General features: G+C 44.9%; 62 protein-coding genes, 5 long non-coding RNA genes and 4 other non-coding genes across 183 annotated transcripts; 40 read left to right on the top strand and 31 right to left on the bottom strand.

Annotated features, from left to right (window-relative positions):
• The first annotated feature begins 1091 nt into the window (after nucleotides 1-1091).
• Nucleotides 1092-2864, top strand: nkx2.9 (NK2 transcription factor related, locus 9 (Drosophila)). The gene is made up of 2 exons (XM_003962271.2): nucleotides 1092-1579; nucleotides 1865-2864. Exons 1-2 carry the CDS (start codon nucleotides 1423-1425, stop codon nucleotides 2431-2433), a joined length of 726 nt encoding a protein of 241 aa, XP_003962320.1. The 5' UTR covers nucleotides 1092-1422; the 3' UTR covers nucleotides 2434-2864.
• Nucleotides 2865-5788: 2924 nt separating this feature from the next.
• LOC115248911 (uncharacterized) lies at nucleotides 5789-8090 on the bottom strand. The gene is made up of 4 exons (XR_003887635.1): nucleotides 7981-8090; nucleotides 6949-7073; nucleotides 6301-6862; nucleotides 5789-6227 (listed from the first exon to the last, which is right to left on the bottom strand). It is a non-coding gene; the product is annotated as an uncharacterized lncRNA (long non-coding RNA).
• On the top strand, nucleotides 7385-10045 carry nkx2.1 (NK2 homeobox 1). Its single transcript, XM_003962252.2, has 2 exons — nucleotides 7385-8224; nucleotides 8833-10045. Exons 1-2 carry the CDS (start codon nucleotides 7858-7860, stop codon nucleotides 9501-9503), a joined length of 1038 nt encoding a protein of 345 aa, XP_003962301.1. The 5' UTR covers nucleotides 7385-7857; the 3' UTR covers nucleotides 9504-10045.
• A 12357-nt stretch (nucleotides 10046-22402) lies between these two features.
• Nucleotides 22403-26929, top strand: mbip (MAP3K12 binding inhibitory protein 1). The gene is made up of 9 exons (XM_003962270.3): nucleotides 22403-22564; nucleotides 23201-23317; nucleotides 23455-23664; nucleotides 24224-24320; nucleotides 24656-24721; nucleotides 24843-25001; nucleotides 25106-25203; nucleotides 26442-26480; nucleotides 26578-26929. The coding sequence occupies exons 1-9, from the start codon at nucleotides 22445-22447 to the stop codon at nucleotides 26683-26685; spliced, it is 1014 nt and encodes a 337-aa protein (XP_003962319.2). The 5' UTR covers nucleotides 22403-22444; the 3' UTR covers nucleotides 26686-26929.
• A 25432-nt stretch (nucleotides 26930-52361) lies between these two features.
• rps6ka5 (ribosomal protein S6 kinase, polypeptide 5) lies at nucleotides 52362-66023 on the bottom strand. The gene is made up of 17 exons (XM_011613983.2): nucleotides 65600-66023; nucleotides 62773-62844; nucleotides 62459-62677; nucleotides 62158-62273; nucleotides 61978-62079; nucleotides 61814-61897; nucleotides 61634-61737; nucleotides 61406-61556; nucleotides 61162-61323; nucleotides 59937-60062; nucleotides 59306-59439; nucleotides 59109-59202; nucleotides 58362-58532; nucleotides 57891-58082; nucleotides 56860-57019; nucleotides 56521-56684; nucleotides 52362-56428 (listed from the first exon to the last, which is right to left on the bottom strand). The coding sequence occupies exons 1-17, from the start codon at nucleotides 65667-65669 to the stop codon at nucleotides 56126-56128; spliced, it is 2424 nt and encodes an 807-aa protein (XP_011612285.2). The 5' UTR covers nucleotides 65670-66023; the 3' UTR covers nucleotides 52362-56125.
• Nucleotides 66024-68292: 2269 nt separating this feature from the next.
• Nucleotides 68293-73961, top strand: hadhab (hydroxyacyl-CoA dehydrogenase trifunctional multienzyme complex subunit alpha b). Its single transcript, XM_003962251.3, has 20 exons — nucleotides 68293-68445; nucleotides 69144-69185; nucleotides 69283-69353; nucleotides 69439-69572; nucleotides 69902-70040; nucleotides 70132-70251; nucleotides 70448-70550; nucleotides 70717-70839; nucleotides 70926-71044; nucleotides 71130-71186; nucleotides 71280-71389; nucleotides 71465-71599; nucleotides 71670-71841; nucleotides 71946-72032; nucleotides 72110-72250; nucleotides 72351-72419; nucleotides 72505-72700; nucleotides 72780-72894; nucleotides 72975-73120; nucleotides 73295-73961. Exons 1-20 carry the CDS (start codon nucleotides 68376-68378, stop codon nucleotides 73438-73440), a joined length of 2295 nt encoding a protein of 764 aa, XP_003962300.1. The 5' UTR covers nucleotides 68293-68375; the 3' UTR covers nucleotides 73441-73961.
• Nucleotides 73962-74102: 141 nt separating this feature from the next.
• LOC101077918 (kinesin-like protein KIF3C) lies at nucleotides 74103-78263 on the top strand. Its single transcript, XM_003962268.3, has 8 exons — nucleotides 74103-75713; nucleotides 75796-75897; nucleotides 75970-76092; nucleotides 76178-76296; nucleotides 76495-76608; nucleotides 76784-76898; nucleotides 76987-77150; nucleotides 77703-78263. The coding sequence occupies exons 1-8, from the start codon at nucleotides 74337-74339 to the stop codon at nucleotides 77833-77835; spliced, it is 2247 nt and encodes a 748-aa protein (XP_003962317.2). The 5' UTR covers nucleotides 74103-74336; the 3' UTR covers nucleotides 77836-78263.
• Nucleotides 78264-78328: 65 nt separating this feature from the next.
• asxl2 (ASXL transcriptional regulator 2) lies at nucleotides 78329-89881 on the top strand. 5 transcript variants are annotated; one of them, XM_029829313.1, is made up of 13 exons: nucleotides 78329-78600; nucleotides 79684-79766; nucleotides 79971-79973; nucleotides 80755-80863; nucleotides 80946-81075; nucleotides 81868-81986; nucleotides 82815-82929; nucleotides 83175-83234; nucleotides 83486-83646; nucleotides 83875-83971; nucleotides 84094-84199; nucleotides 85363-86041; nucleotides 86395-89881. In XM_029829313.1, the coding sequence occupies exons 1-13, from the start codon at nucleotides 78544-78546 to the stop codon at nucleotides 88132-88134; spliced, it is 3459 nt and encodes a 1152-aa protein (XP_029685173.1). In that variant the 5' UTR covers nucleotides 78329-78543; the 3' UTR covers nucleotides 88135-89881. The 5 variants fall into 5 exon arrangements, with proteins under 5 accessions (XP_029685173.1, XP_029685161.1, XP_029685177.1 ...); XM_029829301.1 differs by having other exon boundaries at nucleotides 80943-81075; XM_029829317.1 differs by lacking the exon at nucleotides 79971-79973.
• A 775-nt stretch (nucleotides 89882-90656) lies between these two features.
• dtnbb (dystrobrevin, beta b) lies at nucleotides 90657-109087 on the top strand. 5 transcript variants are annotated; one of them, XM_029829728.1, is made up of 19 exons: nucleotides 90709-90963; nucleotides 92710-92756; nucleotides 93457-93524; nucleotides 93751-93831; nucleotides 93954-94167; nucleotides 95480-95565; nucleotides 95776-95930; nucleotides 96006-96108; nucleotides 96182-96348; nucleotides 96430-96554; nucleotides 103282-103372; nucleotides 103782-103870; nucleotides 104079-104192; nucleotides 105257-105353; nucleotides 105543-105563; nucleotides 106084-106243; nucleotides 106320-106409; nucleotides 106511-106564; nucleotides 106928-109087. In XM_029829728.1, the coding sequence occupies exons 3-19, from the start codon at nucleotides 93458-93460 to the stop codon at nucleotides 106951-106953; spliced, it is 1740 nt and encodes a 579-aa protein (XP_029685588.1). In that variant the 5' UTR covers nucleotides 90709-90963; nucleotides 92710-92756; nucleotide 93457; the 3' UTR covers nucleotides 106954-109087. The 5 variants fall into 5 exon arrangements, with proteins under 5 accessions (XP_029685595.1, XP_029685600.1, XP_029685588.1 ...); XM_029829722.1 differs by having other exon boundaries at nucleotides 90710-90963; nucleotides 96003-96108; XM_029829724.1 differs by having other exon boundaries at nucleotides 90711-90963; nucleotides 96003-96108; nucleotides 103785-103870.
• A 1768-nt stretch (nucleotides 109088-110855) lies between these two features.
• On the top strand, nucleotides 110856-134829 carry LOC101077240 (DNA (cytosine-5)-methyltransferase 3A-like). 8 transcript variants are annotated; one of them, XM_011613940.2, is made up of 23 exons: nucleotides 110856-111012; nucleotides 112099-112287; nucleotides 114136-114237; nucleotides 117210-117555; nucleotides 119746-119792; nucleotides 121590-121736; nucleotides 126446-126790; nucleotides 127138-127296; nucleotides 127571-127678; nucleotides 127978-128134; nucleotides 128214-128360; nucleotides 128568-128612; nucleotides 128683-128762; nucleotides 128840-128952; nucleotides 129877-130060; nucleotides 130163-130247; nucleotides 130323-130468; nucleotides 130674-130755; nucleotides 130869-131017; nucleotides 131261-131346; nucleotides 131572-131641; nucleotides 131710-131828; nucleotides 131935-134829. In XM_011613940.2, the coding sequence occupies exons 2-23, from the start codon at nucleotides 112213-112215 to the stop codon at nucleotides 132074-132076; spliced, it is 2934 nt and encodes a 977-aa protein (XP_011612242.2). In that variant the 5' UTR covers nucleotides 110856-111012; nucleotides 112099-112212; the 3' UTR covers nucleotides 132077-134829. The 8 variants fall into 8 exon arrangements, with proteins under 8 accessions (XP_011612242.2, XP_011612231.2, XP_011612237.2 ...); XM_011613929.2 differs by having other exon boundaries at nucleotides 131261-131361; XM_011613935.2 differs by having other exon boundaries at nucleotides 130674-130764.
• On the bottom strand, nucleotides 114845-116200 carry LOC115247705 (uncharacterized). The gene is made up of 3 exons (XR_003886803.1): nucleotides 116109-116200; nucleotides 115878-115992; nucleotides 114845-115529 (listed from the first exon to the last, which is right to left on the bottom strand). It is a non-coding gene; the product is annotated as an uncharacterized lncRNA (long non-coding RNA).
• Nucleotides 134830-136053: 1224 nt separating the features above from the next.
• dpysl5a (dihydropyrimidinase like 5a) lies at nucleotides 136054-143904 on the top strand. 2 transcript variants are annotated; one of them, XM_011613916.2, is made up of 13 exons: nucleotides 136054-136224; nucleotides 138147-138417; nucleotides 139646-139804; nucleotides 139910-140089; nucleotides 140183-140251; nucleotides 140327-140371; nucleotides 140449-140524; nucleotides 140666-140822; nucleotides 140916-141057; nucleotides 141224-141366; nucleotides 141477-141684; nucleotides 141915-142083; nucleotides 142582-143904. In XM_011613916.2, exons 2-13 carry the CDS (start codon nucleotides 138175-138177, stop codon nucleotides 142665-142667), a joined length of 1677 nt encoding a protein of 558 aa, XP_011612218.1. In that variant the 5' UTR covers nucleotides 136054-136224; nucleotides 138147-138174; the 3' UTR covers nucleotides 142668-143904. The 2 variants fall into 2 exon arrangements, with proteins under 2 accessions (XP_011612218.1, XP_029685605.1); XM_029829745.1 differs by lacking the exon at nucleotides 136054-136224 and adding an exon at nucleotides 137932-138066.
• An 865-nt stretch (nucleotides 143905-144769) lies between these two features.
• On the top strand, nucleotides 144770-149601 carry mapre3a (microtubule-associated protein, RP/EB family, member 3a). Of its 3 annotated transcripts, none has more exons than XM_003962250.3 (7): nucleotides 144770-144926; nucleotides 146168-146295; nucleotides 146384-146529; nucleotides 146622-146778; nucleotides 147782-147924; nucleotides 148019-148171; nucleotides 148272-149601. In XM_003962250.3, the coding sequence occupies exons 2-7, from the start codon at nucleotides 146175-146177 to the stop codon at nucleotides 148338-148340; spliced, it is 789 nt and encodes a 262-aa protein (XP_003962299.1). In that variant the 5' UTR covers nucleotides 144770-144926; nucleotides 146168-146174; the 3' UTR covers nucleotides 148341-149601. The 3 variants fall into 3 exon arrangements, with proteins under 3 accessions (XP_003962299.1, XP_011612203.1, XP_011612207.1); XM_011613901.2 differs by having other exon boundaries at nucleotides 146622-146814; XM_011613905.2 differs by lacking the exon at nucleotides 144770-144926 and adding an exon at nucleotides 145021-145476 and having other exon boundaries at nucleotides 146622-146814.
• Nucleotides 149602-149729: 128 nt separating this feature from the next.
• On the top strand, nucleotides 149730-149802 carry trnaa-agc (transfer RNA alanine (anticodon AGC)). The gene has a single exon. It is a non-coding gene; the product is annotated as a tRNA-Ala (tRNA).
• A 181-nt stretch (nucleotides 149803-149983) lies between these two features.
• On the top strand, nucleotides 149984-150056 carry trnaa-agc (transfer RNA alanine (anticodon AGC)). The gene has a single exon. It is a non-coding gene; the product is annotated as a tRNA-Ala (tRNA).
• A 361-nt stretch (nucleotides 150057-150417) lies between these two features.
• Nucleotides 150418-150490, top strand: trnaa-agc (transfer RNA alanine (anticodon AGC)). Its single transcript has one exon. It is a non-coding gene; the product is annotated as a tRNA-Ala (tRNA).
• Nucleotides 150491-150551: 61 nt separating this feature from the next.
• On the bottom strand, nucleotides 150552-163378 carry LOC101076793 (otoferlin-like). Its single transcript, XM_029829134.1, has 42 exons — nucleotides 163214-163378; nucleotides 162328-162386; nucleotides 162020-162140; nucleotides 161856-161910; nucleotides 161644-161775; nucleotides 161506-161568; nucleotides 161347-161431; nucleotides 161108-161267; nucleotides 160837-161023; nucleotides 160565-160751; nucleotides 160258-160481; nucleotides 159848-159956; nucleotides 159574-159757; nucleotides 159364-159484; nucleotides 159198-159298; nucleotides 159017-159107; nucleotides 158811-158927; nucleotides 158587-158739; nucleotides 158329-158518; nucleotides 158102-158226; nucleotides 157895-158029; nucleotides 157043-157204; nucleotides 156852-156971; nucleotides 156614-156775; nucleotides 156345-156507; nucleotides 156165-156238; nucleotides 156057-156083; nucleotides 155847-155978; nucleotides 155709-155781; nucleotides 154818-154933; nucleotides 154604-154741; nucleotides 154337-154462; nucleotides 154130-154257; nucleotides 153879-154049; nucleotides 153632-153792; nucleotides 153397-153539; nucleotides 153212-153300; nucleotides 153031-153129; nucleotides 152705-152946; nucleotides 152452-152630; nucleotides 152279-152379; nucleotides 150552-151180 (listed from the first exon to the last, which is right to left on the bottom strand). The coding sequence occupies exons 2-42, from the start codon at nucleotides 162368-162370 to the stop codon at nucleotides 151000-151002; spliced, it is 5370 nt and encodes a 1789-aa protein (XP_029684994.1). The 5' UTR covers nucleotides 162371-162386; nucleotides 163214-163378; the 3' UTR covers nucleotides 150552-150999.
• Nucleotides 163379-166000: 2622 nt separating this feature from the next.
• On the top strand, nucleotides 166001-171132 carry map7a (microtubule-associated protein 7a). Of its 3 annotated transcripts, none has more exons than XM_029829634.1 (15): nucleotides 166002-166496; nucleotides 167045-167125; nucleotides 167295-167369; nucleotides 167450-167613; nucleotides 167702-167795; nucleotides 167927-168043; nucleotides 168250-168533; nucleotides 168632-168759; nucleotides 168856-169091; nucleotides 169165-169345; nucleotides 169416-169584; nucleotides 169673-169777; nucleotides 169910-169960; nucleotides 170107-170335; nucleotides 170421-171132. In XM_029829634.1, the coding sequence occupies exons 1-15, from the start codon at nucleotides 166370-166372 to the stop codon at nucleotides 170429-170431; spliced, it is 2052 nt and encodes a 683-aa protein (XP_029685494.1). In that variant the 5' UTR covers nucleotides 166002-166369; the 3' UTR covers nucleotides 170432-171132. The 3 variants fall into 3 exon arrangements, with proteins under 3 accessions (XP_029685498.1, XP_029685494.1, XP_029685486.1); XM_029829626.1 differs by having other exon boundaries at nucleotides 168226-168533; XM_029829638.1 differs by lacking the exon at nucleotides 167927-168043 and having other exon boundaries at nucleotides 166001-166496.
• LOC105417830 (vacuolar protein 8-like) lies at nucleotides 170928-174700 on the bottom strand. Of its 4 annotated transcripts, none has more exons than XM_011613883.2 (13): nucleotides 174433-174700; nucleotides 174069-174188; nucleotides 173505-173624; nucleotides 173286-173405; nucleotides 173095-173214; nucleotides 172812-173020; nucleotides 172678-172723; nucleotides 172391-172539; nucleotides 172200-172331; nucleotides 171968-172082; nucleotides 171740-171871; nucleotides 171536-171661; nucleotides 170928-171371 (listed from the first exon to the last, which is right to left on the bottom strand). In XM_011613883.2, exons 1-13 carry the CDS (start codon nucleotides 174629-174631, stop codon nucleotides 171286-171288), a joined length of 1674 nt encoding a protein of 557 aa, XP_011612185.2. In that variant the 5' UTR covers nucleotides 174632-174700; the 3' UTR covers nucleotides 170928-171285. The 4 variants fall into 4 exon arrangements, with proteins under 4 accessions (XP_011612185.2, XP_011612189.2, XP_029685625.1 ...); XM_011613887.2 differs by having other exon boundaries at nucleotides 172415-172539; XM_029829765.1 differs by having other exon boundaries at nucleotides 172391-172464.
• A 420-nt stretch (nucleotides 174701-175120) lies between these two features.
• On the top strand, nucleotides 175121-182694 carry ahi1 (Abelson helper integration site 1). Of its 3 annotated transcripts, XM_011613865.2 has the most exons (27): nucleotides 175121-175185; nucleotides 175577-175651; nucleotides 175753-175874; nucleotides 175995-176557; nucleotides 176649-176734; nucleotides 176832-177018; nucleotides 177098-177290; nucleotides 177362-177457; nucleotides 177547-177732; nucleotides 177817-177969; nucleotides 178082-178214; nucleotides 178300-178423; nucleotides 178625-178854; nucleotides 179056-179162; nucleotides 179371-179489; nucleotides 179698-179828; nucleotides 179893-180033; nucleotides 180106-180290; nucleotides 180393-180438; nucleotides 180525-180562; nucleotides 180937-181054; nucleotides 181321-181379; nucleotides 181494-181559; nucleotides 181656-181818; nucleotides 181901-181971; nucleotides 182054-182121; nucleotides 182202-182694. In XM_011613865.2, exons 2-27 carry the CDS (start codon nucleotides 175642-175644, stop codon nucleotides 182353-182355), a joined length of 3549 nt encoding a protein of 1182 aa, XP_011612167.2. In that variant the 5' UTR covers nucleotides 175121-175185; nucleotides 175577-175641; the 3' UTR covers nucleotides 182356-182694. The 3 variants fall into 3 exon arrangements, with proteins under 3 accessions (XP_011612167.2, XP_029685129.1, XP_011612159.2); XM_029829269.1 differs by having other exon boundaries at nucleotides 175146-175651; nucleotides 176835-177018; XM_011613857.2 differs by having other exon boundaries at nucleotides 175146-175651.
• On the bottom strand, nucleotides 182579-187687 carry LOC101076335 (MFS-type transporter SLC18B1-like). Of its 2 annotated transcripts, none has more exons than XR_003886657.1 (14): nucleotides 187351-187687; nucleotides 187082-187221; nucleotides 186348-186443; nucleotides 186192-186265; nucleotides 185943-186090; nucleotides 185648-185804; nucleotides 185420-185556; nucleotides 185240-185341; nucleotides 185070-185161; nucleotides 184833-184928; nucleotides 184669-184743; nucleotides 184487-184603; nucleotides 184215-184264; nucleotides 182579-183144 (listed from the first exon to the last, which is right to left on the bottom strand). XR_003886657.1 is itself a non-coding variant. In XM_003962261.3 (14 exons), the coding sequence occupies exons 1-14, from the start codon at nucleotides 187379-187381 to the stop codon at nucleotides 183081-183083; spliced, it is 1356 nt and encodes a 451-aa protein (XP_003962310.3). In that variant the 5' UTR covers nucleotides 187382-187685; the 3' UTR covers nucleotides 182579-183080. The 2 variants fall into 2 exon arrangements, 1 of the variants encoding a protein (XP_003962310.3); XM_003962261.3 differs by having other exon boundaries at nucleotides 184487-184580; nucleotides 187351-187685.
• Nucleotides 187688-193561: 5874 nt separating this feature from the next.
• LOC115247627 (uncharacterized protein K02A2.6-like) lies at nucleotides 193562-204182 on the top strand. Its single transcript, XM_029829970.1, has 3 exons — nucleotides 193562-195326; nucleotides 203758-203825; nucleotides 203906-204182. The coding sequence occupies exon 1, from the start codon at nucleotides 194159-194161 to the stop codon at nucleotides 195176-195178; it is 1020 nt and encodes a 339-aa protein (XP_029685830.1). The 5' UTR covers nucleotides 193562-194158; the 3' UTR covers nucleotides 195179-195326; nucleotides 203758-203825; nucleotides 203906-204182.
• A 294-nt stretch (nucleotides 204183-204476) lies between these two features.
• On the bottom strand, nucleotides 204477-209255 carry LOC101063407 (MFS-type transporter SLC18B1-like). 3 transcript variants are annotated; one of them, XM_029829860.1, is made up of 15 exons: nucleotides 209184-209242; nucleotides 209013-209061; nucleotides 208740-208879; nucleotides 207835-207930; nucleotides 207679-207752; nucleotides 207430-207577; nucleotides 207130-207286; nucleotides 206902-207038; nucleotides 206722-206823; nucleotides 206552-206643; nucleotides 206315-206410; nucleotides 206151-206225; nucleotides 205969-206062; nucleotides 205270-205319; nucleotides 204477-205148 (listed from the first exon to the last, which is right to left on the bottom strand). In XM_029829860.1, exons 2-15 carry the CDS (start codon nucleotides 209041-209043, stop codon nucleotides 205076-205078), a joined length of 1365 nt encoding a protein of 454 aa, XP_029685720.1. In that variant the 5' UTR covers nucleotides 209044-209061; nucleotides 209184-209242; the 3' UTR covers nucleotides 204477-205075. The 3 variants fall into 3 exon arrangements, with proteins under 3 accessions (XP_029685720.1, XP_029685716.1, XP_029685710.1); XM_029829856.1 differs by having other exon boundaries at nucleotides 209013-209073; nucleotides 209184-209219; XM_029829850.1 differs by having other exon boundaries at nucleotides 209013-209255.
• A 200-nt stretch (nucleotides 209256-209455) lies between these two features.
• On the bottom strand, nucleotides 209456-220372 carry tulp4b (TUB like protein 4b). 2 transcript variants are annotated; one of them, XM_029829113.1, is made up of 16 exons: nucleotides 219980-220372; nucleotides 219064-219179; nucleotides 217910-218179; nucleotides 217542-217670; nucleotides 217289-217450; nucleotides 216978-217158; nucleotides 216767-216874; nucleotides 216512-216678; nucleotides 216187-216411; nucleotides 215854-216088; nucleotides 215357-215480; nucleotides 214995-215139; nucleotides 214807-214900; nucleotides 214594-214737; nucleotides 211171-214499; nucleotides 209456-211094 (listed from the first exon to the last, which is right to left on the bottom strand). In XM_029829113.1, the coding sequence occupies exons 2-16, from the start codon at nucleotides 219079-219081 to the stop codon at nucleotides 210978-210980; spliced, it is 5448 nt and encodes a 1815-aa protein (XP_029684973.1). In that variant the 5' UTR covers nucleotides 219082-219179; nucleotides 219980-220372; the 3' UTR covers nucleotides 209456-210977. The 2 variants fall into 2 exon arrangements, with proteins under 2 accessions (XP_029684973.1, XP_029684976.1); XM_029829116.1 differs by lacking the exon at nucleotides 219980-220372 and adding an exon at nucleotides 219304-219882.
• Nucleotides 220373-220524: 152 nt separating this feature from the next.
• Nucleotides 220525-222285, bottom strand: myct1b (myc target 1b). The gene is made up of 2 exons (XM_003962260.3): nucleotides 222062-222285; nucleotides 220525-221359 (listed from the first exon to the last, which is right to left on the bottom strand). Exons 1-2 carry the CDS (start codon nucleotides 222114-222116, stop codon nucleotides 220857-220859), a joined length of 558 nt encoding a protein of 185 aa, XP_003962309.1. The 5' UTR covers nucleotides 222117-222285; the 3' UTR covers nucleotides 220525-220856.
• Nucleotides 222286-224066: 1781 nt separating this feature from the next.
• Nucleotides 224067-288038, top strand: syne1b (spectrin repeat containing, nuclear envelope 1b). 13 transcript variants are annotated; one of them, XM_029829048.1, is made up of 148 exons: nucleotides 224067-224168; nucleotides 225088-225346; nucleotides 235831-235892; nucleotides 237242-237337; nucleotides 237883-237966; nucleotides 238698-238790; nucleotides 238932-239110; nucleotides 239198-239394; nucleotides 239666-239775; nucleotides 240036-240086; nucleotides 240239-240271; nucleotides 240492-240599; nucleotides 240684-240821; nucleotides 241240-241404; nucleotides 241514-241626; nucleotides 241773-241941; nucleotides 242035-242131; nucleotides 242236-242256; nucleotides 242542-242744; nucleotides 242831-242995; nucleotides 243108-243260; nucleotides 243337-243480; nucleotides 243609-243776; nucleotides 243870-244028; nucleotides 244110-244274; nucleotides 244360-244494; nucleotides 244620-244778; nucleotides 244870-245078; nucleotides 245245-245353; nucleotides 245533-245697; nucleotides 245777-245944; nucleotides 246054-246230; nucleotides 246381-246521; nucleotides 246631-246791; nucleotides 247153-247303; nucleotides 247454-247681; nucleotides 247799-247897; nucleotides 248009-248196; nucleotides 248309-248432; nucleotides 248573-248739; nucleotides 248973-249126; nucleotides 249220-249845; nucleotides 249960-250139; nucleotides 250254-250404; nucleotides 250547-250705; nucleotides 250792-250974; nucleotides 251058-251159; nucleotides 251244-251447; nucleotides 251588-251795; nucleotides 251880-251992; nucleotides 252065-252270; nucleotides 252343-252492; nucleotides 252576-252867; nucleotides 252945-253117; nucleotides 253207-253516; nucleotides 253640-253804; nucleotides 254030-254386; nucleotides 254546-254682; nucleotides 254804-254981; nucleotides 255113-255295; nucleotides 255402-255545; nucleotides 255974-256129; nucleotides 256459-256623; nucleotides 256717-256889; nucleotides 257125-257278; nucleotides 257423-257566; nucleotides 257656-257820; nucleotides 257920-258237; nucleotides 258430-258585; nucleotides 258881-259051; nucleotides 259200-259526; nucleotides 259625-259777; nucleotides 259971-260138; nucleotides 260253-260429; nucleotides 260520-260666; nucleotides 260745-260870; nucleotides 260957-261133; nucleotides 261303-261568; nucleotides 261654-263814; nucleotides 263930-264267; nucleotides 264363-264507; nucleotides 264597-264815; nucleotides 264934-265202; nucleotides 265328-265493; nucleotides 265611-265766; nucleotides 265847-265999; nucleotides 266114-266296; nucleotides 266388-266525; nucleotides 266619-266804; nucleotides 266882-267004; nucleotides 267090-267272; nucleotides 267446-267589; nucleotides 267671-267847; nucleotides 267976-268113; nucleotides 268326-268439; nucleotides 268542-268703; nucleotides 268849-269037; nucleotides 269108-269284; nucleotides 270189-270380; nucleotides 270502-270633; nucleotides 270841-270941; nucleotides 271036-271186; nucleotides 271277-271408; nucleotides 271505-271657; nucleotides 271729-271938; nucleotides 272061-272162; nucleotides 272235-272354; nucleotides 272568-272768; nucleotides 272867-273040; nucleotides 273226-273357; nucleotides 273485-273681; nucleotides 273762-273894; nucleotides 274132-274314; nucleotides 274475-274624; nucleotides 274783-274959; nucleotides 275063-275218; nucleotides 275306-275461; nucleotides 275562-275732; nucleotides 275809-275942; nucleotides 276075-276279; nucleotides 276448-276630; nucleotides 276780-276926; nucleotides 277008-277162; nucleotides 277267-277414; nucleotides 277489-277583; nucleotides 277660-277894; nucleotides 278023-278217; nucleotides 278329-278454; nucleotides 278604-278759; nucleotides 279467-279625; nucleotides 279804-279970; nucleotides 280051-280213; nucleotides 280321-280508; nucleotides 280581-280731; nucleotides 280810-280992; nucleotides 281129-281266; nucleotides 281349-281540; nucleotides 281739-282066; nucleotides 282472-282540; nucleotides 283234-283361; nucleotides 283453-283579; nucleotides 283669-283880; nucleotides 284081-284281; nucleotides 284357-284485; nucleotides 284566-284778; nucleotides 284858-284950; nucleotides 285806-285864; nucleotides 287119-288038. In XM_029829048.1, exons 2-148 carry the CDS (start codon nucleotides 225295-225297, stop codon nucleotides 287357-287359), a joined length of 26388 nt encoding a protein of 8795 aa, XP_029684908.1. In that variant the 5' UTR covers nucleotides 224067-224168; nucleotides 225088-225294; the 3' UTR covers nucleotides 287360-288038. The 13 variants fall into 13 exon arrangements, with proteins under 13 accessions (XP_029684908.1, XP_029684900.1, XP_029684941.1 ...); XM_029829040.1 differs by lacking the exons at nucleotides 224067-224168; nucleotides 225088-225346 and adding an exon at nucleotides 234407-234904 and having other exon boundaries at nucleotides 271280-271408; XM_029829039.1 differs by lacking the exons at nucleotides 224067-224168; nucleotides 225088-225346 and adding an exon at nucleotides 234408-234904.
• ccdc170 (coiled-coil domain containing 170) lies at nucleotides 287725-290804 on the bottom strand. Of its 2 annotated transcripts, none has more exons than XM_011614048.2 (6): nucleotides 290594-290804; nucleotides 290302-290484; nucleotides 289851-290153; nucleotides 289474-289674; nucleotides 289207-289380; nucleotides 287725-289130 (listed from the first exon to the last, which is right to left on the bottom strand). In XM_011614048.2, the coding sequence occupies exons 1-6, from the start codon at nucleotides 290609-290611 to the stop codon at nucleotides 288834-288836; spliced, it is 1176 nt and encodes a 391-aa protein (XP_011612350.2). In that variant the 5' UTR covers nucleotides 290612-290804; the 3' UTR covers nucleotides 287725-288833. The 2 variants fall into 2 exon arrangements, with proteins under 2 accessions (XP_011612350.2, XP_029685764.1); XM_029829904.1 differs by having other exon boundaries at nucleotides 290615-290804.
• A 517-nt stretch (nucleotides 290805-291321) lies between these two features.
• Nucleotides 291322-294554, top strand: rmnd1 (required for meiotic nuclear division 1 homolog). Its single transcript, XM_011613828.2, has 12 exons — nucleotides 291322-291487; nucleotides 291802-292235; nucleotides 292310-292415; nucleotides 292482-292557; nucleotides 292649-292688; nucleotides 292782-292882; nucleotides 292953-293059; nucleotides 293136-293200; nucleotides 293303-293379; nucleotides 293469-293589; nucleotides 293666-293782; nucleotides 293859-294554. Exons 2-12 carry the CDS (start codon nucleotides 291822-291824, stop codon nucleotides 293889-293891), a joined length of 1257 nt encoding a protein of 418 aa, XP_011612130.2. The 5' UTR covers nucleotides 291322-291487; nucleotides 291802-291821; the 3' UTR covers nucleotides 293892-294554.
• Nucleotides 294499-297791, bottom strand: LOC101074996 (enolase-phosphatase E1-like). Its single transcript, XM_029829371.1, has 2 exons — nucleotides 294707-297791; nucleotides 294499-294633 (listed from the first exon to the last, which is right to left on the bottom strand). Exons 1-2 carry the CDS (start codon nucleotides 297666-297668, stop codon nucleotides 294629-294631), a joined length of 2967 nt encoding a protein of 988 aa, XP_029685231.1. The 5' UTR covers nucleotides 297669-297791; the 3' UTR covers nucleotides 294499-294628.
• On the bottom strand, nucleotides 297671-306925 carry akap12a (A kinase (PRKA) anchor protein 12a). The gene is made up of 5 exons (XM_029832717.1): nucleotides 306786-306925; nucleotides 305183-305431; nucleotides 303523-303607; nucleotides 297783-303445; nucleotides 297671-297697 (listed from the first exon to the last, which is right to left on the bottom strand). Exons 2-5 carry the CDS (start codon nucleotides 305288-305290, stop codon nucleotides 297671-297673), a joined length of 5883 nt encoding a protein of 1960 aa, XP_029688577.1. The 5' UTR covers nucleotides 305291-305431; nucleotides 306786-306925.
• A 1990-nt stretch (nucleotides 306926-308915) lies between these two features.
• On the top strand, nucleotides 308916-311607 carry LOC101074772 (syntaxin-11-like). Of its 2 annotated transcripts, XM_029830088.1 has the most exons (3): nucleotides 308916-309038; nucleotides 309296-309358; nucleotides 310226-311607. In XM_029830088.1, the coding sequence occupies exon 3, from the start codon at nucleotides 310228-310230 to the stop codon at nucleotides 311083-311085; it is 858 nt and encodes a 285-aa protein (XP_029685948.1). In that variant the 5' UTR covers nucleotides 308916-309038; nucleotides 309296-309358; nucleotides 310226-310227; the 3' UTR covers nucleotides 311086-311607. The 2 variants fall into 2 exon arrangements, with proteins under 2 accessions (XP_029685948.1, XP_003962305.1); XM_003962256.3 differs by lacking the exon at nucleotides 308916-309038 and having other exon boundaries at nucleotides 309258-309358.
• On the top strand, nucleotides 311312-314354 carry stx11a (syntaxin 11a). 2 transcript variants are annotated; one of them, XM_029830084.1, is made up of 3 exons: nucleotides 311312-311607; nucleotides 311994-312066; nucleotides 312159-314354. In XM_029830084.1, exon 3 carries the CDS (start codon nucleotides 312164-312166, stop codon nucleotides 313025-313027), a length of 864 nt encoding a protein of 287 aa, XP_029685944.1. In that variant the 5' UTR covers nucleotides 311312-311607; nucleotides 311994-312066; nucleotides 312159-312163; the 3' UTR covers nucleotides 313028-314354. The 2 variants fall into 2 exon arrangements, with proteins under 2 accessions (XP_029685944.1, XP_029685941.1); XM_029830081.1 differs by lacking the exon at nucleotides 311994-312066 and having other exon boundaries at nucleotides 311329-311607.
• trnal-uaa (transfer RNA leucine (anticodon UAA)) lies at nucleotides 313783-313865 on the top strand. Its single transcript has one exon. It is a non-coding gene; the product is annotated as a tRNA-Leu (tRNA).
• A 108-nt stretch (nucleotides 314355-314462) lies between the features above and the next one.
• Nucleotides 314463-319804, bottom strand: fbxo30a (F-box protein 30a). 2 transcript variants are annotated; one of them, XM_003978535.3, is made up of 4 exons: nucleotides 319579-319804; nucleotides 316647-318715; nucleotides 316331-316559; nucleotides 314463-316237 (listed from the first exon to the last, which is right to left on the bottom strand). In XM_003978535.3, exons 2-3 carry the CDS (start codon nucleotides 318657-318659, stop codon nucleotides 316356-316358), a joined length of 2217 nt encoding a protein of 738 aa, XP_003978584.2. In that variant the 5' UTR covers nucleotides 318660-318715; nucleotides 319579-319804; the 3' UTR covers nucleotides 314463-316237; nucleotides 316331-316355. The 2 variants fall into 2 exon arrangements, with proteins under 2 accessions (XP_003978584.2, XP_011618173.2); XM_011619871.2 differs by having other exon boundaries at nucleotides 314463-316559.
• A 1800-nt stretch (nucleotides 319805-321604) lies between these two features.
• Nucleotides 321605-326739, bottom strand: LOC105418865 (pancreatic secretory granule membrane major glycoprotein GP2). 2 transcript variants are annotated; one of them, XM_029829910.1, is made up of 10 exons: nucleotides 325911-326739; nucleotides 325604-325692; nucleotides 325397-325501; nucleotides 323713-323873; nucleotides 323496-323631; nucleotides 323074-323168; nucleotides 322439-322607; nucleotides 322154-322268; nucleotides 321882-322076; nucleotides 321605-321651 (listed from the first exon to the last, which is right to left on the bottom strand). In XM_029829910.1, the coding sequence occupies exons 1-9, from the start codon at nucleotides 325996-325998 to the stop codon at nucleotides 321907-321909; spliced, it is 1128 nt and encodes a 375-aa protein (XP_029685770.1). In that variant the 5' UTR covers nucleotides 325999-326739; the 3' UTR covers nucleotides 321605-321651; nucleotides 321882-321906. The 2 variants fall into 2 exon arrangements, with proteins under 2 accessions (XP_029685770.1, XP_029685768.1); XM_029829908.1 differs by lacking the exon at nucleotides 321605-321651 and having other exon boundaries at nucleotides 321798-322076.
• Nucleotides 326740-326831: 92 nt separating this feature from the next.
• Nucleotides 326832-336292, bottom strand: shprh (SNF2 histone linker PHD RING helicase). 3 transcript variants are annotated; one of them, XM_003978536.3, is made up of 30 exons: nucleotides 336150-336292; nucleotides 334923-335498; nucleotides 334667-334796; nucleotides 334356-334574; nucleotides 334205-334283; nucleotides 333976-334126; nucleotides 333764-333869; nucleotides 333425-333684; nucleotides 332722-333345; nucleotides 332357-332608; nucleotides 332184-332262; nucleotides 331921-332084; nucleotides 331543-331799; nucleotides 331192-331313; nucleotides 330869-330957; nucleotides 330606-330698; nucleotides 330415-330522; nucleotides 330079-330221; nucleotides 329814-329987; nucleotides 329672-329734; nucleotides 329366-329591; nucleotides 329156-329293; nucleotides 328889-328990; nucleotides 328707-328778; nucleotides 328290-328478; nucleotides 328111-328203; nucleotides 327942-328028; nucleotides 327549-327727; nucleotides 327373-327453; nucleotides 326832-327303 (listed from the first exon to the last, which is right to left on the bottom strand). In XM_003978536.3, exons 2-30 carry the CDS (start codon nucleotides 335487-335489, stop codon nucleotides 327201-327203), a joined length of 4950 nt encoding a protein of 1649 aa, XP_003978585.2. In that variant the 5' UTR covers nucleotides 335490-335498; nucleotides 336150-336292; the 3' UTR covers nucleotides 326832-327200. The 3 variants fall into 3 exon arrangements, with proteins under 3 accessions (XP_003978585.2, XP_029684999.1, XP_029685003.1); XM_029829139.1 differs by lacking the exons at nucleotides 334923-335498; nucleotides 336150-336292 and having other exon boundaries at nucleotides 334356-334423; nucleotides 334501-334574; nucleotides 334667-334709; XM_029829143.1 differs by lacking the exons at nucleotides 334923-335498; nucleotides 336150-336292 and having other exon boundaries at nucleotides 333976-334094; nucleotides 334356-334423; nucleotides 334501-334574; nucleotides 334667-334707.
• A 616-nt stretch (nucleotides 336293-336908) lies between these two features.
• grm1b (glutamate receptor, metabotropic 1b) lies at nucleotides 336909-349733 on the top strand. Of its 4 annotated transcripts, none has more exons than XM_029829294.1 (11): nucleotides 336909-337139; nucleotides 337846-338651; nucleotides 339654-339903; nucleotides 342619-342854; nucleotides 343058-343072; nucleotides 343545-343556; nucleotides 344947-345193; nucleotides 345335-345503; nucleotides 345662-345788; nucleotides 346484-347411; nucleotides 347834-348072. In XM_029829294.1, exons 2-11 carry the CDS (start codon nucleotides 337946-337948, stop codon nucleotides 347940-347942), a joined length of 2799 nt encoding a protein of 932 aa, XP_029685154.1. In that variant the 5' UTR covers nucleotides 336909-337139; nucleotides 337846-337945; the 3' UTR covers nucleotides 347943-348072. The 4 variants fall into 4 exon arrangements, with proteins under 4 accessions (XP_029685154.1, XP_029685137.1, XP_029685143.1 ...); XM_029829277.1 differs by having other exon boundaries at nucleotides 336919-337139; nucleotides 347799-349733; XM_029829283.1 differs by lacking the exon at nucleotides 343545-343556 and having other exon boundaries at nucleotides 336919-337139; nucleotides 347799-349733.
• Nucleotides 349734-349904: 171 nt separating this feature from the next.
• rab32b (RAB32b, member RAS oncogene family) lies at nucleotides 349905-351576 on the top strand. 2 transcript variants are annotated; one of them, XR_003886768.1, is made up of 4 exons: nucleotides 349905-350137; nucleotides 350212-350489; nucleotides 350777-350981; nucleotides 351212-351576. XR_003886768.1 is itself a non-coding variant. In XM_003978538.2 (3 exons), the coding sequence occupies exons 1-3, from the start codon at nucleotides 349924-349926 to the stop codon at nucleotides 350924-350926; spliced, it is 642 nt and encodes a 213-aa protein (XP_003978587.1). In that variant the 5' UTR covers nucleotides 349905-349923; the 3' UTR covers nucleotides 350927-351576. The 2 variants fall into 2 exon arrangements, 1 of the variants encoding a protein (XP_003978587.1); XM_003978538.2 differs by having other exon boundaries at nucleotides 350777-351576.
• LOC115247703 (uncharacterized) lies at nucleotides 350525-353120 on the bottom strand. The gene is made up of 3 exons (XR_003886800.1): nucleotides 352697-353120; nucleotides 352369-352542; nucleotides 350525-350943 (listed from the first exon to the last, which is right to left on the bottom strand). It is a non-coding gene; the product is annotated as an uncharacterized lncRNA (long non-coding RNA).
• Nucleotides 353121-353319: 199 nt separating this feature from the next.
• Nucleotides 353320-373775, top strand: stxbp5b (syntaxin binding protein 5b (tomosyn)). 8 transcript variants are annotated; one of them, XM_011619873.2, is made up of 30 exons: nucleotides 353320-353468; nucleotides 353572-353791; nucleotides 355307-355404; nucleotides 358095-358176; nucleotides 358309-358409; nucleotides 359261-359395; nucleotides 360134-360197; nucleotides 360431-360514; nucleotides 361350-361473; nucleotides 361751-361829; nucleotides 362389-362543; nucleotides 362623-362695; nucleotides 362832-362979; nucleotides 363078-363145; nucleotides 363239-363279; nucleotides 363773-363993; nucleotides 364154-364338; nucleotides 364532-364657; nucleotides 365445-365596; nucleotides 366930-366992; nucleotides 367090-367146; nucleotides 367237-367284; nucleotides 368196-368246; nucleotides 368446-368565; nucleotides 369224-369463; nucleotides 369566-369923; nucleotides 370019-370184; nucleotides 370337-370448; nucleotides 370757-370977; nucleotides 371065-373775. In XM_011619873.2, exons 2-30 carry the CDS (start codon nucleotides 353651-353653, stop codon nucleotides 371104-371106), a joined length of 3555 nt encoding a protein of 1184 aa, XP_011618175.1. In that variant the 5' UTR covers nucleotides 353320-353468; nucleotides 353572-353650; the 3' UTR covers nucleotides 371107-373775. The 8 variants fall into 8 exon arrangements, with proteins under 8 accessions (XP_011618175.1, XP_029685053.1, XP_029685070.1 ...); XM_029829193.1 differs by having other exon boundaries at nucleotides 353341-353791; XM_029829210.1 differs by lacking the exon at nucleotides 367237-367284 and having other exon boundaries at nucleotides 353341-353791.
• Nucleotides 373776-374671: 896 nt separating this feature from the next.
• On the top strand, nucleotides 374672-400681 carry sash1b (SAM and SH3 domain containing 1b). Of its 9 annotated transcripts, none has more exons than XM_011619879.2 (20): nucleotides 374672-374815; nucleotides 374954-375078; nucleotides 375240-375951; nucleotides 391893-392021; nucleotides 392863-392913; nucleotides 393283-393332; nucleotides 394651-394691; nucleotides 394896-394982; nucleotides 395059-395171; nucleotides 395453-395548; nucleotides 396367-396496; nucleotides 396612-396973; nucleotides 397061-397135; nucleotides 397222-397344; nucleotides 397422-397554; nucleotides 397760-397929; nucleotides 398006-398212; nucleotides 398289-398439; nucleotides 398562-398690; nucleotides 399716-400681. In XM_011619879.2, the coding sequence occupies exons 3-20, from the start codon at nucleotides 375484-375486 to the stop codon at nucleotides 400402-400404; spliced, it is 3204 nt and encodes a 1067-aa protein (XP_011618181.2). In that variant the 5' UTR covers nucleotides 374672-374815; nucleotides 374954-375078; nucleotides 375240-375483; the 3' UTR covers nucleotides 400405-400681. The 9 variants fall into 9 exon arrangements, with proteins under 9 accessions (XP_011618181.2, XP_011618182.2, XP_011618185.2 ...); XM_011619880.2 differs by having other exon boundaries at nucleotides 374673-374759; XM_011619883.2 differs by having other exon boundaries at nucleotides 374699-375078; nucleotides 396370-396496.
• A 518-nt stretch (nucleotides 400682-401199) lies between these two features.
• On the bottom strand, nucleotides 401200-404260 carry ddo (D-aspartate oxidase). Of its 3 annotated transcripts, XM_029829959.1 has the most exons (6): nucleotides 404171-404260; nucleotides 403789-403912; nucleotides 402658-402970; nucleotides 402403-402511; nucleotides 402148-402327; nucleotides 401200-402006 (listed from the first exon to the last, which is right to left on the bottom strand). In XM_029829959.1, exons 3-6 carry the CDS (start codon nucleotides 402827-402829, stop codon nucleotides 401448-401450), a joined length of 1020 nt encoding a protein of 339 aa, XP_029685819.1. In that variant the 5' UTR covers nucleotides 402830-402970; nucleotides 403789-403912; nucleotides 404171-404260; the 3' UTR covers nucleotides 401200-401447. The 3 variants fall into 3 exon arrangements, with proteins under 3 accessions (XP_029685819.1, XP_029685815.1, XP_003978580.2); XM_029829955.1 differs by having other exon boundaries at nucleotides 402658-403912; XM_003978531.3 differs by lacking the exon at nucleotides 403789-403912 and having other exon boundaries at nucleotides 404171-404259.
• zbtb24 (zinc finger and BTB domain containing 24) lies at nucleotides 404237-407858 on the top strand. Of its 2 annotated transcripts, none has more exons than XM_011619885.2 (7): nucleotides 404237-404320; nucleotides 404906-405734; nucleotides 405911-406078; nucleotides 406151-406234; nucleotides 406305-406388; nucleotides 406456-406537; nucleotides 406822-407858. In XM_011619885.2, the coding sequence occupies exons 2-7, from the start codon at nucleotides 404915-404917 to the stop codon at nucleotides 407672-407674; spliced, it is 2091 nt and encodes a 696-aa protein (XP_011618187.1). In that variant the 5' UTR covers nucleotides 404237-404320; nucleotides 404906-404914; the 3' UTR covers nucleotides 407675-407858. The 2 variants fall into 2 exon arrangements, with proteins under 2 accessions (XP_011618187.1, XP_029685474.1); XM_029829614.1 differs by having other exon boundaries at nucleotides 404292-404320; nucleotides 404912-405734.
• A 119-nt stretch (nucleotides 407859-407977) lies between these two features.
• On the bottom strand, nucleotides 407978-415351 carry LOC105418862 (uncharacterized). Of its 30 annotated transcripts, XM_029830109.1 has the most exons (13): nucleotides 415088-415351; nucleotides 414791-414872; nucleotides 413981-414150; nucleotides 413838-413894; nucleotides 413150-413158; nucleotides 412869-412979; nucleotides 412574-412673; nucleotides 411876-411996; nucleotides 411460-411681; nucleotides 410983-411089; nucleotides 410686-410774; nucleotides 409798-410496; nucleotides 408061-408259 (listed from the first exon to the last, which is right to left on the bottom strand). In XM_029830109.1, the coding sequence occupies exons 4-12, from the start codon at nucleotides 413838-413840 to the stop codon at nucleotides 410437-410439; spliced, it is 822 nt and encodes a 273-aa protein (XP_029685969.1). In that variant the 5' UTR covers nucleotides 413841-413894; nucleotides 413981-414150; nucleotides 414791-414872; nucleotides 415088-415351; the 3' UTR covers nucleotides 408061-408259; nucleotides 409798-410436. The 30 variants fall into 30 exon arrangements, 1 of the variants encoding a protein (XP_029685969.1); XR_965880.2 differs by lacking the exons at nucleotides 408061-408259; nucleotides 409798-410496; nucleotides 410686-410774; nucleotides 410983-411089; nucleotides 411460-411681 and adding an exon at nucleotides 413448-413494 and having other exon boundaries at nucleotides 411871-411996; nucleotides 412574-412678; nucleotides 413150-413286; XR_003886743.1 differs by lacking the exons at nucleotides 411876-411996; nucleotides 412574-412673; nucleotides 412869-412979; ... (3 more) ...; nucleotides 414791-414872; nucleotides 415088-415351 and adding exons at nucleotides 408939-409265; nucleotides 409394-409602; nucleotides 411745-411785 and having other exon boundaries at nucleotides 409798-409909; nucleotides 409991-410068; nucleotides 410162-411061.
• Nucleotides 415352-416707: 1356 nt separating this feature from the next.
• On the bottom strand, nucleotides 416708-424176 carry foxo3a (forkhead box O3A). The gene is made up of 2 exons (XM_003978542.3): nucleotides 422761-424176; nucleotides 416708-419860 (listed from the first exon to the last, which is right to left on the bottom strand). Exons 1-2 carry the CDS (start codon nucleotides 423310-423312, stop codon nucleotides 418553-418555), a joined length of 1860 nt encoding a protein of 619 aa, XP_003978591.1. The 5' UTR covers nucleotides 423313-424176; the 3' UTR covers nucleotides 416708-418552.
• Nucleotides 424177-424286: 110 nt separating this feature from the next.
• afg1la (AFG1 like ATPase a) lies at nucleotides 424287-428296 on the bottom strand. Of its 2 annotated transcripts, XM_003978543.3 has the most exons (13): nucleotides 428137-428296; nucleotides 427616-427821; nucleotides 427124-427175; nucleotides 426941-427042; nucleotides 426578-426708; nucleotides 426367-426466; nucleotides 426154-426212; nucleotides 425980-426062; nucleotides 425833-425903; nucleotides 425643-425743; nucleotides 425419-425559; nucleotides 425232-425345; nucleotides 424287-425143 (listed from the first exon to the last, which is right to left on the bottom strand). In XM_003978543.3, the coding sequence occupies exons 1-13, from the start codon at nucleotides 428258-428260 to the stop codon at nucleotides 425006-425008; spliced, it is 1422 nt and encodes a 473-aa protein (XP_003978592.1). In that variant the 5' UTR covers nucleotides 428261-428296; the 3' UTR covers nucleotides 424287-425005. The 2 variants fall into 2 exon arrangements, with proteins under 2 accessions (XP_003978592.1, XP_029685663.1); XM_029829803.1 differs by lacking the exon at nucleotides 428137-428296 and having other exon boundaries at nucleotides 427650-427782.
• Nucleotides 427825-434392, top strand: LOC101072970 (Scm polycomb group protein like 4). 4 transcript variants are annotated; one of them, XM_029829792.1, is made up of 8 exons: nucleotides 427825-427964; nucleotides 431078-431314; nucleotides 431590-431719; nucleotides 431805-432029; nucleotides 432146-432307; nucleotides 432388-432609; nucleotides 432693-432838; nucleotides 432922-433682. In XM_029829792.1, exons 2-8 carry the CDS (start codon nucleotides 431084-431086, stop codon nucleotides 433045-433047), a joined length of 1242 nt encoding a protein of 413 aa, XP_029685652.1. In that variant the 5' UTR covers nucleotides 427825-427964; nucleotides 431078-431083; the 3' UTR covers nucleotides 433048-433682. The 4 variants fall into 4 exon arrangements, with proteins under 4 accessions (XP_029685652.1, XP_029685640.1, XP_029685644.1 ...); XM_029829780.1 differs by lacking the exon at nucleotides 427825-427964 and adding an exon at nucleotides 430052-430244 and having other exon boundaries at nucleotides 432922-434392; XM_029829784.1 differs by lacking the exon at nucleotides 427825-427964 and adding an exon at nucleotides 430058-430244 and having other exon boundaries at nucleotides 431805-432005; nucleotides 432922-434392.
• A 682-nt stretch (nucleotides 434393-435074) lies between these two features.
• On the top strand, nucleotides 435075-440408 carry vsnl1b (visinin-like 1b). The gene is made up of 4 exons (XM_003978532.3): nucleotides 435075-435384; nucleotides 437239-437405; nucleotides 437482-437697; nucleotides 438511-440408. The coding sequence occupies exons 2-4, from the start codon at nucleotides 437244-437246 to the stop codon at nucleotides 438706-438708; spliced, it is 576 nt and encodes a 191-aa protein (XP_003978581.1). The 5' UTR covers nucleotides 435075-435384; nucleotides 437239-437243; the 3' UTR covers nucleotides 438709-440408.
• A 4117-nt stretch (nucleotides 440409-444525) lies between these two features.
• On the top strand, nucleotides 444526-450591 carry tdrd6b (tudor domain containing 6b). 2 transcript variants are annotated; one of them, XM_029829147.1, is made up of 4 exons: nucleotides 444526-444672; nucleotides 445364-450256; nucleotides 450346-450385; nucleotides 450463-450591. In XM_029829147.1, exons 2-3 carry the CDS (start codon nucleotides 445389-445391, stop codon nucleotides 450356-450358), a joined length of 4881 nt encoding a protein of 1626 aa, XP_029685007.1. In that variant the 5' UTR covers nucleotides 444526-444672; nucleotides 445364-445388; the 3' UTR covers nucleotides 450359-450385; nucleotides 450463-450591. The 2 variants fall into 2 exon arrangements, with proteins under 2 accessions (XP_029685007.1, XP_011618190.2); XM_011619888.2 differs by having other exon boundaries at nucleotides 444529-444672; nucleotides 446596-450256.
• Nucleotides 450592-450623: 32 nt separating this feature from the next.
• ankrd66 (ankyrin repeat domain 66) lies at nucleotides 450624-452394 on the top strand. The gene is made up of 3 exons (XM_011619900.2): nucleotides 450624-451438; nucleotides 451932-452160; nucleotides 452258-452394. The coding sequence occupies exons 1-3, from the start codon at nucleotides 451300-451302 to the stop codon at nucleotides 452385-452387; spliced, it is 498 nt and encodes a 165-aa protein (XP_011618202.2). The 5' UTR covers nucleotides 450624-451299; the 3' UTR covers nucleotides 452388-452394.
• A 275-nt stretch (nucleotides 452395-452669) lies between these two features.
• Nucleotides 452670-460358, bottom strand: LOC101070485 (sodium-dependent multivitamin transporter-like). 2 transcript variants are annotated; one of them, XM_011619890.2, is made up of 16 exons: nucleotides 460232-460358; nucleotides 457135-457482; nucleotides 456994-457059; nucleotides 456435-456486; nucleotides 456294-456361; nucleotides 456017-456171; nucleotides 455694-455834; nucleotides 455234-455363; nucleotides 454683-454771; nucleotides 454352-454464; nucleotides 454207-454277; nucleotides 454053-454139; nucleotides 453705-453892; nucleotides 453528-453634; nucleotides 453324-453445; nucleotides 452670-453110 (listed from the first exon to the last, which is right to left on the bottom strand). In XM_011619890.2, the coding sequence occupies exons 2-16, from the start codon at nucleotides 457480-457482 to the stop codon at nucleotides 452982-452984; spliced, it is 1866 nt and encodes a 621-aa protein (XP_011618192.2). In that variant the 5' UTR covers nucleotides 460232-460358; the 3' UTR covers nucleotides 452670-452981. The 2 variants fall into 2 exon arrangements, with proteins under 2 accessions (XP_011618192.2, XP_003978582.2); XM_003978533.3 differs by lacking the exon at nucleotides 460232-460358 and adding an exon at nucleotides 458389-458642.
• On the top strand, nucleotides 460359-463946 carry cenpo (centromere protein O). Its single transcript, XM_003978546.3, has 6 exons — nucleotides 460359-460515; nucleotides 460666-460811; nucleotides 461137-461293; nucleotides 461385-461656; nucleotides 461750-461909; nucleotides 462212-463946. The coding sequence occupies exons 1-6, from the start codon at nucleotides 460494-460496 to the stop codon at nucleotides 462319-462321; spliced, it is 867 nt and encodes a 288-aa protein (XP_003978595.1). The 5' UTR covers nucleotides 460359-460493; the 3' UTR covers nucleotides 462322-463946.
• tp53i3 (tumor protein p53 inducible protein 3) lies at nucleotides 463495-466193 on the top strand. The gene is made up of 7 exons (XM_003978547.3): nucleotides 463495-463552; nucleotides 464016-464091; nucleotides 464188-464358; nucleotides 464554-464821; nucleotides 465146-465358; nucleotides 465463-465659; nucleotides 465744-466193. The coding sequence occupies exons 2-7, from the start codon at nucleotides 464038-464040 to the stop codon at nucleotides 465927-465929; spliced, it is 1089 nt and encodes a 362-aa protein (XP_003978596.2). The 5' UTR covers nucleotides 463495-463552; nucleotides 464016-464037; the 3' UTR covers nucleotides 465930-466193.
• A 120-nt stretch (nucleotides 466194-466313) lies between these two features.
• dnajc5gb (DnaJ (Hsp40) homolog, subfamily C, member 5 gamma b) lies at nucleotides 466314-470351 on the top strand. Of its 3 annotated transcripts, none has more exons than XM_003978548.3 (6): nucleotides 466314-466394; nucleotides 466767-466896; nucleotides 467338-467551; nucleotides 467661-467811; nucleotides 468197-468286; nucleotides 468990-470351. In XM_003978548.3, exons 2-6 carry the CDS (start codon nucleotides 466784-466786, stop codon nucleotides 469046-469048), a joined length of 627 nt encoding a protein of 208 aa, XP_003978597.1. In that variant the 5' UTR covers nucleotides 466314-466394; nucleotides 466767-466783; the 3' UTR covers nucleotides 469049-470351. The 3 variants fall into 3 exon arrangements, with proteins under 3 accessions (XP_003978597.1, XP_011618199.1, XP_011618200.1); XM_011619897.2 differs by having other exon boundaries at nucleotides 466337-466515; XM_011619898.2 differs by lacking the exon at nucleotides 468197-468286 and having other exon boundaries at nucleotides 466337-466515.
• Nucleotides 470352-470370: 19 nt separating this feature from the next.
• Nucleotides 470371-472281, top strand: LOC101074096 (zinc transporter 2-like). The gene is made up of 8 exons (XM_029829927.1): nucleotides 470371-470551; nucleotides 470621-470829; nucleotides 470924-471070; nucleotides 471222-471375; nucleotides 471452-471635; nucleotides 471746-471851; nucleotides 471918-472052; nucleotides 472137-472281. The coding sequence occupies exons 1-8, from the start codon at nucleotides 470496-470498 to the stop codon at nucleotides 472232-472234; spliced, it is 1089 nt and encodes a 362-aa protein (XP_029685787.1). The 5' UTR covers nucleotides 470371-470495; the 3' UTR covers nucleotides 472235-472281.
• A 19-nt stretch (nucleotides 472282-472300) lies between these two features.
• On the bottom strand, nucleotides 472301-478156 carry coq8ab (coenzyme Q8A, genome duplicate b). 4 transcript variants are annotated; one of them, XM_011619894.2, is made up of 17 exons: nucleotides 477863-478156; nucleotides 477477-477628; nucleotides 476491-476769; nucleotides 476338-476404; nucleotides 476180-476251; nucleotides 475933-476058; nucleotides 475279-475364; nucleotides 475061-475201; nucleotides 474888-474969; nucleotides 474695-474788; nucleotides 474338-474479; nucleotides 474073-474180; nucleotides 473926-473991; nucleotides 473399-473485; nucleotides 473031-473202; nucleotides 472891-472959; nucleotides 472301-472588 (listed from the first exon to the last, which is right to left on the bottom strand). In XM_011619894.2, the coding sequence occupies exons 1-17, from the start codon at nucleotides 477894-477896 to the stop codon at nucleotides 472575-472577; spliced, it is 1791 nt and encodes a 596-aa protein (XP_011618196.1). In that variant the 5' UTR covers nucleotides 477897-478156; the 3' UTR covers nucleotides 472301-472574. The 4 variants fall into 4 exon arrangements, with proteins under 4 accessions (XP_011618196.1, XP_011618194.1, XP_011618195.1 ...); XM_011619892.2 differs by having other exon boundaries at nucleotides 472891-473202; nucleotides 477863-478155; XM_011619893.2 differs by lacking the exon at nucleotides 472301-472588 and having other exon boundaries at nucleotides 472616-472959; nucleotides 477863-478155.
• Nucleotides 478157-478615: 459 nt separating this feature from the next.
• LOC115248834 (putative deoxyribonuclease TATDN3) lies at nucleotides 478616-480562 on the bottom strand (the record flags this gene model as incomplete). Its single annotated transcript, XM_029832716.1, has 9 exons — nucleotides 478616-478868; nucleotides 478972-479052; nucleotides 479303-479415; nucleotides 479496-479551; nucleotides 479664-479773; nucleotides 479870-479932; nucleotides 480164-480248; nucleotides 480330-480403; nucleotides 480491-480562. Coding segments are annotated over 9 exons (798 nt in total), but the record flags the coding sequence as incomplete, so codon positions are not given.
• A 217-nt stretch (nucleotides 480563-480779) lies between these two features.
• On the top strand, nucleotides 480780-487316 carry LOC101074759 (plasma alpha-L-fucosidase-like). Its single transcript, XM_029829819.1, has 7 exons — nucleotides 480780-481145; nucleotides 481498-481685; nucleotides 481765-482104; nucleotides 482169-482379; nucleotides 486202-486392; nucleotides 486468-486576; nucleotides 486964-487316. The coding sequence occupies exons 1-7, from the start codon at nucleotides 480958-480960 to the stop codon at nucleotides 487099-487101; spliced, it is 1365 nt and encodes a 454-aa protein (XP_029685679.1). The 5' UTR covers nucleotides 480780-480957; the 3' UTR covers nucleotides 487102-487316.
• LOC115247663 (atypical kinase COQ8A, mitochondrial-like) lies at nucleotides 486739-490206 on the bottom strand. Its single transcript, XM_029830157.1, has 8 exons — nucleotides 489904-490206; nucleotides 489519-489670; nucleotides 488536-488814; nucleotides 488405-488471; nucleotides 488247-488318; nucleotides 488000-488125; nucleotides 486916-487919; nucleotides 486739-486851 (listed from the first exon to the last, which is right to left on the bottom strand). The coding sequence occupies exons 1-7, from the start codon at nucleotides 489935-489937 to the stop codon at nucleotides 487900-487902; spliced, it is 750 nt and encodes a 249-aa protein (XP_029686017.1). The 5' UTR covers nucleotides 489938-490206; the 3' UTR covers nucleotides 486739-486851; nucleotides 486916-487899.
• A 450-nt stretch (nucleotides 490207-490656) lies between these two features.
• On the bottom strand, nucleotides 490657-492604 carry LOC101074541 (putative deoxyribonuclease TATDN3; the record flags this gene model as incomplete). The annotated part of the gene is made up of 9 exons (XM_011619901.2): nucleotides 490657-490909; nucleotides 491013-491093; nucleotides 491344-491456; nucleotides 491537-491592; nucleotides 491705-491814; nucleotides 491911-491973; nucleotides 492205-492289; nucleotides 492371-492444; nucleotides 492533-492604. Coding segments are annotated over 9 exons (798 nt in total), but the record flags the coding sequence as incomplete, so codon positions are not given.
• A 312-nt stretch (nucleotides 492605-492916) lies between these two features.
• On the top strand, nucleotides 492917-499393 carry LOC105418380 (plasma alpha-L-fucosidase-like). Its single transcript, XM_029829845.1, has 7 exons — nucleotides 492917-493185; nucleotides 493541-493728; nucleotides 493808-494147; nucleotides 494212-494422; nucleotides 498242-498432; nucleotides 498508-498616; nucleotides 499011-499393. Exons 1-7 carry the CDS (start codon nucleotides 492998-493000, stop codon nucleotides 499146-499148), a joined length of 1365 nt encoding a protein of 454 aa, XP_029685705.1. The 5' UTR covers nucleotides 492917-492997; the 3' UTR covers nucleotides 499149-499393.
• Nucleotides 498779-499106, bottom strand: LOC115247699 (uncharacterized). Its single transcript, XR_003886792.1, has 2 exons — nucleotides 498962-499106; nucleotides 498779-498891 (listed from the first exon to the last, which is right to left on the bottom strand). It is a non-coding gene; the product is annotated as an uncharacterized lncRNA (long non-coding RNA).
• A 70-nt stretch (nucleotides 499394-499463) lies between the features above and the next one.
• Nucleotides 499464-502211, bottom strand: LOC115247667 (atypical kinase COQ8A, mitochondrial-like). The gene is made up of 7 exons (XM_029830174.1): nucleotides 501949-502211; nucleotides 501564-501715; nucleotides 500583-500861; nucleotides 500452-500518; nucleotides 500294-500365; nucleotides 500047-500172; nucleotides 499464-499966 (listed from the first exon to the last, which is right to left on the bottom strand). Exons 1-7 carry the CDS (start codon nucleotides 501980-501982, stop codon nucleotides 499947-499949), a joined length of 750 nt encoding a protein of 249 aa, XP_029686034.1. The 5' UTR covers nucleotides 501983-502211; the 3' UTR covers nucleotides 499464-499946.
• A 490-nt stretch (nucleotides 502212-502701) lies between these two features.
• On the bottom strand, nucleotides 502702-504846 carry LOC101077839 (putative deoxyribonuclease TATDN3). 2 transcript variants are annotated; one of them, XM_011614707.2, is made up of 10 exons: nucleotides 504722-504846; nucleotides 504577-504609; nucleotides 504416-504489; nucleotides 504250-504334; nucleotides 503956-504018; nucleotides 503750-503859; nucleotides 503582-503637; nucleotides 503389-503501; nucleotides 503058-503138; nucleotides 502702-502954 (listed from the first exon to the last, which is right to left on the bottom strand). In XM_011614707.2, the coding sequence occupies exons 1-10, from the start codon at nucleotides 504836-504838 to the stop codon at nucleotides 502811-502813; spliced, it is 876 nt and encodes a 291-aa protein (XP_011613009.2). In that variant the 5' UTR covers nucleotides 504839-504846; the 3' UTR covers nucleotides 502702-502810. The 2 variants fall into 2 exon arrangements, with proteins under 2 accessions (XP_011613009.2, XP_011613018.2); XM_011614716.2 differs by having other exon boundaries at nucleotides 503058-503135.
• Nucleotides 504847-505028: 182 nt separating this feature from the next.
• On the top strand, nucleotides 505029-510878 carry LOC115247604 (plasma alpha-L-fucosidase-like). The gene is made up of 7 exons (XM_029829822.1): nucleotides 505029-505296; nucleotides 505649-505836; nucleotides 505916-506255; nucleotides 506320-506530; nucleotides 509779-509969; nucleotides 510045-510153; nucleotides 510550-510878. Exons 1-7 carry the CDS (start codon nucleotides 505109-505111, stop codon nucleotides 510685-510687), a joined length of 1365 nt encoding a protein of 454 aa, XP_029685682.1. The 5' UTR covers nucleotides 505029-505108; the 3' UTR covers nucleotides 510688-510878.
• On the bottom strand, nucleotides 510173-510643 carry LOC115247700 (uncharacterized). Its single transcript, XR_003886797.1, has 2 exons — nucleotides 510502-510643; nucleotides 510173-510430 (listed from the first exon to the last, which is right to left on the bottom strand). It is a non-coding gene; the product is annotated as an uncharacterized lncRNA (long non-coding RNA).
• Nucleotides 510879-511004: 126 nt separating the features above from the next.
• On the bottom strand, nucleotides 511005-513733 carry LOC115247665 (atypical kinase COQ8A, mitochondrial-like). Its single transcript, XM_029830166.1, has 7 exons — nucleotides 513517-513733; nucleotides 513132-513283; nucleotides 512146-512424; nucleotides 511993-512059; nucleotides 511835-511906; nucleotides 511588-511713; nucleotides 511005-511507 (listed from the first exon to the last, which is right to left on the bottom strand). Exons 1-7 carry the CDS (start codon nucleotides 513548-513550, stop codon nucleotides 511488-511490), a joined length of 750 nt encoding a protein of 249 aa, XP_029686026.1. The 5' UTR covers nucleotides 513551-513733; the 3' UTR covers nucleotides 511005-511487.
• Nucleotides 513734-514269: 536 nt separating this feature from the next.
• LOC115247648 (putative deoxyribonuclease TATDN3) lies at nucleotides 514270-516413 on the bottom strand. 2 transcript variants are annotated; one of them, XM_029830047.1, is made up of 10 exons: nucleotides 516288-516413; nucleotides 516143-516175; nucleotides 515982-516055; nucleotides 515816-515900; nucleotides 515524-515586; nucleotides 515318-515427; nucleotides 515150-515205; nucleotides 514957-515069; nucleotides 514626-514706; nucleotides 514270-514522 (listed from the first exon to the last, which is right to left on the bottom strand). In XM_029830047.1, the coding sequence occupies exons 1-10, from the start codon at nucleotides 516402-516404 to the stop codon at nucleotides 514379-514381; spliced, it is 876 nt and encodes a 291-aa protein (XP_029685907.1). In that variant the 5' UTR covers nucleotides 516405-516413; the 3' UTR covers nucleotides 514270-514378. The 2 variants fall into 2 exon arrangements, with proteins under 2 accessions (XP_029685907.1, XP_029685917.1); XM_029830057.1 differs by having other exon boundaries at nucleotides 514626-514703.
• Nucleotides 516414-516542: 129 nt separating this feature from the next.
• Nucleotides 516543-519496, top strand: LOC101078067 (plasma alpha-L-fucosidase-like). The gene is made up of 7 exons (XM_029829833.1): nucleotides 516543-516847; nucleotides 517201-517388; nucleotides 517468-517807; nucleotides 517872-518082; nucleotides 518340-518530; nucleotides 518606-518714; nucleotides 519109-519496. Exons 1-7 carry the CDS (start codon nucleotides 516660-516662, stop codon nucleotides 519244-519246), a joined length of 1365 nt encoding a protein of 454 aa, XP_029685693.1. The 5' UTR covers nucleotides 516543-516659; the 3' UTR covers nucleotides 519247-519496.
• Nucleotides 519497-523162: 3666 nt separating this feature from the next.
• Nucleotides 523163-534249, top strand: LOC101078296 (transcription factor HIVEP2-like). Its single transcript, XM_003962351.3, has 7 exons — nucleotides 523163-523458; nucleotides 525514-529401; nucleotides 529661-529818; nucleotides 529938-530113; nucleotides 530424-530522; nucleotides 530591-531378; nucleotides 531705-534249. Exons 2-7 carry the CDS (start codon nucleotides 525616-525618, stop codon nucleotides 532065-532067), a joined length of 5370 nt encoding a protein of 1789 aa, XP_003962400.2. The 5' UTR covers nucleotides 523163-523458; nucleotides 525514-525615; the 3' UTR covers nucleotides 532068-534249.
• A 575-nt stretch (nucleotides 534250-534824) lies between these two features.
• Nucleotides 534825-539075, top strand: txlnbb (taxilin beta b). The gene is made up of 10 exons (XM_011614724.2): nucleotides 534825-534956; nucleotides 536378-536621; nucleotides 536703-536794; nucleotides 536932-537102; nucleotides 537381-537575; nucleotides 537662-537781; nucleotides 537864-537938; nucleotides 538019-538111; nucleotides 538265-538360; nucleotides 538562-539075. The coding sequence occupies exons 2-10, from the start codon at nucleotides 536390-536392 to the stop codon at nucleotides 539015-539017; spliced, it is 1530 nt and encodes a 509-aa protein (XP_011613026.2). The 5' UTR covers nucleotides 534825-534956; nucleotides 536378-536389; the 3' UTR covers nucleotides 539018-539075.
• The last annotated feature ends 1109 nt before the right edge of the window (nucleotides 539076-540184 follow it).

Raw genomic sequence — 540184 nt, 5'->3', positions numbered from 1 at the left:
CTGTGTGCACAGACTTTGACTCAAAGGTGAAAACGAGTCCAGATCATTTTTGGCACATTGGCGCGGGTTTGTTTTGTTGTTTGTTTATTTGTTGTAGAAGCAACTGGATCTGCAAGGCTAAAGAGAATCTAATAGGTTCGGAATCACGCCCGTCATATTGCTCCGGACTTCGCGCCAGTGTGGGCACAGATAGTGTCCCCGACCCCTTTCAGCTCCATTCAAAACCATGACAACACGGAACAAGCTCGGATTTATCCTGCAAAGTTAAAGCGCATTGTGCCGCGGCGTCAATCAGCCATTATTGCGGGACTGAACAAATGCAAAATCTTGACTGGAACAAATGCTTCCAACGGGTCTCGGACGCGGGGCTACATTTCCCCTTTGTTCCCCTCCTCTGGTTGGCATGTATGTGTGTTCACTCCCGTCCGACCACCCAGGACGCCTGGGGAGGCGCGTCCATGCACCAGCACTCTCCTCCCGCGGCCTGGTGCTCCTCACTGAAGTGGATGAGGGCCGGTGTCCATATCAAACAGGGCCGCGCGCTCGGTTCCATCAGATTTGGACACACAGAGACCCATGTCCCCGTCAGCTGGGCTGTTATCTCTTGAGCTGTCCCCAAGCACAAAAATCAAGAAACGTGGGGAACACGAATAATGATTGACTCATCCGGCGTAGAGATTATTTTAAAAGTCTTTCGTTTCAGGCGTCCAAATATTCAATTAATGTCGCGCTTCGTGAGAATTAATTTCTGGGATATTTCTGGAGCAGAAATATTTTGAATCATCTAATCACCAGGATTAAAAATCGACGTTTTCTGTCTTTATACAGGCAGCGGAAACGGGGGGCGAGGGGTGCCTGGGGGTCCTCCACCATCCATAAACGTCCAAACTTCTCACGCCTGTAACTAATACGCCTCTAATGGGAGCATTAGTTAAACCAACTTGCGACCATCACACCCTAATTGCTCACTTTGTATGCAAATACTAGACACGTTGTTTGGGCTGAAGGAGGAGGGAGGTGGGGGGAGAAGGAGGAGGAGGAGGGGGGGTTGATGATGGGACGGCCTCTGTTGTCAGTTGCCACCCAAGACGTGATTCAGCTCCAACAATCACTATTATCTGTTTCCCAGTTTGACGATACGCGACGAATCTGTAATGATGACGAGTGTTTCCTTCACGCATTGTTGACGGGGGTTTTTTCAGTTCCACACCTCCATCATTGGGCCTCGGCACTCCAGCCATTCAGGTAGTGAGAGGAGGAGGAGGCTTTATAAGCGGGCCAGCCTGTGGAGAGCTGTTTGTGTAAACACCGAGCCGCTGTTTGGACTGCGCGTAAAGGAGGAGACGATCCGCCGCGTCCTCGGATACGCTTGCTCTGTTTGCGGGTGGCTTATTTTAACACGCTAAAGCGAACCAGGACGCCATGGCCGCCCCCACCAAGTTCAGCTTTTCCGTAAGGAGCATCTTGGATTTGCCGGAGCGGGACGTGGAGGCTGCGCCGCGGTCCTCTCCGCTGTTCTCCTGCTCCTCCCGCTCCCCGTACACAGCCTGGATGGAGTGCGACAGAAGCCCCTGTATCTGTGAGTACAGCGCACATTTCACCACTAGCATGTGTACAGTGTTTATTTCTAACTGTGGGCTGTGGTAAAGAAATTACCTTTAATAACAATCAATACATTCTAACATTAAAATAAGACTTTATCCAGATAGAGATATACGCACCCGATAGATAGATAGATAGATAGATAGATAGATAGATAGATAGATAGATAGATAGATAGATAGATAGATAGATAGATAGATAGATAGATAGATAGATAGATAGGAATCAAACCGGACTCACCTCCATCTGTTCCTCTCTGCAGCCTCTGATGAAGGAGGCTTGGAGGCCTCTCCGGACTCCACCAAACCGGACGATTCGTCCCTTGACTCGGAACCTGACAAGAACAAGAAGAGCAAGAAGCGCCGGGTGTTGTTCTCCAAGGCCCAGACTCTGGAGCTGGAGCGGCGCTTCCGTCAGCAGCGGTACCTGTCGGGCCCGGAGAGGGAGCAGCTGGCCCGGCTCCTCAGCCTGACTCCCACCCAGGTGAAGATCTGGTTCCAGAACCACCGGTACAAGATGAAGAGGGGCCGGGCAGAAGGAGGACTGCAGGACATGGAGATGCCGCAGTCCTCCGTGCTGCGCCGGGTCGTGGTTCCGATCCTGGTCCGGGACGGGAAACCTTTTCACCCTTGTTTACTGGACCCGGAAAAAGCGGCGTGTCTGCCGGGGTCCCCGGCGGCACCGTTCCCCCTGACCTACTCATCTCTCCAGCATGCGTCCCCCGTTGGCCTCCCTCCAAGGTACCAGCAGCACTTTCACACCGCGGCGGCCTCCAGGTTCGCCTGGAGAGACTTTTGGAGCGACTCGGTGCATTTTAACTCCTTCAAATGAAGGCCCGGTCCAGCGCACGGACTCGTTCAGGATTGTCGCAAACCTTCTCTGAATGTTGCGCAATTCAGGAGCAACTTAAAACATTTTAGACTTTAATAGAAGGATATTTTGCACATTTTATTTTATGTGTGTTCGTGACTGTTTTCTTATAAATGCTGATAATGTTTCAGGCCTCCGTCTGTAGATGTTTAATTCTCCTCTGAGATCATGTAAAGCATAGACTGCATTTGTGTAACCTTTGTTAAGACAAATAAGGTGCATTATAGACTTAAAGCAGAGATAGAAGAACTAGCCTGAGTGTTTTATTTTTGTCATCTTTAAAGATATTTCCTGTAAAGGTTATTTTGATAACAAGATTATTAATAAAAGTTTCTTAAAATGATGAGAGGTTTGCTGCGTCACACCTTCTTTCTTGTAAAATCCCTGATGTAGGATGAGCTGCTCAGTAAATCGGTTGCATTTTGATTAAATTTGTGAAATGTTAAACATGTAGCGGGTCAGGACGGGGGCCTGGAGGCTTTTCTGATGTTAAAAAACTAATTATGCAGCCAGAAGCTGAGCAAACATCAGCCTGAGAGGGACTGGACCCAGTTGGGCATAAGAATGCCCAGTAAACATCACAGCCTCCCTCCTGTTGTCGTCTGCTTTTCACTTTGATTAAATTATCTTTTGTTATTCTCACATAGGGGCTGAATATGGACACTGAGAAGTGTGTAACTGTTGCAGGAGCGGTCTAAAAGAGAGACAAAGGAGAGGTTTCGATGATCTTTGTCCACTGAGGAGTTCCGATTTTTTGCAGAATCAGGCAGATTTTGCTGCCCAGTGAGAGAAAATCAAGTCGACGGCCCCGTTAACTGAGGGTCAAAATACTTCCACGCTTCCCGATATTACAAAAAAAATTCTGCCCCGGTGTTTAAAATCGCATCTGTGATTTGTGATGAGGGGGGTCTTCTGTTTTCACGCCCCCTATAATGTTGTTTGCTCGTCCTGTGACCCTGCAGCCCATCGTCCCTGTCACCTGGCCCTTTGTCCCCCGGGCTGGGGCCACCTTGTATCACATATGGAGGGGACTGGCCGAACCCCTCAGCCCGCTGCATCTCCCCTGAAACACTCTTTTTGTCTGCGTGTCTCCCACTGAATGGACCATTGTCCCGCAGCCAAAAGGGACTGAGACAAAATCTTTAGTGTTTCAATTCCCGTGATGTTTAATCAGCCCCTGCGACAAATTTATGAGGTTTAAGTGCACAATGGCGTTTTAGAGCATCTCGGGGTTTAAGGGTGACAAAGACAGGCTTTTAGAGGTTGCCATTGGTTTTTTAAGTTGGTCAGAAGAATTGTCTGAAAAGGATGGGCTGGTATTAGCCTGCCCATCCTATAGTTTTACTCACTGCTCTGTCCCCAGGGGCCCCTTTCAGCAAAGTTATAAGGTCCATAAAACCGGACCACAGGAGGAGTTTCATCGAGACGGCGCGGATACACATCAGGCCTGAACGGCCTTAAAGGTTCCGTTTGGCCATTTTTGCTTCATATTTCTGCTTCACTCGTCCAAACGGAGGCAGCAAAAACTGGATTTAGCTGATGCGATAAAGTGTTGACCTCGTTTCATCAAACGGCAGATTATCTGAGGAGATGGGTCACTGGTGCACATAAAACAGGTTTACGCCTGTCGTCATGTCAAAGCATCAAGACAAAAACCAAAGCGTCGTTCGTCCCTTTAACAGAGAATGACGGTGAAAGTGTCACACGTCAGCACCGTGTTTGTGAGGTCACACAGTGAAGCGCTCCACCCTGCAGAATTCTCTCCATTTCATGTGAGTTAGAAAGACACCATCACTTTAATAAAGAATAAAACAAAGGTCTAAAATTCTCAACTCTTAATGGATCTCTCTGCCACTGTTGCCAAGGTCAAAGGTCATACCACAGCAGTGATCTATAAACATAGTTTCTAATTGGACATTTTACAGACTGAATTTACTAACTTGCTGTGTGTTTGGCCTAGATTTTTCTTTACAACTACTTTAGCTTGTTTATTATTTAATTAGTTTTTTTTATTATTGCTATCGACCGTCTTCAGTTAGTTTTTAAATTTCTGATTTTTTTGCTGATCTGTAATAAATGTTATAATAAAAAAACATGTTATTCTAAGAAATAATTACAAACTATTATCACAAGGGTAAACTATAGAAATAAATACAATATTTAATTACAAAATAGATGGATAAGAGCAGGCGTACCGGAGCGAAACAAATTACAGTAAATGTAGGTTATGTCATATAATGTAATATTTTAAGTTATCTTAATTTATTTTGGTTTTATTCCTTTAAGCCTTATTTGGCCTTTACTTCCATGTACATTGCTTAGTGTTTTCCCTTAAATATTTCTGCCTCAACATATTTTTGAAAGAATATATTAACAACTATATATAAAATCATAGCCAAAATGTTTTTAAACTAAATCATTTAAATACAAACAGATTTAAACCATAAACCAGTGGCCTCACTTAAAGTAATTTATCCAGACAACTTTTATTTTGATCTTTTTTCTGCCGATTGAAATTGTTCCTATGACACAAATGTCCAGTAGATGGCGCCACAGCACACGTCATCACCTGCCACAGGGCGCGCGACAGATGGAGGTGCGCTTTTAGCTGTAGGTGGCTGAAGACGCCAGCAGAGGTCGCTACCAGAGGACCGAGCTGCTGACGGGATGCGGTGACGCGCGGCGGCGGCGTGATCCCGCGTCAGCAGAGGCGGTTAATGACGTCACTTCAAAGGAGCAGAGACCAGGAGGTCACCGCGGGTAGTCTGGCGTGAGATGGAGAACAGGTGCTTTCTTTTCTCACCTCCTTGACAACTTCTCCCCCTCACGCAGCTCATTTCCGAGTAGAACAAGACTTGATGGAGGTTGATAGAAGCAGGAAAATAAGAAAGAAAACTTTTGAAGGAGAAATATCGGAAACTTTCTGAGCAGGAAGCGAGAAAATGATGCCTATTTAGTTTGAATTTTAAAAAGAGCGTAGAGGGTTTATTTCAAATTGAAGTTTGGTTTAATTTAATATCAGCTTCATCAGCAAAAAACCCCAAATAATAATAAAAAAATATATTTAAAAAATTTAAATACAACAACAACAATAATAATGATAATGATAATAATAATAATAATAATAATAATAATAATAATAATAATAATAATAATAATAACAATAATAATAATAATAAATAGTTTAACTTTTTCCTGTAGCTGTTGTTCTCTGGCGTTCTGCTCGCTCCATAAACACCAGCCTAAAATCCGGGTCTGTGGGTAGTCTCGAACCTGCACAGTCACAGTGTCTCATTATTCTGCAGAATTACTAATTCTGAATTAGCCCGAAGGTTTGGACTAACTGCCGTTAATTGGTCGTAATAGCGGAGTGAACAGTGAAAAGCTGATTGAAGATTTCTGGTGACATTCCTTCATTAAGGAAAACATAAGCGAGATTTGGTTTGGATGCAGAAGCGTCGTCATTTTAATTACCTGCGATTATGTAGCCGCGCGTCGCGCGCGCTGCCGCGCAGCTACCACCCAAAACAATTTAATGCAAACTGGAATGTTCAGGTTGGGGCTCCATGATGTGATAATATGGTCGCGCTGAATATGATTAAAAGGCAGCGGGTTGCTCCCCCAAGCAGCGGCATCCACGCCTGCAGCAGGCCGCGAGCAGCCGCTGATCCCCGCGACGAACCAGGTCAGTGACCCGCACGTCTGCGGGGCTCCACACGCACACAGCGCGGGGGCTGCGGCTGCTGCGGCCGCGTCTGTAGGTAAAAACAGAATCTCGATGAGAATCTAATCGGTGAACCCGAGATATAAACAGATATCGAACACTACCTGCCAGCGGAAGACGCTGCGTTTCCTCAGTGGCGGCTCAGCGGGGTCACGTCGGCTCCACCTGCGGGCTTTCACGCTTCTGATGGGGGCTTTTTCTCCTCCATCTGCTGCTGCTGGAGTAGCAGCCCAAAGATCTATCTGATATCTGCAGTTTTTCCATGGAATAACCAGTCAAAGATCAGGAATTTACTATTTTTATTTTAAACTTAGCAGAAAGCGATTAAATCTGCGATCCATTTATACTTTTCCAAAATAATAACGTAAGAATAAAATCATTTTCTTATGATTATATATTAGTAATAATGGAAGAATGTGCGATGATGCCATTCTGGAGCCCAAAGCAGAAGGAGCCGAGCGTAAAAACGGGAGACGGCTCCTGCCCCCAGGTCTGCTGGATCTGGATCCCCCAGGTCTGCTGGATCTGGATCCCCCAGGTCTGCTGGATCTGGATCCCCCAGGTCTGCTGGAGCTGGATCCCCCAGGTCTGCTGGAGCTGGATCCCCCAGGTCTGCTGGAGCTGGATCCCCCAGGTCTGCTGGAGCTGGATCCTGCTTTAATGCTCCTGTACAGCGTGTTGGAGATGAGACATGATTGGGTTAGACCGCTGCGGCTCCTTGCGCATTAAGGCAGGATGCTACTGGGGGCTACCTGGCGTTACTCTGCCGTTCTGAGAGTACTTGAACCCCGTTTACTTCATACAAGAGCCTCTTTTACTCCAGACTCCGTTTTGCTTTTTTCCTTCCCTCTTGTTTTGTTTCTTCCCAGACGAGCATCTGAATTTAGGTAGCGCGTCCAATGGTGTCAAAGAGGGGGGGGGAAGAACGTGAGGGTTAATCATTTACGCAGCCACTTAACGCGCGGATGTGTATTTATTTACTTATCAGTATCAGTCAATTTCCCTCCCCGCAAGTGCACTTTTGCATGTCTGAGTACGATAAGGCATAACACAAACAATCCTGCAATCACTGACTGGAGGCCTCTCATGGCCATTAAAAGTCAGTAGTTCAGCCGAGGAGTGGTTCTCCAACTCTCAAGTCCATATAGGCCTCCTTTCATCAAGAGGCCCTCGTAAACATCACTACAGTTAATAAAGAGCCTTGTGGTCAGCAGCCTGGAGGTGCTGCCGCCTGTTTATCAGCGGCCACGGCGAGGCACCGACTCCAAACACGCCCGCGGCCGCCCGTCCGGAGCGCGCTTGCAGCCGCACGGGCGTTTCTGATCGCGCACGGCGCTCCTGTTATTGTTAGTGGGAGGGGAGCGCATATCTGGTAGGTGAAATTACGCTGCGAGAAAAGAGGCTCGAACTGTTTGGTATTGTTGCCGATGCCCCGCCTCTGATGGCAGCCTTAAACCTGGCACCCAGCTAAAACAAACCAAAGCCAGCACCGAGCTCTCACTCAATTCAATTAAGGCGGACTTGAGGCGCTCTCGTGCGTGTTCATCTAGCGGGATCGAGGCTGAGACAGCAGGAACCGCAGAGGCTTTGGCCAAAAAAAAAAGGAGAGAGAAGGGGAGATTGCCTTGCCTTCTAATTTCTCCCTCTCCAGCCTCAGAACAATGTCGATGAGCCCAAAGCATACGACTCCTTTTTCTGTTTCCGATATCTTGAGTCCCCTCGAGGAGAGCTATAAGAAAGTAAGTATGGAGAATAACAACTTGGGGGCACCTCTCACTTCTTACCGGCAGCCGCAGGTCTCTCAGGCGGCGATGCAGCAGCACCACATGGGCCATAATGGAACTGTGTCTGCGGCTTATCACATGACTGCGACAGGTGTCTCTCAGCTGTCACACACGGCCATGGGGGGCTACTGCAACGGCAACCTGGGCAACATGGGCGAGCTGCCGTCCTACCAAGACGGCATGAGGGGCAGCACAACAGCCACCGGCTGGTACGGAGCCAACCCGGACCCGCGCTTCTCCACCAGTGAGTACCGGCGCGTCTCTTATCACCCTCCGCGCTCAGGCGTTCCTGTCGGTTGGCGCAGCTAAATACCAAATGGACAACTTTTTATTTCTCATGGCTTGCTTTGTTACACACCAGACCGAGCACAATAATAATAATAATAATAATAATAATAATAATAATAATAATAATAATAATAATGCTATTATTAATCATAAAACACGCGTTCCGTCTACAGCATTTAATTCGAAGTGGGGAAAAAAAACACATCGCGCTGCTTTTTATGAGGAATTTCCGTTTTTCTAGGGAGAAATTGTGTATTGATGATTTTATCTAAGTGTTTTAACACGTTAACCTTAGTCTGTTTGCGACCTTTAGTGCTGCTCTTAAGAGTTAAAGGGTTTGTTTATACAGTTTGACAGGTTGAGAATGCGTGAATATGGACTTTGATACACGCTTGAGTCAATGAAGGTTATGAAAGCAGTTTATTTCCACTCCACTGTTGTGATTAATGTCAAATTAAATTTCCGGGTCGGAATTAAGCCTTATACGATTTTTTCTTTATTTTCATTTGGTGCAATAAGACGAGCGCTGCAACGGTCAAACTTAATTGGATTTGTCCCCCCCAGTTTCTCGCTTCATGGGCTCGTCGTCTGGCATGAACATGGGCAGCATGGGCAGCCTGACCTCCCTGGCTGATGTGGGTAAAGGCATGGGCTCCCTGTCCAGCACCCCGAGGAGGAAGAGGCGCGTGTTGTTCTCCCAGGCGCAGGTCTACGAGCTGGAGCGACGCTTCAAGCAGCAGAAATACCTGTCAGCGCCGGAGAGGGAGCACCTGGCCAGCATGATCCACCTCACCCCGACCCAGGTGAAAATCTGGTTCCAAAACCACCGGTACAAGATGAAACGGCAGGCCAAAGACAAGGCGTCCCAGCAGCAGATGCAGCAGGACAGCGGCTCCTGCCAGCAGCAGCAGTCCCCGCGGAGGGTGGCCGTGCCGGTGCTGGTGAAGGACGGGAAGCCGTGCCAGGGCAGCGGCCACACGCCCACGTCGTCCTCGCAGAACCACCACCAGCAGGGGGGCAACGTCATGATCATGTCCAACAACACGTCCGGCCTGGGGCAGCATCAGAACCAGCAGGTGGGGAGCACAGGTCACTCTCCAGACTTGGCGCCGCATTCATCCAGCCCGACGTCTCTGCAGAGCCAAGTGGCCGGGCTCTCTCACCTCAACTCCCCCGGGGCCGAGTACGGCTCCGCGCTGCAGTGCTCGGCTCTGTTATATGGCAGGACGTGGTGACAAGAGGCGACGTGTATGATTTAAAATCCTTTACTGAAGAGAACAGAGCTTTTTTTTCTCCCCCTGTCAAGACTTCCCGGCGTCCCGGTCGGCCTGCGCGCGTTTGAGCAGAGACGCCTCATCACGCAGCTCTGGTCATTTTTTTTTTTTTTTTAATGGAAACGTGAATTTAATCACAAGGAGAGGAAAAAGGCCGCAGCCGACCAGAGACTCTGGATGTAAAAGTCATGGAATTATTTATGTAAATTATATGAGACGAGAAGAATCGGCAGAAAAAGTGAAGTGAAACTGCTGAACAAACAAACAAAAAAAAACTCACAAACACACACATTCTGATTTATAATAGAATTTAATGTAAGCTGTAGTTCTAGCCTGCATATTCTGAGAAAATGTTTGAATTTTAGCTATCTGTTGTACAAAGTTTTTGACGCTATCGCCAGTTTGTTGTCGTTTCGATGGTATTTGTACGTTTTATTTCTTTGTAACTTATATAGATATTTGACTCACAGCAAGACAGTCCTATTAATAAATTATGTAAACCAGATCGTTAAGTTTATTGTGAAATATGTTCACAGATCAACCGAGACTAAATAAACACATTATTATTATTATTATTATTATTATTATTATTATTATTATTATTATTATTATTATTATTGGTCCCGGGTGAGTTTAAAAAAATGCTGTTTATTTTTAAGGCTTGAAAATAGCTCTCTTATCCAACATGACATCCCTTTTGCTCCGTGTAAATTGGCGCAGGCTCGCTCTCATCAATAAAGCTGCCGTGCGCGGCCGGCGGGGTCAACACGCGCGCTTTTGTCGTCCTGAGGTGTGTCGACATCAAACGCAGCTCATCGATAAAAAGAAATCCTTCTCCAAACAGCGCGTATTCTTCTCTGCGTCGGAGCGGAGATATCGGCTGCTTTGTTTATTATCAATAATTAATCAATGAATTGAAAGGATATCGGCTGCTTTGTTTATTATCAATAATTAATCAATGAATTGAAAGGAAACAAAGAAACGATCCGCTGTCAACTTCTTGCCCGCGCAGGTCGCAGCAGCTTTGCTCTCTTTTTAAAAATAGGAGGATACATAATCTGTTTTATCTATCCTAAAACACAGTAATAAGCAACACGGAGCCGTTCATTTTTTCCTCTCTAAGTGGAGGTTCTGTAAATATGAGCTATAATAATCATTAGGAACTATTGTCCCGTCATTTAACTGCGCACTGGGTATTATCTGTAAACAGGGCGGTTGCTAAGAGACAAAGGTAACTACAGATAATTTTACTTTACGGTTCAAACGAATTATTGTCTATCCTGTGTCGTCCTTGGGGCTATAATTTCAAATGGTTTGACAAAAATAATGCAGATGTTTTGCAGAGCCGCAGGTTGGGTTTATTTATTTATTTATTTATTGTGGACCTGATTTCCAAACAGTATATTTTTGGTCCCACCTGACGCGGCAAACTTTGACGTTTTACTCACCATAAAATGGTTTTATTCACCATAAAATGGTTTTATTCTCGCACAGTCTGACTTCCTAAACCGTTTTACGCCAATTGAGCCGGTTTCTTTCTGTTTTATCGCACGTTCCGAATTTTAAGGATATATTATTGTTTTTGCGACGACCTGTTATATTTTTTTATGGAATATTTTACAGAAAGAACAACCATTTCCACAACGTTCCTTGGCTCCGACAGATGAAATGACTCAAGCCGAAACTCCTTTTTTTATTTGCAGGAATAAACTTTCTTTGTGTGAGAAACGCTGGTGCAGCGCCAGATTTGCGCGGGGGTAAAGAAGCCGTTGGAGGATTTCCACGTCCCTCCATCATCAGAAACTGTCTTCTATTAGGTATTTTGCCGGGCTGGTTTTGTTCGGGGAGAAGTGAGAAGTTCGGGATTACATTACCATGTCTTTGGCGCGGTGTGTGGTCTTTGTGCGCAGCTTGTAGCTGTTGAGAATGACTTGTTGGAAGCGTGTGTGCTCTCATCGCTCTCTTTTGTAGAAACCCACAGTGGAACTCCCCAAACCCTCCTGGCTTTATGCTGGACTGGTCCCCGTGAACCCCAAGCAATTAGTCCCTAATCTCAAGGTAATCATATTTGAGTTAGGGACTGATGCTGAATTTTATTCGCCTGTTTAGCTTCAGTGTCACTCCAGAGTTCCGTGATGTTCGAAGATGTGAAATAAATCACATGGTTTTAATCAAATATAGGCTGCTGAAACTTCTTATATGCATTTTAAAAACAGTGAAAATACTTTAAAAACTAAGTAGACAGCTTTTAAAAAGGCAGAATTGACTCTTTTTTCTTTTTACAATGTAACCTGAATAAAAGGCAAAAAGGTCACATCTGCAGTTTCTTTCACTTCTCACTGTAAATATCAGCAGCATAAATCAGCAAATCAAGCAGTCAATAAATTTACTCACTTCTGTGGAAAAGATATTCCGAAAAGCAAGAGCCGCTTTTCTTTCCTTTGGAGCAGTTGTCCAAGGTAGCGCTTTCATAACTTCCGAAACAAATAGGACAATTACGCAGCCACTGCAATCACCCCCCCCCCCCCCCCGTTTAGAATAAGAAATCTTTAATTGTCCTGCGTTTATCTGCTTCTTGAAGCCATTGTTGGCAGAGCGCAGAACGAGGGGCATTTGTGAACCGCAATACTTTGCATGCAAAGCGGAGCAAGAGATGCAGTAATACTTGACCTTTCAGCATAATTGTTGCAGGCATGAAATGCAGCATTCACAGCCGCCTGAGTGGAGGCTGTTCTGGGCCCGATGAACAAAGTGCATTTATACGTCTGCAGGGTTCATTTGGCTTTGTGTCTTTTCAGGAAAATTTCTCCCGGACCGTCTGTAATTTATCTCCATTTTAATAACAGCGAGGCGGAGGAGAAACGGCACAAATTAGGAAATTCCTCACTTCAATACCCGACAATCAGAGCCGCGCCCGGCCCACCAAACTTGCACATGTTTATCGGCTAACAGAGCAGGTCTTTAAACGACATGCCTACTGGACAGCGGGGTTTTCTTTTCTTGCTCAAGAGCACTTCAGAGGGATGGTGATTGATGTGGGGGCTTAAGATGACATCTGCGGTCAAAACCAACGGTAAGATTAGAGAAAATGGGAAACCCATCAACATCTGTTCACACACACACACAGAATCAGGTAACATCGGGTCATTTGATGGGGAGCAACGTTTAAAATATGATTATATGCGATTAGAAAGACTCTCGTCGGCTCTACATTCAAGTTAAACAATTTATTTGTTACTCTGCCAGTAAAAAGCTGTTTTGTCTGGTTGGCCAAACTGCAGAAACTGCACATTTTGAGGAGAATGGGGATTTTAGAACAACTCTGCCTGCATAAAATTGACGCTAAATTTCAAAATCCAGGTGGAACGTAACTGGTGGGCAGTTATAAAGGGTTGGAGTCGTAATTGGAAAGCATTAGTGGTGATATTGGAACGTACCTGCTCTGAGAACTGAGCCCTGTGGCACCTCTGAACAAGTTCTCCTGATTCCTCCCACCTGTCGGTCAGCATCTGAGGACTCTGGAGACACAGAGAGCCACTTGTGCAACCCTCGGGTCGTGTCATTTTTTATTTATTTATCATGAACTTTGCTAAAACCAGACTTTAAATCACTGAATTAGCATCTCACCAGGCCTTGTGTTAGCATAGCTCTTGCTGTGGGACGTTTGCAGCGATATTCCAGCCGTTGTAGTCAGCCCTTGATTGGCTCTCTTCTTCTAAAGTAATGAAGCACTTTGGTGGTTGTGTCCAGCTAATACAAGTGCTGAGATTATCACCACTCATCAGCTAAGTGTGTCTGTTGTAGCACTTCTGCACTGACAGATCACGCTGACTCGTTAAAATTACGATAGCTTCAAGCTTTGAATTAAAGATCAATTCCACAGTTTAATGATGAGGGAGACATTTCCATTTATCTTCATTTTATAAATCTGGGTGCAACTTTCCAGCACAACCCAAAGTTTAACACTCAGCGGGGACACGTGACTTTGTTTGTTGTTTTGAAATCCCTTCTTACCATTGTAATTAAAGTCTTAACATCCCATTCTGACTAAACTTTAGCTTTTCTCCATTGCTCCCAGTCTGTCCTCACCTCCCAGCATCTTCAATGGAAAGTTTTATGTCGCAGACATATTCACAACCTCACCTCACTGAGCATATAAAGTCTCACTGTTCCCTGTGCTCATAAAGTAAATATTAGTTTTTCTTTGTATAGTTACGCCTTCTCCCGATCACGTGACCTGCCGATGCTCTGCTACATGTACACTCAGAAAAGAATTCAGGCAGGGTACAAAAGGTCCTCACAGAGACTGCAATTCACGAAAACGCGTGTGCACGCGTGCCTTTGACCCGGGAACCAGTCGGGCTGTCATGTCTGTGTACAGTACCCAGCGGGGGTCCTTTAGAAACCAACGAGCCATCACTAACCCCGTTAACACCAAACCCTCCACGGCGACCCGGGCCCCGCTGCTCGCCCCGGAGGCCCGCAGCGCTGACGGCTCCATTTAAAGGAGCCTTTCAGACGACAAGAGCCAAAACCAAGCCAAATTAACCCCGCGAGACCAGTTTTTACCTGATCTAAATGTGTTACCACCAGAAGAAAGACGATGTATCCATTACATGTTTTTTTTTATTTTGTTTATTTATTGTATTATTACAATTCGTATTAGAGACGAAAATAAAAGACACTTAAGCAGCAAATGAAGACGGTTTGGTAGTTTCTAAACATAATTAAAGGATAAATAAAGCATGATTAAAATATTTTTTCTGGGGGGAAAAAAAGAGTTCATCCTAAATAATTCAACTGAAACTGTGGGGTCGACATCCAGGAGTTCATCGGTCAGAGCGGGTTAAAAAGTGGCCCTTGAATGGTTCGACAATAAGCAATCAAGCGCGGACATTTGACAGCTTAATGAGTTCAGGCTGCAATCACTCGGTCTATTTTAACCTCTGAAGAAAAAAGAACGCGTGAGGTGAGCTGAGAAAAGGCGAATCTCGCCCATTTAACTCACAGCAAAGCGCCACATAACTGCAGGTTGATTTAAAGAAAAATAAAATAGCGGGCGGGCGCTGATGTAAATAGGTCCCGGGTATTAGGACCTGTTGAGGCTTGCGCCCTTTGTTAAGCAGCCGCGGGGACGGGGAGGTGGGTGATATTTGCCCCCCTAATGAAATATGCCATTACGAGGAATTCATATGACACAAAAGGGGCGACAGTCAAAAATTGCCCCACTGCTGTTCAGTAATTACATAGTTTGCCCTGGCAGTGCCTTCAGGCAGGTGGCTGGTCCATCATGCAAATGGCTCGGCTGTGCCGACATAATTAGCCGCTGCGAGTCGCTTAAATTAACAATTAGCTAACATGCAATTCTGTGCACAATGCGCTGCTTCTCCTTTTAGGCCGTTTTTCTCCGTGTGCTGTTCCGGTGCTGAATTGCTCAGTAGGACATAGCCTCGCTGGGATTTCTCACTTGGTCAATTTGCAGGCGGAATAAACGGAACCCTAATCGGGGGGGGGGTTAGGTGCTCTTGATGCTAAAAGGGCATATTCTTTTGCAGAAAACGGCCAGTTTATGTGAGAGTGAACGCTGCGGCCTCGCCGGTCCCGCAGGTTCTGCTTTCCTAACCCCACCGCTGATCCCGCCGCGGCCCACCCACCTACTGCCTCATTATGTCAGCTGCCCTCCGACATGACACGGGAACAAAGTAGACGTTAGGCGACATTAAACCCGGGATGGGAGCGGTCAGGAGCCCGTTATCTGCTAATGAAGCCGAACGCATGCGGGGCGATACGCGCGGGGGTTGATCAATGGAGAGGGCTGACAAAGACGGGCGAAAAAAGGGAAATGCAAATCAATTAGAATCGCTGTTTGCTTTGACACCAGTGAGTCTATTTCCATTAATTACATGTTCATTACGAGTAATTCGTGCAGGCTGCACGACAACAACAGTTGTTGCTCTTTATTCTCAGTCTGGCGGCCCCCCAGTTGGAGGCTTTATAAGACAAAAATCCTACATATTAACCGTAACTGGAATAAAAATCAGTATTATCGTATCTGTCCCTCTGCCTCCCTCTCTCCCTCTCTTTTTTACACAATCCCAGTAGCTTTCAGCAAAGGCCCACATCCTCTTGTTGGTTGCTATAGCATTCTCAAGCACCATTCTGCCGAGTCCCAACCCCCACACGGACATGCTCGGCGCACTTGTAATAAATTATCCTCAAGTGAAACGACTGAAACGAGCCGGGCCAAAGCCGGACAGGGCCACTTTAATGAATCACACCTCATAAACATTTTCATTTTTGCTTGACTTGACCTCCCGGGGCTTTTATGCGCAGCCACCGCGGCAGCGCCTTTCTCCTCCACGGCTCGCCATCTCTGCGGGCCCGCTGTTACCGCGGCTCTTATCTGCCTGCTGATGGCTGATGTTATGCAATCACCTTTAAAAAAAAAAGAAAAAAGACAACAGCAGACAACATCTGTGGGCGGAAGCCTGGACTCGGTCCTCCTCCTCCGTGAAGCGCAAACGTGCGCGTCTGGATGCAGAAGCGCAGATTTCACTCTGGCAGCGTCGCGAGGTTTGGTGGAAAACTAAAGCTCACGCGTGCATATATCGGTGCATACATCAAACGCCCTCATTACTCAGTTCTCCCCGTCCACCACAAATGATCCCTGCTGTGTTTTGGCAGTAAATCAATACGGGGGCAGAGGAAAAAAATCAGTTCTAATCATCTGTACATTTACCATCACAATCAACAATCAAAGCCAAGACCTGGATCTTTATTTGTAGGTCTGAACCGAACAATTTCCCCACTGTGAAAGGCAAAATTAGAAGCCTGGGTTCCTGTTAGCGGCTCTTAATGGCTCTGATTTGTGAACTGCTAAATAAGGTTATGTAAATTGATCCTGAATGTAGGCAGGGGCCCGCAGGTGACAGGTGCAGCCGCCTGAGGGTGGGGGCGGGGACGGGAGGGGGGGCTTGCTACTGCTGGTGGAGGTGGTAATGGGGTGATGGAGCTGGATGTATCTGCAGGGCTGGTGGGGGACAGACACACTGAGGGGAGACGCGATGGAAAAACAAGGTGATCAGGGATCTTTTGAGTGGATATAACATATAGTCACAGAATGGCTAATACAGTCTGTCAGCTCTACTGTAAGAGCCCAGAAACAAAAAAGTTACTACTCTCATAGTTTTGTAACCTCAACAAAGTTTTTTTTTTTTTTTTTTTTTTTTAAAGTAAAAAACACAATTGTTTTATTTAATTGTAGGTGTAATATTCACCTACCTACAGGACTGGGGGGTGTAGGATTCTGAAATTAGCCATTCTCATCATTTTCCCATCATTGCAAACAATCTACGGGCTGATGAATAACTCACATCATCATTAATCTGTAGCCCTTGGAAAAAGTGGGCATATAAATTTACTTATAGTACAAAAGAAGCGACCCGGGTTCCCCTCCATGACTGCTGTTTTCTATGCATAAAGGCCAAATATTCTGTTCATGCGAATGCCATTTGTCAGCTATTTATCTACATGTTAAAAGTACACTACAAGAGGAAAATACATCAGTTTATATAATCTCCTCTTGTAGAAATATATTTTAAAATTATGTAATTGTGTGCAACTTATACAAGATCCTTGAGCAAATAGTTTTAAGAAATAAACATACAGTAAGTACAGCACCAGCTGATGCTAACACTAGCCACCAGTTTCAAGACAAAAACACAACAAACATATCAACATAGAGATTTATGTCACAACAGACAGTTGTAGGTCTACTATAAGTTATATATAAATTGATAACCTCTTTGTTAAGTTATATTCAGAGCCATTTTTACCCCCAGTGTTTCTGCTCAAATGACTCCCCCTGTTCAAAAATACTCGTAACCAAATAACACCACTTTCACATCAAGTGTTTGTGATTATCCGCCAACAAATATCTCACGTCTTGATCAGTATATCTGGCAGACAGCCAGGTCTGGCGTGTTCTCCGTGGTTCTGACTGAGCGTGTATTAACAGAACCATCAACATGCAACCTCTCAGGGGAAAGACTGAAGCAGACTGAAGCACTCTGACTCACTGCAATCGACTTGGGTCATTTAGGCTCAGCTGGATCCCGTCTCATCGCAGGAGGAAGGACAAGGAAGGACAAGTGAGAGTCACAATAACTGGGATGAAGCATACTTTCAAGACGCTGTGTGTCACATTTTCAGTAATCTATTGACACAAATTGCATATAATGCATACTGACGTGCTTTCTATGGTGTAAAATGACTTTTTTAGTGCAGTTTATTGTGAAATGTCAGCTGTGGAAGGTCTGAAAAGCTGTAATGTGTCAAGCTGTAAGTAAAAAGAGTTTATAATAATTAAATAATCATCCATTTTACATACAAAGTAACAAATAGAACAGAAAAAGTGACAAATAACATGGCTCAGTGATGCTACTTTTGCAAATAAAATGATCTCCACTGATTTATGAACCTTTCCACCAGGACTGAAAGGAAAATACTTCACTGCTATTGACTGTTTTCAACAGCTAGCAGCTAACCTTGTCTGCTAGCTGGGGGAGAAAACCTGTGGTGAAGAGCCTTTTAGTGAAAACAGCTGTGAATGACATGAGAATGGAAAGGACGACGCAAACCAGTGGTGCTGCAGGTCACAAAGGGACAAAGAGATTAAAACAACCCACAGCTTTGACTGTTTGAATTATGTAGCCATGTGCCACACTGTTAAAGGAGCAGCGCGTGAGAAATTTAGTTAAAATAATTATAAAATGGCCCTAACATGCCAACAAAGATTAAGGAATCATGTTCATTTCAAATACTGCTATCGATGACAACAATAGCCCAGTCAGAATATTCTCATTTCAATAGCAAAGTGTCATCCCATAAATAATGTTCACGTTAGCATTTTGTGTTTTGTCCTGTTGCTCCAGGCTCCATCTGTCGCCCAAGCACAGAGTCAGTGGCCGTTCAGCATCCAGGTTAGCAGGTACCTGCTATGAATGGATGATGTTACAAAACCTAAAAGGCCCTGTTCCTGACAATGTCCTGAGAAAGCTAGAAACAAAACAAGGATCTGTATCGATGGAGAAGGCTAGGAGATGAATTTGAAGGTTGCCCCTGAAATTGATCATTTTAGGTAAGATCCAGCTAAAACCCCATGCACGCATTTTCCAAATCCATAGCAAAGCATTTCATCATGCAGATGACAATGTATCGAAGACAACAACACGCTGTAGTTCATCTGCCGGGGCAGTAGGAGGCGGTAATGAGACAAACCGGCATACACGCAGGGGCACTTTTGTCCTCGGAGCTTTATGGGAGGACATTTTCAGAACAAGAGCGAATCTAATGGCGAGCAACAAAGTTTTGTAGTGGAGGTTGAGTTGCTTCAGAAATGCAGCAGACAGGGAGTTACTGTTGCTCTGGTTCTTCTTCTACTCTCAATGTTCTACGCCCACACATAAAGCTCGGTTGCTTAAAGCTGTAGTGCGCATGCCCAGTGTGGGCTGGCTGGGGTGGGGGTGGGGAGGGGGATACCGCACTCCACAGTATTTTGATTGTGAGTAACATCTTTAGACTTAAACCTGCTGCAACGTAAGACTGGTATTCTACAGATGACCCTTTAAAACTAAATTTAGACCGTAATTATTTATGTATAATAAATGAAAAAAAAAACTGTCTGAAAGAACGGGATGTGACAGTGTGCTGACTGTTTATTTCCACTCCCTTAGGTTAGGATTCTCTTGTCATTCTGCTCCAAAATGGACTTTATTACTAAAGTCGTTCCACTTTCAGCAGCAACAAATTAAACATCTACAAGAGGAACTGACTTGTTTGCTTGTGTTTTTTCCTGTTCCGACTTGTCATTGGCGTGAAGTTCAAGGTGCTTTTGTGGAAAGTCAAAGGCAAACAATAAAGAACCCAAGCCATCTTTATCCATGCAGAGACTCTTCACCCACTCCACACAGCAACCTGTAGTGATGAAGGAGTTACATGATGGTGTCTGGGCATCCTCTCTCTGGCTGACTGCAGTGGTGGCAGGAACAGCAGCGTGCAGGTGTAAAAGCTGGTTAATAACTTTATGAGTATCCTCAGTGCTTTGTCCATATCATTAATGCTCTTCACGGGCTGAAGTGGTGTAAAGTAATAAGTTTAGGCTTCGAGGTTTCGATGGCGGCTGCATTAAAGTGGAGTGCAGCGTTTTCCCATCATGTGATCTCGGTGAGTCTGGGCCGGGTTTGCCTTTGAGGCTAATGTTCAGGCTCTTGTTAGGACAGTTTGATGGTTTCTGGGGGGCAAATTCTCTGCTGATGGTGATCATCAGATCTGTGGATCTACTGTAAATTTGATCTTATATTTAACATACATTTAGATCTAATATTGCTGCCTCATTATGATGTTATGTTGATAAAATGCTTTTAGGTTTACTCCAGGATTGCAAATTCCTTTTAACACTGCAACAAAGCAGACTAAGCATGGTAAAAAAAAATATCTACACTTTAAAAAAAAATCTTATTAGGCTTAGGTATATTTAGTTTATTAGCCAATTAACTAATGTTATTATTTGGGGGGGGGGGGTTCTACAAGCACAGAAGAATAAGTTGAATTATATATTTCAAACATGTGTTTTAATACAAGTTATAATAATATGAGTTGTTCTTAAACTTCAAAAATTGACTTGTGTAACAAATTATTATAATTATCACTAATTTGAAGATACTCTTGCAAAGTGATTTGCTGCTTGTTTTGCTGGTGGATGAGTGTATTCATTTTAACTACAAGTTTTACCGACTCTCCTGTTTATGTTACGTTCTACCAACATCAGGCACCACGATTAGGCTCTATAGCAGAACCTTTGTGACGTTCCTGTAGGATGATGAAAGAAAAGGTCAACAATGCTGATGTACACAATTTTCCATCTAACAATGTGTAGGTGAAATCACCTTAATGGTTTATTAAGGAATTACGATGGGGTAAAACAAAGTATTTATGCGCAGCATCATCATTAATGATGAGCAATAATAGATATTAACCTTTAGTTAATTTGTGGAAAGTGGAAAAAAGCCCATATTTTAATGTAATATTTGCCAATTTGCATAAACTATTTGCCTACATGCGTAGGTATATTTTCATTTTTCTCATACTGATTAACAGTAATTGAGCTTCAAACCTATGTATGTATGTATGTATGTATAAAAGTTGTAGTTTAAATTCTATATATTATAAACAACTCTGCTTCTAGTATATTCACAAATATACTAAATTGGAGATAAGGTTTTAATAAATCAAAATTCCCATATGTTAGATAAATATTCTAATAACTGATGATAATGTCACATGTGTTGCTAAAGCTTCCCTATTTTAAATTTAATTTTAATCATTTAAATTTTCTTCAACAAAGAAATCTGGTGATCTTATTGGATATTGAAAGAACTTGACTGAAAACTGACATTTTATTTTATTACGCTGGCAGTGGTGTCTGGGATCTATGAGTCCAGTTCTGGGTGCAGCTGAGTGACACCTGATCAACATCTCAGCACAACTAGAGTAAAGATTCTTATCTCATCATGTGTCATTTATAAAACCGCATCTGTAAAAAATGATCAACAACCACAATAGAAAAATACATGTCACATGGTTCTTCCTTTAAAAAAGAAAGAAAGAAATATGAATAAACACGGCTCCTGTCCCTGCAGACAGGCAAATTAAAATGAGCAGTTTTCTTTATTTAATTCCTGAGCTCCATGCTGTGTGGGAACAGTCAGCCATGGCTCAGCATGTCAAGCCATGTCAAGTGTTACAGTTCCCTTCCTGTATCAGGGGGGAATATCACCCCAGAGATGAATTAAACTAAAAAAGCTTGTCTTCAGACCCTTTCCTAAAATGATTAACCCGTAGTTCTGAGTGGTTGTGCTTTCTCATTGCCTGTAATTGTTCTTTTTCTGTTGTTGCCTTCATCAGTCTCTCTCCCATTTATGTGAAAAGAAGAGAAAAATGTCTGAATAGAAGAGGGAGCTTTTCCCACAGTCACTCAACTCAGAAAAATACGCCATTGTCACAGGGTTCCCATCCCAGTGCCCTGCTGAACAGTCCGCTTTGGCTGACAGACAGTGTTCCTAATTGAATGACCATTCTTTCCCAGTTTGAAAAGTGATGGAGAAGTTAAATGTGACTCACATTTCAGTCCATCCATTCTGCAGGTAATTATGTCCAGTAGTTTCTTTTTGACAGCAGATGGAAGCTAATTAAGAGTCACAGTCAGTAACTATTTTAGTTTAGTGACGTTTTTGAATCATTCAGGGAAACATGTTGCTTTGGCAGAGGTTCCTCCTGTCAAGCATTTAAACAAAAAAATACCAAAGAAGGTGCTCATGTCATATTGCCATACTATTAAAGGATAAATATGATTCTTAATGTTGCTAAGTTCACACACATTGTCATTCTGTTAAAGCTGACTGCTTGCATCAGAAATAATTTAATTTTTCTTTTACCCCAAATAGCTTGGTTTAAAGTGTTCAATAAAGTAAAACACTAACACAGAATCATTGACGATTTCATATTTAAGATGGGGGAAGGTTTAATATTCTCCATATTAACTTTAATAAAATAACTATTCCACAAAGATTATCTTCAATAATGTTGTCCGAGTCCACTGCGGCGCCTGCCACGGAAAAATGTGCTGATTATTATTAAACTATTATGAAAATGATCTTTAATGACTTTTTACATCTAAATATATCTGATCAAAATTGCTAAAATAAAACAGTTCTTCAACCGCAATGCAGTCTCGCCTCTCGGCACGCGCGCGCCGCGGGCGCAGTCTTCTTTTCCTCTCGCGCGCACTCGCGGTCCCAGGTCCACCAATCAGCGCGCAGTGCCGCTGACGTCACGTTTCTGTAATGGCGGAGACAATGAAGCAGCGTGAAAATAGCGGTGTTTTGAAGGACTCCGGTGACATGTCCAGCTACGGGGACTGCGTGTGTGCCATGCTGAAGCTGTTAGCACAGTTCGGGGAAGAGGTTTGTTGAGCCCCGGAGCCCCAGGCCTCACGTTTTCTCCTTGCGGTCGGGTAGCACATGCTAATGTTTTTAGCAGCCCTGCAGTAGATGGTGTACACAAGTCTTTTCTTCTTTCACTTCCACGCTTCAGGTGGCGTTTTTAACACCGCGTTACAGTAAAATAGACTGGTTATGCTTCTGCTTATCCATGATGTTCTATTATAAATGTGAATGTCTGGGTTATAAATCAATCCACGTTACTACAATGCTTTAATTCATTTACTTAGTATAGCATTTTGCGCTACATTATTCAATACTTCTATTTTGAACTAACGTCGTTCTGAAAATCACGATAAATCCAGAGTGTATGAGGTCCATCATTCATTTTTAGACCCTTAGAATTCATGAATGTCCTTGCACATAATCCACATTTGCCGTATCTGAAAGCTCCAGCATATATTGATGAAGTCACATTCACCGTAGTGGCTTTATAGCTGTCATTTCTTTCTTAATTCCTAAATGGGGTTCCTCCGACAGTCTGTTCCTTCGAGCTGAACAGGTTAAAGAAGAGACAGCAATACTTAACTCCTCAATCAATGTGCTTTAGTACTGACCTGTTAAGACTGACGTGTGACTAAAACCCTCTCTAAATTTCAGCTTAAATTAAACAACGCTGTGCTGAGAATAGACGTCAATACCGACGCTTTGGACCTTTCTACGACGCCTCTCGCTCAGGTTTACAGTTCTTTACAGCAGCATATCACAAAATTACAGGTAAAGTACTTCTATGCTGACTTTGATGTGCTACATTGGAGAAAACAATCAACTGAGATGCATTGATGATTAATAAAGCATTTTCCAGTCAAAACTACCTTCTGATACACTATCGTCTTATTGTTGTGTGTGTGTAGGCTGTTTCAGACAGGTTAAAGCCTTTGGTTGATGCTGATGGGGACACATCAACTAAACCAGACAACACGTCAGACGCTGCTGTCACATCGTCGTTATTCACGCCCCCGACGACCGAACTTCCGGACTACTGTCCTCTCAGAACGGAGGCTTCAGAAAGCAAGACGCCAGCAGACGACATCATGGTGCAGATAAGAGCGGGGAAGTCAGAGGTTCGTCTCAGTCAGCAGTTTTACCACGGCCATATTTTGAGCCCTCTTTGCTCCCCATCAAGCAAATGAATAATCATAAGTAATCGCACCCGATGATGTGTACATGGAGCAAAAGCTTGATGGAGATCCGATAAGCTGAGTTCAGTGGAGAATAAGGGGTTCTTTAGTGCTGAGTTCGGGTAGAACAGAGCACATTGGTGGAGGGCTTTGAGAGAGGGCCAGGTCCTTGATGGATTATGAAGTGGATGCTCATTACTCTGAGATTGCATGTGGATGAAGGACAAGAGGCCCCATTCTGTTGTACATTTATTTTGGTAGCCAAGCAAACAGTATTCATTTTCCATCATGTGACGATGACAGGCCGTTCAACCTTTTTTGGCTACCTGGAATCATTTCCAACTACCTTTCACATTCCGTGTCATTGCTGCATCTGGTTTGCCTCAGATCATTAATCTACCTGCAGGTCGGCAGAAAGATCTCATCGCGTTCTTGACATCTCTGAGTAGCCCATCAATATATTTTATCATATTATCTGCTTTGTCTTTCCGTTGTGACCCAGATTGAGCGGAGAATATCTGCATTTATGGAGCGCAAGCAGATGGAGATCAATGAAAACAATGTGCGCGAGTTTTGCAACGTGATCGACTGCAATCAGGGTGAGAATGGGAAAGAGGTTGGGGGCAGGGTGGAGAGGGAGTCTGCACACAGATTGCCAATGTTTGGGAGAGAGCTGATTTCTACAGGCGAGAGGTCAGGCTGAACTGCTCCAAGAGTGGTGTTGAAGTAGCTAACACACTCAGCCTCAAAATACAACCAGCTTAGTCCAGAAAAACACAAGATGGGTTTTTCTCTTTTTTTCTGTTAAATTCAAAGCCTGTGTGAGACACCAATTATAGAAATCAGAACACGCTAATGGTAATTGTTCCAGACTGAGCAAGAGAAAATTTAACAGCGCTTAAAATTTGATTTAATTCTCAAATTTCTTGTGTAGAAAACAGCTGTGCCAGAACAGATGCAGTTTTCACGCCTTATCCAGGTTTCAAAAGCCACGTGAAAGGTAAGAATACACATTCACATTGTTATTTCAATTAAACTGACTTGTTTGTGAGCCTGTTAAACCACTATAAGACTGAGATATTTCTTTTTTTATCCATAATGCCTTTTGTTCCACCTGCCAGTTACGAGGGTAGTGAACACTTATGGGCCCCAGATTCGTGTTGGGGGGGGTCACGGAGCAGCTGGGGAGCAGCAGAGGGGCCTGCAGACAAGAGACTGTGGAAACGCCGCCATAGAAGAACGACTTCAAAACATCGAGACTCATCTGAGGCTCCCAGAAGGTCAAAGATAAATCTAAAAATTCATTTTGTGCCATCAAAGTCTGCACATGCACCGACCTGCTTTTATCCAGGATTTTAAAAATCTTCAAATGTTTCTTCTTCAGCGGGTCCAATTCCATTAAACGTCTACCAGAGGCTAAAGAAGCTGGAAGACCGGATCCTGGAGTTGGAGGGACTCTCGCCTGAGTACTTCCAGTCCTCAGTGAGTTTTGTGGCTATTATAAACACACGTATGCTGAATGTAAAATATGGTTTGTCTGTTTATTCTAGCATGATTTCCATTTGTTTAACACAAGTGTGTGAGGCCCCATTGCAAACTAAAACTTTCATTTATTGTAGGTTTGTGTGTTTTATAAGTAAATTAACTTTGAAAGAGCAATTTGTCTATGACAAAAATGTACTCACTTAAACACCTCGTCATGATCAAATTTCATTTAGGTCATTAATGCAGCAGGTTAGATTTGCTTTAACATTTCTGCCAAAGGCGTAAAAGTCCCTTCTTTGAACTGCCCAGTCAGAATACAGCCTTCAATAATCCACATCCACAGCAGATTTTCACAGTCACACAGAATCTAATTTCCCATCCTGAAGGAGTCTGTCCAGCATACGTTTAGTATTCTGAGTAAGTGTGCTTAAGATGCTGCATGTCTCTTCACGCTGGTATTTCTCGGCGCCGCATGCTGCTCCTGTGAGTACGCCGCTGCTCTCTATCTGCTTTTGACTCACTGCATGTTTGTGCGCGCTGAGCAAGAGACGTCAAGTGTCTTTGAATAAACTGATGGGGTCTTTTATATTCAGAGTGCTGGTTTTTTTCACACACCCCCCCCCCCCCAATTTCTGAAAATACTGTAGTTTGGGATTTACTGAAGAGCTGTACACAGTTGGCCCACGGAGCCAGGAATGTTTTAACTCTCAACAGCAAATTATGCAGCATGTTAAACAATTCTACACTGGTTTTCAGTTGAGAGTCAAAGATGTCAGATTAAAAGCACATCTCTTGTTGCAACTCGTGCTTTCTCCCGTGTTTACCGAAACATCTTGTTCATAACCAAAACATTTCAATGAAAGCAAAATATCACATAAATCCATGAAAGTAAATGGATCCGTGTTAGGATTCTTTCATTCCTTTGCATTAAAATGACAAACTCTGCATCCGTGTCCCCCCAGGGTGGGAGAAAGGTGAATATATGGAATGTTTGCTGCCTTTCTGTTGTAAAATATCAAGTGTGTGAGGTGATTGAGGCAACACGCCGTAACCATTTTCTGTCAATCCTTTGAATCTTTTATTTAAATTCTCATTCGATCTGATATAAAACGCAGGAAAGTTCAAGGCTGCCCCTCTCCACTGAAGAGAGCTGGGTGACATTGGGTTCAACACGGTGTTAGCTTTAATGAATTACTCTGAAATGTGAAAGTTCTAACATGTGCTTCTTTTTGTAGAGTCACCTGCACAAGCGACCAAAGACATCTCCCGTTCAGGTCAGGAGCTCTTTTGTTTCCTTCCCCTGCTCTCCGGTGGTTAAGGTTGCCCTCTTTTGATCATTCCGACATTTTTTCCCTTTAATTTGTCCTTCAGGCCTGCAACCTGACGGAGCTGGATGAGAAGATCAGCGCTGTGAAAGCGGCACTATTGAAGAGAGTGAATGAATTTGGGTCTGGATATGGCAGCGAGTGCCCGCTGTAGCACCGCCACAGCCTCTCTTCAGCTTCTCCACATCAAACTAAATGCAGAACTCCATGTTTTAGTGACTCATGTTGGTATTTAGCTTAAACACAACAAATAAAAGCTGCTACAATAGGACATTTTGCCCTCCCAGTAAATATGGACTCATCGCTTCCTCAATAAATTGCCATTTTCAGGTTTCCCAACAATATAACTGTATTGTAAACCTTTTTTCCAGCCATTAAATTTTTGTATAATTCCCGTTTCTACCTTGAATGTGCAATGATGAGCCGGCTTTAATGCGGTTGAGACGCCTGATTTATCTGACTGCTGTGTGACGATGATGCTCCCTAATGGTTGTCATTATAGTAAATGACCCGATTACCGCATCTCTGTTTGGAAAACATATTGGAGACTCAAACAAACCAGCGTTCAATGAGACGCTGCTGTGTTTGACACTGTGACATGCTCCCATCGAGCAGCTGAAGCAATTATTACAACTCTGGGCTCTCCAAGTGGATAAATGAGTTATCCCTGCCTGGTTATGGGATTAAAAACTATTTGAATTTAGGTCTGGGTGAAAGCAGCTCACCGTTAACTATGCACGATCTCAATATCCACCTGCTGATCACCTAAGCTGCCAGATCATGAGAGAGAAGTGCGGGCTTTTTTTTAGACGGGAGAAGAAAACTTCACACGGAAAAGCCTGGATAATAACAGTAATTGTGAGTTTAGCTCAGCTTATTCCTCCCATGAAGACTGGTCAAATAACACGGTATGGTTAATTACAGGTGGAACGTGTCGTTAAGTGTATCCAGGCCACCCGTGGCTGTAGAAATGAAATAGAATATCCCGCTTTCTCGCCTTGCCCGATATTCCGTCTGGATCGCTTTATGGGCCCCGACGTGCAGCAGGGGCTTGGTTTCACGTGTACGCGGCCGGGCAGGTGCCATCAAACTGATTGGACAGGGTTATTCCACAATAACACACAGCATTTTCCAATCACAGCTGCAACAGGTGTGACAAGCAGCAGCAGCGGAGGAAACCCAACTTTCTCACGTCTTTTGAAATTACTGTAACCCCTCTCCCTTTCTCTGCTGTGGCTCTTTGTATGCCACGTCAAGATTTATTTCAGAGTTGATTGATGGAGTGACCTGAATACAATAGAAGACGTTGCATTGTGCCCCCCCCACCCCCCACCACCACCACCCCTCCTTCCGGAGATATTTCACTCTGGATGCGGAAATGGGAATTTTCTTCTTCACCCCCTCTTTCAGGTGTGCCTCACTTGTTTGGCTCTGCTCCAACAAGGCTGGAACCTCGGTGGCAGCCGGGGGCCACAATGTGCTGGGAAGGGGAGCACTTGAGGTGAAGCGACATGGACGGAGGCGGAGGGTGGGTTTCAGGGGTGTGTGTGTGTGTGTGTGTGTGTGTGTGGGGGGGGGGGGTGTTGTTCATTGTCCCCCTGGAGCTTTTGTCTCAGACACAGTCCCCCTTATGAGGGTTAATGAGGACAAATTGGTCTGAGTGTAACAAATGGATTACAGAGCGGTACAAAAGGTTGTATTTTGTGGGCTGCGTTTGCCGGGATCCACCCATCATCCGCCTATTGAGCCGGGAACACTGACTGGCGTCTGCGTGAAGTGGCTCACTAAATATCTCATTATCTTTATCCTGCCAGTTTTATTATGTGAACACGCCATGCACGCAGCTCATCACTGGATTTAATTAACATGTTAAGGCCTGCCACGATTAAACAATCCGCACTCCCTGCAGCCTGTGTGGGGAATATAAAGTCAAAACATCAACATTAGTGTCAGTGGTTGGGGCTCTAAAGTTGGGTGGGCATAGTATACCCTTTCAAATGGACAAAAAAGCCACTTCCTCATTGACTCCGTCTAATTCCTGCCTGTCAATCAGTCCTCCCTTTGGCCAATTTCTTGTTATGTGCTTGGGAACCTTGGTGAAAAAGACGCGGAGGTGTTCCTCGACTTCTATGGGTCCGGTTGTATTTTCTGGTGAGGTCGAAGGAGAGGATACATATCCATTCATATCTCCCAAACTCTTAATGGGCTCCATGCCCTTCAAAAAGAAAGCTCTTTCCTGTGACTAGTCAGCTCCAGTCTTTATTCATCTGTGGCTCCGTGTCAAAAAAGACTGTTGCTCGTTTGTGCCCCGAACAATGAGGAACATGGCTAAATCTCGAGCTGGGAACAAAAGACAGAAAACAGGCTTTTCACTCAGCAGAACATTAGATTCTGACACATTTTGCCATGGCCGTTTTTTCTCTCTCTCCCTTACCCTGAGTGCTGTGGCTCTGGTCTTTTAAAGAGACCACCTGTTGGCAACAAGCCTGTTCTTTATTAGAGACGGCCTTATTATCGCGGGATGAGGACCGCCACAGGCTAACTTTTTAAAGTTAACCCTCCGGCAGTTTGCAAAGCTGGTCAACCGGGAGCCATTAATTACATACGACCACTAGAAAAAATCTATTTCTGCTCATAATTTTGTATCTTGTTGTTTTGAACGAGGACTTGCCAGCATGAGCGTCAAGTGCTCCATTCAGCCTTCTTGTGGGTTATAAATGTGGCAAAGAAGGCGCTTGAATGTAGGCAGCGCCGCGGTTCTATAACAGACCTGGAGCAATATTCACGCTGGCCGTTAGCACAAATCCAAAATGTATTAGTTATTATAAAGTTGGTCTTGTGATTCCACTCAATTATTTCTGCCATCTGGAGGGGTTTGGCTCTTTCTGAGCAGTAGATTTGAGCAATTTTCAACCCTCAAAACATTAGCATAAGGACAACGATAATGATTTTCACCACTGTATGCGAAAGTATTGTCGCGTGGCAATATGGAGCAATCAAGTGTATTCTTTGACTTTGAATTGGAGATGACAAACACGGGCTCGGCAGTCTTATTCAATTTGATAGCTATGGAAATGTAAAATGCTATCGGCATAAAATGTGTCATGCATTGTAGACCCCCCCCCCCCCCCCCCCCCCCCCCTCCCCCCCAACAAGATGCTTCAAAGCTACAGGAAGAAATCTCTTTTGGCCCTCAGGTGCTGTTAGAGCAACACATACCTCTGTCATGCTCATGCCATCACTCTAGAAGCCTGCCCGATGTACTTGCACTTGATTCCTGTTCGCAAACACCCACGAGGTAAGGGGGTGCGCGCACCTGTGACCCTCCCCCGTGAAGCAGACAGCACCAGAGAGGATCCCCCTGCAGCCTATGAGCTTCAAATAGAGGCAGTCAGCTGCTCTCTGTGGCCCCGCTGCCTCTGGAGTTGAAATGTGCCTGTGGTATTGCTGGGAGGGAGCAGCGGGTGTTGAATTCAGGCAATTACAATCAAGTCAGGGCATAGTTAGTGCGTGGGCCCCGGCAGCACCTGAGCTGGATGCTGATGAGACACTTAGCCCTAAACCTTCATGCATTGGCCTAGGATTCCAGCAAGCCCTTCATTCCCCACTTTCCCTTCACTTTCCGCAGCAGTAGACCCCCTACTGGACGCTTCCACTTCCTTTCACCTCATTTAGGCCTCTAGGGCTCTTTCACCCCCCCCCCCCCCCCATCCCACATTGCTGTACTTGTGTGTTATATAGGTGGCGTGGAGTACTGCACTCAATCACTCTTCATTCATTCACACTGTACTATAATAGACAGCTACTCTGGCATTGTCCTTAAAGCAAGACAACTCCCTCTTCATTATTTCAGCAGCACCTCCCTTCCTGCATCCATCTTTTACACACCAGACCGTCGAGCTCAGACCTCATCACATCGCCATCTCTGCAATATACGTCCATTTGCAGGTATCTGACTGAGGGGGGGGGGGGGCTGGGTGTCTGGAAGTGTGTGTTACAGGGACGGGGAGAAGGAATGTAAAGGGAGGTGCGGTTCTTGAATATCTATGACCCAAGACTATGGAGTCAGGCATCACAACAACACTCTTAGCCCCTTTTTCCAATAAGACGCTCTCGAGCCTCATGGCTCCCGCCCTCTCTCAGCCACCACACTTTGCTGAAGTATCATTAAGATTGTAAAGGGTACGCTGCCATAGATCTCAGATTTCTGCAGAGGTATAGACGCACCAGATTTCAAACGTAAAGGTGTGAATGAGGCGTCTAATATGAGGGGGCCGTGCTCCCCGTCCTCATCTGCAGTCGGTGCCAATGCATCTTTCACGCCGCGCTTCAGGGCTCCGCATTGTCAGATTGCGAACTTTCCTTTCAAATCTATTTTCTTTGTCCATCTGTGGCCGCGCGTGCTAGTTAGAGCCAGGCATAGTATTTTGTGCAGCCGAGGGGTAAAGGTGGAACACCTCTTTCACGCTTTTTTCGCCGTAATGGTTGTCTTTTGATTTTTCCAGGGCTGCCGAGACTACCAGGGATTGTCTCTTTGAAATTATTCCATTTTGCCAGAGAAAAAGAAAATGGATTGTGCTGATCCTGTTTTGTTCCTGTGGGGACGGCTGCGGTATTATCCCGGGCTGACACCGTTGGCGAAGAGGCAATCACAGTGGCCCTCGCTCTGACAAAAACACTCCATCTGCAAGGAGAGGAGGAAATCACACCACAATGATGTCTGACTCTTCTGCCTCACTTGGGCAGCTGGGCCCTGGGTCCCGTGAACCGCTCCACGACCAACGCCACAATGGCTGTTATACAATCATACAAACAGCGCGCTGCAAATCAGCAGCTGTAACGTACAAAAGCGATGCACCTGCCGTCGCACACAATTGTTAGGAAACTATTTTTTGGGGGAGGGGGGTGAACCGAACGGCTTTAGCTGCTGGCGATTGTTAGCATTACAGGTGCTAGAATATTGTCAGTTGACCCTGATTTTAGCCCTCTGTAATAATACCACCCCTGTGTTTCTTTTCCTTTTTAAAAGCTTGAAACCCACTAAGCTGTTTACCCATAAAACACAAATACTATTAGGATAACAGGCACGTGCATGCACATACACACACTCACGCGGCAGATAAAAGATAAGCGGTGGTGAGCTGGCCCTGTTAGTATTCAGTCGTGTCACCTCTCTCCCTGCACGTCCCATACCTGGAGATCAAACGCACTTCTTTGTGAGAGAGGCCTGACTCCCTGCTATTAGCAAACAGAAGAGAGCCCAGCTGACACCACTCTTGAGATGTGCCACACAGACGGAGCCCTGTGATTACAGCACAATCCTGAGGAGACAACCCTCCACCCCGCTCTAGCCCAACCTCCTGAAACTCCTCACACACACACACACACACACACACACACACACACACACACGCAGAGAACCCCCTCACCACCTCCCCTGCATGACAAATTCACCTATCTCTGAAATAGATGTTAATCTCTCGCCCAACCCGGCGGCCTCTGAGACCTCGTTGACACATATAGCCGCGGCTACAGCATGAATAATCAATAGGGCAACATTTTCCTGAACATATTTCTCTGAACAGGTCATTTACTGGGAATAATAGCGTGCGAGATTAGAAGCTAAGATTGGCCTTTGAGAAGGCTGGTGGTTTTAGAGTCTGGTGTGTGTGCAGGTCTGGGGGGAAGAGCTCAACACAGAGGGACCCACATCTGTGTCTTCCTAGAACTACATGAAACCCGATGAAGGTGAAATAAGATGAGGAATTATTTATCCGTGAATGAGGCAGATGCTGAACTCATCCAAAAAAACCTTGATTTCAAAAGCTCTTATACACGCTGGACTGGCAGAGGATGAAGAAAGCATCCCGTGCACACAGTAACCCCCTCCCCAAGTTAAACATCATATGCACGTTCTGCCTGCCTGTGTATCTATTCACCCCGTCCCTCCTCGGCACACCCTGCACATAAACACGTGCGCTCAGACGAGACGAAAACCTCCATTCTGTCTGCAGGGGCAGGAATCAATCTCACATCCCTTTAGTTAATCTGCAATGGCTCTCTACAGATCCTGACACTAATAAGGTATTGAGCAGGTGAGGCCAGGGGCTGAGGACGAGAACCGTGCGAGGGGAGAGGCCTGCAGTCTGGGGCCCGACTGACGGCTGGCACTGTTCCAGTGCAATTATGGGGCTTGTGTATGGGAGAGAAGGGTGCAGGAAAGAAGCTGCAGAGATAGAAGGGAGAGGGAGAGGCACAGAGAAAGAGCGAGAAAGAGGGGGTGGGGGGGGGGGAAAAATTGATCCCATCTGTGGTATGATGGTTAATTAAAGCAGCTCTTGAGCAGCCCAAGGATGAGAGGCTTGGCTGGGCTCCTGGAGGCACAGCTCTGATTACTCACACAGAATGGATGGTTTCTTAGCAATGAAAGGAGGGGGCCAAGAGCTGCCTGGTGGGGTGCAAAGACGACGTCAAGGAGGAGAGACATGTGCATGCTGCACCCTCCACACATGTGCACGCACACACATCCACCGGGCTCGCAGGCAGGCAGGCACGCACTTGCATGCATATACATATAAAAGCGCAAACACTCGGTGACACTCGGTGCATACGGGAGCCCGTGCACGCGAGTGCAAACATCATCAAATTAGATCAAAATAATTGCATCAGGAAACTAATCAAATATAATGAGAGTCCACTAAATTTCTTTAACGAGAGCAGCACAAGAGGTTAATGACAAAACAATCAAAGTTCATGTAATTATAGCTTATGGTGCATATTAATGCCTTTCTATATTGGTGCTGTAGATGACTGATGAAGAATTCTCCTCAGTATGAAATTGGACTAGATACATCTTTGATCACCCCAACAAGCTACCAAAGATCTATTTTTCTTCTCCAGCTCACCCTCCCCACTGCTGTTGACGGGCCATGGGTAAAAGCAGCACTTTGGCCTGACCCCACCCTCCCATGGCGGATGGTGGTATTGCATCGTGTTGCCATTTTCCCAAGAAATCTGAACAATAAATGGTCATCATTAATATTATTTTAAAATATCAACGGGATTATTATGGATTTCTTCCCTTTGAATATTGCAAGATACTCAATATAAAGTTAGATTTAAGTTCTGCGTAAGTTTAAGTCTGAACGTGCATTAAAAGAAACCTCCAAATCTAAGGAGTATGAATTATGTATATAGTGATGATTTGATGGCTCCAAAATAGAAAGAGGATAGAAGCGGCTGATTGAGGCGTGCCACGTGGTGCATCGTTAGCCACCGTTAGCGTCTCTTGGTGCAGACGTCTGAGGTCAGAGCCCTCTGCTAATTGGTGTCGGGCCAAACGCTTGTGAGCTAAATGAGAAAATTACACGTTCCGGGGAGGAATCAGCTGCAGTTGTTGGGGTGCGGCTGCAATCACGTCCGCGTGGCGGAGAGTGGCGCCCGGCTCTCTACGTATGGAGGCCCAGGAAGACATGAAGGTATACTGCTCAGAACATGGAACGGAGCAAAGGTTTTCATATTTTCACGGAGCCGCACTTTTCCCTTTATCCTATATTTTCTGTGGAGCCAGTATCTTTTTCCCTCTTCAAACTTCCACGTTCGCCAGAAAACTCTAATTGATTTAACAGATTCTGCTTTTGAAAGAAAGGAATTTTGCCATTTTTTCTGCATTGTTTCCTGTCTGAACTGACTTTTATCTATACCACTTCAGCTGATGCCTTTTCCTCATTAGCAGACCCTTTTTTTCCCTCCCACCATTTGTTAACAGCGACGTCTATGAAACACAATCACCATCCATTCAACATCATCTACATAACAAAGTATTCTTGGATTTTCCAATCATCTTATTCAGGCTGATGAACAATATTCTACTTAAATGATCCTTTATGTGCGCGGTGCCCGTGGAACAGGTGACGGTGTACCTGTGCTGATGGGCTGAGCCAATTATTCACTTCTGAATGCAGCATTCTTCCACTCCTCCAGCACGCCCAACAAACAGACAAACAACAATGTCTGCTAAATGACTAAAGTGTTCAATTGCCTTCTTTTTGTTCTTTACCTTCTTCCTGCTCTCTGCTTGCTCTCTCTCTCTGTGAGCCAGACTCCTTTGGCGGTGAGCGGCGCTAATCTTGAGTAAACGTCATCAACTGTTTGCTCATATCGCCCACAGAAAGCTCGCCGTGGCCTCCTTTGTCTCACTATCAGTTGTTTGAAGAGTTGTGTGCCGTAATGGCGTGGTCAGCCAGCGTCACCCGCTTTGAAGTGCTGGGCGTCTCATCTGACCTCTGTGGTCACGCAAAACGGACCCTCGGGGAGGGAATTTTAGAAAGCTTTTATAGAAATATGGTGTGTGGAGAACGCCCTCTCTGCGTTTAAAACCTGGCAGTTGCATAAAGGGGATTGCAATTCTAAAGCAACAGTCAGTATCACAGCTATGCTAACACCCCTGGGTGCAGCAGGAAAGCTGCTCTGAGGTCAGGCTCTGCAATACTGATTAATGACACAGCATCTATAACAAAGTTAGACGGGATTGAACACACAGCAGTGATTTTCCATGACTCCGGGAGGAGGAGAGGTTCTCTGTAGACTCTTTCTGTCAGTCTTCCTGTTCCCTAATGTAAACTTTGTACGCACATGATTGGAGCTAATTCTGGTGAGGCCTCCACCAGTGAAGCAGCCACCAAATGCAGGTATAACGTTACATCAGTCCTCTTTCTTTTGACATTAATTCATATTTGTAAGTCACACTTTAGTCCTTTATACTTATTTTGCAAATGAAGATCATTGGATTGATTAATAATGCGAGACTGCAGACCCTTGGCCCTTTTGATGCAATCTCCTTTGATTTAAAAGTAAATTGCTAATTTACAACCAGCAGACATAATGAGAAAATCTCGTTAAAAGATAATCATACTTATTTTAATGTCTGCAGTTGGGTCCAAAGCCTCCAAACACAACCCTCAGAGGTTTTAATAACCATTAACAGTTTTTGGGGTTTTTTCAAACTGGCACCAGACTTCAGGACCCGGGTGAGCAATGACAATAGTGCATTAGGGGGTGGGGGGCAATTGTGAGTCAATACCAGAGGCCCTGGACTGACCCTACAGAGGATTACACACAGAGTAAAGATGGCTGCAGCACTGTCGTACGGGCGCACGCTGCTGACATCCTCGCAGCACCGGTCTCAGCAGAATCTTCCTCGGATATGGAGCCGCCTTTGCCAAGATGAATATTCTGTCTGGGCTGGTATCCAGGAAAGGCTAGAGCGAGCTGAGCCCCTGCAGGGGTAAGTAAATACACCCTAATGGCCACTGATTAATTCCACGTTTTTCATCCGGCCAGTAAAAAGAGATGTAATGACCTGCGTCCCCCCACCCTCCGTCTTCCTCGATTTCTCCCTCATTTGCTCAGCTTTTGATTAGGAATTAAAAGGAATTGCAAATGCTATGCTGTTGGTTAGGCCCCTGATTGCCATATTTGATTAAGAAATGTCAGTCTGCATGTTTCCCATGGCCGTCTTTTTTTAGCCTCCCCATCCGCCGCGGCAGTCACACATCCACGGGAAACACAATGGCGTGCGCCTCTCAGACAGCCCGCCACCGACAGCAAACTTGTGTAATCAAACGCATTCTTTCCTCTTCCCATCCTCTCCCTCCTTCCTGCCCCTGCGAGACTCTGACAAGAGAGAAATCACAGAAAATGGGAGATAATTGACAAAGACAGGTAGAGGATGAGGGCGGGACCAGGTGTGCGGTTGCGTTCAGGTCGGTTTTCTTTTCAGGAATTCAGTTAGCACAGTTATACGGACAGCTTTGTCTCCCTCGGTCTCGATTCCTTTCATAGTTCAGGCACGAAGAACTTAACCTCTGGTGGCGTCTGGAGTGGCCCAAGAACTTGTTGCCTTTTGTATGACGAATGGGTGGGGGTTTAAAGGGTTAGCCCATAGCCGCGGGGCTAATCCAGGCCTCGTTTCCTGTCCTACCAGGCGGTAAACCCTTCCTCAGTGGGATCCCAGGTGAAAGCGACGTCTACCTGGTGGGACAGAAAACCTGGCTCGGCTGCGGCCCTCGAGGACTGGATTTGGACACCCCCGGGTGACGGTATGGATAGACTGATGGTGCATCGTCCTGAGTCCACATTAGCTGTTCCAGACATAAAATGATGGATGTGGAACACACATCCTGAGCAGCAGCAGGGGTCATTCCTTCCAGTAAACCCGTCCACCAATCTGACAAAGAAATTATGAATAAATAATTGAGTTTTTGGGCTGAGATGTCCATTTAAGTCTTATGTTATCTTTGCCTATGAAATCAGTGAGTCGGAATCTAAAGTTTCCCATGTTCCCTGTTGTAAATAACAGGAATTAAAAACGTACATTGGAGTGGTCCCAATATAGCAACAGGAGATGCTTTTATGTCCCTTTTATCAGGATAGCTTCACCTTTGTACTTTGCTGCTTCAATAAACATTTGTGTCTTTATTTCTACTGAATATTTTCTCTGGACCTATCTGCACATCTAAAGGACGTGTCGATGCATGAACGTACCAGGCGTTGATGACTATGCTCTATTATCACACACACATCTAAACAGGGACACATACAACACATGCGCTCCGCATCAGGCCGAAGACCCACTTAATGTCTGTCACAGGGTCAGATCAATCACGTATAAAAGAGAATTTAATCCTTTCAAAGCAACCAAGGACCATTTTCCCATTTCCCTAGCCATAAGAAAGAGATGGTGAACACATCAGAACACAAAGAGAGAAAACTGGACAGAGAAATGCTCTAGGTGCCGCTGAAGAAGAAAGATATTTATTTTTTGAAGAAGAAACAGGATGCAGCAAAATTAAAGTGTGGCCTTCAGGGCCACAGCAACAAAAGGAGGGCAGTTCCTCTGCCCTCCAGGTCCCTTTGTCATCCTCCTCCTGCAGAGGAGTTATATTTACAGAGCAAGAGCTCTGTGACAGCTGTCACATCTGCCCCACATCCAGGAAAAGTTCCTCTTCCTGGATGCTCAAGACAGCAGATCCATGGGAGATGAAGACGTGAGTGCCTGATGAGGCCATATTGAATGTGGAAGCTTAATAAGGAGATAACATGAGAGGAGAAGGTTCCATTTATTTTAGCAGGTCCCCCCTCCCCCCCCAGGTGGTCTAATGATGCTCTCCACTGATGGCAGTCCTGGGGGAAGGGGAGCTGGGAAGGAGCACTGAGAATGCCACGGAGGAAGGAGCTAAGAAAAGGAGGAAAATGGTGTCCCCACTAAATATGAGCGAGAAGGAGCTCTTTTTCTCAAGACTCTTCATGAGCCCATCTCGATCTCACTTCAACCTCCCTCTTCTTCTCCAGCTCACCTCTCTACCTCCACCTGTGCCTCCCGGGTCTTTTTACTCTGGCCCCTGGAGCAGCTTAGTGAGTGTCACACAAAGCGGTACTATATTCCATTACCTTAAGTATATAGAAGGAGCTGATGCCTAACTGAGCTAATGTGGCTCTGAGAGATGGAGTCTCGGGGGCCATGGGCAGCACTGTCACGTTCAGGATGAAAAGTTTCCTGCCTATTTCCTACCCCCCCCACCCCCACCCCCCCCCCCCCCCCACCCCCCCTCCCACATATTCCAAGAACGTCGAAGTATCCATAAACAAAATCAGAGGGTACAGTAAGGTCTTTAATCAAGGCAATCAGTGCTGTTTTCAGAGGTGAACGGCCCAGATGCTAAGCTGGTTTCATCTTTGTCTGTGCTTTAATTACTTGCTTCTCCATTTTGATGGAGGGGGGGGGAGCGTTGATGGGGGTGATTGTGCCTTATCACCTATCTGCAAGGATAAAAGACTACCCAATTACTTTGTTTGGATGCTAATGATTGCATTTCATTAGTGGCCGCTCTTAGCCCTCCTCACCCAGTAAAATGGATGAATATGCGGTAATTTCAATTATTGGAATTATGAAAATTGCTTTTAAAAAGACAGCAAGGGTATCATCAGCTTTCCACTGCGCCATAATGCCATTTTAATTTCTATAATAGTTTTAATTGTCAGCGGCCCCGCTGTGCATTAATCATTTAATTGTATTGTCTTCTTCTGCTGCAAACACCTATACCCCTGAGCCCCCCCCCCCCCCCCCCATCCCACGCCTGCCCGCCCCATCTTTGAAAATACAGATCACAATCAGCAGCAGCGTCTTCACAGTGATGAGACCGCGAGGAGCCAGGAGAGGAATCTAGGGGCCCGAGGCGGAGGCAGCTGGGAGGAATTTAGCCCTCTTCATGTGATGACTAATTCATTACATGTTTGGTCAGAAATTATTGGGGGAAAAAGCTTTAGCACAGGATTACCATCAAAAACCAACTAACTAACCAACAACTTTAGTCACTGAAAAAGATGCAAGAGATGAGTGAACTGCTGAGTGTGTGTTCTTCACCCGCTAGGCTCAAAACTGTAGCCCTGACGCTCTGGTAAACAACAACATTCACAGGTTTTAGAGATTCGAGTCCTGTCAGCTTTGCTGAAGCTAAACTAGAAGCAAATGCAGCTAAAGAAATCAAGGTGAAAGAAGCCTGGAACACAGGTGTAACTTGAGAAAAAAAAGCTGTAATCATTTAAATCTACTTTTGTGACATTAAATTTGTTTTTAAATTAATATTTAAGAAATGAAATGATGCAAAAATTGAAGTACTGACTTGATTGCTATTTGATGTCTTAAATTTTTATTTCCTGTGAATGCAACCTAAAGCTTAAAACATAACTAAAAACAGTGTGTGTGTGTGTGTGTGTGTGTGTGTGTGTGTGTGTGTGTGTGTGTGTGTGTGTGTGTGTGTGAAACTGCAACCTGCAGAAGTGAGACGTGAGGTTCTTGACTGAACGTGTGGCTGAATAAATGTTAGCACTAGCAACAGCTAGCTGGAAGCGCTACGTTAGCTGCTCAGGGTGCCCAAAGTGTTTCTTTGTGTCTCCGGGAGCTTCAGGAGAGTTTTGAGAGGATAACGAGCTCTTGAGATCTTTCATCGCCGAGGAAGATGCTGGAGATTTTTTACACTTTTTTGGCAGAAAATGCTAAGAATGATGCAGCTTCCTACAGTCATATAAAGCCTTCATTATTAGCATTTTAATATTATCATGTTAACATTATGAAATAGTACTACTAATAATATTAACTATTGTTATTTATTATTATTTATATCAATTGCAGGAGAAGAAATTTGGAATGTAAAGTTCTGTGAATGAAAACTTAACCTAAGAAAAAGAAACTAACAGAGGATGAAAAAAAATATCACAATTTAAAGCTGAAATGTAAAATAATACTGCGTATTGTGGAACTTTTGAAGTATTTCAAATGTCATATGTGAATAAGTGTCCCATCAAACACAACGTTCCAACTTAGGGGCTGCTTTATATGAATCATGAGCTTTGCACAACGAGAAGAAAACCTCTGACTGACAGCCTTGAACAGTCCTCCACTCTCTCCTCCTCGCATCTCGAGAGGGAGGAGGTCAAGTATGCCCCCCCTCCTCAAACAAACGCTCTCTGATGCCCATGGAGAACACCTTGCCAAGCCTTTTAGCCACAGCTATTTTTCTTAAACTCGTGTCATCCAGAGCAGCCGAGGCTTCTCTCAGCCTTGAACTTCTGCGGGTGAAGTGGGCCAACAACCAGGCAGGAAAACACATCAGAGTTCGGTGGAATAGGACCCGTCTCCATGGATACATTTAATGCTTTAACCTCCAAATATTTTCTTACCAGTCTGTTGACAACAGAAGAGAAATATCCAACCAACCAACCAATATTTATGAGGTGGGATCCAGAGGGCACTTCAGCTCTGTGGAGGTCTCTGAAAGGACAGCTGCAATTTAGAGGAAGCAGAGAAATCTGAAGCCTGAGGTTGCATGATCCTACATGGCCGCTGGAGCCAGGGCAGCAGCGAGACTTTCCAAACTATACAGCTGTGGTGCTAAAAGATTACCGGTAGTAGGATAAGTCAGCGCGATGCCTCTCCCCCCTTGATTCCAGGTATTTCGCCCATTCTGCCTCCCACATCACCCAGGAAACACGAGGGATGTTGCATTTAGTTCAACTCATTTCCTGGTTTAACACGGGGACAGAACTTTATCCCTGGATCTGAGATCCAAGGCCACAGTAGATCCCCGCAAAACACAACGCGGAACTCCTCATGTTCATTCCTGATCATGCAAAACCATCTTTTTTATACCAACATTAGCAGAAAGCTGCGTCTGGTGAGTTATTTGTGGGTAGAAATGTTTGACCATAGCATTCTCCCAAAAAGACTGAGGGAGAAAAAGTGCCATTCAGAAACAACTTGAGAAAGAGCTGTGTGCACGTGTGTGCATGGCAATAGACAGTGTGTGGGTTAAACGTTATTTTTGTATTCGTTTGAGGGCAGAAGACACTCGACGGGAAGAGGATCTGAAGACTCAGCCTCAATCAATTTGTCTAAAATGACTGTGGAAGGGTCACATGCTCTTCAGTCGCTGTATAACAAGTTTCCTTTTTTAAAGATATATCTTATAACACCGGCTTGGGGTCAAGTGTTCTCAAGGTCTCTTAACATACAGGCATTTTGTTATGATGTCTGTGGAACAGTGAAATTTAAGGATGAACCCCTGACCTCAGCGCAGTTTGACACAATCCTGCCCCCTTCTGGACAAGATGGGGAAGAGCAGGATGGACCAACCTGGGTGGACAAAAACACTGATTCTTTCAGGATGGTTTATTCTCTGTAACATGCAGATTTATATATATATAGATATATTGTATATCTATATATATATATATAGGTTTTTGCGTCACTTTTTTTAAGCGCGCCCTTTTGAAGCATCATTAAGATTCTGCTTCGTTTGCTTTTCCGCCTCATGAGTGAGCTTGGACATCCAAATTACGCATCCAGGGCTTGCAGAACATCAGATTCGTGTCATGTGGGCACTCCTGAAAGCGTGGGTATGGAGGAGTCTGTGTATTCGGGACCGTGGGGACCGGAGAAGGGGGGGCGATGGAGGCGGACAGAAAAGATTGGGGAGTGATTCAATCGCCACACAAATGGATTTGGCTAATAGAAGGAGCCTCTGATCCTGACTGGTGCACAGCTGGAGCTCCGCTAATTGGAGAGGGTGGAGAGTGGAGAAGAGAGCAGAGAGAACAGAGAAAGAGAGAATATGGCCCCCAGAGAAAATGCATCCCTGACAAGAATCATGCCAAACATTAATATCGGGTCACGCAGTTGCACATCAGCTCAGCCGCCGCATTGCCCCTGAAAAAGGAAGCTCAATCAGCTCTCGCAGCCGTAATCATCGTCAGTGTTTTAAAATATGTGATAAGGGAAGCCATTTGAGCAGAGAGTCCGGCTCTCTAACCCACTTCACATCAGTAAGGACCATTAGAGAAATAACTCGACCTGATAGGTGAAAACAGAAGCTCGCAACCATTTAGCAGGACTGAGGACACGCCAGTGAAATAAATTCATTATTAGAATAATCTAAGATACCCACACTTTTATTATTAACCTGCCATTTTATCAGGATGACTGAGGAACCAAATGTCACAGCAGTTCAGGCAAATAGAATTAATGCAGCGCTACGTTCCCAAGGAGATTATAAAAGGTGGAAACTGCCGAGAGGGAGAATTCACATTAGCGGGTTTTGTGAAAGAGCGCAACGGTGAAATAAAATCTAAACGGTGTCAAAGTTCATCATCGTCTCAGCTCTGTCTGCTGAAAGATTAGAAGAGCCCATTATCCTTTCAGTCCTCTACCGGTGCTGCAGGAGACACAAAGAAACACGGATGAGACCCGGACGCTGAATTCAACCTGAAAAATCTGGACATTCGGCTCATTTTTTTTTTACTAGAAATAACAAGAGATAAATCATTGTATGTTGGATTTTATCTAATATTAAAGGATGAAAGGAATACTTACATTGTCTTTGATATTTTGATTTTACAGCATAGGCATCCATGACAACAAGAAAACGGAAACAAAGCCTGTTGTTTGTTGCAATAAATAAGCAATATTTGAACATTCTGATCGATTGGGGGCGTCCTGACAAACAATACTGAATAAATGGCATTACTTTATCTACTTAAAGCTGATCGTTGGTAAAAAAAAAAAGGAAAAAGTATGTAAAAATAAAGGATTACAGTAGCAAATGAACAGGTGTCTTGTGTGTGAGTGTGTGTGTGTGTGTCAGAGGGACGCTGCAAGATTCTGTGTATTCTAAAAGCAGGGGTCTTTTCCAATTGCCCGAAACACAAAGAGGATCACAGCAGGGGGGCTCTTAGGATACCCATCAGCTCACAGGGAAAGGGCAGAGGAAAGACCTACATATAGGAAGTAGGAAATGGAGTGTACACACAAGCAGACTCTCTCTCTCTCAAACACACACACACACACACACACACACACACACACACACACACACACACACACAGGCTCAGCACAGATGGGGATTGGTAAAAACGCCCCCTTCAGACAAAATCTGGGAACAGCAGCTGTTGGTGTAAAACTGAAGAAATCTTTTGTAAAGTGGGCCTTCAAACCCACACATACACACTCCCCATGATGTCAGTCAATCAGCAACTAAAGATCAACAACATATTAGTGTACAGACGCACACAAACCGTCAGATCTGGTGGGGGACGCGTACACACTGGGGCAGCGCGGCGGACCCTCCCACCGTGTTTCCTTTGTAAGAAGCATTGTAGCAGTTTTGTCTGAGCCATATGGGCTGGTTTAGGGGATGTGGACCCCCAGCAGCTGATCCTTTGTTCCCATGTCACAGAGGTCGCTGGGATTGTGTTCCCAGCTAATTCCCTCTTTCAGGGAGCGCAGATCAGAGTCTATAATGATCTGGGCGCCCTAGCATAGGGATTACCACCGTGTGTGTATGTGGGGGGGTAAGAAAAGCAGCGAGATTGAGAGATGGCATCTTAAGATGAAACATTGTAGCTACTCCTTAACAACAGGAATCAATTGATCACCCCCCACACACACTCACACCGTACCCACCCACCACACTGAAACAGATCCACCCCACCTCCCAAACACACTGAATTTTCCACATCATTTCCCTCAATCCAGCCTGGGCAAACATTATTAGCAGGGAAAGTGTAGGCAGTGAAGGGAAAGTAATAGCGTCTTGTCTCGACTGACCTCCGGTGTCGTGTAGCTGAATATTTTGTCTCCTCACTGATGTGGCTGCTTCTGTTCTACAGCTAATTGATCCACAATCTGAAAAACAAACAACCCTAAAACGCATTACCACCCTCTAAAGCATTAATATTCCATACATTTTGGCTGGATACTGGAATTTTTGAATTTTACTACATAAATTCTATTATGTAATGAAACATTTGACGGGACTGCTCGTCGCTACTTGACCTTCGATCATTAGCAATCATTAGCAGGTTGACTCAGGCTACGGCTAGGTTTTTTGTGGTTGTGATGTACAGCACCACAGGTGATTTTGAGTCCTCCAATTGGAAAGCGCATCTTCAAAGACGTGTGTTTTAGGCCCAGACCAGTGCCCTTTAGCACCCTGTTGCTGGAGTCAGAAAAAAAACATTTCCGACCCAGTGACCTGCACCACACGTTTGCATGATAATATTAACGAATAGTAGAATAACCAGTCCTGGCGGCTGGTTCTTTCTGGGCTGTGTAGGACTATGGTTGAGCGGGGGGCGAGCACCCGTGGGGGAAGACCCGGCTCAGATCTAACAGGAGTTACAGTTATATTCAATGCAGTGCAACAGAATAGGAAGCAATGTGCATCTTTGCTTTGCGACATCCCAAATGACACAATAATAAAGGAGGTGCTTTTTCATGGTACAGTAGATAAAGAAAAACAGCTACATGAATGAATACTGCAACAAGAGCAGCACATCCAGAAAAATACAAGGCCGGGCACCTGAATGGTCATTTTTGAACATTGTTGAAGTCGTATTGGATTATTTAAAACAGTGCTCGCCCTGCGCCTCCACGAAATAAAGCACAAGCCCCACTAATCAGATATGATCTCAAGGAAAGAGAACGTCTGTATATCCTAAACCAAGAGCACCCCCCCCCTCACACACACACACACACACTGTTGCTGAAGCCCTCCAATAACTGATAAAGAGGACTTTCAACAAGGCAGCAGAAAACAAAACTTGTTTGCTTTCCTTCAACCCACTTCCAATTTTCTGCTCTCATTTGTTTCCGTGGGCATCTTTCCATATTTTATTCTCTTTCTTCTTCCCTTCCGTGAAAAGAGACTTTCATTGAAATTCATGCTCTCAAGGACCGGCACCCACACAAGGCCAGGATATAATAGGCTGACCTATTTACCCAGCAGTTTTATTTATCTTTTCCTCCTCCTTCCCTCCTCCTCCCACTCCTGGCTTTGGATTGAGCACGGACATGCAAGATGGCAGCTGTCTCCTTCCATTAGCATTGCAAATGAAGCAAGGGAGAAAGAAGTGCACCTCGAGTGCGTGAAGACTGAGACGGCGGTTTGGTTTCAGAGCAAACTCAGACCCATCCCAGTGGGGGGGGGCACACACCAGGTGAGGTGAGGCAAGCTTGCTGCTCCGTCCACTTTACGAGTGCATTTGAACATAATCCTAATCCCTAATCCTGGAGAAAAACAGACCTAAAAAAGTCTAGAAGATTAAACTATTTTCATTTTGGTGCAGTTTGCAACGGGAGGGTTGAGCAGGAAACTGCAGAGGAAAAGATCTTCTCCTGCATCCATCAAAAAGAAGCAGCAACAAAAGCGTTGAATTGCTGCTCTTGGAGCTTTTTGAGAGGGACATTCTTTCAGTCGCCTTTGCTGGTTTTTGAAAACCAAAGAAAGGACATTCCCAGTATTTTTTAATCCCACCGCCGTCCTTTTAGAGGAACCTGGGTAATGAAATGATGGGGAGGTCATTAATATAAGAGGTCTTCTTGGTCGTGGTCATTAATTCTAGTTTTTTGTGATGACCCTGGAGGGTCAATCAGGAACAGTATTATTGACTTTTATACAGAAATAATACCACAAGACTGCAAGGACTCACATCTACTGTACTGAAAGAGCATTGTGCGTGTGTGCGTGTGTGTGTGTGCGTGTGTGTGTGCACCTTTTTCATGTGAAGAGTGCAGCTGTATAAATGCACAATCAATCAAGACAAATGATTCAACCTGTCCTTTACACAACAGCATAGGTTGGTGTCCAAGGACACATCTTATTAATATCAAATCTATGGGGATGCAAGGGGTTATTGTCCCAAAGAAACATCGTCATGGTTACCGCAGATCCTGCAGACAAAGCTGTATATGTCCTCCTGGAGTAAAAGCCCAAGATCGAAAAAACAGACCATTCCAGAGAGCATGCAAAGCAAGTTTTACAGACAGGAAATTAACCATTGTTGTGATGCTCAGTTCACGCTTGGTCTCAACCAGAGCTGGTTAAATGGAGCTGAACACTAGCTCAAGTACTGAAGGGCTCTTTCTGCTTAAACAAATGCCATTTTCTCATGCACACATCATGTAGAGTAAAAGGGATAAACCTGAGTAAACTCTGGAAAAACCCACTAAAGTCAAACTTTGGTGTAACGACATAACCAGCTGCAGATGCAGAAGAAGCCAAATGATGGGAAAGGGATAGAAAAGAGACGGAAAACATGGAAAACGTGTGCCTGGAGTGCCTGGAGAAGAGTTACGGCTGCACCGCAGCTAACCATCTCACAAACAGGTTGGAAATTCATAGGTTACAAACCAGTTCCCAGAATCTCACAGTCCTGGCCAGATTCAGTCCCAAAATGGGATACTTCAGAACCTGATCCAATGTATGATTTTAACATTGAGAAGAGCAAATCTCCAGTGTTCTGGAGTGACTGGACTCCACCAGCTGCTCTAATATGGCTACGCTAATGTGGGAGCTGACTCAGGACCCACTGAGGGGATGCCTCCAGATCAAACATTTAATTATTCGACACCCTGAGTCCAACCACACACTTTTTTTTAATTACTTTTTGGTTTTTGTTACCTGGGCAAGAGCAGAGATGATGCTTCTCACCTCAGATTTCATGGGGCCAAAGAGATGCAGCCAAACAGGACCAGTCCTTTACAAAAACTAGAGTGGCCATCCTCCTACTGCCAGTCCCTCACACAAGACCACCATTAAATTCTTTGCCCACTCATTCTTTCCCTCTCCCTCTTTTTGTCTCTTGAGAAGACACCTCACTTGAGAAACCACTGAGGCGGCTTTTTAAAGGTCTCTGTGTGGCAGGGTGACAGAGGACACCACTCTCTGCTTTTTCTCTCATTTGGAAAACCTGAGCGAGATTGAAAAGAGGGTCCTCAGCTCCCTCCCTGAAGACCCTCCTCTCTACCCTCCAACGTCACCCTGCCGTCCCCTGCCTCAGCCTGGGTGGACTCCCTCCGTTGGTTCTCAGACCTCCCTATTCTGTGTGATACCAGCGTTATTGTGAGAGGGGGACAAAGAACAGGAAGCATGGGGGTCGACGGGGCAGGCTTGAAGGTCAGCGCAATCAGTCTCTGTATGATGGATGTGGCGCAGGGGCCAGGTCACCTGAAATGCACCAAACAAGACGGTGCAAAGCACGCCCTCCTCGCCTCTTTTTTTCCATCCCTCACTCAGCTACAGCCTGCTATAAAAGCCACATTATCAGGGGATTTTACTGTCTCAGTGTGGAGAGACATAAACAGGAACTCGCGAGCTCCCATTTTATTGATTTACTGCAGATTACTTTGACTCTTTAGGCCATTGACGATTTAAAAACTAATTATTCACTTATTGTATTTGCTAATAATACTTGATCCTGTCTAATATTATAATTAAACACTGGCGGTGTAGTTTAAATCATACAGTATAACTAAAGAGTTACATCGGCAATAAAATGATTTAAAATAAAACATTTATAGCAGTGAGGAATCCTCCCCAATCATATATCCATATTAATTTAATATGGAACTGTATCCTATAAATGCTGCAAAAAAAATCATAAAAAGAGGGAGAAATGGGGGAAATGAGACGACGTTACGCAAGTTCAACCAGTAACCTAAAAAAAAGCAAAAAGCAAAAGCAAAAGCAAACATCTGATTTCATCAAGATATCACAAGCAACTTCACATAAGCAACTACACTGTTGTGTAGAATTTCAAATTTCATCACTAACCATCTAAGTGAATGGGAGTAGCAGTGTATGTGTGTGAGTGTATGTGTGTGAGTGTATGTGTGTGTAGGGGGTTCTGCGGTAGCCATGGATACCAGTGTGTGTGGGAAGCAGTCCAAACATGACAGGGTTGAGTTTACTGACTCAAGGTGACTGGGCTGAGGGCAGAGCAGCTCCCAACCAAGGGACAATGGCCGCTCCATTAGTGCTAATGGGGGACACATGAAACAGGATTAGGGATGAGGACACCTGGGGGGACCACATGGAGAGAGGGAACACCCCCACACCACCCCAAAAAAGTCCTGTCTGACTCCATCAAACTGGCACAAAACCAGAAGTCTGCCTGGGGACAGCTTCCTGCCGGGCTGATTTACCATCTAATGTGAAGCAAAGATGAAAAGTGAAAATCAACCTGCTGATAGTTCATTTACTTTAATGGATAATTCCCACAATCTGAGTGGGACTAACTTATCAGGGGCTCTCTAACCACAGTTTATCTTTTTCAACAGATTTATTTGGCCAAATGGAATATTTTACTGTCGTGTGAACAATAATGATGAATTGCTCCAGATTTGGTGAGACCTGTAAACTTCTCTGAAAGTTGAAAATGGAATATGGAAAAGAGCATCAGCAGCATGTTTACTCCTCTCCAGTCCAGCCAAATAATTAATACATTTCCCACCACCTTCAGCCTTGTAAATCAAACAGACGTGGTCTGAGGTTGGATAAATCACCCCCGGTGGACAGGGAATCTGCCCCTGTCATCCCGCCCCCTCCAGCCCTCCCAGTTCATCCCTCATCCCCACTTCTCCATCACCCCCTTCTGCGAATTCCTGAACTCTGCCCAAGACGCCCAGTCAATTAATAAGACATTGTCTCCTCCCCCTGGAGCCCGTGCACAAGAGGCCACCCAGGAGCCAGCAAGGTTTCCCTCTAAAGCTGCTTCACTGGTGGCCCCCAGGAATGCCAGTCGCTTTGGGAAAAGGCAGGACAAGGTTGGATTGGATGGAGAAGGGGGGTGTGGGAAGCAGGACAATAGAACCAGGCCCATCATGCTCATATGCTGGGGCAAGACAGTCAAAAATTGGAGGGCAACAAAAGGAAATGCATTCCACTCCCAAGGATAGGAAGCACCTCCCGCTTCTGGTCACCAAAAAGCCCCCCCCCGTTCACCACAACAGGTACACACGCCTGGAATCTGCCATACTTGAGAGAACACTGGCTGGGCTCACGGTCAACTCCAACGCAGCTTAATCTAAAAGTAGCTACAACAGAAACTAGAGGGGTGTCAACTGTTAAATCTCAGCCCTGCCTATATGATTTGATCATGTATTTTAAACGTGCATGTGCCGTGCACGCACAGCACCGGTAGGAGGTTAACAACGAGGCTACACCATCCATCTTCTGCTGCTCTTCCTTTAACGTAGTCGCAAGATGGAGCCTAGCACTGAAGCAGAACGTTGAGTGTCTGTGAGGTTTAGAAAGACTTAAGCAGATAAATGTGTTTAAAAATAAAATGAGAATCATATCAGCGAGTTAAATACATCATCAATCAGCAGATTAGGAAAACGGAGGACAGTCTTGTGACATCACTGCAGTAAGCACGCCAGGACAGCAGGTGGCAGAACACAACACACATCTCTGCACACCTTGTTCTACAATTCAAACTTAATTACAGTGGGACCTCTACTTACGAACGTCTCTACATGCAAAATTTTCAGGTTACGAAACGTCTCAACGGGAAAATATTTCCTCGTTACGAAAGACATTTCCGGATACGAAAGGCAAAAATACGCAAACATGCTAGTAGCTGCTCTGCCATTGGCTATCGCCTAGCATCTTCCTGTAATCCCATTGGCTAGGAAGGACGTCAATATGTACAAGTTTGTGTGTATCCCAGCGTCTTCTTCGTCGTCTTCGGGATTTATTGTGGGTGTTCGTATGTTTGTCCATTAGATGGCGGTGTTACCACAAGTGTTAAAGTTCGTTGCTAGTAATGACGGCTAATGTAAGATTAGCCTGTAATAAAGTTCATTTTGTTCCTGGAGAAGCCTTGCACTGAATTCCTACATTTATTGTGCGGTAATCTAATTGTAACATAATTGTAACATTTTAATGCATTTTTATGATTTATAAAAAAAATTATGTCAGAATTTTTGGGGGCTTGGAACGGATTAGGGCATTTACATGGAAAACGCATCTCTACTTACGTAATTTTCAGGTTACGAAACAACTTCCGGAACCAATTAATTTCGTAAGTAGAGTTTTCGTAACTAGCTTTGCCATTCCTCCTCCCTTGTTGAGATTAAAATATGCCATCCCCATTTTCACGAGAAACACACCCTCTCTGTTCACATGGTAGTTAACAGATAGTTAATAGTTAACAGAACAAACACCCCCAGGATATTATAATAGTTCCAGCTTGACAGTTTTTGATGATTTTGCCAGTAACCTGACACTTTTGTTTTAAAGAACAAAAAAAGGTTTCTGTAATGAGCAGAATTGAGTTTAATAGCCTAACAAACAAGAGGTCACGTTGTCTCAACTTTTGCTGCTTCTGAATTCTTGATATTATTCAAAAAAGCATTAATTTTAAAAAAGACCACATATTTTTTTGAGTCTACTGTAAAATACATGGATGCATTTTTATGATGTATTAGTCCATAGAAAAAAAAATCAATGATGGATTTTAGAGTGCAGACCCTCCGTCTGAGTACTTGACCACAGTATACAACACATTATTTAGTAATGGATAGTGCAGAGAGATTTCAAAGAAAAGAGATACACACACAAATACACACAGAGGACACACTGCGTGTAATGAGTTTCCTCTGCTGAATATCCATATTGACATCCACATAGAAAAATAAGCCTGGCAAAATTGCTTTCTAAGTGCACTAGCTGGATTGTTGCATATGCAGCAGGAGCAAGTGGGGTGAAATCACAAAAGATCACAAAAGCAAGTACAATGAAAAATAAACACTAAAAACAAAAAAGGGCTTTACACAATAAATATAGATACTGTACATTGGAATTATTATACGTTTGTGTGCAGTGTAAATATGCATCTTCTGACCTCTAATGTAAGAGGAAGAACCTAAAAGAGGGAGTGAAATACATGATTTATACATGGCCATACACATGGCTTGAAAATAGATTAAAATAATAAGATTTCCTTGGGGACTAAAACCCAACAGATTCTTATAAATTAGGTTCTACCAAAACATAGTTAGCCACCAAAACTATTAATGTGTTAAAAACAGCTTTGTTGTACAATTGGGGAATCAGGAGAAATCATTTCATGAAAAAGGAAAATTAAATTCAACCACTGATTTAAAATGAGAATGTTTTAATAACCTAATAATTAGGCCTGTATGGAACCATCTTATTATAACATTATAACAAGTATTTTATTTAAACGTTTGAACATAAAACCATACTAAACTCAGAGTTCACAACAGTATGTAACTGGTGCCCGTAGTGAACCTGAAGGGAGGTTGTGGTTAAGTAAAAGTGTGCAAGTGCGCGCTTTTGAATTCAGATCCTTTCAAGCATTCATATGGAAGAGCGTGCCGTAAATGGGCACAAAATGCAGTAAAATCCCTCGGTACATTATTACCCCCTTCCTTTACGGACAACGAATGGGTAAACTGATATAAATGTTAAAGTAATTAAATAAAGTGAATAACTAACAGTTAAGAGAATTTGTAATTGTGTATAACTACGAATTATGTTAAAAGATTTAACCCGGGGTGGACGAAATTAGAAACAAACACTAGCTAATAGTATTAGCTGGCTGACGTCCACTTACCTTAAAATAGTTTTCGCGTTTAAGAAGAATAATCTGGGATTATGAACTCAATGGAATAAATAAAAGCCTTCGGTCTGTTCGGTGAGAAGATGGGTTGCTGTTCAATAGGTTAATAAACAAACGGTTTACTATTATTAATATACTAAAGTAATAACGAAAAATAAACTAAGAACTAAATGAAGTCGCGATGTCTTCAACTAGCTGCTGAACAGAAACTGCACTACCGCACATTTTATTGTTATCTGTACAGTTAAAAACGAACATTTGAGTAACTGTCTGCATGAACTCTGACCTTTTACGGCCATGTCGGTGACCCGTTGAATTCGAATGATTATTCAATGATAAATTAGTGAAATCAGAGCGATTAAACAGAATAATTTAAATAGACTATTATACTATCACATTATGTGGACTGTATTAATTTTAATTAGTGTTCTAAATAAAATATTTTAAGCATATTTTAGCAAATTTACTTTAATTACATGTGAGAACCAGTTTTGTTCATCACTCCAAACGAACTCAATGCAGTTTTTTACAGTCCTCCTTGAGACACATCTAAAGGATACACAGATACATCAATCATTTATCTACGTTCTCAAATATATATGAATCTGTTTTAATGGATCTCTATCCAGGTCCACTTGGTGACCTTTTTAACGGAAGGACCCAAGTGGACCGCAATGGTGCTTTAACAAACACTGCCATCTAGAGGTCGTCTGCTGGAACGAACGCTGCTAGACTCGACACATCAGTAAAGATCACTAAATGATAATGAAAACATACATTTATTGTCTTTCTGACATCTCACAAGGATCCTGGTATCACAAAATATTAATGATGTAACTACACATAAAATACAGAGAAGCCAAGGATTTATTACAGGACTCATTATGAGCAGGGTGGAGCTATTTTAATGTAAAGATGGATTGAGCGGACGAAAAAAGTGTTTCTTAAAACGTGATGTTCACAGTGCCATAAGAAAGCAGGTTGGCACATGGTCTATTCTTTTGAGTACTGCTGTTGAGGTTATATTTTAGTAGCTTTACTTGAAATGTTAGATGTTTAAAATGGCATAAAACTAAACAAACAATTTTCCCTTTACAAAAACAATTAAATGATTAAAATGACACAATTGCAAAGCTTTTCCCTTAAAGTTAAATTTGCGTTTCAGAAACCGACCAATATCAAAGGGATTTACTGCTACGGTACTTTTCGACGAGCATTGACGGGACCAGAACAGCAGCTGGGTCATGAAAAGGCTGAAGTAGCAGGTTAGCCTGGCGCTCGCAGGAGTAGCAAACACGTAAAAACAAAACGTAACAGCGCCATTTCGTAGCTGAACTTTGACCTCTGTGACAAGGGTAGCGGGGATCAATCGAAGGTCATTTCACAGTCTTTTTTTATATATATAAATAGGCATTATTTGACAATTTTAATTAACCACACAGTCTTAATGATTTTTTACAGTACTTAATTTAGCTTAGCTGAGTTATCCTTATCATTGATTCTTATTTTTGGTCATCTTTTTATCCACTGTCCATCAAATTCAGGTGGGTGAAAGTCATTTTCTCCCATTCAATTGAAATGCTGACCCAAAAATACAAAGTCCTTTTTTTAAAGTGTAGACAGTCTGAAACTGGGCGAATACTGAGACCAGGTTTGTCGTCCGTAAACGATTTTGAGGCAAAAAAATAAAAATAAAGCACATCCTTTTCTGAAACCTTTGCTACTCACCACACGAGAAAAAAAAAAATCCTTTAAGATTTTCCTTTGCACGTGCACGGCAGGTGGAGGATGATCGCTTTAACCCATCACCTTATTGTGGGGGAGGGACATGAGCAGCATCCGGGGTTTCTACACTTCAGCACTCCGGACAGCTCCACAACCTCGGCCCTGACAATCTGAGCCCGGAGTGCAAAATGCTTGATGCCACTTTCTCTCCAATGCCACCTTATGCCAATCTTGAGACACAAGCATGTACACGGTACATGGGGGGGGGGGCTTTCAGGCGTAATTCAGAGAGAAGCAGAAAGAAGGAAGCACTCTCGGCAGAGGTTGAATTTCTATTTAAATTCCAGATATCTTAAAAAGAAGAGGGGACATCAAATCAAAACTGGCCTCCCGCTCCCTCAAAGTGGCGCTCTGAACAGCATCAAAGGGAGGCGGAGAGGTCTCGTTTCAGTCCGAGCCCCCAGAGACGCCGCAAACGCTTTTCTGTGATACTCCCATTTCTTCTACAAAGAACAGTGAGCCGGGTCCCACGGAGGCAGTGAGTGGAGCACAGTATTTTCTTTGGAACAAACAGCACTGCAGTGCATCTGCTAATAGAGCCGGGCTCCCAGAGGGAAGCTCAATATAGGACACTTTTCCTCTTCCTCCACTTGAGCTATTAATACACCCAAACAAAAGAAAAGAGGCTTAATGAGGCAGCAACAGGGAACTCATGCGAGCTAAGTTAGACAAGAGCTTTGTAGTGTTTAGCTCTAAGGATTCCAGCTTTTCATACACCAATGGACCACTTTGCTATTTTTGGCTGATGCCATGAGAGTAAAAGTACACTATGTACTTTGTCTGATGCCCTATTGTGCATCACGTTGACAAATCTAGCGGGGGGGGGGGTACTGAAATGACAAAAGCATTAAAACAGCAAAAACGGATGCATAGTTTAAAGCATTATAGTCTGCTAGGTATGAATGTCATAGATACTATAAAATATCTAGGAAGTAGCCCACTGCGCTGTTGCTAAAGGATAAGCTACAAACTCATTCACCAGCTGGACAAAATAAACAGAAAACAAAGCAAATCTTTGCATATTTGCATGAAAATAAACATCTCATGCAGTTTAGAGCAGCTACCTTAAAGTTAATGCTTTGGTTCAGAGTGCTTTAAAAGGAAGAAGATGAGAGTGTATTTATACGCACAGTAGTCCGAGGAGTTTTAGCCCAATTGAGCAGGAGATGCTGATTCTAAGCAGCCCCACACAACAAACACTGGTAAATTTGTAGATACGAAGAGGATACAGAAACTATTTTCATAGAAACAGACATGAGAAAAGACATGAGTAATTTTCCTTAAGCCAGCGTTGTAGAAGTGGAAAATGATGATGATCAGGTGACTGAAAAAGGCTTCGTCGTTTCGTAAAACAGCTAAACTTTAACTTCCAAACTGGGGATATTCACATGTGCAAGTAAACAAGCCTACAATAAATCAATACATTTGCAGGAGTAAAAGCCCATCAAGTAAGAGACGAAGAGCAGGTTGGCGTCGAGCCCTGGAGACGATCAGATCTGCCTCTCAGCGCGAGAGCGGTCACACAGTGCAAAGATCATGTCGGGCGTGCGACTAGAGGTTTTCATAAAGGGTTGAGATTTGAATTTTGGCACCTACGTTTCATGGTTTTAAATACTCCGATCTGTTTGAACTGCCACCCTTGACCCTTTCACCTTTTCTCCATCGGGATATTCTGCTCTGTCCAATGGCTTCCAAATTGTTGCAGCAACCTCAAAGACCTCAAAGCAGATCCATTACTGGACTGACTATCATTAAATGAAGAAACAGAGCCAGGCTGAGGATCAACCTGCACCACTGCTGAGCTGAGAAATAGTCTTACTTGTGATTACTTCAGAGGCAAAAAACTCTCTCAAGTTGCTTTTCTTTATGGGATCACATCCCCTTGGGCAGCACATCTCCCCAGACAACTATAAAACCACAAATCAACAGTTCTTGAAAAACATGTTCAGACGTCTCCTTACTAAAACTAGGGACTTTCTGGACATCTGGACGCCGTAAGGTCCAGTCCCAGACTTCAGCACTCATAAATATTTGTCTAAATCCAAAGGACTTCAGTTATACAACATTAACTGCTTCGTAGCCATTAAAGAGTAGCTAATCTCTGCTTATAATAAACTTACAACATCTACATCTAGAAATGTAAAGACAACTACCAGAGCACGTGAATGCAATCTTTAGATTCAGGAACAACACATAAACAAGTGGTCTTTGTCAGTTCTAAAGACTCACTCTAGCTAAGCTTTCTCTTCAGCTCAAACTGAATAAATAAGTTAACAATATAGCTTATCTTAAATTAAATTCAGTCTGTAAAATTCACATATAAATTCCCCCAAAGAGAGAAGTGGACCCACGTAACGCTGCTTCTCTCGCTTTGACAAAACTGAAAAGCTTCTGGGGTGTAAACACTGCGACTTTCCCTTTAAAACAGCTGGACGCACAGACACAGACGGGCAAAAGGACATCACGAGACACAAGTTGTCTCTCCAGTGTCTGTCTGGATGCAGGGCAGGAGGACAGCCCTTTTCATTTTGGACACAAGTAGCAACTACATCCTGGTTCCCTGATTGATATGGTCTGTTTTTGAAGTGACAGACAGACACAGACAGACAGACAGACAGACAGGGAGAGGGGAGGAGCTATTGCTAGTGATGATTGATTGATACTGAGGTGACGGCTGCTGCTCCTACTGCATGCTTGTTTTCTGGAGACATGCTGATGTCCATGCAATTGAGCCAGAGGCAAAGAGTCGCCAGGGGCGGAGAGGAAGAGGAAAGAGCCGTCTTTACGCTGGTCCGCGTCGGGAAAACATCCCCATCTCTCCTTTCCTCTCACTGTCCTGAGAAGTCGAAAGCTGGATGTGGCGGGTCGTGCTCGGAATCCGTCCCAACCGCCAGCGGGGTGTTGATGGGCGTGCCGGCTGGCGTGCTGATGGGGGGCTGCAGGGCGGCCTCAGCTGCTGCAAAGGTCTTCTCCTGAGACTGGGAGGAGGACGAAGAAGAGTGGGTGCTCTCGCTGGAGCTGCTGCGGGTCTCTGTGCTGGTACTGGTCTTCTTCATCTTTCTTCTCTTTGCCAGCGGGGCCTTGTCCACCGTCTGCAGCCGGAAACCTTCACGCTTACATTTGTTAAATGCCTGGAACCAAAATAATGCATTTTTATTCAAACGCACTATATGATGAAATATATTGTTAAGATCTAACCAACATGCAGATTGCCGTTTCATACATTAAAGGTAGCTTTGACGCAAGTGTGGACGGAGGCGGTCGACGAGCCGAGGATATCTGGGGTCATGAGGGGGTTGGATGACAGCTGGCTGTCGTCCTGCAGCCAGGCGTTGTAACGCAGGCCGCACATCTTAATCCTCTTGTTTGGGTCCACCGTCAGCAGCTCTGCAGGAACAAGATGCGGATCATTACCATTGGAACTCTGAATAGGGCGCTCAGGGTGGAGGAAGAGCGATTTCAAGTTTCATTTCACATATAAACCGATGTGAATCATAATAAACAATATGTCTGACTCCAAAACAGATTTGTTTCAGAAAGAAGGCGCCATTTCAACCCTCACCCTGTATGAGGTCTTTGGCCTGCTGCGACACATTTCTCCAGGCCTCTCCTTCAAATGAGAAGTCGCCCTGTTTGATTTTCTTCATGATTTCTTCAGCACTGGTGTGGGTCAGGCTCTTCCCCTGACACTGAAAAGGCACCTGGCCAGACAGCATGGTGTACTGCAGATGTAAAAACAACAGACACACATTCCTGTTATTTACAATGAGCTGGAGGACCATGGCGGTGAACAGAGGCACAATGGTCGACATTTTCCTTTTATCATGATGCCCGTTGTTGAACCAGCACTGAAGAGAAGCGCGGCCTGTGTTTGGCTTGGTGTAAAGGATACTCTCACCTTGGCCTGGTTGTATCTGGCTTCAGATTTCTCATTAGAATGATAGTAGCTGGAAATGGCCCTTTTGGCAGTGCATCCGCAGCGCTCTCACCACCCCCCTCCCTCCCTGTGTTGTCTCACTTTGCTTCCAGGGAATTGTGCACAGCTTGTCAGTAACCATTTCATCAAAGGCACACTACTTTAATGTCCCCCAGGGGGCGATGTTGTAAACAGGGCTGGCATAAGGAAACCCGCGTTCTGTGCAGATTATTGGCCAAGTACGGAAATCTCGGTGCTCCCTCTGTGGCTTCTTCATGTCCCCTCTGCCTCTCTATTTCATTTTCCTCTGCTCAGCAGAAAAAGGTTGAATTACGATGACATTTCCGCTGTCAGGAAGCAACATCTCAGATGAGTGCCGCCTTAACCGGCGCTGAGAGCTCTGGTCGCTCTTCACTGAGTGGTGGGATTTAAACTGTGTCAGCTTACCACAGGATGCTGAGAATGGTAGCGTGGAGCACACAATGGAGATGCCAAGGAGTTGGAACAGAGAGTTTATCCATTTTAATGTCAAACTTGAGAGTATGGTTTTGATTTAGGAAACAAAACACATTTTCATTGGATAAAACAGTTACATTTTACAGATTCTTCGTCACCCGTTCAATGTTTGGTCTTCAGTATCAGACTGAACGTGACTGCGATGCCCCACAAGTACTCACCAGAATGACCCCCAGACTCCACAGGTCACAGGACTCGTCGTAGCCATCGTATTTGAGTATCTCTGGTGCGGCGTACTGCAGCGTGAAGCAGGGAGTCTTCAAAAGCTGATTGTCTGGTGGTTTGAGGCGAGCGAAGCCGAAATCTATGATTTTTATCTCGGAGTTCTCGCTCTCGTCTGTAAAGAGCAGGTTCTGTGGATCGAGACAAGACAGCAATCATTTCTTTCTGCAGTGCAAAGCTGGTCCACTTTAGCGCTCGCTAAATTGTGCATCGAAACTGTTCGGACCGGGTACTTTACACACACCCTCGCTGGTCAAATAATGTTTCTTCTGCTCTGCAGAAAATTGCAGAGTCAAATTGACGTGAATATGACAGAGTAGACATTTGAGTTCCTATTTGTGTGAATAGCAGAGACACAAACTGTACTCTGTGATTTGAGGAAGTACTCCTGCTGAGTGTACATGTAATACCTCCGGTTTAAGGTCTCTGTGTACGACGCCGACATCATGCATGTGACTGACGGCCGACACCAGCTTTCGCATGATGCGGCTGGCCTCCGTTTCGCTGAAATGTTGCTTCCTGCGAATCCTCTCCAGCAGTTCTCCTCCCCCGAGCAGCTCCAGAACCAGATATGTGTGAAGCTACGGCAAGTACACACGTTTACAGAACATAGTTCAATTCCCTCATTTCTCTCCAGGTTTTATTCTCAATATACATTTGGTGCAAACAAAACAGATATTAGTTGTTTGCTGATCAAATCATAATTACATCAGGCTACAGGGGGGCAGTTCGGGGGAGAAATGAAATAGCATGCCTGAGCTACACTCAAACATCTCATTAGTGCAGGATCTGTGAAACAAAAGCTGGACTGGGCTGATCTGGGTCACAGGTCTCTGAGGTACAGTAATAACCCCGCCGAGCTCATCAGACTAAAGTGGCGCTCTTTGATTTGAAGAGTCAGTGCTAATGAACCTGCGAGCAGTCAGCCACACTTTCCCCATAACCAAGCTGATGCTTGAAACACACTTGTGCCGCACATGCAGCATCGTTAGCGACGCAAATAAAAGAAAAAGCCAGATGTTTGTTCAGCTGAGGTTTAAAAAAAAAAAGGAGAGTTACAGTACAGGAGAAGTCAGCGAGAGACGACATTAATTTGTCCCCTTCCAGTTCCAGATCATATCCAGGTTATGTTTTCCTGCAGGCACCGTCACCCTCACCTGATCGTGGAAGATTTCATGTAACTTGACGATGTTGGGGTGGCCGTCACAGAGCTTCAGGGCAGCGATTTCCCGCTGAGTCTGTGCCTCCATCCTGCAGCATGGCAACAGACAGAGGGTGTCACGGACATTCAACATAAATGCAATCGCTTCAAATGTTTTTGGTTCATCACAGAGCCGTCTAACATAGCCTGTACCTCTTGCTGACAATTTTAACGGCGTATTTCTCCCCGGTCTTCTTGTGTGTGCAACGTCTGCAGATGGAGAAGCTTCCTTCTCCCAGAACATTGTCCCTCAGGTCCATCTCATAACTCATATAGAAAGGCGAGTCCTGTAGAAGGGAACAGGAAGTGACAATTATCCCCCCCTCAAACAAGATGCTTTAGTCAATTTAAATGTATTTTTGGAAAAGTATTTAGTCCCGATAAATGTGCAGTGGAGCTCGGATTCACCCCACTGAAGCTCCCATTTTCAATAGCGTGTAATTATTAAAAGCATATAAGTAAAGAAAACAAAGTTCTGAGTACTTATTAAAACATCATTTACCATTACAGCATTAGTTGATTAACGAACCAGCGCTAGAGACGGCAGCACGCAAAGTTAATGCACTGCAACCATCTCTAAAAGCTTTTTTCCTTGTCAATACAGGTGAACCCACGAAGAAAATTAAACAAAATGACTCATGTCTGGAAATGGAATCAGAGTGCAGTCGAACTAGTGCAACAGGAAAAATAATGAGTGGAGGGGGGAGGAACGGCCTCCCGTCTTTGACAACAGGCATTAGCTGAAGAGTGCTGGTACCAGGGAATCCAAGTCCATTCATCCTACCTTCATCATGGCACTGCGGGCCACCGCAGCAGACCCGGGCTTGTCTGACCCAGCGCACAGCTCCACTGGGTCGTCCATCACCACGTTTCTCTTGAACAGGATCGAGGGGGCCATAAAGGAATAGCCCTGCACACACAAACACACAAAGTGTTAAACAGAGAAAACGACAGTTGATAGCACTGACACATGGTGAGTATTTCTACGGAAACTTTATTTCCTTCAATTATTCCATGTTTAGCTGGGAGTGACGGAGCCTGTCCAGCTGTTCCCATTGTTGAACCTGTCATTGTGCTGCTCTGCCTGCTTAATTCCAGCTGTGGGGAACCCAAAGCCCATTAATCTCTCTTTCCTCACACAGCTGCGTGTGGTATGCCGTGACAACCGTGGATGGACGGAAGGATGGATGCCGAATGAATGAGATGCCCCTAATTGCCGGCCTTGAATATTTGATTGCTCTGCTGTGAAATTACGTCTTGGCGCTCTTAATGCAATTTTAATTTTGTTTTGTAAGGCACTGCGGGAGAGCAAGTGCACGGTTTAAAATTGGGATTGCTGTCGTTATCTCAAAGATTGCTGGGCTTGCAAATTATAAAGACTGCAAAATCTCAGACTAAGTGAATGGCAGCTGAGAGCAAAAAAAAAAAAAAAAAAAGACGAGATGAAGTTGGCAATCAAAGACTGGAGGCGTAACCGAGACAGACGTGGCGAAGCTCTCAGAGTGTAACCTTTTATTCCATGAGAGAAGCCCGTTAATGGATCTATTGATCTGGCGGGCTCAAGGATCCAGAAGGCAATCAGAGTTGAAATTTCATGCAATACATCAGACAGCCATCAGCTGGCACGGAGCTGCGGGCCATATTACAGTTCAAAGCTACATCAAAAATACTCATTCACATCTGTTTCTTCAATAAGAGCCGCATATGGCAGCAATTACATCAATAAAAAGACCCTTTAGTCAATTGGAAGACAAGTGCCCACAGATAAACTCGTGTTGACTTACAGCAAGCTTTTTAGGACAGTCAAAACTTCACTTGATGACTCGAGTGTGTCAAATATAGCAGCAGACAAAAGCAGACTAATGCCATTTTCCATGCCTGCGACCGTGTCCCACACGGACGACCGCACAAAAGCCGTCCTGTGCAATGACCTGAGGGGGGCAGAAAGCGGCGTGCTCGCGCGCGGACAACAAAATCCCGCATCAGCGCAAACCTGCACGCCCTCCCACCTGAAAGATGCGGTCGCAGTTCTGAGGCAGCGCTGCAGGAGAGTAGGTCGGGTCCATCTCCGTGAACTCTTCGGCAAAGTTGCTGACGTCCAGCTCGTCCCGGATCACAGGCTTGAAGGGGGCGGGCACCTTCTTAGCTGCCAGGTCCTCCCAGTTGATTTTCTAAAATGAGAAGGACCCGGCAAGGTTCTTATTAACTGGGTCGGCACCGTGGGATCTGTTTCAAGCAGACAGCCGGATCCACCTGGTAGAACGGGCGTTTCTTCACATTCTCCGCTCCATTGGGACCCGAGCCTAGTCTTTTCTTTGGATCTTTGACGAGGAGCCGCTGGATGATGTCTTTGGCCAGCGGCCCCAAATCTTTGGGGAAAGGAGGATCTTTTTTTAAAATTCTCCTGTGATGTGTGAGACAGATAAGGTCAGAGGTCATAGGAAGTGAACAATGCTAAAGACGGTCTGGGAGGATCCTCACTTCGCGATGTCCGTGTGCGAGTTGTTGTCTCCGTCCACAGTGAAGGGCGACCCGCCAGTCAGTAGCTCGTACATCAGAACGCCGAGGCTCCACCAGTCCACTGCCTGGAACACAAAAGAGCACCATCAACGGACTGAAAGAAGGCATTCCAAGTTCCTAAGATAGTACAACACAAATGACCTTGTCGTGTCCCGACTCGCCCCCTTCCACAATTTCTGGAGCCATGTATTCAATCGTGCCACAGACAGAAAACGCCCTCTCCACCTGTTGCAGACAAAACCTTGAGAGTTAATGTCTTAAAGCTCAGCAGATGAGATCTGGAGCAGAAAAGGAAGTGCGATCACCTGATCAAACTCTTTACTCAGGCCAAAGTCGGTCAGAACTATATGACCGCTTGAATCCAGGAGAATGTTCTCCAGCTTTAGGTCCCGATAGACAACCCCGAGCTGCAAAATGAAATGATGTCAAACGTGTCGCAGAAGGAGGAAAAAAGTGAGCTTGATGAAAGCAGGTGTGCTCATTACCTTGTGGAGGTGCTCCAGTGCCAACACAATCTCTCCACTGTACAAGGCTACTTCCTGCTCCTTAAAACGCACCCTTTGCACCAAATGTGTGAAGAGCTCTCCACCGTTCACATAATCTATAACGGGACAATACCATGTTTGAACCAACAGTAACTTCAGCTTTTCTTCCCAATAGACTCTTCACTCTTTATTAATTCAGCAGGTGAGCAGACAATCATTAACCTGGAACTACAGCCTGGAAACAACAGAAAAGGGGTAATCTGCGGTGCATGGAAGGCGGTTTCGTGTGAGACGTCCTAACCGAGAATGAGGTGCAGCTTGGTATCCGTCTGGAAGGCATAGTGAAGTGTGACGAGGAATGGGGACTGGCGGATGTGCTCCAGCACTTGCCTCTCAGTGCGCGTGTGCTCAGCGGTCTTTGCCTTCTGCACAATCGTGGCCTTTTTCAAAACCTTCATGGCGTACAGCTTCCCCGCGTCGTGGCCACTCACCTTCCTCACCAGGAACACCTTTCCGTATGCTGAGGTTTGAAACAAGCAGAGGTCAAAGGTCAGTGTGCAGTGGAACGGATCGGGTCGTATCAGAGTCACCGCAGATTAAAACAGAATTCTTTACCTCCTGTTCCAAGCACCTTTAGGAGCTCAAAGTTTTCAATGCCAACCCGCTCTACATGACCTGTCAGATTGGCTGGAATTTAAAACAAATATATTACTAGAGCATCATAAAAACATTCAACAACAACAAAAAAAAAACAGTGCATATGCAGACATGAATGGATCTTTAATACTAATTTAGTCAGAGCAGACTGAGTCTGGAAGTAGTCTGGAAAAGTGGGAATGCAGGTCTATGTCCCGGGCTCTGACAGCCAGGGCTGTGTGCAGCTGCATGAGAAACCCCCACCTATCAAATTTAGTGTGGACTTATTGGAGACAACTCTCTGGAGAATTAGTGCGACCTACAAGCCTTCCTCTCACGATGCTAAAAGAAGAGCCTGAGCTGGGTCACACACCAGCCGAAGTGGCTCACTTTTTGGTGCAAAGATATGATATTACACCATGTTTGCAACATGTGTTGTGACACCAGGGGCGGCTGGTGTGTAGTGTTTCAATAAAGGGGAGGTTGGGAGTCCAAGCATCGATGATCCAACTAATTAAACAAAACTTAACTCAAACAAGGAAATGTTGAAATGAGCGATTAGTGAAAAAGTGACTCTAGCTCAAAATAGCTGTCACTCAAAAAGGGATCCAGCCTTTCAACGGCCTCCGCGGGATGATCGGAGGATCAGCCGAGGCCGGGCCCCTGCACATCCTGACATTTATCCAATGACCGGCGGGTTTCAGTGAAAAATAAACGATGTATTCCCATTAACACGAGGGGAGGCAGTTCGGACTCATCTATGGACGCCTCGGGAATGTCGGAGAAGGTTAATCAACTTCGAGGTGATTGCAGTCTAACACAATTATACATATTTGACCATTTAATTTTTGAGATTCGAGGGGAACCTGAGCTTCCAGTGCAGTCTTAGAGGAATCACCGCCGGTACACAATCTCCCTCCGACAGTTTGCTAGAGATGACCTCCCACCTCACAACTATGTTCTCCTAATGCTGACAGTTTCAACACAATTATCTACCCACAACTTCCCAAATAAACTAAACAGACTAAACATAAATTCACTGCACAGGAAATACAGAAGCCAACAGTTTTACTTTACACAACACCACTGATGGTATAGCGGGTGCAGCTTTGGTCACACTGTTTTCCTACTTTGATCTATTTAACCAGAAAAAGACCATGCAAGATTGCCTTTTCTCAGTCCAAGATAATGCTGGCTGCAAATGCACACAAACATGGTACAATGACCAACAACAGGGTGTTATGGTGCAACAAAAGTCTTGGGTGATGTTAGCACACAGGCAGTAGCTCCTCGTGTCTTTCCAAATCAGTATCGTACTGTAGCTGACTGAGCAGAGCACACTTTAATTGTGCACACTCATCGTAGTGAATGCATTCCTTCTGTCTTGCACTCTGGAAACAGGCTAGTGAGCAATTAAAATGGTTGATTTCATCCTTTCACCGCTTCTCCTGTTACACATTACGAGGAACGCTGCAACTATGAGGCGCACGGGGTGCATACACTGCATACACAACAAACACTGCTCTCCATAGCTGAGGGCAGGGATTCGAGTTGCGTAACCCCCCCCCCCCCCGTGTCAAGCTCCCCCTGTCATGGCTAAGTCTGATTTCTATGTTTATTAATAGACTAACAGAGGTGTCCAACCAGATGATGCTTCAGTGTTACACAAGTGGAGGCGCTTGAGTCTTCAGGGAGGAAATGTCAAAAATAAATAGGCTGATTGTGCATGCCACAATTATCCTCACCAACAAACGCCCTGCAAAACTGCAGGAAACTGACTTGATCACTCACACCTGGTTTGTTTTAACTCCAAAATTGCCATTAAAAGTGAATTTCCCGGGAACTGTGTAACACTGGTGACTTTTTATGCAAGGGGATGCCGTCTGTCATCCCCTCTTTAAGACTGAGGCTAGATGAATGCAGCAGCTAGAAATGTAGGGTGAAATGCAACCCTAATACCACTACCATCTAGCCTGACTGCATATTTAGGGCAGGGCAGCAAACGGACTGCAGCACAGTCATGTTGCAACACCAGAGCAGCAGCGAGGCACAATTTCAACAAGCCTGCGCACTGATTCCGCAGAATTAAGATGTTCGACGTCGGAAATATCTTAATTTTGGGAGCTGTAGCAGTTGGTAAATATAAAGCCAGACTTCCTGTTGAGCCTTCAAAGCCGAGGTGCTGCTGCTGGGCATCGACAAGGCGATCGCGGTTTTACCTCAGGAATGGTGATTCGTCGTGGTGTTTACATGAAGTCCCTGGCCTAATTATAAGTAAATACACATTTAGTGCTGATGGACCGTACTCCTCGGTGACATGCGGAATGAAATCAAGCTAACGTTTGACAGCTCCGCAGTAATGCTGCCCGTCCGCTATGCAGAAGTTATCTCGATCAGCTAACAACAAGAACACTTGATCATTTCATTGCCATTCATTTCTTGCCTTGACAGTCTGCGGACTTTATCATTATCTCCTACGTTCTCAGCGACTCACCTAAGCTAATGTTATTAAGTCGCAGCTGGCTAACGTTACCAATTTTGTTAGGTAACATGAGTTTGCGTGACTTGGCAGTGGCCTCGCAGGTAATAAGAACAGCCGGGGAACGGTCGCCTTTCTCTGCCATTTTTGGAGCCGAGTAACGTGAAGGTTGGTGTTCGTGCTAACTCCATATGCCCACTGACAGTGACACTTGGCTCCCGGGCTAGCCTGCTAAGCGCTAACCTCTCTCCAAGACACGTGTCTTTTATAGATGGCTTGGTGATAAAGACGACAGGGTGAACTTTTGACAATTGACTGTCAACTTACCATTTTTCAGTTCATGCTTCACAGTAAAGAGGTCACCTTCTCTGGAAGATCCCTCCATCGGGGATGGCATCGTAAAGTCGGGCTCCGGTAATGTTTCAAGATGCTTTTCAGGCAAGATTACGCTCGCCTCGCACGCCAGTTTGAAGCACGGACATGGAGAAAACGAAATAACGAACGAATGTTATAAAACGCCTTGTTGTTAGGCTACAAATTAAAGCGATTTAACCGAGGAAGGTTACAGCTGAACGTGGCGGCAAACAAACCCGGAGGAACCCTGGCTGTTCCATCCAGAACACGAACGCTGCCACTACCTTCGCAACTAGACAGTCCCTCGTCGCTGATTGGTGTTGCTATGCAGGAATCAGCCCTCTGATTGGCTGATTTCCCTCAGTGAGTCATGATCCCACCTCCCAGAAAAAACTGACTGACTGGCGCTGCCTTCAATGTCCATCGTATAAACCCCAGTCAAATGTCAGGCTAAAATGTAATTAATACATTATTGAGCGCGGATATGGCGTTAAATGTGATATGATGTAGGATAAATATTAATTATAAAGTAATGGAGTTCTTAAATGTGTGTATTGCTACTTCAGTAATGTAAACAGAGTTTAATTTTGCTTCATATTATATTTTGCTAACCTATAATCTATAGCCATTATTTTCGATTTGGCATACATATTTAAAGATATTATCAGAAATAGATATAATCGGAAATGATCTCTGCAGTTACAGCATATTTAGCATATGCACCGATCATTAAACTGAGCGCATGTTCTTCATCAGTGGAAATCAATTAGAAACAATTACAACTTTGGATGATGTTTTGGTCGCAACAAATGGCCTGGATCGATTTCCATTCGTCACGGTTTGTAATGTATTCCATTTTGACATAATGATTTCATTTAGGGCAGGAGTATGATGAAATAAGTTCAACTTGTTAAACAAGAGATAAAGAAGGCGAGTAAACATTTGCAACGAGTCGCGTTCTTATTTACCAAGGGACGGGCTTTCTTCGGTTACAGATGCTGCAGTTCACATTTTGCACCACGAGAGGTCTCTTTTGTGCTGTAATTGATACAAGATGTCATGAAGGATTGTTGCAAATGATTTGACTTTCCGAGAATTCTGGATGTAAAATGAGTAAAATGAGCCTGAGAACATGAGCCCTGGTATGAAAACTCTTCACCTCATCCATGGGCTGGAGGTAGAGTGATCATTACCTCAACGAGGTTGTGTGACAGCTGTCTGTCTGCAAAGTAACTCAAAAAGTTATGAACGCACGTTTTAATTAAAATTTAAGGAATTGTTAACAATGGGTCGAAGAAGAACAGATACATTTTTGGTTATGCAAAACATATATAATATTGGCAGAGGCCTTCGCTCTCCAAGCGCTTTTGTTTTGTAATTATTATTATTAAAACATTGATATACAGTATGAAATGTATATGAAATAATTAATGATACTTTAATAGTTGGAGCTGTAGTTGTTCATTTAAGTGTATGGTACGAACACTTTTGCAATGACAACAGTATTTCATATTAGTCCAAAATAAATAAAATGAAAACTTTCCCCAATCATTGGTATCCAGTCCCTTGAACGCCCCGGAAGTACTAAATTTAAGACGCGTTTTGAAGTACATGAATATCTTTGAGACACTGAGATCCTAATTATCTAATCATCTGCAAGGATTACCAGCAAACGGCAATCGGATTTGTTGGTCCGGATTTCAGCAACAACTTTTGCTTAGCATCACGTGTGCCGCGGGAGCTTCACCTCTTAATTTCGTGTCCTGACCCGTGTTTGCAATAAATAAACAAAATAACAAAAGCTTTGTATGAAAACTGGAGGCACAAACCGTGTCGAGTGCATTTGATGTGAACCTGCTTGAATTTTTCACCGTCACAATGAAACAGACGGAGCCCGTGAAGGGTCAAATTGGTAAATATTTTTTTGATCCTGCTTTTGCGTAAAAATAAAACGTACTTTAGTCCAGGCTATTCATGGTGGTGACCGTGAATGCATCAGTACATAATGGATGCGTCCCTAAAGGCTAGAAATATGGAGCCCTGCGAGGGAACACAAACAGAATTTGATGGGAACTTAGGAACTTGGAAGGGTTGAACAAGCGCAAAGGGTGAGGCAGGATAAGTTTATGTAATTATAAGGTTTAATGAAAAGGGACAGGAAAACATGAAGAAAATGAATTCTTCCCTGCTCACAACAACTGTGGGTGGTAAAATAGGACAAACAGAAGAGGTAAAGGTGCTTAATGATGGGAATTTATAAAAGAAGTGGAGAACAAACTGATAAAGCATTCACCTTAAAAGAGACAGGGAATAACAAGATGGACAGAAGGAGGAATAAAGGGGTGATGACAGGATTAGGGTTAGTAATTAGGAAGTTTGGGCCGATTTAATAGCAGTGATCATGTTTGGTAGAAGGGAAAATTGAAGCAAATACCCATGAAGAAATCACAATATGGGTCTAATTGTTCCGAAAGAAAAGTGAGGAAACAATGACTGATGTTTCTGGAGATCTTCTAGAGGATTTAAATGATCACATAATCTCAGGGATAATAAGAGCAGCAAAGGGAGCTATTCCAAGGAATAAAAATAGAATAAATAGGGCACAAGGGGGCGGTAATGCACCTCTGGCTATATTCCACCCGCCTTTAGGAAATAGAAGAAGAAGAAAACGAAGAAGAAGAAGTGGAGGAACAGCGTTGACAGGCAACACTGCCATCTCGGCACCACCGCTAAGTGACCTCCGCTCCCAATGATGGCTGGTGTTCGAGCCCTTGGTGTTCTTTCCAGGTTCACAGCAAGGAGATATACACTCTCCTCAGGTCTGAACTAGTCGTTTTTAAAATGTCAGCATTGAAGGCAAAAGCGACGAATGTAATTTAAAGACTGGGTTAGTTAATTCAAAAGGCAGCCATAATTAGCTTGTTACACTCCCTGTTAGCTCCAAACTATAATAGCTAACGTGCTACATTTAACATATACATGTCTGTATATATTTCGGAACAATCCGATCCTTTGAAAATATATTCGACTAAAGTTTTTTCCTGTGGTTTTCAGTGAATTTAAAATACAGCATTCAAAATTAGCTGGCTGCGGCAGTTAGCAGCTGGCCAACATGCGTGACTTAACTTTATGGGAGCTCCACTACAAAACCGAACTTTTAAATTAAAAGGATTAAATGTTCGCGTGCCTTGTGCTGTATATATAAACTTTAGAAAACAAGTGAAAACGTAACCACTGGTGCAATGCGACGGCTAACTTTGCTCCAGTGTCGCTGTCTTTGAATGGGAGGCGGAGAATCTAGGTGAAGGGTCAAGAGTTCCCCAGTGTGGCTGGTCACGTCTGAGGTCATCCACCAGTATTATGCTTTCAAATGCACCTTCTACAATTCAATAACTGTCTTTGGACGGCAGCGAACTATATAGTTATTACAACGCAATGTAGGGCCGTGCACATTTAAATGTCGGGGTCCTATAAATGCAATCATGCGTCGATTAAATATGTTGTTTTTGTTTTGTAGGCGCTGCTTCTCGCACCTTCTCAGTAGCTTCTTCAATGTTGGGTAATTTCACTTATTTATAGTTATTTATAGTTCATTGTTTAAATTGATCGAATCTGTCCAGTGACATTAATTGTCTTATTGCGTTTCTGCTGTTTAGCCCGAACTCATGTTGACTATGAAGTCAAGGGCGATGTTGCTGTGGTACGAATCAACGACCCCAACTCCAAGGTGTGTATTTGTTGCATTTTATTGGCCATGCAATATCTTTTCTGATATTTGCAAGTGTGCTGTAACCAGGATGCTCATTTCACAGGTCAACACACTGTCAGTCCAAATGCAGAATGAGTTGACAGAAATAATGAATGAAATCTGGGCCAATAATGATGTTAAAAGTGCTGTCCTCATATCTAAAAAGCCAGGATGCTTCATTGCAGGAGCTGACATCAAGTAAGAACTTCTTACCCCATGATACACCGGTGGTGGTGCATGTCTGTTTGAGTGGAAAATAATAGAATCACACATAGTGGAGGCACCTAAATCCTAATGAAACCAAATGTGTGTCCTTCTGCCTCATCAACATTACATTACAGAATTTTGCTGTTAAAGTGAGACTTTGTTTTGTACATTGCATCTTAAGATCTGCTGATTGTCTGAACAAATATTTACTGTCATACACTGGGATAAGCTTAGGTTGGCCTTTGTACTTGTACTTTAAAACTTCTCAGCCTCTACAAACAATTCAGACAAAGACATTTTAATCTTTTTATCTGCCACAGTATGATTCAGGCCTGTGCGGATTCTGAAGAAATCACCAAACTGTCTCAAGAAGGGCAGAAGATGTTCGAGAAGATTGAAAAGTCTCCCAAACCCATTGTTGCTGCCATCAATGGCTCTTGTTTAGGAGGTGGCTTGGAGGTAAAATATCTTCCAGCAACAAGCTACAACATTTGTTGCAATAAATTGGGAATATTAACCGAGAATGTCTTTTTAATCCTTTATTTCTTAGTTTGCCATTGCCTGTCAGTACAGAATTGCAACAAAGAGTAAGAAAACAGTTCTCGGTACTCCTGAAGTGATGCTGGGGCTCCTACCTGGAGCTGGTGGTACCCAAAGACTCCCTAAAATGGTGAGATGATGTAAAGTGTCATCATAGCACAGTGGTTTATACCAGCAGAAAATAATCTGCTTTAAACTGTAATTGGTTTAAGAGCTTGCCGTGCCCCGTCTGAGACCTGCTGCTTACTGTTCTACTGTCTAGTCATGTGCTTAATCAACGTCCTCCGAACAGCTGATTAAATGTTAGCACGTTATCTTGCTCTCAGGTGGGTCTGCCCAGTGCCTTTGACATGATGCTGACGGGAAGAAACATCCGAGCAGATAAAGCCAAAAAGATGGGGCTAGTTAACGAACTTGTAGACCCTCTCGGTAAGTAATTAAGATGAAATGCAGGTCGTTGTGGTATAGAGACATTTTAGATCATGTGTTAAACCAGCCAACGCTTCTTTTTTTCTCCCCCAATATTCTTGCATTTGTAGTGGACTTGGTAGTATTCTGCTGAGGACACAGTTTGATTTATGTATTTATGTAACAGGACCTGGGCTAATGAGTCCTGAGGAAAGAACCATAAACTACCTTGAGGAAGTTGCCATTGAGTGCGCCAGAGGGATTGTCAACAAGAAGATCCCTCTTCGCAAGGAGAAAGGCACAATGCAGAGTAAGAAACAATTTGAAATTCCAGGATTGTTTTCCTTTTTTGGACGTAAAGCCCTCATTACAGAGCTGATACACTTTGTTCCGCAGAAATTCAAGACTACATTATGAGCTACCCAGTGGTACGGAATCAGATCTACAAAACCGTCCAAGGCAAAGTTATGAAGCAGAGCAAGGGACTCTACCCAGCGCCCCTGAAAATAGTTGAAGTAAGTAAAAACTTGAGGATGAAATCACAGATTTGGGTTTGGCTGGTTTGAGGGTTGTTACTCACAGTCTGCTCCTCTGCCTCAGTGTGTAAAGACGGGACTAGAACAAGGCCCCACTGCGGGATACTTGGCTGAGTCTCAGGTCTGGGATCCGGCCTTCACTACGAACCAGTGTAACATTAATTCCCACACATTCTTTACGTATAAACACAGACGCTTTAACTTTTTGCTGTAGAATTTTGGTCACTTGGGAAAAACCCCAGAATCCGCAGCCTTGATTGGCCTTTATCACGGCCAGGTTGCCTGCAAGAAGAACCGCTTTGGAACTCCTCAGAGAGAAGTCAAGTAAGTGTTAAAGAAGATGTTGGATAAGATGTTTGAAATGATGTATTTTATATTGTTGGTACTGTCTGCAAACAGGACCCTGGCCGTCCTGGGAGCAGGTTTGATGGGAGCAGGTATCGCCCAGGTGACGGTGGACAAAGGCGTGAGCACCATCCTGAAGGACACCACTGTTGCTGGGCTCGCCAGAGGACAAGAGCAAGTTTACAAAGGGTGAGGCATCACGCTAAAACCTGTTTTTGGTCTATTAATAACCTATTAATTGATGTCACCTTTTAACCAGACTGAACACCAAGACGAAAAAGAAGAGCATCACTTCGTTTGAGAGGGACTCCATCTTGTCCAACTTGAGGGGCCAGCTAGATTACAATGGCTTCGAAAAGGCTGACATGGTTATCGAAGCTGTGTTTGAAGACATCAACATTAAGCATGCAGTTGTGAAGGAAGTGGAGGCTGTAAGTGGAAAGGATCCCAGTGGGGCAACACTGCAGTCCATTGAGGACAGACGGTGACTTTTATTGGTGACAACTTTGAGCTCTGATGTCACATTTGTCTGCAGGTGATTCCCCCTCACTGCATATTTGCCACCAACACGTCTGCTCTGCCCATTAAGGATATTGCTGCCGCCAGCAAGAGACCAGACAAGGTTTGTTGGACAAGGTTCTTTTTCTGATTAATTTACAAATTTGTTGCAGGAATGCTAAATGTCGTGTTGTGTTTCAGGTGGTTGGAATGCACTACTTCTCTCCAGTGGACAAGATGCAGCTTTTGGAGATCATAAGCACTGAGCAGACATCGAAGGACACCATAGCCTCTGCAGTGGCAGTCGGTCTGAAGCAGGGCAAAGTCATCATTGTAGTTGGAGTGAGCTTTGACAGCTTTTTCCTTTGCTCGGATTTAAGAAAGGAATACAGGGGTGACAACATGGAAACAAAATTTCTGAAATCTTAAAACATTTTAACAGGATGGACCTGGGTTCTACACAACAAGGTGTCTGGCTCCCATGTTGGCTGAAGCAGTGAGAGTTCTTCAGGTATGAAGTGCCGTCTGCTGGTATTTATAGAGCAGGTCAGGGTGACTGGAAGGTTGCCCATAATGCTGTTTCTACGCCCTTGCAGGAAGGAGTCGACCCTAAGAAATTAGATTCTCTCACCACGTCTTTTGGCTTCCCTGTGGGTGCGGCCACGCTTGCTGATGAAGTGGGTATCGACGTGGCTGCCCACGTAGCGGAGGACCTCGGCAAAGCCTTCGGATCCCGCTTTGGCGGTGGAAACGTGGAGGTTCTGAAGACCATGGTGGACCTGGGTTTCAAGGGTACAGACGGCAACGCTGAAGCTTAGTTTGAGGTGTCTGTACATGATTTTTATGGGTGGTTTTATTTTCAATTCATTAGGTCGCAAATCTGGAAAGGGTTGCTACGTTTACCAGCCAGGACTCAAATCCAAAGAGATCAACCCAGAAATTGGAGAGATCCTGGAGAAATACAGGATGACGCCACATCCTACTGTGTACGTTTGCATCCAGCATCCATAAATAAATGCTGAGTATTCAGACACACTATTTAGATGTGTGTGTGTGTCCCAAACAGGTCGTCGGACTCTGATGTGCAGTACAGACTGGTTTCTCGGTTCGTGAATGAGGCCGTGCTGTGCCTGCAGGAAGGCATCCTCAATAACCCGTTGGAAGGGGACATCGGGGCTGTGTTTGGCCTGGGATTCCCCCCCTGCCTTGGAGGTCAGACTTCAAACCGTGGTTGCTCAGAATCTGTCTCATAAAAATAGCACTTAAAAAGCCTTCAGAGATAAAGAGCTCTTCCTTTATTGAGCTGGTGCTTTTTTGTTCAGTGTTGTAGGAGTCTTGGGAGAATCCTGAGAATGGAGCAGTAATAATAAAACTTCCTTCTTCCAGGTCCTTTCCGCTTTGTTGACACATTCGGTGCAGACAAGTTGGTCGAGAAGATGAGGCAGTATGAAGCCGTCTATGGGAACCAGTTCACTCCGTGCCAGCTCCTACTGGACCATGCTAAGGATTCTAGCAAGAAGTTCCACAAGTGACCGATTCACCACGTGCCAGAATCTTTATAACTAAACGCCAGCCTGCCATTTATTTTGTGGGGCAAAAGTGCTGTCGTGGGCTACTTCAGCTGAATTCAACCGTGTTTAATTCTCCTCATTGGGCTGCCAGTCTAGACTATTTCAGAAACTTTAAATTCAAGGTTTCAATCTGTAAAACAGAACAGTAAAGCCTGAAGGATCAGTAAAGTCTATAATAAGCTTACTGCTGAATAAACTGGCAACCGACTGCAAAATCCACCACAAAAAACGGATTATTCTTTTTTGTACCTTACTTTTTTGACTTTGTATAGATAGAACAGCACTTGGAGGATGATTATAGTTTGCAGATGTAAAGAAGATTATGAAAACAAATTAAACTATTTTACACCTGGTGAATTCTTCTGTTCTGATGAATATCTGCCGTTCATGGTCCACTAAGTGTCTTCTTTCTAATGTACATTAGGGGTCTGGTGTGTTCAATTATGTAAAATAAAAGCTTAAATAAAATATGGATTCCAAAACCGCCTCCTTGGTGTTGCGTTTACGTCCTGTGAGGGAGGTATTTTTTTAATGAAGCGGCGTCGAATAAATTTGTACGGGGGAGGTCCGGTCCAATGAAATTCGCCGCACAGGTCACATGTACCTTCGCCATTGTCCGCAGAGCAGGGTGTGTACCGGGGGGGGGCTGTGCGGAGCATCTTCGTTACCTCACCGCTCCCCTCTGGAAGATGCCAAAGATGCTGCGTTCACGGAGTGATGATATCGGAGCGCATACGAGGTGTGTCCTTCCCTGAACACTAGAAACGAGCGGCTGCACCTGCGCTAAGATGGAAAATCGAGGTCTCCGCCCGTGAAGATGGATTTTTCAAGCTGGCGACTTTAATCGATCGGCCAAAATGTCCAAAACGAAAGCTTGCGAGGCGGTCAGGGTGGTGGTCCGCTGCCGGCCGTTCAGCAGGAGGGAGGAGAAGGCGGGGGATGAAAACATTCTGGAGATTGATGACAAACTGGGCCAGATCACCATCAGAAATCCAAACGCACCACCTGATGATCCGCTCAAAGTGTTCACGTTTGATTCCGTGCACGGCTGGGATTCAAAGCAAAACGACATTTATGACGACGCGGTCGCGCCTCTGGTGGATTCTGTGCTCCGGGGCTTCAACGGGACCATATTTGCGTATGGACAAACTGGGACAGGTAAAACGCACACCATGCAGGGAGTTTCAGAAGACCCGGAGAGGAGAGGGGTCATACCGAATTCATTCCAGCACATTTTTACACAAATATCCCGAACTCAGAATCAGAAATACCTGGTGAGGTCCTCATACCTGGAGATCTACCAGGAAGAGATCAGAGATCTGCTGTGCAAGGACAACAACAAGAAACTGGAGCTGAAAGAGAGTCCTGACTTTGGGGTCTATGTGAAAGACCTCACCTCGGTGGTCACCAAGAACGTCACCGAGATCGAGCACGTGATGACCATTGGAAGCCAGTCCAGGTCTGTAGGGTTCACCAACATGAACGAGCGCAGCTCTCGGTCCCACGCCATTTTTCTTATAACAGTGGAGTGCAGCGAGGAAGGTCCAGACGGCCAGGACCACATCAGAGTCGGGAAGCTCAACATGGTTGATCTGGCCGGGAGCGAGCGGCAAAGCAAAACAGGCGCCAAAGGAAAACGGCTAAAGGAAGCAACCAAAATCAACCTGTCCCTGTCCGCTCTGGGGAACGTCATCTCAGCTCTGGTGGACAGGAAGAGCACCCACGTCCCGTACAGGGACTCCAAACTCACCCGCCTGCTCCAGGACTCGCTGGGTGGAAATGCAAAAACTGTGATGATAGCCACGGTGGGACCGTCTCACAGGAACTTTGAGGAAAGCCTGGCCACGCTGAGGTACGCCAGCCGGGCCAAGAACATAAAGAACAAGCCTCGGATCAACGAGGACCCCAAAGATGCCCTGCTCAGGGAGTTTCAGGCAGAGATCGCCCGCCTGAAGGCGCAGCTGGAGGAGCGGGAGATGCTAGCAAAGGAGAGGAGGAGAAGGAGGGACAGCAAAAGACTGAGCAAAAGTCTGATGGACACAGAAGAGGACATTTTCAGCGAGAAGACCCTGGAGGAGGAGCCACGCCCCAAACAGGGCGGTGACAGCCCAAAATTCCTTACCTGCCGGGGGAGCAGAGAGAGATTAAAGCACCTGAATGTAAACAGGAAAAGCCTGTTAGAGGACATGCAGTGGGATCAGGATGCTTTGGAGAAGATCATTGAGAAATACAAGGTGGTTTAACAACGCCGGGTCATGTCTGGAAATTGAGACAAAACAAGCTCAGATCAATAATTAACTGCTTCTTTGTTTGCAGGCCATGGAGAGCAAGCTGCTGATTGGTGGGAAGACTATAATCGATCACACCAACGAGCAGCAGAAAATGTTGGCGCTCAAGAGACAAGAAATTGCAGAGCAGGTATATAAAAGCATTTTTATCACCTCCCCACTGAAAGTCACATTCAAAGTCAGCTCTGTCTCCTGTTGGCAGGTAAGACAGGAGAGAGAGATCCAGCAGCAGATGGTGCTGCAAGATGAGGAAACGTTAGAAATGAAGGAGACCTTCTCCTCGCTGCAGCAGGAGGTGGAACTCAAGACAAAGAAGCTGAAGAGGGTAGGATGACTCACCCTCAATCATTAGATTTAAGATGGAACCGGAGCAGCACGGATCAGAGCTTCCCGCTTGATTTTCTGTGCAGCTGTTTGCCAAACTGCAGCTGGTGAAGGCAGAGACGAGAGACATCTTGGGGGAGCACGTCACAGCCAGGCAGGAGCTGGAGGAGACGCAGGCCGAGCTCACCAGGGAGCTCAAGTACAAGTGAGTCAGGACGTGCGCCCACGCGGGACGCCCTGTCAGTCGGGCCTGATTTTCGCACCATCGACTGGCAACACGTCGGAGCGTAACTGCATAAATGGCAGGATGATATTTAACTGTGCTCCGGAACTATTGGCTTGAATTTCTTCTCTTGTTGCCAGGCAACGCTCTAACACACTGCATTTTTTATGTGTATTTCAGGAACGTCCTGATTGAGAATTTCATACCTCCAGAGGAGAAGAACAAGATCATGAACAGGCTCTACTTTGACAGTGAGGAGGACCAGTGGAGGCTCCAGTCCATCCTCCCAGAGATGTCAGTAGATCACTCTCACACCTTCTGCCACATAAAATACTACATTATTTAAATTAATGTTCATGTAAATGACTGGGGAGAATTAAGTAGCAGGGGCTAATCAGGACCATATATGGTCCACTTGGAGGTCAGGAGACTTGAAACAGATCCCTAATCTCCAATGTCTTCCTCCCAGTGCACCAGCTCAGGCCCAGAGGAGACCCCAGTCTGCTGTGGGATACAAGAGACCACTCAGCCATTATGCCCAGATGTCTGTTGCCACGGCGACCGGCGCACCATGTAGATACCAGGTCAGTGTTCAAAGTGACCAAATCTGAAATGAATAGAACTGTATATTTCTATATGTGCCCATGATCTTGGGTTGATCCATGTTTTCAGGCTGAGAATATAATGTTGCTGGAGTTGGACATGTCTCCACCCGCCATGTTTGCTCTGAACTTTAATGGCGCTCACCTGGAGAGAGCCTTTTCTCCCAGCGTGATGAGCACCACCCGTAGAGAGAGAAGCAGCTCGCTGTCCCGGGTCAGAAAGTCCCAGTCCTGGTAAGAGACTCAATTTGGAGGATTTTGAACAATAATGTTGAGAAATATAGATTTTTGTGTACAGTTTCAGTGTCATCTCAGGATGGGCTTAATCTGTTACTGCAGGGTGACCCTACCAATGTTTTTATGCTTTGCAGCGTTAGTCCATGTGAAAATGAGATTTGTCACCACCATTAACATCTATAACACAATGCTCACGATTGGAGCTTTTACACCACTACTAAAGCCAAAATCCTCACAACCATAACAGCATAAGCAACAATCTATAGACTCATTTGATTATCATAAAATGACATGTTTAATGTTATTTTACTCTGTCAGCTAACATGCTAGCTTTTAGCTAGTTCATTTTGCATCAAGGCTGCCGCTTGCAGGCGAATATTGGTACTACACTGAAACGCAACTTTACCACCATGATCAGTAAGGCTAATACCGGTAGAGGGCAGCACATATACATATAATCTCTTTGTTTTACCCGATAATCAGTTAAAAACTATGTATCTCACTGTCTCTAATTAATGATGCATGTATTTTTTATGGGCTGCTGTACAGGTATCAAGCACCAAGAGCAGCATCCATCATCCCATCTTCATCAGCAGAGCCTCAGAACTTCTCTCCTCAGCGACAAAGACCCTCCTCTGCTGCTTACCTACCACTGGCCGGTTCAGTCCACACAAGCCCCTGATAGTTGTCAGCACTGTACATGTGGCCTGGCCTTAGTTCAATGTTGCACAAAGCAGGAATGGGGGGTGGGGGGTGGGAGCTGCCTTGCTTTCCAATTCACTTTATTATTTTTAGAAAGCATGCACTCAACACTGTATTCCCATGTCTTAGTCAGCCGAGAAGTCATTTCTGAAACCTGACTGCACACTGAATGTGTTAGGGGGATCCTTACAATTAGTATTTTTGATTCATTTTTAAAAGGATCGCCTATTTTCTAAACGCACGCATAATGTATGTCTGCTAAAATAAGTGATGGGGGGGTCGGTATTATTGCTCCAATGTTGGAAGGAAGATTATAATGCTGTCTTGATTAGATGCCTTATTTTATCATCTTGTGAGCTCGTGTAAAGTCCGCTCGCTTTACACGCGAAAATAAACATGCTGAAATTATTTCTGTGTACTTCCGGACATAACCGCGGGTGACAGCCGTGCAAACACATGTGGGGAAGTTGCGGACTTTTAAATGACAGCTCTATATGACAGCTCTATACAGCTCTATATGACAGCTCTATACAGCTCTAAATGACAGCTCTATACAGTAAGATGACGTCTCCCGCGGGGTCACGTGACTCTTTACAGTAAGCCCAACATGGCAGACGGAGTGGATCTTAACTAAAACACCCAAGTGGAGCAGACACGTTCAGCGCTACTCCGCCACAAGACACCAGCCATGCGGGAGAGGCAGAAGAAGAAAAAGGGGAGGACGTGGGCGGAAGCCGCTAAAACGGTATTCTACGCGCTTCGTTCCGTCCCGTGTCGCGGTTGTTTTGCCCGGACGCTCCCACTCGCTCGCGCCACCGTGTTTATGAGTTCATGACCTGCTGCTCGAGACGAAATGTTGCCTTCAGTGCGCGAGGCCCGTGTTGGCGGTCAGTTGTTGCTGTCAGCAGCCGCCCGACGTTGCTCGCCCGTCGGCCATTAAGGCAGCTCAGACAAATGTCAGCCGTCCGGACCCAAGCTTGTACCCCATAAACACCCCTCCGCCTGTCGGCGAGACAGTGTGACACGACGAAAGTAATCGCGAGGTGGTCGCGTCGGTGTTGAGCGCTACCGACGTTAGCATGCTAAGTCCCGCTAATGCGACTTACTCCGTCAACAAGTCTTGTCACCGTAAAATAAAACGCAGTAAAACCCAAGACACGCCACATTTACCGCCTTCCCTCTATTATTGCATTTCATGGACAATGAATCGTTTGCGTGCCAATGGCTGGGGAGACACTAATGACTTAATAGCATTATAGCTATCGCTCAAGCGTAGCATGCTAATCAGTCTGAATTAGCAAACATGTTGGATGGGTGCTACCATGACATGTTGGGTCAGTGATGCGTTAACTGGCTATTGGAAATATAGCGTCATACAGCGTCACTCTGCAGTTATTACATTGTTATATCGTAACTATTCTTGACGCGCACAAAGTTTGTTTTTTAACTGAAATTCCAAACACATTGCAGTAATACAATACTGACTGGACTGCGAGGTATATTTTGGTGAATTAAGGCAGTCATTTAATGTGTCTATCTGCAGCTAACTGCAATTCGCTAATATTAAAATAATAATAATAATTGAATATGCAATTAATATGTAGAAATTATTAGGTAACTATTAGGTTATAGTCATTTATTATCAGAAAAATGAATGCAAACATGCTTTAAATGTCACGATTGGACCTCAACAAAATGTGACAAAAATTTAGAGGCTAAAATGAAATATTGGGTTGCTCTGAACAGTACATGTTGTGTTTCAAAAGAAGGTTTTGACATTTGCACAATATGCTGTGACATTCTCGCTCATTTTATTGTGCTCTTCCAGGTTTTGGAGAAATACCCCAACACACCCATGAGCCACAAGGAGATCTTGCAGGTGATCCAAAGAGAAAGGCTGAAGGAAATAAGGTAGATGTTTGACTGACATTGGAGCTTTAAATCGCCCTGTTTTACTGTGCAACGTCTTCACCTGAAAGCCGAACGGGTTTCTCCTTCTGTTATTGTTCCCATTCCATGTGCCTTTGCTTTCTTTTTTACACATTAGCACTTCTGGTTATTTTACTTAATACTGGTTTTATTTCTTTTTGTTTCATTTACACTCTTGTCATCCAGAAGGTAAGAAACAGCTAGTCCCCACCTGTTAACCAACTTACTACAATGCCACTGTGGTTTTGCCTTTTGCATGTTATTAACAGTAGCCTGGAATTTCAGTTGCATAATGACTCGTTTCCCATGTAGTGATTCTACAGACATGTACAGCTCCCAGTTGTCTCCAACACAGTAACGATGGGCGCTGCTGAGAAGTTGCTGCAGCTGCATGCACGCTTGCAACAAGTTTACTGGTTCAAAATGAATTTCACCTGTTAGCTATTTATATTATAGTTCACTGTCTTAAATGAAAAGCAGCTGGTGCCTCTCCCCCTAAAGCTCAATGCCTTTTATTACCAGACATTTTAATTGATGTGCTTATAGCAATTTCAATATATATTAGACTAAATAACTGCAGCTGAAAATGGTTTAAAGAAAAATAATTCCTTAACTATAAACCTTTCTTGCATGACTCCAACTCCTGGGGTATGACTGCACAACCTTAATTCACTTAATGTCAGTTATTTTAACAATGAATTCGTTGCCACAAACATACTAGTTTATGTGGAGCTGAGTGATAGAAGACCAGCGATAAGTACTGACTGATTTTCTGTTGTTATTCAGTAATAGAACCTCAGAATTACAGTTGACGTGACTCTGACTCGAGCCTGGACGTCCCCCCGTGGTGCATGATAGCTAGTCTCTCCCCAGTCGTCACACTCAGCATTTGACCCTCTTCACACTTCCCCCAGCTGCGATCGGTGTCGGAGAACAGGTGCATAATTAGCGTGTTTTTCTCATGATTTAGTGGCACCTCGCCGCTGGCGTGCCTGAATGCAATGCTGCACACAAACTCTCGTGGTGAGGAGGGAATTTTTTACAAAGTTCCAGGCAGAATGGGGGTCTACACTTTAAAGGTTAGTCGGACACAAGCGCAGTTTAATGTTGCCCTTCCCTGAGACTGGTTGATGTTCATTTAATCTTCTATTTCTTTAGAAGGACATCTCAGATGTGGCAAAGGAGCTGTCTGAGGAGGAGTCTGAGGAGAGCAGTGACACTCTTTCTGACACCCAAAGCAGAGAGAACAACATCAGTCAAGAGGGCCGAAGAGGAAGGTGGATGCGAAGAGGTAGGACGTGTGTTTAATGAGAAGACAGATTCTTTATGGTAACACAAATGATGATGTTGGCATTACATTGAGTCAAGAGCAGTGTTGCCTGGCTGTTGTTTCTATTGGTTACTTTGCTTTATTGTGAGACACAATGGTAGCTGAAGGAGAGACAAGTTAAGAGCTTCTTCTAAGGAAAAGCCACACTGTCTTATCATGTGAACAAACCTTGAGTGCTGTAGGACGTGTTGATAGTGAAGAACAGCGTTATCTGTCACGCTGTCCGTGTGAAGAACCTAGGAGCAGTTGGCGCTCAATAGCTTTTCAGCTCTTGCTCCTCTGTTGTTGCCTCATTGCGCTGTGGAGAAGGAGCGTTTCTGCTTCAAGTGCGACATATTTTGCCTTCCCCGGGGCGAGTGATTTCTGATCCTCTCCATTTCCGCCTGTCACGTGACTATTCTAGGTTACAGTTAAACAGGAAGCCATATTTTCTCGGTGCAACTCATGACCACTTCCTCATTACGCACAAGTTAAATTCTGTTGAGCAAATAACTGTGCAAAGGAAAATGATGAATAATGCAAACGGAGCGTTAGTAGAGGTTGTTCACAGTTGTCCGTGTGAATATGCAACAGTAAGATTACTGCAATGCTCTGCCAGCTCACATATTTTTGCCAGGTAATGCAACCTCTAACCTTGTCCTTCGCCTTGGTTTCAGTTTCACCATAACAAAAGCATGATGTGCAGAAGTCTGTACACCACCCTCAGGAAGTGTATTTTGTGACATCTGTTTCATACGCTTGTCTTCTTTGTAGTTCCCTCTAAGCTGCAGTCACAGCCGTCCTCGCCGCAGCCTCGATGCTCCTCGCCTTCTGTCCCCACCAGTAAACTCATCTCTCCCTCGCAGAAACACAGCAAGAAAGCTTTGAAACAGGTACAGTGGCTCCTCCGTTCCCTTTTCTTACTGCTTTTTACCGACGGCGTGAAAAGGTGCAGCACGCCCGTACACTTCCAGTCAAAAATGAGTCTGAATAGGAGTCAGATTATCGCCCGTCCACTGTTTATCTCGTTATTTCCAGGCTTAAATGCTTACTTTTCAGCAGACATGTAACAGTCACTTTTTGAGACAGAAATTGTGGGTAGAACCTGAAATTATTCCTCCATTCCTTGTCTGTGCGACATCTTGAACTGATTACTAAAACAATGTGGCTTCAGGGGCAGAAGCCTATAGCTGGTTTTACAGTATTAATGTCCTCATAATCCATCCCCTCCGAATTTTCCTATTGGCAGCTTGGTGCCTGTTGTGTTCCATTTAATTAGATTTCACTTGATTGCACAGCTTGTAATTCATTCCATCTGTGCTGGTGTGGAATTTACAGCTTTGGGAGAGCGGTTTGCATTCATTTATGGATGCTACAAGATGGCCATTTGGCTAAAGTATAAGTGCTGGAGTAGTGTGTTGCCTTTTGTAATATCTTTTGTTATTTCTGTTAAAAGAAAGACACGGTCTGCTTTGGATTACATCTGTTGTCTGTTGGTATTGTGCCTCTGGTGAGATCCAGTTCTTGAGAGATTTACAACAAAATGTTGATTTATTCTTAAGTTATGCAACCTATGTTCCACTGCTGCACTGTTACTTACTTGTTATTTAACCAGGCAAGTGGCTCTGGGGGCGTAGTTGCAGGAAAACACAAGGTTACACAGACTCTGCTTTTCTCATCCTGCTGGGTATCTGTTCCTCCCTTATTTTGCTCATTTCCAGGCCTTGAAGCAGCAGCAACAAAGAAACCAGCGTAGACAAGGGGGGATGCCAACCACCTCCAGTCCCAGGCTGCTTCTGAAAACCATCAAAGATATGGCGGACATTACTACAACTGGTAGGTGGAGGCTGTTTTATTGACTGGAACAAGACTAAATGAAAATGATAGTTAAACACACAAAGCCAAGAAAATGTAGGATTTTTATTTTCTTTTAGAAATTTTCCAGATTTTTGTGTGCTTTGCATTATTACAGACAGTTGAAATAAAAAAAAAAGGTATGGTTTTATTACCATCGATGTGTGATTGGAAACAATGTGAAGTTCTTTTCCTTTTAGCCATTTCTCTTCTTTGTGTCCGGACAGATTTATGTCACCCAGTTGTTCCACGGAAAGTTTCCCCAAGGTCAGGTCGTCTCAATGCAGGTGAATTAGGCAAATAACTCAAAATAACGTGAGCCGTTGATCCAGAGCAATGTAGGATTGTGGGGGTTTTAGCTGCATTTTGGTTTTGTTTTTCTTAGCAAGTCATCTTAAAAAGGTGCCATGCCGCCAATATCACAACATACTTATTGTTGGAAACTCAGTTATTAAAAGAATTACAAATAACTGAACGTACCTCAGGTTCCTGCAATGCTCAGCCGGTCTGAGCAGCTATTTCCTGTATTGTACCACAGGGCAGCTGAAACGTACAAAGTGCAAGATTGACGTGGAAACCCCAGACTCCATTTTGGTCAACACCAACCTGCGAGCGATCATCAATAAACACACTTTTTCGATCCTGCCCCCAGAGTGCCAACAGAGGCTGCTCACACTCCTGCCTGAAGTCGATCGTCAGGTGATTTCACACGCTTCACGTGGCATTGTTATACAGTGGTTAGCACAGTTGCCTCACAGCAAGAAGGTTGTGGGTTCAAAGCCTCAGTTACAAGAGACTTTTCAGTTGAGTTTGTGCACTTGTGTTCTTCTGAATGTACTAAATGCACTCCTCTGTTTCTTATCGATGGTCCTTGATTCTGCATACTATAGTGGATGTGTTAGTCATAATATTGTGTTCTCCCTCCAGGCTTGCATGGACGGCCTTCTGAAGGTCACCAGTTCTGCCTTAAACAATGAGTTCTTCACATCAGCAGCCCAGTCATGGAAGGAGAGACTGGCTGAGGGTCAGTGTGACCGTTTCCAGTCCATCTTAACAGCTTTTGCTTCACAGTCACAGTTATGTCACTGGGTAAACTGCAGTGTAACCTTTCTTTGTCTTTTTGTTACATAACTTTTTCACTTACAGGGGAATTTACTCCAGAGTTGCAGCTACGAATGAGGCAAGAAACTGAAAAGGAAAAGAAAGTGGAGCACTGGAAGGAGGCGTTCTTTGAAAACTATTACGGTGAAAAGTAGGTTCTCCTTTCGCCATTTTTTCATTGTAACTGGAGGTATGATTTCTCCACATTTCCCAGATGCCAAAAGGCAGATTTTTTATTGATATTCTATGATTATCATCTATTATATGTTAAGCAAGATGCAATATCCAATTTCAGTCGTGCATTGTTGTTAGAGGGCGGGGTGTTAGCAGGAATATGCAGCGCTGAGTGATGTTCCACATAGGTTAAAGACACCTGTTAAGATAAACACAGTCACCTTTCCTCTCACATTACAGGGGGGATAATAACCACGCTGAGATTCCTTCAGGGCAATATGGAACTGGATCACTGACAACTACAATAGGATCATTCAGAGCATTCATCAGATTGTATTGAGGGACTCAAAGCCTAAAAAAACTCCATTCATTGCTTTCAAATGGGAACTCATCGTGTTGCGAATTGTCAATCAAGGAGTTTTGGTGGTCCATCTGTGAAAGGCTGCAGATCCTTTTTATTAGGTTTTATAATATCAGAGGCCTTTAAAGGGCACGTTTTCAAGCTGCCGATTGTGGTGGCCAGTTTAAAAAACGGCGCCATAAAGCTGTGATCTTCTCTCCGTTTGGTAACAACTACATCTGGGTCTCCACCACCATCCCAGCAGTGGAAAACTTTGCGAAACTATTTTTCCACAAGAAATGCTGCTAAGATATTCACCACATGCAGCTTGTGGCTGGCCTCCAAATGTAGCATTTCAAAAATGCTCATATACAGTATTACCCTTTGAATATTTGAGGACTCTTTGTAAGCCAACCCTCCCATTAAACATTTAGATGTGGAATGCAACAGCTTCACAAAATCCAAAACAGTGATAATTTACGGGTGGAATCGTCTGCTGCGAGCGCTGTAAATCACATCAGCACGCCCCAGGGAGGAATCCAGCAGACCTGCAGAGGGCATTAACTCATTTATACAGGAGACTTTGAAAAATGTCCTGATACACCCACTCAGAAAGATCTTGACCTTTTACTTCTGTGTTAAGACTGATGGATGACTAGTGCTTTAACATGGATACACGATACAGCTGTGAGGTGGAAAACGTTTTGAGTCATTGGCATTTTTGTGTTCCATTCGAGACCTTTTACAAAAGTCAGTATTTTGAGATTGTGAGGTTATTTCTCTCTTCTCTCTCTCTGTAGTTCTGGCCTCAGCTTTGAGGATTCCAAAATGCTGACAGGGACTGATCTGAATCAGGAGTCTGGAAGTCAGCCATCGCCTCACATGGTGGCACTGGAGGATCCCAAGAGGACTAGAGACAGGACCCAGGCTGACATGGTTGTTGGGAAGAACACAGTGACAGTGGAGGGAGCTCAGAAACCAGCATCAGGTCAGAAAGAACAGGCTTTCACCACAGAGCCCATGAAGACACGGCGTTCACAGCTGGCTGAGGAATCCAAGATGAACACAGCGGCGCAGGCTGTGCCAACACCTGAGGTAGCGAGAGGGACTGACCTGGCCTTAGTAGGGACACTGCATGAAAAGGAGCTTAAAAAGGAAGTTAGACAAGAGAAACGAGAACGCCCTGTGGACAACATCATCCCTGCGGAGACCAGGGCAGGGTTAAAAGAAGAGCTGGCCTCTGTGCACAAGTCTGCTGAGCAGACCACTGAAGTCAGTATGGAGACCGCCACCCACTCAGAGCCTCTGAAAAGGGCAGCCTTCAGTGAGCTGGAGGGAGAAGTGACGCCAGAAAAAAGGCCCAGATTGTCATCAGTTTCCTCAGTGTCTTCAATCTCCTCCGTGTCTCCTCCTGCATCATCCACATCGAGCCCCTCTACACCAGTTTTAGCAACAAATCCAAGGGTTCCACCACTTAAGGTATGGTGTCTTTTCAGATCTGCCTCGCCTCATCCATATCAAAACATGCCAGCAGCCTGCTTTGAAGGTCCCTCTAACAAGTTGGGGATTTTTGTCTTCGCCGTTGCTTTCAAAGGCGTCAGAGGCAGCGAAGGTGTCACGGATAATGAAAACAACTGCTATTATTTTTCACTCTCAGTTAACCTTCAGAATAAATACATGAATTAGCCTGCTGGAGGAGGTTGTTGTAGGTGTGAGGAGGCTTTTTTAAAGCAAGGAAGCTGTATTGAACTGGATTGTAGAAAAGAATGTTAAGCAATTGATTTTGTTTATTCATTTCTTGATAAAATTGGGGTTTATTTGTCTTTTTTCAGATCCCAGTTTCTAGAATTCTTTCTGTTCCACTGTCACCCAGTCAAGTGTCACCCAGAACTCCACTCGCGGCCCCACTCAGCAGCCCAGTTCGCACCGGCGCGCGGACGTTGGCAGACATCAAAGCCAAAGCTCAGCTGGCCCGAGCACAGCGAGCAGCAGCGGCTGCGTTATCATCTGTGTGTAAGGGAGCTGTGACAGACCCGGGGCCAGGTGGAGGCGGCGGGGAGCAGGCCCTGTCGTCACTAGGCCCCAGCCCAACGTCCCTGCCTGCGTCGGCCAGGACAACAGCCCATCAGACCAGCACACCCCCATCACGCCCAGTAGACTCTGTAGCTCAGATAAGCCTAAACCCGTCTCAGACACCATACGCAGCGCAGTCTGATGATAGACACAAAGGAAATGAGGGTCCGACCCGTGCAGGAGCACCATGGAAGGAAAGTTCCCTGAAGGGACAAGAAAGCCCTTCACTCTCTGCAGCACTCACCAGAACAGGCACCTATATCCCTGCAAACAACCCTCTGGTCACTCAGCTACTTCAGGGTAAAGAGGTTCCTCTGGAGCAGATCCTTCCTAAACCACTCTCAGGTTTGGAAGTAAAGTCCACTTCATCCTGTGTCAGTAAAGGGAAGGCTTTTGTCTCTGCAGAACACTGGACAGATAAACACACGTCACACTCATCAGGAAGAGTTGTCTCAGATCACACCAGACATCACAGAGAACTTCCAGACAAGGACACTCAGGAGCAGATCCTCCAGGCTCTAATGCAGAGGAAGGTCCAGCAGAGCCAGCTGTATGGTAGCCTGGGCCCTCAGCACAAGTTTCCTCCACTGGTGCATGTGGAAGAGCACCAGAACCAGCCCAGGATGTCCGAACGACTTCTCGGACGTAAGAGGATGCCGAAGCCCGCCATGACCGGGCACTATCTGCTCAACGTGTCCACATATGGCCGAGGGACCGAGAGCAGGAGAACGCGTCAGCCCGCCTCAACCAACGCCTCTGTGTTCAGTTTAAAACGTGAAAGCGCAGAAGGAGAGGAGGCAGGTCTGGAACCAGAACCGGCCGGTTACATTTCCCCTGTGGTTTCTGCGGTTAAAATCGAGAACCCGGGATACTCAGTAATCAGCTCCGTCAACACGGGGAGCGTTCAGCGTGTAAAGAGGGAGCCTGGATCAGAGGACGGCGCGGCGGGCGCTAACAGCAACGGCGCCGGCGCGGCAGCCAAAGACACCAGCTCCTTCTCTCAGTCACACCGAAGGGACCTCCAACTCTGCAACAGTCATCAAGGAATCCCCCAGCCATATCGTTCCCAAGCGGACTCCAGTCACCAGCAGCCACCTGCCTTTCAGAGAACATTGGACAACCAGGACGCGGCGGCGGCGGCGGCGTGCTACGGCGGCACCATCAGCATGTCTGTGCCTCTTGCTTTGAACCCCGGCGGTGCAGGGAGCGGCGCCTGCACGTCGTCCTCAGAGACCGACGTGGGCGGAATCAACGGCAGTGTGATGTCTTTCTCGGTGACCGTCACCACCATCCCCGCCGGTCACCCTTTGGACCACGGCGGTCAGGACGAGCCCTCTGCCGAGCAGTCCTTCATGGAGAGCTCCGGCATGGAGGACGTCCAGTCTCAATGCTACTGCCGGCTCAAGGCCATGATCATGTGTAAAGGATGCGGCGCCTTTTGCCACGACGACTGCATCGGCCCCTCAAAACTTTGCGTGTCTTGCTTAGTTGTACGATGATGAGAGTTTGATTCCAGCTTCCAGCAACCAGCATGCGGTCGCCCTCGGACAGGCGAGGAACCACGGCGGAGGGCCTCCTCTTCCTCGTGTCCTTCAGATTTCAATCAGACGCTCAATCTGACAAACCTAGAATCTGGCAGCATTTGCACTTGGCTCGGAGCCACGTGATATATTTTTATAATATGTGTAGTTTGGGGCTTTTTTCCAAACAAAACAAGGAGGGAAAAAGAATGTTGCTATTTTTCTAGAACATAATGACTGTTGTGTTTTAGCCTGATCCTTTTTCGTATTTGGGCCTAGGTGAGAGTCAAAAGGGGCGTTAATGATAATCATTGGTCGTAGATTACCTCCTACTTGGCATTTACGCACGCTTGGCAGGGAAGTGCATATTACAATAACTATTTTTTATAAAAACTGTACATTTATAATAGAGAACACTCAGATTTAAATACTAGAAAGTGCATGTATAACTTTAGAAAGAGTATAAAAGGAAGTTTATTACTAAAGCTTGTTGCACATCAGATATTTGTTACCAAGCACTTGAAAAACTCCTGAATTTAGGCCAGTAACAACTGTACAGCACTTAAAATCAAATCTAGGGACAAACCAGAGTCATTTATTTATGATATTACGGTGATTCTTCTTTTCATTTCCTACCGTGTGAACCTATTGCCCCCCCCGATCCCCAGTTCTTTGGGTTTTTACCATAGTCACGCAGGTGGAACTAAAACACTCAAGGGGAGCAAATTAAGCTAATTTAGTTTATTTTTTGAAATGTAAATAGTTTCAGTCGTCACCAAGGTTCCGAACCGTGCAGCACTCCGGGCTCAGCATATCCAACTGTTTATCAGGTTAGCGTGTTGACGCTAAATGTTGCATCCCAACACTTAAGAGCGTCACATGTGCTGCCACGTGTCCAAATACTATAATGTACTGTCTTTTTAATGGTAACACTGGGATGGAGCTGCACTATGACGATGTTAAGACCGTGGAGCTGCTTACTTTAGCGCACGTGAGCGTGCTTAAAACAGGCCAGTGTGAGGAGTCATCTTCAACAGCAATCCAAAGTCACCTTAAAGAGAAAGAAATTAATCAGAATTTGCTTTGAAATGTTTGATTAATTAAAGTAATATATTTTAATTAATATATTTTAATATAAAAACATATTTGCTAATTTCTTTGGGAAATCAACAGGGTATTTGCTATAATAATATATTAGTTTTTCCTTTGATTTTTCATGCTGGACAGACCATTGTTTTTAGTTCCTTTTAGTCTATTTTTTTTGGTTTTTGGTCTGTATTGTTCCATCAAGATGTCTGATGTGTAAGTTTAGCTGTCATTACCCTCTTAAAATGTCTTTAAACGGGGTTATAACAGAGATTTTTAAGGAAACGTTTAATTTATCCCCTGTTGTATTTAGGTTTTATTGGAATGTGTTGGCAGGGCGGATCTCTCTGGGGGACTGTACTGTACAAAATCCTTCAATCAAACCAGAAGGCAGCTGACATTTTTGTTAATAATTTGACCTGAAGTGAGCCACGCATAGATCCAATTGTGTGTGCGTCCATTCAGGACTGAGGGCAGGGGGAACCTCCCCGCCCTTCTAATATACAAGAATTTCTTATTATCTGTGTCTTTTTGTCTCCATTTAAACTCACAGTGAATGTATTATAGTAATCAGCAGTTGTAAACAAAGTGTATTTTATCAAGAGGTATAGAGTATTATGAATAAATAATGACAAGAGAAGGATTTTGTCTTATTTTTGCTCACCGACTGCATCAACAACAGCACAGGTGACCCAGTAAATACGTCTTTACTCTTATATGTGAAGATACTCAACCTCCTGATCTCTTCCTCTCAGGACAAAACACGATTTTTTAATGATCTGTTTCGGGTGCAGGTGCACTTTTGTGTTCACACCAAACTCAAGCGGGAAAGAACGTCCAGTGTTGTCATGTACCGTAAACACGTCCAAACATCCTGTTAGGACGCTCCGTCCAGCAGTATTTTCCCACACAGCCTCTCTGTCAGATGTGATGGAGTCGCTGTTCTCTCATTTTCCTCTTATTTTGGAAGGCAGACGTATAGAACATGAGAACAGGAACCCCTGAGCTAACAGACGCACCCCAATGATGGATCAGACAAATGATCAGCAACATCAAAGTGCTGATCAGATGTGTCTCTTGCGACATGGAGGTGGTTTTTCCTCCGTGATCTACACTGAATCTGCTTTGTTTGGCAAAAAAGGGAAAAAAATCCATGTGTTCTGCCTCTCTAGGTTTGCAGTCAAGGCTTTGAAAGAATGTTATTGATTCTTTTTTGTTATTAAGCTTTCCCGAAACGTTTTTAAAAAAATCTGATCTCTATTTATTTTTTCTATGTAACCAGCAAGACACAAATGAATAAGCTTTACTTTTTTTCTTTAATTCGATAAAAACGTAATTAAATTGCGCCCCATAGAAGCTAAAATATTCCTTTAAACACAATTAAACCCTTTTTTTCTCCCCTGTTTTGAGCTCATAATTCAGAATAGAAGCAGCAATAGTAGTAGTACGCCTTTAACCAGCGTGCGTGCGCACATGCGTAAAAGTGTGGTGGGTGGTCGCGCATGGCAGCTCCGTGCTTGGCTGCGCGTCCTCTGCCGCTGGGTCGCTGATGATGCCGCGCGGCAGTGCGGGTTGCTGGTTCGCTCCCACCACCGTTGTTCTGCCCGCCGGAGCCGAATGAGAGAGGAGAGGAGCGCGGAAAACGACAATGGATCGTCGGAGCGCTCTGGCGTCGCGGGGGCAGCTGTAACGTCGGCGGACACACGCACGAATTCGTCAAAGGTGAGCGCGGATCGCGGAGGAAATCTCCTTGTTCACCCCGGACCACTCTCATCCTCATCCATGATGATGATGATGATGTTGATAAGGATGATGGTGGCGATGCCGTAAGCGCCAACTTGCGTGATGTTCCTCCCCGGGCAGAAAAAAAAAGGCCAGTTCCCCCGCTACGCCAGCGAGCAAAGACGCGGGATTGCCATTGTTTCTCATCCTCACCCCCCTAAAAATATTTACGGGCATCACGACGCGCCGTCCCCATTGCGGAAATCACACAAATGTGCGGTTTGCTGAGCGATGCGGACGCGTTTGACGCACATGTGTTGCAGGGCTGCTCGGTGGGATTCGACGCTGGAGAAGTGACTGATAGCGGGAGGGGGGTACTGCAGCATCCGAGTCCTGCTAAAGGATGCTGTCATTACCTCCAGCCGAAGGTGCGGTTACAGATGCACCTTCATGGGCTCGGAACAGACACGCACTCTTCCCGAATCGCCAAGTTTAGCTTTATTTATGCCATTCCACGGTCGATGGGAAGGGGGAATCCTTAAATTCCCTCATTTGAGCGCGATTCCAGCCGTATGAATGATGAACTTGTCTCTCTTCCTCATCTGACATGAATTCATCAAGTTTTAAGCTGCTTACATTTTCATATATTCGCCTGCCAATTCCAGGCCCGAGTTGCCCACTCATGAATTTCTGCAGTTTCTTCAGAGGCTGAATATTTACAAGGGAAGCGTTGTGTTATTTTGCTGACATGTCTGATAGTTCTGCCCCCCTGCAAACCCACAGCTCCCCCCTCCCCCCTCCCTAATCGCTGAAAACGCTCAAAAGTGGCATATTTGGCTGAAATCTGCGCCTATTTTAACCGGGTTTCACTTCACGTTTTGTCCACAAAGAGCCACGTCCAGCTGCTATAACCTTTTACTCACTAATGATGTGTCTTTATTTTATGTTTAATAGGCATTTAAAAGGAATCTGGGTTTTTAACTGTCGGAAATCACTCTTTATTGTAATGATTTAAGAGCAGGAAGCACTGTGTTTTTGCCCACTAAGGAGTGATATTTACATATATTGACACAGTCCCCCCATGTTTCTTGGATACAAAACTTTAGCTCCATAAATATCATTCATTAGCTTTGTGCCACGTTGATTTCAAATACTAGTGATAATCTAACAAATGAACTCTAGATGGGCGCTAACTGGAAGAACAGGCTAAATATCACATCAGACCTGTGAAAACTTGTTTTTTTTATCTTTTCAGGCTTTTCAAAACATTTTCTTTGTGTGAAATTATGTAACGCTGGTGTGATGTTTGGAGTAGCACCTTGGGGAGCTGTAGTTCTGCTGTAGTGGAACCCTGAACACAATCCCTCGCCGCGGCCAGTGAACGCACCCTGCCTCTGATCCAGCCCTGGACCGAGACTCTCCGGGGCCCCTCATTCTCCAGTCAGCTGTGACGTTCTGTTGGTGGAGCGGGTCCGGCTCAGACGGTGTCGTTAGCCCACAGGACACATTCAGCACTGAGCGGGATGTCAGGGAGAATTATCATTTGCACCGACCACAGACCCTGGACCGCTCCCTCGCCAGCTCCCCAGCATCTCTGCAGGGGGGGCTACAGAAGCACAAATTGGGAATTTATGAAGTCCTTGAAGGAGGGAGAGAGGCAGAAGTGTTAATTACTTATGTGAAAGTCAGTTTTGTCAGGGAGTAACAGCTCTCACACCCACTCTGATCTACGGCTTTGCTTGGCAGGGTGAACATCTCCGGCTTCCCATTGTTTGATATCCAGCCAGCAACAGGTAATTGCATTCAAGTCCTTCAGGAAATCACATACACGATGGGCACTTTGCAGAAAAATGGTACCATTAAACAGGCATCTGCATGCAGGTAGCACTGTATCATACTGTATAAAGGGACGGGGGCTGGGGTGGATCTTTCTATACAGCCTGCCACCAGGGGGCGATCAAGTGACGGTTTGGCCATCTCACATGTCACAGTAGACACAACAATAGCTTCTTTTCCCATTGCTTTTTGTGTCAAATTAAAAATCAGAAGTTTATTCAAACACACCAGCTGCTCTGACACTAAACTGCTGACTGTCATCCTCACCTATACCAAGCAGGGAAATACTCTTGTTATCATTAGCTAATGCTAATTGGCCAGCTTTAGTTGTGCAGAGTCAGATTTTCAAACCGTATTACTCCCCAAAGCGTGAAATAAGCCATTGCTCTATAAATAAGACTCATATCTTAGAGAAAATTAGAAGCCAATAAATGTGAAAATATCTCCCACATACAAATATACGCATACAAATATCTCCAGCTACATCCTCCATCTGTTAAACTTCAGGCAGGAGCATTCAGGAGCTGTATCACCTTTTAGCTGCCAATGTGGAGGCAGAACTGATACAGAGCATCTTGTTTCGCAGTATTTCTAAAGGGTGGCGTGTGTTGCCGGTAACAGCGGCGCTAACATGCTCTGCTTTCTGATGTGCTGCAGAATGATCGAGGAAGGCACTAAACGAGGCAAGGCCATGGTGGAGAAGAGACAGCTCTTCATGGAAATGAGTGAGTGAACGTGACTGCGAGGAGCCTTCGCCGTCAGCGGCGGATCATGTCATTCAGCAGGAGCCGCGCGCTCCCTCACGTGTTCGGAATGCTGCGATTCCTCCCACACCGTGTTTGGATGGACCCTCGGAGAGCCCTCGGAGGCTATTTTTATTTCATGAATCTGGAGGAAAAAGTAATTGTGATGTTTTTTCTAAAGGCCTTCTTTGTGTGTTTGCCCCCACAGGAGCTCAGAATTTTGACGTAATCAGACTGTCGACTTACAGGACCGCCTGCAAACTCCGGTTTGTGCAGAAGAGATGCAACCGTAAGTGCACGTGGAAGCTTAAAAATCTATCTCTTGTATGCTGGGTCACCAGCAGAAATGTGACTGATGACTGTACCCCCCCACCCCACCACCACACACACACACACACACACACACCACAGTTCACCTGGTGGACGTCTGGAACATGATCGAAGCCTTTCGTGACAACGGGCTCAACACGCTGGACCACAACGCTGAGATCAATGTGTCGCGGCTGGAGACCATCCTGTCTTCCATCTACTACCAGCTCAACAAGAGGCTGCCCACCACCCACCAGATCAACGTGGAGCAGTCCATCGGGCTGCTGCTCAACTTCATGGTGGCCACCTACGACAGGTACATTCCCTGTGAAAGATGTGATCTGCCAAAGAAATGTCTTTAAAGTTTCCTTTATAGGAGAAAAACCAATCGTTTGGGATTGCTGTTGTGGGAACTGATTCTGCACATTGGCAGGGATGAAATGACCCTTTCTTTCACGTATTGCTTGACTACACTAAATACAAATATGAAACCCATCACGAAGATCTTAATTTAAATTTTTTTAAAGAAAGTAGAACTCGACCCTATTTTCAGTGCCAGCCAAACAATCCATCTAGACAGGTTTTAGGCTTCAGGATGATCTGGCTCCGAAGAGATCTGCCAGATTTTTCCCTCTCGTGCAGCAGATACAAAGAATGTGTCCCTGGTGATGCTTCACTGTCTGCCTGCCGCTCAAGGCCTGCAGGCCTTGGATGGTGAGCATCCTGCAGAGGTTTATTATTGACCATAAAGCTCACTCTCATTATTGTACCTAGTGTGCTCGAAATTGATTGGCTGCTTATCGTGTCTATTCATCGCCGGTCTCAGCAGCTTTCGGCCTTATCTACGCCGCCGTCCTGCTGCAGCACTGTGATATTCATGACGCTGTCCTTCTGAGGAACTCTGGAACTGACTCTCATGCAAAGAAATGGCCTGGAAAGCATAAAAAATTAATAAACAAACAGTAAAAAGGCTTTTTTTTTTACACCCGAGTGCTGAGTTTCAGCCATATTCTGGATGTAAATACCATAAAAATACCCACAATCACATCCAAAATCAATCGAGCTTGTTGCTGAGGCTCAGTAACTTCTTAAAAAGTGTTTTCTAACAAAGTCAGTGATGTGGAAAAAAGGCAGATATGAGTCAATATTCTGCTTTTCATCTTCATGGACTGACGCTAATTCTCCCCTTTGACCAGCAGGAGGCGACAGAGAGAACTACTCCGTGGGCTTTATTTGCTCAGTAAACAGTTCATTACATGTCTTGTGCCATCAGTCTGCTTCACAAAATTGTTTGCATAGAATTTATAGCTCAACTCGGAATTAGAATTAGACGTAAAAGATGATAAATCAGTGTGGTGTATTAGCTTAAACATGCACAACATAGTCACTGATTGAGAAAATATTCTAAATAAGGTTTTTTACATACACTCGAGCTATAGTGGACAAAAATATACTTTAGTTGAAGAGCAGTTTCTTAATATCTATTTTTATTATGAATTAGCGCTCCTTCACTTGCTCAACACAGTTTCCAGTCTATAAACCATTAAGCCACATGTTCCAATGGTCTTTCGATGATGTGACGTAAATTTTACCTTCAATTTAAAAGGTGCATATTGATTTATGTGCAGTGAAAGTCATGGAAAGCTGACCGTTTTCTCGGTGAAAGCCATGCTGTCTACGATGTGTGGAGGGAAAATTGTGGACAAACTGCGCTGTAAGTACATTTCAGTGCACCTGAATGACTCATATCCACACCTGAGCCATTTTACCCCTCTAATGTTTAGTCATTTGTGTTTCATCTTGTCAAAGCTGTTTCTGGAACAGCGACCATCGGGCAGTTCCGTTAAATAACCACTGGGTGTTGCTCTTGAGTCACGTTCATAGAGGCTGTAGAGAGTAATCAGAGCCATATTTGTCCCTTAAGATATTTTCTCACAGATCTCAGACTCAAGCGGACTCATGATATTTGCCAAGTTTGATCAGTTTCTCCGCGAGGTGCTGAAGCTGCCCACAGCCGTGTTTGAGGGTCCTTCCTTTGGTTACACGGAGCACTCGGTGCGGACCTGCTTCCCTCAGCAGGTATGAGTTCGATCCCCTCCGTCCCCCAGTGCGAGTGTGTCCACATTTGAGCGCATTTGTGTTTGCATCTAGAAGAAGATCTTGCTGAACACGTTCCTGGATGTGCTGATGGCAGATCCTCCCCCTCAATGCCTCGTGTGGCTGCCGCTCATGCACCGACTCGCCAACGTAGAGAATGGTAAGGCTGGAACCATCGACTGTATCCGCCGACGTCTCTGATCTGAAATACTCTTCCTCTGATGGCGTCCCAGTCTTCCATCCTGTGGAATGTTCATACTGCCGGAGCGAGAGCATGATGGGTTTCCGCTACCGCTGCCAGCAGTGTCATGGTTACCAGCTGTGCCAGAGCTGCTTCTGGCGCGGTCATGCCAACGGTCCCCACAGCAACCAGCACCAGATGAAGGAGCACTCGTCCTGGGTGAGCTGGCTGCTCTCATCATGTCATCGCAGTGCGCAGATGACTCGCTGACCCCGTATTTTCCTCCTGTCCTCCCCACAGAAGTCTCCGGCCAAGAAGCTGAGCCACGCCATCAGTAAATCTCTAGGCTGCGTCCCCATCGGAGAGCCGCCGCATCCCGTGTTCCCGGAGCAGGCCGAAAGACCGCAGGAGCTCACCCACACCGTGTAAGTGTCCCTGAAGCGCTCCTGGTGTCAGCCAGGAGGAAAACCTGGCCGATTTGTCGATTACCAGCCCCGCACGCTCCTGATCTACAGCCTGCTCCCGCCATGTAACGGCGCTCATCTTTCCATTACTCTGTCAGTGCGTGACGGATTGAGCACAACGCCCCCCCCCCCCACCCTCGGACACCGATCCCACCATCATTTCCTGACATGAATATGGTGATATACTGGGAAGGGCTGCCTTTTAACGGCGCCGCCGTCCTTGCCGCGTTGCCGGCAGCGAAGCGGCATAAATCACAGGCGTGCGGCTGCGAGGCGTCTGAGAATCATTACAGGAAATGCATTAAAGTCTGCCGCCGTCTCAAACCGCGCGCGTTCATTTACATTTCAGTTGACAAATAGGGCTGTTTCCATAATCACTTCCACCGCTGAGATACATCCGCTGGAATCGACCTCGCCGGGGTCATTTCGTACGTTTCCTCGCCTGATTTACAAATTTTGCCCGTCCCTGGCATCAACAGGAAGTGAATCTCTGCACTTCCTCACCCTGGCGTTCATCTTCATGCTTCACGTTCGAGCCGCAGCCATAAAACGGGGGCGGTGGCGTGTGCGGGAGCTGCAGGCGAGCTGCAGCGGGGAACTGACGGGTGAAGCGTGGGGAGAGAATCGCCATGACCAAAACTTAAATCCACCAAGGGACCCTTCCTGTTTTCCCGGCGCCATCGGTCATCCCTCACGTCCACTGCGACGGAAGGATTTTTCTGCAACACCCCCCCCCCCCCCCCCCATCCCGAACGAGGTCTACATTTGCATACATTTACATTTCATCGCAGTGCAGAGAGATGAAAAAAGGTTGGAAGTTTTCCTCCAGCTGAGAGGCCAAATCTGATTGGATCAGCTCAGTATCGGCTGTGTACCGTGAAATTACAGCGCACAAGCAGATTAATATTGATTGGAATACCATTTGCAGCTAATCTGCATTGGATTACATCTCAGTGACACAACTGCGTTTTATTGAGTTGGATGTTTCGAGGCTGCTTTGCCCGAAATCAGAGTTTTCCCAGGAGTCGTCCCGGAAATGTCCCGTCACTTTCAGACTTTCAAGGGTTGGATGGACAAAGTGGATTCTCCTGCTCTTGCAGATGGCATTTCAAGGTCGGCGCCACTACGTGCGTCCACTGACTTTTCGGGGGGTTTTTTTAAATTTAAGAACAGACATCTATTTTTGCTTTAGCGTGGCGACACGGCACAAAGAGATATTTTTATACATCCAACAGCTGCCACACGATGATGTTTTTATTCTGACTGCTGCTCTCAAAGCAGACTTGCCTGTCCTTGAAGCACAGAAATAGATTTGAACAAATACTCAAATAGATTTATATTACAAATATGAGAACTGATGTATATGCAAGGGTTGGAGAAGAAAAAGGAACACACTAGATTACCTCATAAGGTTAATATACTATCAATGTTACCTCATTTTATAGTTAATTTTTTTTTAAATGTAGAACTAATCGTTTGAGATTTGGCAGCATCTAGTGGAGAAAATGCCGATTAAAGCAGTTGACTAGAATCTATAGTGGATTGTTAAGCGAACATTGACCGTATATATCTGATATTATTAGTTTAGCAGCGCCAGATTAGCTGTTATGCTAAGATAACCCATCCCAACCCCTCTGTTGGCTAAGACTTTGTGTTCTGACCTGAATTTCTGTCGCTCTTCCCGCACAAATATAGAAGTTCTTCAACTACCAATGGTGTCCCTGCAGCTCCCAGAAATCCTCCCCCAAACGGCTCCGGCTCCCAACAATACCGTTCCTCTGCCTTTGTTCCCAGTACAGTGCAGCAGAATTATGTCAGCGAGGACGCGGTATTGAACAACCAGACGTCCGTCAGCACGGCGTCTCTGCTGGGTAAAAATGGCAGTTTGAGGTTTGCGCTGCAGGTTTGATCGCAGCTTCTGAATGATGCAGGTTTCCCGAACCACCCCCCCACCCCCCACCCCCACCCTTGTGCTCTTCAGAGCCGTTCTTTTGCCGGTCTGAAGTGTTTACCGGCGCCCATGAGCGGAGACAAGAACAGCCCAGGTTTGGATTTTGCTGTCCCCTCACCTGTCACTGAGATTCTCTGGGATCTGGAGAGGAATTTCGAGGTTTGGCACCTTGTGAGACAGACTTACTCGACTTTGCATTAATGTGAAAGGCACTACATGTCGCCGGAGTTCCTGTTAGTTGCAGGTTTTCCTGCTTTCCACAATCCCAGCGTGTCCCTTGCCGGTTTAAAAACGACCCACTTCTGTTGTAGGTCTTTTTCTTTATTCGCCAGGTCAATGCAAATTCCATCAGTGCAGTTAAAAGGCAGAGGAGTGGCCTGTAATTCACTTTCATCTGGGCAGCCTCCATTTGGCTGTGGCTGGTGGAGCCTGTGTCTGCCTCCCTGTCCAGAACGCTTCGTGTTTGCTTATTGTTTTCAGCCAAGCGACGGTAATTGAAGGCAGTCGTGCATATGTGGTTTCTAGCAATCAGACCGGCGTGTGCGAACGTGTGCGAACGTGTGCGAACGTGTGTGAACGTGTGCGAACGTGTGTGAACGTGTGTGATGGGCTCCTGCTGGCTCCCCCCGGAGTACAACGGAAGGATGGTACATTGTCATTCAGCGCACGGCTGGAGCACGTGACCGGCGCATTGCAGACCGAGCCTAAAATGTGACCTCTGAGGCAGACAGGCAGGACCCACAGGTGAACGGTGCTGATCGGCTGGCTGACTGGAGCCCTGGTGTCAAAGGAAGCTCTGGTGTTGGAGCCCCGGCTCAGCCTGGAGTTCCACTGATGTGCCCAGAAATGTGCGCTGATTATTTATGGAGCAGGAAGAGCTGCGACTTATGTAACTCGTAAGGTAAGAGGGCGATATGTAAATGCAGCTAACCGGCTGCAGAGATCCGCCGCGCGTCTCCCCTCCCTGACGGGATGAGCGTAGATCTGGGCTTTTATTTCTGGCGTCTTTGGCGAGCAACATTTCCCTGATTTCCAGCCTGCGAGCGTGGTGAGAAGTGTTTTAGTGCTTTAGAGAGAGAGAGAGAGGAGGGGAATGAGAGAGAGAGAGATCGACCTCGTCACAAAGTCATGTGACGGCTGAGTTTCCTTGGAGACAGCAGCAGTGTAGTACATTGAGATGCTCGCCTGCTCGGTCCGGAGCAGGCAGTAGGAACCAGGCGGCAGCGGCGCTTGGATGCATTTTGCCAGCCAGACGAGCGCTCGCCGAGGTAAGTGTGATGCCTCACCTGCCTGGACCCCCCACCCACATCCCAACCATCGCCTTCAGGGGAAAGGAGGGGGGTGTCCAGACTGGGGATTTGCCTCCACCTGCTTCATCTTTCCCGCCCTGTTGTGGTAGCTAAGCAGGGATCGCCGTCGTCAGGGTGTTTAAATCTGTGGGCTTTTGTCCTGCGGGAACTTTCAACCAACAGACTTTCCGGTTCGGCCCGATCCTGAGCAGCCGGCTAACTGGCAGTAAGCAGATATTTGCTGCTGCTTGTGGCTTGTGGCTGTGCCTCGTGCTGATAACAGAACTCTGCTGGTTAACAAACACTTTCATTTTGGACCCAAAAATGCTGATGGCACAAATGAGCCTCAGAAGACTCAGAGCTACCCAACATTCTGCGATGCTAAAACAGTTACGGCGGGATGGAGGCGGCTGTCAGCTGCACCGGCTCGGTTGATGAGACGGCGGTCTGGGAGATGGTGGGGGGGGGGTTCTGATCCAGCCGCCAGATGATCCCGGTGGCTCTGTTTGCTCTGCTGCATAAATCTCCTCCCGCAATGTCACCTCGCCTCGACTTCCTCTAATCACATTTCTTCTCTGCCGTCGTGGCTCCTGTTAATTCGCCTTAATTCTGAGCCACCTTTTCCCAGTAAAGGTGACAGAGAGACGGCTTTAATTAAAGGTTAACTGGACTCCTGCGCAGCCGGCGCGGGACTGCCATGATCTCCTCTCTCAGCCTCTGTTGTACAGTTGCAGCCAGGATCGCTGATTCATGATTACTAATAAAATGCGGATGCCCTCCACCTCTCCCCCCGCTGATGAGCACCGCCGGCCTCTGCGGGCATTAAAGACCTCTAATCTTGTCTTTTAGTCAGCCGGCACCGGTGGCCAACACCATGAACAACACAATGCTCATGTCCTCCGGGGCACCCACACCTACCCAAAGGTAAGCAACCGCAGGCTCGGCGTCTCTCAGACTCACCCTCCCGCTGCGATTGTCCCCTCTCATTTGGTTTGCTCGCGGCGTGCTAACGGTCCTTCAGGGTTAGGTCACAGAAGGCAGAGGAAGTTCTTAAAGCCCTTCGCTGAGGTCAGTCTGCACAATCTTCCGGAGTCGCCTCCACGGGGGGAAATGGTCCGGCAAATCAGACTCCAGATGTTGTTTGCTCCCTTGTGCCTGAGCAGCCCTTGTGAGTGTATTTTTAGAGGGAAATTTGGTTCGCTGTCATGAAGGATGCCTGCGCGCTCCTACTTAAAGGGTTGATTTGACAAATAGATGATGATGGAACTGGAGCTTGATGGTGTAAAGCGGAGCCGGCGCAGGCGCTCCGACAGTCGGGAGCCAGCTCTGTGATTATTTACTCACGGTGGTAATGAGCCATCCTGCCTCTGTTCTGTGTGGAGGACAGCTCTCTGCAGCTGTAATGGATCAGCAGGACAGGCTCCCGCAGGCTTCTGTTGTTCCATTTGTGTAGCTGTTGCATCTTTCTGCCCATTTGTGGTGCGAAGCGGGATCGCAGAGCGGGCCAGGACATCCCACGGAACGTTAGAGGAGGAAGCAGGTCGGAGACGGAGGAAATGTCCACCGGGCGACCTGAAATTGTGTGTTTGTCCTGCTGTAGGAACTCAGTCGGGGATAATGAGACACTCAGTCGATATCAGATCGGCTTTCCTGCCAAGGTGAACCTTATGCGCCGCCTCCTGGAGCTGCCGGTAACCAGGGGTGAGACGCCCGAGGTGGCGAACCGGCCTCTGAATCAGACCAAGTAATCAGCCTGATAACTGGAGGGCTGGAATGGATGCCCTCTAATCCAGATCCTTCTTCTGGAGGATGCAGGGAGGCTAAACTTGGGGGGGGGGGGGTTGTCTGAATTGTGTTTGATGATCCCGGTGCTTTTGATGATGTTTCATTGTCAGATCTGGGGGAAAGGAGCCAGTTTTTTAGGTTTATTCAGGTCACTCCCTGCCTGCCTCCCACTCTTGTAAGTACGAATCTATCGTCACAATCGTCCCGGTGAATCAGGCGCGCTCGCGGTGAATAATGCAGGACCGGAGAGCGCCGCGCTGAAAAGCGCCGTCGGTGCTTCCCACATTTGCCACGTTCCACTTTGTCAGAAAGAAACTCTCGCCTTTGTGTGTCGCCGCCGACTCATAGAAGTGCTGCGTATTTTGCTCTCAGCCTCCATCACAGTCTGCTCTGCTGACACGGCACACACACGCACACACACACGCACACACACACGCACACACACACACACACACACACACTCGCCGCCTCCTGTTCTCGCAGACAATCGCGCCGCCGCCACACGATTCTCTGGAGGCGAACAGCAGTTTATCACCTGGCCGTTGTGCAGAACCACAAAGTTTTTCAAAAAGGGAAAAAAACTTTGAGCTTGATGAGGTCTTATTGAGAACGAGCTGCGTCAGTCATGAACCCTTAACCTTAACCTTAACCTTAACCTTAACCTTAACCTTAACTTTACCTCAGAACAAACGTAATCATAAAATATGCAGATGAGCTCTCAGCAAACTGACAGCCCCCTGAAAGAAAACAAACAGTAACGACTCGTAAAACAGCTTAAACCCAACATTTCTGCCTGCAGCTCAGTTTTATGTGGCACCAAAAAACATCAGAGTGGAGGAATCAGTTCCAGCAGCTGCCTTAAAAACTGTCAGGGAAATCTGATTTGTGCCTCCTGGATGTGTAAAAAACCTCCACTTTTTTAGGACCAACTGATGTGAACAACAACAAAGGTCCAACATTCTGCAGCAGAACGTCTGATCCGTTCATGTTTTCCACTTCAGAGGGCTGCAGCCTTAATGTAGAGCCTCGTGGCCAGTGTGCACGCTAAAAAAGAGCTTCCTAACCTGGAGAAGGTGACCGGGACCTTCAGGAGAGACAGGCAGGTCCAGATTCACAGCCGGGTCACTCGTGTGCAGATTATACGCTGCATTCACAGCCCATTCAGGCCAAAGACGAGCCATTAAATGGGACATTTCTTGACATTTTACTGAACGCGAGGAGCGATTTGCTGCTTGTGGAGTCAGAACATCCTGTAATCTGAGATATCATCACTGTGGAAATAAACTGGAGCTTAAATCAGCTCGTCGCCGCGGCACTTTTCTCTCCCCATCTGCTCACCGACTGAAAGGACTTTGACAGAAACAACGATTAAAAGGCAGCTCCACGCCGCGTCTCTGGCCCAGGCCGCCAGGCGCTCGCGGTTAACGCGGCAGGGATAGAAGCCAGAGACGACATATGTCCCGTCACCTGTCCTCGCCACACGACACGGCCGTGCTCATTTAAAGTCTCGCGCCACGTTTGAACACTGGCACGCTCGTGACTGCGCTTGGCACGCCGCACGCCCGAGCCCCCGGCTCAGATCTGGCTTCCTCGAACTGTGCAGACTTTTACTTACATAAGCTGCTCACTGGCGTGACATTCCTCTCTGCCTGGCTCTGGACAGCGTCTTGGAGAGTCCCAGCCGGCTGGATGAAGAGCACCGCCTCATCGCTCGCTACGCGGCCCGCCTGGCAGCGGAGGCGGGCAACTCCACGGTGAGTGGCGCTGGGCCGGGGTCCACCTGCACTTCACCTTTAATGATTTGACACGTTGTTGTTAGACGCTCCGCTGAAGTGTGAAGCTCACTGGCACGTATCAAACAGGGGTTTTATTTCTTAAGTTTTCAACGAACTGATGGAAACTGCCGCCATTCTTCATTAGTCAACATTTAACTCAGCATAATAGCGGGCGTTATAATATAAACTGGTGTTTCCTGGCTTCTAATGGGAGCTGCTGATGTTCGTATTCATTTACATATAAATGTGCTCAAAATTGGCTCAAACTGGTTAAAGTGGTTAAAATGAACAGCTATAAATCATGGGTTGTCTCCATCTACTGTGTTTCACTTTTATTCTCGCACTGTTTTAATTTAGTCGCGTGATTCTTTTCCAAATGTATCTCCAGCAGCAGTGTCCTCCATCAGACCTGAGCTTCAACTTTGATGCCAACAAGCAACAGAGGCAACTGATTGCAGAGCTGGAGAACAAAAACAGGTAAAATTTAGTCTTGTAGCTGTGTATTTTTGCAGCCTAAAATGATCTCATCTGCTTACGACTACTGAACTTTCCATTTAAAATGAGCTGAAAAGGAAAAGTCAGACAGGCCAACCATGTTGTTTTTAGATCTTTTGGGGCCACAGAGTTCAGGATAATCTCACTGTTTTCCCCATTGTTGACCTGATTGACTGGTCGATCCGTGCAGGGAGATCCTCCAGGAGATCCAGCGGCTGCGTTTGGAGCATGAGCAGGCCTCTCAGCCCACCCCGGAAAAAGCCCAGCAGAACCCAACGCTCTTGACCGAACTGCGGCTCCTCAGGTATCGCATCGTGCCGCTGCCTCCTCTCCCCAACTGTAGAAATAATGCCTCTTGAGTTCAGCGGTTATTTTAAATGAGCTTCCTGTCAGCAACACAACAAAATGCGGATTAACAACATCGAAGCACTCGTTTATCCGAATGACTTCTCATCCTTCTGTTCTGAGGAACGCACTAGTTTACAGGTTTACAACTAGATCAAAAGTATTTTTGAATGTTGTAAAACCATAAATTATATAGTATGAGGAATCACACAGGCTCTGTTTTACCATTCATTCAGATACTGTATATGCATGAAAAGGAGACCATCGTGATATATTTGGATTAGAATGGCACAAACTAAACTGTAAGATAATTGTTTTGCATAACTGGAGGGTAGACTTATGCCACTTGATTTTCTACGGTTTAATGCCAGTGTGTCTAGGAGCATTTTTACAGCTCACTGAGCCTGTTTATGATTCAGGTTTTAGGCCAGGATATTATCAAATAATTATTATTTCATGGTAGAGTGTGCACCGCATCTGAATGCTGCCTGCTCCGTTCTGATATTGGCTTTATTTATCAGGAGGCTGAGCAGCACAGAACAGCTCCTGTGTTGCTGAACATGGGTACCCCTCAATGCAGTACCCCTACCGTTTAAAGCTGCAGCATCACACTATTAACACTAGGGGGCAGTAATACACCAGAATCCTCAGATTCGAGCTCAAGGTTCAACACTATATTCAGTTACCTGCTGTTTAACAGCAGATTAAACTTTAAGGGTTTTGGAATGAGGGTTGAATTCAGCAGGCAGAGACAATAAAACCTTGATAGTCTTGCTTAAAATGTAATTAAGTAAATGTAAGTGTGTAAACGAGTATATGAAAGTATGTGAATGCTTTAGGCTGCGGTTGTAAATGTACTTTCAAAGTGTTAAAAGCACGAGGTGGGCGAGGATTCAGGTAGAGAAAAGGCCTATCCACACACAGGAAGTGAAAAGTTAGACTACGGATGTTTGGAAATGCAACCCCCCCCTACACACACACACACACACACACACACGCTTAAATTCTTTCAATCTGCCACAGACACAGGAAAGACGAGCTGGAGAGGCGCATGTCAGCGCTGCAGGAGAGCAGGCGGGAGCTGATGGTGCAGCTGGAGAGTCTCATGAGGCTGTTGAAGGTAAAGTAATCCAACATAGTCCAGCCCAAGGACCTGCAGGTGTCACTGCTCTTAAGCAATCGTCAGCGCTAATCTCCTAAAAGAAGTCTGCATTTGAGGCTTTGGAAGCCTTTTTAATTAAATGTGAAGCTGATTTAATCCCAAATCTCTCCTTGCTCTTTTTTAATGCTCACCTTTGTTGGCTGATAGGATGAAGAGCAGAAACAGGCCGTAAGTTTGCAAGGCTGCTTTTTAGACTCAGCACTCACATTCAGCATGCACTAGAGAGCGCAGGTTCATGACCTGGATGCTTTTAAATTCCTTTTTTTTTTTTTTAGTTCTCAAACTAGTTGAGAGAGCCGCGTTTCTCTCAAAGACCTGTTCCTTTCATCAGCCCCTCCTAGAATGCCATTGCAGTCTGGTTTCCCATCTGCTGCCTGGCCTGGAGCCACCACGCTGGGCCTGGAAGCAGACAGTGATCCCGCCTGTGTGAGGTGGATGTGTAGCATCAGCGCTCACCGTCACATGCTCTTTATTACCTCCCCGATCCAGTCAAGGTGGACTACAGAGACAGCCGGTCCAGGATTTCCTAGAGGCTTCTCTGTACTTCGGTCTCCTTGTTTCTTTAAGGACGGAGGTCTTTGATTTAAGCGTCACCCCAGGGTTCAGCTAGAACGCATCAGGGAGCAAAACACGACAGATTGAGGGGAAAGCGTGACTTTCTGACAGTTCGGGCTTGTTTGTGTTGCAGTCGCAGTCTGGAGGATCCCCCCATTCCTCCCCCAGCCACAGCGCCGGCTGCTCCATGCCCATGCCCATCCGCTCCACATCGGCTGGCTCCACCCCGACCCACACGCCCCAGGACTGCCTGGCGGGGGTGGGGGGTGACGTGCTCGAGGCCTTTGCTCAGGGTGAGACTTCCCCAGCGCCTCAGAAGCTCCTCCTGAAGCTGCAACGCACGTTTAAACGAAGGTGTCTGTTTCCTAGGTGTACCTAGAAACCTTCGGAACGATCTTTTAGTCGCCGCTGACTCGATCACAAACACGATGTCGTCTCTGGTGAAAGAGCTGCACTCAGGTCAGTTTAGAACGTTCCCTCTGCAACATGTGCAGCACATTCACAGGACACACAACAGTAGCACATTTGGACATTTTCAAAAGAGAATCGCTTCTTTTCAGTGGATGACGGAGGAGATGAGGAGGAGGCCAACATGAGGAACGGAGGGGACAGAGGTGAGTCTGCGCTCACGCTCCAGTAACAGGGAAATTACCGACTGTCTCGCCCTTCTTCCCGGCTGAAGCCGGGAAACCAGTATGAAATGCAAGAAGTAGGAATTGCAATAAATTAAAATGACCTCATCCTTGTTTAATTGTCATAGAAACAATTTGCCATAAATAGATCCATCAGAGCCTGGTTTGCCTCTGTTTTCTCTAAAATACAGACTGACTGCTCTGTAATGTGGACCCAGAGGGCAGGGAAGACATGACACATTCTTCACTGCACAAAGTAATTTATCCCTGCAGCAGAAATAAACATGCTCTGTGTGTGTGTGTGTGTGTGTGTGTGTGTGTGTGTGTGTGTGTGTGTGTGTGCAGGTACAATGAGGGTACCGAAACACTGAGGGGAGGCTCCGTCGTTCCATCACCCGGCCAGAGGCATTAGAACCTAGAGTAATGCATGCTGTAATCTACCAGGATTTCACTATGTGAAAACAACCAGTCCTTTGCATCTTGCAGGTAGCAGGATGTGTCCAATTAACGAGTGTGTATGTCGTCTTGTAAAAGAAAACTGCTGTAATTACCCGACCATTTCCCTCCCGAACCGCTGGAGAGCAGCTCACGTGCCCCCCCCATTTCCACAGCAGCAGATCATCCTGTACATAAAACACTGTAAAAGGGAACACCCCACTTGAAGCCCCCCCACCCTTCCCTGTTGTTGCTTTTGCATCATCAGTGCTAGTATTTTAGGTTAGGCTCTTTGTGTGGGTGTGTGTGGGGGTGTGTGGGTGTGATTTTGCATGAGGTTGCACTGGCGTCTGGAGCGGGCTACTGAGCTGGTGGAGCCCGTCAGAAGCCTCAGAAATTACCCTCTTATCCAGAAGTGGCACAATAAAGCAGCAGATCATCCCTCAGCAGATCATCCTCGGTTCAAACACAAGAAGGGAACTGAGCTGATGCTGCACGCTGAGTTCATTCTGTTGTTTCTTTCATCTCGGCGCCGTGAAAACTCTTCCGTCCTTCCTAGTTTGTCTAATGCTGTCTTTATGGATTGACAGTAGATTTAATCTTTCACATTGGCCCCTTTTAACCAGCCAAAAGAGCTTTTCTAGCCAGGACGCTGCACTGCTGCCCCAGCGCTCTGAACAGGGGCATCTACACACACAACGATGAGGTCAATCTCAACACACACGTCACAGTAGATTCACTGATTGATCTCTGGGCTTTAGTTGAGGTGTGAACACCGACAGGCTGTGTGAGGAGGTCGTCGTGAGCAAGTAGCTTTGTTAGATTTATGTATTTATTAAAGGAGCGAGCGTCGGTGCTCAGGGAGCGGTGATGTCGTAGGCCGCAGCCCGAGAGGTCAAAGGTTAACACTGAGGGGCAAAGGGATCGTTCTTAGATGAGTCCTTCCGCTGGAGCCGTGCGGGAAGGCGGCATGTTTGTTTAATTTATTCCAATTCTGTGTGATTCTGTGCGACGAAGCCGTGGGTGAAGACTGTGGGTCTGGAGGTGGAGTTCAGTGAAGCATGTTCGTGGATAAAGTCTGTCCCCGTGTGGATTTGTGTCCTTCAGAGACGTGTTTGTTTTCAGGTCGCTTACTTTGACACTTTGGCCTTCGTGGAGTTATAAATGCACACGCTTCCCAGATCATATCATCCACCGCAAGAAAAAGAACAAAAAAAAGAAAAGAGGCTCCTCTGTTGTTGCTGTTCTCGGTGTGCCACTTTGGTTCGCGCCATGTTTTCATGGTTGTTATGGTTTAATGTTGGTGGCGTAAATGTGACGTGATTGGTTTATCTCACACTCGCACCTGGATCAGAATCCAAAACACCACAAGTCACTAAAAGCACCAGGATGGAGGAGAGCGGCAAGAGCTGCGAGAATGCAGAGGCGAAGCGTCTGAAACTGTCTTCCCCTTCACTGTGTCTGCGCATCTGACCTCAGAAGCTTTGTTTTGTTGCATTTGTTGGTTGGTTTTCAGTTTGTGCCTGTAGCCGTCCTGTATAGTGCCGTTCAGAGGATCCTTACAGCAGATCAGACCATCAATCAGCCTTTTCCTTGGAGTTTTGCTCTGTGACTTTGTTGGGATTTTATTGATTTCATAAATGTGTTGTTGGGGGAAGCCTTTTGCATATGTGCCAAACCTTTTCTTGCAGACGCCTGCAGGTGTTTATGAGTGTATCTGCAATAGGTCATTGCGTGACCCACAGTGGCGACCCAGAGAATGTCTGGCACAGCTGGTCAAACGTGGGTGGGAAACATTCCAAAGGTAGTGCTGAAGCGTCTGTATGTCCTGTCAGACCAAACTCAGGCTACATGAGACTCAGCCAGACAGGCGAGGGCGTCGGCGACGGCGGCAAAGCTCCCCTGATGTTACTTATCTATGTACTGTATATGTTCTATATGGTTACTATGCTTCTGCTACTTTTTTTTCTTCTGTTGATTTTACAAAAGAAATCATAGTTCTATGTCACAAAGTCACTGTCTTTTGTAAATAAATCAAATGTGAGATATATTAAAGAGATTTAAAATATGGCTTGTGGTTGTGTTTCACTAAAATGCACACTAAAATAACCTATTTTTAACTGAATTTCTGCTTATTTTCTATGAGGTTAGGACTTCTACTTTCAAATTTTTCTCCATGTAAAGTAACTTTTACAGCTTAATATAATAGAATAACAAGAATATAACTAAGAATAACAAGAATGTTGAGTTTAAGAATGGACAATATTACTTTTTTAAACACATCTGTACAACAAATCTAATATGCTGATGAGGCGTTCATATTTTTACTGCAGTAGTTTTAAGCAGCCACTTTTTTGATACATTAATGTGCTAATATGTTATCTGACATTAAAAATAAATACATTAAAACAGCACAAACCACGCAAGTATATTATTTCATTTGTTAAATTAGTGTACATGTGTAATAAATTGATATTAAAATTATTAAGTGTGGACTTATTTGCACTGATTTAACCAAAACCTAATCAGTTTCTCTTTTACAGGTCTTTTAAAGAGGTGTTCACCTCTTCCCCCGGGATAATAAGGCTCGATCACCCTCTTCCTCCCCAGGCAGAGGTCTCATTTCCTCCCCGATAATCCAGGAAAACTCGCGTCTGTCGCCCTCTAGCGGCGACAGCTGCTCCCTGCCGCGGCTGCAGGCTTGGCGCGTCTCCAGGCAGCAAACCGGATAAAACCGAGACGGCTCAGGTGTCAGACAAGTGAAATGGTTCAAAGATAGTGTTTAAATATGTAGGAAGAGTGGGAAATAGAAGAAAGGCTTTCATTTGAAGCACGATATTGACATAAGGAAGGGAAAAAAAGGCCCAAAATTGCATAAAACAATGCTAACGGTATGTTGAAAAATAGAGATAAAACATTCGGGATAAAGTTAACATTCGTGTCAACAACTAAAAGTCATCAGTCATCACCGTTTTTAATATATTTTTTAAACCAGTTTTTTCGTACTGACCGCAGGCAGGCGTGAAGCAGTAATGTGTCCGCTAGAGGCCCTGCAGCCACCAGGGGGCCCGTAAAACAGGTTCCTGTTCTTTCAGTCACCATTTTATTAACACGGCTCTGCGTGTTTGTTGTGCTCGTTAATTTTTCAACCTGTAGATGAAAGATGCTAATTATCCAGACAGGCGCAAGCTGCTACTGTTCAGGCTGAGCAGCCAATAAAGCGAATCACTGCGGCCCGTAAAAGAAAACACGTCCACACGGGACTGGTTCCGTTTGAGACGGTACAACAGCACTGCAGAATGTTTAATCCCTTACAACTGAGCGACCAATGGGTTATCATCGCGTTGTGTTTAATATGAGCATAAATATTGTAACTAGTGGTGCGGGTCCCCCTCCATGAGCGCCAGTTCTTCCGGGTTTCTCCAGAAGCTCATAGGGGACAAAGTTAAACGTGAAATTCAAATATTGTTGATGTTCATCAACAGCTACATTCATGTTTACGGTACATTTAAGTTATAATTAAATGCTCAACACCTGCAAAGAGGATTGAAGAAAGAAGAAGCCAACTCAAACACACTGGACCATTCATATTAAAACCAATGAATTCCTAAATAAAATTAAAAGACGAATAGACTGTATGAAAACAAACAAACAGATGAATCCTCTCCATTCAAATAAGGTGCTTTTATACCATTTTTTTTAAACCTCGGGCTGAATTTCAACCTGACTGACGTCACTTTTCATCGCCACATCATTGATAATTCTGAACTTTTGCTGGAGTGACTGTGGGCTCATTTTACACAGGTGCCGGGTTTGTCGGGCTCTAGGACCGCGTGTGCGGCAGCAGGAGGCGGCCGGCGGCCCCTGCAGTGAGAGCGGTGCATCTGGAAGAGAGCTGGCCGGCCGGGGAGGTGGAGGACGGGGAGAGAAGAGGAAGGAGGCTCCGGGAGCAAGCGAGACAAAAAAGGGTCAGACCTGGGACTCGGGAAAATCGGGTAACCATCAGACACTGATTCGCGCATTTCTATCCGCGTAACCCGCTCGGAAGGTCAACCTTTCGGAATGAAAAGACCGTGAAGGCTGAGAGCGGAAGGCGCTCGATGGAAATGGGGAAATAGCCATTTTGGTTTATTTATTTATTTATTTGGAGGCAGCGGGGGTTGCTTCTTTGCAGATGTGCTGATTGGTCATCGCGATGTGCACTTGAACTTTATCGAATTTACGGGGCAGAACCGGGAACGTGGCTCCAGGAAAGCCCGGCCTCACGCACACTGATAACGGGGGTTCTACTTGAGTGACCGTGGCCTTTAGAGAGCCACAGCCACCCCCCGGGTCAGACTGGAGACTTCCTCTACTGGAAAGACGTCTTCAACTTTGCAATTATGAATGCAGAACTAATTGATTGGTAGTTGAAGGCTCGGGCCTGGTAAATGTGCGTGAGGATGCGTGAAGAGTGATAGCCGGTGCGGTCCTGATATTTTTTATTTTTTCCACGGAAACGCGTTTATTCTGCAGGACCTTTCACTCGACACACTGCAGCTCACATGCCCGTTAAACGAGGTCCTCCTGCCTGTCATTGACGTTGACTTACACCCGTGAGGACGCGAAGCGAAGCGTGCACGACAGGACAAATGTAAGCTGTGGTTTTTGCGTGCGTTTCCACGAGTGTAGCTGCGTAACCGTGCGGCTCTGCGCATGGCCGCCTGCACATTCGCTCCAACCCAGACGCCGAATGTGAAAAGGGAATGGTTCTAACGTGGAAAGGGGAGTGAAACACAATCCCCGCCAGTTGATTTCGCAGCCTCCCGTCGGCGGACGCGCTTGCGCCGCACGGCCATTTACTGTAGAGCGACACATCCATGCGGTGCAGGAACGAGGGCCTCGGCACTATAGGCGAGCTATACTGTATCCTATAGAAGCCTTTGAGGTTCCTATGCGCGTCTTGCGCTCCAGAAATGGAAGCTGATGCTCTGCGTGACAGAAAATGATATTCAGCTGGAGGAAATGTGCACGGAACTGTGTGTTCGGTAGGGGGGCGAGAATGGAAAGCTTGATTTTTCTCGTCTCTTCTTACCTTCCAGGAGAGAAGAGGGACCATCTCTCGTTTCCATCTTTTCCCCTTTTGCTTTATTTCCACCTCAACATCATTGTCAGGGTTTTATTTTTTTATTTTTACCCCGGGAGACCTCACGAGGATGCCGTCCAACACCGTCGCCGGCACCACCGCGTTTAAAGGCTCGGACTACACCGACTCACCTGGGAGCAGAATGGTAAGGCAGATGTGGGAGGGACCAGCATCTGGAATCTCTATTTATGGGACTACTCTCGGCTTTACTGTCAATGGGGATGTCTCCCAAAGGTTTATGACCGCAGGGTTCGCCAAAGGTCGCTTTGGATGACCTGGACTGACCCCACGCTCCCACTGTAAAACGTGATTTAGGAGATTACTCATACTCATAGTCCTGGATGACTAGTCAGCATTATTGCTGTACTATTACACCAATGATGTCATCAAGTAATCCTGCTTGTACTTTCACACGGGCCAAAGCCGGTTAAATGATTTAAATGGAGCTAATTAACCATCGATGACTCTGACGCGTCGGCTCCATCTGTTTATTGACGACGCTGTGTGAATTCTGGCGGCGTGAGTTGCCCGTGCACTCATCATCTCACTGGGTCACCGCCGCCCGGCGGCAGCCCCGGTGGGGCGGGCCCAGCGAGGTATCACGTGGGAGTCCTAATGGTGACGTGGGCGTTGGCCGGTGGCGGCTGAGCCGGCACTGGAGCGGCTTTTTTAACGGGGGGAGATCTGTCCTCTTCCACCACGTATTACACAGTCCTGCCTGTCGTCCTGTTGCCAAGCAACAGAATTTCCCTCAAATAACTGGTTGCTCGGATGGAAAATAGTGGCGAGATATTGACAACATAGCCGGGTTCACCCCAGGCTACAGAATGCTTTATTTCATGTTCCCCCATTTTTTTGGGGGTGTCATTTTGTCTTTGAGAGAACATCGGGGGGGGGCTGTGGGTTCTAAACTACCTGTGCTGCTCGTGTTGAGCGCCGGAGCGCTCACGCGGCCGCCACGCAGACGGTTTCCTGCAGGCACCAGCGAAATGTGTCATCCATGCGAGGGGTTCCCAAATGAGCCAAGGCGCCAGAACGCGCCATTATCTATGCAAATTCTGCCTCTATGCAAGAAAAAAACAACCCCTGAAGCGCCAGGTTGTGTTTTAACAAACACAGTGAATCCAGAACGGGTTTTTTCACCGTTTGGGGCCAGTCGTCGCGTTCCTTTTGCAAACGGCGGCGGCTGATCGCGCAGCTCCATCAGTCTCGTTATGCAGACGAGGGTTTTTAGAAACGGGCCAACGGCCGCCTGCCTGTCCTGAAACAACACATAGCACCCCCCCCCCAGAAAGACCAGAAGCAGCTCATCTGCTGTGATGTGAGCCGGCGCTCTGACTCTCCTCCCTGAGCTGGTACTGCGGGAAGGTCGCGCTCGTCTCCGATTGCAGGAAGGAGCCATTGCAGATCCACCGCTTATCTCTCCCCGGCTGCCAATATGGCAGCGACAGTCGTGTGGTTTCATACTGTAATCGCCCCCCCCCCACGAGGCCCCAGATTAAAATGAAAGCACTTAACGGGGAGTCGGCGGAGGGTCTCTGCTTACTAGAACGCATTACAGTTTGAAGAGCTCATTTGTCTTGGAGGGAGTCACACATTCAATACTGAAGGAATTTAATAACCCCCCCCCCACCACCACCACCCGGCTGTCAGGAACGACCCTCGTTCGAATGCAGACGTGGTGCTGGTGGTCCCATTCAGGCAATATTGGAAATCAAAGCGTCGACATCCGGATGGTCTTTTCTCCCGTCAGCCCCAGGGGTGCCTGATGGAGGCGGGGGGGGGGGCAGTTTTATTAATCAAAATGAAATTACGGCAGGAGGAGGCCTGTCAGCATCTTTGTAACGCTGACGGGGGGGTTGTCTGCGGAAGGTGGGCTCAGAGGAGCTCCTGTCGTTCTTCCCTTGACCAGTTGTGACACCAGCGTTTGCTAATTCTGTTCACTCACTTCAGGAAGCTCCACTAAGATCTGTCGTCTGATTTCCTTTGGCAGGGTGAAAGCACAATAATGGACGTGGACCTGATGACCGAGGACAAGTCAGCCAGTGCCTCTTACAAAGGTAGCAAGCCTGGACGGAAGCGCAAACATTTCCCCGTGAGTGACGACCTTCCCTGCATCACCTGAACCTTCCGCAGCAGTCGTGGCCAGAGTAGCAACCTGGAAAATGGCGTTTAATCCTTTGAACACAGGGATAAATGTGCACGTTTCCTACATCCTGCAAGGCATGCACGTGTTCTCCCGCTGTATTGTTCTCCCCTGCCTCTCTATAAAATGCTTCTCTCTTATCAGCTTTTTCCGAATCCCAGGCACCAGCGAGTCGATGCTAACGGCCTCTTAAACTCTAACATTAGCTCATCTCCAGCCTGGCTGGGTGCTCTTGTCTGGGCGGACTGATTAAAAGTGAATCATTAATCCATTTCGCCGGATTCCTGAAGTGCAGAGTCTGGCAGAACGCAAACAGGACAGGACGCTCATGTTTTCCGACGCTCCCTCTTTAAAAGCGACGTTGATCGTAATTTTTCCTGCCTCTCGCTGGCCTCCCAGGAAATGTCCCCCTTATTTCCACCCCGATGGGCAGCCGTGGTCATCAGCGGAGTGAGTTTTGACTGATTTATTGTCAGCCTCATAAAATTCCCTTCTGCCCGATAGATTTCCCTTTGAACATAATTGACCCCCCCGAGCAAGCTGCTCCATGCAACTGTAGCAGGAAAGAGCAGGAAGAAACCCGGAGAGGGACCGAGCTGCAGAAGGAGAGACCACAGGGGAAGAGGGGCAGTTTAGGACGCCAAACTCATCCTTAACAGGAGCCTCTGGCATGCTGTTAGTCAGGCGTGGGGAGATCTTGGAGCATATTTGTCTTTGAATTCAGATGAATATCGAAAGGCCTGGGGAAACCACCCCCTTCCCTCCCTCGCCACTGCAGCCGGTTTTCACCCGTCCGTCCCACGTGGGCTTTTGGAACAACAACAAACAACCCTTTTTTTCCACGTGACTCATCATATGAGCTGGTTTCAGCCTCCGGTGTCACACGGTCGTGTTGGAGCACGAGTTGGAGGCGACACATTAGCGTAAAAACAAAAGTGCTGTTCTAGCCTCTGGGAACGACTCCTGCGTGCTTCTCCCTGCTCGTTAGCAGTTTAAGACGTCTTTTGTAGTTAAAAGCTTTCATTTAATAATGACTCCTGGGCTGGTGTGTATTCCTCCCTGAGAAGCTAATGGTTAGCCGGAGCCTCTGCTTCAGAATCGTTGTTCATTAACGCTCCCGGTGAGATTCAAGCAGCCTGGAAAAAGGGTTCGAAAAGCTCGGCAGGTGCGGCGTGATTGACAGGGAGCGATGTGCCGGAGGCTGGCGTCGGCATGGGCTTGAAGCCGCTAAGCATTAATACCTGTCAGAGAGGGGAAAAAGCTTCTGTCAGAATAACAGTGAGTGTTTTCACAGCCGCGGAGGGACCGGCATCAGCCAGGTGTCACAGTCGAACAGGTATTTTTGATATTATTATCCAAACGCAAGTCGCTGCCTGCCGGCTTAGTTAGCTTTCGGCTGTCTTTGGATTTTTGAAATGCTCTGGATTACACTCGTCTGCACTCTCCCCTCGCTAATTATTATTCCGTGCCAGATTAAGACTCCAACCTTTCACACATAAAGTCCTGACAAGAACCCGGAGTTGCGTGACCTGCTCACCAATGCTAAGCCGAGTGTTTATGGACCCACCTGAGTGCAGCCCTTCACTTACATATTAACTGACCCCGGCGCCCCCGCCGCTCCCGTGGCTCCGGGCTGCAGCCTTCTCCGACAGCCTGGAAAAGGCTCATGGAATCCTCGCTCGGTTGCGTTTTTAACCACGGAACCTGCGCCAAATCCTGCCGTTCTTAAATCACGCATATATAATAACATATGGAATATAATCCCACTTATGCGCCACTAAACCAAACACCAAAGCCTGGAAATACAGAAAAACAATCACCAGCTCTTTGTCGCGACGGCACGTTGAGGCGATCAGCTTGAACGTTGGCCGCTGTCCGTCCGTCCGTCCGCGCTGCCCCTGATTCACCCGGCTGTGAACTTTGACCCCAGTCAGGGGCCTTTTGTAGGTCACTAGGGGAGCAATCACTTGCGTAACTCTTCCCGCAAGCGCCCTGTGTACTGTTTACGCAGGCTTTAGCACCAACCACACACACACACACACACACACACACACACACAGCGTCTGCTCTTTCCTGGGTTTTGAATTGAGTCAGATGGCTAACAACATCTGAGCTGTGGCCGCATTTGTTGTTGCCTCTAGCGCTGCACCTCACGTTGCCTGGAGAGCGACAGCTCGGGGACGGCGCCCGTCTTAAACGCCGCCCGCCGTACCTGCGTCTCTGGAGGGGCTGAGAGCATCAGCGTCCCATCCGTGTTGATCTCACAAGGCATGCTCTACTTTCCTGCTCACGGTGACCCAGTAATGGGATTTTCTGAACCACGCCGGTTATTTTTAGGAGCCGAAACGCCACCGCTTTTCTCTTTGAGGGATTAAAAGACTATTTTCCAGGTCTTCAGGCGAAAACAAAGCGCAGCAATCAAAGTTAACCCAAACTTCAGCTTCAGATAGGTCATTGCTGAATTTACGTCCCCGCCGGACAATGAAATAGCTCCACTGGGCGTTCCAAACTGGATGCGGTGAAAAAACCTTCTTTGTTGTCAAACAGCCAACATTCCGGACATATTTCCATGCTGCTGTAATGGTAAATGCACAGCTACAGAAGGCTCAGTATGTACCTCGTGAACTCCAACTGTAATCCCTTGCTCGCTAGCACATTAGTAGCCGCGCAGCAGATTTATTGGTGCAACTTTGAAGTTTACAACTGTGCTTTAACAGAGCTGAAAGGGAAATGAGCCCGCGTTTGAGTTTGGAGCGCCGCCGGGCACGAGGGGGCTTATCTGCGACGTGATGAATCGCAGCTTTCATGCGATTATACTTTGAAATTGAGCCGTGAGGACTTGTGTTTCTAATGCTCTTTAACCTGCTCACCGATAACAGCAATAATGAGCTCTACATGGAGCGCTTTGGCTTTCCTTGCAGGGCGAGAGCTGCGGCCCGTTTAAAGATGCCGTCGGCGGGGGCCACAGCTACCCCGGTATGGGCAGACTGTCCCAGGTCTACAACGGCGACGCGGACGGCCACAGAGAGAGGATGTCCGACGCGTGCTTCCCCAAACAGGAGAGGAGAGACGCGGAGAACGGGATCCCCAGAGACTCGTCCTTCTGCCGGGCGGAGGACAGCCCCCAGGGTCAGAGCTGGAGCCCCGTCCAGGAGAACGGATTACAGCCCAGTCCGGACGAGCAGGACCCGGAGAAAGACAAGGACGACAGCCTGACGCTGTCTCGCAAGAAACGAGGGAGACGGAAACTGGAGCGCCCCACGAAATGTGAGCTGGAATGGTGCTTCAGTTCTTGTTTCTGCTTGATTTAAGATGCCGATATTAAGCGCGGACCCAAACAGACGCCAACCGTAGAGCGCGTCCAGTCGATTTGTGTCTGGCAGCAGCTACAATAGGTGTAGAAACGTAACAGAACCAGGTGGGAGAAGTGCTGACCGATGGCTTTTGCCTGACAATAATATCACTTAGCTGCGCGCCGCCTTTCAGCCTGGCCTCCGGCGCCCTCGGCCACGTGTCTCACACCTCTCCCGGGCTCAAAGGCACCGGCTACGACCTTGGTGATGGCAAATAAAACCCAGGCAGGAGTGTCTCTTGGCAACCAGCCTCAGTTGGGAGCCGACGGGCTTGTGTTGTGGCCTCCCCGTCAGATGCGCCGCCAGGTGGATGGCGCCGTGCCCGGAGACAAATAGAAGCAACAGTCGGGGATGCAGCGGCGCTCCGTTGCCTGTTTTATTAGCAAGCGGCCACAAATAAGCAGCGATTTCCATCAAAAGCAGCAGGTGACGCTTTGGCTGCCCCCCGGGAGCTCCAGTTTCCCTCAGGTGGTTTTCTGGTTGGATCTAGCAGTGTCAACACGCGGAGAGGGTTTGTGTTTGACCTTCTTTGAGCTTCCTGTGATTTGTTCAGCAGTTGTTTAGATTAAAGAGGAGCTCCCGCCGCCCAGATCTGTCCTCAACCGTTCCTCATTCCAGAAAATGCTTCTAGGAACTGTTGGGGCGAGTCGGCGCTCTGGAGGCAATGGAACTGACTTCGAGCAATATGAGAACTGGAACCAATTCAAACTGGCAAGGTGTCCTCTCCGCGGGCGACGCGAGCCAGCTCCCTCACAAACCCGCTGACCTTGGCAGCCGCTACCACTCCGCAGATCTGCTCTATGGTCAATTATCCCCGGTGAGAGCGAGCACTTCTGAGCAGAGCCGCGTGGACGGGGAGGCTGGCGGCTGAGCTGCACATGGAACCGACTTGAAGAGGGTGCTAAGAGAGGGGATTATTGTCTGGACGGGTCTGTAGGGCACTTCACGGACGAGCTAGAGTCAGAAACGTGGCATCAGATGTCCTTGGCTCCTCGGACTTCGAGTGTTTGGGTTTGAGCCGGCAGATTCTTGTGTTGTTTACTCACACCGGGCCCTGGCGCTATTTTAGGCTACAGCTGCCACAGCCGTCACCGAGGGTCGTGTCACCGAGCCGCCGCTCTTGTAAAAACACTCGCTTTGTGCTGGGATCGAGCGTCGGTTCCGATGGTGACGAAGCTGATTTTGGCTTATCCGTCGCTGCTGCTGGGTGGTGAAGCCTGATTGCTGTTGGTGTTTCATTTGGGCGGCGTCCACGCTGCCTGGCTCACCCCTCGCCGCTCCGCCGAACACGGGAAACAGCGTTGTTTAAGAAAGAAAACAATTATTAACTCCACATCTTAAATTAGCTTCATTTTTGTTGGATAGTTTTAGCTTGTTTTCCTTCCCGAGTGGAAATCCATCAGATCAGGAATGGCCACCAGGACACGAGTGCAAACCACCGCATGTTTTACGCGCTCACGTGGGTTTTGGCGCCCACGTTAGGGGGGCCAACGCTACGACCGGGTTCGAGACTCAGAAATTTGGAAATGAACAGGAAGTCATAGGTTACAATGTACATAAGTAAAAAATCTTAATGGACTAAAACATGCAAAGTGGAATTTTTGTGGGAGACTTACGGTTGGGAAAGCTCCGGTCCCGTTTTGTCCCCGATCGTCGAGGAGAGCTGTTGTAGCGAAAGATGGTGAATAACCACGCCGTAGCTACAGTCAAGCGGTCCGTCTCTGGAGTGGGAGGGGCCATGCTAATAGCAACCAGCTGTGTTTCTCATGCGGGAGGGGGCGGGGTATAATGAGACGAGCGTGACTTTCGCCAAAGTAAACCTGACTCCTCACCGCAGTCGTCATAACCAGAGCAGTCGCCACACAACCGCCGAGTGGAATCAAACCTCACGTGGCGGCTGAGTTCCAGCCATCACAGACAAGTTTCCACTCCGCTCAGGCTCGAGGAGTTTCCCCCGAGCCCACGTCTCCCCGCAGGTTTACGAATTTCACATCCACTCAGTTGCTGTCGCCGGTAATTGTAGAAGGGGAGGCGAGGTTAAACCCAAGCATAAGCGATGGCTGCACTGTCTGATAACTGATCAACTCTTGTGTTGCCTTCTCAGATGTGGAGCACAAAGAGGAAGACGGAGTTGATTCAGTCAAGACTGAGGTAAGGGTTCTGGCCCACTTCCTGGGACTGTGGCACTGCTTTTGGCTAATTTCCTTTGAGTGATGAGAACAAATTGCCATTTTTGAGGCGTAAATGCTAACTATTAAATAGATTTTCTACTTGGTCCTCTTGCAAGCGCAAATCCGGCAAAGTTGCTTCCTAATTTTGCAAATAGTCACTGCTAACAGGCTGTGTACATAACTCGAGGATGTTTGCATGACTGTAAGTGGAAGGAATTTTGAGAAATGATGATGAAAGAGTTTATAGGCAAATATAAACCTTAAGTCAACATTCACTTTCAGATTTGCGTAACATAAAGTCTGTAACAGCAGCCAGCAACTGGCCTGACTTTGTCCAGTCATAAACCAACGTGGAAACCTCCATAAAGGAACAATTTCAGAGCTTATTTACTTTTTGGCAGCAGATTTGACACAAGAATTGAAACCTCTCGCTATATTTGTGTGTTTAATATGAAGCGGAAGCCTGTTAGTTAAGCTTAAATTAAAGCCTTGAAACGGTTGGACTGGCCCAACTAGCCCGCGTCTCTCCAATGCTAACAAACTCTCTCTGAGCCTATCTCACAGGGGAAGTGTAAAACATCCATTAGTCATTGGAAGACACATCACATTGCTTTGGACAACGCCAGGCTAGTCGTTAGCTAAAGTAAGTGGTGTAATGTTTCCTTCTGAGGGCTAATGGCTACAACATGCTTAACACAAAACTAATACCAACATTAACTAACATAGCTACGATTTAAATCATTCGGAAGAGTTTGGAAGAGTTTAGCTTTTTTAGCCATACGTTACCTGCCATAATCTGGGTTTCCATCTATACTTCCTCCCGCCACCAGAGGGCCATCAAGAATTACGTTTCCTTTTTGGGAGCTCTCACATTGCTCATTGTCAGGATTAGATTAAACTAACTTCCAACTCTCGTATGTTAATGTCACTGTCAATTGCTCCACTGTGGCGTATCGCCGTACCTGAGGTTAGCCGCCTGTGACACAATTCAATGCTTGTCTGAGTGAAAAGCTCCACCTCCTTGAACCGCTAGCTAACGCACGCGAACCCTAACGTATGGGTAATTTTATGGGAACGGGTGTCATGCGGTGGACTCTACTTTGTTGCAGATCGTGGTGTTGACAGTGTATCGTCTTCTTTTTAAAGATCAGATCCACTGCGTGTTCCTACTTTACCCTGATGAAAGAAATGGTACCTAATGGTGTATAGATCTGAAATATCAAATACACTTGGAAACGCTGTCGCTGAGGCTGTGACATCCCCCAGCAACCTGACCATTCCGAGCCTGCTAGCACCACGCACCACACAAATATCCGATCTCCATCTCCTTCTCGATCACAGAGGTGGTAAAACTTCTTGGCCACCTATAGGCGGTCTCCGGTACTGCAGACTGTCGATTGGTCGGTTCTATAACTGTGAACGACACGCTCTCTATGTGTAAGAGCATGGGTATCGCTGATTACAGAGCTCTAAATGATGGAATATGCATTATTTGCGAACGTTGCATGTTAACGTGCTAAACCTGCATCCGAACACAGAACGGCACATTGGAAACCTCGATCCCCTCCATCGTCTGACCGTGTAAGTCCGCTCACAGCTGTTGCAACATGAGCAGCGATGCCGAGGGGATGCTTTCTCAACCCCCCCCAAAAAAATTTGGTGTAGAGGTGAGATGAGTAGGTGCTGCAGTCTGCAGTGGAAAAGGCTCGAGTGCAGAATCTGGGTAACAGACTGGAGACACGGTAGCTAACTTTTTTGTATCCAACACCTTAAACAGGGAGATCGAGGCAGGCTGCGAGGGGGAGTTGGTTGGGAGATCAGCCTTCGTCAGAGGCCCATGCCCAGAATAACCTTCCAGGCTGGTGACCCTTATTACATTAGCAAGCGGACCAGGGAGGAGTGGCTGGCCAAGTGGAAGCTGGAGGTGAGTACCCCAACTCTGTCCCAGCCACCGTAGATTACAGGGCCAGTGTCAGGGCGTGTGGTGTTTCAAACACGGCCAAGTGTATTTGATGGGTCATTTGATATCTCATGAAGGTACCATTTATTTCAGCGGTCAGATCCACAGCTCTCTGAGCTCCAGCTTGTCTGGGAGTTGCTCCCGAGTTGCCTCTCTCTATTCATTGTTTTAGTATTTTTAGTATCGTATGCTATCTAACAGTTGCAACATTGCAGATGTTTCCCTTCTGGCAAGCCCTGGGCTGCCTTTGAACCACATGAACTTTCACCAGAAAGCTTAGGAACACCTAATAGGTTCCCGGTGGAACTCCTGCAGTGCATTTTCAGAGGTTCGGGAACTGAAGAGCGGGGGCTGCAGCTTCTGGCTCCACTGTTTAGGTTGTGTTCTGATTGTTCCACGACGTGCAGAAGAAAGGCACCTTAAATGGTTTTAATCTACAGTCGGTCAACAAGAGCTCATAAATCCGTCCCAGAACTGCGGCCCTGCAACCAGAGCGTCAAAGCTAAAGGGCTAGCTGCAGATTTTCCCGGATGAGAGCTTTTCCTTCTTTGCATGTTGCAACACCGACTTGGCACCAGCGCGCTTTCCCGAGGAGCAACAGAACATGCCGGTGCTTATTTTTCGGCTTGTGCCGCTGACCCAGAGCCCCCACAGCCGCGTGCGTGCCGCTGCAGCCCGGAGGACTTGTTGCCTGGAAGGGCTGCAGCGCACTTTCTCCCGGATCTCTCTCTCTCTTTTTTTCCACGTGCCTTCTGTTACAGTGCACTTCTTTGGCTTTCCCTCTCTCTGTTTCCCTCCTCATTCTTGTCCTGACCCCCCCCTCCCCGGCCACGGACGTGCACCCTGTACCATCAACATGAGAGTGAAGATGAGATTTTGCAGCAAATTTCCAGTCCAGCTTGCAAGACAGCCTCTTGGCTCCCTGCCAACGTTTTGCAAGTCCTCTCCAGCCAACCAGAATTCCTGTCGGCAATCACCTGACCCTGAATTCCCAGACAAAGAAATGTTCATGCTTTCTTTTTTTTAAGCGATCTCGCTCTACGCTGAGAGTGGGGGGTGGAAAAAAACTCGAGCCCCACGCTGGATTATGAGGGTTGCTGCTGGTGCGTATGGGTACGTGCGCTGCATTGTTTGTTTGATAACACGGGCGTGCATGTTTGATTAGCCTGCTTACGGCGAGGGGAAATATGCTGACTTGAGGTATTTCTCCGAGTTGTCCCGAACCATCTGCTCCGCTCAGCTTAAAGGGAACCCGTCTCTTTAACAGAGGAAGAGTGCAGCAGGCTTTAGCCATGTTTGGAGGGGGGGGGGGAAGTTGCTGGTGTGTTAAAAAAAAGAAAAAAGAGCCTTTTCCCGCGGAGTGGTAAATGTGCACAAAGTATTTCCTGTTTCATAGAAGCGCCTTGAAATGTCAAGAGTAGCAGGAGTGTAGATTTAGGTGATATATATTTAGCTTTAGCATGGCGCCGTGTCGTGAGATTAGGGTGAAGTTGGCGTGGGGGGCCCTCTGCTCACTTTCCTTCCATGCCAAAAGTGCCTGTGCTCTTTGTCATTTTAGACAGATTTAAGAAGTTTTAAAGGTCATTTGAACACACCGTGCAGGCTCCTCATCCACTTGTGGATTCCGAGAGGAACTCTGTTTATGTATTCATGACTGACTCGGTAATATTGCTAATTATCTCTTGAAAGGAGGCGGCACAATGAGAACCAGATGGCTAATTTTAGCCTGACACCTACCCCCAGTGCCTCTCATGAAAACACAGCATTTGCAGGAATCTGTGGCGATTTGCTGGGCGACACAACCTGCAACCGGTTGCTCTTAACGTGCAGAATCTGCCGCTTCCAGAGGTGAGATGTCTGCCGTTCTTGGCGCGTCCCCGCTGTGAATGGAGGCTGTTTGGCATTGTTTGCTAGCGGCCGTACTTCCGCAGATATCTGGCTCTGCTGCCACTCAAACAGCTCCTACCACCCTCTCTGCTGTCGCGCCGTTGCACGTCTCACATGAGATGCGGCTGCATGCAAAGGTCATCTTCACATCTTCAAAGCCTCACTCTTAGTCTGCGCAAGGAAGTAGCACTCAGCTGCAGTTTGTTTCTTCTGACTTTCCTCTCTCGCGCTTCTTTCTTTCGATCCGCTGCCTTTGTTCCGTGCGCTCACACCCTGTGCTCAAACCTGTCTCTCCTCTGCAACTGCACTTTTGACATTTGGAGGCTCAGAGGTTTCCCTCGTAAAGTTAACAAACCTCGTAATACGCAGTTGTTGTCTTGGCGCTGCGCAGCAAACCTGACCTTTTTTTTTGCTAACAAGTACGGCTGAGATCAGATGCTAAAGTATCAACTGTGCATGCTCCAGAGTCCAATAGACTTTCTCTTTTTTTCTGCCTCCCCGTGCACTCTGTCACCCCTGCAGCCCTCAGGGTGTCACGCCGAACAGACTTAGGAGTCCGATTATCCCTCTTTGTGGACCCAACATGTCTCCAGACCCTGCCTGCAGAGCCTCTGTTTTCACTGCAACACAACGGCGTCCACTGTTAATCTAGTCTGTTAGTGTAATGAAAGGTTCGCTCCTACTGGAGCTCTTTCACTGCCAGCTTTGTTTACTGTAAAACGACTGTCACTTTCGGGCGCGAGTGCAGATCGCACTGATGGTATTTCTGAGCCGGCGGTGATGGACAGCCGTGTGGACGTGATAAAGACGGCATTGTGTCTCTGCTGCCTCCGCTTTTTTCTGCCTTCCCCTTCAGACTCGGAGGGTCTGCCTTCACCGCTGCACACACTGTGAGGCCCCCAGAGGGGAGGTGGTGGTGGGGGGGGTTGTAGTGGCAGTGGGGGCATTTACAACTGGGAAGAAGTCCAGAGACAAATATCTGGTTCGTATAGCCACCGCTCTGTCTCTCCTCCCCCACTGGCAGTTTCACCCTCTCGTGGGGTCGGCATAAACGCCCCCGAACACGCCGGTTTAGCCACAGGCCCTGTTGCTAGCTAGCATAGCTGCTATCGCTGTTTGAGTGATTCCAAACTTCACTGACTGACACATTGTTGCGCCTAAGCATGCGGAACCTCACATCTGGGCCAGTGGGACTCCGGCATGTTTCTCATAGAACCGAGAGGTCCGACACATGTGGCCAAGGGCTTTGAACTATCCACCCGGCACCACAGTAGATATTTATAAACTGCAGCAGAGCCCCTTGATTGAAGAGCACATGTTTCTACTCTTCTGTGCTGAAGCCCCTCCCCATGACGTCTAGGCTCCACCTCCCCTTAAAGGCTCTATTGTTTACTAGTCACGCTGGGGTTGTGCGCACTCCCTCTCTCTTCTACCAGCCCCCCCACGCCCCCCCTCTTTCTACACACTCAGCCCGCCGCCGGACATTTACAGTTTGCGTGTGTGTGTATTGTGTGTGTGTGAGAGCAGAAAACCTGGGAAAGTAAGCACAGCTGTGCAGCAGTGTTCTGCCGGGGCGCCTATAGCATCGCTCACACATGTTTGCACATGGGAGCGCATCTATATGTGCGAGTTGTGAAGGAGAAAAAGGGGAAGAGGAGCAAGGCAGCGTGGACTCGCGTGTGTTGCCGCGAAGGAGGCGGACATCAAAATGTGCGCAGCTGTTGTGGATTTGCGGCGGAAGGCTTAAGCCTCACCGGGTCTCGTCCGACGGTATCTGATGGACGCGGAGGTTCAGTGTCAGGTACCACGAACCCGGTGAACCCTGCAGCCCCGGACCCCGAGGGGTAACTGCACACAGTTGATCCATTGGGCCCAGGGGTCGGGGATAAAGGCGTGGTCACTGCAGGGGTCGCGTCAACTGCGGTTTTACTGATCAGCGGTCAACAGCTGCGCTGGTCCCAACAGGTGCACAAGTTAATATTTTATGTTTAAGCTTTTCTTTGGCGTGGCTGCGTTATTGCAGATGTTTTCGGGTTTTGCTGTCCTACATCGGCAGAGTCACGAAATAACAATAACAATCGCAGTAATTCACACACCACCATCATATTTCTCTGCCCGGAACTCTTGAGCCTCGGCCTCGGGATCATAAAGCATGAGCCCTCTTCTGACGCCCGGGCAGCTGCTCGATGGGGGTATTAAACCCAATCTAAACAATCTGGTGGGAGTCGGTTAGAACGGTGCGAGACGCGCCTCTGTAATCCCTGATGCTGCTTTAATGTTGCAAATATCCCATCCCCAATCCTCCTCTTCCTCCACAGATTTGGGTCCCTTTTCCCATGTCTTCAGAGAGCCCATAAGGCCCGGCTCTACACGCTCTGGGTCAGCGTGGAATGAGGCACAGGCGCCTCGTGACCTTTCCCACAAGCTTCATTTAATAACTTTCTGGAGCTGATATGCAAATACCCTGACCAGAGTAAACTTGGAATAACTCCACAAAGGGTTTGTGGAGCATCCTGATACCATGAGGGAGAACAAAGGAGATTTATTGAGAGACGGGCACTAATCTTTCTTAGAACTCTAGAGCATAACTTTTTGTGGGGAATTTTAGGGGTTTTTGAATTTGCTTTTACTTATTTCCCATCAGCTTCATTTATATTTTCATTTTCCACAGTTCTTGTTCGCCCATATGTTCAAATCCCGTTTATTTATAGCCTGACCAGAGGGTTTTTGTTGTTGTTGTTCGTGGTTGGAAAAGGAGTCTGAAAAGAGCGACTCTTGTTTTTCAGGCAGAGAACAAGGCCAGACAGATGTCAGCCATGAGCGCGATGAAGGATCACAAGGAGAGCGAAACGGAGAGCCGGGAAGAAGAGGTCTCGATAATCAAACACCCGCCGCCTTCAAAGCTGCAGCAGCAGCCGCCTCAGCCTCACTCTCAGCCACCGCCTCAGCCTCAGCATCAACAGCAATCGTTGCCGCAGCAACAGCAGCATCAGCAGCCGCCCCAGCAGCAGCAGCAGCAGCAGCCTACTGACCCAGCGTCCCCCACGGTGGCCACCACCCCCGAACCCGTCGCCATCGGAGGAGCCGAAAAGACCTCCCCCAATCCTGCAGACACTGAGCCTGAGTATGATGTAAGATTTACCAACTGAGTTCAAGTCATTGAATTTGAAGTGATAGCAGAGCAGCATAAATTAGGAATCTTGACTTGAGGTGACGGGCCCACGTGGTCCAATGTGAGTGTCGCGGCAGCTGCATTTAAACCTGCATCAGTGCAGATTTGCATCATTTGCGGCTACGATTTCAGAGGGTTTCCTGGGGAGATTCCAATGAAACGTGCAGCATTATTCTTCCTCCCTCTCTGGTGAAGCCGTCGTGCCAAAGCCACGCGAGGTTTCTTTCCTCGGCGTTACGGATCTGAGACGGGATGAGTTCAGAGGTGACGCCTGACTGGAGGATTTGTCTTTGCCTTTGGCTGCAGGACGGCCGTGGTTTTGGCATCGGCGAGCTGGTTTGGGGGAAGCTGCGCGGCTTCTCCTGGTGGCCAGGCCGCATCGTGTCCTGGTGGATGACGGGACGGAGCAGAGCTGCTGAGGGAACCAGATGGGTCATGTGGTTTGGAGATGGAAAATTCTCCGTGGTGAGTGCGCGGGGCCAACGTTAATATTGCCGTCAGGTGATTTATTTTTTCCCTTTTTTCAGGAGAAGCGAAGGTGAACGGCTCACTGTTTGCGGTGACAGCCGCCCACTGAATCACTGCAACGAGCCTTTCGCGCTTTATTTGCTCGGCTTTTTATTTCTTCAGCGTAACCACGAGCGTCTCTAATGTCCACACACATTTTGCCTCCATGTCTTAAATTTAAAATTGCCATTAAGTCCACATATTTGACATGATTCGCGGGCGTGTTTTTCAGGTCTGTGTCGAGAAACTTTTGCCTTTAAGTTCCTTCAGTAATGCCTTTCACCAACCAACTTACAACAAGCAGCCCATGTACAAGAAAGCCATCTATGAGGTGTTACAGGTGAGTGGAGTCAGCCTTGTGAACTGAGATGTTTATGCTAACAACTGCTTCTTTTTAGCTCGTCATCATTTATTTTATACCATGTAATATAAATGTGTAATATCTTGGTGTTTGCCTGAGTAGAATCTCCTACAAACTAGTTTCTAAAATGACCCATAAGACACATGATCAGCTCTTTCTCTTGAGTTCTGCCCAAACGTTTGTCATTATTTTACATCATTTACCAGTTTAAATATTCAGCTCATCAGATTTCCAACGACAGCTGCGGGTGTCTCCTGACGTGTGTGTATATTCTGAAGGTGGCGAGTCGCCGGGCAGGCAAAGCCTTCATGGCCTGTCCTGACAGTGATGAAACAGAAACCTCCAAGTCAGTGGAAATTCTCAACAAGCAGATGATTGACTGGGCAATGACGGGATTTCAGCCCACTGGCCCCAAGGCCTTAGAGCCACCAGAGGGTAAGATGATCAACGGGGTCCATGGCCACCCATCGGTTTATTCAGCGATGATCCATTCATGATGTGCTTTTAACCCCAGAGGAGCGTAACCCTTACACAGAAGTCTACCCTGAGATGTGGGTGGAGCCTGAAACCGCAGCTTACACCCCCCCGCCGGCCAAAAAGCCCCGCAAAAGCACAGCGGAGAAACCCAAGGTCAAGGACATCATTGACGAGAGGACACGAGGTAAAGTCGCTCATTTATCAGGCTGAAAAGGAGTCGTGGACCCTCTTTCCTGTCCCGCGGGGAGGACTCCGCATGGACATGTGGTCTGTCAGCGTGGGGGGGGGTTGAGGGCGTGATGGGTGGAGGCAGAAATGCTTCAGCTGTGGCCCAGACCAGAAAGTTTTGCCTCTAAGTTGCATCTCTTCCATCGCCTGTGCGTGTTTTCAGAGCGGCTCATTCACGACGTGAGGCAGAAGTGCCGCAACCTCGAGGGTAGGTGCTTCACACACGGCGGCCCTTTCAGGAGCGTTCACGCCTTCTTACACACACACTCTGCCTGCAGACATCTGCATCTCCTGCGGAAGCCTGAACGTCAGCCTGGAGCACCCGCTGTTCTCCGGAGGAATGTGCCAGAGCTGTAAGGTAGGCGGAAGAGCGAGGCGGCTCAAATCTACGGCTCCGACCCCTGCTGTGCTTCACCGCGTCTCCTTCTCTTGCAGAACTGCTTCCTGGAATGTGCGTACCAGTACGACGACGACGGCTACCAATCATACTGCACGATCTGCTGCGGAGGGCGGGAGGTGCTCATGTGCGGAAACAACAACTGCTGTCGGTGAGCTTCCCGCCGCGCAGCTTAGACGTGGACACTGACTATGGCGACGCTATCGTCTCCAGCGTGAAATGACCAGGGAGGGTAGATGTTTGCGTTCAGTGCCGTTCTAAATGCACATATAAGGAGTTTTAATAGCGGTTGGGCAGCAATTATCCCGTTGGGTGTCATTAAACTGGTCCGGGAAAAGGCTCCAGGGCTTTTTTTCTTCTCAGACTGTCAAAAATAGGATCATTTCTGAGGCCTCTCAGCATAATCCCCATCATAACTGAGCAGGCATGTTTTGATTTAACATTTATACTTGAACCTTCTTCTCAAATAAACACAAATTACAGCCCACTGGATCGAGCCCATCCATCTTCCGCTGACTGTGACCTGCTGTCAGCAGCCTTGTGCAATATATAACGCAGGAAAGTTGCCTCTCAGAAGAACAGCATACTGGAATAAATCTCTATAGGAGATGAATATATCTAAATCATCTGTTTGTATGCGGTCGCTGCCAGTGTGCATCTGGTTTTCCTCTAGCAGGATTATGCCTTCTTTGCACATATTGAATGTATTTGTTTTTGTAGTCAGGACACAATAGTATATGAAGCTAGCTGATAGCTGAAAAGAGCAAATTCTCCCTTTTTACAGCCTTCTGCTGCAGGTTTGGACAGATAAACGCCGCCGTCCATGATGTTGGCTGTTATTGGAGCATCGCTGTTTGTTGTCCTAGTTGCTCTGACCTCTGCAACCAGCCAGCGTGCTCCTTAATTAGCTTTTCCCAATTAAATTACCTGCGTAGCTCGATGGAGATGACAAAACCGTGTTCTCGTGTGCAGCCCGCTGCTGTGCTGAAAGATTCATTTTGGTATTTATGAGCGTTAACGGTTATTGGGTAACGTTGAAGGCGACTTGGACTCATGGTGAAACGTTTCCCTGCAGGTGTTTCTGCGTGGAATGCGTCGACCTCCTCGTCGGTCCAGGGGCGGCACATGCGGCCATCAAAGAGGACCCTTGGAACTGCTACATGTGCAGCCAGAAGGGCGTGTTCGGTCTGCTGGCCCGTCGCATCGACTGGCCCAGCCGCCTCCAGCACTTCTTTGCAAATAATCACGAACAGGATTTCGTGAGTAGCGATTAAAAGCGTCTCAGTTCATCTATTTGACTGTCTTCATTTCTTTTGGAGGTCTTCATGTTCGCCCCCTCCTCTCCTCTGAATGCATTTCAGGAGACACCAAAGGTTTACCCCCCCGTCATGGCAGAGAAGAGGAAGCCCATTCGCGTCCTGTCGCTGTTTGACGGCATAGCAACAGGTCAGCTGAGAGCTCCGTGAGCGACAGACGCGTCCAAACCCCGGCGGCTGTTTCAGGTGTCGTGTATCCCCGCAGGGCTGCTGGTGCTAAAAGAACTGGGCATCGAAGTGGATCGCTACGTAGCCTCGGAGGTGTGCGAAGACTCCATCACTCTGGGCATCGTCCGGCATCAGGGTCGCATCATGTACGTTGGCGACGTGAGGAGCGTCACGCGCAAACACGTGAGTCGGCTCTGTTGATCCGTCCGGCACGCACGACCGGGATGATCGTTGCAAATATGTAAGACTGCAGCAGGAGAACGCTGGTATTTAAAGCATCATGCTCTGCTGCCTGTAGGCAGTTGTTGCACATAGAGTGTTATCTTCATTGCTATTATCTCCACTCGGCCTCTTTATGTTTCTTACTCGTGATCTTATCTCCTCACAGATACAAGAGTGGGGTCCCTTTGACCTGGTTATTGGAGGAAGCCCGTGCAACGACCTCTCCATAGTCAATCCTGCAAGGAAAGGTCTCTATGGTGGGTTTTATTCCCCCTATTTCTTTTTTGTCCACTTTCAAAGCACATTCACCAGCTAATGCGTCACCAGTGTGCGCCCCTGACTGGCTCTCTCCGCCCCACAGAGGGCACCGGCCGGCTGTTCTTTGAGTTTTACAGGCTGTTGCACGAGGCGCGTCCCAAGGAGGGCGACGACCGGCCTTTCTTCTGGCTCTTTGAAAACGTGGTGGCCATGGGAGTCAGCGATAAGAGGGACATATCCCGCTTTTTAGAGGTCAGCCTCTCTCGCTGGGGTTATCTAACCCGGCAGCTGATAACTAGTCAGAACCACCTGCCACGAGTGGGGCAGTAATAAAGAGGCAAGGTGACAGGAAGGCAGGGTGGATGTTGAATGCCCCCTGGTGGCGTAAATACATTATTTTCCTTTATTTGGCAGCAGTTATAAGAGCCTTTTTATTAAATTGATCTCATTTTTAGAAATTGGATTAGCCTGATTCATTCTGTTTCTGCGCTGCAGTGCAACCCAGTGATGATCGATGCCAAGGAGGTGTCCGCCGCCCACCGTGCACGCTACTTCTGGGGTAACCTTCCTGGCATGAACAGGTTGGTGTGTGAATGGTGAGGACAATGACCAACAGTGGAAAACACATTTCTTTGGTTGTCACATTATTGTGTTGTTTGCATGCAACATTTGGGAACCAATGAGAACATGTTTTGTATGTAATAAACCCTTTGGGGATGTAATAAGACCTGTTTTCAGTTTAAAAACAAACGCTTTTCAGTCTGAACGCGTCACAGACATTCATTTATGTCGTTCCTTCTCCTCAGGCCTTTGAGCTCAACAAACACTGACAAACTGGACCTGCAGGAATGTTTAGAGCACGGCAGGACGGCTAAGGTAGTTGCATCAGTCGCGTTTTGTCTTTCCAAGCGGCCACTTTCGCTTACGTATCCATCTGCCGCCAGTTCGAGAAGGTGAGGACCATCACCACCAGGTCCAATTCCATCAAGCAGGGCAAGGACCAACACTTCCCCGTCTACATGAACGAGAAGGAGGACATCCTCTGGTGCACTGAGATCGAGAGGTAAACCGGCGCCACCTGTCGCGTGACCGTTTCAAGGCTCCGCCTCTAATACGAATGTTCCTCCGCCTCTTTTTCTGTTCCCTGTTCCACCCGCTCCACCCGGCAGGATCTTCGGCTTCCCGGTCCACTACACAGACGTGTCCAACATGAGCCGACTGGCGAGGCAGAGGCTGCTGGGCAGGTCGTGGAGCGTCCCGGTCATCCGCCACCTCTTTGCACCGCTCAAAGAATACTTTGCGTGCGTTTAAGCGACGACTTTAGGAGCTGCGCGTTCTGAATAGAAACAAGAGCCTTGATCCTCAAACGTTGACGTAGACTTCACATTATTTCTTGTATTTGAATTGTAATTCTTATTTAATTTTGTCCTTTTACCTTTTAGCAGTGTTATCGGGTGTTGATGATTTGTTTTGTGCAAGCTATACTTGAGGCCGCGCTTTCCTCTCGAGACACTGAGGCAGCAAAGCGAGGCGCCGCGTGAGACACGTCCATACAGAAGGGCTGCGACGTCCTCCCCTGAGTCGCGGCCGTGCTTCCAGCTGCTGAGCTTGGCTCAGACGTGGGGATCAGGACGGACTGCCCTCAGTGTCAGGAGCGCCGTGTCTCTAAGAATCCAAAACTCCAGATCACATATACCTCTTTGTTTACAGTTTCTATACACAACTGAAGGTAATAAAGGTACTACTGTAATATGGTTACAACACCATGGTGCTCCGAGGTGACGGGAAGCAGTCGTTGCTCGTGTGGCATTTACAACTCTAGAGCTGTGTAAGCTGTTGCTGGAAAAAAAAAAATAGATTTTTACACTTACTGGGAAAGCAACCTGTTTTCGTTCGACTGCAAACACGAGCGTGTCCTCTTTTATGCATTTTACAGCTTTTCTACAGTTTGTACTGGTGCTCTTTTAAATCTCCAAAGCCTTCGCTGCACTCGAGGCCGTCCGCCTGGAACGCACAGAGCGAGGCCAAGCCACGCGCGCAACGACGCCTCCCGTCATTCATTTTTAGTAAAGAAAAGTAAGAAAAAAAGTCTGTGAAACTTTGTTTTTCTAGTTTTATCCTCACCAATGACATTACTGTACAACTGTGGAGGAGGGGGGGGGGAGCTGGAGGCTCACCTGGACAGGTAAGCCTGCTTCTAATCTCGCCTCTTTACTGAAGAAAAAAAAAAACAACAGTCAGGAAACTCTCAACAACTATGGTGCGGCTTCACAATGTTCTTCTACCTTTTTATAGCGATTTTGTGCTGTTATGTCTACATTATAAAGCACTTTTATATGTATACTTTTCTTTTTCTCTTTTTTTTAAATTTTGTTTTTGTGAATTATTTTGGTTTGATGATGTGAACTGATCTACCCTCTAATACCTTTTGTATACAGTAGGGCTGTGCCAACAGAAGTGATAGAACGGATTTTGAAACCCGGGTTATTGGATCCGCGCTGTAGCGGGATTAATGTAATCCCAAACCCACTCGGCCATCATCCATATCGTGTCACCGCCCAGAATGGAAGAATGTCTATTTCTGTTGAGAATGTAGAGTAAGAAAAAGGAAAAAAAAAGCGAGTCTTTGGACTCTTAACATTTGGCGTGGTCGTCATGGTGACGGATTGGATTGCAGCCACAGGTTAAATTGTCTCCACCGTAAGGATTTAGGCGACGGTTTGTCAAAACGAAAAACTGACACGTGCTTAACAAAGACGTCAGCACTCAAAGACTAAAGAGGGTAATTAAACAGATGTTATCGCTTATCTATATCATATTTAAGAGTCTAAATTTGAAATTTAAATGTAATTATTTCTTAAGTGACCTTATTGCCATCATTGTTTTCCTTGCACAGCAGGGTCCGTAAGACCTCCCGTGCTTTGTGAGAGATGCTATTTCTCCCACTTCCTCTTCATTCTTAACATCCCTGTTGTGGTTTGTACATTTTGTACATAGTTTTCCAGTTGCTGTTTTCTATTGGTTCTGTTTTTGTTTGTTTTTTTTTGTTTTTTTTGGAGATGTACAAATGTAATTTGTTGCTAATATATATCACCATGACATTAGAGGAAAAAAAAAAAACGTAGGTTGAAAATACGAATCCAGCAACCGATTTGGTTCCGAACCTGCTTTTAGACGTAGGGAGACGTTATCGTACTGGTTAGTTTGTGTCAAGTGAGTCCAGATTTAGTGTCGTGGTCTTAAATAGAGACAGCTTTAAGGTGAATCTTCTCTGCGCAGCCCTACACGGTGGTGATTTTGTTCCCCCTTTTTGTTTCTGATCCCTTTTTCTTTTGTAAGACTTTCAAAAAGAGGGATTGTAGGTGTTTTCTGATGGTGCTAAAAATTTTATCTAATCAAGAAAAAGTATATTTGATTGGAAGAGAAATAAACATGTCTTGACAATGACTGTTTTTAAGTTCCTTGTAGTAACAGAACTATTATTTCACTCGTATAAATATATTAAAAAAGGCATTTTAACTTTGTACTTGAAAAAATAAGGATAACAGTTAATGAAAGGTTTCCTATATTGTTTTAGACTAGAGATTGCTGTAGTTGGTGCTTATCTGTGGGAAATTTGTGTGAGAAAAAAGGTAATAACTTTTACTGTAGCATAATATATGCTTAATACACATTGCTTTTTATTCCTACATTCCATGCGATGCTCTCCATGTTTTTAAAATGTTTTAAAATGATTGTATTTGTTTTTTTAAGAATCAGAAATACTTCATTTGTACTGTTCAAAGCAGGTGAATAATTCTACATTACTGCTGACACGCTGTGACTTTTTTCTGCCTATAATCTACACGCTTTTCCACAAGATCAGTTCATACAGCATATGTAGCAGCCACCCCCCCCCCCCCCCCCCCCCCCCCCCCCCCAACACACACACACACACCACCTTCAATACCTATGTTTAGTGCCCAGAGAGAAGATAAAGGCTCCGTATGTACTTGTGCTGGAGAACACTTGAATAAATGTATTGTTTTTGTGCAAAAAGCAAAAAAAAAACAACAAAAAAACAACACTACTCTCTCTGCTTTTTGTTATGTAACCTTTGACTCTATACTGAAGTTCCTGAAAAATTATTTATCTGAGTTAAAATAGGGATTTCACCAGGACTCCAGTTGCCCTTTGAAAGTACTGATTAGCCAACAGCCCATACAATCATTAATCATTAAATTATTATTCATTACTGAATGACTGAACTATAATTGCTGAGATCCAGTGTGTAAGACTTGGCAGCAACTGGTGACAAAAACATAGAAAGAACAGATTTCTAAAAGCTCTTTCATTTTAAAGAGTGTTGGAGAACTTACAGTGGCTTTAAAGGTACAGAAGAGATTTTTCCATGAATGCTTCCACCAGTGATTGCAAGGTTTTTACCTTTCAGAGCTATAGATGCAATGGTTACGCAAACATGGAGGGGAACTTGCCTCGATATTTCAATAAATATCTTAATTGTTTTCTAAACAGTTTAATAAAGTTACTTATTATATACCTTTTAAAGCATGTCATGTACCCCTTTCAACAATTGATTATTGAAAACTACAAACTTAAAATAGAAACTCAAATAAAAATATTTTTGTAATAGCTTTAATAAACACAAACGGTACTTTTGATATTTTATTGTGACTTTATAAAGATGAACATCTGTAGTTGTGTCTCAGCGAGAGCGGGTCGTGTGAGGTAAAAGAGATCCATTCATGCGAGCCTTGAAATCCATCACAACAGCGCTGAATTATGAATTATGCCGTCTCTGTCTCCCGATTCATTCAGGTCACCCCCCCATTTCGGATAATGGTACGGACCTCTGAAGATGGACACGCCCAAAGTAAAAAGCAATTGGTTGCTTAGGCGACCAAGCCTTCACTCTACGCAGCTGATTGGAACGTCCTCCTGTCTCGAGGCCGTGGATGCTGAGTGCTGCGTCACGTTAGCCACAAGATCAGGAGGATAAGCCGGAAACCGTCATAATTACCCACCAAATTAAAACACCTGCGTCAACATTTTCTTTAAAACATCACACTTAAGACATTGAGACATCTTTTGTTTTTTAAGTTCTACATGCAAAGTAGTCGTTGAAGCCTGGAGTACATATTATACAATTAAATCGAAAGAAATTCAATGGAATTGAGAGAAATAAAAATCGTTGTATTTTATTTGACTCCGCCTAAACCGGAGGTTGTACTTATCTTTCCTTATATACTTGACGTCGATGATGCTGCGATCTGATGGACCCAGACCGGTCAGGAAGGCATCCATCTGGTGTGTGTGTGTGTGTGTGTGTGTGCGTGTGTGTGTGTGTGTGTGTGTACGTACCCTCGGGTAGTGCCATCCGTGGATATTGTCGCGTTCCTTTCCTGTCAGAAAGCAAGCAGAGAGCCAAGCGGAGTAGCTGCAGCAGCTCATTAGAGGAGGTAGGTGTTCTCCACTTCCACCGACGCTCCTCCGTGTAGCATATAGCTGCCGTGTCTGCGTAGAAATACGCGTCGGAGCCCGAACACTTTGTTTCCGTGCGCCTTCGGTGTGCTTCGGGGGCGTCTGCCACCCTCCCAGAAGCTGAAATACACACCTTTTAGCCTGGCTTAGAGAGGCTTTAGGATCACATATTGTTTTCAATTTATTTATTTTTACTTTTGCATGGTGGAGGAGGGACGAGGGAGGGCAGAGACTTGGGAAGATGGTTTCTAGGTCGCCGAAGACTGTATCCGATCATGCCGGATGGAGACCGGTCTCTTTGTGTCAAGTGTCATCATTTCACTGCTGTGGCACAGGCATTTAATCCCCAAATATTTGTTTTATTTGCTACGTGCTTGATATTGCTTTTCAAGGACAAAACTATTAGATAATAAAGGCGAATATTAAAATAAATCTGACCTATATAGTTTAAAAGGGTATACTTTGAAATGTTAAAGCCAGTTATCGTCGCAAAGCGCAGGTCATAGTATCATTGCAAGGTCTGCATTTTGAGTATTTTATCCTTTATTTGAAAACAATGGCTGTAACTTAAAATCATCTGATTAACTTCTGTAGGCTTCTGATCCTTGGAAGGCCTCTAATATGATAATAAATCATATACTGTTGCTTCCGGGAACGGTGCTTTATCCCCTCACCGTATGCAAATATTAGTGCACCAATAAAAAAGGAATAATAATCAATAATAATCAATAATAATAATAATCGGGTCCAGCTATCAGCCACCAGATCTGAGTGTCTGGAGGAGTGAAGAAGACAGCATGCAGCGAAGTTGCCGCACCCTCACACGCACACATGCGCGCAGGACGCGCGCAGGATGGGCATAGTCACAATACATCGCAGCAGAGTGGTGTAGGAGGGAAGGGTGGAGGCTGATCCTGGACTTTCTTTGTTAATGATGACTAGATAATGAATTCTAAGAGGATGAAATTCTATTTTCACGCGATTTGAAATTTCTGATGCCAAAGATAAATTTGAGACAATATAAGGGTAATTGAAATGCTACCCTGGCAGGATTTAAACCCTGAATTTGAACTTCTCTTAGGTTGGCCTACTACTGGAATCACTCCATCACACACATAACTAATAGCAACTCCAGTTGTGCAATGTTGTTGGCAGAAAAATGAGGCACAGAAAACAAAACAAACAAAATTTCTTCCTAATCTGTTGTCAGAGAATAAATATGAAGCATTGAGACACATATAATAATAACTTTTGGCTGCTTATTTATGTGTTTTTGTACCTTAGTATGATGTTCATATAAATATTGACATGGGTTTCCCTCCGTGGGTGCTAGAATGTTGCTCCAGCACATTTCTACCATAAAACAGACCAGAATGTCAGTTTTAGAAGTTTCGTGGAAATTTCTAAATGTAGCTGCAACCACAAACATCTGGAGCGGAAATATTTGCAGGTGTGATCATGCGGACTTAATTCTTATGATGAAGACCACTTTAAAAAGTAGAGGCCATTTTTTAATATTCGGTCTTTAGCTCACTTTTATTAGATTTATGTTGCGCAACGTCACAGATTCTTGTGTGTTTTAAAGTGACAATTCCTGCCTAGCTTGGAGGGGAGTGAGCATATTTGCCTTCACAGTGCTGTAAAAATAATGGTTACTGTTCATCGGGTCGTCAGGTCACAGGCGGTGACTGACACGGTCTGCTCAGCCCCTCGGCTGATGTCAGTCACAGTCTGACAGCCTGGCAACAGCGCAGCACCGTACACTCTTGTCTCTGCCACATTTTTCATCTCTGCCATCTTCTCAAAATGAGGCAAACGAGGTCCTCCTCTTCCTCCTCGCAGAACTGGACGAAAAGGTAAAAGAGAGCTAAAAAACGATTGTTTTTCTTCTTCCCCACAGAGCTAAAGCCACCCCATCCAGCTCAGCCATGACGCGGATCCTGATAAAGGGAGGGAAGGTGGTCAACGACGACTGCACCCAGGATGCCGACGTCTACATCGAGAACGGCATCATCCAGCAGGTTGGCAAGGAGCTGATGATCCCGGGCGGAGCGAAAGTCATCGATGCCTCTGGAAAACTGGTCCTGCCGGGGGGCATCGACACCAGCGTCCACCTGGAGGAGAGCTTCATGAACGCGACCACAGCTGATGATTTCTACAGCGGCACCAAGGTAACGTCCTGGAGAAATGGAGAGAACTGTGTGATGCATGTTCGGCACCAGAGAAGCATTAAATGATTAAAAAGCTCAGGTTCTGCACTAGTTCAAGCCACACTCCCTTAAATATCCGCCTAACTTTGAGGATGTTATGATCTAAAATCTCTTTCTTCATTGTCTAATTTTAGTCCAGGTGTCTGTAACACGTCTTCACTTTCTCCAGCACCTTCATCTCCTCTGATACTCCGCCATCAAATGGGTTGTTTATTTTAGGCTCAAACACTCCCGCTGACTGAAATGTTGAAATTAGACACAGAATGGCAGCTGTGACCTGAACAATGCAAACTCTGTGTGGTTTCTCACCCTTACTGTAGTTTTTATGTACTTTGAATGCATTTAGTGAAGCCAGTCTCCAGTCTCATGACCTTATTTTGCACTGAGCCTGATAACTTGCCTCCCCAGGATCCTTCTTTTGGGTTCCCTGCACTACGTCTGGCTTTTTGAGGGCTTTCCAGGAACAAATGTCAAATTTCTCAGTCTGATTTTTTTGAACAGTAGCTGCTTCCAGATTGTTAATGTTGCAATTCCTAATCATAAACAAAAAAAAGGATCATTTAATAAAAGGAACAGCAGGTTTATGGCTGGTATGAGTTGGCAATTTGCTGCCAGTGCATCTGCCATAAATAAATGATAGCTCAAAACCGTCATGGCAGACGGGAAAACTCCTGCGGATCAGGAGCGCCGTGGTGACTCATCAGTCTGAGAGGATGGAGGCTGACTGTACTCGAGGTTGTAGTCTGTAAAAGCTTGTGTCAGACACTATTCTCTGCTCCTCTCTCGCCTCTCATTCCTCCCTCTGGTTCTAACCCCCCACCTGCTTCCCTGAGCAAAATGCAGATCAGTGTCTGTTTCCATGGATACCGGGGGGCTGCTGCAAAGACTGCTGCAAAGCCTTTTTTTTTTCCCCCCACTTGCACCATTGTGCTGCTAGACAATGGCTCCCCTCGTACAACCTCCTACCGCTGGATCTCCAGGGTCACTGACAGACGCTCAGCGAAGCGTGCACTTAAACACAAAAACACACTCTGTGCTCATTTGTTTTGGTCATTAATATTACAATACATTAATATTTGCTGATTGAAAGTGAATAAACCAGGCGCAGCAGTGACATTGTTGTGGTTACCTCACATTTGTCTTGATTCGCCATTAAATTGCAGTCAATAGTTGAGAATCTCTCTCTTAGGCTGCTCTAGCCGGAGGGACCACGATGGTGATCGGACACGTTCTGCCGGAGAAGAACGAGTCTCTGCTGGAGGCTTATGAGAAATACCGCCTCGCCGCGGACGCCAAAACCTGCTGCGACTACGCTCTACATGTAGGAGTCACTTGGTGGGGACCCAAGGTACGGTACTCTGACACTGCCCGCTTTGCCACAGGGTCACGTCTTCCATTCAGTGCTTTTCATTCGTACGACCACCAAGGGCTTGTGCACGTTTACGTCCTCCAGGTGCGCGCTGAGATGGAGAAGCTGGTGAGAGAGGAAGGAGTAAATTCCTTCCAGATGTTCATGGCCTATAAGGATATGTTCATGCTGAGGGACAGTGAGCTCTTCCAAGCCCTGCAGCACTGTAAGGACATCGGCGCTATAGCAAGAGTCCACGCCGAGAATGGAGAACTGGTGGCGGAGGTGAGCACAACCTCCACCTCTGTGTCTTTAAAGCACATCTCAGGAAATTTTTCCTTTGTTTTAACACTTATTTATAATCTTGCTGCTTGCAAGGGTGCAAAGGAAACATTGGAATTGGGCATCACCGGTCCAGAGGGGATTGAAATCAGCAGGCCTGAAGAGGTGTAGTAATCTGGATTATGGATAAAGCAACTCCATGGTTTAGTGTATGAAGCTAACCTTTCTGTTTCTTTACAGCTGGAGGCCGAGGCGACCCACAGGGCAATCACTATCGGCAACAGGGTAAACGTGTTGTGCGTGATATTCATGTATAAATGTAAGATTTGTTAACGTACTGAACAATACCTGTTTTTGTTCAGGCAAACTGCCCCGTCTACCTCGTGAATGTGTCCAGTATGGGAGCCGGAGACGTAGTGGCCACGGCCAAAATGCAGGGTATGCCGGCTCCGTCTTGTCCTTATTATGGGTTGAAGTCATTATTGCCCTAAATAGGGCAATATGGCCCTTAAAATGACAGATAATCATCAAGAAGTTATGGTCATGTCCTGCAACGGGGTTTGTACAATGTGGTCACAGGCAAGGTGGTCCATGCTGAAACAACCACGGCCCACTCTGTGCTGAACGGCATGCAGTACTACCACCAGGACTGGTGCTACGCCGCAGCCCACGTGACTGTTCCACCCCTGCGCCTGGACCCCAGTACTCCCAATTACCTAATGAGCTTGCTGGGAAAGTGAGGAAAGATTATGTAATCCAAAGAAATCCAGTAGTGTTTCTTCTGACTTGTGTGGACATAAATGCGAGCCTTTGTCTCCTTCTCTCGCAGCGATACTCTGAATGTGGTGTCATCCGACCACCGTCCGTTCACCATCAAACAGAAGGCCATGGGCAAGGATGACTTCACAAAGATCCCCCACGGGCTGCCTGGTATTCAGGACCGCATGAGTGTCATCTGGGAGAAAGGAGTGGTATGTGTAGTCCTTTTGTCTCCTGCTGGAAAATGTACTGAAGGGGAGAAAAAGCTGATATCAGAAACATCTGCTCCAGGTTGTGGAGGGTCACTTGATCCAGTCATATGTCGTCTCTGCCATCACGGTTTCAAGTGTTTTGATTTTGGGCGTTTGTAATCTACAGATCGGCGGTAAGATGGATGAGAATCGGTTTGTGGCGGTGACCAGCTCCAACGCAGCCAAGATCTACAACCTCTACCCCAGAAAAGGACGGATCATCCCAGGAGCAGATGCTGATATTGTGGTCTGGGACCCAGAGGGATCCAAGTATGAAACTCGATCCATCCATCCATCGACCGGCGTGCCTCACGCAGCTTTTATCTCCACTCTCTGAAGCTGATTAGGGTTCTCTCTAATCATCTTCTCTCCATCTCAAGGACCATCTCTGTTGATAACCAGGTCCAGGGAGGAGACATAAACCTGTACGAGGGTCTCCGCTGTCACGGCGTGCCCTTGGTCACCATTAGCCGCGGCCACTTAGTCTACGAGAGCGGCATGTTCACCTGCGCTGAGGGCTCTGGGAAGTTTTGCCCCATGAGAACCTTCCCTGATTACCTCTACAAGAAGATGGTGCAGAGGGCAAAGGTATCGGATAGATCCAGAACCTTGAGTTACACTAAAAGAGCAGTTGGTAAAAGTATACTCTAACCCTTAAATATTTAGTGCATTAAGTTCATGTTCTGTAGTAATAATATTATTTAACCTCTTCTAACAGTTACTCCCACTATTGTAGGAGTGGTCGTGCAGATCTGATCATGTTTTATGTATCAGGCAACTATTTCAGCTTTATTTTGTAATTGTGTCTTATTTTTCAGTCCCAGGCCGTGAAGCCGGTAGAACGGGAGCCGTACACGGGCGAGGTTGTAGCGGTGGCCAACTCAGGGAAGAGGGACTTGGGCAGTTTGGATCTGGACACTCCGAGCCGCCCGAGCACCCGGCACGGAGGCGTGAGGGATCTCCACGAGTCCAGCTTCAGCCTCTCTGGTATGACTAAAGCCTCAGAATGCGATAAAGGCAATAAAGAATGAATGAAAAAAGAGCACAGTTATTTACACATGGAGATAAGAAGATTATTACAGATAAAAGCAGTCACATAAAGATAATGTTAAATACAAAAGGTCGTAAATGTTGGAAGGAGGAATGATGTTTCTTAAAAGTGGTGCCTGCAGGTTGATCACCCTTTTTAAGTAATAACAAAGAAAGTCCGTGAGCAAAGACGGCTCACTCAAGTATTACCCAACGCCTGTGTCGGTGGTCACATGTTTCATCAGAACCCCGCCCCTTTGAGAGATGAGAATGAGACTACCTAAAGGAGATATTCACGTGATCACAGATTAATTCAAGAATGGAGTTTCACAACTTCTGCCTCCACCTCGTCAGACGATGTTTAACCGCCCACCTGTAACTCTAATTTACACCAGGATCAATACCTTTGTATTCTCTGATTAAACACTAACACTTCCTGTTTCCTGCTGCTCCCAGGTGCCCAGATTGATGATAAGGTCCCAAAGAGATCCTCAGCCAGGATCCTGGCTCCTCCCGGGGGAAGATCCAGTGGGATCTGGTAACCAACAAGCTTGAAATAATGAACCCCTGAGGAAAACATATGTCCAAGCTTAGAACGTGTGTGAGGTTAAAAAAATTCCTGTTTTTATATTATAATCAGTACTGTATGACCTTACTGTTATTGTTGAGCGGTCCAAGTAAATTTCAGTCGTTAACCAGATACAAAGTAGCAGATAAAAAGCAACGTTCCAGTAAATTTTGGCTGAAGGCTGGTGTTAGTGGAAACAGGTTTTTATGATATGATTGTTTTACCTCACTGTAAATTACAACTTTGCACTTCCATCATGTAATATGTAGATGCCTTTTTTGTACATGATTTAAGGTCACGGATATCACAATTGTCCTTTTACTGCCAGGAAGAAAGAAACGTCACAAGTCGCCACGGACAAAAACATAGCTGCAATTGACCACCTGTTGAGCAACAGCATAATGTTTGGATTTGAATTCTTTATTTATATTTTTTATCTTTTATAATCTATCTTGTGTTTCACTGTTACGTTGAATCGTTTGAATTCGTCTGTGTTACGTTGCTCCTCGTCATCATGTTAGCATTAGGGCTCATGTTTACAGCATTATAATAGATTTCTGTTCCACCCCTCTAAATGTGAATAAACCAATGCTGCGCCTACTCTTAGAAACACTGTAATAAGCGCTAAGTTATGCAGGATTGTCTGTGATTTTCTCTCCCATCTCACCCAAACTGCCTTTCTCTTTTGAACAGCGATGCCCACGAACATACCGCCCCTCTGTGGCGGTGCAGATAATATCACTGTAGGGCACTTTCGACTGCTCTGATGCACTCTAGTCTAACACAGCAGGGTTTAAAATGCTCCTCTGACTAACTTCCAATGGTGCACGCCCCTGTGATGCAGGCTGACTGATCCTCTTTAACGTTCAGAGGCTGGAAGCAGACATGCCGTCGGTCCTGGCACGTCTGACGGGACGCTCGCTGGCAACAAGGCACTGATAGCACGTCTGTCTTTAGTTACAATGTTTATCCTGGTGATTTTGTTGTGTTTCTGTCAATGCTGCAGAGGAATATGATGTTTAGTCATATTCAGGTCGTTCTTTTTGACTCTATCTGTAGGAGCTCCTAGTGAATCCTGTTGTGCCCCCACCAACACTTCCACACCGGTGCTGAAGAACATGTTATCACCTTCATTTCCTTTCATCTCATTTTGTCTTGCAGCTCTTCATCACATGATTTGAGTGCAAATAAACCACAATGGACTCTGTGAATCATGTTTTTCTTGCAGACCTGTGCTGGAAAGCACATCACCTTCTTTCTAACACTTTTATTACAGTTTATTACAGCTTTGTCTGAGGCTTTTTTCACATCGGTTTAATTATCGCTTTAACACCAAAGGTTAAGCTGTTGCTTTTCTTTTCAAAAACTGTCAGAGCTGATCTGTTTTTATATTGTTAATACTTAAGATCTTCATGGAACCAGAGTGACTCATTAAGTCCAGCATATCTTTGACCTTCTAAAAAGAAATAACAACCTAAAACACAAATAGCACCACCAGACACCAAGCAACAATAAAATTAATTTGAAAACTCAACCACAATTTCCATCAAAAACATCAGATGATAAAATTATAAACACCTGAGAGGAATTTTCCGTATGGCTGTCCCTTCTGGGCATAGTTAGTAGAATGAGACCAACCTAATGTAAAAGTTACTGGAAGGGAAGATGTTGGTGGATGCCACAGAAGGGCTCTATGAAAGGGAGAATAGACCCTTGTGTACACGATTTTACACTGGTGTCATACTCAAAAAGGATTTTTTTCTATAAATTTTAAGGTGTTTTTTAAAAGAATTAATCTTGCGCAATCCGCTTATTTGGTGGGGAAAGATCTGTCCATGCAGACCTAGTTACCAACACCTGATGTACCTAGAACATCATCATGCGTCCAATATCTAAAACTGATTTTTTTTTACACCAGCTTATTGACTCGAGGAGCTTTTTCCCTTAATCGAACAAAAAAGGGAAAAAAACAAACAGATCTTTTAGCGTGCTCTGGTCCCAGCCAGGCCTGTAATCCACAGACACATGACGAGAAAAGGCCGAAGTCCTATTTATAATGAGCCTTCAGCAGCATGGAGCCGCGCGCATGCGCAGACGTGCTGGGATTGTTGCAGCTCCAGACAGGGCGGCCCATTGCACCGCACCGCGCACGGCTCCGACAACGACGACAGCTCCGGGGACTGACACAAGGAATAAAGCCGGCGCGATAACACCGCGGACAGCCCTGAAAACAGTGAGTAAGCAGCCGCGGACACGCCGCAGTCTCGCCGGGGTGTTTTCAGCCCCGCGGAGGAGGGCTGTTTGCGGGAGGAACGCTCCATCCGCCGATGATAATTCCCGTGCGCTGGCAGCCCTGATGTATTCGAGGAGGCCTGTAGAGGGGGCCGCTAGCAGAGCAACGAGCGGCGTTGCGGTGGTTTTTTTAATCTGACCGAAATGCACCCAGGAAACGGGCCGTGTTTATTGTTCTCGGCCGGGAGCTGAACTGTCCGCCCTTCGCTCCGCTCCAGCTCGGGGCGGTCGCGACCGGATCCCCGGCCGAGGCCCCGGCGCATTTTTAGAGAATAGATCCTCTCTTCCAGCGCGCCGCTGTGGGCACAATAATCCACACTGTGAGATATTTCACCCGCCGCGAGGGTTAAAGTCTGCTAACGACCGAGGAGCCGGTGTGAATCCCGACGTGGCCTTTAAATCGGCACGGTGACCATCTAATTGTGGGCCCGCTAAAGCAAACGGGAGGAGGCGCGTCGGTGTTTTCAGGATCTCTGCGTGCGCTCACGCAGGTAATGGGTGTCACCTGTGACCTTTGGAACAATCTCCTCATCTTTATGCCTCTGTTGTGCTCGCTTGCGCTGCGGGAGGTGTTATGAGCCCCGTCCGACATGTCAGTGCTGCAGCGGCCGCCCCAAGTGAGCGGAGCAGATGTGGAGGGATGCTCGCACCCTATTTCCGTTTAATCCAGGCGGGATTATGCCCGCAACACATCTGCAGATTAGGGCTGTAACTAAATATGCATCTCGGTTGCTGTGTTTGCAGTCAAAGTCGGCGGAGTTTAGGGGTTAAATACAGCTGTGTGTGACCCACCCCCCCGAAAATCCCCCCCTAAAAAACACCCGCAGGACAATAAGGGAACCCATCCCAGAACCCATGATGTGGATGTAGACAGGAATTAAATGTGTTATTAAGAGATTATATTATATTTATGCCTGAAACTACTTACTGACATCAACAAGTAGCTGCAGAAAGGGATTTGTAGGAATGTTTGATTTTTTTCTTACATTTTTTCATATTTTATTAGAGGAACAGGATTGTTTTGTGTTGTTAAATAATCAAGGCACTTTTTTATCTGCATCTATCTGCCTGTTTATGCACAATTCCAAAGTCATTATCTTGAAACTATTCAATAATAGACTAATAATCTACAATCTCCAGGCATGATTGATCCCAGTGACTATCCTGTGTTATCTCCCTCAGGTCGGTGATGGCAGTGAATGTGTACGCCACGTCTGTGTCCGTTGACAACCTGAGCCGGCATGACATGCTGGCATGGGTCAACGATTCTTTGCATCTCACCTACACAAAGATCGAGCAGCTCTGTTCAGGTAGGCGCTAAATTCCCAGCTCAGCGAAGGAAAACTGGACCGAGGCCATGAAACATAAGTGTGACTTGTGTGATTTGGGGTTTTCCAGGAGCGGCGTACTGCCAGTTCATGGACATGCTGTTTCCAGGCTGCATCCTTCTGAAGAAGGTCAAATTTCAAGCAAAACTGGAGCACGAATATATACACAACTTCAAAGTTCTTCAGGCAGCTTTTAAAAGGATGAATGTTGACAAAGTCCGTTTTTCTCCTTTAAACCACACATCCAGTCATATTTTGAATATTATTTTGAAGGAAATAACCTTTCTGATTTTTTTTCCTGTTTCTAGATTATTCCCGTAGAAAAGCTTGTAAAAGGGAAGTTCCAAGACAACTTTGAATTCGTACAGTGGTTCAAGAAGTTCTTCGACGCCAACTATGATGGGAAGGAGTACGACCCTTTACTAGCCAGACAGGGGCAGGACGTGGCCCCTCCCCCCAACCCAGGTGATCACTTTATCCACAAACCAAAGAGATTCTCAGGTAAAGTGAAACGCTTCGCCTTCCCACTGCACGCCCTGTCTGAGCTTTGGATGGCTCCAAACCTCGCCCCGCAAGCAACGCGAGCAGCACGATTCCCAGGATGACTGCTGTCTCCTCACATCCATGTCACTGCCCAGCATTCACCCGGCAACCTGTAGGTACCACCCATTCGCTGCTGGGTTCGGAGGAAGACTGCGGCATCAGTGAATCCCCTGAAGCTGTAATATGGGATTAAGGGTTTGATAGCGGAACTCCAGAAATGTCAAAATTGAGCTTTTCCCCTCAGTGTTTACGCTGCTGCTGCCCCGCCTCTCTGAACGCCGGAGTGATCCCATCGGAGAGCGTCATTCTACTAACATTTGTCAGCCTGGCTGCGCCTCTGTGAACGCTTTGTGCTCCAGAACCCTGGCGAGCAAATGAGTTACACTTGTGTCATAAGCCTGATTTAACCACTGACAAACGGCGTGCGTGCAAATCACAGAATGGCGGCATTTATGAACCAGCGACGGTCGGTGCGTGTTGGCATGTTGTCACCTCTGCGAAGCACTCAGTGGTTTGGGAGGAGATGGGGGTTCTTGTTTGACATCTTGATTTTAGAAAAGTGTGATATCTTCACTTTTATGTTAGAATATAATTCTATTTAACTCCAAAATTCATGTCAACAACGTTCCTCTGTCAGCTGTTTGCATCAGCGCTCTGTAATGTGCTTATAAGCTTGGGCTGGGTGACATGGCCGGGTGATGAGGATGAGAGCAGACATGAGAACAAGTAGAATACATGTAATTTCAGGAGATTACAAATTCCTTTTCTGTGATGCTTCTTTTAAAACCAGATTATATCAATCCAGATGATATAAATGGATGCATTGCCCAGCCTCGCTGTAACCATCGCCAGCGCTACAGAGCCGTCACATCTGCAGTCGATCGCCTGGACGTCATTTACTGATCATTTCTCCAATGTGTTCCAGGACCACAGAGGACATCTCCAACAGTTCCCAAAAACATGCCAACACCGCAGCGTGTCCAACACAACACCCCAGCCCTGAGGAAGAATCCATCTTTGTCTAGAAACGGGGGCAGCGACGCTGAGATCATGGAGCTGAATCAACAGGTAGAGTTGTATTTACTGCTTCTAGATTCACACCAGCTGGACTTCTATCCTCAGCAGAATTTTAAAAAGGGGGGTTTGTGTTTCTTTTTTCAAGTTGATGGAGTTGAAATTGACTGTGGACGGACTGGAGAAGGAGAGAGATTTCTACTTTGGCAAACTACGGGACATTGAGCTGATCTGCCAGGAACCAGAGAGTGAAAACCACCCCATCCTCAGCAAGATAATGGACATTCTCTATGCAACAGAGGTAGCCTTGCATGCACCCAGCCATCAACACTAACTCCTCAGAGTTCTGTCTGTTTTAAAAGCCTAATTCCATCATTTCCCTTTTGTTGCCTGACTTGCAGGAAGGTTTTGCACCTCCAGAGGAGGATGACCTCGAAGAACAAGCTCACCTGGGCCAGGACGAATACTGATCCCCTCGCTTCCCACCCCCCTGAAAACTCCATCTTCCTTTTCCTTTTTATTTTTGACCTAATTTGTTTTCTACTCTGCACGCTCTATAAATACTCACCGTTCTCCCCCACTCACCCTCCGCCCGCCTCTTGTTTTTTCTTTCTGCTACGTATATCTGTTTCTAAAGCCGCCCTCCTCCCACCCTCTGGCCGTCGACACACTACTCACAGTTACTCTGCAGCGTCCTTCACTGCTCCTCTCCTCCACAGCAGCAACGTTGAACATATCCCAGTTAGTACAGCATGAACAACGCAGAATCAAGTCTGGCATGGAGGTTTGTTATGGCAAAACAATGAATTTTAAGTCTGTAAATATTACCAACATTATTTCTCAGAGAGCAACTTCTTTGCTCGATACGGAGTTATTTATTTGCCTTTGGTGCGCTGTGATACTTTTGATAGAGCACAGAACAACTCTGCTCACATGTGCCATCAGGACACTCCCAGAGCTACTAAAACTGCATCAAGAGTGACTTTTAAGTAACAACGTCTTATTTATTTAATATTAATTTAATATTTCTTTTAGGTTACCTTTCTGTAGCATACTTGGTGCAAAACCTACTGTACATGAATGGAAAGCTGAGGCTGCGTGAGTTATTTCAGGCTTTAGTTTGTGTTATAGTGGGTTTATGGCATGTGGAAACGCTTGAAGGAATCCTTTGATCTAGTCAGTGACTCTAAATATGATCACTACTCTGCGATTATTGGTTATTGATCAGCAACATATCGGAGCATGAGAATGTTATACATTGACTGTGAATGAGTGATATTTTGTATATGTATGTATTGTGTGTGGAGATTTTGTCTGATGTCGCACGATCCTGGTTTGTTGCAGTGAAGTTTTAGGAAGACATAAAGAAGCCTGTAAGTCTATGACGACATGGTTACTGTAGCAGTTCTAATGATTTATTCTTTAATCCAAAAGAGTCTGATACTTTAGAAATTGTCAGCAGATAGATTTCACCAGATTTTCCTCCCCAATTGTGCATTAATTTGATGTTATTGCAGAGTCCCCTGCGTGTATGAGCTATTGTTTGGGAGAAAGAACATAGTGACCAGTTGACTGATCAATAAAATCCACTTAAACTGAGGACATCTGTCCTATTCAAGCTATTTTTATTTTGCAAACTGGCTGTCATGTGCTCTGGAATTTACATTCATTGTCCATGTTAACATCTACAGAAAACTCATGTTTTGAATAAATAAACAGTTGTGACATAAAGCTTTGGTCATCCTTTCTCGAGTGAAAATATTAAAATCATTTAGTTGAATAATATATAATCTATTATTTATGATCCAAAGATTGGTTCAGTTGATAGAAGCACTCCTTTGAAGGTGACGTAACGCGAAGGGGGATTAGCTCAAATGGTAGAGCGCTCGCTTAGCATGCGAGAGGTAGCGGGATCGATGCCCGCATCCTCCACTTTTATTGACGCAGACCACAGTCTGTCATGTTGTGTAATTTATTCAAACTAATTTACATACATCGTATATTATTATCGCCTGTTAGGTGCTTCACAATTTTAACGCAGAAGCAAAGTAATTTGTCCTGTCCAGTGAATGTGAATTCGACCGGAAGTTATACGTCATCCGTTCAAAAGTAAGGGGGATTAGCTCAAATGGTAGAGCGCTCGCTTAGCATGCGAGAGGTAGCGGGATCGATGCCCGCATCCTCCACAAGTTTGTTTTCCTATTTTTCCCAAATAACCTTTATTTAATATTGTTGTTTGTTTGTTTGAAAATGTAAAATTCATTGACACATGCCTAGTGTGCATATGCATGTATAGTTAACTTCACGTGATGTAATAAAATAACAATTTATTCAAAACAATTTATATTGGTCGTTGGTTCACGACTTTTACGCAGAAGCAACATGATTTGCCGTTTTACCGTACGTCCAATCACTATTGCCAAATAACTCTAATTAATGAAACGTTAAATTCCATAGAATATGCGTAGCTGAAAAGCATATTCATATATCTTATAAAACAGTAATGTCCATCCGAGCGGAAGTTATACGTCACAGGTTTTCACGGACGGGGGATTAGCTCAAATGGTAGAGCGCTCGCTTAGCATGCGAGAGGTAGCGGGATCGATGCCCGCATCCTCCATCCTATTGGTCGTTAACTAAGGTGAGGTGTGCTTGTTGTAAAACAACTACGCAGTCATCTTATACCAATTTATCTTACATTCTCCTTAAAAGGAAACCACCAAAAATAATGTAAGATTACAATCCTGTCATATCACCACCTTATTGCCATTTGCTTAATTTTATAGAAATCAACAAAATATTCACTCATTAAGTAACTGATGCAACAGAACTAGTGCTCTTTCAAACTTAACCATCAAACATCCACTTTTAAATTAGGCTGAGCTGAAATCAGGTGGGTTTTAATTTCCTTTTGACTTTTTTTTTTCTAATTAAACATCAGGAAAAAAAAGCACACTGTTGGGTTTACTTTAGATCAACACAAAGGTGAATGTTTTAACCAAAATAAAACACAATCACAATACTAAAGTTGCACAAACCACATATGAGAAATACCTATTATTTTTCTCTGCTGTTGATACATCAATGCTGATCTTCTACAACTCAAAGGTGTCTTCTGCAACAGAAACCTCAGGCCCCCAACATCTTCTTCACCATGTAACCAGGCATGTTGTAAAGGAACAGAGCTAAGATGGCCAGCAGCAGGAGAGCAGCGACGATTTTGATGGTCAGCCACCTGTACTGGTCACACACCAGGTGTTTCGCAGCTTTGAGGGGGATGAGGAACCAAAGGAGGGCAATGTCTGGTCGGCTGGTAGGACACAAAACTAGAGTCAGTGAACAGCAAAGAGAGAGACACCATTCAACCTGGCGTTCAGACAAGCAAGTTGCTGGCTGAGCCAGTTGAGCTTCACATACCACAGATGTTTGGTTTTGAAGGTGAAAACATCAAGGCTAAAGACACATGCTAGAATATGACAGGCAGAATCATTTCTTTTGTTTACCGTGTCCATGCGAGTCTGGACAACAGAAGGGCTAAACAAGTGGATTCCTCAAAAATTGTCTTTAAGCTTTAAGAAGCTATTTTGTTAGCTGATAGCTAAGGTCACTCCACACCCTTTGAATCGAAAGGAATGTAGTGATAGGAAGCAGAAGGCAAGAGCATCAGATCCCATTTGGCATATGAAAGTGCTGGAACCTTCTGCAGAAGAGTCTGCAGCAACACATCAAGCTCCCAGCATTTTCTTGACCATGTAACCAGGCATGCTGTATAGAAAAAGAGCTAGCATGGCCAGCAGCAGGAGAGCAGTGACAATCTTGATGGCCAGCCACTTGTACTGGTTGCAGATCAAGTGTTTAATGGCTTTGAAGGGAGTGAGGAACCACAGGAGGCTGGTGTCTGGCCGACTGGAAAGAAAGAAAAACGATAAACATTGTGGATGGAGCACAGCTCTCTTTCTAAATAGAAATTTAAAAAAAAATAGCTGCAGACTAGAGAAAAAGAAAAGAGGGAAGGCAAAAAAGGAGCATTTGAGGATCTTAGATTGTGTGTAGGAATAAAATCAGAAAGTAATGGAAGGGAAAGTGATGCATTCAGAACTTAACGTAATGTAGTCTATTTTATTATTATTAAATTATGAAGTTTTATTAAGGTTTATACTTGTTTTATATTTGAGAATTTATTAGTTTTTACATTTAATATCATTTTATATCTGTTTAGATCTGATTTTACATAGATTTGTGTTTTATCTCTGCACACTACAGTTAGTTGACTCCTTTTGGGAGCTTAATCTCTGTCTCTGCTGTATTTGCAGCTGCTGTGCACTTTATAATTTCATAATTCAGAGATATGAGGACCAAGACATTGGTAAATGTGAAAAGTGGGGTGACAACTGAACATCCACCATACTTGGGTTTCTCCAGTGGCTCAGGTTCGTTACGTCCCAATCCGACTGGGTTTCTCTCGGCTTCCTCTCCAGTCAGGAGGTGCAGTTCTGCCTCCACTTTCCCCTTAATGGACGACAACAATGAGCACTGACATAGTGAGCTGATTCTGAGAAACAACCCTGTATTTCTAAATACCGTGAGCTCAAACTCGTCCTCCTCGTTTCTGGCAACAAAAGGCCACCAGCCCTTGATTCTCTTCTGCTTGAAGATGGAGACCATGGGCATGTCTCCTTCGCTGGTCACCATCTTGATGGTGCACTGTTTAGCCGTCTTTGCCCCACGCGGAAAATGGTTCAGGTCCAACTCGATCGCACCTTAAAGAGAACATCATTATTGCTACCATGCAAATGAAGCGGTTTGGTTTAATACTGATCTCCGCTGTCTCCACCTAAGAAGTCGTCTGCAGAGAAATGGTCGGCGTCCCACACTTGCAGGTTAAGGCGAGGCGGGATCTTGTATTCCGTCTCATCCCAGGCAAACATGGACTCCTTCTTGGAGATGACGATCTTCTCCTCAGCCATGAGATAGTCGAAGGGGTACACTAAGCGCCAGTTGAAGTTCCCCTCCCCGGTGATGGAATGGTAGTGGACATCTGTGTCCTGCTTGTCCTCCTGTTGGCCCTTCAACCAGCTGTTACAGGAAGAAGGTGTGAGACGGAACGTTGTGTCTCGACGCAGTCGCATCAAAAAAGCAGAAACAAAGAGCTGCTTTTACCCGCGCACAAATATGTCGCTTGATTTCTCGCCAGTGAAGATATCATCGTCTTCCAGGACAACCTCATCTGTGTTCCAGATGATCACCCTCAGCTCAAACCTGCCGTGAGAAGAGATCAGAAAACATGCGTGAGTGAAGAGGAAGCCAAACCAGAATCGGGGACGTATGCTGATAAACATACTTCTTTGGTTTCCGCGGTGATATGTCAAGGGCGGGGCCAGGTGCGGTCATATCCTTCGGAAACATATCCACCCACATCTCAATTCTTCCCTGTGTGGATGTAAATCAAGAAGATGGAGTGTGTGTTTTTACTGAGATGGGCTCTGAGATAAGACGAGGTCAGCAGGCATTCGGCGCTTGACTGACTTGTTCAATTCCCGGTTTGTCTGGGTGGAGCAGGGGCCTGGTTTCCACGTGTTCTGGGATGAGTTTGTAGCCGACCCCTGGGATGTCCTCCCAGTGCTTCAACACAGTCAGAGCCAGATGCTCATCAGTCTTCTTCTTCAAACCTGAGACAGGAAAAACAAACAAAAAACAATGGTAAAAGGCCATTTATTGCAGAAACATCAGATGCTTCTCGCTCCGGGGGGAAACCAATCACCATTTTCATCTTCTATCTCAGTTGGTGCCATGAAAACACGATTCTCCACCTTCACTCTGCCTCCTGGCCCATAATGAGGTCCATCCAATTTGCCATCTTTACACAGCTTAGCCAAAATTTGTGTTGGCTTCATGGGGTCTCGCCACACATTGTAACCATGGCTACATAAATGAAGGCAGGTAGTTACAATTACACACATATATACATAAAAAATGATTTAAATATTAGGACAGTCTTTCATTCTTACGTGGCGTAGTTACTCGTGATACCACATGTGGCCCTGTGTTTGCTATAGAAACGGTTCTCAAGGTCCAGTTTGGTTTCTCCAATCAGATCATCGGTTCCCACCAGGTCCCAGTCGTAGATTGACACAGTGAGGGTCGAATCCATCGGAAACGTCGCCTCAATGTCAAAGGATCTGATACAAGGAGCTGCATTTTATTTTAGGGAATAAAAGGCACGAGTGCAAGTGATCGGAGGAGAAACGTTTGTACTTACTTGCCGAATAGAGGATTCAGCTGTTTGGAGATATAGTTCTCTTTGTCTTTAATCTCGGATTTTCCCAGTTTAATGGCAATGTACGGATCGGCTTTCCCGTTAATGTCAGCTGGATGCAGATCTGTGGCCTACCACAACCATACAACCCCCCCCAGAATAAAATGAATGCTTCCCTCGTAAAGAGGTGCAGAACATGCTCAAACTTACCCTGATGACATACACGCGAACAAGGACATTAATGGGATCGTTGCTGGGAATGTTCTGAAACATTCCCATGTTGGAATCATAGTCTCTGTGTATTTCATCTGACACTTTGTAGACACACATGGAGCCCTAAAAGGAACACAATAAAACGTAAATGAAAAACGTGGCTGCATAAAAACGGACAGGCAGACAGAAAGAATTCCAGCCCCTCCCGTAAATGCTTATGTGAGTTTACGACTGTCCGACTGAGGAAAAAAAAACGAGTCCTACTTTGAATTTTCCAACTATTCTGTCCTCGTCTGTGACGTTTTGGTCGTCATCATCTCCACCTTTTCCTCTGAACAGGCTGAAACAGTGCAGCCAGTCCTCAAAGTTGTCAAACTCACTCTCCAGTTCCTTTGGGTACACCTTATTGGACCAAAGAATACATCTAAAAACACATTTTTTTAACGTTTTGCTTTTGACTGTGGTGACTGTCCAGCACCTTCAGCTCCTCCAGCTTTGGCTTCTTCCTCTCTGCCGGCTCTGCCGTCTTCTTCTTCTCCTTCTTGCCTTTGCCTCTTTTGCTGCCTTTCACTGGGGAGTCATCAGTTTTGATTTCTGAGTACAGGTTTGTGAAGGTGGGGTGGGGATGGGGGGAGGAAGAGCAGAGAACTCCAGACATGAATCCCACATGAAAGTTGCCAAAAGCAGCAGTAACTCAGTATAGCAAGCACCTCACTGAAGCGTATACTACAGCGATATACATTTCAGTGGCGATACTTGGATACTTGGTGGTGGGGCAGGGTCCTCTATGTCGACAACTGGCTGGGTCCTTCCTTCATAAGTCACAGTCACACCAAAATACAAAACACTGTTGTATATATGCAGTCATGTGTCAGATTATTCTTTATGTGTGTGTATATTTTACGACCGAACTGTGGCGTGTGTTTTCTGTCTTTTTTATGGACAACTTTCATGGTAAGAGTGTGGACAATATGCACAGGTCAAAGGACAGGAGGAGGGTTTTCCCACATATGGAAACTTGGATTCATGTCAGCGTCTACATGGACATAATTTGGGGTTCACAAATGCACGGTGGAGGGAAAAAAAACAGTTAGTGAGCTCATAAAACATGGACATGCAACTGCCCGGTTTCATATAATATCTCGTCTGTCTCCTCTGGAAGGACGTGTACATGTGTGGCTGCAGCAGGCATCATTAGCTGAACAGGCTGGTATGGGGTCAGGGACAGGGGAGAAATGGAGCGTGGCATTTATTTTTAATTAACACAACACACCACTTTTCTCTGGATAATCAGTCCACCACCTGCCAGTGTTTCAGACTTTAGATCCCACAACTAGGGACAATGTTACATATTAAAATCAGCTTTTACCTCCACCATCTGCCATGTCCATATCATCTCTGTCCTCTGAGTCTGACAGAGCGCCTTCTTGGGCCTTTAGAGACTGTAAGAAATGGTAATTTCTCAGCTCCAGTTGCTCCAGAAAAGCTTGTGTTACTCTTCTTTTACCTCTGTCAGCGTTTCGATAGATGCAAAATACTTGGACCACCAGTCCAACATGCTCTCATCAAGATCATCCTCTTCGATGTCTTCACCCTTCTTCCTCTTCCTCTTTTTCCCCTTCCCGTCTTTGTCATCATCCTTTTTTATAAAAAAAAAAAAAAAAGACATCATACATATCCAGAGTAAATTTTAGGGCACAAAAAGAGAGTTGCTTACCTCAATCTTCACCACAGCATCAGAACACTGGAGAGAACAGATGAATAATAAATAAGTGCTGCTGAATTCTTAAATTCTTTGAACTGACATTAAAAAAATCACACTCACCGAGTCCAGTTTGACCACAGTATCCATCTTCTTGAAGCCAGGATCAGTGTCCATGTTGACCACAATAATTTCCTCTGGAAATTTGAACAATATCAACGATCACTTACACATTTACGCCCTCTTTTCACACCTAGCGTAGAATAGACACGGAAAATATGCAATGGTGCTGTCTTTTCGTGCCTGCTGTTGACCAGTTGTTGGCCTGCTTGTTTGTCCCTCGGAAGATGAACTTCCGCAGGCTGGTCACGGCGTGGGAGCCCACCAGAGTGTAGCGTCCGAAAGCCCTGCAGTCCACCACTCGGATGTTCAGCGGCGGGTGAAGCAACTCGTTCTCGGGCAGATCCTGACGCACGCAAACAGAAACACTTTGTATTGTACTTCAAAACAACACGTTCTGCAGCAGAGGTGCATGGAAATGGGTCTGGAGGGTAAGATGGAGGAGGAAATACCACTTCAAACCACTTGACAAGGGTGCTGAAGTTGGGGTTTTTCTTGTAGTTGGAAATGAGGGCAGATTGAACTCCTTTCCCAGCACATTCAATATCAACTCGTGGCCGATCCACTTGGGCCAGGTTCACCCTCTTCAGGTCCCTCAAACCCCAGAACAGAACCTGTAGGTCGAGTAGGTTGGCTCATTTTATCTATCTGTGTCATTGAGCAAACGGTCCAGCTCTGTAATATCTTTACCTCAATCCTGTATTTGCTGAGGACTGGTCTGATCCCCAGTGGCACTGGCAGGATGGGACCTCGATCCATATCTGTGGGGCCATCTATAGGAGGAAGGTCAGCCTTTCCATTGGGTCCAATCTGTCAGGAGACACCAGAAAGCATTGACGGGCTAACCCACTACAAGGACACATCTCATTACTGCGGGTTACCTGCAGTAGCTCAAAGGCTGCCAGCAGTTCTCCAGCACAGCAGTTCCCACGGTAGATCTGATAGTACTCTAACTGGGGAGGGAAACGGGGGGGACCGTAGTGTTCGTCCGCCATCTTCACCACTGGCTTGGCAAATGTGCGACCCATGAAATCCGCTTTGCCCTGAAAGCATGAAGACAGGTGAAATCCTAATTACATCGCATCTTGAAAATGCCACTTTACTCAAGCATTTGGGATTCTTTTACATGGTCACATGATCAACTGCCCTATTAGCAGGACAAAAACATGGCTCAAAGGTCACATGTTTCCAGAGACAATTATGCAAATGAGAGACAGAGACAACAGTAAACAAAATAGAATTTTAAATGAACCAGTAAACCACAAGACAGATGCATAATTTTGCCAAAGACATCTGAGCATTGACGTTCATTTGAAATCTCTCTTGCAGTTAGTGGTTACGTAGAGTCCAAATTGGTTATTTCCCACATTCAAGCACAAAATGTAACTTAAAGGAATGCAACAGGTATAATAGGCCAATGAGAGCCCGTCAGTCCTTGTACTGGAGACGTGTCTTATTCCTCTCGCATGCCTTTTTTACCACTAGTGCTGCTACAGTATCAAGCCATCAGAACCCACACTCTACTTATCCAAAGGGTCATCCAATAAAAGGGTGTTATTGCCAGGAGCAAATATAGAACTTACAGTCAGTAAAACTGATTTTGATTGGAAGTGAAATTGCCATCAACTAATAACAATAATAATACAAATAATATCACAAAACACATCCTGTACAGATGTAAAAGGAATGGAACTTGAATTTATTCTTCTGAACGACAGGTATCTGTATCTCACCACTGTGTCCTGATCATAAAGTTCAATGACAATAATCGGAGGGTCGTCTCTCAGCTCACAGGCCTCCCCGAAGAGCTCCACATTCTCAAAAACCAGCAGCTGGTCCCACGTCGGACACAGCGTCTCCGGCAGCACCTGAGAGGGAAACGACGCCTCTTGTAAAGATCCAGAAAGCGCTGAAAATGGAATCAGATTTGGGCCGCTCACCTCTGTGACCTGACTCTGTGTCGAGAAGAAGATTCTGGCGAAAGGATCAGACAGACCCGTGCTGTCGGCAGCAAACAGGCTGCGGGCTTGGTACATGTGGACCCGCAGCTGGAAGATCTGTTTCACTGGCAAATGTCAAAATAAACGTAAAATAAACTGAATCTGTGTCCCTTTGTACTGTTTTAGAGTAACAAAGAAGGAACACTACGTTGAGACAAGGGTCTTACTCATGTAGCTAAGGCTGATGGGTGGTGAGAAGGGAAGGCCAGGCCCTTTGGACAGCCTATTTTCCTCAAATCCATTGGGCAGCCCGCTCAGGTAATCCTTGCGCTGTCTGTTCAGACCAAGCCACAGATATATCTCTATCTTAGCCTGGACTGTCCAGCCGGCAGGACCAAATCCTTTCTTCCCAGGGATCTTTGTTACACACAGGAAAATATTGGTTTGAAAAGCGAAACATTGTCAGGTGATGTTTGGCAACTCACCCTCAGGAAGATGGTCTTGACTTTGCCACAGTCCTTTCCTTTCTCCTCCTCGGTCCCAGAATAAAGGATGTCTTTAGAAGGAACGCGGGCATATGCAATGCGTTTCCCATTGCTTAACATCCATATGAAAACATCAGGAATGCTGTGTTGAGGCTGTAGTAAGGAAGGGGGATTAGTGGCACAACAGACTCCAGCGGTCATAAATGTAACGCTGCTGATCTCACCTCGTCGGCCAGGAAGCGCAGCTTCGTGAGGAAGTTGTGAGCTAGCTTGATCTTTTCCCTCACTGTACTTTTCTTTACCTGCGACCTCATGGATTTAGCTTGCTGAAAGATGGTCTCCTAAACTCATAAAGAGACCCCGCTTAGCACAGATACAACAACACATTAACGACAAAAAAAAGCTTGAACAGTTTTTTCTGCCGACACACCATTTCTGAAAGACACAGCTTCAGCCTCTCTTTGTCAAGTTTGGTTCTGCCAGACTGGTTCTGGTCCTTATTAGCCAGCGAAAGAAAGTGACTGAAAGAGGTCAAACCCATTGTATAATTATCATTATTATTCAGCATTCGAATTACATAGACCGTGCAGTTTGGGATTGAGACCACAGACCTGCAGGCCTGGCTGAGTTCCTCCAAGACGCCTCTCAGTCTGCGCTCAGGGTACGCCTTCTCTGTCTTGATGATCTCTTGCACATCATTCAGCCCGTCCTCCTGCAGCAACAAGAGGCGTTTACACACTGAAGCTCATCCAAAGACCAGCAGATCACAGCACTTGCCAGTTTATCTGCTATGTTGTCAATAATGTTGGCATTGTAAAGCCTCCTTCTCTGGTCCTGCCACCAGCTCTTGATATAGATGCATGGCTTCCTCTCAAAATAGGGTAAGTGGAAGTAGTTTCTGTGGATACGTTGTAGCATTTATAACCCAGTAAATGTTATTAAATGCAGGCTTTGTTAGGGTGGTGGGTGGAGAGTTGCTGCTCTGACCGGTCAGTGATGACAGGTTTCATAGGCGGTGTTGTCGCTACAGAAGTGATGTCCCCATCTTCATCCATCTCATCCTCACTGGAGTTCTGGATCAGTTCGGTTTCTTCCTCGTCCCCGTCTCCACCTTCCTTTTTACCTTTATTTCTTGTTGTTGCAAGCCCGTCAATCTCATTTCCATAGTAACCTGCCACAAAGAAAATAGGTTATTAAAAATAGATTATGAATCACCGGTGGATTTTAGGAGCAATAGATTATGAGCGGGAAAGGGCCGCACCGATGGTGACCTCGAAGTTTATGGGCTTATCACCAATCTTTCTATCGATCATTGTTGCCTCCAGAAAAGAGCCAAAGACAAAGAACTCCTCAATTTTCCCAGTGGCATTCTGTGAAACAGAACAAAAATCTTTATTTTAGTGCTCTTTATGGTGTCAAACGTACAGGACATTAAACACAGAGTAATGTGGACCACCCTGGGAGAATCCCAAAGATCCCAGCTGAGTTTGTGTGACTTACATGGTCCAAGAACAATAACCAAGCCCATTAATGTAAACAGTGTGTTAATAATGCAGATGGTGGGGGCTTTGAAAAAGATGATTAATAATTCAAAATAACTGCAGAACAATGAGCTGGCAGCAGGATTACGCAGGTTTCTCTGCATGGCCGCCCATGCAAGCAGTGGCTCACCTCTGATATGTTGGGTACTCCCTCCACCTGCACCTCCGTGGAGCTGGTAATTTCAGGTGAGGAAGGGTCAAGTATCTCCACACCCAGGCTGATGAGCAGGCGGGCCCTGAAGGACACTCCCTCCCCGAGGCCTTCATTTAACTCCTGGTACTCATCCATCAGTGTGTAAGTACGAGTGGAGCCGTACATGTTGACCCAGGCGGGTCCGAGCGTGGGAAGAAAGCCTGAAAAATAAAGAACAAACATCATTTCCATCTGATGACCAGCCAAAGGAAAGAACTTGTTTCCTGGGCAACAGGGAACCCACCTTTGTCCCCGTCATTAGAAATCTTCCGCAGGTCCAGGAAGTGTGTGCCGATAGCGACATCGTTCACTTTATCTGAGTCCCGGATCTGGATCTTTATGCGCTTGCAGAGTGGGGGGAACATCTCAGTGAAAACGATTTGCTCGTTCCAGATGGGCTCGTAGCAGCTCTTCTGCACTGTTGTTTTACCCTTTAACCAAACGCCATTAGAGCCACTCGTTAGCTTCTCAGCAGCCGCGGGACAGCTAATAACACAGATTATTAAATATATTGACCTTCTGCCCAGCGAATTGTACTTGGACATAAGGATCAATGAGGTCCTTGTTTTCTCCAATGAAGGCCTTCTTGACATTGGCCATGATGCTGGTGTTCATTCGGGGAAGTCCCTCAGCTCTATAAATCTTCAGGTAGTAACGAGCCCACTGTCGCTCTGCAGGTACCCCATCTGGCAACAACAGGTTACTGGAAAAAGGACAAAGACGTGAGCTGTAGCATATGAATCAAGACAATTTCTGTTTAATCAGAACTTTGATGAAACTAAGATACCCCTCTATGTCATCTTCATCCGTCTCACTGGCCTTATGTGGGGTCTTCATAGTATCACCCTTGGCCACGACTGCAATGTCACACTTGATGTAGCCTTTGCAACCAGCTGAGATGTCATCGGGGTCGCACAATAAAGCCCATTTGTGGTAAAACTGATGTTCTGTGGACCAAACAAGAAGAAAGACTTGCTGAAATATCAGCGTGATGAACTCACAATTAAAAAACGGACTTTTCTTTACCAGGCTGGGAGTAGATGGTGCCCACATCCAGTTTGAAGGTTCCTACCAGTGTTCCACTACGCAGTAGATTTTTGGAGTGAATAACCTGAAAACAGCGTGAGGCTGATTCACTGCGGCAAAACTATCCTTACAGAGTCACCAGGTTGTGTTGCAACTTACAGACAATTTCAGGATTTTGTCGAACATGACGTCTGGAGGGACGTGGAAGTCAAACACAAAGTACTGTAAAGGGAATTAAACATTAATGCAGTCGGGGTGGCTGTGGGTGAAAGAGCACGTGTGGTTCAAGTGGCCGACCTCATTGTAGTACGGGCAGTTGGTCGATTCTTTCATCGAGGTGTATTTTTTGTCTTCTCCAATCTCCACGCAGACCATCGGGTCCATGTTCTGCCCCACCAGCTGCCTGGCTTCAATCACTGTCACGCTCACCTGGAAGGAATACGTGAGGTGAAAATGCAGGATCACCAGTGAATCAACACAGGAACACAAACACATGAACCTCTTCTCACTTGGTAATCCACTGGCCTCCCAGAACTGGGCTCCATTTTGATGTCTGGCTTTGAGCTGTAACACAAGAGCAGCCAGGCCTCCATTTCCACACAGTAAACCACAACAGACAACAGCAATGTCAATGTTTCCAAGGCAGCTGTGTGAAGAGCTGAGCCATACCTACCGTTTGTTTGAAACGTTAGTGGTGACGGCCGTGACTGAAGCCAGGGAGACGGCGTCGATGTCCGGGCCCATGAACAAGCCTCGTCGGTCCAGATTCTCCGCTTCAAGAATAGCAGGCTCGTCTAGGGATGCACCATAAACAAAATAAAGGTGCTGGTATTTAAAACAGTGATAGTGGAATTATTAACAGTCATGAATCACTTCTGCTCACATCTGTAGAGGTGATTTTTGCCTACTTTCTTGAGGTATGACTGAAAATACTTTATTCTGATAGTGTCTTTGCATCAAATCATCTTCAGCTACTGATACCTCCATGTCTGTCCTCCTTGTGTCCACGTTTTGTCCGCTTCATTGTTCCAATGTTGGCGCTGGGAAAGGGATACACAAAGGTTTTATAACAGTAAAACATCCGCATCTCACCTTAAACCAGCTATTATTGCCTAGCTCTTTGGAAATAGCTCATCTTATATTTTATGCATGTGCGTTTCATTTTCTATGCATGATCAGGAATAAGACCCACTACTTCTGTCTGCCGCACAAAACCTGTTGCTTAAGGCAAGAACAGGAGAGTGCTGGGACAGGATGAACTATAACCCACTGACTTTGGCCAAGAACTCATTGCAAACAAGCCCACAAACCGAACCCCCCCCCCCCCCCACACACACACACACACACAAACTGTCGTGCATCTAAATTCCAAATATTTGTTGAAATTAAGATTAAGCACGCGTGTAATTAATCTCCTGTCAGAGGGATGTAGCTGTGCTACATTCAGAGGATGCCACCTTGATACATTTGTTTAAACATATGTGTGGAGCAGAAAGATAACATACTTAAAAATAGAATGTTCACAGAATTTAATGGGATTAGGAGTGTAACCTATCTAGGACATCCTTTTATAAAAATGTACACAAAGGTCATAAATCCGTAATGCTAGGGTTCATTTTTGACATTGATGTTCATATTGTAGCCTATTATTAAACGTTACTGCACAGATCAATACCAATGAATGTAAAACATAGTTAATTATTATAATGACAATAATAAAAAACCAATTAGCTACTTAGAGCAATGATCATTTCATATCGACCATATAAGTAGATGCAAAAAAACCCTAAATATTTCTGCAAATGACAAAAGTGACACAGCAATAACTGCTGCTTCCTTAGCAGATAAAACTGTCCTTCATACATACCACACAAGGATTTAAAGCTTGGGAGTCTTCTGAGCAGCTTCCTTCAGTCACGTTCTCTTTTCATCTGAGGAAATAAAAAAGACCCGACGTGAACATCTTTGACATTCACGCAGTAACTGAGAGCAGACAACACCATCAAGCTGACCAGAAAAGGATTTGCTTCGCTCCGGTCCGAAGTTGGTCAGGAGTGATGTGATATGATGATGAATAGTGCATGAAGGCTGAACCTGAGACAGGTAACTATTGGTAGGGTCTGGTGATGGACGTCACTGTGAGCAGGCGGTGCATTATTGAAAATATTAAATGGTTCTGGTTCAAATAGCTTCATATTCTAGTCAAAGGTCCCTAAATTTGAGGTTTTTTCCTGTTATTTATGGCCTATTAGGTTCTGCTCCAAACAGGATTGGGCTAATTTGGCTCACTTCCTGTTTTAAATAAAAGAGTTCAGCATTCTGGTTTTTAATGGGAGATCATTTGAAAACTGCAGATAAATAAGAATCAGTTAGAACAACATTTAAAGCATTGAGGGCACTGATTGCACTGCTTTGCATTGCTGGAATGAGGCATGCTTTAACAACTTCCATTCAATGCAGTTTGAATGCCACGGGACAACTCATCAATAACACATACGGCCAGGCACCAAAGTCTAAAGTTGCTGGTGTCCGATGATGAGACAGACCTCTGAATTATTCAAGCCCTCCTGTCAGAGCTGCACGTAACATCCTCGATATGTGTCACTCTTCGCACAAAAAAAAAATACACATACAGGGAGGAAATGAGAGGAAAATGCTTGTGTTGTAATAATTAGGTCACTTCTAGGGCCCAGTTGGGGAAATGATAATGCTCATTGTTGAAAGATGCATGAAAAGTAATGTTTGGCTGATCTGTAAGACATTAGAGAAAAAGTGGTGTTGTTCCCACATCGTTACCATCAAAACAGTGTGTCGCATTGGTTCCCGATGAGCCACAAGTGGTTGATACTCCCAGTGTCACTAACCCGATCACTCTGCTGAGGGATTCTGTGCTTAATTACACGCATCAATAACAGCTACGACAAGGCGCGAAAACCATGTCCCAGGTCCTCGAGACACCCTGGAGGACCGCGTCAACAGTCGTGCAGTGTTACCGGTTGTACATGCTGGCTGTTAAACTTGTTTTCTGCTGGGTGTTGTCATCAAATGGAGCTTTAAACACTCGAAGATGTGTTATGGTTGATGTCTTGTTGGAAACGGGAGAGATAAAGTAATTTGGGTGATTTAAAAATATTTTACGTATATCAGCTTCAACATTGGACATATCAGCAGTCAGACACAAATCCTATGTTTTTTCTGTATTTCTTGAGATAAGAGAGTTGATATTTCAATGTTTTATGAATAATTAGGTTTCACAAATGAATATGTATGAGAAAGGAAGCAGGCCTTTAAACTGACACCTTTGACATTACCGTCTCTAGGGCAAGCCTCACAATGACCTGATACCAACCCTGCAATCTTATCCTGCGTAGGTCCTGTGTCCTCAGGTCTTGTTTGGTTAGTTGTAGGCGGGTTATCACCATTTTGTCCGTGCGCCAGTGGCTCTGTGGGCGCACCACCTGACTGGTGTTGTGTTCGTTGCAGGGTTAGCGAGCTTGATTGGTGGAAAAAAGGATAAGAACTGTTGAATGTTGTCAATGGGCAGAAAAGCTTGGGTGTATTTGATCTCAACAATTCTGCAGGAACTTAAAGTAACAGTAATGTTTACTATTGTCAATTCCTGGGTCTGTGTGTGAAATTGTAACAATGCATGTTATACGAGGAAACCAATTTAAAAACATTCATCCCATTTATGCTGATGTAGGGGCAATAATGATACCTAGTGGTCTAGAAAAACTGTGTCTTCCATCCAAGGCCTTGAAGAATAACTCAGTGTTATAATAAAGACCATTTATGCGCCGCATGGTGTTACTACAGTGAACCGCAGCGACACCTGGCGGCCACTTCGCTGTAATAGCGGGAACGAATAAAGTCACGTATTAAATAATTTGACTTAAGGCAATTGTGATAATTTTAGGCACCAATTGCAGATATACTCAAAGACAAGACTTCTGCTTCTGCCAACTGCAAAGAATAACAAGTTAGAAAGTTATCTTAGCATTTAAAACCCATTTTACCTCAGCTTTGAAGCAATGCTCATCTTTGACAGAGATAAAAAAAAAATGTTGCCAAGGCCAACTTACATTTACTGCCTCGACAAACATTCGTTTTACTTTATAATAGTTGAAGGGAACTATTATCTCCGCGCTAGCTTACATCAGTGATGCCTGCTGATGTTGACGTCAATATATAAACTCTAGTGTTATTGATACTTTCTTTTAAAATTACTTTCTTTTTTACAGACTCAAAAATATCGATAACTTGCCAGTTGTCAGTAGAAATTAGTTGATTTATTTGGAGATTTCTTTGAGAGTTTCATTGTTTTTTTCTGTTTTGGTGACCCACATATAACTCTATTTAGATATTTCGTGTTTTTAGGTTATTTCTATAGGATTTCGTTAAAGACAGACCTCCATCTAGTGGTTGTAGTGTTCCATTTACTGAAGAGGTGTCGAGGATAAAATAAAATTGCCTCACTTATTGAGGACAGTGACTAATGCCCTACTCATGTATGTCACTGGATATTACACCGCTGTTTCCATGGCAATTATTTGAAAGCACTATCTTCCTCCAGTTATTTCTGTATCCAGGAAACGGTGCATCCCTGCGTCCAGAACATCTAACCGACAGCATGGTGGGAGGTGGGGGGAATTAAAGTGACACAGCTCGATCATGTTGAAAGTAAAGCGGAACAGCACACAAGGGGGAGTTCTTTCTTTTATGGAAATGACTCACTTGGGATGGAATCTGTCGGTTTTTTCCCATCCTTGAAGGGGAAATAATCAATTCCTGACGCCACTACACACCACAGCTTTGACAGAATCCACGCCAGAGGGCTTTAACTGGATGTTTTTCGTGCCTTTTCCCCCTCGGCTGATATGCACGGATGGATGAGCAGCTGACGCAGGGGGCAGTTCCTTACAAAATGCATTTGCAAAGCGAAGGACCCGAAGGCATCTTGAAATAGAAATTCAAAGCAGGAGGAGGGGAGGAAAGAGAGGGGTTTTAAACGCAGAGCGTCGGTATGCGCGTCCCAGTGTCGGACATGGCCGTGCAGATGACAAGAATGGTCGTCCCTGAAGCACAGGGACCGCTCTCCACGCAAACCCTCCAGAGCCAGACGAAGGGCACCAGAAATAGCGGAATGAGAGGTTGGTGGCTTCTGTTTTCCTCCTCAGCAGCAACAGTCGTCTTTAGCAAAGGCTGTAGATCAGAAATGCAGTGATGACGCATTAAAGGAAATTATAAATAATACCTTCCCTTCAATCATTCATAATGTATGGCGCGGAGGGAATGAGGCAGGATCTGTGCGCTCAGATTACATAACAAACAGCATCCTTTTACAGCTTTAACCAAAACGCATCTACTGTAGGCGTGCAATTTCTGTCCCTGCGCCTACATTAGTTGTGTGCCCTTGCTTGTGTACATTTGTTCTCATTTACAGTCATCATCCACACGAGGATGGATCAGGTGCTATCATGTCCTCATTCCCTTTCCTATAACGTCTGCTTATAATGGCTCTATTATTCACATCTGAGCCCAAGGCCATGAGTCTGTGATTTCCAGAGGAATTTCCAAGCCAAACTCTTTGATTTGATAGTCGTCCTGTCATACTGCTTGTTGTGCGCCATGGAAAGTTAAATCTCAGCTGCATAACTATTTTTATAACCCAATTGCATGTTTGTTTGTTTTTTATTAGACAACCAACAGACAAACAGGCCTGTCTGTTCTGTCCACAGTTCTGCCCAAATCAACACAGCACTTCCACGCACCACTGCAGGTTCGAGCCAACTCTCATAATCATGCGCTTATTGGACATGCATTACATAAATACAATGGATTTTCTGCAGAATCTTATGCCAAAGCTTTGGTTTAAATGTTTGAGAAGCATTGTGTAAAATCTTTATTGTGTCCTTGTGAATAGAAAATATTATGTTTTGGAATTTTAGTGGCTAATGGAACGAATATCGATGAGAAGCTGAGAGCAGCGCGGGAAAGACGAGAGGAGCAACTGAAGTTCCTCGGTATGAGAGCCTCCCGGGGTGCTGCTGATCAGCCTGCAGGGCTGAAGCTCCATCCAAACTCACTCGCCATTTGTCCTCAGCCTTTCGGGAGAAGAACAGGTTGGAGCGGGAGCAGCGGGCCAGGCAGTACTATGAGCAGCAGCTGAAGGAGCGGAAGAGGAAACTCCTGGAGCACCGGCTCAAAGAGGAGAAGAGGCGCGCTGCTGTGGAGGAGAAACGTCGGCAGAGGCTGAAGGAGGAGAAAGTAAGTAGCGGAAAAAGTTGGCATTTTTGTCGAGGGGGGATAGCGACGTGGGTTTAATAACTTTGTTAACATGACAACCTGAACCAAGGAACGATTTGAATCGGCGGTGCGTAAGACAGTGGAGAAGAGCCAGAGAGCCCAACAAAACCAAAACACAAGAGGAAGGAGGCTCTGGAAGGATGGTAAGTGCTGCTTTGTGCTGTTATTTCTCTCTTAATTACTCTCGCTTTGTTTATATAACATACTTACCTGCTGGAATGCCTTATCTTTTGCTTTTGCTGCGCTTGAAACTTTGCACTGATTGATATGCTAGCCCCAGGGCGTTTGCCTCTGACAACATGGGAGAAGAACTTGGTTACTCGCCTCCTTACGCCAACATTCTCTTATCTGGCCAGGAGCAAGAGTGCTGGTTTTCAGTCAGGAGAAGAAGGTACTCTCAGAATGAACCCACTTATGTTTGTATAGTTTGATTTTTAGCTTCTACTGCTGTCGGCTAGCCAGCTCTTTGATCGCTAATGCTGCTCATTTTTGCTTCACTATCCCATCACTGTTTCTGCCATTGGTACATATTTCCATGTCAAAATTCCCACATGGCGCAAATCACTGGTTTAGTTGTGCCTGTTTGTCGCCGCGCAGCTTCATACCACTCCACCACCGACACCACCATCCAAAACCCACCACATCCCTCCGGTTCAGCCCACAAGAGGCCATCTTCCTCACCTAGTCCCATCAGCATCCAGCACAGAAAAACATCTTCCTTTCCCAGCCCCATCAACAGCCAGCACAGAAGACCGCCATCTTCCTCAAGTCCCACCTGCACCCGGCCAAAACTCCCACCAGCCTCTCCTACTCCCATCAACAGCCAGCACAGAAAAGCAACAGTGTCATCTAGCCCCAACAGGAACACCAGTCGGGCAGAGGTGACACATTTGCATTTTGGGGAACAAAATGGTTTTGTTAGATTTTTGGATTTAACCAGACACAAATCAACGGTAGCTTCTTTCTCTTTTCACATTAGGTCAAACCAACAAAACAAGACTCAAAGAAAAAGGACTTAAATGTTGGCTCGGGAGCTTGGTCACCTTCTGCCAGCACGAAGGTCCAGCTGCTTCCAAAAAGCAGGAAAGACTCCTCCTCTCCCAATCGGTACGTGACACCTTTGTACAAAAGCTGCCACCATGGAATCATGATAGTGTCAGCCTTGAGGGGAATAATGTGCTCTCTTTCTCCTGAATGTTAAAGTTCACCACCAAAATCCATCAGGAGCCGCTCAACACCCCCGCAGCAGCTGGAGCTCCCACCCGTCCCCGAGGAGGATGCGTCGGTTTATTCTTCTGCCCTCTCTCCCGGGTCCTCAAGACCTGTCCAGGCTCTGGCTGTTCAGCAAGAGAAGAGGTGGAAGGAGAATCTGTTGGCGAAGCCACGCTCAAACATGCCCAACAATGTGTCAGACGCAGTAAACACAGCTGCACACGGAGGTGGGGAGACGCTCAGTTTGTGCATGCCTCAAACCTTACTGTGCATTTTAAACTTGGATTTGTCTCTTTTCAGGCCCTCTTGAAGTTCCAGCTTCTCCTTCAGCTCCACGCCCTCCTCAGGTCCTTCCTAAGCCTCCCAGAGGTGCTACAAGCCCAGAAGAAGCATCCCGGCTCCTGGCTGAAAGGAGGAGAGAGGCCCGACTGAAGAGGGAGAGAGAGGAGCAGGAGCGCCTCCAAAGAGAGACGGAGGAAAGGTGACAAGCTCGTCCTCGCTCAAAGAGACGCTGCCAGGTCATCATTTTCTAAAATTTACACCATGTCCAGGCAACGTCAGGATGCGCTGGAGCGCAGGAGGGCAGAGGAGCAAGCACGGCAGGAAGCCGAGGCTCAGCGTCTCGTGGAGGAGAAGAGAAGGAGGGACGAGGAGGAGCAGAGACGAGCCGAGGAAGAAAGAGCTCAGGCCGTAATGGAGGCGGCGCTGCTTCAGAAACAGGTGGACCACTCATATTCAAACTTGCCTCCTTCCCTCTCAGACAACCAGGGAGGTAACAGCCTCCCTGTTTGTTTTTTGCCCATATCAGCGTGAGGAGGAACAGGCCAGAGAGAGGGCCAGAGCAGAGCAGCTGAGACAAGAGCGAGAGTTACTGGCGCAGAAGGAGGACGCGGCGCGGCAGGCCAGAAAGAAGGTGAAGTTGGAAAATATTTGACGTAAAACCTTAACGCACCGTGTAACACCAGCGTAAGGAGCGGCACCAATATCAAAGGTACCACCTTATGGAGGAACCGCGGGTTTTCACAAAAGCCTTTTTCTTTTGCAGCGGCTTGAGGAGATCATGCGGAGAACCAGGAGAACAGATTCGGCAGATACGGTGAAGTCTACTGTTCTGATTCTAAAAACGACATCGCCTCTGGGCTCTCATGACGCAAATCTAGAATCCACTGACAAGTATCAGCTCTGCTCCTGAAATCAAACAGCAGGTCCTCGACTAAAGAGATTCATTCTTTTTTTACACAGCGATCTGAATCAGCGAAGGCCTTGCCAAACCCAGCCCAGCCAAAAGAAAACACACAGCCGGTGCACAGTGGGACCATAGAAGACGCCGCCAGGCTGCCGGTGGGGACAAAGACGTCACAGCTGGTGCTGACTAATGAGGAGGACATGGTGCCTGTCGTGGCCTTTAAAGAACGTAGATCCCTGAGGACTCTGACGGGCTTGGAGGAAATCCAGACCCACCAACGGGCAGGTGAGGTGCCGGATCCTCGGATTTCAGATGGTACAAAATGGAAGCCGCTCAGATAACTTTAATGTCTTTGTTCGTCTCCTTGCAGAGGTCATCTGAGTGTTGCAGAGGTCATCCGACCGTTCGAGATGACTCTGGCGTGAAGCAGGGACTTCTCAGCACAGCCCCGCTGCAGCGCGCTGGTACCGCTGATGTGCATGTTAATATTCCTGCCTTGCTGCTCATTTATCGTTGTGTTATCAGTGGCGTAAATATTAGGCAAGGTATTTAGTCATGAATACTCTTGAGAAGAGCAGGTTTCTGGATTAATAATTAGCCCAAAAAACCAGTACATGTAGACAGTGGTTTAGCTGAGATAGTTGCCTCTGAAGTCCTGGGAGTAGCCGTTCCCACAGCACGTTAGCCATACGCTTCTTAGTGATTCCCTATATTACTTGACAGTTGAGCACCTTTTGCTTCCTGAGTGGAACTCAGTTTAAGCTAGCTTCCTATACAATTCCTCATCCTGCTTTCTTAATTGGTGACGTTAAGCAATCTGTTACGTAAAAGCTGCTAAGGAAGTTAGCCTCCAAAGAATTTGCTTCAGTTCCGTGAGTGTTGTTGCCTGAGGCCTTTATTGCACTGACAGTTACTTTGATAATTGTACAATCACTTTTGAAAGCAGATTGTGAGTCAAGGAGTTAGGTGTGTCTGTTATAATAATACAGAAAATACATTTATGATGTATTTGATCTTGTAATTTAACTTCAACTGTTAAAAAAAGTCATATGCCATATTTAATTAAAGTTGATTCTATGCCACATCTCACTCATTTTCCAACCGCAAACATTAAAAATGTGTAGAAACACTAAAAAAAATGTTTAAAAAATTAAAAAATTCATACAGTACATGGGTGTGGACACCCCGACAACAAAATTGCGATCATCAGTTCCATAGAATATGGGTCTGAATCCTCAGAGCTGATGTGTGCGCTGCCCTAGCACCTTCTTGAGCTGTTCCTTGATCTCACTTTTGCCCAAGAGCAGCAAAAACTCTTCATCTACAGGGGAGAATAACAGCACAAAGCAAATGATTGATGATGACTACGATGGTTGATGATAATGCTCAATCAAGACAACAGGTGATTTAGAGACATCCACTCAGAAAAGAGTGTTTTATGGCCGCTCAGGCGACGAGCACCCAGTTGGTTCAATAATTGCTAACCTTTCTTTAGGTTGGCTATTGCAACCATTGCGAGGTGATGGAACTTGACATCTTCCTCCCTGAGAAACAATATCAGGCGGTCCAACACGCTGCTATGATGGGGTTTCAGCAGAAGGACGTTCTCGTCTGGGCGAAGAATCGGAGGGCACGATGACATTGAATACGCATTATAATCATAGAATTTACGACCTCACGTATCACTACCAGTCATTTCCAGCTTGCTGATAATGGCGACGCTGTTGTACGACAGCTGAGGGTTTCGCTGTCCCGACAGCTCCACCAGCCTCCAAACTTGGTCTGATGTTATTTCTGCTGACACGCTACTTTTTAGGACGTCTAAAGAGTGACAAATTGTGGATAAAGCAGATCAGTTCCCGAAAAGATTCATAGCAGAAAATAGACACATTTAAGTCTAATGATATCACTTCTGACCCGAGGTCATTAGTTGATTCAGGTATGACGTCACATGCAGTAAGGTCTCATCTGACTGGGCTGGAGACTGGAGGGCCTCGAGGAGTCCGGATAAACACTGGCTCTCCAGCACTGCCTAAACGACAATGATTGGATTTAGCTTTATTTTAGAGCCTTGGCCTACCTTGGGTATCGTGCACACGTGAACCAAGCATGAACGGCACACAAAGACGAGGGCTGCAGACCAATGTACCTGCTGACCGATGGAAGAGCTGCCCAGTGAAGCCATTATTTCGCAACAGCGTGTGACTATAACAGGACTGGATCTGTTGTGATGAAGAAGCGGAGCCATTTCGTCCAGGATTCCCTCACTCACCAGGACAAACTGGGAATTAAAGCAAGGTTAAATCAATGTTTGCTTGTTACCATTCATACTCGCCTTACTTTGCATCCTGTGACGGGCCGTACATTGTTTGGAGGATGTGCGGACAGGACAGACAGCAGAGACAGAGCTGGCTCTGGAGAAGAGGATTTCATCAAGACTTTCAGAGGCAAAACGCAGTCAAGCTCCATCAGCTGCTCCTGTATAGCAACTGCACACGCACAAAAATGTTTGTGGCCTACTTTTGTCGTCTTTTTGTACATTCTAAATGTTACAGAGAAGGCAAACTTTGAATTTAGTCTTAAATTTAAACCATAACCAGACTGGAGGGCTGATGAATTAGAATTACCATTATGTGAGAGAGTTTGCAGGCATTTGCAGGCTTGGGAAGAATTCTGAAAGAGGGAAGAATGTGTCTGTTATCAAGCATAATTCTGGGTTAGCTTTGATGTGTTCGTGTTCGAAAGTGTCCACGGAGCTAACCCGTTCTACTGAAGAAGACATGAGCGTCAGAAGGGACTTTAACAAAAAGTGACCCCCGATGCTGAGCAACTTTGAGTGATGCTCCTGGAAAGCTGCGATGTTGCAAAGAGCCGAGCAGCTGTAGAACTGAACCTCTGAATCAGAGGACTGCAGCAGAGGCACCAGCACAGGAATAGCTCCTGCTTGACACATGATCCTGGTGGAGCAGCCTGGAGAGAAAAAAGACACATTATTAGGTATTACCGCGTTATTAAACACACACAAGGAGGCTGAGCTATCTTACCTGACTGTGTGAGATGTAAGAGAGCCCATGTTGCGTTCCGCTGGACCCCTGAGCTGTAAGATTTTGCTAAAGCCAACAGTGGCCTCACTCCATCCACCAGGAGAGCCTCTCTTTTTAATTCTGTAGGGGGAAAAAATGGAACTTGTTGAAGCAATTACCGTTATTAATTAATCTTCAGACTCTACACTAACCTGACGAAGCCAGCACGGTGACACAGGCACACGAGTGACACTGAGCAGCGACATCACATGACTGGAACAACTCCAGCATGGGCACCAGCACCCCCATTTCAATGACCGACTCTCGGCACACTAAAAATCAAGTACAGAATCACCCGATAAACCTACTCTGTGGAGCGTAGAAGGTTGTGAGTAAACCCAACAGAGTTTTTAATTGTATTCTTATCTCACCCTTGTTCTTGACCAAGAGGTTGACCAGAGAGAGACAGATGGTCTTCTGCACATCCAGGTCATGCGATAGCAGCAAGGTCATGACTGGCTCCAGGAAATCATCAGGCAAAGAGATTTTCACTGCGACACATATCAGTGTTGCCATGACATATTTGAATGAGGGTTGGTGCTAATTATGTAATCACACAAGAGATAGCCTTCCTATTCTATTTAAACCCAAGAATCTCAACTGCCATTTGTATGCAAAATATGAGGTTTACCTGAAATTACAGCAAGCAGAAGCCCTTTATGAGCTGTTAAGTTTGTTAAAATTAGCAGCCTGGGATAATAAAGTAAAAAATAATAATTGGGATTCATAAATGAAAAAGGTCTCTTGTGTAGCTCTGCGATCCGAGCATGTTGGGACAAAAGGATAAAAATAAAGTTGATAATTTGCACGATGCCCATTGTACACATTAGGGAGCTTATCTCTACTTTGAGTAACATTATCAAAAGGTGTGAAAGATATGGATATAAGGAAGGGTGAGGTGTTGAAGTGTGTTTTTATTGGACTCCTCTACTCACAGTGGAGACTTAGATGTAAATAGCACAAGGCTGCCATCCTTTGTTCTTCAGTGTTTTCAGAGTTTGCAAGTCTGTTCAGGGCCTGCAGATTTTCCCGGTTAAAAAGTTGTGTTTGAGCATCTGACAGAAGAAACATATCATTAAAAAATTCCAGACAGAGTTCTCAAGAATGAATATCACGAGCAATAAGAAGTTTTCCATAGACGCTGTTGACGTAATTTCAGTTCATATTTAACCAGATATCGTAAAGCTTACGCAAAAGTCTTCAAATCACAAAGGCAGTCTGTCTGTATGTTCAATCGTCCACATAATTGGAGACTACAAACAATGAAAGTAAATAGTGACAGCTCTTAAGAGTTCTCACCCAAGAGTTGTACTGGCGCCAGCTCCTGAGTCATTCTTCTGAATACATCCTTCTCAGGTGTAGATCTAAAGCAGCCACACTCACACAGCTCTCTGAAAACCTCCCGGACTTTTTGCTCAACTTCTCTGCAAACTCTCAGCAACCACGTCGTAATTTGTTTCAGCAGTCGGGAGCAACGCTCACAGAATCGCGAGGCCATGGCTACATCTCGACTATCCCGTTTCACTCTGCACACCTGCAGCGTGGAGACACGCCCCCTTGAATCACGTGACCGAAAGGTACATTGCAGGTGGGGACAGTATGTCTTACTCTATTGCACAAAGTTTGACAAAGACGTTATAGAGAAAGGTGACCGAGTTCTTCACAAATATACTATATTTTATTGTGTGCATTGATTTGTCTAGTTTGTTATTTTTGATTTCCTAATCACTATGGAATATTTTAAAAGGTTTACAGTGCCTTGTTTTAATTACATTAAACTGGTATACAATGATAATTTTATAATTTATTCCATGGATCAACGTTATTCAATCAGGTTCAAAAATTAAAAGGCATTTTAAAGGATTGCTTAACATGTAACGGGCCAATCAAATGTTGGATTCTATTCAATCACTGTTAGGTATTTCGTTACGTGACATTTCATTGGTCATTTTCTTTGTTTTTTGTGCAACGTCACTAACATGGCGGCCAGGCCCCGCCTTCACGTTCCACCCATTCCGTGGTTGGCTTGGAAACAGGAGCGTTGTTGACGAGGTTGGGGCATGGCACAATCACTGCTAGTTGCTGACATATAATAACAAATATTATTAGTCGCGAACTTATGTGTTTTGAAGTTTTGAACAAATTTGAGTGAACTGTTGGATTTAAACTAGTTTCTTTATTAAACAATATCAAGTTTTAGCAAGGCTAATGTGCGCGTTTGACCCTGCTAACGGTTGCGATTAGCAAGCTATCGACTAAGCTAACGTAGTGGTGCAGGATCTCTTATTCGTAACAGAATATTGATTCATTAAATCGCCGGTTAGTGGATTATAACCCCTTTTAACTAGAAGTGTTCGAAATGAGCGGAACGATTTACGATTTATCTCGTACGAGTTAAGTATGACACGCAAAACCATGGTAAAAACCCGTTTTTTATTTTTAGCATGAAAAATATCCTCCCAGGAGTACTGTTGTTTTTTGCACGCAGAATGAGATACATACATAAGAATGCCAGCAGGTAAGTTAGCCTTTTGTTTTTTAGAATTTGCTTCTGAATTGTTGGCGATTTCACTGCAGCCAAAACATCATAAGTTCATCAGTAGTTTAATCTTTATACAGGTAATAGTGAACACCGGGTAAAATCCCAGGAAAGATTCAATGAAGTGTTCAACAAATACAGTGATGCACAGAAGAAAAAGAAGGTTAAGAAGAAAAGCGCAGAAACCCAGGAGACTATTGTCGTAAGTGTGTTTAGTGTCTTCAGCATTTGGAAATGTCACATCGACGTGACATGACTTGTACCTTTGAACCACATTTGTAAACAGTTGGGTGCTTTCCTTTCCCCCTTTCCTTCCTTTTAGCTGCAGAATTTAACAAAGAGTCTTAACCTTGAGAAGGACACAGAAGATGATGAGGCCATCCTGCAGAACACGTATCACCCTGAACAGGGCAGCCCTCGCTACTCCAAGAATAAACAAAGAGAGAAGGAAACAGTGGAAAAAATTAACCTCAACAACCAAGAGGACCTCCAGACTTCAAAACCCAAGAGAACCATAAAAAGGGATCTTCCCCCGCTCCCTCCATCCAAGAACTCAAGCCGTGCCCAGGAAGATGTGGAGGTTGTCAATTCCGATTCTGCTGTGGAGAAAACCACTGTCGATCGTGGAAAGGGAGAAAAACAAAAAAGTAAGAAGGGGAAAAACAAGAAACCTGCAGAGGCCAAAGAAGAGAGTCAAGTGTTGGGTTCTGAAGACAGGCTGCAGTATGAATACCTGCAGCAGATTGCAGAAGAAGATGCGAAGACTTTGCAGAAGTCCAAAATCAAGACTGATGAAGAGAGTACTGTCTCTCAGACTATGACTTTAAATAACGATGTTGGGAAGAAGAAGAAGAAGAAGCTCAAAACTTCACAGTCGGACGATGGGTGTGTGTTTTCCAGTACTGCGATATAAACCGTACAAATCTGCATTCTTTGAGCATTACAAAGTAAATTTTAATATATTGTGGTCCAATAGAGAACGAGTAGAAGATGCTGAGCACAGTGCCGATGCTGACAATGAAAATGAACCAAAAGGAAAGAAGAAAAAGAAGAAAAAACACCGTGAGGCCATGAAATCTATGAAATATGTGCACATGTTATGCTAATATTTGCATATGATTGATATTTAATTAAATTAATTTGAATTTCACATTTTCAGTAGAAAATGAAACAAGCAGTGCTGAGCACGAAGAACCATCGAAACCAGAGTTTGACGACAGCCTCGTGCTGGGGGTGTTTGTCCACCGAACGGATCGGCTGAAGAACGACCTCCTGATGTCACACCCGATGGTGAAGATCCACGTTGTTGACGAAAGCACGGGATACTACGTGAAGAAAGAGGACTGGTGAGACTTTACGCTTATTCAGCCTGTGTCCTTCTGACCTGAAAATGAAGTTTCTCTGTTTTTCTTTGTCTCTCGATAGCCATCGGCAAGTCTCCTCATTTTACGAGCATGAGAACGTGGATCACATTCTTCCCATAATGAGTCAACCATTTGATTTCAAGAAAAACAAATCTGTCGTCCCCGAGTGGCAGGAGCAGATCATCTTCAATGAACGCTTTGGTTATTTTGTTGAACAACGTGATGATAGGCCCAAAGTTTTGCTCTTTTTTGAGGTAAGAAAACCAAAATTGGATAGTTTTTCATCAGCGATGCTGTTAATAACTGCCTTAAATGTTTTAAAAAGATCCTGGACTTCATCTCTATGGAGGAGGCAAGAGCCAACGTTGATGTTGACAAGCACGAGCGAGGATTCAGAAAGATTGCGTGGGCGTTCCTTAAGGTATTGTGGTGTGGCCGTACAGAAAGGAAAAGCTGGTTCCTTCAAATAGCTTTATTAATCTGTCCATATTTCCCCCCCGTATCCACCAGATTGTTGGTACAAATGGTGTGCTGAATATTGATAGTAAACTTCGCCTCCAGCTGTATTGTCCTCCACCTCGGCCAAAGAGGCAACCTAAAACAATCGAGGCGTTTGAGTGGTGGAGGATGTACCCCAGGAACAAATACCCATCAACCCTTTATGTTACAGTGAAAGGCATCAAGCTTCCTGAGCATGTAAATTAGCAACTTTATCACTTTAGAATGAATCAACTGTAAGCTTCAGTTATATGTTAAAATGGAAATTATTTGACTATGCAGGTGGACCCCAGTATTCGGTCCATGATGGCGCTGCAGGAGGAGAGAGGAAGCACCTCCTACAGTGAACTGCAACATGAAATCACTAAGAGGAGCTTGACACATTCAATAGACAACCAGCCAGCTGCCTTAAAATGGAGTAGGCTGCCTGGACAGGTAAGAAGAACGTGCAGTTTTTGATTTGATTCTGCAGGATGGACACAGCTAGATTTACGTTGGGGGAGCCTTCGTTACAACCACTAGCCTTAACAGGGCCTTTCTGTCGGAGGTCTGTCGGATTCCTAACAAACCCATGCTGACGTTCCGCGGTGGCCAGCTGGGCTGCCTCACAGTGCTCTTCTCTCATGCTGGGACAATGCTTGCTGCTGCCTGCGCTGACAGAGATTCTTTCCCCGTCGTAGGTAAGTGATGCCTCATCACCAAACCCTGCTGTGGGACTCCTGAGGTCTACATAATTCATTCATAATTCACTCATCATTGTTTCAGTGTATGAGATTCCATCTGGCAGGGTTTTAACTGCCTTCAGCGGCCATCTTAAAGTGGTCTATGATCTCTGCTGGTCCAGTGATGATCACAGCCTTTTGTCTGCCTCATCTGATGGAACTGTCAAGTAAGGTCCTCTTTGCTGCATTCAGTGTTAGTCAGGTTGTGTGTGGTGTCTCCTGTTGGTGAATGAGGTTTTTACTGTCACCGCTAGGGGGCGACGTAGTTAGTCAGTGACGCATCACGTTTTTGCCCCTGATGCTTTAGGAGAACAGATACCATTTCTTCCCTGCAAAACAGTGTTTCCATTCTTTTTCTCATTTTCCAGAGAGTGGAATGTGGAGAGGCTTCTTGAGGCAGCCCAGAAGGTTCTCCCCCATCCTTCATTTGTGTACTGCTCCCAGTATCACCCAACAGCCCAGAACCTGGTACTTACCGGTGGCTATGACACCGTGGTCCGCGTGTGGAGGCTTGATGTTGATGAAGTGAATGGGCAGTTGCTGAAGGAGTTTGAGGGCCACTCCAGTTTCATCAACACCCTCTGTTTTGACGCCGAAGGTATTGAGTTAATCAGTAAATAACAGAAGGTTCCTTGGTGGTTAAAGCTTTCTGTGTTATACATCTCAGACTGGAATCAAGTGTGTTCCAGAGATGCATTTATACTTTAGTAAAACAAGATGCAGTGCTGTGATTTTATGTGGAACTTGGAACATGTCCAAACAAACTTTTAAAGCTTTTGTTGTTTTGATTTTTCATTAGGAAGAAAAATGTTCTCTGCAGACAACACAGGCCTCATCATTGTGTGGAAAACATCTGTGAGCCAGGACCAGCAGCTGGACCCATGTCACCAGTGGTGCATAGACACGGTACGAGATCTAACAATCTGATTTTAAATTCATTTGATTATGTTCTGATAAGACGATGCAGTGAAAACTGCAACACCCGCCCTTCTCAAGTAGGCGTTGATCGGTACTGGGTTCTAAACTGGTTTCTGCTTGTCGAGAGGGATGTTGTGAGTTGGTGTAAATCTGCATGGATGAAATGTAATTAATTCTAAATGTCTTTCCTGTCCAGAAAATTAATGAGAAGGACCTCAGTGGCGTCCCCATCAACACGCTGCAACTCCATCCGAATGGGCGCTACCTGCTCATCCATGCCAAAGACAGTGTCTTGAGGATGATGGATTTGAGATTGTGAGTTTCACTTTCTTTAAAAACACATTTATTTTACTTGCACACTCTTAGCTTACCTCCCAATGGAATTTAGCATGACCATTGTATGTGTTTGATGAGGCAGCCATTTCTCAGTCTAAGTAAGGTGGTAAGATGATGGTTCTTAGAATGAATTAGCCTGAAAATGGTTGATGCCAGGACTGTTTCACTTACATATCTACTCCATCAGCCTGGCTATGAAGAAATACATAGGAGCCACCAACTACAGAGAGAGGATCTGCAGCACTTTCACGCCGTGTGGAAAGTTTATTTTCTCTGGCAGTGAAGACGGGCTGGCGTACGTGTGGAATACAGACACAGGTGAGGGTGAAGACAGAGGTTTGAGAGTATTTTCTCTTTTGAATTAACACCTCTCTTTGTGCAGGTGATGCAGTCGCGGTCTACTCTGAGCTCTGTTATCCTACTGCTCTCCATGGTGTGGCGTTCCACCCTCATGAGAACATGGTTGCCTTCTGTGCCTTTGGCCATCACCAGCCTATCCACACATACCTGTATGACCACAAAGGTGTGTTCAATATCACCGTCTTATTTCAGCCATGTAAAGCCTGGGTCTTTCATCAGTCCTGCTCTACCACAGTGTCCCAGCTGGAGATTCGTGGTATAAAAGGAGCATCAGCTACAACCAAATCAGCCTCTGGAGACTCCAGGACCACCAGAGCGTTACAGGAAACGTCTGCTGCTTCAGCCCTGGATCAGTTTGCCCAAACAACAAGGCTGGCTTTGAAAACGAAGTCTGTTAAGGAGCAGCTGGATTCTGTGCTTGTAAATATCCATCCTGTGGCAGCGCTGTTCTGTTGTATAACCTGTTATACCTGCTGTTATATAATTTACACTCTGCATTTGCTCCTTTGTCACTGATTTTAGGATGCGCATCGGAGAGCTTCATTTTCTGGATATCCTCATGAACAAGGTAGGGAGCATTCGTATGTTAAAAATGTGGATTGAGCTACCAGCATAATATGGAATAATCTATCTCCTGCTGCTGGTGTTTTGCAGACACACTTGGGAGGACTTTGACCTCAGAATCTGGAAGGGTGAGCTTTGAACACACCTTTGTATACATTTGAAAATATGGGTGTTGGTACTTCTGTCCTCACCCTTTTTATTGGGTCCTCTTTGCGACTTGTACTACTTTTAACTTACGTAAGAACTGGTGAATGAATCCCTGACAAAAATAAATCTGTGGCTTTGTGAATTCGGGGAGTATTAAATAAAATAATCAATATATATTTCGATTGGCAAGAAAATGCCTCGTTGTAAAGTAGAAAGTTATTTTGTGTGAGTTTTATTACCAGATTGTCCCGCTGGACACTATCAAGGACTTTCATCTGCAAAGTTTTTAATCATTTCATTGGGAGGTCTACACCAAAGTGGTCGAGGATTTAAAATGGAGTATTCATCTCCTCAGATGGGATTCGGTTCCTCTTTACCTCCGCCATCATTCATGTCACCACACTCCAAGCTGCAGTGGTCCGGCTCCCTGGCGGAGCAGCTTATCCCCCCGGCAACTCTGATCACTCAGAGTGGTGAGTGGCTTGTACAGTTAATCCCTCTGTTATGCATTTATCCAATGAATAGCTTCCCCTGTGGTGCTGGGATGAATCAGGGCTGAATATTTTCGTAGATTATCGTTCTACAGTGTAGAACAGACGTGACCAGAACGTCTCTAAACATGTACACCGTGCACAAAGACAGAGACGGACCACTTGTGGTTTTCACGTGTGTTCGTAAGTCATCTCGCTGGGTTCAGCCCTGTTAAAGCTGCAATGTTGAGACTTTTTTGTCATTTCAGGTGGATTCACTCAAGTCAGCCAGCACATTAAACGGACTTCGTCCCTCAGATTACAGTCGGTGAGTGCGAAGACAGTCTCCTGCCACTATCTTGCAGTCACACCACAACAGAATTAAAAGCCTCACAGATGCATCTAACCACTTGGGGGGGGTGTACTTATCTTGTCCTGTCAGAGCCTTTCTGAGCACCTTTCCTCAGGCGTCCGTCTGGAGACAGACGCTGCCTCTGCTCAGCCACTGGTGAGTCTTTGCTCTGGCAGTGAACCATGTCTGATACTGCATATTCCTGACGCTCACATGCTTATGCCTACCCCCCGCATTGGTCCTCTACTCCAGGTTGTTGCACTCTACGACTACAACGCTAACCGTTCTGATGAGCTCACCGTACGCCGTGGTGACGTCATCCAAGTCTTGTACAAAGACAATGAGAGCTGGTGGTTCGGCCGCCTGACTAACGGGCTGCAGGGATATTTTCTTGCCTCTTATGTAGCTGATCAGAGTAAGCGGGTTATATATTCCTCTAAAACACCCACTTACAAAATTTACTAATTTAAAATATTTGATTCTTTGTCATATTATAGGAGATTTCAGTGAGGAGAAAAATGAGTCTGTGGACACACATGCAGCCTTGCCTGATCAGACACCTACAAGGGTAAGGTTTTAATGTTTTAAAGGGATATAATTACATGCTTTCTCTCATTCCTCCTGTCATTTTATTTCTGTACTTTTTTAAGGTATCAGCTACAGCAAGTTTCTCCGCAGACCTCAAGTCTGACAACGATCCTGAGGCGACCGACGCCAGGTTAGCAGCAGTTTCTTCCCTGTTGGGTAAATTCATTCTATTTAAAGAAAAATAGACTGCAAACTGTGGTTTTCCCACAGAGCAAGGCGGAGAAAGAAGGTAACACAGTCAAGCATCCCCCCAGCTCCAGAGGCAGAGCTAACCAGGACCAGGAGGAGAGCTACATCCACACCCAGACCCCTCCCCAGAAGGCCAATGGGCCAGACCAACAACGCCTTTGAACCCGATACCTAAATATTCAAGAAGGCTTACACCTTTTATACTAAATACAATAATGTAATGCCGGCAGTTATTTTTATATTTAAAGTCTGTCCATATTTATTTTAAATACATTAACTTCTTCAATCTGCTAAAATTGTTCATTTCTATGAATCATATTTTATTATGGACTAAAACATTTAAATACACTTGCCATATCCATGCACCTGCTAGACTCATTGTTGGAATTACTGCTTTATTACTGTTCATTGCTTTATTTATATCGAGTTATTTGTCAACATAGGTATAACAAACCTGTTTGTAAATGCAGAATTTGACATCCATATTATGTAAGTAAAGTACTCCTTTTAAACACATTTAATGTTTTCTTTTGCATTAGTAAGAAAGTCTATAAAGAAAATGTGACAAAATGTATACAAATATTAATTGCACTAAAAAGTCACAAATATCTGCATTACAAGGTCATACCCCTCTGTTTCACATTAATTTACATTCACTTTAGTGATACATGTAAATGTCACCAGATTATGATTAAATTCATCCTGAGTAAATAGTACGTGATGTACCGTATAAAAATAAATCACCACTGGTTTGATTTTCAGGCTGTTAGGCAGCACATCCTCTCAACGTTTTATAAAAGAACTTTACAAGAAAAGAAAATCAAACAAATCCACACGCAGGAAAAAAGGAGTGTGTTTTTGGACGTATGGAAGCTGGGAGGACTGACGCTGCTGCAGCCTTCAGCCTGCTGACAGGAGAGCCGTGGTTTCGTCTGTCTGCCTGTCGCCCGTAGCTCGCCGATCACTTGGAAAAAAACACAAACCATAAATCAGTGTTTTGCCCAGCCCTGTGTTGCAGGATTCATATATACATTTTCCATTAATATCCAAATGTACGTATTTTATTACCGTAATTTCCGGACTATAAGATGCTACTTTTTTCCTACACTTTAAACACTGCGGCTTATTCTACGGTGCGGCTTATTTATGTTTTTTTTCGTGGCGCACTATCACAACTATTGTGAATCAGTCATTTTTACTAACCCTCATCAACATGGAAAACACTAGAAGAAAAGCATATGATGCGACTTTTAAGTTAAAAGCGATCACTCTGGCGGTTGAAGAAGGAAATCGAGCTGCCATGCGTAATCTTGGCATACATTACGGTAATCAATGGCGAGAAGGTGGAGACGCCCGCCTGAAGAACTGATCCAAAGCAAAAAGATGACAAAAGCTTTTAGGCGTAAACATCGCAGGTGGCCCGAGCTTCAAAACGTTCTGGAAGACTGGGTCAATACACAGAGAGCAGGCGGCCGCGGTGTTTCCGCTGTACAAATCAGACGGAAGGCAAAAGCAATCGCCACCGCCATGAAAATAGAGATTTTAGAGGTGGGCCATCGGGGAGTTTTAGATTGTTCATTGTTTGAGTAAAAAAGCATAAACAACGTAATTTGTGTGTAGCTGATACAAACGTATATTTCAAGGTAGCTGCATTACAGACACCGTTAGAAAAAAAAGCATTTACCGGTACAATATATTTGTTTATGCTGCTAAGCGGATGAAATTAAAAGTTAAAAAATCCTGACATGATAAAAATTGGATTTAAGGTCTCTGTATGAACATACAAGTGAAAAGAGTGGCTGTTGTTTCTTACCTGTCTGTCACTCGTCAGTGACTCGTCTCTTACGGTAATAAAAACATATACGGTACTGAATGTTTGCGGTCTAATTTTTCATATTACTACGTGGGATACCTGCGGCTTAAAATCCGGTGCGGCTTGTATAAGTACAAAATTGATTTTCTTTCTAAAATTAGATTATGCGGCTTATAATCAGGTGCGCTCTGTAGTCCAGAAATTACGGTAAGTAAGTTTACCTTCGTTCCTGCGGCTGTTGATAGAAGTAACACACGGCGAGGAAAAAGGCCTGAGGAGAGTTCAGATGGTTTTCTCTATCAGTCTCATATAAAGCATGTGTAAACCCTCATATTATCTCTATCCAACTGGTGATACTTCAGTACTTTGACCACTGCCTCAATCATATGTGTGAATAAATAACTACATTACCTTTCACCATATACTTTTTGACACAGTGACTATCAGCTACAACCTGGAATATCCGTAATGGAACGGAGAGAAGCCTACTCACCCCTAAAAAGGCCAAGCTTCCTTGGACTACAGCTGCCCACTGGAAGTTCAGGTTTTGTGTGATAAGCGCCCCCACTGTTGGTCCATAAAACATCCTTCAAGAACAAACAGATACACCCTGAATGTCAATTTAATGTGTGTGTGTCTTTTATATAACTATTATTGAAGTTAGTAAGTGTTTACCCCAGGGACCAAAACGCCCCAAAGAGTCCAGACACCATTCCAAGAGTGCTTAATCCCTCCTCATATCCAAGGTCACTGCAAAGGAGGCAAAAAAAATAAGTTGGTCATCTCCTTGCCTTTTACGCCTTTTGACTGGAAAGTCAAGAAGGTGTAAAAACACTCACTATGCACATGTGATGATCTCGGGGAATGTTGGGATTGCTGTCATGCCCAGAGAAAACCCAATTATAGCGAGCATGAGGACCAGCAACCACAGATGACTACATGGTAAACATAAAAGGTACGTGAGTATTTTTATATAGTCCTTTTGTCTTTATATTCAGTAAGATTTGAGGTTCTAAAAACAGGCAACACTTGTAAATCGTTTACACTGAAAGACATTCAAGTCATGTAAAATTCACCTGGAAATGTTAAAGAAAGGTGCCGGACCAAGAAACCAGAAGCCAATCCCTGTGGCGGTTCCACCTATCACCATGAACCAGCTCCTGGTGACCTGAAGGACACGACACACACAGTGTTCAGCCGGCGGTAACAACACGAAGGAAGGATCCAGATATGCTGCTACGCTCACCGGGTATTTGTCAGCGAAGTAGCCCAACAGGGGTGAGGCCAGACAGTACGGTAAGGACAAACCCACCATGATGAGCCCCACGTAGCCAGGAGAGAGACCGAACTACACCAGGACCAAGAGGGGCAAAGGTCACGTGAGGAACAAAAACAGTCAGGAGATCTTCAGAAGATGGAATTTTACCGTATCGATAGCAAACAGGGACAACGTGGCGTCCAAAAAGCCCAAACCTGCACTGAGCGTGAATGTCACGTAACAGAGCAGAACTATTTTCGTCTTCATGAGGAGTTTTAAGAAGGAATCCTTCGAGGGTTCGGCTTCTGCTCGGGGCAGAGCAGAACAGCTGACGGTAAAGAGGCGGCCAAAACACGTGAATATAAACAAGCCAGAGATTAAATATTCAGCCATTACCGATGACCGGCAAGACGTATATATTGAAAGGAACCATGACCAAGAGGAAACATCCCAGAAGCATAAACGGGACTTCGTATCCAAAAGACTGGTAGAACCAGCCTCCGACTGGCGGCCCCATAATAAGACCAAGTCCTGCAAAAATCTCTAAACTACCCTAAAGAGAGAGAAAGAGGAGATTAGTTCATTAGTTGGTGTTTAGGTTCTAATAATGGGACAAACAAAAAAGCAATAACACAGCCCTCCCTCCCGTGACCAGCAACCCTCCCAGCACACAACGCTCGTCTGGACTCACCATAACAGTGGCCACATTGTTGGGGAATATTTTCACCACTATGGTGAAAGACGAGGTCATAGCAGCAGCAAAACCCACAGCATCCACAGACCTCACTATGAAGCACAGGCTGATGAAGGTGGCCCCCGCTGGAACCCGGTTCAGCAATCTGCAGCCGGTCGACCAACAAGCACGATAAGCAATCTGTGCATTGACCAGGCGTTGGGACGCGGTGCCAACTGAAGCAGACGTAGAGGGTTTTTGGCTTACCCGAACAGAATGGTGCAGACGGACGACACAAAAAGGCCCATCACCAGCATGAACTTCGTGCCGATCTGGACTATCTGACAGCAGCAACAGACAGAACCAACATCAGCCTGCAATTAACGCTAAAGCTAACGACCCCATTGAGAATCGTATACTTACATAATTTCCCAGAATTGGTGCACTAATCAAGTAGCAGATCGCGTAGCAGCCGAAAATGAGGCCGATGACGGTCTGACTCACTCCTTTCTTCACGGCCTGTATAGAAGTATGTTAATGGGATGTAGTGTTTGGCCCCAAAGGTGTGTTTCATGCTTCCAGGAGAAGCTGCTGATTACCTCTAGGTTCCTTTCAGGCAGACGCAACAAACCTGCCCCCCAAAAAACATTAAACTATCAAGTATTGATGATCGGAGCCTCAACCTTTGATTTCTAATTAATAAACAATACACACTGAGTTTTTTATTCAGCGGTTTGGAGGGTGGGTTTCCTCGTGGCTATCATGTGATTATTGATCCCACAAAGAAAACAGTCTGATAGTGGGGGTGATAACGGCGATGTCAAGAGTAATGGAGTGTCCACATGACTACATCATCTGTTTGTGCCTATCTGCAGTAGTGCATGTTCTCTGGCTCCCTCCATTGCGAAGAAGAAACAAAAGTGCTTGAATCATATGGTGAGGGACCCTCTTCAAGTCAACTCAAGGTCAAAAGGTCAGACAGGGGTGCATGTGAGATACAACAAGAGTAACGCCATTGTCTCTCCAAAAAAAAGGTGTTTTTGTGCCAGCATAGTCTAAGGAATTCCCAGCATGTTGAGCGAGTGATTAAAGAACTGGTCACGTGGTATCCGAGCCCGCGAACCATTAGGTGAGTTCGGCGGGTTATTGGAGCCTACCTCATTAGGGAAAAACGGGCCCAATATCGAGTAGCAGATCATCGAACTGAAGTTGACGGACGCGATCGATATTAGGGTGAGAATCTGCCGTTTCGTCATCCTCTGCGGAGGCTCCGGAGTCTCTCCTGGTGCGTCATTCTCTGCGATCAAAAACGGAAACAAAAGTGACCGAGAGTTTCTGGGGGGAGGTCCGAGTCCGAGTTTAACGTGACATAAAGTACCGAGACGTGTCTCTAACGGCAGAATCTGAAGTTTAGTAAGTCACCAACCTGTTGGCTGAAGCTCTGGGTGAGGGTCCATTTTCAGTTTTCACGGTTTCTTAATAGAAGATTATCAATCCAGACGGAAACATATTAGCAGCGCGCAATTAATTCAGGAATTATACCACTCCTGGCTGACCGTCCGACGACCTTACACCGCTGTCAACCTCGGAGAACTACCTGGTAATTCCTGGGTGCGAACGCTTCTACCTCCATGCTCATTAGCGTCAGCGCATAAAGTCCAAATTCCATTGATTTTCAAAATAAATAGCACGACGCGGTGTAACACAATTCGGCTAAACTTTAGGAGACAGCTCTAAAGAGAACTCAATTTAATTTGTTCTCCTTTCAAGTAGTTTTGCAGGACCAAAATAATTCACCTTATTTGAGAGTCGTTTTTCCCTCGGATCAGTAAATTTATCGCAAATAATTTAATGTGCTTACTTTTCAACTAGAAAATAAATGAATGAGGCACTGAGTAAAAGAGCCAAACTGTCACGAATACTTGGCTCAAGGTAGCCATGACATAAAATGGGGAGACCAAAGAGGACGATTTCCAACCCAAAATAATGTTTATTAAAGAACCAAGTGGAATATAAAAAGGAAAAGTCCAAACTCCTGCGGCCGTCAGGCTACGGAACATGACAAGCTCAGGGCTCAGCTGACGAACTCCACTGCAGCACACCAGATAGGACAAGAGGCTTCTCCTCAGACGCTCTCCAGACAGGTCTTTATACCTGAACCTGTCAGGCAGCCAATCCCAGCAGATTGGCCACAGGTGAGCAGGTGAACATGCTGGGTCGACTGGAAACGCTTGGCACTCCCCCTGCAGGTCAGCCAGGGAATTGCCCCTCCAGCCAGCCCCGACAACAGTGAGGCATGACAGAGCCGTCACAAAACTCAGAATGAAACAAAACCATTTAAACAATTTATTTTAATGGGTTTTGGCCAGCATATGTGCCCTTTTAAATCTATGGCCATAAATATTTTGCTGTTTCACAGAAAAAAACCAAAGACAAAAACAAATATTGATTAAGCAGTATTACTAATACACATCCTTAAAAGCTGCATTCCATGAACTCTTTTGAACTGTGAAATTAATGTTCCACATTAACTGATTTTTTAAAAGAATACATTTTGAATTACCCCTCTTGGGCTACCACCTTATCGTGGTGGAGGGGTTTGCGTGTCCCAATGATCCTAGGAGCTCCGTTGTCTGGGGCTTTATGCCCCTGGTAGGGACATCCATGGCAAACAAGTCCTAGGTGAGGGACCAGACAAAGCGTAGCCCAAGACCCCCTTATGACGTTGGCGAGCGCCTGGTGGCCGGACCTCTGCCCATGGAGTCCGGCCGGGCACAGCCCGAAGAGGCTCCGGGTGGTGTGCTCACCACCCGGAGGAGGGACCAAGGGGGTCGGGTGCATTGTGTGTTGGGTAGCGGCCGAAGGCAGGGCCCTTGGCTGTCTGATCCCCGGCTGCATAAACTGGCTCTAGGGACATGGAATGTCACCTCTCTGGTGGGAAAGGAGCCTGAGCTGGTGCACGAGGTTGAGAAGTTCCGACTAGATATAGTTGGCCTCACCTCGACGCACAGCAAGGGCTCTGGAACCAATCTTCTCGAGAGGGGACTCTCTACCACTCTGGAGTTGCCGATGGTGAGAGGCAACGGGCAGGGGTGGCAATTCTCGTTGCTCCCCAGCTCAGTTCTTATATATTGGAGTTTACCCCGGTGAATGAGAGGGTAGCCTCCCTTCGCCTTCGGGTGGGGGGACGGATCCTGACTGTTGTTTGTGCCTATGGTCCAAGCAGCAGTTCAGCTTATCCACCCTTTTTGGAGTCCTTAGAGCACATCTGTCAAACTCATTCCTTGAGGGCCACGATCCTGCCGGGTTTTCTGTCCTACCAGGCTGAAAATGCATTCAGTGGGATAAAAAACCTGGCAGGATCGTGGCCCTCGAGGACTGAGTTTGACACACAGGGTGGATAAGCTGAACTGCTGCTTGGACCATAGGCACAAACAACAGTCAGGAGTGCTCCCTCTGGGGGCTCCCTCGTCCTCCTGGGTGACTTCAATGCTCACGTTGGCAACGACAGTGTGACCTGGAGAGGTGTGATTGGGAAGAAGGCCCCCCCCCGATCTGAACCCGAATGGTGTTTTGTTATTGGACTTCTGTGCTCGTCTCAGATTGTCCATAACAAACACTTTGTTCAGGCATAAAGGCGTCCACATGTGCACTTGGCACCAGGATGCCTTAGGCCACAGATTGATGATCGATTTTGTGGTCGTGTCATTGGATTTGCAGCCACATGTTCTGGACACTCGGGTGAAGAGAGGGGTGGAGCTGTCAACTGATCACCACCTGGTGGTGAGTTGGCTCCGATGGTGGGGAAGGATGCCGGACAGACCCGGCCGACCCAAACGTATTGTGAGGGTCTGCTGGGAACGCCTGGCAGAGTCTCCCGTCAGAAGGAGTTTCAACTCACATCTCCGGGAGAGCTTTGACCCTGTACCGGGAGGGTGGGGGACATTGAGTCCAAGTGGACCATGTTCCGTGCCTCCATTGTTGAGGCGGCTGACTGGTGCTGTGGCTGCAAGGTGGTTGGTGCGTGTTGTGGCGGCAATGCCCGAAACCGCTGGTGGACACTAGCGGTGAGGGATGCCGTCAGGCTGAAGAAGAAGTCGTATCGGGCCTTACTGGCCTGTGGGACTCCTGAGGCAGCAGATACTGTAGGTACCAGCAGGCCAAGCGGAGTGCAGCTACGGCGGTTGCCAAGGCAAAGACCCGGGCATGGGAAGAGTTTGGTGAGGCCATGGAGAACGACTTCCGGACGGCTTCAAAAAGGTTCTGGACCACCATCTGGCGTCTGAGGAAGGGGAAGCAGTGCACTGTCAACACTGTGTGTAGTGGCGATGGTGTGCTGCTGACCTCAACTCGGGATGTTGTGGATCAGTGGAAGGAATACTTCGAGGACCTCCTCAATCCTACCAACGTGCCTTCCAGTGAGGAAGCAGGGCCTGGGGACCTGGGGACGGACTCTCTTATCACCGGGGCTCCTCGGTGGCAAGGCCCTGGGGGTGGATGAGATCCGCCCGGAGTTCCTTAAGGCTCTGGATGTTGTAGGAATGTCATGGTTGACTCGACTCTGCAACATCGTGTGGACATCGGGGGCGATGCCGCTGGATTGGCAGACTGGGGTGGTAGTCTCTCTTTTTAAGAAGGGGGACCGGAGGGTGTGTTCCAACTATAGGGGGATCACACTCCTCAGCCTCCCTGGTAAGGTCTGTTCAGGGGTACTGGAGAGGAGGGTCCGCCGGATAGTCAAACCTCGGATTCAGGAGGAGCAATGTGGTTTTCGTCCTGGACATGGAACGGTGGACCAGCTCTACACCCTCAGCAGAGTCTTCGAGGGTGCATGGGAGTTTGCCCAACCAGTTCACATGTGTTTTGTGGACTTGGAGAAGGCATTTGACCGTGTCCCTCAGGGGGTCCTGTGGGGGCCCCTCCAAGAGTATGGGGTGTCGGGCCCCCTGATACGGGCCATCTGCTCCCTGTATGATCGGTGTCACCTCCAATGATCACTGGATCGGTTCGCCGCCGCGTGTGAAGCGGCTGGGATGAAAATCAGCACCTCCAAATCCAAGGCCATGGTTCTCAACCAGAAAAAGGTGGAGTGCCTTCTCCGGGTCAAGGAGGAGATCCTTGACCTCAAGCGGAGGAGTTCAAGTACCTCGGGGGCTTGTTAACGAGTGAGGGAAGAATGGAGCAGGAGATCGACAGGCGGATCGGCGCGGAGGATGAGAGTGAGGATGAGGAAGAAGGCACTGGAGGCGGAGTGAAGGCATGTGACAGGCTGACGCTCAACTGGGAGCCGCCCCCACGGCAGGCGGCCCCCACACTTTTGTGGAAACCCCCACAGGGCGGGGCCACGAGTCAATCAGAAGCTCCAGCCCCTCCTCCCCAGGGAGGTGGACCTGTAACCAGGAAGAAGCTGTGGGAGGACAGTACCCCCTGGTGGCTGCTCCAGGAGGGGGAGCCCCGCAGTATAAACCATGGAAACTAAATGATTTGCGGATGGAGCTGCCGTGGATAGCAGCCTTCAAGGCACTGACAAAGGGCGTGCCCTTAGCACTGGGGGATGTCCACATGATTGTAGCTGCATGCGTTAGATTAGAGCAGCTTGCCATAGTGGAGCAGACAGCGGGCACCACAGTGCGAGGGGGCAACAGAGCACCGGACACTACACTATTCGCAGACCACACCGGCGCTTTCTGTGACGCTATGAGAGTATACTTCCCAATTAGCACGGCTGCCATCGGAGGTTTTGCCCATCCCTGGAGGAATGATGGTTCCATGACTCCAGAGTCTTGGCTACACGAGGCCCACCAGAAATGGTTACAGATGATGGGTGAGGCCCCAGTTGATAGTACCCCTGCAATGGTGATGCTCAAAGACAAACTATTGAATAATGTTTCACAACCAGTAAAATAAATTTTTTTGGATAATCCTTTAGTGGCTGCCGCACCATGGCCCCAGTGGTCACAGTGTCTGATCACCCTGCTACAGAAACACTGGGAAATGATACAGCAGCTAGTGCAATCACAATAAGCATCAGCTAACACCTTAATGCAGATTCAGCTAGAACAGGCTAAAAAACAGGCAAAAAGAACCCAGGAAGTGAGAAGCCTGTAACTCAGTCCTCACTACTGGCGGCCCTCCAGGAGGTGATGTGGCAGGCACCACCCCCAAACAAATACGGCCGGCCACTGTGCGAGGGAGTGCAGGGTTCAGAGGGGTCCCGTGAGAGGGAGTCCAAGAGACTCACAGGGGGGCGAGCCCAGGCCGGGCCCGCATCAAGGACAAGGAATGTATCCGTAGAGGGGCCAAGCTGGTACTGGAGGGAACTTGGCCGAGCCCCTCCTTCCTCTGATGGTGGATGGTGTTGAAAAACTGTTTCTCGTGGATACGGGTGCGACATGGTCTGCACTGCAGCATGGAACTGACCCACCATTGTCATCAGAACAGGTGCCAGTAAGGGGAGTGGAAGGCCAGCGCCTGTACATGCAGCGAACTGCCCCGTTGGATGTTGAAATAGGAGCACAATCTTTCAACCACATTGGTTGAAAGATTGTGCTCCTATTTCATTTCGAGGCTGTCCTGTTAACCTTATGGGGCGAGACATTTTCACACTTTTAGGCTGCAACATTGACATTGCCCAAGGTGGTACCCTTATCACCTTCCACAACGGCGAATCCTTCCACTGCTACGACAAGGCTGCACACACTCAGACTCTTCTGTGGGTGGGCACAGAAAACCCCGGGACCTCCTCACTGCTGACATTTATTGGGGACTTCTTACAGGACCTGACGACAACCCGCTCATGGCCGCGTTCCGCGTGTGGGGCCCTCTCATCAGGGAGTTTTGGGCCTACTCGCCACCTCCAGATAGAAGATAACGACCTGATATATCATGAATGGTTCAATTCTACTTTGGATGGGCAACATTGGGTGGTGTCTGTATCGTCCTGAGACCGCAAGGTGTGGCCGCACCAGTGCACCTTACACCAGAACAACTCCAACATTACAGGATGGGCCCCGATTCAGCGCCACACATCACACTAGCCGTAGCGATGGGGGAGCAGGCTAAGGCCTTGGGACCTATGGTTGCTGAAGCCAACACAATTAAAGATTGGGTGTCACTGGAACTGGGGGTTGGGGACCTCTCCTACCCATTCTAAATTTGAATTAATCAAAGTTAGCTGCGAGATGAGCCGTGGTCCTCCAGCACCGACAACTCCAACGACACCACGGGGCTGAGGACTCTAATGACCGAGAGGCAGAGGCTGCCCTTACGGAGCTGGGTCAATCATCAGGCAGATGTGGGTCTCATTCAGACAGCCCCAGTCACCTTTCAAATTGACATGACAAACCCAGTATTTATCCCACAATATCCTATAAAAACATCCTCAGCGTTCAACATCACCCCTGGAAGAGAAAAGATAGCTGTAGACACCCTAATACAACCACACATAACGTTTCAAAACTAAAATAAATATGGCAAATTGCATGTCAGACAGTGAGGAACAACATGACTGCATCCAGGAGACATACCAAGTGGCAAAAGCAAGACTGGACACAAAAGCACCATAGACTTAGACTTGTACATAGACTTGTACATTGATGGAAGCTGTCACAAAACAGACGAGGGATTGCGGTGGTGATGAGAGAAGGCGAGAGCTTTATCAAGGTGGTCTCAAGGAAATTTGAGCCAGCATCAGCACAGAGTTGGTGGCGTTACAAAAGGCACTGGCAGTGGCGCCAGGCAAACCTGCAAATATTTATACTGATTCTGCTTTTGGTTATTTTGTTGTACATAGAGATCTGGGTTCATGGAAAAGAAACGGGTGGCAAACAGTAACAGGGGTCCCACCTAAACACGAGGAAATTGTCAAGCAAATAGATGAAAATTTGTGGATCCCCTCTGAATTGGCAGTAATTAAAGTGGCGGCACACAAGAGTGACGGGACCATTCACTACAAGGGAAATGTGGTCGCAGATAAAGCGGCAAAAGAGGCAGCAGGACTGAATCTGCTAGGGGTGTACATAGTGAAGACAGTGGACAATGAACAAATGGAGGACTTAAAACCCCGTACACTCGAAGAGTGGGGGTACGTGCAAGCGCAAGCAGAATGGGCAGAACAACAATGGGAAGAGCACGGGGCCACAGTCGAAGAAATAGGGACAGAGTAGAAAGGTCAATGTCCCCTGTGGAAAGGCCCCAAAGGACAATTGGTGGTCCCGACCAAATTCCTGGCCCAAATGTGTGACGAAGCCCATGGTCCATCGCATGTGTGGGTGGACGCCATTAAAAGACTTTGTGTAAATATGTGGCATCCAGATCTGCACAAAATGATTGAACAAATTAGAATGAAGTGTGACATTTGCAACCAATTCAATCCAAAATCCACTTTTAGGAATGAACAGGGGGCCTTCCCGGTAAGAGCCCCAGGAGCAGAAATTATTATGGATTTTACTGATATGGGAGACCGGGCAATGGGCAAGCACTACTTATTGGTCATAGTAGACACCTGCTCTGGATGGCCCGAGGCTTATCCTACCGCTAAGGAGGATGTGGCAGCAGTAAAGAAAGCATTGGTGAACCATTTCATACCAACACATGGGTTCCCTAGAACAATCCGGTCCAACAATGGATCTCATTTTAAGAACAAACACCTGAGAGAAGTAGAGACTGCAATGGGAATCAAACACAAATTTGGCACGGTTTACCACCCTCAATCACAAGGGAAGGTGGAACGAATGAACTCTAACATCAAGACCAAATTGGCTAAAATCATGAAGGAAACGGGACTAAACTGGGTGGAAGCCCTTCTGTTGGCCCTCATGACAATTAGACACACTGTAAATAGGGCCACTGGGTTTACACCGTTTGTACTCCACCATGGAAGGCCCTTCCCAAGACCAGGACACCCTATGACCGAAGGAGCGGTGGTACATCCCAAAGTAATGTTTAAACTACTTAACTACATGTGTTCAAGCTTTTCTCTCCAGATCCCGCCAGAACCACAAGAGAGACCAGACCTCACAGGGGAGGAGTACCTGCTATTGAAGGTCCTTAAGAGGAAGTGGCAGGAACCGAGGTGGACGGGCCCACATCGAGTGACAGCGCGCACTGACACAGCGATCTGGTTTGAAGGAAGGGGCGACACTTGGTTCCACCTCTCGCAGTGTGCCAAGGTACCGAAAACCGCAGACGTGAAAGGGAGCAGTTATGGGTCTGCGACGTCAGAAGCCCCCAATGCGCAACAGATGAAGTGGTAGTAACCTCTCCCTGCAACGACAACGATGGATGCGATGGTGCTGGAACCCCTGCTGGAAGATGAGGAGGTGGAGGAACATCTGGACCCAGAACCGAAATCGGGACGACGTTCAGCGGGACGAACGACGAAGTGGAGACGACCGTCGAATGGTTTATTGATAATATGCATGTCTGCTTTGCTTTGGGCTGTTACAATCGTTGCATCTATAACGATATGTGTAGCTGTGCATAGGTGTGGAATGCTAACTCGGAAGAACAGATCATTGATGGAAAAGGGGGGGTCATCCACGAGCCAAACGAGACGCACCACCCAAGTGCCCCGCATTGATCACATTTAAAAATACACGATGGGGGCCCCTACCTCTTTTAAATTCGATTTCTGTGCACTATAATGTTCAAAGATTAGCAAACCTGACTTGGGATACGGTGGAGGGACTTGCTGAGCAACTGTCAGCAGCCTCTATGGTAGCGATGCAAAATAGAATGGCCTTAGACATGCTGCTGGCTGAGAAAGGGGGCGTGTGTTACATGTTTGGGTAAATGTGCTGCACTTTTATTCCCAACAATACTGCTCCGTAACTAAAGCTCTAGAACAGGGGTGGGGAACCTTTTTCATATCGAGGGCCATTTCAATTTTTATAAAGTCCTCCGAGGGCCATACTATTATGAACACATACCTAGGGATGCAAAAAAAAGACAAAAAAAAGTCTATAACCACTGTGTTACTAAGTCTCATGATTGCTGCATTTGAGTTTGAATTATTTATTTAGCACACATGCATATAAAATCACCAAAAAAAATAGAATAAAATGACAAACAAGTAAAATATGTTTTCATGATCATACAAAACAATAAAAAAAAAAAGAGGTGCAGATGTGAGGATGAAGTTTTGATCACCCGCGCTGTTCGTTCACTAGACTCAGAGTAACCACGCAAACAACTGGAGTCCTTTGCAAAGGGGGAGCCGAGCAGCAGTTCAAGCTTCCTCTGTCAACTCCGTTCGTCTGCTGCTCGCTCACCTCTTTTATTGGTGCAAACAGAATGGGTGTCTCCACAGGATATCATAATTCATTGTCTTCTGACATCTTTACAAACTTCTCTAATCCTGACCAACAGGATACGTCTGAGTGCTGAGCTTGATAGTAAGCAGCTTCAGCACTTTTACGACACTCTCATGTTCTTCCTTTCCTATCAACATTCCTCAAACACTCAAAGTCTACATACATTAGCATTTAAAGATAATACTAATAACAACAATAACAATAATCCTTCTCACATTTCCCTCCTGTTTATCGTTAAATGCGTCTAGATTTTCATCATCAGTATTACATCTTTACATTTCCATGAAATTTCAATGCATTACGTCATTTTCCTAGAAACACATTTCTTACACTCAGAATTCAACATGTGTACAGCTTAAGACATCTTGAACATTTCATTTACATCTTGCATCACATTTGTCCATTCTTCTTCTGATTCCTCTTCATCGTCGTCCAGTAGAGATCGTTCTTCCACCACAATCGGGAAGAACAACTTCATTTCCTTTTAGATCCTCTTCACAGGTTCCGACGGGGTTCAGCCGTTGCTGGACCTATACAGGCCGTCAGCCGTTTACGGAGAGTCCGCCACTGCTCCCTCGCCTTCACCTGGAAGAATTTTCTGTTTCTTACAATGTGAAAGGTGTATCCACGACAGTTTCCCATCCACTCGAACTGCAGTCTTTGTGGTCAGCTGTACTTGATAAGGACCTTCCCATCTAGGCGTGTTCCACCTCTTTTGCACAAACTTCTTCACCCACACGTAGTCGCCCGGTTGAATGGGTTCCTGGGGGGTGGAATCTGTGGAAGACACAGGACTAGGCAGAACATTTACAGTATTCACACATCGGTTGAGTAACACTTTTTTCAGATAATCTGCTATTGTTTCCTCAACATGTTCTAACTCATTTGTTGTTGCAAAGTATGGCAGGCAATAAGGCCGCCCATATAATGCTTCAAAGGGTGTGATGCCTGTTTTCTTGTGTGGTGTTATGTGCATCCATAATTTCACCAGGTCGAGACAAAACATCCAGTTCTTTCCTGTCTCGTCCATACATTTCTTCAGTCTGTTCTTAATAGTACCGTTGACTCTTTCAACCAACCCTGCACTCTGAGGGTGGTATGCGCAGTGATTCTTCAAATCAATGCCCAAAGTTACTCCGACAGTTTTCACTATCTCATTTACAAAATGGCTTCCATTGTCGCTCCAGATGACCTTCGGGATGCCAAACCTGGGAATGATTTCTCTACATAAAACTTTTGCCACTGTCAGTGCATCTGCTTTTGCCGTGGGGAAAATTTCTACCCACCTAGTAAATCCATCTAACACTACTAGACAATATTGTTTACCTTCACATGGTGTTAGCTGAATAAAATCTAGAAAAACTGTGTGAAATGGATGATTTGGCAATGGTGTGGTGCCTGCAGGGGCCTTAAGGGCTCCCTGTGGGCTGTGTTTTACACAAATAGCACATTGTGAACAAAAATTTGTATGAAGTCCTATAGTGTAATAATGTTCATTAACCATCTGTACCATCCCTCCTGTTGAGACATGGCATGGCCCATGGCTCACTAATGCTGCCCATTTATGCATATTTCGGGGAAGGATTGGTTTGTTTCCTATGGTTAATAGTCCTTTATCATCCAGTTTGGCTCCTCGCTTCTTCCACGTGGCCTTTTCTTTTTCTGGAGCACTTTGTTGCATTTCTTTTAGAATATCATTATCTGCAGGTTCTAGGCTAAATGATTCCTCATTATCAAGAAGTGTGTTGTTATTTGCTGCAGCCTTTGCGGCTTTGTCAGCAAAGGCATTGCCTTGTGAGACTGCGTCTGTGTTGTTAGTGTGTGCAGTGCATTTACATACAGCTATTTTACGTGGCTGCTGTATTGCAGCTAATAACTTTCTTAACAGTTCTGCATGCATGACCGGTTTGCCCGTCGAAGTTTTCATCCCTCTTAAATTCCATTGTTGAGCAAACACAAACAGCGTGGAAAATGCATATTGACTATCTGTGTAAATGGTAACATCTTGTCCTTTGCTTAATTCACAAGCACGTGTGAGTGCGACGAGTTCTGCAGCTTGAGCAGAATAGGAGGAGGGAAGTGATTTCGCCTCCACCACCTCAGTTGCTGTAACTACTGCATATGCGGTTCTAGTGCGTCCACAGTCATCCTTTCTCGATGATCCATCTACAAAGAGTCTCCGTCCTGTAGTCAACGCGACATCACTAAGATCTGGTCGCGGCAGGACCTTGGTGGAGACCTCATCCAGGCAGTTGTGCTGGTGTCCCTCTTCTGCGGTGGGTAGCAGCGTTGCTGGGTTTAAGGTTGTGCAGCGTCGAATCGTCAGATTCGGCTGAGACAGCAACACTGCCATGCAGGAAAGATGACGTGCGGGCGACAGGAACGCTATCTTACTTTGTAGCAGCAGTATTGACACTGCATGTGGAACTAGCAAAGTTAGCTCATGATATAGCACCACTCCTGCGGAGGCTTTTACTGCCTCAGACGCTGCTACCACTGCTTTAACGCATGGTGGGAGTGCACAAGCTACGGGATCTAGCTTGTGGGAGTAGTAGGCCACTGGCTGCCTCTTATCTCCGTGCTTCTGCAATAAAACTGAAGTCATAAAGTCACCCTTGCAGTCCACGACCTGCTCAAAAGGCTTCTGATAGTCTGGCAGCTTTAACACTCCAGCACTTACAAGGGCCTGTTTTATGTACACAAATGCTTCTTCAGCTTCAGGGGTCCATGTTAACACATCAGTCATTGCTAAGGGATTATCATACATCAATGCTTGTAAAGGGGCAGTTATTTTCGCATAATCTAAGATCCATGATCTGCAAAAATTCACCAGTCCTAAGAATGACATCATCTGCTTCTTTGTTTTTGGTTTCGGAGCATCAAGTACTGCTGTTTTCCTCGACTCAAGAATAGCTCTCCCATTATGTGTCAAAACATGGCCCAGATAAACCACTTCCTGCTTCACCAGTTGCAGTTTGCTTTTGCTTAATTTATGGCCTTGAGAGGCTAGCCAGTGTAGCAATGCTAGCGTGTCTGACCAACAATCTGCCTCTGTTTTTGACACCATGAGGATGTCATCCACGTAGACGAGGATTTGACTTCCACACGGAGGTTTAAACTTAGCTAATGATGACATCATTACTTGAGAAAAGATTGTGGGACTCTCACAGTAGCCCTGAGGTAACCTTGTCCAGGTATACCTCCGTCCTTGAAACGTAAATGCAAACCAAAACTGGCTGTCTGGATGTACTGGTACAGAGAAAAATGCATTGGATACATCGATCACCGTGTACCACTGATGTTCAGGGTTTAAGTCATTCAGCAGAGTGTATGGATCTGCGACTAAGGGAGACCTAGGGACCACTGCAGCGTTCACAGCTTGCAGGTCCTGCACCATCCGCCAGCCGGTAGATGGTGGTGACTTCCTTACTGGAAATAGGGGTGTATTTACAGGTGATTCAGGACACTCTCTGATGACTCCTGCTTTAAGCAGTGAGTTAAATATCGGAACAATACCCTCCTGTGCATCAGTCTTAAGGGGATATTGTCTCTGAAATGGTCTATAATCTGATTTAGGGATTATTTTTTACAGGTTCTGATCCTTTTATAAGACCTACATCTGCAGGTCCTTCCGACCATAATTCAGGGGGAAGCTCTTTCAGCTTCTCCTCTTCCTCCTGTGTGAGGAAGATGTTTTCTTCTCATGAACTCTGGTCTGTGAGGTGCGTTGCTGGATGTGTCAGCAACCATGTTTTAAGGGGAATACGCCACACCTGGAACTGATCATTAAAATCAACCTCACCCTTAGGCCTATAGGGCAGGCTGCTCCAGTGTTTTACGTCACTTTCCAAGTCTTGCCATCTTTTCTTAAGCGGTTTAGCAATAGAAACATGTGGTACAGAACCTGACACTTTGAATAGCGCTGCTGCTTCGGCGGAAAAGCTTCCTGCCGTGCAGACAGCTGTCTGACCACACACATATAGATGCATAATTACAATCATTTGTGGATCTTTAAGTTTAGCAAACTTCTCTGCATATCTTGATGTGCCGTGTGGGTCTGATTTACAGATCTCGCCAATGCGCTCCACGTGCATGGTTACATGCAGGTCAGCTTGATTGTGGAGCTGGGCTTCAGGCTGTAAGTATGACAGAGCTTTACCATATATCATAGTGATTGGGTCAGAGAATGGAGGGGGCTGCTTTTCAGGAATGTTGAGTGACCAAAATTTACTGCACGTCCCTCCTTCCCTTACCCACAGATTAACCATTCTATCTACAGACCACATCCCTTCGGCTGTAGTGCGAATCATCAACTGAAGCTGAGAGATAAGATCTCTTCCTAACAGATTTACGGGACATGTGGTGGAGATCACGAAAGGAGCTTTAAGTGTGATTCCACTCACAGGGTCACAAACATCTACAGGGACTGACATTCTTTCTTTAGTTACGAGACCATTTGCTGATCTCACAAAAATCTGTGTAGAAGTTGGCTTTAGAGCTATTGGATCTCTAATTACTGATTTACCTGCACCCGTGTCTACCAAAAATGTTAAAGAATTACCTAACACGGTCAGTTGTATTTCTGGTTTGCCTTCAGCAAACAGGAAGATGGTTTCTAAATCTAAAACATCTTCTAGGTCTTCTTTTTCAAATTGATCAAATTTTGTGCCCTGATTTGTTTTAATTTTTGTGACATCTTTCTCCAGTTCTAGTCATAGCTGAGGTGGATTAGAACCTTGCTGCTGTCCTCTATTGTATCTCTGGTCACGTTGTTTCTTTCTGCAATCACGTTCCCAGTGTCCATAATTTTTACAATAATGACACTGATCATTTTCACGGGAATTGCCTCCTCCTCCCCTTCCGCCTCGGCCTCGCCCACGTCCTCGGCCTCGGCTTGGGAAAGGATTGGCATTGAAAAACATGCCTGTTAATTGGTTCTTACTCTTTTGGCATTGTCTTTCAGCATGCATAGCATGTTGTTCATAGCGGCCTAGGTTACAAATTCCGAAATCAACTAACTGTCTCTCTACCCAGGTTTTTATCTCTGATTTTGATCCCCCATGTATAGCTTGCTTTAACTGCTGTTGGTAGGGACCTTCTGGATCTTCCGCATACGGAATTCCACTATTTTTCCGGAACACATCTTTCATTCTCATGCTATAGTCTTCAAAACTTTCGTCAGTCTTTTGTCTCGTGGCCGTAATGGCGCTGTAGTCAGCTCGTCTGGTAAAAGTAGTTCGCATGCGCTCGTACAGTCTGTCAAGTCTGTCATTTAGTTCTTGGCTGTCAGGCTGCCATGGTTGTTGAGTGGCTGGATCCACTGGGACCCAATCTCCTCTAACAGTGCCCCATTTCTTGCCATTAACGCACATGAGGACTTGCTGTGTTTCTCTTTTTCTTGATTTTGTTTTTCTCTTCTATATTTTGATTCAGTGAGCCAGAGATGACATTGTGTCAACCCCACATTTACTTTTGGATGTTTCTTTCCATATTCTATTAAATCTTCTTTTAATTTTATAATATTGCCTGGCCTGTCTAAGTTACCATCCCAATCGAACTTAGTCATCCACAGCTGAACATATGAGCATGAACCTGGATATTTGTCTTCCATGTGTTTACATGATGCTGGGATTTCGAATTCAGCACCTTTTATGGAATGTTGGTTGCCCATGTTTGCACTTTATTTATCAGTTTTTATGTATTTGAATGGAGACGCCTGATCTCCCGACTGAACAACCCTCAATCCCTACAGGATATCTAGTTCAGTCCCTCCGCCGTGGCCTTATAACCCCTCTTTTTTAATCAGGAGAGTATACACCAAGCTTCTACCTCCGAGGAGGCGGGTGTATCTTGCCTCTGCTTCTCTCCTGATGACCAGGCAGGTAATACCGCGGTATATTCCGTGTAGCGCTTTTTGTGTTTTATACTCACTCCGTTGCTTCTATGGTTTCTCTCTGAGTTGTTTTGGTGCCTTCTTCCCGTCACTGGAGATGGTCGCCCTGGGAGGGACGAAGACCGGCCTTCCGTCAACTCGTGATGAAAGGTCTTTCGATTCGGACGTCTTTTTGACTCCGGCTGCGCAGACTTCGGCGTTCGGTCGTCCCACGGCGCTCCTCTCCAGGTCTTGGGATCCGGCTCGAAGGACCAAATTTTGTGAGGATGAAGTTTTGATCACCCGCGCTGTTCGTTCACTAGACTCAGAGTAACCACGCAAACAACTGGAGTCCTTTGCAAAGGGGGAGCCGAGCAGCAGTTCAAGCTTCCTCTGTCAACTCCGTTCGTCTGCTGCTCGCTCACCTCTTTTATTGGTGCAAACAGAATGGGTGTCTCCACAGGATATCATAATTCATTGTCTTCTGACATCTTTACAAACTTCTCTAATCCTGACCAACAGGATACGTCTGAGTGCTGAGCTTGATAGTAAGCAGCTTCAGCACTTTTACGACACTCTCATGTTCTTCCTTTCCTATCAACATTCCTCAAACACTCAAAGTCTACATACATTAGCATTTAAAGATAATACTAATAACAACAATAACAATAATCCTTCTCACACAGAGTTGAGGCAAGAGACCCGTAAGGGCCTGTTCGAGGCCTCTACTCACAAAAACTGCAATACAACAAGATAATCAAAAAAAAAATGAAAAGAAAGAAAAAGACAATAATAATAACAACTAGAAAGCACTCGGAGAGCGCACACCTCCGCCAAGCGCAACAATTCCTGGCATATTGTGATTTCCACCATAAATATTAGTCCCACATATACTTTGACTACATATTTAGATTCCTTGACCATAAAAACATACCGTTAGCCACTGGAATCATAACAATATATGTCTTAGTTCAATAGTTATTCACGAAAAAAAATTCACGCTTTGAAACAATTTTACTTTGTCCGGCGCGAGCGCCTCAGCGGCGGCTACGAGGCACGTTCACGAACTCTCCTTCGGCGTGAGGTTTCAGCTTCGTGGCTATTAATTCACTCACCACAAAACTTGCACACGTAATATTCTCTCTGTCGGTACATGGTCGTGTGAAAACTGCTTGTTGAGCCTCCAAACTTCGACGAAGAGTGTTAATTTTATCCAAACTCATCTGTCCTTTCAACTCGCCGAGTTTAGCGTGTTTCGCTATGCATTTTTCGTCCGTGTCAATCAGTTCAGCCCTCTACGTACATCACATGCTGTGTTCACTGACCCTGACCTTGACTCGGACATAACATAACCGTCTGTTTTATCTCAGAAAACGGGAAACTATTTCCTCTCGAAAGAAATTTCAGGATACGAAAGGCAAAAATACGCTACCGCTGCTACTCGCAGCTCGCGGAGTTTAGCGAACGGTCCCACTGTATAAGTGCACATATAAAATATAAAAATCTTATTGCGTTGCGGGCCGGTAGAAATGGTCTCGTAGGCCGTATATGGCCCGGAGGCCGGGGGTTCCCCACCCCTGTTTTAAAGGGATATAATTACATGCTTGCTCTCATTCCTCCTGTCATTTTATTTCTGTACTTTTTTAAGGTATCAGCTACAGCAAGTTTCTCCGCAGACCTCAAGTCTGACAACGATCCTGAGGCGACCGACGCCAGGTTAGCAGCAGTTTCTTCCCTGTTGGGTAAATTCATTCTATTTAAAGAAAAATAGACTGCAAACTGTGGTTTTCCCACAGAGCAAGGCGGAGAAAGAAGGTAACACAGTCAAGCATCCCCCCAGCTCCAGAGGCAGAGCTAACCAGGACCAGGAGAGCTACATCCACACCCAGACCCCTCCCCAGAAGGCCAATGGGCCAGACCAACAACGCCTTTGAACCCGATACCTAAATATTCAAGAAGGCTTACACCTTTTATACTAAATAAAATAATGTAATGCTGGCAGTTATTTTTATATTTAAAGTCTGTCCATATTTATTTTAAATACATTAACTCTTTCAATCTGCTAAAATTGTTCATGTTATACCACGTGACCCACCACTTATAAATCTTTAATCACTGGCTCAACATGCTGGGAATTCCTTAGACTATGCTGGCACAAAAACACCTTTTTTTGGAGAGACAATGGCGTTACTCTTGCTGTATCTCACATGCACTCCTGTCTGACCTTTTGACCTTGAGTTGACTTGAAGAGGGTCCCTCACCATATGATTCAAGCACTTTTGTTTCTTCTTCGCAATGGAGGGAGCCAGAGAACATGCACTACTGCAGATAGGCACAAACAGATGATGTAGTCATGTGGACACTCCATTGTGTGTGACGTATCATATTTTATTATGGACTAAAACATTTAAATACACTTGCTATATCCATGCACCTGCTAGACTCATTGTTGGAATTACTGCTTTATTACTGTTCATTGCTTTATTTATATCGAGTTATTTGTCAACATAGGTATAACAAACCTGTTTGTAAATGCAGAATTTGACATACATATTATGTAAGTACTCCTTTTAAACACATTTAATGTTTTCTTTTGCATTAGTAAGAAAGTCTATAAAGAAAATGTGACAAAATGTATACAAATATTAATTGCACTAAAAAGTCACAAATATCTGCATTACAAGGTCATACACCTCTGTTTCACATTAATTTACATTCACTTTAGTAATACATGTAAATGTCACCAGATTATGATTAAATTCATCCTGAGTAAATAATAAAACGTGATGTACCGTATAAAAATAAATCACCACTGATTTGATTTTCAGGCTGTTAGGCAGCACATCCTCTCAACGTTTTATAAAGCAACTTTACAAGAAAAGAAAATCAAACAAATCCACACGCAGGAAAAAAGGAGAGTGTTTTTGGACATATGGAAGCTGGGAGGACTGACGCTGCTGCAGCCTTCAGCCTGCTGACAGGAGAGCCGTGGTTTCGTCTGTTTCGTCTGGCTGCCTGTCACCCGTAGCTCGCCGATCACTTGGAAAAAAAACACAAACCATAAATCAGTGTTTTGCCCAGCCCTGTGTTGCAGGATTCATATATACATTTTCCATTAATATCCAAATGTACGTATTTTATTACCGGTAAGTAAATTTACCTTCGTTCCTGCGGCTGTTGATAGAAGTAACACACAGCTAGGAAAAAGGCCTGAGGAGAGTTCAGATGGTTTTCTCTATCAGTCTCATATAAAGCATGTGTAAACCCTCATATTATCTCTATCCAACTGTTGATTACTTTTGTACCATAATTTCTGGACTACAGAGCTCACCTGATTAAAAGCCGCATAATCTAATTTTAGAAAGAAAATCGCACCCAACACGCTACACTACCTTTGCTTTTCTTTTCAAACAGTGCCTGTGACGCAGCAGTAACACAGCAGCAATACGGCAGTAGCACTAACAGGGCTGGTTAAAAAAACATAACGGTAAAATTTCTTCTTGCATTTTCCATGATGAGGGTCTGTTTATGCTAATTCATACACAAAGCGCGAAGTTACACTAAACTTGCGTCTTCCTCGACACATATATTCCACCTGTCTCTCTTACCTTTTCTGCTCGAGCGCCCCTAGCGGCCGATAGAAAAATTACATAAATAAGCCGCACCGTAGAACAAGCCACAGTGTTTAAAGTGTAGGAAAAAAGTAGCGGCTTATAGTCCGGAAATTACGGTACTTTGACCACTGCCTTTCTCATATGAATGAATAAATTACATTACCTTTCACCATATACTTTTTGACACAGTGACTATCAGCTACAACCTGGAATATCCGTAATGGAACGGAGAGAAGCCTACTCACCCCTAAAAAGGCCAAGCTTCCTTGGACTACAGCTGCCCACTGGAAGTTCAGGTTTTGTGTGATAAGCCCCCCCACTATTGGTCCATAAAACATCCTTCAAGAACAAACAGATACACCCTGAATGTCAATTTAATGTGTGTGTCTTTTTTTTAAAACTATTATTAAAGCTAGTAAGTGGTTACCCCAGGGACCAAAACGCCCCAAAGAGTCCAGACACCATTCCAAGAGTGCTTAATCCCTCCTCATATCCAAGGTCACTGCAAAGGAGGCAAAAAAAATAAGTTGGTCATCTCCTTGCCTTTTACGCCTTTTGACTGGAAAGTCAAGAAGGTGTAAAAACACTCACTATGCACATGTGATGATCTCAGGGAATGTTGGGATTGCTGTCATGCCCAGAGAAAACCCAATTATAGCGAGCATGAGGACCAGCAACCACAGATGACTACATGGTAAACACAAAAGTTACATGAGTATTTTTATAGAGTCCTTTTGTCTTTATAACCAGTAAGATTTGAGGTTCTAAAAACAGGCAACGCTTGTAAATCATTTCCACTGAAAGACATTCAAATCATGTAAAATTCACCTGGAAATGTTAAAGAAAGGTGCCGGACCAAGAAACCAGAAGCCAATCCCTGTGGCGGTTCCACCTATCACCATGAACCAGCTCCTGGTGACCTGAAGGACACGACACACACAGTGTTCAGCCGGCGGTAACAACACGAAGGAAGGATCCAGATATGCTGCTACGCTCACCGGGTATTTGTCAGTGAAGTAGCCCAACAGGGGTGAGGCCAGACAGTACGGTAAGGACAAACCCAGCATGATGAGCCCCACGTAGCCAGGAGAGAGACCGAACTACACCAGGACCAAGAGGGGCAAAGGTCACGTGAGGAACAAAAACAGTCAGGAGATCTTCAGAAGATGGAATTTTACCGTATCGATAGCAAACAGGGACAACGTGGCGTCCAAATAGCCCAAACCTGCACTGAGCGTGAATATCACGTAACAGAGCAGAACTATTTTCGTCTTCATGAGGAGTCGTAAGAAGGAATCCTTCGAGGGTTCGGCTTCTGCTCGGGGCAGAGCAGAACAGCTGACGGTAAAGAGGCGGCCAAAACAGGTGAATATAAACAAGCCAGAGATGAAATATTCAGCCATTACCGATGACCGGCAAGACGTATATATTGAAAGGAACCATGACCAAGAGGAAACATCCCAGAAGCATAAACGGGACTTCGTATCCAAAAGACTGGTAGAACCAGCCTCCGACTGGCGGCCCCATAATAAGACCAAGTCCTGTGAAAATCTCTAAACTACCCTAAAGAGAGAGAAAGAGGAGATTAGTTCATTAGTTGGTGTTTAGGTAATGGGACAATAATGGGACAGACAAAAAAGCAATAACGCAGCCCTCCCTCCCGTGACCAGCAACCCTCCCAGCACACAACGCTCGTCTGGACTCACCAAAACAGTGGCCACATTGTTGGGGAATATTTTCGCTGTCATGGCGAAAGACGAGGTCATAGCAGCAGCAAAACCCACAGCATCCACAGACCTCACTATGAAGCACAGGCTGATGAAGGCGGCCCCTGCTGGAACCCGGTTCAGCAATCTGCAGCCGGTCGACCAACAAGCACGATAAGCAACCTGTGCATTGACCAGGCGTTGGGACGCGGTGCCAACTGAAGCAGACGTAGAGGGTTTTTGGCTTACCCGAACAGAATGGTGCAGACGGACGACACAAAAAGGCCCATCACCAGCATGAACTTCGCGCCGATCTGGACTATCTGACGGCAGCAACAGACAGAACCAACATCAGCCTGCAATTAACGCTAAAGCTAACGACCCCATTGAGAATCGTATACTTACATATTTTCCCAGAATCAATGCACCAAGCAAGTTGCAGATGGCGTAGCAGCCGAAAATGAGGCCGATGACGGTCTGACTCGCTCCTTTCTTCACAGCCTGTATAGAAGTATGTTAATGGGATGTCGTGTTTGGCCCCAAAGGTGTGTTTCATGCTTCCAGGAGAAGCTGCTGATTACTTCTAGGTTCCTTCCATTTTTAAAAGGCCCCAAACAACTCAAAGCCTAACTCGTTGTCGAATATGAAGCTATTCGTCGAGTTATGCTTCAGAGGTGAAACAGCTCATTTATCCATTACACAGAACAGTTCACTTCCTCCCTGAATCCAGACAGAACTTCCAGGCAGACACAACAAACCTGCCCCCCCAAAAACACTAAACTATCAATTATTAAATGATCGGAGCCTCAACCTTTGATTTCTAATTAATAAACAATACACAATGAGTTTGTTATGTCAGCGGCTTGGAGGGTGGGTTTCCTCGTGGCTATCATGTGATTATTGATCCCACAAAGAAAACAGTCTGATAGTGGGGGTGATAACGGCGATGTCAAGAGTACCCCCGTCACACACAATGGAGTGTCCACATGACTACATCATCTGTTTGTGCCTATCTGCAGTAGTGCATGTTCTCTGGCTCCCTCCATTGCGAAGAAGAAACAAAAGTGCTTGAATCATATGGTGAGGGACCCTCTTCAAGTCAACTCAAGGTCAAAAGGTCAGACAGGAGTGCATGTGAGATACAGCAAGAGTAACGCCATTGTCTCTCCAAAAAAAGGTGTTTTTGTGCCAGCATAGTCTAAGGAATTCCCAGCATGTTGAGCCAGTGATTAAAGATTTATAAGTGGTGGGTCACGTGGTATCCGAGCCCCTGAACCATTAGGTGAGTTCGGCGGGTTATTGGAGCCTACCTCATTAGGGAAAAACGGGCCCAATATCGAGTAGCAGATCATCGAACTGAAGTTGACGGACGCGATCGATATTAGGGTGAGAATCTGCCGTTTCGTCATCCTCTGCGGAGGCTCCGGAGTCTCTCCTGGTGCGTCATTCTCTGCGATCAAAAACGGAAACAAAAGTGACAAAAGAGAGTTTCTGGGGGGAGGTTGTAAGTCCGAGTTTAACGTGACATAAAGTACCGAGACGTGTCTCTAACGGCAGAATCTGAAGTTTAGTAAGTCACCAACCTGTTGGCTGAAGCTCTGGGTGAGGGTCCATTTTCAGTTTTCACGGTTTCTTAATAGAAGACTATCAATCCAGACGGAAACATATTAGCAGCGCGCAATTAATTCAGGAATTATACCACTCCTGGCTGACCGTCCGACGACCTTACACCGCTGTCAACCTCGGAGAACTACCTGGTAATTCCTGGGTGCGAACGCTTCTACCTCCATGCTCATTGGCGTCAGCGCATAAAGTCCAACTTCCGGTGATTTTCAAAATAAATAGCAGGAAGCGGTGTAACACAATTCGGCTAAACTTTAGGAGACAGCTCGGCAGAACTAAATTTAATTTGTTCTCCTTTTTAAATTTCAAATTATTTTGCAGGAATAAAATAATTCACCTTTTTGGAACTCGTTTTTCCCTCGGATCAGTAAACTCATCACAAATAATTTAATGTGCTTCCTTGAATTTATTACTTTTCAACTCGAAAATAAATGAATGAGGCACTGAGTAAAAGAGCCAAACTCAGAATGACACAAAAGCATTTAAACAATTTATTTTAATGGGTTTTGGCCAGCATGTGTGCCCTTTTAAATCTATGGCCATAAATATTTTGCTGTTTCACAGAAAAAAACCAAAGACAAAAACAGGGAAACAAATATTCATTAAGCAGTATTACTGATACACATCCTTAAAAGCTGCATTCCGTGAACTCTTTTGAACTGTGAAATTAACAGATTTTTTTTTAAAAATACATTTTGAATTAATGTTGCAATGTCAGGTGATATTTTGACAGTTTTTCTTTATACATTAGCACCGACGCTACATGATTTTCTTCCTTTCTGACATTTAATCTTAGCAATGCATAAATGTGATGTTTCAAAACTTTGAAAGTCCTTTTTCTCTTTTTAGCAACTGAGACTTCACAAAACTGCATAACAGCATAAAGTGCAAAGTATTGAAATTAATAAGATTTAAGCACATTTTTAACATATATTATAATAAAGGATCACACCATGTCCAAAGCTTTAATGTTTTTGCAAATACATCTGTTCTACTGTATCTAGTAGCATTATTGCACATAAACTTTATCTATTTAAAGCAGCACTGAATTCCAACAAGGCAAATTACTGATGAAGAAGCATCATAAACACCCACTACAAACAACACAAATGAGTTTTTGATTGATGAGTCTTTTTACTATCTTCCCCAGTTAATTAATTCAAATCAAGGTGTTTTTTTCCGTTGTTGGCAATTTCAAATTGAAGCAAAGAATTTCAAAATGATGTGCAAAGTGTATGCTTGAAAAATATAATATACACAGTCCGACCACAGGCTCTGACTGGTTAATGGTTTGTGGAATATTGGTCAAAATAATATGTTGAACTATGTTCATTGCAACACTTCATAGAAGTATTTTGAGTAAAAAAATGTACAAACTATGTTTTAGTGCACTCAACTTATTAATGGACAAATAAACATATTCCTTCTACAATTTTAGGAATGTATGTATAGTAAAGCATAATGCAGAAAGGACCTAAAAAATAAAATTAAAACACTACCAAGATTGTGGTATAAATGATGAATGACAGTTTGTCTATATATCAAGAGAAGAAGACCTATAATCATGAACCTTATTTATAATTTATGTCATGAAAAAATATTGATTTGAAACACGTGTAATACGGCATTTAGTCTTTGGCACATATGACACTTGATCCATCACTGACAGTATTATTAGTATCCCAGGAGTGCTGATGACTTTTCAATTCAATAAACTGCATTTGTGTGGTGTGATAAACAATCTTAACGTACATTCAACAGATGAGTTAGAAATGTCACCAAACTCTGCCATCAATAATCTGTTGTATCTACATGTGCACAACATTATTATTTTCTTTAGGAGAACCATTACAGGATTTCACCCACAGTTCTTCTCAATGTGGCCTTTTTAAAAATAAATACACAGGGGATCCAGAAGACTCCGCTCACTTCAGCCGTTGAGTCACATTGGCTAAGGCAACAGCAAACGCCTGCACTGCGGAGAAAGGATACTGGAAATCCAGAATGTACGCGTTTCCATCAATCCGACCAAACTGCATCACCTAAATGTAAAAAAGAGGAAGAGATCTCAGAAAAGAACACACTACTTCAGCTTATATTGGACAGATTTGTCATTACCTGTCGACCGTCCAGCTCAATCTGAAAGTTCTTTGCCGATTCTTGGGTGACCCGTCCTCCAAAATCCAGCTGATACACCTGGGTGGCTTCATTCCACAGGGGCTGTTTATTGGCCATGACATAGACGAATCCCTGGCTTCCCAGGCTGCGGTCTTCTCTTTCATTGGCTTTGCGGCACTTTATCTCCTCCAGCTCACTTGCCATACGCATGCTGCGTTTGTTCTTCCAGCTCTTCTTGCTACTCTGGTTCTGGTTCATCAGCTCATCGCCACTGATGAAGAGCTCCGGCTCGCTCTCAGAGCTGTCCTGGAATTCATTTGCGGTCCGGCTCATCTTCTTGGTCTTATTTAATTGCTCTCTTTGTCCCTTGGGCTTCTTCTTCTCTCTGCTGCCGAGCCTTGGGCTGGAAATGAGGCTGTTAAAGTCAGAGAGTGCTCGACCTTCCTTTCTTGGTTTGCCCTCAGAGACAGAAGACATGTTGGCCTCCTCGGCTCTGCTGTCCAACCTCTTACGACTCTTCTTGCCGAAGCGCTCTGACTCCTGTGGCACAGGGCTTTCATTCAGGGAAGGCGGCTCCAGAAAATTGTTGGCGGAATCGGCCAGCTCTTCCGTGGTGCTTTTGGATGGAGGTAGCTCGGTAGGTGGGGGAGGAGGGGGGAGAGGGGGAGGTGGAGGTGGCCCAGTGGGTGGAGGGGGAGACAGAATCGGCTTCTCTAAAATCTGGTGAGTTTTGGTGGGGAGGGGGGGTGCTGGCGGGTCTTGCATAGGAGGTGGGCAGGGATAGGGGTTCCAGGGGTGAAGGCTAACAGGGTGCAGCTGAAGCCCTGCACATGAGCTGGCCCCTGGGTACATCGGGGGGAGAGGGCAACATGCAAGTTTAGCAAGATTTGGAGGATAGCCCGGGGGCAAGACCAAGTTAGGGTCTTGCTGGGCGTAGGGGACTGAGGCAACTACTTCGTTTGGAGAGCACTGGGCTGAAGGGTTCTGCAAGGTCTGAAGAGAAGGACCACTGTGACCCACACCCGGAGGAAAAGGTGACAGTGATATCTGGTAACCAGACGGGAAAGCAAGGGTGCTTGTGCTCGGATTGTTTGGAGATTTAGCCGTGAGGACGAATGGCAGTCGAGTCATGTCCAAGTGCTGGGCTTGACTGATGATGAGAGGAGGTGGTTTATGGGGACCTGTTGGAGGCGCTAACATTGTTTGCTCTGGGGTGAGCCAAAAGTCCTCTGAGCTGGAGGTGTCCCATTGGTAAGGTGGGGGATGTTTAACGGCGAGGCTGACATCACCAAGAGTCAGCTGACGTACAGATTTTTCGAGGTGACACTGTTGATTTAACGTTTCATCCTCGGTGAAAGCAGAGTTAACGTACACTGTCCTGTCTCTGCTATTATCGACAGCACTGAGCAGATTGTAAGATGACTGAGAGGCCATTGGTGAGGCACCCTTAGAGTGCACAATAATGGTACTGTGGTGAGCTCCTTTCCCTGGGGGGAAGTCCTGCCTCACCACGGTTCCACCTGCTATTCCGCTACTTGTAGTTCCACCACCAGTGACGCTGACACTGGTGCTGCTGCTGTTGCTGCTGCATTGGGTGCACGTGTATAAAGCGGTGGGCACCCTCTGCTGGTAGCTCATTGCAAATGCACTGTTGATTTTAGCCTTGGAGGGGAGGGTTCTTGAGCTCTCCATCATCTGTGGTACTTTGAGTGCAACGTCCCTCCGCTCACGATGCAGAGTGGCATGAATTAGACCGCTGTCAATCCTCTGGGGAGGAGGAAGCGTAGCACTCACTTGATTGGCTGGATCAGGGTAAGGTGGAGGGTCTCCACTTGGTATCGAGTAGCGTGGCACGGAGAGACGACTCAGCGTTGCTGAGCTGTAGGGAAGCTGAATTTTTTTACTCTCAGAGGACGTTACTTTGAGTGTGGCTGAGCCACGGACAGCGTACGCATTCTGATTGCGAATGAGGCGCCTCCGGGGCCGACAAACCTCCTCCACATTTCCACTACTGTCAAAGGTTGTGATCCTTTCGTAACCTAAAGGTGTTGGGTACTGTAAAGTGACTGGATGGAGCAAAAATTCATCTTTCTTGAGACAGGGGTCTGGAGCTAGGACACTTGGGCTGTCACAGTTTGTGACAAGCGTTTGAGGCGTAGCTGCAGCTGTAACTGCTGCTGAGACAGTGCCTGGGTACGGAGGAGGAGGGTTCATCTTCCTCATCTGGATCTCCACAGACCCCTCCATGTCGGTGAAGGGGGGTAAAGACCGCGGCATATTCGGCTTCAGGGTGTGTGCATGCTCCCCCCTGTTCAGCCCAGGTTCAGTAGGTGGACCCATCTGGGGCAGAAGGTGAATCTGTTGTAACGAAATAGTTGGATAGCCAGTTGGAGGTGGGGGCAGCGACATCTGCATCTTTAGCTGCTGCTGCATTTGTTGGTGTTGCCTCTGCATCTGCTGATGCTGCTGCTGGATCTGCTGGTGCTGCTGCTGGAGCTGCTGCTGCTGATGCCTCATCTCCTGGATCTGCTGCCGGATCTGCTGCTGCTGCTGCTGCATCTGCTGCTGCTGCTGCTGCAACTGCTCGTGCTGCAGCTGCATCTGTTGCTGCTGCTGCTGGATGTGCTGTTGGTGTTGGAATTGTTGCGGCGGGGCCTGCGGCTGATTCTGCTGCATCTGTTGGTGTTGCTGGACCTGGTGTTGTTGATGCTGGGGCTGTTGCTGATGGAGTGCCTGTGGGTGGTGCAGCTGCTGTAGCTGTTGTAATTGCTGTTGCTGCTGTGACTGCTGTGAGAGGGCCTGGTTGTGGTGTTGCTGCAGAAACTGTTGGTGCTGCTGCTGCTGTTGTTGTTGGTGATGACTTATTTTCTGCTGCTGTTGCTGCATTTGCATTTGTTGTGACTGTTTGGGCTGCAGTTGGCGAGACTGCTGGGAATGAGAACGCTGCGAGTGAGGCTGTGGCGGGGGATGGTGGGGCGGAGGCGGAGGAGGAAGAGTACCAGGAAGAAGAGGACTCATCTCCAACCCACTGAAGATGGCCTGACCAGGGCTTGAATATCTACTCGGTACTGGGTATGGCGTCGCAACTGCATCCTGCCCGTGATCGCTAACAGGGACGGAAACGACCGCTGCGGCCGCAGCGGCTGCTGCAGCGTTGGCTGTAGGGTTGGTCAGGACATCAAGCTGAATATTCTGATTGGCCAGAAGAGATTGTACCAGGCCAATGCTCTGGGTGGGAGACATGGCTTGAGCGGGGCTGTGTATGGGAGCAATTGGAATGTTGACTGTGCAAGAAGGGTTGTCTCCTGCCACTCCAGAGGACCCCATCACTTTGGAAAACAAAGGAAAATCGAGTAAATCATTATGAACACATGCAACGATCTGCAGGGAAACAGATTTCTAGACATCTTCGGCCGGTGCTACCTGGTAGATCATCCTCGTCTTCGCTGAATACATTTGGGTTGAACACGGGAAGACTCATAAAGTCATGAGAAATCTTTCGCACCTCTGGAAGATAGATGGTCATCTGCCTCGGTTGCAGATGAAGCAAACTTGTCTTGTAGATAACTGAAATGCAACGAAACGGTATGGTGAATGTTTTTAACACCGCGTGCAGGCGGGACCTGTGAAACCCACCTGCACCGAGATTGGTGGGGAGAAAAGAGGCAAGTCCAACAATTTTGAATTTTGTCCCCCAGATGTTGGACGTAACTTGAGCCAGGTAGTTGTGCTTTAAAGAAGAGAAATTGAAAGCTTACTACAGTAAATATTATGGATTATATAACAATAATGCAGGTGTGTTAGCAGATAATGCAGATTCATACCTCTGTGATGCCATCCATTGAAAACTCTCGACGTGTCAGACTGGGAGACCTAACTGGAGGCTTCTTTGTAGGCAACCGTGGAGAGCGTTGACCTTCCTGATTGGCACGTGAAAGCTTGGGAGATTTTCTCAACTCCATGTTCATCCTTTAACACAAAGTAAAGGTAACCAATTCAGACTGTTTACTCTCTCTCCATAGAACACTCATTGAACTTTGAACATTGTTTGACACAAACTGAGGAAGTTCTCCAGGTTTTATTGTTATGTTTTGGTGGAAACTTCAACTTTGGCCTCAAACAATGAGAACCTCTAATGACTGTTGAATTGAGAGCCCCCTCCCCACCCATGAGGACTTTGCATGACCTGCTTCCTCGGGATAACTTCGGCGATTTCTTTCCAACCCACTCATCATTCAACTCAATGTCACTGGAGTCGGAGCAGTTACAGCTGTCAGTGTAGGAGATCATGGGGTTCACGCACACCTCATCTGGAAAAAAAACATTGTTGAGTTTTTGTAACACAGGATCACGCGACCTTGCCTTGTGACACGGTCGCGTGATCCTGTGCTGAGCCCAAGACTATGTTACATCAGAGCAGAGTCATCCCCCCACACTGTATCACGTTCTTACTGAGGGGCAATCTGCATGCAATCCAAAAAAGGATAAGGGAAAAATACCTTTGAATTAGTATTAAATGTAGTAAAATAATAGCTGTTTTTGTTTTTGTGGAGTAAATTACTATATACAGTTTATATTTAAAGGGGGAAACCTGTGTGATAGAAACTTAATGTTTCCATTTTTTCTTAGCAGTATTTTCCTCTTTCATCCACCGTTGTTTATGCATATTAATATAAAATCCACCTGTTTTGCTGTCTGTCTTGGGATCCATGATGACAAACTCAGGCCGGAGTTTACTGATGCGTCGTCCTTTAAGAATAGGCACCAGCCCCCCCAAGTATTCTAGGTAAAGGGTGTAGCAGGGGCCACCAGCCTCCGGGCTGTCTTCACCTCGCTTCATGGTGCAGTGCAGCCTCTCATTCCCAGCTGTGGGATAGCTGACAAAGTCGCGGATGTTGTTGGGGTCAGGGATTGGGGGCTAGAACAAAGACAGGAAAAGGGCTGCAGTCTTGCTGCACTCTCAAAAGAAAACCAGGAAATGCAGCGGCACACAGCAGTTACTCGCTGTCTTTTCACCTTGATGGTGGGTATGAATGCACTGGTGACATAAGAGCAGAGCAGTGAAGGCATGTTCAGTTTCCCCACGTCCTTCTCCTCACGCAGGGCACTGGCGATGCCCTGCTGGCACAGAAGCTGGAGGCTGGCCACCCTGTGTTCCACGCGCACCACATACAGAGCCGGTCCGCAAGCGAGGAACAGACGAGAGTCTCTGTGACCCCAACAAATGGTGGTGATGGGTCTCTGGAAAAGAACCAGTCGACATTAAGCAGCCATTGGCGACAGAGGATTTGGTTGATTATGTAAAATAACTGTCCCCGATTCTGATTTATATCTAGGTAACCTGTGCCGGTGTCTCCAAAGTGTAGATGTGTTCTCCTTGGACATTATAGAACTTAACCAGGGCGTTCCTCATGATAGACGTGCAGGTGGCCTCAGAGGGAAGCCCGTGCCTCTCCATGCCGGCCACAGCCAACAGGTCTCCTTGGGAGCACCACTGGGCCTCGACATCTGAGGAGCAAAGCGGTATTTAAGGTATTGATCATGTGATCGATACCAACACAAATATGTTGTTCAGGGGACAAATGGGTATTTTCACCTTTCAGCCCCGAGCGAATAACAGCAGGAGAGAGATCATCATAGTTGTTCATCAAGCTGATATCTCCGGATAGAAAGGTGACTGTCAACAAAGGCTTGACTCTGTGCACTTAAACAACAAAGAAAAGAACATATATTTACTTTCCACAGCTGTCGGGAGAAGGTAAAAGAGTATTGCTAAATATTGCAATTTTGGAGAGTTGATTTTCTACCTAGAGGCAGGACGCTGTCATCAGAGTCAGTGTCGCTCTCTGTGCTGTCCTCCACCAGGAAATCAGGGCAATTCCAAGACATACTCACAATCCCGTCAGACTCGTGCAGCAGGACGTGGGCCAGCATTCGTCCATGACAGTCCATCACTATCACCTGACCATCCGCTGTACCGAACAAGACCTGAAGGGGAGCATTTCACATCACTTTTCAGCAGGCAGAATAATAGCAACACTCCAGAATAAAAACACACGTCATAAAGGTCAAAAAGGTCAATCAGGAGAATTTAGAGTACACAGCAGCTAGGATTTACCTGCTGATCATCAGGTGTCCAGATGCCACACGTGATTTGACTCTCCAGGTTGATCTCAGAGGACCAGTGTCTCTGTCCACTGACAGAGCCGACTAGCACAAAGCCGTCCCTGTATGCGATGAGCGCTTGAGTGCCATCGTGTGACCAAGTGAAGTCACTCACCTGGGGGAAGGAAGCAACAACAAATGTCATTGCATATTAGCTGAACCTTCACGTGTTCATGTCAGTGCTAGCAAGAAACCAAACTGAGCACCTGAGCTCCTCTGTCGTTCACCAGCTCTACAGACCACCTTCCTTCATACTGGATCCACACAAAAATGCCTCCTTCCATATCACAGGTGGCCAGCTTCTGGAAGGGTTCATTCCAGCGCACCAAGACAACCTACAAAGGTCCCCAAAAATGACTGCTTTATAACACAGACCTAGAAAGAGCTGTAAGTCAATTAAATAGTGGTTATCTGGTCATTTTGCTATTTCCCTCTCCCGTCATCGAAACCTCATCTCATTTCATTTGAAGGCTGTAAACATTGGTATATAAATATGTATCATTGTCCTGAGATGTTAATAAGAATAAAATGATCAAAATCAAAAAAATAGAAGGTGACAACCACAGAGCCTGACCTCGCTGTTATGTCCCCGCAGGTTGAAATTGATTCTCTGAGGCGTAGTTCTGTCCCTCCTGCAGTGACTCGATGTAAACGTCACTCCAACGACTCCTCTCCCGTTCCCTGTGGCGAGCCAGCCCTCCTCGTAGTACCGTCTCCGGCACACAGGCTTGTCCTTTTCGCTTTTGGGGACCCGGCCTTTCCATGAAAGGCAGAGGATGTTGGAGTCACTGCAGAGGATGGGACCATGTTCCACGGCAGCCAACATCCCTACTGAGTGCCCAGGCTGCCAGGTAAAGCAAAGGAACGGAGGAGTCAAAGCTGAAAGGCTACTTTCAGGATACTTACAAATTACAAAATCAGCAATCAGTGTGTGTTCAACTGCCGTGCAGAGCAGAACCATCAATATTTAGCCATAAACCAGTAACAATTGAACCAAATTGAGCTTCCCTTTAATAAGCTGCCACCGTGAATCATTAAATGTGCCCTTATATCAGTAAAATCACCATGGCTGCGTTTCAAAGTGTTCTTCTAGCTGTTATTCTATTATTCACTGTCTGGGGAGCAGCTCCATATGACATCATCCGCACCGTCTGTCATTTTTATTTGTAGACAATCACAAATGAAACTTGAAAGCCTTGTTGAGGTATTATAATCTATTTTAGACCCTCAACAGAAGGTTTGCGGCATTTTTTATGTGTGGTTTGATGCTATTTACAATTTTCATCACAGACAATCCTGCCTACAAAATACATTTGCTGATAAAAATCAACAGCCACAAAACACATCGAAAAATATTACAAATATTTAACGCTTTATCCAAAGCTTTTGTGTGTGTGTGTGTGTGTGTGTGTGTGTGGGGGGGGGGGGGGGGGGGGGGTTTGAATTCTAGCCATTGATTTAACAAAAATGCACTCTTCACACATCCTCTATCTTCTAAGTTTGCCTTCATTTCATCATGATTTTTGAACTATTAACAACTAGACGGTTGGTCTTCAAAGATCTCATCACAATGGTCTCATTACAATACAGTATCATAACTTGACATTTCTTTGTCTGACAATTTATCATCACTTGATGTCATGATATGAATATTAATGAACATATGGAATTAAATTCTCTGTCTGTTTGTTTTTTGCCTTTTTTTTTTTTTAATAAAATATGACATACCTCATAGTTCCTGGACATGTTGAGTCAAAAATCTTCCAATGTAGGTGTCCATATTTTCAATCAGATGAATCACTGAATGGTAACGGCTGCTCTGTTCTTCACAATTCCAATGAAATCTAAGGGGAGGTAAAACGCATTCTACAATCAGATAATGTCCAGCTCTTCATTCACTTCAAACAAGCAGCTCTGCACCCCCGAGGTTCCCATGAAATGTGAGGCTTGGTGACAGTAGTCGTGCACCTCACGTCTTCTCTGGACAGCTCTGCAGTCCCTGTGCGACGAAGAAGGCAAAACGGCGAATAAAAACATAGTTGTTCGGTTAGTTGTGCAAGCTGGAGAGGTAGAGACGAAGAGGAGGAGGTGGTGGAGGGGGAGGAAGAGGAGGCTCTTGCTTAAAATAACCGCGTTGTCATTCAGTGCATCAACCTTAGATTTCAGTTTTTCGGTCTCTATGCAACACCGCGCTGGAGATCAGCGCGCACAGACTGTCTCCATGGGTACTGATGCTGACCGCTCTCCCCTTTTGACGTCAAACACACAAGCAGCCTGGCAATAAACTGCATTCTGATTTACACGTGTGTAAGAAAAAAACACACCTATTCTACTGCAGACAACATGGATAAAACTGCAATAAAAATCAGTGGAACGGCAGCGAGACAGTGTGCCTTCTGCTCTGAAGGAAAAAAATCATTGAACAAAAGCTGAACGCACATCATCTCTTCTATGAAGATCCTTTAGTCAAAACACACGTTTTATCAGTTGCCTTCTCATTCACAGCCGTCCTGAAGCCTGCGTGACCGCATGCAGCAGCCAGCTGAGCACCTCTGCCGAGACCAGGCAGACGCGGTGGAACACACACAAGTGTTTTCATCCAGGAGTTAACGTGATAAAAATCCTGTAATTCAATTGCACTTACCTGACAGGGCTAATGTCACGGCATTAATTGAGGAGGGGGAAAAAGCAGTTGGCGCACAGTCGGCTCTTGTTGCCAGGCGCTTTCCAGCGGCAGCACTTCAGGGTTGTGGCTTTAAAACGGGTTGCCATGAGGTAGGTAGCCCGTAAAATGGTCCCCGAACTTTAATTGTAGACATAGCGAGGGTCACGGCGTTTCTCGGGAGCCTGAAAATAACCAGTCGTGCCAGAGCTTTGCCTGTCTGGAAAGGAAATGCATCGTTCCGCCAAAGAATCTGAAAATGTCCTCAACAATTTTTATTACATCTCAGATAAGGGTTTCTGTCGTAATGGCAACCTGCCGGACGCACCCTATCTTTGCACAGCAAGTGGAATTGATATTTCTAACAGTGATTGTGTCTCACTGTCCTGTCTCCCCGTTTGATTATCATTAACTGTGCAACATATAATCCAGTTAAGATCCAGTAGACTCTGACTTTTTTTTTTCTCTTCGTTTAATTGTATTAACTTGGCTTCAGTTTTGCACAAAACCACAAGAACCAGAATAAAGATAGTCATTGGTTCTTTATTGTTAAATCAGGCAACTAATCCCTCATGCTCACATGTAGAATCCTCCTCCTTCCTCTCTAGGATAATGAGCTGTTCTGCAGTGATAACAGTGATATGCCCGTTGTCAAGAATGCAACAGTGTGGGTCCGTTTCACCGAGTATGGATTTGTGCCTTTTAAATTTAATTTATGTGTTTTGGTATTATGGTGTGATAAAAGATTTGATTGCTGTGAGAGTGATTGTGATCTCTTTATGATCTCTGCACACAGTTCAGTCTCTATTTCTGTGCCCTTGTCTGTTTTTGTTTTCAGTAATTTTTTCTGCAGACCGTTTCAGGTGCAAGTCTCCTCAAAGGCATGGATGACACTGTCGTATCCAGGAGGTGGAGTCGGTGAGGTCAAGAATCCCTTTAGTCCATTATTGCCCAGCCAAAAGGAATGCCTCTTGTTTGGCACCAGGGATTCTGATTCAGATGCGTTTGAAGCCGCTGTGTCCTCAGCCATGTTGATCTGAGTGTCCTCTCCCATGTCCAGGGGCGCCCTGCTCCTCTTGGACGCGGGACGAAAAGTGGAGGTCTCGAGGTTTGGCTTACTCCCCAGAGGGCCCACCGGCTCCAAGGAAGGCTGACGGTACACATTCAGAAAGGTGCTCCTGTACAGACCTATTTGCCCTCCCAAGGGGCTGTTTGTTTGTGGGGTGCGAGACCTTTTTCTGGAGCGCCTGGTGATCATGGCGCTGGCCTTGCGCCTGGATACCCAGGTCAGGAGAATGTAGACCAAAGCACCAAGCAGCAGACCCACAAGAATAGAGAGACAGAAGGCTAGAATCATATCTCCTGCCAAAGAAAAAGAATCATTGCAGATAATTAAGACAAGGGGGTCTTACTGGAACATGTTTAGTACTGTAGAAGCAGAAATAATGACTTCTCTGGGGTGACTGTTTCTCTAGATGGTTGCTATAAAATACATCTCTTACAGTACAGTATGTGCTACAGATGTTCAAGTATTCTTTATATTGATTTTTTTTATTTTTATTGCTGGACCTACACCAGGAATGTTATATAAAACCTTACGTCATATCTGGGTGTGATTTATTGTTCTAAAACACAGGCAATGATGAATTATGTGATTATAATAACATAATGTGCTACAAACTAATCTGTTTCTAATGAAAAAGCTGTTCAAGACATATGGGAATGCACATATCTTAAAAGATTCATAACCCCCCCCATTTTTCGTAGATGTAAACCAACTTTAAGATTTTAAAAAACAAAGTGGGCAATTATTGCTGCAACTCATTTTTGACGTATAAGCTCAAATTCAAAAGCAGCAGCAGACATAAAACTTGTTAATTTGTAGTATAAGAGAATTATGAATTGCTTTTTATGCCTTTCCCCACCAAACTGAATAGATAATCTGTTATTTTGTAAGTTGAAAGGCTCTCAAAAATTGATTGTACAGTTACGTAACACACTGATTGGTCATCATTTCTTTTGTAAATAGTTCTTTGCCATAAACTAATAAATAGACACACTCACCGAGATTGAATGATTTTAGTATCTCCATCAACAGATGTGTATCATTTTGAGCCATAATTCCAACATTAACTGAAGTTAATTCCACACAGTCTTCCAGCACATAGACAGACTGAAGGTTTTCCCTGAGAGGCTTCTCGCTTTCTTCCACTGTGTTTGCTATGGAGGAAACTTTTCTGTCATGCTTCCTTCCCTCTGGCTTTAAAATTAGCTGCTATGTTGCTTATCTGTGTTAAACATAACACTGGGAAACAGGGTTGTTTCCTTTGCATCATTTCCTCACGATCAATACATTGCAACAATAGCTACATTTGCTCAAGTTCCGGCAAAAAAGTAGTACATATTAAAAATATAACTCTTCATTTGATTGAAATGGCAGCAGCTTTTGTATCTTGAAAAACTCAAGACAGGCAAACCCAAGATATAAACTTCTTCTGGAGGGTCTGTATAATGTCAAGCAGGCTGTGCTGGGACATCCTTCAATTGTTACCTTGTTCCCTCTTCACTTAAGCCCACAGACAAAACCATTTGCTAGCAAGGCGAATACCAAACCATTTCTTACCAAGTCATTCAAATGTAATTGATATGCTAAATATACATATTCATATACTAAATATGTATTTTAGTGGTGGTTAATGTCATTGTATTCGAAGGAAAATTCTGTTGAAAAATGAAGTAATAACAGACATGTCCAGCAGGTGGCACTTCAGCAAAGACATTTCTGTGGCTCAATTCCCACTCGAAATGGATGGTACGATACCCTCTCTCTCTCTCTCTCTCTCTCTCCCTCTCTCTCTCTCGAATTTATTTTATATTTTTAATTTTTTGGATTTTCAGAACTAATTGTAAGAAAAAGTAGAAAAATGCAAATCTAGGGACAGTGAGGTTTTTTGCTGTTTGTCGAAAGTAATAATAATATTCTGCAGCTCAACGTGACCAAGACGAAGGAGATGGTGGTGGATTTCAGAAAAAGCAAGTCCCCACCCTCCCCAGTCTGCATCAGTGGGAAGGACGTGGAAATAGTCCCATCTTACAGGTTCCTGGGTGTTCAGCTGGACAATAAACTGGAGTGGTCCACAAACACCGATGCTGTCTACAAGAAGGCCATGAGCAGACTCTATTTCCTCAGGAGACTCAGGTCCTTCAGTGTTTGCAGCAGGATGCTCCAGATGTTCTACCAGTCTGTCATGGCTAGCACCATCTTCTTTGCTGCAGTGTGCTGGGGTGCAGGCATTAAAGCAAAGGATGCCAACAGACTCAACAAACTCATCAAAAAGGCAGGGTCTGTTGTTGGCTGTAGACTTGATAACTTGGACGAGGTGGTGAGGGACAGGATGGTGTTGAAACTGCGGACAATCATGGACAGTCCCTCCCACCCCCTCCATAACACAGTGGACAAACTGAGGAGCAGCTTCAGCAACAGACTCCTGCAGCCTCGCTGCTCCAAGGAACGGTACAGGAAGTCATTCCTGCCGTCCGCCATTAAACTGTACAATTCACTCAAACCAACTCAACAATAATTGTGTAATGTTTATGTTGTAATTTTATTTCTAATTTATTCTATATTTATGTATATATGCTTATAATATGTATATATTATATTATGTATATATTATATATATGCTTATAATATATGCTGTATATATGCTTATAACATTCTAATCTATCTGTATTTATTTTTTTCTGTCTCTTTACTCTGCATTCGCTGCTACTATAATTCAATTTCCCCACGGGGATGAATAAAGTCCATCTTAATCTTAATCTTAATCTTAATCTTAATAATAATAATAATAACAACAGCAACAACATAGACTTAGATTATTTTAAGTCTCTTGTGAGTCGATAACCTATGACATAGCTGGCAAGCATCGCAAAATCAAACCTGAACTCAAAGATGCTTTAAATTCTTGTCTAAGTAGCAAATAAAGGGACCTTTATGTTTCTAAATAGAAAATTGGCAGAACAGGAAACAGTCTGCTCACTTCCGCCCCTGACACCGCCTCCCTCGGTTACAAACCTCAACACGCGCCAGCGAATCTCCCGTTACCAATGGCAACAAGAGAACACACGGAACGCTGTTACGTGACATGATTATGGTCTCGTCTAAGTGGTAAGGTGAAATGCCAGAAGTCATCCGAAGTTTTTGATGTCTGACTTAAGGTTTGAGTGTTTCGCAGCGCAGGAGTTAATTTTAAAAGAGTTTGCGGTGTTTAGAATAACTTCCTGTCAGCCACGGTGGTGTTAGTAACGCCCTGCTTGCACCCTATTCACATGTCTGTAGGCATCCTTTGTGTGGTGCGTTCAAACCATACGCAAATATCACCTTATCTTTTGTTTAACCTTATATGCTTATATAATGGTCGGAAATAATTGGTTAAAGCTGGATAGCGTCCTCTATACACCTTGTATACACCTATACATAGTACAGAGGGTGTATACAATATACATAACAGAATATATAATATTCAGTGTGTGCTATTGGGCATTATGTTTGTTGTGCAACATAATGGCATCAAAGTATGTTATTTTCACAAAAAGTAGTGTCACTAAATATTTGTTTATTTGATAAGGATAGATAGTTGGTGAGAGCAAATAAAGCCACACATGTCTTGCAGGTATCATCATATTTGCCCATTGAAATGCTGTAGATGGTATGATAGCATGTTATTCATCACAAAGGCAGTATTTTTCCACATGGCAAGCACAGTTGTGTGTGAAAATTGGATCGTAATATCTTCTGCTGTAGTCTTTGGAGTTTGCTAAAAATGATGACATAAAATAGAAATAGCTGTCATAAATATAGCTCTTTAAACAGGAAGTAGATCATGAGATATTTCAGCAAGATTAAAAATTTCTTTGGGTTGAAGGTCACAAATATGAGTTCAGTAAAGTTATAGAGGAATCGATTGTGAAGAGACAATAGTCAACGCTGACACATAAACCCTTTAAAACTGTTCAGATTAGGAAAAGAAGTAAACATATTAGAAATGTGAGGCCTTAATTAAGAAACTATCACCGATGTTTTGCAGGCATAGACTGGATGAAGCACTCCCACTGGACATTAAAACCTGCTTGTCCTTGCATGCAACCTGAGATTCAGTTGGACTGGTTCCTGCAGTGAAATTAGGAGAGAGCTGAGTAGGAGTGGCAGAGGGGATGTCCCGTCCAGGACAGTTGTGAAGGATCTTCTGCACATCAGTAATCCACCTTTGTCATCTGCGCTGCAGCGGAACAACATGGCTTCTCGGAGGCCTTTGGACATTGCTAATGTGATGCAAAAGCTCCAGGGTGAGTGCTATTCTTTTTTTATAGCTGGGTTCCAAATAAATCATCCTCTCCTCTGCGGTAGCACAGTTTTTTGTGCTGATTCAGTGCCTGGGCTCCTTGCCCAGCTGAAGTTTGCAAGGCAGGATGTGTGAATGTGCATGTGGGCACATAGGTGAGCTTCGGTTTGAGAAAATATATCATTTCAATCAAACAGTTGCACATATTACTTTGTAAAATTCTCACAGTCAGAGTCCTTGTTTATGTTACGCTCGAGAGGACTGGCGGTCAAGTGTGGCGGAACCCCAAAGAAGGCAGACAGACACGGGAATTAAAAAAGTAAACTCTGAAGGTTTAATGAAGCAAAAAAACCAGGAGGGAAGAAACAAAATGAGAGAGGCCGAGACAAACTATAGGTGCGTAATGCGGCAGACGAACCAAGTTCGAGATCCAGGGGCGAGAGTCTGTGGGAGAGTCCAAGTGTCCAGAGGATAGGAGAAATCCGTCCGAGGAAGGGGAAGAGGAAGAGGTCAGAGGAAGAGGGGCTAGGAAGGTTGCAGAGGAGTCTCTGGAAGACGCAGGGAGTCGCTGGGGAGCCTGGAGAGATGCTGGGTCCACGGGACGTGTTGCCAAAAACATCAGTAAGATCAAGCACTGGCCTGAGTGCATAGGGGCCTTTTATGGGTGCAGAGTCGTTTGGGCGGATTGGGTGCAGCTGCAGGAGAGGGCCCAGGTGGTGGTGGTTGAGCTGATTGCCCAGGAGGAGGTGGGGCCAGAGTAGGAGTCACAACAGTACCCCCCCCCTTACGGGAGGCACCGGACGACCGCCCAGGAGCATCCGGGTGCTCCCGGTAGAAGTCTTCGAGGAGGGAGGGGTCAGCGAGATAGGATGGGGGCACCCAGCTCCGGTCTTCGGGGCCGTAACCCACCCAATCCACCAGGTACTGGAAGCCCCTTCCCCGTCGGCGGACCGCCAGCAGCTTGTTAACGCTCCACACCGGCTCTCCGTCCGACAGGACCTGTGGGGGAGGTGGAGTCGGAGCAGGAGGGGACAGGGGGCTGGTGGAGAAGGGTTTAATGAGCGAGACGTGGAAGACCGGGTGGACCTTGAGGGCGGCAGGGAGATCCAAACGGACTGCAGAGGGGTTGACGATGCTGCAGATGGTGTATGGACCAATGTAGCGGGGGTTCAGCTTTCTGGAGGAAGTCTGCGAGGTCTGGAGGGGCAGGTCCCGGGCCAACAGCCAGACCTTCTGGCCAGGCCGGTAAGCAGGGGCCGGCCTCCTTCGCCGGTTGGCCGAACGCCGGGACTGCTCAGTGGCCCGCAAGATGGCTTTGCGGGCAGTCTTCCAGATGCGCCTACATCGGCGGAGATGGGCCCTGGTAGACGGCACTGCGATCTCCAGCTCCTGCTGGGGGAACAGAGGGGGTTGGTAGCCCAGGAAACATTGAAAGGGGGACATACCAGTAGCAGAGCTCTCCATGGCGTTGAGGGAGTATTCCACCCACGGCAGGAACTTGGACCAGGAGGCAGGATTGCTGGTGGTCACGCAGCGCAGGGCCGCCTCCAAAGCCTGGTTGGCCCGTTCGGCTTGTCCGTTGGACTGGGGGTGGTACCCAGAGGACAGGCTGACCGTGGCCCCAATCCCCTTGCAGAAGGCCTGCCACACCCTAGAAGTGAATTGGGGGCCACGGTCAGAGACCACGTCAAGGGGGATCCCATGGAGACGTACCACGTGGGAGACCAGGAGTTCAGCTGTTTCTGCAGCAGAAGGGAGTTTGGGGAGGGCGACAAAGTGGACCCCCTTGGAGAAGCGGTCCACAATGGTCAGGATGGTGTCGTTCCCCTGCGAGACGGGGAGGCCCGTCACAAAATCCAGGGCTACGTGAGACCAGGGTCGACTGGGGACGGGAAGGGGGTGCAGAAGGCCTGCTGGCGAGCGATGGGAGGCCTTGCTGCGGGCACAGACCGTGCAGGCGCCCACAAACTCCCGAACATCCTCTTGGAGGTTGGGCCACCAGAAGCGCCGCTGCACAAACTCCGCCGTCCGACGCACGCCCGGATGGCAGGCGAAACAACTGGAGTGGCCCCACTCTAGCACCTGCGGCCGGACGGAGGAAGGCACGAACATTCGGCCCTGAGGCCCGTTCCCAGGATCTGGCTCGTCTCTCTGGGCTTGCTCGACGGCCGTCTCGATCGGCCAGGAGATGACCCCTATGACCCGGGCCGGGGGAACGATGGTGTCAGGGTCCCTGGGGGCGCCGGGGAATTCCTCCGGAAACTGGCGGGAGAGGGCATCAGCCCGGATATTCTTGGAACCAGGACGGAAAGTGAGGGTGAAATCAAACCGACTGAAGAAGAGAGCCCAGCGGCCCTGTCTGGGATTGAGTCTCTTGGCCGTTCTCACATAGGTCAAGTTCTTATGGTCCGACCACACAAGGAACGGGTGCTTTGCTCCCTCCAGCCAGTGTCTCCACTCCACCAAGGCTCCATAGACCGCCAGAAGTTCCCTGTTGCCCACATCGTAATTTCGTTCAGCCGGATCAAAACGGCGGGAAAAGTAGGCACATGGGTGAATCTTCTGGTCTGCCTCGGACCGCTGGGAGAGGACTGCCCCGATGCCCGCGTCCGAAGCATCGACCTCGACGATGAACTGCCGAGCGGGGTCTGGATGGGCGAGCACCGGAGCCGTCGTGAACCTGTCCTTGAGGGCCGAGAAGGCGGTCTCAGCCTCCGGTGTCCAGGCGAAAGGGCGCGAGGTGGAGGTGAGAGCGGAGAGAGGGGCAGCCACTTGACTGAACCCTTTGATGAACCGCCGGATGAACCCGGCGAACCCAAGGAACCGGCGAAGCTGAGTGCGGTCGGTGGGGCGTGGCCACTCCACCACAGCCTGGATCTTGGCCGGATCTGCGCGCACCCGCCCCTCCTCCACGATGTAGCCGAGGTACCCCACTGAGGCGGAGTGGAAGACGCACTTCTCGGCTTTGATGAATAGTCGGTTCTCCAAAAGCCGTTGTAGGACCAGGCGAACATGCTGGTGGTGCTCCTCCATGGTGCGGGAGAAGATCAAGATGTCGTCCAAGTAGACCACCACAAAGACGTTGATCATGTCCCGGAGCACATCGTTGACCAACTCCTGGAAGACGGCAGGGGCGTTGGAGAGGCCGAAGGGCATGACCAGGTATTCGAAGTGCCCGAGGTGTGTGTTGAAGGCGGTCTTCCATTCGTCCCCTTTCCTGATCCGCACCAAGTGGTAAGCGTTGCGGAGGTCTAACTTAGTGAACACCCGGGCATGAGTGAGAGGCTCGAACGTGGAACTCATAAGGGGAAGAGGGTACTTGTTCTTAACGGTGATGTTGTTAAGTTTGCGGAAGTCGATGCAGGGCCTCAGGCCGCCATCCTTCTTGGCTACAAAGAAGAAACCTGCAGCTAAGGGGGATGACGATGGTCTTATGATCCCAGAGGCAAGGGATTCAGTGATGTAGTTGCGCATCACCTCCTTCTCTGGGATGGAGAGATTGTAAAGTCGACCCGTGGGGTAGGGAGCCCCGGGGAGGAGGTCGATGGGGCAATCATAGGGCCGGTGAGGGGGAAGGGACAGAGCATTGTCCTTACTGAACACTGGGGCTAAATCATTGTAGATAGGGGGAACACCAGTGAGATCCGGGGGAGTGAGCGCGGGCCTGGGATTACTGGATGGAGAGGGGGCGGAGCGAAGGCAGTTGGCGTGACAGGCCACGCTCCACCCCAGGATCCGACCCGAAGTCCATGAGATGTGGGGGTCGTGCCTTTCCAACCACGGTCTTCCTAACACGAGTGGAGCGGTGGGGGCGTGCAAAACCAGGAAAGGTGTACTCTCTATGTGATTACCCGAGAGTGTTAGGGTGAGTGGGATGGTGCGATGCGTGATGTTACCCAGAGAGCGGCCATCGATCGCCTGGGAGGACAGGGAGCGATCGAGAGGAACCAGGGGAATGCCAGCTTGACGCGCGAGAGAAAAGTCCATCAGGGACTCATCAGCCCCAGAGTCAATGAGAACACTCACTGGAATAGACTCCTTATCCCAGGAGAGGGTTGCGGGGAAGAGGCGGTTGTGTTGCTCGGTGGGTTGGGGAATCACAGCTCGGCTCACCAGTACTCCCCCTACTGGTGAGCAGGCCCTTTTGGTCGGATGGGGCAGGCTTGGATGAAGTGGCCGTTGTTTCCGCAGTACAGGCACAACTGGTCTCGGAGTCTTTGCTCCCGCTCCTGCCGTGAGAGACGGGACCGGCCGATCTGCATGGGTTCCTCTCCGACTCTGGGGGAGGAGTGAGCTGGGGATTGCAAGAGGATGTGAGGAGGCGGGGCGGCAGTGCTGGTAAGGGAGAAGTCAGGGACAGAGGAAGTGCGGTGGGAGAGTTGGCGGGTAGAACCGCCCGCACGTTGGGCGCGCTCCTGGCGGCGCTCCCGTAGTCGTTCATCCATCTGGAGCGAGAGGGTGATCAGCTCGTTGAGTGACGAGGGGCGGTCTCTCACAATCAGGTCCTTGATTGCCTCACTCAGGCCCCGTCGATAGACGCTACGGAGCGCGGTCTCGCCCCAGCGGCTCTCTGCAGCCAGGATGCGGAACTCAAGGGTGTACTCCGCAACTGACCGTGACCCCTGCTGGAGAGCGAGCAGACGACTCGCGGCGTCTTCACCGTAGGTGGGGTGCTCGAACACAGCCTTGAACTCCCGTCGAAAGGCGCTGTAGTCTGAGGAGAGGCGGGGGTCCAGGTCGACGGCAGCTATGGCCCAGCTCAATGCCTTGTCGGCCAGGAGGGAGGTTATAAATCCAACCTTGGCCTCGTCGGAAACAAATCTGGAGGGCTGATGGCGGAAGAGCAGCTCACATTGGTGGAGGAACCCCTTGCCCAGGTCGAAATCCCCGCCGAACACACGGGGGCTGGCAAGGTTGGGCTCGGCTCGGGGAGAAAGCGGGAGAGATGGTTCTGATGGAGCAGCCCCACCGGGGTCGCTGCCTAGCTTCTGAATAATGGAAGCCAAAACGGTTGCCATGGCGGACATCTGGTTGGAGAGGGCGGACAGGGTACTGGAGGTGGTCTGGGAGGAGCTCTGGAGCTCGGAAATCTCCCCCTGGATTGTGGGGAAGGCCTTGGTTAGCTCCGACTGAAGGGAGGAGAGCTGGGCAGAGTGGGCCTCCACTCTTCTTTCGAGGGGGGAGGGTAACGTGGGGGTCCTAGGGTCGCCCGGCTGCCCCGGGGTTCCACCTTGACTCATCTTGGCTTGATCTTTCTGTTACGCTCGAGAGGACTGGCGGTCAAGTGTGGCGGAACCCCAAAGAAGGCAGACAGACACGGGAATTAAAAAAGTAAACTCTGAAGGTTTAATGAAGCAAAAAAACCAGGAGGGAAGAAACAAAATGAGAGAGGCCGAGACAAACTATAGGTGCGTAATGCGGCAGACGAACCAAGTTCGAGATCCAGGGGCGAGAGTCTGTGGGAGAGTCCAAGTGTCCAGAGGATAGGAGAAATCCGTCCGAGGAAGGGGAAGAGGAAGAGGTCAGAGGAAGAGGGGCTAGGAAGGTTGCAGAGGAGTCTCTGGAAGACGCAGGGAGTCGCTGGGGAGCCTGGAGAGATGCTGGGTCCACGGGACGTGTTGCCAAAAACATCAGTAAGATCAAGCACTGGCCTGAGTGCATAGGGGCCTTTTATGGGTGCAGAGTCGTTTGGGCGGATTGGGTGCAGCTGCAGGAGAGGGCCCAGGTGGTGGTGGTTGAGCTGATTGCCCAGGAGGAGGTGGGGCCAGAGTAGGAGTCACAACAGTTTAGCTGCTTTTGTGCATTTCTTTCAGCCATACTTTAAATTCTTTGTGAATGCATGTAATTTATTTTTGCATTATGATTTCTTGGGAGACAAAACACAGCTATGGCTTTAGGAATGCACCGAGTGAAGCAAAAATCTGACACCCTTTCTGCCCTTGACAAGAGATCAATAGCTGAGGTACCTGAGTCCGCTTCTGCTGTAAAGAAAGTGGGGCTTTACGTTACATGAATCTCCTTGATAATAATATCCAAATAAAGAATCATAGAGATGCCTCCAATGCTCTCCCAGGATTCTTTTTTTATATTATGGCTTGTTACCATAGCGACTGTTGTGAAATATCAGTTGTGGTTATGCCCACGCTGCCTTGCGCTGAAGTTTCAGCTTCCTCTGTACTTTGAAATATCTTTAACCCACTTCTTATTTTTATCTATCTATCTATCTATCTATCTATCTATCTATCTATCTATCTATCTATCTATCTATCTATCTATCTATCTATCTATCTATCTATCTATCTATCTATCTATCTATCTATCTATCTATCTATCTATCTATCTATCTATCTATCTATCTATCTATCTATCTGCCTAAATGCCTAAATCCAACAAAAGCATCAGAAACTTTGATGCTGTTTCAAGAACTCCCATATGAGCCTGAGATGAAGAGTGCCAGCAACGGTTATAAATGTTCACATCAGGAAGTGGAATTTTGTATCAGGTCTCATCTGGAAAATAATAAAGTGCCCCTGGCTTTCAGGGATCTGTAGACAGCAAATAAGATAGTAGTCCGGACTGGTTTTGACTGATAATCTAACAAAGCTGCTTGTCATCAAAACACTAATGTAGTTGTTTTTCCGACATGAGTAACGGTCCATCTGGGCTGCTGAATTATTGACACCAGCAAATATGTTGTCATGTGAATCACCCAAGAACCGATTTGTAAAGAAGCATCCATAGCTAATACTAATCTAACCGGAAATTATTTGCGTCTGCATGTTTCTTGGTACTACTTCAGTGTAAGTCTGTTTGCTTTCATTACCATGACTCCCTAGTGTAGCAACACTTTGTGGCCTCAAATGCTCTCAGGGTACAATTCATGTCATGCAAGAGTGTGCACGACAAATGCTGTCATCTGCTGGGCTCTAGTGGGTTTCTTGCTAACAGAATCTCTAAAAGAGGATGTGAAACCCGACAGGGAAGCCTCATGCAGTTTAAAATGCTCTTGTTTAAAAGGTCACTTTAGAAATCTGAACCATGCAATACTAAAAAATATATGAAGCCACCTCTGATACCGTCACACATTGCTACAGTTCTGGTCTAATTGGCCATTAAAGAAAACCACTGTGGCAGTGTGGCTACCCATTCATTAAGAGTGCGGTAAAGCAACATGGTGTTGTCAGCTGGTAGAGATACGGCACCACTACAGTGTCACTAACAGCTGCCATAGACATATAACCATCATAGTGACTTCATTCCATGAACTGAACATCTAATTCCCGAGACTGTTCATATTTTCTTAATTATTACACATGCCAAATAAGCTACGACTCACTATTTTTAATATTTGTGGCCTGTTTTCATTTGTTCTGTTTGCTTTGGACCATCCATCTGCTACAGCTTTCCTTGCTTCAGACCATTACCATCATGTTGCTTTGTTCATTAGGAAACTGTGGATCATATATCCTCAGGCATCCATGTCCGGCTTGATTAGTGTTTTTGCTAAAGTTGAGCTAGTCTCCTCTAAATGGAAAAACAGCAGGGTAAGTGGGCTCTTACAGCGCTCCCAGGTGACTAACAGGCCGATGGAGCCGAGCACCTTCTGCAGAGTGTTTCCTGAGGTATCATCTGTCCTAAGATCACCTCAAGTACTCATGTGAGTAACAGTTGATTTAATGTTTTGTTGCCCTGTGTGATCCTGATGCTTGGGTTGTCATCTTTTAATAGCCACTTAGCTAATGCTACATCAAGCTTAATTAAATCAGCTGTCTCAGACGTGATGACTTAATGATGGGGAACTGCTTATGTAATGATTTTATGCTTGTCTGTATTTAGATTTGATGGTCACATGTACTGTATTTCACAGCTGAACAAGCTGATTTCAGGACTCTGGACAGCTCCTGTGTTTACCAAGTTTAGGTTTAGATAGAATAACAAGACACTTTTGCAAAAGTGGACAGTAGGCTACCAACCTATTTGTAGCTTTATTTAACAGTCCACATTTGAGGATGAACCAAACTCACTTGGAAAAAGTTTACATATACAGCAAATAGTGGTGTTTCAGTACCAGATCTAAGTGCAGCTGTTGGCATGAGTGCAAACACATTACTTCCTTTGCAGAGGCACAATTTCCTGAGTTGGAAACAACCAAGACTAAAACTGTTAAGTGCAAGCCCATAAGACACTATACAGAAAGGAGAGCAGATGTAAAGTGTTCTTAGCTTGTGTTATCTACTTGTCTTATGAATTTGAAAAAGATGTTCAGCTAAACTTTATTTAAAAGCAGAGTGTACTTCAGTGTACTTGATGCTAGTGTGACGGCTTCTGGTTTGCAGTGTTAGTCTAAATGAAAGAAAATTGACTTTCTTTTCACTCAAATAGCTTTTCTGGGCCAGGTCCACAAGCAGTCTTTAGAGGAATAATAATAGAAGGTCAGACCTATTTTTAGTGTATCAGGAAAGCTTTTAACATGTCGCTGGTTTTGAAAGAATAAAGGGACGTTCCTGCAGGAGGCGATAAGCTAATTGGCTACTATACTTTCTTTTGCATTTTCTATTGAAAGGTGTTGAGTAACAGGAGAAAAAAGAATAGACCAAGCTGAAGTGGCCAAAAATGGATATGAAATTGAATTGGGGTGAAACTGTGTGGTGGGAATCCCGAGGTGGGTGTGTCTGCTTTGTCATGACAATAGCATTGACACCGTGAGAGAGCAGCTGGTAGACATCATTCACTAGCCTTGCCATTAATTATTAAAATTTGCTCTGTGTTGTGCTGCGTGCAACAGTCTTTTAATTTTACTCTGGGCTTTCCAATCAATGGGTCTACAGGGAGAACAGTTTACGTATTTTAAAAATCCAAATAAACAGAAAATCCAAAAGGATTATCTAATACATGCACTGTAATGCCTTGAACTGGTTTGTCTCATGGAAGATTAGACCAGTCTCATAGTAAACACAGACCCCCCCCATACATCTAAATCAGGATAATGCAGCCAGGGCTGTGACGTCACCACCCCCAGTGTTCTGATTGGTGGAATGGTGCTTCTAGCTCATGTCTCCCCAGCCTCCCACTGCACGATGATACAGCGGAGCTGTGCAGTGGGAGGGGGGCTGTGCACATCCACACAGGCATGGCTTCTCTGGCTGGGAAAAACACAGGAAGATTGAAATATGGAACTGTAAATTACCCAGTCTGCTAGACATTTTCCTCTACTGTGTGTATGTGTGTGTGTGCATGTGTGTGTTTGAGTGAATCAGTGTGTGAGCATGTCAGGGAGGAGGGGACGTTTTCATCAAAGCCTCCAGCAGCTTTTGCCTTCACCGGGGAAACCAGGCAGCCAAATCTGTTTTGCTTCCTGCTGGAAATAGGAGGGGAAAGGAACAGTTGTGTGTTTTTCCACGATGGATCCTATCATCACGTGTTAGCATGTATGTACGGAGGGACTCATGAAAAGCAAAGGACGGCAGCTGGAGAGTGGGTTGTAGAATGGCTCACTACAAGGATGGATCTGTCAGGAAGACTTCTTTAAATCTAGTGACGGGATTCTTTCAGTATCTACGTGGTAAGAAGGGCAACAGCAGCCGCCGTCTCACATTGATTACTATTCTGGGATGTTAATAACACACGTTAATGATTTGTAGGTGAAGCCCTGCTATATGGAGGAGCAAACTATGCAGTAATCCTATGCAGCTGTACATGTGTTGCATCTGTGTATGTGTTTGTGTGCGTTGGTACGTGTGTATTCTGCTTCAGTGGGCATCCCCTATGCATCAGTGATGAAACATTTGCCTGTGGGTCGGTGTAGCGTCTTTGCTCACTCTACAGTGTTGCCATTGCTTCCTTAAACATGTGACCTTTGCATATATCCCTACGAGTGGATGTTTAAAAATGGCCACTGTATGCAGTGTGGAGCTTTAGCTTGCCGGCATGCATGGCAAGTTTTTTGAAGTCCTTGACGCACACAATAGCCCAAAGAGGACAAAGAATTCACTTATTTTGTGAAACGTGCTGCATAATTCATGAGGCATTGTGGGGCCATAATAGACCACATAAAAGGAGGGGGGGGGTGCGACAGGGAGAATAATGCACGTTTTTGCTGAACACAGAGGTGACTTGTGAGATGTGCTGGCAGAAATTTTACGTTTGCTCGTTCTCTTGTTTGCCTTTATGACGTTGTCACATTGCTCGTGCTCTCCAAGCTGACACAGAACTTTCCAATATGCTTGATGCGGTGTTGCTGCAGAGGCAACGCTAAGCAGACAGGAAGAGTCCAGTAAACACTTCACTGTGGGGTTTATGCTCCTGTAGTTGCTAAAAGCATCACCATATCCATAAAATCAAATAGCAGTCTTAATCTGCAAGAGCAAATATCTGATAATGATCATGCGCTCCTCCAATCCAGCCTTTTATTATTGTATGCTAACATTCAGTTATAAAAGGACCTGGTTGTTATCATTTATTTACACAATCTGTGGTATTCATTTTCAGGTGAGCAAGAGGCGGTTCAGAAGAGAACCTTTACAAAATGGATCAACTCCCATCTAGCAAAGGTAAGCCTTCGTGTACATCATAAATCATTTGACAGGTTTTGCAGGCTGTAGGAGTTTAGGCAGTCATAAAGGACACATGCGTAGAATAAAAGTGCCATTGCAGCATCATCCAGTGAGTTGGATGCTAGAGATTTCCACGCCCATTAAATGTTTAGAATATTTTATTTGCTCCTTATGATGTGGATTCTCCTTTGTCGGTGATGTTTCCGGCAAGAAAACTGTCACAAATCTGGCTGCAAGAGGAACTGTGCTAAGAAATATGAACAAGATGGAGCCCTAATAATTCTGTTTGTTGAACTTTATCTAGTTATGTGTGGCTGATTGACCAGTTTATCTTGTTAAGGCGGTATGTGAAACTGGATCATGTTAAATGGAAAAATGTTTGTGTTTTTACAGAGATGTCATGTGTCATCCCTGGATCGACTTGTCTGAATTCTTTAAGCAGATTGTTATTTTTTATAAATCACTGTATTTTGGAATTCACACCACATTTTGTGTGACACAAATGAAACTAAATGACTGGTCTGACCACATTGGGACGTTATCTAGGTTTAAACTTCCTCCAGTCGTCTCCCTTTGACTTTGGCCTTTGTGTGCCTTTTCCCCTTGGTGGTGTTACTGTGCACTTTTGAATTTTCCACTGATATGAGGGAGTCATGTGGCTCAGTTTCCAGGGTGGGATTGATTTCTTAGTTGGGACAGCTATTTTTTCCATGGTGGTAGACTTTCTGTGCTTTAAAATCTATTTAAAGCTGACCGAGCTATACAGATTATAAGAGCATACATGTTATTTTATGAAGTTATATCAATAATTACAAAATAGCTGCTCATGTAAGTATTTACATGAAAGTCTCCAGTATGTTATTTTGTGTAGCTTGTTACAATATAACAGGCCTGCATGTTCATTTCCATTTTCTTTGCCCCAAATATGCATTCAACTGCATCCTGTCATGGAATATGCTGAGCTGTGAATTGACCTGTATATGGTGCCAAATAAAGAAATTCCTTTTAATTGAAGCTGAATAAAGACACATCTGTTTCATGCATATTGCACTTTTCTACTCATTAGGTTATACTGGTGTTTGTCTTCGGGATTTCCTGACAGGACCTTGTTAGGTTTGAGAGAGAACATTGCCTCAGAACTGGGCACTAAGCCACTCCTGAGGAATAGGCACCATCTTGTCAGCTGCAGGGAGGCTCTGTGGTCGTCGCTAACAAGCCTGTTTCTCACAAACAACATTTGCGTTCTCTTCATTCTAGGCAATTTACTGGAATATCAGTAGCATTTCAGGGTATACATTTTTAAAAAAAGCAAAACAACTTTCATTTGTGTTTTTTCTTCCCTACAGTGCAAACCACCACTAGAGGTTAATGACTTATTTGAGGACATCAAGGATGGGGTGAAGCTCCTGGCTTTGTTAGAGGTGCTTTCGGGACAAAAACTAGTGAGTATTGCTTAATATTTCTTGTCCAGGATTAAAAAATTAACTTTATGTGAAAGTTCTTTTAACATTAGGTGCTTAAATCATCTTTTTTGCACTATGATTTTTATTTTTAGAGAAGTTGGGCACAGAAATTATACAAAACTATGTCTCCACGTACATGTGTTATTTAATAAGTATGGGTTCACTGGAATGCTTCAAAGTATTCAGCAGTAATTTACTGTCAGTTATTTTTCTTCTGTAATGATGCTTTATATATATATATATATAACCTCAACACACAGTAGACATCCCAAGTCAGCCGTAAGATAGTTTATATGCAGGATTAGCCTTTTTCAACTTCAAGCAGCTTTGAAAATCACCACTTAATTTACGTAATAAGAGCCCTGCAAATACTCCCAGGCCTCTTTTGCTGCCTTAATCTGATGCTGAATGTGGCTGGTAAAGCAGACACAATGATAAGGTTATATCATATACCATATAACGTGTTGATACCTGAGCTTTTCTGACATGGCTTTGTCTGCTCACTTCCTGTCCTCTGACATAAGCCACGTGAACAAGGCCGGCAGTTGAAGAGGATTCACTGGGTTTCCAATATCGGCACTGCACTCAAATTCCTGGAAGGCCGAAAGGTAACCATGGGGTCATAATGGGAGCATATTGCCATTCTTAACAAAAGTAACCCTCGAGTATGATTATAAATACATGAGAAAACAGTCTTTTGCTGATAAATGTTGGTGAAGCTTGTTGTGGCACATGCATGATGTTCAGTGAACTGGCTAGTAAGGGGGGGGGGGGGAAGGCTTCTTTATTACATAACCCCTTTATTAAATCCCGTGGCTCAGTAAAGCTTGCGTCCCACTTTCATTCGGCTTCTCTGAGGACTGAGACTCACAGTCACTGTTGTCATTTCTCTCCCATCATGTTTGGCAGTCTGTGTACCGAGGATCTCCGGTCAGTTACTACTAAACCTGCTGTGTGATCTGATACGCTGCACCCTCTCCATTTTCTGCATGAAGTGTACTTGCAAAGCGCTTGGAGGCTGATGTTCTGTTTATGAAACATGCCATAAGGATGCATTTTTTAAGCACTGGCCCTGAGCCCATTAAAGCTGAGCCATAAACTTGTCATCTCGCTGCAGTTCTCCACAATCTGCATTAATGCAGATATGTTTTTCTTTCTTCTGGTTTCACTGTGGCTGTGTCTGACCTTCTGGTTTTGCTGTCATAGAGCTGACCTACATCAAAAATCTTACTTTGATGACTATTAGCAAGAAAGCAAATGTCTATATCTATATGAAGTTGCGATATATTCCGTCCATTGTGACCCATTACCTTAATTGTGTTATTTGTTGTGATTTCAGATCAAACTTGTTAACATTCATGCCACTGACGTCGCAGATGGACGACCATCAATTGTCCTTGGGCTGTTATGGACCGTAATCCTTTATTTCCAGGTAAGCTGTTATCAGATGTAATAATGAACCAGCACAGGTATGTATAAGCTGTTTAGTTTTTAGCATATTTCAGTTTGAAAGCAGAGCCTATTTGATTCAAACAGCCCTATAATGGCATTGTTGTTGTTCTTTTCCTTCTAGATTGAGGAGTTAACCAGCAACCTGCCAGCACTCCAGGCTCTGTCCAACAGCAACTCCTCTGTAGAAAGTATCGCCAGCTCTGAAACAGGAAGCCCACCCATGAAGAGAAAAGTGATCAACAAGTTTCAGGGTAATGCCAAGAAGGCCCTGCTAAGATGGGTGCAGTCTACCTCAGCCAAGTATGCCCATTTTTAACCAAGCACTATGAGATGACCAGTAGCTGGACTTGAAACGCATTTTTATAACGTCAAACGCGTGTTTTTAAGGCATCATGGAATTGAGGTCAAGGACTTTGGTCCCAGTTGGCGTGATGGTGTTGCATTTCAGTCAGTGGTGCACGCCATCAGGCCAGACTTGGTTGATATGGATGTGGTACGGAGAAGGAGCAACAGGGAGAATTTGGAGGAAGCCTTTGCCCTTGCAGAAAACGAGCTGGGTATTCCTCGTCTCCTGGATCCAGAAGGTGCTCTTGACTTTTTCTTCCATTTAAAGATTAATCATAACATAACATTCTTCTGTATCTTAGATAATAAAATTGTTTCTGCTTTTATGGAGCTTAACCTTGATTTGTTAAAAACCCCAAAAGATGTAAATTAGCTATCAAACCAGACTAGAAACAAATGAGGGGCCCTTTGTTTCTCTGGGAGTTGGAAGATCTGACATTGATCTGACTTTAATTGTTGCACAAATTTCTCAGATTCTCAAATGTATGAAATGTTTGTGTTCAATCGCAGATGTGGATGTTGACAAGCCAGATGAAAAATCCATTATGACATATGTGGCACAGTTCCTCAAGCACTACCCTAACCCCCAGCAGTCTGGGCCTGACGGATATCATGATGAGGTATTTTTAAACAAATTGTATATGGTGGTGGGGTCGGATCATTTGAGAGTACCGGTAATACCAATGAAACAGTCTTTGGTGCTGGCTAAAATTGGAGATTTCACGAGAATTTAATTCACACCTGCTGCCATCATTTTATTTGTGGTATTTGTGGTTCATGCTACACAGTGGTATGCTGTATAGTTACCATGATTCAGTTTCCCATAATCAGACTCTTTCATTTTCACCATCAACATGCTTTTGTTTTTTTGCACATTAAGCTGCTTCTTGGCTCAATTCCAACTTTTGCATTGTCGGTGCCCGTACTCCAGGTGAGATCTAAGGTCGTAGCGCTGCATGTTTTGCCCTGTCTGGCTTCTCTGCTCAGCCATTTCTGTCCCCCTATGTGCATCTTTCTAAAAGTGCATCTAATGCGTGCTGTGTGTTTGCATCTCTTTGTGTGATTTGCTGCTTTCCTGGATAGTTTGGTCCTCAAGATATAGAACAAATGCTTGAGGTATGTTCCACACTATTAACAAAACTAAATTAGACACAGTCCTTCCTCTTTTGACTAATCAGTGGACACAAGTATTAGCAGTATCTTAATTTTTAACGGATTGTCTTTTTTCTAGTCGTTTTCTTTCCTTTATTTGAAGTTGTTGGGGTGTGGGTGGTCTCTCAGTCCTGTGTGAGCAATAAATCAAAAATGACTAATAGTTCAACATTTCTATGAACAGCGAGAAGAGCGAAAGATCCTGAGAGAGCTGAAAGTGTTTTTAGATCAGCTGGAGAGAGATGTTCTGAGGGCCCAGGGATCAGAAGGGAACCTTACAGATAAATATCAGGTGGGTTCAGAACCTGACTTGCAAAGTGCTTTTTTTTAACCAGCTAACATTTAATGCATATTTGTCATTGCCATTGTTTTGCAGGCATTCAAGAGCTTCAGCGTACAGTATGAAATGAAGAAAAAACAGACGGATCCATTGCTGCAGCCAGTGCACAGAGATGGCAAGCTGTCTGTGGACCAAGCACTTGTCAAACAGGCCTGGGATCGTGTGTCTGCCCGGGTAAGAGTCCTGCTTTCTGCCGCATAAAGGAGATTATTTATTAATAGGCCAACCAATGGAATCTTAATAATGACAGTTGAATCTTAAATCAATGAAGCCTTTTACATTTTTTTCATCCTGCATTCTTTGAAATGTAGAATATTTGAAAGAAAGTATAAACTTTGGGATTTTCCTTTTCAGTGGCTGCCAAAGAAAGTCCAGGGGGAGGATTGTGTTTGAATAATGAGTTTGTTCACGGGGGAAGGGACGGGAACAGAAGAGGTTTTGTTTATTGGGCAGTGTGCTCCTCTCGATATCCTCATCTCATCTAGACTGACCAACAAACCCGTATTTAGCCTGAGTGCTTGTGAGCATGTGGAGATGGTTTGATCTTGTGCAATCTTGTTAAGTGGGGTTTTATTAATGATGTCAATTGCAGCTGTTGGACTGGCACCTCCACCTGGACAAATCCCTGCCTGGTCCTTTGGGTGTCATTGGAGCCTGGCTTCATAGGGGAGAGATGGCTCTGAGGGAGGACTTTCCAATTCAACAAGTTCCTGAGGAGACCGCCAATGTTCTACACAGAAAACTAGAGCAGCATAAGGTAACATAACACATTTTTGAACCTCAAGGTTTTTAGATATATGTTTTTGCAACAGAAGGCATGGAGCTTAGGATAAATGTGCATAATTATGTGTGATGATACTTTACAGGAGGTGTTACGAAACTTAGAATCACACAAGCAAACCTTCCAGCAGATTCACAAAGACAGATCAGTGAATGGGGTACCTGTCCCATCTGAGCAACTCCAAGATATGGCTGAACGGTAAGACCTCATTCTCTGAATATATGATAATATTATATACTATATACATTGTATGTATGTATAATAATATATTTAATTATATTATTTGTGTGTGTTCTCTAAAAATCTTTATGTCTTTATGCTTTATGCCCATGATTAATATACAGGTTCAATTTCGTGTCAACATCGTCACATTCCCACTTGATAAAACTTGAATTCTGGGAAATGAAGTACCGACTGATGGCATTTCTGCTGTTAGCTGAGGCAAAGCTTAAGTCCTGGATCATTAAATATGGTAGAAGAGATTCTGTTGAGCTATTGCTCCAATCATATCTCGTAAGTAATATAGAATTAACGTTTTCATATTAGCTCATCCATCCTTTCCAACAAAGTACAGTTGATTGATTTAATGCTTTGTTCTTTTTCCAGACTTTTGTAGAAGGCCACAGGTTCTTTGAACAGTATGAAATGATCTTTGCGGCTCTAAAACAAGTTGCAGATGTTTATGTCAAGTCTGACAGCTCAAGTAAGAACCTTTGCATTAATTTATTGGTTTATGTATTAACTTTGTTTGTTCTTAAAGTTTTCTTGCCAATTAATAAAATTATTATTATCAATATCATGTTACAGGGTCTAAAACCTGTAACAGGGGTAAGTCCAAAACCTACCCTGGCAATCTTAAAAACCCTTCTGCCTGTCTCCCAATCTGACCAGCACTTCTTCTTTTCGATCATACCAATAACTTCCAGAACCTGAAAATAATCTCTTACCATGCATGAGGTTGTGCCAATAATTGCATCAGCTAGAATGCTAACCTGACCTAATGACCTGTAGCACTGACCGAATGAAACTCTGATCAGTAAATATAGTAAAAGATCAAATGAATTATAGCAAAAGATAAAATGAATGTATTTGGATTTGCGCATTTTCTTTCAGTTGATGAAGCTGAGGGGGTTAGTAAGTTTCTCAGTGATGCCACAGCCCAGTGGAAAAACCTGTCTTTGGAGGTCCGAAGTGTTCGCAGCATGCTGGAAGAGGTGATCTGTAACTGGGAGAAACACAGCAGCACAGTAGCAGCTTTGCAGGCCTGGCTAGAGGACGCTGAACAGATGCTTAATCAATCAGAAAACGCCAAACGTGTAAGTACAAGTAGTGTTAATTTGATCAGAACGTTGCAGAGTGCCGCCGCACTAAATTGTTGGGCTTTTATTTTTCCTATTTTCAGGACTTCTTCCGAAACCTTCCTCACTGGGTTCAGCAGCACATGGACATGAACGATGCTGGAAACTTTCTCATTGAGACCTGTGATGAAACGGTCTCTCGTGATCTGAAGCAGCAGCTTCTTCTTCTAAATGGGAGATGGAGAGAGCTGTTTGTTAAAGTCAAACATGTAAATATATCATTCAAACAAAGAATATTACATCTAACATGTATATGCATTTGTTTGTATTCATTGGTGCAAGGACAACGGGATTTCTTTATTTTCTTTCCATCATTTTTAGTATGCAAGAGCAGATGAGGTAGATAAATTGAGGCAAGACTACCAGGATGGGATTAATACCCTGAAAATTTTCATGGATGCAACAAATGAGAAGATGACTGCTCCAGTGCAATTATCTTTCCTAATTATCAGAGCCTTTGTCCAAGATGTCGAGGTAAACAGCCAGCATGCTCATCCATTTCAGAATTGTCTGTCTGAAAAACTGCATAACTTTCTCCACTTATAATTAGGAAATCAAGCACAAAGTCCCAGCGATGGAAGCTGCTTGTAAGGCGGCGAGCCGCACTGCTCAGCTGTTGACAAAAGACACTCCACAGGACGAGGTTTCACAGATGATGGCTGTGATGGCATCGATCAAAGAGCAGCTGAGCAAGGTGTCCAAACAAACAAATATGCTAGATTTTATTTTAGATATCTAGTATATCATGACTAAGATATATTTAAGAGCTTGAGCTTATTGACAATCACCTGTCACTTAACAAGTATTCTCTCTTCTGGTCAGGTAAGAGAGAGGTGTTTACCTCTGCTACGAGACTCTGTGTCTCTGTTGCCTCCTCTGGAAGAAATGGAAAGAAACATTACAGGCTTTTACCAAGCTCTGGAAAAAGCTAGTTATATCACTGGCACTACAGACTCTGAAGGACCAGTGGACTTTAAACAGAGATGCCAGGTAACCATTTAAATTTTTACTAAGCACTGTGTTTTAATTTGTTTGTTTTGTTTAATGATGTTTTAAAACCTTTGATATTATTGGATACTCCAGGAGCTGGCAACTTTCACACATAGCTGCAAGAAATGTTTGGCTGTGATAGAGAAGAACCACCAAACTATTCAGAAAATAGTACACAGCAATAAAACCCTTCAGCACATGGACATGAGCCTTTTACAGAAAAGAGTCGCAGACCTGCAAGTCTCCTCACAGGTAGTGTAATGTGCATTAACACTTTTCAGTTTATTAAAAAGCTTTTTTTAAGTGAGGGAAAATGGTTGTCTTTTTGTTTAGACAATGATTAGGGAATCTACAGAGTGGCGAAAGCACATGGAGGCCAACAGCAGCCTGATGAAGAGGTTTGATGAATCAAGAGTGGAGCTGGAAAAGAGTCTTAAACTGGCACAGAACTGTCTATCAGAAAGAGGCAACCCAGAGGAACTGCTCAAGAAACACACGGTAGGAAATATAATCTCTATAAATGAATTAAGTGATGGCGGTGAATACAATACAACCCTTTTTTGCAACCGGTTTGATTTTACAGGAGTTCTTTGGTCAGCTGGACCAGCGCGTCTTGAATACATTTCTCAAGGCTTGTGATGAGCTCACAGATATTTTGCCAGAGCCAGAGCAGCAGGCACTACAGGAAACAGTCAGGAAGCTGCACAAGCACTGGAAGGTGGTTATCATTTAACAGATATAATGTTTCAGCTCATTTTAATATGTTTTGCATGTGACATAATCTTGATGTTATCACGTACCATTTGTGTCAAATGACAACTTTTTTTATTTGCCATTTATCAGGATATCCAGACGGATTCCCCCTTTCACCTACTGCGCCTTAAAGTAGAGGTAGAGAAGGGCAAGTTGATGGTGTTGCTGCAGGACTGCCAGGCGGAGTTGACCAGGGAGAACCGTCACTTACCTAGCACGGGCAGTGAGAGACTTATCAAAGAGCACAGGGTACGCATAGACTGACGGCTGCATTTACTGCTTGCACAATTTAATTAAAAGTATTTTAATAATAAACATTGGCCATCCCTGGTTGCATTAGGCCTTTTTTAAGGAAAAGGGACCCCAGGCAATATTTGAGAAAAGACTACAGCTGATGGACGAACTTTGTCAAAAGCTGCCTGAAGGTGATGCAGCCCAGCAGACTCTGGAGACGGCAAGGAAGGATTTCTCTGAACTTCAGGAGGAAATTGAAAGCACCAATCAAAAACTAATGCAGCACCCAGACAAATGGAAGGAGTATAATGCAAGGTGCAGCCCTTTTTCTTGGTACTTTCTTTGAATTGCACACACTGAATAGTTTCTGTGATTAGAAAGTTGTTTCAATGGCTGATAAGATTACCTATTACTCCTCTAATACTCCTCTAATCATTTAATGCTCCTATAATACAAACTTTCCCTATCTGTTCTGCAATAGATATGCTGAATTCTCCTGCTGGCTCATATCCAAAGAAAGTCAGTTGAGGCTGCTGCGAAATCGCGCCAATGACCCTAGAAAATATGGCCAAGTGAAGACTGCCATCACAGTTAGTTAATTAATAACCTACAGTCCAACTAACCACTGATAATCTCTGTCACATTCATTTTAATCTGTGATTTAAAATGTGTTACAACTGAGCAGCTCAAACTGCTAAATTATTACATCTCACAGGCTGGTGCCTGTGAACACGGCATGAGGGAGTTCACATTCTTTGGGTGTGTGCAGGAGCTGAGAAATGATGCAGAGCTCCAGGAGGGAACTCTTGGATGGCTGAAAGCACGTATGGCTGTTCTTATTGAGATTTCTGCCGAGAGTGACGGCCAAAGGCAAGGAAGTGCACTGGGCAAGCTCTCTGCTGATTTTAAGGGGCTTCTTGCATCTTTGTCTGAGGTAGATAAACTTTAGAGATGTTATTCTGGTGCCAGGGCCAAAACAGATATCACAGCCAACCCTCTGTTTGGTTATCCAGGCTGAAAAGATGATGCTAGCCGTGGAAGACTGTGTGCAGTTCAAGGAAGAAGTAAAAACTACATTGGATGACTTGATACAGGGACAGAAAGAAGTGCAGGATGAATTTGTCAAAATACTGGATTCTCCAACAGTCAGAGATGCCCAGCAGCTACTTCTGATTTACCAGGTACCATAGAGGGTTTCTAAATTTGGTGTGTTAGAAATATTCGATTAAGGTTCATTATTGGTTAGTTGGTTGATTAGGTTGTCAGCCTGTAATGCTCCATTTTTCATAGCAACTGTCAAAACGGCTGAAGCTGAAGAGGAAAGATGTTCAGCAGCTAATCACCAGAGGCCAACAGCTTCAGGCTGAGGAAGGACTGGGAGAGACATTACAACAGGACCTGCAGTGTTTAGATAACACAATTAGCAAAATGGAACAGAACATGGATTCACAGGAGCAAAGTCTAGAGGTGGGCAATGAAATGAAAGTCTGTTGGGTTATGTATTTGACAAGCAATATTTAAAGATATTTGGGCTAACTGCAATCAGTTGAGTTTTAATATTCATTATGAAGGACCTTTTTTTTTTTTACCTTAATGACGATGTGGCTTAATCCCCAGGTTACACTGGCGGCGTGGCAGGAGTTTGACAGCCAGCAGGAGGCAGTGCACGAGTTCGTGAATAAGACACAGTCAACAATAGATAGAGATCTAAGTTTCAGTAGTCCAGAGAGCCTGGCCGTTGAACTTGACCAGACCCGAGTATGTAAAACTACACCTGTATTTATTTTCTGTGGCTTCAGCTTGCCTACTGAAAGTAGTTAGCTATCAACATGGAGAGTGCTACCAGTGTTATTTCTTTCCTAAATAGGTTTTATTAAAGCAGTGTGAAGCAGAAGTGTCACACATGAACACTTTGCTGAAGAGAGCAACAGAGATCCAGCTTGGTCCAAAGAACAAGAGTCTTCTTTTACAACAAGCTCGATCGCTGAGTGAGCAGGTAGACAAAGTGGAAGCTGGGCTCAATAAAGAGTAAGTTTCAGAGTTTTAGCTTGCACTATTGTATAAATCTAATATGCTGTTGTGCCACATATGTGTCGTTTGACACAAAATATGAGCAGTATCATGTTTGTACTTTTGAAAGACATTTGTAAGGATGTAGTGTAATATGTTAACACAATCTAGGCAAATCAAGCTTCAATGGTGGTGAATCTGGTCCTTGAGGTTCGGATTCATGCTTTCGATCCTACGCTTTCACCTGGTAGGACATAAATCCTGGCTCGACTCAGCCTCAAGGACTGGATTTGCCCTTCCCTGATAGTGAATGTAACTTTTTAAATGTTCCTTTAACCTTTGGTCCAACCCTATTATATTATTTCTTTATTTGTTTCAGCATCAAAACTTTGGAAGAAATAAAGGATCACTGGGATAATTTTGCAGGAGCATTTGAAACATTTTCTTTATGGATATCTGAAAAGGAAAAGCAGCTGGATGGGCTGCAATCTTCTACCCTGCCTCTCGAGCAACAGATCAACACAGTAAAGGTGCCGTGTGTGTGTTGCAGTACTACAATATACTGTAGAATACTGTTATAATAGTTAAAGTAAATGACAGCTAATGTGCATTGTGAAGCACTGCTAAGGCCACTGCCAACATTAATATTGCTCCCTAATGCTTTGTATTTCATTCTGCAGATTGTTGATACAGAAATTCAGGAGCGAGCTGAGGTTCTTTCTCAGCTGGAGACACGTTCTCAAGCACTAGCCCAGTTTATGTCTTCAGGAGAGGCAGCTCACATTAAGGCACGCCTGACTCAAATTGGCAGGTATTGGGAGGAGTTGAAAGAAAGCCACCAGCAGCTTGATGGACAGCTGGAAGAACGCTCCTCTCACCAGCAAAAGTTCAAAATTAGCCTTTTGGAGGTAAATAAACTTACTTCACAATGAGGAATTCTTTTGCAGGACATTTTGCATATAATTTATTTTTGAACTAAGCAAATTTGTAATTCGCTATTTGTTTTAACATTTATTCTCCACCAGGTGCAAGAAACTCTCAGAGACATTGACACAAATCTAGAGCATCCTGTTAAATCCTCCACCTCCTCTGCAGAGACCTATAAAGGTCTTCAAAACCACATGGTGACTTTAGTCATTCTACTTTTATTTTTTAATTTAAAAAAATCAATACAGTGCTGACATTAATTATTAGTCATAATAGTTTTAAGATTACTGTGTCTTGTTTTTGTCCAGGATGTCTTTCAGAATCTAGAAAAGCTGAAGGGAAATTTGCTGTCCCTGTCTGCCAGCGCCCGAAGACTTTGTGACAAAGAGCAAGCAGAAAAGACTTTGGCAGAGCTTAATACCAGCTATGAGCAAAGCATGGAGCGGGCAAAGGTGAAACAGAGCGCTTTGGAAAACCTGTTTTCACTTTGGCAAAAGTGAGTACAATTAAATATTAACGCAAAGTCTGGTTGTCAATTTTTCCTGCTGTACAATTACTTTGAGGACATCAAATCTGTGGTCTTTGAAACATCAGTGTTTGTGTTTCAGATATGAAAAACTGAGAACAAACTTCATCTCATTCCTGGAGAGAAGCGAATCTGCATCCAAACAAGAGAGCAACTGTCTGTCAGCGGATAAATCTAAGCTCCGCACAGAAATACATGATTTACAGGTGACACACATAGAAATATCACTTTGTTTCCCAGATCAACTGCCTCATAGGGGATAATTTTACTATGATAAATAGTACAAATGTAAATGTTACTTAAACCACAGTAATATTATAGTCCAAGATTTATTTTCTTCTCGCAGGCCTTACATTCTGAAATTCAGTCTTTCCAGCTTGTTCATCCTGAGCTTGCCACTTTAGTCAATTCATTGTGTCCAACTGCATCTGAAGAAAGAGTTCAGCAGTTGAAAGATGACCTTGGGACTCTGCAGAAGAGATTACATTTTCAGAATGAAGTCATCCCTGAAAGGTAAGACAATGTTAAGGAATCCCCTGTAATGATTCGAATACCTTTCGTTAGAGGGTGTTAAAGTATAGACCTGCTAAAAATCAGAAAGGTTGGATAAAAATTTTAGATGCTATGTTTTAAAGCTATTCACTAACAGAGTGATTAATATAAATCACATACATAAATCGGTATTCATAGTGTGTGACCCAAGACAGGTTTGTCTCATTATCGTGTATTATTATTTTGTCGCCCAGAATCAAAGAACTACAAAACCACCTCTCGCTGGTGGAACAGTTTGATCAAACCCTCCTCAAGTTTTCCCATTGGTGTGACAGCATACTTTCCAGTCTGAATTCACCATCGCAAGTCAGCATCAGCGACCTTCAATTGACCTTCTCACAAGTGAAGGTAGAAACCAAAGGGGATTAGTGTATTAATGTTTGCTAGTTACTTCATTTATTACAGCAAAAACCAATCAAATACTTAAATTGTATTTGACAGGAGACCCAGGTGGCCTTACAGAAGCAGTTTGGGGCAAGACAAACTCTGGAGCAGCAAACTGAGAAGCTCTGTCAGCTCTGTGAGCCAAGTGATGCACAGCTCCTTAATAAGAAAGTAGACAGCTGTCTCCAGCCTTACGTAGAGGCCCAACACATAACTGAGCAGCAGTTAGAGTGCCTTGAAAGACTTGAAGCTTTTCTCCACACCCACAGTGTGGCAGCAGGGGTGTTGCGGGGTTTGAAGCAAACCGTGGAGAGTGCCGGAAGCTGGGACCGTGGAAAAGTAGAAGAACTCCAACAGGAGCTGGCCACTATTGTCCCAGACATTAGCCACCTTGAGACTCTCGCTGTTAATCTGGATAGCAGCCTCTGCAAAAGCCATCTTCATATAGGCGTCGATGATGGTTCTCGCAAATCGTGCCGCATGTTGGCTGATACCCTCAGTGCCGAGCTAGATGCAGTAAAGACCTTACTTGGTACAAAGCAAAGCGAAGCAGAAGCCCTGGGGGCTCTGTGGACCTCATTTAGACAGAGGAAAGAGCAACTACTTAAAGCTGTGGAGGACATTGAAGAAAAGGCAGACCAACAGAGACTGAAAGAGCCTACCATGCATGCACTGCAGCAAAGGTACAGGGAAATGTATTTCCATCAATATTATATTCATCAGTGTGTCTGCAATCATTTCTTGCATTTGCAAAAAAGGAGTTAAGGAAAAGTTGGTATTGTTCAACTGTTTGTCAGGATAAAGTTCTTTAATCAGATGGAGGATGAGCTACAGTCTCACCAACACGAGGAGCAGTGGCTGAGGGACAAGGGCCATCAGCTGGCCCAGAAAGATGCAGAGTTGGCTGGTGAGGTACTGAGGGAGCTCAGTCTGCTGGAGACCACCTGGGAGGAAACCAAAAGGCTCATCACAGAGAGGTACTGAGGGAATAAAGGATATTCATGCAATGCATCAGAAAATATTGTTGGTTAAACATGTGCATGGATGCAAGGAATTCATTATATATTACACAATTTGTCTTGTTTTAACAGACAAGAGCAGTGCAACACCCTTGCTGACCTTTTAAGAGAATACCAAATCCTGAGAACATCCATTATCAGCATATCTGAGGGTGCTGGACATCTCAGTGACATTAGCTCTGTCCTGAAAGACCAGGAGGGAACCAGGAGGTCACTAGCAAAGGTCAAATCAAATTATGTCATCTTTCATGCTTTACGCCACCTTTCTGTAATAACAGTCCTCATCGCTGTTTAGCATTGCTTTAAACCTGGTCATGAGAAGATTGTGAATGTTTGTTGTCTGTGTGGTGCCCTCTTTGTTACAGCATGAAGCAGTGAAGATAGAAATGGCCAGCAAACAACATGAACTGGATGTGTTTTCCAGTAGAGGAAAACAGCTGTTGTCTGAGCTCCTGAAGATCCCTGATTGTGATATTCACATCATCAAAAAGGATATGGATACACTTGTGGATCAGTGGCTGGATGTAAGTTTAACTTCAGGAGTTGTTATGGTTGTATTGCGTTATTTCTAGAAGTCCCCTTAAAAACTGAGGTTTGCTCTACATGTCAGGTGTCTGAGAGGATCGATGAGAATATTGACCAACTGAACCAGAGTCTGGTGCTGTGGGATGATGTGCATAAAATCAGTGATGACATTGAGAGTTGGGCAAACAATGGCTTGATTGAATTAAATGAGGCCCTGAACAATCTCAATGACACTCAGAAGGTTTCAGAACGACTATCTGTTTTAAAGGTAAGATCACTGCCACAGTAAGAATAGTAATAGCTAAAAGGAAAATAAAAATAAAATCACATCACATCACATCACACATGCAGGTGGAAATGAGTGAGAAGGAGCAAAAACTTGAAACCCTACAGAGCAAAGTGTCAGAGGTGAAGAAATGTAGTCAAAGTCAGGAAACACCTGCTAAATTACAGGTAATCAAGTTGTTTGTTCTTCTGGCTTTAAATGCATTTTTATATTTATGTTTTATACTTCATAGTTTAATTCACCCTCAACAGATTCTTCAGAATGACCTTTGTAAAAAGATCAGCACAGTCCACAAGCTACATGATCAGGTCAAGGCAAACCTCACGGATTTCACTTTCCAAAGAAAACAACTGGAAGACTACATCACCCAAATGTCTGCATGGCTAAAAAGTATGGAGGATTCTCTTGTTTCTTCACCCACAGGATCAGATCCTGAGGACATCTGCAAAGTAAAGGTGCAGTCAGTTAACAATGCCTTCATTTACATCACATGCATTGGCAACATCTTTCAAATCATCTTTATTTTTTTGTGTTTCAAAGATAAAACTTTCTTAATACAGCATCTATAAGATATTTAAATAACTTTGCTTTGTAGGATCTCCAGAAAGAATTGCAAAATCAGCAAGGAAGTATTGACTCTACCAGGGAAGGTCTCAACACCCTGTGTCGAAAATATCCATCAGAGGAGCTGGCAAGTTTGGGTTCGGCTCTCACTGACCTCATCAAGACTTACGAGTTTGTAAACCAGCTGTCTGCCCGGACCCTGACGTCACTGCAAAACTGTCTTCAGCAGCAGTTCATTGGTGAGTTATTGTATGTAAAGGAACTTTGGACATTTTTTTTCATGTGCTTCTAATGTTGCCATTCTTTTTCCTTTATTTCCTTAGATCAAGTTCAGGAGTTTCATCGCTGGCTTAATGAACAGAAGGAAATTGTAAAAGAATGCTCGGACCGATCGGGGGACACTCAAATTGTGGAACGGAAACTACAGAAATTGAAGGTACACAGGAACAAAAGACATTGAAAGTTAAGTGGACACAAATAAAGTTAAAACTGACGAGTTCTGTGTTAGGGTGCCATGGATCGCGTGGAGGAGGGGGAGTTACGCCTTACTCAGGTCTGTGAGAATGGAGAGAAACTGTTACTCCATCTTCCTAAAGCCAGTGCCGGGCAGGTCCAGCAGCACCTGTCATCCATCCAGCAGGACTGGGACAGCTTTGTTAAGCAATGTGGACAGAACCAACAAATCCTGGACGACAGTGCCTCTCTCATGAAAGGGTGAATGTCACACAAAACGGCCCCCTAAAGGACCAGCCGCTGTATGAACTCTGCAATGTCAATTCTCTACAGATTTGAGGGTCGCCTTAAAAAGCTCAGATGGTGGGTGGAGAATGTGGAGAAGAGAATGACTACAGATCTGCTGGAAGCAAAACAGCATGGTCCTGAAAAAGCTGTGCTTGAACAAGTCGAGCAATATCAACAGGAAATTCTCAAAGAAAGGTTTGCAGAAATGTTAAAATCAAGACATTTTCCCAGCACTTAAAAAAAACAAAAAAAAAAACCTTGTGTCTTTGTCCACGTAGGGATTCGTTCGAGCGCCTATGCCAGGAGGGTCAAGCACTGAATGAAGGTGGCCGAGGTGATGGTAGCGAGACCAGAGTCTCAGCTCAGCTGCAGTCACAGCACCAGGCCTTGCTGAGGCGTGTGAGTCAGAGGGTGCACACCTGCCAGCTCACTCTACAGGAGCAACAGGCCTTTGAAGAGACACTGCAGACCACCTGGAACTGGCTTAATGGAGTTCAGGAACGCCTGGCATCGCTCAATAGCACCATTGGCAATAAAGAGACTTTGGAGAAAAGACTAGGGCTTGTACAGGTCAGTAAATGATGTGTTTTCTTGTCTTTTCTTGAAAAGGAATATTACATTTTGATATATTATTTTGTTTTATGTAGGATATTCTGCTAATGAAGGGGGAGGGGGAGGTGAAACTTAATATGACTGTAGGCAAAGGAGAACAGGTCCTAAAACACAAAGGACTGGAGGGACAGGAGATTATTAGCTCACAGCTACAGAGTCTCAAGGATGCTTGGGCTAATATGTTGATGACTTCCATGAGCTGCCACAGGTAAGAAGTGTCTTCTGCCCCATGGTAGTTCAAGGTTTATACAGTTCATAAAACCAACCTCTTACTTTCATTAAAAATATGATTTGCAGTCGGCTGGAGTGGACGGTGGCTCAGTGGAGCAGCTTTCAGGAAAGTAAAGCTCAAATACAACAGTGGATGGAATCAGTTGAGCAGGAGTTTGGAACAACTCTACCTCAGCAACCTGGACTTAAGGAGAAGTGTGCTTTGCTTGAGCGCTTTAGGGCGTTCCAGGTTGATGTCGACGCACATGCATCAGCACTGTCGCGTCTAACGGACAAAGCAGTGGAGATGTATGAAAAAACGGGAGACCAGTCCTTTGGACCAGATGCTCGAGCGGAGCTGAGTGCACATTTTGCTGATATCTCAGCTGTTGTGAAGGTAATGGATTACTAACCAGCAGCACTGGAAACTCTTTTTTACGCTTGATATGGCATGCAAATAATAACTGGAAGATTGACATCCTCATCGCCTGTAATTATTTCCTTATCCCATCTTATGAAGGCTAAGGTGCAGTCCATGCAAAATATTGTGTCTGAGCATGAGCAGTATCTCGATGCTCTGCGAGACTTTAATGACTGGCTGACTTCTGCAAAAGAGGAACTCCAGCGCTGGTCAGACTTGTCAGGAGACTCGGTTTCCATTAAGAGAAAGCTCTCCAAAGTGCAGGTGAGGAATTTCCCATCGCCCTTAAAATGTTGTTAATATTTATAACCCGAACTTAAATACACACTTATGCACTAAAAGATTCAGGACATTACGGCTCCATCTTGCCTTGATTGTTCCTTGTAACTTATTTTAACCTATCAAGTGTTTAGCAGGCCTTGATACTAGATACAGAAGATATGAGGAAATAACAACTGTGGCCATGATGACACCTTTTTCCATTTTCAGGAACTGCTTGACTCAAAGCAGCGAGGAAGAGAGAGACTGAACCGCGTTCAAAGATTTGGAGCAGTGGCAAGGGATCACACTGGGTCAGGGGGCTATGAGGCTATGGAGCGAGAGGAGGCGGCCCTCATGTCCTCGTGGGAACAGTGGGAACGTGGGGCCCTGCAGACTCGAGCCAGTTTAGAATCGACCCTTCTCCACATAACCAACTCTGAGCAAGAACTCAACAGGCGATCCACACAACTGGAGCAGGACCTGCAGGCCTTGAGTCAGCAGCTACAAGACTGCCATGTGTGCTTGTCTCAAGCAGAGAATAAAAACAATGGAGAAGAAGCCGTTAAAGGCTGGCAGATAGCAAAGGTAGGTCGTGACTTTCAGTACCTTACAGTTAAGTCTCAGCATTTCTTTGATAGAAGCAGTGATAGCAGAGGAGGCCTCATTTTATATGATGGTGATGGCAGAGTGAAAGTAAATATATTTTAAGGCTGTTTTTTCCCCTCTTTGATATTTACCTCATAGGACACTTTGGATGAACTTGGCAAAGCTGAACCCATAACCGAAAATCTGAAGACTCAACTCAATGACCTGTGCCGATTTTCCAGAGACATGGGCGCTCAATCTGACAGAGTGTCAGCTGTCATTAAAGAGTACAACAGGTACGGATGCAGAATTTGGACTCCATCACATCAACAAACACACTCTATTACTGATAAATAAGTTAGATATAAAACTTACCTGGCACAGGAACTTTTTTCATTCCTTTCCTTTTTTTCCTAGCCTGAGTCTTCAGGCATCCAGAGAGTGCCAAAGCAAACAAAAACAGCTGGAACAAGGATTCCGCTCAGCCTTCAGAGAGTTCCAACAGTGGTTGGTGAATGCAAAGATTAACACAGCAAAGTGTTTCGACGTGCCACAAAACCTCAACGAGGCCTCTGCAAGTTTGCTAAAGATTCAGGTAGAGTGTATTAGAGAGTTAAATTACCTAGAACACTCATGAAAAATGTTTAAGAACATCATTTTAGCAGCAGGACCCTGACAAAACCTTATCTTAATGTTTAACGTTATCCTCTCTTTTCACCCTCTTAGGAATTTTTGAGTGATCGTGAGCAAGGGCAGTCAAAGTTGAACGCTGTCTTAGTTAGCGGTGAGCTCGTCTGTAATGTTACAGCTAAAGAGAAGGTGGAAGCCATTCAGGCTAAAATGAACACTGCCAAAGAGGACTGGAAAAACCTCATGACCAACCTGCACAACAGGGAAACTGGGCTACAAGTGAGGGCGTTGAATTCATCCCCAAAATTAGGGTTTAAAAAAGATCTGCTTTTGTTTGTCAAGGCCAAGTCCCAACAGAGTTCTCATATCACATTGTGCTTTTCAGAATCTGGTGTCTCAGATGGAAAATTTTGAGGCCTGTGCTGAGCCCCTTCAGGACTGCCTTAATGCTACAGAACAGGTGGTACAGGAGAGCAGCACAAGGCTTCATGACCTTACAGGCAAGAAAGAGGAGCTTCACAAGCTACAGGTACTTGTATTACCCATCTGCCCGCAGCACTGCTCATGCTCACAGCCCCTCATATTTAAGTGCCAGGTCCTGTTATTGCTTGAGTATCATTCCTGTCATTTGCAAAAATCCCTAAACTTGCCAAATGTCTGCCTATTTTCTATTTTACTGGCATCTTTCTCCTCTTTTTCAGCTGCTCTCTTAACTGTCGAGGTCAATAATTTATATAGATTTTTTTTTTAAAATAGCTTTTAGAATACATTTATAATTTTTAAAACTTAGGTCTTGGTTGCACGCCATGTCCATCAAAAGCTTCTCAGGCATCCCATCACTTTGCTTTTCTTTTCATGTTGCCATCTCTAACTCTACAACCTTTCTCTGAATTTTACTGTCCTTATTGTGCGTGTCAGCTTGCATGCCTCTTTGCTAACCTGCTTGTGCTCTTCCAGTCTGTGCTTGAGGAGTTAGCTTCTCTTGAAATTCAGCTGAACAAGCTGAGAGAGAAGGCCCAGCTGCTGTGGGATGAACATGCGGCCGGCAAGGGTTTTGTGCATCGTGTCGCACAGCTCTCTGCTCAGTACCTAGCTTTAACCAACTTGACCAAGGTACAGTAATGCCTTCAGATCTGCCTGTACACGGGGGCTTTTCTAGGGGAAAGTGCTTGAAAGCAGACAATGGATCGAGCACTACATAATTTTACAGATGATAACTAGGGAAGGTATCGAGTCACCATAAGATAACATTGATTTTCCAACCCTATACTTCTATTAGAATTGTATTTTAATATAATTTGCTAAACAGCAATGCTGTATGTGGAGTTTAAAGCAGCTATTTGCAGGGGATGAAGGAGATGAACTCCATTTCCATGCCATTAATGGCTGTTGGAATCTGGTTGTGATCATGGTTTCAATGATTGCTTTTACTGGTTTTGCAGGAGAAAGCATCACGGATTGACCGAATTGTCTCTGAGCACCAGCTTTTCTCCCAGGGATTGAAGGAGCTGCAGAATTGGGTGGCTGACACGAGCCACATGCTGCACACATACTGCGCACCCACCGCTGACAAAAATATTCTTGATAGCAGGATGATCAAGCTGGAGGTATAAAAAATCCCCTATATTCCACACAAGAATATAACATTCAAATTACTTTGTAAAAATGTGACAAGTCCACATATGTGAACACCACACCAGGCTTTATTGACTGCTCGTCAAGAGAAAGAGATTCAGCTTAAAATGCTGATTACCAGAGGTGAGTCAGTTCAGAGAAACACATCAGCAGAGGGAGTGCCTGTGGTCCAAAAGCAAATTCAGGACCTAAAGGATTCCTGGGATGCCCTGCTGTCTGTTTCAATCCACTGCAAAAGGTAACTAAGTACACATTTAAACAGTTGATATAAGTGTGTGTTACTTGTGTTTCTATACAAGTTGTTGCAAAATCTTTAAACCTACAAAATATAATGGTTCTATACACAACTTAAGCAATAAGTACTTTATACTATGTAACAAGGCGGTCTCCTAGCTACCTGGTACTATTTGGCTCAATGACTGTATCAACCGCAGTGATGTTATCTGACTTGTTTTTGCTCTTCTAAACAATAGTCAACTGGAGGGTTCCCTGTCCCAGTGGACCAGTTACCAGGAGGATGTACGCCAGTTTGTTGCATGGTTGGAGCATGTGGAGGAGAGCCTCAACCCAGCTGAAAAACATTGCCCTGAGATGAGAGACAAAACTGCTAATCTAAGCAAGGCCAAGGTACTTTTCATTCAGATTGCGTAATAGTGTGTTATACTGCATAGGCAGAATCCACATTTGCTAAAATAGGCTTGAATCATTTAGCTGCAGCTTGAAATAGTTTGCGGACTTGGTGAATTGTAGACTCCCTCTTTTTGATTTCAGTTGCTTTATGAGGAGGTTCTTAGTCATAATACTCTGCTGGACACCATTACTGCAAAGAGTGCCTGCATCTCTGAGAACTTTGTCACCCAACTGGAGCTGCAAGATCTGCAAGAGCGATATAATGCTGTGAAAGACAATGCCATGGTAACAAAAGAATAAAAGGAAAAAAAATGTTCACTGTATTTCAACTATAGAAGTAATAGGAAATGAATTTTCATAATTTCTGTCTTCAGAGAGCCGTAGGTAAAGCAGAAGAGCTGGTGAAAGCTCACCAGGAATATCAGCATGGACTCCATACATTTGAAGACTGGTTGGAAGAGGAACAAGAGAAGCTTGGCTGTTATACACAGCTAGAGGGTGAAGTTGAATTGCTTGAGGAGACTCTGCAAAAGCTGCAGGTATGAACACTTGAACTCCCTGCACTGTTACATAAAATGTAAACAAGTACTTTCCAATGAATACTGTGAAAACGATAAGCACCATCTCTGGAACTTCAGGAACTTCAGTGCCACTGTACAGAAGGCCAGGCTTTGCTCAACACACTGCTGGTCAGTAGAGAACTGGTCATTCCCTGGGGCCTACCACAGATTGAAGACCGAAGACTGGAGACTCTGCAACAGGAGTGGAGGTTGTATCAGGCCCAACTGGTCGACACCCGGGGTCAGCTTAACAGCAGTCTGGCCAAGCTCCGGCAGATAGAGCAGAAGTTTCAGTGTCTTGACAGCTGGCTTAAAGGCATGGAGACCAAAGCACAACTGCGTAACAACCGACAATCAGACCGTGCCACTAAAGACGCTCAACTTCAGTTAATAAAGGTCAGGGACTTTCACATAGAAGCTATTCAAACGTTAATGTCGAGCACCGTTTTAGGAATATGTAAATTTTGTCACAGTGATGTTATTAGAAGAGACAAATGTTGGTGTAAAAAAACAATTATTGGAACCATAATTATAATGAAAACAATAATTGAAATTGACTTTTTTTTTTTATTGTTCATGTATGAGCAGAGCTGGCAGGAGGAAGTGATGGTTTACCAAGAAGAGATGGAGGGCCTCAGTCTTTTGGCTCAACAGGTTATGGATGAGACTCATATTAGCAGCCAAATCAGTACCAGAGCCACCAAGATTACCGCCCGATACCATATTCTGCTTCTGCATCTGCTGGTAATATTTTAGCAACTGTACACTGCTAACACCAACACATTGTTATGAATGTTTCTATAATGTAGCTCTGTATAGTAAAATACATATGCATACAAACTTCATCTATCTTGTTAAGACCTATCAAATCCAGGCAGACTGAGAATCATACACATAATCATCCACTATAAAAGATAATAAAATATGAAAACTTATTTTAATGGTTAAAACTTTTAATAATGACCCTCAAAGCAGTGTAAAATGTTTGAAATTGTTAAAATTTGTATTTTCCTCTTTCCTTTTTTTCTTTATACTTTAGGAGACAATCAAACAGCTTCAGGAAGAGCTTTCATGCATTGACGAGGCACAGAGTGTTTTTACCATTTTCTCTGAGTGGCTCAACACAGTTCAGAAGAATTTTAACACTGTGGCTGTCCCCATTAATGCAGTGGAACGCCTTCCAATGGAGAAAAAGATGAAAAAACTAGAGGTACCCTTTCTAATAACCCAGTGAATTTCTGATTGCTTGGACATTTTTTTCATTCATTTTCTCCTTTACTATAGATACCAGTACATGCTTTTGATAAGTAAAGGCCCCCAACACTGCAATAAATTTAAATATATTTTGAATCTTTTAGGCTCTTCAGACAGACATGGAACAGGGTCACATTTACTTGAAAACAATGAAAGAGAAATCTGAGAAAGCCATGGCATTCTTGGAGGAGCCTGAAGCAGGGCAGCTGAGGGATGAGGTGGACACTTACTTCCTCCAATTACAAGAGCTAATGGACACTCTGCGTACAGAGCATAGCTCCCTCGAGAAGTGTATATCACTCTCTAAGGACTTTTTGGACAAATACAAGGCCCAGGCACAGTGGCTTATTGAGACCAAGAACTTTTTGCTATCCAGTGTGGAGCCTAAAGCTGAACTTTACCAGAAGAAAGCTCAGCTAGCAAAGTACAAGGTAACGTGTTCTAATCTACTTTTTCTTTCTATGTGAAATAGACGTGTGAATTTCAATATGCTCATGTATAATATTCTCCTCATTTCCTTTATGTACAGACAATCCAGCAGACAGTACAGTCCCATGAGTCAGCATTAAAATCTGTCTTTGAAAAAGGACAGGCTCTGCTGGACATAGTCCATGATACCACCATTAGTGACAATATAAAAAAGATGCAGGCTGATTACCAAGACATCTGCTTAGCTGCAAAGGTTTGAGCAGTATTAAATTGTTATTTTTGGTAATGTATGTGGGAAAGGAATGGTTAGATGATGCAAGCTCATAAATTCATATATTATTTCAGCCATGATGCTTTTTTTATTCAAACATTGGAAAATATCTCATGTCTGGACCACATTTGGCTAATATACAATGCATGTACATGTCTTGTGTGTTGGGTAACAGACCCAGGTCCAAAACTTTGTCGAGTGGGTGAAGGAACATGAGGATTACAACAGTGAACTGCAAGAGGTTGAAAAGTGGCTGTTACAGATGTCTGGCAGACTGGTCACCTCGGATTCTATGCAGACCAGCAACATGGAGATGGCCACTCAGCAACTTGCTCGACATAAGGTAACACAGCAACACAGTCAAATCACAGTTTAAACTGTAAATTTGCATTTTGTTGCATTATTGTATGAATTTTTGTAAAATGACACATTACATTTTATCTGGGTTTTTATTTAGGCATTGATGGAAGAGATAACCAGTTTTGAAGAGCGACTTATAAACTTAAAGCTAAAAGGAGATGATCTTGTAGCCAGTTGTACAGCTCAAGTTCAAGCCAGGATCAGCCACCAAGTGCAGTCTCACCAGCAAGGAACCAGAGACAGCTACTCAGCCATTTGCAGCACTGCCCAACGCGTGAGTTGATCAAGCTGAACCCAACACTTGCTTAGATATGACAAACATAATGTTCTCACTTTAAAAGTTTTTCCTCTCTTTGTTCAATAGGTCTACCAGAGCCTTGACCGGGAACTGCAGAAACATGTCAGCCATCAGGACACTCTCCAACAATGCGAAACTTGGCTTATCACTGTGCAGGAGGAGCTTCAGTCAAATGATCAGGGACCATCAGGTCTGCAGGAAGCACTGAAACAGGTGACATAGAATATCTTGTTCACACTTTGAATTAGTTATGCTTTCCATGACAACTTTCTTTTATTTTCATCCTCACAGGTGAAGCAGTACAGGGCCCTTCAGGAGCAAGCCAGCACGTACCTGGACTTGGTGTGCTCAGTGTGTGACTTATCCGATGATGCCGTGAGAGTTGCAGCTGCTCAGGTCCAACAAATAAAACTTACGGTCAGTCACATCCCTGCTTATTCTTAGCAAAAGCATAAAGCAAAATGATCTCAATACTTACCAGAATATGCATATTTGAGCCACAGATAGAGGAAAGGATGTCCAATGCCCAGGAGCTTTCTGAAGGTTGGAGGGAGATTAAAGAACAAAAGCAAGAGCTGACTAACTTCTTCCAAGATGTGGAACAGCAGCTGCTTAGCTTCTCAAGAAGGCCTGCAGAGTTGGAGACAAAAATAGCTCAAAACATGCTGTCACAAGTCAAGGTAGGGAACATTCTGTCTATGGATTGTCTATGGATAAGAATGCAGTTTATTTATTATGGTTGCCTGTTCATTATTCTAAGATTCGGGTCATGGTGTGTTGGGATTAAAAACATTTCCTCTGACTGTTGGGCAGTTTTTGAGATTATCAATTCTATTGTTTATGATGCAGGAATATAGCCATCAATTAGAGACTAAACAGAACATCCTGACCAAGATGAAAGAGACTGTCAGAAAACTGACCAGAGGCCAAGATTCTCCAGAACATGCTGAGATTGACCATCTGAGCCACTCTTGGTTGGAGCTCTGTCATCAAGCCAAGAAGCTGCAGATGCAGAGAGAAGAGGATCTGCAGAGGTCCAGTGAATACCATGACTGCATTGGTGCTGTGGAGGCACTCTTTGAGCAGGTGTCTAAGGAGTGGGACAGTCTAGCCAGGTTTGCTTCCGCATTCATTTGATGCTGTTTGCTCTGATTCCAATAATTTATTGACCATGTTTCATTAACTTTGACTTTGGCACAGGACTGATGCTGAAAGTTCATCTCAGCATCTGGAGGCTTTACGGAAGCTGGCAGCAAGTCTGGAAGACCAAAAAAGTACTCTCGAGGACCTGAAGGAGCAAAAACAGAAAGTTATTCAGTATTTGAACTTGGATGACAAGGAGCTGGTGAAAGAGCAGATCAGTCACTTTGAGCAACGATGGTCTCAAATGCAAAGTTTAATTGAGAGGAAAATCCAGGATTCTGTCATGACGTTTGAAGATATGGCCCAAATTGAGGCTCGTTTAAAAGAGGCGCGGGAATGGGCGGAGGAACAACAGCCTGCCCTGTCTGAGGCCATGAAAATGAGCCCTCCTCCAGAGCTGGCCCAGAGCTTCTTGTTTGACCATCTGAGCATCTGCAGTGAGTTGGAAGCCAAACAGCTCCTGCTGGCACAGGCCACTGCTGATGCTGATAGGGTGCTGGCACGGCTGGGCCTCAGTGAACGACAACATTTGCAACAGCTCATTACAGACACTCAAAATGAGGTGGAATCTCTGAGTGTGAAGGTTGCACAGCGCAGAAAACATCTCAGCAAGGCATTCACAGAGCGAACACAGTTCCTAATGGCTGTGGGCCAATCCATTTCCTGGGTCCAGCAAAATGAAAAGAAGGCCCAGGCAGAGGAGTATATTGCTCTGCTTCCTGAAGACCTGGCCAAGCAGGTCAGAACTTGCAGGAACATCCAGAGCAGCCTGAAAGCCTATCAGAGTGAGTTGACCTCTTTGTGGTCTCAGGGGAGGGACCTGATGAGGGATGCCAGTGAAGAGGAGAGGAATGAGATCCTCACAAAGTTGCAGGAGTTACAAAATATCTTTGACAAAACATTGCATAGATGTGGGCAGAAGCTTCAGGAGCTTGAAAAAGTCTTTGTGTCCAGAAAGTATTTTAAGAGCGATCTGGAAAAGATCTGTCTGTGGATAAAGCAAGCAGATATTGTTACATTCCCTGAAATCAATCTGATGGTTGGAGACCCTGAACTGGAAATGCAGCTCCTAAAATATCAACACATAGTTGAACAAGCGGTCGAATATGAAAATCTTCTTCTAATTGTGCAAAGAGCTGGACAAGAAATATTGCCTAGTTTAAATGAGGTAGACCACTGCTATTTGGATGAAAAGCTCAACAGTCTCCCCCTACAGTATAATAGCATATTAGCATTAGCCAAGGAAAAACAAGAAAAAATCCAGCAGGCCATTCTCACGAGAAACGAGTACACCTCTTTTATCGACGTCACTTATAAAGCACTGAAAGAACTCGAGGAACAGTTTAATACCCTCAGCATCCAACCAGGAGGATTACATACTGAAGAGGTTATCAGTTTGCAGAATGATTATAAAGCAATCCAGACAGACCTGAGTAACCTGGGTCTGGCAGTGAGTGAACTAAACCAGAAGAAAGAGGCCTTCCGTAGTACTGGTCAACCATGGTGCCCAGAGGAAATGACCCAGCTTGTGAGCTTGTACAATGGTTTAAAACGACTGATTGAACAGAAAGTGGAGCATCTCGATGAGACACTGGAGTCATTCGAGGACCACAAGGCGATGGCTTTGCAGATGGACTCCGAATTAAAGGCTACTAAAGAGCAGCTGGTAAAAGTTAATGCAGAAACACAGTCGGCCGAGGAGAGGCTGAAGAACTATCATGCTCTGGCAGGAAGTCTCCAGAGTGCTAATTCTCACTTATCGAGGCTAATGGAGCAGATGGACTCACTTGCACCCCGTGTGGACCAAGCAGCCCATGATGCCTCCAAAGAGCAAGTGGTTCTGTGGCAAGAGGAGCTGCGATCATTGCAGTCTGCTGTAGGTGAATTAATCGAAGAGTGTGAGATTAGGTTTGTCCAGAGTAAAGACTTTGAAACGGAGATGAAAAGGACATTAGACTGGCTCCATCAGGTCAGAGATGAACTGGGAAGTGGTGTGATTGTTGACGTGCGGGTGGAAAAGGTGCAGGAGGAGATCAGAAAACAGCAAATCATGCAAGAAGAAGTGCAGTCCCGTCTAAGAATAGTTGCGTCCCTCAGTAGCAGGGAAAAACAGAAGTATGTCAGTGTGAATGAACTTGTCCCAGAGCACGTGGATACAAGCCTCGAAGAGATGGCAAAACTACAGGCAGATGTTCAGAAAGCATTGAGCTCCAGACAGGTGAGCCATTACATTTTTACACAATACATTTATGCCAAGTAATAAGCTGTGTCTGTTTTAGTTTCTGTTGCAATTCTATTTCCCATTGTGTTCTATATTTGATTGTATTTTCCAGATAACCCTTGAAGATGCTCTGGTGTTATGCCAGAAGTATCATTTCAGGATGCAGTCTGCCTGTGAATGGCTAGAGGACGCTGTGTCCTTCCTGCAGCAGGCTAGCCTCGGCGTGGATGTGGAGAACTATGAGGAATGTCTCCGACAACAGCTGGACATTATGGCCACAGAGCAGGAGTTCCTCATCCATTTGGATGAGTTGCAGGCCCTGGTGCCTCACTTGGAGTCTATAGTTAATCCAGTAGCAAAAGAACAGCTTCACATCAGTGTGGAATCTGCAAGACAAAGAGGCGTAGAAGTTCGAGATCAGCTCCACTGTCACCAAGATGTCCTCCATAGGTAGTTAGGATAAAATGAGGGATGACAAATTGCTAATGAGGAATGTACAGTATGTTTGATGGCACCTTTTTCTAAAATACTTTTGTCTTTACTAGTTGTGTGGCTCAGTGGAAGTCGTACCAAGAAGCAAGGCAGACTGTCATTGAGCTCATGAATGAGGCTGAAAAGAAGCTGACTGAATTTTCTACTGCGAAAGCAGCCACAAGCCAAGAGGCTGAAGACAAACTATGCAGTCATCGAGTATGAGAGGCCAACACAGGCTTTTTCTTTAAAATCTGGCTCTGTCTTTAAAATAGGAATGCTGGTTTTGATGGGGTTTTTTTTAATAGTCTCTAGTGTCGCTGGTGAATGGCTTTCAAGAAAAGCTGAGTGGTTTAGAGGAGCAAGCTGCCAAACTGGAGCTGGTGGCAAGTGATGCCAGCAAGGCTACCATCAGCCGCTCAATGACCACTGTGTGGCAGCGCTGGACTCGGCTGCGCAGTGTGGCACGAGGCCAAGAGAGTGTGCTTGAGGACACGGCACAGGAATGGAGGACCTTCAGAGATAAGGTACACTAATATAAACTCAGATACTCGTGAATCATGTGGATAAATTTGTTCATGATTTCATTTTTATATATATCTACAGCCACAAAGCAATTAGTGCGTCACATTTTTGTTTTTACAGATGAAAAAGGTGAGAGCAGTTTCTGATGAACTGCACAGTCGTTTTCCTGACACGTCTGTGGAAAAGGCATCCAAAGCCACCCTACAGTCCCTTTTGGATCAACACGAATTCCTCAGCCAAGATTTGGAGCGAGAGCTCTCGTCCCTCACGCTGCTGCGTCAGTATGCTCTTAGTCTGCTGCACGATGTGGAAGTTCCTTCACCAACAAATGAGCAAGATGAGTTGCCTGGGCTGAAGGAGATCAGATGTGTGCAAGATAAAATGGAAAGGTAGAAGGAAGATCAAATGGCACAATGCTGATTTAGTCATTTTTAGTCATCCCCACCCCCCCAAAAAAACAAAAAAAAGAATCCTTTTTCTGGTGCTTCTTGGAACGTATTGTCTTTGCCTTCAGCCTCCTCACACAGTCCAGGACCCAGAGGGCCCATGCTGTTCAGGAGCTGAGAGACAGAGATGAGGTGGAGAAGGAACTCAGTGTCGTAAAAGTCTGGATTCAGGAGACAAGAGAGCTCCTTCTCAATCCAACACAAGATATTGATTTTCTGCTGCAGGAGCTTGAGGTATACCACACATCATCTCTTAGAAATTGATTTCCCACCATGCTAAACATTAATATTATTATACGTTATTGTGTCAAGCTTGAGAAGAGTGATGGGTGATCTACATTTTGCACTTAGGTTGTACATGGAGATGTGATCACCTATCGTCAGAACGTAGATAAATTAGCTGAGCAGCAGCAAAGCAAGTATCTGGACTTGTACACCATATTGCCTTCTGAAATTTCCATGCAACTGGCTGAAGTCTCACTTGCACTGGGGGCCATTGAAGATCAGGTACTGTGGCCTTTAGAGTAGCCTGTCTGATTTTAAGTTGTGCAATTCAACTAATGTAGCAGTTTCCTGATGTGTTACAGGTTCTTTCAAAAGAGAGAGAAATTCAGAGAACCAAAGAAATAAATGAGGACATCAGTTCCCAAATCCATGACGTCTCTGAAAAACTCAGAGCTGTTTCTGTCAAATTCAAGGAAAAATCTCCCGATGTTGATCATGCCAAAGAAGAGGTCAAGGTTGGTTTTCAGTCCATACTGTTGAATTTTCAATCACTGATGGTTTGGTGTCATTTAGGCCTAATGTATATACTAAAACGTAAAAAATGATGGTGTTGTAATTATTTTACTCAGAGCCTGTCTGAGAACTTGGAAGGTTGTGGTTGTGTTCTCGCTGAACTGGATTCTGCTGTGCAAGATTTTGGGCGCAGGAATCCCCTCCTGGCCAAGCAGCTGAGTGATTCTATAAGCAAGCTATCAGAAATGCATCACAACAGTTCTCGGCTCGCTGATTGTAGAAATAACTGGATCAAAAAGGTTTGATTATCACTCTAGCATACAAAACAGCTGTTTTCAAAACTGTGTATTGAAGACGTTCCAATTTCCTATTGTTCTTGTTGCTGTTTAGGCTGTTTGTTACATAGATGAATACAATGAAATGCTGGACTTTATCATAAGATGGTCAGAGAAAGCCAAAAGTCTGCTAAGGGCAAATATCATCTGGAACTCCTCTGGTCATCTGCAGGAGCAGATACGATTGTGCCAGGTGACACGAGTCTTTTTAATAAGCTGGAGAGGGTTTGAAAGGGATAATTTTCACAAGGTCCTTTTAATGACTGTCAGCTATTTTGGTCTTCAGGCTGTACTTCGTGAATCCCGTGAGCTCCATGGAGACTTGGAATCAATGGCAGAGAAAGTGGAGCTCCTCTCTGAGGTGCTACAAGTTGAGTCTATGAGCCAGCAGGTTTGTGAACTAAGTCGACACACTGAGGAGCTGCAACAAAGCATTAAAATGCGCCTACAAAGCTTGGAGGATGCAAATAAGGTGCAACACCCTGACCAAACACGCATAAATGACACCTCATGTTAGATGTATAGTGTAATATTTGTGTACTTTTTTAGACTATGGAAGCTCTGGAGTATGAAGTTAAAGCCCTACAGATTGCTCTGGAGCAGGTCCAAGCCACACTGACCTCACCAGAGTTGGCACGCCAGAGCCTCAAAGAACAGCTGTTTCAGAGACAAGTAATCACACCACATTGGCATAATCCAGAAAACACTTTACAAACAAATATACAAATATACTATATAAATTTTCTTGTGTTTGTAGCGTCTTTTGGCCGATATGGAGAGTCTCAAGCAGCAGGTACAGGCAGTGCAGATGTGTCAGAGTGCTTTGCAGGTCCCTGAGGAGGTGATGCCCAACCTTGCAATCTGCCGCACAGCATTGCGTTTGCAGCAAGAAGCCAGTCAGCTGCAGCATGTGGCTATTCAGCAATGTAACATCCTACAGGTAGATTGTGCTCCTGCCAAATTCTGATTCAGATCTATTCTCATAGACAAAGTCAATTAAGAAAAAATGTTTTACATGAAGGTATGGTGCCATGTTGTTGTTTTTTGCACCCCTTTCAAATATACTTATTTGAAAATGATAAAGTTACAATATAATGTCACATTTTTGTCCAGGAGGCAGTGGTGCAATATGAGCAGTATGAACAGGAAGTGAAAGACCTTCAGAGTCTGATTGAGGAGGCGCACCGAGTCATTCAGGATCGACCCATTCCTACAAACAACATCCAGGAGTTGCAGGCCCAGATCCTTCACCATGAAGTAAAATCCCCTCATTTACTTATATATTTACTTATTTACTTGATATCCAACTGCATTATGATTGGTTATGCATTTATGAAGGAGCTGGCACAGAAAATAAAGGGTTACCAGGAGCAGATTGCATCACTGAACTCGAAATGCAAGATGCTGGCAGTGAAGGCAAAACATGCCACCATGCTGCTGACTGTGAGTGATATTGAGGGACAGCCGGAGATGGACGAGGAGGAATCCCAGAAATATTCAGCACAAGCCACAACGGTAAGAAAAGACATTCTGGATTTTGTAGATTTTCATTGTGCCTAAAGAAGTAGCTAAAGAAATACACAAATTATCATTAATTCCTACAAATCTGCCCACATGTCTGCTGTCCTGTTGCTATTTCTCAGATGACAGCTGGCCGCTGTCACACTCTCTTGTCCCCTGTTACGGAGGAGTCTGGTGAGGAGGGAAGTAGTAGTGAGGTCTCATTCTCTCCCATCTGTCGCTCTCCTCCCTTCAATCGCACCGAAGTCACTGTAACTAAGGTATCTGTCCTTTTCTTTTCCTCTTGATAGCTTTTCTTGATGGTCATTTGTGCCAATGTAACAGTAGCCACAAGTACTCAGGCTTTAAAAAATGCAACGCCTCAATGATGGAAGCAAAAATAAAATAATCTAATATATCATGTCCATACTCATCCAAGTTCTTCCGTTTCTACGTTTCTTAATGTTATTGTTTTTTTTAATGTTTTATTCAGATGGGAAGGGGAACACTCACAAGAGCTCCAATTCAGGAGTTATATGATCCAAATTTTGAATCTGTGGCCAACTTAGATGACTTGCAGCGCTCATGGGAGTCATTAAAGAATGTGGTACATAATTAATACAAGAATTCAGTCTTTTCATTTATTGATTCTCTCTTGTTATCAGGCTTTAATTTTAGCTCTTCAAAATCACTATTTGACTTCGAACAGATCAATGAGAAGCAGAGGTCTCTGTATGAAGCCCTGGAGAAGCAGCAGCATTACCAGGGCTCCCTCCAGTCAATCTCATCTAAAATGGAGGCTCTGGAGGCCAAACTTAGTGAGCCTTTGGAGGTCGACATAAGCCCGGACAGTCACATTAAAGCCCATGAGGTGAGTCATGACAGTACAGTGCCTGAATTGTGGAGAGAACTACTCAACTGTGGTAGCACTGTCATTGAAACAGGTATTTAGTAACACTAATCATATCACAGTTTCCCAAAAAAAGAGTCTCCTATAACTCAGTCGTCCTCTCCAGGGTCTTTTAGGAGAGATTCAAATAGTACAAGATGAAATTAACAAGCTGCAGGAGGAATTTACAGAGGATCTGGCCACAAGTTCGGTGGATTCTGGTGACCAGCTAGCCATGCAGTCGTCTCTGACAGTGTTAGCTGAGAGGATGGCCACCATCCGCATGAAGGCTTCGGGCAAACAACAGTTATTAGAGGTATTTTTTTAATATTTTCAAGTTGAAAACATACTAAAATAATTACCATTATGATGTGAAACTATTCCAGGAGCACATGAGCGATCATCTTGAAGGCCAACGGCAAGAACATGCTATACACCGTTACCATACCCAGGCTGATGAACTGGAGCGGTGGCTGATCAGAATGCGCAACGCTGTAATCTGTTCCCTTGAGCTTCGTTCCCAAGAGAAGGCAGACATGGAGGATCAGCTCGATGAATGTCAGGTAAGGGCTCCCCCTGCTGAACATTCAAAGAACAGTTTACAGATCCGGTATTAGAGATATTTAGAAAATGATTTCATTTAAAATTATTAGTTCCCCGATAATGTCACAGAAAACTTTCTGAAAATACCTGATGTATGTCTGCCATATATTTTTGAATAGCTATATATTTCAGTATTGCATTAATTTTGACAGTGGATCAGGTAAATTTACTTTGTATTTCTACTGTTTTGATTCCCTTCTCACGTGTGAGGGGATGGAACCTTTCACCTGGTAAACAAGAGCATTAGTGGAGTTAGAGGTGCATTCAGGAGGATGGGCTTCTATCCAACCGAAGCACTAGCATTAAGCAGATTATGCAGATGGCTCTGTGTGACGGGGGACTGGTTGTGGCTGTCAGACGATTAAAAGATCCTGCTGCTTCGATTGGTTTTTGTGACAAAGCTGCTAACATATCCAAGTAGGGGAATCCTAGAGAATGGCATTGGTAATGAGGAAGGAGGGAAGAGCTTGCCTTACTTTAGCCTGCTAAATCGATTGATCACCAAATCATGAGAATGTTGCTGGGGGAGGAATGTGTCTTTGAACATCGGAAGAGCCTTCATTCACAGGAATTACCCTTTTTGGACTAAGAATGGCATTCTGCATGGGACAATTACTTTTAAATTTCAGTGTTAACATGTATGCCGCAAAGAATGGAGCCTTAAGGATTAGTGGTAATGTGTTGCTCTGGAGCTGAGGTGGGAGAGCTGGCCCAAGGATGACAGCAATGGGAGAGCTCTCCTTTTCCCGGGGCTTAGGAAGGCCTCTGGTATAGTGGGTTCAGTCAGACCCTGGACCCCCTGTCTGTCAATGTCGGCGGTAAGGCACCATGTTTGAGATGGCTTCTCTCCTCCTGCTACTGCAGAACATGCTGTTAGAAATTGAAGAAAAGGTGCTGGCGTTGTCAGAGCTGTCCATACACAGCGAGAACCTTCTGCTAGAAGGCCGGACAGATATGAGGGAGGACGCTGAGCTGTTGACCAGGAGGTTACGCACATTGAAGGGTGGTTTGTTGGAGCTGCAGAAGATGCTACAGGACAAGCAGATGAACATCCAGGTGACTACTTTTGTGTTTCTGATAGTGTCTTGCTGGTATATGCATGTGACAAGATCTAAATCAATATACAATTGCATAAGTTCTTCACCTCCATGAACACTCTGTCTCTTTGGTCTAACAGGGCTCTCTGCAGCAGCAGGAGGAGAGTGATTCAGATTCCAGCCTCTCACAGAGTCCTAGTGTGCAGGAGTGGGTGGCCCAGGCCAGGAGCACCCGTTCACAACAACAAGAAGACAGTCTACAGAGTCAAAGGGTACATCTTACATTTCCACCTTGTGTTAGACCCCAGCGACCTCTAAGCTATAATATACATTACTAAAACTCAAATATCCCCACTCCATGGTGGTACTTGCTGCATTTTCTTTTCTTAATTTCTTTGTGCAGCAGATATGCATTAAAGCACTGCATTTCATTGTGGAAAAAAAGTAAAAAATTAAAGAAACAACTGTTTCCATTTCAGGAACTGGAGGAGCAGCTGGCTGAACAAAAAAAGTTACTGCAGTCAGTTGCCAGCAGAGGAGAAGAGATCCTTATCCAGCAGGCTTCACCCACTGTTACCAGGTATTTTTCATACCTTTAAACCTTTCAGTTCATATGAGCGGAGTGATTGATATTATCTCTTACTAACTGAACCTGTTCCTGCATTTCTGTTCAGTTCCACGGACCCATTTTCATCAGTTGCTGTGGTTGAGAGGGAATCTCAGGCTGATCAAGATCAAATGAGGCAGAAATGGGAAAGTTTGAGACTAGAGCTAAAAACGAAATTACAGCTCCTCCAGAAAAACCTAGAAAAGGACCACAAACTGGTACAAACCTTGCTCTATTGTCACTGTTCAAAGTGAAATCAAAGTCTGTTGACACAGTTGTTTCAAATCCATCCATCACTTTTCCCCCAGCAGGTGTACTCTAGACCTTCATGTGTGACCACGTCTGCATCTCTGTTTAGAGAAGAGTCCCAAGTTGACAAGTCCTCACTCAAGACTTTGTTTAACAACTTCAAACAGACAGTAGAAGACATGCCCTCTCAGGTTTTCAATAGTTCCCTATTGAATATTTTAGCTATCTACTGGGGAACATTACTTTATCAAACTGAACATATTTAACCTTTGTGTTGTGTTTTACAGGCCAGTGATGAGTCGCAACTCCCGCAGATGGAACAGCAACTCTACGTAGCTGTGTCATCCACCTCCTCCTGGCTGGATGGTGTGGAAAACATTGTCTTGTCTGGCCCGATGCTGCTCCCTGAAAATGCTGAGACTTATCTCCAAGAACAGGAGGTACAACTAGCATTATGGGCAGATCCTAAAGGCTTGAAATTCTGTCTGACTAATTCAAAACCTCTCCACAGACATTAGAAAATGAAGTAAAACTTGTCGTAGAGGATGTAAAGCTCAGTAAAGCCCTGCTCAGTGGAACTTCTGGGTTGAAACCTGAAGACCGAGCACTGATAGAGGGCAACCTTGACGGCCTGAAAGACAGATTAGGAGCTTTGGGCTGTGTTCTGGAGAAACGCTGTGATCATATAAAAACCAGGACTCATGAACTCACAGCCTACCAGGTTTGCTTTGTTGCCTTACACACTGAACTAAACTACAGCTCAAAATTTTCCACCCTGAAGTCACCATCAAACCTCACAGCCTAAAGATAATAATACCCTGACTTATCCTCTGTTCAATATAGACCAAGTTGCAAGTTCTACAAACATCTTTAATTGAGACCAAGTGCCAGATCTTACAGGCCTTAGCTGGAGCCATGGACAGGCCAGCCTCTAAACAACTCGAGGTAATGTAACATTAATGCATGGACCACCAAAGGACTGTTAATGTTCCTCATTTCCACTGTGACTGCCTTCAGGTTATTGGTAATGCAGAGGAGAGTCTGAAAGACTTTGAGCAGAAAATTACAGAGCTAAAAACCAAAGGAGCCGTACTACAAGCAGATCAGATGTCCACAAACAAGATACTTAAACTCCAGGTAAAATAACTGATGGCACAAGAATATGCAGTTATACTCAGTGTAAGCTTTACTTTTAAGTTGTTATTAGTATTGTTATTATTATTGTTATTAGTAGTAGTAGTTGTAGTATTAGCATTATTATTACCATCATCATCATTGTTATTGTTATTATACCGAATGCTGTGTAAATCAATTTATTTTTTCACTAAATAGAGTGTCCTCTTTTTTCAGGATTCCTATGAAGAGCTGGTAATGATGGTGGGTTCCCGACGCAGTGGCCTGAACCAAAACATGGCTCTGAAGGAGCAGTACGAGCGAGCGCTGCAGGACCTGACTGACCTGGTGGACACAGCTAAAGACAAGATGGCTGCCGATAAGAGAATTGTTGCCAGCTCTGTGGAGGAGGTCCAACATCACCTGGACAAACACAAGGTACATTCTTGACTGTGAATACGTCCTGTCCTGCCGACGACAGAAACAACGCAGTGCTGAGAAAAATAAATGCATTAAATGTTGTGTATGTTTTCTAGGAGTTCTTCCAGGGACTAGAGTCCCATATGATTCTAACAGAGGCATACTTCAGGAAAATCAATGCTTTGATGCTTCCCAAAGAGAGACAAGCATTGGAGGACACACTAGATGAGGCTCAGACTGTTATCAAAAAAGCTCATGGTAAAGGAGTTGAACTGGAATGTATCCTAGAGGTAAACAACTTAATACTTTATCTCAAGACTTTATTTGCCTTTACCTGCAAACAAAACATGACATCAACTTTCAGAGGAAAGTGCCCTTCAAATAAAATACATTTGAAATTAAATAATTTCTAATTGGCTTGCTTGATGGTCTCCAACAGATTTAATATTGTAATTATGGTAATAATATTTTCCAGACTTGGTGCCAATTGGTGCAGGATTACCAGAACTTGAACCGTCACCTGGAGGCGGTTGAAGGCAATGTCCCTATTGTTGGTTTGGTGGAGGAGACCGAAGAACGGCTCATGGACAGAATAACATTGTATCAGGTATTGTGTGACAGAATCACACGGATTAGAATTTGCATTTTAGTGCAGTTTAATTCAGTGAAGCCTTACTGAATTAGATTATTGAAAGCTGCTCATTACTTGTATTATTCTGTGAATTTCTATAAAGGGTCTAAAGGGGAAGCTTACAGAGCATCAGCACAAGTTGTACCAAGTCCTTGATGAGGGCAAACATCTCTTGGTGTCAGTCTGTTGTCCTTCACTGGAGAATCAACTTGCACTGCTGGGCGAACATTGGCTCAACAATACCAGCAAGATCAATAATGAACTTCAGCGCCTGGAGGCCATTCTGAAACACTGGACCAGGTCAGAAAAGCTCCGGGATCTCTCAATAATAATGAAAACACTGGGACATCTGTAACAGACCAACCGTGGTTTTCTACCAGGTACCAGAGGGAAAATGCAGAACTAAGCCAGTGGCTACAGTCGGCTCTGGAACGCCTTGAGTTTTGGAATACTCAGGCAATTTTAGTCCCACAGGAGCTAGAAACTGTCAGAGACCATCTCTCTGCTTTCCTGGTAACTACATCTTTCATCTGTCTTGATCAACTGGGATTCAAGTTTTACACCAAGTCAATTCAGTACAAGTTTATCTATTTAGCTGTCTGGTACACTCTAGATCATTATCTAGGGTTACAAAAAACAGAAGCCTAGTTTCAGGGGAACAAATGTGCAGTTTACTCTGCACATGGTCACATTTGTTGTGTTCTCTGAAATTTGATAAAGTCCTGTATCATCACACTGCATATTTTTTAGGAATTTTCAAAGGAAGTTGAAGGAAAATCCAGCCTAAAGAGCGCTGTTGTAACTGAGGGTAACCAGCTGCTGCGGTTGAAGAAAGTGGATACGGTGGTGCTGCGGTCCGACCTGGCCCGTATTGACACTCAGTGGACTGAGCTTCTCACACGCATCCCAGTGGTCCAGGAGAAGCTGCACCAGGTACCGTCACATGCAAGAGAATGGCTTAGCTGCTTCACAACAAATTGGATTATGCTTTCTGCTGCTTCACTACATGTAGAGGTTTTTCAGACTCTTGTCAGCATGTGTGTTTCTCAATGAATGTACTTTATACTGCATCAAAGTCCACGTGTCATTTCAGATCCAAATGGAAAAGCTGGCCTCCCGTCACGCTATTTCTGAACTGTTTAACTGGATATCGTTAATGGAGAATGTCACTCAGGAAGATGAAGAAAACCTGAAGAGTGCCGTCGGATCAAATGTGATTCAGGACTACTTACAAAAATACAAGGTAGTGTATTTGTAAAACAGGTCTACATAATGTTCTGTCATCATTCCTGGTTGTAACTACTTTTGTATGAACTTTTTTAACCTCAGCTTCATTTTTCTGATCTGTGATTACTGGTCATAATTTTACTTCTGCTGCTTTTTTCTTTTTTCCTATTTCAGGGCTTCCGAGTAGATTTAAGCTGTAAGCAGCTGACTGTGGACTTTGTTAACCAGTCAGTGCTTCAGATTGGTGGTCAAGACATGGAGAGCAAGCGCAGCGATAAGACCGACTTTGCTGAGCGTCTTGGAGCCATGAACCGCCGCTGGCAGATCCTACAAGGCCGCATCAATGAAAGGGTGAGGCCCAAGACTGGATAAAGCTGTAAAAACAAGCAACATTGGGATTTTACAAGTGATAAAATCCGAATTTCCAAACTGATCCTACATAAATGACTTGCAGATCCAGTTTTTGGAAGGCCTGCTGGAGATGTGGTTTGAGTATGAGAGAAGTGTTCAAGCTCTGAAGTCCTGGATGGCAAATCAAGAAGAGAGGTTAAAGAAAAAACACCGCATGGAAGATCTGACATCTGTGCAGAATGCTCTGAAAGAATGCCAGGTGGGGTTATTTTTAAACCTTCAGTGCTTTTCTACACCTACACCACTGATTTATATATCTTGGTTAACCTAAATGGTTCAATTTTAGGAAATGGAAGAGCTGGTGAAGGAAAAAGAGAAAGAACTGGAGAGGGTGGAAGAGCAGGGCTGTGCTCTTGTCCAGAACAAGACTGATGAGGCCTGTGCTATTGTCATGGAGACCCTCCAGGGTGTCAATCACACCTGGGCTAACCTGGACCACTTGGTAGGCTTCCTCGTTCCCTTTTCACCGATTTTAAAGTGATTGTTTTTCTTACACCGGTCTGTGGTGCTCTCTCTTTGTTACGGTATTTCTCATTCAACAGATTGGACAGCTAAAGATCAGTTTGAAGTCAGTACTGGATCAGTGGAGTTTATACAAGCAGGCCTCAGAAGAAATCAATGGCTACCTGATGGAGGGAAGGTACTCTGTGTCCCGATTCCGTCTCCTCACTGGCTCTCTTGAGGCTGTTCAGCTGCAAGTGCAAAGTCTTGAGGTACGTTCTGTGTTAATGTGCTAATGACACTTTAAGATGATAAAATACCCGCTTCTATGTATAACTGTCTGTAAAGGAGTTGCAGGAGGAGCTGGAGAAACAGGAGAGCAGTCTCAGAAAATTTGGTGCACTGACACACCAGCTGCTGAGAGAATGTCACCCATCAGTGTCTAATTCTCTCAACAACACTCTGACAGACGTCAACGCGAGGTGATTTTTTTCGAGCACTTGCTAAATTGGTGAAGCCAATCCACCTTTCAGATACAAGCGGAGCTATTTTTGTTGTTCATTTGTATGACTTATTTTTGATATTCTTACATGGATGTATATATTCTAATGCAGATGGTCTTGTTTGCTGGAGGAGATTGTCGAGCGTCTCAGAAGCAGCAAGGCCCTGCTTCAGCTGTGGCAGCGCTATAAGGAGCTTTTTGAGCAGAACTGCAGCAACATCCAGCTTCAGGAGGAAATGGCAGACAAGCTCCTCAAACATGCATGCAGCAAGGACATCGCTGATAAGGAACTGTCTGACTGGATAGAAGAATGTAGTGTGAGTTCTTTATTAGAGTTACATTAATGGATGCTACTGGGCCATTGTTGCAAAATGTATGGAATGTGTGCATATAATCTTTTATATAGATATATTAATGTTAATCAATGAAAATAATCCAAGAGAAAACCAAGGCCTCTCTCTAACTGCATGGATGTGTTCCCTTAGGATGTGCTCCGAGCACAGGCTCCACTGCAGGCCTCCTTGCAGGTTCTACAGGAACTCGGAGATCAGCTGAAACAGCAGGTGGACACATCGGCTGCGTCTGCCCTCCAGTCCGATCACGTCTCCCTCACTCATAGGCTGGCTGCTGTGGAACATGCACTTACCAGACAGCTCACCACTCTGCAGGTAGTGGAGTCACAGTGTCAATAATCAATAAATGACGGAGCCGATACTTCCAACTGTCACCGATCACCAAAAACGCTGATCAGAGAACATGTAATGAGAGTTTTACTTGAGGGGTTTTTGCATTCACACTGATTTCTTCTCAATGCCAGACTGGAGTTCAGGACTATGAGATCTTTAATGAACAGCTTGATTCACTGGGAAGCTGGATAGTTAAAGCTGAGGAGGCTTTGGAGATACAGGACCCCAATGGCTCTACTGAATCAACAGTGGTTCAAGACCGCATGGAGGAGCTCAAGGTTTTTGTGTTCTCTTCAGGGTGTCATGAATCTACTTAAAAAACAAACAAAATGTAACCCTGCTTACATGTCTGTGTCCAGAAACTCATGTTGAAATTCAGCAGCATGGCTCCTGAACTAGAACGTCTCAATGAGCTTGCTTATCGGCTCCCTTTAAACGATGCAGAGATCAAGCGCATGCAAAACCTCAACAGAAGCTGGTCGACATCCTCAGGACAGACCACGGAGAGGTTCAGGTACTGAGCAATAACTTTAAAAAACATTTTTTTATAAGTACATTTAAAATGTCCCAGTTAAGGTGAATGTACCCTCTGTATGTATGCTGTATGGTAACCTCCAGCAAGCTCCAGTCCTTCCTGCTGCAGCAGCAAACCTTCTTGGAGAAGTGTGAAACATGGATGGAGTTCTTGGTCCAAACAGAAGAGAATCTGGCAGTGGAAATATCTGGAAACTACCAGAGTTTGATGGAACAACAAATAGCGCATGAGGTCGTATCCAAAATGGTGGCAGAATAGGATGTTTATTATTCGTTATTTAATAATCATTATTCATTATCCTCCAGTTATTCCAAGCTGAGATGTTCAGTCGACAGCAAATCCTACACTCTATTATCAGTGATGGACAGAGGATGTTGGAGCAGGGTCAGGTAGATGACAGGTAAAAGATCTTATTTTCACAATTACTGACCTGTTTTATCACTCCCAATAACAATTACATCGGTCACCTTGTCCAGGGATGAGTTCAACCTGAAGCTGGCTCTCCTGAGCAACCAGTGGCAGGGTGTCGTACGACGTGGTCAGCAAAGACGGGGCATCATCGACAGCCTGATCCGTCAGTGGCAGCGCTACAGAGAAATGGTGGAGAAGCTGCAGAGGTGGATGGTGGAGGTCTCCCAGCCAGCAGAGGCCCTTCAATCAGGAGCTACAGTGCCTCTGCAACAAGCTCGCTCCATGCTCGATGCTGTCCAGGTACCTAATGTACAGTAAAAGCTTACAAAACACATGTCAAGATACTGCTGGATTACAGAGATACACTGTTTGACAAGCTAACTTATTATATCACTAGGATATGAATATTGTATCCATTTACTCTTCAGTTGAAGGAAAAGGTGCTTCACGGTCAGCAAGGCAGCTACATTCTAACAGTAGAGGCAGGCAGACAACTGCTTCTGTCAGCGGATAGCTTTGCAGAAGGGGACCTGCAGGTGGAGCTCACTGGGATCCAAGAACAGTGGAAGCATGCCAGCTCCCACCTGGAGGAACAGAAGAAAGCCCTCACCTCCTTGTTAAAGGTAAAAGTACCTGTAACTGCAGAAGTACAAGAATTATCCTGATCAAACAAATTAGTCCAATAAAACATACTGCGAGGACACAGTTGTAGACATTGATTGTATCATATTCAGGACTGGGAGAGATGTGAAAAGGGAATTTGTGGATCACTTGAAAAACTCAGAGCCTTCAAACGTCAACTCTCTATGCCGCTTCCTGATCACCAGGAGGATCTTCAAAATGAGCAGATGCGCTGCAAGGTAGGTGAAAAAAAATCACTCATTCACGCATCAGTAGACCTTCCATATGACCTTAGGTGAGAAAACCTGACGAAATGTAATAACAGTTTTGAGGTAAAGATAAAAATTCTCTCTTGAAATAATTGTTTATTGTTTCATTGGATTGACAGGAGCTTGAAAATAGATTTGATGGTTGGACTGGGGATCTGGCCCATCTGTCTGTGCTGCGGGAGTCTCTCTCCTGCTATATCAGTGCCGAAGACCTCTCTGTGCTCCAGGAGCGAACGGAGCTCTTGCACCGCCAATGGGACGAAATCTGCCATCAGGTAGGTGCCCTGCCCCTCCTTATTTGGTTTGAATATTTTCAGGATAAATGGATCTTATCAGCTACTGTTCAGATTGGTAACAAAATATGTTATCTTAGTTCATAGTCTTCAATTAATGACGCATCCAAAGTATTGGGAGTCTTTTTTCTCAATTGAATATGGATCTTCTTCCTGTCTACTTCCAGCTGGGGGCGCTGTTGTCACACTGAACGATAAAACTGAATTGAGTCTGTATAATGACACAAGCTTCCTTTTCAGACATACAATTTTTTTTATATGTGAAGGAAAATCTAATCATCCATTGGGAGAAGTTTGATATAATGCATTTCTAACATTATTAACATTTAGAACAAATGTCCATTTACTTAAAAAGCTTACAATACAGAACATCATTCCTTAATTTAGTCAAAGGTAACTCAAAAAGACATTCTACTGCAGATTTTAAAGAACAAATTTCCTGTCTGCAGCAGCTAATTTTGGTGTGTAACATGAAACCTCAAGATTAAAGTCTTGTTCTCTGCGGCATCCTGTGCAGGATTGATAAACTCACACAGGAAGCACATTTACTGCTCAGTGCAAATGTGTCAGTCACGGTGTAGTGATCTCTGCTAGGTTCAGAAACCTTTTTACATTAGTTTAATTTTTTTTGTCACCCTGATATGCAATTATTTGCACTTAGTTAAGACCTATATCGCTGTTGTGGACAGTTGTCTTTGCGCAGGCAGCAGATAACCGAGAAGCTGAATGAGTGGGCTGTATTCAACGAAAAGTATAAGGAGCTCTGTGAGTGGCTCACCAGCATGGAGGGCAAAGTCTCCCAGAATGGAGACATCAGCATTGAGGAGATGATCGAGAAGCTCCACAAGGTAAACATGTCTGAATGACAACATGTCTCTCATTTGGTATCGACTGTATTCTGAAAATACTGTTGAGTTAATATTTGACTTCACTGGACAGTGAAAATTAAAGATCTAAAATTGACACAATAAGATAATTACTTAAATGTTACACATTCAAACTTGCTTGCCTTACATTGTGTCTCAGGACTACCAGGAGGAGATTAAAGTGGCAGAAGAAAACAAGCTCCATCTGCACCAGCTGGGAGAACGCCTGGCTAGAGCCAGTCATAAAAGCAAGGCACTAGAGATTGAACAGAAACTCAACAAAGTTGGAGACCGGTGGCAGCACCTCCTGGATCTCATCGGAGCCAGGTGAAAAGACACGCTTCAGTGGATAAACATGCCTCCAGGAGTTGCTCATGAAGGTGCACATCATTTTTTTCTGTTGACAGAGTGAAGAAGCTCAGAGAAACTCTGGTGGCTGTACAACAACTGGATAAAAACATGAACAGCCTTCGCTCCTGGCTGGCCCACATAGAGAACGAGCTGTCCAAGCCCATCTTTTATGACTCCTGTGACTTCCCGGAAATTCAGAGGAAGCTTGATCTGCAACAGGTAACAGTGCACAGCACCGTGCTGAGTGTGTTCATGTGGAGTGTCGACAATGTTGCATGATATTTACAAAGATCCTGACTTTTTATTTGTCATTGATGGCGCATCAGGAGCTTCAGCGTGACATAGAAAAACACAGCACCGGTGTGGCATCCGTGCTGAACCTGTGCGAGGTGCTTCTGCACGACTGTGACGCCTGTGCCACGGATGCAGAGTGTGACTCCATCCAGCAGGCGACCCGCAGCCTTGACCGCCGCTGGAGGAGCATCTGCGCCATGTCCATGGAGAGGAGACTCAAGTAAGACGACCAGATGATGGAGGAAAAGGAGTTTATCAACGATTTGTTGTTTATGACGAGCCCCTGTTTTAGGATTGAAGACACATGGCGGTTATGGCAGAAATTCCTGGATGACTTTGCACATTTTGAGGAGTGGCTTGCCATTTCGGAAAAGACTGCCTCTCGTCCAAACTCCTCCGGTGTATTGTACACTGTAGCCAAGGAAGAACTTAAGAAATTTGAGGTAAGGCCTTAGAAAAGAATGTTTATTTTGTTATCGCAAATGGTTGTACTGCCATCAATGAAATGTGTTTTTCTGTAGACTTTCCAGAGGCAAGTCCATGAAAGCCTGACCCAGCTAGAGTTAATCAACAAGCAATACCGTCGCCTGGCCAGAGAGAACCGCACGGACGCCTCGTGTCATCTGAGGGAAATGGCTCACAACGCCAACCAGCGATGGGACAACCTCCAAAAGAGAGTGGCCTCCATCCTCCGCAGGCTCAAAGTACAATAGATCCTTTCACCTTGTGTTCAAAATGGCGGATGTGCTTGTTTGACTGGATCGATGCCCACATACCCTTCAGCCAAATGTTATTTTTTGCAATTATTCTCAGAGCAACATGTCTCTTTCAATTTCACAGCACTTTATTAATCAGAGAGAGGAGTTTGAGACTGCCCGAGACGCTATTTTGGTGTGGCTGACAGAGATGGACCTGCAGCTGACCAACATAGAGCACTTCTCAGAGTGCGACATCCAGGCCAAAATCAAACAGCTCAGGGTTAGTTTGTCACATGTTGTCTAAGAATCTTGTTTTCGCTATGAAAAACAGAACTGATGGGGATCTCTCTGCACCTCCACAGTCATTCCAACAGGAAATTTCCCTCACTACAGCCAAAATTGAGCACATCTTCCACCAGGGAGAGACATTGATCGAGAAGAGCGAGCCCCTGGATGCCGCTGTGATTGAGGAGGAGCTAGAAGAGCTTCAGCGCTATTGTCAGGAGGTGTTTGGAAGAGTGGAGCGCTACTACAAAAAGCTAATCCGGCTCCCTGTAAGATTTGAGTGAATATTACACAACTGTTGACCTCTGGCTGTGTCTTCAAAACATTAGCCTCCGTAGCCAATATGTGAACGTGTCTGTTGGTTTTCTGAAATGTTATATTATGAGATGATCACTTCATTTTAATCATGTGCATGTCATTGTATGGTTGTAATATTAATATTGTGTTGTAATGGTTTGTTCCTTCAGCTGGCAGACGACGATACTGAAGTGTCACTCTCAGATCGTGAATCGGAGCTGGATGAGCCTGGTGACTTGTCCAGCATACCCTGGAATGAGCGTTTGGGGGATGGTTTCCTATCTCCTCTGCCCTCCTCAGGACGCTCAGCTTCTCTGGCAGCCCAGCTCCGGACTGAGCGTTCTGGCAGGGACACCCCAGCCAGTGTGGATTCCATTCCACTGGAATGGGACCATGACTATGACCTGAGCCGTGGGTTGGAGAGCGCCAGCAGGGCCTTACGTGAGCAGCAGAGTGAGGAGGGAGACTTCCTCCAGAGGCCTTCCTCCAGCTTGTCTGGTTAGTTTCCTTCCATTTTTCTCCTTAGAATAATTGCAATTTTGTGGGCTTGTTTCCTGCAAGGTAGAGAAAATCTGTTTATGCTGTTTACCAGCATCTTTAATATGTAATAATTTTTTCCTCGGGAACCCATGATTGCAGAGTCTGCCATGCTGTCATATCAAAGCATATTCTCCATTTTACAGTTGAGCTCAATGCCGAATTCATTATGTATGGCAGACCCTTACAAGTTAAATTTCTGTCCGTTCGCTCTTTCCAAAATAATTAGCGAAGATCAGAAAATCACTCTGTTAATCACATGTAGCATCAGATGTCAGCTTCTCACGAGTTACGGTTTCAGTCATGACGGAGACAACAGTTCAATCCCCACTCCTGAATGTGTGTACTGTATAATTTTTTTTCCAGATGTAGTCATCCCAGAGAGCGCTGAGACCTTTGTTAAACTTACAGAACAAACACTGAGGTCCTGCACTGGTAGGCCACAGCAGACCCCAGCATGATACAAGTGTTTGGGGCCAGAATTAACAGCTTCACTGAGTAACACCTCAGTTGTAGGCCATCCACTGGCTTTGTCTTTCATTTTGTTCATTTCATTTCTTCTGCACACTTTGGGCACCGAATATAATGTGTCACAACACTTTCTAACACTTGGGGAATAGGGTCAATTCCATTTTACCCTTTAATTTGCCAGCTTTCCTTTGGAGTTGACTTCAGCAGAACTGAAATGGAATTCAGCCTATCCCATTATTCTAACTGGCTTTCTCACTTTTCTTTGCGGTGTGTAGCTAACCTTTTTGGGTAGTTTGAGTTGTTTCAAAAGCGCATGTAGTTTCAGTGTCATGTTAAGAAGTCTGGACTTTTAACGTTATAAAAGACTGCAGATTTGTGTGCAGAAAGTTTTTCGGTGGCTCCATTCACACAGAGAAGATGTGAGGAAAATGCTTTCGAATTCTGCTTTTCAAAATGCACATTAGTAAGGCAACATAGCAAAGATCACCCACTTAAAAGATGATTAAAAGACGAAAGGTGAACTGGTGACGCTGTGCTCCTTTAACAGACTTTTTGTGTTTCTCTGTTTAAATGGGGCCTCGTACGTTCTTGGGTTGTAAGGTATATATCTAGAGTTCACCACAATCTCCAAGGTTTACGCTGGTGCTGTGTCCGCAGGTGAGGTGGCCTCTACAGACTCTAATATTCACCCGCTTGATGCCACCCGGTTCCACCTGCAACAACTGGAGGGCAGCCGCAGCCGCACGCCCACAAGCACAGAAACAGACGCCTCATATATGGGATATGTACGTGTTGCACTTGGTGACTCCATATGGAATCCTCAGACTGGTTATCCTCTCCGTCTGACTGTGCAAACAAATACCTGTTGTTCTCCAGATGCGGCTGCTCGGAGAGTGTCGTGGGAGCATTGATGCGGTCAAGAAGATGGGCTTTGAGCTGAAGGAAGAGGAAGACACAGTGTCGGGACTGGCAGACCCTAGTAGCTCAGAGTCGCAGACATCAGGCAATACTGCACAACCATTAACTCTGACACACAACTCTGTAACATGTATGGGTGGTTTCACCGGCATCTCGTGTTGCTTTGCCCTCCAGGAGTGATCGAGCGCTGGGAGCTGCTGCAGGCTCAGGATCTCAGCAAAGAGATTCGTACAAAGCAAAACCAGCAGCAGTGGCAGCAGCTGAACTCGGACCTGAACAAGATTTGGGCTTGGCTGGGGCAGACAGAGGAAGAGCTGGAGCAGCAGCAGAGGCTGGAGCTCTGCACGGACATTCAGACCATAGAGCAACGCATCAGAAAGCTCAAGGTTGATGCTCGTGGGGCACGTTTTAAAAAGCTCAGGCTACATCCCCAATGTTGTAGAACATTTTTGTTAATGCCTAAGTCGTTTGCATGGTTGAAATGTAGCATTAGCTTACATTTCTGGAGGGTTCTTTATATTTATGAAAGCAACAACCTTTTCTGGTTATTCTGGATTCTTAAACAAACTTAAACATGTGCGTACAGGAGCTGCAGAAAGCGTATGACAAGCGCAAACCGATCGTCCTCTCCATCAACCTGTGCAGCAACGAATTTGTGCAGACAGACACGGCAGAGTCCCGAGAGCTTCAGGCCAAGCTGAAGGACATGAACAAGCACTGGGACAGAATGGGCAGCTCGCTGGAGGAATGGAGATCTGCCTTACAGGAAGCCCTCATGCAATGTCAGGTAGGTTGGAGTCAAAGAGGAAGCTGAGAAATCCCCATGGGGTTCCAGTGCTTCAGCTTCATCTGTGACTTGAAGGATTTCCACGAGATGAGCCACGGGCTGCTGCTCTGGCTGGAAAACATCGACCGCAGGCGGAACGAGGTGGTTCCCATTGACCCTATCCAGGACAGCGACACTCTCCACGAGCATCACAAAACACTGACGGTATCTGTGAAGACACATAAGCATCGGTTGTTTAAAACTATTTGAAGCATATTAAAATTCATGGCTGTAAATCCCCACAGCAAATCCGCCAAGAGCTGCTGGACTCGCAGCTCAAAGTCGCTTCCCTTCAGGACATGTCCCTGCAGTTGCTGGTCAACTCTCAGGGCAGCGACTGCCTGGAGGCCAAGGAGAAGGTTCACGTTATTGGCAACCGCCTCAAACTGCTGCTGAAAGAAGTAACCCGAGATCTGAGAGAGCTGGCCAGGATCCTGGACATCACCAGCAGTCAGCAGGTAGGCTGCTCAGCAGGGGGTGGAGGCTGAACGCTGGCTCCTGGCGCCTAAACCTCCCTTTTGTGTTTGTCTTGGTCAGGATCTCTCATCTTGGTCTTCTGCTGATGACCTGGACACATCCGGCTCCCTGAGTCCCGTATCAGGGCGGAGCACTCCGAGTCGGCGACGATCGGTAACGCACACATACGCTGACACACACCTGCCTGCACTTCCTGCTTTGTTAGAACCCAGGTGTTGAGTGACTCCCTCACAGTAACCTGCGGCCCAAATGCCCTGATGGAGGCCATGTTTAACCTTTCAGCCTCTCTCGTCACGCCTTTCCATACCTCTGCTTCATACTTTCTGAACCTTTTCGTTTCCTCACCCTTGCATGTTGTTCATTACCTGCCAGATGACTCCCCTTTCTAAATTTCGTCGGCTAATTTTTAACTTTTTGACCTCCCTATTAGTCACTTCTTCAGCATTTTCAGCAAAATCCTATAAATCCTACAATTTCTCTCACTCGAGTTTCCTCTAACATTCCTGCAAGCTTGATGTCTGTAGCATCCTCCGAAATTCCTTGGCTCTCATTCAACTGATAACTGTTCAAAATTAGCATAGCACCTGTGTGATATATTCATATACCCTGTAAGGAGTGACTTTATATTTGTATATTTGGACTGATGTAGTCAGTCAGCATTTGTGTATCAGTATTGGGTCACAATTTGATCTTAATCAGTCCAAATAAGCGTGTCAATGATTAAATGTGAAAGTCATGCATCGCTCTGTAATTTGTTAGCTTCTTCTTTGGATTGAATTTGTTGGAACTCACATCTGAAACACGACAAAGGCTTAACCCTTGTCTCCTTTATGAGGGGCAGAATCCCACGAAGCAGATGGAAAATCTGCTTCATTCACTTTTGATTTTTGTCACTGCTCTTCTCTCATTTTGGGATTTCTTTTCATCGGTAGCTTTTGTCTTGATTTGCCTGGATTTAAACACACTTTCTTTCTTTTACTCCCCCTCCTCCCTGTTCATTGCAAACAGCAACGGGGCAAATGTAGTCGGTCCCAGCCCGGACCCTCTGTGAGCGGCCCTCACCACAGGTACCTCTCTGTTGGTTTTTAGGACATCCAGAAGATAATGGAACTCATCAGCCCATGATGCTCTTGGAGGCAGACGCTTTGTCAAAAATAGCTAATATTTATCTAACAGCTGCGCTCCGAAAGGTTTTCAATAGCGACACCAGTCGTGCACCACATGCTGGTGAATTCCATCATCTTCTGAGGTGAAGAGGTGACGTGAAATGCAGCTTAAATATCCTCCATGAATATATTTCCCACTAAATGGTGCGAAGCCTCTTTTCTTGCCTCTGCCCTCTGCTGCTGAACATCCCTAACCTGAGGGCTTTTCTCACGTTTCGACACAAGCACTTCTCTAACAGTCCCTCGCCGTTACTGAGTCACTCTCCTTCTCAAATCTCTGAGCCAGTAAATGTCTGCAATGAACAATTCAAATTCTACAAGTTCCTCTTTCTCTCTCGCTCTCATTGTGACAACGTCTTATTCTTCCTCTGCTGCTGCTGCTGCTGCTGCTATCGCATCATCTTTCCACCCTCTGCCCCCTCCAGTCTCTCACCTGTCAGCCTCTCAGCTCCTCCTTTGTTAAAGGGCACGTTTGGTGCCAGCACAGGACAACCTGTCACTCACCCGGGGTTGATTTTAATTTGATACAAACGTTTTGATTTAAGCATGTGTGTGTATTGACTTAGCTGGTATGAAGCATATGCTACATCTGTCAGCCTCACTGGACAGACTGAGACGAGCAGAGGCCCGCTCCTCTGCTCGTCTCACAGTTCACAGAGGCTTCTAGAGGTTGTTAGATGTTCTGTGTTCTGTTCTTTCAAGTGTGCTTTGCATTTTCCATGGGACACAAAGAGTCCTTTTATGAAAATATCCGCCGGCCAATCAGCGGATTATGGCAGCATGTCCTCCTTTTATCCTAACCTTTTTTGCACATTAATGCGAGCTTCTTTGTCAACTCTCTGTGTTTGCTGCTAGATTGTACAGTTATGACTGTGTTTGGCCACAAGTAACGACAAGCTGGGTGTGTGTTAACTTTATTGACACTCTCCCATCACTAAACTCTTGATTAGATTGGGAAATGGGTTGAAACAAATGTGGAGATCAGGATATTGTCTGTCGTAAGTCTGTTTACCAGGTTAGACTGATTTAGTCCGTCATAGTTTGCTGAGAAGTTAAACACAATTTGACACCTCCTTGGTTGCTGTTCTTTAGTCTGAGAAACCCAGCCCAGGAGTGACTAATATCCAGTCTGCATTATGAACGTCATATCCACAGGTATCCCAGCGGCGCTGGATCCGTTTCCTTCCCTTCTGATGCCGAGGCGCCGCGGCAACGCGGGGGATTCCTGCGGCGGGTCCTCTGGGTCGCTCTGCCTCTCCAGCTCCTCCTGCTCCTTTTAGTGGTCTTTGCTTTCCTGCTGCCAATGTCTGAGGAGGACTACTGTTCCCAGACCAACAACTTTGCCCATTCCTTCTACCCGATGCTCCGCTACACCAACGGGCCACCTCCAGTGTAGAGTGACAGCACAAACCCTTCTCTCCAGTGTTCTTCCAATCACTCCATGCGGAATCATGCTGAGCAGAAATGATCTTTGTCATTTGTTTAATGCGTGTGTGTGTGTGTGGGGGGGGTGTATGACACTGGAACTGGTCTCACATCTGAGTGTCAGTAATTGTGCGTCATCGGGCAGAGAAAGCTGAAGCTCAAATCAGTGTTATTTATAAATGCTGAATTTCTCGGAGCTCTGTCAGTGGGTAGCACCAAAGTTAGATGCTGTGAAGTTGCTTAAAACTAAAAAAAAAAGCTTGTTGAAAAAGAATATACGTTTAATATATGTGACATTGCATTTATTTTTTTACCTGTATTTTGGCATGCTTTTGCTTTTTTCGACTTCACTGTGTCTGTGTTAAACGGCCTATTTTTAACTTAAATTAGTTGTTTTAATTCACAGCTGGACAGAACTGAAAGAATTTAACCTTTAACACCAGTCATTCATGGTCTTTTTGACATGTTTTTATTTTTTCAAGAAAATATAACTTTATGACATATAGAACTAACATATATTTTGTATGTCAGCTAAGTATCAAATGTATAACAGTCCAAGATTATATAACATGTATAGAATGGTAAGAAAAAAAGAATATGGAAAATCTCTGTATATGCAACCTTAAATAACAATGAATGCCAAATCCTCATTTTGACATTTGTCTTTAATTTTTGTCTCATTATATATGTCCAATTTTTCTGTTTATATTATTATTATTACAACTTTAGTTTATATTACATTTTAAGTGCAGACATGTATTTGAAAAGCTATTTAAAGGGGCCCAGGGTGTGGAGGAGGAGAGTTTAAGGAGCTGTTTGGAAAGTCCTTGAATTGTCTGTGGTGAGCAGGACAGAGCCAGTGGATGTTGACGGGATAAAGGTGATGATGCACCGCTAGTAGTTCGATGGGTTCCATATTGGGAAAGACCCTGCCTGAGGCCTCCGGACCCAACATTTGATAAACAACCGGCTGGAAATCCCCCACCTGGCCACAGGATTTTGATTTTTAAGGAGTCTGAGTAGCAGCAGCGATGTCCTCTGGCGACTCTTCTGCTACGATGCTGCTGACTTAGAGAGGTGTGTTGAGATCTCACTCCAATGATTTTCCTGCTCTCTTCCCCCTTTAATGGAACCTCTCAAAGTTCCCCTCAGCTCTCGCTCCTTCTCTGTCTGCTGGGCCAGGCTCTGTTTGGGGCTCCGGAGCTCCTCTCTGCTCTTCTTCTCCTGGCTCTTCGGGTCTGAGCTGGCTGTGCTCTGTTTGTTCTCCACCTCGGCCCTCCCCTGCACCAGCTGATCCAGCCTCCTCTTCCGCTCCAGCATGCTCTGACTGTGTCCTGTGACCTTTCACCTGGCCCGTCAGGCAGAAGTGTTACTTAGAAGATTAAAAATATATCGTTATCAATTCCATTTATCCACCCACAAACCAATTTGGAAACCCTAATGCGTTAAAATGATGCGCTGAAACTGCCTCTGGATTTATCTCCAGCCTGCACCCCTCTCCCCTCCACCTTTAGCTCATTGGTGTGGGACATTTGGGCCTTGAGCTCCGTGTTGGACACCTTGGTGGCCCTCAGCTCGTTTTGGAGCCGCTCCAGTCTCTTCTGCAGCTTCTTCACCTCCCGGTGAGCGTTATCTTCCTCCCCGGAGTGACGCTTCTTCTCCTCCTCTAGCTCTGACACCTTCTTCCTCAGGAGTTGGACGTGGAGTCCTTTGCTCTCCAGCTGGTCTTTCTGTGACTTCAGCTGTAGAAAATTGGAACACTTTGTTTACTGCGGGTCATGCGGCACCATATTAGTGGCAGAGAATGAGCCGTTCAACCTTTCGCTGCAGACTGGAGGTTAAATGTCTGCTCTCCACCAAAGCAGCTGCCTCTTGCTGAATCAGCTGCTGCACACGCGACTGAATGAGCTTCAGCGTCATATCAAAACTCAGATCTGCTGCAATATTCTCGATGTTCATGCGCTCTGACAGCTGCTCCACAAACCCTTCGTACTGGTAAAAACATGTGACATGGAATTAGCTCCGCAGAGACGGCGAACAGCTAACTGCCCCGTTTTAACTGTGATACCATATGACTTTACTCACATGCTCTTTGCTCTGTCTGAGCCCATCTCGCTGCACATGTGCAGTTAATAACTCGGTCTCAGCCATGTGCAGCCTCTGCCGCAGGTCGTGAACTTGTCGCTCGGCAAGCTCGGCCCTCTGGGCCGCACTGTGGTGGAGTTCTGTCTGCTCGCTCAGCTGCTCGGAGACCCGGGCCAGCCTGGCCTCCATATTGGACAAGCGCTGCTTTCAAAAACACAGCACGGGTGTTGCATGTGTGCAGCATTAGGTGATATATATATCAAAGCTATATATATATATATCTCCAGCTGGTATCATTTTGTTGTTTCCTTAAACTAAATGCAGGAGGATTGAAGCCTTGAACACTCTGGGTCTTGCTGAATATCTTTACATCTCACCTCGTTGCATAGATTCTCCACTACGTGTAGCACGTCCCGCTCTGTGGGGACGACCACAGTCTCGGATTTGACCTGCAGCAGGGAGGCCACCTTTCCCAGGAAGGCCTGCAGTCTCTCCTCAGCCGCTCGGGTCTCTCCGTGGCTCTGCTGCAACCTTCTTTCCAACTCCTTCACCTGTTTCTCTAAACAAAGTGACTCCCGTCGACCTGCTTCGATCACTCGCTTGCTGGCCTCGACCCGCTCCAGCAGGGTTTCCTTTTCCATCTCCATGTCCCTTCTTCCCGCCACCAGGTCATGTAACTCCTGAGGGTCGGCGGGTCACAGAAAGCACCCGAACATTTTGACTGTCATGGTGAGTTTAAACGATTTCCACAGAACTTTAACGGTGCAGGTGTCTCGCTACATTCTTTTTAATGTAATTTTCCCCCTTTATCTGGTGATGTGTGGTTACCAATTTGAGCGAATCGAAGGCTGCTGAGCTGCTGGCCACCTTCCTCCTCTCTCGATCCAACTCCGCTGTCAGCCTGACCGTCGTCTCGCTGCCACTTTTACACTCCAGCTCAAAGGATTTCACACACTCCTCCAATACCCCAATTCTCATCTTCAGTCTCTCCCTCACCTGAGACTGGTCAACCTCAAATGAACAAATGACCATTTAGAAATAATTATACATGACAGATTAGGTTTTTGCTGACATGCAATTTAAAGAACAAATACGTAAAATATGGGTCATATAAGCCTACCTCATCAAAGCTTTCCATAACTTCTATAATCAGTAACGTTGCAGGAAGTCAGATATAGTTTGAAGTTGTGTAGAGAAATGTTGCCGTTTATGAAGTCTCCAGGCAACCCTCAACAGAGACTGTCTATACCCGGATACAACAGACGGGGGCGATAAAGTTTGGAATAACGGCAAATTCTAAACAGTCGTTTTAGGCAGGAAAGAAAACTCAAAATGCATGAATCAATAACACTAAAAAAATATCTTCAAGTTATTTAGTCCCAATGATCAATGGCAGATATGCAATAAATAATCCAAAAGGGGAGAACATGATGGAAACTAAAGTGAAGGTCAACTTGTTGGTATTTTCCCTGATTTTAGACTTCAAGGTGGTTAGAAGCTGTAAAGTGAACTCATCAAATTTTGTTGGATAACAGTTACACTATAACAATATTTTACATAGTATTGTATTGTTTGTCAATAAGCTTGACATATTTCGTTATTATATCAGCCTAATTAATCTACCTTGCACACATTTTATGACGCTTGTGCACTATTTGTGGTGCCTGCAGCCACCACTTTGACACACATTGTGAGTAAAAATATATCTACGCACGTATGATATTGGAAGCGGGCTTACAGATTCTGAAATGTAAAGAAAACAGGTTAAGAAATATACATAGACGGGTCAAATTGGCCTTATAGACCAAGCACAGGGTAAAGGAAACCTCTCACGCAGGAAATGACAGTTAAAAAAAAAAACCTTATTAGCAAACTACAGCAGACGCGCATCTATGCACTGTATAATGCTTGTGTCATGTCAAATATGTTATCTTTATTTATATTAACCAACGTTTATTCTATCGTTAAAACTGTTTTTGAAATTCATCTTAAATAAACCGGTTTGCCTTGGCTGGTAAGCGTCTAGGAGCTACCCACACATTGGCTAACACTAGCCTACACTGAGCAGCAGCATGTTGTCATTGCTCAATAGATTCATCCATAAAATAAGAACAAGATACAAAAACTAATGGTTTTTGCTACTTGCTCACAGTGTTGCTATCATTTTCAATAATCGTCATGTTTATATTGAGGGGGGGGCGGTAGGGTTTTTCAAGGTCAGTCTTGTGTGTTGTAATTTGAAATGCAGGTTTTATGTGGGTATCCAAGTGCTAATTTGTTTCACTTTTATTTTCACGAAGTGTAACTGGGTTATCTCCTGTGTTGCAGCCCCCTGGGTTTGACGAAAAATGCTTCTCAGGTCTTTGTGGTGCAGATTGGGGACTCAGCTGTCATTAGAGAAGAAACCAGTTCTCAACTGTGGCTTGACCAGCATCTCCCAGTCGCTCCATCCACACAAATATGGGTCTAATCCCAGGACTGGCTGGGTCCATTCAAAGACCTGTTTAAACACTCACCTCCATCAGAATGTAGGACATGTTCTCACTGCCTCTGGACTGAAATGTTTGACCAGAACCTCAGTGACGTGTGGGGTCGCAGCTACGTGCTCATGGGAACCGAAGCGACTCTACTCCACCAATCCTGTCAATTTAATGTTAAAACCCAATTTAAAATCTGCAGTGGTGCCTGGGAAAAGGGTACCCAAAGGACCAAGAACCAAACAACCGTCACGAACCAACCAGCCCTCCCTGAAAGAGGACAAGGTGGCTCATCAGATTAGCCCACGTGTTGCATCATGTTCTGTTTAACTACAATTCTAACCTGCTTCTCTCTGTAGGATATGATGCAATGTATAGCTTATGCAACAGCGGATCAGTATCACTTACCAACACTTTGCCATGCCTTGATAAGCCAAGGCTTCAGTGAGATAGATTTACCTCGAGGTAAATTCACGACTGTTCACTTTTCCCAGAATGAGATTCGGAACCAATAACACGTTTGGATTTCAGATGCCGCCAACGCGCTGGTGATCAGCACAGAAATGGCTGCAAAACCAGACGACGACGCTTTGATGTTTTTCTTCAGGTAAAAATGCTCCCTTTTACATTTGTTTGCATTATTGTAATTTTATTCAGGCACTAATGAGTCAAGGCTGACCGGAGATCTGACATTTCAGGGAAGGCTCCGTTGTTTTCTGGAACGTCGAAGACAAGATGGTAAATAAAACAACGCGTGCTATTCTGATGATTTTAATTTTCCTGAAATTCCGTGGGTCAGCAGCCCGTCATCACTTTCAACTGTCTCTGCAGATGAAAAGGGTGTTGAGGATATTGGAACATCACGAGATTCAGCCATATGAAGTTGCCCTGGTTCACTGGGAAAATGAAGAGATCAACTACACTCTTGGAGAGTACGGCAGCCTCCACTTTTAATGTTCTCGAATTCCTTCTGCAGCTAAATCAATCTTTCCATTTTTCCAGGGGAAATACAAAGCTTGAACAGGGCAACTTTAAACTGAGTGACAACATGGACCCGTTTGAAGCAGTTCTGGAGAAATTTGCATTTTCAAATGCGCTCTGCCTGTCAGGTGGGACTCAATAAGTTTCTATTTATATTAATTTGTGCTCCGCATGCTCACCGAGTGGGACTTCTTCATTTTCCAGTCAAGCTGGCAATCTGGGAGGTGTCGCTGGACAACTTTGTAGAGTCAATTCAATCAATTCCAGAGGTACGGTGGGATCTTAGGAGGCAGCCAATAATTTGAATAATTAATCATCAGCGGCGATTTATCCTTGTTTGTAGACTTGACCAGACGCTGTTTTTTTCTTAGACACTTAAGTCGGGGAAGAGAGTGAAGCTGTCCTCAGCAGAGGTCATGAAGAAGATTGGCGAGCTTTTCACCTTAAGGTAAAGTCGCTTCTGTCTGAAGAGCATCTGTGTCAGAGCTGCAATCTTTAATCCCCACGATGGCGTTTCAAACCTGCTGTTTCTGTCAGACACTGTATAAACCTGAGGTCTGACCTGCTCCTGACCCCAGATTTCTACTGGGACCGTGAAAATCTGGAAAGGCTCTATGATAAGACCTGCCAGTTCCTCAGCATCAACCGCAGAGTGAACGTAAATGAGGCTCCTCCAATAACCACAACACGAGACGTTACCGTGTGTAAGGTGGGAACATTTCTGGTCTTCTTAGGTGGTGAACCAGAAGCTGGAACATTGCACGCAGCTCACGGATTTAATGAGAAGTCACCTGAGCGAGAAACACAGTTTGAGGTTGGAGTGGATGATCGTAATCCTCATCACGATCGAGGCGAGCGTTCGAAAGACTCAAAAGTGGCCGAGGTGGACAGTGTGTGCCCCGTATTAACTCGCCTGTTTTCTTGCAGGTTTTGTTTGAACTTACAAAGATGATCTTCTAAAGGGCTCCTCCGGCAACCTGCACATCTGGAATGTGCATTGGATGCGTTGAGGGAGCACGTTGCCCCGTCTATGGAAACGTCACTGTTAATGCGATGAAGCACCTCCAAGATTAACATCATCCAAATTATTTAAAGATAAAGGATGATCATCAGGAATGGACGGACCCGGAAACAAACTGGATTTATCATTGGATCATTTATTAATAAAATACAAAAACAGTTTAGTGGGACTACAGTTTTCATATTTTATTAGTGGCAACTCACAATGGTCTTATTAAGATTGGAGACTTTTCTGTTTGAACACACTGGAATACTGAGCTAATGCTATCAGGAATAGCACGCAGGCACAGCAGCAAAGGAAAGCTGTCAGGGTCGTTAAAGCTGCGCTGATATTATTTGCAGTCTAATACTTATTAATTCTGCCAGTGGAATCATTTTATGTACAGCGAAGGTTCCAGCGATTCCATCTGCATATTTATTTATTTGCATAGATGCCATGGAAACAAAGCTGATCCGAAATCTACAATCAGCTGATGAACCTGTCAGCATCCATCTGGGAAGGAAAACTCCTCCCCTGGATGGGATGGAGCCAAACGTTCTGTGTTGCTAAATGGATGCTCTGCTACAAATGATTGTGCACAATAAAGTTCTCGGATTATTGCAGAGCCGTGTGGGCGGACGCTCCTCTGCCTCCTGCCTGGAGTCTCATTACTCACACTTGCAGCTTCCATGATTGTTCAACCTGTAAAGGGAAGCGAATGAATGAGGAGATTTCCCAGAATGCAGTTTAAAGCGCTGAGGAAGTGGAGACTCACCCGTCAGGGACACCGTGGTGGTGCTCGTGTTCCCTGGATGCTCCGGCGCCACATCAGAATCGTTGCCCTCCCTCTCCGACCTGCACGCTCCCTCGGCTCTGTTCCTCTCTCCGCTCTCTTCTCCAACTCTGGAAGCCTGAGTGGTTTCCTCCAATCCTGCACATTCCATGTCCTCGTCTCCTCTTTGAGATTCTAGAGGTTCCTCCACCTCATCGAACGAACCTGCAGTTTCCTTTTGAACATCTCCATCCATCTCCTCCTGGTCCACCGCCTCCTTTTTTGTCCCTGGGGGCCCAGGGGATGCGTCTTTTGCCTCGACACTTTCTTTCTCTTTCACTTCACCTTCGTTCCTGTCGTGCTCATCCAAAGGATCCTCGTGGATGGACTCTAAACATCCTGGAATTTCCTGAATGAGATGTTTAGACTCCTGCTGTCCAGAAGACACATCGCATAGTTCTTCATCTCCAAACCCCGGTGTCAAACACTTCACCTCTGGGTCAAGCTCCCCTCTGCTTGACCGACCTTCAACCGTCTCTTCCCCTTTGGAATCCACATTTTTACGTTCTTCTTCTTCAGTAACACTTACTGTAGGAGGAACACTGCTGCAAACCTCCATCGCCTCTGTTCTGTCCGCCTCCTGCAACCAGTCCACAGGTGTCCCTTCTGACTTTATGTCCACGTCAACCTCCCCTATCTCCGCCGCATCCTCGTCCTCAGCTTTTCCTTCTTTGACATCCTCAGCAACTCCATCTCTGACTGTTGGTGGAGCAGCTTCGTCCTCCTCCTCCATCAAAGCTTGAGATGTTTGTCCCATCAGAATGTCAGGACCTCCCTCTTCGGGATGACATTTATCTATCTGCGGTGCTGCAGGGTCCTCGTCTTCAGCAGTTTCTGTCTCGGTTCCTAGATATTTGTCTCCTTTTACCTCCTCTGTAATTACTTGCTCCTCACTCAGATGCCTGGTTTCAACAGAGACCACCGGTTCTTCTGATATTTGACCTGCTGTTAAGGTTTGGAACTCTTCTGGGGTGGAGCCTTCGTGTTTTATCTGATCATCCTGTAGGACGGTCTCAGGTTTGTGTTCTGATGTTTCTCCAACGTGATCTTCACTCTCACTTTTATCTAAAGGCACTTCTGCTGTATGATCAGGTCCTGTTCTTGCTTCTTCCACAGGTAGATCCTCTTCTGGTTCAACCAGTTTGATAGGGTGGTGCAGATTTAGCTCATCTGCTGCTGTTTCCACTCTGAGATCTTCATCTTCTGGATTTGTTTCTGCTTCGGGGATCTTCTCAGATGTTGCCTGTGTTTCATCACTGGCCGCCACTGACTCTAATGAGACAGCCTGCACAGGTTCTAAGACCTCTGGTTTATGAACATCTCCTGGTTTATGGTGGACTTGAGAGAGAAGAACTGTGTCTGTTTCTGCTTCAGCACCATTGTTGGATTTTCCCTCTAGTTCGTCTGAAGCTAATGAGGGTACTAGAACTTCTTGTATTAGTTCCAGTTCTTGGACAGGCTCAGATGCATCCAGTGTTTCAGTGATTGTTTCCTCTTTGGGTTCATCTGGGACTGTTTCTTCTGCTGGAAAGTGGTCACATGTTGCCCTGTTTCCCAGTGAGGGAGGTTCTGCTTCTGGTGTTGGAGGTTCAGCTGTTAATGCTTGTGGTTCTTCAGCAGTTTTAGTATTTTCAGGGTCAAGTGTTATTTCTTCTTCGGGTTCCTCTAGAACAATTTCTGCTTTTGGAATGTTGTCAGAGGGTTCCTCAGCTTCAAGAGGAGGAATAATGCTTTTATATTCCACCAGTGAAGATGTTTGCACAGTTTGTTGTTCTTCTAGTACTTCAGCAGTTTTGGACTCTGGTTCGAGTTCATCTGGAACTGTCTCTTCTTTGTGGATGATCTCAGATGTTATCTCTGGTTCAGCTGAAGGAATATTGTTATCTTCTGACTCCAGTGAGGATGACTGCACAGTTACTTGCAGTGATGATTCTGGTTCTTTGGGAGGGATGAGTTCAGAGGTCTCTTTTGCGTCGAGACATGTTTCTACTTTGTTCTCATCTACATCTATTTGTGCATTGAGAGTGTTTTCAGATGAATCTTCTGGTTCATAAAGAGAGATTCTGCTTTCCTCTTTGACCACTGAAGATATTTGCAGAGTTTGGAGTTCTTCTACCTGTTCAGCATATTTGGACTCATCCACTGGTTCCATACTGGTTTCGATAACCAGAGTTGTTTCATCTCTGGGTTCGTCTGTAACTCTTTCTTCTTCAGAGATGTTATCAGAGGTTTCCAGTTTGATCTCTTCTGACTCTGACTGTGGATTCACAGCGCTTGAGGCTTCTGCTCCTCCAACAGCTTCAGAAGGATCCTCAGGTTCCAAAGGTTTTTCACTGTGAAGTTTTAGTTCTTCTTTGGGTTCATCTGGAACTGTTTCTTCTTTGCAGATGATCTCAGATGTCATCTCTGGTTCAGCTGAAGGAATATTGTTATCTTCTGACTCTAGTGAGGATGACTGTACAGTTAATTGCAGAGATGGTTCTGGTTCTTCAGCAGTTTTGGGTTGAGAAGTCTCAACCGTCACAAGAACTGGTTCTACTTGGTTCTCAACAGTATCCGGTTGTACTTCTGAAATCTCCTCAAATGTATCCTCTGCTTTCAAAGTAGATTTGCTGCTGTTCTCTGACACCAATGGAGATGTTTCCACAGTTTTTAGTTCTTCTATTACTTCAGCAGTTTTGGACTCATTCTCTGGCTCATTAATTGTTTTACCAGCAACAGTTGTTTCAGCTCTGGGTTTATCTGGACGTGTTTCTCCTTTGAGGATGACCTCAGATGTTTTCTCTGGTTCATCTGAAGAAGTTTCATTATCTCCTAAGGCTAATGAGCACATTTGCACAGTTTGGGATAATTCAGGTACTTCAGGAGTTTTGGGGGCAGAAGTGTCTCCTGGGACTAGAACCATTTCTACTTTGTGTTCATCACTATCTGATTCTGCCCCGTGAAGGTTCTCAGATGATTCCTCTGCTTCAAGAGCTGGAATGCTGTGTTCCTCTGACACCAATGAAGATGTTTGAACAGTGTGGAGTTCTTCTACCTGTTCAGCATATTTGGACTCATCCACTGGTTCCATACTGGTTTCGATAACCAGAGTTGTTTCATCTCTGGGTTCGTCTGTAACTCTTTCTTCTTCAGAGATGTTATCAGAGGTTTCCAGTTTGATCTCTTCTGACTCTGACTGTGGATTCACAGCGCTTGAGGCTTCTGCTCCTCCAACAGCTTCAGAAGGATCCTCAGGTTCCAAAGGTTTTTCACTGTGAAGTTTTAGTTCTTCTTTGGGTTCATCTGGAACTGTTTCTTCTTTGCAGATGATCTCAGATGTCATCTCTGGTTCAGCTGAAGGAATATTGTTATCTTCTGACTCTAGTGAGGATGACTGTACAGTTAATTGCAGAGATGGTTCTGGTTCTTCAGCAGTTTTGGGTTGAGAAGTCTCAACCGTCACAAGAACTGGTTCTACTTGGTTCTCAACAGTATCCGGTTGTACTTCTGAAATCTCCTCAAATGTATCCTCTGCTTTCAAAGTAGATTTGCTGCTGTTCTCTGACACCAATGGAGATGTTTCCACAGTTTTTAGTTCTTCTATTACTTCAGCAGTTTTGGACTCATTCTCTGGCTCATTAATTGTTTTACCAGCAACAGTTGTTTCAGCTCTGGGTTTATCTGGACGTGTTTCTCCTTTGAGGATGACCTCAGATGTTTTCTCTGGTTCATCTGAAGAAGTTTCATTATCTCCTAAGGCTAATGAGCACATTTGCACAGTTTGGGATAATTCAGGTACTTCAGGAGTTTTGGGGGCAGAAGTGTCTCCTGGGACTAGAACCATTTCTACTTTGTGTTCATCACTATCTGATTCTGCCCCGTGAAGGTTCTCAGATGATTCCTCTGCTTCAAGAGCTGGAATGCTGTGTTCCTCTGACACCAATGAAGATGTTTGAACAGTGTGGAGTTCTTCTACTGTTTCAGCAGCGTTGGACTCATCCCCTGATTCACTAATGGTTTCAGCAGCAACAGGAGTTTCAGCTTTGAGTTCACTGTGAACTGTCTCTTCTTCGGTAAGGTTGGCAGAGGTTGCCTCCTCAGTTTCTTCTGACGCTAATGACTGTTGTAGCGCCTGTAATGCTTTAGCTTCTTGAACAGTTTCAGAAGGATCCTCTGACTGAAGATTAGTGTGTCCTTCCTCTATGGGTTCCTCTGGAACTCTTTCTTCTTCAGAAACATGGTCAAGTATTATTTCTTCATTGGTTTCCTCTTGAACAGTTTCTGCTTTGGGGATGTTGTGTGATATTGCTTCTGCTTCGAGCAACGGATCGTGAATATTCTCGCTCTCCTCACAAGATGGTTGCACGGGTGGTGATAATTCTGCTTCTTCAACACTGTGGGGATCATCCAGGAGCTCCGAAGTGTCTTCAGTGACAAGATTTGTTTGCATTTTGTGTTCTTCAGTTTCTAAATCTGCTTTCAGAAGGTTCTCTGATGTTCCCTCTGGATCAATGGAAGGAATACTGATTTCCTCTGACACAAACGAAGATGTTTGAACAGTTTTGAAATGTTCTTTCTCAAATAAGATCTCAGTGGCAACACTTTTTACATCTTCAGGTTCATCTGGAGATGTTTCAAACACAATCTTCAATTCTTCTGCTTCTTGGAGCACCTTTACTTCATCTTCAGACTCAATGCTATAGTCAGTGTGAAGCATTGTATCTTCTTTGTTTTCAGCTATATGTCCTTCTGCTGTGAGAGTGCCATCAGAGGTTTCCTCTGTTTCATAGGGAGAGATGCTGCTTTCCTCTCTTACCAAAGAAGATGTTTGCACAGTTTGGAGTTCTTCTAGTATTTGAGTTTTAGAATCATCCACTGCCTCAATAATGGTTTCACCTGGAGGATCATCTGTGGTCGTTTGTTCTTCAGAGATGTTGTCAGATGTTATCTCTCTCTCCAGTGGTCCACCTATGCTTTCTTCTGACTCTAATGGGGATGGCTGCACACTTTGTGCTAATTCTGGTTCTTCAACTTTTGGGGCATCAGCAGCTTCTTCAGTGATGAGTGTTGATTGTGTTTTGTGTTCATCGGTATCTAAATCTGCTTTAAGAATGATCACTGTTTCAGGTGGTAGAACAATGTCCTCTGAAGCCAATGCAGGTGGCTTGATGACTTCTGGTTCTTGTGCAATGGTGGAGGCTTCCATTGACTCAATTGTGTCTTCAGTGTTGATTGTTTCCTTTTCATTTTCATCTAGATGAAGTTCTTCTTTTGGAATAGTATCTGGTTTTTCGTTAGTTTCCACTGATGTAATGTTGCCTTTGTCTGAACCTAAGGAGGATGCAGTTTGTAATACTTCTGGTTCTTCAACAGTTTTGGAAGCTTTGACCTCAAGAGCACCAAGAGCATCTTCAGTTAGATCTGTGCTGTTGTTGAGTTCCTGTAGTTGTACAATTTGGTCCGAATCATTGATTTCCGCTGACATCTCGGAGGATGCTTGATATGGTTGTGATATATCTGCTTCCGTAGCAGGTTTGAGAAGACCCTGTGGTTCAAATTCATCTTCAGCTTTGGAACCTTTCTCTGGTATGAGCTCTGTTTCTAGGAGAAGAACGATGACATCTCCATTTGCTGACCTTTCTTGAACAGCTTGTAATACTGTTTCCTGAGGAGCCTCCATTAGCTCAAGAGTTTCAGTAAGAACTTGGGTCTTATCTGCTTCATCTTTGTCTGCGTCTGCTCTAGCCAGATTCTCAGATACTATCTGTGGCTCGTCTAAAGACATGTTGCCTTCCTGTAGCTTTGATGAAGACGCCTGCTCAGCTTGTAAATCTTCTGGTTCTTCAACACTTTTGGAAGCATCCAGCTGCTCCACAATGGCCTCAGTGAGAAGACGAGGCTCCGCTTCAGGCTTATCTCCACCAGTTTCTATTCCCGAACACATGGAAATATTATCAGATACAACATTTGGTTCATGTGAAGGAACATGGCCTTCTGCTGGATCTTCAGTTTCTTCTGGTTCCTGAACAACAGTTTCTTCAGTGAGAGGCAGCATGTCAGCATGTTCACCTAGCTCAACGACACCTCCTGAGGCTAATGCCTCAGCTGGATCTCGCACACCCTCCACCTCTGCTGATGGTTGTTTCTCATCCTCATCTTCTGGGTGATCAGGGATGCCGTGTTTGGTCAGGTCTCCATTTTCTGTGAGCGTTTGGACCTCCTGTTCCAGATCTCCCTTCTCAATCGTAGCCCCGATTGCAGATGTCAAAACAGGCTCTTGACAGTCGTCCATCACAGATTTGACTTCGACCTGCTCAACTGGAGAAACTGGGATGTTTTTCTCATTGTCGTTTGTGCTTTTTTGAGTAACATTGATCACGCGGACGTCCTCCAGGGTGGTTTCAGCCCTGTCAAGCTCCTCAGTAGGTACAAATCCTGCAGAGTTAACTTCAGCGACCTTAGAGACGCCCTCTCTTAAGGATGCAGACACGAGTCTGCTGATTGTTTCCAGGTCTTTCACATTTAGCCCAGTTTCATTGGGTGTTGCACCAGGTCTCCTCTGCAGTTCATGGACGGCTGAGTCTTTTTCCACAAATGCTTCAAATATCTGTTCTGGCTTCGGTGTTGTCGTCTTTGGGTCTGTCAAAAAGGTTTCAGCGACTTGATGCAAAAGCGTGTCTGTTTCAATGATGTCAGATTCTGCCGGGACTGGTGTCGCGTTGCCGGATGTTTTCGCAGACTCAGAAGAGAACTGCGACACAGCGGTGAACATCTCTGTCTCGTCTTGCAGGGTAATGTCTGCGGCAGGTTCTAGCGCGGTAAAGGCCTCAGATGCCACCTCTATCAGGTCCTCTGCCATGGCGTCATCCCTGACTTCCACCTCTTCGAGGACTGATGTCACAGTGGCCCCGGGCTCTGTGTTCACTCCTTCCTCTTGAATGTCACTGAGTTGTTGATGTTTACCGCCTGGTTTGGTGACCTCATCGGGTCCCTTATTTGCATCTTCTTGTTTTTCTGAAGCCTCATTGAAGTCTTGGGGGAAACAAAGATTCATGTGAGCCACCTGCTCCTTCTGAAGTTCTGACTTTTCTCCCTCATCTAAACTTTCTTTCTCTTCCTCATCCACTTCAAACTCGGACAATGGGACTACACCCGGAGTCTCAGTGTCTTCATCATCTGAAGCTAGACCCTTTCTGGACTCACCTGAAGACACAGGGCCTTGGCTTTCTTCAGACCGCTGCTTTTTTCTACCTTGCAGTAGATTCTTTATTGAAAAAGAGGAGTTCTCCTCAGCACATTCAGCGTCAGGCTGAATGTTGATCTTCATCCTTTCATCCTCATCCCTGGACTTTCTTTTCGGGGTGACAATCCTTTTCAGCGACTTCCAGGCGGAGCCTCCATCACCCTCCTGCAGAGTCCCATCTTGTTTGAACGAAGATGATGTTTCCTTCTCATTCTCGGCACCAGATTCTCCACCAGATTTAGCTCCTGCATCTTCTTTGCGATGCTTTAAATCAATAGGAGGCATTTCGTCTTCAGAGTCTGAGGTCTTTCGACTCCTTCTCCTTCCTGATCCACACAAAACAGCTTCCCATGACACTGAGGAGTTTTTCCTTTTCTTGCCTTCTTCTGAGGAGTGATCAAACGTTTGCTCTGCTTTTAGTTCCTCCACTGGTGCTGGCTGTTGGGTCTCTTCAGCACTGTGATAGGATTTCTTCATGCGTGGTTTTGGAGACATGAATCTTTTGAAGGAAGCCCATGGACCCTCCTCCTCTTTAGCTGCCTCTGCAGAGGTTGGTGAAGAAGCATTTCTATGATCTTCAGCGGGGTCAGAGGGGAGGAGCTCTGGAGGGTGTTCTCCAGAGTCGCACAGCCTGGCCTCACTGGACTTGACGTTTCTCTGCTTCATGGACAGTCTCTTTAAACTCGACCCCGACAGGAATCTGAGGAGGGGACTCATTTGAACTCTGTCCCTCTCTTGAGAGCTTAAAATGTCACACTCAGGGGTTTTTGCCAACATCTCACCTCTGAGCTCATTTTCTTTGTGCTCACCTGGAGGGGTCACCTTTCCTTCATGTTGCTCCTGCACTGTTTGCCCTGTTGTCTCTATGGCTTGGCTCCCCCCCACTTCTTCTAATTCTTTCTCAGTTGGTTCATCATCTGGTTCCTTTTTCTTCCACAGTCCGGCAAAACTTCCAGTAGCAAAGAATTTTCTGATTGGAGAATCGATCTCCACATCTCCAGGACCAGATGAATTTGTGGAATGTGGCTCATCTTCCTGTGTGCCTGCCACCGAATCTGCTTCACCCTCAGGTTCCTCTGCGGCTTTTACTGTTTTGTCTGAACCTCCTAGAACCTCCGATGACGTGACACCTGTCAGAATAGAACATGCAGGATCAGAACCCTCTTGCACTGTCTGTCCTTCAGCTTTATCTTCTGTCTTCTCAGTTTTGGTTTGCTCAGACTTTTCTGTATTGATCCTTTTGCCATCATTTCTTGCCATTTCACCCAGGCCCCGGTTTATGGTGAGTTTTAAACCAATGTTACTAAAGATTCTCCCAAAAGGGTTCATTTCATTCTGCTTTACATCCATTTCAGTTATCTCAAGGTGCATGCCGTCATTATCGCCTTCTCTCTGTAATTCTTCTTTGTTCCCCTGTGTATCTGGAGCAGCTTCTTTTGTTGGAATCAAAGGTAAACCTGTGAAAAGAGCTCATATCAGATGAAATACTAAAATATCCAAACAAAAGACTTACATACAAACATAACATACACACCCTGGGCCCCATTCTCATCCTCACAGCAGCCATTCATTTTGACTTCATCTCCTTTTCTGCTGAAGTCTGAGGTCTGCTCACTGTTCTGTAACAAAGCACACAGGAACAACGAATGCAGTTGAGTTCCCTTCAGTCCGCTATACATTAGCTCCTGCTTAAACTTCTTTCATTGACTGTTGTTGTTCCATAAAAGGAAAAAGCTAAAACTGTTGTCGTATGGGGCTGAAAAGTCCAGTTCTCTATGTGATCAACACAGCCTGCTGTCATGTTAGTCCTGCTCACCTCCTGTGGCCGTGAGGTAAACAGGACTAATGGTCTGAATTGGTAAAGCTGCAAATCTGATTATTTGGGAAAAGGAAAAAAGACCACGAATCCCATTCTTCATATAAAGCCTGAGCTGGAGCTGCTTTACAGCTCTGGGTCGCCGCTGGGATCAGCCATTCTGAAGAACTCAGAGACAACATTGCGGATGGCTTCATAATGAATTTCATGGCAAGCGGATTGGGATTGGGATTTTGAATGTCAGTCAAAAGTCATTGTGTTAGCTAAAATGCTGAAATTTTTTTCATGTGATAAGAGGTGATAAGAGGTGCAACCAGACAAAGTGGAGAGACAGTCGCACAGCATAATGCATTTATTTCCCCTTAATTTTCCCCTTCACTGCCAAATAAGAAACTTAACCTCGGCATTGTGTTTTAAGCCCAAGCTCTTCAAGGTCCTAATACTGATAACCACACTGTGTTTTTGAGCTAAAAATACATTCTGTATTTCTCTTTTTACTAAATAGTTGATAGTTACTAGAGCCGAGTCTGAAGTATAGTCTCACCATTTTGTAGAAGTGGTCACATGCAGTGGTTGTTTATTGTCCATGTTTTTATTTATTTTTCTTGAAGTGCATGAACTTCCTCTGATTCTTCTTCTCATGGGTGGCTCTAATTCTCTTCCATCCAGGCATTATTCACAGGTTAGCCCATTTTTTTTCTCTCAATATTAAATCCATGTTTGTTTGTTTGTTTGTTTGTTAATGGGTGAGAGATGCAATGATACATTTTTCTTGGAGTCAACAGCAACTTTTTGTGGCCACGAACCATTTGAAGCTTGAAGTAGGAATAATAAATACTTGGATCATATCATCAGCAGCTGTCAGCTGATTTTCCCACTTTTCCCACTTTCACTGGGAGCAGCATCTGTGAACAGATTTTACTTAAAAGCAAAGCTTCTCAAGGTCAGTTCCAAACCGCATGCACCTCCATCAACAAAATATCAGCATGAATGCACTAAATGACTTCCTGCTCCGCAGGACTCCAAATACATTTTGTTCCCAACCAATCGATTTTGTCTTCTGCTGAGTGTAGGGAGAGGGGAATTCCACCTCTCCCCTGGGCTTTATTTGGGCTCCTCTGAGTGAAATGGCATTTTCCCATCACGCTGTTTTCTATTTTATCCAAATTAAAGACAAAAAAACATTGTGACTTAGCTGAAAGAGTCCGACATCTTTAGAGGGGCCTGAATACGTTTGATAAAAAGACAGTTTGTTCATGAGTTCAAAGCTTTTGTCTGGTTAATGGATGAGTTGGCGCAGCACCAGCAACCTCAGCGCTTCCGTTACGCACGACAGCATGACTTTGGAAAAGAGAACCGTTCGGGTTCGTGGACTTACTTCGTGGTCGGTATTCTGCTCAGTTTGGGGATGATTCGCGTCTCTGCTCTCCTCCTCAGCCGCCGCATCCTGCCTGCTCCCCCGCTGCGTGGACTGGACGTCTCCCATGATCAGAACCGCAGCGCGTCACCGTGATCCACAGGAAGGATGGAAATATCCCCAATGCGCACAGGTCCTAGCACACTGCTGCTGGAGAGACAGATGGGCTCGGCTCTCTGATGCTGCACCCCCAAAGTTGAAAACACCCTCCTGGAAGATCACATGAAAGCTATATGAGCCGAGTCTGGTCCGGCCCGGCCCGGGCGGGCTCGACCCGCCTCCCGATGCATCGCATAAAAACAGCGACGCAGAGGAAAACATCGTGTCCTCCTGACAGGAGCAAACTGCAACACTTCACACAGGCAGGCTAAAATCCACAGCAGCATGTGGGAAATGTAATAATAAAGCTGAGGCAGACTGTTTCTGACAGTGCGAAGCGCCTTTAATTCCTTATTAGACCACTTTCTCATTAATATTATTTTATTTTTTATTGCTGTTGGTATTGTTCATACTGCTCAACATACTGCTGGGGCCCCTGACAGGGTCCAGTGAATAATCATGAGCCTCATTGTTCATTATGATTCCATTTCAGCGTTAAAAATGAATTACACAAGAGTAAAAGGGAGTCTCGAGATCAGATGTCAAACTTTGCCACATGCATCACTTAACAATGTGGAGCCAGGGGTCACGTCGACAGGGAGGCAGCTGTTTCTTTACAGAAACCCAAGATTGCACATCATTAATGCTGTTTAAAATGATTTCTTCAGACTGTCATTCTTCCATTTTGCTGCATTACATTTGCATTAGGCTATAGTAGAATAGAAGTGGTTATTGTTGGGCCACAGACACCTCATTTGCTTTAATTTTGGATTATTAAAACCTGATATAGATGCTGCTGGACTGAGTGCCTGAAAATGAATGTGCACTAAATTTAAGTTGTAATGTAATCGACGGCGATTCTCATACCTCTCCCTGACCCTCATTTTGGTGAGCGGGTGTGGTTTTTTAATGGATCGTCTGTTCTGAAGGGAAAGCTTGGGATTTTTAACAGACAAAGGGAGCTTCATAATGAGGCCGCTTTATCTCATGACAGCCAGAACTGGGAGAAGTCACCACCTCTCTAGGGGCTTCACGGTGTGTGGACAGGGACTGGTCTAAAGCTGTGACCTGTACTTTGTTTTTCAAATCAAGAAAGAGAGATTAAGCTCCACAGATGTTTCACGTGTGTGCATGTGGAAAAACTGATAACCACACCAATTATGCCCGGTGTTGAAGAAGCATGTCTTACTTTATCAGAAAAATGTGACTGCTTATTTATAATTAACATCAATTTCTACCAGCATAATAACATTTGCTTACCATTACTAAAGTATTCACATTAATAAATCAGCTTGACTCACCATTAAATACAAGAGTAACATGCTTTTATGGCTAATTTCGCTATTCTATTACTATTGGATGCCTGCATCAGTCTTGCTGTCAGTCAAACTGAAATGTTTTTAATTGAAGCCATACGTCTGTGATCTCTTGATCTCTTGAAGTATTCAATTAACTGACTAAATACCTTTGGAGAAAAGCAGATTCCATTTCATCTGACGACCAGGTTGAAACGCGGAGGAAGGCCCAGCAAAACACACGCTTTCACATCTTTGACAACATTCTGAGCGCTGAAGAGACGCACCAGATTCCAACAGCAGATGTCTTCCCCCTGACAATAGGACCCTTCTTTAGGCTGGTTTGTCCTTTGCAGGATTTCCCAGCACTAATTTGTTGTGTGAAGGTGTGTGTGGCTGAAGAAGACCTTCATACCCTGCTGGGGCCCCTGTTATGAAGGCAACCCAGAAAAGGGATCTATTGTTGGACTCTGGTGGCTGGGCCTTCCTCCAAAACAGAGACAGGAGGACAGTCTGGTCCTTTGCCATGGGTTGTGCTGCAACCCAGGCCCGGAGAAGTGGACGAAGACTGAAACTGGACAGAAGCTTTACGCTCTCACTAGTTTCATTTTCCAAACAGCGGAGGTCCAAAAGCTGGCGTATAAATAAGCACATCTGTATGAAGGTACGGCGTCTCACCTCAGACAAACCCCAGCTGACCACGGACATCCTTAAATAAGGAGAAACCGGGCAGTGGGATCAGATGTTTGCAGCCACTGATCAGATGCTGTTATGTAAAGCTTGAAACTCGAAGGAAGCCACTAAGTCAAACTTATTAGAGTCACATCTCTGGCTAACTGGAAACAGCTGATGTTTTCCAGTGATTATAAGCAAACCGTGACTGATGGACCAGCAAGAATAAGGCACCCATGGCTCAGACGCGTTTGATCGTATCAAACCCTTCCCACCAAATGTTATTTAGGTTGCCCTGCGCTTGCCCAACAAATCAGGGTAATTTCTTATTTCTAACATTATACACGTCCTAAATGGTGAGAGAAGAAACAAGCAGGGTATCAACATTGTCCTAGTGTCCTCTGAAAAGCACCAAATTAGTTTAACTGAATGAAAATCACCAGTTGGCTAAGTAGATTAGTGGGTTTTTTTACTTCATCTTTCGATCTCTGGCTAAACTGTTTGACGGACGTTTCCTTTCATGGATGGACTGAATATCTGCACTGAAAGTCTAAACGAGTTTAAGTTAACCAAAACATTCTGTGAAGTTTCCATTACTTGATTTATCGAAATCAGAAAAATGACCAATGCATGATTTAAATGTTACCAGACTTAAGGGGCCGAAATAAGAAAAAAAACAGCAGGAGCTCTTTAGCTGTTTAAGGACGGATTGGTAAATTAATTCACTTTAGTGCGTTCAAAAATAAACAGCTAAACTTCTGTTTGGTATGGTTACAGCACGGTAATGTCAAATGAGCCCAAAATCGAAGTTGTATGTCTATTAGATTAATAATGAAGGATTAAGAAATGAGTAGCTTCCTTCTTATCCACCAGGCAATGCTACAGCTTTGTTTACTTTAATGTAAAACAAACCAACCAATAATATAAAGTATTCCACTGAAATTAGTTTTCGCTATCTTAAGATATAAGATCTGCGGTTTAATTCTGCAGGAAATGTTATGCAGAGTCCAATTAAATGCTATAAATTCACACATGAAGTGTTTTTAGATATGATCTGACACAAAGTTCATCGACTCTGTGCACAGTTAATAATCAGATTCATTACACAAACTGCAGTTAATTCTTCATTCATTGTTTTCTGTTTCAATGATTCGTCCCCAGCTGCTGGTAAAATGCAGGATTTATTCAGGTTTTATATCTTTATAACAACAAACATCAGCGTTGCGGTGTGAATGGGCAGAACGTTTCGCTGTCGCCACCCAGCGGCCAATAAACGCCACACACTTTATATGTCGCGTTTTACTTTAACCCTTGGTGAAATACGTGTTTTTTCTGCAGGTTTACGATATTTCTTCACGTTATAAAGCATTGTTGCATCATGTTTACCGTCATTTTTGGTTTGGGAGAAACAAAAAAGTCACGATGATTCATTGATGGCATTTCGTAATCACATATCCGCTGTGGAAACTGTCATGATTGGTGCATCTTTCTTCCCACACACAAATAGACTGATGGTTTTTCCGCTTATGGTTTCAGCGAGACTATGAATGCACAGCTGGTGCCTTCACATCATGCAAGCCGATTGGGCTTTTTCTGAAACTCTAAATTTAATGTCACAATACATAATATAATAAATAATATTGATAATGGGCCAAGAGAAGCTCATTAAATTTAAGGGATGTTCTGCAGAGAGACTTTTACCTTTTGATCTTCCAAAAGATCAATGCCAAGGGGATGCTTGGCTCTTGTCTGTGAGTTCTTGGTTTCTTCTTTTTCCTATAGGGAGTCCATGATTGTTCATAATAGATAGTGTCCTTTGCTCCAATAAAATATGATAAAACCAAAAGATTACATCTTAGAGAAGAATTTAAATCAGCCATGGCTGCTATGATACAGATCTTTAAGAGGCTCTCTGTGCGTCACGCACCTCCATGTGACACACAGGAATGCAGGCAGTTTTCTCTTGAACAGGTGACGATCATTCAGAAATACAAATTTCCCACTCCAGGTTGGACCGAAACACCTTTATCGGCTCAGGATAGAGGGAACATTGACCAGTAGCTGCCATAAAGTAAGTAATGTTCCTCATGTTACTAGAGATTATAATTCTAATTTAAAAATACTAGCATGTCTAGATAGTTATGAATATAGAGCAACAAAGGAACCAAATACCCAGTCCTAAATTTTTCTATTTCTTCTATTGTGTTGAACTCAAGAACCTGTTTGCTGTATAGCCACCTTACAGACACGCTTACACACTTTTAATCCCACTGTTTTCTCCTTTTAAACTTGTTTGGTTGGTCCTGTATTGAGATTAAACATACTTCTTCTCCTGAAATCCCCTCCTCCACATATCCATGACAACTGGCATACCTGTTTAATTTCATCTGTTGCTCAGTGCTGTTTCATCTATGCAGAAAGAGGATTTAAAGGAGCAAAGCGTCCACATTTGAGGCAGGCTTTATGTACTCCACACATTTAATATGGTACAGTAAAGGTGAAACTTTATCAGACAAATAAGATGTTACATTGCATTATGGGTGGGAAAAACCTGCCAAATATCACAAAGGAGCTGGAAATTTAAATCGCTCACAGCTGCAGGAATCTTCAGCAGTGAAGCGGCAGATTCGGGGGGTTTGAGAATAATTTGAAACCAGAACTGAAACAAGAGACATGTTTAAAAGAACTCTAAAGTGTGACACTGTTGCTGCACGTGTATGACTGATGCATTGAGAGCCTCCAAATGTATCACTTTCAGAGGATACTCAGAACTGGAGGGAATAGCTCAGTGTGCACTTTCATCCTCTAGATTTGTATAACATCAAGCCACTTTATAGAACCTTGAATGTGGGATGTGTATTCAGAGTAGATTTGACCTTAACTGAGTCAGAGAATCTACTGTAAGAACTGTTTCCTTTGTGTTTTGTTTTATTTTCAGCTATGAGAGACAGACTGACGCACCTCCATCAGGTGCAGAGCAGCTCTGATGGGTTCAGCACAGTGGAGCTGGAAAACTTTGGAGAATGTGAGGAAGCGGGAGCATCTAACCCTGACCAGCACATGGACAGCGTCCTTCAGGAGGCCCAGCAGGTACGTCTGGAGATCCAGGCGATCCAGAATGACATCAGCGAGCTCAGAGATGTCAACTACCAGATCTTGAACAAGACCTCGTTCCCCACCGTCACGAAACGGGACTCCAACCAAATTGGGATGGATGTGAAGCGTAGGGGCGAAGCTGTGCTGCACCGCCTGCAGATGATGAATGGCCTCAGGGAGGAACTTGAGGCTGAGCGCGGCAGCGCTGACCCCACAGCGCGCATTGCTCGAACCCAGTACCAGTGGCTCAGCAGTGCTCTCCAGCAAGTGATGTTCAGCTACAATGATGCAGAGATGAGCCACAGGGAGGCCTGCAAACAGCAGATCCACAGACAGTTGGAGGTGGTGGGCAAGGAGGTCACCAAAGAGGAGCTGGAGGAGATGCTGGAGAATGGGGAGTTGAACGTATTCTGCCCCCAGGTGGAGGGCAAAACCGCCCGCTCGGCTCTCCTGCAGATTGAGAACCGACACAGAGAGCTGCTGGAGCTGGAGCGGAGGATCCAGGGCATCCAGGAGCTCTTCCTGGATGTGGCTGTTCTCGTAGAGCAGCAGGGAGCTGTTGTGGACAACATCCAGAACAGTGTCCAGGCCTCTGAATCGATCGTCCAGGATGGCGTGGCTCAGCTGGCCAAAGCCAGAGAGTCTGATAAGAACAACCCTTTCAAGAGAATGTTTTGTGGCTGTTTTCCATGTTATTACTAATAACCAAGACCTCTGATGCCAAGAATGAAATCTGCAATACGAAACGACTCCAGCCAGGCATGATGAATTATTAAAATATAACGTTGTTGACAAACACAGCATTCACTCCTTAGAGATGAAGGCATTAGCATATACGATACGCTAAAATCTAACATTTTTAAGCATTGTTTGTCCTTATTATGAGTACATTGGTGTTCTTGACACCCATTAAAATTGTGCGTAATCGCCCAGAGTCGCTTGCGGTGTTTGCGCACGGTGCTGGCCGCGCCTGCTTCCTGCTGTCAGACCAGAGAAGCAGAGCGGCGTGTAAAATCTGTAGTGGGGTGGAAGCAAGAGGCGTGATTGTCCAAGTCAGTACCTGTTGCAGGCTGCATCAGTCAGTGTGAGATATGCCTCCTGCAGAACGCGCACCAGCGGGGTGACAGAAGGCGCAGAAAAAGAGGAAATGCGCAAATGCGTGGTGGCCTCCGCTGCTGCAAAGAACTGAACAAGTTTTGAAACTGTGGCAACGCTAAAAATCAGGTATTTGTAGTTTATATTTTACTACGTGGCCTAAAACAATCGCTGACGGGACCGAGAGTGGTTAAATAAAGGCGGTATTAAAGCCGTTATAATCGCGATCCTCACAAGGCGGCGACATTTTAAAGTTTCCCCGAGTGATTTATCTGTTGGGTTGTTTTTAAAGATAAAAATAAAACAGAAATGCTTGGAAATAACCGATTCATGAGTCCACACCTTGTGATCAGTGACTATTAAGGCGCTCACAGCTGAGGAAGTGACCCGTCATCTTCCTCTGAAGGAATTTAAAAGGTTTAAGAAGAAGTCTAAATTTGGCCACAGAAAGAGATAAAGGGGGGTGGGGGTGACTGGGTGTCAGTTTAATGTTGGGCCCCTCTGATGGTCCACAGGGAAGAACACCTCCAGAGTCAGGGCAAAACTTCTAGGTGTCATTTGACCAGCATCTAGGGCAGATTTGAAAAGGTTTGTAGCTGTTTTACAATTTCTAATAGATTGTTTAATTTAGAGAAAAAAAAATCCACAGTCAATCCAAAAGTTCCTGACACCTCTTACAGGGGAAATGAGGGACCGACTGCTTGAGCTGCTGACCTCTGACCTCCCAGCCCATGAGTTTACGGTTGAGGAGAACCAAAGCGGCGAAGATGTGGAGGAGCAAGTGGAGCAGTTAATCGTCTTTGATGACCAGGAGACGATGAACGGGCTTCACAGAGAGGTGCAGGCATTGAGGAAGGAGATGCAGCTGCTCCGAATGGACGTGAGGCGTCTGGGGAAACAGAACACCAGGTTCCTCACATCAGTCAGGAGGATCAGCAGCATCAAACGGGACTCGAATGCGCTCCGTCGGGACATCAAGGACAGGATCAACGGCCTGTACGCTTGTATGGAGAAACTGAGGCAGCAAGGCAAGGAGCCAGAGAATTCTCCTGCTGTGGCTCGCATGGTGCAGTTGCAGTGCGAGTCGTTGACCGCCACTTTCTACGAGATCATATATGAGTACAACGAGGCTGAGATGGCCCAGAGGGAGAACTGTATGACCCGCATCCAGAGGCAAGCCAACATCATGGGAAAGGAGCTGAGCAAGGAGCAGATCGAAGAGATGATCGAGACGGGCAAAGTCAACATGTTCTCTGACAACGTCCTGCTGGAGGGGAGGAGCGCCAAGTCAGCGCTCAGCGAGATAGAGAGCCGGCATAAGGAGCTGCTGGAGCTGGAGAGCCGAATCAGGGAAATCCAAGAGCTTTTCTTCCAGATGGCTCACCTGGTGGAGGAGCAGGGCTACAAACTGGACAACATCGAAGCGAACATGCTGCTGACTAAGGATTATGTGGCCAAGGCCCAAGTTCATGTGAGGAAGGCTGTGAGATACAAGAGAAGCCATCCGTGCAAGAAGCTCTTTTGCTGTTGCTTCCCTTGCTGCGCATAAGCAGCGAGACGGGTGTGTGCGTATGTAAATGCGTATGTTCAGCTGTATTTATCAGCCTCTATGTTTCACTCTGCATATAAACACCATCTCAAACCACACATAAAGACAGGAGATGTGGTGTTGCACTTCCTGATGGCTGCTGCGGCTTCGCAAGGCCACTGTTAGGACACCCGTCACCTTTTCTCCCCTGCAGCTCCTGTTTCAACGTAATAGTCTTTCGTAAGTTATTACATTAATGAACCCTTCGTTCTCAGTGTTGCGACGGCTTTAGCTCCCTGGAGGTGAGGCAGAGCGGCGGCATTGCTTAACGTGTCTTGAGAAACACCACGGTAACTTTGTGGTTGTTTGAGGGAGGATCAAAAAATGTAACTCATTGATGCAACCAACTGTTGGCAGTTGTGTTATCAGCAGGGGGATTCTTGCCCAATCCCGACTTTTCCTTAGCCTCACCGACAGAGGTGGATAACCAATCATAGTCAGGAACATCCAATTCAAGCCGAATACAGAACATTTGTCCAAGGCTGTTTGTTGTAACCAAGCAACAATAGCCATTTAAGAGAAGAGTCTGGTCAGTGTGGTTCTTTGTACAGGTTTGTGTGTGTGTGTGTGTGTGCGTGTGTGTGTGTTTCGGTAACTTTCTGCTGGGAAATTCCAAGCCATGGACCATCACCGTCTTTCTCACGCGTTGGGTGGTTGCAGGGTATCGCCGCCAATGGGCACGTGGCCTTTTATGACATCACAGGAAGGCCTTTCGTACCAGAATGGCCGAGTGGTTAAGGCGTTGGACTTAAGATCCAATGGACGAACGTCCACGTGGGTTCGAGCCCCACTTCTGGTAGAGACCTGTCAACTTTATTGTTAGCAAGGAATAAGAAATAACTACTGTGGGGTTTTCAGACTGCTTGTTTAGGTTGTAAATATCACCAATGACTCTTGTTCCTACTTTATAAATATATAGGTTTGTACTGAGATGGGGGCAACTTGGGGACTCCTGTGTTGAGTGAACAACCGATACTGTCTTTTAGCATGTTTTACAGAACCACTAAAATGCCATATTGACATTCATGCGTATTAGCCCTATTTATTTAATTTGTAATTCTACGTGGAATTGAGATATGCTGGAAACCATCTACATCCGATGTTTATTTTATTTACAGTACCCTGCACACTGATATTATACCCGGACAAAAATATAATCACAATAGTTTTTTGAAGTCGGTGGTGTCGACGTGCCCGGGGAAAGAGTTGAATCTGCGGAAATGGCGCCATCTAGAGGCCAGTCTAAAGCACATCAATGCGTCTATTTAATAAAAGTAATTTATGGAAATTTGTCTTGTCACTTTGTTTTGAGAGCCCGTTAAAGACCAAGATGAGTTTAATTGCTGCCTTATTTGTTAAATCAGGCATATATTGATTTAAAACAAAAAGACAAGAGTAAACCAAGAGCCTTTTTTTAATAAAAAGCTTCAAAAGTCAAACAAATGAACTGTGGAAAACAAAATACACGTCAGTAGTGGAAAAAAGTATGCACGTGTAGTAAGAGTGATCTTGCAGAAAAAAAAAAAGGAAATGTAATGCAAATTACAATTTTAATTTCTAAAAACAGAACAAACAAACCAGACCACTTCATCTATAACGAAGCTTTTAAATAATATGACTAATAGTTAATGTGAAACTGATGTAATGCCTGAGAAGTAAACTGAATGAATCTGAGACATCAAACTAACATGCTAATCCTGCTGGGGTATAAATCCAGCTTTTGAAGCAAAACAAACCCTCAGGATTATGCTAACATTTTGTTACAGTACATGCTTTCGTGTGCAAATCACAAACTCAAACACTAATTTAGACACCACTCCATCAAATCCTGACATTTCAAATAAACGTACCAGTGAAATAAGCGGTGACTAACTCAAAATATGAGGCAGAACTTCCTACAGAGACCACTTTGTTCTGGCTGGACAGACAAAAGTTAGTTGAAGATGAAAGTATTTTGTATAAACATCTCATTTTCCCCCCATCACTTCCCATTCTGCTTACAAAAGATTAAGGCCAAGTTTTCAAAATGTTTTTAGTACTCCGAACTCTACATATAAGGCTTTTGTCAATGCAGAGTGTTTAAAGAACATTTAAATATTGTGTTAACTCTCAGCCTATTTCAGGGACTTATAAATGTTGATTGATGAAAACACTGAATTTTTCTCTGTTCAAGCACTGCAACACAATAATATGCTTGTGATGTAACACTGAGTGGTGCACAAGTCAGCTCGAGGAACCCTAAAATGATCCAATCTGTTAATTACGAAGAATTTAGCTTCATGCTACAACCCTGAGATGACACGACGTGTCATTAAAAAAACAAAACCGCACATTCACAGAAGTTAATGAACATTCTTAGTGATGACAATTCCTGGCGGGAACCGCGTGTCCACCAAATTACAACGGTACACCTGACCTGCAGGTTTGATGAGGTCTGACACCGAAAAGGAAACACAAGTCTGTGCACAGATGGATTCGTCTCGGCCCTGATTACATTCCACATTTCTCTTGCTACGTTTGACTTTGTGTAGAAAACCACCAGCTAAATAATCGCTGGTTACTTAGATAGATCACAAAAACCGCGTCGACTCTTTTGCCAAGTGAATGATGCCGCTCCAAATGACTATCGCGGTCATAAGTTTAAGATACAGCTGGACAGGCTGTTTTAATGCTGTCACCTGTCCAGAACACACCGGCTACATGCTCACGCTGATGAATCAAAAATCACAGCTACCAAAGATGTTTGGTCAGTCTAAAAAGTGTAGAAATAAAGCCATGAAATAGCAGTTTCTGCATGGTCACTTCAGGTATTAGGAGACGGGAGAAAACCCACACGGATCTCCAGTAAACTGTTCCGGCCAGAGGCAGAACGGAAATGCTCCGAAGCGCACTTCCTGGCTGGAAAAATCAAGTGTATTGTAAGGCTCTTGACTTCCCTTCACTGTTGCACAGGAGGGACTTTGTTTCTAGAAATATAAAAAGGATATGACATCAAAAAGTTATTATCTACAAAATGTCAGATTACATGAGGGTACGGCTTCAGTACGCTGGTGTTGGTAAACCCAGCAGTGAAGAAGACACGTGGTGCCCGTCTGTCATTGTAGTGCCGAGGTATCACTTCGCCCACCACCAGCTTTAACCTTTCATACTGGAGTTAGGAATTTTCTTAGACTGCAAAAAACAACCAACAGTTTCTCATATTCTCATGGATGTAAACTTTGCAGGAAGGGACTTGAGCTCTTGTGGTCTTAAAATTGTCCAAACCTCAGATTGTGCTGTGGAAGAGGACCTAAGCGACAGGCTTGAGAACAGAGCGTAAACATCTCCCCTCTTTCGTCAGCTCTCTGGTGAAGCACATGCACGGCAGGGGGATCGCCTCCTCGCGGCGGGCGATCGTGTTGAACTTGCACCGTTTGAGGTGGTCGGCCATGCTGGCGATGTTGGCAAACTTCCACTCGTTGACCGTCCCGAAAGCGGTGCTGAATCTCCAAACCTGAGTGGAAAACAACCTGTTAATTAAGCTGCGTTTTTTGTTTTGAACCAGCGGCACGTTTTTTTGGAACGGTCCGAAAATACTCGCCTTGTCTGTGATCTGCCAAGTGGAAGAACCGTCAGCGCGCCGTATCTTCTCCCACAGCAGGACCACCATGCCACGCATCTGGAGCAGGCTTGCACATACGTCCCGCATGGTGCGGGACACCCTGGACAGCTGGCACAAGCTGAAGCTGTCCAGGAAACTCGCTACATGCTGCAGCACCTCGAATGGAAGACTGCTGAACTGATCCAGGGGAGGACCACAGCGAGAGCTCCTTCTTGAGAGGCTGCCGCCAGATTTCAACGGCAAACTGGGCTGAACCCCAAAAGAACCCAGGTGCCTGTCGTGGATGATTCTAAAGCCCTGCACAGATGGGCAGAACCGCCTCTGAGAGTAGGTGCACCCGTAGTAGGCCAAGGGGCAGCGCTGCTCCATCCACCCATTCAGCCCGGCGTGAATATCCCCATGGACGTTTTTGAAATGCGAGGAGAACTCGTCCCGCCTGAACAGCTGCCCGCACACGAAGGTGAACATGGAGCGCTGCTTGGTCTGGTATCGAGCCACGCACTCGAGGACCAGGTCCAGACGGAGCGTGTGAAAGGGGCTTGGGTTGGACAGCTGCGGGCTGGCGTGGTCGCAGGCCGAGGCGGACGCGATGTCTCCCACCATGGTGTTGGTCGCGAGAATGGCGGAGGGGAAGGAGAATGTTTGAGTACCAAAGTCAATGTGGTAGCCGTCCACGAACCTGCTGTCGGAGATTCCTCTTCCTCCCGGAGAGTCGCCAAGGCAAAACAGCAGAGCCGCTGTGATGAGGTCAATGCCGTGGAGGCCCATGGGATCCTCGTCCACCTCCAGGTCGGACGTGTCGACCGCCTTGTCCTCCATTCTGGCTCGGAACAAGTAAGGGTCTTGCAGCAGAGTGCGCCGCCCGTTCAGCGTGAACATCCCTATCCCCCTGAACACCTCGACGTTCTGCAGCTTACGCTCCAAACACCTGTACCTGAGTTCCGAAGGTAAGTGTTGCAAAAAGTTATTCCTCACATGATCGGAGAGAAGGAACGGCATCGGTGGGGAGAGCGCCACTTGTTGGGGCGCCGGGTCTTCCAGAGCGATGACGGGCATGTAGTCCTGGGGCATCTCGGGGTACACGGGGTTGGCGTTGTTCACCGGCTCCACGTTAATGTCTTCGGTCTCCTCTAACAACAACTCTACAAACTCCTTTTCTTCGACCCAGATGTTACTGCCGTCTCCCCCGCCGGCCCCAGCCTGATAATCCGCCCCGCCTACTGCACCAAGCTCACTCTCTGAATCAGAATCACTGGCTCGCATGTCTACATTCCTGCCCCCCTCGGCACCAAAGGCACGATGACTGTCGCCGTTTGATCCACTGCGGAGACCTTCACTATTGCCTATTTTTTCGCCATTTAAATTGCCAACCATCGCATCGCCGCTCTTGGAATTAGTGACGATATCCAAGGCCAGTGCTAAACTTCTGCCCGTTTCCACCGAGGCTCGATACAGGTTGTTGTAGGGCTCGTCTTCCATCTCTACGCTCTCACTGTGCAACACTGGGTCTGCTAAACTTGAGGCTGTGGCCATCTTCTCACTCTCTACCGTCTCCTTATCTCCATTCTTTGACATAGTGGTTGCCACCTTCAGGGACTCCAGCAGCATCCTCTGATCCTGCAAAGCCAAGGCCATGTCCAGCTGCTCCACCTCGTCAAAGTCTTTGCTCAAGTTTTCATAGGATTTCCGATCGGAGTAACTCACAGGCCAGCGATTCCACTCCATGGTACAACAGACGATACTGGCCGGGCAGGTCTCCAGGTGCTTTGCCATCTTGATCCTCGCGATCGTGAATGGGCAGCCAAATCCACGGTTAAGGCACGGCAATCGTTCGTATGGACACAGTTCGCGATGCTCGTCCAGCTTGCACGTGTGGAAAACTGCCCCACACACAAGGGGACAGCCAATGAGGTCACAGGAAACGCCCGCCTCTGGTCTCACCATGCATCTTCTATTGATGCATTTAAGGCAGTGGGAATGGAGGTTTTCCATTCTTCCTATATCACACCAAGTAAGTATAAGAGGGAAAACGATGCAAATGTTTTACCCTGTGAAGAGAGAGGCAGACGGAAAGTCACTCACAGGGAATAAATAGTGTCATTCATAGAAAAGGCTTCCACGTTGATTCTTCATAGGTTATTCATTTGGAAGAAGATGTTGGTGTTATATTGCACAGCTGACATTATGGTTCCTCTCTAACACAACATGTGCAGGCCTACTTCTATGAACTGTTTTGTCTCACATGTTCTCTCTGTGCATGTTTACTAAGACTGTTCCATCCCGTTTCACAACAACCTTCTCTGGTTTCACTGAGACACCGGTTCTACCAAGATACTGACCCCTGGTTTTGATGTGGGAGCTTCCTCTGCTACACGAAACTGATGGGCGAGTGAGAAGTTCAGCGTTTTATGCAAAAATCAATGGGTTAAAGGACTAATCGTTCGCCTCTGGCACTGAAAGTTTTACATCAGGCGTATAAAGGAAGTAATCGGATAATGAGCACTGACACAGCTAATATGACCCACATTGATGATACTAGTCGAAAACAGCAAAATCCCACAGTAGACCTATTGTTCGGACCTTTGCAGCCCTGCACGGCAACAACTAGCCATGCTCGGTACAAATAAAGAGCATGTTAGCGAACAGCTAAGACCCTTAAAACATGTCAACAACCGGCGGCTGCATTTACTACAACATTGTTATCCAACGACCGTCTCGAAGCCAGCTATGACAACACCAGCAAACAAATAAATTAACTAACGTTAATTGAGGAAACGAAAGCAGCCTGTCATTAGGCGACAGATAGTGTCGCGTTAAACAAAAGGACACAGCAACATGGCCAGACTGTTAGCATTGGCAGCCACATTTCCAATCCTGGGTTAGCTAGCAGCTAGCTTGTAGAACTGCTTACCCGATTCACGGGGCTCTTCGGACGCGTTCAACCTGTATTTCCCTGCTTATTTAACGCCGCTGAGTTTGACAACCCCGGCACAACGGCGAGGCGTGCAAATGATCAAATGTCAAAGGCTTTGGTTGAGATTTCCACGGCTCGGAGCAGCTCTGTGCCTCCGGCTGAGTCCTCCGCTGGTCTAATTCGGTCAGTTTGTGTTGATCCCGGACCGTGACGTCGACGTGCTACGTCATCACGCAAAGGCCCACTATGGACGCACGCAGGCCCAAGAGAGGCACTGAAATAGATGGAGGGGAATACCCCGAAGAGTCTCACATGAAATCGCTCCTAAAGTGTCCGCGCTGCTGCTAATCGCGGGAATTTAGAGGTCTGCAAAAGTCACACGTGGAGAATAAATTTAGTTTCAGCGATATATGGTGTAGAATGCTCCGTGCTCACTTATTTGACCCAGTATGATAGTTCCAGAAGAGAAGGTGGCTGAATAAATGAAGAAAACTGGATAGTACCAAGGAAGATTACTTCTAATAGATTTAGAAACCTCCTTTGAGTATGTAATACTGGATGATTTATTTGCCAATTACAACTATCTCTAAAACATACAGGAAATGAAAGAGGATGTCAATATCAATATCAATATCAATCTTTATTTATATGGCACTTTTCATACGCTAGGTAGCACAAAGTGCCTCACAAAGGATAAAAACAGCAAAGAGAACAAGAGAATCAAGAAAAGGACACACACACACACATGCAAACAACACACTTACACACACATCCACACACACAAACAAGCTTAGACAAGTTGAGACATGGCTGGGCACCGAGACCTGAGGCGAAGGAGACGCCACCTTTGGAGGCCCACCATGCCGAGGGAGGTCACGGTCCGTGACCACAGGCGGTACCGCCACAAAGACCAGCCCGACCCGGACAGACCGGAGGCTCCACACCAAAGCACAGAGCCCCCTAACCCCCCAGGCCAGAGCTGTCCACGGGACAGCACCCCCAGTGGTAGACCGGAAACATCTCCCAGCCTGGCAGGCCCCCATGAGGAAACACCATGAGGAAACACTGGAGCTAAAAACTGAAGGACTAAAACAGTAAATGGGATAAAAGGTATAAAAGCTAAAAGCTGAGGAACTAAGAATTGAAGTAGTAAAACAGTACTAAGACTAAAACAGACTAAAACAGTAAATGGGATAAAAGGTGTAAAGACTAAAAACTGAGAGACTAAGAACTGAGGGAATAAAACAGTAAAAGTGTCAAGTAAAATAAGGATAAGACATAAAGAAGCATGAAGACATAAAATAAATTGAAAATAATCAGAAAATCAATTAAAGGCTTGATTAAAAAGGTGTGTCTTGAGCCTCTTTTTAAAAATCTCAACAGTCTCTGCGGCCCTGAGGTTCTCCGGCAGGCTGTTCCACAGTCGGGGACCAGAATAACTGAAGGCCGCTTCCCTGTGCGTTTTAGAGCTTACATGTGGGATGGTTAAAAGGCCGGTGCCGGAGGACCTCAGAGTCCGCGAGGGTTGATAGAATAAAAGCATGTCGGATAAATAAGTCGGGCCAAGACCATTAAGACATTTAAAAACTAATAAAAGAACCTTAAAATCGATCCTGAAACGCACGGGTAGCCAATGCAGTGATTCTAAAACCGGTGTGATGTGCTCCCGCCCTCTGGTCCTCGTCAGCACCCGTGCAGCTGAGTTTTGTAATAATTGTAGGTTGGTGATGCTCTTTTTTGGAAGACCAGAGAGCAGGGCATTACAATAATCTAGACCACAAGAGATAAAAGCGTGCATCAGCACCTCCGTGCTGGCCTGAGAGAGAAACGGGCGGACTCTGGCTATATTCTTCAGGTGGTAAAAACCTACCTTTGTTATGTTTTTGATGTGTGGAATAAAACTAAGCTCAGAGTCAAAGATCACACCCAGATTTTTTACAGATTGAGATGGTTTAAAATCCTTTAATTTTGGAAAAAGTTTCTCTCTCTGACCTTCAGGACCAATAACTAAGACCTCTGTTTTGTCCTGGTTGAGCTGTAGGAAGTTTTCTGCCATCCATGACTGGATATCTAGAATACAGTTAAAAAGGGCATGTAAAATGCAAAGAACATAATATCCATAAAGCATATTCTCTAAGAAAACTTTTACTCTTTTCTGAGAGTAAAAAGGGGAAAACTACAGAGCTTTATTAGATTAATCACACTTTTAGTGGTTCATTCTAAATACAAGATTTATTACTTAAAAAAACAGATCAAAACTGTACATTCTGGTTGAATTTGTACAATTTATGAATTTTCACTTCTTTGCTCCAGATGATCCCTGATTCATGAGGCCACCTCTGAGATGTGGTGAATGTTGGACAGTGTGAGCTGTGCCTCCTGCGCTGGGTAGAAATGCCGGGAGCGAAGCCACAGCCTCCCAAACACTCCTGTGATGAGCAGCAAGAGGAGCAGCAGCCCCCCGAGGACGAAGGTTTCCACTGACAGGACCCCGCCTGCATCCACAGACAAAAGGAAACGGGCATTTAGTGGGAGCCTCAAGCATTCCAGCCCCATGGATAATAAAACATACTAAATCCCAGCTTTTCTTTGTCATTGTGCAGTCGTCTGATTGGTCCGTAAGACACCGTGTGGGACAGTGGGATGTCCCTCCGTGACCTCATAACCCCATCTTCCCCAGAACAGTTCTGTTTGGAGAAATTAACAGACTCTTCATGTTACAGTTATACTACAGCTGGTTTGGCTGAAAACCATTCCCAGACCAGGGCGTCTATATTAAGGGCTCCTTGTCTGCCTTCCTGTCTGAACTGGCTTCTGACTTGCAGTGTGAGGAATGAGTGCTGCAGGGTTCACTCACAGGCTGACACCTCCCCACGGTACTGTGGCAGATCTGGACGTTGCAGTGGAGGAAGACGTTGGTGTAAGAGCCGCCGACGAACTTGAACATTTGAATCCTGAACATGGCTTCTGGACCCTGGCCATTCTTCAGCATGCTCAGGGTCTGTTCATTTGACAATAATGGGCAGCTAGCAGAGGAAGCAAAGAATGAGACAAATGTAGACTTGAAATGCATAAAATCTCTCCGTATAGGCGCTTTGGAGAAAGAGATGATCTTCTATTCTGCTCATAAATACAGTCTAGATGTCAAGGACGAGCACAGCTGTTGAACTGAAACGCACACGGTCACATGACCAGCCTCTGAGCTGTTGTCTTGGCTCCCCCCGGCAACTAAATCTCTTATTTCAGATTTCAACAGCCTTCAGGTAGGCGGATTAAAGCTGCTTTGCCAGTGTGATGAACCAACACGCACAGAGAGCTGGTTTCAGCATCCAGCCAGTCTGGTGTGAATATTTAAATCTTTATTGTTCTAGTTCCGGCTATAAGGTGGCCATTGAAGACATGTCTGTTTGCATAGCATCATTTTCAGATATCAAATGGTTCCGCACACTAGACAGTCAAGTAACGTTTGCTTTGAGCAGATTGGAGGCAGACCTGTCTCTGATGAAGGTGTACTGAATGTTACTGTACGGATCTTTGCTCGGCGTGGCCCAGCATCTCTCAATACGCAGCACCAGGTTAGCAGGGATCTACAACAAAGAGGGTTCGTTTAAACCTTTTTCCCCACTGGGGGTCGAAAAGATGAATATGTAAACAACAGCTGCCAGCAGTTTAAAACAACACTCATGTTACTATGGGGTCACGGGTGTCAAGTGTTAAATTTCTGGAGAACATCCACAACATATTGCCTAACGCGTGCAACAACCTCATCCGAAAATAGCCATGAAATGTACAGCTGAAATCCTTTTTCAACTCCTCCGTCTTCACACATCTGCCAGATTTGTCTCGACCCGTGCCTCCATTTAAGGCCTTTACATAGCAATTTATCTTTGTAAAAATCATCTGAGTTTATTTACCATGAAAACTTTGACAAATATGTCATCGTCCAGGGTCAGTGATGGCACCGTAGTCCATCTGTCCTCAAAGGCTTCGTCCTTGTAAAGTAACATTGAGACAGAAAAGTTCCCATCTTCCGTGTTGAGAGTGATGGTTCTGTAGAGACAGCAGCCCAGACACCAATGAACATGCAGTTGGCATTCATGGTCACGTCCTGGAACAAACCGTCCAACCTACCTGACATCAACTCTGATCATATTCTCGCCGTTGGGCTGTTGGACCATGTAGTTGATGGGGTAGCGGCAGACAAATGTTATGTTGATGTAGTTCCTCGTTATCACGTCGGTGTTGTTGTTGTGTATCGTGTTTATGAACATGATGTGTGTGTCATCCGAGGTCTAAGAAAAGAAATGCAGGAACTGAGGTGTCAGAAAAAAATATTATTGAATCACTGATGATTGAACTGATGAACCCTCTGTTTTAATGTATTACAGGTGGTATTTGACCCATAAAATGCCAGAAAGTCGTATACCGAATCTCAGCCAATCGGCTTCCTTTCTTTAACCTCTGCTCTCTTCGTCCTGCTCAGTGTTACGCTGACGCAGTCGACACCATAAAATGGGGACGGGTGAAAAGGTTGCTTCTACTGTTTGCCCGGGACCCTGCTGTGTGCAGCTGGAGGGTGTCTTCTGTGGACACCGGGTGGGATGGATTGTCCTGGATGCTAACATTCAGGACATCTTTTACTGCTCTCAGTAAACACGCCGCTGACAGGCCTCTGCTGGGAGCACCAGCTCTCTGTCGCTCCAGCAGGGAACGCCAAAGACACTTGGTAACACAAAATGATCCCAAATATTAAAAGACAAAAAAAAAGTCCTTTGGTTCTAAGGTCAAGGTAAAAGTTGCGTTGCTATGACATTCCTCTCCTTTAGCAACAGCCCCCTAATCCAGAACAGGCCTACTTTCCTCAGTCAAACCTTGTAAAAGTTCAGAGGTGGGGCACTCGGAGATTTCCTCCCTGCTGTAAGCTGCGTTAACCTTTTGCCGGCTTTACGAGAAAAACCTTCATGCATTCCAAATCAGCAATTCAAGGACACTTGTGAGCCTGACGGGAGGACCCAAAATGAAGTTTGGAACCGTGAATGGCTGGATTACTCAATCAATCTTTAGGGCTTGTTGACTGATGAATTGAATTGAATTGAATCAGATTTATTGCCATTGTTCATGTAATACACAGTATTACACAAGCTAGGAATTTGTCTTGGTGTGACGCTGCGACATTCAACATAAAGAAGACAACACTAGAATAAGATAAATAAAATAAAATAAGACATATATACAGTATATACATAAATAGTAAGAAATAGTGCAGGTCAATGCAGGAGTAATGTGATGTAGTAATGTCATGATTTATGGCCTTCCCATCCAGCGAACATAAACAAATAATCATCGTATCAATGCAAATCCTGATCATTCAGAATCACAAAGCCATTCAGGCTCCCTTTGGTGCTTTGAAAGAGGTCTTGTGTTGTTACAGGCAAAAGGAACAACGCCAGCCTTATTTCGTGACAGACACCCTCCTCCCGCCTTTCTGTCTGGACCCAGAGTTTGAGCCTTTCTCTCTCTATCGCATTCTACTTGCTAAGACTGAATTTCGCAGTTCCAAACAGAATGCCTCAAATTCCACATTAACATCACAGCTGAAACACAATAAAGTCTTATGAGGTAAAATGTAATAAACTGAATAAAGTGGCAGTGAAAAGGGGATGTGATATTGTCACTAATGTCAATTATTTCCATATGGGTCAAAGCTGGTGGCTTCATTCTTTGTTAATGTCCTCCTTGTCTAAATTCACGTGCAGCGACTGATTGGTTTGACTCCTGTCACAGAGGTTGAACATCAAAGGATTAAAAGCCATACCATAATAGTGCCGCAGTCCGAGAGATTCGTCTTTATGCTGAAAACATAATCATCGCCGACCTCAGTGCCCCGGCAATCCGGATCATTTAAATGCAAATCCCAGACCTTAACAGGATAAACACAATTTTAGAGGAGCCGTTTATATTCTCAGGGACGTTAGGCTGCAAATGTTTGAGAGTAGCCGACGCTTAACTGCTGCTCACTTACATAAACAGGAGGCACTTTGTTGAGGAAAAAAGCACCTTGAATAATGACCTCCATGTGATCGTTGGTGCAGATGACAGTTTCATTGAGCTCTAATGAAAAACATCAAAGTTAAATATCACAGAGAAGTGACATTTCATCACATTAAAGTGACAAACCTGGTGATGTGTCCCAGAAAAATATAAATAATTCTTTAAATGCCAAATTCAATTCCTACACCTCCTGGGAAAGATACATAACTAATAATTATTTTTATTCTGGCTATAGAAAATGAAGCCATGGGTTGAGTTCATGGCTGGTGCGAGCTCACCATCCTCCTCTGGCTCCAGATACTCTGCCCGGGTGACCGTCCACAGGGTGACCAGTAACCAGGCGAAAAACAAACTGGCAGGTGCCATAATCCGCGGATTCTGCTCAGCCTCTCCGCTGCACCTACGAGACCTTTCCACAAATCTCAGAATGTTCTGTGGGGGGACTATTTAGCAGTTTGCTGTCACCCGAAGATGTAATGCCCCTCTCTTCCCCCAACCCTTGATACACAGCTCTAATGAACTAGGAGCCTCCCTCTGGCCTTGAATGATGTCCCCACCAACAATGAGATTCCGTACGTGAATAGTGAGACCTGAGAGGAGTCCAAGGAGACACGTCCGTCACCGCCTACTGCGGCGATGTCCTCTCAGTAAACATCTTACAACAGGTTCTTACTGCAGGGAGCAACAAGGAGACCGGTAACCACGTAAAGGCTGACAACAGCGCCGGGCTGGAGGTCTTTGTTGTCTACATCCTTTGTCTGGACATTTTAAAAAATTTACTGGTGCGGGAATCCCAGTCAGTCAGAGAGAGAGAAAGTCATTACGAGTGAAGTGCTGTTGGTCCAACAAAGAGGTGTGAGCAGAAGACGGAATGATTACTTTTAAATGCAGTGAAGAGGTAGAAATGGCTCACGTATCTACAACTCGCCACATTAAAGTTTCAATTGGCTGCTTTGAGGAAGTAAATTTCCTTCAGATTTTCAGGTTTTTAATTTACAAGATTAGTTTCCAAGACACTGAATCTTTGCTTTGTCTTTCAACTATAACCGGCTCAAGTGTAAGGTCCTGTGTTTCAACAGATAAATAGCTTTAAAGTGATTGTCCGGTTGAAGAAAATCTTTCAATTCCTCTTCTGATAATGATTGGCTCCCCTTCCGCCTCCATTTTTACCACACAGAGAAGAACCACAATAAACGCTCTGGACAAGACAGACTTTTATCTCCTGAAGGTTTCGAGGACACAAAAAATCAATGACATCACTTGGTCGGTTCTTTTTAAGGTGTAGTCATGCATAAACCAGCGTTGGATTAAAACGAGCACCGAGTCTGAAGAGTCTAGGTAAAAGTCTAGTTGAGCAGCTGGAGTGATTCCTGAACAGTAGATTACAAGTACTGCAGTCCACACACACAAAAATTAAATACACTAAAAAAGTTCAACATTGTGGAATGTATTTCATAGTTTTAAATGTTTTTTCATAAAAAAACAATGTACAAAAAATCAGAGAACATCTCAAATCACCCAGCAAAGATTGAGCTCTTTGCCTGTCGTGTGAACCTGGAAGTTCTCTTTCACTCCAGATGTTCTGGGTCATCGGTGAAAAGATCAGCCAAGTCGGCCACGGTGAGCACGGCGGCCTCCGAGTGCTTCATGGTTGTGCTCGTGCTCGTGTGACTGCAACGGCACGAAACGTCAGCGGAGTGAAACGGTTTCAAACGTGTCCAAAGGTCGTGCAGCTCTCACCTTTTCTCTGCGGTCTTCAGCATGGCCTGCATTCTCTCCTCGATGGTGGATCTGATTAAAAACCTGTGCACAAATGTTGGCCTGGTCGACAGGAAACAGCACGAAAAAAACATTATGGGATTTTAATGACGTGCGAGCGGTTGATGCAGCAGTCGCCCCCCCACCCAGCGTCTTACTTGGTTTGGCCAATCCGGTGGACTCTGCCGATGGCCTGGAGCTCGTGAGCAGGGTTTAGAATGGGCTCCACCAGCAGAACGTGGGTGGCTTCAATGATGTTCAGACCATTGGAGCCCGTGTGGAGAGGAAGCAGCAGGATGTTGATCTTTTCATCATATTTGAAAGAGCTCAGATTTTCCTGGAAGTTTGAAAACAATCCACCAGTTGGACTTGTGAGCTATGAGATTTGCTGATGCAGCTGAGCGAGTTTGAGTTTATTTATTTAAAATAGGGACAGCACATATTAATGAACATATACATGTAAATATCCAAGATTATTACCAACAGCTAATTTCTGTCTTTAGTCCCTTTGGTAGGACGACCTATTTTAGGAAACAACAATGATGTCTTACCTGAAATTTGTGAATGCCATTGATTTGAGAGAACTCCATGTTATTGTCAAACAAGGCCTTAGCGATGATGTCCAGGACGCTCAGCCACTGTCCACGAAGAGAAAAAAGAAATTGGCTCAGATTTTATACCGTCTGCATTAATCTGGGAGCGGGGGTAGTTTATGGTTACCGTGGAGAAGACGAGACACTTGGCCCCAGGGTCAGTCACTTGAATCTTCTTTAGTGTTCTCACTACTGCCTCCACTTTGGTGGAATGGCTTCCCTGAGAGCCACAGGCAAGAACAATGAGGCTGTTAAAAATGGCCCAACCCCGGTTCAGTTACAATCGATTTCCAAAACGTGATTTACCTTGACAGGTATTTCCTGGTCCTGATTGGACGACTGGGCGGTGAACACGTAGGAGATCTCCGCGTGTGATGTGGTCTGCCTACAAATGGCACACTTGATGGCCCGTCGCCTCGAGCCCACGCTGTACTGCTCCACAATGATGGCAATGCACTCATTGCAGAAGCAGTGGCCACAGGTCAGCACAGCCCACTGGGGAAGAAGGCGAGGTGATGAGAGCGCCATAAAATAAAGATGTGAAAGGTTTTGTTCCATAAATGAGTGGTTATTATTTCACACAGCACAATTTGAGAATATATAAATCAATAGGAATGTTAAAAATACCACAATTTAGTTTAAAATGCACTTATTTTAAATGTTGCTACCAGGATTATAATTCATCCTACAATGTGGGTGCACTGACAGCATCACGACACTCACCTCCTGCCCCAGGGGCCGGGCACAGATGGGACACGGCTCTGGGTTCAGACCTCCGGTAGACTTGTCCTGGGACTGCGGAAAAGACAAAGGTTTGTTAACTGGAGCACGATCAGAGTATGGAGACGGGTGCCTGACCGACAAACAGACGTTCTGTGTGTTGTTGCATTTGAAACGTAAATTACCTTCTCCAGATTGGTGAGATAGAGAAACTGACCCAGTTTCTTTTGGAGTTGGGACTTGGCGACGGCCTGATCGTTCAGGAGCTTAACTCTGTTCTGCTCCACCTGGAAGAGATGCAATGAAGCGGAAGTCAAGAATGCAATAAAACTACCGGTAGTTAAAGACCCTGAAACGTTTGACCAACATAAACAAAACTAATGGTGCAATGGCTCTGTGTAGGTGATATTAACTGCTAACGCACAGCAAAGCCTAATTCTCCTTTAACTCACCTCGTGAGGTTCAATAATGTGGGGAAGTTTTGGTTTAGGTTCGTCGGGCAGGCGCACGCGCAGCCTCTCAGTAGCCATACCCAACTCGTCAATGGCCGACACGTGATTTCTTAGCACCATCCAGTATTCATGCAGCACCTATGAAGGGGCAGAAGACATGTTCACTAAAGCCTGAAGTTATATTACAGGATTTCAACCTTGTGGACAGACCTTGTATTCTTTCTTCCAGTTCTCAAACAACTCCATGAAGGTGTTGCCCTCCTCCACCAGCTCCGCTTCCATGCGTTTAGTTTTTGCAAACGACAGGATGGCTTTCAGAGTACGCTCCATCTCGCTGGCTGCCCAGAGCCCTCGGCTGGTGGTGGGAAGTCGGTCGTCCACCAGCCCCTCCTCGTCTTCAATCATTTCTTCAAAAATGGCCGTCTGACCCTTCACTCTACCGACGAGCGTTTTGTCATCAACCATCACGTTTTCAAGCAAACAGCCTTAGAGTCTGCAAAATACTGCTCAACTTACGTGTGGGAGAACAACTTGGACTCATAATCCGTAAAGAGTTCATCAGCTTTGCAGAACACACAACTTAAAAGGGAAGAAAATATGATTAACGGTGTGTTGCGATGAAGATTAAATCTTAAATGCGGCAATAATGGAGCCTTACTTATTCAAAGGCAGCCTCATGGGCCTGAGGTGGCAAATGGTGGCCTCGTCAATCACCGCCTTCGAGGCTGGACCCTCAAGGCTCTTGACTGCATCTCGGACACTCTTCTGTGATTTGATCAGATCTTGCATCTGTGACGTTAGAAGAAACTGCAGACCGCACGCGTCCCGAAACCTGCAGGAAGCCATATTTGCCATTTCTTTCACTCTCCCTTATGAATCGTTTGTGCAATTGTTTTTGGGGGGGACATAAGCAGCTGATTTACTTGTCTGCCATGGAGAGTTTCTGCGCCTGTTGTTTGTAGCTGCACGTCAACTCGTTCTTCACACGCGACACAAGATCGTCATCGTTTGAACACCGGATGGCCTTTTGGATGACATCCAGCCACCAGGGAGCATTCAGCTTTACCTTGAGGAAAAGATATTTTAGAAATAGCACTAATTGCCAGCCTGATCAAACCCTTACACTAAAAACTGTTCCTTATGCTCTCAAGTGTCCATTAGGTGAAACCCAGTTGTTTTATTTTGGGTCTATTCAATGAAGCAATTAATGAAACATGGTGATATTGTGAAAATAATAAAAAAGAAGAAGCAGTTCTGACTTTGCATTTCAGCTCTTTGATGTTCTGCAGAACAGGCTGCAAGTTCTGGTGGGCATCTGCTACCTCCGAGTCATATTTGGTCATATAGTGCTGCTGCAGCTGCTTCTCCTACGGACAGGAAGAAACACGCTCGCATCTAATGTTCAAAAGAAATGGCAGATGTAGCATCACAAGAAATGCTTGTCAATCACCTCCTCACTTAGTCGGTCATCTCTGAGCGTTGGCGGGATGCCGGGGTGTTTTGCACTCAGCAGTTCCATCAAATTATGAGTAGCGTGAAGCCTCTGTTTCAACAGAACAATTTTAACTGAATCATAAACAATGACATTCCAAGTATGCGAAACCAGTTCATCAATGCTCTATTCTTCTGTTCAGCTTTCTCAACAGGCAGCAGCTGTCAGATTTGTAAAAACCCTACAAATGTTAATTAAATGACAGGAATTAGGTTACACACCTGTAAGGAATCCGTTTTCAATTGGCCTTTATGCTCCTCTGATGAGCGAAGTACTTCTCTATACAACTCTGCTGCCTCTAGAAACTCATCTGCATGAGGTAAAGGAAGAGACAATAATTAGTGTCACTGAATGCGTCCATCACATGTGAGGCTGGAGACATTCAAAGTAACATTGCATTTTTAACCCCCGACATCCACAAAGCATGTCTGTACAAAAACGTGTGAAGAGCTACAAAGATGAGATCATGTCCCGTGTTTTGTTTGAACTGATTCCCATGGGAAAGTGTAAGTCTGTGTGTAAGTGCAGAAGTGGGGATTTATACTTCTGATGATGTGGATTCCAGCCAGGCCGTTGAGTGCACACACTAATTGTCTGTGAGCTTCTTCACACTCCACTCGACATTTCTTCTGCAGGGACTTGAGGAGCTCCTCCATCGTCATGGTGCTGGGGGGAAGGTATGGCAAAGACACTTAACAAGAAAAGCAAGATGCAAATAACATAGAACGGGTCAATTCTACATAAATGCACATGCACCCGGGATGAAAAAACGCTGCCCGGGTCTATTACCGTTGCTGACACACCAATTCTCTGTTTAAGCAACATTGCTAATGAAGTACTGCAGCTGCCTTGAGATAAAGAGCTCTTCGCCTGCCTGTCTGTGAGTGGGATCTACCTTTTCTGAAGGGGCAGGAACTCCCCCCTCACAGCCTGCGGATGGCAGCAGGCCTGACGCAGCCTAAGCAGTGGGCACAGTATGGTGTTGACGGTGCGACGGTCCAGACTGCCGAGCTTCAGGCTCCAGTCAGAGATTTTCCTGAGTTTGACCAGAGCGTCCTGGGAGCAGACCTCATGCTGGCGGTGGTAGAAGTGGCCCTCAACTGGGGAGAATGTCAGCCAGTGTACCTCCTCCGTCTGTGGCGGAATCTGAATCTGGAATAAAACATTAGAACAATTTTGTAAGCTACTGTCTGCAGACCTGAAAGCCAAATGGTTTCCAGGTGCAAATTTTTATTCAAAGACCCCTGAAAACATCTTGTGGATCTTGTTCTACCTGATCAATGACATCCTTCTTAGCTGATCGCCACAACAGCTGAGCGATGACATTGTACAGTGGCTCTGTGTTTCCACGCCGATACGGGCGATAGAGCAGCTGGTCCCACCAGTGTTTGACCCAATACGGGTCAACTCCCAGGAAAAGAACCAGGCCATACACATCTGTACAGAAAACAAAATCAGATTAAACGCCCATATCAGATTGTACATGCCTGAATTATGTGTTTATTTAAACAACACATGTGCACAAGCACGTGTCACCTTCTAGTCCTCTCTGGACAGGGGTGCCACTTACACACCAGCGATTGACAGAAGCAAGACGAAGGGCCATCTCTGCAGCCTGCAGAGGATGGAAGCAAGATGACCTCCCATAAAACAGAAACTAACCAATACTATAGACCAGCCAATGAGCACTGGATTTCTCTTCAACTCACCTTCGCAGTGGGACATTCAACCATCTGAGCCTCGTCCAGACAGATGCGCCACCACTCCACGGCCACCAGGGGGCTGGGTACAGCCATGTAGCGCTTCTGGTTGCGGAATCGGCGCCCATCCTTGCTGTTACTGTGAGGAATATCCACATAGTTGAGTTCCGACCGCAGCACATCGTAAGTAGTGATGACCACATCCTGCTCGGCGAGCATATGTGGCTGGATGAATCCATGCTTCTTGACGCCCTGATAAACCTGAGAGGAAACATCACATGGATCTTATTGAAAACTCACTTTTGCATGCAGAAAAATAAATATATTTCGTATTTCCATGATGATGACAACAACAATTTCATCTCGTATCATACCAACACTCGTAGTGACGATGACCTGATGTGTCGGTTGATCTCTTCCACCCACTGGTGGCAGATGGAGCTCGGGGAGATGATGAGGGTAGCGCCTGTGGAGACGGGTTTCATGGCGACGAGGCAGTGAGGGCAGTAAAAGGGTGTGGTTTCAAGGCTTTCTTCTTTGTAGTTCACACAGCTGGCATGTTGCCATAACTGACAGTTCATACACTGGACACGAGCTTTGTAGTCAACAATGCCCAGTTCACCGCAGATGCACTCAAAGCGATAGTCCTGAGTGTTGAACGGGACAACAGACGCTCTTGTTGGGGTTTCTGAGTCCTTGTGCAAATCCATCTGAGGGGCTTCTTTTGGTGCATCATCCGTGTTGATTATGTCCGGGATATCTGCTGCCTTCTTAGATGCAGACATGTCCAATATGTCTGCAAACTCATCGGCTTTCTCATGTTTGCTTGGATCACATTCCTCCTTTGGTTCCCCCTCTGTTGGTGTCTGATCAGCTGACACGTGAGAGTATAGATCACTTTCATTTTCAGTAAAAGAGTTCTGCATGGCTGTTTCCGCCTTCTCTTTAGCTCGTCTCTGAAACATTTTCCTTGGCGGGCTCTCTGTGCTTTTGTAGTTCTAACAAAATGAACACAAATATTACAACCGACTCAATTTTGCATATCAAACATTTACGTATGAAGCCGCATTTTCTTACAAACTTGGACGCTTCTGCCAACATCTTCTTTGTTTCTTTGTAGTTCTTTCCCAGCCTAAAGGACCCAGCCAGGCCTCGCCCTTTCACCTGTTCCACCAGGCCTTCACTGATCAGCTTGGCCAGGGTCTTCCTGATGTGGGTGCGGTTTTTAAAGAGGTCATAGCCGTATGTGGATCGGATGTAGCTGAAGATGGCATTGACTGAGGTTCCTTTTCCAGTCCTCATCTCCTTTATTGCAGCAAGGAGCATGAGTCGTACAGCTATAGGGAATAAAATAAAATTTATGTAAATCAGGAGCCAATGATAAAGGGGATGTGTAGAAAAGTGTGAGGGGTTTACTCGGGTATGATGTTTTCATTTTAGGGACTTTAGGCACTTCCACCTTACAGCTCACTTTCTTACTTTCAAGGGGAGGAGGAGGTACGAAGTAATTTACAGATTTCCCCTACAAGAACAAAAATGTAAAGATTTTGACAGTAGAAGAGTTATTAGTTCAATGTGCTTCACTAAAATGTATATAGATTTAAATTTAACTTTCTTCTGATCCTCACCACAGGCAGCGTGAGGACCTCCAGCTCCAGGTCCTGTCGAGTGTGACACAGGATAAGAGAAAGGACTTCCACCGTCTTTCCTAGCCCCATCTCGTCAGCCAAGATCCCACCGGGCCACTCTGCACCCACCAGAGGAAACTCTCGAATTAAGCTGAAAATAAGCAATATAAAAATAGAGCCAAGTGTGTTCGACGGTGTCTTGCTAATATGAGCAGAGTCCAGCTCTTACCAGCCAGTAAAAGGGTTGTAGAACAACTTTTTGCCACATAAAGTGATCAACTCCCGCCACAGGAAATGAAGAGTTTGTTCTGTAGAAGTGGTTTAAAAAGAGTCAGAAACTGAGAAAACTGCACGTCTGGATTTTAAAACAAAGTCAGTACCTTTTGGTGAGATGTTACGGGATTTCTCTCTTCTCAGCATCCAGTTGACAGCCTGGCTCTGATAGGGTCTGAGAATGGGAATGAGAGCTTTGTGCTGGACATCATACGTCATTTCTTGGGTGTCTCTCTGGTGGACATGTCTCACGTAATCATAAAGCTCCTCAATATTTTGCCTCTCCAGGTCAGTGTCACATTCCTCCTCATCATTCTCTACAACTTCTACAAGGGAAAACCAGGAAAGCAGGAAATAGGAAATCAATCCTATATTTAGGAGCCTGGATTAAAGCTAAATATGAGGAGCAGACACTTACCAGGGATAATGAAGTCATAGAAATACTCCATTAACTTCTGCATTAACTGATTTGCTTTCTTTAGTCGGACACTTCCCTCGCTGAGGAAATCAGGCTTGCCAAGCCCAGGTTCCAGCACATAAATCCCCACCTGCCAGGTTAAAACAAACATCAATTGATAATAAAAAAAAAGTCTATTTTAAAAGTAAATGGGATATGTGCTTAAAGAGTCACATTAATCATTTCAATATAAATTCTAAATTCTACAATATCCTACCCTGACAGCCCCATCTTTTGCCTGGTGACAGAGTTGCACCACCCTCCTTTTCTGCATCCAGTCAAGGTCCTCCAGTGGGACAATACTGAAGCTACACTCCACTGTGCAAGAGTCTTCATCGGTCTTCCCCTCCAGCCCTAAATCCTCACAGCTGCAGTAACTAAGGTACAGCTGTGCTCCCATTCTGTGGAGGACAAAAGCCCTCTGTTCACAGTCAGACGGGATCCAGGCTGGATGGATGCTGAACTCCCCAATGAGTGCTTTCCAGACGTGGCCCAGCTTCAAAGCAGGTGCCACAGTAAGGTCCAGGGAGGCTGGGGCAGGTGCACCATCTGATGATGCACAAGGGAGTTCTTCAGGAAACTGAACAGAAGTGTCGCAGGCAGCCTTGGTGGCAAAGAGAAAGGAGCTGTGAGAAGGACTAAGAGAAATAATTGAGCAGGTGGGGATCTGGTCATCTTCCTGGATCGCTTCAGACTTTCGGTCGTCCAGCATGTTCCAGTTCAACTTCTTCTTCTGTTCTTCATCCACCCTCACAGGGGGTGCCCTCTTTCTCCGGGTACTCATGACTACCTTCTGTGTGGATAAAAACAAATACAAAGTATAATTTTTCAAGGAAAGGTAGATGGTGATACATCTAAATGTTTAGTCCTCAAAGTATTGGATCTATTCATGTCTGTGTGTACTAGCAGTAACATGTTAGTAAATCTCTTTATCAAAATAAACACACTAATCACAAAAAATATTCAGGTTAAATTCAATTCATTAAGTTTAAAAAGATGCTGTGGAAACAAGATGATTAGATATGATAAAGATGCACGTTTCTCAAAAATTCCGTTATGAAATACTATAAAGCTGCGTTTCCATGCATTTGCTTCCAATAATGCTTTATGTAGGCATATTCATGTCGTTATTGGATTATTCCTTAGAAACTACAATAGGAAGTTCAGCTTTAATTGCTTAGCACACAAGGAAAAAGCTAATGTCTTTGGATAACACAGGCGAACATTAATGATGCGACCAATCTAACGAAATAAGTTTATCTGCACGTTGGCTATTATTTCCCTTACGCAAAAAAATGCTCTTTATTTTGGGTTACTAGTTTTGTCGAGGAGCAGATCCCCAATGTCTGATAATAGATACACAATGAAATCACCAATAGGCTGCGTGTTTAATGTCTGACAACAATCATTGGGAAATTGAAACAAAACTTTGAAATGTGTTTACTTTTCGAGGCCCCGGCAAAGAAGTCTGGTTTCTACTGCTGCATCTGAAGTCTTACATCGCCCCAAGAGCCTGACAGACCCGCGTTACCGTCCACCAAAACAGACTGTGAGCCGACAGCAGCGGCGCAGTCCGCCATCTTTAAACAGCGGAAGTGACGACAGAGCCTGCGCATGACCTAACGCATATTGTAAAACTTACGCATTCAAAAAGTTACGCAAATGAAGACCTAGTATGGACAAAATGATTAATTTTAAAGCCACGGGGAAATCTATCGAATTCATTTTCGTCTGGATTTATTTTACACGTTATTTTTTTCATTCCACGATATCAAGTCTCACCTTCTTGTGCATTGATTTGATTTGTACTGAGAACTATTATGTTAGTGTGAACATCCAGCAAGAATGTTTATGCAAATCCTGTTTTTTAAGTGTAAAAATGGACATGTGCACGTCACCCAAAAGCTGCTATCCCATGGAAAATCTACTAGGTCGGCAGTTCAGGTTTTATTTATGGAGTTCCAGCTCAAATTGCAGATATTAGTTTAAGCAACTCACATCTCAGCCACACGATGGCAGCAGATCATCATGTCTCAGGCGCCTCTGGTCTGTCACGGACAGGTATGTGAAGTTTGACCAGACTTGCAGGTAACCTCAAATCAACATAGGTTTATTATCATTATTTCAGCTTTTTTCACTACATTTCTGCCTTGCGCCGCCCGTAAATATTTGTACTTGTATTATGCATCCTCCTCGTACGTTACATCAAAATGCCATAAACGCACCCAACCATCCTTCCAAGGACCATGGCATCAAATCAGGGGCACTGCAGTGAGTGTGACCCGCTTACAGAATGCAGTGAGGAAGAGGAGATGAAGGAGGCACCTCAGAATCAGTGCAGAGAGAGAGAGAAACGTCGAGAGAGGGGGATGAGAGTTGCACTGTGTTTTTCACGGCTGAAGAGCTGCAGGAAAGACGCAAACACGCCATGCAGGTAGGTAAAGTGATGGGAGACGTTGCAGGCTCAAGAGTCCGACTTAATATTTCAGATTCCTTAACACCTTCTAATATTCAGGCTGCTTCTGTCATAAGCTCCCCTTTCTCTTTTAATTAAGACGTATGTGCATGACGATGTTGAAAATATATTTTCAATGTAAGGCTGCGATTTTTAGGTACTTATCTATTTAATAAACATTTGCATGTAAATATGCAAGATCATGGCCGGTGGCTAATTTCCGTTTTTAATCCCGTTCCGTTTTTTAATTGTTAACAATAACCATAACAACAATAAAAGTACACTGAAAATTAAGGTCTACAGCCAAGAAGCTACAGTCGCTAACATTTTTGGAAACGAAACACGTCCCAGAGTCTTTTTGTGGAGCGTTCAGGGGTGAAAGTTGAGGGAACGGTCACAGTCTAATTGAACTGATATCAGCTAATAAAAGAAACGACTTTCTGCTGCTAAAGGTCCAGGTTTTTTAGTGTCCTGAATGCTTCTCATCACCAGTGATACCAGCCGCTTTTAGACTTTTCACTTCTCTTCTACGCAAAAACATATCAGGATTTAAACAACAGAGTAAAAGCTTCATATATGAAAAATATATTCCTCTCAAATGTTCAGCAAATGCCTGAAAGCTCGTTATTAAAACATTAGTTACAGCTCGAGTTTTTGTTGGGGACTCATTTTTCATATCCTACAGGGGGATTACACTGCAGAAGAGCAGAAAATGGATTGATAGACCGCAATTATGACCAAGCGGACATGATTCTGACTTCAGCACCTTTGCCACAATATCGAATATGATCCCTCCGACTGCCGTGATCATTTTATACTCTCCTGTTTTACTGTTCGAGGCATTTGCTTTGTCTAAAGGCAAGTATGAGAGGTCAGTGGTGCCCAGTTCTGCCTCCCGCCTGGTGGCCAGGATGGACGGGGACATCCTAATCGGAGCGCTCTTCTCTGTTCACCACCAGCCTTCTGCTGAGAAGGTCGCAGAGAGGAAGTGCGGGGAAATCCGTGAGCAGTATGGCATCCAAAGGGTGGAGGCCATGTTCCACACCCTGGATCGGATTAACTCAGATCCGTACCTTTTGCCCAACATCACTCTGGGCTGTGAGATCAGGGACTCCTGCTGGCACTCCTCGGTGGCTCTGGAGCAGAGCATTGAGTTCATACGGGACTCTCTCATCTCCATCCGAGAAGACAGCGGGGGCTCCCGATGGTGCATCGAGGGGGTGCCCTCCAGTCAGCCGCCACCGACCAAGAAGCCCATCGTGGGGGTCATCGGGCCCGGCTCGAGTTCAGTGGCCATTCAAGTTCAGAACCTCCTGCAGCTGTTCAACATCCCTCAGATCGCCTATTCTGCAACCAGCATCGACCTCAGCGACAAGACGCTGTTTAAGTACTTCCTCAGGGTGGTGCCCTCCGACACTCTCCAGGCCAGGGCCCTGCTGGACATCGTCAAACGATACAACTGGACCTACGTGTCAGCCGTGCACACAGAGGGTAAGACGCCAGCTTCCTAATTGAATAACTTTGAAAACAAAAATCTTCCCTTCAATGACTCAGCAGTTCTGTCTGAATGAATGAGCAGATTCCATCCTGTGCGGCAGCAGATGAAAAGCATGAAAACACACAAAAAACAACAGAACTTCTGCACTGATCTTTAACTCGGTTTTTGTGCATTATTACGATCGTTGTTCGGGCTTAAAAATGACAGGCTTCCATGCTGTTTTCACAGCATTAGCAGAAGCTGGGATCTCCTTTGTGACGCCCATGGACACCACATTAGCATAAATAGAGGGCAATATCAGAGGGAAAGAGGGAGACGGTCCCTTGATCATTTCTGAAGCCTAGTTTTATGCATCAAAGCCCCAAAACACAAAGTCTTCTTCAGAATTTCCACTTTTTTTGTTTTACACTTGTCTTTCCTTTTCCTCCACAGAGTTGACATGTATATTAGATCTTTAGCTCCTGTGAGTGGAATTAAACTGTTGACTGACGGCAGGATATGAGTTCCTACTTTCCCTGTTAATTATGTATGTATTGAACTGTTGTAAGCTTCTAGCGTCGGCTGTTTAAAGACTGTTTTAGAGCTTTTGAATGGCGAACGATGATGAAAACAGCTCTTACCAATCCAGCTCTTCAACATAAACGACTGCGTTTGTTTAGCTCTTCAACAAAGTGTAGGTAAATAGATGATATACTGTAGACATGGAAACACGAGAACTTGGACAAAAATCACACCCACACGAGCGTAATTTCTGCTAATTGTAACCATAAAGAAGAAATGCTTGCGGATGATGCTACGCTCACTAGGTTGTACCTGTGGTGTAACTGCATTCATAACCATGGTTTTATATTGTCACCCATGTGAAAATTTTTCCCTGATCAGGTACATTCCCGTTTTTCTTCAGAGGTCGTACAAATCATCGATTCTTAGCAAAGAATCAATCAGTCAAACAGAGATGTGATAACAAAAGTTATGAACAGTCCTGTTTTCTTCAGGGAACTATGGCGAGAGCGGGATGGAGGTGTTTAAGGAGCTCGCCTCGCAGGACGGCTTCTGCGTCGCTCACTCGGATAAGATCTACAGCAACGCTGGGGAGAAGCACTTTGACAGGCTGCTGAGGAAATTGCGCGAACGTCTGCCTAAAGCGCGAGTGGTCGTCTGCTTCTGCGAAGGCATGACGGTCCGAGGCCTGCTGATGGCCATGAGGCGGCTCGGCGTTGCCGGAGAGTTCCTCCTAATTGGCAGGTTTGTTTCCCCAGAGAGGATCTTCGTGTTTGGATGAAAAAGCAGACAAGGTTTCAAAGATGGAGCGATGAGGAGTAAATATCTTCGCCCTGTCAGTTATCTGAGCTGGAGCCTTTTCCATTGTTTGTTTTTCTCCACAAAAATGATCAGCTTACTTTCTTCTGAATGGATATTATCAAAAGATTCACAGGAATTATTAAATTAGTATATCTGTTAAGATTAAGTATGTTCTTTCTGCACATTATCACATGTTCATCCAAATTGTCTCCAGGCACGTTACAGAAACCCAGGGTCTGACCCCTTAATGAACCCTTTAACGGAACGAACCCTTGAGCAGGACCAGCTTATACGGGAGGTGGGGTGGGGTGGGGGGGTGGGGGGGGACTGTACTGCTGATTGCCGGCTGGGCAGAGAATGAGGAGAAGGCAGAAGTCAGATGGAGAGAACAGACATCAATCATGCGCATCCATGAGTTACAATATGCTATCAATAGAGATGAGTGGGGTCAGAGGTCGGCAGGTCAGCACACAGCTATGAGGTCGGCGATACTTGTAGATGGATGCAGAGCAATATAGCTAAGATAGTAGATAGTATAATTAGACAACCCTGTTCTAAATATGATAATTAGAGTACAATTCAGGAATAAACTCCTCGCATGCTCTTTTCCCTAGTATATATACTGGTTAAAAATGAAAGATGAACGTTGATATTCTAATATACAACCACGCTCAAGATAGATGGAAGTTCATGTGGAACCCAAATCTATTTTTCTCTTCAGGGAGAACAGTTCCAGTGAAAGCAGAAGACGCTTTGAGTCAGGCCGGGCGATGAATAATGCATCTACGCAGCGAGCTTTCCTGCTCTCTGTCAGATCACAGGCGGTGCGGGGGGGGGGGGGGGGTAATACGGGACAGCACCTCCAGCACAAGCTGGGGAACACGGAGCAGCCAGCATCAAAGCCGATATCAGCGCTTAAACCAGACACGTCTCAGCTCACCTCCCGTCCCGTTCGGATCCACCTGAAACCATCAAAGCGGCTCATTTTTGTGCGGCCTGAAAAAGAAACTTTTCACTTCCTGACTTGTGTGCAGACACTAAGGGCCTTTTGGAGCCTAAACATGCTCTCGTCCTTCCGGGTTCATTCATCAATCTCCATGGAAAGATGATGGCAGGGGTTCAGAACGGCGGGCCTGTGTGTGTGTGTTTTCTGGGTCAAGAAGACAACTTCAAAGGAAAATGTCTTCCAGAGCAGTGCAGTGAGTGAAAGTGTGTGTCCTGTGCATTAGGCTGACTCAACCCAGCCCTTCACAATTCTACCTCCAACCTTATTGCTTCCACCTGCAAAAACCCATTGTGAATGTGTAGAGCACGTGCAAGCGTTGACGTCAGAGCGGCAGGTTTTTGGCGCTGGGAGAGCTTCACTGGTGGAGGTGTGATGCTGAGAAGCAGATGGTCAGGTACCGTCACACTAGACCGCCATTGTCCACTCCGCCTTGAAGCGGCGGCCAGGCTAAACGTGTCACCGGCTTCGCCTTTGGGAAATCTATTTTGAGGCCTGGCGCAGGTTGTTGTGAGCTGCTGTCCATTGCTTTTGCCCCAGATTCGTTTTTTTGTCTGTGCCCTGTTGAAAGAAAAGCTCATTTGGCAGCATTTAAATAGCAAAAGCTACAGATTTAGTCGGTCTCACTTTTGGCAGGGCCATGTTAAAATAGCACCGAATGCCTCAGCTAAAAGCCATGAGCATGCTGAGACAGACGTTTACAGATTAGCATTCACCTGTATAACAAGGCAAGAGAGTTAGTTTGGATAAGACATGTTTTAATCTGCAGAATGAGAGTAAACCACACTTCAGAATAAGCATCAGAACCAAGAAATTCTTTCAAGTACTGTTTTTGCTATCGGAGAAACATTCAAGGGACTGACATCAAAATTTAAGCAAATCGGAGTGATTAAGGCGACGCCTCTGCCTGTTCAAGACTTACTTATCCCATAAGGCCCCATCAACCTGATTTGTAGTGTGAAATTAAAAAACAAAACATTTTGGTAAAAAAAAACAGGAACTGCGAGCTATAAATATGACCAGTAAAGATAGAGAATCACACCGAGACAGTTTGGGTCCTTTGGGAGAAGCTTGGTGGGGAGAGCTCGCTCCTCTCCAACACAGATTGCGCTACAACACAACTAATCTGTGAACTCTCGCTGGACTTGTGATTATGTCAAGGAGACCGGCTCTTTTCTTCCTTTTCTCTCAGCGAGGAGTCCGTGGCCCTCAGCAGGAAGGCTTAAAGGGAAACAAAGTCAGGGCAACAGAAGGTCCCTGCAGGATTCAGGCTCAGGCTCATTACAGGGCTGCGCATATTTAGCCTCAAATGGAACAAATTTCGTCACCTCCAAATTGTAGCAAAGCATCCTTGGAGTGAGTGTTTGTTGCCTCTCTTAGGAGAAATCGTACGGTCCTTTTTCCGTTTAAAGGGGCTCAAAAATGACATCTAGGAAACCTCTCAGCTAATACTCGAGCCCATAATCCCGCAGTTAGGAGAAGCCAATTTTAGAGGCTCTCATGTATTAACATCCCATTTACATTTGAAAGCCTCTCTGACAAATCAGCTTCAATTTGGAGGGATGTAACAGATGTAGAAACACTTTTTGATGCTGGGAAAAGGGGAAGAAAAGCAGCAACCCAAACATGTGAGAAAACTGTCGCCCTCTCCGCAGCGACGGCTGGGCGGACCGAGTGGAGGTGGTGGAGGGGTACGAGCAGGAGGCCGTGGGGGGCATCACCGTGAAGCTGCAGTCCGAAGAGGTCTCCTCCTTTGACGACTACTTCCTGAAGCTCCGGCTCCGCACCAACGCCCGCAACCCGTGGTTTCCCGAGTTCTGGCAGCACCGCTTTCAGTGCCGCCTCCCCGGACACCCGCAAGAAAACCTGAATTATGCACGAAACTGCTCAGGTAGCTGCTTTCATTCCTTCAGTCTTCACATGCGCGTGTCCGTTTGAACTGTTCCGACGCGTCAGAGGACGACACCCAAGCCCCCACAAACTGGAACAGGCTCTTCCATTATGGATGGCACTGCCAGCGGGGGGCAGCCTCCCGTAACCAGTCCAGTAACGTTTCTTTCATATTGTTTATTTCCGTGGCACATGGCTGTGCAGAGGATGATGCTCTAGGTAAATGGAATGCTTTCGCTCATTGAAACACTGCTCAACAAGCATGTTTCCCCAAAGATTCTTCAACACGCCACTTATTATTATTATTTCAGAAACTATATTTACGTTTTCTGACTCAGTTCGTTCCAGCGTTTATCAGGCGAAAAGAACCTTTTCAAACCAATTCCCCGGTGAACGTAAATATAAGCCCACGCATGCTGCAACTATCGAAGGCATTTTTTTTTTTTACATTTTTTTGAAATTTTCGTTTCACTTCTTTCAGGTTATTCCACCATTTTAGTTTTGACACATTCAATTTACAAAACTTTGTTTTCAGTTGGACAGATCCCTCAAGCTTTGATTTCTCCTTTAGTGCAATATTTTAAGGTCTCTCTCGTGTTATTACCTTTCACCTCATCGGTGGAGATATTGTTTGCTGTCTTCTATTGTTTTTATTATTTTTTTCATATTTGTATTATATTCTTTGGTATAGAACTCCAAGACGGTGAGTGAAACTTCTATATGGAACCAACACTGCTCCTCACTTTGGGAATATACATAGAGGTTGACTGATATTAAGATTTAAAGCGTTGCTCAACTATTATGTATTCACAAATATGTTATTAATCTCAGTAAACCTCTAATATATAAAGCTATTGGGGTGTTTTTTTAAACTTCAGTGAGAAACCGATGAATCACTTTCATCCTGTGCTCTGAAACCATTTTTGGTCTTTTGAAACAGCCCAATAACGTTTGAATGAGATGGTGCTTAAGCTGCATGTAGCCACAGAGAAACGGATGCCGTTTTGATGGCATTAGTATAAATTAGCTCATATTGGGAGGTGGGGGATTCGGTCATTGTGCGGACGACAGTAGGTCCTCTGCTTGCATGCTGGCATCGCATCACTTCATCACAACTGAAACTCACACGGCTCAGGCGAGGCGCTGGTAAACTAGGTCATCACCAGCAGCTCCCATCGGATGCTCAACCAGCTGCTAGCCAGAACATGCGCTACGCTCAGGCGAAGATCTCCTCTAAGTCATGTTTTAACTACTGTTTACTGGATTGTTTCAGTGAAGCGGAGGTCACCAGCGAGACACAAAGCTCGTCACGCTCAACATGACATGATTGTATGCTGAGAGTGAAGCCTGTACACAGCCTGCAGACTCCCTCAGACACTTTTTATTTTGCTTTTTAAATCTGCAGCTACAGCTAGACAACATAAACTTGCCTTTGCTATAATGCAGAATTACTGCTATGGTTTCATTTGTAATGTTCTAAAGGGGTCTGAATATGTTGATTTTGAGTTTCAGGGATCCACGCTATGCTAAAATTCACCGGATTCACTGATTTAAATGACAAAGATCAAGATGCATCAAGCATTGTGCTGAAATAACATGTTCACACGGAGCAACTCGATTACTTCGCATCTAGCTTGCATTACAATGAACTGATAGCGTGTGCTTGTTTCTATCCAACTTTCTTTACATTTTGTGTCATTTGATTGTTGCGCATGAAGGCAACAGATACTTTGAGTCATTTATTTCTCCCCTAGGAGACTTTAGTACCAGCCCTCAGTACTTCCTGCCTCATAAATGCAGGAATGGCTTGACTTGCCATGGTAACAAGGTTTCTCTGAAGCCATTTTCTGAGGTTTCCGGCTGTCTTAAAGCTGTCTCCTACAGAGACAAACCACTTCTTCCCACACATAGAGAATAAGTGGAAGATTTGCAAGCACCCTATCACTCCCTTGTAACGTGCCACACCTTGCTGGACACCTGATGCGTAGATGTAGGACCTGCTATTGCTTGCAGCACTGGTGCACCCCTCCGTTAAGGTTTTAACGGCAACCGCCCACAAGACGCCTCCTCACCGTCCTCTCGTGTGCGAACAGGTTATGAAAGTCTGGAGGACAATTATGTTCAAGACAGCAAGATGGGCTTTGTCATCAACGCCATCTACGCCATGGCCCACGGGCTGCACGACATGCACACTTACCTCTGCCCCGGGCATGAGGGCCTGTGTGAAAATATGAAGCCTGTGGATGGCAGCCACTTGCTGGATTTTCTTCTCAAGACAAGCTTCACTGGAGTTTCCGGAGAGGACATATGGTTCGACCAGAATGGCGACTCTCCTGGAAGGTGACTTCACAGTGCACATATGAGGCGTTAGGTCAGATTAGGCTACATTTAAATACAGCGTTGGAATATTATGAGCTGGCAGCAATGGCGGAACCTGGGTGGGATATGTCTTTCTCTAAATCGCGTCCTGTCCAATCTTAGATACGAGATCATGAACTTCCAGCACGTGGCGCCTGGCGTCTATGACTACATCAACATCGGCTCCTGGCACGAGGGCGTGCTCAGTCTGGATGAAGACATGATTCAGATGAACCGCAGTGACATGGTCCGCTCTGTCTGCAGCGAGCCCTGCTCCAAAGGCGAGATCAAGGTGAGGGGACAATCAGGTTTCTTACAACAGAGTGTCATTTTCCTCCGCTAATAAAATCGATATTTCACAGCAGTTCAGGTCCCTGACTCACTGCTAATAATATGCTGAGCACAGGTCAGATTCCCTGAGGAGAAAGTGACGACATTTGTTTCACTCAGGTTATCAGGAAGGGAGAAGTGAGCTGCTGCTGGATCTGCACCGCCTGCAAAGACAACGAGTATGTCCAGGACGAGTTCACGTGCAAGGCCTGTGAGCTGGGATGGTGGCCTGACAGAGAGCTGGAAGGTACCCGCAGAACGTTCCCTGAGCATCCAGCGAACATCATGGCCGTGCTCATATTTATCATTCCTGTTGCAGCTAGAGCTGCAGCCTCATTATTCACACTTTACCCTCATGTCTTTAGCTTTTGGGCCGCTTTGCTTTTATTTGTTTGCCCTGCAGTTTGTCCTAGTTTGCAAACATTTTTTTCTTGAGCTATTTCACTCTTCTGTTCTACTTCAAATGCGTTCCCATGACACCCGAGAGCTATTCATCACCTTCACCTTTCATCTCCCACCAGCACCACCCTCTTCACTTTTGCCCACAAAAAGCGTTCTTTGCTGCTCAAAGACACTCCTGTTGTTTCATAACCACAGCAATACTGAATCCAGTGGAGATGAAAAGAAATATCAATTAGACATTGAAAGGGCCTCCAGCAGAGGAGATTTAATTTGGATGCATGAAAAATGCGACAGTTTACCTCGTTAGGGTGCTCCCCATCCTCTCAGCTGGCTGCATCTCAGTCTGACCATAGCTGAGTAGAAAACATCTATTTATAGCTGAACTAAAAACCTACTTTTAGCCATTTCTTTAGGTAAAATGTAACTCTTCTTCGAATATCCTTTGATTTTGAAAAATTTGCCCCTCTCAAGTCCACTAACCCAAAACCTCCATAAGCCGCTTTTGGAGGACTGTCTGTTGATATTTTCCCTTCCTCCTAGGCTGTGAGCTGATCCCAGTGCGCTACCTGGAATGGAGCAATCCCGAGTCCATTATCCAGGTGGTTTTTTCCTGCCTGGGCATCCTGGTCACGTCATTCGTTGCCTTCATCTTCGTCCTGTATCGAGACACACCTGTGGTCAAGTCCTCCAGTCGGGAGCTCTGCTACATCATCCTCGCTGGAATCTTCCTGGGCTATATTTGTCCCTTCACCCTCATCGCCCGCCCCACTGTAGCTTCCTGCTACCTCCAGAGGCTCCTCGTGGGGCTCTCCGCTGCCATATGCTACTCTGCCCTTGTCACCAAAACCAATCGCATCGCTCGTATTCTGGCAGGCAGCAAAAAGAAGATTTGCACCAGGAAACCGAGGTTCATGAGCGCCTGGGCTCAGGTGGTCATCGCCTTTATCCTGATCAGTCTACAGCTCAGTCTGGAGGTCACCCTCATCGTCCTGGAGCCTCCTGAACCCATCAAATCGCACCCCAGCATAAGAGAGGTTTTCCTCATTTGCAACACCAGCAACATGGGCGTCGTGGCGCCGCTCGGATACAACGGCCTGCTCATAATGAGCTGCACCTACTACGCCTTCAAGACGCGCAATGTACCTGCCAACTTTAACGAAGCCAAATACATCGCCTTTACCATGTACACCACGTGCATCATCTGGCTGGCCTTCGTTCCCATCTACTTTGGCAGCAACTACAAGATCATCACAACATCTTTTTCCGTGAGCCTCAGTGTGACCGTAGCCTTGGGCTGCATGTTCACGCCAAAGATGTACATCATCCTCGCCAAGCCGGAACGGAACGTGCGCAGCGCGTTCACCACGTCGGACGCCGTGCGCATGCACGTCGGCGATGGGAAAATCGCCTGCCGGAGCAACAGCCTGCTGAACATGTTCAAGAGGAAGAAGAACAGTGGAAACGGCAGGTAGGTTCATTAATTGCAGACATCAGTCCTGCTCCTGAGGCACCTCGGGGATGCTGGTTTGACTGTAATTCCCTCTCAAAGGGGACCCAGTTGTCTGAACTGTATTCACTTCCATAAGGACACCTGTTGTCTGACAGATGTAGGTTAGTGCCCAATGCACACAGCCATTTCAACCTTTGATTAACCCTCTGGTCTTACAGTAAAATTAAAACTAGCATCTCTGTGTGCTGAGGGACAGCACGTGCCATGGTATTAAATGGCTTTCTGCCGGATTCCGTGAGCATCATTGGTTTTTTACAATTCTTTCTTGTATGAACCTGAGATGCTGTTTTTGATGCTGGTTTTCCCGGGTTCCTACAGTAACTGCCGTCTTTATTTCGTTCGTAGTTCTAATGGAAAGTCTGTGTCATGGTCTGAACCAGGTGCAAGACATCCTCCAAAAGGGGATCACATGTGGCACAGACTGTCAGTGCATGTGAAGAGACAGGAGGCAGGTTCCAATCAGATGGCTGTCATCAAACCCTTAACTAACACCTACCAAAACAGGCTGGAGTTCTCGAATCTCAGCACTAAGACTCTGTACAACGTGGCCGAGGAGGACGAGAGCGAAAGCGTCAGGTATAATCCCCCTGCCACTCCCCCCAGGATGGCGCACCAGCCATTCCCTGGCCGTGTGCCGCTGAAAGACGCGATCGAGGAGGTGGAGCTCTACGCCTCCGAGCGTCTTCCGCCCAATACCCAACAGGTGATGGCGGATGGGCCGCAGGGGGAGGTGGCAGTGAATTTCCGTGGTGACGTCCCTGAGTTTAGCGTGCCTGAGACTTTGAGCTTGCCTGCGTACCACCAGGCCCACCTCATCCAGCAGGAGCCAGTCCTGCCCATCCACCTCCATTCTTACAGCCAGGAGCACACGTCCCCTCTGCAGGAGGAGCTGGAGAACGAGCAGTTTGGCCTCCTTCAGGGCTACATGTATAACAACAACCTCATTCACGATGAGGAGGACACGGCTGAAGCCAGATCAGCCATGGAGGACTCTCTGGCTCTGATGCCTCCTTCCCCCTTTCGCGACTGCACCTGTCCCCCAGCGAGCCCCTTTTCCAATTCCCCATTGTCCGAGTCCATTTTGTGCGGCCCCCCAAATGTGTCGTACACCTCCGTCATCCTCGGGGATTTCAAACAAAGCTCCTCGACCCTGTAAAGGCGCTCAATCAACACACCTAACCGAAGCTGCGCCGCACCAGAGGGGATAGGAGAGGACTCATTCTGTAGGCTGACAAGTTCCTGTGATTTATAGCTTTTTCATGACGCAAGCTGCCCCGCTTTAGGATTCCTTCTGATGTTCTGAAAATAGTGAGAGAAACTGCAAAATATAAGCGTATATTTAACAAACATGCTAAGATGAGCTTTTAACATTTGTGCAGAAGTTGGCGTTTGTATGTATAATGAATAATAGATTTCTTTTAAGCATTCAGGTGGAATAACATGCTGTTTCAAATGGAGACACTGGAAACGATTTAAAACTAACTTTTATTTGTCTGTATGTAGAGATTCAGGCTGGGTATTTAATCCTCTCAGTAAACAAAAGAGGATTTGTAGTTGTTGCATTTCTTTTCCTGAGGAGAGCTGCACACTGAGTAGAAATCTAGCTTAATTTAGCGCAGTTAGAAAACTGGGAAAGGGTCCCAGCTCACCCGTCTCCGTCCAACAAATGCCATTTTCACACTCCTGATAAAACCTGTTTGTTTGTGAGATTCAGCGGTGCTAGTTTGGACCTCAGAGGAAAAACAAAGGAGCACTTTTGCCGAATGTTGCAGCATTGCGATAAAAAATCTTGGGAAAGATCAATCAAAAAGCAGACTTTTGGGTCCATAAACTCCTGCCTGACAAATGCTCCAACAGGACCACGAATGTAGAGAAAGGAAGTCAGATTTATGTCAGATTTTTCCATTTTTCCAACATTTATCTGAATTTCTCTGGTCCTCAAATAATTTCAGCGGTCCTCTAACCTAGTTTTGTACAGACATCTTTTATAATTAGACATCTTTCATAATGGTAAAGTATTTATTTGAGTGTACGATAAACATAATGCACATGTTTGTGATTGTGTTAATATTAATACAGTCATATTATTAGAGGAAATCTTACTAGGTATGTTTTTCTTTGACTGATGTTGTAAACCAATTAATGTTCTAAATATTACAATCTTTAGAGTCTACAGAAACTGTATATATGTGACAAAGTGCTTTTATTACACGTCGTACTCTGAATAAGCTACCTGCAGTTTGATATGTGACCAGTATCAGTTATTTAACGTGTTTCCCTGCAGTAAACAAAGGTGTTTTTTCTGCATTTGACTGTTACTGTGGGTCTCATTTCCTGCCTCGTTCACTTTTATAACTCCAAAGGTTAAACATTTATGGTTTATGGGAATGTAAAACGGGAATGAGCGGTGAGGGAAGCTGGATTTTAAACTGGAGCAGTGAAGATCATTACTGTCCATGCCTGTCAGAAGATGACGGAAGCCTCATCTGCATCGTGGAAGGAGAAGCTCTTCAAGGTTTTAGTCATCGGAGATCTCGGTGTGGGGAAGAGCAGCGTCATCCTTCAGTATGTGAAGAAATGCTTCATGGAAAAGTACAAAGCCTCCATTGGAGTTGATTTTGCTCTAAAAACAATTGAATGGGATCCTCAGACTCTGGTCAGACTGCAGTTCTGGGACATCGCAGGTGAGTGTTGACAAAAGTAAGCTTAAGCTACAGGAGATTAGATACAACATGAGAGGTTATTAATGTCTCACAAGGGCAGGAGCGGTTTAGGAAGATGTCTCGGGTCTACTACAAAGGCGCAATGGGAGCACTGGTGGTCTTTGACATCACAAACAGCTCCACTCTGGAGGCTGCATCAGAGTGGAAGGAGGACCTGGACAGCAAAGTCTGTCTCCACAGCGGACACCTGCTCCCCGCCGTCCTGCTGGCCAACAAATGTGACGGTGAAGGAAGAGACAGAGGAGACCCGTCCTGGCTGGACGGCTTCTGTGAGAAGAACGGCTTCAGCGGCTGGTTTGAGACTTCAGCTAAGGTGTGTATATAATGATGCTCATCTACAGTTTTTTTTTCTCCTGTATTTTAATCAAATATTAAAATATAATGATATTTTAAGTATGTATTTTCCTGCTTATTTCACATTCTGAGGAAAGTTACATATTTATCATGTGACCCAGAACTGGCCTTTTACTGTAGCTGCACTAGGCTGCTCATAAAAAGTGTTCAAATATTAACACGAAGAAACCATTTGCCGCCAGGGTTTTGAGCTCAGTCACCGCGTGCCCAAAGCTTTAAATCACACATCCTCCTCCCTGTTTGTAGGACAACATCAATATTGATGAGGCAGTCCACTTCCTCGTCCAACAAATGATGCTGCTGGACGGTGGCTTGTCCGGTGAAGAGGAGCAGCGGGACAGAATCCCAATGAGGAGGGCGTCAGAGGACGGTCCGCGCCGGGAGGTGTGCTGCTGAGGACCAAGGCTGTCGGGCTGAGAGCCAAAAGCAGCTGTCTTAGCATGACTTTTTAGTGGGTACAGATCTTAAATTTACCAGCGAATTTTTTGTCAGGTTAAATTCTGCAGGGGTGCAAATGTATGACTACAATCTATGAAAGACCCAAGAGGGGCTTGGAAATAAACCACGTTCAAAAATCAAGATGTGCTTGTCTATAAACATGTTCAAAATCATTAAAATCACTCTCTGTTCCTCTTCTCTTATGCAACCCGCGCATAACATTATCTGTTTATGACTTGACAGTGAGACGCCTAAGTGCTGCCGCCCAGCTTGATGTGGCCAACAGGAGAGAGAAGCTCTCAGCTTGACCTGATTTTGATGGAGGAAAGAAATGTGAAAATGCGCCGCAGCGCCACCTGCACACGCTCCACCCAGAGATGGGTTTAGCGAGCGATGCCGGGACAAACCGGCGAGGAACAGAGAAGGACAGCAGACACGATGATCCCAGTCCTTCTTTGGGGTGACGGCATTTTCCGATGCTACATTGCACATTTTTTAATTGACAGTGAGGGCGGCTGTAGCAGAGCTGGAGCTCTTTCAGTCATCTCATGTCATAATGTTGCTCTTTTTAGTTCATTATTGTTAGTTCTGTCCATTTCTCTACATGATTATTACATTTAATATGATTTGCTGCATCAGTTTGTATAGCACACCTGTGTCTGGGAGGATTTAGAACCATAAAGTGCAACATTCAGATCTGCAACCATCTTCAATCAATGTCATCTTCTGCCCTTGATGAGCGTCCTGGGGGCTGTGCTACATCCTGCCAAGTGACACCTTGTGCAGCAGCTTTTATTCCAATTTGGACCCCATCCTGATAAAGTAAATCTGACTTTACAAGTCTAAATCCAAACACTGTATTAGCGTTTAAACACAACGACGGTCAAGAGAATAGCCAGCAAGGTAGTTCACCTGAAGTTGCAACCTTGCCTTGGAGTAAGTCAGGGAAATAAGACACAACGGCTAAATCTGGATCTACGGCCCAGATAGCAGAGACCTAAATACAGGAGTCAAACAGAGAGGCTGGCCCCAATACTTTGTCACGTTGGACACAAAGGCCCACTGTGTTTGACTTGTTCACAGATTTGAGCGTGAGTCGCAGTCATTGCAACAGATCCCATTACTTGTGCATTATTTATATTACTCTATTTTGATCTGCACCCTCCCGCATACGTTTGCACTGACTGTCTTGTTCATATATTTATGATTCATGAAAATTTCAATTTGTGAACATTTGGGCTTTTGTCAGCTATCTCGGTGCGTCTTGAGTGACCTAATTAACGCCTGGCCACATTTATTAAATATTTACCGACTGTGGAAAGCAGGCTGTTCTTTCACTGCACAGATAATGAAAGTCAAAATGTACAAGCCCATTTATATTAAAAAAAACCCAATGGTACCTTGTTCTGTGAAGAGCATCCGTCAGGCTGAGATTAAGTGCTGCTGTCCATGGTGCTGACAGTTTGAAGAGAATCCACCACGTAAAACATGCGATTTGACTGGAGAACTGATGTCACAATGGTGGACCGCGCCATCTCGTGGCAAAGATCTGCATGTACATCAACCCTTAAAAGCTGAGGATAAAGTGGAAAGTTGTAAATATAGGAGGCAGTAGACAGTTGTTTGTTGAAAATATACATATATTTGTTTCAGATGTATGAAAACTCCAGCACATTACATAGACAAATGTTTAACAAGTAAAATATTTAAATATTTTTCAATACACACGCAGAGGTCGCTCAGTCTGTCGGGGAAGAAACGTGGAAGAATTGGAGAGGTGCCAGGACACCTTCCGAGCCATGCCGATGGACCCTTGAACAAAGTACCGATCCTCCAAATGCCTACATATACAATACTGTGAAAAGCTGGGGCCCTGTAATAATCTCATTTAGGGACGTACCCTGCCTTCACCCATATGAAAGGATAAGTACAAGCACCCTCCATGTGATCTCGAAAGGCATATAGCGGTCAAGAAGCCACAACAAAATTAAAAACCTAGAGCGGGCTTGTTGATTTGTAAAATATGTTAACGTAGTCTCACTCAGGAATGCTACAGCTCATCACACTAGAATAAAACCACTAGATGGCGACATAGACCAACTCTTAAACTACTCAACGTCAACACACTCCTATTATCCAAATAATAATACGAATAACTACAATGCCGACTACAATTACTACACAAAATAAGTAATATAACGATAGATGTTCATTATAACAACAGCAGTGTTAATAACAATAGTAATAATAATACAATCGAGATCGCAGAATGAGGCCAGTCACAAATATGCGGTAACGTCTGCTCAGCATCCGGGTCACCGGGCGGCGCATGCGCAGTGCTTTCCGCAGTTGACTGCGTTTCCGTAGCCAGCCTGCTACCCGCTGAGTCCTGGCAGAGGCAACAGCTCACGGAAACGATTGATTCTCAACGAATGACACTGGAGCTGGAACCATAAATGGTGGATTAACCGCGACATTGGGAACGACGCACCAAATCAATGTTCGTAAACCAGGGTCTTTTGAGGGCGTGCGCTGGCAACACCCTCCGTTATATGTAAAATGTATACAGTAAAATATTAACTGTGCGTTATTTATGCTAACAGCTATTAGCTACCCCTATATCCAATTTATGGTGGCTCGCTCGATCCGTTTTTTCTATCGTCGCGTCTTTATCGGAGGAAAATGAAGAAGTTTAGAAGAAAGGTGATGGACGGCTTTACGGCGGCTTCCTCCTCCTCCTTCGCAACTGCTCAGCCGGGTACTCCCAAAGAGAACGATGTGGTCCAGGAGACTCTCCAGTCGGAGCATTTCCAGCTTTGCAAGGTGGGTGGACCAGTAAAAAGCTGCTAACCTCAGATTGGTTTCAATCGGAGATGACAGCAGCGTGACCGAACACTTGTTTTCATTCGCCAGCATCGCGTATTTGGTTGGATATTAAAACGACAATAATTAAATACATAAATAAACACAGAGATGTGTGAAGGGTAACGTTTCAGTTCCTTTCCTCAAACACAAGTCATGTGTGGCTACTATTAGCCGTGCGCCCTGCTTGGCTGGAGCCCAGGGTTGTATCCGGAGCTGTCACAGCAGCCAGCTTGTTTGCGTTGCACTGAATCCTCGCCTCCAGTCACCGTTTATTCATTGAAAATCAGCTGGATCAACCAATCAGTCCTGCAGCCTGCCTGAGCCGAGCTGCTTCCTATTCCTGCTTATTTATTCCAGCACAAACGTGTAGCCCATTGGAGACGCTTACTGGTCGTTGTATTAACCTCCCTGTCCCAGCTGGCCTTTAAGAGGTCCCTTCTTAAGATGATTTAGAGCTTGAGTCGAAATCCAACGAGGGTGTGATCCATGACTCTTACGTTGTCTTATATTCATTTAGATCCACTTAACTGTTATGAGTAAAATGTGAATTTACTTCACACCATTATGCTACAATAGTAGCCTAATTTTTTCCCCCTGCACATTTGTCTTTTCACTACAAGAGCATCTCTTAAGGTCCAGTATTGACAGGAAGAACTTTGTACAGTATTGACAACTCCTTCGCTTGAACAAACAAGCACTTGATGGATTTGGAGGAACCTATAGAAGTTGAACCTGTAAAGGGACAGTCTGTGGTATGATGGTAAACAGACCTGTAATCTTAATCCCATTGTCTTCTGCAAATGGGATTTTGGAGCGATCGCTCGCGTCTCCCTCTCAAACCCAGCCTGAGGTGGTGGCACATTTTTGCAAACTAATTTTCCGACTTGGTTGAATAATCTAGTTCATCCTTTAGGATGTGTCTGATATTGTATAGGAAGTGTGAAATATGTTGAACATCTCAGAGAGCTAAAGCGACGGTCTGTCACAGCTGGGAGCGAGCAGGTCAGCTCCCTAGGTTATAGGGCCAGGGCATTACCTGTTACATAATGCTGATGGAAGATGCACAGGGCTCACGGTTAGCTGGGAAAGAGCTCCATTCAGGGGAAAAAAATGTAATTATGGATGGGTAATGATAATAGTGTTTTGGTGGCTTTTGGGCTGGGAAAGTGGAGGGATAGAATTTTTAGCCTCGGTCGGGCTAAAATGAATTTATTACGAACGTTTTACAGACCACACTCGTGTTTGGATGATATTGCATGAATATTATAGCTCCATTTTCTCTAATGGTTAGCATTTATCTAATTTATCTTGCTATTGAGGCTGATTTTCTATATTGATTCATTACTTTGCTGGAGGATTGTAAAATGAGTTTTTCCGCTTTTCTTCAGTAATGCCAGCTTGACAGAATTAGAAGATTGATTAGCTGAATAGAGGTCTTATATAAATTCTGTTTTTTGTTTTCTTTTCCTGCAGACTGTGCGTCATGGCTTTCCAAACCAACCATCCTCAATGGCTTTTGACCCCGTACAGAAAATCCTGGCCGTTGGGACTCAGACTGGAGCATTGAGGCTGTATCCTTTTTACTATTCCAAAGTGAAAATGAAGAGAATCTCACGAGGAAAGTAAGCCCTAAAATAGTCAACACACACACACACACACACACACAGTAAAATCACACATCTTTCAATTGTCTAACTTCTTGACATCCTCCCTGACTACATCATAAGGGCTAGATGGCCTTTAGCATTGCACAAGCGGAATGATTCACACAGCAAGTGACCCGTCGTGACCACCTGTCAGAAGTAGAGACTAGCTAGGATGTATTTGTGTGCAGCCTGCAGCCTGTATCTCCAGGAGCACCAGGCTCATTAGTGGTATCTGCAGCAGCACGAGCTGCTCCGCTGCCATATGCCAAGGAACTGAGCTCATCAACTGTGCCGCTCGAGCTGTGCCAGGATGTCGTTTCATATGTGCTGTAAACATCGTTGGCCTTCGACACGTGTAGTCAGGCCGTGCAGTGTGGCCCCGCAAGCCCTTGGGAGTCTGTTTGTTTTTCAAGGACTAAAAATTAGTTTATATAGCTAACCAGGCAGAAAATGTGAGTCACAGCAACAAATCTGGCACCGGATCCCAGGCTGTGAAACACCGCCTGTAGGATAGTCCAGTCATATTCAGGTGCTGTTTGGAAGGTGTCTTCAGGGTTGGCTTATAAGGGTGTAAACCAAGGGCTTCCCATAGCACTAATATCCTGCATGGGAGGCCTGCCCGCTTTATTTACATTTTCAGTAAATGTGCCTCCTTTCTTGTTTTTTTTTTCACTCTCTAGATTAAGAGAGTGTTATGTTTGGAGGGCAACTCCCAGAGAACACACACTGCTTGTGTGTTGTCCTAATGTGCAAGGTGCAGCTGATGGGATCGCTGTCTTTCAGGCAATAGGTCCATTTATCAAAAGACAGGCCGTATCGATCCACCTCATTGCCCCCAGAGTTTGGAAACGTTTCCTTTGCTCTGTAGACATAAGCTCAATGAGGTGTCTACAAGCAATAAATGTCTGCTTTTAAGAGATCTGTCTCTACTACAGTGTTTTAATCAGCGTGTTGCTGTAGATAGTCCACTGCTCCTCATCCACTCAGGGATAAATGCCTGCAGTGAAGCTGAATGTTTCGTAAGGAATCATTTACGCTTTATGTCATGGGATCTGGTGTTTATTGTGGGTATTTTCCTGCTTTTTAATGATCTTGTAAAAACATTTTTCCTACTCACTTGACTCAAAGCATGATTAGAATAACTTCCTGTCACGATGGATAGCACTTGACCTGTCACAACGGATATCACTTGACTTACAGTGGTCACTGACAAATGCTGTGGTGAACCATGATGGTTGCTGAATGAGGAAGTTTTGATGTGCAAGAGAGTCGATGAGTTTTATGCAAGAAGTTTTTTAAAGTTGTTTTTTAAAGTTGAATGTTTGTGCATGAATAAGTGTCAGCGACTAGATTTTTAACTTTGTTGCTTTCGTGGGAAGGTGTTTTTTATTGTGTGAGTCTAAACTTTTTCACAGCTGACAAGTGTGATCCAAGTTCCTGTGTTGACACAGTCTGAGAATCATAAGGTCTCCTAAAGAAATTAAGTCATAAAATGAAGCAGTTACTGTAGTGTAAAACAGATTCAGCTGACACTTAGTTGACACCCTTGGCATACCTTATCATTGGAAGATTAGTTGAATACTTTGCTTAGATGGGTGATAAAATCTTACTTTAAAAGTCCTATTTTCATTCATTTCCTGCAACGCCCTAAAGTAGTTTGTCTGATGCAGAAACGTGTGCATTTACACCCCCAGTCCATTTTTGGAGGTTAGCAGTAAGAATAGACACACCTCTCATTTTCACTAAGAGAAGCTGCATAACAAATCTAGAAATGTCCCTTCCTCCATTTCGAAACCTTAGCGTCATGACGTGTATCAGTAATTCTGATACATGTACAGAAGTTGCGAAGCCAGGAGGTAAAACTGGACAGAAAGGTCACGGGTGGATGTGAGTGCAGTCTCTAATAGTCTTCCCTGGCGCCAGTAAGAAGTCTTATAGTCTGTGTTTGCCTGCAGCCTTCTGTAGGAGTGATGCCCACTGTCGAGGCTGCCCCAAAGGGAGAACGAAAAGGTCTCCCGCTACCCCGCCTGGGTTTATTTAAGGCACTGAGGGATTGTTTGGTCACGGCTTAGTTAATCCTGTTCAGACAGACTGTACTGCTTCAGCTTCAGCTCAGTGGTTGTGTGAAGGCCAGAGCCACCACTTTGCTTCCTGTCTTTGACACTATCGTAATAGAAGCGTTGCAGCTTGTTATCTGTCTGATTCCCTTTGTGATTAGAAGAGCTCAGGGTTCCTCTGTGCTTCTTTTTGTGCAGATGTGAGCATCCTTTGTGCATGTGAAATCTTTCTGTAATGGTGATTAAAGCCTGAAGTAGGGAATCTTTCTCTTCTTGCCACTCTTTCTCTCCCTCCTCCTACCTGCAGCACATAGTTTATTATCCAGTGAGCCTTGGGCTACCTGACTGAGTGTGAACAGTTTTAGTTGTAAACTCAATTAAAAGAGCCTGCTCATCTTCTGACACATTCAAATACGGTATATCAGATGGTTTTCATGCTCCTCTCTGTTCGCTAACACAACTTAAACTGCTAACTCCACTGAGATATACTAGATATTTCTTGTCAGCCTTCCTTCTGCCATTTCTTTTTAAATATTCCCTGACTGACACGACTTTCAGCTTTGGCCGAGCAGGCGTGGAATGCTACTGTCAGCATGACAGCGGTGCTGCTGTCATCCAGCTTCAGTTCCTGATTAATGAGGTCTGTCCTGTTCTGTCTTTGTTTGTTTATCCATCTTCCTTGTTGATATTTGACTGACAAGCATTTCTATAAGTACACAGTCGCGATACTCAGCGTGGTCTAACTGCCCGAATTCTGCACCCTCTTCTACAGGGGGCGCTGGTGAGTGCCTTAGCTGATGACAGTATCCATCTGTGGAACCTGAGGCAAAAAATCCCTGCAATCCTGCATTCCCTCAAGTTCAACAGGGAGAGGTACAGTAATGTGACTCAGCATCTGTCGCTGTGACTCTCACAGCTGGCTTCATGCCTCTCTGCGTATAATTAGCAGCGTTGTTGCTACCAGGTCTGGAATAACCAAGCATTTGTGTCCATGTGAAGTTCTGCAAATAACCAAAGCCAAGAGGAAATAACACAGCCTTCCAGTACTATCAGATTAATGTCAGTGTGTCAAGTTTTTAAATATTCCTTATCATATTTATAATAACTCCAGTACCTGTTGAAAGTAGAACTTATGAGATTTATACTCGGACATGTCCCAGCAATTCTTTAATTAGAATTTGTGGCGTTTCACCAGACTTTAGTGGGTTCATCCCAGTCCCATTCCCTATGTTTTTTTAATTAATCCAATATATTTATGGTAAGTCCACTATAAATCATAAAGGAGCCACCAGACAGCAGTAGAAACAGCTCCAGTAAGGGTAATTACTACCTGAACTGCCACATCTGTGGCAAAAAGAGTCTGCTGCTACAGCCGCAATCAGCTCTTTGAGAAAAACCTTTGCTTACAGTTAGAATTGCTTTCCAAAATGAAAGAGTAAACTATTTTAGCAGCGATGTAATTCAGATAAGAAAACAGCAGTTCATTTCTACCTACAGTTTTTTTAAAAAGAGCAGTATGTATCTGCGATAGTCTATATATAGTCTAGCTTCATTAGTGTGACATGGAACAAGGCTTTTGTAATTAAATCTTACTCATTCCCTACTCCGTCCACGTGGAGCTGCATGATTAAGGACCAGGGTGACTCTTTGATGAGATTGAGTCCCGAGATAATAAAAAGCCTGGCCTGTGATCACTTGTGATGGACCCCGATCTTCTCTTGCAGAATCACATACTGCCACCTGCCCTTTCAGAGCAAATGGCTTTACATCGGCTCCGAAAGAGGAAACATTCACATCGTCAACGTGGAGTCATTCACTCTCTCAGGCTACGTCATCATGTGGAACAAAGCCATCGAACTGTGAGTGTGCACTTTTTTCCCCTGCTCTTACTTCTGTCTGTATTATCTCCTGTCCTGTGCCAGTTTACACATAACCAGGTATCTGTGAAAAGCAGACGAGCGGACCGTCTGCAGAGACGGGGTCTCCAGTGCCTAGAACACTGGAGCTCTGTATCTCTACCTCTCCAAAGTTGTGTCTTTACAGTCTTAATGGTTGAAAGTGGGGCTGGTTAAAAATTCTTTTTTTGATTTATTTTTTTTATCTCATATTCAGTTTTAAAGTGAAATGAAACTAGACATATAATTAAATTGCAATCTATATATGCATTTTCTGATTACATTAAAATAAGGTTGTCTATATCAGCCTTATTCCAGGCCACTATGAGACCAGTAGTCATGAGAGCCTGGCCTCACTGAGAGGCAACAACTCTTTCTGTAGGCCAGACCTTTACTGCCTTCATACCCCTTGCTCTGTTGCCACGGTGATGCCGTCTCCACATGCTATAATCTCCTTCAGACCCTCATGTGACCCTGCTCTCCTTCCTTCCCTCTCTGTTTCTCATCTGCCACGTCTCCCATTCCTGCATGTACTGACGTAATTTTGCATCTTACGGCCTTGCTGTATTATTTTTTCTCCCAAAAAAATCTTTTCTAGAACGCTCACTTCATGCAGCACGTTAGTCAGAAGAATGCTGATAATTTACACACAGTCTCTGATTTCTTTGCCTTCTTTCTCATCCGACCCTGAATCGCACACAGATCCACCAAGACACACCCAGGGCCCGTCGTCCACATCAGCGATAACCCCATGGATGAAGGAAAGGTAATTGATAGTTAACCACCCTGTAGCCTCTGGAACAACCATGATTTCCTGTACCATAAAAGGTAAAATAATTTCAACAGAGAGTACTGTTACAGTTGCTTTAAAATACTGTGAGATGTTTTGAATGGGACAGTTATTGTGCTCTAGCTTTAACTGCAGGTTGGGTGGAAATGTGCAGAAATTGGTTTCACAGCAGTGGGCTGATCTGTGATTTACTTCTGTTGTTATTGCAGCTTCTGATTGGATTTGAATGTGGGGTAGTGGTGTTGTGGGATTTGAAGTGCAAAAAAGCTGACTACCGCTACAATTATGATGAGGTAAGCCATTATTTTCCCCGTTCAGTTCTTGCGAGGTTAGTCGTTAGGCCGTTTCTATATTCTCCTCACTCTGGTTGCCAGAACATGTTTGGCTGTGAGATGTTCCCTTCCTTACTTTACACGTGGCAGAACAGTAGCTCAAATGTTTCCTCATGTACCCTTGGGCAGCTGATCGCTGCAGTCCTATGAGATTTTGCCCCATGGGCTTCCGTTTTGGAACTTTTGTGTATTCATTAGAGAATTCATTAGAGAATGTGAGGCTAACTTTATTTAAATAGATTTAGGCTGACACCCAATGAATCAGAAAAGTAATAAATTCCAGAAATTAAAGGTATCCCCTTATAACCATTTAAATATGTATAGTATATATATTAATAATATATACAGTAGATTATTAATATACTATATTTGTGTAATTGCGTCTTCTTAAATCCATTGTCCAATGTGTGCATAAGCCATCAAAAAACCCCACAAAAGTGTGGCACCAGTTCTTAGCACAAAATCCAGGCTTTATTTCTATCCAAAATTTGGTGCTTTATGTCTCATTTCACATGCATTATATGTGTCCCAAAATTAAATTATAATTGCAGTGGCACCCTTTTAGAGCAGTGACGGAATATACTGTAGTTGTGATCCAATTTGAGGGAACAAGAAGCAAATAGGCTTAAAGCTGAGAGAGATTAACAAACTGTTGTAGCCAATGGGGATTTGTTGACAATAGGAAAAATGTAACAGTATAATCCAGCCTTATCTTTTTTTACAGACTGCACACAAATCTTATTTATTGTTAAATGTAATCTGCTCCTGTCTACTAATGCGGTGCTGTGTCTTTAAGGCCATCCACTCAGTAGCCTGGCACCATGAGGGCAAACAGTTTGTTTGCAGCCATTCTGATGGCACCCTGACCACATGGAATGTGAGATCTCCAGCCAAGCCTGCACAGATCATCACGCCACATGGTAGGAACTGTTGAATACACACCATTTGTGTGTGTGTATGTGTGTGTGTGTGTATATCTATCTCTATCTATCTATCTATGGAGGTCCCATCTATCTATCATACACATACACATACACATACACATACACACACACACACACACACAGGCATGAAGCCAAGTGTATTTTTAGAAGTTGCAAAGTCTTCCGTATCTTTGAAAAAGATTCGGTGTAAAAATAGTAACACGACTGATGTTTGATGATCTGAACCCATTTCTTGCCATTCGACCCATATTAGGAAAGCAGCCCAAGGATGGAAAAAAGCCAGAACCATGCAAGCCTATCCTAAAAGTGGAGTACAAAACAACAAGGGCTGGGTAAGTGCGATGGTCTTGAGTACCCACCCATCCTGTGTTTAGAAACTCCCGTTGAAATCCTTATCCTGTACTGAATGTGGACTTTCCTGTTTTTCTCATCTATCTTCTGATGAAAGTCAGGTGTCCAGTTATATTTGCATATTGTTTTGTTGTCTATTTGTCTATATGTTTTGCCTCCACGTCACTGTGATCACTAGAAATGCAACTATCAGAAGAGAAAAAGTTTCTTAAGACAAGGCCACAAGTTTACAACTTTTCTGTAAAAGTCATGTAATGAAGCCTATAACTATTTTACTGGACCTGATCTAATTATCCCTCGCACTGTTTTGGCAGGTATTAGAGGACAGAGATTAATATAGATTTCAGTTTAATTAAAATTAGGCTCCTCCCACCTCAAATGGTTTTGAAATGGGGGCAACGAATCTCCAGAGACAGCCCAACAGTAAAAATTTGATCTCCCTTTCCTCCCGTTTAACACCGATTGGAATTTGTAGCTTCACGTTACAAAGTGAAACATATTGAATGGAGCAGTTTAAATATCTGTTTTCCCTCATCCCAGGGATCCATTCATGGTCCTGTCTGGAGGCTTGTCTTACGATACAGTGGGGAGGAGAGCCTGTCTGACTGTGATGCATGGAAAAAGCACCGCTGTCCTGGAGATGGACTACCCCATAGTCGATTTCCTGACACTGTGTGAAACTCCGTATCCAAATGGTGAGCTGCAGCGCTGCACTGGGGTTAGCATCGCACCATATTGGGTGGTACTAACTGAACAACATATTTCTTTTTAAAGATTTTCAGGAACCGTATGCTGTGGTAGTCCTCCTCGAGAAGGATTTAGTTGTCATAGACCTTGGACAGCCTGGGTAAATTTTCAGATTTTTAACATTTTGTTAGAGTAAAGCTATTTTAAGGTATTTATTGACTGTTTAATTATCATGGTCCTTCAACTAATTGAATTTATTCCACTTCACATTTAACCTCTTGCACCTTTTTTGACAGGTATCCAATATTTGAGAATCCGTATCCACTGACCATCCATGAATCACCTGTGACCTGCTGTGAATACTTCGCTGACTGTCCTGCTGAACTTATTCCTGCACTTTACTCTGTCGGCAGCCGGCAAAAGAGACAATGCTGCAGCAAGAAGGTGAGAAATCAATCTTTAAATGAAAATGTATGCAAAAGATATGCTACAGACACATGTTACAAGCCAAAAATCTACTGCCTGGTTTGCCATTTTCACAGGAATGGCCCATTAGTGGAGGAAACTGGGGCCAAGGCACTCAGAGCTACCCAGAGATCATTATCACTGGGTTAGTGAGGGATTAATCATGACTGTATAAAGGAATCAGAATATTTGCTGTTTCAGTAAAAAAAAACATACTTTTTTGTCTTTTCCATACCAGTCATGCTGATGGCTCAATCAAATTTTGGGATGCATCTGCATGTGAGTATTTTTTTTCCCTCTCTTTTTATTTGTTTGTGTGCAGTGCATCAGCTGGACATGCCACTAAAATTACAGTTCAAACAAGACTGGCCGTCAACACTGATTATCAAATTCCTTTTTTGGAATTGTAGCAATAATTGAATTAACTGCAGTAATGTCATCAGAGGCTTTTGGCTGTGCAGATATTTCTGCTATTCAGTTTAATGTTTGCAAACAGAATAGCTTGATAATGATGCAGCAATTTGATTGTGGTGACTGTTTTGCTCGGTTTTTCTTCATTTTGTTCTGTTGACTTTCTGGTAGAGGTGACACATTGGTTCCAACAGTATACTCAGCATGATTAGACAAATCCTTTCCATGACTTCAACTACTACTAATGCTAATAATAAATATTTAAAGTAACACAAACACCCAAAAAAATTGCTCTAATTTGTTCAGCCTATAAGCACATGAAGTGGAATTCTACCTAACTTCTTTGTTCTGCTCTTGTCAGTTATGTTTCAAGTCCTGTACAAGCTTAAGACTGCGAAGGTCTTTGAGAGAGCCCGTGGTAAAGAAGACAAGCCAAGTGTGGACATAGTAGAAGAGGATCCATTTGCCATCCAGACCTTGTCCTGGTGTCCTGAGAGCAGAATGCTCTGTGTGGCTGGTGTGTCAGCACATGTTATCATCTACAGGTTTAGCAAACAAGAAATCACCACTGAAGTTGTTCAGGTGTGTCCACTTTCAGTGTCTATCGCGCTCCTTGAGAAGATGTTTGTGTGTTGAGAACAGTTACAACAATCATTAGAACCTTTGGGAGCAGACATATCATTGTTGAGACAGTTTATATAGCATATTTTTCCTATCAAAAACAAGCCTTTTTTGTCTGCAGCTTCTGGAAGTGCGGATGCAGAGTGAGTTTAGCGAAGTGGATTCTCCTGATCCGGGCGGGGAGCAGACACCCACCTTGTCTAACCCAGGAACTTCCTCTAGCCCTCAGGAGAGTGATCCTCCCCCTCAACCCTCCACTGGAAACAACTCCTGTGATGGGCCCCGGGATAATATACCATGCCTGCAGTATGGATAAACACTTTATATTCACTGAAATGCATGAAATAGTGGCAATTGTTTAGATAATGTGGCTGTTGGTTTTTTCCCCCACTGAATATAACAGAAATGGAGGAGGGAGAAGATAATGCTAATCATGGCAGAAGAGGTTTATAGTCTGAAGTGCAGACAGTTTTCTCATTCTCCTGTGTGTTTGTTGCAGAGTAAGGAGTTCCCCGCTGAAGCAGTCTCCGGGCTACCAGGTGGAGCTGGTCATCCAGCTGGTGTGGGTGAGCGGGGAGCCACCTCAGCCAATCACTAGCCTCGCTATTAACTCTTCCTATGGCCTGTAAGTCAGAGCAGCAGTGGACACAACACACCTTTGCAATGTTGTTTGTGGCCATGATTTAGCCTGGATTTCTAAACTCTGTCATTGGATCAGGCTGCACAGAAAGCTCATATTTCAGACTGGAATTTGCTTCTTCCAAACCTTTTTCTTTTCCTTCCAACATTTGAGAGAAAAATATACCATGTTTCGTACTGCACAGACTCCATTTTGTGTTAAAGGTCCCATGAAGCTACAGGGTGGTAACGTGGTTTTTCTGGTCCTCCTTGAGCAACTTACAGAATGAGGAAACTAAACAGGTCCTGCGTCATCTCAGCAGCCCACCCACTTGTAAAACAGGGCTCAAACAGGCTGTTCAGATTCAACTTCTGTCATGACGTGGCTCTATGATACAGTATTAGGGGGCCAAAAAACCCATGTCATTGGACCTCTAAAGACCCTTATTAAATAAAATTATTATATCACCCAAGTAACTTGTACAATTCTGATTAGTGCCTAGAGAAAGTTTTCCTCATTTTAATTTTAGTTGAAGAATGCAGAATTAATTTCTGATTTCTGAGACATGGGAAAAGAGTTAACTGTATTTTCAACAGTTGCTTCTTTCAGCAGCACATTAATTCTGTTTTAATGTAAGAATTTTACTAATAGGTAAATTTTTTTAGAATAGTATTCATATCATTGACTTTCACTTTTATCAGAAATAAACTTTATGATTTATTTGTGTTATGTATGTTCTGTGTGTGAGTTTTAGTATGTATTACAACTCTGTCCTTGTGTATCTGTATTTCAGTGTGGTGTTTGGAAATAGCAATGGCCTGGCTGTGGTGGACTACCTTCAGAAAACTCTGCTCCTCAACATGGGAACATCAGAGCTGTACAGCCCTTCTGACCCCTATCAGAGGCAGCCTCGCTCCCCACGCAAAACAAGACAGCCCTCAGGAGGTGAGCTGTAGCAACATACTGTAGAGGTCCCCAATCAGACTTTTAACCCTCAATATATATTTGTATGTTTTTCGTACTCCAAAAGCTGTCTGTTTCTGCGCTTATACCTTCCAAATGCTCGGTTGAGCCACACTGGTTCTTTTGAGGTGTGTAAAGGAAGGGAGAACTGACACTTGGCAACAGCTACTGTGACAGTGGACCGTTAGCGCCGCCCCCTGCAGTAGCTCCAGTCCCTCCACAGGGGGTAATCACTAACAGATTCTCCATCTGTTCTGTTGGACAGATCAAAAACAGCAGAGCACTCTTCATAATCTTTGCAGCCATAGAATTTACTATGACTGTGTTCCTGTTTGCCTCTAATCACAACAACACCAAAGTGAATTTTTATGTGCATGTCTTTACTGTTTCTAACATTCTTGGGTTTGGGGTTTTTGTTTTTTTTGCACTTCTGTTTGAGCCTTCACATCCTTCCATTTACTGTTTCTGCTCATTCTCTACTGTCTCATTTGACTGGAGCCAGATCCAAGGCATGAAGCAGAATGTTAAAGTAATGTTTAATGTTAATCAGAAGTCCAGTTAAGATCCTCTCTTCGACTTTTGTTTCTCTTATGATGTCCTCTCACTGTTTTCACTGTCGGTCTCTCTTTGTGATTTGGTAAAGAAATTCCACCTGTGAAGTCTTGCATGTCCAGGCTTTCTAACTTGTATACTCACTCTCTGAAAAAACTGCGCTCATCTCCCGTCCGTAAGTTGTCAGAATTCGACTCAGCTACTGTATAGTTTCCTCTGTGTGTTCCTCTTGCCTCATAAACTTACACTTCCTGATTTTGATAGAGTGCCCCATAGCTCACTTATTTTCAACATCAGCAGTGAGCTGCAGCGGAATGACAGAACATGGGCGCACTTTAACAAAATTCTGGAGTAAATCCTTTATCCCTGACACCTCTACCAAAATAAACACAACATGTGTAGGCCTGTCAAGATAACTACCTTTTCGGCCAGCATATTGTCCCAGAAATAATTAAAATAAGGATGAGATTCCATTACTTGAGAGCCATGCCAGAGAATAATAAATAGACCATATGTTTGGAGGTCTATTTTCATTGATGAACTGGCTGCCATTACAATTTATTTCTGTTTTTCCTTCAACCTATCATTTGTTTATGTCTCTTATGTTGGTTACATAAGTTACCTAAATGATGACTCTGTCATGACAAGCCTAGACTTGTGAGATAAACTCGTGCTTATATAGGTGACCCTTTATACTTCCCACCTTAGTCTAGTTTAAAAGGATTTATGCCAGGTGTAATTCAAATCTCTGTTGCCCCCACAGCACTCTGTGATTCCAACGAGGGGCCCAACACTTTAGAAGACCGCTGCAAATCACCTACTTCAGGTATGATACTATCAAGTCACTACGACTGTTGGTCTTCATATGCCGGGTGTTTCATTTTAAAACAAATCTGTTTAAAATGCTGCAATTTGTCACATAGGATCTACCTCACCTTGCAATTCAGACGATGAACGAAAGCAGAAGTTCATAGAGAAGGGTAGTGTATCGTTACCTGCTGCATGTCCCCTACTTTTCTGCCTATGACAATGGTGCAGGTGTCTGATTTGTATTTTTGAACCTATTTCAGTGAAGTACAAAAGCAGACGCTTTTCCAAGACTGTTGCCAATGATTTTGGTACTGTATCATCCAGATGTACTCTCTCCCTCGCTCTCTCTGAATGATGACATTCTAACCACGCTGTGCCTTAATCCTGTCTTTGTGCATCTTGTGCCAATGAAGGAAGGAAGCACATTGGAAAAAAACCTGTATATTTTCCACTAATCATATTGTTTTGAAAGGACAGAGTTGATTAATGTGATTAATCATGAATCTTTTCCAAATGCATGACAGGACATCCTTTAAATTTCAGATCTCAGATTTTCTATGCAGAGAGCTTCAGCCTGTTGCTGTCTAACTTAAAAACATCCCAAATTGCCACATTCTTCTTAATTAATTCAGAGGCATAGAAAATCTGTCTTATGGCTTATATTCCTTGCACCACTAATATATAGCTGTAAGTGAATTATTTCTCTTCGATTGACACTTGCTGTGCGTGTTTCTGGTTACAGGTTCGCTACCCCACTGATTACAGTTATATCATTCTTCCTTTCTTTGCACAACTACTGCTTCTTGACTCAATTGACCTTACAGACCCTCTTTTTGTCTGTAAGGAAGCCATATTTGTAGCTCTCAGGGTGGTCATAGACTGCAACGAGCAACTTTTGGGGATTTTATGGTTTTGGTAGCCAGTATTGCTGGTAATAAATAGCCAACCCAAAGCGAGGTCTTTTAAGATCAGAATATAGTTCCTGCAGCAGTAGAGTCTTGCTGCACCCATTTTTGGCATATTGATCTTAACCATACATCCTCAACAGTTGCCCAGTGTGTATCACCACTGGAAATGAATCCAATAAGCTTTTTTTCCTGATTATTGTGGAATGATTTACAAAACTGATCATGAACACAGTTACAATTCTTCTTCTTCTAATTCACAAACTAGAATGGCCACTCAAAAAATAAAATAGGAGTATTTGTCTCTGTTACAGCCAGGATTTCACGGAAAATTAGCTCCTCTAGCGAACAAAAGCCAGACCTGGGTAAGACAAACTACTAAATATGAGCCTCTAAAAAAACTTGACCTTTTCTTGCAGGTATTCCTTTTATTATTTGAATCTTCGGTCTGCTTCGGAGTGACTCCTGTAAAAAAAAAAACAAACATGAGTCTTCCTCTTGTGTAATCATACACTGCTGTTGAAATGTACATTGAGAGAAACTCCGTGTTTGCACTGTGAGCAGAAAAGAGGTTCCAAAAGCATCTTCACACATGTAAGAAGCGTGTTCATTCAGTGAAGGAAGGACATCCAGCTAAGATGAACCACAAGAAAATCTCTAGAATTAACTCAACCCCCAACTTCAGTGAGTGGACCAGCTGTGAAATGAAGTGGGATAACTGGTACTAACTCCTGCCAGTGCTGGGACGTTGATTCTGAACGAGCTGACATATGACACTAATCTCACCGTGACTCTTTCTTCCTTTTTGAGGATGCTCCACTGACCCGACTGCTCTCATTGTTAGAAATCTTGTTTTTCTTGTTTGCAGCTTTAATCTCATGAAGAACATGCATGTTGGGCAGTGTGAGCTCTTTCCCTCTGTGTTTTTGTGCTTATGTTGAGACACCCCAGTAGCATTTTTTGAAAAGTTGGCAGCTCTCAGCTCTCACCAGCACAATAGTGAGGCGTGTATTATACGTCATCCATAACTGTAAATTGTTCTCTGTTGTAAAAGGACTTCTTACGCATATTTATTTTTCACATTGAGATGGTTATTGTAGACCATTTAAAGAAAATGTACCATTTGATATAAACTTTACAAGAGCCTCTCAATGTCAAAAATGTTTTTTTCTGTCCTGGGCTCAAGAAGGAACTAAACTGATTGCAGAAGAATTGATTTTATGCATATAACACCTCTGCATCTTTTATGAAAGCAATCATCTGTAAACCTGTTGAGTTTGATAATGACACAAACAGTTCGCACATTTTTCATTTCTGTGTTCACTCTCATTCTGTCGTCCAGATGCCAAGGACAGCTCGTTCACCCGCTCGCGTAGCTCAAGTGTAACCAGCATAGATAGAGAATCTCGAGAGGCCATCTCCGCCTTTCACTTCTGTGAGAGTTTCCCCAGGAAGACAGACCACCAGGTCAGCTCTTGTCTGTTGGTAGGAACCACCCAGGGTTCTGTGATGATGGTGGCCCTCAGCCTGCCTCCCAATGGGGACCAAAGGCTTCAGCAGCCAGTTGGCATCTCCTCTTGTGGTAAGGCACAGAACATGGATATGCAGCTCAACAGACAGACATAGGTAAAAGCTGAACACCTTGTCAGAAGTAATGAATGCGCACTCTTGTGTTCACAATCAGGCACTCTGGTTGGTCTCAAAGGAGGCATTTTAACTATGGCCCTCTTGGATGCCACTGGAGCTTTGCTGCCCCCTTCCTATGAGCCATGGTATGACCCAAACACCTCAGATGAGGAGAAAGAAAAGAGCCGGAGGCGCAGGCCAGTCTCTCCTCCATCATCACAAGAGGGTCAGGACTGCCAGTTTGCCGTGATCTGTTCAGAGAAACAGGCCAAAGTAGTGGCTATGCCTTCCCAGACTCGCGTTCACAAACACAACATCACAGAGGCCTCCTTTGTCCTGAGAGCTGATGTCATACAGCTGGCAGGAACTAACTGCATCACCTGTTTCTGTGCTAATGGGCACATCATGACTCTGAGGTATAGTCTTTTGCAGGTCTTTGGGCTAAAACTCTATCGACTACATTAATATTTCTTATTTAAGTTATGTGATCTCATGTGTCTTTGTACCATAGTTTGCCAAGTCTAAGACCTCTGCTGGATGTGAATTACTTGCCACTGACGGATATGCGCATTGCCAGGACGTTTTGCTTCTCTAACGTGGGTCAAGCCATGTACATGACCTCCCCCACTGAGATCCAGAGAATCACATACAGCCAGGAGACATGTGATAACCTGCAGGTTAACGCAGAATTATCAAATGTTCAAATGTTTAATCAGCACTAGTTTATAATAAATGTCAAAATTAGGTGAATCTTATCACTTATTAGCAACTGAAGTTGCTCTGGATGTATTTTAAACAGTGCTCATTTCCATGTTGCTGTCTTCCTCAGGAGATGCTCAGTGAGCTATTTACCCCTGTGGAGACACCAGAGGCTCCTAACAGAGGTTTCTTCAAAGGCCTCTTTGGAGGAGGAGCTCAGTCTCTGGACAGAGAGGATCTCTGTGAGCACAGATTATCTAATCTTAAATTAATCTTAATTACACAATCTGCAGACCTCTAAAATAAGGATGGCGAAATCCAGTCTTCGAGGATCGGATTCTAGCCAGGTTTTCTATCCCAGAGGTAGACATTGCTTTCACCTGGTGTTCTACTTCCCCTGGTGAAAGCAGTTTCTGCCTGGTAGGACGCAACACCTGTTTTGAATCCGGCCCTCGAGGCCTAGATTTGCCCATCACTGCTCTAAAACATAGGTAAGTGGAGTGCTAGAGGCTGCTAACACATTCAATGGGGTTTTTTTTGTGTATGACAGTTGGTGAAACGGCTGCAGGGAAAGCCTCGCGTAGCCTGGCCCAACACATTCCAGGCCCAGGAAACATGGAGGGTATGAAGAGTGCAGCATCTGGAGTTGTTGGAGACCTGGCCCGTGCAAGGATAGCTCTGGATGAGAGAGGACAGAAGCTGGGAGAGCTGGAGGAAAGAACGGCAGCTATGATGGCCAGCGCAGATTCCTTCTCCAAACATGCTCATGATGTACATACTTGATATTTTGTTTAGAATCTTTGCTATCTTGGCATTCCTTTGGTTTATTTCTCAAGGTTTCTCTCTTTTCTTCCCCAGATGATGATAAAATACAAAGACAAGAAATGGTACCAGCTCTGATGGCATTTGAGACGGAGCAGACTCTGAAATCACGCAAATCACCAGTGTCTCTTAAGAACTGCAGGTCCCCCTTTTCTTTTCTCTGGTTCCCTTCACAGGCTCAGCAACAAACAACTCAACTCTCAGCAAACTAATGCTTTTGTTCTCAGCACCATATGATAAACTTTGCTTTTCAGCCACTGACAGACTGCAGCTGCATCAACACCGGCTGACTCAGAGCGATGAGAACCGAAAGAAAAGGAAGCATATATGCCAGTATGACTCTTTCGTTCCATTACCCTTGGTGATCATAGAATAGGAGAGAGGGGACCTTTCATATCCATCAATCATGCACTCATATATTTCACCTCTAAAGCTCTATCTATCTATTTTGTTTTGAAAGACGCTTCTGCAAAAATGTACTTGTTTTTCTTTTCTCTGCCCTTTATGGTGTTGGCAAACACAGCGGACTTATGACTTAAAAAATTATGACTTATGACTTTAAAAAAAAAAATCGGTAAAGATGTTAAATTTCTTGAGGAAATAATCAAATCAATGAAATCAATGAAATGTTTGTTTTGTGGTCTAAATTATTTTCTTAAGAGTTTGACCTTGGTCCTGATGTTTGTCGATTATTGTCACTTTTTTGTCCAGAACTGGCCTTTAAAGCACTTAGAACTGTAGAGAACAGAGAAGGATGATGAAGAAAATTCCTACTATGACTAAGGGCTGGTAGTTCACTAGTTCAACACCAACCATTCTTCTAACAGCATCTTCCCAAACTGTTTGTTGTTTTGGGCACAAAAAGTAATGATAGGTAATGACCTGAGAGCCACTTGGGTGAATATTTATATCATGAATATTTATTGGAATCAATCAATTGAGGTTTGTATTTTGGGCATTGAGTTTTTTGTCAATTATTGCAGTAAAATGTGCTAAAACTCCTGAAGAAGTGTTTACATTAATCTCTGAGACAAAAAAAGGTTGATACACTGAAAAATCTCTGAAGGTGTGCTGTATTCAGGGGAGTGGCAGTTAAATCGCATACAAGACAGCTTGTGTTTTGAAGAACACGTCCAAGATTGTCCTCAACATCTTTAGCTTAACTGTATGTTTTGGTTCAAGTTTTCTTTTGTTTGCAAGATTGTTTTTGTTGTATTTATATCATGTAGGGAAGAGGCACGTGTCTCTTACAGCACAATGGAAATGGTAATGCTGTACTGGAATTTCTAACTGCCGATAGACGTGACAGAGCATCCCACGGAGCCCCGTTGGTGGTCTCTCAATCACTTGCGTAAAACACATTTCTCTTATGCCTTTGCCTCATGACGCGTATTATGCTAACTTCTACCTATGTATGTCTGTGTGTTTGTGAACATGCATATATTCAGGAATATGTGTATGGGCACTAATATTTATAAAAAAAAAAATACATGGATACAGTGTATTACAGTAGGAATTTTGAGGTTTTGTTTTTGCTTGACAGTGTTTTTTCCAATGATTAATTAAAATTCTATTGTAATTAGATTTCATGAGGTGTGAGGATATGCTGCTATTTGTGTCAATGGAGAAGCATTATTGGTCTTTTATTCTGGAAATTCAAGAAAAAGACTTGGTGACTCCATACTGCTGCCAAATGTAAATAAGGGGACAGTTGGACACAATTCTGACAGTGCAAATCTGACAGACCATGTTCTTTTCCAACACCAAAGAGTTGCTTAATTTCACAGAGTTGTCTTGATTTATTTTCCCCATCTCTAAAGTTTAGATAGTTTGGCAGAAGGGACTTAGTACCCGTATTACTGAAGTTGTTGTTCCGGCAAGTGAAGGACAGGAGATGTCAATGAGAAGAGTAGATCTCTAAAATTACAGTAGATTCCAATCATGTAAAAGTGACTCTTAAGAATAGTTGCAGGCTTCAGCTGTTGACAGATTACATTTGACTTTTGAGGATTCAAACCTGTAACCTTGATCCGCTGATTACATCTAGATATTAAATTCAAGTGGACACGTCATTGTGGAAGCATTCCTCGTAGTTGGCTGTTATTGATCGGGTATACTGTAAACTACTGAGATGAGCCCATTCCAGAGCGGTTGTGTGGGTTTTGCACTATTTTTGTAATTGAGGCAATTTGTTTGTTTTTTTTACTGTTTATTTTCTCTCTCCAAGTTTTGTTATTCTTTTGAAAGGACCAAAATGTGTCGGAATCTATGCGTATCTATGTTCATTCCCAATTGCTTCACTTTCAGATTTGTTTTTAATGTTATATTAATGATGCTACGATATTTATATATTTGAAAACAAACATCTATATATAGTTTTAATTTCAATCAACTATTTAAAATAATACCTTTAATGTAATTCTAGGATACAATGACTTGCATTGATGCTCAGAGGTTGTCCATAATCATCCTAATATGACAAGAAACATGTTCTTGTGGTCTATTGAACATATTCATGTCAGATTAAAGGTTTGCTGCTGCAGGCAGGTCGTTCCCTCTCATTGGAGTCCGTTTCTACAAAGTGTGGCCTCAAATCTGAAGTGCTTCAGTTTGCAACATTTATGTCCCAAATGGTCTCTTCTTGCACATTGAAGGATGCATGATATTAAGTGTTTACAAACTTGAAACAACCATGTATTATCCCTCTTAGAGATTGTCTGCTCTGGCATTTGTATTTAACACCTAGATGAACAAAGATCTGAAGATTTCATGGCACATCACCATTTTCATTTGACCATGCCAAATGTACAAGAGTGAGAGAATATATTATATTGCTTTTTTTTCTGTTACTGTTTGCTTCTGGAAAACTTTTGCTTTTTGTGCACAGCAGACACTGCATAAGAAACAAAAGCTCAGGTCACAGCCACATGGAGAGCTCGAGGGGTTCCTCGTTTGCCATATTTTCCGTCCATCTTTCTGACTTCCAGGATGAATATCTGTGGAGTTGCAGTATTTTGTCATTGTAGGCCATTTTTGTACAGTTTTATTAAAATAAATTTCACATGGATGTCTGACTTAATCTGCTGCCACATAGACTGTAGATACAGTATATAGATATATATATTCCCGTGCAATGGAAAATAAATTCAAAACTGATCACGATGGGGTTTTTTTTTGTGTTGTTGCACCTTGGTTTTTTTTAGTCTGAATTCTTTGTTAAATAACAGTAAAATATGTAATGCTGTTTTTCATAAATTAATCAAAGGTAAATCAATAAAGTCTGACCTCTTAAATATGAAAATGTAACTAGGAGAGCACAGACCTCGGCGCTACAGGATTGGGAACATCAACAAAATTCAGGAAACCGGTTCCTTGGCCCCTAAAAATTTAACATCCGTTGTTAAAAACTTTGTTGCCGTTTAGATTAGAAACTCTTGCGACCCACTTACTAATTAAAAGCCGGAAAGAGACGAGCCAATGTAGAAAAAAATAAAAAGCTTTATTTTATTAACACTACTAGTTTTTTTTTATATAAATTTTTTCCCACCTTTTCACTTTGGTGGGACGCTGCCTACATTTCCCAGAATCCCCTACAGGTGGCGCCATCGCTCCGTGAAGTCCCATCGTCACTTGGGTTAAAAACTAAAACCGAAGCAGAGCATCCTCCTCCTCCTCTTCCTCCTCCTCCTCCTCCTCCTCACAGCGTCTGAAACCGGTGTATGGAGGGACGAGTAAGTTCAATGCGGTAAAAGCTGGAAACAAAGTCCGAAACAGGAACTGTGGGCAGGTGCAAAGAATTGCGCATGTTAAAATTGGAGAGCGGTCACACGCCCCCCCCTCGATAAACGGCTTCATTGATTTCGATTTTTCTAATGGAATGTTTGATGGATGAACGGTTCTCTGCTCTGTTGTTATCCGTTGCAAGACAAAGACGATGGACGCGGTCTCAGAAGACGCCAACCGCTCGCATTCATCGGTTCTGAGGACAACTTGAAGCAAACGTGAACAAGTTGAAGACATTCGCCACGTGCCCGCAACAACAGATATAAGGTGGGTCAAATCACACAGTTCAGTGACCTGTTACGATGGTGTCCAATTATGTTGGATTCGTTTTGTGGACATTTCCAGACGGAGATTCCGCGTTTAATTCGCCGTAAACTGAGAAAAAAAACCCCAGTTTGCGCCAGTCTGATTGTTGCTGATTTGTTTAGGGAAACTTCCGACGTGATTGAAAGGTCGAGGAGCAGCGAATCCCTCAGGACGCCTTTCTGCTGTCTCCAGGAAAGGAACCCCTAGACGGATTTCCCTGGCTACAGTGAAGCATCGCTTCTTCAATGGTAAATGGACTTTGGGGTTGGGTGAGACAGGACGCCCATGGATGCGAGTAGCTCCATCCCTGGTGAGTGGGTAGGATGATGTGCGTGAGAAGTAGGCCTCTTTGTATCCACTTTTAAAATGAGCCAAGGGCCAAACATCATCCTGGAGTGGTTGTCAAAGCTCCATCTGGCTCAGTATGTGGAGTCTTTTCTTGACAACGGCTACGACGACTTGGAAGTTTGCAAACAGATCGGGGAGCCGGACCTGGACGCCATTGGCGTCCACATCGAGTACCACCGACACCGGCTGCTCTCCGCGGTGCAGAAGCTGAGAGATGAGGACAGCAGGAAAGCACCGGGCTACTACTTCACCCTGGAGCCTCTGCACACCTCTCTCTGCAAACACCCGAGCATGCTAGGTGGCTGTCGGAGGTCGCGCTCACACCCCAGGGGTCAACACCAGCCTTCCTGTCCTGGGAACCATAATCTGAGAGTCACAGACTGTAACGACTTTGTGACTTATCCCAAATTAAAGCTTAAGGTGCTCATAAGGGACAAACTGGCCAAAGACGGCATCAACCTGGGAGAAGCACCTTACACCTTTAAGGTAAGCAGTTTTAAACGTTCTTTTCTCAAGTGTCGGCAGGTCAAACGGCGTCAGAGCGGACTCGGTACGCCTGCTTCGCCGTGAGGGTGATGGCGAGTGTGACAAATGTCCCCGATGACGCCGACGTCTACTCATTCCCCATTACCGCCCCGCTTGATCAGACCGTAGGATACTGAGCTTCAGTGAAATGTTGCGTTGCACATCGTCTTAATCGTTACAACTGCTCACGCTAAATGTGAGGAGCCTGCAGCGTCCGGCCCTTGATCATAACCATCTTGTACAATGATAAATGACTTTAATGCTCTGTTTCAGGGTTGATTGGTTGGTTGGTTTCCTCCTGGGATTAAGTCAACAGTATCCCATATGTTGTTTAATTCAATATACAATATACCATGTCTTTGGCTTAAAGTATGTGTGCTAGTTATTTGCACATAGCTGTCCAACTGACTGTCCCGTTTCTTATCTGTTCATCTCCTTGTGTTTCAGGAGACTGGCCAGTCTGTTGACTGCAGAGCCGGTCAGTTAACGTAATTGCAGAGGATTGCTGTTTCACTCTGGCATCAGTCAAATCCACTCGGTCTGTAATTCACTGAGGGAGTTCGGTAGTCTGGGGCCGGGCATGCCAGGTTTGGTTTAAAACAAAACCAACCCAAAAGTCACTGTCAGTGGGACGTGGTTTTGATGGGTTTGGGATGTGATTACATCACTGGGGACATAAATCTGCAGAGTTTTCCTGTATGCGGCTCCAGGCGCAGTCACTGCACACATCAATGTCATTCGGCCCCGAGAGAACACAGTCTTTTAATTCACATTAATACCAGCGTTGGCTTTGGCTTCCCTCCACTGACACTGGTTTGAAATGTTGCTCGTTAATAACAGGATTAAACTGTGAGAGGCTGAAGATCAAGGTGCCATTTTTTGCAATTATCTGGTTCATAACAGAGAGGAGAGTCCACTTTATTTGATTGCCTTTGCTAGAACCTCTGCAAAGTCCTGTGCGTGGTTTACTTGAATGTATTTTGAATGCACAGATGGCTTTAAAGGAGCCCTGCCTCATAATTCCAAGTGTTCATGAAAGATTCAGAGACACAGGCACTTTGTCATCAACCCTTTTGTAGGTTACAGCAAACCCCGGCTAGTCTCGTGCTCCAAACTTTCCTTTCTTCTTGGAGTCAGCACAAACAGAGTTTTACAGTTCAATCATGGGGCAAAACCTATTCAACTCCACCGGAGCAGCTTTTACAGCTGGATGGAAAATTGGCTTTGTTGATGCTCCTCTGTTTGTTCACGCACCCTCTTCATGCTGCGTGTGGCTTAATCGCTCCCATTTTTCTGTGCTCGGACCACAGTATTAAGCCATTATGGTGCATTTTGGTTGGAAAAGGTCTGGTTATCCTGCCTAATTACACTTCTAATTGCACAATCTTTCCATTACAGCTCAAATAATGAATACCCACATGCTTCTTAGTAGTTCATCAGCTGAGTTGTTCCAAAACAATCCAATCTGACTATTTGTCCGAGTGAGGGCAGGATTTTGGAGGTTGCAGTGCTCGTCTGACTGAATCCATTACACAGTAGCAGAATGCAAGTTGGTACAACCCATTTTCTCAGCTGGAAAAAAAAAAAGGGAAGATTACGGTAGCTTCAGGCCCTTTCTGCTCTTGTCAGGAATGCATCTAATATGAAATCCGTGCAAGGATTTCTGGTAATTTGAGATCCCTCTAGCCATTAATTATTAACAATCTGTATCTTAGCAATATAAATTCAATAATTCAGTCTCTACTTGATACACTATGATTGTCTCTATTTTTAGCGTTCCCTCTATTTGTAACAATGTGAAATCCAAATGTTCCATAATGCTCTTCAAAGTTATTGGACAGTAGGGTTTTTCTTTTTTTTTTCTTTAATCCCATAATTCATCTGCCCCTCATCTTGGTTGGAGTTGTCCGATCCGTTCTGGCTAGTCTGCACGCATGAGTAGTTCACCAAAGCTGCCGTAGTGATTGTAAAAAACTTTTGTAATTAAAGTTGATTGAGCTGTTCATGACCTAAAGATGGGTACAATGTGGATGCGGGGAGGGGGGGACCAGATTCAAGCTAAAATCAAAATTCCCATGACGTGAACACCCCTTGACCCTGGCAGATTAAATTCCAGATGGGGTCTTATTGCAACTGTGGTGCTTTTCATCACATTTTACAGTCTAGTAACTTTAAAAACATTCAGTGATGTAACCAGTTGTGGTTAAAGAAACACTCTAATTTTACAGGTTTCAGAAATGTTTAATTCAAATGGTAAACACACCGCACTGAGGTCATTAAAGTCTCATCCTGCAACTTGAATGCAATCTATTGTTGCCTAACATTGTTGATCACACCCAGACCCTGTGAATGACTCTCTTTTAGAACTGGTTTTACAAAACCAGAGGCCTCATTAAAACACACATCCTGAAGTCCATCCTCAGAACACGGAACAGATCCTGGTTGTTTAAAAGACCCCCCCCCCCCCCACCCCCCACCCCTCTTTTCTCTGTCAGAGGTTCAGGGGACACCCAGAACCAGCAGGCCTCTCCTGACAGACTAAAGGCCAGTTTGAATGGGGCCTGGCAAAAAACAAGCTCTGCAGCCGCTGACAGCTGTCATTGGTTTTGTCCCTGCAGACTGGAGACTGAATAGGACTGGTTTTTGTCAAACAAGGTGGATTTTTTTTTTCTTTAAAACACCACTGGTTCTGTCCTGTGAACTGGTGAAGTGTTAGTTTGGTGGGAGATGTTTGGCTGAGATTTTAGCGTTTCTTTGTCTTGAGTTATTCCATATGTGCACACGTGAGGTCTGTAGCTCCATAACATGCACGACGCCTTACTCGTGTATAGTTGTCTGAGTGATGTAAAGCATCTGGTGCCATCATCTTCTTCCTTATCATGTGGCGTAAAGTAGGGTAGGCCTACTTATGGACTAGTGTCAGTATAGATTAAGTCAAACCAGTGCACCATTACTGGAATATGGCTGGATTACTGCAGTAATTGTGTTGGGGGAAGCTATACTGCATAGCACTCTAAAGCTTAACATGCTATAGGAACATGTTTAATACTTCTGACCTTTGCTGAACTCCCATTTGTGACACGCTGTTCATGTGGAAGTCTGTTTTCAAACCAATATCTGACTTATTGACCTAAATTTATGAATTTAACATATTTAGAGATGAAATATTTGGGGTTAATAGTTTGTTTCATTTCAAACGTCTTCCATGTGTTCTCCAACTGGAACTAATAGAGAACAGGCAGCCAGAGGGGCTCTGCCTACAGACCCCAGGAGAACTGGATCATCCACTCAATAGTACGCAGAGTTACCACAAGAATGGATGATTTCACATCCCCAACAAAAACAAGAACGACCAGCTCTGCCTTTACCTTTCTCTGAGACTATTGAACCTATGTGTGATTTGAAAACTGCTTTTTTTATTTTGTTGAGGTTCAGAGGGGATCTGCTGTTGAGATCCCAAAACTGAATGCACCACTTCCAGAGAAAATAATCCCGTCTGATGGGAAAGTTTATGGTGAAAGAATGGATCAAAGCGGCGGCGACCTCACCCGCACCGCCATTGATTTGTCAGGGTCTCGAAGCCGGCGTGTCTTTGCCCTTAACCTCTCTGTCTGTGCTGCATCGCCGCCATGTTCAGGTCTTTGCGTCACACTAAATTACACTGACCTTGATCACATTCCATCACAATGGTGTTTCCTGCAGGGCTTTCTTTGCTACATGGCTCAGATCGGCCATTTCAGCCTTGTTGGTAGGTTTAGTCGGCCAAGCTAGTTTCTAGAGGCAAATTAAAAAAAACGTACTTTAAAACCTATACTTTAGGTTTATCACCTCTGAAACCTTAACTTACTTAAAAACTTATATTATATACTCACCTGTATGTACACAACACTAGATAACGACCTCAAGTTTATCATCTCTGAAACGCTTTATGCTTCCCAACCGATCTCAAATCATGATTAAAATAAATCCCATTGAAGTCATCAATCCGTCCGGACCGAATGGATCCCAGATCCATCCAGACCTCCCTCCATACAGCAAGTGCCTTGATTCTCTAACCGGGCCGTTATCCGCCGCAACCAGCAACCCTTCAGTTGGGTCTTAACTCTGGGACACATCATGTTGATTTATTATCTATAAACGCATTTAATATGACATTAAATGACAGTGCAGGAATTATTCTGTTTTTCATGAGATGTAATGTTATATAGATTACACCTTATAGGTCATAGATTGTGTCCATGCTCTCAGTACATTATTGCTAATTAAAAGTTACAGTAATCAGCCCTCTAAGCTTTAAAAGCAGATGAGTTTACGGTTTTGTGTTGGATGAAATCAAGCTCACGTTCGGTTAATTTATCGTATAGATTAAAAGCACAATGTACACTTAATGCAGTGAATTGCATTATGCCCTGTTGGCCCTGTCTTCGCCCTTGAAAACATAAAAATTCAAGATAAAGACCATAAGAACAGTAATGACATAAAAAAAAAAATGGTAGAATAAAAACACTTACAATATACATTTAAAAGGTCCAGCGAATAAACCTAAAACATTAGTGTATTTATGTTTTTGGCACCATGAGTGCCAAATATAGATATATATGTATGTTTTACTAAGCTGGATCTTACTTTTCCTTTCTAACTCATAGCGGTCTGATTCTGATGTGACTGAACATACGTCAGAGATCCAGTCGTCCTCTCTGATTTTTAAATCTCTCTGACACGTACATCAGTTAACCTCGGTGAGACACGATTTCAAGGCTTCTCCTGCAGCAGGATACCACCACAACGTGTGAGTGAGGTCATAAATATGGTTTCCAGAACACTGACTTTCCAAACCTTTGCAATGATGTGCAGATTTCAGTACCAGTCGATCCTCCCTCACAGCTCTGTGCCCCCTTCTCTTTTATTCTGTGCACAAATCCCCTCAAGGAATTCATGAATCAAACAGGATGCTGCCTTTTTTCTTACAATTTGTCCTTTGTGGAGACCTTATTTTGAACCATGTGATACATCTAACTCAAATTACGCCACAACAAAGTACAACTATTCCAACTAGAAAGGATAAACAACAGTGACACCCCCCCCCCCCCACCCCCCCACCCCCCAACAGAAACAACCCAAAACACTCTATTTAATGTACCTCATTGTGTGATCTCTGTTACAGGTTCTGTTATTCAGGTTCTGTTCAGTAGTTCTGTGCTGGTACAGCAGCCCTGAACCTCCTACCTGATGGTAACAATTCAGCGTTGTGGGTCGGGTGGCACATATCCTCTCTAATTGTGTGGAGGAAACACAACTGTCAGATCTGGAGGTTACGCTGCCAACTGTTCCAGCGCGTTTCTCTCTCTCCCAAAACCTGATGCAGAATTCTTTATTCCTATGATCAGGGAGAGTGGAGGACTGTTAAGAACTGGTGGGTTACAAGTGGGTGCAAGCTTTACCTGTTTAGGTTTAAAAAAATGTACCGGAGGGTCACACGCCTTGGAGAGCAGTCATCAGTGTACCTCCAGATTATGACCCACTTTCACTCCTCTTTTCTTTCCCACAGAACATCCTCCCTTATGAATTTCATATGACAATTTGGCTGCCTCTGCAACTCCCCGTTCCTTTCATTCAGTGCCTTGAGGAAATATGAAGATGTTGTTTTTACATTAATCTCCATTACCCCACATTCAGTTTTCCAGAATATGAAACGTTTCGGCTCCCATTTTGTACATGAGCCAAGACTATCAGGTCATATCCAGCAGCAGGGTGGATTGTTTGTTCTGCTTCATTATTCCAGCAGAGCTAAAGCAGAGGATTAGAGTTCATTTATATTAAGCTCCTGCGTGCAGGCGTTATCGTCACACACAAGGGGAAAAAAATCAGTCATGTGCAATTAAAACATCTTTATTGTTCGCACCAGTGCTCACTAACATTTAAGGGGTTGGACTGGGTGCACATTTCTGTTCTGTAAGTACACTGTTTTCTTTTAACAGAAAATCAGGATGCATCTGAATGAAACAGTTGAATACATTGGCGAAGATTTAAGCATGAAATTCTGTTATTTGTCCACAATATGACACCTGACTCTAACCCTAACCCTAACAAGCTCAAATCTCCATGGATGGTTTCTCGCTCATCACATTTCACCCCAAAATAAGGTGTTTTAAATGTAGAAAGACCCCTTTGGACCATGCGTTCTGTAGTGTATTGGCCGTCGTGATGATGTAGAGGACAGTTCCTAAAAAAGCCTCAAGTGCTGGCGGTGCCGCTCTGGATGGAAGTGATCGTAGATGTGCGGCATCACATGACCTAGCCAGCAAGTCTTAATGTTTCTGAAGCCATTAGTGTGGGTGTTGTGTCTTCAGCTGAAAGAATCGGGGCAAACAAACTTGTCCTCTGTGTATCAGCTGATTATTCTTGTGAAATATTGATCGCTGGACACTACAGGCCGGGCCCAGCTTGCTCCAGTCTAGAGCGGCCCTTTTAAAAGGCTGCTAACTATTCTAAAAGCGAGATTAAAAAATGTAAGGCTAATAGGGTTAATTGTACTATATATTTCCTGAGAGAAGAAATCTTTCAGAATTATGTGCAGTGAGTTCTGTGATTTTTCTTTTGGGGGAACTTTACAGGGAAAAGTTTTCACTCTGATATCTGGGTTCAAAAACTTGCTACACTCTAAAAATGTGAGTGGATCTGAGTGACTTTGAATTTAATGGGATAAAATTGCAATGACAATTGGTCATTTCTGTTATTTCTATGATAGCAGATGCCACAGGATCTACAGGTTTGACAGCAATTAGCTACACATCTAGCATGGATGTAAGATATCAGACTGAACATCATGCAGAATATGGACAGGGTTGGCCTTGCCAGGACCTATTTCAAGAAACCTAAGAATATTGAAATGTTTCTGTCTCTGGTACCAACGAGTCCATGTAGATTCTGAACGTGGTGTAGATCAGGGGAAGTCTAGCAGTGGGTCAACTGGACTGTTGAAAGTCAATGGAAACATGTTTGTTCTGTTCTTTGGTAATCTGTTATGTTCCAATGGCATTTATGGAATGTTATTTTCATTTATGGGAAAAGTATTAGTATAGCCACTGATATAAATAAGCCCAACACCTACAGCCTTGCAGTTGAGTGCTATTTGTGAGGTTTTATTTTGCATTTTTTTCACTGTGTTGTGCTTCTGCTGCAACATGCAGATGGCAGGATGATGTACCAGCCTAACTGTGAACCCTTCTGCCTGGAAATATGTCACACTGGGATTATATAAAATGGATACAGCTTGGTAATCATAACAAAACTGACCAATCAATCCAATTCCTTTGTAACCTGTTTTGAATGCAAAGCTACAAAAGGATGACCCATGTAAATGACGTACGCTCACACGGCTGCGCACTCTTAAGATGCCAATTTCATTTTAATAATTAACCAACATCAAGAAATCCTACAAGTATCTTGTATTTTGCCCTACTTCCTCTTCTGTGTTCCACCTCCTGTGGTGACCGAGCGAGCGCTCCAGTCTGAGTGGTCAATAGCTCCATAACAGCCTGTGGGTGGAATGGGTGAGTGCTTGTCGGTTTCCTTATGGAGTCTAATGTGGCAGAATGACTAAACCCTGGCCCATCTTGCTGCCTTGTGCAACTCCAGGTCCTCTGCAACACCCACCCAGATGAGACAGCTGTGATAGATAGTGAAGCTAGGGGTTCTCCTTTGCACTTGCAGCTTTTAGGAGCTGGCGTATCTGCTGGCGCAGACTCTCTGAGATTAGGACAAGCTAAAAAAAAATTTCATATGGCACAATGAGGCCAGAGACTTGCACACCAGCACCTCTGGCTGCATGTTTAGTGTGTCTACACAGGGTGATTCACTGGTGGGAGAGAGGTGGCACCTCCCTCTAATGCAGCGTGAATACTAAATTCACACATTTGAAGAGAGACTTGAATCATCAAGGTCACCAAGTGTATTTCAGCCTTTGACTATTATCCAAGTAGACATTTTACATCATGCAGAACATTTCTTAAATGCCAAGTACTGTAGTTATTATGTCACTGTCATGAACCATGCCCAGGTACCATGGCATTTAAATAGTAGGGTCAGTGAAAAGGTTGTGGAGGGTGACATTGTTCAGGACTGAACATGTGTTCTAAAAATGTCACAACGATTTAAACTTAAAATTTTGCAAAACCCACATCCCAAAAGCGACACACGGTCCTGTCAGGTGTAAAAGAATGGACATCAGAGGTGCTTGTTTACCACATCTGATTTGGAAACGGGATCGTCACCAGTTAGAGTTGAAAACACTGACTCGAGTACTTCAGCTCTCCGACCCGGGTCAAGTATTGTTGGCAAATAGAACGTATTTATGTTAATCTCCCTGGTGTAGCAGATGGGTGGGCCAGAAAGGGGTCACGCATTTGTAGGAAATTGTCAACTGTGCCGGAGAAAGGTTGCGTTAGGCAGATTATATGGATTTAATTTGCATCAGAGTAAGATGATTGCCCAGCAAATCCTAGAAAACGGATGTAGCTTGGATCATTGTAATGACTGAGCTCATGACTCTCTTCTTCGCTTCACCTGACGTGATTTGTTTGCGCCCATCGAATGAATCTATTTGTGGCTCAGATCCACTGTGATGAATATTTATCACCCAGATGTGCTCTCATCTGTGTCTCTGAAGGCGCGGCGGAAACCTCCAGTGGCTTGAACTTTATTTGGTTTTTTATCTCCAAGGTGATTGTGAATGTAAAGTGAAGTAAATGTGAGGTCGGAGTCAGTGACATTTAGCTCTGGGTTTGGTTTTTGAGTTCCCCTCCGGAATAATCCAGGCAGAAAAATTGATTCAAGGAGCAGTGCATTTTACATGGATGACATGAGACAAACACTTAGAAATAAGATTGTTTTTTCATTTTAAATGCATTTATTTTAACCAAAATAATTAAAAAAAAAAAAAAAAAAAAAAAAAATATATATATATATATATATATAATATATATATATATATATATAAAATTTTCAGTGTTTTTGGGCTCCTTAAACTGATATTTAAAGGCTCGATTTTTACTCAACTGACTGTTTTTGTGCTGTACCTGGTAAATATACTCGTATACAAACATGTCAACATCTGTTGCCCAGAGATACGTCGGCTCCAAACTGCTCGACGTCTTCTCGTCCTCTTAAAGTCGTAGCCGTCTCTTCTCCAGTTTTCTTCTTCATGTGATTTCACCTGGAGGACTGCAGCTGATGTTCCCCTGACAATCCTCTTCATTTGCTGTGCAACTGCACTAGATTAAGAGCGTTTTTGGCTTCAAGTCTTGCCTATTTTGCAACCTAAAGCCGTATTTGCCTGGATTAGTGGTACCCAGGGACCTCGAGTCATTTCTTTTAATTGCATTTGTCTTTTGTGATGCTAATCCTTATTAGCCACGTATTTAATTTGGATAGTAATCTGTATTTTTTAAATGTCATTGTATCGTGTCTGTATGATTACGTTCCCATGCCAGCCCCTGCAGTAATAACTTGCCGTGTGCAGATAAGCGGCCTCCCTGTGAGACCATCACTGTCAGGTCAGCTGATAAACGCAGTTTAACACCTAACAACATTCATCGGAATGTTAACATCGGAGAGGCCACACTGAACATACTGTATATTTGCTTCCAGTGATGGAGCCAATTATTCCCAGCGGTCGACATGCTCTGTGAAATCTGTTACGTGTTTTTGCTGCTTCACAGAGAAAGCTGCCACCTGTGTCAATGGAGCTGAGTAAAAGGGAACATTTGGCCATTTGCCCCATGTTTGATGTCTGTTTTCTCTCTGAAGACAGCATTGCGTGACTATTTCTTATTCAATTGAACCCCAGGCCCACAAATTTCTGTTTCACTAGTTTAATCGCCATTATTCAAGACTGATTATCATTTTATCATTATCACAGGTATAATTGATAAATGTAATGATTTGAGTTTGTTTATATTTATGATATTAGCTAATAGAAATCGTAAAATCAAGTTTTAGTGAAACTTATGCATCGTTCTGCCTCACACGACGATACAGCCTTTGCAAATTGATAAAGCAGCATGAACTTGATCCACTTTTGGTCCACGATTGTAGTCTAGAACGGTGCAGCATTAAGAGGTCAATAGAAAACAGCCGAGTCACCACGAGCTGTTGAATCAGAAGTATTTAGGTCAAATCAATAGTTTCCACATTGTGCCCACCTTATTTAATGCATAACTGAACCTGATGCTCATGGAATTCTGTGGGATGTACTTCTCTTTTCTATTTCCATGCAGTTTTTTCTTGTTGGTAACATTCATCCTCACACAGACATCCACAGTGTTTCACTTGTGCATATGGAAGCTCAATATAACATTATATTGATATGTAATCTATACATATTGGGTTGCATACAGTATTACATTGTGTTGTACAGTATCTTTAACCCTGCTTTTATTGTGTCTAATCTTAATATCTGGGATGCTTGTAAGAACTTTTATTGAAAGAAAATGTTAATGATATCAGTTTAATCGCATTTAAACCCACTGTGAATATTATAGACTGCTCCATGACAACCATTTATAATGCATTTAATTATTTTTATTTTAGTTCCTGAGTGCCCCTTTGATTTAATGTGCTTTAAGAATACTGTATTATTTAAGTTTGTATATTTTACAGCGTAGCTTTTTAACCCACATACGTACATGCATTATATATATATATTTTTTTTTATTATTTCTTCTTTTAATGATGAACTTGGTCTTTAAAAAATGATGCTTTAATTTATCAATGAAACAGCCAAAAATCCGGAGCCAAGGTCAGTTGTGGATAAATTGTAGTGCCTAATAATACATCAGGGGCTGTCAAACACTGAAATCTCATGAACGTTGAGCTGAAAATAGGTCTTAAGATCCATATAGATCTTCATGCAATTCTTATGACAAGAGAGCACGCTTGGCTAGCTGTGGTTAACATCCATTAGTGGCTGAGGCAGTACGGTGGGTGTCCTTGGAGCGGCAGTGAGTTGAGACAGGAAGTCAAATTGAGTCGGACAGGGAACGCTGTCATCTGCTCTGCTGGGATATCTTCAGCTGTCAGAAGGGCCACGTGCGGTCTTCTGAATGTTTCACTTACATCATTTCAGTGTTAGGAGAAACCAACCTTCTGTGGGAGGATACCTTCTACTGACAAGAGGAGTCTTGTTAGAGATATTGGAGGCCACCTGTGACAGTCCAGAATAGTTCTATCTACAGGACTAGGCTGATAACTACTACATTAGTCATGTGATCGTGGGTCTCTCCCGGAATTTCATCCTTTTGTTGTCTTCCCTGCCCTTTTCCATGAGGAGCAATCAGATCGCCTCACAGGTTGGATGGACATATGGATGGACGTCACTGTGAGGCGTCGTGGTCTTGGATGACATGATTGACAGCTTCATTTCATTCCTGCAGCAAGATGTGGGCTCCTCTGACAGATGAGCTGACGCACTGAAATGGTACAAACTGGCAGTCTGGTCTCGGAGGAATACGGTGCACTCACACACAGGTAATTACCTATGGATGGGGTTACGGAGAGGCAGTCCACAAAGTATTAAACCAGCCACAGGCTGGGAGTAATCTCCTGGGTTCCCCTCATCACAGGAACATGATGCCGTCCAGACGGGGCTGCGTTTCCCCATTCTTTACCTGACAGGTCATCATTATTTTTAAGGAATGTAATGCTGTGCTCTATCCTTTTAGAGTTTCATTTATTATACCAGATTTGGTCAAAATCTGACCAGATTTGTGAGATTTAGTGCCCTAGACTGGGGTTATTTTTGTGCCAGTCTGCTCTTTTAATCATCATTGGACCTTCACTAACATTCTCTTTCTTTTTTTTCAATTTGAACCTCTGGCTTGTGTGTTTGTCATAGGTCTTGATGGTGTCGTCATTTTCTTTTTTGTTTTTTCACCATTATAGGGCGTCAGATTTGGTAGCAGAGGTTTTGATCTTTTGTCTCTCTTTGAAAAAGCCTTTAATCCGTGTCAGGATGCGTCAGAATGTGGGAACAGAGGTGTGTCTTTCAGACCCTGGCAACGCGGTTCAAACCATAGCCGCTAATCTGTATGCACGCCATGAATGTGGCTGACGGTGTGTGTCAGAGTCGGAGACGTATCATCAGACTTTAGTTTCAGACTTGTCAGAATCCACTTAGCTCTTAGTGATAAATGGTTAAGCTCTTTTTCTCTGCAGGGTTGTTGTTCTGCTTTCTGATCTCTGTCACTCACGTGGCCTCGCTTGGTAGATGCACATCCCACACATGCACACAATTAGTCTGAAGATAATACACTATTATTAGAATTTGATATTTCAATGTTGTTTCCAGTCATATTTTAGTCCATTTGACTTCCTCTGAAAGTTGCACTCCATTTAAACCCTTTTATCCGTTCACAAGTGACCTACTCATTGAAAAAAGAAAGCCCATCTGAGAGACACCAGCATCACGCCATAATCTTCCCACAATCCCCTGAATGGCGTCTGTCATCACGTTGTGCTCAGTAATTTCAGCTGGGATCAAAGCTCAGATGAGTACCTTGACTCTCCAGGGTTTTGACAGAAAATAGCCATCACGGATCATAGCGCCCGGTGAAATGGACCAGGTTGACGGAGATGAAAAGCCTCTCTTTCCTCCTTTCCATGCACCCTGAACTGACCAGCAGTCCTCCACAGTGGGTGTAACCTGGAACCCGGCCCTTCCAGGCAGTGTGCAAGGCAGAAGCTCTCCATCTTCCCTTCCATTCATCTGCAGCTCCGCATAATCTGCAGCCTCCCACTGCTCATCTGACACCACTTTTGTATCCCCCTACTGCTTCTCCTTCTGAAATCAGTAGTTGGTTGCTAAAGATGGAGGCATTAAAGGCAGTAGGGCAACAAAGAGGAGGATTCTCGGGGTTTTCCCTCAAGCGTGAGCTGCCTACAGTCAAACGAGGTCACCCCCCTCGTACTCCAGCCTTGAGCATAAGCAAAGATCTCTGAGGATCCGTGAACACATTTTAGCCATTAACACAAGGGAATGTCAAGAGGGACCTCCGGTAGCACCACAGATTACTGACTTCAAGTTCAATTTTTTTATCCTTTTTTCCAATCATTTTAGTTATTCTGGGAGGACATGTGTAGATTTTAGATCTACTTCAGCGTATTTTAACCCTCTCTTGTCTGCGCTTAAACAATAACTGAATGAAAAGCACGATAACTATCTGCTGCCACCTGCCGGTCGGAAGATAGATCGTTCAAAACCTCCCTATGGTTTTTTCCCTCATGTTCTTAATCCAGCTGTTACTGTTTATCAAAGCAACACAGAAAACTAGAGTGGGCACTTATTTTTTTTACCTTTTATTTACAATGTTTGGTACATTAACTCATATCAGGCCATTGTTACCCTTTTACTGCCTTTTATTAAGCATGAAGAACCTTAAGATAGCACTGTGTTTTAATAAGAGGACCCTCCAGGAGTAATCAGGGCTAAAGAAAAAGACTAAAAATAATTTAGTGTGTGTAATCATTTTAATTAACTCAGACTCTATAATGAAGACAAAGGTTAGATGTAACTTGACATAACCAAATGACTACATATATAATTAAAGTTAAATGTACATAAAGTTCTTCAGCAGACTAATGACTAATACCCATTACAGTTTATGAAGCCAATAAAGTCTGACACATCACTGAATCCGCTGCAGACATAAACACACGGCCGTCCTGACAGACTCAAAGGTGGGGGTTTATTTGAACATGTGAGTCAGCCAGTCCCTTTGGGCCACAGCTGGGGAGCGTAGAGCACCCCACCCAGCAGCACCAGCGTCACATGTGGTAGCAACTCCCCCACCCTCCCTCTGATTTATGCATACAGGACACCCCTCCCCTCCCAGGATGTATTGTCCTCCTCTCACTCACTGACTAAAGTTTCAAAACTGTGTTCACGCAGCGTGGTGGAACTTGAGGTGGACAGCTAGTGCTGGTTAGCAACCCTTGGAACGGATGCCTGGCTGTGGTGAGTGTGTATTGAGGATTGAATGGAATGTGGTCCTTTGGTTAATGGTACTTTCCTAGACATCAATGGGGAAACATCTCAATTTATGAGGCTTCTTTCTAAAAACTGTGGTGTGTGCAGGGAAAGTCTTAGATCAGACAAAGAAAGGTTTTTAGGAGGAAGAGATTTAAGCCATTGCTTGTTTTGACCTTTTTGGGACATTTTAGTGGTTTACAGTAGTCTTTAAGTGACATTTATGACACAAGTGTTACAAGCAGATGAATAAGTCTGTAGCAAGCTTGAGATATGTATAGAAATGGATAAAGGGAGTGTTTTTCTTCCAGGCTCATATGACGTATTGTACTACAGGTCAATATTTGTTCATCACAGTAAATTGATAATGTCGTCCTCGCAGAAACGTGACCACCTTTCAGTGCCTGTAGCTGGGAGCAGCGTTCCGCTGTGGCTTTACAAATGGCTGGCTGGTACTCAGTGACACCCTGCTGAATGGCTAAAAGAGTGAGACAAGGCAGAGAAACTGTAAAAACACTCATTAGACACTCTGCCCTGTGGGCACGTGGGTCCTTTTGTCTGTCTGTGAGATGGTCATTGCCTGAGAAATGTGACACTGCTCTCTTCTTTCCTGGCCTCTGTGGTTGATGTCTCATGCTGTAATTTAGAGACCGTTCATTTAGAAATGGAAGTATAAAGCGCGCTACTAACTTTCCTCTGAAACTCTACCTTTTTAAATTTTCAGCCTTCATTGTTCACCCTCTTGTCTTTTTCTGCATCTCGGCTACATTTACGTTCAGGGGCAAGAAAACATAAATACGGCGTGTTCACATGTGACGATGTGGCGTCATGGGGCCGTGCACACAATGAGCCGCCTATACGAACCAGCAGCAGCATCCAAACATGGCACAGAGCTTCTCAGCCTGCATGAGAAGCAGATTTTTCAGGGCCTTTTCTGACCTCGGGGCATGTCTTTTAACAAATGAATGGCCCTCTTTTCAGGCTGTGAAGTGAACACATTATTGTTGCACACTGCAGTGGACTGTTTTCATTTGGCACATTTGCATCCCCCCTGGGTTTAACTTGGTATTAACATGTCAGACTGTTTTTGAATGACTATAATTGATTATATTTTTCATTTTTGGCTATTTCTAAACTCTTTTTACTTTTTATTTATTGCCATGAGATTATAAAAAAGATGTAAAAGGGATCTTTCACAGCCTATAAGGCAATTGGCTGATATAATAAAAATGTTATTTTGTTGTTCATAGTATTTGATGGGATTTTTGATACAAATAAGCTTTTTAACTCATCCAAATTGTTGTCTTATGTGTTAAATCTGGACAAGGTCAGTAAGTGGTGAAGCTCGGCAGAAGCGTGACTGATGTTACTTGGCTGATCCCACAAGGCAAAAGTCACATCATTTAAACATTCTGCACAATCATAGGAAACAGAACGAGAGGGTTTTTCTCTGTGACAAGCAGATTCATGCGGCTATTTCTACGTGTGAGTTACGGGCAGGAGGCCTCTTAAGTCAACCCCTGATGATTGTAGGAGAGCCTAAAGTGACCCGACTGCGTCACACCGAGCTTCCTCTGGCCACTGGGTCAGGTCTGAGGAGCACTGAAGGGGAGGAAGGAGTCAAGGGGCAGGAAGATGGCGAAGATGCAGGCAAGAGCGCAGCTGGACGTTCCACATTCCTGCTGGTTTATCTGTGCTTCCTGGATGTTTGGTCCGCTGGTGACCGCTCTAAACCTTTAAACAATGGTCGTAATCATCACACTGTTTACAGCGTCGGCCTGACGTTTGCCGTCCTGCGCAGCCTCCGCGGGGTGTTGTTGTCCTCGTCGTGCCTGCAGTCACCCGTGAGTGTTTTTAAGTGCTTTGTTATCTCTTCCAGGATGGCTCAGTGGGGAACCTTGATGACCTGGCTCAGGAGTATTCTCATTATTACGGCACCTCCCTCCGTGACGTGTGTGAGAGAATGGAGGAGATACGGAAACGCAAAATAGTGCAGGGCGCAGAAATGGTCAGTGCTGTTCCTTTAATGAGCAAGAAGTTTGACTCGTTAAAAATGTAGGATGACAAGATTGAAATCTGGATGCCATCTTTGCAACTGCTGCAGACCAGCATGAGCAGAGCCTGGTTCAGGCAAAAGGTGACGACACCTCCTACCAGACTCGCTAATTCAGTTAGTAAATCTCTGTTACATATTAGCAACCAACAGTTCTCTGGAGACTGTTTGCATGAGGCTAATTTGCGTTTCACAGATATGCAAAACCAGCAGTCTTTCAGTCTCTGTTGGAGACAGTCAATCGTTTCATCCTGCATTTCATGTACGTTCCTTTGGACCATCTGTGATACAGCAAATGTACCGCTAACGGTTTTCGGTTGCTCAACGGTCACAGAAGAACTGAAATCCAACAATGCTCAATTAACGTTGTCAGACCTGGTATTATGTGGAAGCTTCAGCATTTATTTTAGGAAAAAATTACTTTAAAATAACATCACCGAAAAGTTCTACATAAGCAGCAGTGTTGCTTGTTTTTTAACCAGACATTCAGCATCAATTGTAAACTAAAAATAAATTATATACATGAGATATTCATGCAACAAGTGCAGCATCCTGTTTTCTGAAATGCTGATTTTAAAACAGACTTTCTTTATCTCATTTGAAACATGAATGTACAAATGTACAAACATTATTTTACTTAAACAAGATGTGTTTCCGTAGAAAGGCTTCTGTAAAGGCCGTGGCGTGCAGCTGTGAACCCACAGTGTGGGTTGGCGAGCATCGTTAGCTGAATATGATTTCTATTCCTGTTTTCTGATGACACTGTAATTTACTGCCCTCATCCTGTGTGTTTCAGGGAACGGTTGAGTCAGTGGCCACATCGCTCCAGCTCCGCTGTCAGATCCAGGTGAGTGTCCAGCTCTGTGTGTCAGAACCCCGGAGAAGGCAGCTTCCTGCAGTGTGTGTCAGCTGATAAGAGAAGATGGAATTATCTGGCCATGATTCTCCTGTGGAAAACTAAAGCTGAAATATCTGCCTGTGATTCTGAGAGCTTGCATCCATTCTGTCCATAAACGTGAGGGAATAAATCATGTGGTCTGTAGTTCATTTCGAGTGGCAACTTAAAATTACATGTGTGGGAAGATTCAGGTTCCTCTTTGCTGGCTCCTAATTGCAGTTGGTTCTCCTGGGAATGAAGTTGTGCTGCTGTATCATTTTTAATCATAACTTTTGATTATTAAAGCATCAGCTATTGAAAAAAAACAATCTCTTGAAGGAATCCCTCGGACTCGACAGTAACACATCCACCCCAGAGACAGAGAGAAGGTAATAAATCCTTATCATTTACACGTTATACACTACTAAGCAATGCAGATGTTCTCCATTGATGAAATGTCACATCACAATTTAGTTTTCACAGGAAACCGAGCCGTGACTCGTCTTCCTGTATTATCTCTGTGCTTTTCATTCCTTTCCCCCGTTTCCTGGTGCCCTTCAGCCACATTTATGAAGCTTTAAAATTTCCTTCCTTCCCCCCATTGTTGATTTTATGAGGATTCTAATGATTAGTCACGTTTTATCACCAATACTGAAAATGAAGACATGACTAACAAGCGCTATTTACACATTTGATATAAATGGTAATCAAGAGGAGGTGTTTGTCATTCAGAACCTGAACAGCACCAGAACAATTTTAGCCCCTTAATGATTCATTTGGATACACATGGATATCTGTGTAATTATTCCATAAGAAAAATTAGTGATATAGCGTTATGAAACATTTTTAGTTGATGTGACATTTTTAGGACTCCTTTATTAGACATAAGCTTTGTATATTATGCATGTGTAATGTTTTAATGTTTTGTGATATTTTTTATCATTTTTGATTCATGTTCCTATACAGTCCTTGAGTCAGTCTGTCTTGTCTGTCTGTCAACTGAATTGATGATTGGACATCTACAGAAATTCCTTTGAATTGACCTTGTTACACGAATCTCCCTTGAATATAACACAGCGATTTTCATTAGTGCACATTAAAATAATTGATTTAATTTTTATTTGCTATTCTTAAGTATTAGGAGATGTTCAAGGTTTGACAAACTAAAAGCTATAGTCTCCCTCCATCTCCACGCGAGATAATGAGGGCGCGTCTGTTTTGTTTGCAAACACACATTGAACAAACACTGCGACCTGTCGGCGTCCAGCCAGTGAGAGAGAGAGAGAGAGAGCAACAACCAGCTCAGAGGTGACACGCGACGGGCTGAGAGAGAGACGGGGGGGGTCAAAGTCTGCAGGAATGCACTGCTGCAAAACCCTGAGTGGACATAAAGAGGACTCCATTGTCGCCCTGATGGCCGTAGAGGGCTGACGTCTGTTCATCGCTTAAGAGCAGCCGTTCTTTTTCACCTGTTTGGCTCGTTTTCATCACTGTGACGCTAATGTCATGAAGGAAGCAGCACTCTGATGGCTTTTTAATTAGCCAGTCGGTATTAGATGGCAAAAGATGTCAAAGGAGAGAGAGGGATAGCAGAGAAAATGAAGAGAGTTATTCTGAACAGCAGGTATTGGTGTGTTTTTAGCTTTGGACTCAGTCAAACCTTCAGATTAATAAGACATAATTTGTCCTTTTTCTGTTTGATCTCAGGTTTGCTGTGCACAAATCGAGCTCCGATGATGGATGTGGAGGTGAGCGTAGGATATGTGGACTGTTGTAAATATCTAGTTGATATGTTTTCAGGTTTAGATCTGTTTAGATTAAAGATGATGGCTGTTGTAGTTTAGACTGGTAAAGTGATGATCCATTGTTAATCAGAACTATATTATTGCCTTATTTAGTAGTGATATTATTTTATTTGCATTAAATTACAATTAAGGTATCGTGTGTTTAAGGAAAATTAGATGGGAAGAGAAAGGGCAAGTCTTTTTGGCAAGGTTTCCGCAAGTCCCAGAGAGGGGTGGTGCGTCAGATTTCAAAAGGTATGTTAAAAGAAAACGGAGCAGAAATTGTGAAGTTATTTGTTGAATGAAAACCATGTTGTGGCTCCTTTCAAAGGCGATGATGTCGGATTCGTGGCCAGTGAAATCACGATGAGTGACGAAGAGCGTATCCAGCTGATGACAATGGTGAAGGAGAATATGATCTCTATAGAGGAAGCCCTGGCACGGGTATGATGTCACTGTTTAAAACACACACTCACAAATCTACAGGTGCTAAATCTTTAATCTTGTGTATGTAAAGATTGTGTAGTTAAGCGTAACCCAAGTTAAAGTTTCTGCTGGGGTGGGCTAATAAAAGCACATCATTTCCACTTTTTAATCTGTTGGAAAAGCACCAGTCTTAAACATGGTCAATGTTTTATTCTTACTAACTAAATAATCATGTTCTGATTGTTTTCAGCGGGTTTGTATTGTTTTAATTTCGGACTGAAGGTTCTCTTCTGTTGCAGCTTAAAGAGTTTGAGATTCAGAACAGGCACACGTGCTCCGATCTGACTGAGTGGACCGGCCCCTCCAGCCCCGGACCAAACGAGTTCGGCCCCAGCGTAAGTCTCTGAGCAACCGCTCTGTGCTGATGGGGTTTTAAATGTTCAGTCAGAACGTTGAGCAGCACGTTGTCCCGGAGGTGCCCCGATTTACCGCTGCCAAGGCTGCTGAGCTGCTGACAGCTTCCCTCTATCTCCTCTGTCCAACCAGTGAACCAGGGCCCCTCTAAAACCCTGCAGCACAGGGGCTTCTCCCAACTACAGCACACTGGGTGGACCTCTATTCATCGCTGTCAAAGCACTAACACCCTATTGTGCTGCTGTGAGCAGCGGATTCAGAACAGGCCCCTGGATTGCAGGCTGCAGCGCTTTCATGCCTGGGTGGGGCGATTAGGGGCTCAGGTTCAGGGCACATTTTTCAGATTCGTCTGGATGGTCTGACTTTTTCTTTCTGCTGTGTTTTTGTGCTTATTCTCACTTTTTCTTTCTTTTCTTTTTGTTGGTTGCCCATCCTTTTTTGCATTAATGTGTTGACTAGTCTTCACTGTTGGACCTGTTTTGGTGCTGCACTGAAACCTCAGTGTGAAATAACGTTCCAATACCTTTTTTATCAACCACAGTTTGGTTCAGACATTTCAGCTTAGATATAAAAAACTTCCTGGTCAAGTGGGTCGTTGTCACAAGCGTGAGTTATGACTATGGTTTCCTGCCACATTTTAAATCGAGCTACATGGTTCGGTAGACCGTGTGAACCAGCTGCAGCATGAACATGACAGAAGGACTGAGCACACAAGAATGATTGTCAATGATTAGACTGCATGTCTAGGTTTGTTTCTGTTAATGCTAACCATGTATAATGACAGAAAATGTTCTCCCAGCAGACTTTTGACCTGTCAGACACAGAGGAGGAATCGGTGGCATTCAGGAGACTCCACAAACTGGTCAACTCGACCCGAAAGGTGAAGAAGCTGATCAGAATCGATGAGTCTAAGAGGAGTGGATCAGAGGGTATGACGGCCACCGGTTCTTAGAACAAGATTCTCTAGTCAAGTTAAAAACTCATTTGTTTCAAGACAAAATATGCATGTAGGTCACCTAGTTTTCAATATGTTGCTGCGTGCAGACGCCTGCTCGTCCCTGTACTCGGATGTGCAGAAGAGGGCCGCGGGTGACCCAGTGGACTCTCTGGCTTTGGCTCTGGAGGAGCAGCTCAGCTATGACAGGGATTCTGACAGTGTGACCACCTCACCTTCCACCAGCAGCCTGGACACCTGCAGCGGCCACAGAAACTACCAGGTCCTCAGCAAATGTGAGGGGAGCCCCGTTCACCAGGACACGAGCGTAACAGCCGACGTGCTGGGGGGCAGCGAGTGTAGGGGCTTCGCCGAACCAGAGGCTTGCAGCAACGAAAAGTCCAAAATTCCTCGCTCGGTTACAGATGGAGAACTCAAACAGCGGATTCCCAACCCTCTCGGCCAACATGGGGTAAGTTCAGGAGGGTTTTCTTCCCTTCCAGCTTAAAACCTCTCCTAGAATTGATAATGAGGAACTTTGTTTGCTTTTTCTCGACAGAGGGCTTGCAGCTTTGGAGGATTTGACCTGACCAGCCGCTCATCAGAGGCAGCCGTTTCTGCCACCGATCACACCGTACGTGTCTCTGACCCATCTAAACATACCTGCATTGATTCCGTACCTTTATGCGATGTTCTTTTGCTTTTGTGTTTGTAAATTAGAAGAAAGATCACATTAAATCTCCTGTACCATCTCGTATATCTCTGGGCAAAAAAGTCAAGTCTGTGAGAGAATCCATGAGGAAACATATATCCAAGCGGTATCAGTGTCCTGTCTCTGCGCAGGTACGTGTTCTTTCATTCGCGTGAGATTTTGGGTTTTTTTAAGATTAATGGAGGCGAATTTCTTCTTTGTGATCTAGTCGAGTCCAGACTTCACATCCAGCTGCGGACACTCACCTCAGACCAACTCTGACTCTTTGGAGAAGCCCAAACTGAAGCTGGGAGGATCTGTGGAAAGCCTGAGGAGTTCTCTCAGCGGACAAAGTTCCATGAGTACGTCTGTGCGCGAGACAGGTTCTGATCAGACGGGCTGACACATCTTGTTTTTGTAACTTGACCTGGGAACACCAGATGTGAGGTGTTAGTCTAAACCTTCTGCTCCCTCCACAATCACCAGCCAGAGGGAAAGAATGTTCATATTTGTCAGGTACTCTTGTGCCTTTTGGAGTGATTGGTTTGTTTTTATTGGTGTGTGCAGGCGGTCAGACAGTGGGCACCACGGACTCCTCCAACAGCAACAGAGAAAGCGTGAAGTCTGAGGACGGGGAAGAAGACGAGCTGCCTTACTGCGGCCCCTTCTGTGGACGCGCTCTAGTTCACACCGACTTCGTCCCGAGCCCTTATGACACAGATTCCCTCAAACTGAAGGTGCTGATGCTTTTCTGACCAAACCTCGTAGAGCTGAGCTGGTTCCTAATCCAGCTCCTCCGATCTTTTACTGCAGAGCGGAGACGTCATCGATATCATTAGTAAGCCTCCTATGGGAACGTGGATGGGCATGCTCAACGGGAAAGTCGGCACTTTCAAGTTCATTTATGTGGATGTCTTGAATGAGGAAGAGGTTAAACCCAAAAAGACCCGCAGGAGGAGGAAGGCCCGTCAACCCAAACCCACCTCGGTGGAGGAGCTCCTTGTTCGCATAAACCTCAAAGTAATTTTCTTTCTGAGGTTATTCGACTCATATTTAAGCTGTTACACTCATCTGTTCCTGCCCCATCTCTCACCAGGAGCATCTTCCCACCTTTCTTTTTAATGGCTACGAGGATTTAGACACATTCAAGTTGCTAGAGGAGGAGGACCTGGATGAACTGAACATCAAAGATTCCCAGCACAGAGCTGTGCTGCTCACCGCCGTGGAGCTGCTGCAAGAGGATGATGGTGGGTCGGGTAAAATATTCAGAAATGTTTGACAAGGAGAAATTCATTAAATCAAGATCAAAACAGATCATTCTCTTGATCGTGAGGTTTCTGCCCTCTGGTGGTGATGTTGTGCATTACAGGAAGCAGTGATCCAGAGAGAAGCAGCCAGTCAGGAGGCTCACAGGAGAAGCTTCTAGGTCTGCATGGCCTCACCGGAGACTCCCCGCGGGATTCTGGCTGTTATGAGAGTAACGAAAACCTGGAGAACGGTAATGACAGTCTGACGCGTCTGTGAACGCTGTCTTCCTCCTGCCACGTGCTTCAACAGAAAAACTTGTGTGGGCTTCAGTCGCTCCTGACGTTCAGGCCAGCTTTCCTGCTCTTCTGGACAGACCATATCCAGTGCTTTGTTTTTCCCCTGAAGCATCTGCTTTGAGTCGTTTTTTTCCGTTTTTCTTAAACCAACTCACCACTTTGTCTCTTTGGTGCTTTTTGAAAACTGAATTTACTGGTACTTTCCTTCATCAAGTTTTATTGTGGGACTAGTAATATTCTGTTTTTCACACACTTTAGTAACTTCTATGTGGAGCTGCTTGAAAGTCTACCCACAAATAGATCCACAGCTGTGGGTTGTGGTGGTTTTCTGTTGAAATGGGTGTGAAAACCTTTTAGTAGTTTTTTTGGAATTTTTATTTTTAGTTATTGAATATCATTTGTTTTCCTCCAGGAAAAGTCTATAGCTGTCAAATGCAGCATCGTGCTTGCTGTCAATGAGGTTCTTGTGAATGTCAAAGACGTGTGGTCAGAGAGGATGTAGATCCGCCAAATTTTGTACAGTGTTTCTGTAGATTTTGCTGTGTGTATATTTTTTTAGTTAAGTAAAACATGTTGCGCAATATTTTATCATGTGCCTGGAAATTGCATAAAGCAAAATAATTAAAACACCTTCTAAAAAAAATTAAACGTTACTTTCTAAAATGTGGCATTTTGTATAATTGTAAATGCATAAAATGCAGGCCTCTGATTGGTTTAAAATAGATTAAACACTGACAGAAGGGGGGCTGCTGTTTTTCTGAAGTGTGCTTCTGTCACGGTTGAGCATGAGGAATAAATTGCTCTATGCTTTACCAAACTGGACTTCTTTTCTTTCATTCTTTCTGCTTTGAGCTCATTTCCTCTGCCATCCTTTCACAGTAGAAGCTGCTTCTTTCCCTCCGCAACGTCACTCTGCTGCTGCTCTCCTTAGATCTCATCACGACTGATGTGTAGCTCAGCAATCACTTGTTCATTTCAGGAAGGGACAAAAAGGCGTCTTCGTCCTTCAGCAGGTCTTCCGTCAGTATTGAGTCAAGACACCTCACACCCCCAGAGGACCCCACGTGCCCTCAGTCCTTGGAGTCTACTGGTTCAAGTAACATTTACCAGCCATGTGTGATGCCTTCACAAAGACCAAGCGAGAGCATCTCAACCATTGTGGGACCAGAAAAAGTTCAGGATCCTGGTGAAATCTTTGGGAGGAGCAGGAGTTGGACAGAGCTCAGAGACCCAGCATCTGAGCAGTTGAGACGGAGCTTCTCCGGGACGTTCTTACAAAGAAAGCAGAGGAAGGATCCTGTCGAGCCTGAAAACTGGAAACATAACGAATCAGTAAAGACTGAGGAGAGCACATTGGACTGGGTTGGTCCAGAGAAAGAGTCTGAGCTCATCTCTCCATCATGGAGCGCTTTAACCGGAGCACCAGCACACACCCAGGAACCTGCAGAAACGACACAAAGCACACACCTGCAGCCAGCTGCACCGATACAAAGATCCGATCATCTTTTTCCTACACTTTCTTTGTCAAACCCACTTGCAAAGTCGTCTTGTTTGCCCAACTACGACAACATACCCTCACTGGCTACAGACAGTCCTTCACTTTCAGCCACTGTTGAAGCCCAGCAGCTCAAAAGGCAGAGGAAACGGGACAACAAACTCTGCAACTAAAGATGTTAGTTCTTTAGTTAAAAATACAAACTGCACAGCTGTTGGAAGATGGTTTTCTCAAGAGTAGATTTTGACGACATGAACCTTATTTTATATATTCGGGAAAAAGTGATCTTCAGATATATTGTAATATAGCTATTCACAGCAAACAGGACACATAAAAGCAGCATTGTTAGGGTATTTGTCTACACAATTTCACATCAACTTCAACATATCTATTCGTCTGTTTTTCTGTATAGTGTGTACTTTGTTAATAAACTGAACTTGAATAAGTAAACCGCATTCCTGATAATAACTTGCTGGAGTAACCAGAACTGAATAATTTCTGGTAACAAGTGAAGCGTCATCAAACAAGAGAACCGAACTCCCGTTTACCTGGATGGAATGACACCGACGTTGTATAAATAAAGTTTTTGGAGAAGACACGCGCGGGTCGAGGACGTTCTCGTCAGACGCCAAACTCTCGCGCTACGATACCCTCGCGCTACGATACCCTCTGTCCGTCCTGTCGTAATGGTGGACGTTCTGAAAGACGTGATTTTATTTTATGTCGCAAACATGTTATAAAGATTTACTACAGATGGTTGGATTAAAGTCCCAGCCTTCTTTTTTTTTTATTGCGCCTTTATCCTTGGATAATGGTTGTTTCAGACCGCTGCATAACAAGCTATCGTGTTTGCAAACTTTCAGTTTAACAACACAGATCGCTTGTCGTTGTTTAAGTAAAAACGGAGTATAGTATGTGTATCAATTATTGACTTCAAGGGAAACGGTTAAAAAAAAAAAAATCACTTAGTCACTCTCAAAACCAAATTTTTATTAAGTTTAAGCAATTCAAGTTTGCTCTAAAGAAGAAAACTACTCTCCTCGGTAGCTTATTTACTTTTTAAATGTGTCTCTAATCCCCTGGACATAAAACAAGTACATTTTATATTTTAGGCTAATTTTGGCAATGACTTTGTAGCATTATTGATTTTATTATTCATCACCTGGCCATTATTACTGCTAAATTAGACTAAATGTGTGAGCTGCTGATGGCAAACTTAGAGTTTAGCCTGCAGGTGCATATCATGGAGACATTGCTTGACCAACCCCAAAGCATCCATGGAAGTACCCCAGGCAATGCCGACTCCTGATCCCCCATGTCCGTAGTTGTGGACCACGGGCACCTGGCGGCCCTGAAGCTGCACCAGGTCCCTCTCCACCCTCGGGTTCTTCCTGCCTGGCCTCAGTCCAACCCACTCCCTCAGAACTTTGGCTTTGCAGAGCGATGGCTCCAGCCTGATGCAGCGCGCCAGCATGTCCTCTCTGTCACCTTCATCCACTTCTAGTCGCCAGTCTTCCTCCTGCCTCGTACCACCCACAGTCGCGCTGTGTATGCCTGGGTAGATGTAGGTCTTGCCGTCTCCATCTCTGATGAAGTTTTTCAGCCAGGGTGCCTCCATCTTAAGGACTTGGCCTCTGATTGGATACATGCCGTCATCCCCCACCAGTGTTTTGGAGCCCAGACCAGAGCAGTTGACAATCACGTCATAGCTGTGGCTCAGTTCTTGAAGGCTTCTGACCTTCCTCTGTTCCATGTTACCTCCAGCTTTTCTCAACCTTGGCAAGACAAAATTTTGCAGGTATTTCTGATTTTAACTTTGCTTAATTGATTTGACCATTATATTTTGTACTGTATTTTAATCATTAGAGCTTGTGCTCAAAACCACCACCCTTTTATTTCAATTTCAGACAACAAACCTCTTCTCAAGCCAGGGCAGGTAGGGGACACATTCACATTTCACGGTGGTGAATGCTTGACCAAACTTGTGATCTGGAAACAGCTGCCCCAGTTCATCTTGGGTCAGCAATTGAAATCCAATCACCAGATCTGACCAGAAGGGCTTCTTTTCTATGGGAACCTCTTTGAAAACTTGCCAACTGCAATAAGGAGTGAAACATAAAAATCACTAGCCATGAAGCAATCGTTTCCCAGCCACATTCAGCTACGGTTACCCTGATGTCAGCAGCACGCCAGCTTCTGACGCTTGTTCGGACTGAGCAATGCTTAACAGGTGGTCCAAGCTGTCCTTGAACCAACGTCTTTGTCTTTCCAAAGGAATATCTGACAGTGAAATTTAGTAAAAATACATTTCTAACATGTTTTTTTAATTAAAAGAAAATAGATTCTAATACTAGGAATAACATCACTGATTAAAAAAAGCACCTATAGCAGTAATGCTTTTTTAAAGATCAGAATTTCTAGTATACCTGGAAACGAGTTAGCAAACAAGATTCCTGCAGCTCCATCACTGGTGGTGTCTGGACTGAACTTCTCAGCCAGCACAGTGACTGAGCAGAAGGGAAGAGCTTCTGCAATGCACACTGCGGTGGAGAGACCAACCACACCAGCTCCGACCACACCGACCCTGACCCTCGTCATCCTGGACCGAACGAAGCCTGGAACCCAAGGTGATCAGCCGCAAAGAAATACCTCCGGGGTTGCTTGACTGCAGCGAGACGTCTCCCGTCGTGGGTGTGTAGAAGTCAGGGTTAACTGATGAAGACTTGCTTTTAAATTAACCTGGCGGCACGGTCCAAGGATCACGTTAATACTGCACTAAAGTGTTGCGTAACAGATGGGAGCCAGTGACAATCAACACTAAAGAGAAATTTTAACTTTTACTCCTCCTCTTATCTAATCATATGAGTCCTAAAGCCCATTTTTCATGTACCTATTCCTTGATACTCAGCACCCTTTACAAAGAAGAAAAGAAAAACAACTCAGCTGAGTCCAAGGACCAATAATTTAGTTATAAGAGAATTTGAAACCAATCATGGTCACATTCTGCACTTGTACAATCCGAACACAATCAGTGGCAACATTCAGCTTGAAGCGCAACTGTGACCTCAGAGTGGTGAACTTTTAACTGTGATATCTGTAAGTTAAAAGACAACGATGGGATATTTTATTGGGAAGGAAGTTATTAATATTTTTAATTGAGTTATGTCAAACTGGGCAATTAACTAACCTAGCCCAAAAGACGTGGGCAAACTCATGGATTACTGGTGTAATGCAAAAGTTATAATGTAACCGATTTAAATCAGTTGTAATGTCAAGGAGACTAGGTGTTTTTGTTTGTTTGTTTTGTTTTTTAAATAACCATATTTCTTAATTGTGTACAGGAATGATGCAGGAATAACGTCAGCTTTACATTCATGTGTTAGATGAACATTGCATGTAAAGACTTGCATGAATTTATTTCCCCTTAACCTAACATCTTCTAGGACGCTATGAATCGGAGACTAACTTTAGCGTCGTGTTTTTAGCACGGTTCTCTCAACGTATTAATACTCATAATTACACAGTGTTTGCGAGCCAAAACATTAAGTGTTTATTACTAAATCTGAGTCCGAGTTGCAGCTGCAGGGCAGGTGTATTGGGGCCTTTTTCTTCGAAATACACGATGAAAACATTTTGCTCCATAGTCCCCCACCATGGGCTGTTCTCGGGTATTTCTTTCGACTAGTTTAAAAAAAAAAAAAAAAAATTGTTAAAGCGATGCGATTAGTATTTGACCTCCCTAGGTTATTAAATGTGCTGACCCGAATACTATAATCACAGAAAATTTTTAAAATTATCTTTAAAAAAAAAAAAGCCCCTGTAAATTTATATAAATGTATTTTCTTTGTTAGTGTATGAAATATCTAATTGTTGTAATAAGTCCGGTCTACCATTAAACATCAATTAATGCGTGTTTCATGAAATAAATAGTTTACTTACCATTCAGGAGCCACAACTGTAAACTATCAGGTGTTTTTTTTAATAAAGTTTTTTGTTGAATGGAGGGGAAAAAAACACAAAGAGTCTCGTTCGATACTCTCGCGATAATACATACACATATACCGTCTGGTCCAGAAGCAACAGCGTAAGGTAAGGTCCTAAAAGCTCACTATTTTAATTTAGACTGTGATTTAAGCGATTACTTATACCGTCCAGGTCCTATCAGAAACACAACTGCAGATTCTTGACACAGTTTTACTAAAATCTTTGTTTTCGCTCATTGCTGCATGTTCCTGCCAAATGGTGTATTGCTTCACACCAATGTGAATTTAGCTACAGTGCTAGCTAACGAGCGGATTGCTTACAACATTGGTAGCTTCTTTTCGTGAACAAACTTGTAAGATGTTAAATACCCCCCCCCCAAAAAAAAGTATTTGACTAAAATTGACAAATATTTTAGTCTAACGTTCAAAGCAGTTTTGCACAACTTATTTAAGTGCATAAGTCAGGTAAAATTAGCCCATATTATTCAATAAAATTAAAGATTCCGGTGTTTGTACCGTGCAAACAGTTTAAAACTACTTAAGAACGTAAAGAAGCAAATATGTTCTGCCCACTTTTCGTGCATATCCTTTCATAATAAACGAAATCAGTCTGAAGTAACTAAATGTACCCTTGATAAACACATTCTCTCTCTACTGTATTCTTTAATGTATTTTTTTTTCTCGTCTGCAGGGGTAGAAGATGTCTCAGAAAGCCCCAACAACCTCATCAATGATGGCTTTACATTCAGACTCACACAAGCAGAGCATCCTGAGCAAATTCAACAAGCTGAGGAAAAAAGACCTTCTGTGTGACATCACTCTCGTTGTGGAAGATGTGCACTTCAAGGCACATCGAGCCCTGCTGGCTGCAAGCAGCGACTACTTTTCTCTCATGTTCACAGCGGACGGGGCCAAAGGGCCCCTGTACCAGCTGCAGGGGATGGAACCCAGGATGTTCGCAGCCTTGTTGGAGTTCATCTACTCCGCCCAGGTGTCAGTGGAGCCCAGCGCCATAGAGCAGCTTCTGGCCATAGCTCGTCTCATGGAAGTTCATGAGCTCGTCAAGGTCCTTGCTGAGCTCACAAGCTCCTCAGCATCCAGAGGTGAGGAGATAATGGCAGGGCCAGCTGGGGCCCAGCAGCTGTCCAAGCGCAAAAGAGGAAGGCCGAGGAAAAATGTCCCTATGGAATTAACAGTCGAAGAGGAGAGAACTGCTCAGAGTGAAAGGCACAAGGAGATTCAGGCTGGAGAGAAGGACTCTGATGACGAACTAGCTAATTTTCACAATAAAGGCGATGCAGATTATAATCCTGCAGCCTGTCGGCAGAGCAAACGCCATATTAGAGCTCCTCTTAAATACAAGCGCTTCAAGGCCGGTGGTGACACAACAGCAGCAGGCAAAGATGCAGGAAAGAGAGGCAGAAAAAGGAAATACCCCGCCAAGGAGGCCCGGTGTGAGGACTGTGACAAAGTGTTCAAAAACCACCTGTTCTTAAAGATTCACCTGCGAACACATACAGGTAGCCTTTTTAAATTTAAATCCAGCCAGATTAAACAAATCTTTTTTTTAGGTGATATCACATGATAACATGTTCTAAATAGCAAAACAAAACAACCTGTAATACCTTTATCAATAACCTAAAAGACGCTATGTTGAGGTTCAACAGCATCAACTTATTTTCACGAGTGTCCCCAGGAGAGAAGCCTTTTTGCTGCCAGGTTTGTGGGAAGGCTTTTACCCAGAAGCACACTCTGCTGGCCCACCAGCGCATACACACCGGGGAAAAGCCGTTTGTGTGTTCTGTGTGTTCCAAAGCGCTCTCCTCCAAACACACCCTGCAGGAGCACATGAACCTCCACGAAGGTATGCAGTCCGACGGGGTTTTAGCACGTTGGTTCCACGTTGCAAACATTTTAAATGTGGCCACATCCGTAGAAAAGAAGTCATTCAAGTGCGAGAAGTGTGGAAAGACGTTCACTCAGAAGAGGCAACTTAAGAGCCATTACAGAGTTCACACAGGTAAGAATCTCATCACCTCCGTTTAATGCAGCTGGTGGACAATGACTGTGTGAGGTTTCTTTTAACGAAGGTAAATCGTTGCCTGAATGTGCTCAGTGTCATCACAAGTTCATGGACACAGCCCAGCTGAAAAAGCACCTGAGAACTCACACAGGTGAGATGTGTTGAAACCGAATGCTGTTTGAATCTCTGTCCTCCAGCTGATGTCTTTATCTTTACAGGCGAGAAGCCTTTCACCTGCGAGATCTGTGGAAAGTGTTTTACAACCAAGAGCACGCTGCAGACACATATACGGATTCATAAGTAAGCAACAGAAAAGGATTGTGGTCTTTAATTTTATTTTTTTATTGCCTCCGTTTCATTATTTCAAATTCTTAATTCAAATGAATTGTGGAAAATTAGGATCTCATATTTACTCCACCTTAAAGTTGTTTTTTAGTATTCCTAAGAGATTCCTTGACTGTAGGCAAATCAGTTTCTTGATTGCTTTAGATTTAACAGAAACTTTAGCTTAATACAATAAAAGCCATTCTACGTGGATTTACTTTACTGTTGCTGCAACATTTAAAACTTTTCCTGCTTTTAAGGGGGGAGAAGCCCTACACCTGCAACCTCTGTCAGAAATCGTTCTCAGACCCAAGTGCGAGGCGGCGGCACGTCATGTCTCACTCGGGGAAGAAGCCCTTCACCTGCTCCTTCTGCAGCCTCTCCTTCACCCGCTTGGACAATCTGAAAACACACACCAAGTCACACAACAAAGAAAGAGCGGCAGCAACAGAAGCTCAACCAGATTCCACAGAAGCGCCAACTACGGAGGTGCGAAACGTCCTGCAGCTGCAGCAGTTCCAGCTGCCCTCCGGCTCCGAGCAGGAGATTCAGCTGGTGGTGACGGGAGACGTGGAGAATATAAACTTTGTGCCGACGCAGGACCAGGAGATCAGCATCATCACTAGTACAGAAGGGGAGGCGACAGAATCATCTCACTCCAGGCTCACTCTCCTCACCCAGCCGTCGGGAAACGTGGCCCTGGTCGCTCAGGGCGGCGTGGTGGAGCCAAGCCCTCACATTCAGACCATCAACATGCTGGAGGGCCAGATGACCCACCAGCCCGAGCAGATGCACGTCATCACTCTGAGCAAAGAGGCAATGGAGCACCTGCAGGCCCATCACGGCCCCCCGCAGCCCATCCAGGTAGCGCAGCGACCCATCCAGCAGCTGCAGGTGATGCAGCAGTCAATGGAGCCGGGGAGCTCGCGGGGCTCGTCCAGCGGGGAGAAACCCAGCCAGGCCATTCACATCAGCAGCCAGAGCAGCCAGCCCATCTCCATCAGCCAGACCAGCGAGCAGATCTCCAGCCACCACATCCAGGGACAGATGTTCCAGATCCAGGCAGGCACCGTTTCCTACCTGTACACCACCGGGGTGCCGCAGGAGAGCTGAGCGCTCCAGAACCAGACAGGCACAATGCTGCTGCTCTTGCAGAACACTTGGTTTATGTAAATAAACGGTTCATCAGCTCTCAGCATTTTCAATTACCACAATAACACACTACAAAGAATGTACAATGTTTTGAGGAGACTGACTGACTTTTCTGACAGATATTAAAACCTATTGTCAAATCAAATCACTCTTTATTTATATAGCGTCTGTTACAATCAAAATTGTTTCAAGGCGCTTTCCAGAATCCCAGGGCCTGACCCCAGACAAGCAACAGTGGCAGGAAAAACTCCCCTTTAACAGGAAGAAACCTTGAGCAGGACAAGGCTCATGTAGGGGGACCCTCCTGCTGATGGGGGGGGGGGGGGGGGGGGGGGGGGGTAGAGAGGGAGGAGAGGCACAGAAACACACACAAAAATACACTATACAACGGGTCAATTGTTAAATAAACAGGTTAATTTTGACTGAATGAGCAGCCTGCTAATCAAACACAAACCCATTTGCTAACTGAGCTGATGTTTCTTTACAAGACACTCGAGGAAATCTCACAGGATTGGCGACGTCTCCTCAGCATTCAGCACACGGATCCTGAAAGAAAAACAGAAGATGATGTGAATGCTGATTGTGTTCTTCAAAGTCTGCTCAGCTTTATTTAAAAAGCAGAGCCTCCTCCATTATACAGCCCATTTACAAAGCAGTGGACATGGGTTTGTTTGGTTTTTTTACAAAATCTAATCACTTTAGACCCTAAAAAACTTTAGGGCAAGTAAACTTTTTTAAAATCTTTTCTACGACAGAGATTTTAGCACCTCTCTTCAATAACCTAGCAGTAATTAAACAGTTCTAATTAATTCCAGATCTCAGGGTCTGAAGACAGCAGGATGCTGTAGAACTTCAGGAGTTTATACTTTGCTGAATATATTAATACACTCCACTGCATTTTGCTGAATCCTTCAGTCGTCAGTCCTCTGTAAACCCCTCCTGAGGGCACGGGGACTCAAAAGCAAAAGCAACATCTGGTTCGCCCACTAAGGGCGTACTGCCAAAAAAATCCCACTTAAAGAAGTTAAATAAGGTTTCCTCCATCCATCTTTTGTAAATGTGCTTTCAGGTTTGTAGCAGGTGTAGAGACGTAACTGGATAAAGCTGCCTCCACTTCTCCACTTGCTGAGAGGCTACTTGTTAGGCTCAGCTCAGTAACCAGTGCTCAGAATGATTAATTTCTATTTTTTAAGGCATTTTTCTTATCTGTATTCCTTTATAATACCTGTTCGGTTCATCTTGCTTCCGTTATCTGCTCACTGAGCTCCCTCAGCTGTCTGTCTGTCCTCTGCCCTCCATAGCTGTCCAGACTGATGCCTGGATACCTACAGATGCTCCATTTGAATCATTACTTGATTACTTGGAACATCCAAACTGCACTTTGTACATGCCCGAACACTTTGTTGAATCTTTACTGCATACGTGGAGGACACTCCCCTTCAAACGGGGACACCTGTTTGCCGACCAGCTTCCTGGCACCGCTGCAGTCAGTGGCCATTTCAACACTTTCCACACTGCCTCCACCTCCTCTGAGGTCACCTTCATGTGGAGCCTTGGTACGACAGGTAATCTCCCTCTAACAGTGTCTTGAGTACACAATCTAAATGCCTGCACGACTGTAACTCTAGTTAAGCTGAAAATAAATCCCAGTAAAAACAAAACCAGGATTCTCTCCCAGACCTGGCATTTGCTCTTCCTGCTGGCATCATTTATGGTGCGAGTATGCTGAGCTTTCTGCTGATGGCCTGCTGAGCACGGAGCAGCTGCCGCCAGAGTTTCTCTTGTTTGATCAGTTGCTTCCGGCAGCTCAGAGCCTTCAGGCTACAGAGCAGAGCGCTCGTTCCGTGTTCTCCAGGTGCAACTCCTGGACTTCTTTTTCTGAAAGCGCACTAAAGAGCCGTGAAATTGAAACACTAATGAGTGTTTTGTCCCATCATGTGAAACCGTCGGTGTTTAATTATGTTTTTGTCAGAAGGTAATTAAAAGAATGCATGAAAAAGATGGTGTCGCCATTCTTCAGGAAACGATGCTTCTGGGCATTTTCATTTGAGGGCAATGTTTCAGATACTTTTTGTTTTGTTCACCTTTAACTGCAAGCGTGCGAGTCGGGTCTTTGTCTTTGGAGCAGCTGTACAGCTCTTGCTCTGTTCCCCATCTCTCCAACACCCTGATCCAATTTCTCCTCATCAAGTCTGGCTTGAGCACAGAGGACGACAAGAAATAGTGACTCACAAAGCCAAATTAAAGGGAAAACTATATTAATAAAAAACATCTCACCTGCACACTGATCGAAATAAAGAAATAACACACCAATTTGCTCTAGATGCTCATAACTTTAAATGTCTCCGTATGAACCTTTTAGCATTGAAATGTGTTAGCGGTGCAACATATGCTTGAAGAAAGAGTTCAGACAAACATAATGTTGAAGATGTGAATGTAAGGCCTCACCTTTAGCTGGACATACAGTATGTGGGCAAAAGGTGGGCTAAAGGGTCTGAGGCCAAGTTGCTCCTCTAGAGTGTTCTCCTGGTGTTCAAGGTGACCTCAAGAATCTATAGTTGCAGGAAAATCTTTATGCCAAGACATATTCTGTAATTTTCAGACCTTTCTATAAATGTTGCCTGTACCGACCACACTTGCCTTCTCTGTAGAACAGTGCAACCTTTAGCCTGGAGATTTGGTCATAAAACGGTGAGTAAAGCAGGAAACGGTGCTCTGCTCCATCACTCAGCAGCTGAGGTGGCTGACACACCACTGCAGGTGATCCTGACCTCCTCCTGTAGCTGTGAGCAAAAGTGATTAAACCAGCATCATTGTGCTGACTAAAATATGCCGAAGAGTAATGATGAAACACTGGTAAAAAGAAAAAACAAACTCAAAATGTTCCCAAGGAGACCTGTAAAAGAAATGACTGATTACCAACCCCTGTGCATGTGATCAAAAGCTCGCACTTCCTGAAATTCCCACAGTACCTGTAGAGTCCCAGCAGGTGTTGGTAAGAACTGGGGCATTCCATCAAAACCTGCCTGCTTTTGCCAGCTTGTCCAGTCACAAAATGACCCTGGCAGAATGAGGAGATGTCTTCCAACACCAGTAGACTTAAAACAAGAGGTATGCCGCTCGATCAAATTGTTGAGAAAGTCGACAATGAACTTCCTTTTGATCACTGCAGCAGCCTCCTGTTGTGGGAGAGAGGCTGAATTTTCCTCACGGGCAGTCGCTCACATTTATCATCCTGCTCACCCACCTGAGATTCAGCTACAACTCACTTTTATCAGACACCCCACAGCCTGTTTCCTCTTCATAAAATAAATTCAGCATCTCCTCATGCAGACTCATCTTTTCCAGCTGGATGGACACAAAAGCTTCCATTAGCCTGGGGTATCAAACGAGTCCGTGGTTATCAAAAAGACACAACAAACCGTTACTAATCATCCTCTGTGTGTTTTGCTCTTCAAGTGTTCCTGCACAGACTGAAGCCCGATTTTCCTATATTTTGTTTGTTTCACCTCCAACATTGGGAGTCAAAATTTGCATCTTTATCAGAGGGAAGCAGAGCAATGTGTAATAATAATGAACTACTTATATTAAAGCAGCCGTTTACCAATATTGGAACAAAGGAAAGCACTTGAAAATGTTCCTCTCTTGTGAACTGGTCATCATCCAGCTCATGGATGCTAACTGAGGCCGTTCCTGGTCAGACCCTGACATACAGAGAACAAAGTTCTGGTAGTTGGACTGCTTACAGGTCCACACGGGTGTCATCTTCCGGTATGGCTTCTTTCTGCTCAGCAGCTTCAAATGGCACCGGCCTTGAGAAAAGGTAGCAACGTTCGAAGACGAGTTTTGCTAAAACCTGTGCTGAATCCTTAGCTCGTCTCCCCAGCCACCTGGTGCAGTTGTGACTGTTTTTCTCTCTGCCAGATAAAGACCAGCTCATCTGGAGTCTGTATTCCCCCACTTCCCACCTATGAAGCAAGTAAGAACGTGATGATAATTAGGCAAACGTGATGATAGTTAGGCAAACTTACATCTCATATCAAGGAGGAAAAGGTTAATCAGCGCTGGCCTGAAAACAGCAACCGAGAAGGAGAAATCATTATTCTTCTGGATGAAACCATATCTGGGGTATTCATAATCAAATTGTTCTGTGTTTACTTGCCTGCTGCCTCCAAGTGAAACCAGATGTTTAGAAAAGCAGTTGGTGGACGGCCATAATGACGGGCGGAGCCTTTCAGGCAGTCTGTCCAGATGCGTTGGAGGTACGGCCTCTGATTTGCAATCTGATAAAAACAACACAGGAAGAACCATTTGTTTCAGTTGCAGCACACTTTTGTTTCTACACGTCTTTGTCTCCAGCGTGACATGAACTCATTGAATTAAAGCCATAAATACAATTTTCAAAACAAGATGCAATCAGTGAGGCTAATGCGAAATCCCTGACACGGTATTAACAAATTCTGAACATTCTTGAGGGAATAAAAGCACTTTGGAGACCTGATTGTTCAAAATGACTGATCAGATGCTTGTGCTTCTGTAGTCAGTCAGTTTCGCCTCTGTAGACTGGAACAAAGTGATCCAGTTCAGGTCCAGCTGTGGCCTGTGGTGCATGATGTCAGTAACAACAGGAGCCAGAGCAAAGCTCTGCATCCCTGCTGCTATGGCTCATGATGCATGACATGAGCAGACTTTAATATTAAATGGAATGAAAAAGGGTAAATATTCATTGCAATGGTTTTCTGGCTGTATGTGCACTTTGCTTTCTAAAAGCTCCACCTCACAAGTCCACAAATCAATCAGAACTCCTACATGAGCACCATGTCAAGGTGATGTCCCTCCAATTGTTTCCCATTTTGTTACCATTTCCCCAGATGAAATGCTTCATTCTCCAGCTCTTCCAGATCCTTGAGTAACCTGATGTAAACCCCTCTCTGGTCCTGGGTGTGGATAAGTTGGCCCTCTGTGCTGAAGAAATCATGAAGCAATGAACAGCAATTCCAGCAATGAACCTGCAGTGTATGCAGGCCAGCCACGAGCAGATAACAGAAAGAAATTTACATTTGTATCACTAAATGTGTTTTTGGAGATAACTGGAGTAAAGTGGAGTACAGAGCTGAAATCCAACCCAAAGCCTGCCCGTCTACATGAATCACACCTCACTGGAGTAACTGGAGTGTTGTGGCTGTCCTGGAGTCCATCCTCTGGTTGCAAAGGCCAAAGTCCTCTCCACAGACTGAAGGTAGCTCGGCAGTCTAAGCCAGATCCACTGAGGATGAAAGAATATTAATTCATTTACTGAACATATTCCCAACAGTTCTCCTCAGCACCTTCAGGTTAAACATAATAAGTATGATATAATCCTGATTTACTACAAAGATAACCAAAGTAAAGGTTATTTTTTTCAATAGATTCAATACATTTAATCCCATTTCTTACCTGCAGCTGCTGCAGTTTTAGGTGAGGGAGGAGAACCAGAGGAAGGTAAAATCCATTGTTACAGAACCTTCTAAACCAGGGGCCGACCCATGGAGCCGCGTGTGGCCCTTTAGCGCCGCCCTAGTGGCTCCCTGGAGCTTTTTCAAAAATATAAGATATTGTGAATATATGTTTTGTTTTAATATAATTTCTGTAGGAGGAAAAACACAACAAACAATCTTCAAGTTTTCCAATGCTGTAAAAATGTGTATAATAAGTATTTAATTTCAAGATCTCATTATAATGGAAGTTAAAGCACCATCGTGCAGCAGAGTGGTCACGTAGTGCGTCATTCTCTCCAGGATGCTGCAGGGAAAATAAACATTTAATCATGAATGCTCATTATGTATTTGTAGCCCACTGATCATTTTAAAAATTTGGCTAATATAGACACTTAAAGCATGTGTTGCCTTCATAATAATGCTTATATGAGGCTATTAATTTATTGCGACAGATTTGGTTTTTGGTTTTTTTGGTCCAATGTGGCTCTTCCAACATTTTGGGTTGCCGACCCCTTTTCTAAACTGACATCAGAGCCCAGAAGCTTTAGACTCTCCAAATAACATCTTTATGGAATAACATTTTCCCATTTCAAAGCTCAGAGGTGAGAAGGTGTCACCGTTTAAACCTAATACTGATGACCACCTACCATGTATTTAGTATGGGCTGTAGTTCTTTACACTCTTCCTTTGTGGGATTCCTATGACTCTAGTTGAACAAGGCAAATGTCACTTTAATAATCTGTTCCCAAACAAGCAGCAGCACGTACAAGAGTGAGGTGTTTCATCCCACCTCTCTGAGCAGAAAACTCGATGATACACGCCTGAGTGAGAGTCAACACTGGTCCAGATCTCCGAGAGCTCCTGCTGCTCCGTCACTGTCTTGTGAGCTTGAGGACATTAATCCACCAACGTGAGCAGCACGTTTTTTAGATCTTCAACCACGTTAAGCACATCAGGAACCTGAACAAGCGCAAAAATCCCAAGATTACTTCTGACATATGTTGTTGAAGAGAATATCATTGTAAATTCACAGGCACTGTTAGAAGCCAAAGCAATCATTGGAGTTTTGTGCTGGTTTCTTCCTGATCATTCCCTGAAGAACTGTGCTGTGCATCTGCAGCACTTTATCACTAGAGTTTTATACAGCTCATAACTTTCTGCTGCCATGGATCCTTTTTTGGCTGCACCCATAACGCTTCAGAATTCATTCTGTTTTTACTGTCCTTTCAACCTGGAAAACTACATTTCACCACTGATGAGGGAATTCATTCATTTGATCCTAAAGCTGGAAAATTGTTGAGAACTGCCTGCAGACCCTGGGAGACATAACACATTGCTGGTGACATTCGGAATGATGCCTGGAGGAGTGCTGAATGGCTCCATCTGATCTGCAGAGACGCTAAGGTGTCCAGAGTCGATGACGCCGTGGCTCCGGAGGAAACAAATCCAAATGAGTGCATCGAGTGGTCCTGGAATTAAAACTGTAATTCCCACCTTGGTTTTCCAGTATTATTCCTTATTTAAATTTTGGTTTATAGCCTACATGAATTTAACATTCAGCAATTTTATCAATAATACTGTAAGTGTTGAGTAATCTCACCATGAGCCTCTTTAGCCTTTTCTGAAACGTCCTTAGTTGTTTCTTCTTTTTTTTCTCCACATGCTGGGATGTAATGCAGCACCTGTAATTGAGTTTAATCTGAATATAAAGGACGAATGAAACAGTATAAAATCTTCTTCTTGCATCTTCATACTCCCTCGTTGAAAACGACACCTGGTCCCGAGACGTGGAATTACATTTACAAATTGGAGACAGCGATTCAAAAAGGATGATTTTAAAAATAGGCACGTACAATAACTTATACTTTGTCTGGTTTATAGAGACCGATGTTGTCACCTTGTAATGAGGATAAAGATTGTGAAGGATACAGGTGAATCTTCTCCCAAAGTGGTAAGCTGCCAGTGTAGAACGTTAAAATACATAAGAACCTGGTTTAAATTTCCCCCTTTTCTCTCCACTTTCTCTATATGCGTGTCGATCAACTGCTCCCACCCGATTGAGTAGCATAGACAGACTGTTTGGACCTTATTCCCAACACAAAACACACTTCCCTCCCGCATGAAGTTAGCCTAATGCTAACTTGCTAAAGCTGCGGCCACCTGTGAAGCGGAAGTTCAATAAAACCAATTTCCGCTTAACGATTTAAGGTCAGTTAGAGCGCAGCTACAGAAGAAAAAAAAAACGTTTACAGGAGTCTCACTTAATAATTGTTCCCTTTACATGAGGAAATGTTATATGCTCTTTAGGGTGGAATAAAACTGACATAATGCGAAATATTATTTATTTTATACATCACATCGGAGACTACTAAACCAGTAGCGTATGCTAAGCTAACAAACTAAAGTCTGTCGTATCAGCTTATTGACTGTCTTGAATTATGCCTTTCTATCACTATTGTACATGTTTGTCTTTAAAAACATTATTTAAGCAATACTTGGCTTTGTTACCAGAGGACGCAGCCAGCCAAACGCAGACATTAGGCTAATGCAGCATTATTGGCACAAAATAATAAAGAGCACGTATGGTTAGTTTTATCGCTGTTGTGTGTGTGTGTGTGTGTTTGTTTGTTTGTTGGTTGAACGTGGGAAAAGTAACAAGGTAATGTATTTGATTCAGTGTACAATTCATTTTAAAGCTTTTATCTTTACTCTTGATAGCGCAACAGGAGTTACAAGTTCATATTATAACCGCCAACAGAAGAATTTCTAAACATTGTGATTCTGAAACACGATTTAATAAATGATTGGCTGACAAGAGGGGGACATGACGTGTAGCAATATTAAGAGGGGAAAAACCTGCATTCTTGTCAGTTTAAAGATGTCAAACTTAGATGTATTAGCTAGAGCAGCCAAGCTTCCACACCTGTTATTTAAAGGACCTGTTTCCTTGGCGGGGTCCATTCTGAGTTGTTGACAGCTCTGTCTCCATCTGTCCCTCTGAATGAGGAGCAAACAGTACACAGAACACATTGCCAAGACTCTTTCTCAGTAGTTCTTTTTAAATCCTAATCTAAATATACAGTTCACATCTTCTTAAGCACTGACAAATCTGTCTCAACATACTGACTGCGTTGTATCCATGGAGACTGACGTCCATGAAGCAGATTCTTCACCCATTCAGTGACTGTGTTTGATCTCTAGAGGGCTCTAATGTTACACTGCGGCCCTCTGGAAGTCTGTCAGCTTTATTTAGCCTCTCGACCCTTAGCAACTGTGCTCTCGTTCTGCAGGAAATTGCATTTTTCAGTTTTATTTTTCAAAGATCGAAGCCGATGATGGGACACACTCCGGCAGCTTTGACTTAATCTCACCTCTCCGTTTCTCCTGGATACAGCGTGTGATTGGTTGTCAGCGTGTGACGTGATTGTCCAATAGGAAATCGCCTCGATTCTGCAGGGGCGCAATTTCACCAAGATCAGAAATAAATATCGGAGGAAAAATGCATCAGCGAACTCCATTCATCATTCTTTGAGCTTTATTTACATGCACCATATCTCATACAGCCAAAATTGGAATTGGAACTACAAGTGGCAATGTCAATGTGGTCTTTTTGTAGGAGCAAGAGGAAGATTACTATTTGAATGTTGGCAGTGAGGATTAACTCAAAATTAACATAGAAATAAATAAGCTTCAAGTTGGTATAACATATTAGGATAAAATTGGCCATGTGAAGCTACACAGTTTTAATTTGTAAATATAAAGATTAAACAAAGGGCTGTGGGATATATCAATCAAAATTTCATCTAAACTGGAATGGAAACTATTCACTACTGCAGGCTCCATTTTCTGTTGGTCTTCTGTCCTAATTAATGCTCAACTGCAGTGGTTTAAAAGTGCTTTTTTGGTCAGTTCTACCAGACATGTCATTAATGTACAGGTAGAAAACTCAATAAATAAAATTTTTAATTCATTTGAAATAGAAATTCAATGAAGACAGAGTTTCGAGCTGATAAAATGTAAACTAAAAACTCTAAATCCTGCTGTTCCTACAAAAACTGTGCTGATGTTATGTTTGTCTTACAGTACTTGTTCCTATTTTTACACTATATAATCTAATTTCCACTTATTTAAATACAGAAACATTTTGGCAATAGTTAAAATATTTCTTAACATGGCAGAAATGGCTCCAAGACATAACATGATTTCCTCTTGCAGAGATGGAAACATTTGGCTCAGCACCTGCTTTAGTGCTGATAACAAAGGGGAGGCTGCTAACGCTGCTCTTACAGTAGCCACTCCCTGCTATCTTCATATTTATAGCACCAAGAACGCCTTGAAATAAGATTTTTAAAAAAACAACATGATAGTAGGTTGCTGTGAAGTCTTGGGGTGGTTATTTTAATCCAATTGGTCTTATTTCTAAGTGTTTGCTAATGTAAATGGTGTCAACTAGAGCTAAATCATGATGCTCACAAAACACGGTCTTTAATTCTGCCCTTAACTCTCTATATTGGGCATTACTTCCAATATTGTGATAGTATAAGTAAGAGGAGGAAGGGGTGTTTGGAGAAAAAAAACACCATAGTCTATAGACTTCAGTAATGCACCTTCTCCTGAAGAAACAGAATTCACAGTAATGTCACTAAAATCACAGGGTAAAATTTGCTAAATGATAAAACATTACCACACAATGTAGAGCAGTTCACATCTTGATAAACATTAACGTCTACAGACTGATATTTGGTGCATGACTGTGCATTTATGGGGGGAGGGGAAGGGGGAAAAAGTATTTTCATTAACACTCGTTTAATTGGTTTTGTCCTTTTAGGCTACATCTTTCAAAGAAAAAACAGAAAAAGCATGTCAAGTATCCTCCACTGGAACGTAATGTAACATTCTCTGCAGCTTAGTTTCTGTAAACAGGCTGTCAGTCCACGGACTGACAGCTGGTTTGGCAAAAATCTTGATTTAGGAAAGTGTGAGAGGAGACGACAAAGCAGGGTGAGGAATGTAATTCCTCTTCAGTTTGGTGTACTATTACTTTGCGACCGTATGAATGAATCCCTGAGACTAAGTTGATGCTAATCATATGGTTTGAACGACATGTCTGGTACTGTTTACTATTTAGTCAATACTGGCATCCAGACCACCCAAGTATTGATCTTCTTAAAGGTCTTTTTCACTTTGAAGACACTACTGAGTGTCTAAGACGGCAAAGTACCAAATATAATGCCTCACATTAAAAATCATGGGGAAAATACTACATGAATACACTTTTACACACTTTCTTCCCCCTAGTTGTACAATGCAACACAACAAACCATAATTTACATTTCCCCCTTGAACACCCGTTCTGAGCTTTTCAGCTTGGGACCCAGCTGTGAGGGGACGTTGGTTTTGAGCCGGAGAAGCTTCCTGAATTCTTGTTACCATTCTGGGTGGAGGCGAGGCGAGAGTCAAAGCTGAGGTCCAGGCAATCCGCGTCCATCAGTTCATTCCGGATGATGGCGTCCATGTCACACTCGAGGCTGCTGTTGAACACATCGAGGTCCAGATCGGTGGGAAAGCGATCCTGGCTGGGAAAACCAGAGCCGAGCTGCATAGAGGCATTCTTGCTGGGAGACTTCAGGTGTGGCTGCTTGGCATTGTTGCGGCCGCCGTTTTCATCAGGGGTTGACAAGCCAGCTTGCCAACCAGGCACTGAAGCGCTTTGAGCCTGACCTGCACCGGCGTGATTCACCGAGGCGGGGTCTTTACGGAGAAGCATAGCATTCCGGCGGGAGTTCTGCAGGGCGATGGCAGTGCTGGCCTGTGACATCAGTGGGTCCGACTGGGTGAGCATGACATTGCTATGGCTGTGGGAGTCCAAACTCAGCAGATCCTGGAGGGTCTGGTGGTCACTGAAGTGCGAGATGGAGGAGAAGGTGGTCTGCTTGTTCTCCTGGATGGTCTGCATGGGCGACTGCCGCAGGCTTGTGATGGACGGAGGGCTAAAGAGAGGGTTAGGCCCATAGCTGCCCGAAGGGCTACCTAGACCGCTTCCTGAGCAGCCAAAGGTAAAAACAGAGGTCCCCTGACTGTCATTTTCTTCCTCTCCAGGAGGAAGCGGCTGGGTTGCGGTCAGGCTGATATTGTCTAAAAGGTCATCCATCAGGTTGTCGGAAAGCCCATCATTGAGGTTCATCGTGCCCGCTAAATCAGACAGCACTGTGGGCCCAGTGGACGGGGACATGCTGCTGGGACTGGAATACAACATGGGAGAAAGGGGCGAGTCATCATCGGGCACCTCGTCAAGCTCCAGGTTGGCCAAGATCGGGGACAGACGACCACTGAGCGTGCTGGCGTTAGAATTGGTCCGGGAGCGGAAGTCTGTCCAGGCATCCAGCTCGTCGCTACTGCGGGATGTGGGACTTCCTGTCCATTTGGAGAGGCTGGAGGAGCTTTCCGAGCTGCCGTCCTGAGCAGCCTGCAGCAAGGCTTTCTTCTTGGTGGCACGTCCTCGGGCTCCTTTAATGTACTTGCTGTTATCCATGGATACGGCCCTTCGTCTTGGAGCTTTGCCTCCTTTCCCACCCTCGGGGTTGACCATCCACCAGGAGCTTTTTCCAGTTCCTTCATTCTGGACTTTCACAAATCGGCTGTGAAGGGACAGATTGTGTCGGATGGAATTCTGAAAGGAAAAGAATGACGCACAACTGTAAAACATGTTCAACTTGCCTACGGCCATTCATTCTACGCCAATTTCTCTCAGTCAGCAAATAACCAGCATGTCCACAAATCCATGATGCAGCAGGGCAGGACACATGTCAGTGTGCCAACATGAAGCTATGTGATCTTCTGATTGATTTACAGGCAGTTACCCTCGACTCAGCAGTAACAGATATGCATTTCATTGTGGACAATCGTGTCCAACATCAGCCCCAGAGCTCCTGGTGTGCAGGGCGCCTCTGTGAAGACATTTCATTTAGGATCAGAAAAACAGAAATGGGGACAGAAAGAAATCAATGTTGTTGCTTTTCCCAGATGGAAATTAGATTTGTCTCTAACGTTGCAAAATCACATTTGCAAAGGAAAAAAAAAAAAAAAGTGAAAAAAGAATGACAATGGTTGACAGGCAGAAAGGTGTCCACTGTAGTTTAGGGGAAAGTACTCTTTTTAAAAAGTAAGTACAGGGACTCTGAATGAGCTGCAGCTAAAAAACAGATACCGACACTGTGGTGTCTTCGTTGCACCTCACACTCTGACCTATTTCTAGCTGTTCAGAAAAAAAAAATCCACGGGATTTCCCTGGAGACGTTTCCCACCATGTACGAAATTAAACAGCTGGAGCCAGAACAAGCGGCCCACACCAAGTCACACCGACAGCAGCACTCTCTACAGCTAAAGGCCAACATGACTGGGAGAGGGTCCAGAGTAATTCCCTTAGCTCGAATTAACTTCTGTAAACCAGGGTTCTATTTAAATCCATCAAGCAGAGGATTTGATCAAACAATAAACCAGCTCTGCTCATACAAACTCCAGCTGTTCCTGGCCTCTGGATCTATGAAACAGCACCTGGAGGTATGCACAGTATGGCTGCAGTATGGGATAAAAGCAACGCATACATGTTTACCGTCTTAGGTCACTCTTTGATCACCATTAATTACCTAATGTTGACAAGAATGAATGACATGATGGACAGCTGAGCTATACTGTCCTGTAAATCTGCTGCATCTGATAAAGCTGGAGGTTGTGACAAAGCTGTGCTGTGGTCTATGACCGTCTTGCTTCACGCATGTTAATTATGCATATTATTAGAATTTGGCCAGGATATAGAAGATATTACATATTATATATCATTTAGAAACCCCTGCGAACCACTTTGAAAAGCACTGAATAATCAGCAATGTCTGCTCCTCTCAGTCACGTGGTAGCAAAGTCAAACCGAAATATCTTTAACACTACAACATTAAATATCACAACTGAGTTATATTAACAAATAGGGTTTATACACAGGAACATCATCCCAGTACCCACATCAATATTTGTACTGTATTTAGCTTCAGATTGAACAAGGAACACACCAATTAATATATCAGTATCCACAGTGAACATTTGTCTGAAGACATATTGTTATATTTTAATATGCAGTAAAATGTTAAAGTATTAGACCTTTGGGAGAAAAGGCACGTACTCCACCATTATTAGGGCATCAAGACAGCTTCAAAGAGAAAAAGCACTATGACACAACAGTGGAGGACAACAGAAAACACCTTGTAGCTATGACTCCACCTTTCACACTAGTATAGCTGTACATACAGTAGCCCCCCTGCAGTGTTGAAATCATAAATCACAAAGAGTAACTCCTGCCCGCCCCTCCCCCCTCCCCCAATCGGCCATAGCAGTGCTGCGGCAGCCTCATTCTGAGTGGGGACTGGAGCAATGCCAGTTTAACAAGAGCCAGATCCAGAAAGACAGAGCTTCTCTCAAATGGCCACACATCGACCTACATAATTTATACGCCGCTGACTGAATCCTGCACCCACGCCTCATGAAAAGATGCAGAGCGGAGGCAACGCTGCACCGACTGGACTGTCCATTCCTGCTGCTGAAGAAACGCTGTCCAGTTTCGACTGTGTGGGAGCTACAAAGGCTCGCGGTCCCACCCTGAACAAAGCATATTTGCACAGTGTCCGCGTACGTGGCGCGGACGACTGTCCTAGAGCAGATTCCTGAATGTCACACAGCATCTCCAAGGAAATGCTGATCTCAGCACTTCTGAAAGCATAACATCATTAACCCTTTGCTCCTCGGTGAACGCGTATATAGAGCTGCTGAGCGTATCGCTGTATCCAAAACATGACAGATGAGTGACCACTCTGCTGCTAATCTGGGGAATTAACCAACCGTCCGATTGAGTGCTGCTTATTTGGTTATTGGTGTTAATTTGTCACTGCGATTCTGACTGATGGATCTCACCACACTTGTGCTTGATTTGGTTCATTTCTTCAAAAGGAACCCCCACGACCGTCAGGCTGCATCCCACTCACAGTTGTGCAGGATTACACTCCTATAGCCGAGTTTGCCTACCACTGCCACCCCACCTCTACTACAACATCTAAATCCTGCTCAAAGCTCAAAGCTCTCATCAGACTTGATTCCATGACAGATGAATTGGTTTTCCAAGCCAAGCTAATCCTTAAACCAGAAGCAGGGGCCCAGATGAAGCTTGGAAGAAGCCCCTCTGCTGCAGCGTGAGCAGTCTGTCTGAAAGTGAAATTAACTTGTTGTGTTGAGTAAATTTTCTGCACATTTGATGTTGTTCATAGAATCCAAGCATTTCTGCAGCAGAGCAGTGTGCGACTGGCTGCACCCTCTTGTTTCTGGCATCATTTATCATCACATGCTCATCTGGCTGCCATAGACACATACGGTATATCCAAATTCCTATGCATAGCCGACCCCATGGAATAAACCTCAACATATAGCCTGCACCCGCACATGGTGAGTGTGTGCACCCCCCACCCCCCATCTTTACGTGAGCACAGTATGGTCCTTTGTTGTAAAGACAGCACCACTGTGACAGCTCACCTTCCAGCCAGCAGAGCTATTGCTGTCGCCTTTGTCCTTGAAATATGGCACAGACCTCACCATCCAGTCATAGATTTGGGACAAGGTCAGCCTCTTCTCGGGGGAGCTCTCGATGGCTTGCGTAATGAGGTCTGCATAGGAGTAGTTGCCCCATGCGTTCCGACGGGCAGAGGACTTCCTCAGCTGCTGGGACGCAGAGGTACTGAGAGCGGCAGCGGCGGGGGTCTGTGCGGAGGAGGGCGAGCCATCGGCGGCCTCCTCCTTGCAGGGTCCGCGCTGGAGCTCCACGGGCTGAGAAGCGGAGCTCCTGCCCGACTCCCGGGGTTTAATGTTAATGGCACCGCTGGTTTTCTGAGCATCGCCACTGCCCGAGCTGCCACCCTCATCGTCCTCCTCTTCGGGGATTACGTCAGTGTCATTAGTCCCGGGTTTGCCCGCACCAGACTCCGGACGGGGAAGGGGCCAAGTACAGGAGCGTGGCCGCTTCTGGGGCTCGAAATCCGGGTCGATCTCGATGTTGGAGGGAGGCTCGTTGCACGGCGCCTCAGCCATGTTAATCGTAATATTTCGGCGGTGGGACGGATTTTTGAAAAATTACACAGGTCGCATTCCATCAATAGTGTGTGCAGGCACGCTGGCAGTTTATTTACGATGCACGGTATGCAAATGTCCAGCCTGGAGCCCAGTCCCAGCACGTGTCCGTCGATCTATCCTCCAGCAACGGCGTCAAAAGCGGTGATCGGGCTGGCCATTAACAAAACATTACAATTCTCCGTGCACAGCCCACACCCTGGCCAACATGCATTGCAAATTCTGGAGGAATTGGGTTCTGTGCATTTAAAAAAAAAAAACTGTCTCAGCGGGATCCGAACGACGTTCCTTCACAAGCGTCCGCGCCCGCAGTCCCGCGATGTGCATACCACAGAAAGAAAATTACCTCCAGCTAATGCCAACACATCAGCTTTATCACTCCGCACACAGCTGCCATCTTGACCATTTCCTTCTCCGGAGTTCTTTATCATCCGAGTGCTGCCAGTCGTTTGAGCAGTGCGCCGCCGTCCAGATACCATCAAGGCGGGGGTGGCTTCCTCAAGGCCCCGCAGCTTCTTTCAAACGGGGGGGCAGTGCAGAAATGTGCCAAAGCCTGGATCCGTTCCCCATTTTGGCTGCGCGTCTACAGCATGGTGAAAAGCAGCGCGACGCTCTCCGGATCTGAAAATGCAGTTCATTCAATCCACAGCTGCAGCTGCTGCTGGCGCAAACCTTCCGAGTCCAAGAAAAAAAAGAGAGACAATCCTGCCCCCTGGACTGCGCTGGAATTAAAGTGACAGTATGGAGATGACCGCAGGAAACTGACATCACCGTGTGCGCCCCATACATGGACGCTGGAGTGCTCCACAGCAGCCTGTTGTCTCCCAAAAACATCTATACATTTAAAGCAGCATTAACCGCCATTTTATTTTTGGGAGCAACACAATGAGCCTGTTGCAGGGAGCGCCACAAAAACAGGACTTTAAAGGCATTGATTCATTTGAGAGATTTAATAGGTTTGCATTTCCTTCCAGATTAAACCTTTTAAATTAAATGCAATAATCAGCTTTGTTCTTTATGCACCAATCGTCCAAGCTGACTGTAGATATCGATATAACTAAGTGCTTTTCCCAACTTTTCACTGTTTTTTTTTTCCTTAGGTGATAGAATCATTAATCTAAAATGCTTAGGACAATACACTCATTTTAAATAACATTTCTAATTTAAATAGCATCCAGTGAGTTATATTAAACTTCATCAATTCACACCAATCATTAAAAATTATACATATCTACACACCCAAATCAAACCGATGCGATTGTATTTAACTAAATATGTATTCAAATTAACATTTTTCTCTATAAGTACTTATTTAAAATCCCTTCAAACAATAATAAAAGTTCTACTGGATCCTCTTCCCAAGACTGTACCAGATCCCTCCAGCTTGTTTCTAAAAGTAAATATTGTTGGACCGCGGTATGACAGCATGTATAAATAAATACACCACTGATGGTGCATTTTAAAACATCAATAAAGTGCAGTTTTACATTAAAAGCATAAAAGCCCCTTTAAGATTTCAAAAAATCTTCTCTGTCCACCTGCTGCTGAGCAGTCGCCGTGGGTTCATGTGCAGCTGTGGTGTTCAGTAGGAGCTGTTTTGGCAGAGTGTAGTACAGTTGGTGGAGGACATTATGGGATGCCCTTTTTATAAAGGTTATGCCTGAGACTTGGTGCTTCTGTCTCCTTCTATCCAGTATTCTTCTGTCTGCATCTCCGTGAGCCGGGACACCGTCCTCTGGAAGGCAAATCTTTCCTCTTCTCCGCTGAAAATAGACAGGCTGCTGGCCTCGTCCTGTTGAAGTGACGAGGAAGAAAAGAACAACCTAGTTTGTGAAATTTACCGCTAATTCCATTTCATGCAAAACGAGCTGAGCTCTCACCCTTTTCAGCCCCAGATCGTCCATCAGAATGTGGCTCTCGTCATGGCCGTGATCCTCCTGATCCTGTATGAAAATATCCTCCAATGGATGATCCGCTAGAATCACCACCCGCACCTGCAATAAAATAAATAACTAATATTTTGGAAAAAGCATCATTTTGATGTTTGCAGGTTGGATCCCGATCTACCTTATGGTCATAGAGGGCATCTACGAGCGTTATGAGCCGCCTGGCCTGAGTCTTCTGGTTCAAGGTGAGCCGGGGAATGTGTCGAATGAAGAGGGTGTCAAACAGCCTGGACATTTCCAGGTAGTCACTGGCCCCTAAAGGCTGGAGTATTGAAGCAATATAAATGTATCTACAGCAGAAGAACGTTCCTGACAGCCCTGTGTGTGGTAAGTGCTGAGCCTTACTCTGTCACACAGCTCCTCGAACGTGCAGTCTGCGATGGTTCCACATGCTTTGTTCAGACGTACCTTCCTGTTGTGCACGTTCAGAACTCGTGGTCGAGTTACTGTGGGGAAAGTGTATCGATTGCGTCACGGCGATATTTTGTAACAGATCAATTTTACTACGGCAGAAGCTCGGTGAAACCATCCTCACTGTCGTTTTGTTTAAATGCCATCTCATCAAACATCTTGTCCAGCGTGGCTTCTACATCAGGCTCACTGGATCTGCAAATAATTAGGTCAGTAAGATTCTTAAAAAAGATTCTCTTTTGTTTTGTTTTTTTTAAAATAAATGACTTACAGGAAGTACAGTTTTCCAGCAGACGGTCGGTTCCTTTTGCGGTAGTCTATACCAGAATCTAGCCGAAGAGTTTCGCAGTATTTCTGCACATGAGGAGATAATCGATCAGGAACATTTGCAGTCTAATCAAAGGAAAACCTTTCTGTGTGTCTCATGCTGGACCTTTAATCATACCTGTAACACAGCAATAAAAGGCACAAAGTTGACTCTCTGCAGGCCGTGTTTATACAGGTCTGAGGAAACGGTGGGACAGACAATTGTTGCATGAATATTTTCATATTATCCCCCAATTTCAGCCTGGCAATTACTGCATTGTTGAAAGGAGGAAAAGGTGAAATTTGTCTTGTACTATCAAAGCTGAGGCCATGTTACTGCTCTTGTACTGACCTTCAGGGGGGCGATTAGAAGTGGCCACGACGACGACACCCTTCAGGAACAGATTCTCAAAAAGCTGCTTGAGAATCATGGCATCAGCGATGTCTGTCACCTAAGATAAGGTGAAAAAATAAGGCATTAGAGCGGCACGTTATAGGCAGCGGCATTAAATTAGTATTATTCCCTTTAGTGATATTGGGTGGAAATATCAAAATATATTAACCTGAAACTCGTCAAAGCAAAGAAGACAAGCCTCCTCGCTGATTTCCTCAGCGACTGGGGCAATGGGGTCATAGGATTTGGCCATTTTTCCTGCTTTCCTTTTTGGCATACTCTGTTTCAAACGGTGGATTCCTGTGGACCAAAAAAGGTTACAATTAGGGCTCTGGGTGAAAAGAACAAATTGGCAATATGTCAAGTTAAACTTGATCATATCTGAGTAAAGATTTCAATTTCACTTGTAATTTTAAAATGTAATGTATGATGTATGACCTCAACTTCCAGTTTTAAAATGCAGAACAACTCAGTCATCAAAGTAAAAGAGCTAACATCTTACAAGCTCAGTGCAAGTGGCAAGACAACTCACTCTTATGGACATCCAACATAAAGCCGTGGAAATGAACCCTCTTCTTCTTTTCAGTTTCAACATATGAGTAAAACATGTCCATCACCATAGTTTTTCCTGTACCTGTAAAAAAAAATAAATATTAGAAGCCGGGATATATATGTATATCTTTACAAGCGAGTGTTATTTTTGTCAGTTTCTTACCCACATCTCCGTAGATATAGTATCCTTTTGGGGGTTTCGGTTTTGTGAAAAACTGAAAGACAAGCATACAGAACAAATATTCATATACAAATAATGGTGCATAGCCAATTGTGTTACTGTTGTCTTAATTCCAACAGTTCAAATTTAAAGTCAAATTTAGCATCTTTTTCAGGCAGTAGCATCATTCAAGCAGCATCCCGGATGACGGGCAAAAGTCTGACAAGGTTTACTCTTCTCATTGTTGGTTCACTCGATACGGTCCCAAAATGTATTTAGAGGTTTTCTTGTTGTATAAGCTACAGTGTTCCTTTCAAACTCTTGGAGGAAATGGGCTCGAGTCTTTCGGGGACAGTCTTTGTTTTGGACGAACTGTCCCTTTAAAAGCTGCCCGGGAATCTATTTACAACGGGAGCTCGGAGAACCAATAGAATTATTACGTTGGGGAATAAAGAGAATTAACCCACAACGAAGATCTGTAAGGGCTCACTGTACCTTGGAAAAGATAGAAGTTGGAGTGTTGTTGTACCCTCTTAGTGTTTTGTGCAGTTGGTCCAGTTTCTGCAGCACTGATTTCTGGTGCTCATCTTCCCGCAACGTCCCTTCTCGGATAAGCCCGGAATAGTGATCCAGAGGCCCGCTAAAACCGGCGGTGGTGGCACCCTTCTCTTCCGCTGCTTGCTGAACTTTTGCAGAGAAACCTTTCAAATATCACAAACGTAAACTCGACGTGGGCTCTTTGGGATACCAGTCAAATTTTTACAAAAGGAATTTACGGAAACTACAATATCTAAATTAACGAGGAAGCGACCCTTGAGACAGCAGAGTGCGACAAAACCGTAGGGTAAGTTAATGCAGAGGCTCAAATACTTACATCCTAATACAAGGTTTTCACTAGCATGATTTAATATTCAACACATTTTGCAGCTAGTCAAATCAGGGCGTTCCTTCACTTCAGGAGGAATAACACCGGTCAACAAACAACAGCAATAACTCGCAACAAAAACTGGTCTCACCTCGTCTAAGCACTGGCAGAGTTTTGAGCAGCTTTTTTTGGCCATGTTGCGATGTCAAAAGCTTTTGAAAACCCAGCAACGCTGAGGGTGACATCTTTACGGGTAGCGGCATGAAGGCCGCCATCTTGGCTTCAAATTCCCTCAACGTATCTTTATTGATAAAAATACAACGCACAAACAATCCCGCTATCGTCCAATAGGGGGCGATGTCGCAGAAAAGAGACTAGTGTCAGCGAAGAAAACGAAGACCTGAGGTCGGATTTTAGTCTCATTGATAAATATAGACATCATTTCAAAGGTTTAAATGAGGATAAATGATGATGCAATTAGTGCATTTTTATCTAGGAAAAACAGGCAACTGCAAATAAAAACAGTATTTATGCTGAACGATGATCTCAGTGATTTACATTGTTTAGCAGTTTGTCTCAAAGGAAATATTAATGATTGCGGGTCCTTTAAAAGCTTATGTTATTGTTGTTGTTACCACTGCTATTATTTGGTAATGGGCCAAGGAAGAACAGATTATATTTTGGCAATGTTTCATATTCTGGAGGGACTTTGACCTTTTATCAAAGATTAAATCCACAGGGATTTTTGTAATGCAATGATATTCTTATTTCTTTATGGCATCATCAATATCAGCCTGTTTTAAACAACATCCAGTGCTGAAGTGCAATTTAGATATTTTCCTTCTGCTCCCTCCAGTTCTGCTCCTACAACATGGACACTCATCATTATCCCCATTATTCATTATTTCAACATTATCAGAATCAGAATCAGAGTACTTTATTGATCCCTTTAGGGGGTGTCCATTAGGGAAATTAGCATTAAAGATAGAGAAGGGAGCTGGGTAATGTAAGGATCTGTGAACATCCCCATAAAGATAGAAATACAAGGGTGTGTGTGTATGTTATTGAATATTTTTTTTAAATTTTCTCAAAAATGTACATGGTATTCAATAGAAAGCAGATAAACAATGATACATATACACAGTTTTATTATTTTTAGAATAGTAAATGTCCACACAGGTCATGTTGTGACCGAACTGCTGACATTCAAGTATGGCCACCATTTTGGGAAAGAAGCAATTTTCACCTAATTCAGTCAGAAACATCCTGCCACACATTTTACAGATCAAACTTTTCAGTCAACCTGTTTTTCAAACCAGAACTTTTCAACGTGTTAGATATTGATCTTTGCATAATCATGAATTTTACCTTTTTGCTCATTTCCATGTAGCATCACCAACAGCAGCCTGTTTTAAACTTCATCCAGTGCTGAAGCATAATTCAGGCGTTTCCTCACTCCAGTTCTGCTCCTACAAGATAAACATTCATCATTATTCCCTGTTGTTTCAACATTATTACCAACTCTGAGAAGGACAGTGGCTTTTTAATGAATGTTAAAACAAAAATAACTCAAAATAATTCAAAATGTTATGAATGGATTTTAAATAAATTTTCAGGTAATGATAATAAGGAAGACCTTATGTTCTGGATTCCAGAGGGACTACACTACCAGTGTAAGTCAAAATCTGTGGGGAAAAGACCTGCTTGGTGGAGGACTGCTCTCTTGTGTTGAGTGTTTTATTTTCTAGTAGTAGTAGTAGTAGTAGTAGTAGTAATAATTTTGTTCAAAGCCCATTAATATGTTCAAATTCAACATTGCACTAATATTTTATTACAGTTTTCAACCTGATGCATTCACTAAAACACTACATAAATCTTGAGATCCACAGACCTGAATGAACAGTCTAATTATACCTCCGATGCATTGAGAAGACCAAACATGGCAGACAACTGACAGGGTGTTACAGGGCTTACGGGCTTGTTGTCATGACAACAGCACAGCCTTTCTCCCTCCCGGCCTCTCTCTCTTCGTCTCTCCTTAATGCATACACACACTCTCTTTCTCTCTCCTCTCTGTCTGCCTGCTTCTCTCTCTTACACACACACACACACACACACACACACACACACACACACACAGAGTACAGTATTACAGTGGAATCTGCCTTTGCTTTAGGATCAGCTCCACTGACAGTAAAACAACAAATAAAAAAAAACCAAGAAGGGAGCGTAGGGGACACTCCACATCTGTTTTGGATGGTGAGTCCCTCTTGACTGGTTATGTTTGTTTACATGCTGCATCCTTTGGCAAATCTGCTTTCCATTATAGATCTAGAAATTGCTGTTGCTTAATGTTAGCTAGCCCTGCTGCATGAGAGGGTGTGTGTCACGTGATTTATTTTCTTTGTCGCGTCTCCTGATTTCTTTAAAGGCACAAATCTAAGCAGAGAATCTGTCATCGTACTGTTAATTCATAGCTAGGTAGCCATGGTGAAGTCAATTTCCCTCCTCCCTCTACCACTGCTGAATGCATTAGTCTAATGAGATGTCTGCAGCCTGTGTGCCGAGCAGCAGCAGCAGCAGCGGCGGCGGCGGCAGCAGCGGTAGTGTGTTAACCAAAAGAGGATGAGGAAAAATCCACACAGAGCAAGAATAATATGGCTTTAGTTTTGTAGTGGACTCAAGGATTTTGAGCTTTATTTTTTTTTAAAGGCCTGGCCCCTGGGCTTTCACAATAGAAGACGGCAGGTAACAGTCACCCCCTTCTCTCTTCCTCCGTGGCGTTCATTGGTGGGGAATCAGTGCAGGACGGAGGTGCTGTTTCCTCCACAGCTCATGCATGGCTGCCTTTTGTGCTGTTAGGATTGTAATGCTGCAACAAAAATGCTTTCCTTTTCCCTGCAGTTGTGTTCTGCAGCCTCTCTTTTGTTTTAAATTTTTTTTTTTTTTTACCTTTGCCGAGGTTTTTTTCTTCATCTTTATGAGCCCTAAATCAATGCTTTCATGTGTAGCTCCTGAGGAGGAGAGTGAATCAATGAGAAAAGAAGGTGCATGTTTCTGTTGAGCTCAACGCTAGTTTCCTTTGTCTATAGCTCCAAATGAGTGTACCTGAAGCCACGGCACAGAAATCAGACAGCAACAACGGTGAAATGCAGTCAGCTGCAGTGGCTCCCTCCTTCATCCCCAGCCAGTCGGGGAAAATACCGGGCCGGAAGAGGGGGAGACCCCCGCTTCGCAATGTCGCTAAGTTGGATTTCACCAGCCGCTACCCTGACACGCTCCCTCCGCTCAAAGTGCCAAAGAAGAGGGGAAGAAAGCCGGGTTTCAAGGTCAGCCGGATGGGGGGGGTTATGTTGTCTGAGTGCAATGTATTTAAAAATGCATGTGTGCACAGAACTGCACAGCCACACAGGCTCCTGATCAGAGCTGACATCTGTGCGCTGTTCTGCTTAAACCCTGTGCAAATTGTTTTGGTGAATATAATCGGTGGTCATCTATTATCCATGGACATGTGCACAATGCATCAACTGTAGCTAAATTTGGTCTCCCAGTTATGATACCACTTCTCAGAATGATTTGTTGAAAACAAACAATATTCCTGCAGCTCAAACCTCGGATGGTGATGACCCCACTGGCGATCTCGCCACCAAGCAGTACCCCTGAACCAGACATGAGCTCAATTCCTCAGGATGCTGCCACCATCCCCCACTCTGCCACCCCCCAGGTGCTCACAGGTAGGACACAAAATGCCAATCCCCACCTATGAAGAATGAATGGTCTTTTAGAAGCCACAATCCACCTGTTTCTTCCCCGTACCAGTCTGCATTTACATCAACAAGCAGGCAAACACTGGGCCCAACCTGGACAGGAAGAAGATTCAGCAGCTTCCTGATCACTTTGGACCCGACAGGCCTTCTGTGGTGCTCCAGCAGGCCGTCCAGGGCTGCATCGACAGCGCCTTCCAGCAGAAAACAGTCTTCACCCTGCTCACGCAAGGCTACGGCGGAGAAAAGATATCAGGTGTTGTACAAAGGCGGCGTTCAGGTGTTGCTCAGTAGCTTTTAACGTTCACCTCTTCACCAAAGGCAAAGCAGACAAAGCTTTGTAGTTTTTGGGGAACATATTGGGATTTCAAGTGGTCTGGTGATGCTCTCTTGCAGCCACATTTGATGGGAAGCAGCACCTTCTCAGCCTTCCTGTGGTAAACAGTATAGACTACGTCCTTCGTTTTCTAAAGAAGCTGTGCCGCAGCCTGCACTGTGAAAACCTCTTCAGCGATGAGCCCATAACCCAGCACAACAGTGGCTCCTACCAGTCAGACGGTACAGTACTTAAAAATGTTTGCCAAATGGAGGTTCAACAACATCCTTTGAGCTCAATCTGAGTCTAATTTTGCCTGTAGCTGAAACATCCATGACTGAGGACTACCATTTAGACCAGTCTGACGGCAAACGCTACTCCGTGGATCCTGGCGATTCTGCTTTCGGCTCCATAAGCTCGTCCTATTCGACAAAGTCTTACAGCTTTCGCTCCACACAGCAGTTCTCCAACGGGCCAGCCTCCATGAGCATGTGTCGACAGTCATCCACCAGCCCAAACTCCTTCCCAGAAAGCAACAGGACGGGTGGGAAAGTCTAGACAGAGCAAATCAGGACTGCTCCAATAGTAAACTCCATGAGATACAAAAATAGAATTGTCTTTTTTTAGGGTATAATGCACCATCTGAGTCCCAAGAGTCCAAGGCTCCAGTCAATAAGGACCCGACCACCTGGTCTGTAGACGACGTTGTCTGGTTCATCAGGGATGCGGACCCCCAAGCTCTTGGCCCCCATGCAGACATTTTTAGGAAACACGTAAGTGCAGTTTTCCGTTCTGATCAACCTGTTTGGTCACAACTGCCTTTGCAGAACTCAGTGTTTCTTCCTGCATCTTCTAGGAGATTGATGGAAATGCTCTCCTGCTCCTGAAGAGTGACATGATCATGAAGTACCTGGGACTCAAGCTGGGGCCGGCCCTGAAGCTTTGCTACCACATCGACAAACTAAAGCAGAACAAATTCTGAAAAATCTTGAAAAAGTGCTTCTGAAATCTGGAGGTCGCCATCGAATCAGAAGAGCGGGCGTCGCTTCCTACAGGGCCTCCTGCACACACTCCTATCACTGGTCTATCAAATAGCCATTATGTCAAAGGTCATTTAGCACCATCGTTTATTTACAGAATAACAAGCTAAGAGATAATATGTATTTATTTTCAAAACTGACAAAAACACAACAAAGAGAACAAAGAGAGCACCTGTTGACAAGGCTTCCTCCATGTCTCCTGATAGTTGTGGAGCATTCACCTTGTTTTAAATAAAGTGCATCTGGGAATGACCCTGAAGCAAGCGATACCCTGTTACCAAGGCAACGTCCTCTCTTCAGAAACACTTGCTGACCTATGGTCCAGTGGTACATGAGACGCTCACCTGGACCGTCTTCTTACACTTTGCTGAAGACATTTCATGACATCATTTAATGATGAACACTCACGTCTCTCTTTTCTTACTCGTACAAAAGTTTTGTCCAGAATGGTGGAATGTGTCATTCCCACACAACATCACAACACCCGTCTGCAGATTCCATTTCACATATACGTGCTGTATAATCCGCAAAAAAAAGCAGAAATCAGACCTCATTATCGACTCTTTTTATCTCACATTTAAAAAAAAAAACAATTCAAAAAAACATATCTATACCTGTCCTTCAAACGTTGCATTTAATTAAGAAATTTAGGGAATCATTTTGATACTATTTTTTCCACATTACTATGTAACAAAAGGTAATGTTCATATTGGATTTCTCCTTTTTATTATTGTTGTTTTCATATTTTTAAAAGTATAAACTGAAGGAATAGTGGACTCCTATCGTTTTATATATATAGTATATAACAACATACTATATATATAACAACATATATATATATAAAGAAAATTCAGTGCGTTATTTATTTGTTTCAATATGCAAGATTGCTACATGCTGATTATCTCCATAATTTATTATTTTTTAAAAATGAAACACCAGTGTTGATACAGCTGTCAAAACATATTAACCACTTAATTGTTACACTGAGAAAATATCCTTGTACTATGTATGGCGACGGTATACCACCTTCGGTGTACAGTATGCATCCTTTTTAAATCATTTCCTTTGTAAGTGAATGCTGCTGTAAAAATATATTCCCTGTAAGCCATGCCTATAGTGAGACCAAGCTAAGGTGTTTTATTTTAAGTATACAGAGAAAGCTGAGTGGATCAGTACTCTACGCTGGTGCTAAAGTTATCAATGTATTTGACTGTTTGCTTTGTGTTTGTGAGATGTAAAGGAGCTTACCTGTATACTGTACTGTATGTGACTATTAAATTAAGAAATCAAACAATCAGCTTTTAAACTTCTTTTTGCAACATTACAGTGGTCAAGGGTTCCTGAAACCCTTGAAATAAGTCCCCAAAATGTTCCTGAAACGCTCTGAAATTATGTTAACTACTACATTAAATTTTGTTTAAAGTGGTAAAAACCAAAAGGGGGCAATAGTGGGGGGATTACTGGGTCTTATGTAATGGGCTATTTTTGGGTGGCAGCACTGTAATGTGGAAGCTGCCTAGCTATTATTTTACCATGTGTGAGGCTAGGGCCTAGCTTATAGGCTAACTTAAGACATCTGGCCCCTTGTTTTTTCAAATACAAAATAAGGTCTCACAGTATTCTGGGGAAAATTGTGACTTTAGCCAAACATTGCAAAAATATTACATGCAAATATATATTTTTTTATTTTCTTTTTTTACTTAAAACAATATTATATTTATTTATTTTACAAAAAGAAAAAAAGGGTGAAGCATTACGGTATAGAGGTTGCTTTTGTGTCCAGCCATAAACACCATTTATCCTTCTTAATTCTAATTAATCAATGAAGTTGGCTTCTCTACTCAGCTGATTGATCGGGTTTGGTTAATTTGAACGCATCACTCAATTTTTTCCTGGAATTAAAAAAAACAACAACAAAAAAAAAAACAGTCCGACTGTTCTGATCACGACGGCTGATCCGGTTATAACGTAACAGGAAACATCGGAACCGGAGCCGAGAGAGAACTTATTACCAGGCTGTGATGCGCACGGCTGACGGCGCGCTGCTGTAAGTCGCATCTCCTCATTCTGGAGTGGGATCGCTCCCTGCTGCGCCCCATCAGGAATAACGTCGGAAAACCCTGACATTTCATCAGCGGGTGTCGTCTTTTTCCAAGGAGGCGAGCAGGGCTGAGCGTGATCCCTTTCGGGCAAACGTCTCCATCGGAGGAGGGTTTTCTGCCTACCTGCAGAAGCCAGTGATTTATCCCGATATTCACCTAAATATAGGCTGTGACAAGGTAAGAGGCGATGTTCGTGTCATGATTGTTCCGACCACGGATGCAGCAGGCGGGGGATGGCTTGTGCGAACGTGTCCTGCATCGTTTTATTTCCAGATTTTCCATTTTTTCGAATGAATGGGGTCGAGCGGAGGGGCTGGCACCTGCGCAACCATTAAATAAAAAATATGCGCGTCGCCAGAACCAGAACGCACAAAAATAAGAAGGTGTTGGACCGTTTGGGGTCCGGATTCGCGCTAGTAATTGGCCGTTCTGTGTCTATTTTAAGGTGACATCAAGGGGATTTGTATTAAAGTAATTCACCGCTGCTGAGTTATGAATGTGTGGGTTTTTCCGCTCTGATGCGCATGCAAATATGTCATTAGGTGCAGGGTGGTGGGGAGACGCTCTCGCTGCGTCGTTTCCATCGGAATGCAGCAGCTGCCCCCACTTTGCTCTCGCAGGAGGCGGTTAGCTTTAATGGCATTAACGCGGATGTCATTGCTGAGTGCATTGACATAAACCAGCGTCTGCTGGCATCTGTTCGACCAAAACGCAGCCAGTCGGACCGGTGTCGACTTTGGGGAGAAGTGGGGTGAGGGGGTGTTTTTATCAAACGCAGGACGACGCAGAAAACGGGATGTCGAGTGGAAATAATCTCGTTTGAGGTATCATTCCTGCATAATATTGTCCTCAAGGTCATTCATTTCACAGCAAATCTCCCGCCACCTTTGTGCCCAAATGTGAGCCGCTGTAATTAAAAACCCTGCTCTCTAAAGTTCCTGGTAGGAGAAGTGATTTGTACAAGCCAAAGGCTGCAGTTTTGCGCCGAATTTGGCTCCATCCCACATTTCTGCAGTTTGTTGTGGAGGGCCTGTGCCAATGCGGTGCAAGTGTGCACGATGGAGCTGTCCAGCCTGCTGCTGCAGAGATGTGTGGCACCATGTTGGTCTCAGGTGGATCAGCCCTCTGTTGAGCTATTCAAATAATATTCAGCTGTCTCCTTTGTTAAACTGTGTATTGGGAATGTTCGACGTACTGGCCAGATCGTGTAATTCACAGCAGCAGGAGTCAATAATTAACTCGGGGCCTCTGACCGGCTGCTCACTTGGGCTGGCACGAGTTGTCACGTTTGGCCCTCGAAGCTGCACGAAGATGTCCATTTTACTGCTGTAGAGAAGTGAACCCTGATCTGTCTGGGGGGGGTGTTGATGGTGGCCCAGATGGTGATGGCTGCACCAGTTACCACAGCGTGACATCATACCAGTGCGACGCAACCTGCCAAGAAATTCAGCAAAGAAGGCCGTGCTGCATCTTTGTGCCTCTTTGTTTTAAAAAGCACATTTGGCGGTCTGTTAGTTCCCAGTCAGCAAAGTGGTGTGTGCAACCTTTAGAAGCAGAAAAATGCAAATCAATGCAAAAGCGTGGCTGCTGACAGTGGACGCAGCTGCCTTTAGATGTGTTATATGCCCCCCTGAGTGCAAATAGAAGGTTCCTGCCTCTCACCTAGGTCCCTGGATCTTGCCCCTCTTGTAAAACAGCACCGGCGCTGTTGTCGTTGTCGGGTTATAGGACAGCGTTTGCAGCGGAAACTTGATAACGCCGATCGAACATTTGATGAATTGGATCCGCTCTGACAGTGATGATCCAGGTCAGAGCTGCACCGGCCACAGGCTGGCACGAGCAAGCCGACGCGACAGAAATAGAACGCGCCAGGGACACAATGTGCTGCCTACTCCCCCATCACAAAAACACACGGCCTCGTGCTTGAGGAGGACATTCAAAAAGCCGCTTTTTTACGCTCTTCTAGAGATGCTCATACTGCCGCTATCGAAGCAGAGCTAAAGGCGTTATTCACGTGTTCTTGCACCGCAGGAACCATGGGAAAACAGAACAGCAAGCTGACTCCGGAGGTGATGGAGGATCTGGTGAAGAACACAGAGTTTAATGAACACGAGCTGAAGCAGTGGTACAAAGGCTTCCTGAAAGACTGCCCCACCGGCAGGCTGAACCTGGAGGAGTTCCAGCAGCTTTATGTCAAGGTGTGTGGGCGCCGTGCGCGTTTATGCCTGAATATTTAATCCCAGCCATTAATATTCACATCTCTCACATCTGCAGTTCTTCCCTTACGGAGACGCGTCAAAGTTTGCACAACACGCCTTCCGGACCTTCGACAAAAATAGCGACGGGACCATCGATTTCCGAGAGTTCATCTGCGCCCTGTCCATCACGTCCCGCGGCAGCTTCGAGCAGAAACTCAACTGGGCCTTCAACATGTACGACCTGGACGGAGACGGCAAAATCACCAGAGTGGAGATGCTGGAGATAATCGAGGTGGGAGATTTACAAATCATCCCGCCACGCCTCAAATAGGGCCCGGTTGTTTTTATTGAACGTTTATGTGCGTTTTCAAATGTACAGGCCATTTCACAACAAGAAACCTGCAGCGGGATGGACTTACATGACACAGGATATTGATAATTCCAGTACTGATAGATCAAGTCTTTATAGTCATCCACAATGCTGCTCGGTCCGTGGCTAAATGATGTCACACTTGGTGTCACTTTGTATCAAATTAATAGGTATATTTATTTTCATTCATGCAGTCTAGTTCCAGTTATCCCATCTAATTTACTGTTTCTCCAACCAGGTCAAAGGCCAGTTTTCCATCACACTTTATTTAGCGAACCAAGGCACAGGTTGTAACCCAGTTTGGGCCACGGTGCTCTATATGGAGAGCTGGTGAATGCAGAGTTGTGTTAAAGATGAGGAACCCGTGGTCCTGACAGTTTGAACGCGGTCAGCAATAATTACCAAGGAAGCAATTTCAAAAATCTCTCCACATTTGCAATTCTCTTTTCTGGTGGTTAGCTTCTTCTTCTTCCTTCTGCGGCCATGAAATTAGTCTTGTAATCCCATCTCGAATAGTAAGAATCAGCATGTGTAGATGGGTTATTCTTCACACAAAATAGAAGAGAATTTTGCCTCTGGTGAAGCTTCTTAGGGTCCAAGCCAAACTACCCTTCACTGTATGCTTCAAAACACTTAATCATGGTCAGCTGGACATCTAGATGAGCACATGCAGGCCTCATTGGATTACATAAAACCAGTCCTGGGGCTAATTTCTCACTGAATCCTCCTCTGCAGGCCATCTACAAAATGGTGGGCACTGTGATCATGATGAAGATGAACGAGGACGGTTTGACACCAGAGCAGAGGGTGGACAAGATCTTCAGCAAAATGGATAAGAACAACGACGACCAGATCTCGTTGGACGAGTTCAAAGAGGCAGCGAAGAGCGACCCGTCCATCGTGCTCCTGCTGCAGTGTGACATGCAGAAGTGAGCCCCGCCACCGCCCTCACGTGCTCCTCTCCCCGTCTGTAATCCACACGCACTGGACAGCAGCACACGTTTTAATGTCTCGTTAGGGTTTCTGCCATTTCCACAGGAAAAAATAATAATAATACAATGCTTGGACTATTTTTCAATGGACTTGCTTCTTGTGGTCGTATGCATGAGAATGTCAAATGCTAAATACTTTTGAATATAGCTATATAAGATATCATACATTTCTATTTCCAGACATGCCAGTGTGGTTTGTGCACAGTAACCCGACATCCTCACTCAACCTTTGCTTGTATATGAGCGGAGCACTGCATTAAATTATGTTCCTGCGGTATTTAGGATCCTCGGTATTGACTGCTGCACAGACCGTTCGCTTTATATGATAGCAACCAAACAATAATTCCCAAAATAATTGTAACTGTCTCTACCATCCAGACTTTTAAAGCTCTTGGAGAATAGAGAGGCTCTTGTCTGTTCCAAATGTTTTCACACGGTCAAACCAAGAAAAGTAGGTTCGTTGCATGCATATATAATGTGTGGGGGAGAGAAAAAAATAATAATAATCTTGTTTACATCATTAGGTGGTTATAAAAGAAAAACCCTCCAGGATTCATCTAGTATTGTTGCATGGGATGTACAGTATGTGACTCATTGGACTTCCATTCTTTGACCTGCAGTAATGTGGGAGCATGCTTCCCTCTGATACATGTGCATGTGTCACACCTGAGTTCCTTTTGGGAGATATTTCGGTTGCAGTTGTGGGGGAAAAAGGATTCAAAATTCAAATCGACTTTATTTATTTACTTGTATTTTACATCAGGGATCTCTGGGTTGGTGGGGGGGGAGATATGCATTTGTGGTGCAGAATGACTTCTATGAATTCTATTGTAGAACAATGCTGCTGCCAAATGTAGAGGAAAGACCAAAATTACTGCTCTCGCCTGACGCGCTGCTGCGTTACTCCCCATAGTGATCCAAATTTAGCTTCTTGGTTTCCAGGCTTTTTGGATTTTTCTTTATATCATTAAAGTCACTACATATCAGCATAATAGAAGGGGAAAAACAGCAAACTGTTAACAGTCTTGGCTTTTGACCTTATTGTTGGGAGCTCACTCTCGAGGTCGGGAATCTGTCGAGAGGGGCTTCAATTCCAATCCAGCAAAAAAAAAAAAATGGGGAGAAAGCCTCACGTACGTTTACTGGACACACTGCATTCCGACATCTGTTTTGTAAGGAAAAACTTTTTTATTGAAAGCGTTCGTCTTTGAATTATTCCATTTGCAATGATCCAGGACGCTCAGCAGAGGTGCTGGACGCAGCTTTTGAAAGAGCTTTTCAGCGAGAGGGTGCCAGTAACAGCCACTCGAGAAATTCTCTTTCAAGGGGTTTTGCTTCCCATTTTCTCGGCTATGCAAGCATGGACGGAGTGTCTGCTTGTAGTCCACTGGCAGTGGTGGAGGTTGCAGAAGCTTTTCACTGGTTTTGTCTATGAAAACCTCACACAGTCAATGTCTCTCTTATTTATACGTTTCGGTCCAGTCACTGTCGGATTCTTTGTCTTGTAAATGTTTATATCAACTATGAAAAATCATGATACAAGTGACTGTATTCTTTTATACATGTGGCATGTGTTGCACCCAACAATAATTCTGTAGTGATGAAACTGAATAAAACCTCACTGGGCTTTTTCAAAAGACACCCGCTGGCAGGTGTATTTCATTGTCCATCAACATTTTGGATGCTGCTTGTGGACAATTACGCCAATAATTTACCACGTTCTAAAAACAATGATGGGAATTCAGAAGAGCCCTCACACAACAGTAATCAGCAAATATACTAGAATCTGAGAGGTTACACATGACCTTTAACATCTGGCAAAAGGATTAAGGTTCAGATGCTAATATTAGCAATAATAGAAATATATTGCTAAAAGGGACAATGTTTACAACCAAAGGAGAAACAAAACAACAGATCAACAGGATGAATGATAACTTTAATATGTGCAACGCAGTGAAGTTTGCAGGGACTCAGAAATGAAGGGTTTTTCTTTTCAAGCTATCATGCATACAAAACATGGAAGGTGTAGTAGAGGCAGGTGCCAGGCACCTTCAGAGAAATGCCGAGGTCCCCTTGAGCAAGGTACCAAGCCCCAAAAATGCTCGTATAGGGCAATGCGATCAAGGTTGTACCCTGCCTTCACCCATATGCAGCTGGGATTAACTCCATCACCTTCACCATGACCCCGAAAGGAATAAAGAGGTCAAGAAAAGAAAGAAAACTTAACGTGTGCACGAACACACCCATGCATGTACTGAGTTCAGTCTAGATATCTTTAACTTTTGATTTCCTGATATAAAAGATGGTGGAGCAGATGTCTGAAAAATGCAACAGAAAATAAATAATTTTGGACACAGGAAGTCCTTTTAAAAAACAAAATCTTCAACATAAGGTTCTTGAGCTGAGCTAAAAAGCTTGAGCTCCAACTTCCAAACACACAGAACTAAAAAAGTGACCTCTGTGTGTGTCTGCGTGTGCGCACCCCCTCCGGGCCAGTAGGGGGAGCTAGTCTGGACGTTGACACAATGTCTGGGACTGGAGGCCACAAACATGGGCAAATGTAAACAATCCAGCACACGTGCAACATTCCACTGACTGTTGGTTCTTTTGTTTGACTGTTTCACATCTGTGATTTTTGTCAGTTCCTGTTCGCTGACTTGTTTACACTAAATATCCAATCAGAGCGCAGCAATGAACTGCGCGCCGTAATGAAGAAGAGCTCATGACAGTGGTGCTATTCTGAAGGCTCCAGCAGGAGATGCAGAGGTGTGACCTTCATCAGAGGTTGAGCTAATGTTGATGCATGTGGCAGCTTGTTTACAGTATAAACCAATAGAATATGTGTCCACCTATAGATAAATAAAGCTGTAATTTTAATCATGACTGTGATTCAGGCTGTTACTCTGTTTTTGATGCTCTGAAGCTTAGAAGTGTTTTCATGACCAGCACAGGACATCAGCTTGAAACCAGTAAAACCAGTGTGACATCAGGACAGCACGTTTACACTTCACTGCAGTGAAGCTTTACAGGAGTCCGGAAACTTATAAAAAGAAAGTTTACATTTGACATAAATGGGGACGCTTGACTCACCTGACAGAGCTGAACGTTTGTCTGTCGGACATCTTGTAGGTGTTGGTTTAATTCCACATTGCGCTGTTTTAAATTCCGTTTCTGCCCAAAGGAAATTATACAGTTATGATCTAACATCTGTCATGCACATTTTTCATAATGCAACATATAACAAATTTTAGTCAAAAATTACCTAAAATAACTAGCTTAAATTGAATTTAAATTACGGTAGATGCCAGGACGTGTGTAAAATATCGGTGAACGTGCAGAATGTTTGGCCAGTTTATCCAGCCGTCTGGAATCATCTATATTAACATAGTGAGAAAACAAAACTCCTTCTTTTTAGAAAATCTTTCATGGTGCTTTTTTTTCCTAACGCTTTGTTTAGTGAAATGATGATAAATGATCATACAATAATCTATAATAATCTGTCTTCCTGTCCTGCAGCGGCGACAATTTCCACTTCTTCCTGTTTGTTGTTATTAAAAGAGTATTAGCATGATGGAAAGAGCAAGGGTGCACCAACAGGCTACATGGTGGGACAATAAATAAAATGTTGTTAAATGTAAGTGTATTTCAGATCATTCTTACTTTGGTTTATGTGAAAAAAATCTGAAGACAGAACACAGAATTCAGGAGCAGCACAGAAAACTAAGACCTAAAAAGCTTAAATGTCACTGAAATTTCTAAAGTGATGCTGAAGCTGCGATATTATAAAGCTATGTGTGAGGTTGACCTCTTCTGGACTCTGGACTTGCTGCGTGTGACGGTTTTGACTAAGTTCTTGGTGGAGAAGAGACCCGAGGGTTCCAGCTGGCGAGTTCTGGATGTTTCTGTCCTTTATTTGAGCTCCATAAACACTTCAGTGCCAGTTTATACACATCATCCCTATCAATGTGACATTTAAGAACCAAGAAAATAAATCCTCCAAAAACAGTCCTAAAAAGAAAAACACAGATATTAACTGTCTTTGATTTCAGGATGATTATCTAGAGTGAAGTTCTCTGTGGACGTCTCTATGGCTGCACATAAAAGGAAATTGAAAACAAGCCAATCGTTTGCATCTGAATGATAAATTCTGGAACTCTGAATGTCCCGATGACCAAACGGACTTTTCTGGGCAGCCCATCCCTTTAAGATGATGAGTTTGCAATAATTAAAATAAAACACTGGACTTCTACACCAGGAATGGTGGAAAACTGTTAAATAAAATACCAAATTCATCACTAATTTGCAGTAACAGGGACCAAATAGCACCGCTGTGGTCCAGCGTGCTACAGTTAGTGGTCCAACAGTGACATTTACAGCCTCTAAAAACACATCAGTCAGTGCGACTGTAATGGGTCGATTATTTACATTCACACTTGCAGCGATGGTACCAGCCCGTCAAACACATAAAAAGCAACTGTGCGCAGGTTTATAGAGGAAAATTCCTGCCCGAGCGTAAAGAATGTATACAAAAGAGAGGTTTGCAGGTCTCCACTGACCTGATTTGTCTCCACTCTTAAACGTGAGTGTCCAGCTGACGTTTGGTGAAGGTGTAACATCAGTTCTGCTCCTCTGTTTCTCAGCCCACCGTCAGAGATGCAGCACTGGAGATTGACACTGCAGCCACAGACGACAACGTCCAGGGGACAGCGAGTCCTCCGGGTCCTACAGTCAAAGCAGAGAATAAAACAGCAGAAAAAGGATCAATCAGATGATAGAAGTGATACAGAGCTAAAGATTTACAAAGAATTGCCAGGAGACGGAGTCAACCTTAAGTTGATGCCATTTTTATTATTTATCTTATGTGGGGGGATTTTAAATTATATGTTTAATTTCAAAATTTTAAAAAGACAAAGCACATCTTAGAATCAAAGGGCTTCTGTTTTAAATTAAGTTATATCTGATCCAGACACACATTTTTTCATCAATTATCCTTTGCATCGCTTTGATTGATGACATCTTTAGATGATTTATGTTGATTTCTGCACAAATCAGATAAAGTGGATGAGCCAGTTATTAATGTTTACATGCTGTGTGGATGTAACAAACACACAAGCTGAAGTCACCATCTGATTCGAGAACATCAGGAAATCAGCTCTTCGTTGGGCCCAAACTGGAATGTGCCGGGAAAATGTGGATACGTGGAAGTGTGCAGAGCTTTCCATGAGGCTGATGTCTCCCTGGTAACATGCAGACGTGTGAGTTTTATAAATGCGCTTCAGGGGGAAATTACTCACAGTGGTGCCAAGGGATGCCACAGGGGGACACTCCGCGGATCATCTGATAGGTTTGGATACCCAGAGCTACACGTCTGTGTCTCTAACCAGATGTTCCATCTATGATACTTCATCCTTCCTCTTACTCTTTTTAAAACAAATCACTGGAGATATAAGAATTAACCGGAAATTATACCCTTCTCTGGGATATTAAATCTCACCAATGTTGCCATTAAAACCACCTTTCACTTTTAATGAGAGTGTAGACTGTCTGCTGCTCACGATAGATGGCAACAGTTTAAATATTTGTTGTGTGTGTGTGTGTGTGTGTGTGCGAAAATGTTAACAGAGAAATACTTAAACGTAATGAACAATTTCTCTCAACATCAGTACAGCGACACAGTTTGTAAATTCTCCCAAACTCATTAGATTAATGACGGAATAAATATAATCAACATAATATTAATTGGTCCTCCTGCCGTGGTGCGTTTGCGTGCAGGTCATGCGGGAGCATTCGCTAACTGCTTCAGCGTGATTGACAGCTGGGACGTGAATCCCAAACCACTCCCGATATTCCCACCACCTGCCCGTGTGCGCGTAGCAACCCTTTGGCTATCCTTATAGTTGAAAAGGTAAGAATATCGGAGAAGTGGGCTTTACAAAACCTGATCTTATGTACTGTTGGGTTACGAACATGGTTAACAAGCAAAAGTGGCTACGTCATGTCTTACCTGCATTTTCGAGGCGTTCAGATGTTTTAAAAACATCTGCGATCATTACCCAAACTCCCAAGTAATGCAAAAAAAACGAACAAAACAAAGCAAATTAAATTTATGACTGACTTGGATTCGTTTAAATGAAACAGGCCGCGGGTCGGCGTATTTGACTAATGTGTTGACGAGTGTGAGATTTGTGAGTCTGGCCTGTTACTGCACTGTTAATTTTATGTCTTTATCCTACGTTGTACCTGGTTCTTTGGAACCTTTACTAGCCGGGATCGTTTGTGAATACGTGAATGGGAAGGATAGTGAATGTGATACTTTGAACAATTGTGTGTTTCTCACAATTCTTTAATTAAAAATGAATAAAACCAAAATTTAATCTGACGAGAGCGCTCCACCACGTGGCCAATTGTGGTAATGCGAGTAGGCTTTTGAATGGAAATGTTCCCATAACACTTGTTGGCAAAGGATATTGACTGCAGCGGTATTGACTAGACACACAAAAGTAGATTATTTAAAGCTTTTACCACTACTGAACATGTTCCACAGTGATTGCTAGCATCAGTTGTATTGGTTTACACGTGCATTCCATTTTTTCCAGGTGTAGCAAAACTCCAAGCTTCACAATGTGCTTAATTCCTGGGCTTCCAGCACAAGGATCTGTAGTGTCTGTTCTGGTGACCAGGGTTAACCTAAAAGATGGCTGTGGTCTGGTGGAACTTTGGGTTAACATAGATGATGGAAGAAAAAATATTTACCAGCAGATGAGAGAAGACATTCAGCATCCTGAAAGGAAGTTTAATGGTGCAGAAGGAAGACCGGGGAATTTTTGCCTGGTTTGCATCAGTGACATCTGGCACAGGGCTCGGATTGAATCTATAGAAAGAGAAAATTACAGCGTCTTCCTCATTGACCAAGCACAGGCGCATGTGACCACAGGCAGAAGCTTGGCATGGGCCAAAAGTGAAAGCTTTGTTCTTCCTCCAGAAATTGAGTCTTGCATACTTGCAAATGTTCTTATCACGGAGAACGAGCTTGAGCGAGCAGAAACCTTTTTGAAATTGTTGCCCGGCAAAACGTTCGAGGCGCTGGTTCAAGCCCTGCTGATGAGAGACAGGATCATCATCCTCGACGTACCAGCTGTCTCTCAGGAGATGTGCGAGGCTGGACTAGCTAAGAAGATCCCAGAAGATGAGTTTGAAAACCTCGTGCAGAAAGGTCAGGAAAACCATATAAAGAGCAGTCGCCAACCTCAGAAACACAGCCAATATTTGTATCCAGCACTCCTCACAAACACCTATGAGCATGTTTATGTGGCAGAGGTGATCGATCCACAGAACATTTTCTGCAGACTCCTAATTTTTTCCAGCGCACTGAAGCTATTATCAGAGGAGATCCAGCACCACTATGAGGAGCAGTCAGAGTTTGCAGAGGCACAGTCACTGGCCTGCGGGGATCCCTGCGCCGCCAAAGGCTCAGACGGCAGATGGAATCGTTCAGTGTTGAAGCAAGACACGGCTGCTGCTGCTGGTCTTGTAGAAGTCATGCATGTGGACGAAGGAAAAACAGAACTGGTCCCAGTTGATAACGTCAAACCGCTGCATGAAAAGTTCCTGAGAATGCCAGTGGTGACCTATCCCTGTCATCTTGATGGCGTAAAGGAGAGCGGGACAGGGTGGACGAAGGACCAGACGGACTATTTAAAATCACTAATCCTTAACCAGACTGCTTTGGCGATGTTTAGCCACCATATCACACCTGAAGACGTCTATCGGGTCATCCTCTATGCAAGCGATGCAGTGTGTGTGAACAGTTGTTTTCTATCTTCCTCAGGTTCTGATCCAAAAGCCTTTGATGAACCCATTCTTCCATTTCTGCACTCAAATACCCAAGTTAGCATGAAAGTTCAGGAAACTACCACAAACACCAAGACCCTGGTGGCCAACGATAGGAAAGATGCTGCGGGTTCCGACAACCTTGATGATTGTTCCATTAAAAGTGGCTCTGACAGTCTACTGCACCGTAACCATCACTCAGCAGTTTTCCCGTCGGATGAAACGGCAACCAGTGACGGCACGTTTGCTGTCGGGAGTAATGTCAGTGTGAAAGTGACTTGCATTGAAAGTCTGCACAAGTTCTGGTGTCAGAAGACAGAAAAGTTCAGCTCAGTCAGACGTCTAATGCAAAACCTGCAGAGCCACTATGCCTTCACACACCCTCAGCCGATCGTGGAGTCGATATGTGTCGCCCGCAGTCCAGACGATGGAATGTGGTACAGATCCAGGATCATGGCAAGTCCCCACTCCCCTGTCGTTGCTGTACGATTTATAGACTTTGGTCACGTCCAGAAGGTCCCCCTGCGAGATGTCCGGCCCATCGATCCAGCCTTCCTGCGGCTGAACGCGCAGGCTTTCCAGTGTTGCCTCTTCAGTGAGAGGGGCCCCAGTGATCCCACTGCCGTCAACGCCGCAGAATCTGCACTGGCAGACTTTCAGAAGTTGGAGGATCGAGGCTCATCCCCGGATGCTGGGCTAAGGTGCGTTGTGAAAGCTGTAACGTCGGATGAAGAAGGACTTCCTCTCAACGTTGTTGAGTTTGAGGCTCCATCAGAAGGCGCTGGGAAGCTGGTCGCTCTAAAAGGAGGAAATCAGGTGCAAATTACTCCCAGTAATGGGTATAGTTGCTCAGCACACAGCATTAAGGTAGGTGGGAAGGAAAAGGTCTCTGTGACCTCCTGCAACAATGTCAATCACTTCTACTGCAATCTGGAGAAGAGCTCTCACTTATTATCTAAATTGCATAAAAATATTCAACAATTTGTTGCGCAGGATCTGTGCAGACAGCGACCAGTCGGACCTGATAGCATTTGCATCGCTAAACACCCTGATAATCAATGGTACAGAGGTCGAGTTGTGGAAAACTCTCCGCAGATCAAGGTGCACTTCGTGGATCACGGCGACACTCTTGTAGTGAATGAATGGGACATTTGCGCCTTTCCAAATGAAGCCGCTTTTGCTAAATCGGTTCCCGTGCAGGCCATTCTGCTGGGACTGTTCGGCGTCCCAGAGGAAGTACCACAGGAGGTCAACCGGTGGTTTGCCCTTCGTGCCATCAACCACACGTTTACCATTTCTGTAGTCGCGAAAGGGGGAAACGGAAAGCTGATTGTTGAACTCTTCGATGGATCTGTGAATGTCAATGTGGCTGTCAGAGAGATGATGAAGCGGACGGAACGACAAACGGCAGCCACGCCTGAGCAGCAGCAGCCCACAGGCTCCAGTCCTAGCAAGTCAAATCAGAGCAGTTTACCACAGGAGGTGGGGGAGGTATGCAGCAATGGAGAGTGTGTGGGAGGGCGGTCCAACGGTGAGATCAGTGACGTCTTCGTTCAGGAGGATGAAATGAATTTTGAAGCCGAACATAAACAAATTGTCGATATCATTCTGGGGAAAGGAAGGTCTCTTGTGGAGCCAGCGGTGAAACAGATGTCATTTCAAACGTGCTCTGAGGGCAGCGTGGATATCTGCGCGTACAAGAGGCCAGATGTTCCTCCAGAGCAGACACAGGAGGTCTTTGCTTCCTGCATTGTTGGACCTCTTTACTTCTGGTGTCAATACGCTGCCACAGAAGAGCTAGAAACCATCTCGACACTGGCCCAGGAAGTAGGACAGTCCCAAGGGGATTTGAGTTTCTCTACGTCTCTGAATCCTGGATGTCCGTGTCTTGCTCTGTTTTCTGATGATAATCAGTGGTATCGAGCTCAGGTGCTGCGCAGACATGACAATGAACTGCACCTTGTTTTTATTGATTATGGAAATGAGGCCGATGTTGAGGTGAAGTACGCCAGACCTCTGCCTCGGGCTCTGCTAGAGAGGCCTCCTCAGGCCTTTCTGTGCTCTTTGGATGGATTTGAAGAGTCCCAGGGCTCGTGGGACGACGGCGTCTATGATGTTTTCTTCAATCTCCTGGTGGACAAAGTGCTAAGAGTAACGGTGTTTAATGTTCAGGACAACCAGGAAACAGCGATTCCTCAATATTCGGTGCAAGTCCAGTTTGAAAAAACAAATGTAAATGATGCCATGAAGAAATACTGGACACCCGCCGCCAAAAAGCATGTTGTGCAAGAAGACTCTGTCACTGAAAATGTCCTCCAGTACAGTCAAACCGGTTCCACGGGAAATGAAAATACCCACACGTCTGAGAACCGTAACAGATCTGACACTAAAATGGAGGTCTTTGCTTCCTGTATTGTGGAGCCCTTCTTCTTCTGGTGCCAGTACGCAAACACGGGGGATTTGGATGAAATATCCAGGCTTGCTCAGGAGGCAGGACAGTCACAGCTGGACACAAAGTTCCCCAAAACTCTTGTTCCTGGAAGTCTTTGCCTGGCCCTGTTTTCCAGTAATAACCAGTGGTACCGAGCTCGGGTGATGGACAGACAGGACAATTGTTTTCACGTCGTGTTTATCGATTACGGAAACAAGGCTGACGTTGATGTCAAGAATGTAAGATCCGTGCCTGGGGGTCTGCTGGATATGGCCCCTCAGGCCTTTTTGTGCTCTTTGGGTGGATTTGATGAGTCCAAGGGCTCCTGGGACAATGGAGTTTACAGTGACTTCTACAATCTTCTGGTCAATAAGCCTCTGAAGCTCAGTGTGCTGAAAATCGGGAAGCATTCAGAGTCGGCACTTCCTCAGCATCAGGTGGAGATTGAGTGTGAGGGAGTGGACATAAATAAGATGATGAAGAAATACTGGAAGCCACTTTCCAAGCAGAGCATCCCGGTAGAAAACACAGACACGTTGACCCAAGATGCTCAAACAGATTCCAGCCAGTCACATGCTGGTGATTCCAAAGAAAAGACAAACGCAGTCAGGTACAAGCAGCCAACCTTTTCCAGGGACAAAAAGGAGAATGTCTATGCTTCCTGTATTGTTGGACCCTGTTTCTTCTGGTGCCAGTACGCTGACACAGAGAACCTGGTTCAAATCTCTCAGCTTTGTCAGGAAGCTGGACAGACACAGCCCAACACGTCCAATGAGGCTGCCGCTCCAGGGGGTCCGTGTCTTGCCCTGTTCTCCAGTGACAGTCAGTGGTATCGAGCCCAAGTGATGGCCAGGCGTGACGCCACAGTCCATGTTGTGTTCGTGGACTACGGAAACGAGGCCGACGTTGCCGTGGAGTGCGTGAGACAGCTGCCCCCAGGACTGCTGGCCACAGCCCCTCAGGCCTTTTTGTGCTGTCTGAATGGATTTGACAAGTCCGACAGTTCCTGGCACGACGAAGTGTGTGAAGACTTCTACAGCCTCCTGGTTGATAAACCTCTAAGAGTGACAGTCCTCAGTACCAAAGCCTATCCGGAGATCGAGGTGCCCCAGTATATGGTGCAGGTAGAATTCAAGGATGTTATGATTGGTGGATGGCTGGATGTCAACACGCTGATGGACAGAAGAGCCAGACAGAAAGGCTGTCTCGCCGCAAAAGTCCAGCTCGGGTGAGACGGCTTAACTCAGTGTCATGTCCTGAAAACACTTTGATTAAAGCATCTTGCAATAAATGTTGCATTTTCTTGTTTAATTTTAGTGGACCGCAATGATGAAGACTGAGTCCTTTTGCATTTTAGGTTCGTTACTTGTGCAGTAATTGGGGAAATCATTTTATGGAGTTGAAATTCTGATTAATATATTTTTCTTCTTTCAGCTCTGGACCCTGAAATTCCGTCAATACTCAAACCTTGTGGGTTTGATAAGAACAATTTTACCAGCTGTCATTTTACTAAGATATTAGTATTCACCTTCCTATTGTGCCAATAAAGAGACAGTTCTTGCATGTGTATGTGTACTCTTTTTATATTACATTTATTAGTAGCTTTCTAGACACTCAAGGACAGATTACTCAGACATAATAGAGCAGATAAAACTCCTTCAAGGTAGCAGATAGGAAAAGTATAAACCAAGCAGATCATTTCCCCAAATATGGTGACTTACACCCAGACATTCCATTTACCGGTACTTGGAATACCAGAGTGTCTGTCCACCGTCTTGATATCTGTTTTGATATCAAGGCACTGTGAGAAAGATGAGTTTCTTGTTCAACCTAAAACCTAACACCTTATTTCCTCACATACTGTGACTTAGACTAGTATAATCGGAATCCGGAGCATTACCAAAACTTAATGGGATCTTCGTTGGCCCAGTATAAACATTTCTTGAAAATGTAATTACAGTTCGTTCTGAACTTTTTGAGTTATTTTGCTAACAGACAAATCGTCTGCTGTCCAATAACCTCACCAAGACAGCGTAATTAGCCGAGTTGGTATTTGAAGAGGAACCGACGTTACGTTACGTTACATGGTGAAAGAGAGTTCCAGAGTTACGTTTTTTAATTGAGATATTCAGTCCGATTTATCTTTCTGTTAATCATACAAAACGTTTATTTCCGCTGGATATTCTATTTCTGTCGGCAACCAGTGTCTTTTCAAAGAAAACCAGCTCCATCTTGTGTTGATGACGCGTTGCCGTGACAACCGCTCGCAACATGACCGAGCTGCACCAGGCAGCAGCAGCGGGCGACGTGGACGGCGTGGAGGAGATTCTGCTGCAGAAGAAATGCAACCCCAACCAGAGGGACGTCGACTGGAGCTACAAGACTGCTCTCCACTGGGCAGCAGCCAGAGGTGCGGCGACGATCTACTGCTTCATTCGCACTGTGCCCAGCGTGCAGCGTTGTAGGTCCTTTAAACAGCTACTTTTAAAAAAAAATCTGCTTAACCGCCAGGTATGGGTTAAGGCAGGGTACACCACTGGGTGAGTCGCCATTTGCGGGTTCGGTACCTTGCTCAAGGGTGTTCTGGCCCCCCACCCCTACCGTCGGCACTGGGGGCTCGAACCACGAACCCTCCGCTTGTCAGCCCAGTCCCAACAGACCCAGCTGCTTTCTCACATTATTCACATTTACATAACAGCTGTAATTGCAAGTTGTTCCATGAAAAAGGCACATAATTGTGTACAAATCAGCATTTAAGAGATTTTCCTTAGAAATCTAGGGCTTGAATTAAAAATATATATTTGTATTGAATCAGAAGATGGATTAACATATTTCATGAATAGGGGGCTTCACATTAGGAACTTTCAGTTGATTTATTCCGTTTTGTCCCATAATACCTGCAGGAGACACTGAAACAGTCAGAATCCTCATTGAACATGGAGCCCGGCCGTCTCTGAAGACCGAGCACGGCTGGACTCCGGCTCATTATGCTGCCGAGTTCGGGAAGCTGGCCGTGCTGCAGCTGCTGCACTCGCTCCACGCTCCCATAGACAAGCAGGACTGCTGTGGGGACAAACCAGTGAGAATAGCAGAGATTTATGGCCATAGAGACTGTGTGACTTTCCTCCAAAGGTTAGAACTGAAGCTCCATCATTGACCCTAATCCTCCTCTTTCATCTTCACCCACACATCATCTAAAGGAGTAAAGTACCCCGTCGGTGTGTTGCAGGGCAGAAATCGAGAGTCGGGCCTATCGTGAGATGGCTGCTGAAAAAGGAGTTTCACTGGACGACTCGGATGATGAGTGGCCAGAACTGATCAAAGACATTGAAGAAAACGCCACCTCTAAATCAACATAAGCAACACGTCTCTATGCACAACTGATTGACATCCTTGTTGCCTTTCACTGAGCAGTGTTTCTATGGTACTTGATCACATTATTACCAACAGAATCACTGCAATGAAATTTGTCCATGCATTCCTGCAGCCCTTAATTCACTGGAAACATAATTGGTGTCCAGTGACACAATGGAACAATGACTTGATTAAAGAAAAAAAAAACATTTTGGAAGTTTAACCAGAATTGACTGATGTCTTTTAAAACCAGTTTAAGTTAACAGTCAGTTAAATAAAGAATGAAATGAAATATCTAAAAAAGGTTTAATCATTGAAAAAGGTCAAACCTATACAAATTAAATACTATGACAAACCTTTACACAGCTGTAATTGTTAGTCAAAATTTACATCAATAAAGCACCTACGAATGTGGACATTTCACATGAGGTCGAGTTCAATCATACAAGTCTTACAAAAAATACAAAAGACAAGCACTAACTTTCCTTCAAAAAGGAACAATAAAAACCCAACATCATTGATTATAAACCAATTGTAACAAAATCAAAGACATAAGTGCATCAGGATGCGTCATCCTTTTTCCAGACAGTCGGGGAACATCACACAGACGTCTCGCGCTCCACAAAAGTTGTGTCGGTCTCAGGAAGGAAGCCTTCTTTCTCACCTTCCTCTGCTGCAAAGGTCGGGCCTTTACCGTCTTTGTGTTGTGTCGGCTGCCTCACTGGGGACTACAAGATTATTACAGTAATTATGAAAACATACAGCTGAAATAGAAAAAGAGACTGGTCATTCTTTACCAAACACAGCCGTGTACTAATCAATAAACTGACATGCAGCAATATTAATGTCAGTCGTGCCCCATCCTGCCAGCATAGCTAATTATCTGCTTCATTCCTTAAGTCATAAAGTCACATTCTTTGATTAAAAGTAATCTTATTTACCGTCTGTCCCAGAGGGTTCATGCAGCAGAGCTTCTTTTTGAGGCGCTTAGGTAGAAAAGAAAGCATATTCTCCAACAAGGGATAGATTGTGCCTGGCATTACATCCTCCTCTTTCATAGGTCCTTGAAAGAATTGTTAAGTCAAACTGATTAGAAAGAAAGTGTTGAAAATGAAGACCATGTTCTTATATAGGACATCGTATACCTGTGAGAAAGCTCACAATCAGGCCGACGGTGATGACGGAAAAGCAGCTGAATGCACTGTACCACATGTAGGACAGTGAATACATTCTCTTCAGTGCAGAAGGTCGACTATGGAGCAAAGACAAAAGGAGTGATTTCTGGACCCACAGCAGCAGAAGTGTGTAACCGTGGCTGATACCTCTTAGTGACATTACTGAACGCAGCCTGAAGGGTGGCAGTGGTGGCGGCGGCGGCGGTGGCATTGACTGACAGGATGGGTATGCAGCCAGACGGGAGCAGAGAGGTGCTGGAGGTTTTTGTGATGATGCTACCGATCCCGATCCAAAAGGTCAGAACCAGACCAGCCCCCCAACCCACCAATGCTCCCTGGTAAACAAAAAGAATATTGATGGCTGGCAAAGACATATTTAAACATTACCAAGCAAAATGTGAAGGCAACGTCCAATCACGCTTAGTAAAGGAAGACAGGAAACACTAACAAACTTACATTGTGAATAATTGTATGCTGAATAAAAAGTTAGCTTACGGTGGAGTTGGCACACGGGAAGAACATCCCCAGACAAAACAGTCCGAGAACTGGTCCGCCAACAATTCCAAATATTTTCAAAGCCACCTGAGGATCAGTCATATTGGTTACATGCTACAGTCTAAGACTCAATTGAGCCAACTTACTTATTTACCAGCAGAACCGAGTCCCCCATCAGGTGGGTAAGGTAGGCCATGGCCAGACACAGGATCCCGTAGGACATGGCTTAGAGAGGAGACACACGAGGCAATGTCAAAACAACATCCAGAGTCCTGAATTTAAAGCTTTAGAGAGTTCACCTAAAGCTTTGGACAGCAGGGTTGCTCTGGACTCCGTCATGCTGGGGAAATGTGGCTTGATGAGATCTTCCATCGTCACGGTGGCCAGTGAGTTGAAAGCTGAGGAGATGGTGCTGCAGCAAAACAACCCAGGAGAAAACAAGTCAATACAATCGGCATCAACAATGAAACACAAACCTTAGTTCCCATCTGCCAACACATCAGTTACTCTTTAAAGATAAAAACACACACAAGAAAAACAAAACCGTAAATATGATTTTTGCTCCTTTTGTGAAGGGAAAATGAAAAAAAGGTGCACGCAGACAGAACATCGGAGAGGAAAGTCATTTACCTGAGAGCTGCACTGAATAAACACGCGATGAACAGTCCAGGTAGTCCAGGAAGCTCTTGTAGCATATCCATAACAAAGTATATCACCATCTGTGGGGAACATCAAGAGTTCCTGAAGCATTTGCTAACAATACGATTCCAATTCAGTCAGATCCAGAGCTGTGGGGACCCGGACCATAATGGAAAACTAGTAAAAACCTGCACCGGTTTCACTGTGCTTTACTGTGCATCAGTCTGGGTCGTCTTTGTTCAGTAAAGTAGTACTTTCAATAGAAACAATGTCCGGTTTTGGGATATTTTCAGCACGTTCACCGTTTGAAAAGTTGTCCACTGATGTGCCTTCTATCAAAAAGACTTGTCCCCCTCCTGTGGAGCACCAGTGACACATACGCTGGGTAAAGCGGTCGTAGATTAGCTCTGTTAGTCCTGGCAAATACATAGAGCAGTTGCGCTCCATCAAATTTACATTGTCTGTCCAGTCTTGGCAGTGAAAAGTTTTGGAACCCTTGTTATATCATTGATACACAGGAGGAGCCCAGCGCAGACACTCACAGCATCCCTCTTGAAGGTGCCCAGCTTGCGGGAGTGATCCTCTCCGCAGTAGCATGCAAACATGACTAGGCCCATCACACAGCTCAGAGCAAGAGTCAGCTGCAGGGAGGGAAACACCATGAAGCAAGACCTGCAGAAAGGTAACAAGTCACTGTTACCTTACCTGACCAAGTCAGTCACCATCATTTCTGAGGTCATGTTTCTATGAATTGATGATTAGGAGTCAAGGTTATGATATAATTTACCCCAAAAGTGTTGAGATGCAACTGCTCATAGAACAGATTAGTAAAAAAAAAAAACAACCCAGATATATATTAACTTTATTTTTTGTCTCTGTGTAATGAAGTAATTTTTCCATTTCAAACACGCAAGACGGGTCAATGAAAATAATAATCCGGCCTGAATGCAACAAAAAATCCAAGTTGTTTTAAGAAAGTCAGGAGAGTGTAACCCTACACACCTAACCGCCTCTTTCTCTGTGCGTGAGCTGAGATATCTTTGGACCTGAGCCTGGTTCACTCCATACAGGGAGAGCATGAGGAAGATCCCGCCGACCCCCAGAGTCCAGAAGGTGTGTCTCTCTGTAGGATCGGGGTTTAAGCTGAACACAGTAGACAGCACATAACTGTTAATTCAAATGTGTCCTGATAAGCCTAAACTTAATCTTAACCTTTCAACATTGTTTCTAAATTTACCGCAACTTGTTGAAAACTCCCAATAAAAGAAATGTGTCCCTCTATTTTCTACCTAAGGAGCAGCAACCAAACTCCACTGCAGACTTACTCGAGGGAGGCGATGCGGTTTCCTTCCAAGGCTTTTCTCCAGACTTCGGAGACTCCTCCAGCCTGGTGAACTCCCACCACCACGACAGCCAGCTGCCCTGCGAACATCACAAGCATCTGAAACACATCTGTCCAGATGACCGCTTTCAACCCGCCCTGTAAGAAACAGAGAAAACATAGAGGAAGATATGTCAGCAACAATAATTAGGCTGTTTAAAGGTTTACTACAGATAAACAAAGTCAAATTAGTTACATCGAAAAAACCTTCAGAAACTCACTAGCGTTGTGTATAAAGTGCAAACTAGTCCAGTGGCCAGCACTGCACCCCACAGTTCAAATCCTGTTACTGGGATGAAAAAAGTGTCACATATCGATGTAAAAACATCCCAGTCACTGGAAAATGTGGCTACATTTCTCACCTGCATTTAGAGCAAAGGCAGGAGTATAAACACAAACTCCCATATAGACAACCTGTGAAAGAGGAAATTATAGTCAGAGACCTCGTAAAGGTGTAATAACCATGGTGCTGCTCTGTCCTTATTAATGACCCATGCTATTTATCAGACTACGGTAGAACAGTGAACATGCCATTTTCATGTATGAACCTGGGGAGGAGAGAAAAAGTTTGCAAAGCTTTGGGGGACATATAATTAAATGATCATGGTGGAACCATGTGACAGACACTGGAAAAATAAATCCTTCTCCCCGTAATCCAACGTTGTCGCAAATACTATTAAATGGAAGATTTTCCCCTTTTCCATTATATTATATATATATATAATAATTTTGATCCTTTGGCAATATTATAGAGCCAACATTTTTGACTTAAAAAGCACTTCTGGTCCTTGTCCATGACTAAAATATGCAGTGCAACTGATCAAAATCTAAACATAACAGACCCCTCATAAGGAATTATGCTTATTATTTGGACAGTAAATCGTTTGATTTATGCTTTTCTGTTTTAACATCGTCACCCACCATCTGGAAAATGAAAGTCAAAGTTCCACAGATGCGAACTGCTCTGCTGAAGCGTAGCTCGAGATACTGTGGAATAAAGCAGCAGGTGTTGGTCAAGGATAACAAACACAAACGGATTCAAATAAAATGGCCGCTACATACCTGATAGGCACTTGAGAGTCGCAGTCGGTACAACAACGGAACGAAAATATAAGCTGGAATGAGGAGGCCCAGAATGTAAGCAAATCCCATGAACCAATACTGAGTCCCATTTGTGTAGATTTCTGCTGGCACGCCTATGATGGCCACAGCAGACTGGAATGAGGCGATGAGGGACAGCGAAACAGGAATACATCCCATGCTCCTGTCTGCCATCAAGAACTCCTGTGTAGTCCGCTGGCGCCCACCCGTCAGGGCGTGGAACACGCCTATGCCCGCCGAGGCAGCCAGCAAGCCCGCAAATATCACATAGTCCACAGTTGTGAAGTGTTTCTGGTCAAACGGGTCCATCTTGAAGAAAGAGGAAGAATTGTTTTTCTCTTTGGTGAAACAGTCAGATAGAAGGAAAACATCTTCGCTCACACCCCTCAGTCCTGGGAGTCTGCCGACCTTGTGTGCAGCAGAAATGCAACCCAAGATAAACTAACCAAGGTCAAACACCCTCTGTGTCAACTTTACCCCACTTGTGCTAATCCAAAAATACTGACATTACCAGTTTGGGAACTGTTCCTGCAGACGACCTCTGCTGAGCAGCAAAACAACCCCCCGGTGCACGGAGGCTAAAGCTGCCAAAACGTGTTGCAGGTTGAGCCAATACGGTCATCATATCTGGACAGGATCAAGCTCTTTCTATTAAACAAATTTTACTTAAATATTTTCCATTTTAATTTTCTGTCCCTTGTTTAATCTATATCTAAATAAGTTACTTTAAGTTTACTTTACTTGGCTAGCTATGCGCATCCATATGAACGTGTTGGGGTTTACACATATTACTTACACACTGTACATCAAAATTTAAAGTGTAGAATTGAACACATTAATCATTAACTATTACGCAATTTGTAACATTTCATATGTACTAATATTTTTCAAAGTTGTATAAGAATGTACTTCTGCAAGAACTTTAGGTAAGTTAGTTTGCCTGTTGCCCCCCAACAAGCCAATTGAGTGCCCTTTGTGCAGCCATGTTGTGCAGTCTGCACAATGCATGCTCGCAGCCCCTCCCATACCCACTGGCTGTGAGCTGCCCCCCCCCCCACACACACACACCCACACACACAGGTTCGTGATCAGAACCACCCGTTTTCAAACGACTATTTGGACCGCTTAACGTCCGATAACCGTCCGAGGTTGGGGGTCGTTCGAACCGCAAGACTTTGAAGTCCATCCGTGTCGGGTTTCGTAATTCTAGCTTACCTGGTCAGGGAGAAACGACGAGTTAAACGCGCAGCTTCTGTCGGTTCCGGACCGTTTCCCCCGCTCTGCTCTGCTCTGAGTTAATTGGAGATTTGAGCGGACCAGTCGGCGCTGTAGCTCGTTTTACGAGGCGCTGGTTAATATAATGTCGTTGAAGTGACGTCTGCGAGTTAGTCAAGGCTTGTGGCTACAAGTTTTTTTTTTAATCAGTCTAGGAGCTTCCGGGACAGAATTATTTGTTTGGGAGATTTTCCATCTGAATGCTTGTGCGTCTCCGCTATGGGTCACGTGGTCTCCCGCTGAAACAACAGGACGTTTCCAGGCAGGGGGGCATTTCTTGACACAGGGCTTTCATAAGTTGTATAATGACTCAGAACCTTTGTGGCCACGTTTTAAAGTTTGAAGGTCTTTCTAGGTGAATGTCTGCCGGAGCTACGGGCCCTCAAACTGGGGGTTAAATTCCATGACCTTTCCAGGCCGCTCCTATTAGTTACAATGGGATTTTAAGGCCTTGGAAGCAATTATATGTTTCCCCCCACCCCACCCTCCGGACTAATTATAAGAGAAGTCAGAGCCACCGACTCCCATAATTTAACCAGGTTCTGGGAAATATTGGTGTCTCTAAGCCAGTGCTTCTCAATTATTTTCTGTTACGCCCCCCCTAGGAAGAAGAAAACATTTTGCGCCCCCCGCCGTGACTATAATTAGTATCATTTGTCTATGAAATTGTTATAAGTACACCTCTGCATAACATTGTATCCTTATTAATATTAAAGAAAACAAAAAAAGAAAGAAATATAGACCAAAGCAGGATGATTGTTGCCAATATTCGGCACGTTTTTGCCGAAAAAACTCAAGCGGCTGATCAGCGTGCCTGGGGTGTAATGTCTTTAAGTGAGGGTTAGGGTTAACCAGGGTTAGGGTTATCAGCGTGACTGGGGTGTAATGTCTTTAAGTGAGGGTTAGGGTTAACCAGGGCTAGGGTTAACCAGGGTTAGGGTTATCAGCGTGACTGGGGTGTGATGTCTTTAAGTGACGCCTTCATTTATTTGGCTTCATGCTGTCCTGCCAACATTTTTAGACACAGTAAACACACCGGTCTTTCCTCGTCTCCCACCGTAGTCACAGTGAAGCCAAGCGCTATACAGTATATGCTTCGTCATATTTCCTCGGGAGACTTTCGTATGTCTCATTATCTCCGTCTCTCTCCGTCTTTCTTTTCATCACTGTTAAGTATTTTTTCATGCTGTCTCTTGGTGGTTTGTTCACTGCACTTCCTATCTCTTGCTCTGTGGTGTGTGCGCGCGGGTGCAATTACACTTTATTCTAGTACGGCAACATGTTCTCCGGGGTCACACGCCCCCCCTGGCATCGCACCGCCCCCCCCACTATTTGAGAAGCGCTGCTCTAAGCCAAAGCATATAGGAGGAGATATGCGCTAAAGAAACTCTTGACGGAATATATATATTATATTTTAAAAAAGCCACTTCCTGTTAGGTGTAAGAATGGAGGAATTGGAGGGGTTTTATTTGGGGGGGGGGGGTGTTCTAGGGCACCGTTGCATTTACAGAATAAAATCCGCCGCGCACGTTTCGGTGTTTGGTTCATGACGGTTCCCGAATGATTTCACTTTTTGCGCTGGTGCTCGTAGGATAGTAACGGGTGCTCCTAGGAAGAACACCCAATTAAATTGTAAAACGTAAACCAGCCTCACCTTCACTCATTGCATCATCAAATCCGCATAGGGCTCGCTGCCAAAAGCGCCATTTATGAGATCTACGGTGATCAAATACAACTTTTCCTGATACCAGTATGACCTGAAATCCACAGTAAACCAGTTTACCTTAATAGTTATGCCAGTCAAGGATATTAGAGTGACACTCTGGGTCCTTGCCAAAGCAACAGCCTTCCCGATGGCTCCACGTGATCACCGCATTGCGAGCTCGTGTTGTGTTTTGATTTACTTCCGGGGTTGGAGCTGGGGGCGGGACTATAATTGATGACGCGAAGCCGCCAAACTCAAATTTCCTTAATTTGTTACGAACTGTTTTAAAGTCATTTCTGTTCCATTTAACACAGAAAGAGAAGGTGTGGACTACTTAAGTATGGAGGAATCGTCGATGATAGGTAGCTCATAACGTACAAAGTCACTTTCGCCACTTAGCTTTGCTGCTGGTTGCTAAACTAGCCTGTAAAGGTTTACTGTCTGTTAGCAAACACAACTACAATGAGTGGGATGCTCTTCACTTCTACTTGATAATTATTGCTCTTCTTCAGGTGTTTTGGGGCATCTCAGTGTTCTGGAAGATCAAGCAAGAAAGCGTAAAACTCCGCAGCAAGGCCGGTTGAAGGAGCTAAAGGATAAAGTCGAAGCGTTGAAGATCCAAAGAGACCGGCTGGTGGCAGAAATAGAAATACACAAGGTATTGCAACGACGATCTAGTTCAGCTTTAAAATGGTTAAGTGGCTATACAGCCGTCCTTGGCTAATTAAAAGGAGTACAGTACTGGTAACTATAAAAAGGGAAGATCATTGCTAATATACAGTATGATTAGCTTCAGGTTGCCTCATAGAAAAAGGTGTAACTTTCAGGCTGACTGCAGCCTTGTGTCAGGTACAGAAGTTAAAGTAACTCACCAGACATCGATTTCACCACTAGCTGTTTATTAGGGTCTCCTTGTGCAACGTTGTGGCTGCACTACTTTTTAAAATGCATATATTGGTGATGACTGAAACTTTCTGCCACAGAAACTTCAGAAACTAAGGTCATCTATGGACCAAGAGAGTACACAAGAAGCTAAGGAGACAGTGGAAGAAATGGGCGAAGACCCAGATTCACAAGTATTACAGCAGATGGCCAAATATTCACAGCTCAAAGACCTTCTGTATGCTCACCACATCACTGGTACGAACAAGATTTCTTTTTTATATTGTGAAATTACACTTTTGTGTAAACATAAAAGACTGACTTTTTTGTTTTGTGCTGATGTCATTAGGTGGTTACAACCTCGTGAAGACTCGCCAAGGCAAAGGAGTTTGTATTTCTTTGGCAACTGCCTACAACGGCGTGTTCTTCGAAACGTATAACCTGGAGTTAAATCTGAGGCCAATAATAAAGATCAGCCGTCATAACATTCCGCCATTCATTCCCTTGAAAAGACTGGAAGAAGACAGCAACTTTCAGACAGACTTGATGGTTTTTCTAGACACCCTGAGCCAACATCTCAATGCTTACGTTGGTCGCAAGGAGCAGCTGAGACTCGTAAAGGTGCCAGTCTTGGTTTTGTTTTGTAACTGGCATTATGTCCAACAGATAATATCGCCATGACAGATGAATCTAAATCCCTCTTCTTCTTTACAGGTACACCATCAATCTGTGGAGGTGATGGAGAGTAACGCTTTGTGTTCCATACTGGTGCTGATGTTCACTATTCCAAGAGTAAAGATGACTGTTCTCTGCATGCTGGACTACTCTGACCACACCAGTTGTTTTCCCAAAAGAGTCAGTCTTGAATCTGAAGGTAGGAATGGGTTCAAGTTGTAAAAATGAATTGAATAGTAAACATTAAATAGAACACAATTAATAAGGACATAAAATACACAAAGACATAAAAAAGACACATTTTCTAGTTTGATTCCTTTTTAACTTAGGGGAAGGACCGGGAGTGTGCCTGTGTATTTTACACCAATACTTCATTTTATTTCAAGTGCAATAGAGGAACATGAATGACTGTACATCACAAGTTTTATATTCATGCATTAAATGAGCTAGTTTGTTTTACCTGCAGTCATGGTTTAAATTTTGTTGTTTATTTACTTGTAGACATGAGTCTCCCAGAATCTGAGGAGTGGAAGAAAAACTGCAGACTTCTCATGGAGACTCCTGTGCATCAAGCTTTGTCAGCCATGAGGAGGATGGGCTCTATTGTATGATTTAACAAAACACGGTTCCTGTAACAATTTCCTCATATGTTAAATGCCCAGGTATTAAAATGAAAGGTTAACCATCACATTCCTATCCAGAGATTCGGTGCGGACGTTACATTTATCTTTGAGCATCTCTATAAATCCCGTCACCTTCTTCTGTAACATTTTCCTCTGGAGCTCTCTTATCCTCTCCAGTTCTTCTTGGGCTTCCCTCTGTTGCCTGGCCAGCTCTTTTTCTGATATTGAGTCAATATTTGCTATATTTTTCATCTGCAGTAGGGACAAACTGCTCTGTATGTAGCCTCTGCGTCTCACTGGGCTGGCCGGTGTGCCCGGTGGCGGCAGCGGCGCAGATATAGAACGGCCCCGCTCCACCGGTTTAGATCCTTCGGTTTGACGCTTGCTGGAGAAGAATCTCCTGCCTTCGCTTGTTTGACTAGCTCTAAAGTGCATCTCTACTCTTTGCTGTTCTCCGATTTCCTTCATGGCGATGGTAACTGTCGCTTCACAGATTTTGACCGACGTGACTCTTCTGTGTTCTCTCATTAGCCAGTCTCGTCTTTGCTGGAGCATCTTGTGGGTGTACCTGTACTGTTTCTCCAGCGTGTTTAGTTTCTGCTGCAGATTTCTGTCCTCCTTCTGGTTCAGCACTCTCAGATTCCTCTGCAGTATGTCAACACTGCTCACATTTTGATCCATTAAGTCTGGGAAAAAAAGAGTTGTCTTTGTTATTTTAATTTCTTTTTTGAGGTCTCCAGCTTGAAAGAGAATTGTTGTTTGCCCTACCTGATGTGTGTGGCGTGTCTGCCAGGGAGCTGTGGCAAACAGGTATGCTGGCTGCTATGGTCATCTCGGTGGAGGTAATACGATAGCCTATTATATTTAAAGTGTAGTGGTTGGAATTGCGTGACACTGTACCGTTGCTTTTCTGATTTTACAAGATCAGATTACCATATGGTCAGACCTGTTGCTGCTCTGAGGCCATCAGTACGCACTGTCTGATGATTATAAGCATAATATAATGATTATAAACCTTTCCGCATTCATTTGTTTGTATTGATTAATGGTCACATAAAACTTTATTTAGAACCAATGGGTGGGTCCAGTTAAACACTTACCTCATCAGTATCGGCCTTCTCCTTTCCTCTGCTTTAAAAACTCAACTTCCTGAAAATGAATGAGTCGTCTCAGAGCAGATGAGCTGTTGACATCGCTTCCTGCTGATTTCGCCTCTAAGGTAGCCAAAAGATTGATCTATAAATGTCTTTAGCTGTGTAGATGTTCCAAAGAAATATGATAAATACAATATTACTGTCAGGTTTAACCATTTTCATCAAAAATTTCATTTATTGTAAGCCTGTTAGAGACACTTGTTTCTTTGCTGAACTTCCCAAATTGCTACATCTTTCTTTTACATCTTTTTTCTTCCTTTTGCAATCAACTGTGCTTCCACTAAAGCCAGTTTTTCTTTTGTGACTATTGTGGGGAGAAAAGGTCCCATAATCTGCCCTAGATTCTAGATTCTATTAATGCATAATTAAACTGGCTACTCATTTAATGTTGCATTTATGAATTTTTAGAAGCACGATGTATTCTGTGAGAAGAATAAACTATTTTGTTCCGGTGATAAATTGTGTTTTGGTGTGATATTATAACCTGGAATAAGTAGCTTCCTTGATCCTAATCCTGTTGACTCACAGTTGAAACTGCTGTAACTCTTAAATGCATCACATCCTGCAAACTGGGAGATTTCACCTGGGAAACACCAGCGTGACCGTAAGTGTTTCAAACAGCGCAAAATCAAACTTCAGCTTCCTCTTAGCTTATTTGCACCCTGGTTTCTCATTTATTTATGGATTGTTTTACTTGTAGGCCTGGTGCAAGTGTTACTCTAGAATTGCGATGATGCAGGCAGTGTGTGTGGACAATCCAGGGGGACCAGAGAATCTGCAGTTAAAAAGTGTGCCCAGACCTCAGCCTAAAGTGGGTGAAGTCCTGGTTAAAGTTCATGCAACTGCCCTCAACAGAGCTGATTTACTACAGGTACTGAAGTATTTAGAATTTTCTTTACAGATAATTTAATTTGTTGATATTTATCATTTTTTCTAATGTCTGGAAATAGGAACAGCTCAACAAAATTCCCATCAATATAGCAGATAAATAATTTATCTCCAAATTTAAAGACTGCTAACTGACTCATCTCATCATTTTGTGGTGATGTTTTTCTGTTTTCCACAGAGGCGAGGACTGTACCCCCCCCCTCCAGGAGAGAGCGACATCATCGGCCTGGAGGTGGCAGGCACTGTGGCCGCTCTGGGCCCAGGGGTGAAAAGTGGCTGGAAGCCAGATGACAGGGTCATGGCATTGCTCTGTGGGGGAGGATACGCAGAATATGTCGCAGTGTCCCAGGAGCTTCTCATGCCAGTTCCCCCAAATCTGACACTCTGCCAGGCTGCTGCCATTCCTGAGGTCTGGCTCACAGCCTTTCAACTGCTGGCTTTTATAGGTACTGAAACAACCATACAGCTTTGAGAAGTTTTACAGAACTCGTGTGTGTGTGTGTGTGTTTCTGTGTGTGTCTGTGTTCGTTCTATGTCAATGGTTTTAATCGTCAACACAATTTTGGCAACAGTAATGTTGTAGCACTTTTTCCCAGTCAAAAGTCAGCAGGGAAGTTGAAATTTAAAATGGCGTAAATGTAACATTTAGAATAGAATTAAAAAATGGTAAACTCACATCAGTTTACAGATAAACAGATGTGAGTTTCCCATTTTCTATTATTGTCAGCAAGGACTGTAGATTCTGTGTCTTGTTACCATCTGTGCTACAGCTCAGGTGCAGGAAGGTGAAGTAGTGCTGGCTCATGCTGGAGCCAGCGGGGTTGGAACAGCTGCCGTTCAGCTGGTTCGCCTGTTTGGTGCGGTGCCCATCGTCACCGCAGGGAGTCCAGAAAAGCTGAAGATGGCCGAGAATCTGGGAGCAGCGGCTGGATTCAACTACAAAGAGGAAAGCTTTGCACCAAAAGTTGATGATTTCACTGGAGGTAAATTAGGTAGAATGTCACAGTGCGGCAGAGCTATTTAAGACTTTTCTACTTTTAATACACAATTCAGATTTGAGTTTGTTTGAGCAGTTGCAATTTCACAGGTAAGGGAGTGAACATTATCCTTGACTCCATTGGAGGGCACATCTGGGAGGAAAATGTCAGGTGTTTGGCCACTGATGGTCGGTGGGTGCTGTATGGCACCATGGGAGGCAGAGCAGTACAGGGAGATCTGCTGGGCAAACTGCTGTCAAAGCGAGGTCACCTGCTCAGCAGCCTCCTGCGCTCCCGCAGCCTTCAGGTGAGATGAAATGCCCCCCCCTCATCTCTTCTTTACGTTTGTGTTTGGAGCTGTGCCTGATGGGTGCCCCTTTTACTCTCACAGTACAAAGCAGACCTGGTGAAAGCATTCTCGCAGAGAGTCCTACCACATTTCTCAGGGTTTCTGAAACCAGTGATTGACAGCACATTCAACCTGGAGAACATTGCAGAGGCTCACAGACATATGGAAGCCAATAGGAACATGGGAAAGATCATCATTAATTTGATTTCTGAGAATCAGAAATTTTAATGATAATATTTTTTAATGAAGATTTTAATCAAGGGTAATTAATTGTGTTATGCTTCCTTCAGCTGTTCTTTTTTGCAAATTATCCAGTTAGAACACTTAGCACCTTGTATTTTACTGCAGGCCAACACTAATCGTGATGTGAAGAATGAAAATCAGTTCCCAGTATACAATGTACCAACCTTCTTTCTAATAAACTTTTTATTTTTTATTATTATACATGGGCAATTTGTAATTCACTGTACCAATAAATTAAAACAAAACCCGTTTTAATCTTATTTCTTTGCACTTCTTGATCTGTTAGTTTAGCTTTGTTTCTTTCCTTCAGTTGCGTTTTCCTGCGGTCTGCGTGTTTGCAGCGCAGCCAACCCCGCGCGAAGTTTTCCGATGACGTAGCCGGTCTACTTCCCGTTTAAGAATCCTTGATTCTCTCGCGCTGCGGCTTCTCTGGTGGTTCCGGCTCTTTAGGTGACAACTTTTTAAAAAGAGGAAAACTTTTGCCACCTTCAATTAACGGAACAGGCGTTAAAAGCATCTGTGGAAACACCGTGGACTCTATGATTCGGCCAAAAACAACCGTATTTGTTTAGTGCGTACCGATTTTTGTGTTATATGAAAATCTAGACATGCTAAAATTAGCTTATAGTGTAGCGTGAATCACTTAGAAGTTTTCTTTTATGAAGTCTTTTCTTTTTGTAAATCCATCAGTGTTCGGTAACCTTAGACGTATGCTTGAAAGTGAATTTAGAAGTATGGATTAATGAACCTTGGCGGGCTGGCTGCATTTGAGTTTAGGTGTGAGGCTTGTAACCGGAAGTATGTGTGTTATTTACCTGACAGTTGCCGAGTAGTGAAACATGGAAGACCCAAACAGACCTCAGCGTAAGTTGTCCACAGCGGGAGACAGCTTGTACAAAGTCCTGGGCCTGGAGAAAGGAGCATCTGCCGATGACATTAAAAAAGCATACAGGTGAGGCGTCTAGTTAAAAACAATGGATTGCATGTGGTACATTAGGGCCCTCTTAATTAGTTGTTGAATGGTTTAAAGTCCAACCTATTAAATGTAGTTTGGTTATCAGGGTTCTGTCACTCTCTGACCTGGGTCTCAACTGTTCCTGTGAGTGTTCTGCTCCACCCAGCTGGTTTCCCTCCAACTGCTTTTCCTTTTGAAATCTGTAATGGTTCAGATATAAATCCTAGCTGACTGTGATATAGGGATACATAATAATGTCTTATGTACCCAAATAATGTCATGTCAGTTTTCTATTGAAATCCATGGATCACTCACCAATGAGTCAAACCAAATCATAATACAATTGTGTTTTTAGCAGAAGGTTTGCTTTTGGTGTGTGTGTGTCTCTTTCAGTCTCAGTGCAGGCCACTTTATAACCGCTAATATACTTGTCTTCAGAAAATTGGCTTTGAGACATCACCCTGACAAGAATCCAGACAATCCAGAAGCTGCTGAAAAATTTAAAGAGATCAACAATGCCAACTCTATTCTCACTGACGAGAACAAACGGAAGATTTATGATGAATATGGATCCATGGGCCTCTATGCTGCAGAGCAGTTTGGGGAAGAGGGGGTCAAATATTATTTCCTCATGTCCAAGTGCTGGTTCAAGGTAGGTGTCATGTGGTTTGAAATGCCTACAGGTGCAACAACTATGGAAGACAGTTCAATTAAAGTTGTTTAAAATCTATGCATTGTGTCTTCCCTTCCTCCGTGGTCAGGCTCTCCTGGTGTGCTGCAGCATTTTCACGTGCTGCTGCTGTTTCTGTTGCTGCTGCTTTTGCTGCGGGAAGTGCAAAGGTTCGGAAGAGGAGGACTTCGTCTATATTGACCCTGAGGACCTTGAGGCAGAAATCAGAGAAGAAGAAGGAGGTATGTAACTCAGACACTCAAGCGTCCATAAAATGTCTTGTCTCATCATTTAGTTATGTCAGGTGCTGGAATGTGTCAAACTGAAACTAGAAGCAGTGTGTACTTTTTCTTTACACATCATCTGGGCGCCTCCTGAATTGGACAATTTTGTAGTCTTTGAGTTTGACTGATGGATTTCAATTTGTTCCATGGGCCAATCCTGGATGAGCAGCCGCAGCGCAGCCTCATTCCCGTTAGCATGCTGACTGCAGAGTCCTCTGGCATCACCTGAGATTTGTCGCCAGATGAATGTTAAACATGAGGAGAAAGCAATGTGGCTCCTGCGCCATTGTGACAGTAACCTAAGAGAGTGTGGGATTCCTCAGTGTTAAATTCTGTTTCACAGCACAGGACCATGTAGTAAGTAATCAGCCCACCCGTAGTGAAGCTACAGTCATAGTTGTGGCCCCATCAGGTGAAGCTGTCATCTCTACAGGTAACGTTTGAGTCTCTAGACTCAGCTGTTCCTGCTTTGTCTCGCTTGGCTAATCTGGCTGATCCTGAACCACTATGGAAGGTGGTCTTGGTTGCTTCTGTGCATGGATGGGCATCATGCAATCTGCTTGTATGTTTTAAGTTTAATGCACATATTTCCAGATGAAATTGGCAACAACCCAAAATCACAGTTGCACAATCAGATTTTAAGCTTGTAAGGTAATTACAGTTTAATGAAAATGCCCATCCCTCCTCCTAACCCAGCAGGCTGATGCTAATACTGCTCATGTTTGTGGCGTTAATAACCAGCAAATTAACATCATTTCTAACTCTGCTTTTTTAATTCAATTTTAAATTAAAACCATTTTACCATAATGATCTCTCAAAAATGCTGAGACTGAACATCATTTAAGGGGATTCCATTCTTACTCAGTAACATTTCTAATGTTAACAACGCCAGCTCATTTCCTGCTGTAAGTAACAGTCACTCCCAGTTTGCAGAACCAGTTAGTGGAAATGGAACTGACAAAGTGATTTACAGCTCAAACTAAATGAATTTCAGCCTCTTTAGGGAGACTTGGTGTCAGTTGTAGAAGGTTAAGTGGAGCCATTGTTCCTCTTTTCTCAGTTTAAAGGGAACATTTGTGATTTATTTTTTTTAAATACTCGTATATGTCTTTAAATATTTGTTTTCATGCCCGCAGATGAAAACAGACCAATTGTCATTCAGCCTCAAGCATCCAACGGCACCTTCGGACCCTGATCCGTGACTGAGGCACTCAGAAGGGCTCGGTCAAAGCAGCACTGGGATGGGTAAAATGAGCCTGATGATTTGTTTAGACTGTCTGTGTGGCTCCTCCCTGCACTTCTAAACAAGACAAACACCAACCTGAATATGCACATAGATTCTCTGTGCCAGTGAGTTATTTGAACTAATACCAATTCTATTGTCCCAGTACAGTACCTGTATTTCTGCAGCATGTAAAAAGCCACCCAGAGCAATGTTTTGGAAGAGTCCTTTTTATCCTGCACTTTAATATCACAAGAATTCATTTATAAAATCTCAAAGTTGCCAACGACGGACATTTTGCAACAAGTTGGATAAAAACAACAGGATTAATTTATCACTTTAAAATTCCTTCAACGTTTTATTATTGATTTTGTTTTCGTCCTTTAAATGTTTTTGAAAATTGACAATATACAAAATGCCCCATTCTGTCTGATAATTGATGCCTACTTTTAACCCGAGAGTTGATTCTAAGCCTGAACGGTGTGTTTCCTTTGGAGTTTAATTAACAGAGCTCAGGGACAAACTGACACTTGTTAATTTTCTGAAGATACAAACTGTCTTCACATATAAATATGTAAAATTGTAACTGGAAACCTGTGTAATTTCTTGCCTTTTCATTGCTATGGAGCTGCGTTAGCATTAAAAACAGCCAAACCTGCACAGGCGTGAGGCTGTATAAACTCCACCACAGCTTAACTCTTGTTTACAGTGTTGCAAAAACGGTGTGTTTGTGACAGGCTAAGCCTGATTAGCATCCTCTGTGGAAAATCTTTTACAAACACATGCACCTAGTTTTGTTTTCAAAGGGACTAATGTATGAATGTAACGGCAAAACTTCTCTTTGTCACGTTTTCTAGTTTCCGTGACCTGGTTACATAGTCGTAACCACGACGATAGCTCAGCAATGTGATCAGATTGTTATGTATATTAAGAGATAATCTTCTGATTATAACAGGAATATTTTAAGACAATGCCTTAAATTGTGCCATTGTATTTTTTAAAATAAAACTTGTTATTTCTTTTTTTTTTTTTGTTCACAAGTCTGTTTTCTTATTTTTCCCAGGACAATAACATGTATAGCTGTAAGAGATGTTCAGTTAATTCCAGATCTGTCAATTTTGTTTATTTTTAGTGTAAAAAAATTCACGCAAGTGCTCGACTGTTCCTTCAGGTTCCAACATAAACTAAAACATCTTAAGATCATTTCCATGTTGGCAGATTTGTTTACTTCTGTAAATTGTGATTTTGGTTCAATAAAGTTGAGCGATACTGGAAACCATGGTGTTTTGGTACCTTGAATCCTCAGCCCAGCAGCCTCATTGGTTCCTGTTGGCTCCACCTCTGTCAGATAAGACTGAGCAGCTGACAAAGTTCTCTTAGCTAAACTAACGTTGGCCCCTGAAGTGGCTTTACCGGGGACATGGAGCTGTCAGAGAAGCAACAGCTGATCGAAAATCACCACCAGCCTCTCGGATGGTACATTTTGAATTCCGTTGTGTGTGTTTCTTATTTCATGGCAGCAAAACCAGCTGTTCTGTTTTTCAGGACCAGATCACCCCAGGAGACGTGCTCCGATTCTGCTTCGCAGCTGAGCGAAGGGGCCTCTGATGTGGGCGACCTGTGGTGGTCGGACCAGCTCTGCCAGCAGACTGTCTCCACATCAGGGCCTGAAAGTGATGCGAGGCGACGGGCCAGGAGGAAGCTGTGCATCGCCTGCGCCATGAGCCTCGTCTTCATGACTGGAGAGTTGATTGGTCAGCAGAAAAAGAAACGTACGATGCTTTGGGCCGTCTTTTTATTCCATGAGGAAAAATAGGCCTGTTTTCTGGCCTCTCGCCCTCTCTGCAGGTGGATACGCCGCTCACAGTCTGGCCATCATGACGGACGCGGCGCATCTTCTGACCGACTTTGGCAGCATCGCCATCAGCCTGTTCTCTCTGTGGCTGTCCTCCAGGCCGCCGACAGACGCCATGACCTTCGGGTGGCAACGAGCAGGTGAGGAGAAACCATGTGGCCTGGAGACTGATTTATCATTTTTAAATGAGGGATTTGCCTTTTCATGGAGGTTTTGCCCAGCACGGTTGTTTCTGCATCATTGTGACTCCAAAATCGAAATGATTAAGCGGTCGACTGTTGTGTCCAACAGAGATTCTGGGCATGCTGCTGTCAGTCGTGTCTATCTGGGCTGTGACAGCAGCGTTGGTCCTGTCGGCCATACAGAGGCTCGTCCATGGAGACTACGACGTGGACGGACACATCATGCTGATAACCTCAGGCTGTGCGGTCGGAGTCAACATCCTGTGAGTTTCAGGAGCTCCTGGTTCGTATATTTCACAGCCTGTTTTACTCAAGCCGTTTGGAACCTGTCCCGCGCAGGATGGTGCTGGTCCTCCATCAGTCTGGCGTTTCACACGGCCACAGTCACGCACCCCACCAGCATCAGCGTCCAGGCCGCTGCGACCACGAGAACGCCAGCGTAAGGGCGGCGTTCGTCCACGTTCTGGGAGATCTGGTGCAAAGTGTCGGGGTGCTGCTGGCAGCCGCCATCATCCAGTTCTGGGTGTGTGGCAGAGGAACCTTCATGTGTTCCTTCGCTGTTCAGAAAGACAGCTTAGTATCAGCAGAAACAATAACCTCTTACTTTATCTGTGGCTCTTGTCTTCCTCACAGCCTGAGTATAAAGCAGCAGATCCAATTTGCACGTTTCTGTTCTCGGCTCTGGTTCTGGGGACGACCGTCCCGGTCACGAAGGATGTTTTCAGGATACTGATGGAGGGTAAAAAGGCTTTGCTAGGAGGCTTGTTAGGAAGAGTTGGTGAGACTAAAGGTTCTCTCTGTGCAGGAACTCCCCGGGACGTCCGTGTCCACAGCGTGAGAACGCAGCTGCTGTCTGTCAGTGGAGTCACGGATGTTCACAGTCTGCACGTGTGGAGCCTCAACATGACGCACGCTCTGCTGTCCGTGCACGTGACTGCAGGTAGGCCCACGCACATGCAAGACAGAGGCATCACGCTGCCTTTTGACTGGAAGCCGGCTGAGTGAAAGTTTTTTGTGTCCTCAGAGGAAGAAGCAGATGCACAGACCGTCCTCACTAATGTAACTAACCTGCTGCGCTCAGAGTTCAGCTTCTCAGGCGTCACAGTTCAAGTGGAGCGTTAAGATGCGATTGTGGCTGGACTGTTCAGCCTTTATGCTGAAATTCACCTTTTTTTTTCTTTTTTTCCCCCCCAAAGGTCATTTGGTCTTCAGTCTTCAGAATATTTTCCCCAAGCTTTTAAAATATTTATTTATTGATTGATATCCAGACACAGAGACAAAAGAAAATGTGTTTTAAATCATCTTGTTTAGCAGCTTTTGCATCATTCCCTCGATAACCTAAGCTACAAATCTCATAAAATTAGATATCGTGATAGAATATTGTATAAAATGGTACTTGGGGGGGAGGGGGGTGTTGTATTTATCCCCCCGTCTGGCAGGTGCTTTGTTTTACCACTTGAGGTCAGTGTTTCTTACCTTGAAATAGAGTAACCACAGTAACCATGATTTTGCAACATATTTATATCAATTCCTGGTCGAATGAAGAATGTTTTCTGAAAATCATTCAGCGCAGTCGGCACAACAAATGTTAAAGACAATGTTAAGGACAAATCTTAATATCACAGCATCTCATTAACTTCACAGCTGGAACCAACTTGAAGCTTTGTTTTTTTATGTACTTATTTTACTTTAAGAATAAAAATCACAGAGTTGTAACATCAGGCTGCACAGAAATGTCTTCTCAGGTAAGAATGTGTGAGTTTAATCGTTCAACATACCACAAACAACAGTAAAAGGCCTCAGGATGACGCAGGGCGTCCGTCCTTCCAGTAGTTTTTGTAGGTCTCCTGGAACATGTTATTACAGGCTATTTTAGCCTTTAATTTGGAGCAGATGAGGAAGGAGCCGCCCATCTTACGGTGGAGGGAGTAGGTCTCCTCTGGAGGAGGCGTAAGTCGCTCCCTCAGCATCACCGGGATGAGGTTATGAATGCGCTCGGTGGTGCTTTGACTCCCAAAATCAAAGGGCTCCTGAGAGGAGAAGGCCTCTCCGAGGATCATCACGGCATCCACATGAGCGTTCTCCATCGCCTTAAATAAGAACAGTCGGTCACCAAGGAATACTTACACTGTCATCACTAGACCTCTGACATGTGACTATTGCATTTTAAGTGTCTATTTCACCTGTCGGACAAAGTTAATAGAAGTCAAATTCCATAGATTTTATAAATTGGAATACCTGATCATCACCGATAGAGGTCAGTAAAGAGTCACCTAATAACACTACCTTGGACTCGTATCCTGTGAGGAACTTCATCTCTCTGGATTTCTGCAGGACCCCCTCTCTGTTCTGATGTGCAGCTGCATTAATAATCTGTGCAGAGAAAAAAGAAGAAGAAATGGGTTTGCTAATAAAAGTGTAAATTAGGGGTTTTTGTGTCAGTTGCCTTTTATTTCATATTTCAGTTTTGATTAAATATTTCATGCTCTTTGGTTGTTTGGTGTGTGTGTGTATATATATAGATATATATATCTATATATATATATATATATATATAGAGATATATATATATATATATATCTATATCTCTATATATATAGATATATATATATCTATATATAGATATATATATATATATCTATATATATATATATCTATATATAGATAGATAGATAGATCTATATATAGATATATATATTTATAGATATAGATAGATATCTCTATATCGACAGACAGACAGACCTAATATTTGTAGTGTACATGACAGATTAACAGAATAAATTTAACTGAAAAATGTTTCTTCAACTTCTCACCTCAATGTACATGTCAGTGAAGCTCTTATCAAAACCTCGTGTGGCTCCAAAGTCCAGCAGTGCAATCTGAAGATCCCAAAAGAAGGTCCCACATCAAAATGCTGAATATAATGAGAGCGAATGTGAGGTGATCAGAGATGGGCTGACCTTGTGAGCTTGTGGGTCAAAATAGAAGTTGGACCAATTTGGATCAGTCTGCATGTATCTGAACTCAAACAGCTCCCTCAGGCACAGGATTAGGATTTGCTCACAAATCTGTTCAAAGAAAGGGATATAAAAAAAAAAAAAGACTTGTCAAGAACTACAGGTTGACATGCCTCTGGCATAAATCTGCACCCTGGCCTCCGGAGCCTTTGGCAGCGTGCAGGTGTAAACTGCTCCGTGAGTGGTGTCGTGTTTATGGCAAACATACCTCATTCCTGAGCTCCTGTGAGAGGTCAGTGGCCTGGTCCAGAGGGAAACCAGGCACCAGTGTCGTGGTGAGGACGTGCTGGCTGCTCAGCTCATCGACAACATCAGGCACATAGAAGAAGGGGTGATCCTTCAGCAGTTCCCTGACAAACAAACATGAAAATGTCTGATAGGCAAGAAACTATTTACATTCACAAATAAATAAATGTGAGTGGGTTTAAACAAATCTATAACCCAAACTGGTAATACAAAGATTAACTTCTTAATGCATAAACGTATGACATCTTCACTGCCCCCTGGTGGTGGACTGGAGAATTAGCCAGCACCTCAGAACAAGGTAATTCTGTGACTGACTCACTGGAACTTTTTAGCACATTTGGCCTCTCTTATGTAATCACACTCCAGCGCCAGCTCCCGGCTCATGACTTCGATGAGGTGCTCAGGAAATAGTCCTGCACAAGAGGGCAGATGTTAAAAACAACGGCACGTCCGTTTGGCAACGGACAAAAGCAGCCATTATCGAAGACGGGAAAACTCTCACACAATGTTACCTTCAGGCAGCACGTTGCTCAAACTCAGAGCAGTCATGATATTATTCACGTCACTGTTGATACTCTTTGCCACTCCGGGATACTGAAGCAGGAGATAAAATGGTGTGGGTTTATTTAAATCTGCACTGCTGTGCCGTAGCTCACATCTTTTTTGGTTCCTCTACACCCCTGACCTGAATCTTCATCGCCACCTCTCTGCCGCCCTTCAACCTCCCTAAATGCACCTGACCGATAGACGCCGCCGCGAAGGGCTTCTCCTCGAAGTACTCCAGCTTGTCTCTCCAGTCAGGACCGAGGTCGCTGCTGACGGCTTTCTGCAGACAGAACGGGAACATTCTCATCCGTGGGCCAGGACGCCAGATGTCAGCCGTGGCAGCTGGCCATACTCTACCATCATCTGTCTGGATGGCATGAAGTCTGCGCTCTGACGGACGCGCTCGAAGATCTTAGCCAGCTGAGGGTTAATGAAGGCGTCGTCTGGAAGAGGGCAAGTCAAAAACATGCGCAGATTCAGTTCAGTCCGCATCTCCGGTGCGTTAGAATACAGACTCTAGAGTAGATTTGTGTTGATGTAAGGACAATCATTTTTAAAATAGCAAGCATAAGCTTATCATAAGACAACATTTCCTCATCTGGATAGATGCTAGTACCCTCAGACCAAATCAAACCTCAACATATGGGATGCATTGATACTGCAGTAGTGACACATGGACGTTTTTATCTCATAGACACACAGGCTCTCGACCACAATGATAACAGAAAAGAGGTACAAAACAACAGCAGACGGCTCAGGGCAGTGTGTCGCTGTGAGAGCGACCAGGGCGGCTCTGCGAGGTTTTCATCCTACAATAGCTCTGCTGGAATGGTGCTTACTGTGCTCAGCTGGCCCCAGGTCTATTTTAGCTGATGACATTTCTCTGTTATGAGCCCGGTTTGTTTACTGCAGACCTGAGTCATGACCAGGTTGTTGGGAAGCAACAGTTTACAGCGTTTGGTCTCAGATGACAGACGGGCTCTTGCTGCACACATGAAAGAGCCGCCTCACCTTGAATACTGAGCATCTGGCCGATTTTCAGAGCAGCACCGCGGACTTTACAAAGCGTGCGGACGATTCTTTCAGCGTTGGCTTCAGAGAGGAAGGCACTACGGTCCAGAATGGACTGTTTATCACCTTCAAAAACAGAGAAAACATGCTAAGTTCTAACCACAATCAAAATGTAGGCAGAGTGAGAAGCCGTTAGGGGCGAGTGCAGCCTCAGGCTATCACAACAAAGCAGGTATCGTCCCATCACCTTGTTGATGGGGTCTTAAAGTCTTCTTTGCCACCTCGGCGATGGCGCCGATCCCGAGTCCGACTGCCAAACCTGCGAAAAGAATCAAGTCGCTCACAAACAGGAAAAACAAAGTTGACCTCACCGACCCCCACTTAGAAACCGGTGAACACACTCGCCTCCGAAATTGACCAGCCGGCCAATCCGAGTGACGGGCACCTTCCTCTCTCTGGCTCTGTCGCTGAGCTGGAACACAGAGTGTGAGCGTGATTCACATAAAAAGGCATCGACACGTCCGGTGTGGAAACAGCCAGCAGTGATCATCACGTTACCGCTTGCTTGTGCTGCTTGGTGTCTTTTTTCTTGGCATTTTCTGCCGATTTCTGCGGCTCCCCCGCAGAGTCGTCCTGGGTGAACAGCCGGGCGTGTCTAGAGAACAGCCGCCTGGGCCACTCCCAGTGGTCCTTTTTAGGTCCGGGCCTTCTACCGCAGCTCCACTGCCCAGCGTTCACACTCCTGATGACCCCGCCGCCAAAACAAGCCGCCATGGTTGAATACCTGTGAGCTGGCTCTGCCGCCACTCCGTGGAGCTCCGGTTTATTCAAAATCTCCTGGAATGTAAATTATGATTTCTATAAATAAAACATGTAGCATCACATTCTTGGCCCAAGTAAGATGTTTGTTAAATTAAAAAACTAGCAAGTTAGCTCATCTTAGTATTAAGCATGGAGACTGGGCTCCTGTTACAACACTTTAAATAGTCAGGTTAGCTGCTAAGCTAAGCTAAGCTAAGCTAAGTGAAGGCTGCTGGCTTTTTTTTAGTAAAGATGTAACTGTTTTATTTGTATTTAATCAAGCAGGAATTATCAAAAATATATCTCCAATTTAGACATTAAGGATTCAATTACACAGCCCTGACTGACTTCCCCCATCTTTTGGACCACATCCACTAAAGACTTTTAATTATTTACAGCTGTCAAAACAACGGAGCTAATTTAAGTTCTAATTTTGAACCACAAACCTTTAAGACAGATTACTCAAACCTCCTGCAGCTACAGCTGATTTCATTGGTATTAATAAATTTCGTTAAAAGCAACTTTTTATTCAGTGTCCTTATTTGAATTGGTTAAAAGTTAAACAGCAATATTGACCTGGGTTATTGATGGGCTCAAGGGCCACTGAAGGTCCCTGGAGCCCCCTACATGTATGATTGGCTGTATCTTTGCTTTGTTGGTGTTGATGAGGTGATGAGGGCAGAACCACAGAAAGAATCTGGATCGCATGTTAGTGAAACTCTATCTGTCACAAGCAGGCTCACCCTTGCTGATCCAGCAGCGTGATGGAAGTTCACCAGCCTCTGCCTTGTGGGTTTGTGCAGGCCCTCCTGTGGGGCTCTGCAGGCCACCTGCTTCATCCAGCTCAGGCCCCTCCGGACCACAACGTCACCTGTCATGGTGCTGATGTTCAGACCTGCAGGAATCACAAGGGTTTATGGAAGCGTCTGTGCCCACACGTGTAGGATGAAGCATGACTATATCCCAGACGTGGGGGGGGGGGGGACACACCCTTCAATCCTGACCAAAGTGCAACATTAACTTGGGCGATAAGAGATTGGAGACTCTTGGAGCAAACACGGCCCCATTATCATTCAATCAAACACTTAAACGGCTGATTTCCCCTCATAATTAAAGCAAACTCGCTCACCTCTCAGGAGATGTCCTCTCAGCCCCGTCAGCATGCGGGGAGCATCGTGCGGGGGCTGCAGCGGGGCGCAGCGGTTCACCTTGACTTGACTTGACACTCTTCGGACTAAAACACCTCAGCTTCAGCCCCGCAGCGAGGAAACCGACACGCTGAAGGACACGCAACTTTTCCAGCGAGGCGACGCCGCAGGGAAGTTTAACCGCGGCGCACCAATGAGGGAACGTTCCGCCGACGGCTCTGGTCAGCCAGCAAACTCCAGACTGGCTGCAGAGCCTGTCAATCCCGGCCCCACTACACAGTGTGACGTGTCCCGCTGGGCGGTCCGTGAAGTGCACACGCGTGGCGTTTAGTGACGCTCGTAAAAAGTCACTCTCCGTTTGATTCAATCTCAGAATTGATGGCAAGTTTTTTTTGGTTTTGTTTTTACTAATATAAGTCTAAGGACAGTTGGGAGGACATGCAAATTAATACAAATCTGTGCTTTCTACAGTTTCAGCCATTAAATATATGACTTAGTGAGTACTTATTGCCATAATGTTCCACCCAGCAGTGAACAGATTTGTCTGTTTTTGTTAAAAAGCCTGTATATATTTTACCACTGACACGCAGGCGGGATGAGAAACCACATTCATTCGAAGCTCTGCTGAGATTTGCTGATGTTAATATGAAAACCACCCCACATTTTATGAAAACAAGGGGTTTAGATGCAGCAGGGATGTGGAAAAAGCATCATCATTCAAGAATAACGCCATATAATTCACATGAGATTTATTTAACACTTTTGCAGGCTTAATGAATGATTCTTGAGTATATCTGAATAATTCAGTCAGGTCCAAATGATTAAGTTATATTTTTAAGACGGTCAGGGTCTGACGACGGATTTTAACTTTGGAAAGAGTCGGAGAGCATTCTGTGTTGTCGCCTCCATCACCTTCTGCAGCGACACCCCTTTGATTTTACTGATGTACTCAGCAGATATACAGATGTTACCGGGCTCATTTCTCACCTGCGATGATGGCAAAAAACAGAGAAAATGATACATTTATTTAACAGCCAAGAATAAAATGGCATCAGAACCAACTTTACTTGAATCTGAGGGGACAAACTACCTGCTTTTCTGGGCCCAGAGCAGGCGAATCGGTTTCTAGGCAGATGTTCTCCAGTGGCAACTGTTTTACGAGTTTCTGCTTCTTGTTGGAAAATACAAAAAGAAGCCATCATTAATTATTAACACCCCAAGTGATAAAGTCAGCTAGTATGAGCCAAGTAAACAAGTTTGTGCTATCTGAGCTGACGCCATGTCAGGCTTGGGCTATGTAATCTGTACGTGCTGGCATATAAAGGACACGGATATCTGTGTAGACGCCTGGTTTTTACCCACATTTGCACACATATATCACAAATATGAATGTGTAGTATGTGCAGTGCGCTCTGCTGTACCTGCTCACTGCGAATTATAGAGGGCGGTATAGAAAAATAATAGCCAGCCTTCACTCCCTCCATGGCAACAGAGGGTTTCCCATCAAAGGCATGGAGCAAAGCCTTTTCGACCCCTGGTGGAAGCCAGAGGAATTACAACTGCGTTCTCGGTAACGGTCACTCAACAGGCTGTAGAACGTAAACAGCTGTTTACCTTGTTCTTTCAGGAGGTGGATGGTGGGCCTCCCCGCAGACCGTGAATGGACATTTCTAGCAATATAAACATTTCTTATTTCTATTATGTTCATGCACAGGTAGAGAGACTCTACCAATAGATCCATTTGTGCATCCGTGCAATGATTTCAATGATCATTTGACTCACAGAGGGAGATCCAGTTCCTTTGCTAGCTGAGCCTGACGAATAAGGACCTGCCTCTGGTTGTCCTTCTCAGTGTCTCCGCTGACATATCGGGGTGTAAAATCCAAACCTACCTGAAATAGCAAAAAATAAATGAATAAAAATTCGGAAATACAAATGATCAGGCCAAAAAATGTTTCTTGAATTTGCAATACAAATACTATTATTACCTCTCCGATGGCAACAAGGTGGTCTCTGTACCTCTCTATTAGGGGTAAAGCAGCATCTAGATCCTACATAATGGAAAGGTAATGGGGATAGATTTGTGCAATTGGCTGTAACCCTGTTTTATTACAGATGTGCATAAAACCAGGTCTTTGTTGTCAACTGTAGAGTCCTGAAACTTTATCAAACGCTTTCAGTTCCTAGTAATTTGCTTTACATTTTGAGGTAAAAAGCACAGTAGCTGAAAACTTGTCAGCTGCCTGGTTTGGTCATTTGGGTAAAATGACCCTTAAATCTACCTGAAGAACAGCTCCTCTCTGCTGCCCAGGGGAGACTTCTTGAACAGGGTGGACTCCGAGGCAGGGGAAAATAAACCCTGGGAATCTAGGAAAACGAGAGAGGACGGGAAGAAATAAGTAAGAAAGGCGACCATTTGTTAGGCTGGAGATGTTGCAGTTAAGGTACCTTTGTGACAGGTCAATAATCCTGTCAAACTCTCCAGCATGCTCAGCCACAGCTAAAAGCGCCAATAATCCGGCCTTTGGGATAACATGGCACAGAAATTAACGTAAAAATCAGCAGTACCTATTTCAGATATGAGAAGTTTCTTGGGCGAAACGTCCCACCTTTTGCGAATTTTTAATCACTTCATCGATATCCTGATAAAGAGAATAAAAAAAACGTAAATCCGTGACACATATTTGGAATCAAGTTCAATCAAAACATTCCCCTATGTTTTTAGGACAGTGTTATACAATCAGGTAGACAGCCACTCGAGCCACTTCCGCAAACAGATCATCTCTGCGCATGCGCTGATTATTATTATTATTATTATTTTTTTTTTTTTTTTTTAAAGAGGCGCCTAATTTATAACCCAGCGTTGGCCGGAGTAGCTGCCTTCTCAAATATCTGATAGCTGGTATTATACCGCCTTCATACAATGACACAAATCAAACCGTATCCGTATCTTAAGGAAGTTGTACTTACTCGTTAGGCTCGTTAGGTACCTTTTGTCACCTGCCTTCTCTTTATCATGTGACAGTCATTTGGTGGTAGCTTTTTGGGTTTTGGTCACCAACTGGTCCAGCTCGAAATGTTTCTAGCCGTTAGTTTCGTAGTGTCGTTTCTGTTTTGTGGTACAGGCACAGCGATTAGATACGAACCGAACTGGAAATCCATCGACTCCCGCCCGCTGCCAGAATGGTACGACCAGGCCAAGTTCGGGATCTTCATCCACTGGGGAGTTTTCTCCGTTCCGAGTTTCGGCAGCGAGTGGTTCTGGTGGGTGTCCAACACAATTCTAGCAGCTTATTGTGGGTGCTTTGCAGTCTCACATTTGCACCATGATCAATAAGAAGAAAAAAAAAGTTTAATGCAGCAACTTTATTTCCTAGAGAGGTCAAAGACACATGGAATTATATGGAAGCATTTTTATGATTGTAGAGGTAATTAAATGCAACTTCTCTGAAACTGATCTATGTGCTTTTACTGCAGGTCTTTAATTATGTATCAGATGTTTAATGCTTCACATTTAAATGCAATAACTCTTTTTAACCATGGTCCTTATCAGAAGTACATGATATTTGGTTGTGCAGTAATGTGGATTTTTGTTTTGTATTGTTTTCCATTCTAGGTGGTTTTGGGAGAAAGAAAAGATGAAGCCATATGTTGAGTTTATGCAGAACAATTACCCTCCAGATTTCAAGTATCAAGATTTTGCTCCTCAGTTCACCGCTGAGTTCTTTGATGCCAAGGAATGGACGGATATCCTCGCCTCATCTGGAGCAAAGTATGTGGTTTTGACCACCAAGCACCATGAAGGTTTGGGACATGATCAAAATGTTAAAGAGGATATAATTCCACATACAAGTGCGTAATATTGGCTTTTGACTATTTCCAGGATTCACACTGTGGGGCTCAAAGAACTCCTGGAACTGGAATGCAGTGGATGTTGGACCAAAAAGAGATCTGGTGGATGAAGTGGTGACCGCCGTCCGTGCTAACGGTGACCTCCGAGTGGGGCTGTACCATTCTCTCTTTGAATGGTTTAATCCCCTCTATAAAGCAGATGCTGCCAATGTTTTCACTACCAACTACTTTCCCACAATGAAAACTCTACCTGAGCTTTACGAGCTCATCCTCAAGTACAAACCAGAGGTGCTGTGGTCTGATGGGGATGGTGACGCACCAGATACCTATTGGAACAGCACTGGCTTCTTAGCCTGGCTCTACAACGACAGGTATTTTATTTTATAATGTATTTTATCCAGTTCAACATGATGATGATGCGCGCTTTCCTCACAGTCCAGTTCGAGACACAGTTGTGACCAATGACCGTTGGGGTTATGGTTCCATTTGCACCCACGGAGGATTTTATACCGGCATTGATCGTTACATACCAGAACATCCGATCAAGCACAAATGGGAAAACTGCATGACAATTGACATTAGGTCCTGGGGTTACAGGCGAAACGCTCCCCTGAGTGACTACCTCAGCATTGAGCAGCTCGTGGCGGTGAGAGATGTTTGTTTTCATGGCTATGTGTTATAATGGCAGTGTCACGCATTTTTAAGCTTGTCAAAATGTCTGTGTAAATTCTCAGTCATCCAGGTCATTGTGTCCAAGGTAGTTTTCTCTGTCAACTGGACTGGGTTTCTTCTCTTGAAGACGTTTCGCCTTCTATCCAGAAGGCTTCTTCAGTTCTGAAATCGCTGGGGAGAGAGCTTGAAAATATATAGCCCCTGTGGACCATCTGCATGCTAATGATCCGGGTGGTCACCTGAGAGTCGTTAGCAGGGTCGTTGGTCGGGTCGTTCACCTAGTTTCTGTTGAGATGTCTCTCCTTTGTCTGCTGGGTCACATGGTGGTGAGTCTCCAGGTCTCTTGGAATGGTGTGAATGTTTGGTTTGCTGTTGGAAGGAGTGGAGGACTGCATTGTATGTGGGTGACAGGAAGTGCCTCAGGCCACCACCTCTGTTTAAGGATGGTTTTTCCAGTTTGACATGGATAGCTGCCTTGACTCCCCTTTCAAACCAGCGGTCTTCTCTGGCCAGTATCCTTACTTGGCTGTCCTCGAAGGAGGGCCCACTCTCCTTTAAGTGTAAGTGGACTGCTGAATCCTGACCCGAAGAGGTGGCACGTCTGTGTTGTGCCATTCTTCTGTGGAGTGGTTGTTTGGTTTCCCCAATGTACAGTTCCTTGCATTCCTCCTGGCACTGTACAGCATAAACAACATTACATTGTTTGGGTCTTGGTGTCTTGTCCTTTGGGTGTACTAACCTCTGTCTGAGAGTGTTGCTGGGTTTGAACTGAACCGGTATGTCGTGTTTCTGGAGGATCCTCCTAAACTTCTCCGAGACTCCAGACAGGTAGGGGATGGAAACGCTGCGGCGTTTGTTTCTCTCCTCCTCTCCTTTGCTGGGGTCTTGCTTTCTTGAGGTTTTGGTGAAGGCCCAGTCTGGGTAGCCACATGTTTTGAGAGCTGTCTTAATGTGGTCCTGTTCCTTCTTTCTGCCTTGGGATGTGGTGGGTATTTCTCTGGCCCGGTGTTGGAGAGTTCTGATCACTCCCAACTTGTGTTCCAGTGGGTGGTGAGAGTCAAACTGGAGGTACTGGTCAGTATGTGTAGGTTTCCTGTAGACTTCGATGGTGAGATTTCTGTCCTCAGTGATCTTGACCGCGCAGTCCAGAAAGGCCAGACTGTTTCCTTTTACATCTTCCCGGGTGAATTTTACATGCTCGTCTGTTTTGTTGAGGTGATCGGAGAACGCTTCCAATTCTTGTGTTTGAATTTTGACCCAGGTGTCATCCACATACCTGAACCAGTGGCTTGGCGCAGTTCCTGTGAAGGATGTCAGGGCCTGGGATTCCACCTTCTCCATGTATAGATTGGCAACTATGGGGGATACTGGTGAGCCCATGGCACAGCCATGTTTCTGCCTGTAGAAGCCTTCTCTGTACTGGAAATAGGTGGTGTTCAAACACAGGTCCAGCATGGTGCAGATTTGGGCCGGTGTTAAGGTTGTTCTTTCTGTAAGATTCTTGTCCAATAGAAGGTGCTTGTGGATGGTGTCTATGGCGCTGGCGGTGGGGATGCACGTGAAGAGTGACGTGACATCATAAGATACCATAGTCTCTTCTGGAAGTAGTGTGAGTCCAACGACTTTTTGAGCAAAGTCTTGGGAGTTTTTGATGTGGTGTGGGGTGTTGCCAACCATGGGCGACAAGATGGAGGCCAAGTATTTGGAAATGTTGTAGGTTACAGAATTGATGCTGCTTACTATGGGTCTGAGAGGGGTTTCTCCTGGATATAGACGGTAGTATTGTGGTCTGTCAATGGCTTTATCCTTTTCCAGTTTCTGTAGTAAGACAGAACATCACAGACCACAATACTACCGTCTATATCCAGGAGAAACCATCCCTTGCATTTATGGATTGCCCAAGATCCACAAACCAGGGACCCCTCTCAGACCCATAGTAAGCAGCATCAATTCTGTAACCTACAACATTTCCAAATACTTGGCCTCCATCTTGTCGCCCATGGTTGGCAACACCCCACACCACATCAAAAACTCCCAAGACTTTGCTCAAAAAGTCGTTGGACTCACACTACTTCCAGAAGAGACTATGGTATCTTATGTCACGTCACTCTTCACGTGCATCCCCACCGCCAGCGCCATAGACACCATCCACAAGCACCTTCTATTGGACAAGAATCTTACAGAAAGAACAACCTTAACACCGGCCCAAATCTGCACCATGCTGGACCTGTGTTTGAACACCACCTATTTCCAGTACAGAGAAGGCTTCTACAGGCAGAAACATGGCTGTGCCATGGGCTCACCAGTATCCCCCATAGTTGCCAATCTATACATGGAGAAGGTGGAATCCCAGGCCCTGACATCCTTCACAGGAACTGCGCCAAGCCACTGGTTCAGGTATGTGGATGACACCTGGGTCAAAATTCAAACACAAGAATTGGAAGCGTTCTCCCATCACCTCAACAAAACAGACGAGCATGTAAAATTCACCCGGGAAGATGTAAAAGGAAACAGTCTGGCCTTTCTGGACTGCGCGGTCAAGATCACTGAGGACAGAAATCTCACCATCGAAGTCTACAGGAAACCTACACATACTGACCAGTACCTCCAGTTTGACTCTCACCACCCACTGGAACACAAGTTGGGAGTGATCAGAACTCTCCAACACCGGGCCAGAGAAATACCCACCACATCCCAAGGCAGAAAGAAGGAACAGGACCACATTAAGACAGCTCTCAAAACATGTGGCTACCCAGACTGGGCCTTCACCAAAACCTCAAGAAAGCAAGACCCCAGCAAAGGAGAGGAGGAGAGAAACAAACGCCGCAGCGTTTCCATCCCCTACCTGTCTGGAGTCTCAGAGAAGTTTAGGAGGATCCTCCAGAAACACGACATACCGGTTCAGTTCAAACCCAGCAACACTCTCAGACAGAGGTTAGTACACCCAAAGGACAAGACACCAAGACCCAAACAAAGTAATGTTGTTTATGCTGTACAGTGCCAGGAGAAATGCAAGGAACTGTACATTGGGGAAACCAAACAACCTCTCCACAGAAGAATGGCACAACACAGACGCGCCACCTCTTCGGGTCAGGATTCAGCAGTCCACCTACACCTAAAGGAGAGTGGGCACTCCTTCGAGGACAGCCAAGTAAGGATACTGGCCAGAGAAGACCGCTGGTTTGAAAGGGGAGTCAAGGCAGCTATCCATGTCAAACTGGAAAAACCATCCTTAAACAGAGGTGGTGGCCTGAGGCACTTCCTGTCACCCACATACAATGCAGTCCTCCACTCCTTCCAACAGCAAACCAAACATTCACACCATTCCAAGAGACCTGGAGACTCACCACCATGTGACACAGCAGACAAAGGAGAGACATCTCAACAGAAACTAGGTGAACGACCCGACCAACGACCCTGCTAACGACTCTCAGGTGACCACCCAGATCATTAGCATGCAGATGGTCCACAGGGGCTATATATTTTCAAGCTCTCTCCCCAGCGAGTTCAGAACTGAAGAAGCCTTCTGGATAGAAGGCGAAACGTCTTCAAGAGAAGAAACCCAGTCCAGTTGACAGAGAAAACTACCTTGGATAAGCTTGTCAAACTAATTAATCTGAACATTCTTTATACTTATGGTAGTTTGGAGGTAGACAGCGCCCTCTGCTGGGTCATTTTCAGAACATTGCATATTTTGTCCATGTGTCTTGGCATTTCATTCAAATATCAATAAAATATTTGCATAGATGTAATAAATACAATTTCCTTAAATTTTCCCTGTGTTTGTTTGTGTCAGATTTTGGTGAAGACTGTGTCTCTTGGCGGGAACCTGCTGATGAATATCGGTCCAACACACGACGGAAGGATTGCCCCCATCTTCGAGGAGCGTCTGAGGCAGATGGGCATGTGGCTGAAGGTCAACGGGGAAGCTATCTACAACACGACTACATGGAGGGCTCAGAATGACACCATCACTCCCAACCTGTGGTCGGTGCTTGGCCATTTGACTGTCGGCGCACGTGACTTCCTAAATACATTTTTAATGGAGCAAATTTTCCACAGGTACACTTTCAAACCGCAAGGGAAAAGCATCTTTGCTATCCTACTGGAGTGGCCAGTGAATGGTTCTGTGATTCTGAGTGAGCCTGTGGTGACACAAGGACACACTCAGGTAAGAGAAGAGATTGGCGTAGAACACAACATACTTTTTAATCATGTATAATAGATATCACTTGGTCTATGACTAACTGGTGTTTTTGATTACATGATGGAGTTTGATATTTGTCACTCATTGGTGCTTGAACGTTGTGAGATTACTACAGCATCCCGGAACTGATGTTCTTGTAATGTTTATTCACGCCGCTGGGTGTCGCTATTTCACGTGTTTCATACTCTTGCTGGCAGTCGATTGATAAGATTACAAATAGTTATATATTACTGCATCAACTGTAAAAAAGAAAAATCCAATTAAACCTGAACATAAAAAGCAATAATGCATTCAACAACATACCCCTTTGGTTTTTATTTTCTTGAAGTTCATCACTCTTTTTCTCTCAAGGTGGAGCTCCTGGGTTACAGGGATCTGCAGTGGGAGCCCTTAAAGCCCAGCGGACTGAGGGTCCTCCTGCCTCAGCTGTCCTTCAGGCAGATACCCTGCCAGTGGGCCTGGACTCTGAAGCTGACAGGTGCCAGTTAGAGAGAAACCACATCACGTGACACGAGGGACAAGAACAAAAGACCAACTCAGAGATTGTTGCATTTCCTACTGATTAAGTTTTTTCTCTCTGTTTGAAGGGAAAACAGCAGAACATAATTTCTAAATGGCCGAAGGTGAATTTCTATCTATTCAAAACTTGTTTTTTTGTCTTTTCATTCCAGGCCTGTGCCTGATTCTTTTAAAAAAAAAAAACACTTGTTTTAAATAAATCCTCCCAATAAAATATCCTTGTTCCTGTTATGTTTTTTTTCGTGGTTTGACCACTGAGTTTTACTTAAATTTTCTTTCAATTCTTTTCATATATACTGTATTCTGCTCGACTATTATGAGCGCCCTCTGCTGCACACATGTGTAATAACGCGCCAGTCGTGCGGGACATTTTAAAGCACTGACGGCGCAAACCGAACTCTACTGCAGCGGACAGCCGGCCCAGGTGAACACGCCTGCCCTGAACGGCACCGGTGAAATGAAATCTCCTCCTCCTCGGTAAGTCTCTGCTCCTCGACACGCAGCACCGCGGCCACGCCGTGTTTTACCGCCGCTTTGTGAGCCCCGTCCGCCGCCCCGCTACAGCGGCCAGCGGTGTTCTCGTCACCGAAGATGGTGCGTCCGCTGCAGGGACGATCTCTCTGTTGTGTCTGCTGTCTATTGCACGCCTTTCAGGTGGGAGGTCCCTGTTCTGCAAATGTTCCATGACGTGCAGATGGGGGGTTTGCAAGGGGTTCTCACGTCCCTGCATCCCACCCCCCACCCCCCCGTCAGCAGGCTTTCCCCAGCTTAGGCCCTGCACATGACAGCTGATCCACAATAAACAACAACAGAGAGACGGGCAGATGACAGACGGGCTCTTGCTGCACACATGAAAGAGCCGCCTCACCTTGAATACTGAGCATCTGGCCGATTTTCAGAGCAGCACCGCGGACTTTACAAAGCGTGCGGACGATTCTTTCAGCGTTGGCTTCAGAGAGGAAGGCACTACGGTCCAGAATGGACTGTTTATCACCTTCAAAAACAGAGAAAACATGCTAAGTTCTAACCACAATCAAAATGTAGGCAGAGTGAGAAGCCGTTAGGGGCGAGTGCAGCCTCAGGCTATCACAACAAAGCAGGTATCGTCCCATCACCTTGTTGATGGGGTCTTAAAGTCTTCTTTGCCACCTCGGCGATGGCGCCGATCCCGAGTCCGACTGCCAAACCTGCGAAAAGAATCAAGTCGCTCACAAACAGGAAAAACAAAGTTGACCTCAGCGACCCCCACTTAGAAACCGGTGAACACACTCGCCTCCGAAATTGACCAGCCGGCCAATCCGAGTGACGGGCACCTTCCTCTCTCTGGCTCTGTCGCTGAGCTGGAACACAGAGTGTGAGCGTGATTCACATAAAAAGGCATCGACACAGTGATCATCACGTTACCGCTTGCTTGTGCTGCTTGGTGTCTTTTTTCTTGGCATTTTCTGCCGATTTCTGCGGCTCCCCCGCAGAGTCGTCCTGGGTGAACAGCCGGGCGTGTCTAGAGAACAGCCGCCTGGGCCACTCCCAGTGGTCCTTTTTAGGTCCGGGCCTTCTACCGCAGCTCCACTGCCCAGCGTTCACACTCCTGATGACCCCGCCGCCAAAACAAGCCGCCATGGTTGAATACCTGTGAGCTGGCTCTGCCGCCACTCCGTGGAGCTCCGGTTTATTCAAAATCTCCTGGAATGTAAATTATGATTTCTATAAATAAAACATGTAGCATCACATTCTTGGCCCAAGTAAGATGTTTGTTAAATTAAAAAACTAGCAAGTTAGCTCATCTTAGTATTAAGCATGGAGACTGGGCTCCTGTTACAATAATTTAAATAGTCAGGTTAGCTGCTAAGCTAAACTAAGCTAAGTTGTAAGGCTGCTGGCTTTTTTTTAGTAAAGATGTAACCGTTTTATTTGTATTTAATCAAGCAGGAATTATCAAAAATATATCTCTAATTTAGACATTAAGGATTCAATTACACAGCCCTGACTGACTTCCCCCATCTTTTGGACCACATCCACTAAAGACTTTTAATTATTTACAGCTGTCAAAACAACGGAGCTAATTTAAGTTCTAATTTTGAACCACAAACCTTTAAGACAGATTACTCAAACCTCCTGCAGCTACAGCTGATTTCATTGGTGTTATTAAATTTCGTTAAAAGCAACTTTTTATTCAGTGTCCTTATTTGAATCGGTTAAAAGTTAAACAGCAATATTGACCTGGGTTATTGATGGGCTCAAGGGCCACTGAAGGTCCCTGGAGCCCCCTACATGTATGATTGGCTGTATCTTTGCTTTGTTGGTGTTGATGAGGTGATGAGGGCAGAACCACAGAAAGAATCTGGATCGCATGTTAGTGAAACTCTATCTGTCACAAGCAGGCTCACCCTTGCTGATCCAGCAGCGTGATGGAAGTTCACCAGCCTCTGCCTGGTGGGTTTGTGCAGGCCCTCCTGTGGGGCTCTGCAGGCCACCTGCTTCATCCAGCTCAGGCCCCTCCGGACCACAACGTCACCTGTCATGGTGCTGATGTTCAGACCTGCAGGAATCACAAGGGTTTATGGAAGCGTCTGTGCCCACACGTGTAGGATGAAGCATGACTATATCCCAGACGTGAAGGGGGGGGGACACACCCTTCAATCCTGACCAAAGTGCAACATTAACTTGGGCGATAAGAGATTGGAGACTCTTGGAGCAAACACGGCCCCATTATCATTCAATCAAACACTTAAACGGCTGATTTCCCCTCATAATTAAAGCAAACTCGCTCACCTCTCAGGAGATGTCCTCTCAGCCCCGTCAGCATGCGGGGAGCATCGTGCGGGGGCTGCAGCGGGGCGCAGCGGTTCACCTTGACTTGACTTGACACTCTTCGGACTAAAACACCTCAGCTTCAGCCCCGCAGCGAGGAAGACGACACGCTGAAGGACACGCAACTTTTCCAGCGAGGCGACGCCGCAGGGAAGTTTAACCGCGGCGCACCAATGAGGGAACGTTCCGCCGACGGCTCTGGTCAGCCAGCAAACTCCAGACTGGCTGCAGAGCCTGTCAATCCCGGCCCCACTACACAGTGTGACGTGTCCCGCTGGGCGGTCCGTGAAGTGCACACGCGTGGCGTTTAGTGACGCTCGTAAAAAGTCACTCTCCGTTTGATTCAATCTCAGAATTAATGGCAAGTTTTTTTTGGTTTTGTTTTTACTAATATAAGTCTAAGGACAGTTGGGAGGACATGCAAATTAATACAAATCTGTGGTTTCTACAGTTTCAGCCATTAAATATATGACTTAGTGAGTACTTATTGCCATAATGTTCCACCCAGCAGTGAACAGATTTGTCTGTTTTTGTTAAAAAGCCTGTATATATTTTACCACTGACACGCAGGCGGGATGAGAAACCACATTCATTCGAAGCTCTGCTGAGATTTGCTGATGTTAATATGAAAACCACCCCACATTTTATGAAAACAAGGGGTTTAGATGCAGCAGGGATGTGGAAAAAGCATCATCATTCAAGAATAACGCCATATAATTCACATGAGATTTATTTAACACTTTTGCAGGCTTAATGAATGATTCTTGAGTATATCTGAATAATTCAGTCAGGTCCAAATGATTAAGTTATATTTTTAAGACGGTCAGGGTCTGACGACGGATTTTAACTTTGGAAAGAGTCGGAGAGCATTCTGTGTTGTCGCCTCCATCACCTTCTGCAGCGACACCCCTTTGATTTTACTGATGTACTCAGCAGATATACAGATGTTACCGGGCTCATTTCTCACCTGCGATGATGGCAAAAAACAGAGAAAATGATACATTTATTTAACAGCCAAGAATAAAATGGCATCAGAACCAACTTTACTTGAATCTGAGGGGACAAACTACCTGCTTTTCTGGGCCCAGAGCAGGCGAATCGGTTTCTAGGCAGATGTTCTCCAGTGGCAGCTGTTTTACGAGTTTCTGCTTCTTGTTGGAAAATACAAAAAGAAGCCATCATTAATTATTAACACCCCAAGTGATAAAGTCAGCTAGTATGAGCCAAGTAAACAAGTTTGTGCTATCTGAGCTGACGCCATGTCAGGCTTGGGCTATGTAATCTGTACGTGCTGGCATATAAAGGACACGGATATCTGTGTAGACGCCTGGTTTTTACCCACATTTGCACACATATATCACAAATATGAATGTGTAGTATGTGCAGTGCGCTCTGCTGTACCTGCTCACTGCGAATTATAGAGGGCGGTATAGAAAAATAATAGCCAGCCTTCACTCCCTCCATGGCAACAGAGGGTTTCCCATCAAAGGCATGGAGCAAAGCCTTTTCGACCCCTGGTGGAAGCCAGAGGAATTACAACTGCGTTCTCGGTAACGGTCACTCAACAGGCTGTAGAACGTAAACAGCTGTTTACCTTGTTCTTTCAGGAGGTGGATGGTGGGCCTCCCCGCAGACCGTGAATGGACATTTCTAGCAATATAAACATTTCTTATTTCTATTATGTTCATGCACAGGTAGAGAGACTCTACCAATAGATCCATTTGTGCATCCGTGCAATGATTTCAATGATCATTTGACTCACAGAGGGAGATCCAGTTCCTTTGCTAGCTGAGCCTGACGAATAAGGACCTGCCTCTGGTTGTCCTTCTCAGTGTCTCCGCTGACATATCGGGGTGTAAAATCCAAACCTACCTGAAATAGCAAAAAATAAATGAATAAAAAATCGGAAATACAAATGATCAGGCCAAAAAATGTTTCTTGAATTTGCAATACAAATACTATTATTACCTCTCCGATGGCAACAAGGTGGTCTCTGTACCTCTCTATTAGGGGTAAAGCAGCATCTAGATCCTACATAATGGAAAGGTAATGGGGATAGATTTGTGCAATTGGCTGTAACCCTGTTTTATTACAGATGTGCATAAAACCAGGTCTTTGTTGTCAACTGTAGAGTCCTGAAACTTTATCAAACACTTTCAGTTCCTAGTAATTTGCTTTACATTTTGAGGTAAAAAGCACAGTAGCTGAAAACTTGTCAGCTGCCTGGTTTGGTCATTTGGGTAAAATGACCCTTAAATCTACCTGAAGAACAGCTCCTCTCTGCTGCCCAGGGGAGACTTCTTGAACAGGGTGGACTCCGAGGCAGGGAAAAATAAACCCTGGGAATCTAGGAAAACGAGAGAGGACGGGAAGAAATAAGTAAGAAAGGCGACCATTTGTTAGGCTGGAGATGTTGCAGTTAAGGTACCTTTGTGACAGGTCAATAATCCTGTCAAACTCTCCAGCATGCTCAGCCACAGCTAAAAGCGCCAATAATCCGGCCTTTGGGATAACATGGCACAGAAATTAACGTAAAAATTAAGCAGTACCTATTTCAGATATGAGAAGTTTCTTGGGCGAAACGTCCCACCTTTTGCGAATTTTTAATCACTTCATCGATATCCTGATAAAGAGAATAAAAAAAACGTAAATCCGTGACACATATTTGGAATCAAGTTCAATCAAAACATTCCCCTATGTTTTTAGGACAGTGTTATACAATCAGGTAGACAGCCACTCGAGCCACTTCCGCAAACAGATCATCTCTGCGCATGCGCTGATTATTATTATTATTATTATTTATTTATTTTTTTTTAAAGAGGCGCCTAATTTAGAACCCAGCGTTGGCCGGAGTAGCTGCCTTCTCAAATGTCTGATAGCTGGTATTATACCGCCTTCATACAATGACACAAATCAAACCGTATCCGTATCTTAAGGAAGTTGTACTTACTCGTTAGGCTCGTTAGGTACCTTTGTCACCTGCCTTCTCTTTATCATGTGACAGTCATTTGGTGGTAGCTTTTTGGGTTTTGGTCACCAACTGGTCCAGCTCGAAATGTTTCTAGCCGTTAGTTTCGTAGTGTCGTTTCTGTTTTGTGGTACAGGCACAGCGATTAGATACGAACCGAACTGGAAATCCATCGACTCCCGCCCGCTGCCAGAATGGTACGACCAGGCCAAGTTCGGGATCTTCATCCACTGGGGAGTTTTCTCCGTTCCGAGTTTCGGCAGCGAGTGGTTCTGGTGGGTGTCCAACACAATTCTAGTAGCTTATTGTGGGTGCTTTGCAGTCTCACATTTGCACCATGATCAATAAGAAGAAAAAAAAAAAAGTTTAATGCAGCAACTTTATTTCCTAGAGAGGTCAAAGACACATGGAATTATATGGAAGCATTTTTATGATTGTAGAGGTAATTAAATGCAGCTTCTCTGAAACTGATCTATGTGCTTTTACTGCAGGTCTTTAATTATGTATCAGATGTTTAATGCTTCACATTTAAATGCAATAACTCTCTTTAACCATGGTCCTTATCAGAAGTACATGATATTTGGTTGTGCAGTAATGTGGATTTTTGTTTTGTATTGTTTTCCATTCTAGGTGGTTTTGGGAGAAAGAAAAGATGAAGCCATATGTTGAGTTTATGCAGAACAATTATCCTCCAGATTTCAAGTATCAAGATTTTGCTCCTCAGTTCACCGCTGAGTTCTTTGATGCCAAGGAATGGACGGATATCCTCGCCTCATCTGGAGCAAAGTATGTGGTTTTGACCACCAAGCACCATGAAGGTTTGGGACATGATCAAAATGTTAAAGAGGATATAATTCCACATACAAGTGTGTAATATTGGCTTTTGACTATTTCCAGGATTCACACTGTGGGGCTCAAAGAACTCCTGGAACTGGAATGCAGTGGATGTTGGACCAAAAAGAGATCTGGTGGATGAAGTGGTGACCGCCGTCCGTGCTAACGGTGACCTCCGAGTGGGGCTGTACCATTCTCTCTTTGAATGGTTTAATCCCCTCTATAAAGCAGATGCTGCCAATGTTTTCACTACCAACTACTTTCCCACAATGAAAACTCTACCTGAGCTTTACGAGCTCATCCTCAAGTACAAACCAGAGGTGCTGTGGTCTGATGGGGATGGTGACGCACCAGATACCTATTGGAACAGCACTGGCTTCTTAGCCTGGCTCTACAACGACAGGTATTTTATTTTATAATGTATTTTATCCAGTTCAACATGATGATGATGCGCGCTTTCCTCACAGTCCAGTTCGAGACACAGTTGTGACCAATGACCGTTGGGGTTATGGTTCCATTTGCACCCACGGAGGATTTTATACCGGCATTGATCGTTACATACCAGAACATCCGATCAAGCACAAATGGGAAAACTGCATGACAATTGACATTAGGTCCTGGGGTTACAGGCGAAACGCTCCCCTGAGTGACTACCTCAGCATTGAGCAGCTCGTGGCGGTGAGAGATGTTTGTTTTCATGGCTATGTGTTATAATGGCAGTGTCACGCATTTTTAAGCTTGTCAAAATGTCTGTGTAAATTCTCAGTCATCCAGGTCATTGTATCCAAGGTAGTTTTCTCTGTCAACTGGACTGGGTTTCTTCTCTTGAAGACGTTTCGCCTTCTATCCAGAAGGCTTCTTCAGTTCTGAAATCGCTGGGGAGAGAGCTTGAAAATATATAGCCCCTGTGGACCATCTGCATGCTAATGATCCGGGTGGTCACCTGAGAGTCGTTAGCAGGGTCGTTGGTCGGGTCGTTCACCTAGTTTCTGTTGAGATGTCTCTCCTTTGTCTGCTGGGTCACATGGTGGTGAGTCTCCAGGTCTCTTGGAATGGTGTGAATGTTTGGTTTGCTGTTGGAAGGAGTGGAGGACTGCATTGTATGTGGGTGACAGGAAGTGCCTCAGGCCACCACCTCTGTTTAAGGATGGTTTTTCCAGTTTGACATGGATAGCTGCCTTGACTCCCCTTTCAAACCAGCGGTCTTCTCTGGCCAGTATCCGTACTTGGCTGTCCTCGAAGGAGGGCCCACTCTCCTTTAAGTGTAAGTGGACTGCTGAATCCTGACCCGAAGAGGTGGCACGTCTGTGTTGTGCCATTCTTCTGTGGAGAGGTTGTTTGGTTTCCCCAATGTACAGTTCCTTGCATTCCTCCTGGCACTGTACAGCATAAACAACATTACATTGTTTGGGTCTTGGTGTCTTGTCCTTTGGGTGTACTAACCTCTGTCTGAGAGTGTTGCTGGGTTTGAACTGAACCAGTATGTCGTGTTTCTGGATCCTCCTAAACTCCTCAGAGACTCCGGACACGTAGGGGATGGAAACGCTGCGGCGTTTGTTTCTCTCCTCCTCTCCTTTGCTGGGGTCTTGCTTTCTTGAGGTTTTGGTGAAGGCCCAGTCTGGGTAGCCACATGTTTTGAGAGCTGTCTTAATGTGGTCCTGTTCCTTCTTTCTGCCTTGGGATGTGGTGGGTATTTCTCTGGCCCGGTGTTGGAGAGTTCTGATCACTCCCAACTTGTGTTCCAGTGGGTGGTGAGAGTCAAACTGGAGGTACTGGTCAGTATGTGTAGGTTTCCTGTAGACTTCGATGGTGAGATTTCTGTCCTCAGTGATCTTGACCGCGCAGTCCAGAAAGGCCAGACTGTTTCCTTTTACATCTTCCCGGGTGAATTTTACATGCTCGTCTGTTTTGTTGAGGTGATCGGAGAACGCTTCCAATTCTTGTGTTTGAATTTTGACCCAGGTGTCATCCACATACCTGAACCAGTGGCTTGGCGCAGTTCCTGTGAAGGATGTCAGGGCCTGGGATTCCACCTTCTCCATGTATAGATTGGCAACTATGGGGGATACTGGTGAGCCCATGGCACAGCCATGTTTCTGCCTGTAGAAGCCTTCTCTGTACTGGAAATAGGTGGTGTTCAAACCCAGGTCCAGCATGGTGCAGATTTGGGCCGGTGTTAAGGTTGTTCTTTCTGTAAGATTCTTGTCCAATAGAAGGTGCTTGTGGATGGTGTCTATGGCGCTGGCGGTGGGGATGCACGTGAAAAATGACGTGACATCATAAGATACCATAGTCTCTTCTGGAAGTAGTGTGAGTCCAACGACTTTTTGAGCAAAGTCTTGGGAGTTTTTGATGTGGTGTGGGGTGTTGCCAACCATGGGCGACAAGATGGAGGCCAAGTATTTGGAAATGTTGTAGGTTACAGAATTGATGCTGCTTACTATGGGTCTGAGAGGGGTTTCTCCTGGATATAGACGGTAGTATTGTGGTCTGTCAATGGCTTTATCCTTTTCCAGTTTCTGTAGTAAGACAGAACATCACAGACCACAATACTACCGTCTATATCCAGGAGAAACCATCCCTTGCATTTATGGATTGCCCAAGATCCACAAACCAGGGACCCCTCTCAGACCCATAGTAAGCAGCATCAATTCTGTAACCTACAACATTTCCAAATACTTGGCCTCCATCTTGTCGCCCATGGTTGGCAACACCCCACACCACATCAAAAACTCCCAAGACTTTGCTCAAAAAGTCGTTGGACTCACACTACTTCCAGAAGAGACTATGGTATCTTATGATGTCACGTCACTCTTCACGTGCATCCCCACCGCCAGCGCCATAGACACCATCCACAAGCACCTTCTATTGGACAAGAATCTTACAGAAAGAACAACCTTAACACCGGCCCAAATCTGCACCATGCTGGACCTGTGTTTGAACACCACCTATTTCCAGTACAGAGAAGGCTTCTACAGGCAGAAACATGGCTGTGCCATGGGCTCACCAGTATCCCCTATAGTTGCCAATCTATACATGGAGAAGGTGGAATCCCAGGCCCTGACATCCTTCACAGGAACTGCGCCAAGCCACTGGTTCAGGTATGTGGATGACACCTGGGTCAAAATTCAAACACAAGAATTGGAAGCGTTCTCCGATCACCTCAACAAAACAGACGAGCATGTAAAATTCACCCGGGAAGATGTAAAAGGAAACAGTCTGGCCTTTCTGGACTGCGCGGTCAAGATCACTGAGGACAGAAATCTCACCATCGAAGTCTACAGGAAACCTACACATACTGACCAGTACCTCCAGTTTGACTCTCACCACCCACTGGAACACAAGTTGGGAGTGATCAGAACTCTCCAACACCGGGCCAGAGAAATACCCACCACATCCCAAGGCAGAAAGAAGGAACAGGACCACATTAAGACAGCTCTCAAAACATGTGGCTACCCAGACTGGGCCTTCACCAAAACCTCAAGAAAGCAAGACCTCAGCAAAGGAGAGGAGGAGAGAAACAAACGCCGCAGCGTTTCCATCCCCTACCTGTCTGGAGTCTCGGAGAAGTTTAGGAGGATCCTCCAGAAACACGACATACCGGTTCAGTTCAAACCCAGCAACACTCTCAGACAGAGGTTAGTACACCCAAAGGACAAGACACCAAGACCCAAACAAAGTAATGTTGTTTATGCTGTACAGTGCCAGGAGAAATGCAAGGAACTGTACATTGGGGAAACCAAACAACCACTCCACAGAAGAATGGCACAACACAGACGTGCCACCTCTTCGGGTCAGGATTCAGCAGTCCACTTACACCTAAAGGAGAGTGGGCCCTCCTTCGAGGACAGCCAAGTAAGGATACTGGCCAGAGAAGACCGCTGGTTTGAAAGGGGAGTCAAGGCAGCTATCCATGTCAAACTGGAAAAACCATCCTTAAACAGAGGTGGTGGCCTGAGGCACTTCCTGTCACCCACATACAATGCAGTCCTCCACTCCTTCCAACAGCAAACCAAACATTCACACCATTCCAAGAGACCTGGAGACTCACCACCATGTGACACAGCAGACAAAGGAGAGACATCTCAACAGAAACTAGGTGAACGACCCGACCAACGACCCTGCTAACGACTCTCAGGTGACCACCCAGATCATTAGCATGCAGATGGTCCACAGGGGCTATATATTTTCAAGCTCTCTCCCCAGCGAGTTCAGAACTGAAGAAGCCTTCTGGATAGGTGAAACGTCTTCAAGAGAAGAAACCCAGTCCAGTTGACAGAGAAAACTACCTTGGATAAGCTTGTCAAACTAATTAATCTGAACATTCTTTATACTTATGGTAGTTTGGAGGTAGACAGCGCCCTCTGCTGGGTCATTTTCAGAACATTGCATATTTTGTCCATGTGTCTTGGCATTTCATTCAAATATCAATAAAATATTTGCATAGATGTAATAAATACAATTTCCTTAAAATTTCCCTGTGTTTGTTTGTGTCAGATTTTGGTGAAGACTGTGTCTCTTGGCGGGAACCTGCTGATGAATATCGGTCCAACACACGACGGAAGGATTGCCCCCATCTTCGAGGAGCGTCTGAGGCAGATGGGCATGTGGCTGAAGGTCAACGGGGAAGCTATCTACAACACGACTACATGGAGGGCTCAGAATGACACCATCACTCCCAACCTGTGGTCGGTGCTTGGCTATTTGACTGTAGGCGCACGTGACTTCCTAAATAAATTTTTAATGGAGCAAATTTTCCACAGGTACACTTTCAAACCGCAAGGGAAAAGCATCTTTGCTATCCTAGTGGAGTGGCCAGTGAATGGTTCTGTGATTCTGAGTGAGCCTGTGGTGACACAAGGACACACTCAGGTAAGATAAGAGATTGGCGTAGAACACAACATACTTTTTAATCATGTATAATAGATATCACTTGGTCTATGACTAACTGGTGTTTTTGATTACATGATGGAGTATGATATTTGTCACTCATTGGTGCTTGAACGTTGTGAGATTACTTCAGCATCCCGGAACTGATGTTCTTGTAATGTTTATTCACGCCGCTGGGTGTCGCTATTTCACGTGTTTCATACTCTTGCTGGCAGTCGATTGATAAGATTACAAATAGTTATATATTACTGCATCAACTGTAAAAAAGAAAAAGAAAAATCCAATTAAACCTGAACATAAAAAGCAATAATGCATTCAACAACATACCCCTTTGGTTTTTATTTTCTTGAAGTTCATCACTCTTTTCCCTCTCAAGGTGGAGCTCCTGGGTTACAGGGATCTGCAGTGGGAGCCCTTAAAGCCCAGCGGACTGAGGGTCCTCCTGCCTCAGCTGTCCTTCAGGCAGATACCCTGCCAGTGGGCCTGGGCTCTGAAGCTGACAGGTGCCAGTTAGAGAGAAACCACATCACGTGACACGAGGGACAAGAACAAAAGACCAACTCAGAGATTGTTGCATTTCCTACTGATTAAGTTTTTTCTGTCTGTTTGAAGGGAAAAGAGCAGAACATAATTTCTAAATGGCCGAAGGTGAATTTCTATCTATTCAAAACTTGTTTTTTTGTCTTTTCATTCCAGGCCTGTGCCTGATTCTTTTAAAAAATAATAAACACTTGTTTTAAATAAATCCTCCCAATAAAATATCCTTGTTCCTGTTATGTTTTTTTTCGTGGTTTGACCACTGAGTTTTACTTAAATTTTCTTTAAATTCTTTTCATATATACTGTATTCTGCTCGACTATTATGAGCGCCCTCTGCTGCACACATGTGTAATAACGCGCCAGTCGTGCGGGACATTTTAAAGCACTGACGGCGCAAACCGAACTCTACTGCAGCGGACAGCCGGCCCAGGTGAACACGCCTGCCCTGAACGGCACCGGTGAAATGAAATCTCCTCCTCCTCGGTAAGTCTCTGCTCCTCGACACGCAGCACCGCGGCCACGCCGTGTTTTACCGCCGCTTTGTGAGCCCCGTCCGCCGCCCCGCTACAGCGGCCAGCGGTGTTCTCGTCACCGAAGATGGTGCGTCCGCTGCAGGGACGATCTCTCTGTTGTGTCTGCTGTCTATTGCACACCTTTCAGGTGGGAGGTCCCTGTTCTGCAAATGTTCCATGACGTGCAGATGGGGGGTTTGCAAGGGGTTCTCACGTCCCTGCATCCCACCCCCCACCCCCCGTCAGCAGGCTTTCCCCAGCTTAGGCCCTGCACATGACAGCTGATCCACAATAAACAACAACAGAGAGACGGGCAGATGACAGACGGGCTCTTACTGCACACATGAAACAGCCGCCTCACCTTGAATACTGAGCATCTGGCCGATTTTCAGAGCAGCACCGCGGACTTTACAAAGCGTGCGGACGATTCTTTCAGCGTTGGCTTCAGAGAGGAAGGCACTACGGTCCAGAATGGACTGTTTATCACCTTCAAAAACAGAGAAAACATGCTAAGTTCTAACCACAATCAAAATGTAGGCAGAGTGAGAAGCCATTAGGGGCGAGTGCAGCCTCAGGCTATCACAACAAAGCAGGTATCGTCCCATCACCTTGTTGATGGGGTCTTAAAGTCTTCTTTGCCACCTCGGCGATGGCGCCGATCCCGAGTCCGACTGCCAAACCTGCGAAAAGAATCAAGTCGCTCACAAACAGGAAAAACAAAGTTGACCTCAGCGACCCCCACTTAGAAACCGGTGAACACACTCGCCTCCGAAATTGACCAGCCGGCCAATCCGAGTGACGGGCACCTTCCTCTCTCTGGCTCTGTCGCTGAGCTGGAACACAGAGTGTGAGCGTGATTCACATAAAAAGGCATCGACACAGTGATCATCACGTTACCGCTTGCTTGTGCTGCTTGGTGTCTTTTTTCTTGGCATTTTCTGCCGATTTCTGCGGCTCCCCCGCAGAGTCGTCCTGGGTGAACAGCCGGGCGTGTCTAGAGAACAGCCGCCTGGGCCACTCCCAGTGGTCCTTTTTAGGTCCGGGCCTTCTACCGCAGCTCCACTGCCCAGCGTTCACACTCCTGATGACCCCGCCGCCAAAACAAGCCGCCATGGTTGAATACCTGTGAGCTGGCTCTGCCGCCACTCCGTGGAGCTCCGGTTTATTCAAAATCTCCTGGAATGTAAATTATGATTTCTATAAATAAAACATGTAGCATCGCATTCTTGGCCCAAGTAAGATGTTTGTTAAATTAAAAAACTAGCAAGTTAGCTCATCTTAGTATTAAGCATGGAGACTGGGCTCCTGTTACAACACTTTAAATAGTCAGGTTAGCTGCTAAGCTAAGCTAAGCTAAGTGAAGGCTGCTGGCTTTTTTTTAGTAAAGATGTAACCGTTTTATTTGTATTTAATCAAGCAGGAATTATCAAAAATATATCTCTAATTTAGACATTAAGGATTCAATTACACAGCCCTGACTGACTTCCCCCATCTTTTGGACCACATCCACTAAAGACTTTTAATTATTTACAGCTGTCAAAACAACTGAGCTAATTTAAGTTCTAATTTTGAACCACAAACCTTTAAGACAGATTACTCAAACCTCCTGCAGCTACAGCTGATTTCATTGGTATTAATAAATTTCGTTAAAAGCAACTTTTTATTCAGTGTCCTTATTTGAATCGGTTAAAAGTTAAACAGCAATATTGACCTGGGTTATTGATGGGCTCAAGTGCCACTGAAGGTCCCTGGAGCCCCCTACATGTATGATTGGCTGTATCTTTGCTTTGTTGGTGTTGATGAGGTGATGAGGGCAGAACCACAGAAAGAATCTGGATCGCATGTTAGTGAAACTCTATCTGTCACAAGCAGGCTCACCCTTGCTGATCCAGCAGCGTGATGGAAGTTCACCAGCCTCTGCCTGGTGGGTTTGTGCAGGCCCTCCTGTGGGGCTCTGCAGGCCACCTGCTTCATCCAGCTCAGGCCCCTCCGGACCACAACGTCACCTGTCATGGTGCTGATGTTCAGACCTGCAGGAATCACAAGGGTTTATGGAAGCGTCTGTGCCCACACGTGTAGGATGAAGCATGACTATATCCCAGACGTGAAGGGGGGGGGACACACCCTTCAATCCTGACCAAAGTGCAACATTAACTTGGGCGATAAGAGATTGGAGACTCTTGGAGCAAACACGGCCCCATTATCATTCAATCAAACACTTAAACGGCTGATTTCCCCTCATAATTAAAGCAAACTCGCTCACCTCTCAGGAGATGTCCTCTCAGCCCCGTCAGCATGCGGGGAGCATCGTACGGGGGCTGCAGCGGGGCGCAGCGGTTCACCTTGACTTGACTTGACACTCTTCGGACTAAAACACCTCAGCTTCAGCCCCGCAGCGAGGAAGCCGACACGCTGAAGGACACGCAACTTTTCCAGCGAGGCGACGCCGCAGGGAAGTTTAACCGCGGCGCACCAATGAGGGAACGTTCCGCCGACGGTTCTGGTCAGCCAGCAAACTCCAGACTGGCTGCAGAGCCTGTCAACCCCGGCCCCACTACACAGCGTGACGTGTCCCGCTGGGCGGTCCGTGAAGTGCACACGCGTGGCGTTTAGTGACGCTCGTAAAAAGTCACTCTCCGTTTGATTCAATCTCAGAATTAATGGCAAGTTTTTTTTGGTTTTGTTTTTACTAATATAAGTCTAAGGACAGTTGGGAGGACATGCAAATTAATACAAATCTGTGGTTTCTACAGTTTCAGCCATTAAATATATGACTTAGTGAGTACTTATTGCCATAATGTTCCACCCAGCAGTGAACAGATTTGTCTGTTTTTGTTAAAAAGCCTGTATATATTTTACCACTGACACGCAGGCGGGATGAGAAACCACATTCATTCGAAGCTCTGCTGAGATTTGCTGATGTTAATATGAAAACCACCCCACATTTTATGAAAACAAGGGGTTTAGATGCAGCAGGGATGTGGAAAAAGCATCATCATTCAAGAATAATGCCATATAATTCACATGAGATTTATTTAACACTTTTGCAGGCTTAATGAATGATTCTTGAGTATATCTGAATAATTCAGTCAGGTCCAAATGATTAAGTTATATTTTTAAGACGGTCAGGGTCTGACGACGGATTTTAACTTTGGAAAGAGTCGGAGAGCATTCTGTGTTGTCGCCTCCATCACCTTCTGCAGCGACACCCCTTTGATTTTACTGATGTACTCAGCAGATATACAGATGTTACCGGGCTCATTTCTCACCTGCGATGATGGCAAAAAACAGAGAAAATGATACATTTATTTAACAGCCAAGAATAAAATGGCATCAGAACCAACTTTACTTGAATCTGAGGGGACAAACTACCTGCTTTTCTGGGCCCAGAGCAGGCGAATCGGTTTCTAGGCAGATGTTCTCCAGTGGCAGCTGTTTTACGAGTTTCTGCTTCTTGATGGAAAATACAAAAAGAAGCCATCATTAATTATTAACACCCCAAGTGATAAAGTCAGCTAGTATGAGCCAAGTAAACAAGTTTGTGCTATCTGAGCTGACGCCATGTCAGGCTTGGGCTATGTAATCTGTACGTGCTGGCATATAAAGGACACGGATATCTGTGTAGACGCCTGGTTTTTACCCACATTTGCACACATATATCACAAATATGAATGTGTAGTATGTGCAGTGCGCTCTGCTGTACCTGCTCACTGCGAATTATAGAGGGCGGTATAGAAAAATAATAGCCAGCCTTCACTCCCTCCATGGCAACAGAGGGTTTCCCATCAAAGGCATGGAGCAAAGCCTTTTCGACCCCTGGTGGAAGCCAGAGGAATTACAACTGCGTTCTCGGTAACGGTCACTCAACAGGCTGTAGAACGTAAACAGCTGTTTACCTTGTTCTTTCAGGAGGTGGATGGTGGGCCTCCCCGCAGACCGTGAATGGACATTTCTAGCAATATAAACATTTCTTATTTCTATTATGTTCATGCACAGGTAGAGAGACTCTACCAATAGATCCATTTGTGCATCCGTGCAATGATTTCAATGATCATTTGACTCACAGAGGGAGATCCAGTTCCTTTGCTAGCTGAGCCTGACGAATAAGGACCTGCCTCTGGTTGTCCTTCTCAGCGTCTCCGCTGACATATCGGGGTGTAAAATCCAAACCTACCTGAAATAGCAAAAAATAAATGAATAAAAAATCGGAAATACAAATGATCAGGCCAAAAAATGTTTCTTGAATTTGCAATACAAATACTATTATTACCTCTCCGATGGCAACAAGGTGGTCTCTGTACCTCTCTATTAGGGGTAAAGCAGCATCTAGATCCTACATAATGGAAAGGTAATGGGGATAGATTTGTGCAATTGGCTGTAACCCTGTTTTATTACAGATGTGCATAAAACCAGGTCTTTGTTGTCAACTGTAGAGTCCTGAAACTTTATCAAACGCTTTCAGTTCCTAGTAATTTGCTTTACATTTTGAGGTAAAAAGCACAGTAGCTGAAAACTTGTCAGCTGCCTGGTTTGGTCATTTGGGTAAAATGACCCTTAAATCTACCTGAAGAACAGCTCCTCTCTGCTGCCCAGGGGAGACTTCTTGAACAGGGTGGACTCCGAGGCAGGGAAAAATAAACCCTGGGAATCTAGGAAAACGAGAGAGGACGGGAAGAAATAAGTAAGAAAGGCGACCATTTGTTAGGCTGGAGATGTTGCAGTTAAGGTACCTTTGTGACAGGTCAATAATCCTGTCAAACTCTCCAGCATGCTCAGCCACAGCTAAAAGCGCCAATAATCCGGCCTTTGGGATAACATGGCACAGAAATTAACGTAAAAATCAGCAGTACCTATTGCAGATATGAGAAGTTTCTTGGGCGAAACGTCCCACCTTTTGCGAATTTTTAATCACTTCATCGATATCCTGATAAAGAGAATAAAAAAAACGTAAATCCGTGACACATATTTGGAATCAAGTTCAATCAAAACATTCCCCTATGTTTTTAGGACAGTGTTATACAGTCAGGCAGTCATACCTTGTCGAAATCCCTCGCAGAGATATGACAGTGGCAGTCTATGTACCCCTGCATGTGTGGACGCCTTTCAATAACAAAGCATCGAGCCACTTCCGCAAACAGATCATCTCTGCGCATGCGCAGATTTATTTTTTATTTTTTATTTTTAAAGAGGCGCCTAATTTATAACCCAGCGTTGGCCGGAGTAGCTGCCTTCTCAAATATCTGATAGCTGGTATTATACCGCCTTCATACAATGACACAAATCAAACCGTATCCGTATCTTAAGGAAGTTGTACTTACTCGTTAGGCTCGTTAGGTACCTTTGTCACCTGCCTTCTCTTTATCATGTGACAGTCATTTGGTGGTAGCTTTTTGGGTTTTGGTCACCAACTGGTCCAGCTCGAAATGTTTCTAGCCGTTAGTTTCGTAGTGTCGTTTCTGTTTTGTGGTACAGGCACAGCGATTAGATACGAACCGAACTGGAAATCCATCGACTCCCGCCCGCTGCCAGAATGGTACGACCAGGCCAAGTTCGGGATCTTCATCCACTGGGGAGTTTTCTCCGTTCCGAGTTTCGGCAGCGAGTGGTTCTGGTGGGTGTCCAACACAATTCTAGCAGCTTATTGTGGGTGCTTTGCAGTCTCACATTTGCACCATGATCAATAAGAAGAAAAAAAAAGTTTAATGCAGCAACTTTATTTCCTAGAGAGGTCAAAGACACATGGAATTATATGGAAGCATTTTTATGATTGTAGAGGTAATTAAATGCAACTTCTCTGAAACTGATCTATGTGCTTTTACTGCAGGTCTTTAATTATGTATCAGATGTTTAATGCTTCACATTTAAATGCAATAACTCTTTTTAACCATGGTCCTTATCAGAAGTACATGATATTTGGTTGTGCAGTAATGTGGATTTTTGTTTTGCATTGTTTTCCATTCTAGGTGGTATTGGGAGAAAGAAAAGATGAAGCCATATGTTGAGTTTATGCAGAAAAATTATCCTCCAGATTTCAAGTATCAAGATTTTGCTCCTCAGTTCACCGCTGAGTTCTTTGATGCCAAGGAATGGACGGATATCCTCGCCTCATCTGGAGCAAAGTATGTGGTTTTGACCACCAAGCACCATGAAGGTTTGGGACATGATCAAAATGTTAAAGAGGATATAATTCCACATACAAGTGCGTAATATTGGCTTTTGACTATTTCCAGGATTCACACTGTGGGGCTCAAAGAACTCCTGGAACTGGAATGCAGTGGATGTTGGACCAAAAAGAGATCTGGTGGATGAAGTGGTGACCGCCGTCCGTGCTAACGGTGACCTCCGAGTGGGGCTGTACCATTCTCTCTTTGAATGGTTTAATCCCCTCTATAAAGCAGATGCTGCCAATGTTTTCACTACCAACTACTTTCCCACAATGAAAACTCTACCTGAGCTTTACGAGCTCATCCTCAAGTACAAACCAGAGGTGCTGTGGTCTGATGGGGATGGTGACGCACCAGATACCTATTGGAACAGCACTGGCTTCTTAGCCTGGCTCTACAACGACAGGTATTTTATTTTATAATGTATTTTATCCAGTTCAACATGATGATGATGCGCGCTTTCCTCACAGTCCAGTTCGAGACACAGTTGTGACCAATGACCGTTGGGGTTATGGTTCCATTTGCACCCACGGAGGATTTTATACCGGCATTGATCGTTACATACCAGAACATCCGATCAAGCACAAATGGGAAAACTGCATGACAATTGACATTAGGTCCTGGGGTTACAGGCGAAACGCTCCCCTGAGTGACTACCTCAGCATTGAGCAGCTCGTGGCGGTGAGAGATGTTTGTTTTCATGGCTATGTGTTATAATGGCAGTGTCACGCATTTTTAAGCTTGTCAAAATGTCTGTGTAAATTCTCAGTCATCCAGGTCATTGTATCCAAGGTAGTTTTCTCTGTCAACTGGACTGGGTTTCTTCTCTTGAAGACGTTTCGCCTTCTATCCAGAAGGCTTCTTCAGTTCTGAAATCGCTGGGGAGAGAGCTTGAAAATATATAGCCCCTGTGGACCATCTGCATGCTAATGATCCGGGTGGTCACCTGAGAGTCGTTAGCAGGGTCGTTGGTCGGGTCGTTCACCTAGTTTCTGTTGAGATGTCTCTCCTTTGTCTGCTGGGTCACATGGTGGTGAGTCTCCAGGTCTCTTGGAATGGTGTGAATGTTTGGTTTGCTGTTGGAAGGAGTGGAGGACTGCATTGTATGTGGGTGACAGGAAGTGCCTCAGGCCACCACCTCTGTTTAAGGATGGTTTTTCCAGTTTGACATGGATGGTTTCCTTGACACCCCTCTCAAACCAGCGGTCTTCTCTGGCCAGTATCCGTACTTGGCTGTCCTCGAAGGAGTGCCCACTCTCCTTTAAGTGTAAGTGGACTGCTGAATCCTGACCCGAAGAGGTGGCACGTCTGTGTTGTGCCATTCTTCTGTGGAGTGGTTGTTTGGTTTCCCCAATGTACAGTTCCTTGCATTCCTCCTGGCACTGTACAGCATAAACAACATTACTTTGTTTGGGTCTTGGTGTCTTGTCCTTTGGGTGTACTAACCTCTGTCTGAGAGTGTTGCTGGGTTTGAAATGAACCGGTATGTCGTGTTTCTGGAGGATCCTCCTAAACTTCTCCGAGACTCCAGACAGGTAGGGGATGGAAACGCTGCGGCGTTTGTTTCTCTCCTCCTCTCCTTTGCTGAGGTCTCGCTTTCTTGAGGTTTTGGTGAAGGCCCAGTCTGGGTAGCCACATGTTTTGAGAGCTGTCTTAATGTGGTCCTGTTCCTTCTTTCTGCCTTGGGATGTGGTGGGTATTTCTCTGGCCCGGTGTTGGAGAGTTCTGATCACTCCCAACTTGTGTTCCAGTGGGTGGTGAGAGTCAAACTGGAGGTACTGGTCAGTATGTGTAGGTTTCCTGTAGACTTCGATGGTGAGATTTCTGTCCTCAGTGATCTTGACCGCGCAGTCCAGAAAGGCCAGACTGTTTCCTTTTACATCTTCCCGGGTGAATTTTACATGCTCGTCTGTTTTGTTGAGGTGATCGGAGAACGCTTCCAATTCTTGTGTTTGAATTTTGACCCAGGTGTCATCCACATACCTGAACCAGTGGCTTGGCGCAGTTCCTGTGAAGGATGTCAGGGCCTGGGATTCCACCTTCTCCATGTATAGATTGGCAACTATGGGGGATACTGGTGAGCCCATGGCACAGCCATGTTTCTGCCTGTAGAAGCCTTCTCTGTACTGGAAATAGGTGGTGTTCAAACCCAGGTCCAGCATGGTGCAGATTTGGGCCGGTGTTAAGGTTGTTCTTTCTGTAAGATTCTTGTCCAATAGAAGGTGCTTGTGGATGGTGTCTATGGCGCTGGCGGTGGGGATGCACGTGAAGAGTGACGTGACATCATAAGATACCATAGTCTCTTCTGGAAGTAGTGTGAGTCCAACGACTTTTTGAGCAAAGTCTTGGGAGTTTTTGATGTGGTGTGGGGTGTTGCCAACCATGGGCGACAAGATGGAGGCCAAGTATTTGGAAATGTTGTAGGTTACAGAATTGATGCTGCTTACTATGGGTCTGAGAGGGGTTTCTCCTGGATATAGACGGTAGTATTGTGGTCTGTCAATGGCTTTATCCTTTTCCAGTTTCTGTAGTAAGACAGAACATCACAGACCACAATACTACCGTCTATATCCAGGAGAAACCATCCCTTGCATTTATGGATTGCCCAAGATCCACAAACCAGGGACCCCTCTCAGACCCATAGTAAGCAGCATCAATTCTGTAACCTACAACATTTCCAAATACTTGGCCTCCATCTTGTCGCCCATGGTTGGCAACCTACACATACTGACCAGTACCTCCAGTTTGACTCTCACCACCCACTGGAACACAAGTTGGGAGTGATCAGAACTCTCCAACACCGGGCCAGAGAAATACCCACCACATCCCAAGGCAGAAAGAAGGAACAGGACCACATTAAGACAGCTCTCAAAACATGTGGCTACCCAGACTGGGCCTTCACCAAAACCTCAAGAAAGCAAGACCTCAGCAAAGGAGAGGAGGAGAGAAACAAACGCCGCAGCGTTTCCATCCCCTACCTGTCTGGAGTCTCTGAGGAGTTTAGGAGGATCCTCCAGAAACACGACATACTGGTTCAGTTCAAACCCAGCAACACTCTCAGACAGAGGTTAGTACACCCAAAGGACAAGACACCAAGACCCAAACAAAGTAATGTTGTTTATGCTGTACAGTGCCAGGAGAAATGCAAGGAACTGTACATTGGGGAAACCAAACAACCTCTCCACAGAAGAATGGCACAACACAGACGTGCCACCTCTTCGGGTCAGGATTCAGCAGTCCACCTACACCTAAAGGAGAGTGGGCCCTCCTTCGAGGACAGCCAAGTAAGGATACTGGCCAGAGAAGACCGCTGGTTTGAAAGGGGAGTCAAGGCAGCTATCCATGTCAAACTGGAAAAACCATCCTTAAACAGAGGTGGTGGCCTGAGGCACTTCCTGTCACCCACATACAATGCAGTCCTCCACTCCTTCCAACAGCAAACCAAACATTCACACCATTCCAAGAGACCTGGAGACTCACCACCATGTGACCCAGCAGACAAAGGGGAGACATCTCAACAGAAACTAGGTGAACGACCCGACCAACGACCCTGCTAACGACTCTCAGGTGACCACCCGGATCATTAGCATGCAGATGGTCCACAGGGGCTATATATTTTCAAGCTCTCTCCCCAGCGATTTCAGAACTGAAGAAGCCTTCTGGATAGAAGGCGAAACGTCTTCAAGAGAAGAAACCCAGTCCAGTTGACAGAGAAAACTACCTTGGATAAGCTTGTCAAACTAATTAATCTGAACATTCTTTATACTTATGGTAGTTTAGAGGTAGACAGCGCCCTCTGCTGGGTCATTTTCAGAACATTGCATATTTTGTCCATGTGTCTTGGCATTTCATTCAAATATCAATAAAATATTTGCATAGATGTAATAAATACAATTTCCTTAAATTTTCCCTGTGTTTGTTTGTGTCAGATTTTGGTGAAGACTGTGTCTCTTGGCGGGAACCTGCTGATGAATATCGGTCCAACACACGACGGAAGGATTGCCCCCATCTTCGAGGAGCGTCTGAGGCAGATGGGCATGTGGCTGAAGGTCAACGGGGAAGCTATCTACAACACGACTACATGGAGGGCTCAGAATGACACCATCACTCCCAACCTGTGGTCGGTGCTTGGCCATTTGACTGTAGGCGCACGTGACTTCCTAAATAAATTTTTAATGGAGCAAATTTTCCACAGGTACACTTTCAAACCGCAAGGGAAAAGCATCTTTGCTATCCTACTGGAGTGGCCAGTGAATGGTTCTGTGATTCTGAGTGAGCCTGTGGTGACACAAGGACACACTCAGGTAAGATAAGAGATTGGCGTAGAACACAACATACTTTTTAATCATGTATAATAGATATCACTTGGTCTATGACTCTAACTGGTGTTTTTGATTACATGATGGAGTATGATATTTGTCACTCATTGGTGCTTGAACGTTGTGAGATTACTACAGCATCCCGGAACTGATGTTCTTGTAATGTTTATTCACGCCGCTGGGTGTCGCTATTTCACGTGTTTCATACTCTTGCTGGCAGTCGATTGATAAGATTACAAATAGTTATATATTACTGCATCAACTGTAAAAAAGAAAAAAGAAAAATCCAATTAAACCTGAACATAAAAAGCAATAATGCATTCAACAACATACCCCTTTGGTTTTTATTTTCTTGAAGTTCATCACTCTTTTTCTCTCAAGGTGGAGCTCCTGGGTTACAGGGATCTGCAGTGGGAGCCCTTAAAGCCCAGCGGACTGAGGGTCCTCCTGCCTCAGCTGTCCTTCAGGCAGATACCCTGCCAGTGGGCCTGGGCTCTGAAGCTGACAGGTGCCAGTTAGAGAGAAACCACATCACGTGACACGAGGGACAAGAACAAAAGACCAACTCAGAGATTGTTGCATTTCCTACTGATTAAGTTTTTTCTCTCTGTTTGAAGGGAAAACAGCAGAACATAATTTCTAAATGGCCGAAGGTGAATTTCTATCTATTCAAAACTTGTTTTTTTGTCTTTTCATTCCAGGCCTGTGCCTGATTCTTTTAAAAAAAACAAAAAAAACACTTGTTTTAAATAAATCCTCCCAATAAAATATCCTTGTTCCTGTTGTTTTTTTTCGTGGTTTGACCACTGAGTTTTACTTACATTTTCTTTAAATTCTTTTCATATATACTGTATTCTGCTCGACTATTATGAGCGCCCTCTGCTGCACACATGTGTAATAACGCGCCAGTCGTGCGGGACATTTTAAAGCACTGACGGCGCAAACCGAACTCTACTGCAGCGGACAGCCGGCCCAGGTGAACACGCCTGCCCTGAACGGCACCGGTGAAATGAAATCTCCTCCTCCTCGGTAAGTCTCTGCTCCTCGACACGCAGCACCGCGGCCACGCCGTGTTTTACCGCCGCTTTGTGAGCCCCGTCCGCCGCTCCGCTACAGCGGCCAGCGGTGTTCTCGTCACCGAAGATGGTGCGTCCGCTGCAGGGACGATCTCTCTGTTGTGTCTGCTGTCTATTGCACGCCTTTCAGGTGGGAGGTCCCTGTTCTGCAAATGTTCCATGACGTGCAGATGGGGGGTTTGCAAGGGGTTCTCACGTCCCTGCATCCACCCCCCACCCCCCCGTCAGCAGGCTTTCCCCAGCTTAGGCCCTGCACATGACAGCTGATCCACAATAAACAACAACAGAGAGACGGGCAGATGACAGACGGGCTCTTGCTGCACACATGAAACAGCCGCCTCACCTTGAATACTGAGCATCTGGCCGATTTTCAGAGCAGCACCGCGGACTTTACAAAGCGTGCGGACGATTCTTTCAGCGTTGGCTTCAGAGAGGAAGGCACTACGGTCCAGAATGGACTGTTTATCACCTTCAAAAACAGAGAAAACATGCTAAGTTCTAACCACAATCAAAATGTAGGCAGAGTGAGAAGCCATTAGGGGCGAGTGCAGCCTCAGGCTATCACAACAAAGCAGGTATCGTCCCATCACCTTGTTGATGGGGTCTTAAAGTCTTCTTTGCCACCTCGGCGATGGCGCCGATCCCGAGTCCGACTGCCAAACCTGCGAAAAGAATCAAGTCGCTCACAAACAGGAAAAACAAAGTTGACCTCAGCGACCCCCACTTAGAAACCGGTGAACACACTCGCCTCCGAAATTGACCAGCCGGCCAATCCGAGTGACGGGCACCTTCCTCTCTCTGGCTCTGTCGCTGAGCTGGAACACAGAGTGTGAGCGTGATTCACATAAAAAGGCATCGACACGTCCGGTGTGGAAACAGCCAGCAGTGATCATCACGTTACCGCTTGCTTGTGCTGCTTGGTGTCTTTTTTCTTGGCATTTTCTGCCGATTTCTGCGGCTCCCCCGCAGAGTCGTCCTGGGTGAACAGCCGGGCGTGTCTAGAGAACAGTCGCCTGGGCCACTCCCAGTGGTCCTTTTTAGGTCCGGGCCTTCTACCGCAGCTCCACTGCCCAGCGTTCACACTCCTGATGACCCCGCCGCCAAAACAAGCCGCCATGGTTGAATACCTGTGAGCTGGCTCTGCCGCCACTCCGTGGAGCTCCGGTTTATTCAAAATCTCCTGGAATGTAAATTATGATTTCTATAAATAAAACATGTAGCATCGCATTCTTGGCCCAAGTAAGATGTTTGTTAAATTAAAAAACTAGCAAGTTAGCTCATCTTAGTATTAAGCATGGAGACTGGGCTCCTGTTACAACACTTTAAATAGTCAGGTTAGCTGCTAAGCTAAGCTAAGCTAAGCTAAGTGAAGGCTGCTGGCTTTTTTTTAGTAAAGATGTAACTGTTTTATTTGTATTTAATCAAGCAGGAATTATCAAAAATATATCTCCAATTTAGACATTAAGGATTCAATTACACAGCCCTGACTGACTTCCCCCATCTTTTGGACCACATCCACTAAAGACTTTTAATTATTTACAGCTGTCAAAACAACGGAGCTAATTTAAGTTCTAATTTTGAACCACAAACCTTTAAGACAGATTACTCAAACCTCCTGCAGCTACAGCTGATTTTATTGGTATTAATAAATTTCGTTAAAAGCAACTTTTTATTCAGTGTCCTTATTTGAATCGGTTAAAAGTTAAACAGCAATATTGACCTGGGTTATTGATGGGCTCAAGGGCCACTGAAGGTCCCTGGAGCCCCCTACATGTATGATTGGCTGTATCTTCGCTTTGTTGGTGTTGATGAGGTGATGAGGGCAGAACCACAGAAAGAATCTGGATCGCATGTTAGTGAAACTCTATCTGTCACAAGCAGGCTCACCCTTGCTGATCCAGCAGCGTGATGGAAGTTCACCAGCCTCTGCCTGGTGGGTTTGTGCAGGCCCTCCTGTGGGGCTCTGCAGGCCACCTGCTTCATCCAGCTCAGGCCCCTCCGGACCACAACGTCACCTGTCATGGTGCTGATGTTCAGACCTGCAGGAATCACAAGGGTTTATGGAAGCGTCTGTGCCCACACGTGTAGGATGAAGCATGACTATATCCCAGACGTGAAGGGGGGGGGACACACCCTTCAATCCTGACCAAAGTGCAACATTAACTTGGGCGATAAGAGATTGGAGACTCTTGGAGCAAACACGGCCCCATTATCATTCAATCAAACACTTAAACGGCTGATTTCCCCTCATAATTAAAGCAAACTCGCTCACCTCTCAGGAGATGTCCTCTCAGCCCCGTCAGCATGCGGGGAGCATCGTGCGGGGGCTGCAGCGGGGCGCAGCGGTTCACCTTGACTTGACTTGACACTCTTCGGACTAAAACACCTCAGCTTCAGCCCCGCAGCGAGGAAGACGACACGCTGAAGGACACGCAACTTTTCCAGCGAGGCGACGCCGCAGGGAAGTTTAACCGCGGCGCACCAATGAGGGAACGTTCCGCCGACGGTTCTGGTCAGCCAGCAAACTCCAGACTGGCTGCAGAGCCTGTCAACCCCGGCCCCACTACACAGTGTGACGTGTCCCGCTGGGCGGTCCGTGAAGTGCACACGCGTGGCGTTTAGTGACGCTCGTAAAAAGTCACTCTCCGTTTGATTCAATCTCAGAATTGATGGCAAGTTTTTTTTGGTTTTGTTTTTACTAATATAAGTCTAAGGACAGTTGGGAGGACATGCAAATTAATACAAATCTGTGGTTTCTACAGTTTCAGCCATTAAATATATGACTTAGTGAGTACTTATTGCCATAATGTTCCACCCAGCAGTGAACAGATTTGTCTGTTTTTGTTAAAAAGCCTGTATATATTTTACCACTGACACGCAGGCGGGATGAGAAACCACATTCATTCGAAGCTCTGCTGAGATTTGCTGATGTTAATATGAAAACCACCCCACATTTTATGAAAACAAGGGGTTTAGATGCAGCAGGGATGTGGAAAAAGCATCATCATTCAAGAATAACGCCATATAATTCACATGAGATTTATTTAACACTTTTGCAGGCTTAATGAATGATTCTTGAGTATATCTGAATAATTCAGTCAGGTCCAAATGATTAAGTTATATTTTTAAGAAGGTCAGGGTCTGACGACGGATTTTAACTTTGGAAAGAGTCGGAGAGCATTCTGTGTTGTCGCCTCCATCACCTTCTGCAGCGACACCCCTTTGATTTTACTGATGTACTCAGCAGATATACAGATGTTACCGGGCTCATTTCTCACCTGCGATGATGGCAAAAAACAGAGAAAATGATACATTTATTTAACAGCCAAGAATAAAATGGCATCAGAACCAACTTTACTTGAATCTGAGGGGACAAACTACCTGCTTTTCTGGGCCCAGAGCAGGCGAATCGGTTTCTAGGCAGATGTTCTCCAGTGGCAGCTGTTTTACGAGTTTCTGCTTCTTGTTGGAAAATACAAAAAGAAGCCATCATTAATTATTAACACCCCAAGTGATAAAGTCAGCTAGTATGAGCCAAGTAAACAAGTTTGTGCTATCTGAGCTGACGCCATGTCAGGCTTGGGCTATGTAATCTGTACGTGCTGGCATATAAAGGACACGGATATCTGTGTAGACGCCTGGTTTTTACCCACATTTGCACACATATATCACAAATATGAATGTGTAGTATGTGCAGTGCGCTCTGCTGTACCTGCTCACTGCGAATTATAGAGGGCGGTATAGAAAAATAATAGCCAGCCTTCACTCCCTCCATGGCAACAGAGGGTTTCCCATCAAAGGCATGGAGCAAAGCCTTTTCGACCCCTGGTGGAAGCCAGAGGAATTACAACTGCGTTCTCGGTAACGGTCACTCAACAGGCTGTAGAACGTAAACAGCTGTTTACCTTGTTCTTTCAGGAGGTGGATGGTGGGCCTCCCCGCAGACCGTGAATGGACATTTCTAGCAATATAAACATTTCTTATTTCTATTATGTTCATGCACAGGTAGAGAGACTCTACCAATAGATCCATTTGTGCATCCGTGCAATGATTTCAATGATCATTTGACTCACAGAGGGAGATCCAGTTCCTTTGCTAGCTGAGCCTGACGAATAAGGACCTGCCTCTGGTTGTCCTTCTCAGCGTCTCCGCTGACATATCGGGGTGTAAAATCCAAACCTACCTGAAATAGCAAAAAATAAATGAATAAAAAATCGGAAATACAAATGATCAGGCCAAAAAATGTTTCTTGAATTTGCAATACAAATACTATTATTACCTCTCCGATGGCAACAAGGTGGTCTCTGTACCTCTCTATTAGGGGTAAAGCAGCATCTAGATCCTACATAATGGAAAGGTAATGGGGATAGATTTGTGCAATTGGCTGTAACCCTGTTTTATTACAGATGTGCATAAAACCAGGTCTTTGTTGTCAACTGTAGTCCTGAAACTTTATCAAACGCTTTCAGTTCCTAGTAATTTGCTTTACATTTTGAGGTAAAAAGCACAGTAGCTGAAAACTTGTCAGCTGCCTGGTTCGGTCATTTGGGTAAAATGACCCTTAAATCTACCTGAAGAACAGCTCCTCTCTGCTGCCCAGGGGAGACTTCTTGAACAGGGTGGACTCCGAGGCAGGGAAAAATAAACCCTGGGAATCTAGGAAAACGAGAGAGGACGGGAAGAAATAAGTAAGAAAGGCGACCATTTGTTAGGCTGGAGATGTTGCAGTTAAGGTACCTTTGTGACAGGTCAATAATCCTGTCAAACTCTCCAGCATGCTCAGCCACAGCTAAAAGCGCCAATAATCCGGCCTTTGGGATAACATGGCACAGAAATTAACGTAAAAATCAGCAGTACCTATTGCAGATATCAAAAGTTTCTTGGGCGAAACGTCCCACCTTTTGCGAATTTTTAATCACTTCATCGATATCCTGATAAAGAGAATAAAAAAAACGTAAATCCGTGACACATATTTGGAATCAAGTTCAATCAAAACATTCCCCTATGTTTTTAGGACAGTGTTATACAGTCAGGCAGTCATACCTTGTCGAAATCCCTCGCAGAGATATGACAGTGGCAGTCTATGTACCCCTGCATGTGTGGACGCCTTTCAATAACAAAGCATCGAGCCACTTCCGCAAACAGATCATCTCTGCGCATGCGCAGATTTATTTTTTTAAAGAGGCGCCTAATTAATAACCCAGCGTTGGCCGGAGTAGCTGCCTTCTCAAATATCTGATAGCTGGTATTATACCGCCTTCATACAATGACACAAATCAAACCGTATCCGTATCTTAAGGAAGTTGTACTTACTAGGCTCGTTAGGTACCTTTTGTCACCTGCCTTCTCTTTATCATGTGACAGTCATTTGGTGGTAGCTTTTTGGGTTTTGTTCACCAACTGGTCCAGCTCGAAATGTTTCTAGCCGTTAGTTTCGTAGTGTCGTTTCTGTTTTGTGGTACAGGCACAGCGATTAGATACGAACCGAACTGGAAATCCATCGACTCCCGCCCGCTGCCAGAATGGTACGACCAGGCCAAGTTCGGGATCTTCATCCACTGGGGAGTTTTCTCCGTTCCGAGTTTCGGCAGCGAGTGGTTCTGGTGGGTGTCCAACACAATTCTAGTAGCTTATTGTGGGTGCTTTGCAGTCTCACATTTGCACCATGATCAATAAGAAGAAAAAAAAAAGTTTAATGCAGCAACTTTATTTCCTAGAGAGGTCAAAGACACATGGAATTATATGGAAGCATTTTTATGATTGTAGAGGTAATTAAATGCAACTTCTCTGAAACTGATCTATGTGCTTTTACTGCAGGTCTTTAATTATGTATCAGATGTTTAATGCTTCACATTTAAATGCAATAACTCTTTTTAACCATGGTCCTTATCAGAAGTACATGATATTTGGTTGTGCAGTAATGTGGATTTTTGTTTTGTATTGTTTTCCATTCTAGGTGGTTTTGGGAGAAAGAAAAGATGAAGCCATATGTTGAGTTTATGCAGAAAAATTATCCTCCAGATTTCAAGTATCAAGATTTTGCTCCTCAGTTCACCGCTGAGTTCTTTGATGCCAAGGAATGGACGGATATCCTCGCCTCATCTGGAGCAAAGTATGTGGTTTTGACCACCAAGCACCATGAAGGTTTGGGACATGATCAAAATGTTAAAGAGGATATAATTCCACATACAAGTGCGTAATATTGGCTTTTGACTATTTCCAGGATTCACACTGTGGGGCTCAAAGAACTCCTGGAACTGGAATGCAGTGGATGTTGGACCAAAAAGAGATCTGGTGGATGAAGTGGTGACCGCCGTCCGTGCTAACGGTGACCTCCGAGTGGGGCTGTACCATTCTCTCTTTGAATGGTTTAATCCCCTCTATAAAGCAGATGCTGCCAATGTTTTCACTACCAACTACTTTCCCACAATGAAAACTCTACCTGAGCTTTACGAGCTCATCCTCAAGTACAAACCAGAGGTGCTGTGGTCTGATGGGGATGGTGACGCACCAGATACCTATTGGAACAGCACTGGCTTCTTAGCCTGGCTCTACAACGACAGGTATTTTATTTTATAATGTATTTTATCCAGTTCAACATGATGATGATGCGCGCTTTCCTCACAGTCCAGTTCGAGACACAGTTGTGACCAATGACCGTTGGGGTTATGGTTCCATTTGCACCCACGGAGGATATTATACCTGCAATGATCGTTACATACCAGAACATCTGCTCAAGCACAAATGGGAAAACTGCATGACAATTGACACTAGGTCCTGGGGTTACAGGCGAAACGCTCCCCTGAGTGACTACCTCAGCATTGAGCAGCTTGTGGCGGTGAGAGATGTTTGTTTTCATGGCTATGTGTTATAATGGCAGTGTCACGCATTTTTAAGCTTGTCAAACTAATTAATCTGAACATTCTTTATACTTATGGTAGTTTGGAGGTAGACAGCGCCCTCTGCTGGGTCATTTTCAGAACATTGCATATTTTGTCCATGTGTCTTGGCATTTCATTCAAATATCAATAAAATATTTGCATAGATGTAATAAATACAATTTCCTTAAATTTTCCCTGTGTTTGTTTGTGTCAGATTTTGGTGAAGACTGTGTCTCTTGGCGGGAACCTGCTGATGAATATCGGTCCAACACACGACGGAAGGATTGCCCCCATCTTCGAGGAGCGTCTGAGGCAGATGGGCATGTGGCTGAAGGTCAACGGGGAAGCTATCTACAACACGACTACATGGAGGGCTCAGAATGACACCATCACTCCCAACCTGTGGTCGGTGCTTGGCCATTTGACTGTAGGCGCACGTGACTTCCTAAATAAATTTTTAATGGAGCAAATTTTCCACAGGTACACTTTCAAACCGCAAGGGAAAAGCATCTTTGCTATCCTACTGGAGTGGCCAGTGAATGGTTCTGTGATTCTGAGTGAGCCTGTGGTGACACAAGGACACACTCAGGTAAGATAAGAGATTGGCGTAGAACATAACATACTTTTTAATCATGTATAATAGATATCACTTGGTCTATGACTAACTGGTGTTTTTGATTACATGATGGAGTTTGATATTTGTCACTCATTGGTGCTTGAACGTTGTGAGATTACTACAGCATCCCGGAACTGATGTTCTTGTAATGTTTATTCACGCCGCTGGGTGTCGCTATTTCACGTGTTTGATACTCTTGCTGGCAGTCGATTGATAAGATTACAAATAGTTATATATTACTGCATCAACTGTAAAAAAGAAAAAGAAAAATCCAATTAAACCTGAACATAAAAAGCAATAATGCATTCAACAACATACCCCTTTGGTTTTTATTTTCTTGAAGTTCATCACTCTTTTCCCTCTCAAGGTGGAGCTCCTGGGTTACAGGGATCTGCAGTGGGAGCCCTTAAAGCCCAGCGGACTGAGGGTCCTCCTGCCTCAGCTGTCCTTCAGGCAGATACCCTGCCAGTGGGCCTGGACTCTGAAGCTGACAGGTGCCAGTTAGAGAGAAACCACATCACGTGACACGAGGGACAAGAACAAAAGACCAACTCAGAGATTGTTGCATTTCCTACTGATTAAGTTTTTTCTCTCTGTTTGAAGGGAAAAGAGCAGAACATAATTTCTAAATGGCCGAAGGTGAATTTCTATCTATTCAAAACTTGTTTTTTTGTCTTTTCATTCCAGGCCTGTGCCTGATTCTTTTAAAAAAAAACAAAAAAAACACTTGTTTTAAATAAATCCTCCCAATAAAATATCCTTGTTCCTGTTATTTTTTTCGTGGTTTGACCACTGAGTTTTACTTAAATTTTCTTTAAATTCTTTTCATATACTGTATTCTGCTCGACTATTATGAGCGCCCTCTGCTGCACACATGTGTAATAACGCGCCAGTCGTGCGGGACATTTTAAAGCACTGACGGCGCAAACCGAACTCTACTGCAGCGGACAGCCGGCCCAGGTGAACACGCCTGCCCTGAACGGCACCGGTGAAATGAAATCTCCTCCTCCTCGGTAAGTCTCTGCTCCTCGACACGCAGCACCGCGGCCACGCCGTGTTTTACCGCCGCTTTGTGAGCCCCGTCCGCCGCTCCGCTACAGCGGCCAGCGGTGTTCTCGTCACCGAAGATGGTGCGTCCGCTGCAGGGACGATCTCTCTGTTGTGTCTGCTGTCTATTGCACGCCTTTCAGGTGGGAGGTCCCTGTTCTGCAAATGTTCCATGACGTGCAGATGGGGGGTTTGCAAGGGGTTCTCACGTCCCTGCATCCCACCCCCCACCCCCCCGTCAGCAGGCTTTCCCCAGCTTAGGCCCTGCACATGACAGCTGATCCACAATAAACAACAACAGAGAGACGTGAGGATGCACATATTCAGAGAAGTCGAAGAAAGGCACCACGGATTTAATATATAGTGAACTGAATCGACATATATATTTCGAATAGCTCGGTAGCTCATTTGATCGATCCCCGATTATCTCATAACCTCGGGCTTGGCAACTAGCAAATGATCAAATGATGGGGGGTATGTTTTGCTTCAAGTTATCTGATTAATTGCTGATTATTTTAAATAGCGATTGGATTCCCCCCAATTACTCAAAGCACAATATGTACAAATTCGAATAATAACATCAAAATCCACCCTCTCAGGAACTGTCTGTGATGTATGTGTATTTTCTGTGCTGCCTCTTTATGAATGACTCCATGAAAATGTGCCCTGACTCCTGTATCCTTAGTAAAAATAACCTGTAACACTGCATGATCACATCTTAAATCACCGTGTGGCAGAAAAACTTCTCCGCTCATTTCTCCGGTCTCGGCGCTGTAATCTTTGCTGGTAATTACATATGTAGACAGGAAGTGGGGAAACTGCTACAGACGTGGGCCCGGTTGCCATGGAAACACACAATCATGTCAGATTATTTTCAGGTACTGCTGCGATAATGGCACATAAGCGCGCCTGGTGAAGGCAGATGAAAGGCTGGCTCTGATTGATGATGGGGGGGGGGTAAAGGTGGGGTGAAATCAGGTGGATTTTTGTGAATGATGCATCCGGTGTGAGGTGAAGGCATCCTGCGTGGAGGGAATTGGTGTTTGTATCAGCTCTTTTGTCCGTCCCCGCAGTGCGCGGCCACCGCAACCAACAGGGAATACATTCCTTCCATTCATGAACATCCCCACTGCCTGCGGGTGCCTCGTCCTCTCTGTCATCTGTTCTTACCCTAATATCGTTAGAGGCCTCCTGGCAGTCAGGTGCATGCGTGGCATTCAATCGCATGTACATTTGTGGCAGATTTAAGCCTGTATGGAGAGCGGTGGGGCGGCTTTAGATAGTGGAAATGCCATGCAGCGTGGAACATCCTGGGGGACAGACCATTATATTTATAGAGCCGGCCGACTTGACCTTCACTGCACATTGAGTATCAGCCATTTTAGCGTGGCTCCTCTACTGAATACAACATAATGGATCTCAGCTGCAGTGCAGTTAGTTAGCCTCAGCTTCATCTTTGGCTTGTTAGAGGTGATATCTAATAATAGCTTTGTGCAGTTCCACACTGAGGAGAGGCTCTGTTTGCAACTCTGCCTCTGCATTCACTGCGTTTTGGCCCAATGGGAGGCGAAGTTCTGCTGCTATGAACTGAAAATTTGTTCCCGGGAAAGGAAGGTCAGCTTACGTAGTCAGGGGATACAAATTAAGTCAGGTTTTAGCATTATTACGATGTGCTGTTAGCAGTATGCTATAAGCCGGGCAGGTCTTAGCCATAATCAAGGACTCCTATTCATAGAGGCGTCCAGTTGTTGTCACCCGTTGGCCCACACGAGTGGGCCCGAGTGAGGGTGAAGTATTTTTAGTTCTGTAAATTATATTGTGCTGAAAGGCCAACATTTGACACAAATGACTTGGGTGGGGTCCTCTTATTGAGGGAAAAGACTCACTTTGTTTCACATGCAGGCAGAAATCACTTCACATTCTAGCAGTAAACAACATTTAACAGTGAAGCGACTTCGGCCGCAACCATTCAGATCATTTTAACCTCCTAGATTAGCAACACGGCGGCTAACGGTGTCCAGTGCTCTGCTCGCAAATCCTCATTCGTGGCACTCACGCAGATGCCACTTGAAACCAGTCATCTGACCCAGGCACCCCCCATGCCCTGGCGCACTTCAATGACATCCCCCCCCCCTCCAGGTTAGACAACGAGTGCTGCCGCACCACAAAAACCTGTTGAAGAGAGGAGCAGGCTGAAGAGCTGAAAGTGTGAACCTGGCCTTGAAATTCACCCACACATTTGTGAATTCAAATGAGCTCTCACCTGGAGACTGACCTGGGACTGGGGAGTGTGACCCCCCCCCCTTCACAGCAGTGTCGGTTACAAAGCGGGGCCCCTTTGGGTTTGAGCTACTCCGATCGAACTGGGATCAGGGGGGATTTCACGCTCAGGTGATTGACCCACTGAGCTCATTATCACTGCTCATCTCACACCTGAGTAGTTTTTGTAGGGTTTTGCCAGACTGTTGTGCCGGTGGGGGGACCATCAGAACCATGGGGGGGGGGGGGGGGGGGTGCTGTGCATATGGACATCTTAATTTATGGGTTAAAAGATTATGATCATGGATTATATCATATAATCTATATAATGGAATGGCAACCTAACTTAATTTGAAGGTACCACATGATTGCACGCAATTATCTATAAAAAAAAAGACACATTCATTTTGGATTTTAAATGGGATTTTTTTAATGCAACTTAAAACGGAGCTTTTAAGGTTTGAAAAAATAATTTGAATATCTTTGTGAAGCTGTTGTCTCGTGTCAGACCGATCTGATATCACTGATTCACAGGATGGAGTTTGTGCAGCTGCACATAATCTGCAGCATTGTCCTAGTTTCTTCTTTCTCTTTTTTCGCTCCCCTGTTAATGACAGCCTTCATCACGACTCTTTCCATTCACAAAGCAGAATCCTGTCGCGATCGTGACGGGAAGAACTGCCAGTGAGCGGGCTGTGGGTGTTGAAGCATTCAGAGAGCATGTCTCATTTCTGCAGCGCCCTCGCAGCCAGCCAAACACCACATTTTCATTGAGTTCCCCTCTGTGCGTAAACCCAACAGGATCCTGCCGTAGGAAATGTACATTCAGAGCTGTCGCAACCTGTCATTATCCTTGCAAAGTGCTCGCCAGTTTTGCATGTTTATCTCTGCTCACATGCTCTGTCTGACTGGCTCAGAACGCCTTAGCTCAAGATGGTGTGCACCTGGATGTTATTATATCCAGATCACAATGTTTCAGGTTGACATGAATGATTAATGCTACTTCTGATATGGGGAGAGGCGATTTTAGCTCCTTGCATCATGATATCTGACTCCCCTCTCGGTGTCTTCTAGTGTGAGGCAGCTGCTGCTGAGAGAGGCAGAGTGGGGGGAAAGGAAAAGCGTCCTTTAACGTGGGCTGTTGTGTAATCCCTCCCAGGGCCCCTTTGCTATTTTTGTGCCTGTGTCCGCACGTCACGGTTGGGTATTTTCTCTGGTGACTAGCTCGCATCAATAGATCTTCTAATGTACACCCAGCCAGCCAGCAGCTTCATGACTGATGGGACTTTATCTCGCTAATTTATTTGAGTATTGTCGCGCAGACATGAGGAGAACGGGGATTTGGACTATGCAGCATGAGGAGCGGCACATGTGACCGTGGATATGGGACATGGGACTATTCAAATGTCAGGTTTGTATGAGGATTTGATGTCTGAATGTCAGCTGCTGTCAGAGCCGAGGCTCTCTCCCCATCAGTTTGAGCGCTCTCTGTCATTCTGAGCTCGCTGAGGGTTCGCTAGATTTTGCGTGCTCTGTCAGAGGGTTCGATCGTCTCGGGTGATGGAAACCGGTCGTTTGCTGGTGATATTTATGGATTTGTTGTCATGACCGTTCCCTTTAATGGGCAAATTAGCCTCTGATGTAATGCAGCAGCATAACGATGCTCTCTATAGCCAGCATTTGTTTGCTCATTGTTCTCTCTCTTGAAAGCAGAAGGGATGTGCCTCACACATGCTGTCGCTGTAATAAATCTTCAGAATTTCTCCATCCATGTGCTCATACTGTAACTCAGTCAGCCCACATCATCTTGAAACACACCTACTGCCACCCACCTGCCTCCTGTTGTTTGCACGTCATTGCTGCTGTGTCATATTATTTTTGTAAAGGCTAATGATTGTTGCCGGGAGAAGAGACAGTTGCGGTGAAATATCTGCCGGCTGGGGCTCGGTACAAAAATAAAGTGCGTTGAGAGACTTGTCTGTGAGGCTTGGAATGTGTGGGCTCTGGTCCCTGTTGATCGTGCCGAGTTCAAAGGTATGCCTCGTTTCTGAGGGTCTTATCTTGCTGTCACTCTGCACCCATATTCTGTAGCTCAACAACGATGGAAACTAAGCAATGAGGTCAAATCGACCTTGAAGTAGTGCTTTCCGCCAGGCCTGAGAATGTTGTTCCCCTTTGCCAGCCTGTCATTTTGTTTACTTCTCCAAGCCTGCATTGAAACGACAGATCTTTCCGATCTGAAGCCGCCTTTGCCATCCTTTAAACACCCTCGGTATTCTTTTTGGAGAAGAGCCCTCGGACCTGTCGGCAGGCAGAGCTGCTCAAGCGCTTACAGTCAAAACAGGCAGCAAAGAAACAAAATGCAAATGGGAGATTATCATCCCGAGAGCTGCATTTCATCTCAGGAGTCACCTTGGCTTCGAATTCTTTGGTTTGTGCCTGAGGAGTGTGCAGCGTGCTAACAAAGAAAGACAGCGAGTGCGGGGAGAGGGAGGAAGAGGGAGCTGGAGATGTCCTAATTAAGGGGAACTCAGAGGGTTTGGACCAGATAATCTTACATAACCTCGTTAGGGAGGACACGGCGTTTGATACTGAGAAGATAGAAATGACGTGTCCTCAGAGACCCATCCCCATGGTGGAAGACCAAAGTGTAGTGGCGAAAGCAGTTCACTCCAACCACGGGGGTGATGATGATGATGATGATGGGGAGGATGATGATGATGATGTCTGTTTACATACAGGACAGCCCTGGTGATGAAGCTCAGCACAGAGACACGGTGAGGTTAAATCCTGCAGGAGGCGGGAGACTTGGAGATGTTATGATCCTGTCAGGGGATTAAAGAGTTCTGCAGATTATTTTGGAGCTGTTTGCTATCGTGTCACAGCAGAAGGGGCGCAGATAGACCCGTCATACTTCATCCTCACCCATCTTGATTTGACGCCTGGCTGTGCTGGCACGCATCAACACACAACGCGAACATGATGCTCCTTTTAACAACTGGCACTACTGTTGAAGCGCTTTATCGCACATATGAAAGTGGATATTTTGACGACTGCAGCTAGGCTAAGTGTTGACAGATGTTGGGAAGGTCATGATTATGACAAAACTTTTGGAAATTTTTTGCAAAGCTTGTTTAAAAACAGGATAATGCTGTTCTTAATCTCCTCCTCACCCGCACTCACAACACGCACACTATGGTGAAAGCATCTTATACCTGTTCATCTCTCTGCTCGTGCAAAGGGGTTTACCAGAGCTTGCCAGAATTCACATGAGGTTTATTTTTTGCTTTTCATAAAGAGAGATTTCCATCAAGCTCTAAATTTGATCCTGCTTGGACATTTGGGAAAGACTCTTGGGAAGGGAATTATCTTGGAGTTAAGAACAATCCTAATGGTCAAATTCTTAACTTCTATTTCTCATCAATTTGGAGTCATCTAATTGCCAATTCTGTCTGCTTTCTTTCAGATGACCCTTTCCTGCATTCACTTCACATGCATGTTGATATCACCACAGTTACATCACAGTCTCCTTAAAGATTGATCCCAAACGGAAAGTGACGGTAGATCCATGGAATCACTTGAAATTACTGAGGCTCAGGACAGAAATGTTCCTCAGAAAAAGTTCACCTCAGAGGCAGCTCAAAGCAAAAGGAATCCATCTTTTGAATTGGAAGGAAAAGGGTGGCAACCACTTCAAGAGGGTCAAGCCATTGATACATGTGGCTACAAAGAAATGTCTGACTCAGGGAAATCACTGCAATTAGTAGATCAGCACTCCCAAATTCAGCCCACAAGCCATCGAGAGTATGAGTATGAGGCAAATCCACCGCAGTCGACAAAAACCTTTCCCACCGGCAGAGTAAAGGCAGCAGTCCACCTCGCTGCTGCTCCTTCTCTGGTACCTTCCTCTCACATGAAGTCCACCGGTTCGCCTGATGTCCAACAACAGGGTCCCCTTTCAGGGATGGATCTGCTGTCAGATGCTGTGGCTAAGGTGGAACAGAAACCACAAAAGCCCGGCAAGTATGTTTGTGACTACTGCGGGAGGGCATGTGCCAAGCCCAGCGTGCTTAAGAAACATATTCGCTCACACACTGGAGAACGTCCCTACCCTTGCGTTCCCTGTGGATTCTCCTTCAAAACCAAGAGTAATTTGTACAAACACAGAAAGTCTCACGCTCACTCAGTCAAAGCCGGTGCGGTGCCACTCTCAGAACTTGGTTCTTGCATTGTCAGTGCAGACCAGGGGTCTTTTGAAGGAGAAGGAGAGTTGTTCTCCGATGCAGAGCAAAGCACGGACACGGATGAGGACACTCTTAATGATCCGCTGCTGCTGCTGGACTCTCCAGTGGAGGGATCAGATAACACTGCTGTAAAAGTCCTGAATCTCATTGCCCAGAAAAAGGGAGCCACACCGATGTCAGCTCAGGATGGTTCGTCCCAGACCCAGGAAATCAATGCACCTCCTACCGCTGCCGAGGCTAGCCGTGCAATTCAATCTTGCACCATCAAACAGAGGCTTGCGCTTCGCCTTTCTGAAAAAAGAAGCAGCGACTCTGAACACAATCTGTCCCTACCGAGTCAGTCGAGCAAGGGCAGCACGGACTCGGGCTATTTTTCACGCTCCGAGAGTACTGAGCACCAGACCGGTCCTCCAAACACTAACGCAAAGTCCTATCAAGAAATAATGTTTGGGAAATGCTACAGACCGAGCCCTAAACAGACAGCCAATTTTGTGGCTTGTAGTGCCGAATCTAGCGAATATTACGGGAAACGGTCGGAAAAAGGGGTTTCCCGTGTTTTCACCCAAGAGAACGACACAGTGGAGTCAATCAAAATCAACACAAAGTCGTACACCCGAGAGGAGGCGACGGAACCGCTGTTAGATGCTAGCTCTGACGTGGCGACTCTAATCAGGAGCAACTCAATGCCAACATCCTCAGCTGTGTGTCTGACGATGCCTCAAGCCCTCAGAGGCAGCCACTCATTTGATGAGAGAACGAGCAGTGGGAGCATGAGGAGGCTCAGGCGACAGGCTGCTTTCGAACTCTCTGCGCACGAGGGCCACGCAGACGCCGACAGTCACGTAAAGACTAGCGAAACCGCCATATCACCCTCAGGATTAGAAATGGAAAATCATCCCTCTGTGGCATCCCGTATGAGCCATCAGAGACATGCCATGGAATTGACAACTCGGAAACGCAGGAAGGAGAAGCGGGAAGAGGAAGAGTTGCACGGCCGATATGAGCATCATGACGAGCAGTGTGAGGAAATGTTTGAGTCGGCCAAAGATTATGATGTAAAACAAGCTGTAGCTGGCATTATGGCATTAGGGAAAGGACATTTCACAAGTATGCAGATGGACAGGTGTGACATGGACATATCAGTTAGCGTTGAATTGTCCGGTCGAAGGACTTTAGGGAATGTCATTTCTGTGATCCAGCACACAAACTCCATAAACAGACCTCTATCGGAACACTCAGAACCATACAAATATCGAGGGCAGAGACAGGAATGCCAAGCTATGGATGCAGGAGAACCTTATGAGATGGAGAAGAGCGATAGTAGGCTACAGCAGTCATTTCAAATAGGGCCCAAACTGGTGCGGCAGCCCAACATTCAAGTCCCAGAAATTAGGGTCACCGTAGAGCCTGACAGTCCAGATAAAGCTCCAGAGGTGCAGGTGAAGGAGCCAGAGAAGCATGTGGAAGAGTTTCAGTGGCCTCAAAGGAGTGAAACCTTAGCACAATTCCCTCCAGAAAAGCTCCCTCCAAAGAAGAAGAGGCTACGCTTGGCTGACATCGAGCACTCCTCCGGAGAATCGAGTTTTGAGTCGGCCTGCACCAGTCTCTCCCGCAGCCCCAGCCAAGACAGCAACTTATCTTATTCCTCCACCTTCTCATTTGACAGGGAGGACAGTTTGAAGCCAGTGTCTCCAGCCAGGCAGGATGAATTTGGCAAACCCCTAGAGCTCTTAGCTGTGCCGGGGAGTGGGCACACCCTCCCTGTGCTTACCCAGCGTCAACAACATGAAATGAGACGCTCCTCCTCAGAACAGGCGCCCTGTAACTTGCGTAAGGAGTTCCCAGAGGTACGCAGCGTATCATTTGACTATGGCAGTCTTTCTCCAACATCCAAAGTTAGACCAGTGGACATCAACACTGGACACCAGGCTGTGAGGGACAAGAGGAGGGGGAACTTGGTGCGACAGGAGTCTCTGAATATGGACACCGAGGTCACAAAGGTCCCAGCACAAGCGTTTCCGCAGTATCTCGGCAGTACCTCGTCTACCTTCACGGTCGCTGTTCTGCCACAGAATTTGCCAATATTTTCCACGGCGAATACATTTCCCCAGCCGTCACATCCCAGCCTCTTAGTTCCTGTAAGAATACAGACACACGTCCCCTCCTACGGCAGTATCACTTACACTTCGGTATCACAGATTTTCGACAATCAGTATGACATCGTTACCTCAACTGTGCCCACTTCTCAGAATCAAGCCGCACGTTTGCCTGGAACTCACGATTCTCACGGTGTGCTAGCTTTCACTAGGACGCCGTCGACACACACCCTTAGCGTCGAAGCCCTCGATTTGTCATCTGCTAAGCTGAAGACGGGCATCCCTCTTTCTCTGACCTCTCGGACTATATCAACCACCAACGCCTCCAGCGGCGGCGCAAACAAGCGGATGCTGTCCCCCGCGAGCAGCCTTGACATTTTCATGGAGGTCAAGCAACAGAAACGTGTAAAAGAGGAGAGGATGTTTGGGCAGATTGTAGAGGAGCTGAGCGCTGTGGAGTTGGGAAAGTGCAATGTGAGCGAGGAGAAGGGCCGCAGGTCTGAGATGCAGGCCCAAGATGACTCCTGCAGGGGTAAATACATCACGCTCCAACAAAACGCCACAGAGCCCACAGATCGTGGATTCGATTCAGCTATGGAAAGCAGCTCATCTCCCTACTCAGTCAACGAAGTTTGCAAGGAGAAGCCAGTGCAGATGGACATGGCGGCGCAGCTGGTCCCCGGTCGTGACGTGCTGATCTCAGACGTGGAGCATTCGAAGGAATTATCTCAGTTTCCAAGTCTTCGCACGACGACAGGTGTGAGCTGGTGTTATCTCAACTACACCAAGCCGAGCTGCTCACACACCAGCGCCCCTTTTTCATCTGAATACGCCACCTGGTGTGTGAGTTCCCACAACCCCAACCCGCTTGAGATGAGCACCAGTGCTGTCCTGGCTCTGTTAAGGTCCAGACAGAGGGGAGACAAGGTTATTTACACCATGGCCACCATGTGTCAGCCTGGCACGGGGAAGCTGGTCTCATCGCTCATCCTGTGGCGACAGACCATCGAACAGGTGAGGAATGTACTGATCACTGCTGAACGATTATTATCGGGGAGAAAACAAAAATCCCATTTCATGCATCTCGCTGCAATATTTGCAGTTTACTCACATCAAATGAAAGACAACTGGGAGATCGCGTTGCTCTTGTTTGTGTAAGCAAAACCAAATTTGTAAAGCCATGTGAGGCAGGTGGGGTTGCAGGCATCGCGTTACCATCAATAACGGTGCACTTAAATGGGATGTTAACAAAACGTGTGTTCATCTGACTCAGCTGCCGAGGAAACCGGAGACAGAAGAGGTGGACGTCAGCTACGGGAAGAAGGTGAAAGACACCAGCAGCAGAGGAAAAACGAGCAAGGAGGAGTGGAAAGAAAGGGAGGCCTCCGCCAACCAGGCGGTGCCAACTCGCGTCAAGATCTTCGAGGGAGGGTCAGTGGAAAGATTAACAATCAGAACACATCTTCTGCTGCACGCCGGCGCAAAACCTGCATCTGCGCCCCACGTTTGGTTGTATATTCTGTATATAGAACACTCTGTAATGCTTTCAGGTATAAGTCCAACGAAGATTACGTGTACGTCAGAGGTCGAGGCCGGGGGAAATACATTTGTGAAGAGTGCGGCATCCGCTGTAAGAAGCCCAGCATGCTGAAAAAACACATCAGGACCCACACGGACGTGAGGCCGTACATATGCAGGGTCTGCAACTTTGCTTTCAAGACTAAAGGTGAGGTGGCGATACAACAAAGGAAAACTCCAAACATAGCCAGCCCTTCAAAATAAAACAGGAAGTGACACCGAATTATAGCAACGTCGCCCGGTGATGATCACATCTGTCCAGCGATACATTTGTTTTCCTTTTTATTTATTTTATTCAGTTTTGTTCCTGTGTGAATTTTTGCAGGAAACCACATTTAATACACCGACCACAGTGCAGAACGAAAGGATTTAATTTAGAGTCTGCTGCTGTGTTTAAGTGTTTTCATGTGTTTTAATGTTTGAAAGGTGACAATACTGACTTGGTTTAATACTTTTAGGAAACCTGACTAAACATATGAAGTCGAAGGCACACATGAAGAAATGTCTCGAATTGGGAGTGTCGATGACGATGGATGAGACCGATATTCAGGAACCCGGTAGGATCCCGATGGTGTCTCATGCTGGCAAATAACAGGATTAAATCTAATTTGAATGTCTTTTACAGTGGATGACGTCCAACAAGAGTCCAAGACGGAGGTGGTGGCCACAACCAAACACCAGTTCTCCGATGCGGAGGACTCTGACGGCATGGATGAAGAGGTTGATGAAGTCGATGAAGATGACGACGAGGACGATGACTACGATGGCGACTCCACTCCAAAACTGCGCTCCAGAAGCACCAGTCCTCAGTCGTGCGGAGGTGTGTCTCTGTCCATCACAGCCACCGCCTCGGTCCACAGCTGCTCCGTGGGCCCCCTGCCCAGCGCCGAACTCCGCCAACCGTCGTCTGGCAGGCAGACGGGATTGGACCAACAAACTGTTCTCGCTGCAGAGCAGCGGGAGAAGTCCATGGATGAAGACTCTCTGACCATGCTCTCTCCAGACCAGACCAACTTCCTGTTTGACCCTTACTCTTCCTACCTTCTTTCTCCTGGCTGGGAGTCACCCATCAGGGAGCCTTCCCCCTCACGCCTGCGCTACCCGTCCCCAAGGAGAGAACTCTCCCCGCGAGGTCGCGCTTCTCCCAGATGGGACTCCTCCCCAATTAGAGCGGGGTCACCCAGCTTCACGACGATTCAGCACCTCTCCCCAGGCTCCATGGAGCGTCCCATGTCTCCTGGAATGGACCTGGCCGGGAAGAGAGAAGCCTCAATGAGAGGCCGGCAGAGAGTCGTGCTGAGGGCGGTTTCACCACGCAGGGGGTCACATCAACACAAAGGCAGCGGCGATAAAATCAGACACCAGGCAAAGATGGAGATGGCTCAACAGCAAACCGCCTTTGAAGTGGAAATGGTCAGTATCATGGCGTGCATTATACACACTAGCAGGAGAGCTTTTGCTGCCTTAAAACAGTAAATTCCAGCGTGGAGATGCTTTAGCAGCATCCCACATGTGTTCTTGTCTTCAGATGGAACTCAACCAGTATTTCAAATGGTACAGCTTAAATTAGCATTTAATGGTTTCCCAAAATTTACACCTGACAATTGAGGGTTTTTTCTACATCAGAAGTTTGGTATGGGAGAGGAATTTCACTTTGAAACGCATGGCGCTTCTTCAGTTCCTGGGTCTAAATTCTGGCCACCGTTTGCAGCACTGACTCTGCCAACATGTTGTTTCAGGATCAAAGGAGCAACTTGGCTTCTGCTCCGCCTGCTGCTGCCAGTTCCCATCAGCAGAACATCCTCAGCCACCTCCCTCTGCACTCCCAGCAGCAGGCCAGCAGCCTGCTCCCCCTCGTTCCCGTCGGAGGCCTCCAGATGTTGCACTCCCCGCCTTCCTCCGGCACCGATGCCGCCCCCTCCGCGGCGCCTAGCCCCGAGAGCAGCGAGGGCCAGCGCTGCAGCAGCAGGGAGGGATCTGTCCAGGGAGAGGATGTCAGAAACCAGAACCTCGACGTTAAGGACAGCGTTCAAGAGGAGAACGTCCAAACCTGCCTGAAAGCCATCGCCTCACTGAAAATTACTGCAGAGGACCCTCACTGAAAGCCCCTTGTTTTTCAGTCCGTTCGCCCCCTGATACACATGCAACTTTATTTGCAGCCCTTTAGGCACATAACCTCACCGTTATCCCGTCAGAGGCAATATAATAACACTTTGGTCTTGCACGTGCTGCAGGCAGCTTCTACGTCCGAGCAACGAGGATGAGGTGCTTCTGATGGAGCTGATTGGACGAGCAGCAGGATATTCGGTAGGAAGGAGAACCGTGATTGGGTGCAGGTGCAATATGGGAAAATGTTAAGCTGATATGCCTTTGTTTGACAGTAGTTTGCATACAATTGCACATAAATTCTATTTATGGATTCTGTACAGATGTCCTTAATATATACTCCTTCTTAGATGCATACAAACAGTGTATTTTATGGTCCGTGTACTTTGAAAATAGACTGTTGTTTCATGTAATCATATCAAGGTGTGACGCAGTAGTGCAGTAAATAAAGACTATTTATAAAAGGGAGAATTATGTATAATATCGAACAGTCTGACCAAATTTTATCAGATTTTAAGTAGACGCTTGTGCCGTTTGGTGCTTCTAATCGAGCAGCATCAGTCTGTGCCTTTTTATTTTGCTTCTCGTCATCACCAGGAGGGTTTTTTTTTCTGTTTTTTGCTGTCAAATGAGGGGAAACAAAAAGAAAATGCAGAGGTACACTTTACTCAGACGTCTCAGCGCTGTGGCTCGGGAGAGCTTTGTTTTCTTTCTTTATTGTTCCGTCAGATGAGACGGACGCAGCTTATGTGAAACAATCTCTACATTTTATTTCTTAATGTTGTGGTTTTTCTCTTGGTAAAGATGCATGGGATTTGCTATTGCACAAACATAGAGGAAGTCAATATGTAATTATCAATACTGTAAGATGTATTTATATATTAGAACGTGAGCACTTATTGATACTGGTAAATATTTGACTACTATTTATATGGTATATCTGTACTTATGCAGCAGTGATGCAGTTATGCAGTGAACCACGCTGGCATTGCTTCTGATCTCCTGTCTTTGCTATAAACAGCTTTTATTATTATTTTTTTCTCTTCGCTCTCTTTCTCTCTGGCTCTCTCTTATCCAGATGACCATAAGAGTTTTCTGAGTTTTTATGATGCACTTTCATCCTTTGATCTTTGACGTTCAGACGACTTAGTCGGTGAATATTGGGGGAGTAAAACGTGTCGTGCTCTCTTGTGGTTTTTTGAAACATTCCACTTGTTTTTGTTTTCACATTTCTCATGTCGTCGAACACGTTGCACACAAATTCAAGGGGCTATCATGATCAGTCAGTAGTGTGTTTTCATGCAGTTCAAGTGTATCTATATGAATTGATATCAGTTATTGTAATACTAAAGTTATGATGTTGACAGCGTGAGTTGGGTGACTATTACTACTCAAAATGTAATTAATCATTTACCAAATGCATTACGTCTCTGTATATATACGTGTATTTTTATTATTTAAACTATTTTTGCAGTGTTGAATTCTGAAAACTTTTTATGCAGAGAGTTTGTATCTCTTTAAGAGGTAAAATGTCTGCAGTTGATGTAATGGAGGTTTATTGAGGGCGAAAATAGCACAGTGTTGATGGCTAACACCGTGTGTCTCATCCTTAGGAAAAAATAATAATTATAATAATAAGGACAAAAGTGTATTTGCATCTTCAAGTTGCCAGTTTGAGGACGGATTTCAGTGTCAGAAAACACTTTGTTCACTCATGTTTACATAAAATCTTTTAAAGGTGCACTGCTTTAATTTCTGTGTTCGTATGTAGCTTTGGTTTCACGGTTATGTGACTTTATTTGTGGTGATGAACGGTGCAGAACGCTGGAAAAATGTGAAGGGAAAGCGAAGCTTTCAGTTTGCTTTGGCATACAGTGTGTATTCAGATTGTGTTTTTTTTTTTAAATTTATTGTGTATCCACATTTACTGATCTGCATTGTGCCTCTCATGTCTGTGAAATTCCCTGTAAAACTCACAGAGGACAAATCATTTTACCTCTCAGCTAAGATTTGTATGAGGAAAAAAAGACGGAAAAAACAATCCTCAGTAGCCAATCTGTTGTTCAAAGATTTGCATCAAAACTAGTCAGGACAGAGTGCCTCTTTTATGCTATGGGGACTTTATTGTTTGGTGCTCTACTTTTTTCAGATTAAATTCAAAAATTGTTTTAAAATATACTCACCCAATGATGTGTGCTGGTGCTTATTTCACTTTTTTCTTCAGATTGAACACTTTCACAGGGTTCCAGACTACATCGTGTCTTATTTTCGTGGAAGAAAAACAATGTTCTTGATTAAAATAATAATAATTTTTGAAAACTAAGCAAAAAAAACTTCAGCGCTAGAACTCAAAGGACTCACCAGTGACACCCGCTGGTGCAAAGTGATTACTGCAGCCGCAACAAAGAAGAATTCCAAAAATAGTTTTAACCTTGTGGATAATATATTCAGCCGTTTTCTGGGAGCAACATGCGTGAAGTGAATCCTGAATGTGTTCAGAATAAATTGGGTCAGGGAATCACTCTGAATCTACAACAGTATCCCTGGGTTGAGGAGACAGTCCTGTCTAATTCTGGCCAATCACTCTGTTGCTCACACTCAACTGCGTAAGATACCATTGTTACCAACAGTTAAATGATTGTTAGCAACAATCCCCATTCAAGAATGATATCTACATGTGTTTATGCATTTAAAGTAGCAGAGGACTTAGCAGTGTTCAAATGGAGGGCTGATTCCTGGACAGTCAGAGACACCCTCTCCTTCCTCAGAATTAGTCTCTGGTTTATTTTGAGCTGGTCTTGTCACAGCTGTTGTATCTTTGCTGGCAGTCTCTCCAAAAGCCCCCTCAACACTCTTCATTGTCCCTCTCCAGCCCTTTGGTCCTGGTAAGATCCAGTTTTTGCTCGTTGTTCTGCTTTTTCAGGCATTTTTTGCTCCTTTACTGTATAAATGTTATACTACTTTAACTCCACTTACTAATTTAGTCACTGTGTGTGGGAGTTTTTGAAAATCTGTACTGCTGTAATATTAAATTAACTTCCTTGTGTCACCCAACAACACGGAAAATTCTGAGGAAACAAGCAGCACTCCTACTTATTTATTTAGCATTCATGTATGCACCACTTCTCTTTAGCTAGAGAGGATGTCAATATTTCCCACTGTTGTGTATTTATAGTTGTTTTTCAGTTTGAAGTTGGGATCTCTTACATAACGCTGACATGTTTTTAGAAAAGCAGCTTTTGACACCGGCGGCATCAATAAGAGTCCATTAGAAATAAATAAATATCTTGCCCATATTAAGAAGTTCCTAAAATAGCGTGAGGGGTCTGGAACAGGTGCCATCTCCTCTGCCTGTAAACGCTGCACGCATTTCATGCACGTAAACAGATTTGAGCCGGTGCAACAGTTTCTGCAGCATGCGAATAAGCTTCTCAGCAGTTTTACATATTTATACACGTGTATCTAACCCCCCCCCCCCCCCCACCCCCTTCACACACACACACAAGCACCCACAAACATGTGTTTTACTCAGTTTTACACCTTTGAATTGTGAAGCATGTGAAATATTCCTTCAGACAAGACATGATATTAATGTGCCATAATGTTGGTTCTAAAAGCAAAGCTGGAATTTGCAAACTCACTACAAATAAATGAAACCAGGTAGCTGGTATCCCCTGCTTTGCCTGAAGGCCCCGCGCCCTTCTCCAGAGTGATAGCTGTGGGGTCATCAGCTGGAGACCCCTATTCGCTGATGTTTGACCCCTTATCCTGGAACATCTCCAGGCAGTGGGGCTGTGACCAGTCACCCTTCCAGTCACTCCCCACAGCTAGTCTTGCTCTGCAGGTGCTAGCTCCCATATCGTGTCCTCATCCATGGCCAGAAGCTCATGTCCCTGCTCCCTCTGGCAGCTCTCTGGCGGCTTTATAGAGCGCTTTCCCCCTCAGCCCCCGGTCCCTCAACAGGCGAGTTGTTGAGCTTCCCATAAAGCTCCTTGTTCCACCCTGCACACAGGGAAGAGCCTTGTGTTCCATCCTCTCTCCCTACACTGCAAACTGGTCAGAGCCTGGTTCCTTTAATAGGGCTCCTGCATCCCTCCCTCCCATCATTTTCCTGGGTCCACTTCTGGCAGCATCTCACCTCCTCCCCTCCACCACCTCTGCAAACCTCCTGAGCACAAAAAGACATATTCTTACAGCATGAACGTCTACTCTTTGCTTTTGTGTATATATCGGTCATTAAGGTGGATTAAGAACTGAACTGATGTAAAGATTGAAGGAGGTCATATATGTGCTTGTGTTTGTGCAGCAACTCGGGATAATGGAAACCCTACAGGAGAGCAGTCCTGCACCCTCAGATCCAGAGGCGTCTCCAGTCCCGGGTCATAAAATTGACCTGACAGAGGACCTGTCCCAGCAGCTGGAGGACATCATTAGCACCTACCAGGCTGATGAGATCCCCGCAGAGCCAGAGGACGCCAAGGTCACCTCCGTCAAAGAGGCAGATACCCGCAGGGAGCAGAAACTGGAGAAGAAGATGCTCAAGAATTTAGGTTTGCTTTGTTTTCATTGTGTTTTAATGGATTTTGGACTGGACCTCTGTCCTGCGCTGATGCCTGACGTTTAACCTTCAGGGAAGGAGGCCATGCTGCTGATGCAGAGTCTGCACAAACTCAGCACTCCGGAGCAGAAACTGGAGGCCATCATCAAGAAACACGCCGAGCTGGTGAGCTGGAACGCGGATCGGATATTCTGAAGAAATCAGCAGCAACATGAAGAGAAATACAAGAGAAAATACTGTTTTTCTACAAAACAGCTGATGTTCTCTCGTGCACAATCATCAAAATGTCCCATTTTTTGCAGCTGGAGGAGCACCGGAGCGGCCAGAAGCAGCTAAAGGTTCTGCAGAAGAAGCTGCTCCAAGTGATGAAGGAGAAGGATCAGCTGCAGAGCGAGCACAGCCGGGCCGTGCTGGCCCGCAGCAAACTGGAGGGGCTGTGTCGAGAGCTGCAGAGACACAACAAGACCTTGAAGGTAGCTCTGCTGCTGCAGCCGCCCCCCCATCACAGCCGCGGAAACGGCCCCATATGTTGACTTTTTGGGGCGTCAGGTGTTGTAAACATATGTTGTGCTCGGCGGGAGGTGACATCAGCTGGCATTAAAGCTCAGCTGCTGTGACCTTTGAGAACATCACACCCCCAATTCATGTCGTGACCCCAAATGTTGTCACAAAAACGAAAAGATTTAAAGAGCTCAGTTCGCGTTCGGGCTGGAAAAATGGTGTTAACCAGAATCTTCCTCCTGAGTGACAGGAGGAGACGCTGCAGAGGTGCAGAGAGGACGACCTGAAGAGGAAAGAGATCACCACTCACTTCCAGGGGACGCTGAGCGACATCCAGGCCCAGATTGAGGAGCACAGCAACACGAACACCAAGCTGTGCCAGGAGAACGGCGCCCTGGCCGAGAAGCTGAAGGAACTTATTTCAAAATATGACCAGCGAGAGGCGGTATTGAACCCATCGCGTGCTCGACGCCAGCAAAACGGTGGGGTTTTATTTTTAATGGTCAAGGGTTTGACCCGACTGTTTTCCAGAACTTGGAGAAGGTCTTCAAACACAGAGATCTGAAAGAGAAGCTGCTGGAGACCAAAATCACGCAAGCAAACATGATTCTGAAGGAGGCTGAGGAGAAGCACAGGCTGGAGAAAGACCTGGTAGCGTGAGCTTTTCAGCAGCATGTTTGTGGTTCTAGTCCCAGGACGCTCATGTTCCTGCAACCATCTCATGATTCCACAGATGCTCAAACAGGTGTCGGAGTATAAGATGCAGGTGAAGCTCATAAAGGAGCAGGAGGCTGATATGAAGATCCAGGTACTGATATGGAGCCACGCTGGAAAGTTTCTCCTTTCCTGGAGGTGTAGCTAATGTCTTCTTCTACCGTTTCTGCTCAGCTTGACATGTACTCCCAGAAGTTTGATGAAATCCAGGGAACCGTTTCAAAGAGTAACAGTGTCTACAGCAGCTTCAAACAGGACATGGACAAAGTGAGAACGTGTTCACAGGATATTTGATGCCAGTGGGAAGACTAAAAAAAGGACTGAGAGGGAAAAAAATCCCATGAGATTAATATGCAGACTGGAGGAGCCTATTTTAAGATGGGGTTTGATGTGTTGTGCCTGTTTTTGCTTGTCGCTCAGATGGCTAAGAAAATGAGGAAGATGGAGAGAGAGTGTCACTCCTGGAAGACTCGCTTTGACGGATGCAACAAGAGTCTGATCGACATGGTGGCAGATGTAAGAGGGATGAAAGTGTCCTGGAAGATGCTGAGATTTATCAAAATGTGCTCGGAAATGTGGAGAGAAATTTACTGCTGTTGTGTGGACTTAAAGAACAAAACATGTTTATTTATATTACATAAAGGGCAACATAACAATAACCAGGTGAAGTTGATCAAAGCTGTTTTTACCTGCGTCTGTTTTTTTTATAATTTGTAGAAAGCGATAAAAGAAAAAGAGTTTGAGCTCGTCACCGTCAAGACCCAGAAGCTCGAGAATCTGTGCCGAGCTTTGCAAGAGGAGAGGAAGAGCCTTTATGAAAAGCTGCAGAAGGCCGCGCCTCAACCGGGCAGCGAGGCAGCAGAGGAGGGGGAGGAGACCCCCGAAGCTCCTCAGGACAACCCGGTCCAGAATCCTGCAGCTCCCGCTGGAGCGTCCACACCGGAGACTCCGCTGGCCAGAGAGCTGGTCAAACTGAAGGCCGAGCAGGCCCGTCTGAAGGAGATCGCCAGCTCGTTCACGGTCTCTCACGTCCTGCCTGCAGAAACAGCCCCCAGCCAATCACAGCAGCTCCTCCACGGCGCCCAGGACACAGAGCACAGCAGCACAGAGGAGATCCAGGAAGACGAGGGATTCCAGAAACAGAGAGAATTAGAAATGGAGTCTGTCGATTAACTCTACTGTGAAACCGCGCCAGCTTCAGATGAGCCAGACCAATAAAAAACAACAACAAACAAACTCTCCTGGTTTTTAACTCCATTTATACACAACTGATCAGAAATGTGAGAATATGAACGCAATTTAGTGTCAAATCTTAATTTAAAATGGAATATTTTCAGACTTGATCACTGTATAATTAACATTTTGCATCCTCTTCTTTAACCAATTTATTCCAGCTCCCACATTCATCATTCACCACCACCACCACAACAACAACAACAACAACACCCAACAAGCCAATTTGATGGCAAACACCATCCGTGGACTTTACAAGTCCGGAGTGCTCTGATGAGGACAATCGATCTCACACGAGACCGTAACTAACTCAGCTGCAGATGGCTGCTGGAGCTCCGTCTCTGTGTGAGAGCTCTCACGGCTTTAACTCGAGCTGTAAAGCTCTGCTGCAGCAGGCCGAGAAGGTGGCTAGAGCTCTGCACGCCGTGGAGTCGCTGCTGCCAAAACATTAAAGCAGGTCCGGCCTTTTTAAACCTCCCGCAGGCTCTTCAGGAGTTGATCATACAGAATCGATCTCTGCTGGGCCTGGTTGAAGCAGACCTGCACAGGTTTGGAGCAGAAGCTGTGGATGTTTTTACTCATCTTACTGCTGCAGAAACATGTGCTGCTGCATCCAGAGGAGCTCAGAGTTAAGCGGCTATTGTGAAGAGGAAAAAAGGAGGCTGAAGATATTTCATGTTGTTTTTTTTTTAACGTGCGCTATCTCCATCTCCCCATTCAGTAAATCTTCATTTCGTCCTGATCTGACCGATAGGGGGCGATAACACTAGTTTGAAGAGATCCAACTGAGTGTTCAGCTACTGGACAGACAGAACCAGTTCAAACCTGTTCCAGAAACCTTTCCCACTGGTACCAGAACAGCAGAGAGGGATTGACTCTGTTTAAATTAATGTTTGATGGAGGGAAGCTGTTGTCTTCTGTTTTCATTGCTGTTCGGTTTCTAGAGAGGTGATAAAAGTAAAAGATAAAAAGCAAAACCAAAATCTTGCTGGTGTTAGCCACATTTCTCCTGAGCAGAAGTAGTAAAATACGGTTAAAAAAAAGGCACTGAAATTTGTTCATTTAAATGTTTTTAAAATCTGCAAGAACTCTTCTTTTTTAGAGGTG

This window comes from Takifugu rubripes, chromosome 2 (assembly GCF_901000725.2).
Source record: "Takifugu rubripes chromosome 2, fTakRub1.2, whole genome shotgun sequence".
In the NCBI taxonomy this organism is placed as follows: Eukaryota; Metazoa; Chordata; class Actinopteri; order Tetraodontiformes; family Tetraodontidae; genus Takifugu; species Takifugu rubripes.
This window is presented reverse-complemented; position numbering and strand designations above follow the sequence as displayed.

Excerpts from the sequence above, each read along its gene's own strand:
- nkx2.9 (XM_003962271.2), top strand. The coding sequence starts at position 1,423 with ATGGCCGCCCCCACCAAGTTCAGCTTTTCCGTAAGGAGCATCTTGGAT. Across the intron at positions 1,580-1,864 it reads CGACAGAAGCCCCTGTATCT|CCTCTGATGAAGGAGGCTTG; the intron begins GTGAGTACAGCG and ends TCCTCTCTGCAG.
- nkx2.1 (XM_003962252.2), top strand. The coding sequence starts at position 7,858 with ATGTCGATGAGCCCAAAGCATACGACTCCTTTTTCTGTTTCCGATATC. Across the intron at positions 8,225-8,832 it reads GGACCCGCGCTTCTCCACCA|TTTCTCGCTTCATGGGCTCG; the intron begins GTGAGTACCGGC and ends TGTCCCCCCCAG.
- mbip (XM_003962270.3), top strand. The coding sequence starts at position 22,445 with ATGGCGGAGACAATGAAGCAGCGTGAAAATAGCGGTGTTTTGAAGGAC. Across the intron at positions 23,665-24,223 it reads TAAGAGCGGGGAAGTCAGAG|ATTGAGCGGAGAATATCTGC; the intron begins GTTCGTCTCAGT and ends GTTGTGACCCAG. Across the intron at positions 25,204-26,441 it reads CTGAGTACTTCCAGTCCTCA|AGTCACCTGCACAAGCGACC; the intron begins GTGAGTTTTGTG and ends TTCTTTTTGTAG.
- rps6ka5 (XM_011613983.2), bottom strand. The coding sequence starts at position 65,669 with ATGCCATCCCCGATGGAGGGATCTTCCAGAGAAGGTGACCTCTTTACT. Across the intron at positions 59,203-59,305 it reads GTTAAAATTGTCAGCAAGAG|GATGGAGGCACAGACTCAGC; the intron begins GTACAGGCTATG and ends GCCATGCTGCAG. Across the intron at positions 58,533-59,108 it reads ATGAAATCTTCCACGATCAG|CTTCACACATATCTGGTTCT; the intron begins GTGAGGGTGACG and ends TACTTGCCGTAG.
- hadhab (XM_003962251.3), top strand. The coding sequence starts at position 68,376 with ATGATGGCTGGTGTTCGAGCCCTTGGTGTTCTTTCCAGGTTCACAGCA. Across the intron at positions 72,033-72,109 it reads CCAGCAAGAGACCAGACAAG|GTGGTTGGAATGCACTACTT; the intron begins GTTTGTTGGACA and ends GTTGTGTTTCAG. Across the intron at positions 72,251-72,350 it reads AAGTCATCATTGTAGTTGGA|GATGGACCTGGGTTCTACAC; the intron begins GTGAGCTTTGAC and ends ACATTTTAACAG.
- LOC101077918 (XM_003962268.3), top strand. The coding sequence starts at position 74,337 with ATGTCCAAAACGAAAGCTTGCGAGGCGGTCAGGGTGGTGGTCCGCTGC. Across the intron at positions 76,093-76,177 it reads AGACAAAGAAGCTGAAGAGG|CTGTTTGCCAAACTGCAGCT; the intron begins GTAGGATGACTC and ends TTTTCTGTGCAG. Across the intron at positions 77,151-77,702 it reads GTCAGAAAGTCCCAGTCCTG|GTATCAAGCACCAAGAGCAG; the intron begins GTAAGAGACTCA and ends GCTGCTGTACAG.
- asxl2 (XM_029829301.1), top strand. The coding sequence starts at position 78,544 with ATGCGGGAGAGGCAGAAGAAGAAAAAGGGGAGGACGTGGGCGGAAGCC. Across the intron at positions 83,972-84,093 it reads GAAGGAGAGACTGGCTGAGG|GGGAATTTACTCCAGAGTTG; the intron begins GTCAGTGTGACC and ends TTTCACTTACAG. Across the intron at positions 86,042-86,394 it reads CAAGGGTTCCACCACTTAAG|ATCCCAGTTTCTAGAATTCT; the intron begins GTATGGTGTCTT and ends GTCTTTTTTCAG.
- dtnbb (XM_029829722.1), top strand. The coding sequence starts at position 93,458 with ATGATCGAGGAAGGCACTAAACGAGGCAAGGCCATGGTGGAGAAGAGA. Across the intron at positions 94,168-95,479 it reads ATGGTGGCCACCTACGACAG|TGAAAGTCATGGAAAGCTGA; the intron begins GTACATTCCCTG and ends ATTTATGTGCAG. Across the intron at positions 96,349-96,429 it reads TGAAGGAGCACTCGTCCTGG|AAGTCTCCGGCCAAGAAGCT; the intron begins GTGAGCTGGCTG and ends TCCTCCCCACAG.
- LOC101077240 (XM_011613923.2), top strand. The coding sequence starts at position 112,213 with ATGCCGTCCAACACCGTCGCCGGCACCACCGCGTTTAAAGGCTCGGAC. Across the intron at positions 121,737-126,445 it reads TGGCCAAGTGGAAGCTGGAG|GCAGAGAACAAGGCCAGACA; the intron begins GTGAGTACCCCA and ends CTTGTTTTTCAG. Across the intron at positions 126,791-127,137 it reads ACACTGAGCCTGAGTATGAT|GACGGCCGTGGTTTTGGCAT; the intron begins GTAAGATTTACC and ends CTTTGGCTGCAG.
- dpysl5a (XM_029829745.1), top strand. Across the intron at positions 141,367-141,476 it reads TGGGACCCAGAGGGATCCAA|GACCATCTCTGTTGATAACC; the intron begins GTATGAAACTCG and ends CTCCATCTCAAG. Across the intron at positions 141,685-141,914 it reads AGATGGTGCAGAGGGCAAAG|TCCCAGGCCGTGAAGCCGGT; the intron begins GTATCGGATAGA and ends CTTATTTTTCAG.
- mapre3a (XM_011613901.2), top strand. The coding sequence starts at position 146,175 with ATGGCAGTGAATGTGTACGCCACGTCTGTGTCCGTTGACAACCTGAGC. Across the intron at positions 147,925-148,018 it reads TCATGGAGCTGAATCAACAG|TTGATGGAGTTGAAATTGAC; the intron begins GTAGAGTTGTAT and ends TCTTTTTTCAAG. Across the intron at positions 148,172-148,271 it reads ACATTCTCTATGCAACAGAG|GAAGGTTTTGCACCTCCAGA; the intron begins GTAGCCTTGCAT and ends CCTGACTTGCAG.
- LOC101076793 (XM_029829134.1), bottom strand. The coding sequence starts at position 162,370 with ATGAAGCGGACAAAACGTGGACACAAGGAGGACAGACATGGAG. Across the intron at positions 159,108-159,197 it reads GAACTCAGCCAGGCCTGCAG|TCACTTTCTTTCGCTGGCTA; the intron begins GTCTGTGGTCTC and ends GACCTCTTTCAG. Across the intron at positions 158,030-158,101 it reads CACAGAGTCAGGTCACAGAG|GTGCTGCCGGAGACGCTGTG; the intron begins GTGAGCGGCCCA and ends TTTCCCTCTCAG.
- map7a (XM_029829626.1), top strand. The coding sequence starts at position 166,370 with ATGCGCGTCCCAGTGTCGGACATGGCCGTGCAGATGACAAGAATGGTC. Across the intron at positions 167,796-167,926 it reads AAGGAGGCTCTGGAAGGATG|CCCCAGGGCGTTTGCCTCTG; the intron begins GTAAGTGCTGCT and ends TTGATATGCTAG. Across the intron at positions 169,585-169,672 it reads CGGCGCTGCTTCAGAAACAG|CGTGAGGAGGAACAGGCCAG; the intron begins GTGGACCACTCA and ends TGCCCATATCAG.
- LOC105417830 (XM_011613883.2), bottom strand. The coding sequence starts at position 174,631 with ATGGCCTCGCGATTCTGTGAGCGTTGCTCCCGACTGCTGAAACAAATT. Across the intron at positions 173,215-173,285 it reads CACCGTGCTGGCTTCGTCAG|AATTAAAAAGAGAGGCTCTC; the intron begins GTTAGTGTAGAG and ends TTCCCCCTACAG. Across the intron at positions 172,540-172,677 it reads GCAAACTCTCTCACATAATG|TTGCTATACAGGAGCAGCTG; the intron begins GTAATTCTAATT and ends GTGCGTGTGCAG.
- ahi1 (XM_011613865.2), top strand. Across the intron at positions 177,970-178,081 it reads GGAGTAGGCTGCCTGGACAG|GTCTGTCGGATTCCTAACAA; the intron begins GTAAGAAGAACG and ends TTTCTGTCGGAG. Across the intron at positions 178,215-178,299 it reads AGATTCTTTCCCCGTCGTAG|TGTATGAGATTCCATCTGGC; the intron begins GTAAGTGATGCC and ends TCATTGTTTCAG.
- LOC101076335 (XM_003962261.3), bottom strand. The coding sequence starts at position 187,381 with ATGGACCCTCACCCAGAGCTTCAGCCAACAG. Across the intron at positions 184,581-184,668 it reads GGGGCGTTTTGGTCCCTGGG|GATGTTTTATGGACCAACAG; the intron begins GTAAACACTTAC and ends TTGTTCTTGAAG. Across the intron at positions 183,145-184,214 it reads CAACAGCCGCAGGAACGAAG|TGATCGGCGAGCTACGGGCG; the intron begins GTAAACTTACTT and ends TTTTTTTCCAAG.
- LOC115247627 (XM_029829970.1), top strand. The coding sequence starts at position 194,159 with ATGTGTGACGAAGCCCATGGTCCATCGCATGTGTGGGTGGACGCCATT.
- LOC101063407 (XM_029829850.1), bottom strand. The coding sequence starts at position 209,043 with ATGGACCCTCACCCAGAGCTTCAGCCAACAG. Across the intron at positions 207,931-208,739 it reads GCCCGTTTTTCCCTAATGAG|GCTGTGAAGAAAGGAGCGAG; the intron begins GTAGGCTCCAAT and ends ACTTCTATACAG. Across the intron at positions 206,063-206,150 it reads GGGGCGTTTTGGTCCCTGGG|GATGTTTTATGGACCAATAG; the intron begins GTAACCACTTAC and ends TTGTTCTTGAAG.
- tulp4b (XM_029829113.1), bottom strand. Across the intron at positions 217,159-217,288 it reads GGACACCTGATGATCAGCAG|GTCTTGTTCGGTACAGCGGA; the intron begins GTAAATCCTAGC and ends GCTCCCCTTCAG. Across the intron at positions 216,412-216,511 it reads CTTTGGAGACACCGGCACAG|AGACCCATCACCACCATTTG; the intron begins GTTACCTAGATA and ends GTTCTTTTCCAG.
- myct1b (XM_003962260.3), bottom strand. The coding sequence starts at position 222,116 with ATGGCTCAAAATGATACACATCTGTTGATGGAGATACTAAAATCATTC. Across the intron at positions 221,360-222,061 it reads ACTAAAATCATTCAATCTCG|GAGATATGATTCTAGCCTTC; the intron begins GTGAGTGTGTCT and ends TTTCTTTGGCAG.
- syne1b (XM_029829039.1), top strand. The coding sequence starts at position 234,829 with ATGGCTCACTACAAGGATGGATCTGTCAGGAAGACTTCTTTAAATCTA. Across the intron at positions 264,508-264,596 it reads ACAAACTATGCAGTCATCGA|TCTCTAGTGTCGCTGGTGAA; the intron begins GTATGAGAGGCC and ends TTTTTTTAATAG. Across the intron at positions 269,285-270,188 it reads ATCAGCTCGATGAATGTCAG|AACATGCTGTTAGAAATTGA; the intron begins GTAAGGGCTCCC and ends CTGCTACTGCAG.
- ccdc170 (XM_011614048.2), bottom strand. Across the intron at positions 289,675-289,850 it reads TGGAGAATCTATGCAACGAG|CGCTTGTCCAATATGGAGGC; the intron begins GTGAGATGTAAA and ends TTTTGAAAGCAG. Across the intron at positions 289,381-289,473 it reads TCAGACAGAGCAAAGAGCAT|TACGAAGGGTTTGTGGAGCA; the intron begins GTGAGTAAAGTC and ends TGTTTTTACCAG.
- rmnd1 (XM_011613828.2), top strand. The coding sequence starts at position 291,822 with ATGCTTCTCAGGTCTTTGTGGTGCAGATTGGGGACTCAGCTGTCATTA. Across the intron at positions 292,416-292,481 it reads TGAGATAGATTTACCTCGAG|ATGCCGCCAACGCGCTGGTG; the intron begins GTAAATTCACGA and ends TTTGGATTTCAG. Across the intron at positions 292,689-292,781 it reads GGAACGTCGAAGACAAGATG|ATGAAAAGGGTGTTGAGGAT; the intron begins GTAAATAAAACA and ends CTGTCTCTGCAG.
- LOC101074996 (XM_029829371.1), bottom strand. The coding sequence starts at position 297,668 with ATGGTTCTAGTCCCAGGAGACACTTCTGCCCCCAAAACTCCTGAAGTA.
- akap12a (XM_029832717.1), bottom strand. The coding sequence starts at position 305,290 with ATGGGAGACGTCCAGTCCACGCAGCGGGGGAGCAGGCAGGATGCGGCG. Across the intron at positions 303,446-303,522 it reads GGATGAGAATGGGGCCCAGG|GTTTACCTTTGATTCCAACA; the intron begins GTGTGTATGTTA and ends CTCTTTTCACAG. Across the intron at positions 297,698-297,782 it reads AGGTAGAAGAACTCCACACT|AATCAGATAGTGATGAACAC; the intron begins GTTCAAACATCT and ends TTCACGGGGCAG.
- LOC101074772 (XM_029830088.1), top strand. The coding sequence starts at position 310,228 with ATGAGAGACAGACTGACGCACCTCCATCAGGTGCAGAGCAGCTCTGAT.
- stx11a (XM_029830084.1), top strand. The coding sequence starts at position 312,164 with ATGAGGGACCGACTGCTTGAGCTGCTGACCTCTGACCTCCCAGCCCAT.
- fbxo30a (XM_011619871.2), bottom strand. The coding sequence starts at position 318,659 with ATGGAAAACCTCCATTCCCACTGCCTTAAATGCATCAATAGAAGATGC. Across the intron at positions 316,560-316,646 it reads CTTGGCAGATCACAGACAAG|GTTTGGAGATTCAGCACCGC; the intron begins GCGAGTATTTTC and ends TTTTCCACTCAG.
- LOC105418865 (XM_029829910.1), bottom strand. The coding sequence starts at position 325,998 with ATGGCACCTGCCAGTTTGTTTTTCGCCTGGTTACTGGTCACCCTGTGG. Across the intron at positions 323,632-323,712 it reads ATGATCAGAGTTGATGTCAG|AACCATCACTCTCAACACGG; the intron begins GTAGGTTGGACG and ends CTGTCTCTACAG. Across the intron at positions 322,077-322,153 it reads CAAAGAAAAGCTGGGATTTA|GCGGGGTCCTGTCAGTGGAA; the intron begins GTATGTTTTATT and ends CTGTGGATGCAG.
- shprh (XM_003978536.3), bottom strand. The coding sequence starts at position 335,489 with ATGAGTACCCGGAGAAAGAGGGCACCCCCTGTGAGGGTGGATGAAGAA. Across the intron at positions 328,779-328,888 it reads ATCTCACCAATCTGGAGAAG|TCCCAGGACAAGTCTACCGG; the intron begins GTAATTTACGTT and ends TCTTTTCCGCAG. Across the intron at positions 328,029-328,110 it reads AGTGTCTCGTCTTCTCCACG|TGGCTGAGCGTCCTGGACAT; the intron begins GTAACCATAAAC and ends CTTCGTGGACAG.
- grm1b (XM_029829277.1), top strand. The coding sequence starts at position 337,946 with ATGATCCCTCCGACTGCCGTGATCATTTTATACTCTCCTGTTTTACTG. Across the intron at positions 339,904-342,618 it reads GAGTTCCTCCTAATTGGCAG|CGACGGCTGGGCGGACCGAG; the intron begins GTTTGTTTCCCC and ends CCCTCTCCGCAG. Across the intron at positions 347,412-347,798 it reads AAGAACAGTGGAAACGGCAG|TTCTAATGGAAAGTCTGTGT; the intron begins GTAGGTTCATTA and ends TTTCGTTCGTAG.
- rab32b (XM_003978538.2), top strand. The coding sequence starts at position 349,924 with ATGACGGAAGCCTCATCTGCATCGTGGAAGGAGAAGCTCTTCAAGGTT. Across the intron at positions 350,138-350,211 it reads GCAGTTCTGGGACATCGCAG|GGCAGGAGCGGTTTAGGAAG; the intron begins GTGAGTGTTGAC and ends ATGTCTCACAAG. Across the intron at positions 350,490-350,776 it reads GGTTTGAGACTTCAGCTAAG|GACAACATCAATATTGATGA; the intron begins GTGTGTATATAA and ends CCCTGTTTGTAG.
- stxbp5b (XM_011619873.2), top strand. The coding sequence starts at position 353,651 with ATGAAGAAGTTTAGAAGAAAGGTGATGGACGGCTTTACGGCGGCTTCC. Across the intron at positions 360,515-361,349 it reads ACCGCTACAATTATGATGAG|GCCATCCACTCAGTAGCCTG; the intron begins GTAAGCCATTAT and ends TGTGTCTTTAAG. Across the intron at positions 370,449-370,756 it reads TCTGGACAGAGAGGATCTCT|TTGGTGAAACGGCTGCAGGG; the intron begins GTGAGCACAGAT and ends TGTGTATGACAG.
- sash1b (XM_011619879.2), top strand. The coding sequence starts at position 375,484 with ATGAGCCAAGGGCCAAACATCATCCTGGAGTGGTTGTCAAAGCTCCAT. Across the intron at positions 392,914-393,282 it reads AGCTCCGCTGTCAGATCCAG|GAATCCCTCGGACTCGACAG; the intron begins GTGAGTGTCCAG and ends AATCTCTTGAAG. Across the intron at positions 398,691-399,715 it reads TAACGAAAACCTGGAGAACG|GAAGGGACAAAAAGGCGTCT; the intron begins GTAATGACAGTC and ends TGTTCATTTCAG.
- ddo (XM_029829955.1), bottom strand. The coding sequence starts at position 402,829 with ATGACGAGGGTCAGGGTCGGTGTGGTCGGAGCTGGTGTGGTTGGTCTC. Across the intron at positions 402,512-402,657 it reads GTTTGCTAACTCGTTTCCAG|ATATTCCTTTGGAAAGACAA; the intron begins GTATACTAGAAA and ends TTTCACTGTCAG. Across the intron at positions 402,328-402,402 it reads GGCGTGCTGCTGACATCAGG|TTGGCAAGTTTTCAAAGAGG; the intron begins GTAACCGTAGCT and ends TCCTTATTGCAG.
- zbtb24 (XM_011619885.2), top strand. The coding sequence starts at position 404,915 with ATGTCTCAGAAAGCCCCAACAACCTCATCAATGATGGCTTTACATTCA. Across the intron at positions 405,735-405,910 it reads TCACCTGCGAACACATACAG|GAGAGAAGCCTTTTTGCTGC; the intron begins GTAGCCTTTTTA and ends GAGTGTCCCCAG. Across the intron at positions 406,079-406,150 it reads GCACATGAACCTCCACGAAG|AAAAGAAGTCATTCAAGTGC; the intron begins GTATGCAGTCCG and ends CCACATCCGTAG.
- LOC105418862 (XM_029830109.1), bottom strand. Across the intron at positions 411,682-411,875 it reads GTTTCACTTGGAGGCAGCAG|GTGGGAAGTGGGGGAATACA; the intron begins GCAAGTAAACAC and ends CTTGCTTCATAG. Across the intron at positions 410,497-410,685 it reads CACCTGCTGGGACTCTACAG|CTACAGGAGGAGGTCAGGAT; the intron begins GTACTGTGGGAA and ends TTTTGCTCACAG.
- foxo3a (XM_003978542.3), bottom strand. The coding sequence starts at position 423,312 with ATGGCTGAGGCGCCGTGCAACGAGCCTCCCTCCAACATCGAGATCGAC. Across the intron at positions 419,861-422,760 it reads ATAGCTCTGCTGGCTGGAAG|AATTCCATCCGACACAATCT; the intron begins GTGAGCTGTCAC and ends TTTTCCTTTCAG.
- afg1la (XM_003978543.3), bottom strand. The coding sequence starts at position 428,260 with ATGGCGGCCTTCATGCCGCTACCCGTAAAGATGTCACCCTCAGCGTTG. Across the intron at positions 426,709-426,940 it reads TATGTTGGATGTCCATAAGA|GAATCCACCGTTTGAAACAG; the intron begins GTGAGTTGTCTT and ends TTTGGTCCACAG. Across the intron at positions 426,063-426,153 it reads CTTTTATTGCTGTGTTACAG|AAATACTGCGAAACTCTTCG; the intron begins GTATGATTAAAG and ends CCTCATGTGCAG.
- LOC101072970 (XM_029829780.1), top strand. Across the intron at positions 431,720-431,804 it reads CACCCCCCAGGTGCTCACAG|TCTGCATTTACATCAACAAG; the intron begins GTAGGACACAAA and ends TCCCCGTACCAG. Across the intron at positions 432,610-432,692 it reads CCCAGAAAGCAACAGGACGG|GGTATAATGCACCATCTGAG; the intron begins GTGGGAAAGTCT and ends GTCTTTTTTTAG.
- vsnl1b (XM_003978532.3), top strand. The coding sequence starts at position 437,244 with ATGGGAAAACAGAACAGCAAGCTGACTCCGGAGGTGATGGAGGATCTG. Across the intron at positions 437,406-437,481 it reads TCCAGCAGCTTTATGTCAAG|TTCTTCCCTTACGGAGACGC; the intron begins GTGTGTGGGCGC and ends TCACATCTGCAG. Across the intron at positions 437,698-438,510 it reads AGATGCTGGAGATAATCGAG|GCCATCTACAAAATGGTGGG; the intron begins GTGGGAGATTTA and ends CCTCCTCTGCAG.
- tdrd6b (XM_029829147.1), top strand. The coding sequence starts at position 445,389 with ATGTGCTTAATTCCTGGGCTTCCAGCACAAGGATCTGTAGTGTCTGTT.
- ankrd66 (XM_011619900.2), top strand. The coding sequence starts at position 451,300 with ATGACCGAGCTGCACCAGGCAGCAGCAGCGGGCGACGTGGACGGCGTG. Across the intron at positions 451,439-451,931 it reads CCACTGGGCAGCAGCCAGAG|GAGACACTGAAACAGTCAGA; the intron begins GTGCGGCGACGA and ends TAATACCTGCAG. Across the intron at positions 452,161-452,257 it reads TGTGTGACTTTCCTCCAAAG|GGCAGAAATCGAGAGTCGGG; the intron begins GTTAGAACTGAA and ends GGTGTGTTGCAG.
- LOC101070485 (XM_011619890.2), bottom strand. The coding sequence starts at position 457,482 with ATGGACCCGTTTGACCAGAAACACTTCACAACTGTGGACTATGTGATA. Across the intron at positions 455,835-456,016 it reads AACCGCATCGCCTCCCTCGA|CTTAAACCCCGATCCTACAG; the intron begins GTAAGTCTGCAG and ends TACTGTGTTCAG. Across the intron at positions 453,893-454,052 it reads TCCCGTGTGCCAACTCCACC|GGAGCATTGGTGGGTTGGGG; the intron begins GTAAGCTAACTT and ends TTTGTTTACCAG.
- cenpo (XM_003978546.3), top strand. The coding sequence starts at position 460,494 with ATGGAGGAATCGTCGATGATAG. Across the intron at positions 460,516-460,665 it reads GGAGGAATCGTCGATGATAG|GTGTTTTGGGGCATCTCAGT; the intron begins GTAGCTCATAAC and ends GCTCTTCTTCAG. Across the intron at positions 461,294-461,384 it reads GTATGCTCACCACATCACTG|GTGGTTACAACCTCGTGAAG; the intron begins GTACGAACAAGA and ends TGATGTCATTAG.
- tp53i3 (XM_003978547.3), top strand. The coding sequence starts at position 464,038 with ATGCATCACATCCTGCAAACTGGGAGATTTCACCTGGGAAACACCAGC. Across the intron at positions 464,359-464,553 it reads ACAGAGCTGATTTACTACAG|AGGCGAGGACTGTACCCCCC; the intron begins GTACTGAAGTAT and ends TGTTTTCCACAG. Across the intron at positions 465,359-465,462 it reads AGTTGATGATTTCACTGGAG|GTAAGGGAGTGAACATTATC; the intron begins GTAAATTAGGTA and ends GCAATTTCACAG.
- dnajc5gb (XM_003978548.3), top strand. The coding sequence starts at position 466,784 with ATGGAAGACCCAAACAGACCTCAGCGTAAGTTGTCCACAGCGGGAGAC. Across the intron at positions 467,812-468,196 it reads AATCAGAGAAGAAGAAGGAG|CACAGGACCATGTAGTAAGT; the intron begins GTATGTAACTCA and ends TCTGTTTCACAG. Across the intron at positions 468,287-468,989 it reads TGAAGCTGTCATCTCTACAG|ATGAAAACAGACCAATTGTC; the intron begins GTAACGTTTGAG and ends TCATGCCCGCAG.
- LOC101074096 (XM_029829927.1), top strand. The coding sequence starts at position 470,496 with ATGGAGCTGTCAGAGAAGCAACAGCTGATCGAAAATCACCACCAGCCT. Across the intron at positions 471,376-471,451 it reads GCGGTCGGAGTCAACATCCT|GATGGTGCTGGTCCTCCATC; the intron begins GTGAGTTTCAGG and ends TGTCCCGCGCAG. Across the intron at positions 471,852-471,917 it reads TTTCAGGATACTGATGGAGG|GAACTCCCCGGGACGTCCGT; the intron begins GTAAAAAGGCTT and ends CTCTCTGTGCAG.
- coq8ab (XM_011619892.2), bottom strand. The coding sequence starts at position 477,896 with ATGCTGACGGGGCTGAGAGGACATCTCCTGAGAG. Across the intron at positions 476,252-476,337 it reads CCGGCTGGTCAATTTCGGAG|GTTTGGCAGTCGGACTCGGG; the intron begins GCGAGTGTGTTC and ends TTCTTTTCGCAG. Across the intron at positions 474,181-474,337 it reads CACAGGAGCTCAGGAATGAG|ATTTGTGAGCAAATCCTAAT; the intron begins GTATGTTTGCCA and ends TTCTTTGAACAG.
- LOC101074759 (XM_029829819.1), top strand. The coding sequence starts at position 480,958 with ATGTTTCTAGCCGTTAGTTTCGTAGTGTCGTTTCTGTTTTGTGGTACA. Across the intron at positions 486,393-486,467 it reads ACCATCACTCCCAACCTGTG|GTACACTTTCAAACCGCAAG; the intron begins GTCGGTGCTTGG and ends AATTTTCCACAG. Across the intron at positions 486,577-486,963 it reads TGACACAAGGACACACTCAG|GTGGAGCTCCTGGGTTACAG; the intron begins GTAAGAGAAGAG and ends TTTTCTCTCAAG.
- LOC115247663 (XM_029830157.1), bottom strand. The coding sequence starts at position 489,937 with ATGCTGACGGGGCTGAGAGGACATCTCCTGAGAG. Across the intron at positions 489,671-489,903 it reads GAGAGGACATCTCCTGAGAG|GTCTGAACATCAGCACCATG; the intron begins GTGAGCGAGTTT and ends TGATTCCTGCAG. Across the intron at positions 487,920-487,999 it reads CCAGATGCTCAGTATTCAAG|CTGTCATGTGCAGGGCCTAA; the intron begins GTGAGGCGGCTC and ends ATTGTGGATCAG.
- LOC105418380 (XM_029829845.1), top strand. The coding sequence starts at position 492,998 with ATGTTTCTAGCCGTTAGTTTCGTAGTGTCGTTTCTGTTTTGTGGTACA. Across the intron at positions 493,186-493,540 it reads TTCGGCAGCGAGTGGTTCTG|GTGGTTTTGGGAGAAAGAAA; the intron begins GTGGGTGTCCAA and ends TTTCCATTCTAG. Across the intron at positions 493,729-493,807 it reads GACCACCAAGCACCATGAAG|GATTCACACTGTGGGGCTCA; the intron begins GTTTGGGACATG and ends GACTATTTCCAG.
- LOC115247667 (XM_029830174.1), bottom strand. The coding sequence starts at position 501,982 with ATGCTGACGGGGCTGAGAGGACATCTCCTGAGAG. Across the intron at positions 500,519-500,582 it reads CCAAGCAGCACAAGCAAGCG|CTCAGCGACAGAGCCAGAGA; the intron begins GTAACGTGATGA and ends TCTGTGTTCCAG. Across the intron at positions 500,173-500,293 it reads TTTAAGACCCCATCAACAAG|GTGATAAACAGTCCATTCTG; the intron begins GTGATGGGACGA and ends CTGTTTTTGAAG.
- LOC101077839 (XM_011614707.2), bottom strand. The coding sequence starts at position 504,838 with ATGCGCAGAGATGATCTGTTTGCGGAAGTGGCTCGATGCTTTGTTATT. Across the intron at positions 503,638-503,749 it reads AAGGAACTGGATCTCCCTCT|AAATGTCCATTCACGGTCTG; the intron begins GTGAGTCAAATG and ends TTATATTGCTAG. Across the intron at positions 503,502-503,581 it reads CCACCTCCTGAAAGAACAAG|GGGTCGAAAAGGCTTTGCTC; the intron begins GTAAACAGCTGT and ends GGCTTCCACCAG.
- LOC115247604 (XM_029829822.1), top strand. The coding sequence starts at position 505,109 with ATGTTTCTAGCCGTTAGTTTCGTAGTGTCGTTTCTGTTTTGTGGTACA. Across the intron at positions 505,297-505,648 it reads TTCGGCAGCGAGTGGTTCTG|GTGGTATTGGGAGAAAGAAA; the intron begins GTGGGTGTCCAA and ends TTTCCATTCTAG. Across the intron at positions 510,154-510,549 it reads TGACACAAGGACACACTCAG|GTGGAGCTCCTGGGTTACAG; the intron begins GTAAGATAAGAG and ends TTTTCTCTCAAG.
- LOC115247665 (XM_029830166.1), bottom strand. The coding sequence starts at position 513,550 with ATGCTGACGGGGCTGAGAGGACATCTCCTGAGAG. Across the intron at positions 513,284-513,516 it reads GAGAGGACATCTCCTGAGAG|GTCTGAACATCAGCACCATG; the intron begins GTGAGCGAGTTT and ends TGATTCCTGCAG. Across the intron at positions 512,425-513,131 it reads ACGCTGCTGGATCAGCAAGG|GAGATTTTGAATAAACCGGA; the intron begins GTGAGCCTGCTT and ends TTTACATTCCAG.
- LOC115247648 (XM_029830047.1), bottom strand. The coding sequence starts at position 516,404 with ATGCGCAGAGATGATCTGTTTGCGGAAGTGGCTCGATGCTTTGTTATT. Across the intron at positions 516,176-516,287 it reads CTGCGAGGGATTTCGACAAG|GATATCGATGAAGTGATTAA; the intron begins GTATGACTGCCT and ends TCTCTTTATCAG. Across the intron at positions 515,587-515,815 it reads AGAGAGGAGCTGTTCTTCAG|GATCTAGATGCTGCTTTACC; the intron begins GTAGATTTAAGG and ends TCCATTATGTAG.
- LOC101078067 (XM_029829833.1), top strand. The coding sequence starts at position 516,660 with ATGTTTCTAGCCGTTAGTTTCGTAGTGTCGTTTCTGTTTTGTGGTACA. Across the intron at positions 516,848-517,200 it reads TTCGGCAGCGAGTGGTTCTG|GTGGTTTTGGGAGAAAGAAA; the intron begins GTGGGTGTCCAA and ends TTTCCATTCTAG. Across the intron at positions 518,083-518,339 it reads GCATTGAGCAGCTTGTGGCG|ATTTTGGTGAAGACTGTGTC; the intron begins GTGAGAGATGTT and ends TGTTTGTGTCAG.
- LOC101078296 (XM_003962351.3), top strand. The coding sequence starts at position 525,616 with ATGGAATCACTTGAAATTACTGAGGCTCAGGACAGAAATGTTCCTCAG. Across the intron at positions 529,819-529,937 it reads GTCAAGATCTTCGAGGGAGG|GTATAAGTCCAACGAAGATT; the intron begins GTCAGTGGAAAG and ends TAATGCTTTCAG. Across the intron at positions 530,523-530,590 it reads GACCGATATTCAGGAACCCG|TGGATGACGTCCAACAAGAG; the intron begins GTAGGATCCCGA and ends TGTCTTTTACAG.
- txlnbb (XM_011614724.2), top strand. The coding sequence starts at position 536,390 with ATGGAAACCCTACAGGAGAGCAGTCCTGCACCCTCAGATCCAGAGGCG. Across the intron at positions 537,576-537,661 it reads AATATGACCAGCGAGAGGCG|AACTTGGAGAAGGTCTTCAA; the intron begins GTATTGAACCCA and ends ACTGTTTTCCAG. Across the intron at positions 538,361-538,561 it reads TGATCGACATGGTGGCAGAT|AAAGCGATAAAAGAAAAAGA; the intron begins GTAAGAGGGATG and ends TATAATTTGTAG.